The sequence below is a fragment of the Spermophilus citellus genome (genome assembly GCF_964194105.1).
Source record: "Spermophilus citellus genome assembly, chromosome: 17".
Lineage (NCBI taxonomy): Eukaryota > Metazoa > Chordata > Mammalia > Rodentia > Sciuridae > Spermophilus > Spermophilus citellus.
The window spans coordinates 2,328,569-2,875,646 of NC_138199.1; the positions used below are offsets into that span (position 1 = coordinate 2,328,569).

The 547,078-nt window shown below is 50.4% G+C and overlaps 9 protein-coding genes across 18 annotated transcripts; 6 read left to right on the forward strand and 3 right to left on the reverse strand.

Annotated features, from left to right (window-relative positions):
• Positions 1–72,871: 72,871 nt before the first annotated feature.
• Positions 72,872–188,400, forward strand: RAI1 (retinoic acid induced 1). Its single transcript, XM_081270811.1, has 6 exons — positions 72,872–73,253; positions 113,082–113,216; positions 173,573–179,171; positions 182,904–182,997; positions 187,178–187,227; positions 187,743–188,400. Exons 3-6 carry the CDS (start codon positions 173,589–173,591, stop codon positions 187,755–187,757), a joined length of 5,742 nt encoding a protein of 1,913 aa, XP_081126937.1. The 5' UTR covers positions 72,872–73,253; positions 113,082–113,216; positions 173,573–173,588; the 3' UTR covers positions 187,758–188,400.
• Positions 188,401–189,771: 1,371 nt separating this feature from the next.
• On the reverse strand, positions 189,772–211,654 carry SREBF1 (sterol regulatory element binding transcription factor 1). 4 transcript variants are annotated; one of them, XM_081271191.1, is made up of 19 exons: positions 200,710–201,681; positions 197,245–197,676; positions 196,697–196,872; positions 196,475–196,612; positions 196,161–196,382; positions 195,506–195,620; positions 195,026–195,249; positions 194,612–194,813; positions 194,320–194,498; positions 193,843–194,104; positions 193,590–193,756; positions 193,220–193,388; positions 192,647–192,761; positions 192,259–192,368; positions 192,041–192,173; positions 191,688–191,853; positions 191,082–191,282; positions 190,867–190,975; positions 189,772–190,473 (listed from the first exon to the last, which is right to left on the reverse strand). In XM_081271191.1, exons 1-19 carry the CDS (start codon positions 200,726–200,728, stop codon positions 190,244–190,246), a joined length of 3,369 nt encoding a protein of 1,122 aa, XP_081127317.1. In that variant the 5' UTR covers positions 200,729–201,681; the 3' UTR covers positions 189,772–190,243. The 4 variants fall into 4 exon arrangements, with proteins under 4 accessions (XP_081127317.1, XP_081127316.1, XP_081127315.1 ...); XM_081271190.1 differs by lacking the exon at positions 200,710–201,681 and adding an exon at positions 211,395–211,654 and having other exon boundaries at positions 189,773–190,473; positions 195,026–195,246; XM_081271189.1 differs by lacking the exon at positions 200,710–201,681 and adding an exon at positions 211,395–211,654 and having other exon boundaries at positions 189,773–190,473.
• Positions 211,655–218,145: 6,491 nt separating this feature from the next.
• On the reverse strand, positions 218,146–336,823 carry TOM1L2 (target of myb1 like 2 membrane trafficking protein). 5 transcript variants are annotated; one of them, XM_081271199.1, is made up of 17 exons: positions 336,678–336,823; positions 274,238–274,322; positions 266,142–266,220; positions 261,579–261,728; positions 253,663–253,797; positions 251,899–252,057; positions 249,220–249,336; positions 240,079–240,212; positions 237,352–237,400; positions 236,577–236,700; positions 234,967–235,084; positions 234,022–234,097; positions 231,901–231,966; positions 225,272–225,331; positions 222,789–222,825; positions 221,758–221,937; positions 218,146–220,540 (listed from the first exon to the last, which is right to left on the reverse strand). In XM_081271199.1, the coding sequence occupies exons 1-16, from the start codon at positions 336,727–336,729 to the stop codon at positions 221,789–221,791; spliced, it is 1,590 nt and encodes a 529-aa protein (XP_081127325.1). In that variant the 5' UTR covers positions 336,730–336,823; the 3' UTR covers positions 218,146–220,540; positions 221,758–221,788. The 5 variants fall into 5 exon arrangements, with proteins under 5 accessions (XP_081127325.1, XP_081127326.1, XP_081127324.1 ...); XM_081271200.1 differs by having other exon boundaries at positions 218,146–221,937; positions 231,901–231,963; XM_081271198.1 differs by having other exon boundaries at positions 218,146–221,937.
• A 443-nt stretch (positions 336,824–337,266) lies between these two features.
• On the forward strand, positions 337,267–375,906 carry DRC3 (dynein regulatory complex subunit 3). Its single transcript, XM_081271206.1, has 14 exons — positions 337,267–337,387; positions 338,053–338,098; positions 341,607–341,771; positions 345,564–345,680; positions 347,098–347,264; positions 353,257–353,403; positions 355,974–356,093; positions 356,476–356,622; positions 358,730–358,897; positions 365,408–365,539; positions 367,299–367,464; positions 368,808–369,001; positions 375,196–375,327; positions 375,698–375,906. Exons 3-14 carry the CDS (start codon positions 341,612–341,614, stop codon positions 375,809–375,811), a joined length of 1,764 nt encoding a protein of 587 aa, XP_081127332.1. The 5' UTR covers positions 337,267–337,387; positions 338,053–338,098; positions 341,607–341,611; the 3' UTR covers positions 375,812–375,906.
• A 1,579-nt stretch (positions 375,907–377,485) lies between these two features.
• Positions 377,486–393,572, reverse strand: ATPAF2 (ATP synthase mitochondrial F1 complex assembly factor 2). 2 transcript variants are annotated; one of them, XM_081271203.1, is made up of 8 exons: positions 393,278–393,572; positions 386,154–386,198; positions 385,775–385,920; positions 384,234–384,331; positions 382,361–382,441; positions 380,602–380,714; positions 380,063–380,178; positions 377,486–377,889 (listed from the first exon to the last, which is right to left on the reverse strand). In XM_081271203.1, exons 1-8 carry the CDS (start codon positions 393,408–393,410, stop codon positions 377,752–377,754), a joined length of 870 nt encoding a protein of 289 aa, XP_081127329.1. In that variant the 5' UTR covers positions 393,411–393,572; the 3' UTR covers positions 377,486–377,751. The 2 variants fall into 2 exon arrangements, with proteins under 2 accessions (XP_081127329.1, XP_081127330.1); XM_081271204.1 differs by lacking the exons at positions 386,154–386,198; positions 393,278–393,572 and adding an exon at positions 385,274–385,361 and having other exon boundaries at positions 385,775–385,896.
• Positions 393,573–393,980: 408 nt separating this feature from the next.
• On the forward strand, positions 393,981–415,360 carry GID4 (GID complex subunit 4 homolog). Its single transcript, XM_081271205.1, has 6 exons — positions 393,981–394,317; positions 399,947–400,006; positions 403,636–403,743; positions 407,042–407,143; positions 409,005–409,135; positions 412,013–415,360. The coding sequence occupies exons 1-6, from the start codon at positions 394,129–394,131 to the stop codon at positions 412,074–412,076; spliced, it is 654 nt and encodes a 217-aa protein (XP_081127331.1). The 5' UTR covers positions 393,981–394,128; the 3' UTR covers positions 412,077–415,360.
• An 11,222-nt stretch (positions 415,361–426,582) lies between these two features.
• On the forward strand, positions 426,583–444,065 carry DRG2 (developmentally regulated GTP binding protein 2). Of its 2 annotated transcripts, none has more exons than XM_081272834.1 (13): positions 426,583–426,743; positions 430,050–430,210; positions 434,247–434,336; positions 434,985–435,045; positions 435,566–435,656; positions 436,290–436,362; positions 436,485–436,575; positions 437,495–437,592; positions 438,035–438,111; positions 439,407–439,495; positions 440,138–440,196; positions 442,885–442,938; positions 443,282–444,065. In XM_081272834.1, exons 1-13 carry the CDS (start codon positions 426,680–426,682, stop codon positions 443,366–443,368), a joined length of 1,095 nt encoding a protein of 364 aa, XP_081128960.1. In that variant the 5' UTR covers positions 426,583–426,679; the 3' UTR covers positions 443,369–444,065. The 2 variants fall into 2 exon arrangements, with proteins under 2 accessions (XP_081128960.1, XP_081128961.1); XM_081272835.1 differs by having other exon boundaries at positions 442,885–442,922.
• A 6,468-nt stretch (positions 444,066–450,533) lies between these two features.
• On the forward strand, positions 450,534–505,774 carry MYO15A (myosin XVA; the record flags this gene model as incomplete). Its single annotated transcript, XM_081269932.1, has 64 exons — positions 450,534–454,115; positions 456,530–456,612; positions 457,196–457,259; positions 457,959–458,068; positions 458,392–458,466; positions 458,676–458,766; positions 462,573–462,676; positions 462,816–462,879; positions 463,836–463,949; positions 464,571–464,732; positions 466,318–466,431; positions 466,730–466,788; positions 466,876–466,999; positions 467,589–467,684; positions 468,128–468,259; positions 468,781–468,906; positions 469,795–469,872; positions 470,949–471,097; positions 471,193–471,238; positions 471,409–471,533; positions 471,987–472,104; positions 472,401–472,576; positions 473,302–473,386; positions 474,095–474,148; positions 474,249–474,330; positions 474,407–474,537; positions 474,922–475,017; positions 476,559–476,794; positions 477,468–477,649; positions 477,977–478,049; positions 478,238–478,429; positions 478,996–479,156; positions 479,268–479,362; positions 479,899–480,019; positions 480,190–480,251; positions 480,328–480,405; positions 480,585–480,765; positions 480,871–481,003; positions 481,334–481,439; positions 481,603–481,675; positions 483,100–483,221; positions 483,458–483,517; positions 483,939–484,014; positions 484,352–484,467; positions 484,559–484,677; positions 485,391–485,532; positions 486,034–486,145; positions 486,225–486,299; positions 487,052–487,230; positions 487,906–488,021; positions 488,252–488,324; positions 488,599–488,671; positions 488,905–488,978; positions 489,223–489,305; positions 490,626–490,756; positions 492,405–492,499; positions 492,762–492,839; positions 493,427–493,523; positions 495,563–495,723; positions 496,344–496,477; positions 497,762–497,895; positions 498,512–498,645; positions 501,172–501,312; positions 504,958–505,774. The coding sequence occupies 64 exons, from the start codon at positions 450,534–450,536 to the stop codon at positions 505,057–505,059; spliced, it is 10,560 nt and encodes a 3,519-aa protein (XP_081126058.1). The 3' UTR covers positions 505,060–505,774.
• A 4,980-nt stretch (positions 505,775–510,754) lies between these two features.
• ALKBH5 (alkB homolog 5, RNA demethylase) lies at positions 510,755–538,591 on the forward strand. The gene is made up of 4 exons (XM_081270525.1): positions 510,755–512,299; positions 521,029–521,109; positions 533,591–533,746; positions 534,602–538,591. Exons 1-4 carry the CDS (start codon positions 511,530–511,532, stop codon positions 534,777–534,779), a joined length of 1,185 nt encoding a protein of 394 aa, XP_081126651.1. The 5' UTR covers positions 510,755–511,529; the 3' UTR covers positions 534,780–538,591.
• Positions 538,592–547,078: the final 8,487 nt, after the last annotated feature.

The following is a 547,078-nucleotide window of genomic DNA, read 5'->3' on the forward strand; positions in this document are numbered from 1 at the left end:
GGCCGGGCAGAGGCCAGGTTTCTCTTTGGCCATTTTTCTATAACCCAGGTAGCTTTTCTGGGATTTTTTTTTTTTTCCCCAGTTTAGGGCCAGTACCCTTGACCACAGTGAGATGATCTGCTGCTACCAGGGGGGCCAGGCTGAGAAACTGCTGGGAGTGCCTGCACTGGGTTTAAAAGATTTAAATTTTTTTAAAACCCTTTCTTTTGGTGTCCTGCTGACCCGAACCCTTTGGGCACCTTCAACTCGGTTCCTGACCATTCAGACCCCTTGTCATGCGACCGCATCGATGCCCGGATTCTCTGTCACATACTTTACCCCTGACAGACCAACTTTAAGACTGTCTAATCATCCAGGAAAAAAAAAAAGGAGTCCAGATTGTGTTACAGCAAACTGTCTTTCTCTTAGACAGGCTTATCCCGTCATCCCTATGCAGCCAAGACCTTCTGCTAAGGGAAGACCAGTCACATCAATGCAGTGTGGCCCATGTCTTAAAGGGACAGTGACAGACATGGATGGATGGATGAGAGAGGCTCACAAAACCAGGGCTTACAGGTGGGGACATTTAAACAGACCTGCCCGTACAAACTTCTTCCACTTCCTCTACTTCTGACTGACCAACTGCAAGAAACAGACAACCAGAGAGGAGCCCCCAAAACCATGTCCCGCGGATGGGAACCTTTAAATTGCGCAGCCAAGATCTTTCCCAAGAGAGAATCAATGCATGCAGAGCTGGCCATGTATTAAAAGGGGGGCCATGACAGACACAGACAGAAAACCAGAGGGAATTCCCAAGCCCAAGGCCAAACAACCCCATGAGAACCTAGAACAGATGAGAAGGGAGTGGATGTCCCTCGGTTCTCGTTTCCCGCTTAACCATGACTCCCACACCAGTGGCTGCACCGATGTCCCCAGAAAGAGGGACCAAAGGGTGGAACCAAGGGTTTCGGCAGGCACATCCGGGGACTTACCAAATGGCCAAAGTTATTGCGACTTTCCTGAGTTCAGTTTCCCTGGTCTCAAAAGTGGACCACGATGGGGCAACCTGTCCTGTTCAGGGAGAAAAGCCAGGAGTCCCCAAGGCAAAAGGGGTTTCGGCAGCTGCTGAGACTGAAACCACCGTGGTCAGCTTTATGCTTTGAATATAGCCCTAGCTGTTCAGCCACTGCAGTTTATTTTCTCTTTCGGCCCCTCCCTGATCTCTGGGGAATTGGGATCACCTTTCTTCCCTCTCCTAGGCAGAGTTATCTGTCCCTGAGTCCACACCCACCATCGGAATGAAGTAATCCAGACTTTGGGGATGGTACCAGAAGATCTCATCTCAGAAAGGCCTGTCTCCCAAATTAACAAGTGAATTGCAACTCCAACGGAGAACCCACGTGGAATGCAGCCTTTGAGTCACCTCTTGAAAAGCCCCTGGTTCCTGCTGACGGCAGAATCACAGCCTCTGGGACAGGAGGTCTCCTGTATTTCTCCTTTGCTCAAGCAAAGCAATAAACCTTCTTTTTCCTTTTTTTCTCAAAACTCATCCTCATTATTGGATTGGTATCTGGGACAAGGACCAAGCTTTCTCGGGTCCCACCTCAGGTGCCAAATTTGTTGCTGAAAGCTCCGTCCTTGTCCCCCCCCCCCCATGCCGGTCCAACAACATGGACACAGTTTTGAGAAAGAGGAAAGTTTATTGTTTTGCTAGCAAAGGAGACACACAGGGGACTCCTGTCCCAAAGGCTGTGACCCTGTCCATCAGCAGGAACAGGGGGCTTTCACAGAGGTGACTCAAAGGCCACTTCTCTGTTGGAGTTGTGACTCACTTGTGAATTGGGAAGGTAGTCCTATCTGGTACCATCCCCAAAGTCTGGATTACTTCCTTCCTATGGTGGGTATGTGATCAAGGACAGATAAGTGTGCCTAGGATGGGGAAGAAAGGGAATCCTGTTTCCCCTAAGGTTAGGGAGAGGGCGAGATTGGAACCTGGAGAGAGGAAGAGACAGTTTAAAAACAAGTTGCCCTGGCAGAGCAGCAAGGGCTGTATTCAAAGCATAAGTGGGGTGCTTTTCTCTTTATGCTCTGCAGCCCAGCTTACTGTGTGGAGTCTAGTTTAGAATTATTTCCTGAAATTTGACACCAGACACACTGAAGTCAAACTGTGCTGCTGAGAACTTAAGTTCCCATTTCACTGCATAGTCAACAGCATAGAGTATTATCATTCCAAGAACGTTTACATTAACTTAAAGCTGAATACTTAGACATTATTTTATTTGGCTTGTTCCTTTTTTTTTTTTTTTTTTTTTTTGTGCTGGGGAATCGAACCCAGGACCTTGTTCATGCAAGGCAAGCTCTCTGTCCTTGATCACATACCCGAGAAAGCTTGGTCCTTGTCCCAGATACCAATCCAATAATGAGGATGGGTTTTGAGAAAAAGGAAAAAGAAGGTTAATCACCCACTGTAGGACCCCCACACACACCTGGGCTCTAATCCCTGAGCCACCCCCATGTCTGTCCAACCCCATGTTGGACAGACATGGGGGTGGCCTATGGAGAGATGGCCTTTATTTGTCAGCTCCGACAAATAAACTCTTGTGGGTACCTCTGCCTGGTGTCCGTCTTCTTCTCGTTCACTGACATTTACTTTATGTGTTTCTATTTAGTTGTTTTTTTTTAAATGAACTATTTGAGGATAAATTGCAGATTCTTTTTTTTTTAAGAGAGAGAGAGAGAATTATTAATATTTATTTTTTATTTTTCGGTGGACACAACATCTTTGTGTATGGTGCTGAGGATCCAGCCAGGCGAGCCCGCTACCGCTTGAGCCACATCCCCAGCCCAAATTGCAGATTCTTCATCCCCAATTCTCTTCAAAACAAAGACCTTCTTCTGTGGAACCCCAGTACAGAGATCAGTATCAGACAGTTTTTATCAGGGACACAATGGTGTCCTTTTGCAAGCTGACCACATTCACTTTTTTGTCCATGGACCTGATAAGGAGCATTTCTTTTCAGATGCAGACTCCAGTCCAGGATCACCTGCGGCTGGCCTTTCACCTGGATCATCCCTTGGTCTTTCTTTGCCCTCCAGAAAGGGCATGAACCATTTGGGAGAGCACAAGCCAGGTACTTTACAGACTGCCCCTTGAGCGGGTTCCTCATGATCAGCTGCGTGCTCTGTGTTTCTGAACAGGAATGTCACCTAAGCGCTGCTCTGTCCCGGGCACTTGGGAGGTCTTGTCACAGTGAGCGGTGATCCCGGGTAAGCAGCCTCCTCTGCAGAGCCGGGTGGGGTTGGCTATTTACTTTCCTCTGAATGACTACAGCTGTTGTTGTCCTTATTGATTGCTAAGACTCCTGGGTATGCAAAGCCCCTCTCGGCCCCGGAAGGCAGCTTAGACACAGCTGGGTCTCAGGGATCTTGGAGGCTGACAGCAAGGGGAAGCTGTCTTCCCAGCCCCATGCCAGCAAGCCCTGCTGCTTTGTGGACGTGACCTTCTTGATGCTGACATTGAGAGAAGCCATGCATGCCGAGATGGGAGGAGGGGAAAGTGCCTCTGCAGGAGCCAGAGTCCCCCCACATCAACACTCTGAGTTCCTGGAGGCAGCCCAAAGGGGTCCTCTTGCTCCCAGTCATCTTGGCTCCACTCCTCCACCCTGGACGCTGCCTGTTCATCTATAACAGGTGAGAATCTGTCCAAGTGGGGCCACTGGCATCAAGCAGGGCAGTTCTGTGCCCTGTGAGTAGTCTTCTCATGTGCGAGATATTCAGCATCTCAAGCCTCACCCATGAAATACACCCCCCCAGTTGTGAATATCTAGATAAGGGCTGATAATTCGCTCTTCTATACGGAGAACTTCCCATGTGCTATGCACTTGGCATGCATTATCCCATTTACACCTCCCCCCATCCATTGATCCATTTTATAGAACAGAAAAGTGAGGCCCAAAGGGTTAAGCAATAACCACCCTATCTAACCCTGTCCCACCCTGTCTACCTCCATGCACTCATGGAGACAAGGCCACCCATGGATTGGGATCAGGTTTTGGAGTTCAGGCTGAGTGAGGGATTTGGACTCTTGTTCAGCACATGTTCACCCCTCCACCCTCCCCGGTCCACTGTGGGCAGAGTTTAGTGCCCAGTGGATGGGCCCAACTATGTGACTTGCTTTGTCTACTAGAATGAGAACCAACCAGAACATAAACTGAGGGCTTAGATGTGCTGTGCAGCTTGGTGCAGCTTTGGGGCTCCAGTGACCTGTCCTATATCCGGGGTGACCCACAGTCCCTGTAACCTTGGTCCAGAGCTAGCAGGAGACTGACCTAAAGATGAATCGGAACCACCAGCCCAGCCCAGACTGGACTCATCAATCTGCACTCAACCTGCAGACCCATGAGCATAAATGCATGTTGCTGTCAGCCACTGAGCCAGGGACCGTCATTAAGCAGCACTGGGGCGGCAATGGCTGACAGATAAGACGCTCCTGGGTCCTAGGACCAGTGTGACCACTTAGGAGCTGGGAGAGCTGGAGCGAGTTGTTTTGCTTCTGCAGGCTTTTGTTGACCCATCTATATAATGACTCAGTGATAGTCCTGATTTTAGAAGCTTATTGTAGGGGTTGAAGGTAACGATGCCTAGAATAGAAACTATTTGGTAAATGTTGGGTTTTTATTATTACCACTGTAAGGGTCCGGCGAAGCGTCAGAGAAAGAGACCACAGGAGACTAGCTTCATGCAATGGCAAGGGGGATTTATTAGGGACCCGTTCCAGCGCTGGGGCTCTGTGCTCACTCAAGAAGGGAGAGCAGCCCAGAGCCCAGAGCAGAGGTCAAGCAGAGCTTAAGTACACTTTTTGGAGAGGGTGGGGGGCTTTGCATACATCAGAACAAATCATCATGAGGCGCAGGAAAATTGAACAACAACTCTGAGACATGATTAGCACATTCATTGGCGGGAACAGGTGTGTGGGGGGGTGATTGGTCACTCCTAAGCGGGTACACATTCAAACTGATTGGTTGGGGCCCTGTGACAAACTGCACAGGGCCCTAGGCTAAATGGCCAGGAGGGCGTTGTCTTAACTGTCTCAGGAATTTCAGGTTCTGGGTGTAGCAGAGGAACTTAACAATACCTAGTCTTTTACATTTTAATTCAGGCTTTGCAGCTTAGAAACTTTACCCTTTCACCACCACCACCATTATCACTAACTGTGACCCTCAGGATCCAGCAGGAGCCCACACCTCCACTCAGGCATTCAGATAGTCTGAGGTTAATGAATGGGAGCAGGGCTGGGGTGTGGCTCAGCTAGCCCTTGCCTAGCATGCACAAGACCCTGGATTCCATCCCCAGCACGAAAAACAAACCTATGGACCCATGAATTGGAGGAGAGTCAGCCCTTAAGAAGGTGGTTTTGGGCTGGGGATGTGGCTCAAGCGGTAGCGCGCTCGCCTGGCTGGATCCTCAGCACCACATACAAACAAAGATGTTGTGTCTGCCGAGAACTAAGAAAAAATAAATATTAAAATTCTCTCTCTCTCTCTGTCCCCCTCTCTCTCACTCTCTCTAAAAAAAAAAAAAAGAAGGTGGTTTTCAGAGCACCTTCGCCTGACCCCTGGGTTGCTCCCCATCCCCTGACTTACCCTGGCCCAGGCCCAGGCCCCACCCCACTCCCTTAGCAAGCATCTGGAGTGGGCTTGGGGGTACCAGATGGCCAAGGACCTCATGGGGGAGGCCTGGCCAGATCAAAGTGATCCACAGACCACAGGAAATTCATAGCCAGCCCTACCCTCTGGACAGGTTCCACCCTCCCTGGGCCCAGGGTTTTTAACGTGACCAGCATTTCAGCAACAGCGCCCAGTGCCTCCAGTGAGCGTGAGGGTTAGTGTTTGCATCTGTGTTTCCATGTGTGTGTGTTGGTGCGCATTGTGAGTCTTTGTGTGTGTGCATGTGTGTGCGCACACAGTAATGGAGTGTGTGTTTCCATGTTTCTCAGTGTCTATTTCAGTATATGAATCTGTGTGTCTATTTCAGAGTGTATCTCAGGGGGTTGTGTCTGTTTCAGTGTGTGTCAGAGTGTGTGTGCATGTCCACACTTGTCTGTGTGTATGTGAATGGGTGTGGCTGTTCCACTGTGAGGGTGTGTGTGTACCTGGTGTGTGTGAGCCTGTGTATGTCAGTGCCATTGGGGTGTGTATGTGTGTGAGTCATGGGGGGAAGTGTGTCCATGTCTCTGTATATGTCTGTGTGTCTGCAGCAGTGGTCAGACTCAACATTGCTGTCAAGAGATGTCCGGGAGCTGACCCCACAGCAGGTCCCCTGGGGTCAGCCAACCTTCAATTCATCCCAGCTCTGCCACCTACTCACCGATGACCCAGGGCAACTGTCCCCACCCCCCAAGCCCCATTTCCTCATGGGGTTGTTATAAGTATTGAAGACAACCATCCCTGCCTGGTCTAGGTGGGTGGACTCTGCTAACCTGGGGCTAGCTCAGCACTCTCAAAATGAGGAAGGTAGAGGCCACGTGGTGGTCTCATGACAGAGCTTGTGTCTGGTGTTTGTCACAAATGTACCTATTCTTCTCTTGCTGATGACTGTAATTGCAAAGTAGAGCTGGCTTTGACATCTGATGGTAGATGATAGTATGCTACCACCCTTCTGTGGACTTCCCATAAGAACACACTTGAGATCTCACTAAGTTGTCTGTGATGGCCTTGAACTTGTGATTCTCCCGCGTCAGTCTCATGAGTTACCGAAAGTACAGGCAGGTGCCACTGTGCCTCACTTTAACCTATCCCCCATCCTAATCCTGTGCACAATAATCAAGAAACATGATAAAGTGCTGAAAACCAGAATTAGTAGTAAGAACATTTTGCTAAGTTTTTCTACCAAGACCCATGGTAGAAAAACTTAGCAAAATGTTCTTTACTACTAAGCATCATTGGTATCTTCATGGACAGTGTCCCAGATGGCGTAAGAAACCAAGTCCTCCAAAGGATAGACGATATTGAGATTCTTGGGAGAATCAAAGAGAAATGTCATCCTGTGTCTCATTTGCCATTTGAGAAAATGCAATCTGGTGTATTCACTAATATGTTGTTAAAATAATAACAATAAAATGTCTTTTCATTGTTGGAATATGTATTTATTGATTCTGGTTTTGACATTTTTATTCAGAGAAACCTATTTCATCTTAGTGTCCTTTTGAGATATGGAAGTCTACACTTTTTTTTATGTCTAGTATGAGTACTTTTACATCATCAGCCAAACATTTTTATTAATATAAATATGCTATGAGTTTGTCATGTACCAGCTTTTCACATTTCTCTTGGGAATTCTAGAGGTGAGACTGCTAGGTCATGTCCTAACCCTCCTTAGTTAGATGCAGGCTGGTGGTGACTGGCACTGGGCACGTACAGGGTGTCCAGATGCCCGGCAGCCTGTAGGGGGCAGCGCAGGGCCCAGGGCCACAGACTCCTCAGGGCCCTTTTATGTTGAGTTTTGTTCTTTTAATTATTGGACCTAATTTTTAGAGCACTTTTAGATTTGCAATATATATATATATATATATATATATATATATATATATATATATGTGTGTTTTTTTTAGATAGAATTTTTTTAAATATTTATTTATTTATTTATTTTTAGTTTTCAGTGGACACAACATCTTTGTTGGTATGTGGTGCTGAGGATCGAACCCGGGCCACACGCATGCCAGGCGAGCGCGCTACCGCTTGAGCCACCTCCCCAGCCCCTATATATGAGTGTTAAACACAGAGAATACACTACTTAAAAGTGTGCAGGGCTGGGTGTGTCGCTCAGTGATAGGGCACTTGCCTAGCATGTATGGGCCCAGGGGTCCATCCACAGCTCCGTTAAAAAAAAAATTGAGATAAAAGTTACATAACATAAAATTCACCCTTAAATTTAGAATTAGGCATTTTAAAGTGTAAATTCAGTGGTTGCACCATTTTACAAGAATCCCCATGTGAAGGGATTCCAGGAGCCATGCACAAGGCCTGCACCTTCTCCACACCCTCCTCTCCAATATGTGTTATCTTCTTCCCATTTTGATTTTTTTTTTTTTTGCATTGAACCCAGTGCCTCGCTCACACCAAGCAAGAGCTCTACCACTGAGCCACACCCTGAGCCTTTTTTATATATATTTATTTTTAAGTTTTAGGTGGACAAATATCTTTATTTTATATTTATGTAGTGTTGAGAATCGAACCCGGTGCCTCATGCATGCTAGACGAGCACTCTACCCCTGAGCCACAACTCCAGCCCCCCCAGCCCCCCAGCCTTTTTGATTCTAGGCATCCTCTTATATGTGAAGTGGTGCCTCATTATAGTTTCCATTTGCAGTTCTCTGGTGGCTGATGATGTCACTGGATCGTCTTCCTGCGCCGTTGGCCCTCTGTACATCTTTGGAGAAACGTCTTGTCCATTTAAAACCGAGTTATTTGCCTTTTGGTTGCTGGGTTCTAAGGGGAAGGGGAACCACACCTCAGATGTCAGACCTCACACAGCTTCTCAAGGTTGTCTCCTGTGGGGGGGGGGGAATTGGGGCATCTGTGAAGTTGCTTCCAGGCAACCCCAAGGCCTGCCCTTCACCCAGTCAAGGGCTTGGAAAGCATTTTCCTGATGAGAAGCTGCTTTGCCCTGCAAACACAAGGCTGCTGCTGTTGCCCTGCATCTGTGCAGATTTGTGGAAAAAAAAAAAAAAAACAGAACAAAGCCGTTTTTTCTTCCAGCTACTCCCGGCAGGATGCCCTATTTTCCATTTCCTGGTAGATTTCTCCTTCCTTCTCTCGGCTCCATCCACCTGCGAGGTTCCTCCCCAAAGAGGTCTCCCAATACGCCTTTTCCTCCATTCCCTAGTCCCGTGACCCCAAGCCGACTCCCACCTGGGTCCCAGTCACTCAAACCAGACATCAGCAAGGGTACCACTGCCACCCTCTCCTCTCCCTCCTTGCCATGTCTTATTAGCCATCCCATAATGATTCCTCTGAAACAGCTCCCTCACCTTCTCGGCAGCTACCTTTTCTAAGCCATCCTCCAGCCAGCAGCAGGTGAGTCCCCTGCTCTAAACCCTGCAGTAGCTCCCTATATATATTTGGGGGTGGGTGGGTACTGAGGATGCAATTGAGGGATGCTCTACCACTGAACTACATCCCCAGCTCTTTTTAATTTTTTTTTTTTTTATTTCAAGACAGGGTTTCATTAAGTTGCTTAGTTTCTCGCTAAGTTGCCGAGGCTGGCTTTGAGCAGATCCTCCTGCCTCAGAAACTTGAGCAGCTGGTATTACAGGCGTGCGCCACCATGCCCGGCCATAGCTCCCTATGGCTCAGACCCAAATCCAGTCTTTTCAGGACGGCATATGAGAGCCCCTTCCATGAATCCGTTCTTTCATGTTTCGATCCATTTGTTCAGTCTACTTTCTGAGTACCTGCTATCACCAGAGGAGTTCCCAGAGAGGGGGAAGATCTTAACTCAGGACAAATGGGATTTATTTAGGAAAGCAAGGATACATTCAAGGGAGAATGGGGGCTACTCTGACCTTCCAGTTCCTCTTCAAATATTTCTAGAGCTTATCTAGGCCAGGGTATCACCCCATGTAGGCTCTGCTGGCCATCTCCTTACGGAAGGGATGAAGGGGAGGTGACCTTGACAACATACACCCCTTACAGCTACTCTGTGACAAGAGCAGGATCTGCTGGTGGAAAGGGAGTGTCAGCTAGCTACCCCTTGGTCTGGGGACCATAGCTAGAGGCTGGACAGGAGGACTGAAGTCAGGGTGGAGTTGCACAATTTTGTACCAGTTTTTCTAGCCCTTGTGTTTTGAACTTGGTGTTGCTTTTTTTTTTTTTTAACATCTTTGTTGGTATGTGGTGCTGAGGATCGAACCCGGGCCGCACGCATGCCAGGTGAGCGCGCTACCGCTTCAGCCACATCCCCAGCCCTTGGTGTTGCTTTTTTTCAAGTAAGGGTGAGCGCAGAGCACCCAGGAGGAGGGCTGAGGACGTGGCTGGGTTGCTGGGGAGTTCAAGTTTGCCCTTCCAACGTTCATGGGCATTCCCTGCATTCCCACAGTTCCTAGGCCCTCCTCTTTGGGGACTTGGACTTTTTAATTTTGCTTTCTGCGCCTCCAAATTCCTATCTCACCACTATGTGGGAGGGACTAGGTTACCATTGGAACAAAAGACAAGACCTTAAAGACAGAAGCAAGTCCTAACAGCGTGGCCAGCAGTCCAGTCAGGGCCTGTAGGGGGACAATGTGAACAGAGAAGGGACTGAACCCAATTTGAAGGGGACTCAGGGGAAGGCAGCCCTTCAGTAACCACCCCTGCTCCAGTTGAATCCAATTACCTTCCATTCTTATAGGCACCAGGCTGTGTTCTCTCCCCGGGACTCATCCCTGAACACTCCTCCCCACCACCCTGTGACAAATTCCTTGTAGGAACAATGTGTAGAATCATTCCACCTCAACACTTAAACTCAAAGTGGAGTAGCTCACGGCAAGCTATTGCTTTAGGTATAGCCTGAAAACTGCTCCTCTATACATCATGGAGTAACGGAGAGGAAACAGCCTGCTCTCCACATGAAGCTAAGTTGGGAGATGGCCGTACCCTCCCATGCTGCCCTCTGAGGGGCCAAGTGGTTGCCCGCACTATCAAATGTTTGCTCTTCTTCTTGGCCACACAGGAGACTCCATTTCCCAGCATCCCTTGCAGTTAGATGTGGTCATGTGATGAGATCCAGCCAATAGAATGTGAGAAGTGATGAAGTGATGTCACCACTTCTGGCTTGGCCCCAAGACCCTCCAGGGACCACCCTTGCTCTCTCATGCTCTGTCTCCCAGCTGAATGAGAAGATGACCCTGGAGATCAGGAGCAAGCAGAGCCAAGAGGGAAGGAGTCTAGGTCCTTGAATGACTGTGCCAACCAAACCCGTTTCCTCGTTGAACCTGCCCTCCCCCAGTGGCTCTGATGGGAACCACCCATAGGTCTTTATCACATTGGGCCCTGAGGCTTTAGATTTCCTGGTTACAGCAACGATTTTATTTAACAAATTGCTGTCTTGGGTTCGGAGGAACATCAAAGATGAAAACCAAGTTCCCCTTCCGTTTTTCAGAGCTGACTGCACCCTAAGATCCTGGGTTGGTCTGAAGAATTCCACCCCTTCCCCCATTTAAGATCTTTAGTAGTTTTTGCCAACCTCGGCAAGTGGGTTCTCCAGAGGTTTAGCCTGGTATTTAGAAGTTAAGGGATTTTGCCAGGCCCCAAGCAACTTAGATTTGGAAAGTTGGTGGGGGGCAGTATAGCTCAGTGGTAAAACACCCCTGGGTTCAATCCCAGTATAAAAATAAAGCTAAGGGACTTCTGGGGGGGGGGTAGCTCAGTGGTAGAGTGCTAGCTTACCATGCTCAGGGCTCTGGGGTCAATCCCTATCACTGCCCAAAACAAAAAACGTTAAGGGATTTTTTGGGTACTCCACCAAAGCTTTGGCTTTGTAGGCATAAAATGGCTGCCATAGTTCCAGTCATCACACTCGGGTTCAAGGAGAGCCATCCGTGGGCTACGTGTGGACTCACATCAGCATCTCAGCCAGTGAATAAGAAAATCTGGTATCTGGGAACTTCCAGTGGAAATTTCCTCTGGCCAAGACTGCCCAGACACATTCTGAGTCCTATCAGATCTGCCTAGTCCTACACAGCACCGGAGATGGGGTGACCCGCTGTAGCCATACAACCTCTCAGAGATAAGTGTGACCTACAAAGATGCCAACCAACTGCTGACTGTTGCAAGACTTCAGAAAGCAAGACTCCATCCCTGAAACTTTATCCCTGCCTTTGATGGACCCCCTTAAATAAACTACAACTATATATATATTTAGTTGTAGATGGGCACAATATCTTTATTTTTATGTGGTGCTGAGGATCGAACCCAGGGCCTCACACCTGCAAGGCAAGCGCACTACCCCTGAGCCCCAGTCCCCAGGAGCCATTGTTTAATCACTCAGCTCCAGCTCCTGTGTGGGCTAGACCTATCAGGTGCTCTACTTCAAAACTGTCTTTCTGGGCTGGGGATGTGGCTCAAGCGGTAGCGCGCTCGCCTGGCATGCGTGCGGCCCGGGTTCCATCCTCAGCACCACATACCAACAAAGATGTTGTGTCCACCGAGAACTAAAAAAAAAAATAAGTATTAAAAATTCTCTCTCTCTCCTCTCTCTTTAAAAAAAAAAAAAAAAAAAAGGTGGAACCAGGGGCTCAAAGCCAGGTCTCTCCAGCCTTGACACCCATACTCTAAATCTGTCAGGCTGACCCCCAATGGGCACAGGTCACCAGATAATAGGAGAGCAGCGTCCACATGCATACAGTGCAGTGGGTCCCCTAGGAGATCCCAGGCAAAGCCAGCAAAGGGTGGTGAGACACTAATACTTCTTTTTTTTTTAAGTCGTCGATGGACCTTTATTTTATTTATTTTTATGTGGTGCTGAGGATCGAACCCAGTGCCTCACACGTGCGAGGCAAGGGTCCTATCACTGAGCCCCAGCCACATCCCCAGTCCCTAGCACCTCATTTTGCAGCACACACCCCACTGTGTGGCTCTCTAAGCCTGTGTCCTCAGCAAAGCTCTCCAGAGGGCTGTTTTTCAAGGGATCCAGAACATTCTAGAGAAATCTAGAAGGCATGGGAAATAACTTTGGGGGATGAGAGGGGGATGAAGCTCCTGCCATAGGCTCCTATTCTTGTCTGTTCACAGAACTCTGGTCTCACTTTGCTCAGCGACATGCCTGACTAAAAGGAAAGCTCATTTCCCAGGCTCCCTTACAGCCTGGTGGCCAATAGCCAATAACTTGGAGGTCTTCAGTGGGACTAATGAAGACCCTGTTTAAAGAGCCAATTAGAATAGGCTTTCCTCTTCTTACCTACAAAACAGATGTGATGACCGGAGCCTCAGCCATCAACTTGGACCATGAGGTGACTTTAAAAATAAACGGATAAACAGGGGATAGTGGAGCTGACAGTCCAGCCCCGGACCTTCCCTCCAGTCAGAGGCATCTTTTGTGTGCAAATAAGTCCCCAATTTGTTGAAGAAGTCAATCAGAGAGCTCTCTAACCAACTGCCAGTTGCTAACAGGAGTGTCACCTTTGGAATCACCCACCACAGAGTTTAAATCCTTCCTCTACCACCTATGAGCCGTGTCACGGAGCAAGTCTCCTGATCCTGTGAGCCTCACTTTCTTCATTCCAGTGGAGACGGCTCTTCCGTCCTGAGCCCTGGCTGGAGAGTCCCCACCCGTCTCTGGGCCTTACGCCGACTCCTGTCCACTCCCACTGAACCCTCCTCATGCCCATGACCCCTCCAAGCCAGACCCCGACTCAGAGCAAGTAGTGACGCTCTGGGGGACAGGGGATCCCCGAGAAAGAAGATAAGCCCTCAACGTCGAGTTCTGAGCTTTTCCCAGTGACAGTTTAGGCTTTTTACCATTTCTTTCCTGATCGTCCAAATCAATACGTCCACAGTTTCCAAAGATTAATCCACCCTCATTGTAACCTATAAAACTCAGATTCCTTCTGTAGCCGACGGGCCATTTCCATACCCAGAAAATGAGCCCTTCCAGTGCCTGATCGATTGACTCTGCTGCAGAATAAAGGAAAGCTTGCTGATCTGTTGGAGGTCTGCTTCCATCACGGTTATTTATATTTTTTTATTATGGTGCTGAAACCATGTTGGGTATTTCTGCTTACAAATGACATATATGGATATCACAATGGTGGATCTCATTTGGAGCCCAATCCGAATGTGTGTGTGTGTGTGTGTGTGTGTGTGATGCACATGGGATTTGACCCCAGGGATACTTTACCACGGAGCTACATTTCCAGTCCTTTTTATTTTTTTATTTTGAGACAGGATCTTGCTGGCCTCAAATTTGTGATCCTTCTGCCTCAGCCTCCCAAATTTCTGGGATTTCAGTCACGTGACACCAAAACCTACTAGTTTGATGATCTTAAAAAAGTAAATAAAAGAGATTTTTATTTTTTTAACAGCAGTTTTAGGTTCACAGAAAAACTGAGCAGAAGATACAGAGATTTCCTTTCTGACACAAGCACAGCCTCCTTCATTATTCTCAGACCCCACCACAGAGGTTACATTTGTAATAATTAATGAATCTGCATTGAGACATGATTATCACCCAGAATTCTTAGTTGACTTTAGAAACCATCCTTGTTGGTTCACATTCTATGGGTGTGGACCAAATCAGAGTGATTGTATGCACCACGGTAGGTAGTATCATGCAACTTCCCTGCCTTAAAAATCCTTTGTAACTCCCCAACCCTCCCTCCCTCTTCCCGCTCTAACACTGGCAACCACTGGTCCTTTTATGGTCTCTAGAGTTTCATCTTTTCCAGAATGTCACGTAGTGGGAATCATACACTACATAGTCTTTTCAGTTTGGCTTCTTGCACTTAATAATATACATTTAAGTTTTTTCTGAATCTTTTCACAGCTTGACAGCTCACTTCTTTTTAGCAGTGAACATTTTTCCACTGTCTGGATGAACCACAGTTTATCCATCCATTCACCTACTATAGGACACCACGGTTGCTTCCAACTTTCTGGCAATATGTATAAAACTGCTAAAAAAACATCTGTGTGCAGGTTTTTGGGTGGACGTAAGTTTTCGGCTCATTTGGGTAAATACCAAGGGGTAAAATTGCTGGAGCGCATGTTAAGAGTATGTTTAGTTTTATAAGAAACTGCCAAAATGTCTTCTAAAGAGTTTGTGCCATTTTGCATTCTTTTTAAAATAATTTTTTAGTTGTAAATGGACACAGTACTTTAATTTAATTTTTTAATATTTATTTTTTAGGTGTAGATTGGCACAACACAATGCCTTTGTTCTTATGTGGTGCTGAGGATCGAACCCGGGTCCCGCCTGTGCTAGGCAAGCGCTCTACCGCTGAGCCACAATCCCAGCCCCCATTTTGCATTCTGTCTAGCAATGAATGAAAATTCCTTCAAAAGTTCATTATAAGAAGTGTAACTGAGGGGCTGGGGTTGTGGCTCAGTGGTAGAGCACTTGCCTTGCCCATGTGAGGCACTGGGTTCGATCCTCAGCACCACATAAAATAAATGAATAAGTAAAACAAAGGTACTGTGTCCATGTTCAACTAAAAAAAAAATTAAAAAGAAAGAAGTGTAATTGATATGCTAGAAAAAAAATGGAATCACAATAAAAATCACAAAAAGGGACTGTGGCTGTGGCTCAGGGGTAGAGCGCTTGCCTGGCATGTGTGAGGCACTGGGTTCAAACCTCAGCACCACATAAAATATAAATAAATAAAGTTAAAAATAAACAAATAAACAGAAAAAAAAACATATTGATTTTTAAAAATCACAAAAGAAAGCTGGGTGCAGTGGTGCCTGCCTGTAATCCCAGCCGCTCTATCCACAGTATCAAAAGAAAAAGAAAAAAGGGGCTGGGGATGTGGCTCAAGCGATAGCGCGCTCGCCTGCCATGCTTGTGGCCCGGGTTCAATCCTCAGCACCACATACCAACAAAGATGTTGTGTCCGCTGAAAACTAAAAAATAAATATATATATATAAAAGAATCAGAACAACAGATAAAAAGGAATACAAATACGGTAGACAGCAATTCAACTATATCTCTAATCACTTTGAATGTCAATGGTCTAAATGCACCGATTCAAAGACAGTTGTCAGAGTAGATAAAAAACACAAGACCCAGGGCTGGGAGTGCTGGGAGTGCAGTTCAGTGGTAGAGCACTTGCCTTGCACATGGGAGGCCCTGGGTTCTATCTTCAGCACTGAAGAAAAACACTAAAAAGTAAACGGATGCAGGAAAACATCCTAACTCATCCTATGAAATCTTATTACCCTGCCATGGTAACAGTAATCAGAAAAAAGCAAAACTAGCTTTACTCTAATTTAATGCAGAGTAGACCTCAAAGCAAGGAAAATTATCAGGGATCAAGGAGGGCATTACATATTGATGAAGGGATGAGTTCTCCACAATCCTTAATGTGCATATGCGTAACAACAGAGCAAGGAGAAATACATGAATCCATCATTATAGTTGACTCAAGAGCAGCCTCCATCAACCAGATATGATTGACATCGGTAGACCACTTCACCCAATGACAGAAGCATGCAAATTGTTTTCAACCTCACATGAAACATACACCAGGATAGATTACCTTAATCAGGAGCGGTGGCACCCACCTGTAATCCCAGCCACTGAGAAGGCTGAGGCAGGAGCATCATGAGTTCAAAGCCAGCCTCATCAATTTAGCAAGGCTCTAAGCAACTTAGCAAGACCCTCTCTCAAAATAAAATAAATAAATAAATAAATAAAAAGGCCTAAGGATGTGGCTCATTTTTAGAAGATAGAAGAACAGAGAAAACATCCTAATTTATCCTATGAAATCTTATTACCCTATACCAAAACCAGACAAAAGATCTTACAAAGAAAGAAATATGGATTAAAAAAAAATCGAATCCCACTAAAGCCAATCGGTATTCATCCCAGGCCTGTAAGACAGACTTAACAATTCAAGAACTAAATTGATGTGGCCAGATGCAGTGGTGCATGCCTTTAATCCCAGCTACTCAGGAGGCTGAGGCAGGAGGATGGTGAGTTCAAGGCCAACCTGAGCAACTTTAGCAAGACCCTGTCTTAAAATAAAAACAAAAGGGTTGGGGCTACAGCTCAGTGGTAGAGCATTTGCTAGCATGTGTAAGGTGTTGGGTTCAATCCCCAGCAATCAAATCAAATTTATCAATGTGGGCTGGGGATATAGTTCAGTGGTAGAGCACTTGCCTAGCATGTGGTACAAGGTCCTGGGTTTGATCCCCAACATTGGAAAAAAAAAAAAACTTCAAATACTGAAGACTATCCCATCAACAGGCTTCATTCATTCATTCATTGACTCATTCAGAAAATTCGCACGGGGATCTCCTGAGCGCCAGGCACCAAGTCTTCCCTGTCCATCATAGAAGCCAGACCATTAATGAGCCCCAGTGAGCTCTGTGTTCAGACAGGAGACAACCGGGAGTCCACAGAGGACTCCTAACCCAGTCGGGAGTCCTGGAAGGGCATTCCAGGAAGAGGGAACAGCGTGCCCAGAGGCAGAGAGGATGAGGATCCTGGAGTCTTTGGAACCTGAATCCTCACCCACCTGAGGCGAGGCGGATCAGGAGATGGGGCCAGACTCTAAAGGCAGAACTTCCACTTGTTGGTTCTCAGCCAGGGGTGTTCTGCCCCTTGCCGGAGGACATCTGGAGATGGTTCTACGCACGAGTCATGCGGCCTGCTCCTGATGGGTAGAAGCCACAGGACAGGCCCTGGCACAACATAGAATTATCCATCCCACTGTGGAGAGTGCTGAGGTTGCAAAGCCTCGTGTTCAGCTGGGAGAGGTCAAGATCAGCTACGCATTTGAGTCTGGAACAGGAGTCCAGGACAGGGATCCCAGCAAGGGGCCAAGGATGGAGAAGTCAGGGTTGGGGCGGTGGTATGGGGGGTGGGGGAGCAGTGGGGCAGCTTTGTTCTGACCGTGTATGAACAACAGCCCCCAAGATTCAGACAAGAAGGTAATGAATTAGGAAGTCCAGACATTGGAGCTGCAGCTCCCTAGCTGGTGTACAGATTTGTCAGGTGCAGCTCCAGGTGCTTAGAGGCACAGAAATCCCTGCCTTTGTGGGGCTGTCATAGGCTCAAGGGACTAATGGTTAAAATATTGGGGACAGCTGGCCGTGGTGGTGGAGAAGGAGAGGAGGAAGAGGAGGAGGAGGGGGAAGGGGAGGAGGAAGAGGAGGAGGAGGGGGAAGGGGAGGAGAAGGAGGAGGAGGAAGAGGAGGAGGAGGGGGAAGGGGAGGAGAAGGAGAGGAGGAAGAGGAGGAGGAGGGGGAAGGGGAGGAGGAAGAGGAGGAGGAGGGGGAAGGGGAGGAGGAAGAGGAGGAGGAGGGGGAAGGGGAGGAGAAGGAGAGGAGGAAGAGGAGGAGGAGGAGGAAGGGGAGGAGAAGGAGAGGAGGAAGAGGAGGAGGAGGGGGAAGGGGAGGTTGAGAAGGAGGAGGAAGGGGAGGAGAAGGAGGAGGAGGAAGAGGAGGAGGAGAAGAAGGGGGATGAGGAGAAGGAGGAGGAGGAGGAAGGAGAGGAGGAAGAGGAGGAGGAGGAGGAAGGGGAGGAGAAGGAGGAGGAGGAAGAGGAGGAGGAGGGGGAAGGGGAGGAGAAGGAGAGGAGGAAGAGGAGGAGGAGGGGGAAGGAGAGGAGGAAGAGGAGGAGGAGGAGGAAGGGGAGGAGAAGGAGAGGAGGAAGAGGAGGAGGAGGAGGAAGGGGAGGAGAAGGAGGAGGAGGAAGAGGAGGAGGAGAAGAAGGGGGATGAGGAGAAGGAAGGAGGAGGAGGAGGAGGAGGGGGAAGGGGAAGTTGAGAAGGAGGAGGAAGGGGAGGAGGAGGAGGAAGGGAAGGAGAAAGGGGAGGAGGAGGAGGAGGAGGGGGAAGGGGAAGTTGAGAAGGAGGAGGAAGTTGAGAAGGAGGAGGAAGGGGAGGAGGAGGAGGAAGGGAAGGAGAAAGGGGAGGAGGAGGAGGAGGGGGAAGGGGAGGTTGAGAAGAAGGGGGATGAGGAGAAGGAAGGAGGAGGAGGAGGAAGGAGAGGAGGAAGAGGAGGAGGAGGGGGAAGGGGAGGTTGAGAAGGAGGAGGAAGGGGAGGAGAAGGAAGGGGAGGGGGAGGAGGAAGGGAAGGAGGAAGGGGAGGAGGAGGAGGAGAAGGAAGGGGAGGGGGAGGAGGAAGAGAAGCAGGTGGAGGAAGGAGAGGGTGAGGGAGAACAGGCAGGAGAGGGTGAGGCACTAAGAAAAGAAGATCAAGATGGGAGAGGAGGAGCAGAAAGCTGCTGTGTGTGTGTGTGTGTGTGTGTGTGTGTGTGTGTGTGTGTGTGGCGGGGGCGGGCAGCCTGCCCACCTCACCTGTGCCATTTGGTCGGTCCATAAAGCCAGTGTGTGTCCCAGCACTCAGGAGCAGCAGCCGTGACGTGGGCAGAGCCCCGACCCCCACCTGCCTCCTAGATGGAGACAGGTTTTGGCCACCCAGTCACTGGACAAGCAGAATGATTTCAGGCGGGGTCAGTGTGCTGCTGGGCTGGGCTGGTGTGGAGCATGGGCACAGCCCTGCAAAGGAAGAAAAGAGGGAGGGACCCGGGGGCCGGCAAAGGACAGGGGCCATGGGGGGAGACGAGGACACAGCCCTGCAAGGGCTGGTGGTACTGCAGCACCTGGGCCATGCTGGGGGCTTGGGGGCCATCAGTGTGCCCTGATTTAGTTTTGTCTTTACTGTGATAAAATACACAGCCTGTTGTTGTAGCCCTTTAAAAATACACAGTGGAGTGGCATCTGGCACACGCACAATGCTGTGCGAATGTCACCATGATCTAGCTCCAGAACATCTCCACCACCCCACAAAAGACACCCCTGGACTCATCAAGCCGTCACCGCACCTTCCTGTCTTCCTCCTGGCTGGCCACACCAGTGGGCTCTGCGTCGGGTGGACTTGCTCTTCTGCACATTTCTGTATAAACAGAATCGTGCAGTGTGCGGCCTTTCCCATCTGGCTTCTTTTGATTCACTTTCTTAAAGACCTCTGGGGCTGCCCCAGGGAGAAGAGTCCACACCACACTGTGGTGGAGGCATGGAGGCCACAAGGAGGCTGGGTCCACCATCTGATGAGGGATGCTGTCCACCCGGGCTGGTCAGTTTCTCTGCTTGCTGGGATGGACATCAGCAACAAGGTGAGCACACCTGCCCACTCAAAACTTCAGGGGACCCACTCACCTACCTGCTTAATTTCTGGGACTCAGAGCTACCATGCACAGTTGCACAAGTTGGACACTGTACAACCCAAGAGGAGTACATTAACACAGACTTGGACCCAACTGGCACCCTCTCAGAGTTAGGCAGTGTCACCTATGCAGTGGCAGTCGTGGCCAGTGTGGAATTATGTCCCTAAGGAGCCCTCTTGAGAAGAGAACAGAGTGTTGTGAAAAACGTGATGGTTTTCTCAGCCTCCAAAGGTCAAGTGAGCTCTGGCATTTAAACTCAGCTTCCTAGGAAAAAAAGGTTGGAAATGTCAGCTCCGAGGGCCACCAGCTGCCTCACCACACAACAGCCACCTGGGAGCGGTTAGGTTGCCCTATTCTTTGGGGCAGTGGGGGATCCCCCCAGGTCCAAGGCCACCACCTCCCTCTGCTGCTTCCAGGCGTGCACACAGGACCGGCTCTGGCCAGGCAGGCCACCTATCTAGTTGGAATATGGGGCCAGTGGACAGGACCTGGCCGAGGCAGCCTCGTTGGGCTGTGTGAGCCACACACAGCACCCAGGGGGCTGCAGGGGGCACAGCTCCGTCTGGAGCAGCGCCAACACGGCCTGCCCCCCCTCGCCATGCTCTGCAGGTCTCCAGAGCCTGAGGCCTGGGTTCAAGTCTCAGCTGTGCCACTGGCGGGTCACTTCACCTCTCTGAGCCTTGGCTTCCTCCTCTGTCAGGCGGGAACTAGGAGTCTCTCAGGCTGCTGAAAGGGACCAAGCGGGGAGGGAAGGCCCCTGGCCCTATCCCAGAGTTCTGATAGCTCCTGTCTTGATCCCTGTACACACACACCACACAGACACACAACACACACATAACACAATATATACAACACACACAGCACAACACAACACACATACAACACAACATACATACATAACACACAACGAGCACATAACAACACAACACACACAACAACACACATCACACACAACATACACATACAACACACAACACACACAACATACACACAGCACAACACACAACATACACAACACACATGACACACACAACACACAGCACACACAACAACACAACAGAGCACACACAACACACAACATACACAACACACAGTACACAACACACAAACATTACACACACCACACACAACACACACCACACAGAACACATACACAGCATAACATACACTCACCACACACAACACACACAACACATACACAGCATAACACACTCACCACACACAACACACACAGGACAAAACACACAACACACAGCACAACATACAACATACCATACACAACACACACAACAACACACACACCACACACACACACAGGCTCTCTCTCCTAACCAGGTCTTACAGTCCTGGTCTAAACCTCTGTCCCCGGACTTGGGGTCTCCCTGCCCCCCCTCGGCCGTCCTGGGTGCACTGTGTGGTCTAGGGTTGTCACTCAGCTCCGTCCCCGGCCTTTTCTTTCTTTGTGAGTCGGGGTCTCCCCAGGCTGTCCAGGCTGGTCCTGGACTTGGCATCTCAGGCCTCAACCTCCAGGGGCTGATCACAGGTGTGGGCCACCACTCGGGGCTCCCGTTGTCTTTTCCTTTTTAAGAAAAATATCAAAAACGCAAAAAAAAAAAAAAAAGAAAAAAGAAATGGAAAGGGGCTGGGGATGTACTGAGCTGATGGACAGAGTGCTGGCCTACAGTGTGTGAGGCCCGGTCAGTCCCCAGAGGGACCAGAGAGAGAGACACAGACACAGAGAGAGGAGTGCAGGAGAGGGGGGCGGAGGGAAAGAAAAGAAAGGGCAGGGCACTCAACAGCCATATGTCCATCCCCAGAGAAGCCCACCTGGCAGGCAGGCAGGCAGTTGTGACAGGGCCACCCCTCCCCACACCCCTTCCCCGCACTCCACGGGCCACTTGGGGCTCTTTGGGCCCAGGTGAGAGTGGGGGTCGGAGGACTTGGCGTTGCAAGTGGCTGTCAGGAGCACCTCCTGGGGGCCATCACCATGGGTCAGGCAGACAGGCCCTGCGGGTGATCTTGGCTCTCCCGCATTTCCCACCTGGAGAGCTCATCCTGGGAGTGGGTGGAGGCTGCCTCACAGAGGGGGATTGTTGGTCTGATGACCCCTCTGGCTGAGATGTTCACTGAGTCTTTGGACTTCGGGAGGGTCCCTGGAAGGTCCCTGGAGGGTCCCTGACTCTGGACATCAGGGCCTGTGCACCTGTCTGGGCCTTGGTTTCCCCATCTGTTAAACAGGGGACGTTGTTGTCCCAGGTGGCCTCTGCTAAGAGACTCCCTCCCCCAGAGCCACCTTCTGAGACCTTCTTTGCTGATCTGAATTTTGGATGGACCTGGATTGGGCACCAGGGAGCCAAGCTTCCAGAGGCCCGTGGCCAGTACCACCCAGAGGACACAACCATGTTTGAGTTTCTGTTCCCCTTTCTTGGAGGAAGGGAAGGCCGAGAATGTGGGGGGACCACCTAGCACCCACAAAGCTGGAGAAGAGGCAGGGAGACCCCAGCTGCTCTGTCACTCGGAGTTAGCCTGCCTGTTCTGCTAAGCCAGACTCGCGGCTGCGACCCCACACATGCTGCACAGACACTCTATGGGGGAGCTCTGTCCCCAGTCCTGCTTCTTTAAATTGGTGTCCAGAACAGCACAGGGCAGAGCTGAATCTGCAGAATGTGAAAGACAGAGCCTCTGAGGCTGTCCATCAGCTGGGCCTGGCTCCGAGAGCCCTGGACTCGGCCAGGCGTGAGAAATATTGGCTTCTCTCCTAAAGAAATGACCTTATCCCCAAATTCCCCCTACCTGGAGCATACCCGTTTTAAAACTGGGGAGTTTAGGATGGCCTCTATCCAGGTGGAGAATCCAAACCAGAACTTTAAAATGCTGTGTGGCCTCAGACCAACCCCCAGCTGGGCCTCAGCCTCCCCACCCACTGAGCCACTCCCCAAGCCTTCTCTATTCTTTATTTTGAGACAGGGTCTCACTTAAGTTTCTTAGTGCCTCACTAAGTCACTAAGTTGCTAAGGCTGGCCTTGAACCTGCGATCCTCCTGCCTCAGCCTCCTGAGCCACTGGGGTTATAGGTGTGTGCCACCACCCCCAGCAGGAAGGACCCTTCTGATTCCAGACAACCTAGAGTCACTCTCTCACCAGTGGATGCAGCCAATCTCTGACTCAGCTCTGGACTCCTGCTAGAGGCCCCACTGAGGCTCAGGCTACTCCCGGCTACACACACACACACACACACACACACACACACACACACACAATCCTACCAGCTTTCACAATATTTCTCTAAATGCTCATCCTAAACCAGAAAATTTCACGGATGCTTTTGTTCTTCCTTCTTAAGAAAAAAAAAAAATCTAGCCAGGGCACACCTGTAATCCCGCGACTCGGGCGACTAAGGCAGGATAATCACAAACTGGAGGCCAGCCTTAGCAACTTAGAGAGACCCTGTCTCAAAATCTTTTTTTTTAAAGGATTGGGGATGTAGCTCAGCAGTAAAGCACTGAGGTAAAACTGATTAACACTCGGGGTTTAATCTCCAGTACTGCAAAAGAAAAAAAAATAATTGAAAAATAGAAAGACTGATTAACAGGTACAATTCCACCACTCGAAAGTAATAATTGTCCACCTTTTTCAGAGGTGTCCTGTGTATTGAACAGGTAGTTTCACCACTGAATCACATCCCAACTCTTTTCTTTCTTTCTTTCTTTTTTATTTTGAGACAGTCTCGCTAACTTGCTTAGGGCCTCACTAAGTTGTTAGGGCTGGCCTTGAACTTGCAATCCTCCTGCCTCAGCCTCCCGAGTAGCTGGAATTACAGGTGTGTGCCACCACACCCAACTATAACTGTCCCATCTTGTCATATTGCTGCACCTTCTCTCCTTTGCCCGGAGGTAGGCACCCGAGCGGGGTAACAGGGAGGCAAGGCATAAGCATGAGGGAGAATCCTGTGCCCACATTGCCCACTGACAATGGCCGCTGTGCATCCCGTGCTGACGAGTGAATGAGTTCCAGTATTTCCTTATACATCCATCAGTCTGTTTGATCCCTTCTGTAAATTGCTCATTCACGCTTTTTCCCATTTTTCTGTGGGCTGTTCTGAGTTTTTTTGTTTGTTTGTTTTATTGATCTGCAGGAGTTCTTTGTGCTAGATACAAATTCCTGGTTGATTGGTTGGTTTGTGGATTTGTTGGTTTATTGTGAAATTCACATCAAATATTGGCCGTTTATAAGTGTCTGACGCCGTGGCATTTAGTATATTCACGATGTTGTACAACCACCGTCTCCACCTACTTCCAACACACTCCATAGCCAGACAATGCCTTAAGTAATGCCTTCCCTTCCTTCCTCCCTCTCCCCCATCTCCTAGCAACAACAGCCAGATCTCTGTCTCCGTAGATTAGCCTGTTCTAAACATGTCCTATAAGTGGAACCATTCTGTGTGATCTCTTACTTCTGGCTGTTTTTTTAAACTTAGCATCATGTTTCTGAGGTTTATCCATGTTGTACCATGTATCCCTATTTCATTCCTTTATATGGCTGAATAATATTCCATTGGATGCATATACACCAATTTGGGTTTTTTTTTTTTTCCCATTCATTATTCTGTGGATGGACATTTGGGCTTTTTCCATCTTGTGACTATCATCAATAGTGAGGCTAGAAGCATTTGGGTATGAGTATTTGTTTATTCGTTTTCAATTCTTTGGAGCATGTATGTTTTTTGTTTTTTTTTAATGAAATTTCCCAATAATCTTGCCCTAAAGGCAATTATTTATTTATTTATTTATTTAATATTTCTTTTTTAGTTTTCGACAGACACAACATCTTTGTATGTGGTGCTGAGGATCGAACCCGGGCCGCATGCATGCCAGGCGAGCGTGCTACCGCTTGAGCCACATCCCCAGCCCTGGAGCATGTGTGTTAGTCAACATCATTTTACTATCACAAAATACTTGAGAAAAATCAACTTGTAAAGAGAAAAAGTTATTTTGGCTTATACTTTTGGAGGTTCCAGTTTGTGATCCACTGGCTCCATTGTTTTAGGCCTGTGACAAGGCAGCACACCGTGGTGACATGGCATGGTAGAGCAGAACAACTCACTTCATAGCTGGGGAGTAAGAGAAAGAGGAAGGGGTGGAGTCTCAAATCTCACTGGAGGGCAGGCCTCCTATGATCTACCTCTCAAGGGTTCCTCCACCTCCCAATAGCACCACCCTGAGGACCAAGTGAGGCCTGAATTGAGTTATGTATCTTTTCTCTTTATATATTCAGGATCCCAGATACCAGATGTCTGATTTTCAAACATTTTCTTCCCTTCGATGGGCTGATTTGTTGATAGTATCGTATGATACACAAAACTTTTTCATTTTGATGAAATCCAATTTATCTATTTTTTTTCTTTTGTGGCTCAAGTTTTTGGTACCATATCTAAAAATCTATGCCCAAATCCCAGGTCAGGAATACTTGTACCTATGGCTTTTTTTTTTCTGGGTTCTATAATTTTAGCTCTTAAGTTTAGATCTTTGATGCATTTTGAGATAACATTTTTTTATATGATGTGGGTGTGGGTGGGCGTTGATTCTTTTTTTGGGTGTGGGGGAGTTTCTGGGGATTAAATTCAGGGGCACTTGACCACTGAGCCACCTATTCAGCCCTATTTAGAGACAGGGTCTCACTGAGTTGCTTATTAGCACCTCGCTGTTGCTGAGGCTGGCTTTGAACTTTCGATCCTCCAGCCTCAGCCTCCCATGCTGCTGGGATTCAGGCATGCACCACCTCACCTGACTTGGAGGTTGATTCTTTTGCATGTGGAAATCAAGTTGTCCCAACATCATTTAATTGTGGAAGAGACTTTTTTCTTTCTGTCACTGAATAGTCTTGATACCTAAAAAAAAAAAAAAAAAAAAAAAAAAAATCCATGACCCACAGATGCATGGGTTTATTTATGGACCCTGAGTTCTGTTTCACTGCTGAATCTGCCTCCCCACATACCAGTGCCACACTGTTTTGATTTCTATAGCTTTGTAGCAAGTTTTGAAATCAGAAAATGTAAGTCTTCCAATTTGTTCCTTTTCAATGTCATTTTGGCTATTTGGGGTCCACAGCAATTCCATATGATACGGAGGATCCACTTTTTCATTCCCTCCCCCCCCAAAAAAAAAAAGATGGATTTTGTGATTTTGATAGGGTTTACATGAAACCGGTTGATTTCAGATTCCTTTGGGTAGTATTGTCCATTGAGTCGTCTCCTAATCCACGAATGCCAGATGTCTTTCCATTTATTTGTGTCTTCTTTAATTACTTTCAGCAATAGTTTGTCCTTGTTGGTTTTGATTATTGAAAATATTTTCATTGCTTTTGACTCTTTATGCGATACATCATTCAGCATCACGTTACTACCACAAAACACCTGAGGCAATTCGTTTATAAAGAGAAAAGGCTTATTTAGCTCACAGTTTGAGGTTCAAATCCAAGATCAGGCAGCCCAGTGCTTTGGCCTCTGAGGAGGACTGTGGATAACAAGGGCAGGAACCCATGTCAGGGTGAGAGGTCGCGCCATGAGCCAGGAAGTGGGGGCGGGGCGGGGGCAAGTAGGGTCCCACAATCTCCTTCTAAGGTGCACCCCCAGGGACCTCAAGAGCCCCCATTAAGTACCAGCTCTTAAAGATTGTACCACCTCCCAATAGTGCCACCCCAGAGACCAAGCCTTTGATACTGGGGACACTGATCCAAACCACGGCGATGTGGCATCCTCAGTAGGCCCAGATGCTTCCTATCTGTGCAGTGAAATCCAGGGTTCTCTCCCATACATGTGCACCCCGCCCCCCTTGCTTGATATTTGGGGCATTTGACAGTTCCTTTAGTTCACGGGGCACTCCTCTTTCGATTCCTGCAGGGGAGAGAGGTCTGTCCCGTGGAGCAAACTCTGGGCGCCCATTAACGAGCCCTCCTTCCCCTAGGTCTGCGGGCCCCAGCTGGACACCCATCTCTAGGTGAATGGAGTGGGGGGGGGGGGGCTGTGGAGTTCCTGCAGCCCTGAGGACAGATCCCGATGTTCAGTTACAGAAATAAGCCACAGCATGAGGCACAGCCTCACACTGGCTTCAAGCCACAAAGTGTCCTTCTACAAATATAGATGCACAGCTGAGGAGGACCTGATATTGGACCCTTTAAATGGAAGCCTTGGCAGGAGAGGGGACAGGAGTCGGGGTGGGGTGGGGCTGAAAGCACAGGAGGAAAACAGCAAAAATAAAATCAAACGAGAGGCGGCCTCCAACAGACCCTGGATAATCATGTGCCAAGACTGGACGGGCACAGGCAGCCCAGAGATTTCAAAGGGGGAAATCAGATCAGGGATGAGGGGCTCCAGCCAGGACAAGGTCCCCCAAGGTGAGAGGACAGGGCCCTTTGCTGGGAAGTCAGATGAGGCTGTCTCTCCCCTACCTGATTAGTCATGGGGCCTAGGTTCCAAATATCTCTGGATGTCAGACCTCGTTTTCATGCCAAAGAAGGTGCCTCAAACGCTGGCTATTTCCCTGATGTAGAAACAAGCCGGAGAAGGACCCCAGAGGCCCACAGTGCCCCATCCGGTGGGCCTGGAGCCACTCCGCCTGCCCCGGCCTATGATCTTTCCCCTACACGCTGCCCCAGATGCAGGCTCCAGACAGGAAGCCCCTTGGCCAAACCCCAGGATCCCCTCTGGCCACACTGGCCCAATGCCCAGGCTCAGCCCGGCCCCCCAGAAGGGCCCAGTGATGAAAGAGCTGCTCTTTCCCTTCCTTAGCAACCTGCCAGGAGGTGTGGAGTGTTAGCCAGAAGTCCCTGCAGGAGGCACAGCCCCCCCCCGGCCCAGGCACCCGCCTGCACCCACTTCCTGGGTTTGTTGGACATCTGCATGTTCGGCTGCCTCGCTCTCCCACTCCGTGTCCCCGCCATCCTGCCATCTCATCCTCTCTCCCTCTCTCTTGCCCGGTCCTCTCTTCCTTCCACCTCTTGTGCTGCCTGCCACTCACAGACAAGGCGAGCTGCTGTCAAGTCCATCTGGAGAGCAATAAGCCCTTCCATTGTAGGGAGGCAATGTGACAGAAAGGGACCAGGTGGCCGCTGGGAGGCAGGGTGACCAGGAGGCCCACAGGGCAGCTGAGCCCTGCCGAACCAGACCCACTTTGTAAAGAAGCCAGGAAAGAGAAGGCCAGGCAGCGAGGGGGGGTGGTGGTGGCATGGGAGGGGAGGCAGGAACTAAGACCCTGCTGAGGACCAGGGCTAGAGGGGGCTTTCAGGGTGGGACCCCCCCCAAGAAACTGAGATGGTCCACCCCCCCCAAGAAACTGAGATGGTCCACCCCCCCCAAGAAACTGAGATGGTCCACCCCCCCCAAGAAACTGAGATGATCCACCCCATGTCCCCTAGTGCCTACTGCACATTTGGCCATTAAACAAATAGAGGTCCCGCTGTAGGGAAGGGTGGCTGGGAGGGCCGGGGGACCTGGGCCAGGACTGCCAGGGTTAGGTAGGAGTTCAGGGACATCCAGATACAGAGGCAGAGACAAGATGGCGATGAGTCATCCTGTCCCGGTTAACAAAAAAATTCTGTTACCATGACAACTCCGGCCACCACCGAGGACTGAACCCCCATGATAACCCCCTTCACAGTACGGTCGTCTAAAATAACCAGCAGGGGGCAGAGAGGGTGCCTTCTGATTATCATTCTAAAGTAACCAATTGCCACAGTCCAGCTGCAGCAAAATAACCGGGGGGTGACGAGCAACTTGTGTACCTTGATACAGCAGGAGTGGGAGCCGTTTATTGTAGGACAACAGAGGTATTTATACATTCCACACAGCTTATCTAATTAACATAAACTAGATACAGCAGTCAACCAATCAGGAATCTCCACACTTAATGGCTCGCTGGCCTTACTTCGCAAACCACTCCCTCTGGCAAAATGCCAGGCGCCATCCAGACTTGTTTACAGACTCTAACAACCAATGGGGGGAAATCGGACCCTATGCTAATCAGGGGCCCTAAGGTAACCAATGGGGCAATTGGGGCAAGGTCTTCAATCGGGTCCATCTGGGGAAGAGAACGCCTCACAGTCCAGCATAGGAGACAAGAATTTCCGGACATCTGGGCCCTGGGCCTCCCTCCCTTGCCTGGCCCACTCTGCTCTACCTTACGGAGTAAGACTTCCACCGTCACCTTCAGTGAAATCTGTACTCTGCCTATGACTTCTTCATGTCTTTCTCATTCTTTGTTCAGGACACCAAGACCTGGACCCCAAGTGGACACCCCAACTATAACACTAGGGCTCAGCCTGGCCACCAGGGCCTGGTTGCTGGGCCCCATCTCTTCCTGAGTGGTTGTCCAGGGGTCCTGTTAGTTTCATATACAGGATCCTTCACGTCCAGGCCTGGCTCAGTGACCGGACACCCTGAGTCCATGCAAGCAGGAGGATGCAGAGGGGAGACCAACAGTGGCCCAGAAATGCCGCAGTCTGGCTGGGCACAGAATCACGAGCCACTCACAGCTTTGTAGATTCAAACAGCAATTCTTTATTCCCGAACTCACACCGGCCCTCTACAAACACGTGCTGGGGGAATCCACGTTCTCGCCAAATTCCATGTACTCCACCAGGCTCCGAATCCCAAATACTTTCTGAATTCCACGAGAACTCCACGGGAACTCAAGGATCCGGCGTGCCTGAGGCAGCAGGATACGCCCTATTCCCGGCAGGGTACGCCTTAAACCTGGAACCGCCCTAAACCCAAGGACGGGATACTCCCTAAAACCTGATCCGCCCTAAACCCGGATCCGCCCTGGTCGTTGAGCAAGGTTACCTTACTCAAGAAGACATGCAATGTCACAGCGAATGTCCAAGGCAAGTCCATTTCCACGAGTCCTTCCTCTAAGCAACATGGGGTACGCTGGCAAGGAAATTTCTCCATGCGTCATTCCTACTTGGCAATGGCTCTCAGCACAGAGACCTCATGCATTTTTTTTTTTTAAGAGAGAGAGAGAGAATTTTAATATTTATTTTTAGTTCTCGGCGGACACAACATCTTTGTTTGTATGTGGTGCTGAGGATTGAACCCGGGCCGCACGCATGCCAGGCGAGCGCGCTACCGCTTGAGCCACATCCCCAGCCCCCACCTCATGCATTGTTTTACCTGGACCTCAACTCTGTCTACACCACAGGGCTACCTCTGCCCTGGGCACGAGGCACAGTTGCCTGTCACCCCTCCCAACAGCAAGTAGGTGCCCAGGTCCCTGGAAGAAGACAGTCCTTTGTGGCTCCTTATGAGAAATCCTTTATGTGACATGTAAGGACAGGTGCTCCATTTAATCCTCAGACCAGCCCTTTGAGGCTAGGGACCAACATTGTCCCTGTTTCACAGATGAGGAAACTGAGGCTCAGGGTTGAGGGGGCCGGGGCTCATGGTTTGCACAAAGTCACACGGCAGAGCCAGGATATGACCCAGAGCCCCTCAGGGAGGTGTTCCCCACACACTGGGCTCTGAGAAATCTCGTGGTCAGCCTCGGCCCAGCAACCACAGGCTCTCCTACGGGGAGCTAGAACGTTCCAAGTTCCAAAGTTACCAGGAGCCTGGCTAGAAGGGCCACAGGCTTCTCACCTTCTTTGATTTTCCTCCGTCGGGGGCCCTTTGACTCTCTAGACCCTAAAGATGGAGGATTCCAGTCTGGAAATGGGAGACCTGGCCAAAATTCTGGTTCGGCCCCCAACTCATCAACCCAGGCAGGTCCGGGTCCTTTCTGGACTCTATGGGTCATGTTAGGTTGGGCTGTCACTCAACCTAACAATGGGGGTCTGACGGCCCACTTCATCAGCCTGACTGCTCCAAAAAGCAGGTTCTCAGGGCTCACCAGACCTCCTCAGGGTGACTATGCATTTTAACAAGTTTCCCCCCAAAAGATCAATATGTACGTTAAGGTTCCAGAAGCCCTGCTCTGGGATCAACTCCTAGAAGCAGAAAAATCCATCTTCAGCTTCTCTGAATGCAACCAGGTGTTTTTATACCAGAACACCTGAGACTGCAGGGGCAGCGGTTATAAAGAACGGAAATTTATTTCTCTAGTTCTAGAGGCAGGGAAGTCCAAGATCAAGGGGTCGACAGCTTTGGTATCTGGTGAGGGCCTGGTGTCTGCTTCCAAAATGGAATCTGAGCCCTGTGCCCAGGAGGGGAGGAGCATTGTGTCCTCACACGGAGGAAGGACGGAAGAGAGTGACTGTGTTCCCTCCAGAGCAATATTCATTTCTTGGTGACCTAAACTCCTCCCATCAGGCTCCGCCTCCCGAAGCTGTTGCTGTGGGAGTTCAGTGGTAACCTAGGAAGGCGGAAGGAAATGCAAATGTTCAAACCACAGCAGCAGATGCACCACCGGTTTCACTCCCCGGAGCAGAGTTCCTATTGCTCAGCTTCTTAATTTTTTTTCCAATACAGAATATACAAAAAGATCCTGTAGTACCCTTCAAGTAATATTCATTCTCTCTCTCTCTCTCTCTCTCTCTCTCTCTCTCTCTCTTTCTTTCTTGTTAGCTTCTTAATTTTTATCCTCCTCCCAAGGTATGTTATCCATTCAATCATGCTTGATGCTAAGTGCAGGTTTGGAGGGGAGTTCTGGGATTGAACCCAGGAGCACAAACTTAACCACTTGAGTCACATCCCCAGTCCCTTTTAATTTTTTTTATGTTAAGACAGGGCATTGCTGGGACTGAGGCTGTGGCTCAGTGGTAGAGCTCTTGCCTAGCATATGTGAGGCACTGGGTTCGATTCTCAGCACCACGTATAAGTAAATGAATAAAATAAAGGTCTACACATCTAAAAAATATTAAAAAAAAAAAAAAAAAAGACAGGGCATTGCTAAATTGCCAAGGCTGGCCTTGAACTTGCAATCCTCTTGCATCTGCCTCCTGAGTTGCTGGGGTTGCATGTGCCACTGCACTGGCTAAGTAAACATTGTTTCTAATATGTACAAAAAAGAAATTCCAAGCCACACAAATGTCTTTTCTTGCATCACTGAAAATCACAACCCACACATCCCACTTCTCCACGCCTGCTACTGTTTCCTCTCTGGTATAGCTCTGCTGTCATTCCACAGGAGAGCTCTGATGGACAGGTTCCTCCAGGGTGCACAAGGCAGAGTAGGATAGGATGCAGGAGACACTCCAGAAGGGTCTCTTGGGGACTGCCCCTCATAGCTCTGCACCAGGGTGTGGTTGTGGGGTGGCCCAAGACAGCCATTCCCAACCTCGCACCGGCTGAGCCAAGAGGCCGGGCTCTCCCTGCAACAGGCTGACTTAGAGCATCATCTGGGAGCAGGTGGCACAGTGGATCTCGGCGTGCCCTCGGTGGCTGAGGGAGTCCCAGGTGTTGGGGGAGGCTCAGGAAGCTGCTCTTGGCTCTTGGTGCCTGTCAGGAGCCCTCCTGGAAAGAGAGAAGACCAGGCTCAGCCGCTCCCTTGGTGTCTCGCCGAAGTAGCTCAATCCTGACAGCTTAGTCCTGACCTTTGGGGGCTGGGAAGTCACTGTACTCCCCAGCCCTGCACAGAGAGAGCACTTGTCTGGATGTGGCCTCGGAGCCTACATATTCTGGGCACTTTCTGGGAACCCCCAGTCCAAGGACTGTCAGCAAAGTCAGGGGATGGCACTAGCTGTACCTTTAAGTTTGCAGTCCTGACCTGGGAAGAGAATCTAGCAAGTGAGCTCAGGAATACCTGCATCCGAGGACCCTTGAAGGATTAAATAAACAACACAAGCAAGTGTCCAGTGCAGCATGGCACACAGTGGAGTCTCAGGAGCAGACCCTGGGACAAGGACTCCAGGGGACACCCCTGTCCCCAAACACTGGTAAGAAAATGAGGCAGTGAGATTCTGAAGGCCAGGTGCCCTTAGGGACAACTGGAGCTCACGCCCCACAGGGGCCTGGAAGGTCAGTCACCCAAGAAGGACTAGGGGAGCTGTGTTCACTCTCTGCCCCAGGGCATCAGCTGAGGTCAGCTCTAGTAAGGCGTAAACCCCTGGGCACTGGAGCCTGCCCCTCTCCTAGCCTGAGAGAGGCTGCAGAAAAGCAGCCACTGGATCTGAGACCACAGAGCTGCAGTACCTTGATCCTCGTGCTGCAGGCAAACTCTGGACTCAGGCCGAACCCCGGGGGCTATTCCCGACTCTGCTCCTTGATGGCTGGCTTGCTGACTGAGCTTCAGATCCTCTCTCTGTCCGTTACTTCATTTAAAAATGGAGCCTCCTAAAACTATTGGAATATTCGATGAGCAAATTGCACTGCACCTGGAAAGTGCTCAGCAAACGTTAGTGACTGTCCACACACGGTGACTGTGAGGGGTACCCAGAAAACCTTTGTGAGGAGGAGCAGCTGCCGTGGGCAGAGGTTGGCAGCCAGCGTGGAAAACGCAGCCCAGGTGCACATCTGCTGCGTTCTGCACCAGGCTCAGGGGCCATGGGCCAGGAGGCACCTGTCAGAGGCTGGCCTGCACCCAGACCAGTGGGCTGATCATCTCCAGCATGGTCCCACACCTGTCCCCACCGGCTTCCAAGAGAACAGACAGCCTAATGGAGCAACGGGTTCCATGGAGCGTTCTGCCTGGGAATCAGGCTTCCAAATCGCAGAGAGTCCTCCATATCATAGGCTCAGAGTGAAGATGGGCTTCCTTGGGAAGCCAATGAGACCCTGACCTGGAAAGGGGCTGGCACTCAATGACCAGAGCGGGAAGGGGCTTTTCCAGTGTAACACAGCAAGAAAGAGGCAGAGGTAGAGCAAAATCCAGGCCCTGCCGACAGTAAGTCTCTCGTTCATTCTCTTATTTATTTATTTATCAATTTTTCCTGTACTGGGGATTGAACTCAGGGATGTTTTCCCACTGAGCCACATCCCCGGCTCTTTATTTATTAATTTATTTATTTTGAGACATTGTTTCACTAAGTTCCCTAGGGCCTCACTAAATGGCTGAGGCTGGCCTCAAACTTGAGATCCTCCTTTCTCAGCCTCCCAAACTGCTGGGATTACAGGCCTGTGTCACCACATTCAGCATCTCTCATTTGTTCTTGCCCTGGCTGCCTGATGCCTCCCTCATTCACTGGTGACACTAGACTATTATGCTGGAGAGCCCAGCAGCAGTGAAGAGGGCCCGCTGGCGCATATCAGCACCTGTATAGAGCCAGGGCTGAACTGAATCAGAGGCTCAGCTGTAGTCAGAAAAATAACCAGCACCAAGTCCCTGCTGTGCATGCCTTAGGGCTGTTGGGGATGTTAGTCAGCACTATATTGCTAGCCACGACTCACAGGTATGTTCACAGAGATCTGTCAGCAGCCTGTTCTTTGGTTGGTTGAATAATAATCTGTCACCTGCAGGATTACCATGTGTCAGGCTCTGGGCTGGAGCCTGTTGGGCCATCCATCATTCCCCTGCAGGCCTCTGTCTCATTGTCCCTGTACCACCCACCTTGGATGCTCTCTAAAAAATGTACCCCCCCCAATGTTGTCCACATACTGATCCTGGAAATTGAGAAGTTTCCCTTATGTGGCAAAGGGGGAGTGGACTTTGCTGGTGTGATTAAGGATTCTGAGATGCAGAGATGAGCCCAATTTATCACGATGGGCTGCATCTGCAAATCACACCTATCTCTCTAACAGGAAGGCAGAGGATCCAGGTGGTGCACACCTATAATACCAGCTCAGGAGGCTGAGGCAGGAGCAGCACAAATTTGAGGCCAGCCTGGGCAGCTTAGGGAGACCCTGCCTCAAAAATAAAAAGAACTGGGGATGCAGTTTAGTGGTAAAGCACCCTGGGTTCCATCCCCAGTACTGGAGAAAGAAGAGGAGGAGGAGGAGGAGGAGGAGGACAGTGGAGGGAGATGTGACATAGGCACAGAGGAGAAATGAAATGAAGACAGAGCAGAGGGAGATTAAGACGCTGACTTTGAAATCTGGGGTGATGAGCAGAGCCCTGGAAGCCTGTAGCCATCAGGAATGGGAAAGGGCACGGGTCAGGTTCTCCCACAGAACCTCAGGAGGGAGCCCAGCCCTGCAGACACCTTGATTTCTTCCCCGAACCACTGACCCCATTCTTCTGGACTTCAGAACTCTGAGAGGATCCATTTCTGTTGTTTAGGGTCATTTTTTTTTGTTTTGGGGTGCTGGGGATAGAACCCAGTTCTTTGAGCATGTTAGGCAAGAGCTCCACCCCTGAGCTGCACCCCAGTCCCTGTTTGCAGTAATTCATTAGACTAGGAAACAGACACACTCCAACTCCTGTGGTCTATGTCATTCCCAGCTAGAGTATATGCTCTGTGAGGGCAGGATTTTTGGTGTTGCATCACACCTCATACAGAATGCATGCATGAACAAATGAAGGAATGAACAGACCCACTATGTTTCCATTGTTCAAAAATAACCATAACTATTATATAAACATGGCTTAGCTGGGCATGGTGGTGAGTGCCTGTGGTCTTTCTTACCCAGGAGGTTTAGGCAGGAGGATCCCTTGAGCTCAGAAGACCAACAAAGCAAGACCCCATCTCCAAATAAATAAATAAACACATGCAAATCAGTTTGTTCCTTTGGGCTGTGTGTGTGTGTGTGGGGGGGGGTAGCTCAGTGGCAGAGCATTTGTCTAATATGTTCAAGGCCCTGGGTTCCATCCCCAGTGCCACCAAATTAACAAATAAGGAAAAATGGGCTTAGGTATATGCTTAGAAAAAATCCTGAGGGATTCCACACCAAATTCCTAACAGCACTTACCACTGGGGATGTAAGTACAGACAGCTTCATGTTCTCTAATAACACATTCGAGGGATTTAAGAGTCTCGATTGATATTTATTAGCAAACCAAATAAGAAAGCCAAACCACAAAGAGGAAAGGCATATCATTTTTTTACCCCCCCCCCCAAAAAAAATAATTTCCTATGGAGTCAGGGTCAGGAAGAATCTGCTAGAATGAAAGCCATTAGCAGAAAAGAGAAACCCAAGAGTTGCAGAAGGCTCATTGGCCTGAGAGCCACTGCATCCTCCAAAAAGCAATTGAAGACAGCTAAGGGGACTTGAAACGTCCATCCACTGTTAACTCAGACGGGAGAAGGGACCCCAGAGGCTCTCGGGAGCTACTTAGACTCTGAGAGCCTGGCTCCTCCTGAGGCGGTCATATGCCATTAAGGAGCACCGCTGTGTTTTATTGACTACCTGCTCCATGACAAGCACGGTGGACCGCTTTGAATCCTCTTGGCGAAATTTCAACATGGTGCCAGCCTCTGATCTCCAAGGAGGAAACTGAGACTCAGAGAGGTAGCTTGGTCAACAGCACAACCGCAAAGATGGCAGTGGAGACTGATCTGCTCGGATCCTTCTCATGAGGCCACGCGATGCCGGGGCAGCTCTGAGCAGATGCATGGTGGTCTGCAAGGATCTTCCATACACATGGGATGCTTCATCTGGCCACATCTGGGCCCTTAGACCTTGGTACCTCCCTACTTCAAAAATGCTTGAGCTCGATTCTGCCCCAACGCCAGGCAAACAGTGCCACCTGGTGGAAGACAGGGTCGCTACAGGCATCATCATCATCATCATGAGCTGCCGGGAAATGATCCCCAAGGTGCCCATGGGGTTCTAGGCCAAGGGCAGAATTATTTCCTTTGAGTCCATAAGAGGAATAGGAGAGAAGGTCTAATATATTATCACAGATGAAAATCAGAGGACTGGGCTGGGGTTGTGGCTCAGTGGCAGAGCGCTTGCCTAGCGTGTGTGAGGCACTGGGTTCGATCCTTAGCGCTGCATAAAAATAAGCTAATAAAATAAAGGCATTCTGTCCATAAAGGGCAGGGATACCTCTATTTTTCTGTTTCTTCGGCCTGGCAAGCTCTTCCACCTGCCGCGGCTGGAATTTTCTTGTCATTCAGGTTTCAGGTTTCAAATGTCACCTTCTCAGTGCAGCCTTCCCTGACCATCCCGGGGTTAAAGCATTAGCTGGTGGACGCAGGGCAAGCAACCATTCACTTAGAGGGCTCATTCACAACCGACTCCTCAGAGACCTCCTGCTGTCTGAAATCACAGTGTGCATTTACAGTCTGCCCTGCCCCACCTCCCACCTCCCATCCTGACTGAACTCTACACATCAGGGATTTTGTCTGGCTGTGTTGGGTGCTGAGTCCAGAGCCCCTGGCACAGCAGCCAGATGGTCAGTAAACACTGCATTTGCTTGATGGACCTTCATCAAGGCCAGAGTGAGGCAGGGCAGTGTCTCTGCTGGGCTAACCAGCAGCAAACCACAAGACAAGGATCTGAGGATAGCAGATCAACCACTCGTCCTATATAACATGGCAGTTCACGAGATGATAGTGAAGGCTGTGTGAGATGGCACACCCCAGTAATTCCAGCAACTCAGGAGGCTAGGGCAGGAGGATTTCAAGTTTGAGGCCAGCCTGAACAATTTAGTGAGACCCTGTCTCAAGATAAAATGTTTCTAAAAAGGGTTAGGGATATAGCTTAGAGGTAGAGCACTCCTGGTTCAATCTGCAGCACTGCTAATAATAATAGTAATAATAATAATATTAATAAATGCCCTGTTATACTGGGAGAAGCTTTATCACACTAAGAGTTTATCATGTTACCATGACTCATTGATTGATTGATTGATTGGTGTTGGGGATGGAACCCAGGGGCTCAGTTGAGCTGCACCCCCTCACCTAACCATATCTCTTTTTTTTTAAATATTTATTTCTTAGTTCTCGGCGGACACAACATCTTTGTTGGTATGTGGTGCTGAGGATCGAACCCGGGCCGCACGCATGCCAGGCGAGCACGCTACCGCTTGAGCCACATCCCCAGCCCCCCAACCATATCTCTTGCTCACATCAAGAGGCCACATCTTGTGATGGCCCTATACCATCTAGGTGTGTGTGAACACAATGATGTTCACACAATGGTGAAAACCAACTAAGGACACTTTTCTCAGAATGTGTCACTATCGTGGGCTGGGGTTGTGGCTCAGTGGTAGAGCACTTGCCTAGCATGTGTAGGGCCCTGGGTTCCATCCTTAGCACCACATATAAATAAATAAAGGTATTGTGTCCATTTACAACTAAAAAAAAATATTTTTTTAAAAAAAGAATGTGTCACTATCATTAACCCATTAAGTCCCAAGTTTTCGATTCTGTGAATATAGAAATTATTTCAGAGTTACCATAAGTACTATATGTGGGGCTGGGGATGTGTGCTCGCCTGGCATGCGTTCGGCCCGGGTTCGATCCTCAGCACCACATATAAACAAAGATGTTGTGTCTGCCAAAAACTAAAAAAAAAAAAAAAATATTAAAAAAAATTCTCTCTCTCTAAAAAAAAATAAGTACTATATGTGTTCCTCAGTTTAAGTTTCTTTGGTGTTTCACATCCTGGATAATGGGACAAAATGGGTTAAGTGATATGTGACTATAATTTGGGAGGTTTATCTGGTTTGAACTGTGTGTGTCCCCTTTCAAATTCCTATGTTGAAGGGGCTGGGGCTGGGGCTCAGTGGTAGAGCGCTCGCCTAGCATGTGCGCGCCCTGGGTCTGATCCTCAGCACCACATAAAAATAAATAAAGGTATTGTGTCCAACTACAACTAAAAAATAGTTTAAAACAAATTCCTAAGTTGAAGTCCCAGCACCCCGGCCCCCAAGAACTCAGAATATGACCTTATTTGGAGATAGGGTCTCTACAGAGATAATGAGATTAAAATGAGGTTGGTAGTGTGGGTCCTAATCCAATATGGCTGGTGTCCTTGTACAAGGGGAAAATCTGGACCAGATACACCAATAGAGGGAAGACAAGGTGAAGACACACATGGAGAAGGTGGCCACCAACAAGCCAAGAAGAAGCATGGGACAGACCCCTCCTACACAGGCCGAGGAACCAACCCTACTGGCATCTTAACCTCAGACTTCCAGCCACCGTAACTGTGAGACAGTAACTCTCTGTTGTTTAAGTCACCTAGTCTGTAGTGCTTTGTGACAGCAGCCCCTGCAGACTAATATAGGCACCCGAGGCCCCTGCTATAGCCTAGGCTTTGGGTCCCCTTGACAGGTGTAAAGGCCAAGCCCAGTGGTGGGAGTGACTTGTCCATCATCCCCGGGAAGCAGGCCATCATCCCAGGCCTCTAAACTCAAGACTGGGAGGTCAAACCCTCGTCCCAAGTGGCCTGAATGATAGCCCCTAAGAGCAAGGACAGAAGACCCAGTATCACTCTAGTCAGCCTGGGGACAGGAATCCCGAAATGTTCAGGCCATCGGGGGTGAATGGAGATGGGGGCAGGGTAGGAAGGGGGCCTTTGGAACACCCTGGAGCAAGACTAGGTTTCCCAGACAGAGGACCCCACCAATAACAACCCACATGTGTCCAGACATCAAGCCCCAAATGAGTGTCTGACCAGGACAGCAGATGACAGACACAGACAGGTAGAGGTAGAGCACTCCTGAGTTTAACATGGCATTTCATGAGATGACAATGAAGGCTGTATGAGATGGTGCACCCCAGTAATCCCAACAACTCAGGAGGCTAGGGAAGGAGGATTGCAAGTTTGAGGCCAGCCTGAACCATTTACTGAACTCAGTTCTACCAAACTCAAGTTCAGCTTCAGGGGCTGCCTGCCCTCCATGAGCTCAGTGTCCCACGGGTGACAGGTGTGTCTATCTAGACATCAGCAGAGGTTTGAGGCCAACCTGGGAGACTCAGGAGACCCTGTCTCAAAATAAAAAACATTATCCATAACAGCTTCTAGTCCTCCAAACGCCCTTCGGGAGATGAATGATACCCCAAATGTAGTGCATTCATACAATGGAAAATTATTCAGCTATAGAAAGGAATGAGGTCTCATCCAAGCTACCACAACTGGAGCCTTGCAAACATTTTCCTAAGCAAAAGAATGAGGACACGAAAGGCCAATGCATTGCAGGATTCCATTCATATGAAATGTCCAGAAGAGGCAAATCTGAAGAGATGGAAAAAGATCAGCGGTTGCCAGGGGCTGTCTGGAAGGGGAAGGGGAAGGCTCAGGTTTCCTTTTCGGGGTGATGAAAAGGCTCTGGAACTAGACAGCGGTGGATGAGGAACTCTACGACTACCCGAAAAACCACTGACTTGTGCCCTCAAAAATGGCCATGTTGGGTGCATTTGACCTCCTTGGGGAAGGAGAGCAAGCACGAACTGGAAAGGAAAGGGAGGAGGAGAAGACGCAGACGCCTGAAGCTGCAGGACGTCTTCCAGGAATTGCAAACTGTCCAGCGGCGGATGGGTGGCTGAGAGCCAGGAAAAGGATTTAGAATTTAATCTGATGCCAATGGGCAGCGACGGTGGGTCTGAAGCAGGGAAATGGAGTGGCTGGATTTGGAGACTGGGGAAGGTCCAGAGGCTGCCAGGGCGCAGGGGCCGCAGGCTACTGAGGTGCACTAATGAGAGGAGAGGGGCGGTGAGGGGCAGGGCTGGGGGTGGACCCGGCGCGCTAGATGGGCAGAGCCATGGTTGGTGGGCGGGGCCATGGCTGATGGGCGGGGCCATGGTTGATGGGCGGGGCCATTGTTTGATGGGCAGGGCTATGGTTGATGGGCGGGGCCATGGTTGATGGGCGGGGCCCGGCAGGCTGGGGCTGGAGAGGCTGCTGAGGAGAGCAGATGGCAGATGTGGAGGTGGAAGAGAAAGGAGTGAGGCTGCCAGAGGGTTGGGGTTGAGTGACTCAGACCCATAGGCCACTAGGGTGAAGACGGAAACAGGTCCAGAATGTGTTGGGTTAGAGGTGCTCCAGAAATGCCCAGTTAGGGACCACCCTTAGGCACTGGGCACAAGGTTCAGCCTAAGGAGTGGTGACAGGGACCTGGAAGAGCCATTTTAGAAAGCAAAGTCACCAGATGGATGAGAACTCTGGTGACCGAGGCTCTGAAACCCAGGGGGATGGCTTCCAAAGGTGGTTTGTCTCGTGGTCCCTGGAACCATAGGCTTGGGCTCCACTGTGAGCACTGCCACTTACAAACCGTGTGACTTTAGAGGAGCTACATAATGTCTCTGAGCGTCCTTCACTTGTTGGTTAAGTGGAGGTGATCAGGTCCTATCTCATGGAATAGCTGGGGAGAGTCAATGAGTTAATATTTGCGGAGTGCTTAGATGGGTGCCTGGTGATTGCTCAGTAAATGTCAGCTGCTAATGAGTGAGCATGACATTCATTAAGGGACCTTATGCAAAAGTAAGAGCACCAGGCATGATGGTGCACACCTGTAATCCCAGCAACTTGGGAAGCTGAGGCAGGAGAATTGCAAGTTTGAGGCCAGCCTCAGCAACTTAGATCTTGTCAAAAAATAAAAAGGAAAAAGGTTGTAGTTCAGTGGTATAATGTGCCCCTGGATTCAATCTCCAGTACTGTGTGTGTGTGGGGGGAGTAAAAGTCCCAGGACCACCCACCCCTAGAGGTGCTGGTTTTGATAGATTCCGGTGGAGCCTGGGAATCTGTTTTTTCAACGGGCATTCTGCCTGCCTGTCCAGTGTCACGCTGAGGCAGGTGGCCATTGGAACCCACAGCCGTAGTAGAACTGGAGGGGGAGACCAAAGAGACCAGGATTTGCCCAGAGGGACAATCTGAAGATGAGACCCCTAGGACAAGAGGTAGGAGACCAAGAATCAATAAGTGGGATGGCATCAAATTAAGACGCTTCTGTATGGCAAAAGAAAAGCCTTCAGAACAGTAGAGGCCCGGAGAGGTGGTGCACACCTGTAATCCCAGTGGCTCGGGAGGCTGAGGCAGGAGGATTGTGAGTTTAAAACCAGCCTCAGGGGCTGGGGATGTGGCTCAAGCGGTAGTACGCTCGCCTGGCAAGCGTGCAGCCCGGGTTCGATCCTCAGCACCACATACAAAGATGTTGTGTCTGCCAAAAACTAAAAAAAAAAATAAATAAAAAAATAAAAAAAAATTAAAAAATTAAAAAAAAAAAAAACCAGCCTCAGCAAAAGCAAGGAGCTAAGCAACTCAGTGAGACCCTGTCTCTAAATAAAATACAAAATAGGGCTGGGGATGGGGCTCAGTGGTCAAGTGCCCCTGAGTTCAATCCCCAGTAAAAAAAAAACAAACAAACAAACAAAAAAAAAAACCAGAACAGGAGAAAATCTTTGCCACTTACTCTTCATTTTTTTTTTTAATTTTGGTTGTATTTGGACACAATACCTTTATTTATTTATTTTTTATGAGGTGCTGAGGATAGAACTCGGTGCCTTGCCTGCTCTAGGCAAGCACTCTACCACTGAGCCACAACCTCAGCTGTCAGTCTTCTGACAGAGGGTTACTAACCAGATTCATAAAGAACTCTGAAACTTAACCCCAAAACAAAAATTAACAAATTGCCCAACCAATAAATGAACAAAAGAACTAAGCAGACATCTCTCCAAAGAATAAATGCAAATGGCCAAGAAATAGATGAAAAAAATGTTCAGCATCCTTAGCCCAAAGGGAAATGCAGATTAAAAACAACACTCAGATCTCATCTCATCCTGGTTAGAATGGCAAGCATCCATAATAATAATAAATTCTAGTAAGGATGTGGGGGGAAAAGGAACACCTATACATAGTTAGTGGGAATGCAAATTAGGACAACCACTTTGGAAAGTACTATGGAGATTCCTCAGAAAATTTGGAATTCAGCCAGGCGTGGTGGTGGTGCATGCCTGTAATCCCAGGGGCTAGTAGGCTGAAGCAGGAGAATCACAAGTTCAAAGGCACAAAAACAGCCTCAGCAACTTAGCGAGGCCCTAAGCAACTCAGCAAGACCCTGTCTCTAAAAAAAAAAAAGAAAGAAAGAAAAAAGGCTGGGGATGTGGCTCAGTGATTAAGTGACCCTGAGTTCAATCTCCACTACCAAAAAAAAAAAAAAAAAAAAAAAAAATTGGAATTGACCCACCTTATAACCTTATTATTACACTCTTCAGTATTTATCTCAAAGAACTCAGGGCTCAGTGATTAAGTGACCCTGGGTTCAATCCCCAGTAACCCCCCAAAAAAAATTGGAATTGACCCACCTTATAACCCTACTATTCCACTCCTCAGTATTTATCCCATTGAACTCAGGGGCACTCAAGCACTGAGCCACATCCCCAGCCCTATTTTATAGTTTATTTAGGGACAGGATCTCACTGAGTTGTTTAGCATCTCGCTTTTGCTGAGGTTGGGTTTGAACTGGAGATCCTTCTGCCTCAGCCCCCGGAGCTGCTGGGATTACAGGCATGAAATTGTATTCTTTATTGATACCTGAATTCCAATGATTATAGCAGTATAGTACACAGTCACCAAGTTATGGAGCCAGCATATCAACAGATGAATAGATAAACATGATCACACACACACACACACACACACACACACACACACACAAATGAAGTTCTACTCAGCCAAAAAGAAGAATCAAATTTTGTCATTTGCTGGTAAATGGATGGAAATGGAGATTATCATGCAAAGTGAAATAAGCCAAACTCAGAGTCAAGGGCCAAATGTTTCCTCTCACATGTGGAAGCCAGAAAAACAAAGAATAAAAAGGGAATTATGGCTTAGATATGAAGTGCCCCCCCTGAAAGCTCATGTGTGAAAAAATACATGAAAGTTCAGAGGTGAAATGATGGGATTATGAGAGTTGTAACCTGATAGGTGGATCAATCCTCTGATGGGGATTAACTGTGCGGTCACTGAAGGCAGGAAGGGTGTGGCTGCAGGAGGTGGTCACTGGGGGCATGACTTTGGGGTACATATTTTGTCCCTGGTGAGCAGAGCTCTGTCTGCTCCCTTATGGCTGTGTCTTGTCATGCACTTTAGCCACCATGTTCGGCCTCACTTGGGCCCAGAGCAAGGGAGTCTGCCAACCTTGAACTGGACCTCTGAAAAACCTTGACCTCCAAATAAACTCCTCCTCTAATTGTTCTTGTCAGGTCTTTTGGTCACAGTGACAAAAAAAGCTGTGACCTAAACAAAGGGGCTCTCGTGAAACAGTAGAGGAAGGGAATTGGGGGAGGGACGAGGGGGGAGGGAGGAACTGCAGAAGGAGATTGATCACGTTATGCTATGGGCATGTATAAATATATCACAATTAACTCCACTTTTATGTGTGATTATAATGCACCAATTAAAAAGCAATAAATAAGTCAGGGTGGGGACCCATGCCTATGATCCCCACAGCTCAGGAGGCTGAGGCAGGAGGCTCTCAAGTTCAAAGCCAGCCTCAGCAAAAGTGAGGCGCTAAACAACTCAGTGAGACCCTGTCTCTAAATAAAATGCCAAATAGGGCTGGGGATGGGGCTCAGTGGTTGAGCGCCCCTGAGTTCAATCCCTGCTACCCACCCCTTAAGGAAAACCAATAGAATAGAAGGAGATCAGGGGGAGAGAGGAGAGCAAGTGGGAAGTACTGGGGATATGGAGTAAGTTATGATATATTTATGAATATGTCAAAATTAACCCCACTACTACGTACAACTATAAGGTACTAATAAAAGCATTTAAAAAATTCATATGTTGGAGTCCTGACCTTAGAATGTGCTTGGCTTTGGCCTTTAAAGAGGTGATTAAATGAAGTCATGTGAGTTGATCCAATACAACTGGTGCTTTTATAAAAAGAAATGTGGACAGATACGTACAGAGAGAAGACCACCCTATGAAGGTACAAGGAGAAGAAGTCGTTCCACACCTGATCATAGATTTCTTAGCCTCTAGACTCTCTAGACGTGAGGAAATAAATTTGCTCTGTAAGCCACCCCGTCTGTGGGACTTTGTTACAGTGAACCTAGCAGACTGACCCAGGAGCAATGCTCTTAAACATTCTAAACGTCACCAAAAACCTGGGAAAAACCTCTGAGGAGATACAGACCAAAATCAACATAGGAAAAAGCACCTTGGTGAACTTTGAGTATCCTTCCTCCGTAAAATGGAGATACATCTTATAGAATAATTTCAAGTGTCAAATATAATATGTAAAATGCAAAGTTTCTAGTATATAAGAAATACTCACAAATCCCAAAGAACAAAATGAAATATGAAAACTTGGAAGCAACAGGAATCCATAGGAAGAAGAAAACTTCCAAAGTTAACAGCCTCCTTAATATCCTCAGAGTGGGGCTGGGACTGTGGCTCAGCGGTAGAGCGCTCGCCTAGCACCAGTGGGACCCGGGTTCGATTCTCAGCACCACATAAAAATAAAGGCATTGTGTTGTGTCCATCTACACCTAAAAATAAATAAATAAATATATTTAAAAAAAAAGAAATGGCACACTGTGGCCATAAAAATATATATATATATATATATATATATATATATATATATATATATATATATATTCCTCAGAGAGATAAGAGAATAGCAATCATAAAACAAGATCTGAACCCAATAAAAAAGGAATATTCAGAGAACAGAAAAAGAGCCAATAGAGATGATCTATGAGCCTATCTAATTATATTAATATTAAATATTTTGTATATTATTAATTCACACATTCATAATATTTAAATATACATATTAATATATGAATTAATAATATGTAAACTCTATTTTATTTATGAATATATTGAAGATGAATGTTGAAAAAGTTGAAATTGATAGAACTTGTGATATATACAAAAACATTTAAATATGTGTTAGACTAAAACATTAGAGGGAGTTGGGGCTGTGGCTCAGTGGTAGAGTGCTTGCCTAGCATGTGTGAGGTCCTGGGTTCAATCCTTGGCACCACATAAAAAGATAAATAAATAAAATAAAGTTATGTGTCCATCTACAACTAAAAATACATATATTTAAAAGGGCATTATATCTTGTGTATATGTTATCTATATTTACATAAAAATTCAGAAATTTATACCTCAATATATAGAGATTAGAAGATCAAATTGAACAAATCTCTAAAAGCAATAAGACAATAAGATGGAAGATAGAAAAGGTAAGAAAATGTAGCAGATCCATACAGGAGAGCCAATATCTGAGTTATAGGAGTTCCAGACAGTGAGAACATAGAAAATGCAGGGAACGAAGTTATTAATTATAAAATCCAAGAAAACATCCAAGAACTTATTTAAAAGATTATGCAAGGGGCTGGGGATGTGCTCAAGCAGTAGCACACTCGCCTGGCATGTGCGGGGCGCTGGGTTCGATCCTCAGCACCACATAAAAATAAAATAAAGAGGGGCTGGGGATGTGGCTCAAGCGGTAGCGCGCTCGCCTGGCATGCGTGTGGCCTGGGTTCGATCCTCAGCACCACATACAAACAAAGATGTTGTGTCTGCCGAAAATTGAAAAATAAATATTAAAAAATTTTAAAAAATAAAATAAAATAAAATAAAGTAAAGATGTTGTGTCCACCGAAAACAAACAAATAAAAAAAAATTAAAAAATTCTCTCTCTCTCTCTCTTAAAAAAAAAAGATTATGCAAACTGAATGGGCTCACAAAGAACCTCATTATCATGAGGATTAGGGACAAAAAGAAGACCCTCAAGGTCCCAAAGAGAGGGAAAAATGTGAAGAGGCTACCAAGGAGCAGGAATTAGATAAACTGCAGACTTATCACCAGCAACACTGGAAACTAGAAGAGGATGGAACAGAACCCATGAATCAAACTTCCAGCCTTCAATTTTATACCCATATGAACTATAAATCAGTAGGAGAGTGGATTGAAGGCAATTTCAGATCTGAAAAGGCCCAATAAATTTACTTTCCTTGAATCCTTTTTTAGAAAGCTTGGAATATGTCCTATAACAAAATGGGGAAAATAAAACCAATAAAGAGGATCTGGGTACATCAATGTTTATAGCAGCACAACTCACAATAGCTACACTGTGGAACCACCCTAGATACCCTTCAGTGAATGAATAGATTAAAAAAATGTGGCATATATACACAATGGAATATTACTCAGCAATAAAAGAGAATAAAATCATGGCATTTGCAGGTAAATGGATGGAGTTAAAGAAGATAATGCTAAGTGAAGTTAGCCAATTCCCAAAAAAACAAATGCTGAATGTTTTCTCTGATATAAGGAGGCTGATTCATAGTGGGGTAGGGAGGGGGAGCAGGGGAGGAATAGACGAACTCCAGATAGGGCAGAAGGGGTGGGAGGGGAAGGGAGGGGGCAGGGTGTTAGAAATGATGGTGGAATGTGATGGACATTGTTATCCAAAGTGCATGTATGATGATAATGAATTGGTATGAACATGCTATGCATACAACCAGAGATATGAAAAATTGTGCTCTATGTGTGTAATAAGAACATAGGGGGCTGGGGATGTGGCTCAAGCGGTAGCACGCTCACCTGGCATGCGTGCGGCCCGGGTTCAATCCTCAGCACCACATACCAACAAACATGTTGTGTCCGCCGAAAACTAAAAAATAAATATTGAAAATTCTCTCTTTCTCTCTCTCTCTCTCTCCTCTTTCACTCTCTCTCTTAAAAAAAAAAAAGAACATAGGGGCTGAGATTGTAGCTCAGTGGTGGAGTGCTCGTCTAGCAAGGGCGGGACCCAGGTTCCATCCTCAGCACCACATAAAAATAAAGGCATTGTGTTGTGTCCATCTACACCAAATATATATATAATGAAAGACACTCCATATATGAGTATCTTTCATCTGTAAAATAGGATATGTATTATAGAATAATTTTAAGTGTCAAATATAATATGTAAAATGCAAAGTACCTAGTATATAATAAATGCTCACAAATCCTAAAGAACAAAATGAAACATGAAACTTGGAAGAAACAGGAACCCATAGGAAGAAGAAAACTTCCAAAATTAACAACCTTGCCTAGCATGTGTGAGGCCCTGGGTTCAATCCTTGGCACCACAAAAAAAGATAAATAAATAAAATAAAGTTACTGTGTCTATCTATAACTAAAAATACATATATTTTGCTGTCAAATATAAATAAAAAATGAGAGGCTTACCTAGCATGTGCGAGGCACTGGGTTCAATTCTCAGCACCACATATAAATAAATAAATTAAATAAAGGTCCAACAACTATATATATATATATATATATATATATATATATATATATATATATATATAACAAAAACCAATAAGGAAGGAAACACAGAGCTCAGAAAACAGAAAATCCACTTCTAGAGAGAGACTCAGTGCTCCAAAGGTGCTGGTAGAGAGCACCTGGAATGAACTCAGCTAGGCCCTGGGCAGAAAGGACAGGCAGACCAAGGGGAGCATAGCTCAAGTCCCAAGAGATTCGAAGAAGTTGGAATTGATAGCACTATGATATACATGAAAGTAAGTTTAAACGATCTGCAGAAGGCTTGGGTTTGGGTCTGGGATGTGCATATCTCAAACACAACCAATTACAGCTCAAGAGAGAACACAGATATTTTTTAATCATCTTTTTTTTTTAATCACTGTGACCAAAGCACAACAACAATGTAGAGGAGGAAAATTTATTTGGCTCATGGTTTCAGAGGTCTCAGTCCATAGATGGCTGACTCCATAGCTCTGGAGCCAAGAGAGGTGGAGGAAAGCAGTTCACGACATGGGAAGAAGAAGAAGAAGAAGAAGGAGGAGGAGGAGGAGGAGGAGGAGGAGGAGGAGGAGGAGGAGGAGGAGGAGGAAGAAGAAGAAGAAAGAGTGAGAGAGAGAACACTCCATTCACCAGGGAGAAAATATATTCCCCAAAGTCACATTCCCAGTGACCTACCTACTCCAGCCACACCTACCTGCCAACAGCCACCACCCACGTAACCCATATAGTGCATTAATACAATGATTAGGTTAATGCTCTCCCAACCCAATCACTTCACCTCTGAAAATTCTTATGCTGTCTCACACAAGAAGGGGACACCACCTCTCTAAGCCATAACAACAAAGGGGTACAGAAAGGGCTGTTTCACCTCTCTATGTGGCATGGTTCAGTTTTGAGAGTCAGTTCCTTAGGCATCCTAAAATGCACACTGGATATTAGTGGTGCTGGCTCGGGTCATCCGGGACACAGTTGCTGGAATAGATTTAGGACTACAAGAAGTTTACTGGTGAGTCATGCTTTGAAAGATAAAAGGAGAAAAAAGCAGGCTGAGAAGGGATGGTGTCTGTGTTAGTCTGTTTTGTTTTGCTGTAACAAAATACCTGAGGCTGGATAACTTATAAAATAAAGAGAAACGTGCGGTGTACTGTTCTGGAGATTCTAGAGCATGGTGTCAGCATCTGTTTGCCTCTGGCGAGGACCTCATCACAGTGAGGGGCATGTGTGTAGAAGTGGTCAGATGAAGATCACAGATTAAGACAGGAAGCAAGAGACCAGGGAAGAACCAGGTTTGCTTTTTTTCTTTTGGTGGTGGTAATGGTGTCTACCGTGGAGCTAAATCCCAAACTCCAGGTTTGTTCTTTTTATAATGACCCACTCTTACGAGAACTAACCCACTTTTGCAGGACCTGACCCACTCCTGTCAGACAGCAGATAGCACTCATCCATCTGTGTGACCCAGGCTCACCTTCCATTAGGCTCCGTGTCACTTCAACACACAGCCACACTAGAACGAAGCCTCCAGCACATGAACTTCTTGGGAACAAACCACATCCAAACCAGAGCAACATTGGATTATAAAGCCAATTTGAGGAGTCCTGGCCAACCCAGTGGGAACAATAGGGCAGCGACCACACATTTCAGGAATACCACATCCGTCCAACAGCCCCAGAACCTGACCGTGCTGGACACTGTCTGCAGGCTCCCCTGGAAGAGCATGGCCCCAATGCCATCCGGGGTCCCAGAGGTGTCACAGCTGGAAGCAGTCAGCTCAACCACACGCCTAGAGGTGGAACAAGGAGTGCTTGGTTGCAGGGAGCCCAGCCTGTGTGTGACCATGGCTGACATTTTTACTCATGTGGGCCATGACGTCATCCTAACGGAGGGAGAGGACTTGGGAAGGCCTGTGCAATGTGTAGGGCTCTCCTGAGAGCCGCCTCTCTACCTTCTGTGGTAGAAAGTCGGTAATGCTGAAAACGAAAACACCAAGGACCAGCTAGATGAGCTAGTGACAGTCACGTGTCACGGAGCGACAGGGACACACTCGGAGCAGGGCATCGTTAGTCAGGTTCGTTGCTGCAAACGTGCACGCACCTAGATGATACAGCTGGCTACGCACCTAGGCCACGTGGGCTGGCACACGCTCCCAGGTGACAAACCCGTACAGCGTGTTCCTGCACTGAACGCTGTAGGCAATTGAAACACAATGTCAAGCATCGGGTACCTAAATATATCTAAACACAGAAATATCAAGCCATCAGAAGTTTTGAGCTCCATTCCAGTCTTAAGGGACCGGCATCCATCTGTGGTCCCTCACTGGCCAAAACGTCATGGGGCAGCACCTGCCTGTATCCAGAGATGAAGAGATAACACTGTAACCCGCTGAAGAATTCCAACGCGGTTCCCTCTGGGGAGGGAGGTAACTGGAGGAGGGGAAGACAGACTATCTTTTTTTTTCCTAATAAAACTTTAGAACTATTGGACCCCTTAAACTATGGGCATGAATCATTTTTGAATCAAAAATGAAATTAGGGCTGGGGGGCGTGGCTCAGTGGGGTAGCTCTTGCCTAGCACGTGCAAGGTCCTGTGTTCCATCCCCAGCAACACAGGAAAAAAAAAATCAATCGATGAATGAATGAATTTAATTGAAAATAGGACAGGACAATGAGTTTAGTTTGAACCCAGGGGTTCTCTACCACGGAACCACATCTCCAGCCCTTTTTTAAAAATATATATTTTTATCTTGAGACAGGGTCTTGCTAAGTCGGGGAAGATGACCTTGAACTTGGGATCCTTCTGCTTTAGCCTCCCAAGTCTCTGGGATTCCGGATGTGAGCTGTGCCGAGCGCCTACTCACACTTTTAAGCCATAACTTTAGCTGCTGCATGGATTGTGGAGAAAATGAACAGCGGGATATGATAAGTGGTGGCAGCTGGGTGAGGGACAGTGGTGACCGATGGACCTTGAAAAACTATACATGGAGGCCACAAGAGACGTTGTTGAAACACTGCAGCCTCGGGAGCCCTGTGGCCCCAGGCTATGCCCACTCAGGCCCACAGATACTTGGGAATCTGACTCCTCTTGCTTTCTCAGACTTCAACAGTTCCAGATGCAACCACACCTGCGCCCTTCAACCTCAGGCCCAGGTCTGGCAGGGCTGGATAGCCGGGTGTTCCCTTTAACTCGTGTGTCCAAGCCCTGCCTTCCCACCGTGTCTGAAGCCAGCGCCTTGAAAGCCAGAATTCAAGATCTTGAATCTTGAGTCACGATGCAAACTCACAGCAGCCACACACCTCATTCTTCCTGGGCCAGCCCCAGGTTCCTGGGCCCAAGTCCCGGCCTCGTTATTAACAGCCCCCTTTCACTGTAGAAGTGCCTTATTTGGAAGATGCACTATGCCCAGACTTGGCCAACTTCTGGAAGGAGACAGAGAGTCAATATTCCAGGCTCTGGGGGCCTCATGATCTCTGCCCATAACTGCTTGGCCTGTCCTGGTAGCGGGAAGGCAGCCAAAGACAGTACAATCATCCCTCTATGTGGGTATCTGTGGGTCCCCCATCCACAGATTCCATCAAAAGGGGATGAAGAATATATATATATATATATATATATATATATATATATATATATATATATATATATATATTTTTTTTTTAATTCTAGTGATGGACCGGGGTGGTGGCTCAGTGGCAGAGCGCTTGCCTCGCCTGTGTGAGGCACTTGGTTCTATCCTCAGCACCACATTAAAAAAAAATGAACAAAATAAAGTTTAAAAAAAATTATAGTGAGATCCGAGACACAAAACTTGAATTCTCTGCAAAGCAAGTACTACGCTGAATCCCCATGAATAAAGTGGTATGTAGGCGTAATATTAGGTATTAAAAGTAATCTGCAGGGCTGGGGGCGTAGCTCAGGGATAGAGCATTTGCCTAGCATATGTGAGAAACTGAGTTTGATCTCCAGTGCCATAAAAAAAAATCTATAGATGGTTTGAAATATTCAGAAAGATGTGTGTAGGTTACATGCAATTACTACAACATTTATATATAAAATCTGAGTATCCTCAGATTTTAGTATCCCTGGGGGATCCTGGAACTAATCCCCCAGAGATACTATGCATCATCGAATGGGTATGGCCCTGTGCCAATAAAACTTCACCCACAAAAACAGACTGAGTTGGTTGGTGGGCCACACATTGCTGATCCCCTGAATTAAACAGTCAGTAACTTAACCCTCAATTGGGACTAGGGAAGGAAAAGTGATACCCTTATAAGAATTCTCAGGTCTTTTTTTTTTTTTTAATAAAGACTCAAAGTGAGTTCCTTTATTTTTTTTTAATATTTATTTTTCAGTTTTCGGCGGACCCAACAACTTTGTATGTGGTGCTGAGGATCGAACCCGGGCCGCACACATGCCACGTGAGCGTGCTACCGCTTGAGCCACATCCCCAGCCCTGAATTCTCAGGCCTTGAAAGTTAATTCCAGAAGAATTCCTCAGTTTCTCCTAAATCCCACAGGCTATTAGAGTCTCTAACCTGCTGTGTTCCCTGATCGCCCCCCACCCCCAGGAAGGACCCCGGTGGCATGCTGAGACAGGAGGATCACAAGTTCACGGGCAGCCTGGGAAACTTAGCAAGACCCTATCTCAAAATTTAAAGAAATCAAAAGAGCTGGGGATATAGCTCAGGGGTAGAGCATCTCTGGGTTCTATCCCCAATATCACACACACCAAATAAATAAATAGCTCCGTCTGTGATGTTCTGTTACAACCACAAAAAGCAGACTAAATAGTCACACTCCAAGGGGCTGGGTGGACATGAATTTGGGGGATTTCACAATGTCTCTAGGATGGTGCCAAACTCTAGGGCTTAGCTGATCCTCCTGCCCTGGGCTTATGACTAGTTGGGGCTACAGGTGTGTGCCACCTCACCCTGCAATATGTCTCTCTCTATTTTTTTTTTTCTTTTTTGATACTGGGGATTGAATCCAGGTTACTCTACCACTGAGATACATCCTCAGACCTTTTTTTTTTGAGACAGGGTCTCGCTAAATTGCTGAGGCTGGCTTTGAACGTGCAATCCTCCTGCCTCAGACTCCCAAATCCCTGGGATTACAGGTGTATACATCACTGCACCCTACTGTCCCTGTAATGATGACATAAAGTGAATCACACAGTGGGCAGCCTTTGAAACCCAATTTTTTTTTCTCACTCTGCAGTTGAGATTCCCTGGTATCTTGCAAATATCACAGCTAACTCTTTTTTATCGTCAAATAATATTTCTTTGTATGGATGTACCGTATTTCTTGTTCATTTGTCAGTTGATGAACATTTAGGTTGTTTTCTGTGTGGGGCTATTTTAAATGAAACTGCTTTGAGCATAAGTGTGGACATATGTTTTCATTCCTCTTGGGTAAATACCTAGGAGTGGAATGGTGTATATTTAACTGTTAAAAAAAAAAAAAAAAGCACCAGACTGCTCTCCAGAGTGACTGTACCATTTTACATTCTCTCAAGCAATGTCTGAGAGTCCCCATTGTCCTCTGTCTGCACCAGTGCCTGGTATTATCTGCCTGCTTACATTTTAGCCAGCCCCGGGGGGCGGGGGGTGATGTGAAGTGGCAACTCATTGTGATTGTCATCTGCATTTCCCTGAAGATGGGGAACATCGTTTTGTGTACTCCTTGACCACCTGTATCTATCTTCTTGGGAGAAGCAACTGTTCAAATCTTCTGCTCATTTTAGATGAGGTTGTTTGTCTTCTTGTTGTTGAGTGGCAAGAATTCTAGGTTCTCTTTTGCTGAGCAGAGGATTCAGGCTCGATGAACCAATGCAGATTGCTCTGTGCAGAGGGATGCAGCTAAGCCTGCTGCCAACACCTTTGTCACCCCTGCTTCTTGGATTCCCCCAAGCATCTTCCTCACGGGTCCCCAATAATTTTTTTTTTTTTTTTTGGTACCGGGGATTGAACTCAGGGGCACTCCACCACTGAGCCACATCCCCAAACCTATTTTGTATTTTATTTTTAGAGACAGGGTCTCTCTGAGTTGCTTAGCACCTCAATTTTGCTGAGGCTGGCTTTGAACTCGCGATCCTCCAGGGTCCCCAATCTTATACCATCTTTCAAATGTGAAGAGCTGTCCTGGCGTTGGATAGCCTTGACTTCTGCCCAGGACCCTGAAGACGGCTCTGGTATCTCTCCTTCTACCTTCTCTGTCCTGCCACCATGAATGTTCTCACCTTGTGCCGGTCCTCACCCCAAAATCCCCTCTTTCTGGATGTGGCTCCCAGTATGTAGAAAGCTCTCCTGGATCCTTGTTCCCTTCTCCAGTGGACACATCTCATGTGTGGTCTTGCAGCTGCCCATCACTCACCCATCTCCTTGCCAGGTCACCCATGCATCCTATGTCTCAGAGCCTAGCTCAGAGCCCTGGACTCAGTCAATGATACTCAGTGATGATACTCAAGTTTCAACCAGAAACTTGGTTGGGAGGCCCAATTCCATCATCCAGGTGCTGGGGAACCAATGCATGGCTCCCTGCACCTCATCTGTCACCTGTGAGGGCCATGCCCATCACATGCTCCAGCACACAGTCTCTTTGTGGTGCCAGATTCACGAACTTGGCTCACCTCAGGGCCTTTGCACATGCTGTGCTCACTTGTTATGTTCTTCCCACAACTGTCCCTCCTTCCTTCAGGCCTCTGTTCAAGGTTACCTCCCTGACAACCCCTCAGAATTCACCTCATTGCTCTATGCCTTTTTTTCCGCTCACAATGCTAAGGATGGAACCCAGGGCTTTGCACGTGTTAGACAAGCACCCTACCACTGAGCTACCCACCCTGCGCCCTACACTCTGATTTTGTTGTCCTTTCTCATGCATCCATCCACCCAACATCTCTTGGGTTTTATTTACTTACTTACACATTATTTCTCACCAGACCCAGGATCCTCAAGGGAAGGCAACTCTGTTCCCAGCTGCCTCCCCAGAGCCCGAGACATAGTTGGCGCTCCACAAATACGTGTTGAATGAATAACTGCCGGGGAAGGCTAAGGGAAATACCAAGTGTGGTTGTTCCTCACAACCCTCTGTGTTCACAGAGGCACACGGCGGTGCAGAGACCCACCCAGGGCCATATGGTCGGGCAACCCACTCTGCAGCCTGTACCCCTCCCTCGGAGCCCCTCCTGCCCACTCTGCCTGGGATCAGCACCCAGAACCCCACCACACACCTCCACCTCCACCAACACACAGGCCACACCCAACGCCCACATGCACAGAGAGGTGCCCAAGGTAGGCTCAGCCAGCCTTGCACAGACAGGGATTCCGTGCACACACTCAGCACAGAACACACAGCCTGGCACAACTGGAAATTCACATTCACATGCACGTGCACACACACAGAGTCACATGGTCTAGCACACTCAGAATTCCATTCACACCCCATACCCACCCACAGACACTAGGGCCACACACGTACCTCATGCACCAACACCCCCCCCTCCCCACAGTGGCGGGCCTTGGGGACTGATGGGCCCAGGACTCCCATAGGCCTGCGTTGCCATGACAACAGACAGCTCCCGCATCTCCGGCTGTGTTCACAGCCGGCCAGAGGGAGGGTTGGAGCTAGGCTGTGCATCCCAACTGCTGTGCATCCCACTCGGCTGAGCAGTGGCAGCCCCGGGTCTCCGCACAGACCTCCAGTGTCAGCCTCCATGGGCACAGAGTTGGTCCTCTCAGCTGTGTGTGTTGGGTGTCTGTGTCATCTTCCACACAAGGGATGCGGGCCCTGCTTTTGCTCTGTGCCCAGAACCTGTTTTCTGGCTCGATCCTCACGACACCATTGCCAGACAAGTATTGCCCGAGAACCCATTTTACAGATGGGGACACTGAGGCTCAGTGAAGAGAAGCCTCCCCAGTCTTGCTCAGGGTCCCACAGCGAGTTGTCGTTGAGGCTGGAATTTGAACCTGGGTCTGGGTCTGAGTCTGCTGGACCCTGAAGGACTCTTTCCACCACTTTGCCCCACATCTGAGCTGGGAGGGCTCATTCAGGGGCAGCCGAACCTTCCTCTGGTCTCATGGCTGTGCACGCTTCCTTTAAGCAGGAGCAACCAAGGATCGGTTCTTGCACCCCGGCTGGCTTTGCTCTTGTGACACTCCCGTGGTAGTAGTCAGATTCCCATCAGAGTGGCATTCAGATGAAGGCTGTCAGCATTATGGAGAAGGACCATATACCTGGGGGGTGGGGGGGATGGAGCAGATAGCCCTGTACTAGTCTCTGACTTGCAGGTGACATAGATAGATAGATACATAGATAGATAGATAGAGATATAGACAGATATAGATATTGCAGTGGTTCATGCCTGTAATTCCAGCTACTCAGGTTGCTGAGGCAGGAGGATTGTAAGTTCAAAATTAGCCTTAGCAAATAGCTTAACCAAACTCTGTCTGCAAATGAAAATTTTTTAAATATTTATTTCTTGGTGTAGATGAACACAACACAATGCCTTTATTTTTATGTGGTGCTGAGGATCGAACCTGGGTCCTGTCCATGCTAGGCGAGCGCTCTACTGCTGAGCCACAATCCCAGCCCCTGTCTGCAAATGAAATTTTTTTTAAAAATTTTTAAAAATCCTAGTGGCTCGGGAGGCTGAGGCAGGAGGATCACAAGTTCCAAGCCAGCCTCAGAAACTTAATGAAACCCTGTATCTAAATAAAATATTAAAAAGGGCTGGGGATGTGGCTCTTTGGTTCGTGCCCCTGGGTTCAATCCCCAATACCAGGGTAGGGACAGGGGAGGGCTGTATAGAGGTGGGGTCTATGTATAGACAAACATACATGTCTATATATATATGTAAACCAAATTGGAATGTAACTGGCTTCAGCAACAGCTCTCAGATAGTCTCAGGAACTTTGTCTGGGCTTCTCTTTCCTCGAGGTTCTCTTTATTTTTGAATCAGCTCACCCTGGCTCTGGGTACAGCTCCAGGCTTGCATGATTCCAGCATAGCGTCTCCCAAAAGCCCACTTGAAATAATGTCGGGGGTCTCAATCTAAGTGAAACCCCATTTGAAAGTCTGGGAGAAGCTCTCAGGCATCAGCGGCTTATGGAATTCCAACGGCAGAACCTGCAGCTCTCACAACCTCCGTCTCATGAATAGGGTGGCACCCGAGACAGGGTCGAAGGCCCACAGCCCTTTGATGGGCTGAGTTCATGGGCACTTCCCATTCCAGGACAGGACGGTTCCAAAGTCAGTTTTTCCCTAAGGATGCAGAAGTGCATTTGCTTAGCAGACAGCAAGACAGGCGCCCTCCCTCCCAGGCAGCCCCAGGAGCTGCGTGCATGGAGTTTGGACAAGCCAATCTCAGTGTTTGGCCCATTGCATGGCTCATCTGTAAAGTGGGCAGCTTCCCCCATCCCCAAGAGCAGTACTCATGTCAGTGGTAGGAGACTCTCCAGCAGCACAGCCCATAGAACTCTTTATAACGTCCCACACGGTAGCCGCCTGTGGCTCCTGAACTCTAGAAATGTGGCTAGCATCACTCAATTTTTAATTTTTGTTGCACTCTAATTAATTAGACTATAAACAGCCCCACATAGCCCAGGATAACCATAGCGAGTGGCAGAGGTCTAGGATTCTAGATAAGTACTGCATATTAATTTCTGTTTTTGTCTTCCTTTACCAACTCCTGTTTCATACTTTGGTTCCAAGCAAAAAACCCGGCTTCTTGCATTTCCTCTCTAAGGGGATCCTGCTGGTCTCCTCCCCAGGCAGGAAGAGACAATCACCTGTCCTGCTCCATAGCCCTGGCAGAGAGGTAGGAGCTGGGCTCAGAGTTGCTCCAGGACCTTTGCATCACTCTGAGGAGGAAACAGGACTTGAAAATGGCTGAGATCTAATTTCCTACCAGGAAGAATGGGAGCTTGCTTAGAATAGGGTGTAAGTTGATTCAAAGGAAATTAAGAGCCAGTTGTTTCTGACAAACCCAGGTTTTCTGGTAGGTCCATACCGCGTGTGCATGCCCCTGGTTTCCACCTCTGTACCCCATAACCCACGCACACATGCCCAAACCTACCCCCCATACACCATGCCAGTGTGCGTGGACACAGGGGCCACCATGTTCCCTATGGATTCCCTCCTCCTGAGCTCCCAGGTCTAGCAGATTGGACCCGCTGTGTGTCTGAACCCCAAGACCCCCATCATTTCCTTCCCCTCTATTTGTCCTGTCACCCACCATCCCCTGGGTCCCCGATGGCCGCCACCCACCCCATCTACCCACTCCCATCCTAGCTCTGGGAGGGCCCGGGCAGCAGCCAAAAAAATCCTAAAATATAGGTATGTGACCAAGGAAAAACCTAAATAGACGCTTTAGCTTCGCTTGCTTTTAGTTGACTCTAAAATCACTAATTTTGCAGGTCCTGGAGCTGGGCACTACACTATCAGTCCCCCGGTGGCTTTGCTAGAGATCACACGTCTGGCATGTGGGTTATGATGGTAATGGTTGCCTGGGTTACCCTTCGGGGACCTGAAGGTCACTTTTGCTGAAAACGCTGACTCTTCCCTCAGGTCCCAAGACATCCAGGGGTAGCAGGAGTGGGAGGGAGAGCCGTGGCATCTCTGTGTCCGTATTCTGTCTGTCTCCTGTGCTCCCATGTGACCTTTGGGTCAGGTTCTCCTCAGCCATGCATGCAGACATGTTGATCATTCGAGAACCATGATATAGGGCTGACCTGACCTCTGCTGGCCGAGTGTCTCCCTCTCCCCCATTCAAGGCCAAAGACACCTGCCGGCCAGCATGACCAGAAACACCGGGCGTGGAAAAGCTGATCTGCGAGTGGAGCTCCCTCCTCCCTTTCTTTGACCACGGAACAAAGCCTTTCATTCCCCCCAACATTCCACCCTCGACACTGTTTTTTTCCCATGGACTGAGCCTCCAAAGCTGGGTTCGGTAACAGGTGTACCTAGTATAAGTTTCCCGTGGCTGCTGTAACAAATAGGCCCACATCCATTGACTCAAAACAGCAGGAATTTATCCTCCTATGATGCCGGAGACCAGAAGTCCAAGGTCAATATCACCAAGCTGAAATCTAGGCATCAGCAGGGCTGCCCTTGTGCTAGAGGGGATCCATGCTGGGACCCTTCCAGGTTCTTGTGGCTGCCTGGTAGTCCCTGGCTGGGGCCACATCAGTCCAACCTCTGCTTTTGGTGGCCACAGGGTCTCCTCCTTTGTGTCTTTTCTTTTTGGGGTGCTGGGGATGGAATCCAGGAACTCAAGCATGCTCAGTACCTGCTCGACCACTGAACCCCAGCCCCTGGGGTTCTGAAGGTCAGCCCCAGCCCCTTCCTGTCTCTTAGAAGGACACACGATGGTACTTAGGGAGCCTTCAGAGAACCCAGAGCAATCGCCCCATCTAAAGTGAATCCCATCTGCAGAAGCCCTTTTCTGCTGTACAAAGGGACACTAACAGGCTCCAGGATTAGAAGATAAGCCTGTAGATATCTCTGGGTCATTTTTTTCAGTCTACCCCACTGAGCCACTTCGGAGCTGCAGCCCTGGACCTTGTGAGGTCAGCTCTCTGACTGTGACTGACCAGGTGACCCCGTGGGGCAGGTACAGTGACAGGGTCCAGAGACCCCCATCAGCCTGACATCATGGGCCTTGTCAAACTGGGGCTCACGAGCTGATGAGAGCTTCTCTAAGGGGTGGGTCTCTCAGAGGAGCAGACTGGAGACAGGAAACTGGGGAGAATTCTAGAGAGAAGGAAAGAAGGAGCGCAGTACCATGAGCCAGGACTGAGTGGGGTCCCCTCCTTCTACCCCTCCCACTAGACCTTCTAGATGCCTTTCGAAATCAAGGCTCATAGAGGTCAAGGCAAAGTCTTCTGGGCAGCTTGCCTCTGCATGGCCACCCACCACATCACCAGCTTCACAGAGCTAATGCTATCAGCGGCAAGTTACCGAGGGGGACACGTCTGCTCAGAGAGGTGAAGTGACTTACCCAAAGTCACGCAGCAAAATGTGGCAGAAGTGGGATGGATCGCTCTAGCGGACGCAACCAGCGTCCATTCTTGGTGTATTGGTATGTGAGTTGGTCTTAGAGGATGGATAGGAATGGGGGGGGTGTGGAAAAGGAATTAGATCCTGAGAGTTGAATGGGATTCCTTCTGGATTCTGGAAGGAGGTGCCTTGTGGGGGAGGGCTGATTTCTCTCCTTTTTGAGGGGTCCCAGAATAGACTCCACCAACACCCTGAGACGCTTCAGAGCAAAGGCACTCAGTGAGGTTCATGCTTGCACCCCCATGTGCAGGGAGACTCATGCACACCTCAACAAGGAGATGCCACCCGCACCGTCACACACGCACACTGCCAGCTGCTTAGGGTAGAATTCTGGCACGTCGCGGGCTCTGTTCCTTCTCAGCCCACGTCAGGAAGCCCCATCAATTCTACCTTCCAAACATGTTGGGAATTAGAATCTTCTCATACACCCCAGCCACTGAGCATGGAGAGGTCCTTATGATGCCTGGCTGGGCCAGGGCAGCAGCACCGCCACACCCGCCTCCAGGCCCCTGTCCTGGTCCCAGGACTGTTTTCTTTACCAGCCAGTGGGTACCAGGAGAGCTCAAGGGGAGTCCCATTGCACAAGCCTCCTGGCTGCTCCTTGGACACGTCTACCTCAGGGCCTTTGCAATTGCTGTTCCTGCTACCAGGCATGCTCTTCCTCGGCTCTCCACGGGTCCAGCCCTCACCTACCCTCAGGTCTCTGTCCAAAGATCATCTTCCCTCATGGAACTAGCAAGCTGCTTCCTCACTCTCCCGCTGTCTTCTGTCCTCCCTCAAGACATTTGTCATCATCCACAGAGCCACCAGAATGTTGGTTCCATGAGGACACAGAAGCCCATCTGTCTCTGTCACTGTCCCACCCCACCCAGCCCAGTGCCTGATGTCAATCCCTAAGGAGCCCGCGGAGCGGAGGGTGCTCCAAGACACAGTCACACACAAAGAGCCACAGACAGGGATGTGCGGGGCAGTCGGTGGCCCTTGCTGGCCTGGCCACACAGGACTTCGAGGCCCAGGGGGACGTGTGCACAGCCACATTTGCACACACACAAGAGGACCGAAGGTGCCCTTGGCCTGGCCACGTGGGCAGCAGGTGCTTGGGCAGTTGGAATCTATGTCACCTTTGGAAGCTGCAAACGGAGCCCCAGCTGTAGCTGCTGATGCCCCAGATGGACCCAGAGGGTGAATCTCGCCACTTCTCCAGAGATGGGCCAAGTTTATAGCCCAACCTCCACGTGCAGAAAACTGAGAGCATCCACGGCCTCCAAAAGGCCAGCACGGGACACCCGTCCAGCTGGACCCCAGTTCCTCTCTCCCTCCTGTCTCCCCTCCCCTGACCCATCATGACCCGGGGACAACCACCCTATGGAGCAGAAAGGGAGACTGAGGCAGGAGACTGAGCCAGATACCCCGTTAAAGCAGAAGCAGGTGGACGAGGCGCCCTGTCCAGCCCCACCCGGGCTGTGGTCACTTCCAAACAGTCTGACCCAGCCCACGAGGGGGCCTCCGGCTCCCCCAGATCACATGCAATGAGCAGCTGCCACGCACCCCCCCTCCAGCCCGCCCCTCCAGCCGGCTTATCACCGATGACTCTCCCGACAGGGATCGATAGAAAACCTTTTATCTCCTTCCCCGGTGGCAGCTCAGACTCAGGCCTCAGAACAGAGCCGGCTCCTGTTACTATGGTGACCCTCCCAGTCCTCACTGCCTCCCTCCCTCCCTCCCCACCCTCCCCTGCCCCTCCTCCTCCCCGTCCTCCCTCCCTTCCCCACCCTCCTCCTTCTCCCGTCCCCCATTCCCTCCCCTCCTCCTTTCCTCCCTCCCCTCCCCACCCCATACCCCCACCCCTGGCTGCCCCATTCCCCCACCCTCTCTGCACCCCAACTCCACAGCCCACCCATGCTGCCCAGTGGAGGGACATGGTCTGTACACCTACCTGCTGGTGGCTGGTTCTAGACTAAGAGGGAATGGCCAAGGTCCACTCAGACCCCAGCATCTCCCAGTGACCTTGCCAGCCCTCGGCTCCCAGTCACCTGCAGCTCCAGTGCCCAATGCCAGCTTCCTGCCCAGTTGTACCTCAGTGTTCAGGAGTTACTGTGCTATCACAAGACTGCTCCTCCTTAGAGACTGGTGACAGTACCGCCCCTACCTGTCAAGCACAGAGCACAGGCACAGAACTTGGCTTAGGGCCCTTGCTCAAGAAATACCGGTCACTGTTAATAAACCTCAGTCTTGGGGCTGGGGATGTGGCTCAAGGGGTAGCGTGCTCGCCTGGCATGCGTGAGGCTCTGGGCTCAAGCCTCAGCACCCCATAAAAAATAAAGATATTGTGTCCACCTAAAACTAAAAAATAAAATATTTTTTAAAAAGGGAGGATAGGGGCTGGGGATGTGGCTCAAGCGGTAGCGTGCTCGCCTGGCATGCGTGCGGCCCGGGTTCGATCCTCAGCACCACATACCAACAAAGATGTTGTGTCCGCCGAGAACTAAAAAATAAATATTAAAAAAATTCTAAAAAAATAAAAATAAAAAATAAAAAAATAAAAAGGGAGGATAGATCCTTAATTAAAAAAATAATGGGCTGGGGTTGTGGCTCAGTGGTAGAGCTGCTCGTCTAAGCATGCATGAGGCTCTGGGTTCCATCCTCAGCACCATATAGATGTAAAATAAGGATATTGTGTCCCTCTAAAACCTAAGAATAAATATTAAAAAATAAAATAAACCTCACTCTGTGGTTTATTAGGTGTGTATTTATTTGGCTTATTTATTATATTTATAGTGTATTACATTTGTATAGCATATTTGTATTTATATGTTATATTTATAGTATAATAGTATAATAGCATTTATAGTCTATTGTATTTGTTCTATTTATAGAATGGGCATATGAAGGATTGTGGAACCTAAAGATTAAATGAGAAACAGACACAAATAGTTGGACCCATTGCCTGGAACCTTCTAAACACTGTAGTCACAGGAAGGACCATCATCAGGCCCCTGGTGACCCACCAGTCTCCTTTTTTTGCTTTATTCTTTGAGGGAGTGCAGGGGTGCAGAGGGAGAGGGAGGAGCAGGTGACCCACCTACCCTCCATGGCCATGAGCATTGGCCTCCAAGTCCCCTGTCCCCTCCCTCCCTCCACCACCTGCTGTTGGACCTCTGTCCCACAGTACCCTTGCTTTCCCACCAGGGGCTTGGGCTACCCTGTACCTTATGTCTGGGAGGCCCCAAATAAATGTTTCCTCCTCTAAGTTGTTGACGTCACGTATTTTAGTTACAGAAAACAGGGCCCTAAGTGCAATCCTAAGGGTCCTTGTAAGAGGACACACATGTGCGATGGGAATAAAAGAGGTGGCTGGGAAGTGAGTGGGAGGGCTGGAGCCCGGGATTCTCCCCCAGGGCCTCCCGCGACACCAGCACTGCCCATGCTGGACTCGGACCCTGGACCTTCCGAACTCTAAGAGTGAAGGTGTGTTGTTTTCAGCTGCAAAGTCTGGGGTAACTAGAGCCACAGGAAACGTCCATCCTGCCCGGCCTCGGCTCCTGTCAGGAAGATGACACTGATGCAGGACCCCTCCCCCCTCGCTGGGGTCTTAAGAAGCCTTGGTGAGAGCAAAACTCTGCAAAAGTCAGGTGCATAGAGTTGGAGGGGTGGCTCAGCCGTGGGACACTGGCCCAGCCTGTGCAAGGCCCTGGGTTCCATCCGAGCACTGCAAAAAAAGCAAAAACCAACCCTGAACAGAAATAGGTGGAACTCATTAGAAAACTGTTCTGCAAAAATGATTTGCCAAGACATACCAGAGAGTACAAAATGGAAGGCCAGTTGTCAGCCTGTGCACGACCCTGGGTTCAGTATCAGAGAAAAAAGAAAACAAAATTGAAGAAGAAAGAAAAGAAAGAGGATATGAAAGAGGATTCCGTGATCAGACCTGCATCCGCCACCGTCAGCTCAGGAATGAGACCTCTCCTTGCAGCCAAGCTCCTGGCCACAGGCCGTCCCCTGCTGGAGCCTTGCTCCGGGAGCAGGGTCCTAAGGGACACAGAGGTCTTTTCTAAACAGAGGGTGGAATAGCCATGCTTTGGGGCCCTACAGATTTTTGTTGTTGTTTGTTGTTGTTGTTATCACCAGTGTTGAAAATAAAAGTGCTTAGCTACTAATAAAACGTGTATTTTCTTTCCTTCTTTTGTTAACACTAGAAAAGTCTTACAAAAGCAGTCCCCAAACAGCTTTTCTTCTTGCTTCTCTAAAGGCAATTTCACCCCCCCTCCCCTCCCAGAGTCTGGAGGGCCTCTCCCAGCTCCGGGTGCCCAGCCCTGGCACCGACTGGCTCTGCCTGCCCCCACTTATGGGTGGTCACGATGGAGACCAGAGAAGGTGGGTCAAACACTTTCTACATTCCTCGGCATCCAGGAAGTGCTCGATCTTAGCGCTTAGCAGTGGTTGTCATTGTCATCGTTGTCTCAGGGAGTGTCTCAGTGCCTCACACATGCCAGGCAAGTGTGCTACCGCTGAGCCCCAGCCCCAGCCCCCAGCCCATGAGATCTTTTTGATTTTTCCCTTTGGATCCTCCTCCGACCCCTGTTCTACTCCTCCAGATCTGGTCTCCTTGCCTTGGACCTCAAACCCAGCTCCCTCAGCAACTGTTTCCTTCCAGAACATCACTCCTGGATTTGTCCCTCCACCCCATTCCTTGATGCCCCCCCCCCCAATCACGCCTGGTTCACGCACGCCCTTCCTCGCTCCATCCCAGAGCTCTCCTTACGCCTCTTCTTCCACTCCTCTGGGCATCCCCACATGCTGTTCCCTCTGCCCAACGTGCCTTTCCCTCACTATTCAGTCGACCTGCTCCCTCTGCACCCTGGCAGGCTCAGCTCGGGTGGGTTCCTCCTGAATGCCTCCCAGACCTCCTCAGGTGATCAGGTCCGGCTTCCTTGGCCATGCACCCAGAAGCACCTTACATTCATTCCTCAGAAAGTCATTATGCTTCCGGAAGCAAATTTCCTGAGGGCGGGCAGAAGGTTTTGAGCTTCAGGCATAGCTGAATCCAGGTACCCAGAAGGTACCTCTGTGTATCTCTCAACCCTGCTTCACTGTCAGATCCACAGCTGACCATCTTACGAACTCTTGGAGGTTCCAGCAAAGCTCAGTGGTTCAGCAAAACTTCCAAAAGACTTGGGTCATGTTGGCCGTCCCTGAACCAATCACTGTGGCTGAAAAATGGGAGCACTTTGACTGGCCAAACTAGTCATATGTGTGTCCCTGAGGTCCTTCAACCCAGCCTGAACCCCATGGGCTGAAAGTGGGAGAGAAGTGTCCCCACAGGAAAATGGCCGAATTAGGTAGGACAAAGTTAATACAGAGATCCATGGGGAACATTGGCATCAACCGGATGGAATTTTATCTTCCCTAAGGTAATTCCAAATGTTAAGATCTCCTGAAGTGATACAGTTAATCCTGGTCATCGGGGTCCCCATAGCTGGGCATTTGTTATCTGAGACAGAAGCGAACGTGGTTAAAACACTGTTATGGCCACTCCCCAACTTAGTGTGTCCCCCCCCCCCCCTCAGCCATCTCTCCCTGCTCAGCACCAGTATCTCTGCCATCAATTTCCTTTCTGTCAGTCAGCCTTGTTCATGCAAATGACTGACAAAGGAAATCTTCAAGTCTTGCCGAAATTTGCAGGAATCCATGAAGTCTGAGCCTGGCCTAGTGGCACACACCTGGAATCCCATCCAGTGGGGAGGCTGAGGCAGGAAGATCACAAGTTCGAGGCCAGCTTGGTCAACTTAGCAAGACCCTGTCTCAAGATAAAAATTTAAAAAGGGCTGGGGGTATATAGTTCAGTAGTAGAGCACCCTGGGTTCCATCTGCAGTAACTAATACACACACACACACACACACACACACACAGAAAGGACAAAAAAAAAATGATTTGAGTGTCATGGAGCTCGTAGTGGCCCCAAGAACCCAGGAAGATAGGATGAAGCCTTTGGGTTAAGTTAGGACCTGGGGAGGGCTGAGTAAGGATCATTAGGCAATTGTGTGGGGAAAAACAACTTTTGCATTCTAAGTATCAGCCCATGAATCTTAAGAATTAACACACAAGCCTGAATTTAGTTGCTTGAAAGAAAAATTTGTGTATTTCAGAGCTTTCATTTCATTTTTTAAAATATTTTATTTTTTAGTTGTAGATGGACACGATACCTTTATTTTATGTATTTTTATGTGGTGCAGAGGATCAAACCCAGGGTCTCGCACGTGCCAGGCGAGCACTCTACCGCTGAGCTACAACCCCAGCCCCTTTAATTTCATTTTTCAAAAAAATGATTTAACCCCACCCCTATGACTAAGAAACATTGGTTCTCAGGGCAAGGGTACTCATGGTCAGAGCAGTCTTTGATTTTCGCTTCGTTTGTTTGTTTTGAGATGGAGTCTGGCTGTGTTGCTCAGGCTGGCCTCAAACTACTGGGGTTCCAGTGTCCCTCCTGTCTTACTCTCCCGTGTGGCTGGGACTACCAGCCCATGCCACCACACCTGGCTCAAAGTGACCTCTTTCTCCAGAGAGGGTTTGATGTCTGTCTCACTTGCCAGTCTGTGTCATGGGGTCTGTATCACCTTATTGCTAAAGATGGGACCTACAACAGGGTGGCTCAAAAAATGCATGTAAGGCTCTGTGTGTGACTCACTGGTACAGAGTTAGGAAACATTTCCCTCAGAAACTGACTAAGCAGAGTCCGGGTTCATGATTGGGTTCATTCCAAGAACAAACAAATAAATAAATAAACAACAAACAACAAATGAGTGAATGGATGGGTGGGGGTAGGTGGGTGCGTGGGCTTTGGAGGATCCTAGGGCCCCTGGTCAGGGATCCCTTATGGGCATCCCTGGAACTGGACAGAATCCCCAGCTCCCTCTATGTTACTCCAACTCACCTGGAGCAAAGCAGGACTGTCACCTCCTCACCCTCTCCTCTCTGCTAAAGGAAGGTCAGAGGCCTCGTGAGTCTGAGGCCCAAGGGGCTCTTCTTGCTTGGCTCCCTTATCACTGTCCCCACCCCTGAAATGAGCTGCTACAGGGCCCTGAGCAGTCACAGTCCTTGGGAAGAAACAGCTTGGCCTTCATCTGAGAGTGGTAGAGTCCAGTTTGGGGGTGGGGAAGAGCAGTTATGGTTGGTCTTACAGAACTGTTGCAGGGTTCTGTGAAACACACCTGTAATCCCAGGGAATTTGGAAGCTGAGGCAGGAGGATCACAAGTTGGAGGCCAGCTTGTTCGACGACCCTGTCTTCAAAATACAAAAGACAAAGGGTGAGGCGGTAGCTCAGTGGGACAAGTGCAACAGCATTACAGAGATGAAGTGTTTTGAAACCACCCGAGAGTGGGCACTGCTACGCTCCCCAAGTGAGAAACCAGAGGCTCAGGGAGGGGGACGGGAGGGGAGGTGCCCAGGCCATGCTGTGGGCAAGTGGAAGAGCCAGGAAAAGAATTTCCCTCTGGGCTGGGGATGTGGCTCAGGCGGTAGCGTGCTCGCCTGGTATGCGTGCGGCCCGGGTTCGATCCTCAGCACCACATACCAACAAAGATGTTGTGTCCGCCGAGAACTAAGAAATAAATATTAAAAATTCTCTCTCTCTCTCTCTCTCTCTCTCTCTCTCTCTCTCTCTCTCTCTCTCCTCTCTCACTCTCTCTTAAAAAAAAAAAAAAAAAGAATTTCCCTCTGATTTTCATCTCCTCCCTCTGAAACTGCCGAAGCAGAGTCTGGCAGCTTGGCGCACAGAGGCCACCAATTCTGAGAGGGGGTTCTTCCCTGCTCGGAGCCCCTATTTTCTCCTCTGTAAAGTGGAGGCAATAAAACGGAAATACACACAGCCAAATAGATTCTGGCTACATCCTTGTTAGTGGGAGCCCTCCTGTCCATCCCACGTTCTGCCAGGGCTGTCAAGAGCAGCTCAGAGTCTCCATCTGGGAGCTTGTGTCCCAGGGAAAGGGACAGCAGCATAGGTGTAGTAACTTGTCCAAGATCAGGCTGAGAGAATCCCTGTTCCAGGTACAAGTGTGTGATATATATCTTTTTCTTTTTTCCTTTGATGCTGGAGATTGAACTCAAAACCTTGCATATGATAGGCACGTGCTCTATCACTGAGCTAAATACCTAGCCCTTTTTTAAAAAAATTTTGAGCCAGGATCTCCCTAAGTTGTTCAGACTGACCTTGGGGATCCTCCTGCCTCAGTCTCCCCAGTCGTGGGATCAGGCATGTGCACCACTTTGCCAGGCTCCAGTGTGTGATCTTGGGCAAGTTACTACACTTCCCTGCATCTGTGACCTTGTCTGAGCAAGGGGGGCTACTGTAGCAGGAATGTCTGCCTCCTGAGAAAGCCAGCTTGGAGAAGTATTGGCTGCAATATTTGCCCTTTGCATTCTACTGAGCAGTCGGTGATAAATCTAGTCCCTATCTTTAGATAGATCCCCTTCCCTTCCTGCTGGGGGGGGGGGAGTTCAAGGCCACACAGGTGCAAAGCTGGTCTTAGGATCCCTGGGGGAGGTGTCTCAAACTCAAATGCCTTGGGGGAAGGGGGAATCGGCCAGGTGACTTAAATATGGATCTAGAACAATAGGGAGAGGTAGGGTCCCCAAGAATTTAAATTCCTTGAAGGTATGTCAACTCCAGCATTTTTTTGCACTTTTTCTTTTTTTCTAGTACAGGGGCTTGAACTCAGGTGGCAAACCGAGTTTTACCACTGAGCTATATTCCTAGTTCTTTTTCTTTTTTTATTTTGGGACAGGGTCTCAGTACATTTCTTCCACTGGCCTCAAATTGCTGGGATTACAGGCACCCCTCCCACTCCCCCCCACCCACACCTGGCCAAGGTTTTCACTTTTTGTTCTGCTTTCCAATCAAAATAAACCCAGGGGTCTGGGGGTGTCGCTCAGAGGTAGAGAGCTTGGCTAGCCTGCTCTGGAAGCCCTGGGTCCCTGTCCTCAGCACCATAAAACAAAACACAGCCTGGATTCGACCTTGGGACCTCTGCAGGGAAGCTGTCTTTACTGTCTTTATGGTGCACAGTGTGCCCACCCCCACTCGCCCTCCTACCTGCATCCAACTAAGGATGACAAGCAGGTTCTCAGCAGCAGAAGTCTCCTGGGGCCAGCTCTGCTGACAGGGATCCCTGATAAGTTCCTGGTTCTCTTCCAAGAAGCCCGCCCCATCCTCAGCCTGAACATCATTCAGAGCATCATTCAGGTCCACGGCCACCCTGCTCTGCCTACTTTCAGAAGCCCCTCTCCCCACCCCAGCCAAAGCAAGCAGGGGGGAAAGTCATTCTTAAGAGCTCAGCCCCCAGATCACCTCCTCCCCCGAGTGCCTGTGCACTACAGTGCTTTGCCCAGGTAACTTTCACACTGCAAGTCAGAATCGACCTCAGAGTCTGACCTGAGGTGGGAACTCCACAAACATCTGCATGAAATGGGGGGCTTTGGATGAGTCCTTCAGCTCTCTCAGCCTCTTTTTTTGTTTGTTTGTTTTGATATCAGGGATTGAACCCAGGGGTGCTTAACCACTGAGCCACAACCCCAGGCCTTTTTTTTCTTATCTTTTATTTTGAAACAGGATCTCATTAAATTGCTTGGAGCCTTGCTAAATGGCTGAGGCCGGCTTTGAACTTGTGATCCTCCTGTCTCAGCCTCCCGAGTCGCTGGGATTACAGGTGTGTGCCACTGAGCTGGGATTTTTTTTTTTTTTTTTTTTTTTGAGATGAGGGTCTTGCTCTGATCCTACTGCCTCAGTTTCCCAAGTCACCAGGACTATAGGTGTATGCTACCATGCATGCCCAACTTAGGCCTCTATTTTCTTAACTGTGAAATGAGTTGGGAGGAGGGAGGATTCAGCGAATGCATGATGTGATAAGCTCCTAAAGATACCCAGTTCCAGTTACTTGGGAAGCTGAGGCAGGAGGATTGCAAGTTGAGAGCCATCCTCTGAAACTTCCAAAAAAAAAAAATTTTTTTTTTTTTAAGAATGTAGTTCAGGAAGGGCATCATTGGGTTCAATCCCTAATACTAGATCTAAATTAAGTGAAACAAACAAATAAACGAATAATAAAAATCTCAACCGAAGATATCTGGCTCCTAACCCCTGGAAATTGTCAATGTTCTCTTATGTCAAAAAAAATTTTTTAAAAAGTGGGGAAGATGGTTCTTGCAAATATGATTAAATTAAGGGTCTTCTTGAGACGGGTGGATTATGCTGGTTTATCCAGGTGGCCTGGAATATAATCACAAGGGATCTTAAGAAGGGCAAGGAAGGAAGTAGAAGCTGTGACAAAGAACACATTTGTTTTCTTGCCTTTTCTTGCTTCTAGAGGTCACCAAAGGGTCATGAATCAAGAAATACAGGCAGCCTCCAGGAGCAAAGGCAAGCCTTCATTTCTCAGCCACACTGGAGGCTGAGGCAAGGGGATGGAAAGTTCCAGACCAGCCTGGGCCATCTTAGTGAAGGGAAGGAAAAGATTGTCACCATAGCCTCTAGAACAAGCCAGCCCACCCAGCACCCAGACTACGCCCAATGAAGCTAGCTGTGGAATTTGGCCCCCAAAATTGCCAAGAACAGATTTATGATGTTTGACTCCACTAAAGTTGTGATTTGTGCAACATCCCTAGAAAACCTATCTACATAGGAAGCACCTGGTACTCAGTAGGTACTTAAACATGGCAGTTGCTAATAATTGGACCACATACAACCTCCTTTTTTTCATTGGTCTCCATGTCCCTTTCTCCTTTGTGCATGAGATTTTGTCCTTTGGGGACACTCTTCTGAACCCGGCGCTCCCTTCTCTGCCAACCTTGAAGGCTTGGCTCAAATACTACCTCCTCCAAGTCCTTTGTTAACATCTAGGAAAGTGTCCTCAAACAGGGCCTGAGCTATGGCCCTCAAAGAAGCCAAGCAGTGTGTGGCTTTTTATTTTTCTTTGTATCAGGTATGCTCTACCACTGAGCCACATCCTTGCTTTTTTTTTTTTTTTTTTTTAATTTTACCTTGAGACAGGGTCTCACTAAGTCGCCCAGGCTGGCCTGGAACTTTTGATCCCCTTGCCTCAGCCTCCAGTGTTGCGGGGAATACAGGCAAGGCACCACCATGTTGGGCTCTATGATCCTCTTTTTTTTAACTGAGCCCTGAGGAGGGGAGCTAGCATCCTCAATTTCATGCATTTGATGCTGAGAAATGAAAAACATACATGGTAGAGCACTTGCCTAGCATGTGCAAGGCCCTGGATTTGATCTCCAATGAAAGAAAGAAAGAAAGAAAGAAAGAAAGAAAGAAAGAAAGAACGAGAGGGAGAAAGAAAACCTTGTAGTCTCAGGTACTCAGAAGGTGAGGCAGAAGGAGTGCTGGAGCCCAGGAGTTTGAGACCAATCTGGGCAACAATGTGAGTTCCCACTGTTACCCAGCTGGGCACAACACAGCTAGATTTAGAAGCCACATCTGTCTCCCCCAGAATGTGTGCTGAAAACAGCACAATCCACATTGTGATCTCCCTGGGACCTGGGTGGCTGAGCCAGGTGGAGAGCTGTTACTGGGTTCCTATGGCTTGAGAACCTAGACAGGTGACTTCACCCATCCACACCTCCATTTCCTCATTCACAGGATGAGATAACTGAGGTCTGAGACTTGTCCCAGGTCACGGCGCTGGGGGGGGGGGGTCTCTGATGCCTCCACCTCTAGCAAAGGACAAATGGAACAGGTTTTCTCTGGGACCGTTGATCAAGTCTGCCCAAGGAGCTGGGCGTGATGGGAGGCTTTCCTCCTAGGTGGCCGTGGGCTCCACGGAGGTGACATGAATACAAGCACTGGAGCAACAATGGCTCAGGGGATCTATAAGTTAATCGGTTCATTCCTGGACTCATTCAACATTCTTCCGCTTAAAACCTGCCAATGGCTTCTTTCCCACTCGCAACCAATTTCATACCAGGTCCTTTACAGCCCTGCAGGCCCTGGCCCTCCATTAAGGTCTGAATTCCGCTTCTTGTCTCCTACTCACCAAACCTAGTCCTGCCTCAGACCTTCTTGCTGTTCCTTCTGCAAAGAACGCTCTTCCCCAGCCTCTACCCATGGCAGCTGCTTGCTGCTGTTCAGTTCTTCGCTCAGACGGGGCCTTTCCCAGCTAAGTAGTAGCCCTTATCCATCACTTCACCTGCTCATTTTCTTCCTAGCACTTACTGCTCTCTAAAAATTATATTTCTTTCTTTGGTACGGGAATTGAACCCAGGGGCACTTTACCACTGAGATACCTCCCCAGCCGACCTCCCCTTTTGAAATGGCCCCGGCTGGCCTCAAACTTGCTATCCTCCTGCCTCAGCCTCCTGAGTCGCTGGGATTACAGGTAGCGTCACCAACCCGGGTTTAAAATTATCTTCTTTATGTGTCTAAACATTGGTTGCTGCTTGTCTCTCCTCATTGGGATGCCAGCTCCATAGGTAGTAGGAAGCACACTGTTTCTACTGATTCCTCAGTGCCCAGAAGATCCCAGGTGCCCAGCAAATAAAGAAAATTATGTCTGACCTATGGAGTTTTGAGGAATGTTTCTCAACTATAAAGAAATGGTCACAGGTGAGGGTGGGTGGTGGGGTGGCCTGAGAATGGAAGGATGTGAGTCCAAATCCTCGGCTCTACCCTGACCCCTTCCCCGTGGCATCCCCAAGGCCTGATTTCGAGCGTGAGGGTCGTCGGGACCACACTGCAAATCCCCCTCCCCCTAGTCCAGGGGTGGGGTGGCGGGGTGCGGTGGGGCGGTGGGGCGCGCAGTGGGTCACGCGGACCGCCAGGGGGTGCTGTTGGGGCGCACACGACCCACCTGGCGCCCGGGTCCGCGAGCGAGCGCAGCCAGGCCGCCCGGGAACTTTTTTCCTCGCGCTCTCGCTCTCCTGCTCCCCCCGCGCGCCGTCCGCCCGCCCGCCCGCTCGCCCGCCCGCCCGCTCTTCCTGTGCGGAGGGGATCGCATTTCCCCGCGGCACCCGCGGACACCAGGCAGGCCCGGCCGGGTGCGCGGCCAGGGCCCGCTCCCCGCGCCGCCGGCTCCCTGCGCCCCCGGGCGCCGCCCCCGCCCGCGGCTGAGCTCGGAGAGGCGACTTGGAGCGCTAGAGGCGAGCCGAGCAGGCCGCCCTGCCCGCGGCCCGAGAGCCGGCGCGAGGAGGGGGCGCCGCGGCCCACCCTCCGTCCTGCCTGGCCGCGGGCCGGCCGGGCCAACGCGCCCTGACTCCCCCATGGCCACCCGGGTCTCCGGGCCGCGAAGTCGCAGCGCCAGACGCAGGGCCCCGAAGTGAGTGCGGGCGCCGAGGTGAGCAGCTTGCGCCCGGACGCGGGAGGAGGGACGCTGCCCTGGGGCGAGGGCAGCGCGGGGCGTTGGGATTCCCGAGCCGGGTGAGGAGTCTGGGCGGGTTCGGGGACCGATTAAGCGCGCGGGTTGGCGATGCGGGGGTCCGCGGGGTCATTGCTTTGTGTGGCGTGGGGGGGGGTGCGCGAGGTCACCGGATGGCCATCTGGGGAGCTGCAGGGTGGGGGCGCCCTGCGCCGCGGCGCGGGGTCTTCAGAAGGATTTGTGCGGCTGGCTGAGGTCGAGTGGTGGCGAGGGGACGCGGGGAGTGAGGGTCGAATGGGGCCGGGGGCTCGGCGTGCACCCAGGCACCGGGTGTTTGCCCAGCGTGGGGTGGGGATGTGGGGGGCAGTCACACGGCGCCAGGGGCGGAGGGGAGCTTTGTGAGTGCGTCCGGTGGGGGGCGGGGAGCTGACTTGTCGGTGAGTTCCACGCGGGTGGGAGCCAGGGGCTGTGATGGCCGTGCGTGGCGAGATGGGGCGCGCACGGCTGTCCGCGACGTCCCCGCCCCGGCCTGTAAGCAGGCCCCGCGCCTGGGCAGGAAGCGGCCCCCATGACCTGGGGAGCTCGGTCGCGGCCAGGCCTCGAGCTCGGGGCCCCTTCGGGGGTGACGTCACGAGCGGGAGCACCGGACACGCGAGCACAGTGTCCCCTAGACTGCGTCGCGGCGGGTCGGGCCCGCAGCCCCACAGCCCCTTTCCAGTCTGAGCCCCCCGCGCCTTTGGAGTCGGGAGACCGGGGTGGAGGACTTGGGGGGGCAGCTGCGGCCGGGGCGGGCGAGGGGATGGCCGGACGCGGGGGTGACATTTGGAGCTTTGGTCCCACTGGGGCGTGCGAGGACGGGCCGAGGGGAAGCGAAACAGCAGCCGGGCCCGAGGTCGCTGCGGCCCCTGCTTCCTGGGGCGCCCGTTTTCCCAGCCAGCCTTTTCCCTTCTTGGGGCTCAGGGTCCTTCTCGAAAAGACACACCGGGGGCCGGAGTGCGGGCCGGCGAGGTGCCCTCCTTCCGGGAGCCCCGGATTGCCGAGAGGAGCGGTGGGGCTCCGGCTCTGAATGGATAAAACCGAGTGTAACAATGCGCTATTGGGGGCCTGGGGGAGGGGAGGCTGCGCGCCTGAATGGCGGACCCGGGGCCGGCGCTTCCCAGCACGCTGCACTCCCTCCCGCAGCGCCTTCTCGGTGGCTTCAGCGGGCCTCGATGCAAGGACCCACGCGGGACCTGCGCGGTTCCCTCCCACCCAAAGCGCATCTCCCCACCCCCCTTTATTTCTTGTCCAACGCAGTGTTGTATTGAGAATTCAAGGGCATTACATCTGGTTGCAATCCAGTTTCATGCCGATGCCGGGCTGTTAAGTCCTCGCACTGACGTCAGAGCAGGGGAATTACTTCTTTTTATTTCATCTTTTTTTAGTTGTCTGTTGTCCTGGGAGGGGAGGTGGGGGTGGGCTGGGTAGCTCTGATGTAGAGATGCCAGCGCGATGGAAACCCTGGGCTGGGGGTTCTGCTTCTCTTTCTGCCTGCTCCCCCACCCATTCTCCATACAGACCTCGTTTCTGCTCCGGGTAAGGCCCAACCCGGGTGGGGACAGACCCAGTGGAGGCCCCTCCCGACACAAACACAGCTGCGTTTCCATAGGCTTCCCTGGGATGTGGCCCTCAGGATCTGGAGGCTGGAGAGGAAATCTTCTAGTTTCCCACCCCCTCCCCTCTTGACAGCCCAGAGGGTATATGGGGGCCCAGGAACAAGAAGTGGACATGGCCTGTCTAGTCTCTAGGCAGCCTCCATCAGAATCTGGCAAAAGCTCTCAGTCAGAGGCTTGGAGAGGAGGAGGAGTGTATCAGGGTGCTATCCAGGTTCCAGAAGCCAACTGTGGACTGGGCAAAATGTGACCTTCCCCAGCAGCCACACATCCCTCCGGCTTCTGCTGAGAGGGAACTCAGCTGCTCCACGACCATCTTTACTCCCCTCTGACCATGGGCTTTTGCATGCTGGGCACCCTGTCTTCCTCCTTTGTAGATCTTCAAGCCTAGACCAGTGTCTTTAAGATCCTGCCCTGACCTATTGTGTGAAATACATTTGAGGTCGTAGGGCCAGTCACACCCACAGCATATAACGGAAACAAAAGTTTAGTGAATAACCCCTCTGCTATGTGTGCCTGTCTCTGATACCTTCTGCTCTTGTCTTTTGATTAAAAAAAATTACTGGTTGCAGCCCACTAAGTCAGCGATTTCACAATCCACGAATGGGTCATCCATCAGTTAAAAAAAAAAAAAAAAACAGGCCTAGAATGTGGATCTGCCACATATTCATTCAACAAACAGCAATCGAGACCCTAACAATTGTTTTCTCTTTTCCATTGCTCCAATAACATTTTTCACAATAAATCCTTATTGTGAAAAATGCAAATAATCCAGAACTATACAGAGCGAAAGACCCCTTAACACAAGTTATCTCCAGTTAAGAGTTTGAATGTATCCTTCCATACTTTTTGTAACTCGCCTAATGTACTAGTGTTTCCTATGTACAAATATATAGTTTTATTTTTCTCCAAATGAGAACATACCACGAGCTCGTATTCTGCAACTTCCTTTTTCCTTTCTGATTGTCTGGGAGGAGTTGTGGGGTGAGGTGCTTCAGAGTGAAGCTCTGGGTCACCTCCTGGCTCAACCACATACAGAAGTTATTTACTTTCTCTGGGCCTCTGTGTCCCCATCTGTACGGTGGGAAAAAAATCACAGAACTGATCTCACAGGACTAAAGCGAAGACTGAACGGATTAATCTCTAAAGTTTAGACTGAAGCCTCTCCCAATAAATGCTGGTTGCTACTACCTACATTATCATTGTCTTCATTACTGTTCTGTGTCCGTGGTGGCCCAGGTTTGTACCTCTTGCCTTGTACCAGCTGCTTGAGCTGTGGCATGGTTGTCTTTTTGTGGCTCCCCAGGGAGGAGGAGGTGAATGCAAGGGGAAATCAGGTACACAGAGCAGGGTCTCAATGGGACCAGGCACCTGGATGCCAAGCCCCAGCGGATGGAGCAGGGACTCACTGTTTTCGAAGCCCTGTGTTAAATGTCAGGGTTCAGGATGAAACATCCCTGCACCTGCCCCTGAGAAGGTCACAGCCTAGTGGCTGATGATTGAGACCGAGAAAACAGCTGAATCTTTAGCTAGAGTTGAGGGGCTTTGTGCAGGTGGGGTTTCATGGAAGGCAGAGCTATAGTCATGGACCCAGGCATGGAGAGGGAAGAATAGAGGGACATTCCTGGCAGTGGGAACGCACTGAGCATGTCTGGGAAGGCTGGGAGGTCCTACGTGGCCTGTGTGCTGTGGCCAAGAGGGGAGGACTTGGCTCCAAAAGAAGGGCGACTGGAGAGGCTGGCCTGTCGCCAGGGCCTCCTCACTGGCCTCTCTGCCTCCCTCCTGCTCCTTCCCAGGTGCTGTTGGAGTGATCTTTCTGAACCATAGCAGATACTTCCAGGGGCCCCTGCTCCTCTGGAGGGAGGGCTCTGTCCTCATCCCTACCCACCTCCCTTCAAGGGGCAGTCACGTGCAGGCCTGCCTCTGTGCAGAGTGCTGACCCTTCCTTCCACCTGGGATGCCCTCCTCCCTGCCTCCCAAGACCCAAACAGATGTCCTGTTTCCTCCTCCTCTGACCTCCAAGGCGGGATGAGTCATCCCCCTTTGTCTATCCCAGTGGCACAGCGTTTATCACGGAATTATTGGCAAGTCTGTCAGTGTGTCCTCCCCACGAGGCGGGAGCATCTAGGCCTGAGAGCAAGTCTCCTTCCTCCCCGGCCCAGCGCCAAGAGCGAGGCCTAGATACTCAGAAAGGCTTCCTGGCAGAAGGGCCAGGTGAGGCGGAGAGGGTGAGAATCTTCCAGGTGGCCCTTTGATCCTGAGCAGGGGCCTGAAGATCTATGTGAATTCTGTGCTGTCACGCTGTTGAGGGGAGGGGAGGGGTCGGGCCGGGGTGAAGAGAGCTGGGCCAGCTCCCCCCAGGCCGCTCCCCAAGGGGGCTGGGAGAAACTGGCTCATCCTGTTTCTCCGGGGATTGAGGCTGAGCTGTGCCCTGTTCCTGGGGGTCACGGAAGATCCAGGGTTGGAATGTGACACCAGGGGAGGCAGGGCTAGAGGTGCAGGTTGGGGCCTGGCTGGCAAAGGGCAGATTTGGCTCTACTGGTTCGTGAACCCGTTTGAAAAGTGTGTATGTGGTGGTGGTGAGAGAGATGGGTGAGGGAGAGAGACAGGGCAGAAGAGAAAAACCTGGGGGCAGAGAGACAGGAGTGGGGAGAGGAGGGCAGCTGGGTGGTGGGGTTGTGCAAAGAGGAGAGAGAGCTGGAAATGGTGGGGGAGACATCAAAAGAGGGGGAGATGTTCTTGTTGCAGATTAATCTGTCTAAAATCAGGAGATCCAGGCACCATGGTGCACACCTGTAATCCCAGCAACTCTGGAGTCTGAGAGGCAAGTTCAAGGCCAACCTGGGCAAATTTAGCAAGACCCTGTCTCAAAATAAAAAAATAAGAAGTGAGGACTGGGGATGTAGCCCAGTGATAAAGCACCCTTGGATGCAATCAGCTACACACACACACACACACACACACACACAGAAATCCAGGGTGAAAACAGCCAGGTGCACCAGGATTTAGGGTTCAGGTGATACTGGACGTCTTTGTTCACTCATCCGTTTGTTCCTTCAGCAGCCATTCCTGTGCTCACACTGGGCCCATGTCTGGGCAAGCTTGTGGTCCAAACTTTAAGGCCCTCTGTGGCTAAACGCTGGGTGGGCAGCGCACATCCAGCTTCTCTACAGAGTGGTCTGACTTGGAGGTGTGGGTCATCGAGGATGCTGTGGAGAGGCAGGGGAGAGTCCTGTGAGAAGGGAATCGAGGCACTGGGGCCTAGGATGAGGCTGTTGGGACCCATTTGGTCAGGAGCTGTGGGGTGGGCAGTCAGGGCTGGTCAGGGCATCTCTCCACTGTCCTCTATACCCAGGTAGTGTGGGCTGCTCTCAGACTAACACCCAAACACCCACTTCTGGGACGGCCCCGATGGAACAGGGGTAGTAAACATTTGCAGTGCACCTCCAGGCCCCGGCTGGGGGCTCAAGGGAGGATGTGCAGAGGGGATCAGCAGAGGGGTTCCCTTCCTGGAGACTGTGTCCATCTTCAGGGTGGGATAGAGCTGGGATAGGGCAACAAGCCCTAGATTTTGGAATCGGAAATAGTTGGAGTTCCAGCTGCTGCTTTGGACAAGCTAATTTTCCCTCTCTGAACACCAGTCTCCTCTTCTGTCAAAAATGGGAACAGGCATGTTGCAAACATTAAAAGTGGTGATGGTGTTTGGTGTATTTTGTGACTTGGAAAATGAGGAGGCCCTAGAACTGGGGACCAGCAACGAGGCTTTGGGTCAAGCTGGCCTGGGTTCAAATGCCAGTACCACAGGTCTGTGGGGGGCTCCATTTCCCTCCCTTTAAAATGGTCATAATAATAGGCCTCTCCTAGTTGCTGATGCATAGCCCTCAGCTAGGCTGTTATTGTTGGGCTGTTATTTTTATTTTATTTTATTTGCAGTGCTGGGGATGGAACCCAGGGGCCCACGCATGCTAGGCAAGCGCTCCACCACTGAGCTGCAACCCCAGCCCTGAGCTGCTATTTTTATTGCAAAAGAACTTTGCAGGAGGAAGGAATTGCACTGATTATTCTCATCTCTAAATCTTACCTGTGGTAACACTGGCCAGAACGAGGGCTCTGGTGCTTGTTTCCCTGCTAGAGGTAGAGGCCGATGAGCTAAGGAGATCTTTCTGCAGGCGGGGCAGGTGAGAATCATTGGTTTTTCTGGTTAGAGTTTGTCTCCAAAGGGACTTTGTCCGAATGGTAGGAGTGGACCCCAAGAAAACATCGAGCAACTCGGGACTTCAGTGGCAGGGTAGCCACTTATTCATTCTTGATTCATAAATCACATGCTGAGTGTTCAGTGTACACCAGGGTGGGGATTCAGCCAGGGATGATAATGCAGCTCTGACTGGGTGCAGATCCGGTTACTGATTAGCTTGAGCAAGTGAGTTATTTCCTTTACTCAGTTTCCTCATTTATAAAATGAGAGGAAGTGTCCATACCTTCCTGATAGGGATTGTTGGGAGAATTCACAGATCTTAGTTCCTACAGATAAAGCACAACAGTGTCTGGTACCTAGGAAGGGTCAGAACCAGGCTCTGTGGCACGTGTCTGTGGTCCCAGTGACTCTGATGCTGAGGCAGGAGGATGGCAAGTTTGAGGCAGTCCTTGGCAACCTAGTGAGATCCTGTCTCAAAATAAAATAAATAAATAAATAAAAAGGTCTGGGGATGTGGCTCAGTGGTAGAGCACCTCTGGGTTCCATCCCTAGTACCATAAAAAAAAAAAATGGTGCTAGGAATGACTCCTCTTCATTGTTTTATGGCTACTCTGACCTCACAGAGCCGTGCCCCGGGAGGTTGGTTCTGGCCAAGCCTTCCCTGCCAGGGGTGGCACCAGGAGTGTCAGCCCCTCTACAAGATCCGTGCTAAAGCAGCCTGATTCCCAGTTCCTGGACTCCTCGCTCATCCCTCCAGCCTTGGTCAGCCCCTCTGGGGTGACCTGGAGCTCCTGTCCTTTCACCTGGGAAGCCTGATGACTGGGGGGCCATGTGAGACTGCGTGCACCCAGAAAGGTCTAACCCTGCCTGGCAACAGGTGGCTGCAGACTTTAAGGAATTTCAGTATCCAGTGTCTAAGCTGGAAGTATCTTCTGATTGAGACATCCTCAGTTGCCAGAGGACACCAGATGGTCTTTATGTGTCCTTAGGCAGGTCCCTCAAACTCTCTGAGCCCATGTCCTCATTTTTCAAATGATAAAAATGAGTATCTATTACACAGTTTTATTTTTAAGAGGATCAAATGAGATAGGGCCTCTAAAAACACTTAGGCATAGTGCTTACTATGGATACATAGTGGGGTGCTTAATCACTGTCACCTACTAGTAATAATAAGAATTCTCTAAAATGTAAAGGAAAAGCCACCTGAAAGATTTTTTTTTAAAGGAACTTCTTGGAGATGTGAAATTCTGAACCTCCCTCTAGTTCAATAAGACAAAGAATAACTAGAGAGACATGGAGGCCCAGAGAAGCTTTGCAGAGTCACCTGGCAATCCAGGCTTCGGGTAGGGAAGTGGGGAAACTGAACTGACTTTCAGTCTGATGCTCTCTGACACTTGGTTATTCCTTTAGCAAACAGTTATGAGTGATCAGTACCAGTACACAGAAGAGACAGCATGGGCCTATCTTCTGGGAGCTTCTGGTCTAATTGGAAAAGTGAAATTCAGACATGATTCTGATAGGAGTTAAAATGAAAATCACTTGTCCTGATAGACAGGGGCAGAGTCTTGCCTTCACTCATTCCAAGGGGGCACTTTGCTCAGCTGTGGAGCAGTGGTTCTCAATAGGAGGTGAGTTTGTCCCTCAGGGGACATCTGAGCCATGTCTGGAAACATTTTTGGTTGTCTTGACTGGGGAGGTGCTCCTGGCATTTAGTGGGTGATGGAAGCCAGAGATGCTGCTCAACATCCTACAATGCACAGGACAGGCCCTACAGCAAATCATCTGACCCAAGATGTCCATGGAGCAGGGGGTTCAAGAAGCCCTACCTGGGTGGCTGGGTTGTGGCTCAGTGGTAGAGCGCCTGCCTAGCACATGTGAGACCCTGGGTTTGATCCTCAGCATCACATAAAAATAAATAAAATAAAAGGTATTGTGTCCATCTAAAAATAAAAATATGTATTAAAAAAAAAGAATCCCTACCTGGAGAAGCAATAATGGCCAAGCAGACCCTGAGCCCTTTAGAAGTGTCCAGTCTGGTAGGCAATCAGACATTAGAGAAATATTGCATAGTAATCAACAGTTGCATGATTAATTATAATTGTGTTGTGGACTAAGAAGGGAGAGTGCAGGAAGAGGGGTACAGGCCTCAGGGACCCAGGAAGCCACTCCAGAAGTGAGAAGTTAGAGGAGAGAGGAACATTCCCCACCTCTGGTTTGAGAGAACTACAATTCCCAGCATGCTGTGCTCTGGGGGACCAAGCAGAAACCTGGTGGATGGGTAGGAGGACCCTAGGCCTAGTGCTGCTTTGGGCCAGGAACCTGGCTTCTGCCCTTTGATTTGCCTCTCTCTGATAGGTGGGAGAGAAGCGAGAGAGAGAGAGAGAGAGAGAGAGAGAGAGAGAGAGAGAGAGAAGGAAGAACAATATTTTCATTTCAAACACAGGGGTGGGGGAGGTAGGAAGGAATTTGGTTTATGATACCTTTGAGACAAGAACAGAAAATCCCCACCGTGGCCCGAAATAGCACTAAAAACAGAGGTTTTGCCAAATCAGACTTAATTGAGTCACTCTCTCTTCTTGAGTCCAGCAGGATGTGGATGGAGCTGGCTTTGTTCCCTGGGGGTGACACTGTCCCCTGGGGCCCCTGCCCTGGCAAATTTAACTGAAAGGCCTTGGTCTCCCAGGCAGTACAGGAGCCTGGGGAGCTCAGCTTGGCAGCCCACGGCCTCTGCCTCAGCTTTGCAGAGGGGTAGAGACCGTGGCAGGGGGATGTGTGGCAGCAAGGTCAGCTGGTCGCAGCAAAAGTGGGAGAGGCTTGGTTCCTCTAACAAATGAATGGTTGTCTCTTTCAATACCAGAAGACAGCATGGAGAAAAGCCATCATTTATTGAGTGCCTGCTGTGCTGTGCCAGGCATTGGGTGGTCCTCTCGCAACCTTATTAGAGGCTGTATATGGATTATCAAGGAAACTAAAGCTCAGAGAGGTTAAGTGACCCGCCCGAGGTCACATAGCAACCAAGTGAAAAACTAGGATTGGAGATCAAATCTATGGGGCTCCAAAGCTGACTCTGCCTGCTATTCACTCCCTTCCTTATAGTAGTCACTCATCCATTAGGGAGATGATCACTGGCCAAGAAATAGGACTTAGCAGGTGGAAAGTTTTTAAGGCTTGGAGTCAGAAAGCCATAAGCTTGAATTATGACTGGCACTTTTTGTTCCTGTGGCTTTCCCACTTGGAGCCTCCTGTGTGTTTCCTCTTCTCTGGGTACAATCCTGCCTTCATTCAGGAGTGATTGCAAGGGTTAAACTTGGCATGGAAGGGGAAGAGGGAGGCCCCCCAGGAAGTGAGGACCTGCCCTGGGCCACCCAGCCTGGCAGGGTGTAATAAAAGCGCCTGAGTGGAGGGAGTCAGGCCAGATTGCCTATCTCTGTGCTGTATCAGTGTTGGGTTTCTTTATTTGAACGGGGAGAGAGGGCAGCCTCTGCAGGTAGAGAAGGTGGTGTGGAATGTGGGTGTTTATTTTTCTTGGTCTGTGAAAGGCCTGTTTCAGCTCAGCCTGACTATGTATGGCTTTCCAAATTACCCCAGTGGGTTCCCACATCTGCCACACTCTGGATGCAGGGGGATGGATCCAGGTATCTGCCCAGAGTGGCCACAGAGAGCGTACTCACCCTGTGAGGCTCCCAGTGCAGCTTATGAGCCCTCACTCACTGCCCGGGACATCTGGGAGTCCCCCAAAAGGGTGAGGGGTGAATGAGAGCCATGAAACCCATGCATCATTCCTCTGCCTCCTCCAATGAGGCCCTCCTGGTCCCATTCATCTCCTTATCTCCTGGTAGCCTGTGGGTTGCTGGGAAGGCAAGGGCAGTCTTCCTGATTGACAAACAAAACAAGCCTTGCTCACAAAAGGAGAGGGGTGGCTGGCTGGGCCTCTCTGTTCCCCTCCCCCTGCCCCAGGCATCTCTCCTGCTCCACCCAGCTGGCACCCTACATTCTGAGACACAGTGAAGGGGCTCTAGAGCCATTGTTGTTGTTGATCAGGCCACCCAGGCTAGGAGCCCTTTGCACTGGGGAGGTGGATTCCAGGAAAGATGGGGTGGCCATGAGGCAGGGTTTGCTGCAATGGCCGCCCCTCCTTCCCTTCAGCTGGCTGGGAAGGCAGCTTGGAAAGGAAGCCCAGCCGGCAGGTAGTGGAGAAAGACATCAGATCCAGGGGGAGCAGCAGAGAAAGCAAACAAACAGGGCTTTGTGTGGCTGCAGATTGGCGGCTCAGAAGGGAAGCCAGGCCTGTGGTAGGCGGGAGGGGGAGGAGGGGATAGGCCAGGCCATTGCTCTGGGCCTGAGATAGGCGTCTGGACCAGCCCAGGCTGGGCAGGCAGGGAGCAGGGAGTGCCACTATGTGTGGACAGGCGTCTGGAGTCACAGCTTGGCGAGGCCTCAGCTCTGCTACTTCACTCCTGAACAGATCTGGGCTTGTTTGCCCACAGCAGGACTCTGGCAGGCCCAGTCAGTGTCAGCGGCTCCCATCCCAACCTCGCTCCCTGTTGTTGCTGGGAAGACACACGATTAAAAGGGAATCATGGTCTCCCTGCGGGGACTCCAGCCTTGCGGGGTCTCCTGGAAGGGCAGGACTTCAACGCAGAGCTGGGGGCCCTTCGGGGGCTTTGACACGGGAGACAGCCCTGCTGGGGGGAAGCAGGTTCGCTGTGCAATTTCAGATGCGGGGGTTTGTGGGCAGAAGGCGGCCCCCAGCCCTGGGGAACCATGGTGCCACCCCCTCCCAGCAGGCAGAACCCAAAGACGAGGGAGTCAGGGTGTCTTTGAGGGAGGGGTGTCACAGTTTGGGTCCCAGTGAGGGCAGCCCCCAGCGCATCTCGCTGGGCACTGGGCGGGCCCAAGCAGGGGGAAGGCTCCGATAGAAGCTGTCAGGCCAGACACGCAGGCAGCCCCGCGATAGCCGCCGGGGCCATTTCCTCTCCCCGACCTCGAGAGGCGGCGGCGGGAGGGCACACGCCCGAGCTTCCTGTCCGCCCCGCCCGCGACGCCCACCATCTTGATCGCGCCGGGGCCTCCTCGGAGGCGGCGGCGACAGCGGCTTCCGACGAACCCCGGCCGGAGCCGCGAAGCCCGGAGGGGCCCGGGAGCCGCGGGGCTCCGCGGCTGCGCGGGGGGGCGGGGCGGGCGGGCCGCTCGCGTCGCCATGGCAGCGCCGGGCCCGGCATGCTCCGCGGCCCGGGGGTGGGGCTGCCGCGGCCCCGCCCCCTGCCGGAGCCGGGCCTCTTTCCGGGAACGCGGAGCCGTAGGCGGCGGCTCTAGGCCCTGCGCTGAGACGGCGTTTGTGGGGCCGCCTTGTCGGGCATGCGCCTCTCCGGGCCTCCACGCCTCCTCCCGGGGTGTTTGGGGAGGAGAAGCAGGATCATGTGCAGGTTGGCCTCCTCGGAGAGCGGTTTCCGGAGGTCAGGAGACTGGAGAGGAAGAACACCCCACGCCCACCCCCGTGGAAAGTGGGGGCCACGCAGCCTCTCAGCTGCAGGCCCTGGACCTCCAGCTCTGCCTTTCCCCTGGAACCGCCCGCGGGCCATTTAGGGCCCCCTCCCTGCCCTAGGCCCAAAGAGAGGAGGGAACCAGGAGGGCGCACCCCCCCTTGTCCATACTGGACCAGCAACCCCAGCTGGCCTCTGGCCAGCCCAGGAGCACTGGCCTCCCCTACTTGGCAGTTGTCGGGTTGTCTGGCCAGGAGGCACATTCCTACCTTCTGAGCCCGGGCACCCCGCCTACCCTGGGGGCAGCCTCTTCCGGAATTTTGCTGCCAACCCAGCCCTGCCCTCCTGCCAACACTGCCCTCTCCCCCCCCAGGCTTTCTTGGGTCTTGAGTCCCCAACTGCTCACTGCAGGAATGCCTTCCTTCCCCTGGTCTCTGAAGAGGCACCCACTCAGCTGACCTCAGTCCCCTCCTACCTGTTCTGAGCAGGCAGCTAAATTTAATGCCGAACTTTGGGTCTTGGCAGGAAGGCTGTGTGACTTGAGTAGCTGTCCACTTGTGATTTTTCTCTGGCCTCAGGGTAAATGGACCAGGAGGATGAGAGTGGGCTTCAGTTGCCCACTGAAGGGACTTAGACTTGATATCAAAGAGTTCTTTATGATCCTTCCCAATCCTTTTTTTTTTTTTTTAAGAGAGAGTGAGAGAGGAGAGAGAGAGAGAGAATTTTTTTTAATATTTATTTTTCAGTTCTCGGCGGACACAACATCTTTGTTAGTATGTGGTGCTGAGGATGGAACCCCGGTCGCACGAATGCCAGGCAAGCGTGCTACCGCTTGAGCCACATCCCCAGCCCTCCTTCCCAATCTTAAGCATTTTGTTTTTAATGAGTTCATCAGATAATTAATATGTTGATTTTAGAGAAGTACAAAAATAGAACAAGACTGGGGCCTAGGGCCCCCACCTGTAGTCGCAGCTACTTTGGAGGCTGAGGCAGGAGGATGGCTTGAGCCCAGGAGTTCCAGGCCAACTTGAACAACATAGAGAGACTGTGTCTCTTAAAAAAAAAAAATTAAAAACAGCACAAATAAGTAAAAATTCCCTGTAATCCTCCACCGGGTTGTAACCGATGGAGACATATTTTCTGTCTATAATGATAAACAATTTTAATAGGTATAATAAACATAAAATATGGAGTCATGCTATATATTTGGTTTTGTAAGGCACTTGGTGATTTTAATAGCTTTTTTCTCACTATAAAAGGAGGACAGGCTTATTATAGAGCTTTTGGAAAATATGACAAGTTAGAAGGAAAAAATTCACCCATACTCTGTCTCTAAAGGTAACCACAGTTGTCTCCATTGTTTCATGGTTTTTGTTCATTTAAGAATGCTGCTTCTCCTTTGTTTACCAATTTATGGCCTGCTTTTCTCCCTTAATACCATATGACACCCCTTTGTCCTGTCAGTCTATGGGAGACATGAGAGAATTGGAACCATGTTCTTGGGGGAGTTTTAGAAAAGAGATTTCCAGGGGTGATTTGTGGACCGGGTGGTCCCTTTTTGACTTTGTTTATCCTCTCCCTACCCAAAGATACCCCACCCCTAAGGACACCTTCCCCATTGCCACTAACTTCTAATAAGCCTCTTGGGTCAAAGGTCCTGCTTGCTGGGGACCCAGGAGGCCACCTGATTAGCACAGGGACCTGCAAGACTTGTGACCTCTACTGGAGATCTGGGCTCAGGAAAAGGGTTTGAATCTGGCCCAGGAATTTCAGGGAGGTCTCAGACCTTATCCAGGGCCCTCTTTGGCCTAGCCACACTCAGACCCAGAGGCCCCTGGTTGGTCCTGTGACTCACTCTGCTTGGACTTCCTAGGAGTGGGTTTCTGCTGCCTTGGCTCCTCACCCTCTCTGAGGCATGCAGGCCTGGCACCAGGCACAGCCTCCCTCTGCCCAGCTGCCCCCCAGGCCAAGTTACAGGCTGCCCTCATCTCCACCCATCCCTGCTGCTAACCTCCCGCTTCTTCCCCTTTCCCAGACAGTTAAATTCTAACCTACCCAAACCCTATCTGAAATAGGACTTGAAAAATCACAGTTGTTGGAGACGGATTGGCATTTAAAAGGCATCCAAGGCTGGGGGGGGGGGGGGGGAAGGTCGCAGAGACAAGAGAATGCAGGGCCCTGTGTTTTGAGCGGCAGCTGGATTTAGTGGATGGGAAAATCATAGCGTGCCCTATTACCTGGCACAGAAGCATTGGGTATGGCATCAGATGTGCCTTGCTGTGCCGGGTCACCACCTGCCACCACCACTATGTGCTCTCAGAAATGAAAAGGTGAAGGGGACCTGTCAGCCTGCAGCCAACATCCCTGTGGATTATTTTCTCTTAATATTCATTTATCAGATATTTTAAACTTGGTTCACCTTACCTGTCTTTAGGAGGCAGCCAGGTTGGGGTTGAGATTGATACTCTGATTGTGGTTTGTTTATCTGGTCTAGGCACTGCCTGTGTGTGGAATGTAACCAAATGACAAGGTGGGCATGGCTGAGTTGGTGGGCTTTGGGGCCTGTGAGTGTGTGGTGTGTATTTGCCAGCAGGGGGGAAGGTGCATATTCATGGAAAGATTGATGGTGATATATATATTTATTTATTTTTATATGGTTCTGAGGATCGAATCCAGGGCCTCAATGTGCAAGGCAAGCGCTCTACCGCTGAGCTACAACCCCAGCCAGGATGGATGGTTCTTGTATGGTTGATATGTTCACATGTATCTGAGTTTTCCCATGTTGGGTTGTTGCATGTTCTCGTGTGTGTGTGTGTGTGTGTGTGTGTGTGTGTGTGTGTAATATGTAAGTTTGTGTTCATGTGCGTAAGGGGGAGTGCTGTTGGGTGGTTTCTGTGTCTGTGATTGGGACCGGTGTCGAGTTGTGTGTATGTGTGTGTGGTTTGTGTATGTGGCTGAGGATCTGTGTGTGCCCTGTGGCGTGAGGCCCTGTTCCTTTGTGCTCATGGAGGAAGGTGCTATGGGATTTCTCCACCTGCTTTTTGAGTGTTGGGGACTAAACCCAGGGCCTGTGCATGCTAGGCAGGTGCTATCCAAGTACTCTACCCCTGAGCTACACCCCCAGCCCTGCACCTGCTTTTTTTTGTTTGTTTGTTTTTTTCCTAAATCAGTGGCAGGCAGTGGCCACTGACTGAGTTGCTCTTTGAGGACATCTGCTTTCCCACTGCGCCCTGAGCACGACGATGAGTGAGGTGCCTAGCAAATCTTGTCCCTGTGACCCCAGTGTGGCTGAATAACAGGAAGGACTGCTTTGGGGGCTTGAAGGACACTGACAATCCCTGACTTTCCAGGAGGGCTGGGATGCAGAGACCAGAGGGCTCTGGGGTCAAGGTAGCTCAAGCCCACACTTCACAGATGAAGAAATCAAGGTCCAGAGGATTAAAAACTGCTTGTTAGTGGCCAAGCCAGGGCCCTAATGCAGAGCATGGCTCCTACTCCAGGTCCTGTGTTTCCGCTCTGGTAACACAGCAGGTGGATTCCCAAATCCCTTTGGCCTCTGCCACACATGAGCCTCAGGGCAGCTCATAGCCAACTTAGGGCATCAGGACCAGAATGGCCAAAGCACTGAGAAGGCTGGAGTTTGTCAGTGAGTCGAGTCCAAGCAGAACTCAAGAACATCAAGGACAGATGGGAACACCCCCGCTCTAGGACTCCAGTGTCAGTCCTGCACTGGGGCATTGTCTCTGTGTCTCCCCCAAGCCCAGCGCCTGACCCAGAGGAGGCCCAGTGGCCTGGGAAGTGGCAGGCAGCGCTTGAACAGCCCTTTCTCCCTCCCCATCTCTTAACAGCTAATGTGTCTGTCACCACTCCCCTAATGAGGCTGCCCAGGACCCCTGGGACAGATAGTTTTGCCAACCAGCTGGCCCTTAGGGTGGGAAGCTGGGGTAAGCCGTCCCCTGCCTGTATTCTCCAGGCCAGTTCAGCTGTGGAGGCACTGAAGCCCGTGGAGGCCCCTTAGCCAGCTGTGAGAAGGAGAAGGGGGGTGGGGGGGGGGCTCCAGGAGGCAGGAAAGCCCACACCAGACACAGATTTTTCCTTGGCACGGTGACTATAGTAACAGTGCTCCCATCTGGCCCACATCTACCTTCTCAGGCCTACTGTGCGCCAGGCAGTGAACTGCACCATGATCTGGATGGATAAAATCCCTGCCCTTGGGGTGGTGTGGGCACTGGAGGGAAGACATTAATCAAAAGAGTCCAGTTATTCACATCATGCATTTGTGTATGGGAATGCTTATTGATCACAGGCTAAGACAGGACATGAAGGATGCACAGGGAGTCCTGGACCTAGGCCGGAGGCTGATCCAGGTACAGGATAAAAGTTCAACCATCCAGGACTGAGCAGGAGACCTGACTCCTGCTGTGTGGTTCTGGGCAACTGCCCACCTTCTCTGGGCTTTTCAGCTGGAAGGCATTTCCTTCTTGCTCCAACGCTGCCAAGTAGAACCAGGCAGTCTTCCTTTTCCAGGGCTCTTGGCCCTCCCCCACTGGGGCCTTCAAGACGTCTGTCGGCAACAACCTTGACTTTGGAATGCTCCAGGCACTGCCCCGGGGGACGCCCGGAGCCACAGCACAGCTCAGCACTGCTGCCTCAGGCCCCACCTGCCATTTCTTCTTAGCCCTTGTGCTCTCCTGGAGCCACCCCCCTGGGCCGCAGAAAGCCTGGAAGATGAAATCAGAAGACCTGCCCCCCCCCATTGGTGAGAGAGGCATTTATTCATGCATTTGTTCATTCGTTTGCTTAACTGGTGTTTTCTGGACCAACGTGGCAAAAGGGTGGTCCTCCTGCCACTTCCAGCCAAAGGGCTGATTTTGAAGGTCCACCTATTGTTGGAGGGGGGAGCAGATCCATTGATTTGCCGGCAAGTCATCTCAGGCAATTCCCAATATCCAATTTACAATCTGGCTTCTTTTTTTTTTCCAATATTTATTTTTTAGTTGTAGTTGGACACAATGCCTTTTTAAAATTTATTTATTTTTATGTGATGCTGAGGATGGACCCCAGGGCCTCCAACATGCTAGGTGATTGCTTTACTGCTGAGCCACAACCTCAACCCCAGTATGGATTCTTACATCCTGCCTCCGCAGGCCATGATTGGTGGAACTGGCTACTGTCTGCTGGGTAGGAAGCCCAGCCCACCACTTGGCCACAGCTCCCACCTGTCCCTGATACCTCTCTTGGCAGGCCACACGTGGTAGGATGGCTTCCTGGTTCTGAGCCCAGCCTCAAGTTCAAATCCTCACTGGCTTTTCACCAGTCATGAGATCTTAAGTGTTCCTCCCCCAACCTCAGTTTACTTCTCTGTCAGGTGGGATGGAAAGAGTTAAACTACACACCAGCTTCTAGAGTAGTTGGAGGAATAAAGAGAATATGGCTAAGTGCTTTTAGAACTGGCAGAGCTTAAGCTACTACTATTTTCAGTGTTGTGAACCAACTGCAGGCTGGGGGGTGCTGGGTGAGCTGCGGGGCACCTCGGTTTCCAGCTGTTTCTCTGAAAGCGGCCCCTGGCTTCTGGGTTGGGCTTCCTCCCTCACCTGCAGACTCGTGCTCCTGGGACCCGGACAGGGCCGCCCAGGGTCAAGTTCACACTCCCTCCTCTGGTCCCCCAGCCTGGTCTTGGGGACTCCCAACAGAGCGGCAGGTCCCAGACCTGGTTTGGGGTGGCTAAGCGCCGCGGGCCCAGGCTGCCTGCCCCGCAGGTGGGGAGCTGGGCGCCGTCCTCAGCCCTGGGGCTCGCACGCTGCCCCGCGGGGCCCGCCGCCATCAAAGCGGCTTCTGGTTCTTATGCTAATGAGCTGTATTAATGCTTAATGGCCGCGAACGCGCGGGTTTAATTGCACCTGCCCGGGCCGGAGGCGCGGCCGGCCGCGGAAGCAGCTGCGCGCCGGCCCGAGCGGCCTTAATTACCTGGAAAACGACGCCCGCCGGGGAGGGCGCGGCGAGCCGGGCCTCGCAGCCCAGCCCCGCTCATCCCGAGCGCCTGGCGGGGCCGGGGAGGCTGGCGCTGTCGCCGCCCGGCGTCCCACCTCGCCACCGGATCGCGTGGCCACGGCCTCCACCGGCCTCCACCGAACTCCCGACCTCAGCGCTGCCTCCCAGCAGCTGGAGGCAAGAGCTGCCCCCGGGCCTCCTGCCGCTGAGCCATCTTGGGCTTGGCTCCTGGGAACCCGCGACTGCCCTCTGACTCCGTGCCACTCTGACCTGCACACAGTTGTGGTTTGCATACCGTGTGCCTGGAGCCCTTGAGAGCAGTACTGTGACCTTGTAGAGAAGCGATCTCACCCCCCCATCTTTGCGTTACGACCCCCCACGAAGCTGTTCCTGCCCTCTGCAATAAAGGCCCTTCTCCTCCCTCAATCCCCCCAAACAACCCCTGCCCCTCCGACAAGATAAGCCTCTGACCCCTGGGATTGGTCTGGTTCCTTGGGTGGAGACAGAGAGCCTAAGGTGAGGGTTGTCTGAATGCATCCTTCATGTGGACTCTCAGGTCACTGGGGCAGTCTGGTCTGACTGCCCTGTCTCCTCAGTCCCCTGCCTGCTCCCTGTGGGATGGCAATGGGGTTGGGGACTGCAGTACAGTCCTGAGCCCTCTTCCCAGACTGGGGGTCATGGGGCCTGTGGGAGCCCTTGTGATCTAGTGGAGTGCACTTCCCGCCCTGCCCCAAGTGCACCCTGGAGGGACCCTCAGCCCAGGGGTGGGCTGCATCCCATCCTCTCCCTCATTCTCTCCTCTCTCTACAGAGGGAAAGGAAAAGGGAACCAGGAACAGGTGAGCTGCTAATGTGGTTTCTGCAAAGTGTCCCCCTTGTCCTCTCCTCCTCACCCCTCTTTCCCTTGCACCTGGCCCACCCTTTCTGCCCTTCCAGTCCCATCCTTCCTCACCTCCTGATCTCCTCTGTGCCGTCTCAGAGTCAAAACCCTAAAGCACCTTGCAGCACCCATTAGGAGGTCCCTATGGGGCCTAGCCTTCTGTCGGGTGATGCTGGGGGCACAGAGGAGTCACGGTTGGGGTCTGTGCTCCAAGGATCCCAGTCTGGAAGAGGCAACCCTAGAAAGGAACGCATTTGCTCTAATGCACAAATAACCCACTTAGATGAAGCAGAGAACCATGTTTGAGCTCAGACTGGGAAGATCCAGAGAGGCTTCTAAGGTCTACCTGCAAGGAGGGATAAGCGTGGGCGAATCCAAGGAACAGCATTCCAGGTAGGGAAATGGATGCAGCAGAGGCCTGATTGGGGCAAAATACTGGCTGCTTATTGGGATGAGGAGGTAAGGCGCAACCATAGCATGCTTTAGCTCACTTGCAGGAGGCGGGGCATGAGCCTGGAAAGGTACGCAGAGTTTACTCTGCTATCCAGCAGCCTTCAGCAACTGCTGGGCTTTTTTTTTTTTTCCCTCTCTCTTGGTGGTGCTGGGGATTGAACCCAGGGCTTGTGCATGCAAGGCAAGCACTCTACCAACTGAGCTATGTCCCCAGCCCCTTCAGTGGCTCCTTATTACCAAGAAGGCCAAATGCAGGCTCCTCAGATGGCAGTTAAGCTTATGTCACCTACCTCATCTCAGGACATAGCCTCGCCTCCATCTGGCTCCCCACCACTACTCCAGGTCTGGATGCTTATTGTGGACCTACTGTGTGTGTATGTGTGTGGTGGGGAGTGGTGTCCCTATGTGAGCTTCTTGGCAGTGTGCCCTACCAGGTGGATGTCTTATGTCTGGCTGAGGTCCCAACATGCCTGGCCTTGGGAAAGAAGTTGGCTTTGAACCCCCAGCTTTGACCCCCTACCCCCATCCTTGTCCCCAGCTGTCCTTGCGGACAGAATGGAGGTGAATGGGCAGGTTGCCAGGGGCGTCAGGTGGCATCACAGCCGGGCAGACAGTCCGCTGTGATTAATGAGGTGGCGGAAACCTGAAGGAAGGTCTCTTATTGGCACACCTCGAGCCCTGCCCTCCACCCGGGTCCAGGTGACCAACGTGGCTCACAGGAACTGTGCACCTCCTCCTTGCCCGGCTCTGTGTGAAGCTCTTGGTGCCCAGGAGCTTGTCACCACCCATGAGGTAGATCCTGTTAACATGTCCTTCTGCAGTTGGAGACATGAGCCTAGTGGGGGAGAAGCAGTGTGCCCAGAGGCACCCAGCTGGCAGGTGGCAGAGTTGGGCTTCAAACCCGGGCCGTGTGACTTCAAAGCCTGTTTGTAACCGCTGAGCCGTATGGCATCAATAACGGGTAGAAAGCCTCTGCTAGATTGTGGTCTCTCTGGAGGCGTGGCCGTGTCCTTTCAACTTTCATCTCTCATGGTGGTTAAGTACAGAACTTTGCATGTGGTAGGTGCTCAGTAAATGCTTGTGGACTCGATGCCTGGAACAGTAAAGAATACAGAGGACTCAGAGGCGAGTCCTCCCCCACCTCCCACCCCTACCCCCAGGTGGGCAGGGGGATAACGTGGGAACTGAGGAACTGAAGGCTTCCAGGCAGAGATGGGGTGACAGGAGGCTGGGGACAATCCACTTCCTGTCTCAGCCTGCCACATCCACCACAGCTGTCCTTGGAAGGAAGCAGGCCACCGTGACTGTTCACACTTGCTTGGGGACTGGATGCAGGCTTAGCATTTGACTGCGGGATGGGACCTGCTTTCTGATGAAACTCCTAGGTGCATGAGAGGGACCCTATGAGATCACTTTTGTAGTGGTTGGAGCAAGGGGCCCCACTGTAGCTCAGGAAGGGTCATGGTTCTTGGGCTCAGGTAGGGGGACTGTGTAGGCAAACAAATATGATTCTTACTGGATCATACGACTGCAACATTTATTGAGCACATACTATTTGTTGAGCTGAGGACACTAGGTACTTACTGGGTACATCGTTGGTAATCTTTTTATTTATTTCTTCATACTGGCGATAGAACCCAGTAACTCAGTGTACCACTGAGCTTTTCTTTTTTCCTTTTTCTTTTGAGACAAGTTCTCCCTAAATTATTGAGGCTGCCCTCAAAACTTGAGATCCTTCTGTCCCAGCCTCCCGAGTCTCTCGGATTATAGGCATGCACCACCGTGCTGGGCGCGACATTTGTAATCTTGATCAGGTTCCTATTTTCAGATGAGAAAACAGAGGCTCAGAGAGGTCAATGTCACAGAACTGGGTCTGTTTTCAAACTCCACTGACCTCTCTTCTTTGTTCCATGCTACTCTCTGCAGCCCTCCCCTTCCACACACGGCTTCTCAGAGGGCCCCCAAGGCCTTTGTTTTTGGAAATCCTGGGTGTGGATTCTTGGTAGAGACGCTTACCCTATTCCACACTTCTTTCACCTCCCTGGTGGGTCTGTCCCTAGAAGCAATGAGCTACCACCTGCTAACCAGCCAAGTTGCCCAGCTCTTAAGAGCATGATCAGCTCGATAGGCCAGGGCCTGGCACCCTGCCTTGGTGGCCCATTGCAACCTTGCCTTGGCTGCTGCTTGGTAGAGTTGTGAATGCCTGGCCAACCCAACTTCGGAGGGGCTCTGGCTCAGACCAAGGCTTCCCAGGGCACCTACTGTTGTCGGGGCAGTTGGAGACTCGACGGTAGAAAGAGACTGGGGCTGGGATTGTGGCTCAGTGGTGGAGCACTTCCCTAGCAGGTAGCGGGGTGGGGGGCACTGGGTTCCATTCTCAGTGCCACAGATAAATAAGTAAATAAATACATGTCCTTCAACAACTAATAAATATAAAAAAGGAAAGAAAGAGACTTGTGATCTTATCTCCATGACGTGACCTGGGGCCCATCTCTTCTTCCTCTGGGTCTCAGTTTCTCTTTCAACAAAATCTGGAACTGGTCTTATCATTTCCAGGAGTTTTAGCATAGGATACCTGGGAGTGGACCGTGGAGAGTCAGGAGGCTTTGTATGACCTCCTGCGGGGGACACCTGTCTAGCCAGTGCTTGACCATCAGCCAGCTTCTACAGAGGAAGCCAAGGGCTGCCTGGTGCTGGCCATGGGCTGTGTAAGAGTCTGGAATCACACAGACCTCGTTCTGACCTTAACCAGCCTCTCACAAGCTGGGTGACCTTGGTGAATCCGTCCCCGCTGGGTTTCAGCTGTCTCAACTGCAAAATGGGGACATTTCTAGTCTGGCTACAGAATATTGCCCAGAGTTTTTGTTTGTTTGGTATTTGTTTTTCTGATGCTAGGTATTGAACTCAGGGGTAATTTTACACTGAGCTGTCTCCCCAGCCCTGTTTTTTTTTTTTTTTTTTTTTTTAATTTGTTTATGCTAGAGATAGAACCCAGGACCTCACCGGTGCTGGGCAAGTGCTCTACCACTGAGCCGCGTTTACCGTGAATATTAAATGCATCTTCCACTCTAAAATCTTCAGCCCAGCCTCCAAGGCTCAGGAGGTCCCCGATTAACGACCTCCACTCTCATACTGTCTTTGGTGTTATTTGAAGTGTTGGCCCAAGACCTCGGGTCCTCCACCTCCCAAGCCCACGGTGGCATCTTCTGCTTGGATGGGGTCATGAGAATAGTCCTGGCCGAGGCCATCTGGGCAGAAGTAATATGTGATTCTTCTGAGCCAGAGCATCTCATAGGCAGGGTGGGGTTGCCAATGTCTTTTCTTCTACAGCCCAAAATTGGGATAGCAACTGCTCAGCCAGAAGGAGCCTCTTGCTGCCTTGATGTATATGTCGTGTTGTTTTGAGCTCTTGAGATTTGGGGGTCTCGTTACCGTAATGGAGCATAGCCCATCCTGCTTGGTATACCCTCCCATCACTCAAGCCTGTCCCCCACCTGGGGGGGGTCCACATAGAAGACTAGAGAGCCGCAGAGACCTGCCCGAACCCAGGACTTGACTGTAGACTTATTTCTAGAATTGCTCAGCTGATTCACTCATTGATTTACCTGCTCACTAATTTGTCTCTGTCATTATTTCTTTAAAAAAAAAAAAGTCTGTTGAGTCTCTGTTTCATAGGCCCCGAGGGAGGCTCCAGGCCAGCAGGGGAGCTGGAGATCACGCTGCAGAGCAGTAGCACAGCAGCACGTGGCCCAGGGATGGGGCTGCCTCCCTGGGGGACGCCAAGGGTGGAGATCAGACTCTCAGAGTGGGCGGAGGGAAGATGAGGCCTTTGGCTGCCAGGGTCTGTTTAAACAGAGAAAAGGCCCTGAGGTGTCAAGAGGCCCTGGACGGTTGGGTCCAGCCAACAGGGATGGGGCTCAGTAATGGCCAGCCTGGAGGGGAACTTTGGCCTTTGGCCCGTGGGACATGGGGCACCCGTGCTCTGGGTTGAACCACGAGGATGGTGTGTGCGGGCGGGCAGAGTGTGAGACCAGCAGTTGGTGGGAGGAAGACCAGGTAGGAGACGGGGCCAAGGTGGGCGAGGGCTGGCTGGGGGGCCTAGAAGAGAGGGCTCAGGGGAGCAAGGGGCTGGATGGGGTGTTCTGTGCAGTGACGGGGAAGGTTCGAGGGATGAGTGCAGAGTCTGGGTGCCAGGGAGCCAGGAAGATGTCCCGGACTGAACAGTGAAGGACAGTGTGAACCACCACCCTTATCCATAGGCAAGCCATTGACCAGGGGACGGGGCCTAGACTTGGAGGGGGTGGCACACATTTCTTCCTCACAATATGCGGAGCCCTACTGGGAGCCGGGCAGGCTGTGGGTGCCCACGGATAAGCAGACAGTGTTCTCTGGCCTGGTGGAGCTCCTGCCCCTGAGCAGCTGTTGAGCAAGTACATTGCCGAGCCTCTCTCTTGGAGTGGGGCAGAGATTTGCAAGTTTGAGTTTGGGGCATGGGGCGGAAGAGGCCGCACTGAGAAAGCAAAGAAGAACCAACCCTTGGGGCTGGGGATGTGGCTCAAGCGGTAGCGCGCTCGCCTGGCATGCGTGCGGCCCGGGTTCGATCCTCAGCACCACATACCAACAAAGATGTTGTGTCCGCCGAGAACTAAAAAAAATATATATATATATTAAAAATTCTCTCTCACTCTCTCTTTAAAAAAAAAAAAAAAGAACCAACCCTTGAGGCAGTTGAGTGGGCCCCGTGCATGGCTGAAGGGCGGTGCTGGTGGAGGGAACAGCCGTGCAAAGGCTCTGGGGCAGGAATGTGCTTCCCAGGGTTGTCAGAACACCCAGGAGGCCAGTGTGGCTAGAGGGGAAAGATTTTCCAGAAGGTTTTTGTGGTTTTCATTCCCAGTGAGATGGGGCTACTAGAGGCTGAGCGAAGGCCGTCATCTCTGAGCTGATTTAGGAGATCACAGCCCCCCTAGGGATTTGATGTGGCTGGGAGGACAGAAGGCTCCTGGAGTCCTGGGGCAGGCCTACAAATCTGCAGCCACATAGCTGGGCTCCCCTACTGTCCACCTATAAGAAATGAGGGAGTGGGTCCCCCGGGTCTCTCAGGTCCCATCTGCCATCCTCCCTCCCACCACTTCTGCTCTTCTGTGACCCTGCTCTTCTCCCTGTCCTCTTTGGGTCCCTCCAAGTGTATGTGGATCTCAAGATAAAACAGGGGGTGGCTCTTCTGAGAGAGGGCCCTTGATGAGTGCTGGGAAGCCGGTCACTTGGCGCACCCCTGTTTTCTCTGCTGACACTAATGCTGATTGGCGTCCACCCAGTGAACGGGAGCTGGCCTTGGCCATCTCCTGCCCGCCCCTCTGGGCCGCCCTCTCAGGCGAGCCTGGGGGCCCCCTTCTCGAAGCCCGAAAGCTTAGCATCCCAGGCTGGGTCCTGACTCGGAGGGCGAGGGGAGTCCCCCGCTCTCGTACGTCTCCTGGGATTCCCAGACAGCTCCCGTGCTGTGTCTGAGACTTGGGAATTCTCTGTGGCCCTGTCCTTCCGTGCTGGCCACCTCCTGCCCACACTCCCCTGCTCACCGGCCGAGCATCACAGAGCAGTGGCCTGGGAGTCAGGAGAGACCAGGGACCGTCCACCCTTCCTCCCTGCTCAAGTGCTCAAGCTCTCCGGAAACACCCGGCAGGTTCCGACTTTACAACTGCCTGATCGGGCCCCTGCCACCCTCTGATCCCAGCACAAAGGGGACATTGATCTCAGAGTCCTTTGAGGGCCTGCCCTGTCCTCAGGTGCAGGGCGGGTGTGGAGTCCTCGAGAGACGGCAGCCACACACAGGCCAGCTTTCATCTCCCGAGAAATGAGTGGGGGGCGGCCGCCGGGTCTCTCAGGGGCCCCCCACCCCAACCCATTTGAACAGGTGGGAAGACGGATCCAGAGAGTGGAAGGGAAGGAGAGGCATGTCCTCCTGGGACTCCTCCCGAGTCCCTGGCAGCAGCAGGACCCCGATGGAGGGCCTATGTGCTGTGGGTCAGGCTGAGAGCCTCTGAAGATGGGTAGCGTCCATCCCCCTCCCGGGCAGCTGGGGAAGCTCAGGAAGCCCAGGGCCGGTCAGTACCAGAGCAGGTCCTGAGCATGACTGTGCTGTCCACCATCGCAGGGACACTCAGAGCTGGCTCCTCTCATTCTCTCTCTGCTTTCTCACACTCCGAAGTGCCCCACTCCCTTCTTATCACCTGTCTCCAGAGGCCCCTGCTCAGCAGTGCCTGGAAGCTGACCCTCTCCACGCCGGTCCCAGTGGACACAACAGTGGGATGTTTCTGGTCCCACCTTGAGGGACCTACCAAGGACTCCCTCTCTCCCCCCCACCCCAGGTCTCGTTTTTGCACAGCCCCGGGCCTGCCCTCCACACCCCTCCACTCCTAGGCCTCAGGACTGGCTCTGGCCCTAAGCGCCTGCTTCTAGGTCCGTGGAACTGCTGGGCCTTGGGGAAGTGGGGGCCCCCTGCTCAGGTTCCACGAACCCCAACAAAGTCCAAAGTGCCGTGTGTTAGGGCATGTGTCTGGGCCAAGGGCCCGAGCTTGGCTCTGCACCCTGAGGGGGCTCATGGCTAAGTGCTGTGCAGGCCGCTGGGTGCAGCTCCCCGGCTCCTGAACCCGCTTCCCCAGGAGCCAGGAGAGCGCTCGGAAGAGGACGTGGCCAAGCCTGGCTCTTGGGGAGGAGATTCTCCTGCCCACCGCACATGCACGCACACACCACACTGGGTGCCAGCTCACTTGGCAGCAGAGACGGCACCCACACGCTCATTCAGGTCCACGTGGACACGCCCACGCGCCCCTGCCACTTGTGGTCATTTCATGGACACCCACACACCCCTCTCCTACCCTCCCAGATCCTCTCGCACAGGCTCACACACACTTCCCACTGCCCCGGGCCTCACCGCAGGGCTCCAGCGGCAGAGACGCACACGCACACCGGGGAGGCCCCACGGGCAGTTGGGTAGCCCCCCACCCCCTCCTGCCATGAGAGGTGGTGGCAGCAGCCAAGGTGACTCAGGAACCTACTTCTCAGAGAAACAGCTCAGAGAGAGAGAGTCTTCGCCACAGGAAGGAGCATTTTGGGAGGAAGGGCTGGCTCCCACCACCCCCCTCACCCCGTGCTGACACACAGTGTCCCACAGACACACACACACTTCCCGTCCCCCGGATCCGTGATTCAGGCTCCAAGCCACATGACCGGAGCCTCCTGGGGTACCCGTCCCGCTCTCCAGCATGCACGACTGCCCCCCCAACAGGGACACAGCTGTGGCTGAGGGCTGCTGCTGTGAAGAGAGGTCCCTCCCCACCCCTGACCTGGGGTCTACCCAGAGCCCCTCCTCGTCCTCTGGCCCCTGGGCCTGTGAGTCAGAGATGGCCAAAGGTGGCATTTTCATCTGCCACTAGGGAATGGCCGCACAGCAGCCACCGAGACTAGGGCTTCTTGTGGGAGGCTCTGCCGGCTGGCCCCAGCCTGGCGATTGGCACAGGTGACTTGGACATCTGGGCTCCCCATGTCCAGCTGCGTCTCCAGGTGTGCCTACCAAGGTGGGGAGACTGAGGCCAGGGAGGGAGCACTTCAGAAACAGCAGGACGACGCCTCGTCTGCTTCTGAGAGCCTTCTCAGAATCCCGGGCCATCCTGGAGGTGTGGATCTTTCAGGGTGGTTTTCTCCAGAGACCCAGAGAGAGCAAGGGTCTTGCCCGGGGTCACACAGCAAGTCCACAGCATGAGCTGACCTGCCTCATCCTCCAGAGCTCTCCCCGGGAGCCCCATGTGTGCGTGGAAGCGGGGCGCTGGGGGCCGCGGGAGGGAGGGAGGGAGGAAGTCGGGTTGGGTTTGTCTCCCAGCCTCCCCTCCCCCTCCCCTGCTCCTTTCTCTCCCTCGCACGGTTTGTTTGGAGAATGACTCACAGGAATGCAGCAAAATCCTGATGGATGGGAAGGCAGGGCCCGCAGTACCCGGAAAACCTCTCCAGGATGGGGAGGCGGGGCCGGGCGGCGGGGCCTGAGAGGCCGCTGATCAGGGGGGCACTCATAGCGGGTGGGGAGACTGAGGCCCTGGGAGAACGTGGGACGCGACCCAGCGTGGAGCCCTCTGTCCTGGTCCTGAGCGCACACAGGCCCAGCTGCCGTGGCCCGGCTGGACCCGTCTCCCATTGCAAGCCCCCCCCCTCGCCCGCCTGCCACTGGGTTTTACATCTCTTTGACCCTGTGACCCCTGGTGCATGAGAGGTGACTGACAAGGGCATGGGGGTGCCGGCTGTGACCCAGATCAGACCCTCAGCTCCTCCCGCTGCCCCCACAGGGTGCTCCTGGGTGACCATGTGCCTGCAGGCCCACCAGGTGCCAGACTGCACTCTGCCAGGGCCTGGGGGCGGGGAGAGTCCCCCCAGCTCAGGGTCCAGATGGAAGCAGGGCACACCAGGCACAAGTACAATGCCGGGGTCCCTCGAAGGGTCCTCAGGGGAAAGTGGGGCCCCTGGAAGACACAAGATGAAGTGGGCACTTAGGGGTGGAGAGAGCTCGGTGTGCTTAGGAAGGTCCCCGAGTGGAACAGACACGGAGGACCCTCACTGGGGGCTGGGGCCCTTCAGGGCGCTGAGACGGCTCTGGCCTATCAGGCGGCAGCAGTCGGGGAGACCTCAGACACCCCGACTCGGGTGTCTCTCAGGGGACACCAGGCCTTCAACCCCAGGACGGATGATGGGTGGGAGCCCCGGGCCCAGCATCTCAGTGCCTGCTGATGGTGGTGGTCCCGAGGGTGGGTGGCCCCTCGTGACCAGAGCCGGGTTTTCTGGAGCAGCCGGAATTGGGATTTTTTTATGTGACCTCCCCTGATGTAAGGATGCTGGCTCACTTCACGCCGAGGCCCCGGTGTGGTTCAGACACCACATGCCCACCGTCCGTGTGTAACGTCTGCCGTGCGGGGCGCCTGGGTTTTCCGTTTGCTTCTTTACATTCCTGGTTTTATTGGAAACAGCCCAACTAGTCACAGCTGCGACCCCAGGCGAGGTGCTGGGGATCTATCAGCGAACAAGACAACCTGCCACAGAGCTGCCATTTTAGAGGGAGAGAAGGCAGTGAACAAACAGATATATCAGGTAGCGAGTGTTAGGGAGAAAAAGTCAGCCGACCTACCTGCATAGAGAGTGGCTGGGGTGCTGGGCAGATATCTAGGAGAGATGTGGTTCCAGGCAGAAGCAAGGACCAGTGCAAAGGCCCTGGGGTGGGGCTATACTTGGCGTGTTAGAGCAGCGCCCAGGAGAGAGTGGGAGAAGGTGAAGTCATTGAATTTGGACTTGTGTCAGTTGTGAGTTGAGGAAGGTGAGGCAGGGAAACCCTTTATCCCGACCTTCCCAGCCGCTGGCAGTGCCTAGCAGGTAGAGGTCAGATTGCACGGGGGACTGCCACTTGTGGAAGGGAGTTTGGCTTAAAGTCCTCTGGGAGATGAGAGCCATTAAGAGTTCTGGCTAAGGGAGGAACGGGATCTGACTTCCATTTGGCTCTCGTCTGGCTGCTCTCAGGACCAAAGGAGGCAAGAACGGGGACAGGGAGGCCAAGGAGGAGGCCACCAAACTGGTCTGGGCCAGCAACAGTGGGGGCCTCAGCGAGCTGCTGGTGGTCACCTGGAGAGTTGCGGAAACTATTAAAAATCTCTCCACGGTCCGCAAGAGTCCAGCCTATCTATGGTAACGATCTTGGTGGCAATATGGAAAAGGTGACTTTGTCATTCTAGGTGAAAATAGGATTCGAAAATTGCACATTAAAACTACACCGGTGCCAGGTGCAGAAGGGCCTCTGACCCTGTTCACATGAAATGACCAGAACATGCAAATCCTGAAGTCGCTGAGTAGGTGCCAGGGACCCGGAGCACGAAGAAAAAGGTGGCTGCTGATGGGGCGGGGTTTCTCTTAGGGAGGGAGTCAAAAGTTCTAATATCAGATGATGGTATTGGCTGCACGGCTCTGCGGATGTGCCAAGAAACCACGGGATTGTCCGCTTCAGGGGGTGTTTGTTAACGCAGCGCTGGGGACTCATACCTGCTAAACCACTGAGCCCCACCCCCAGCTCTTTTCATTTTTTTTACTTTGAGACCTTGACTTGCTAAGCTGCCCAGGCTGCCCTCAAACTTGTGATTCGCCTGCCTCAGCCTCCCAAGTTCCTGGGATTCCAGGCGTGCACCACCGTGCCCAGCTAAGAGGGATACTTTTATATGATGTGAATCATATCTCAATAAAAATTATTTTGAAGCACATTAGGATTTCTAGCCAAAATTGAGGCACGTACAAAAAGATGGCAAGGAAATACTGAGAGTCTTTCAGGGGAGGATGATTCTGGACTGCCGTCTTCTTTCTATTTTTGTGTCTTTTTACACCTTTCTCAAAACTAAAGGTAGGTGTTTGCCTCAAAACATGAAATTCTTGTGACCTGGGGAGGGGATTTGGCCTCTCTCCCGTCCCCCACTTTTCACGTGGGGATTTGGAGCAGGAGTGCAGTCACCCTGGCCCCCAGCGCTGACCTTCTGGAATTCCATTCCTGCTCACGTGGCCTTGGGTCAAGTCACAGGACCAGCAGTGCTCTCCTGGGCAGCGTCCTGGCCGCCCACCCGCACGGCCCGCCCCCTTCTCCTTGCATGCCTGCAGTCCCAGGCCGCTCACCACCGCCCATCACCACTCACCCCTTCCATTTCTGGGCAGCTCGGCCTGTTAGCAAGCTCTTCCTTATATGGAGGTGAAATCTTGTCTTCCGGTTTTTCTACCCTTCTTCAGCTCCCTCTCTGAACCCCAGTTTCTGGGTCTGCACCTAGGAGCCCCTCACATGGCCTCCGGGAGGTCATGAAGAGATGGGCACATGGTGGTGGTCACTTGGCATGAGGGTCAAAGTGGGGGTGGCCTTCGGCTTGACCCGACAGCAGAAGCGAGTAGGATTTCTCAGTTCCATGTTCAGATCATCACTGTGAAATTGGAAGGTGATCCTTCAACCTCTCCACGGACCAGGAAGAAGTGACAATCATCAGGACGGACGTTTCTCAAGGGCTCACAACATGACAAACCCCACGATGACTTCTGAGTACCTCCTCAACATGAATTAGGCCCTGCTATTCTCCCCCATTTTAAAGGTGGGGAAAACTGGGGTTCCAAAACACGATGTGAAGTATCTGGGCGTGAGTCTCTTGGCACGTGTCTTGGGAGCTGTGTGAGTCAGTTTTTTGTTACTATAATGAAACACTGGGGGCAGACTACTTTATAAAGAGAAGAGGTTTATTTTGGCTCACGGTTCTGGAGGTTCAAGGTTCAAATAACAGGGCATAGGCTCTGGCAGAACCCCTAGGGACCGCATCATATCGTGGTGAGAATATGTATCTGTGTCTCTGTGGTCCCTCTCCGTCACCTCATAAAGCTACAGGGGGGGCTCTACTCCAATGACCTAATCTAGTCACTTCCCCGAGACCCCACCTCTACACGCCATAGTGGGATTAAGTTTCTGCCCTCTTTGTTTTGTTATTGAGGTTCTGGGGTTGGAAGCCAGGGGTGCTATACCACTGAACTACCTCCTCATCCCTTTTCATTTTCTATTTTGAGACAGGGTCTCCCCCAGTGGCCCAGGTTGGCCCTGAACTTGCAATCTTCCTGTCTCAGCCACGGCACCCAGCAATTTCCACCCTCTTAATACTATTAATATAAAGACTCTGGGATTAGATGAGTTCGTGGTTACAGACCATAGCAGGAGCGTTGTGGACTGTCTAAAAAACACTCCACCATCAGCCTGTCCACCTCAGAGGTGGACAGACACAGGAGCAGAAGCGAATACTCGTGGTTGGTTGGGCCTGGCCCTGGGCTCTGTGAGTTCACAGGGTGAAAGAGCCTCAGATCTGCCCTCAGGTGTGCTGGGATGGTAGGATTCTCCAGCTCTTGGCGACGTTGGGGGGCGACAGCCACCTCGCCCTCCACCTTTGGGGCTTCAGTGTGGAAAACTTCTCCATCTCTCTCCTATCACCAGCTGCGAGGAGAGCCCTAGGCCCAAAGCAATATCCCTCTTCTCAGCTCCAGAAACAGGGGCCCAGAGGGGGTGCAGAGGTGCCCAGGTAATAGCCATGATGGGACGGTGCCGGGACTGGCCCAGGGGACAATCAGGAGCCGCACCTTTCCTGTTAGGGGGTAGGGAGGATGGGAGCGGTCACTTTTCCACTCAGGACACTCTCTAGGTATCCAGAGCTGTGCTGGGGATGGAATGCAGGGCCCTTGTGCATGCTGGGCAAGTGCTCTAGCACCAAGCTACACTCCTTAACCCTATCTATCTATCTATCTATTTATTTATCTTTGGTGCTTGAGAGCAAGTCCCAGGCCTCACCCAGGCGAATCAAGGTTCCTTTTCGATCAGCAATTTCTTTTTTTTTTTTTTTTTTTTTTGTAGTGGTGCTGAGGATCGAACCCAGGGCCTCATGCGTGCTAGGCGAGCGCCCTACCACTGAGCCACAGCCCCAGGCCTTCGATCAGCAATTTCTCTCCCATCTTTCCAGAGCCCATCTCTGCAGATTCAGGCTTTGACATTCACAGGGTCCCTAGGCTCACCCTGTCCCCAAAAAGCTGATGGAGCTCTGAGCGCGGCTCCTGCTGGGACGTCCTTGCCTTCCTAACCCCCCCCCCCACCGCCCCGTCCAGAGCTGAGTAGATGAAGCCCTGTCCGAGGCAGGTGGAGGCTCTGAGGGGCTGAGCCGCCCCTGAACATCCAGGTACTCAGGTCCATGTCCTCCGGTTACCTAACTGTTCTGAACACTCCAGGTCAGCCCAGTCTTGTCCCATTTTGCAGATGGCAGACTGAGGCAGGGGCCTGGGTCTCCCTCAGCAAGGAAGGAGCTGAGTAAGTCATTGCCAGAGACTTAAAGGCATGTCATCACACGCCAGGGCGAGAAGGAGCTGTAGCCGCCACTCAGATAAAGCTAGGGGTCCTCACCTGGGGACCAGGAGGACCCCGTGGTCAGCATCCCCTGGGACCCATGGAGAACTTAGAAAGGGGCCAGAGGGTCACTGGAGGAGCGGTTGAGCCATGCAAGATCCCCACAGCCTAAGGACTCCTATTGTTGGGGTCAGGGAACAAAAGATGTGCGAAGGCAGGTGATTGACACCTACGTGTGCATGTGTGTGTGTCTGTGCATGTCCCTAGGTGTGCATGTCACATGTCTCTGTGCGCATCTCTGTGTGTCTGAATGTAGAGTGTGTGTGCCCCCAGGAGGATGCATATTTATACACAGGCTGGCAGCCCCAGTGTGCAGGTGACATGGGCCCCCAGGTCTCGGTAGCCCTCCAGCAGTGAGCACACCCCGCCGCCGGCTCTCTGGTTCTCTCTGAAGCAGTCAGAGGAAGCCGAAGGGGCTCACGGAGGGCTGGGGCTGCCCTCAGGCTCCACAGAGACACAACCAGGACTCAGTCCTGGGTGCTTTCCTGGTCTCCTTTCAGGAGGAGAGGAAGTGGGGGTGTGCCGTCATTTCCATTCTTGGGCACGTGGGGCTGAAGGACTGTCCAGGTGAGGAGGAGCAGGTGTCCTGGGAGCCCTGTCCAGTGGCAGGGGTGGGGCCTTTGCACTTGAGTGCATGTCTGGTTGGGTGGGGGAGTGCGTGTCTGATTTTTTAAAAAAAATATTTATTTTTTAATTATAGTTGGACCCAATACCTTTATTTTATTTATTTATTTTTATGTGGTGCTGAGGATCGAACCCAGGGCCTCGCACATGCTAGGCGAGCGCTCTACCGCTGGGCCACCACCCCAGCCCCGCGTGTCTGATTTTGTGCTTACTATTTATGTGTGTGTGTTGTGCGTGTGTGTATGTGTGAGTGTTGTGCTGTTGTGTGTGTACACTGAGGTCTGAGCCAGGTGTCTTGTACTGGGGTATCTGTGTGTGTGTCTGGCTGCACACCCTGGCCGAGGGGCCACTCTGGCCCCTGGCCAGCTGCCCCCATCTGGTGCTGCTGGACTTCTTCTTTAGGAAAATGTCAGAAGCTGCAGGCTCTGTGGTCACCCCAACCCTGTGGCCTCAGCACCAGGCAGGTGCAGGGTTAATAGTGCGTCGCTGGGGTGGGATGGCGCTGAGCTGGGCCTCTCCTGGCAGTCCCGAAACAGTCCCTGGTGGCCTGCAGATCATCACCACTGTGGGCCTGCACCAGCATCTGTGATCAGGCTGTGGCCGGGTCAGCAGCCAGGTGTCAGTCTGTGACGAGGCACTGTGGCCGGGGGTCAGAAGTCCACATATGGCAGAGAGTAGGGGTCAGCCTGGGGCTGGGACTGGGGTCAGGGATCGGAATGTAGCCACTGCTGCTGTGGCGAAGGGTCAGTCTGTGGCTGGGGTGGGAGTTCAGTCTGTGTTGGCGCCAAGAGTCCTTCAGGCCTCAGCCACCTGGCCCAGGGGTGGATCTGGGCCCTGGGCACCGGGGCAGGGGGCAAAGCAGGCGTGTGGCTTCGCTGTTCTGTGGCTGTGACAGAGACCCCTGGTCAGGCCAGCTGTGCTGTCATCAGAACCAAGGACAAGATGTGCTTGGGACTAGAGAGAATGCAGATCCTGTAAGACTCCTCTCCCTGTGAGACTGAGAGCTGGGCCCACCTCAGTGACTCGGCCACGCCTCTCCCCTCCTCTCCCCACCTCCCTTCTTCATCTGCTCTCAGGCTCTCCTCCTCCCTCCCCACCTCCCATCCATCTGGCCTTCTCTGTCCCCTCACCCCCTGGCCAGTCTCCTGCTATGGCACCGGGACCCTGCCACTTCTAATTCACTCAGACGCTGAGGCTGAGAAGGGGAGGTGAATGCTGTGCCAGGGGAGGACCCCCCAAGACCCCAAGAGGAAGGACTGACCGCCCTGGTCACCCTGGAGAAGGACGCCATAGAGGCTGTGGAGATGAGGCCACAGACCTGCAGGGAGACCCCGTGACCCGTGAGCAGGGTCCCACCCGGGTGGCTGGAGGGGGGGGCCTCGACTCACACTCGGTCCGGCGTGAGCCTAGAGTTTCATGGGCCTCCTCCGATGGCCTCCCACTGGCTCGTAAGGAAGGATGGACGGACAGGTGGCAGAGAAACCGCAGACAGAGGAGATCAAAGACCACTCAGATCAAAGGCAGCAGAAAGAGCACTGGTCCTGGCCCGGCCACCAGCATTGTCGGGTGGACCCCAGTCCGGGGAAGAGATGGAGATGTGCCCCAGCGCGAGAGGTGGACAGCAGGGCGGCCTTTCTACCGTGAACCTACTCCCGGGGCATTCTGGCTTATCCTCCAACCTCTACTGCCAGCCCCTGGGGTTTGGAGAGGAAGGGGGACTCCGGGGGGGGGGGACATGCAGGCTATTTGAAAATGTGCCCAAAACTTAAAGAGAACTTGGATATTTATACTCCTGATGGCTCCCCACCACCGCCCCGCCTTCCACTAGCTGAAATATGAAGTTCTTTGCCTTCAAAGAAAAACATGTTTTCTGGCATCTGCTCGGTTTCACATGGTAGCCCAGCTCCCCGAGGGAGCGTGGGGCGTCAGAGTGTTCTGACGGGGACAGAAAGGCATGGGGCTGTGATTGTCAAATGCGCCCCCCCCCAGCCCCAGTGAAGGCAGTCTCCGGGTGGCCCAAGCAACACCACCTGGCACACAGTGGATACGCCAAAAGGAGAAATTTGCGCAATCGATGATCTTGGTTGGTCTGGGAGACAAAACTGGATCCGTGGGAGAGGGAGGTCTGGCAGCCCCAGCCCAAGTCAATATGCTCATGAAATGGGTGGGCTGAGGTTTGCACGGTAGGAAGGTGACTGGGGAGGGTCACCTGCGGTGTACCCCGTCAGGGCGCGGTTCCCGGTGCATTCTCTAAAAATGGGGCCTCTTGGGCGGTTGAAAGTTAACCGATTAGCATGAAGGCTTTTAAATAATCCCCCCTCCCCCACAGTGAGGGCCACTCACGGCCTCCTGGCTTCTGCTCTGGCTCAAGTGTCCATTCTCTTCATGGAAGCCAGGGGGCGCTATGAGGACCTAAGGGAAATCATGTCCCTTCTCTGCTCAAAACACTACAAAGACCCCACATCTCATGTACTGTAAAAGATTTAGTCTTTATAGTGGTGTACAGGGCCCGATGGGTGTGGTGGCCTTTTGCCCCCTTTCTGTCCCCAGTTTCTTCTGACTCGCCACATTGCTCACTCCAGCTCTGCCTCAGGGCCTTTGCCCATACGGTTGCTTCCACTTACACAGCTCCCTCCTCCCCCAGGTATTTACACTCTTCCTACCTTAATCTTTCAAGTTGGTTGTCAGATATGAGTTCCCTGACTACCCAGTGTCAACATGGCCCTGCCAGGCTCCCAGCCTTCTTCCCTAGCTTTATTTATTTGTTTTTCCACAACATGCCTCACCTACATGTAACATTCTATAGTCACGCACCGCATAATGTTTTAGCCAGTGACGGACCACATATGCCACAGGGGTTCCATAAGATCACATCTCCTAGTGTCATTGGTAGCCGTCTCACTTTGTGTCAGGACACTTAGTGATGTTCACACCGTGACAAAAGAGCCTAAGGATGCTTTGCTAGACTGAACCACAGGACTAGACATCATCTCCTTATCCAGTCTGTTTCTTGTCTGTCCCAAGACTAAAATGGAAGCATTGCCCCCTTCCTTGATCTGAATCCTCAACATAAAAACAGTGCCTAGCATGTAGTAGATGCTCAGTAAATATTTGCCAACCCAATGGATGAATCATTCCGCCACACTCCAAGTGGGTGAGCTTGGGAAAGTCAATCATCTGCACCTGTCTGTCACCCAGTCTCTGAAATGCAGCAGGTGACTGGTGGGGAGGAAGAAGATACATGGAAATTTGAAATTGCCACCCCTATTCAATAAGTTGGTTACAAGCCCAATAAAACCTCCCCCCCCCAAAAAAAAAATGATAAAGGAAAAACCTGGCCCACTTTATGACCCCTCACCCATTCCTCCAGGCCTGTAGACTTGCAGTCTGAGGGTACCAGCCCAGGTCTGATTTTGGATTTGAGTTCGCATCTGGTATGGGATGGAGTCCATAGTCCTCTTCTCCACTCCTTGCCCACCTGGTGACCCCCTGGCTAACCCTGTCCCTGGTGGCCTGTCAGTGAACCTTGTCCTCAGTTTGCATTCCTTCTGGTGCCCCCAGCCTCCCCTACCCTTCCTCTACCCTTCCATATCTCTAACGCACTTTGCATGAAAGCAGCTATTCAGAGCTAAAGGGCAAACAAAAGGGGACCTGCCCAGACCAGGACCCTTCAGAGCGCAGCCCCGCCTCACCAGGAAGTGCAAGGCCTTTTGAGACCTGTGAGCAGCCCCCAAATGCCCCACAGATCTCTCCTGAGCCAAGCAGCAGGGATCCCCTCTCCCCCGGGGCAGGGTCCACATGGTAGAAGTTGGAGTTAGATCCAGGGAGAGCAGAAAACCCACCCGCCTGCCTGCCATGCTGTCTCTCTCCTCTGCTGGTCCTCTCCTCCTTATTGATGTCATTTGTGCTGTGTGCTGGTGCTGCACCGTGACCCTGTGGAATCCCGCTAATAGGGTCTGATAGGACAGGAAGAAGTGTGGGGGCCATGCAGACCTGAGTGTGAATCTTGGTATTGCCACTCTGTCTGTTCATTTAATCAATACATATTGAGCGACCCAGGTGCCATGTTGGGCAGAGGTGACCAAGGCCTCTGTTGAATCGTGCAGTCAGGTGGGATGGGATTGTCTTTACTTGGGTCCTTGGCATGAGCCTGGGTTTCACCTCTCAGGGACGCACCGATCCCAGCTTTTTCGTGCTGTCCTGTGACCCCTCTGCAGTGACACTTATGGAAGGGCCTTGGCCAGGTAGGGGAATCCATCCGTCCACCTTTGACAGCCGTCTGGGATCTGGACTCCTCTGCCACAGGACTACCTTAAGAAGCTCTAGGGAGCAAAAGAGAGACCTGCAGAACAGTTAGATGCAGGGCGCTGCTCTCCTCTGTGACAAGGCACCCCACCACCATTCTATGCCTGTAGACCCCCAGGACATATCCCCAGAATCCATGAAAGGTCCTTGGAGGGACTCAGGTGAGTCATGTGACCTGTCCCAGCTGTGAGGTTCTCCATGTCCCCACTCCAGTTTTCTCTAAGGGGGGGCTGTCAATTTAAAGAGGAGGAGCCCAGTCCCAGTCAGGACCGGGGCTTGCTTCAGCAAGATACAGAAATGGGAACCCGCACCATTCCCACCGTGGAGACACCAAGAAGCAAACAAAAAAATACCCATGAAATAAACACATGAATAGGTAAATTCTGCAGTGCCTTAGAAAGTTGGTCCAGGCAAAGGGGGACCAACATGTGCACAGGTTCTGAGGTGAGAAGGTACCTGTTGAATTCAAGGAATAGCGAGGGGTTCCACAATGAGTGAGGGTGAAAGGGTGGGCCACGAGATCAGGGAGGTCTTGGGGGCCTGATTGGATGGGGGGGGGGTCCCATAAGCTACCAGGAGGACTTTCTCCCTCTGATCCCTCAGACAGGAGGGAGGTAAGTTTGTCCATGCCCTCCAGGACAGACAGCTAATCCAGGATGTGCCAGGGGTTAAGGGGTCCATCTATGACGGGGTTGGTGGTCCCCAGCAGGGGTTTGGGTTTTCTGCCACCAGGCTCAATGGTGCCCACAGTGGGCCTTCTCTTGGCTACCCCAGCAGCTTCAGGATCCAGTCACCCTTGTTCCCAGTCCCAATAATTAAAGGTGGACACTAAGAAGCCCTGTTTTAAAGATGGGGAGTCTTGAGTCCAGAGAGGAGCTGGGGCTGCCCTGGGTCTTGGGGATTCACTTCTGATAGAAAGGCTTGCTCGTTAGGCAGCTGCTTGGGGGGCAGCACTAAGGTCTGGGGAGGGTGTAAGATGCATCATGGCAGTGGTGCCCCACATCTGGCTGCAAGATGCTGATTCCCAGGCAGAGGCTCTGGGCATTCTGAGGACTCTATCTGGGATACAGCCCAGGAATCTGTTCCTGTTTGACAGGTTTCCGAGTAACTTTCAGTTCACTGGGGTTCTGATGATGCCTCTGTGTCATCAGGCCCTTACAGTCCTCAACCGGTGACCTGGAGGCCAGCGGGGACTAAGCCTCAGGCTTCAGGGAGGGCCAGGAGGAAGGTACCCACACCCACCTGGCACACAATTTTGGGTGCAAGCCCTAAGTGTGAAGTGATAGAGGTCCTGGGGTGTGCTCCTCTCCTGCCAAGCAGGAAGAAGTTTAAGTAGGGACCTAAAAGAATGTGACTGCCTGACCAACGGGACAAAGTGGGGGGGGGGAGCCCTGTCAGTGTGATCCTTGCATGGATAATCAGATGGATGGAAAGAAGAGTGGTTGGACGGATGGATGGATGAGTGGCTGGCTGGCTGGCTGGATGAATGAATGAATGGAGGGATGGAGGGATGGATGAATGAATGGTTGTTTGGGCCGTGAGCAGCCTAAAAAGGGGCGGGCTAGAGAAACACTCAATCACAGCCCTGGGGCTAGGTGACCGCCAGCTCGCGCCCAGAATCTGGCTTTCCGCCGCCCGCCCGGGGCGCGTAATTATGTGCCCCTGGGGCGCTGGAGTGACTCCCCATACTCGGGCGAACTGGGGTCGCGCCACTGCCGCCCCACACCACGCTCTGGCCTTTAGCGCTCGGGCAGGCCTCTCCTCGACCGCAGTCCAACCCCAAGGCCCCCAGTCTTCTTTGTCTCGACCTAGTCCTTGGCTCTTTCCCGGTTGCGACCCGCCTCTCTGGGTGGCCTTACTCGTGTGCTTCTGGGCTCTCCGGGAGTCTTCCCTGCTCTTCCCATGGCCGTAGGCGTCTTCCCCAGCCAGGCAGGGGCTCCCAAATCCTGTGCCTCTAGGACCTTGGAACCGGGAAGTGGCAGGATCTCCGCCGAGCTGCGTCTCTGGTGCGGCGAGGGGAGCCGCGGAAAGAAGGCCCCCCCTTTCCCTCCGCCTTCCCCTTCCTCCGTTACTACACGTCGCGCTGCGCCTTGACCCCAACGCTGCTTGTTCGCGCCTTAAGCGGTTCTTCTGCGGCGGTGCGATCCCCGACGCCACGAGGGCTAGCCCCCGCCCTCCAGGCCTCAAACCCGCACAGAGAACACAGCCCCACGGCCGCCGGCGGCTACAGACCATGGCCTCTGGCCAGCCCACAGACCGCACAGGCGCACTGCCCCTCCATGCGCAGCCCACAGCCCCGCACAACCGTCAGCCCACTCGCAAACAAGCCCGCACGGGCACAAGGCTCCCCCGGCCCCACGCAGGCACAATCCCATACACACACGCACAACCCCACACAGGCGCAGTCCCACCCACGCAGCCACACTACCCCCTACAAACAATTGCACACAAACACACCACTCCACGCAGGCACCGCATCACTCAGTCCCGCCGAGACCCAGAAGCACATTCACAAGCTAGTATCCAGCTGCCCCCCCGCCCTCCGCAAGCCCCGTGACATTCACACGCAGGGTAAACCAGAAATCTACAGCCACACTGATCCACACAAGGACCTCAACGCACAACCAAAAGCTTACCCGCGGGCTCCTAAGTCACTGAAAAATATTAAAGCGTTCTGTCCCTCCCCTTCGCTCTTTGACGCGCGCGCGCGCGCGCGCGCACGTGTACACACACACACACACACACACACACACACTCACTCACACCCCCAGTCCCTGAGCGCCTCGGAGCCTCGCAGCCGGTGACCCCGAGCCCCAGCGGTGAGAGCCGCGGGAGCGTCTCCCCGGCGCCCCCTCCTCCGGCTGCCTCTACAAGCTCACCACTCCTCCCCGCCTTCTCGTTCCCCGCCCCTCCCCCTCCCCTCCCCTCCCCCGCGTCTGGGGCGCGGGCTGCGCGCAGCCAAGCCCCCTCGTCGCGCGCCCCTCCCCGCGCGCGCCCCGCGACCGCATCGCGCTCGCCGAGTGGATGCGGCCACGGGGCCGTCTCTAATTACCTCCTGTCCCCCGGCGGCCCGTGAATAATGGCTACTGAGGGCGCTCGCAGGGGCTGCTGAGAAGGAAACGCGGGGCGCGGGAGGCGCGGCGCGCGCGGGAGCGCGAGGGAGAGGAGCGAGCCCCCGGCCGCTGCGAGCGGCGGGCGGAGAGAAAGGAATCGTGCGAGCGCTCACATTTTTTTCCTCCCAAGGATCTCATCTGGCCGCCGCGTTCTGGAAGAGGAGAGGGGGAGAGCGCGCGCGAGAGGAGAACAGAGACGGCGGTGGAAAGGGAGACGGCGAGACGCGCAGCGCCGGCGCCCCGGAGACCCAGGAGGAGCCCGCAGGTATTGTTGGTGGCGGAGCATTGTGTCCTCGGTAGGCCGTTCTGGGCGCGAGGGCTCCCTGAATCCTTGGCCCGCCGCCGTGCTCAGACCTGCCCCGAGTCCTGGGTTGCCGACTAGGGTCGCCACCCGCCGCGGCCACCCTCCCGCCGCGCCGCGATCTTGGCTGGAGTTGCGGATTTGCCTGATTTGGGGTTTTCCACGCTGGTGAAGGGAATCGGTCTCAGGAGAAGGAATTTCTTTTTTTCCTTTAAAAAAAATTTTTTGGCCGCAGTTTGGTTGTGCTGGGGATTCCCCCCTCCCTTTTTCTCCACAATGCATTGGTGAGCGGTCTTGGCGACAGTGGCCCAGGCGGAAGGCTTGGGGCCGAGATGGTGGGGCTGGTGGCCGCGGAATGGGAGGTGAGGAATGCTGGAGAAGGAAGGAGTTCTGTTCAAGTTCGCCATCTGCGCCCCGGAGCTGGTCGAGCCAGGGAGGGCGGTCCGCGCACCCGGTCCTGCTCCGGGCAACCGGTGGGAAACTTCCCGGGAGCGCGGCCTCCCGGGGGACTCGGCGCCCCCGACGTCTCCCGGCGCTACCTCCGGCCGCCGGGGCCCCTCCTTGCCGCCCTCAAGTGTTTAAGGTCGCGCTTTCCCCACCCCCACCTTCCTCCTTCCCCCAGCGGCTTCCGGATCTGGACAGAGCAGCTTCAAACACTTCCCCCGGAGACCCCTCCCCATTGCCCGCACAGAGCTTTCCCGGACCCCCCCTGCCCTGCGTCCCCGTCTCGCGCGCGGCGGAGTGGCCCGGCTGACAATGAAATCTCGCGCCTCTGCCGTGGGGTGGGGAGAGGGGGTCGTGGCTCAGTCCCTCCTGGGGCCGCTGACCCTGGGCCCCGGGCAGGGGGAGGGGGAACACTCTGGGAAGGGTCTTGTTTGGGTTGGAGACGTTGACGTGGGATGGCGCCAGGACTGGGGGCACGCGGGGGAGGCGAGGGGCTGGGGTGAGCTGCCGGGGGTCGTGGATTCTCGACCCGCTAGGGCATGGCGATTGGCAGTGGCCCTGGGGCACGTCGAGGGCCCCCTCTAACCTCAGCCTCCTCCCCTCCTGCACAATGCGGGTTTAGAGAGGTGATCCCGAGGGTGATGTGCTTGTGTGACGAAGTGTTTGTCTCCTGCGATCCACAGCAGACACGGCTGCTCGGATGACCCGGAGATCCGGAGGCCTGTGCCCCTCCCTCGGGGGTGGGCAGATGAAGGGGGAGAGCAGTGGTGGGAACAACTTTTTTTTTTTCCCACTGGGGTCATGGGAAGGGAGGGTTAAGTCAGAGAATTTCTGGGGACCGCAGTCATGAAGGGGGGGCACGGATTTAAGGGGGGGGTCTGCCGGATCAGAGCCTTCTTGGCACTCACATCTCCTAGATCCTTTTGCTTCTTTAGGGGTGAGCGAGTGAGGGAGGTGTAGAGGTGTGGGGTAGCTGGACATGGGTTGGTTTTCCTGAACCCCTGTTCATGAAAATCAACCTTCATTGGATTCCCAGGCAGGCAGCCCAGGGGTACGGGTGACTCCTCCCCTTTCTTTTTTTTGGGGGGGGGACAAATCCTGAGACCTCACGCTCTCAGTCCAGGCTGGTGAGAACAGTTTTCTTCCTACCTAAAAAGAAGATTCCTGGGGGAGTGGGGAGGCATCCTGAAGGGCAGGGGGCTGGACTGTGTTCAGCCTGTTCTCTCCTTCAGTCCAGGAATGGAAAGAGTTAACCCTCCCCCAGAACTCTGTCAGCCCCCCACACAGCAGGGACACATGGTTGGACCCTCTGACATGCTAACAGCGTGACACAGGCTGACAGGAGTGAGCAGATTCCAGACCCTGTACCCCCCTTCACAGCAGCCAAACAGGACCTGGCTGGGTGGTTCCTTGTTGGGGGACTTTGAGGGGAGGCGGAAATCAGAGCTCAGAGAGCCTCTCACAGCCAGGCTGTGGACTTGTGGTCCAGAGGGAAAAGGGGGTCACCAGCCAGGTCCCCTGGGAGCTGAAAGGGTGCCGGGGACTGTGAGGTGGAGGAAGAGAGAAGCCCCGTCAACCTTTTGACTAGGTTCTGAGGGCTTCTGGACCAATGGGTTCCTTTGCTAATATTTGCTCAGCTCCCTACCCCTACCCTCACCACCATCCCAAGGCCTGGCCCTTAAGGGTAACTTTCTGACCCCTTGGTTGGACTGAGACCCTAGCGGTGGAGGGATAGCTGGGGGAGGGTGGCCGGAGGCAGGATTGATAGCTGCCCATTCCTTGGCCCTGGGGCACAAGCCCTTTTAGCCTGGGTTTTTTGATGCCACCTTCTCTTCTCCTGGATGGTAATCTCCATTTCTGTAGGTGAAAGCAGTTCGCTGAGAGCCCCCCAGGGCCATGCACACTGCGGACACTCACAGTGTCCTCTGTTTGGCAGGAGTGAATGGATTGGTACCGAATGAATGAATGGATGAATGAAAAGGGAAAGTTTTCTCAATCGCAGGCATCTAGTCATTGTTTAGAAAAAAGAAGTGTTTTTTGGATTTGTGTGTTTTAAAATGGGGTTCCCAGAGAACCTGAAAAATGGAGAGAAACAAACAAAAAGGGTTATTGACAGCCCTAGCGGGCTCCAGCGACGCTAACGTTTTGATGTGAGTCTTCCCAGGCCAGTTGGACGTGGTGGTTGGTCGGTTTTTTAAAGGCTGTGTCGTCATTCCCTATATTCACATGTATATCCTGCCTTTTTTTTTTTTTTGCTGGTGACAGCACCAGCCTTTTCCTGTTTTGTAACCAACTCTTCATAAACACCACAGCTAATGTCTTCAGGCTTTTCCAGTCGAGTGGATGTACCATAATTTACTTAATATTCCCCTTTTGTTCAACATTCTGGATGCTCCTGACGAATGATGTCGTGGATGTGTTTTGTGAGAGAGCCTTTCCTTATGCTGAAGACGATTTCCTCAAAATGCTGTGCTTCTGGTGCCCACAGCTCTGACGGGCCTGCAGAGCCTGGAAGGAGAGCGCCTCTCTTTTTTTCCCAGGATAACTGGGACACCGTTCTTCCTTCCCCACAATCTAGAAACTTCCACCCGAGCCCAAAAAGGAGCATTGGCGATGAAATCACCTGTCCGACTTCCCTCCTTTGACTGAGGAGGAAACCAGAACTCAGAGAGGGGAAGTGAGTCCCCAAGGTCACACAGCAGTCACTGGGCTGTGCAGCAGTAGCCAAGAACCAGCTACTAATCTGCCTTTTTTTTTTTTTTTTTTTGCCTCTGCAAATGGTCCCTGGTGGTCCTCTAGTCGGACCATGCCCATTTCACAGAGAGGGGAACTGAGACCTCAAGGGAGGAAAAGCACCAGCTGATTCTTAGAGGTACCAAGGCATTCTGTGTCATATGCACTTCTGTGTTCTTAGACCTGGGGCCACCCATGGGCTTCCTGTCTCTTTTCACAGCTCCCTTTGCCATTCCATTTTCCATTTCTCCCCCCACCCTTTCTTAGTGGAGCTGGGGGTCAAGCCTGGTCAGTGTGCATGTTAGGCCAGGGCTCTACCTGACCTCCATCCCCAGCCCTTGCCATCCCCGTTTCCAGAGGGAAGAGCTGAGGACCCAGAGTAGATGCAATGAGAGGGGGTGGGCTGCTGTTTCCAAGGGACCCTGGTGGTGCCTCTTGTGCCTCAGTTTACTTGTTCAGGAGCCAGGGGCAGGTGTTGGCACAGACCCTGTGTGTGTGGTGTGGGGGAGTGGGGAAGGACCCAGAGCATCTTGAACTCTTCTTCAAGCCTGTGATCGGCCCCTGAGGCCCCCTGGGGTAGAAGGAGAGGAGGACTTGGAGAAAGGTAGACAGACAGAGATTCAAATGCTGGAAGGAAGAAAGTGGGGGAAGGAGAAAGCAGGAAAAGAGAAGAGTTATGTCAAAGTAGAGAGAAACATGCCCCCCCCCCCGCTGGGTGACATTACTTCCAGCAGGGGTGGGGGGCGCGTCAGAGCTGGCCGGGACTGGACACTGTGGATTGGGCTCTGCAGCTGTTTGGGAGACAGATGAGCAGCATCTGGGGGTCAGAAGGAACCAGACTTAAGTGGGTGTCATACATAAGACCAGGGGTGGTGGCTTCTCTGTTCTCCGAATCCCCTGTGGGACAGGAGGCAGGGCACTCCAATTCAGGGGCTTAGGGATATTTGTGGGGTGCAAGGGTAATTGTGGCTCTGAGTCCCCATCTGAGGACAGAGTCTTTTTGCTCCTTTCCCTGATGGCTTGCCAACCGTCAAGGTTAGGAGAAACCCTGCTATGAGTGTGTCAGTATTTGGACATTTCTGTGATGTGTCTCTCTGCAAGCAGGTGCTCATGTGTGTGTGTGTGTGTGTGTGTGTGTCTGTGTGTGTGTGTCTGTGTGTCTGTGTCTTGGGGGGATGACTGTGTGTGCATATGTGCGTGTCTTTGTGCTTCTGATTTTTTTTTTTTTTGTATATTTCTTAAGGGGTCTGTCTGTGTCTCCCAGCTCAGGCATGTGCTGTGCATACATGCCTGTGTGTTTGTCTAGGCGAGTCTGTTGTGTTCCCTGTTGTCCTCTGCCTGGGGGTGCATGCACATGTCTGGTGCATCTCTGATCCCACTTGTGCATTTCAGGGGGGTGTGCCCCAAGCTTGTGTGTGTATGTGTGTGTGTGTCTGTGTGAGCACACGCTTCCCTCCTAATGGCCCCACCAGAGATCCAGGCACCAGACTCTTGTGCTCTTCTCAAGGTTGCGGCTGGGTGGCTTAAAGCAGGGGACAGCCTTTGGCTGGGAAGGTTGGGCTGGGGGAGGGAAAAGAAAATCTTAAAAGACCATCTTTCCTGTGGTCTCCAAGGAGATCAGCCTGTGAAATGATCCGCACGTTAATTAAAAACGATTATATCCTGATTGAGCCATTCCTGCTCACATCCCCCAGTCGGGGAGAGAATGAGACTGACACCAGAGGATGCAGGGTGGGCCCGGGCCACCACACGGCACAGCCAGAGTGAGCCCCCAGCTCACAGTGGGGGCAGAGGCTCGGAGGGCACGATGCAACGGGGTGTCCAGGGCCATCTGTCCAAATCAGATTTGAGCTCCTCTTTTGAATTTTCAGGACTCTTCTCCAGGTGGAGTCTGAGGTCTTAGAGCCTGGTGGCAGCCATCTCGGCCACATGGGTCTGCACTTATGTGCCCAGCACTAGGCCTTGTTGTTTGAACCCTTCCTTCCTGTCTGTGTGTGTGTGCGGTTCCAGTGTCCCAGAGAATGGACATGCTTCAGGTCTTGCAGCCAGACTGGACCCAGTTGTCCGACCTTAAGGCCTAGAGCCCATTCTTAGCCCCCAACTGTCCCTAAACTCCTCAGCAAGACTCCTGAAAAGCTGGGGCTCACAAGGCCTTTTCATTTTCCAGGGCCTCTGAGATCGTTCCTTTCTGAGATCTAAGCCACACTGGGCAGCTGCAAATGTCCTTTTTTTTTTTTTTTTTTAATGGGGAGCCGGGTGACTCGTTGGCCTGGAACGGCTCTGGTCTGACTCATGTCATCTTCACCAGCCTCCCTCCCCACACCCCGCCCCCCATATTGGTTGATGATTCTGCAGATCAGCCACAGGTGCCCCTGAGGCCTGCTGGGTACCCTGTACCCACACTCCTGGGCACATATGCCAAGTCCTGTCTGGAAAAAGTCCAGACCTGGTCACACTGTGCCTTGCCACCTTGTCTTAACTCCTCGTCAACCCTATAAGGACAATGGTGGTAGATCCATGGAGTGACAGACACTCAGGTAAATGGGTGAGCTGGCTCTGTGTGCCCAGCCCCTACCCAGAAGCAAGATCTCTGGCTGTCAGCGAGGGCTTTTTCTGCCTCTCTGAACCTCAGCTTGTCTTTTGTGCACTGAGGATCATAACTTTTTGCTGACAGAACTGCCAGAGAGTAAGGAAAATCGAGTCAAGTTGGTTCAAGTGCCCAGAGGGGCTTGCTCGGGCGTCCATTTGCCGCGTTGAGGATATGTGTGTGTGGCTACAGCAAGGGTGTTGAGTTTGCTGGCTTCTGGGGAGAGAGACGTAGCAATCCAGTGCTTTCTAGGAGACGGTCTGGGGTTCTGGTGACTCATCTCACTATGAACCCGTGTGGGGCTAGTATCTTCACCAGACCCACCCAAGGTTATGTCATCCAAGGTAGAGTGTTTGGGGGAAAAGAGGGGATGATCCTGCTGGACTGGGTCCCAGTGAGGTTTCCTGGACCTGGTCCCACATTCTCAGAGGGAGGTTGACCAAGGAGTAGGTTTGAAAGCAGGAAGTAGTGTCATGAGGGGCAGGTAGAAGGGGAAATATCAGTGTCTACCTCTTCTCCGAGGGCAGAACTGGGAGAGAGGGTAGGCAGATTTCTACTCTTGTCACCAAAAGCCCTTTTGCCCTGAAGCCCGCAGAGGCCCAGTCATCCGTTAGGTCCCACCTCTCAGGAGTTTTTTTGTGACCTTGGTATCTGCCGTCCCTCTAACTCTCCCTCACCTGCCTTCCCTGGGGCCTGAAGTGCCTCCATTTGTCACTGCCATGGGTCAGAGCGTTGAAGGCCCTGCTTAAAATGCAAACATGTTACCTTGGAGGAGGGATCACAAAAAGACTCATGTTTGTATAATGCAAGGGCCACCAACCCCCCCCCCCCCATGCTCTGCATAGCCGGGCAGGCGATGCGGATGAGGGCCGGGAGCCTGCTTTGGACCTCCTGGGTCGTGGCAGCAGCTCAGCCAGGGTGACACACTGGAATGCAGCCAGGGTGCCTGTCACTCACTTTTTCAGGAACCAGGTGTCAGATGTTCCCATGACATGTCCTGGTTTCTATATGCTGTCACCTCATTCAGCAACACAGCTACAGGCCACATTGGGACCCCATGCCACCGTTGTGCAGCCTCTGACTTAATTGCTGTTACCCAGGGCTTTCCACCAGAGTCTTGCACTGCAGGTGGGGCAGGGGTGGCAAAGCTCTCTTGCACAGCTTAGGCCTGTGAGGCCCTGGCGGGGCTGGGGGATCAGATGAGGTGCCCTCCCCAGGATCAAGAAGGGGCCAAGGCACAGGGCGAGGCTTTGATGGCCAAAGAGATTTGAGGGACAGAGGTAGAGAGAGACACTTTGCTGATGCTGTCCTGCTGTGGACCTGCTAGCTACAGGGGCCTGATTCTGGGTTGGTTTATATCACAGGGCGTCAGGCCTGAGCGCCGCCCTCACCATGTGTGGCCAGGCCTGAGTCCCCCACCCCCATCCCGGCGTGGCCAGAAGAGGCCATAGGAGATGGTGTCTGGGGAGGCAGGCCCAGAGAGCCACTGAGTGTCAGGTGCAAAGCCAACCAGCCTCATGCACATTCACACCCAGCAGTGAGGATGTGGGGGCAGAGGGGGTTTGGGCCAGGTTGAGGCTGGTCAGCCTGACCCTGCTCCTGACTCAGGGTGGCGGGTGCTGAGCCAGAACTCCTGGGCATCTGTCTGATCCCTGCTTCGCATCACAGGCCGCATTTCATTTCCTCAATCCTTCAGCCCTTACAGATAGCCTCCATGGGTCTAACCAAGAGGCCCTGCCCAGGGAGAGTCCAGCCAGCATCCTGGAGGAAAGGACCTGGGTCCAGCAGTGTTTTGTGCAGGAGGAAGGCTGTCTGCTACTCCCAGCACCCCCGAAGGCCTGGGGCCTGAACAGCATGGAGTGTGTGCTCTGTAAGCAACTCTAGAAGGTTCAGGAGAGCAGGGAGTCTAGAAATGACTCTGGGGGCCTCCATGCCATGAAGGGTCCTCCAGGCAGGGAACGTGGCTATGCCACATGGGACCACTGAAGAGAGGAGCCAGGAGGATGGGAGGGGCCCTGTGTGGGGCTGCATGATCTCAGGCTACCCATACTCTTCTTCAGGCCCCCCCCCCCTGCTTTCCCCCTGAGCACTCTTGAGTCTAACAGGTGGGGTGTGGATGGGACAGGAACTTCCTCCTGGGGGCCCAGGCAGAGGGAGGCAGGGCCTGGTCCTGATTCCCACACCCCCTACCTGAGCCCAGAGCAGCTCAGCCCAGCCCAGCCCTGCAGCACCAGGAGCCCTGGGAGGGATTGTTAAGTCTCGAAGGAGGTGGTGGTGGTCCTCTGGGACTAGTAATTAAAGCCCAGCAGATTGCAATTCCCTAAAAGAAAGCCTGGCATAGAGGGAGGAATAGCACCCAGGGCCGGAGCAGGGGCCCAGGAGAGGCCCAAAGCTTCCTCTGCACGAGGCCTCTGGGGTGCCAAGCCCCGGAACCTTAATTTCCAGTCTTCAAACCCTCCCTGCGCAGAAGGGTACCTGCCACCCCCATTTTTCAGGTGAAGAAACCGATTTTAAGAGGTCAGGAAACTCTTGTTTAAGATCCCATGAGCCAAGAAGCAGTCACCCAGGACCTTGGGCTGAGCTGCTGTACAGTGTGATTGACTTAGGAGAACAGACCCCCCCCCCCGCCCCCGACCATACCTGGAACTCACCTTTGTGAGGCCCTTCCTCCCTCACTGATCCCGCAGATCCCCACCGAGTTCATTCTCAAGCCAGGGACTCCTGCATTCCTCTTGCCCCATACTGGACTCTGTTATCATCCCCAGAGCAGGGCCCAAAGAGGCCCCTGCCGCCCAGTGGCCAGTTTGTCACCTGAGTGTATTTCATGTCCTCCCTGCGGCCCTGACTCAAAGGCCGTTCCCTCCCACACAGGGCCGGCCCCTTCTCTCAGTAGACCACCCGTCTTCCACAGACAGTAATTGAGGCTGAAGAGATGATGTCCCCCGATGGGTGCTGTTTGGCCAGCACAAGTAAAAAGAACATCAAATTTCACATAAAAATCTACTTTTCTGCTTTTCTTTTAAAAACCCAGCAAGTGGGCATTGCCAGTCCACGGGCACCCTAGACCGAGCACAGGGGCTGCCACCTGTGGCAGGGTAGCACCCCGTCCCCAGCTTTGACCTCGGATCTGACCCCACTACTCTAGGTTTCCCTGAACAGCAGGCAGATTACGTTTTTTTGAAGTTGATTAAAAGTCACAGCCGAGGACCTGACTGAAAACCGGGTTTTGAAGGTGTTTTCCGAGAATTCTCCCCTCCCCCCCCCCATAAAAGGAGAGGGTACCCCAGGTGGGGCAAATGACCGGGAGGTGGGAGGGGGGAAAGGGCTCAGAATACTCAGGGACAATACCGTGTTCCCTTTGCCTGTCAAATACTTGGTTGGCAAAGCCTGAATACCAACTCTAAAGGGATTCTGCTTGTTCTAGAACATGATGCATTCATTGCAATCAATCATGTGACCCTCACGGCATCCCTGACAGGGCATCCTGTGGGGGCTTTTGTTCCCATCTGTAGCAAACCAGAAAACTGGAGCTCAGAGAGGTGAAGTGACCGGCGCTGGGTGCCGGTGAGGACAAGACTCTGACAAGGACTCCTGTCCCTCTCTCCCAGGTCCAGCACTCCACCTGAGCTAAGCCCCTGTAGAAATGGGCTCAGAGGTGGTCTTTTTTTTTTTTTTCTTGTGCATTTTTAAGAATGCTCTTTTTAGTTAATATGCGGGAGAGATTTCGGTGTTCTCGTACATAACCTTTTGCTGAAACGAACACGTGCGATAAAAGGGTCCCAGGAGAGCTGGTGTCATTTGGGCTGGGAAGGACAGAGAATACCAATGCAGAAGACTCTCCCAGGAGCCAAGAGACTGGGGGTGCTCAGCCACCGCCACTGCCGGGCCCCAGCTGGCCTCCAGATTGGGCCCCGTGTTCATTCAGATTCAAGTTCAATTCTGGTTTTCTTTATTCTGCTCTCATTTTGGGGTGAGGATCTCAGTTCCAGAGGAGGGAGGTCAGGGGCGAAGAGAAAATGAGCCCTCCTGGACCAAGATGGGTGATGGACCAAGGATGTTTGGAGGACAGATGTCAACGCCCCTTTTCTAGGTCAGAGCTGGCTCCTTGGGGGTGTCCGTCAAAGAGCCCACGCTAAGGGCACATTGAAGGGCAGAGTCGAGTTCTATTCACGTCTGCCCTTGGATCCCAAAGGATCAAAAAAAGGGGGCTTGGGAGGTTCCAGTTAATTGAGGCTGGTTCTAAATTGGGAGTCTTAATAAATGGTAATTATCCTCCTGTGGGAGCAGACCAGAGCTAAGCAATGCCTCTGGGAGTGGAGATCAGGGAGCCAGAGCCCCTTTTCCTCCCACCCACTCACCTAAGGGCTCTGAGAATTTCCCCCTGCCGAGGTGTCAGGGGCTCATTACCTCCCTCCCATGTGTGGTTGTACCCGTGTCGGCTTAACCGCATGTCTGTGTGCGCGTCTGCGTGTGAGCTCCTTGCACATGCATGGGGCGCATCTGAGTGCTTACACATAAGTTTGTGTGCTGGTACGGGCCCGTCCTGCACTCACCTACCTCCTGGTCTCCTCCACCTGCCATGGAGCAAGGAGGAGAGAGTCTCAATCTGAAATTACAACAGGAGAAGGGCTCCATGTGTCTGGAGAGCGGTGCTTGGCTGTGTAAGCAAAGATGTCAGAGCCTGATTCTGGGTCCTGGGTTCCTCAGAACATGTTGAGCACCCCATCTTAGTAGGTATGCAAGCAGATGCCAAATGTGCATCTTCTTCTCTTTTGTAAGTCTTTTCTAACTTCTTGGGCCATGAGTTTCTCCTGTTGGTACCAAAGCTGCCCCATCTTGTCAGCCCAGACTAGCTGGGGAGTGTGACTGACAGAGGGCCTCTGCTCCTTGGTGTCCCCAGAATATGACCCATGAGAGACCTGGGAAATGGGGGGGTGAGGTTGGGTGCAGGTGTGGGAAGTAAGAGAGTGGATTTGTATGTGAATCTGTGTTGTGTGGGCGTGGGGGGGGCGAGGAGACAGGTGTTGGGTACCTGTTTCCATGCTGTCTGTGTTGTGTGTGTGGCTCTGAAAGGTGGGACAGGTATTTCTGTGCCCTGTGTAAGTGTCACCATGAAATAGAACTATGTACACTTGGGCAGGTGCTGGTGTTGATGGGGAGGAGGTTGTGCCAAAATCTTCACCAACTCCATCTTGGTTTATTTCTCCCCCCACCGCAACCCCTCTCACTCATCCTGCCCCCAGGACAGATTCAGAAGGTTCCCAGACACCAGCAGCCCTCCCCATTCATGCTCCCTCGTACCAGAGACATCAGTACCTGCAGCATAGCTCTTGACTTCATCCTTGTTCCTCAGACAAGGACAGACCCAGCAAATGGTCAGGAGGTCCCAAAGGAACAAGGGTGCAGGTCTGGTCACGGCACAGTCTCTCCCGGGAGATCCTGAAGGAAGAGGGTCTCTTGAGTTTCTGCCGCATCTGGGCCAGACAGGGAGACCTTGGCCATGGGCATTTCCCAGCAAGTTGGAATATTTCCAGAAACGGGATGTTTCTAGAAATGAAACAGTAGCACTCTGGAGACATTTCTAGAGATGAGATGGTCAGCATTTCTGGAGGAGGGGCATTCCCAACAATGAAACGGGCATGTTTGAAGATAAAATGAGAATACGTCTAGAGATAAAGAGGATTTTTTTCTTTTTCTTTTTCAAGTAAAGAGGAGGCCTTTCTAGATTCTGAGCATGGCCAGAAATGTAACATTTCTGAGAAGGAAATCTTTCTAGAGATAAACTGTAGTGCCTCCGGAAGTGGAGTGATTTTTGAAGATGATGCTGGAGTATTTCTGGAAATAAAATAGGGCACTTCTGGAGAGGAGGTATTTTTGGAGCTGATATGCAACATCTCTGGAGATTGGATTACGGCATTTCTGGAAGTGGAACACATTCTTGGAGTTAGGATGGAGTCTTTCTGGAGAGTGCCGGCATTTCTGGAGATGGATCACATTCGAAAATAATAGGAGGTGTTTCTGGAGATGGAACCTTCTGGAGTTGAAGGATTTCTTGCTTAGAAGGAAGCATTCTTGGAGAGGAAGTAAGTCATTCTCAGAGAGAAGGGATGTTTTTGGATTGAGAATGGACTTTTCTGGAAATGTGAGGGTTGGCTATTTGAAAGTCTCTTGAGGAGCAGATAGGAGAGGGTCTCATGTGGCCCAAAGAGTCCCCTTCTGTGACTTTTATTTTGCAGGAGATGGCTCTGACCCCATAAGGTAGGCTGCTACCTGGCTCACTCCTGTGAGTGGCAGACAGGCCTTCTGGGGACCTGGCAGAGGTCAGCTGCTGCCGTGATCCTGTCCCCCCAAGCCTATGGAGGGATCCCCAAGCCCCACCGCTCCTTCTCTCAGGGCCCCTACCCCACCCTGCTGGGCCTCCATCCTCATCAGGGACTACAGAATGGTTCGATTTTTATTAAGTTCAGTTTTTTCAGAGCTAGCCGAGGCTCCCTTCCCGGACCCTCTGACCCCCGACATTCCCTAATTTGGAGTAATAACCCCTCAGGCTGAAGGATTGGAGTGAGGGCTAAGGGTGGGACTGACCATGGGCAAAGGTCCACATCCCTGCTTGGACCCAACCTAGCTATGGGGGGTCCAGCCACCTACTCCTGCCATACTGAGGCCTGTCTCCACTTGAGCTACTCAGGAGCCCCAGACTAACTATTTCTCTTTCTTAATTGAAATTTCAACCTCAGTGATCCAGCCTCAGGAACGTGAGGAGGTAGAGACTCTGCGCCTGGTGGGGAATGTCCCCTCCCCTGCTCCCAGAAGGAGGGAGGCAGTGTCTTGGCCACTATTCCCCGGGGGACAGGTGGCTTCCTGTGTCCTAGACATGGGTGATGGGGTACAGTGTCCAGGCCTGTGGCTCAGGGCGATGGGGGCAGGGGACTCTCAGGGGGGCTCAGAAGAGTTGTCCCCCATCCCTGACAGTTTGGAAGGACCTGAGGCAGGTGTGGAAACGGGGGCAGCTGGGGAGTGGGGGGACTGAGCTGGGGTAGCAGGAGGAAGTGGGGACCTGGAGGGTGACTGGCATGGGGTGAGGGGCTATGACTCAGGCAGAGTGTGATGGTGGCTGATGGCTGCAGGCCCAGTTCCTGGTTCAGCGCTGGGTGAGGCGGCTGGCCGGGTGGGCTGGGCCAGGCTGGGGGGGCAGCGGAGGAGCCTGTTTTCCCGGCTGGCTGCGGTTGGGCTGGGCGGAGCATCCGGGCTGGGTGCTGGGTCACCCCCCGCAACACACACACACACACACTCACCACACTGGGTCACCACACACGGACTCTGTCCCTCTCCTGCTCACTCACCACCTGGGTGGTCTCTGCCGCCCCACCCAGCCCTGCCCGGCCTGTCTGCAGGAGAAGGGGGGTGCAGAGGACTCCTGAGGACCAGAGGGGAGCAGGAGAAGCCGTGGACTTAAGGGTGACTCCGAGGTGCCGAGACTGCCAGCCTCGGATCACATTTGTCCAGACACAGACAGACCCAGCCCCGGGCCAGGGAACTCCGTGCTCCAACCTGGGTTCCCAGGGCCTGTGGGAATCCGGAGAAGCTGCTGTGGGCCTCTGGGTCTCAGTCTTCCCCATGTGGGAAATAGGTCTGCTTGGTGGGAATTGTTGGAACCCAACGGAAAAGGGCTCAGCGGTTGTTGTGAACCCACGTGCCCTGGGCAGCCCAGCACCCTGCACACAGGAGGCACTTGGGGAAGGGCAGGAGCGGTCATCAGGGTGGTTTCTGAAATGGCATTTTCCTGGCATCCAGGAAATATCTGTTGACAGGAGCACCCTGCTCAGACTCTGTCTTCCCCCCCGGGGGTGAGGGGGAGGCAGGAAGATTGAGGCAAAGGGAGTAAAAACTGGGAGTGGGGAGAAGCAGGAGGCAGCCACCTCCCCACACACGTGGGCTCTCTCTCGCACGCGCACACACACACACACACACACACACACACATACACACACGTGTGGCCACCGATCCTCTGAATGCTCTCTGAAGGATGCAAGCTCAACAAGGCCCTGTGGCGGCAGCTCGGCGGACTCCTGGCTACACATTCACGGCTTGTGGTGGTTGGGGATGTGTGGCTCTAGTTGCCCTCCAAGTGGGAGTGGGGGGACAGAGGTGGCTGGACAGGACAGGGCACATCAGCCCCCCAGGATTCGGTGCAATTGAAAATGTCCTGTCCTCTTTGCAGTCCACTGGCTTCCCAGCCCCCTGAGTGGGAGGAGGAGGGGACGGAAGGGAGATGTAGGGACAGGTGGGTGATGAGGCAGGGAGTTCTAGGGCCAGGAAGGCCTGCCAGACTGGAGATGCTCTGTTCTGTCCAAGCTCTAGATCCCCCATCCCCACCGCACACCCAACACCTGTCCCTTCCCCTGACCTCTGCCATACCCTGCCTCCACTTTCTTGGGGATTTTGAAACTGTAGGCTTCCCTGCGTAGTGGCCAGGCTGGGGATCTAGATCTGTTGGGGATGACCTGAGGCCGCCTGGGGTGGGTCTCAGGCGCCAGCTCAGCCAGCCAGTCGGCTGCTGGGGCTGACCTTATCACCTTGGGCACAGACAGGGCAGCAGCTGCCTGCCCCCCCCCCCCCACATACACACAGCCACCATCTGAGCTGACATGACTCACCGGTGCAGGCCACTCCCTCTCCCCACTGGGGAGGAGGGTTGGAAGTCTCCAGATGCTGCTGCCTTTGCACTCCCCCCCAGGAGAATCACAGGCCAGACTGAACTCCTGCTGAAGGGGACAACCAGGGACCAGACATCAGCATCCCAGGTGGTGGGGGCTGCTCACCGAAATGGGCCAGTCCCCGTGCCTCAGGTGCTGGGCTTGGTGACCATCGAGAGCCTTGGGAGGCCCTGGGGACCCCCACATTCCAGGGGGGGAGAAGGATCTGTGTGGCATTGTGTTGACCAAAATGCAACCTTTAGGGCTCCTCCCTGCCCCACACTGTTCCCATGATCCAGGTCCCCTTCTAGGAGGACCCCAGCCAGCTAGGGATGGGTTGCCAGTTCTTCCTGTCATCCAAAGTACCCTCTGCGCAGCCACTGGGGTCCTCAGGTCCCAGGTGTACCTCTTTGAAATAACCACCCTGACGCAGCTGGATCCCCACCCCTCCTGTGGCTCCCACTCTGATAGAAATCTGGTTTGTCCCCTCCAAGCCCTGTAGATGACCAGGCGGGTGAAAGAATTGACACTTGCGCCAGAGCTCTCTACAGGTACAGGCCCTTCCCATCTGGTCACCCTGTGTGTGAGGCAGGAAAACTGGGCTGAGAGAGTGGAAGAATCTGCCCCAGGCCACATAGTGGTGGTGGTCCGAGGCCCTGGTTGGGATTTGAACCTGGCCTCAGCACAAAGCCTTGTTGGCCACACCTCCCCAGAACTCAGCTCCAGGATCAGATGCCTAGTGGGACAATGCGATGATTTTTTTTTGTGTGTGTGTGTGTGCGTGTGTGTGTGTTTATCTCTGACCCCCACCCTGTTGCCCACCCGTGTAGCAGCCTCTCCCACCCCCAGATCCTGTCTTGGTTTCCTCCAGAACAAAGCAGCCTCTGCTAGACATGCCAAAGCAGAGCTTTCAATGAGAGCAGGTGAAAGAAACCCAATCTTGCCTTTTGTTACTTTAAGGAGGGAGTGAAGGGAATGGATTTGCCCTTGAACAGGGAAGGGGGAGGCCCGGGGTGGGGGGGTGGGGGGGCACGTGGAGGGAGGACAGGGGCCTGAGGTACCTGAGCTGATACCTGCCTCCCACCCCATCCGAGCATCAGGATAGGGACACCATTTTAGTATGCAGCACAACACATGCACACACACGCACGCACACACACGTTCACATGCATACACCCATATCACCCCCCACCCTCCCAGGTCCCCTTTAAACCACACATGTAGCATCTGACCAGCAGAGGGGGGGGGAGAAAAGAAAAAAGAACGAGAAAAGGAAAGAGGAAAAAAAAGAGATTAGTGGGGAGAAAATCGGATTCTGGAGTTACCTTAGTTACCAGCTCCTAATGACTGGCGGGGCGGGCTCAGCCACCTTCCTGAGCAAGAGGACCCTCCCTCCCAGGCCCCTCCATCACCCCATTAATAAGACGGGGCCCTTGTTCGTGAGTTCTGCAGCAGAAAGGGAAGAATCAAGGACTTTTCAATAAGAGAGAACTCCCTGGGTGGTTTTGAATAGTTGCTTTTTGTGTAAGCGGTGAGGGACACGTCCTCGTCCTCGGCTCTGTGCCCTGGCCGCCTCCCTCCACCGGCTCCGTCTGGAACCGCCTGCTCCCGGGTCTCCACACGGATGAGCTTGTATCTCCGGGAGCTCAGTCTTTTATTGTTCTTGCCCTTCCCCTCCTGACACCCTCAGCTTAGCGGAGGCCACAGGCAGTGTTTGCATCTCCAGCGAAGCCAGAGGATCCCCGAGGTCATTTTAAAAGGGCTTAGAAACCGGGTGCTCTGCGTGAAGGAGACAAAAGCACCGCTCCCACATCCGGGGTGCTGGGCCTGGTGACCAAGGCCAAGCTCATGGCCATTGCTTCAGTGCCAGTGGAAGGGGGGGATGAATGGAGGCGACGCTGGCCCAGGGGAGAGGCAGGTGGAAAATGAGGCAGATGCGTAAATCCGTTTTATCAGACACCGCATATCTTAGGAAAGCACATTTCAGCTCTTTTGGCTGTTGGCAAAGCTGGTCGTACCCTTAAATTTTCTAATAAAAAGGAATTACATTTGCAGCAAAGGCAGTCACCAGCCTCATGTCACTTGTGTCTTGTGCAAACCATAATTCCTGTCTTGGGTGCCTACCAGCTCTGGGGTGGGAAGAAGGTAGGTCCTGTAGCCACAGGTGATCTGTAGGTGGGGAGGCCAAGGGGCAGGGACACCGAGGCATTCAGAAGATACCAGGCAGTGCCATGTGGCTTTGCCCTGCGCTCCTCACTCTGGCCCATCCACCCTCCAGCACAACAGCAAGCCATGCTTCTAGGTGTACCACAGAGACTGGATTCACAGAGCCCTCCCCCCCGCCCAGGCTCACAACAGACACTCAATAAATATTTGTGGAATGAATGAATGGATTCTTATTGCTGAGGCCTGGGGTAGCTGGAAGGTGGCTCAGAGGGTGGGATCTTGGTTGAATGAATAAATGGATGCTCTCCAGACTCTGAAAACACCAATCTGGAAGGACTTACCAACCCCGTGCCCCCCGGGCCCTGGAATTGAATTCACTGGAAACTGCCCCAAATCATATCAGACTCTTTTTATTTTTATTTTTTAAATCATGCATTCTTTGTTTAAAAAAGGAAAGGGAAAACAGAAGCATGTGAGGTCAGAAGTTCATGCAGCTCCACGCCTGAAGTCCCTCCAGAGTCAAGGTTGAGGGCCTGTCTTTTAGATCTGCCTCCAGGTATCAGGAATCCTCTGCATTTCTCACCTGGTTTGGGGTTTGATTCCTTGCGCCTCTTTCACATTGACGACAGTCTCAGTCATTCCCCAGTTGTCTGTGGGAGTGTCCCAGATGTAGCCAGACCTCTGGGAGCTGTAGAGGGGCCCTGCCTTTTTTTTTTTTTTTTTTTTTTTTTTGCTATTACAAATACATTCCAGTTCCCAGTTTTAAACAAAATCATGTAGGCAGATTACTTCAAGTGAGCACTTAAAAAACGTAGCCTTTGTGATTTGAGAGGAATCTACCCACTTCCACGCTCAGGTCCAAGTCCTGAACGTACCTTGTACTCTACAGCATGTCAGGCCCCCAAGGGTACAGGACCACAGTGTTCTGGAAGGGTGAACTGAGATCCAGTATCTAGGAGTCCAACTGTCCCCCTCCCTCCCAGGAGATCACTGTGAGCACACAGGCTCCATCAGAGTGGTTTACGCCACCATAAATGCCAGAGCGTAGAGTGTGGCAGGTCTCACACACAAGTGTTTTCTCTGGGGCTGCCTTTTGACCTCAGTGGGAGGCAGCCCCCCTCCTCCCCCATGCTCCAGGCTTGTCTGGTCTGGTAGGGGAAGCTGCATGCAGAAATGTGTCCCGTACACAGCTCCTTTCTTGGGGCCTGCTGAATCTCAAGTCAGGGCAGGGGGGTGGCCCAGGAATCTGAATCGTAACAAAGCAATCAGGTACCAGCCCAAGTGGGAATCAGCACAGGGCAGAATAGAGCCAGGGACATTTTAGGCTGGGTGAGGCCTGGTCTGCTCTGCAGTCTCCTGGATGGGTGGAGGGACAGTAGACAGGCTCAGGGCAGGGAGAAATGGGGAAGGGGAGACCAACAAGGGTGCTGTCTCCTTGGAGATAACATTCCAGTTTGGATAGCCCCCCCCCCCAACTGTGGCTTCTGCACAGTTCTGGGCATATTGTAAATGCTTAAGAGACTGTATGCAGGCCTGAGGGATGATTAGTGGCATCTGGGGACACTGGGGAAGGCACAGGTTTGGAACACGCTTGACTTTGGGGTTCCTGTGGCATTTCCAAGATCACCCTACTTTGTCTTACATCCAGCATGGTTGGAGAAGATTCGGTGGCCATCAAATAGCATAGGATTCCGGTTTCCCTAGGGTGCCATTGCTGTCCCATCTGCCCTAGGTAGCTCTTGGAGGCTCAGCCTCTATTTGCTGTTCTATAAAGTGGACCCAACCATGGGAGCACCTTCAGGGTGGCTGTGAGAGTTAGCAATCAGAGCAGATATGGCCTTGCTCAGAACTAGTTCCTGGGGGCCGTTTTCAGGGGCAATCTTGGTATGGTTTTCTTTTTTTTTTTTTTTTTAATTTACAAAATAAAAGGTAGTTATATATTAAAAAGGGGAAAAACTATATAGAGAGGACATACATATAAGTCCCTCTCTAGGCTTCCCTGGAGGTCATTTCTTTACTAGAGTTTAAGGTGAGTCTTTGGATTTTTGTGTATATGTATGTACTGGTATTTAAATCTCTATGGAGCACCTACTGTGTGCCGAACCTTGAGAATTTAGAAATGCATTCACCTGAATTCTGCCTGAAAGGGTCGCTTACAGTCCCATTAGGGAGACACCCCCCAACACTGATCAATTACCCTTGGATGGGGAGCCGGCCTGAGGTGGAGGAGGTACACACAAAGGGGCAGAGTAGGCGTAGGGAAGGGACCAGAAATGGCTTTAATGGGCCAATGGGAAGCATCCAGAGGAATGGAAGTGTTTGGGACTCCCCAGGATCAGCCACTGTAGGAAGCCCCCCCCCCTCCACGGGGCGCTGGGTCCAGTTTTGTTCTGCAGGTGGCGGAGCTGGGAAGTGGCTCGTCTCTGCAGCAGGGCGAGCGAGGGCACCTAGGCGGCGTCCCGGGCGGGCGGGAGCTGGCACCGGATCGCGGCCCCGCGACAGAAGACGTGGCCGCAGGAAGGGGGCGGGCTCGGGCCTGGGAGGGGAGCCGCGCTCGGCGGTGATTGGCGCGGGCGGGGGGGGCGGAGCCCGGCGACCCCCGGGGACAGGGACCCGTGCGTCGTGTCGACTTGACCCGGAGAGCCCAGGAGTGACCGACCGACCGCGGGGAGGCGTCACTCAGGACTCGAGACCGCTTCCAGCCGGGGGAGACCCTGCCCTCCGGGGCCGCCACCCACCGTGGCCCCCTCTTAGCAGCACCTGTCAGCCCTAGAGCCACCACGGGCCTTTGTGCAGCAGAGTCCTCCTCCAGGGATGCAGCCATCCCCGCGCCTGGCAGAGCCCCTCGGGGGCGCCACTCTGCCCCCACCCACCACCTCTGGTGTTCAGCTGCTCCCCGGAAAGAAAGACCTTGTCACAAAGGGAGGGAGGGAGGGAGGGAGAAGACGGGCTTCCGCACGCAGCCCATCTGGGAGCCAGCGTTATTCTCCCGATTGAGAAAACATCTGTTCAGTTCTTTTTTAGAGAGGCGGGCAGAGAATCCGAGGCCCCGGTGCTGGGCAGGAGGTGGAGACTGGGTGCTGAGCCCAGAGCCTGTCCCAAAAGGTGGTTAAGACCAGCCACCACTCCTCCGGGTTCCTCCCTAGACTCCTGCTGGGGGCTCCTGCTACCCGCCCCCCCCCCCCACACACACACACTTTAAGATGCCCCTGACTGTCACTGCCTCCCTTCAAGTATGGGGAGGCTCCTAGGGAAAAAGTCATAGCCTGTCCCAAAGTGCTGTGTGTAATTATGGAGGAACCCTTCCCTTATTTCTCTTTCCCTTTCTCAAAAATGTGCACACACTTCAGTCATGTTTTTGAAAGATATGGCTGCCAAACAAACTGCATTTATTACGTAATGATTAATTCATTGCACCCATTTCTTATTAATCAAAGACATCCATAACTGCCTATCTGAGCTTTGGGTTGGGGGTGGAGAGAGAGCCAACAGGGCCTCCAAGCTGACAGCCTTCCAGCCCAGAGTAGGGGCACTGGTGGATTTGTGTCAATGCCACCTCGTTTAGGATAAATGCATAGTACCCCTGAGATTTCTAGAAGAGATGGAGACAGCTCCTGGACCCCCCCCCCCCCACACACACACACATCACTTCCCTAACCCCCCAGGGCTGCCTGGGAAGTTTTATAATCCCTTCCTCTAGCAGCCACTTGGCACTTAGCCTGCTGGCTGACCAGTGACTTCAGAGGTTGAAGGATGTGGAGGGGGCCAGCCGTCCCCACCCATGAGTGGCAGCCTGGGGAGGAGTCTGGGGCCTGAGCCAAGATCAGGACCACCCCGGGCAGAGCTTGAGAGGATAGTTAGCCAGACCATCTTGGCAAGCTGGTCCTCAGCTGGGACAGGGACATTGCAAGATGCTCAACCTCTTGCCTTCAAAGGACAAGGCAGGCTTGTGCTTTTGGCCCTTGGGACAGATGAGAAAGCTGATGCTGGCCTGTGCCATACATTCCTCTTCATTCCCTCATCTAACACTATCCATGTGACCAAGCACCAGCAGAATGTCCCTGCCATCAAAATCTTCATGGGCTTGTGTGGACGGGGGTGGGGGTGGGGCAAATGCCCCAATAAGTCATTGTCGCCCTTTGTCGTGCCATGCTAGCTAGGCTGAGGCACCCATGGGAGGACACTTAGCCCCAAGCAACAGGGCATGGCTGGCTAGGGAAGGCTTCCTGGAGGAGGTGCTACTCCAAGACACTGGGTAGAAATCTTTGGGTGTTTCTTATTTTTTTAATTTCTCGCTGGGGATGGAACCCAGGGCCTCAGGCATGCTAGGCAGGCACTACACCCCCAGTGCAGGCCTGCTTTGTAAATATCTACCCTGTGGACCATGCTCTGCGGGGACTTTTGACATCTATTGTCATGTTTCCTTACACTAAGAACCATGTGAAGGAGGAGGTAGCTTCAGTGCATTACCAGTGAGTTAAGCTAAGGATCTGAGAGGGGAGGTGGCTTGGCCACCTCGGTGATTCAGTCATGATCCAGGTGGTTCTTTAAAGATGATAGAAGATATGTAGGGGGTGAGAGGTGAGGCTGGCAGACCTGGTAGAAGAAGCGGCGATTGCCAAGCATGGCTGCAGGGGGCAGCGGCAGTGTGGCCTATTGCACTGTAGTGAACAGCGGCAGGCAGGCTCGGGTCATGGAGAGCCTAGAATACTGTCTGGGAGCAAGGGAGCCGCTGCAGGTGTGTAAGAAGAGGGAGTGACGTGTTCCTACTGCAGTTCACTGGGGGGAATCCAGCTCCTGGAGGGATACCCCTCTGCCTGCCTGAGCCCTTTTAAGCACCTGGCAACAAGCATACCTCCCATATCGGACACATCTGTCCCTGCTCTGGAGATGGCAGCGAGGCTAGCATCAAGCCTCAGGAAGATGCACAACACATCAGCCCACAGGGGCTTCCTGGACCTCCCCTCCCTCCCTCCCTCCCTGCCAGGGCCTATCTCTACTGTCCCTGTCCAGAAAGAGGCTGAATGGAGGCCAGCATCTGCCCGTCAGCACAGAGTTCCCGCTCTTAGCACCAGCTCGCCCAGGCTGCCTCCAGGGACAGTCCTGCCCGCCTCCCCTGAGAGCCAGTGCTTCCGAGGGCTGCTGCCTAATAGCTCTTCCGGCTGGAGAGGATCCTTGATATTTACCCTGCGTGGCAGCAGCCCTAATAGCAGCAGCTCTCCCTCCCCGCTCCTGCCTCCTGAGCCCTGGAGACAGCCCTGCTCACCTCCAGAGCTGACATCCTCCCTGCAATGCCCAGGCATTGGTCACCACAGGAGTGAGTGAGCATCCATTCAGGAGCACTGTGCTTGCAGCTTGTGGTGTCTTCTCTGAGATCCGGAGATGCCCTGGAAGAGGGTGTTATTGGCATCGTTCCCATTTTAAAGATAAGGTGACTGAGGCCCGGAAAGGGGACAGGATGGATATAGACCACTCTGGCCTCATCTTAACCCCCTTTTGTTCCAGGAAGTGGACGATGTTCCCTCCTACTTTTACATCTGCTGGTCTCTGCCTAGATGTCTCTCTTCCTTTCATTTCTCTCTTGTCCTTAGATCTCTTCTTGGGGGGCCTTTCTGTCCCATGCCCATATTTACTAAGGATGGCCAATGGCCTTTCCCTTTCCTTTTTTTTGGTTATGCTAGGCACTGAACCCAGGGCCTTGCATATGCTAGTCAAGTGCTCTACCACTGAGCTACACACCCCCAGCCTCACCACCACCTTTTATTGCCCCTCTCTGTATCCCTGGCCGCCTTAGAAGGGCATGCAGCTTCTACAAGGCTTCTCCACATACTTGTTGAAGGAATGAATAAAAGAAGGGGTGAGGGAACGTTGGTACTACTGAGGGTAGTGCCTAGCTGCAGTAACAAACAGACCCCGATATTTCTAGATGTTTATTCTTCCCATGTCAGGTTGACAAGTGCTTCTGGTTGGTGGAAAGTTTGTTCCTTGGTCCCTTGTGCAGGGTCCTGCTCCCATTCACATTCTACTGGTCGGAGTTCAGTCATGTGATTATGTCCAACTGCAAAGGAGGTTGGGAAATGTAGTCCAGCCATGCTCTAAGGCGTGGTCTTAATTTCTTTTCTTTTTTTCCTGTTTGGTACTGAGGATTGAATCCAGGGGCACTTTGCCACAGAGTTACAGCCTCAGTCTTTTTTTTATTTTTTATTTTTGAGACAGGGTCTTGCTAAGTTGCCCAAGCAGGCCTTGAACTTATGATCTTCCTGCCTCAGAGTCCTGAGTCACTGAGATCACAGGCATGGGCCACCGTGCCCAGCAACTGTCAATCTTTCTGATCACCAGAGCCAGGTCCTACCGCCATGCCTGTTCTAAGCAGTTTGCTCACAACAGCCCCGCAAGGCACTATTATTAGCCCATGGCCAGTGAGGGACACAGTAGATTCTGGAAATGCAACACTGGTGTCTGGACATGCTTCAACCAAAGGCTGAGACCCTCAGCCCTGACTCTCTGCACAAAACATTATGGTCATTTGAAGAGGCAGGTGAGTGTCCAGAAAAAAATGACCTATATGTGGGCTGAGCTGAAGTCACAGACTTCCTTGGCCCTGGCTCGTATCTGGGTTTTGCTTGCTAGAAGCCGGGGGTAGTAGAGTCCATCTCTCTGAGGGCCTGGCCCAGGGCTCAGCACTCTCCCTCATTTTGGCTGTCCATTTTTGGAGGGCCTCTGTTCTCTTTCCATCCATGACACAGGGAGAAGAAGAGCATGCATATAGAGACAAAAACAGTAGCTGTCAACTGCCAGTTTTGTCTTTCTGGCCCCTAATGATTGACGATTGCTCTCCTGTTGGCCTTTCTGCTACTTAACAGCTGCCCCCTGCAAGAGAGCAGGAACGTTGTGTGTGTTCAGGGCTGTGATAGGGTCAGCATGCCGGGGAGCTCCGGGAGTGGCACCCCCACCCAGCCAGGTAGCTCAGGCTTCCCAGGGAGGCCATATCTGAGTGGCCTTTGCAGGTTCAGATGGGAGTCTGTCAGATCCAGGGTGTGCCTGCCGGAGGGGAGGGCTGTGCTGAGGCTGAGAGCCAGCTTCCCAGCTCTGGTCTCTGCCTCAGCCCCCAGAGACAGGTCATTGCCTTGGCAGGTGACCCAGGTCTGAGGTCCTTCTGACCCATTCAGGATCGGCTCAGCTTACTTGGTTCATCTCAGCTCAAACTGGTAGAGTAGGGAGGAGCCATGGGAAAAAGAGGAGGAAAGAGAAGTTTGGAGAAGTGTCAAATAGGGACTGGAGCTGAGCACCTGCTGGGACAAGCCCCAGAGAGACCCATTTCTTTTTGGCGTGTCACTTCAGACCTCTCTTCCCTTGAGGACCAAGCTCCTCCCACAGATAGCCACATAGCTAATTCTCTGTTCCCAACACCCTGTGCCATTTACTGACTTATATTTTTGCTTATCGTCTGCGCCCTTTCCTCACATATTTCCCCATCTTCCTCCATATAAGCCACAACGAGAGCAGGATTTTTTTTTTTTTTTTGGTCTTATTAAATGACAGAGCTCTAGTCCCTGAACACAGTAGGTGCTCAATTAACGTTAAAGTAATTGAGTGAATTCAGCCCCTGGCAAAGTGTGACCCCATTTCACAGAGGAGGGAGAGGAGGCCGAGGACCTTGCAGCCACGTGGTGGAGTAAGGATAGCCTCGGATCCCCGCCTTCCCCGCGGGTGGGTCCTTGGCTGAGAGCTGGGCGGTGCAAGGGCGCAGGTAGCCATGGTTACAGTGCCCATGACTAATTGTATCTCCTGCCTTTTGTGCTTACCCAGGCTGGGGATGTGGCTCAATGCCCCAACACCCCCAGCCGGGGCCGCCGCTCCTGATTGGTAATCACTCTGCGGAGGGGCGGGGCGAGGTGAGCTGTGGAGTGGGCGTGGTTAACTCATGTGGGCGGGTCACCAGGGTGGGGCTTATCGCCTACTGGTGCGCAGCTGGTGATTAATGAGGGCGTGGCTGGAAAGGGGCGGGGCTTCCAGAACAACCTCCCCAGGAGCCTGATTGCCGCATGCAAATGCTTCTTGATGGTCATCCCCCAACAAAAAGGATGCTTCACTCCCTGGGGATTCCTCTCTTTGTTGTTTCTCTTTTGCCCCTCAGAGTCTGAGCCCCTAGTCTTCATTCTGGCCCTTATTGGTTGGCCCCTGCCAGTCTGTCCCCAGGATCCAGGCTAGCTTCTCCCTCCCCTTCCTACCACAGGGCCTTTGTATGCCCTTCTCTGTTCCTGGACACTTTGGAGGAGGTACCAGGGATTGAACTAGGGGGCACTCGAACACTGAGCCACATCCCCAGCCCTATGTTGTATTTTATTTAGAGGCAGGATCTCACTGAATTGCTCACTTTTGCTGAGGCTGGCTTTGAACTCTCCATCCTCCTGCTTCAGCCTCCCAAGCCGCCAGGATTACAGTCGTGTGCCACTGCGCCTGGCATGTACCTGAACACTTTTTTTAAAAAAAAGTCCTTTTTCCTAAGTCCTCCTCAGGAAGCCCTCCGTGTAGACCACCTACCCTCCTCTCCTTAGCACTTGTCTCTGGTTTATCTGTGTCTTTCTGTGCATCCTCTTCCCCAACCAGACTGAGCATTACCGGGGCACCACCTGTCTGTGGACCTGCACACAGTAGGTGCTTAATTCATATTGTTGAATGCATCCATTCATTCATCTGGCTACCCCACAGCTTCTTTGGTAGACCCCAAGCTGGGCACTGGGACTTGGAAGGAAGGGAGACAGATGTGCTTTCACATCCAGACACAGCCAGGCTTGTCTTCATGGCCGGGGAATGGGCTGAGTGTCTGGCCTGCACCCCAGGCCAGATGAGCCTGGTTTGGTGTGTGTCCTTGGTGAATAGTCCACTGTATTGGCCAGAGGAGGAGCCTAGCGGGCTGGCCCTGCCCCAAGAGGAAGGCATGGTCACAGAAACAGGCTGGAGAGACCTGCAGTGAGGACCATTCAGCACCAGTTGGGGCCAGACCTGAGGTCCGGCGTCTTTATAGAACATCTCTTCTGCCTCGTTCTGGCTGGATGGTGTCGGGGAGGCGAGAGAGCAACCAGGGGAGGAGAGAGAGCACCAGTCAATGCTGGTGGTATGCCCAACGACCCTCCAGGGAACACAAGTCACAAAATGGGTTGTATAGCTACACATGGACACCCCTTTGGGGGTTTTAATGGGCTCTGGGGTATATACACACCCCCAAAAGAACAGTAAAGGTGCAACATACAGTAAAGCTAGTGTATGAATGTAGAGCGAAGCTGGTATATTTAACCAATGAGATTAGAGGTTTGTGATCTTAGCAAGCATTATGAACAACCTTGGAGTGTGTGCTGGGATAGATTCCTGAGCTCAACCATCCCCCAAATAATCAATCTTAAAAGTGAGGCTCACAAATCTGTCTTTTTTCAACCTGCCTGTGTGGCTTTTTTTTAATATTTTTTTTAGTTGTAGATGAACACAATATTTTTATTTATATTTATGTGGTGCTGAGGATGGAACCCAGTGCCTCACACGTGGGAGGCGGGTGCTCTACCAGTGAGCCCCAGCCCTAGCCCCTGTGTGGTTTTGATACTCTTTTTTTTTTCTTTTTGGTACTGGGGATTGGACCCAGGGGTGCTTAACCACTGAGCCACATCTCCAGCCTCTTTTTATAATTTATTAGAGACAGGGTCTTGCTGAGTTGCTGAGGCTGACTTTGAACTCTCGATCCTCCTGCCTCAGCCTCTTGAGTCGCTGGAATTACAGGCGTGGGCCACCACGCCTGGGTTGATACTCTGATTCTTAAGTCTACCATCTGAAGAATGAAATGACAGGTTTTTGTGTCCTTCAGTATGTTCACGCCTTCTCCAGGCTCCAGCAAGTCCCCTCTACTACTCTTCATCCCAGACTCTAGGTCCAAAATCAAGTCCATACTGGAGCAACTGGACACCCTGGAAGTTGGAAAAAGGTCCCAATCCTTTTCAGAAACACGGTGTTTGTGCCCATCCACCTGGATTTTGCTTTTGATCTCAGGAAATTCTCACACCTGGGCTGGGTGGTCCGAAAAGCAGGGCTGACCTATCCATGCTGACCTGAATCTAGGGCTAAAGAGTCTGGCTGTACAGGTTGTACACTGCACAAGTGTTTCCGGCAGAAATCCAGCCACTGACCACGCTATCTGTGCAGCTTGGTACCTGGGGTGTCCTTTTCTGTTTTGTACAAAGGCATCATGTGGCACCTCCCCACCTGCCTCATGACAACTCCGGTTAGTGGCATTGATGATGTTCCAGAAATTATGCGCATGCCACGGCGGAGCTGGCCTTCTGTAAAGTCTGTTATTAAAGCTATAAAGACTGACCTGGCCGCCCTTGCTCACTGATGTTTGGCTGCCAGGGCTCCTGGGCCCAGGACTTTGATGAGATAGTGGTTGGGGGACTGTCCTGAAAGAAAGCTGAGGCTCTGAGCGGGCGAGAGATGTGGAGTGGAGAAGGACCCCCGTCCAGGGAGAGCTGATGGACAGAGGTTTGGGCGTAGGACAAAGAGGAGGCTGAGGAGGCGGAGAGGAAGCAGTCCCCATAACACTCACCTCATGCGGTTGGCCAGTGTCGGCCACCTCCTCTTGGAAGCCTTCCTGAACTTGGGGCTGATTAGAGGTCTTCTGGCCTCATATCCTGGGCCTCCTGTCACAGTGCTGCCACCTCGTTTGGCAAGCCTGTTTGTGCACTGCATCCCAAGAGTCTGGCCGCACCCCAGCCCTGGACTGTGGGTCCTCAGACAGGGTCCAGCACACAGTCAGTGTAGAACACAGCTTGGCTGAATGGACGGTAAGTGGCCAGCCGAGGGGGCTCCAGGCTTCTAATAGCTTTGCTTGGGGTGAGGACAGGGCTGGGGCCGAGAAGAGGGGCTCAGAAGGACTCCAGGAGAGCCTTGGGCACTGGCATCTCGCTGGGGCGAGATGGCATTTCCTGTTTGCCAAGACCACAGCGGCCACCCTCCATGACCTGTCCCAGCTTGGCCTGACTGAAGGGCAGCAGCGCCTGGTGAGAGGCACCGGAGCAGGGCAGGGGTGGCAGAGCTGGACAGAGACCTCCACGCCGAGGTGTCCTTCCACCGGACACCCAGCCCCTCAGGGGAGCTGTGTCCTTCCCACCTGTAGGCTGGACACTGCCTCCTTAGGGACCCCTTGAGCTTTGAGGGCCCTGAAATCACCCAAGACCCCCGTGAGGCCGTTTCTTGGTGACCATCGGTCAGGGTCCCTGAGCCAGAAGAGGGGGAGCCCCCAGCCCCCTCCCTGATCAAGGACGGGGATCGCTGATCAAGGACAGCTTCTCTCCTGGCAGCCAGCACCCCCTCGGGACACACGTGCTGCATGGCCCCCCGCCTTGCATCCTGCAGGGCTGGGTGGCTCTCCTGGTCATCAGTTGAGCAAAAAGTTCTTCACCGCTGACCTGGGACCAGCGCAGCCCTCGATGCACACCCAGTCCTGTCCTGAGTTTCAGGCACTGCAGAGAGCCAAGGGAGCCAGACAGCCTCCCTGGTGGCTTGAGGTCACCTGAAGTCCAGGGTCACTTGGGTCTGTTTGCCCCGGCTCCTCAGGGCCGGAGGTCTGGAGCCTGGAAGTTGGAAACTTACGCACCCCTCACTGGGCCTGGCAGCGGGTGTCCAGGATGCCTGGCCACAGCATGAATGAATGAGTGACCGGTTCATGGGAATCAACGGTGACCTGATCAGGGAGGCGGGAGGGGAGGGGAGGGGAGGGGGCGAGCCGCGACAGCGCCTGTCCCTCTGCCGCCCCCGCTGCCCCACCTCTGCCCTCTTGGGAGGGCCACACTGCGTGCTCGCACAGGCTGGTCCCTTCAGCCTCCACGATGCCTCCTGAGTGTCCTGTGTGCCAGGCTGTCCTGGATGCTCAGGGCATGAGCAAATGGACAAATGTCCTTCCATGTGTGACGCCGATGCTTGCGTGGGAGGTCCCCCACAAAAGCCAACCAAAGGCCAGTACTAAGGTGGGGCGGGGTCTGCGGCGGGGCGGGGTCTATGGTGGGGCGGGGTCTGCGGCGGGGCGGGGTCTATGGTGGGGCGGGGTAGAGTTGGCCCAGCAGGAGGTGTTGTCCCTGTCTTCTGGCCTCTGCAGTGGGGTGAAGGGCTCCCCCTAAGCACGGCACTCTGCTCATAACTTGCCATGAGTAGCAACGTGCCCACAGGCCGTCAGCTCCTGGGTCCCCTTTTTGAAGGTCCACAGGGTGTCCGTCATGGGCTTGCGTGCATGCACCTGGCTGTGCTGAGCACTGGGCGCTGTGTGCACTTCACCTCAGCCCCTCGGGCCAGGCCTGCCACCTCGGATTGGCAGAGGAGCGAAGGGAGGTCCAGGGAGAGGCAAGGGGTCCTCTAGGCTTGGGAGAGGGGGTCAGGAGAGCTCCCAGACTGAGCATAAAGCAAGGGCTCCCCGTTTGTAGGTGTGGAGAATGTGGAGCTGAGGGGGCAAGGCTGGGTGTCGGGGTCCCTGTCCCATGCCTGTTCTCTGGTCCAAAGAGCTCCCAGGGCTGCCGAGGTGGGAAGGGTTTTCTGAGCCTGGTTGGAGGCCAAGGCTCACGTGAGGGGCAGGAGAGCCCCAGGTTGGGGGAGCAGCCCAGACAGAGGCTTGGAGTAGGTCAGAGCGCCAGAGTCAAGAGGGAGGCCCCTTCCTGCAGACCTGCACCACGTGATGAACCTCCAGCAAGGAATCCCCATCCATGCAGGGGTTGGGGACAGGGTGGCCACCCTGGGGCCTGGGCTGCCTGGCCTTCTTGGAGGGGTGGCGGGACCCCAGGCCAACAGTCCTGCCTCCAGCCCATCGTGCCCCCCCCTCCACTCTGCACGGAGGATCCCCATCCCCCTCGCCCCAGCAACAGCCAGCCACTTGCAGCCAAGCAGAAGGGAAGTTGGGGCTTGCTCTCTGCCTCCGTCGTGCCTGTAATCAGCCCCACACAGCCCCCGCCGCAGGCGCCCATCAAGCCGCTTCCGGAGACTACTTGAGATACACCTGCTCCCGCTAAAAGGAGAAGCAGTAATCCATCAAAACAACCCCAGGCGCTGGGGCGGGAGGGGCCGGGACTTGGTTTCCCCTTCCTTGGAGCCAGGGGCTGCACGGGGCATCTGAAGCCTCAGCGGATCCTGGCATCCGGAGCTCCCCCCCTGCAGCCCCGTGGCTGGGCTATGCCAGGCCTTGGTTTCCCCCGTCTGCCCAAGGTGCAGGGGGTGAGCTCCCAGCTCCTGCCTCCAGGCCTCTCTGTCGCCCCCACCCTCATCTCTCCCTTTCCAGAGACATTATAAATCAAACGGCTTAGAACGTAAGGCATCAAAAATTCTGAAACCTTCATCTATTATTAACACTGACAGTAAATTCCCCCTCGGAGCGTTTTACATAGCAACTGTTACCAGGACTTGCTGGGGAAGCTGCCTCTCCAGCCAGCCGCATCCCCGGCAGCTCCGGGCGGGATGGCAGGCCTGACACCAAGCCGTACCCGCCGGGCCACCACCTGGGCACCTGCCAGCCTCTCTCTCTCTACGGGGAAGAACTCCTTAGCAGGGGAGGTGGCTGGCTTCCTATTGCCAAAGGGGTCCCAGTTGCTTTTGCCAAGCCCTGCTGGAGGCTCCTGGCAGACCCCAGCTCCTGGTCAGGGAGGAAGGGTGCTGAAGCCTCCAGGCCGCCGCTCCCCCACGTAGCCACTGTGGGCAGAATGGGGTCCCCCAACCAACGCCGGTAAAACGGAGGACGGGAAAAGGCTTCTTGCACTGTAAAGGGCTGTGCAGATGTTGTTTATGGACTCACCCACCTGTCAGCTAGACGTTCCTGAGTGCCTGTTTGTCTGCAGGCGGGATCTGGGCACCAGGGATTTCAAACAAAGACAAGAGAGAGGCCCAGTCCCTGTTGCGTCCAGTTTGGTAGGAGACAACCCGTAATTGCAGTGAGCCTGACCATCCATGTGGGTGTCGGGAATCTATGAGGAAATAGGGGGCCCCCACCCGCGGGGGGGGGGGTTGATGCTTGGGCAGAGTTTTGAGGGATACATTAGGGGAGTCTGTTCAGGACAAAGGAACTAGCATGTGCAAAGGCCCAGGGGCATGAAGCGGCCCTGGGCTGCTGGTGGGTTGCAGGCTGACCTGTTTGGGAGGCTGGAGGAGGGAACAGAAGTCAGATTGCCTGCTGGACCTTTAACGCCAAGCAAGTGGGGGGCATTATTTGGGGGACCACTAGGGAGTCATGAAAGGTTTTATACTGGAAAGGAACAAAGTCAGGTTTGGGTTTGGAGAGGAGCGTCAGCATGGAGAATACCGGCCTAGGTGCTGTTATTATGCTCTTGCTGTATGCCTAGCCCCACACTGAGCAGATCCTGGGGCTGGCGAGGGTCTGAATGAGGGAGTCCAGGAGTCTTCTCTAAAGCTCCAAAAAGGGATTCAAACCCCTCATGGACTTCTGCCAGCCATGGGGCCTCCGCTGGCCGACCTGTCCCCAGTGACCAAGTCACATGTGTTTACTGCAGACAATCTGGCACAGAAACAGAGGTCTCAAGGGAGCCAGGCCCCCGGGGATCCCGCCCCCCCTGTGCTGGCCAGGTTCGGGGCCCCAGTGCTGCAGAAGCAGGCAGGGGTACGTATTTTTTTAAAGCAGAAGTGACATCATATTCTTTCTCCTATACCCTTTGGTGACCCGCTTTTCTTAATTCACTGGGAAGAGTTCCCACATGCTCACACATTCCGGAGGCCAAGCTGCCCAAAGGGCTCCCAGCTGATCTGGAATGTAGAGGCCTGCTGTGGAGGGCAGATCCGGCACCCAGGGGCAGCCCAGGGCAGCACGGGAGGGAAAGAAGCCAGGGCTTTGTCTCTGAAGGGGAGCGAGAGAGGTTGGTTGAACCCTCGGGGGTGCTTCAAGGGGGAGCTCTCTGCTTATTAAAGGCTCCTGATGGTCAGGGAGGGCTTCCTGGAGGAGGCAGGTGGTGGGATGTTGCATAAGTGAAATAAATTCCTACCTGTTGACTCAGCCACTGGAACCCAGACAGGGTTGAGCACCTGGGTGCGAGGTATCCGAGCTCCACCCCCTCCCCCGCGACACCCAGGTTAGAGGGTACAGTGCTGCCAGGCTCGGGAGAAGGAAAACTAAATGGCCAGCCCCTGTGGCTCTGTCTCATGCTGAGAAAGTCTCCAGGGAGAAGCCCCTGCCTCTTGGCCAAAGGATCTGAGGGTAATGGTGATGTAGCTCTGTGGCACAGCACTCAGCTGGCATGTCCCTGGGTTTGATCCCCAGCAAGGGAAAAATAATTTTTTTTTTGAGGATTGATTTATGGCAGGGAGCATATCAACAACAGGGAGTAGCTGTTGGTGACGGCAGTTGGGGCAGTCAGGAGAGAAGCTCAGCAGGCAGCCCACCCCGCCAGAGATCCCAGGACCTTCTAGAACAGTGTGTGCTGGGCAGTAGACAGTCCTCGCAGTTGAAAGCCCCGGGTTTGCAAGTCAGGCGAGTGGACTTGAGTTCAAGTTCTGGCTCCTCCACTCTCTGGCTGTGTGACCTCCAGCAAATTCCTTGTCCTCTCTGGGCTCCATGTGCTGATCTCCACACCCATGGGTAATGATGATGGCGCGGGGTCAACTTGAAGGTTGAATGAGGTAACCCACGTGTGAATACCTCCACACAGCGCCTGGCACACACTAAGCCAGAAAATGGTGGTTGCTTGTCTTTTTTTTTTTTTTTTTTTCCTGCAGGATGGAACCCAGGGGTATCCCACTCCTGAACTATATCCCCAGCCCTTTATATTTTTATTTTATTTTTTTTAATTTTGTGGGCAGGGTCTTGCTAAGTTGCCCAGCCTACACTCAAATCCAGTCCTCCTACCTCAGCCTCCCGAGTCACCGGGATTATGGAGGTGAGCCCCTGTGCCCGGCCGCTGTGACCTTTTTCCCAGTGCCCAGGGCAGGTGAGGTCACGGGAATGCAGACGGCTCTGGAGTCACCAGGGTCTCAGTGGAAGGGGCAGGGGATGGAGGTGGCGGAAGGAACCCAGGACGGGCGTCTGTTGGAACATCTCAGGGAGCCGGAGAGGAGCTGAGCCCACGCGTGCCAGGCTCCTGCCCAGCGTGTGCCCAGCAGGAAGAGCAGGGCACTGGTGTTGGCTGGGCGTGGGATGTGGGGACTGGGAGGGTGGTTACGAATGCCAGGCCCAGGGGCCAGGGGCATTGTCTCCTGGGTGATGGCCGCCCCAGGGTTAAAGGTGGGTGAGTAAGAGGCCAAGGAGGGGGGCCCGCAGGTGGAAGGGGACGGAAGGACTCCCAGAGCCCAGGGGCCTGCAGGCCTCACCAGGAATTCCTGAGCCTGAACTTGGCCCGCCCCAGCCCCTGTTCCAAGATGGGGTGGTCAGCGTTCACAGGCCCAGTGAACAGGCATGCCTGTTGTTGCCACCAGAGGACGGGGGAAGGGTGGCCCAGACAGAGAAAACGGCATGTGCAAAGGCCCAGGGTATCCGAGGAGCCAGCGTGGCTGGAGTCCACGCAGGAAGGGGTGGGAGATGAAACTGGGGAGGGGTCTCCTTCCCCAAGCACAGCATAGGCTGAGCTAAGGGGTTCACTTGGACCCCAGGGGATGTTTTCTACCCTCCCCCCCCCATAGCAAGGGAGCTGCCAGCATGGCTTTTCCCACGTGACCTGAGCAGGTGGCTTATACCCCCTCTAACTTCCAAGTTCTGTGGCCACACAGGAAGGCGACGCGCTTGCTCAGAGCCCGCCCAGCTGTGACCTTGCTCCCACCCAGTCCTGCTCAGTGGTGGGGACTCGTGGGGAAGGGAACGGAGAACCAAGAGTGCCCAGGACACGAGGCGCTGGGAGGGGGACCTGTGCCAGCTCATCCCTTGACGTGCCACCCACAGGGTTGGCCCAGGACTGGCAGAGGGCTGCGGGAAACCCTTCCGCTCCTGGAGGTCCCCGGGCCAGCGTTTGTAGCTGAGGCTCCAAGGCCAGGGCTGAGCCCCAGAACCCATGGGGAGGCCGCCTTGGGGAAAAAGGACCTTCCCTGGGATCACAACTCACATGATCTAAAACAGATTCCCATGGAGCATCCCAGGTCCTCCCCTTCATCCTCTGAGCCATCAAGACAGGGGGAAGGACGACCCTTAGAAATGCTGGGAGCGAGAGTCGCGGACCATGGTGCACACCTGTCATCCCAGCGACTCAGGAGGCCGAGGCAGGAGAATCACAAATTCAAGCCCAGCCCGGGCGACTTGGCGAGACCTCAGCAATTTAGCAAGACCCTGGTCTCAAATTAAAAAAAAAAAAAAAATGAAAAGGACTGGGGTTGTAGCTCAGTGGTTAGGACATACTGGGCTCCATCCCTGGTACCGAAAACCAAACAAGAAAAAGAGAAGGAACAACAGGTCCAAGTTGGGTTGTGCTGGCCCAGCGTGCTGGCCGTGTGGAGCCCGTGAGATCGGCAGAGTCCCCCCAGGGGCTGCAGAGACTGTTGGGAGGGATCCTTGGGGATAGACCAGGCACCCAGGCCTCCCAGGCTGTGCAAAGCTTTGTGATCAAGGGCAGGAGCTGCCCTGGACGTCACTTCCCAAGGAGCTGGAGGTCAAGAGCCCTGAGCATTTCTTTCTTGCTTGTTCTATGAAATCTAATGATTGACTGCTGCCTGCATGCCCTGCCCTCTAGAAGTCATTGAAAGCAGCAGAAGATTGGACAGGCAGGGGGAAGGGGTCATATGCTGGGTGCAGGTATAGAGGCCCAAGACACTACACACACACACACTCAGGTGCAGCTCAGGAACAGGTATGAGATCTCAGCAAGCCCAGAACATAGAAGCCACCAAACCTACTGCCAGAAGGTGTCTTTTTTTTTTTTTTTTTTTTTTTTTTTTTTTTTTGCAAAGCAAGAGATGTTGTCAGGGACCAGGCACAGAAAAGCCTTAAAGGCCAGTTGTACAAGTCAGGATGGGCTGAGGTGTGCTGCATAACAAATATCCCCCAAACACCAGCACCTTCACTCAGGGTTTATCCCTTACTTATGCTATGTGTCTGTTTTGGGACATGGAAGATTATTCACTGAGGTCATCCAGGATCACAAACATATGGAACAACAGCCATCTGAAGTGCCTGCCTGTCACAAAGAGCAACAGACAGACATACAGGTGTGTAGAACTTCCTCCCTGAAGCAGAACATGTCACCTCCTCGAATTATATCCATCAAAGAGGGCCACCTACATATTCTAGATTCTTTGGGGAGTGAAAACAGGCATGCTGCTATTGGCTAAATAGAAGAGGAAAAACTTGATATTGACCATATGGGCCAAGGGGGTTTTTATACTCTAAGCAAAGCAAGGAGGCTTGGAAGGGATTAGGTAGAGGAGAATTCTGTGTCATTTTTTAGGGGATTGAACCTGGGGCTCGGTGCATGCTAAACTCTACTGCTGAGCTGCAGCCTCTGCCCATTTTGCTTTTTGACTTTTCCTGGTTGCATACAGAGAAGAGCCTGAATCATAAGTGAATGGCCGGGCCTGGGGTTGTGGCTCAGCGGTAGAGCGCTCCCCTCTCACGGGCGGGACCCTGGGTTCGATCCTCAGCACCACATGGAAATAAATGAAATAAAGGTACTGTGTCCCACTACAACTAAAAAATAAATGTATATATTTTTAAAAAGACCTTCTTTAAAACTATATTAAAAGAAAAAAAAAAAAGAGAGAGAAGCCAAAAGAATTGGGTGGCTGCATTGTCCCTTTATAAGTTGATTATATTTCGGATATTTGTTTAGGAACAGAAAGCTAACACAGTTTTTCATATATATGTGTGCTAAACATTCCCCTCCTAGGAAGGGGACACACTGAAGACCCCAGAGTGTGGCTGAACAGATAGAGCCACACACCCTACATTCCCTATATTTTCCTTATACACCCATTACCTACGATATGAGTTGAATTCATAAATTAAGCCCAGGAAGAAATGAGCAATACCTCAGCCTAAAACTGCAACCATGTTGCTCTAATAAAAAAAATCATTTTTAATTCCTGAATTAAATTGACTTCTGGAATCTTCCTTTTGATACTTTTGGGCTGGGGTCAGCCACAGGTAACTAAAATCGTGGGGAGAGGGGAAACCATGGATAAGGGAGAACTTCGCGGCCACCAGGTATGTTTACCCATTCTCCTTCTGAGGGACATTTATTGGGATGGGAGGTTACAGTCTGAGGATCTGATGAATAAACCTGCCACGGAAAGTTCTAGAACACGTTCTCTGGTGCCTGTGTGTGGCGTTCCCATCCGAGGCGTGCTTGGAAATGGATCTTCAACATCCCCAGTGCGGTCTCATCCTCCACAGGACTTGGGGGATCGCCGTGGAGTGTGCAGCCCCAAATGGAAGCATGTAGGCCTTCCTGGGTGACTCATACGGTGACATTCTAGCACATTCTAGCACACAGGCGAGAGTGACTATAAAATGCGAAGGCATACAGTTCGCATCCAAGAGCCTGTGTGAGGAATACCCTCCCGAGTCTGAATCTGGGAAGACGAAAGTCCAGAGGGGGACCTTGGGCCAGGGAGTCTGGTGACCCTGGACTGGGGGCTGGTCCCTGCTGAGCTCCTGGCTGCCAGGCACACAGGACAAAGGGTCTCGGTGCCCTTGGCTGCCAGGGATGGTGAGATTCTCCCTGTCCTACTCTTGGTATTTCTTAAAAGAGGAGCCAACCGAAGGTATATCCCTTTGCCCAAAGTAAGGCCAGGAGAGCAGTGTGAGAACAGGACTGATTGGCAGCCACCTGGAATGAGCCAAAGAGTCCACGGTGGCTGTCAACTTGGGCTTCGTCACTGGAAAGACCTGGCTGCTTCCAAGCCTGGTTTGGAGACAGTCCTGCAGCCTCTGCTCAACCGGACCTTCCACGTGAACTTGACGCTGGGGCCACCAAGCTGCAACTTGCAACTGAGGCCAGATCCGGGGCTTGGCTGAGACCCTCAGGCTCGGCTGGTAGGATGCATGCCACCTCCTGAGCCCTTGAGGAGTGGCTGGGTTCTATCTTAAATGATGGAGGGCTGGTGTTGGGGCTCAGTGGTAAGAGCGCTGGCTTGGCACGCGTCAGGGCCCTGGGTTCTATCCCCAGCACCACAAAAAGAGAAAACAAATAAATTGAGGCCCACTTGTTATTTTGACTGGCCTCCTCCAGCCTTGTGTCTGGGGTGACCCAGGCATGGGTGGTCCCTGAGTAACCCCCACTCCCCCCATTGCTGGAGAACTGGGCCAGGCTCTGACAGGCGGCGTCTGGGGAAGCCCGGGGAGATGCTGGAAGAAATGCATCTTGGTCGCAGACACATGCAGGGCTCTTTATGTAAATGGTTTCAGTGCCTAAGAGGAAGGAGAAAAATGAGGCTTTGATGCGAGCCGCCGCCTCTCAGCCGGGTGTGGTGTCACTCAGACGCGGCGTCCGGGGCCTGCTTCTATTAAGGAGCTGTCAGCTCTTCTCAGGCCAGGGACCCAGGGGGCTCTCTGGGTAGGAGGTGGCTTGGAGCTGTCTGCGGAATGCCAGGCGTCAGCATGGGGGGCAGCTGTGCTGGGGGGACCTCGGCCCAGCCCACCTCCAGAGTGGGCGGAGGGGACTGTTGATGGATCCCCTGGACACCACCGTGCCCTGTGCTGGGCCCAGGGACCAGGAAGTCGGATGAGCCCTTTGGGACTGGGATGCCCCCGGGGGAAGCCCTGTGTGGAGTCCTTCTGCAGGGCCCACACAGTCCAGAGAGCCGACTTCCCCTCAGGGAGGGAACCCCAGGTCCCCCAGGTCCCCCAGGCCCTAAGGAACCTTCTGGATCTGCAAAGAAAAGAAGGGAAGGGAGTCGTGGACCAGGGCAGGCCTCAAGCATGGAGTTCTAGGTCTTGGCGAATGTCTGATCCCCACGTGGTATCTATGGCAACTCTCTATGAACCAGAATTTGTTTTCTACCAACTCCTTGTCCACATTCATTCTAGGAAACTGGGTAGGAGGTGGCTTGGAGCTGCTGACCTTTTTAAAAACCTCACTGGATGGCTGGGGTGGAGGTCAGTGGTAGAGAGCTTGCTCAGCATGTGCTCCACCCAGGGGGTCCAATCCCCAGCACACACCCACCCGGGACACACACACACACCTCACTGCATAAACACAGAGGAAAACATCAAAGAAAATAGAAATTATCTTTAGTCCCTCCGATGAGAAGACAAGACACTGATTTTTTTTAACGTTTCTACCCCGTTTAACAAAATTGTGATTGAGTTGAACGTCTGCTTTTGCATCTGGACTCTTTTTGTTGTTGTTGTTGTTGTTGTTGTTGTTATTGTTATGTATCCGATCGGGAACATTTGCCCAGAAATGGAAAGGCTGCTGGGGGCTGGGATTTGGAGGGCCAGCTGTGCTGTGTGATCTTACAAGGGTCAGTAGCCCTTTCTGAGCCTCAATCTCTGCAAGAGATGGAGGGTGGTTTCTCAGGTTCCCACCAGGGGTCTCACTGTTCCAATCTTTTGCTCTCAGGAAAATCTGTGATTTTTGCAGCAGGGTACACAGGGGACCAACCCTCCCACTGTTGGTGTGGCTCCGTGTGGGTGCTCGGAACATGTTTGGGGTTGGTTGGTTGGTTGTGTCATCCATTGATTTTACGGATGCATTGTGCTTGGCACATAATCGGTGTTCAGCAAAGAGGAACCGTTGTTACTATTGGGATCACTGATACCTGGTATTGTCTATCAGTCGTAGGTATGATGTGAGCATCACCTGTTGAATTTCCTGCAGCTCTCCGCAGAATGTCTAGGACCTGGGGAACATTGCCAGGGACCAGCAGGTGCTCCCATGACCTCCTCTAGCCATGGTGGTCTTTATGGGCTGCAATTGGGGTAGCTGCCCAGGGCCCACATTCAGAGAGACCCTGTGCTTGTTTCAAATGCTACTGTCCCTGCCTTGGGGTTTTTAAGACTTCTTGAGTACAAGAGAAACATTTTGCAATGAAAGTTTGGTTCTGCAAATGATAAAGCTTCCCCACCCCTTTTTTTTACACCCCCAGTACTGAGGATTAAAGCCACGGCATCACACAGGCTAGGCAGGTAGGTCCCCTACCCCGGAGCTAAACCTTCAGGCCTTTTGATTTTTTTTTTAATTTTGAGATACGGTCAAACTGAGGCTGGCCTTCAACTTAGGATCCTCCTGCCTCAGCCTCCCTAGCTGCTGCAGTTACAGGCAGGCACCACGGTTACCGCCTCTCCCTGCTCTTAACGATGGGACTGCTCACCCAGTCCCACAGGACAGCCTGGCCTGGCACACGCAGAGACGCTCCAGGGCTATTTGTGGGGTGCAGGCAGAACTGGGTGAGTCCCTGTTCAGAACAGGGAACTGAAGCAGACAGGGCCCTGCCGGTCCCAGGGTCTGCCAGGCAACGGTGAGACTGTCACGTTCAGGAAGTCCTCCGCTTGGAGTGCCAGCCAGAGTGGGCAGGGCAGAGCGCGCCCCGCTGCGCTGCGGCCAGACACGCTGGAAAGACACAAGACGACTCAGGTGGGAACCGACTGAAGCCGAGCCAGAGAGCTCGGGCCTCCGAGTGCAAGGGAGAGGACATTCCCCCCTGGGGTGGGTGGCCCGAGCCAGCTCTAGAAGCTCCAGTGGGAGGCCTCTCCTCTGCCCTGGGGCTCCGGCGGGCAGGGGAGGCCAGCTTGGACACCCTGCATCCCTCCATGAGCAGGAGACAAGCTAGGACCAGGCCACGGAGTGTCCAGAGGGTCCAGGGGATGGTGCCAAGTTGGGAGACTTGAGGAGCCCGAGTGGCATTCACAGAAGGGGGTGGGACTTAGGCCACATGTGCTGGGCAGGGGCAGGGAGAAGGCAGAGCTACCTCTGCGTGGACCCCCAGGTGAGCCATCAGCAAGGGAGCCAGTCCTCCCGCTCCAAAGGAGAGGGGGATAGATCCAGGCTGGTCTATCAACATTCCATGTCAGCTTTTAGGAGACCAACTCTGGCCACTCTACTCACCCCTGTCCCCAGCCTGTGTCCCCAAGATGATTGCCCCATGTGACCGGTGGGGCAGCCGAGGCTCTGAGAGGCACAGGGGGGGTCCACCTGGCAGGAAACCAGGCTCATCCAGGGGAGGAAGACGAGGGCTCCACGAGACCCGGCTTTCGGAACCCCAAGAGGGATCCGTGCGGATTCAAGGGAAAGGGCAGGATGACCGTGTGCACCTGCTGTTGGGAAGGTGGGTCGGGGGACCCAGGAGAGGCTGGGGAGGCCGGAGATACAGAGGGGGTAGGTCTGGAGCTACAGAGAAGGGTCAAGCAGAGGGGAGAAGGGAGGTCTGGCCCTCTAGGTCACCCAGAAAGGCCACAGGAGGAGACGGAGGAAGACGGGAGGAGGTGTCGGCCAGAGGGCTCTGCTGGTCCCTCCAGGACCCCAGGTGCGCCCTCTCCTGTGGGGACCCGGGGGGACAAGACCTGTGACAGCAGGGAGTTGGCGTCAGGTGGGCCTGGGTACCCACAGGGGCCGTCATGAGCCGAGGTCTCAGGACCAGGTCACGGTCCACCTGCCCGGAGGGGACACGCACTCTCTCCTATAGGGCGGTGGGGCAGCCGGGCCTCAAGGACAAAGGCAGGCGGGGGCAGGGGAAGGAGCCTGTGGCTGGGAGCTTAATGGCCCCGAAAAAAAAACATAAAGCTAGAGAATTATGGGCAGACATAAACAGAGCTGTCAGGCATTAGCTGCAGGCAGACGGCTCAGCCGGGGAAGAGCTGCCGGCGCTGAGCTGGGATCCTTGCGTGTGCATAAAAAAGACAGAAGTTATAAAAGAAGAGAGATTAAGAAAGCTGCTGCCTCCACGCTTGGGCTCCCTGGCCAATTCCTTTCTCACGCCCTGGCTGGCCGAGCCCCGGCGCCCCCCCCCCCCCCACCGGCCACACACTGACCCCGGAGGCCGGGCCTCGAGGCCTGGCTGGGGCAGAGGCCAGGCCCCGCCAGTAGCAAGAGGGGCCGGTGGGGTGGTGGGGGACTGGCAGAGAGGGGTGGGAGGTGAGGCCCGGGGAGGGAGGCGGCGCCAGCCCCGAGGATTCATGGGCGGTCACACACCCTGCCATCTCCATTTCGCAGTGGCCGCTGATGTCATTAGCCAAGCACTAATGGGCTTAAATCTCACCTTAAACCATCCCACTGTCCTCGGCAGATGACAAACAACCCGCGCTCCGCTCCCAGGAGCGGCTGAGCTGCCAGGCAGGCTGGGAGCCCGGGGCCGGCTGCACCTCTCCTGTCCTCCCCCCCCCCCCCACCAAGGAGGCTCCCAAGGACCCTGGGGATCGGGGACACTCAGAGCTTGTGGGGACGTCCTGGGGGGCATCTGGGGCAGCTGTGGAGGGCCTGGATGGTGTGGCATGAGAGTCAGGGTCCCGGGCTCTGGTGCCCCCTAAATCTCCCAGCCTGGCAGCATCAAGGGGACGGCAACAGGGACCCATGGGTCCGAGGAACCACATGCCATGTTCTTACCAACCTCGGGGAGATCGTGTCTTGTCTAGGCTAACAGACACAGTAGCGTCCCTGCAGAGGGCTGGAATTCCACCCACCCACCCACCCATCCATCCATGCATCCACTCAGGGGTTCCACAGACATGTGGCCCACGGCTCCCTGGCTCGTGCACTTTGACCAAAAGCTTGATTCACTGTTCTTTTGAGCCCCATGAGAGACAACGAGCGGGTGACCTCTCATCAGAGTTTGGGAGACAAGATCTCCAAGCACCGAGAGTGACCCAGGAGCCCCAGAGGTTTTTTTTGTGGACCTGGGGCCCATCTGGTGACGAGGGCAGGTGCCTAAAAGCAGGGCATGGGATAAAGACAGAGCGGAGGCCGGGGAAGGAGGAAACTCGGTTGGGCTGCCCCGGGTTTCCCTGAGCATGTTTGTACACGTCCACGGCCACCACCCGCCGCCGCCTTTGTTTCCTCGTGAGGGGCAGGTGCCCAAGGAGCCGGCTGGGGTTGATCTGCCATCAAAGCCAGCCTGTAGGGGGCTGGCACACAGAGCCACCCTTTCCCATGGGAACCTCACTCCCTTCCAAGTCCCCAGTGCCCGCCTTTCATCACCGCCCTGGGAGCGGGTGTTCCCACTGACACCCTGAGAGCCATGCCAAGGAGGTCCCAGCCAGAGGGAGGCCACAGCCGTGCAGCCCTTGGATGTCACATTCTCTGGGTCCCCACCACCCCCGGCAATAGGCTGGAGATGGAGGGGGTGTCCTCTCAGAACCCATGCTGTGTGGCCCCCTTGCCCTCTCTGGGCCTCAGACATGCAACCCGTCTCCTAAGGGTGTTGAACTTGCCGGGCTCCACCCAGACTGCTAAGCTAGACTTGGGTGGGCGTGGCGGTGGATGTGCAGGTGGGTGGATGGATGGGGCGTGGGCTGCGGGGACCCTGGAGGTGCGGAGCCGTGGGGTTCTGGGCCTCAGGCGTTCTCTATGCTCAGTGGGCCTCAGTGCCCCACCTGGACCCTGGTCCTTGAGCTACTGTGGCTGGTGCAGAGGCTCCAGGGGAGCAGGAGTGGAGGCAGAGAGGCCCACCAGGCAGCTGGCCCCGAGTCCCACAGCCCAGGGATGCAGCGAGTTGAGCTCTTTGCACCCAAGATCCGTTCTGAGTAGCAGAGATGGGCCACGTACAAGTCCAAATAAGGCTTCTCACCAGGAAATTCCCTTTGCTGCCCGGGCCGGGGGTGCGGTGTCTGTACCACGGGGACCGGGAGAAGCCACTTCTCCTGAGGGTACAGAGGATGCCCCAGAGAGGGCTTAAAGTCCCCCCCCCCCTGAGCCAGGTGGTACACAGCCAGCCTCAGCAATGGTGAGGTGCTAAGCAACTCAGTGAGACCCTGTCTCTAAATAAAATACAAAATAGGGCCGGGGATGGGGCTCGGGGGTCAAGTGCCCCTGAGGTCAATCCCTGGTACCAAAAAAAAAAAAATCCTACCACCCAAAGAGAGGTGCTTCTGCCCCCAGCTCCTGCCACCGGGGACAGACCCCCACTAGGGCTACACTGGGCCTTTCTCCCATGGCCAAAGCTACTTTTGGAAACTGAATTTGAATCCTGCAAACCCGAGGCCCAAACGGACAGCCACCAATTATAATAATTATATGACGCCTCTCTGTATTTCCCTGACAGGGTGCTTCTGCCACTTAGAAGCTGTGTGATTTTTCGACCAGGATCTTAACTAGTCCCAGTGCCTGTGCGGTTTCGTTTGTCAGGTGGTTTATAATGTACAGACTGCTTCTTAGGGTAGGGCCTAGCACCTGAAGGCCTGGGTGAGAACTGGCTATGAACCCAGTGAGGACAGGGCCTTTCTGTGTCCGTGTTTTCATTGCTTAGCCCTGTCATAGGCTATTTGGTGGGTTAAGGAAACAGAGGCCCAGAGAAGTGGAGTGACTCACCTGAGGTCACACAGCAAGCCAGCATCAGGGCCTTGGGTACTCGATGTTCTTTCCAAAGACTCAGGAGACTCCGCTCTGGAAAAAGCCAGGGCGGAACAGAGAGAGCTTTCTGAATGCTGCTTCCACAGTCCCTGGGGCCGCAGGGGCTTCCAGCCAATCAGCCAAGTCGGTTCCACCCAAAGTGCCAGCCAGGGAACACAGACGGCTGGACCCTGCTCGGGCCATTGCCCGCCAGACCTCCGTGCCAGGACGGTATGTCCGCCCACCCGGCAGTGACCAGCTGCTCCTTGGGCCCCTGGGGCCGGAGCCAGGTTTCTGTCACTTCCAAGGGGCTCCTGCTTTCCTGGCCCCACCTCCACAGCTAGTAAGGACCAAGCAGGGATTTTCCTGACCTTTCCCACATTATTAAAAAAAAAAAAAACTATGTAGCAATATTTACCTTTTTAAAAGGATGGCTAACTCCTTGGCATCACCCACTCTGCCCAAGATCGCTCTAACAACTTTGCATATATTATCTCGGCTCATCCCCACGGCACCTGCCCAAGGTCCCAGGGCTCTGCAGTATGTCCGCGCTGTGTCCAAGTGACAATTTGGACCTGGTTGGGAACCTCCTTGTCTTGGGGCTCACAAAAACCTAGAATGACTTCTGCTTTTACACTCTATAACATGTGTCACTTTGTTCAGATGATGGAAGGAAAGATATTGCTGGTGGAAATAGAGAGGAAGAGCCAGGTGGGTGGTGCACACCTGCAATTCTAGCAACTTGGGAGGCTGAGGCAGGAGGATCACGAGTTGGAGGCCAGCCTCAGCCACTGAGGGAGAACCTGTCTCAAAATAAAAAAAAAATAAAAGGGGTTGGGGATATAGCTCAATGATGGAGTATCTCTGGGCTCAATCTCCAGTACCACCAAAAGGAAAAGAGAGTAAGGTAATATGTAAAACTAAGTTCCTTTGAGTGTTGGCCCCACACCCACCCAGGTTAGTTTCTTGCTGCTGTTCCCTAAGACTGTGCTGTCCTCGTTACAGATTGGGAGGATAATCCTTATGGTGCCCACCGTGGGACACACAGGAGCTGGCTTGTGTTGGCCACTGGGCCTCATCCCATTCTGCTGAGGAGGAGTCCGAGGCTGGCCCACTAGCCTGCCACCAGCCCACAGGGCAACGCAGAGGCTGGACCTGACTGACAGGAGGCTTGCTCTTCAAACTCATGTAGCCCAAAGGGTGAATTTTAATTTTTTTTTTAATACTTGGGATTGAACCCAGTGGTGCTGTACCATTGAGCTACATACCCAATACTTTTAATTCTTTTTTTTGGAGACAGTATCTAAATTGCAGAGACTGACCTCAAACTTGCAATCCTCCTGCCCCAGACTCCCAAGTAGCTGGGATTACAGGTGTGCACCACCAGACCCAGCCAAAGGGTGGATATTTGTTCTTGGATCAGTTTTTAAATCTCTTAGCAGGTATTACACGTTCAGGGTCAAAGGAAATTTAATAACCAAATATATCGTCTTTTTTCTTTTTCTTTTGGTACCGAGGATTGAACCCAGGGGCGCTCAACCACTGGGCCATATCCCCAGCCCTTTGTTGTATTTTATTTAGAGACAGAGTCTCGCTGGGTTGCTAAGGGCCTCGCTAAGTTGCTGAGGCTGGCTTTGAACTTGCAATCCTCCTGCCTCGGCCTCCCAAGTGCTGGGATGATGGGCATGCACCGCAGCTCCTGGTCCACACTGCCTTTTTTTATACACACTGTGCACACTTTTTCTCCCTGGGGTTGGGGATGGAGCAAGGACCTTGAACTTGCTAGGCAAACGCTTCACCACTGAGCTACACCCCAAACCCTTCCTCCCTCTCTTTAAACCCCCCCATATGGAATTTCCCAGATGTATTTCCCCCATCTCCCCCCCAACCCCCAGATGGACATTTAGGGGATCTCCAGTCTCTTGCTGCTGCAGATGACGCTACGGCCATCGGCCTTGTGCGTATTTGGGCCATATTGCCAGAAAACTCTCCAAAGTGGCTAAGTTAACCTCTCCCCTCCTCCACTAGACCAGGGCACCCTTTCCCCATGCCCTCCCCAACTAGGCCAATACAGTGCACTGTGTCTGCACCTGCTGAATGCCAAGGAAACCAAATGGGTCATTTATTTCCCCTTATGACATATCCAAGGGCTAGGCCTCTCTGGGGTGACTCGACCTAGGGGTTGGCCAAACAGGCCAGGTTGCAAAAGAGCCCCAAGTTCAGCTTCCACCTGTGTCAGACTCCAGGAAAATAATGCTACCCAGCTCATTCTCCATGCTGCGGAACCAGCCAAGGATTCTCTTACGGGTTTCCAGAACAAGGCCAGTTCTGGGGTCAGGCCAAGTCAGCTCTGTACAGGGAGAGGCCCTCCCCTCCCTCCGCTGGCTTCTTGCAAGGAAGAGAAGAACACTACAGCTCGACGCTGAGGATGCTCCTCAGCCCAGGAAGGCACCACAGGAGAACTGGCTATCTTTTTTTTTTTTTTTTTTAAAGAGAGAGAGAGAGAGAGAGAGAGAGAGAGAGAATTTTTAATATTTATTTTTTAGTTCTCGGCGGACACAACATCTTTGTTGGTATGTGGTGCTGAGGATGGAACCCGGGCCGCACGCATGCCAGGCGAGCGCGCTACCGCTTGAGCCACATCCCCAGCCCCCCCTTTTTTTTTTTTAGTCTGGGTGAGTCTGTTACCTTCAGGACTCCAGCCAGGGAGATGCTCAGATCTCAGGAAAGGATTCAGGGAAGAGGGGTGCAGAAAACCATCGAGGGCAAAGGGTGGGAGCAGCTTACCCCCAGCTTCCCTCTGTACCAAGGGAATCAGATACCAAGTCTAAGGGCACCCCAGTTTGCCCAGGCCACTGCGGAAACCCAGCTCTGAGACAAAGCCAGGTCCTGAGGTTCCCGAAGACCATCTTCTGACAGAACAGACCCCCATATCCCCTCCACGAGCCCAGCTACCAGGACGCAGCAGAACCCAGGGTCCCCTAGGACTGAGCTCTCACTTTGCCAGGTTCATCTCCCACGTGTCCAGCTGCACGGGCCTGGAACTTGTGAGAACCTCAAGCCCTCCCTCACCATGCCTCAGATGTAGGTTAGTGTCTGAGGGACACAGGGAAGACACCTGTCTACCCTGGGTGGGACAGACCTCCCATCGGGGTCCCAGAATGCCTTGCTAGCTTTGTCTCAGACACAAGCAGCCCTCAAGACAAGAGATAAGACTTGACCCTCACTCCCATGACTGGGTGGCACTGGCCTGTGCTGAGTCTCTACTGGCTGTCAAGCATGGTGTCCCGTTTAGTCTCACGTTACGCCTGCAAGTCTGATGCTCGGAGGACTTTACAACTAAGGAAGCACAGAGCAGTTAAGTCAATTGCCCAAGGTCACCCAGCAGAGAGATGTGCAGGACTAGGATTTGAAGCTAGAGCTGCCCAGCCTCAGGGCCCAGTCAGTGTGGACACGGGGACATGATGACGTCCCTCACCCTCAAAGTTAACCCTCTTTCCCCCACGGTGAGCTCTCAGAATGAGCTGGCCTGGCCCTTGTAAATGAGACCTCCCTCTAGAGCACCCCACTCCCTGGAGAAGAGGCTTGGTATTCTCCATGCTGCGGAACCAGCCAAGGATTCTCCTACGAGTTTCCAGAACAAGGCAGTTCTGGGGGTCAGGCCAAGTCAGCTCTGTACAGCTGGAAGAGGCCCTCCCCCCGCCCCCCACCACCCCAGATGCTGACTGACTGGAAGCCAGAGGGAGGGAGTTCTAGAAGGGTCTGGTGCCGTTGGAGGTAAGGCCAGGGAATGAGGGAATAAGAATAAGAGTAGAAAGTATTGCATTCACCCCGAGAGGGAAATGAGAGCGTGGTTCAGGACAGCCAGACGCCGGATCCGACGGTTACCCTCAGCCTCATTTTTACTCTTAAACACCTCCACGTTTCATGGCTGTTTGGAGACAGGGAAATCAGCCAGGTGTCCACTCAGACAGCAGCTGAAAACCAAAGACAAATATTTTCCGTCCCGAGGAAAGCTTCTCAGGCAGTTAAGTCAATTGCCCAAGGAGCAGTGGCGGCTGGTGGCTCACCGTCCCCAAAAGCTGGGGCTTCTGGGGCACCAGGCTACGTGCCTGGCGAGGGCTGGCCAGGATCCACGGGGTTGGGGTTGGGCGGGGGGAGATTTGGAGCTGCAGCCAAAGCATGCCAGAAATGGGAGATTTCCCTTCCTGGTGATGAGGGCCACCAAGGGGACACTGTGGGGCCCAGCCGTCATCTAAAGATGGAGAACCCTTTAATATAAAAATTGGAGCTATTAGTCTGTTGTTGAGCAGAGAGAAGGATATAACTGCCCAAAGCCACGAGTCCTTAAATGAATTTGTAATTTATTCGTCACATTAGCTGGGCGTGCTTGAAAAGTAGTGGTATGTGGCTCTGTGAGATTTATATTTGGTCCTAGAGATGAATAAATGAGACCCACATGGACTGCAGCCTCGTGTCGAGAAACTGCAGCCCCCCAGAGCCAAAACCCCTCTTGGGAACACCTCCTAGGGAGTTTGGCAAAGTGTGTGTGTGGGGAGGGGGGGGCGTCCATGGTGATTGGTCATGGGACTTCTTTTTCCAATCCCCACTAACACACTAATTCTGCCCTTTTTTTCCTCTCCAGAAAATCAGTTTTCTGAAATTTCCAAAGGTGGAAACATGTCTCGGTCCATAACTTGTGTCCTCAGCATTTATATGCATTGAAGGCCCCCAGGTTAGGTCCCCAGAGGCTGCTCACATCTGTGAGACTAGAGGTGTGACATCACCTCCTTGAAGGGCAGTTTGTGGCCTGGAAGTAAAGTCTCCCAAGGCAACTTGGACATAGGAGGGGCCAGACAGCATCAAGCCTTTGGGCTGCTGTTACACAGCCATGAGGGAAACCAAGAACTTTCCAGATCTCAGGGAGGCCCTGAGCCCAGTGTCTGGCTGACTGGGGTGAGGAGCCCCTTGAGGACCCCCACTCAGCCATTGGAAGACCCTGTCAGTGCTTAGGAGCCCTGTCCCCCTTCTTTCTTCCCTCTGGGACCTGCGTCACTCCACTCAGGCTGGGCCCTTGGAGCTGAAGCCACTAGTCCAAGGGTGTCACCAGGACAGCTGTTGTGTCCTGCATCTGTATTCCACATCTTCCTCACCCCTCCACCCCAGATGCCCCCAGCCCACCACCAGGCTTCTGACCTCTCTGCCTGAGCCCTCCCCTCCTCCCAGAAGCTCCCTTGGGTTGGAGGCCCGCCCCTGCCCAACCCCAAACCCCAGCCCTCCAGGCCCCAGCCCAGCTAAGCCTCAGAGAGAGATCCATCTCAAGTTCCCAAAGAGGCTGTGTTCTTTCCTGCCACTAAGCCAGCAGCTCCTGGCAGCTGGAATGCCCTCCTTTCTTCTCGGCCCACCACTTCCTCCACTTTCCCTCCTCCGCTGCAGCGTGGTTACCCCACCTCCTTCAGGGAGGGAGGAGCTCCCAGGGCCCCAAGCCCGTGGGTCTTCCGGATTGGGCACGCAGCAGTCTGGAAAATGTCAAAAGTGACTGAGGGATCCAGTCAAAGCCCCAGGGGGGTTTCTGGACTCAGCCACTCCTCTGCTGCCCACCTCCTTTGGAGGGAAGGGCTGGGGTTTGGGTGGGTGGCCTTCTGGAGAGCAGGGTAATGGGAGAGGACGTGAACTTCCAGCGGCCTGGTTCCCCCGAGGAAGGGGGTGGGGTCTGAGCTGGGGGCCTAGGGTGCAGGGCCTGCTGGCCAGGGGTGGTGGTGGTGGTGGGGTCTCACGGAGGGCGAGATTGAGCAGAGTGACAGAAGGAAGTAAACTACCTTCGATGAGGCCCTTCTGTGCGCCTCGGCACCTTCCCAGCCCCCTGGCACCTTCCCGACCCCCCCCCCCCCTGGCACGGACATGTCGCCTGGTGGGCTCTGCCTGGAAGTTGTTGGTATGGCAAGCCCGCTGCTGTTTAAATGATGTGTCTGTGTGTGTTTGGAGTGGCTCAGGGAGGGGGGGGTTAGAGATGGGGGGACGGCAGCGCCCCACTTGGCGCCGCCGCTGCCCGAGAGAGTCCGCGCGTTGGGAGCTCCAGCTTCTACAAGACCCCAGAAGGGTGGGCGTTGGGGAGAGAAGGCCGAGAACCGAAGCCCCCCCCCCCCCCCCCCGCGCGCCCCGGGCCGGCCGCCCAGTTAGCGGGAGGGAGAGCAGGAGCCGCCTCTCGCAGCCACTCTGCGCGCAGGGTGGGAGGGAGAGAGGGAGGCGAGGGGACGGGAGCGCCGGGCTCCCCGCCCCCATCCCACCCGGTTCCAATATTTCGCTGAAAGGCACGCGGCTCCTAATCGGTCCTTTCCAGGCTGAGATTTAGCCGCGCGATGCCCGCGCACGGGCGGGGGCCGCGGGCCGGGGGAGGCGCTCAGAGTCCGGAGCCGCCGAGCGAGGTGAGGAGCCCGCGTCCTCGGCTGGTGGAGCGGGCGGGCGGGCGCGCAAACCCGAGAGGCAGATATAGAAAGGGGGGCAGGTTAAAAATAACCCTCTCCGGCTGGGAAGCTCGCGCGCGCTCTCTCGCCTCGTTCGGTGCCAGAGGACTCCAGGGGAGGTGGCGTTGGGGAGGGCAGAGCGGGATTCCCCCTCCTCCGCTGCCGGGCGGGGTGCCCGCCTGCGCGCCGCGGCTGCACGTGTGCGGGGCCGCGCGCCCCGGCCCCCCTCAGCACCCGGCCGGTGGGCGCCCCCTTCCCAGGACCGGGCGCATCTGGCAGCGGCCCCCGCCCGCAGCCTTGCATGGCTGGAGGGAAGCGCTCCATTATTCATTATTTACGAGCGTTAATAGGTTTGAGGCAAGGCGGGTGGGGGCTGGAGGCTAGGCGCAGAGGGGGCCCAGGCATTAGGGGAAGGGATGGGGAGCGAGGGGGAAGGGCAGAGGCGGGGACCGGGCTGCGGTGCCTGTCTGGAGGGAAAGGTCTCCACCTTGGGCCCCCCCCCCCCGGCAGTCGGGGCGCACCTCTCCGCCGGGTGCCGGGTCCAAGCGAGGTGCGGGGATGGAAGCTCGGGCCTTTGATTTTTTGCCCCTCGGCCTCTGTCCTTCGCGTCCTCGCCCTTCCCGAGGCGTGGGGAGGGGGCTGTGGGCTGCACGCCCCGCCCTGCGCGCCCCTCGCCGCCGCCGCCGCGTCCCCGACGCAGCCCCGGCCTCATTTATCATCATCTTTGGTCAAGTGGAGTGTGCAAGGAACAGCTGCTTCACTCGGCTGACTTCCGAGGGAGGCTACAGCGGGAATCAGGGAGATGAATGATGGGGTCTGGGGGGGGCGGTGCACAGCCCCCCGGGGTCTCCGCGCAGGCGGGAGGCAGGCGGCGAGCGTCCGGGGCCTCTTGCACCTCGTGGCGAGTACAGCGCCCCCTTCCTCTCCCGACGTTTCCAGTTACCTTGGATCAGGGACGGGGGGCGCCCCAGGAGGGGACTGGGCGCGTGGTGGTGGTGGGGGGGCGCCCTTCGCTGGCGGAGGACGGGCGGGCGGGCGCGCTGCTGGCGGAGCCCGAGGTCGCCGTGACCTTGCTGGGGTCAGCGGGTTGGGCTGCGGAGGAGGCGGCGCGGTGTCTTTGGTGGCGCTTTCCGGATTGGCGCAGAGGCGGGGGAAACCAGGCGAGGGCGGGCGGGCGGGGGTGTGAGGGTGGTGGTGATGGTGGGGGGGAACACAAATAGAAGGTGAAATTTTACCTGCCCCGGAGGGAGTCCTGCGGATTTTCTCCCGGCAGCGGCAGGCGCTCTGCCTTTGTCTTACACAGCTGAAACATCTGTTGCAGAGGGGCGGTGGGGTTGCAAACGGCCCCCACACACCCCGCGCCGCTCCCAGCCCCCCGCTTGGCCTTAGCAGGCTCCGAATTAACCCTGCCAGCGCTGGGCGCACGCCCCGGCCGCCCCTGCCGCAGTCCGCGTCTCCGGTGGGGTGCTCCTGGACCCCAGTCCGGGAATGGGCCCTATGGTGGTGGTGGTGGTGGTGGTGAGGCGCCCGGTAGCCCTCCCTTTTCCTTGCAAGGGTGTCATGGCATCGATCGAGGGGGCGGTGGAGGAAAGGGTTAATGGCTTAGTCGCAGACCCTAATTGTCAGAGCCGGGCCCCGCTTCGTTTCAATTACCCTAAGTAGAGACTGAATGCGCAATTAACGAAGTCAGCTTGCCAACTGGAAAGCTGTCCCCGCTTTCACATTGAGCAGAATACTCCACCAGCTGACTTGGACTGAGCTATTTCCTCTCTCTCTCTTTTCTCCCTCCGTCTCTCTCTCCCTCTCCCTCTCTCTCTCTCTCTCTCTCTCTCTCTCTCTCTCCCCTTCTCTCCCCCACCCCTTTCCAATCCCCTCCCTCTTTTTTCTCTCTCCTTAATAATAAAATTATACCAAGCAGTTCGCGGTGTGGCAGGCGGCCAGAAAAGCGTTTCTTTAAACGCCGCCGTCTCACAATTAGGCAGCAAGAGGATTTGACACGCCGTGGCGGCCTGACAGGCGGCTTCCTCCCCTGGGGGTTGGGAGGAGGGAGGGGGCACCAATTCCCCGGCTCCCCCAGGTGGAACCGGGGCTGGGAGGGCTGGCACGCTGCTGCTGCTGCTGCTGCTGCGCCTCCCTAGCTGTCAGGATGCTGCAGCGAGGGGGTGTCGGCTGCAGGGAATGGAGGGGTAGTTCCACCCAAGCTGGGGGGAAGACTGCACATTCCCTGACTGCTGTGGGAAACCGGCGGGGAGTTTAGGAGGAAGGCCCTGTTCTCTCTTTTGGGTTTGACTGACAGGCCAGCTACAGAGGAATTCGGCCCTGCTGGGCCTCCTGGACAAGACGCTGACCCTCTCTGGGCATCCATTAATCCCTCTGAAAAAAAAAAACGAGGGGAAGACTTGAAGATGGTGCTCTGCAGAAAGTGGCTTCTTCTGCTCTTCTCTGCTGGTCTTGGTGGCTGAGAGGAATAAGGACCGCAGTGCATCTGAAACAAGCCCGGCACCTCTCTGTGACCTGGGCGACAGGCCAGGGTGCCCCAAAGGCTCACAGGAGAGGGACAGCCAGGGAACTGCGCCCAGGCAGCAGGTGACTGGCTGGGCAGGATTGCCAGGAGTTGGTGCCCTAAAGATAGAGGACAGTGACAAGTGGCCGCAGTAGCAGGACCACCTGAGCTCGGGGGTGGAGGGTAGAGAATTTGGCAGAGGTGGGAGGTAACTGCGGTGACCCACTTGCTCTTTGCCACCTCCCTCTTTTGAGTGGGTAAGTCCTCTGGCCTCTCCACAGTCCCCTGGGTGTCACTCCATCTGGAAGCTGTGGACCATGTGTCCACCTCAGGAGAGCATGGACATGCTGCCTCTTCCTGTGCGTCCTCAGCGCCCAGCTGGGTCCCCGTCCAGACTCCACAAGCCAATGAGTCCAGGGCCGTGGGGGAGAGAAGGCGCCACACTTCCCCTTTCCTTCCTGGCTGGCTGGCTGTTGCATGTGTCCTGGCCTCCAGTCCCCTCATCAGACCTCTCTCTCGACCTCCTCCTGTGGCTGTGGTGAGGTAGCACAGAGGCGGACAGGTCCCTATGCATCCTAACAATATTTGATAGGCAGTAACTCTGGGGACCAGTTTCTGGGCTTAGAACTTAGGACAGAACAGAAAGCCCCTACCCTGATCAGTCGACATTCCAGTGAGGGACGTGCGTGGGAAACAGCTCATTGTAGCATTAATTATGTAATTACCGCTGTGATGAGTGTCACCCAGGAGCTGGGGGGAGGACCCAGGAGAGTGGGGGGCGGGGCCTCGCCCGTGTCTGGTGTAGAATGCTGTAAAGATCATCACCATCTCTGTGGGCCTCAGCACCCCACCTCTGCACCTCCTCTCCAAGGCTGCCCAGCTCTGCCCTCCTCAGGTGCAGGGCACTCGCCTTGCTCCAATCCAGTGCTTAACTGGATCCTCCTGGACCCCCCAGGGCCAGGTGACATTCTGGGTGCAGCGCCTGCTCTCATCCCTTTCCGTTGAGCACCCACTCAGTGCCCACACCCCCAGCGCAACAAGGCCTCTGCCTTCACTAGTGCTCAGGCCTGCAGCCCTCCCTCTGCATTCGACACCTGGGAGCTTGTGACCAGGTACATACAGCCCGCAGCCAAGTTCCCTTGGACTCTGGAGTGTTTAAAAAACAAAAAAAGGCAGGTGTGATGAGCTTGGCACAAACCTGTAATCCCAGCGATGGGGGAGGCTGAGGCAGAAGGATCGCAAGTTCCAGTCTAAACCTGGACAACTTAGGGAGGCCCTGTTTCAAAACGAAAAATAAAAGGGCTAGGGATGTAGGTTTGTGGTAGAGTGTCCCCTGGGCTCAGTCCCCAGTACCACAAAAGAAATATAAATAAGTAAAGTTTTTACATTTTTAAAATGAAAGACATCCCTTTTTTTTTATAAATTCCTGATTTCTGGCTTAAAGGAAAAAAACAGGCCTTCTGGTACCTGGGTTCCATTCCACACAGGAAGCAATCGGCTGGGCTGATGGGGGGCTCCTTCCCCACCACACACACACACACACACACACACACACACACACACCTGATTTGGCACCACGATCTCCAGCTCCCTGTGCCCACATCACTTAGGTGCACCCCCGTCTCCAGAGTTGTTTTATCCCTCCACCCTGTTGCTTGCTCTGGATTTTTTTTACAGGGTTAATGTGACATTTGGAGCATGAATCATTCAATAAATATTGTTCTGGGCATTGGGGATATGACTGAACAAAATAGGTGAAAAATCCAACTTTCCTATTAAACAGGAGAGACCAGTAATAAAGCAAGTTAAAGTTTATTATAAGGAGGTAGTAAATACTTTGGAGAAAAATATGGGGAAGGGGTATCATTTCAAGGAAGGCCACTGGAGACAGTGACAGATGCACAGACTTAGAGCAGGGTTAGGGAGCTGCGTAGTTGTCTGGGAAAGGGATTCCCAGCAGAGAGAATAGCCCGTGCAAAGGCCCTGCGGCCCAGGAAGGGAAAAGGCTTGCCAAAGTCCGAAAAGTCAATCAGCATTCCCAGGAGCCCACTGGCTCGGCTCCTCTGTACTTCCACTCCCCCAGGAAAAGTAAGTCACGGTCGCTCTGGGTACGTGGGCAGGGAGGACAAGCCTGAGGGTGAGTGAGGCGAGGATCTTTGGTCGTTTGCCTCAACCTCAAAGCTGCCAGCTGCACCCCCTTACCTATGGTGTGGCCTCTTGCCAGGGCAGACACTGCCAGGGTTTGGGGTAAAGAGAAGAATGGCACAGACTGGGAGCACCCTCTGGGTCCCCTGAGGCCCACTCTGGGCCTGCTCTTTGATCTTGCTGGTTCTGGGACCCTGGTTATGTTGGTGGCACCAGCCTGGCTGGGGGTGGGAAGGACAGAGGAGTGGGTGGGACATTTGCATCCAAGCAGTTGGCTCCCTCTCCATACTTTTCTTCATTTTGACAGTGAATAAAGTGATCTAAAAAAAAAAATTATTGTCCACAAGAGACTGATAAGTACAGAGCCCAGGATAGGTGAGCGCTCCTCCTGCCAGCCTCTCCCGGGAGGGCCCTTGAGTGCCAGCAGCTGGGGCAGATCCCTTGCTGCTGTCCCTCACCTCCTGGACGGTGGGGGGGGAGGGTGGCCCATGGCCCGGGACTCCCGTCTGTCACTGGCTACAACCTGGGAACAGGCATCATGGCGCACGGGGTGCGGGGTGCAGCTTCAGAAGTCAGGGGCCCTCAGCACTGCACTGGAAGGGGGACTGGCCAGTGGATGAGGGTTAGACTCCTGGTGGACAGCCCAGGCCCATGTCTTGGTAGATCTCAGCCGCTGCTGAGCTGGGTCCTTGGAGGGACAGTGTGGGTGGGCTGTGGAGATGGGGGCAGGGGGCATCCCAGACACCTGGAGAGTTCAGAAGTCTTCCCCTTGGAGAGATTCCTCCAAAGAGTTCTGAGCCCTCCCATTTGCCAGGGGTCCCTCAGCTCAGCTCAGCTCAGGAGCCCAGCTGTCACCGTGAGCTCTGGAGAGGGCTGTCTTCTTCTTGTCCCTGTGTCATTTGCCTCTGGCTGCTCGGGACCCCCAGGCTCTGCAGACAGAGGCACGCTGGGGCCCTGTGGGGTTTCCCAGGAGCCAGGGGACCTTAAATGAAGGAGGGGGTCATGCCCAAGTGTTGCCCACCTGGAGGGGTCATGCTTTAGGGAGGGGGCTGTCTTGTCCTCGGGTGGCTTATGTTCCAGGAGGGTCCCCCTGGCCCACCCGCCCTCACCTGTCCCAGAGGCCTTGGGGCACCCACTGTCTGCTCTTGAGTAAAGCCAGGCCCTTGGGACTCGGCATAGACCCCTTCCCCAGGACAGCAGCCAATCTGGCTCACGTCCACCCGGGTGTCCCGTCTTATATGACTCATCACCCACAACAGATGGGGAGACCCCAGGGGTTCACCCGCCCCACCCCTCCCTGGACACCCCCCAGTCCCTCCCTGGCCTCCTGAAGCCCCAGAGATTCCCCTTTCTCCTTGGGTTCTCAGGCCCTCGAGTGGGTGGGGATTTCAATGTTTTTTTTCCTGCAGCTGCAAGTCAGAAAACCAGGTCATAAAATGACCGTGGGTAAGCTGGGGGGGTGGACCGTGGGTAAGCTGGGGGGGTGGACCGTGGGTAAGCTGGGGGGTGCACTGTGGGTTAGCTGGGGGGGTGCACCGTGGGTAAGCTGGGGGGTGCACCGTGGGTTAGCTGGGGGGTGCACCGTGGGTTAGCTGGGGGGGTGCACCGTGGGTAAGCTGGGGGGTGCACCGTGGGTTAGCTGGGGGGTGCACCGTGGGTTAGCTGGGGGGGTGCACCGTGGGTAAGCTGGGGGGTGCACCGTGGGTTAGCTGGGGGGTGCACCGTGGGTTAGCTGGGGGGGTGCACCGTGGGTAAGCTGGGGGGTGCACCGTGGGTTAGCTGGGGGGGTGCACCGTGGGTTAGCTGGGGGGGTGCACCGTGGATAAGCTGGGGGGTGCACCGTGGGTAAGCTGGGGGGTGCACCGTGGGTTAGCTGGGGGGTGCACCGTGGGTTAGCTGGGGGGGTGCACCGTGGATAAGCTGGGGGGTGCACCGTGGGTAAGCTGGGGGGGTGCACCGTGGGTAAGCTGGGGGGTGGAGCAGAGGGCCTCCTTTCTCTCAGGCAAAACTTCCTTCTGTCCCCTCCTGATCAGGCTCCTCCTATGCCACAGCTGTGCCCATTTCCTGGACAGGGATCCAACCCCGGAGTCTAGAGAGGCTATGGACCCAGTGCCCCCTGAGTTCAGCTGCCCAGAGGACAATGGTTGCCATGGTGCAGCAGGGGGTCAGTGGCCATCACTGCCCATTAGTGGACCTCCCTCTGGCTGCTGGAAGATGAGGGCCAGGTAGGCTGAGATGTGCCCCCCCACACTTCACTCAGCTCCAAAATGGGAATGCTTGGTGTGGGGTCCAGGCGAGGGGCCTGGTCACTACGATGCATCATTGGGGTCAGGTCCTAAGCAGGTCACTTGCCCCTCTGAAGCTCGTGTTTTTCTGTAAAAGAGAGAACAACCAAAGCATGGGGGAGGGTACTTGTGCAGAGGAGTCACTCTGGCAGCTACCAGAGGTCCCCGCTGAGGTCCCAGAGTCTCTGGGGGGAGGGCCATGTCCCTGGCTTCCCCTGCTGCCAGGGCCTTTGAGGAACTGCTGGTCTCACCCTGGGGGAGTCTGAGGTGAGAGTCTCATCCCTCCAGACACTATTTCATGGTGGCCTAGATGGCTTTCTCAAGGGGTGAGATCTGCTGCAGGGCAGGAGGGAAGTCCTGGGACACTGCATTTGAGGGCTGGAGCCCCGGGCGCAGTTCTGGGCTCTGGGGTCTTGTGCTTCCGCCCCATCCAGCCCAGCAGGCCCCGCTTCCGAGGCGGTTGTAAGGATGAGGTGCTCAGGAGTCTCGTGGTGAGAGGTATTCGGGACTTGCTCTCCTCCTGACTTCCAAGCTCAGCAAGACCTGGAGAAGACAGGAATGCTGTGACTGTGCCGTGTCTACCACCAGAGATGTGAAAAGTTGTGCTCTCTGGGGGGGTGTGTGTGTGTGTGAAATACGAACTGTCACGCACTCTGCTGTCCTATGTAACAAATGAGAATAAAAAAAATAAAATTAAAAAATAAAAAAAGAACTGTAGAGAGGTGGCGAAGAGGCTAGTGGGTGAGGGGACCACAGGGCAGGGGTGCTTTGGACCAGGACTTTGTGTGTGTGACCCTTTCTCCCTCCTGCCCAAGCCACGGTCTGTCCCCCTGGTGTCCTTTCCTAGTGCTCTTGAAAAGTAATCATAATCACAATAATTAATAACAACCGAGCCCAAGGCAGGCCCAAGGCAGCTCTTAAAGAGACAGTGCCCCCATTTTCTCCTGACATAGGCCGCCAGGACCTCTCAGGGCTCTGAGAGGCGGTCGGGAGGCCAGGAGGCCTTTGTTCCTGCCTCCCTCCCTCCGATCCCGGGGCTGGAGGGAGGTGTTGGGCGAGCATTTGGGTTGCATCCTCCATCAGGCACTGGGCCTCTCCTATTTTAATTGAACTGTCTCTTCTTAGAGATAGATGTTTCGCCACAATCCAGCTGCTCGGGTGCATTGGGAAACCCGCCTGTAATCCAGCTTGGCTAAATTAAAAGACGCAGCAGCTGGACTGATTAAACAAGGAGGGGTAGCTGTGGACAGAGAAGGTTGGGGAGGGGACACGGCGAATGGCACGTCCCACCCCCCACCCCACCCCCACCCCTTTTTAAATAATGTTTCTGGTAATGCATTTTGGAGAATGTGAAAGGGAGAAAAAAAAATAAAAAATAAAGCCGAAGAAATGTTAATGATATCCACAGGACAACTCAGCAGGAAATGAGAGTGATCTGGGACTAATAAAAGCCGAAATGTAATTTGTGCAGATATACGAGGGAGGTGCAGCCTTCAAATCAGTCCTGGGTTTGTGCATTCTGGGCTCATAAACATGCGCCCGTGGAGGGCAGGGAGCGGCATGCCCTTGGCCTCAGGGCTGGCCTTCCTCAGAAGGGACCCGCAGACAGAGCCTGAGCAGAGCCGGCCACCTGCAGCCCTAGGGCCTGGACAGTGCGGGAAGGTGCCCGCTGACCACCGCCCCCCACCTCCCCTTCCACCCTGGGCAGCTCTGTGGCAGTGTGGCTACGCCCTTCTCTGCAGAGATCCGGGCGGGAGGCACAGGACTGCCCACCTGGCTGGGAGCCACCAAGCCTGAACCAAGAGCCTCCTCGAGCCCCTCTGGGTTGGCACGTCCTAGAGTGTTTTATCCAAGCCGCCTGGGCTGGGCCTGAAGTGGGTCAGCAGGGCGGGCACACAGCTCCTTGCTCCATACCTGTGGTGACTCCAGGGAGCGGGGGAGTAGAGGGCAAGGGGGCTTTGGTGGGGAGGGGCTCTCTTGGGAATGCTGGCCCCCCTGTGTGCAGCTGGGACTGGCCGTCTGACTCTGGCAGGGTAGGACAGATCCTCATGGGTCCCCCAGCATGGCTGGGTCACGCTTGAGTACCGCTAGCCACATAGGAGGTGCTTTGGGCCAAGCTCCTGGGATAGAGGGACCTGAGACTGTGCCAGTGGGCTCCTGGGGGGCGTCTGGCGGCCTTCTCAGCTGGATGGAAGTCCTCCTCTGTCCCCTTTCTTGGGTCAGTCCCCAGATCCCATACAAGAAGGGTTGGGGCTGGACCTCCCTTTTGGAAAATCGCCCCCCCCCGCCCCGCCCCACGCATCTCTCTACCTCTTTCCTCTCACCCTATAGCTCCCCCCTTCTCACATCTGTTTATTCTGTGTCCCTCTTGCCCGGCCACCTCTTTCCTTATTCCTTTCTTTTTTTTTTTTTTTAATATTTTTTAGTTGTCATGGATTTTTTTACTTTAATGTGGTGCTGAGGATGGAACCCAGGGCCACACATGCCAGGCAAACGCTCCACCCCTGAGCCACAACCCCAGCCCTCTGTCCTTATTCCTTTCTGATCCCTCAAAACACTCTGGAATCTTTGGAGCCCAAGGCAGGCCATCCCCTCTTTTTTAGTGTTTAGTGGGAAGGAAAACTGGAAAGTCCCTGTCCCCTTCCTGGGGGCCTGGGCCACACAAGCCAGGCAGAGGCCACTCTGGGCCTGCATCCATCATTGTGCCGGGTAAATCCCAAGCCCTTGGGATCAGGGCCTGTGGCTAGCGTTTCTCCTTTCCATCCGCCCCCCCCCCCCTTTGAGGGCCTTCTGGGGCCACCAGACCTGCCCATCCACTGCGGGGAACCTTTAGCCCTAGACGCCCACGTCTAGCCCATATTGTGAATCCTGCTGCTCTGCCCTCAAAGGTTCTTTGAGGATTATTTTCTAACCCAGGATCCTGCTCTGGGGTAGGTTAGACCCCTGCCTGGGCCCCAGCCCCTAAAATCATAACCAGATGGGCTGCTCCCCCGTGCCACCTGACCTGGGGAGGCCGGGAGGGGGCCCTGCCATTGAAGGACCAGGTCCCATCACCCCTGTGCCAAGGGGCTCAGCTCAGCTTCCCTGTCCCTCATCAGCATGCGCCCCCTTACCCTGGATCACGTAATCTGTTTATGCACCTATAATATCCCAAACAGGAGGCAGGTGCGGCTGTCCTACGTTCCTAGGAGTCAGAGGAGGGGACGTTTTACATCTACAGTGGCTCGGCAGCCCCCCCCCCCCAGTTGACGTCTGCTAGAGGGAACAGACAGATTCCAGATGGCATGATAGGGGAGGTGTGTGTGTGAGTGTGTGTGTGTGTGTGTGTGTGTGTGGCCTTTGGCAAGCGGCCTCTCCCTGGCGGGGTAGGACAGATCCTCATGGGTCCCCAGCATGGCTGGGTCACGCTTGAGTACAGCCACCTAGGGACGAAGATTACAGGATCCAGAGGGCCCCAGGGGACTTGAGGAGCCGGAATTACTCTGCTAAATGATTTTGAGCTGTCTTGGAAGAGCTGGGAGTGGTGGTGGGTGGGGGCCGAGGGGAGGAGCCAGCCCAGAGGAGGGTGGAGTGGCCGCTCTCCTGCGGGGTGACTTGGCTCGGGCAGCCCCCGCTTGCACCTCCCCCGCCCTGCGCCCGTGGTGGCCCTGTGGAAGTGGGGATTATGGAGCGCACCTCCTGGCTGCAGAAGTTGTCAATATGTGCACAGCTGGTGGGGAGACTCCCGGCCAGGCAGGGCTGCAGGGCGAGGGGGGGTGGGGGGAGGTGGCTGAGGGGGACAAGGGACGAGGACGTGGTGGCCCATCTGAATCGCTCTCCCTCTTGCCCCCCACCCCTCCCCTCCCTGTCTCCCTTTTCTCTTCCACAGATCGCCAGCCCGAGTCATGCAGTCTTTTCGAGAAAGGTGTGGTTTCCATGGCAAACAGCAGAGCTACCCACAGACCTCGCAGGAAGCGTCTCGCCTGGAGAATTACAGGCAGCCGAGTCAGGCCGGGCTGAGTTGTGACAGGCAGCGGCTGCTCGCCAAGGACTATTATAACCCGCAGCCTTACCCGGGCTACGAGGGTGGCGCCAGCACCCCCTCCAGCACCGCGGCTGCGGTGGCCGCCGAGAAGTACCACCGAGGTAGCAAGGCCCTGCCCTCCCAGCAGGCGCTGCAGGGGAGGCCGGCTTTCCCCGGCTATGGTGGCCTCCAGGACAGCAACCCCTACCCGGGACGCTACTCTGGGGAGGAGGGCCTGCAGGCCTGGGGGGCCCCCCAGCCGCCACCCCCCCAGCCACAGCCCCTGCCAGGAGGGGTGGGCAAGTACGATGAGAACTTACTCAAAAAGACGGCCGTGCCCCCCGGCAGGCAGTACCCAGAGCAGGGTGCCCAGCTTCCCTTCCGGACTCACTCCCTGCCTGTCCAACAGCCCCCGCCGCCACAGCTGCCCCAGCCCCAGCAGCCCCTGGCGTACCCCAAACTCCAAAGGCAGAAACTGCAGAATGACCTCGCCTCGCCCCTGCCCTTTCCCCAGGGGGGTCACTTCCCCCAGCACTCCCAGTCCTTCCCCACCTCGTCCACCTACTCCTCGTCCGTCCAGGGCAGCGGACAGGGGGCCCACTCCTATAAGAGTTGCACAGCACCGTCTGCCCAGCCCCACGACAGGCCACTGACCGCCAACGCCAGCCTGGCCCCGGGACAGCGGGTCCAGAACCTTCACGCCTACCCGTCGGGCCGCCTCGGCTATGACCAGCCACAGCAGCAAGCGCTTCAGAGCCGGCACCACGCCCAGGAGACCCTCCATTACCAAAACCTCGCCAAATACCAACACTACGGACCGCAAGGCCAGGGCTACTGCCAGCCGGACACGGCTGCCGTCAGGACCCCCGAGCAGTACTACCAGACCTTCAGCCCCAGCTCCAGCCACTCCCCGGCCCGCTCGGTGGGCCGCTCCCCTTCCTACAGCTCCACCCCGTCCCCGCTCATGCCAAACCTAGAGAACTTCCCCTACAACCAGCAACCACTCAGCACCGGGGCCTTCCCCGCGGGCATCACCGACCACAGCCACTTCATGCCCCTGCTCAATCCCTCCCCGACAGACGCCGCCAGCTCCGTGGACACCCAGGCCAGCAACTGCAAGCCCCTGCAGAAGGACAAAATCCCCGAGAACCTGCTGTCAGACCTCAGCCTGCAGAGCCTCACGGCCCTGACCTCCCAGGTGGAGAACATATCCAACACCGTCCAGCAGCTTCTGCTGTCCAAGGCCGCCGTGCCGCAGAAGAAAGGCGTCAAGAACCTGGTGTCCAGGACCCCGGAGCAGCACAAGAGCCAGCACTGCAGCCCCGAGGGCAGCGGCTACTCTGCGGAGCCAGCGGGGACGCCCCTGTCAGAGCCCCTGAGCAGCACACCGCAGTCCACCCACGCCGAGCCACAGGAGACCGACTACCTGAGCGGCTCCGAGGACCCGCTGGAGCGCGGCTTCCTCTACTGCAGCCAGGCCCGCGGCAGCCCCGCAAGGGTGAACAGCAACTCCAAGGCCAAGCCCGAGTCCGTGTCCACCTGTTCTGTGACCTCCCCTGACGACATGTCCACCAAATCTGACGACTCCTTCCAGAGCCTGCATAGCAGTCTGCCGCTGGACAGCTTCTCCAAGTTCGTGGCCGGCGAGCGGGACTGCCCACGGCTGCTGCTCAGTGCCCTGGCTCAGGAGGACCTGGCCTCTGAGATCCTGGGGCTGCAAGAAGCCATCGGTGAGAAAGCCGAGAAGGCCTGGCCGGAGACCCCGGGGCTGGCCAAGGACGCCAGCAAGCCACCCTTCTCTCTGGAGAACCACAGCGCCTGCCTCGACCCTGTGGCCAAGAACGCTTGGCCACGGCCCGGGGAGCCCGAGGCCCTGCCTGATTCCTTGCAGCTGGACAAGAGCAGCAACGCCAAGGACTTCAGCCCGGGGCTGTTTGAAGACCCTTCGGTGGCCTTCGCCGCCCCTGACCCCAAGAAAACCGCCGGTCCCCTCTCCTTTGGCGCCAAACCCACCCTTGGGGCTGCCACGGCCCCGGACCCCACCGCCGCGGCTTTCGACTGCTTCCCGGACACCACGGCCACGCCCAGCTCAGCCGACGGCGCCAACCCCTTTGCCTGGCCAGAGGAGAACCTGGGGGATGCCTGTCCCCGCTGGGGACTGCACCCTGGCGAGCTCACCAAGGGCTTGGAGCAGGGCGGGAAGGCCTCGGACGGCGGTGTGGGCAAAGGGGACGCCCACGAGGCCTCGGCCTGCCTGGGCTTCCAGGAGGAGGGGCCTCCCGGGGAGAAGGCGGCCACGCTGCCCGGGGACTTCAAACAGGAGGAGGCGGGTGGGGTGAAGGAGGAGGCCGGCGGCCTGCTGCAGTGCCCCGACGTGGGCAAGGCCGACCGGTGGCTGGAGGACAGCCGGCACTGCTGCTCGGCCGCCGACTTCGGGGACCTGCCCCTGCTGCCGCCCACCGGCAGGAAGGAGGACCTGGAGGCGGAGGAGTACTCCTCCCTGTGTGAGCTGCTGGGCAGCCCGGAGCAGAGGCCCGGCATGCAGGACCCGCTGTCACCCAAGGCCCCCCTCCTCTGCACCAAGGAGGAGGCGGAGGAGGTGCTGGACTCCAAGGCCGGCTGGGGTTCCCCGTGCCACCTATCCGGGGAGTCTGTCATCCTGCTGGGCCCCACCGTGGGTGCCGAGTCCAAGGTCCAGAGCTGGTTCGAGTCCTCCCTGTCCCACATGAAGCCCGGCGAAGAAGGGCCCGAGGGGGACCGGGCTCCGGTGGATTCCACCACCTCGGACGCCTCCCTGGCCCAGAAGCCCAACAAGCCCGCCGTGCCCGAGGCACCCATCGCTAAGAAAGAGCCTGTGCCACGGGGCAAAAGCCTCCGGAGCCGGCGGGTCCACCGGGGGCTCCCTGAGGCTGAGGACTCCCCGTGCAGAGCACCAGCGTTACCCAAAGACCTCTTGCTCCCCGAGTCCTGCACCGGGCCCCCCCAGGGACAGATGGAAGGGGCCGGGGCCCCAGGCAGGGGGCCCTCCGAAGGGCTCCCCAGAATGTGCACCCGCTCCCTCACAGCCCTGAGTGAGCCCCGCACGCCCGGGCCCCCGGGTCTGACCACCACCCCCGCGCCCCCCGACAAGCTGGGGGGCAAGCAGCGAGCTGCCTTCAAGTCGGGCAAGCGGGTGGGGAAGCCCTCGCCCAAGGCGGCGTCCAGCCCCAGCAATCCGGCCGCCCTGCCCGTGGCCTCGGACAGCAGTCCCATGGGCTCCAAAACCAAGGAGCCAGACTCGCCCGGCCTGCCCGGCAAGGACCAGCGCTCCATGATCCTCCGATCGCGCACCAAACCCCAAGAGGTCTTCCACGCCAAGCGGCGGCGACCCTCAGAGACCCGGCTCCCCAACTGCCGGGCCACCAAGAAGGTCCTTGCCAACAACCACCTGCCTGCCCCATTCAAGGTCGCCGCCGCCGGCGGCAGTCCCCAGAAGGAGGGCAGAGTGAGCCAGCGAGCGCGGGTCCCCAAGCCTGGCACAGGGGGCAAGCTTTCTGACCGGCCCCTCCACACGCTCAAGAGGAAATCGTCCTTCCTGGCGCCTGTCCCCACCAAGAAGAGGAACCTGGTCCTACGCAGCAGCAGCAGCAGCAGCAGCCTCAGTGCCGGCGGAGGGGACGGGAAGGAGGACAGGGCCGAGGGCTCCCCCTCGCTCTTTAAGAGAATGTCTTCTCCCAAGAAGGCCAAGCCCAAGGGCAGCGGGGAGCCCACCACCAAGCCCCCGCCCCCCGAGGCCCCCGAGGCCTGCATGAAGCTCGCCTCGCGGGTGGCTTTCCAGGGGACCGTGAAGACCAAGGTGCTGCCCCCCAGGAAAGGCCGGGGCCTGAAGCTGGAGGCCATTGTGCAGAAGATCACCTCCCCCAGCCTCAAGAAGTTCGCATGCAAAATGCCCGGGGCGCCCCCTGGGACTCCCCTGAGCCCGGCCCTCCCCGAGAAGGACCGTGGGGGGCTCAAGAGCGCTGGGGGCAGCCCGGCCGGGGCAGAAGAAGGTCTGGTCAGCGTGGGCACGGGACAGAAGTTCCCAGGGGCTTCGGGAGGGGAGCCGTTGTGTAGAAATCCGACCAACAGGTCCTTAAAAGGTAAACTCATGAACAGTAAGAAACTGTCTTCCACCGACTGTTTCAAAACGGAGGCCTTCCTGTCCCCGGAGGCCCTGCAGCCTGGGGGGACCACACTGGCACCCAAGAAGAGGAGCCGGAAAGGCAGGGCTGGAGGCCTCGGGCTCTCCAAAGGCCCCCTGGAGAAGCGGCCCTATCTTGGCCAGGCTCTGCTCCTCAATCCCCGAGACAGGGCCAGCAGCACGCAGGCGGGCAGCGAGGACAACTCTGGTGGAGGAGGCAAGAAGCCAAAGACCGAGGAGCTGGGCCTGGCCTCCCAGCCCCCTGAAGGCCGGCCCTGCCAGCCCCAAACAAGGGCGCAGAAGCAGCCGGGCCATGCCAACTACAGCAGCTATTCCAAGCGGAAGCGCCTCACCCGGGGCCGGGCCAAGAACACCAACACTTCACCCTGTAAGGGGCGTGCCAAGCGGAGACGGCAGCAGCAGGTGCTGCCCCTGGATCCCGCCGAGCCTGAAATCCGCCTCAAGTACATTTCCTCTTGCAAGAGGCTGAGGGCCGACAGCAGGACCCCAGCCTTCTCACCCTTCGTGCGGGTGGAGAAGCGAGACGCCTTCACCACGGTATGCACTGTTGTCAACTCCCCCGGGGATGAGCCCCAGCCCCACAGGAAGCCTTCCTCCTCCACCTCCTCCTCTTCATCTTCCTCCTCCTCCTCCTTGGACGTGGCCGGGACCTCCCTGACCACACTCCCGGGGGGCTCCATCCTGCAGCCACGGCCCTCGCTGCCCCTCTCCTCCACAATGCACCTGGGGCCTGTGGTTTCCAAGGCTCTGAGTACCTCTTGCCTTGTCTGCTGCCTCTGCCAAAACCCGGCCAACTTCAAGGACCTCGGGGACCTCTGTGGGCCCTACTACCCCGAACACTGCCTCCCCAAAAAGAAGCCAAAACTCAAGGAGAAGGTGCGGCCGGAAGGCACCTGTGAGGAGGCCTCGCTGCCCCTTGAGAGAACACTCAAAGTCGAGTGCGCAGCCCCTGCTGCCGCCGCCACCACCACCGGGAAGCCCCCCAGGCCTGACGGCCCCGCGGACTCGGCCAAGCAGGGCTCACTGCGCACCAGCGCCCGGGGCCTGTCCCGGCGGCTGCAGAGTTGCTACTGCTGTGATGGTCGAGGGGACGGGGGCGAGGAGGTGGCCACAGCCGACAAGAGCCGCAAGCATGAGTGCAGCAAAGAGGGTCCTGCAGAACCCGGCGGGGACACCCAGGAGCACTGGGTGCACGAGGCCTGCGCCGTGTGGACCGGCGGGGTCTACCTGGTGGCCGGGAAGCTCTTTGGGCTGCAGGAGGCCATGAAGGTGGCCGTGGACATGGTAAGAGGCCAGCCCAGCCAGGGTGGGCAGCTTGGGTTTCGGAAGGACAGGCAGGCAGGCAGCCGCTGGGGAGCCCCCGGTCTCTCTAGGGCTGCCATTTGGGTCCAAAGGCCCACGGCCACAGCACTATCCACAGACCCCGAGACCCCTGGCACAGGGCACACCTGGACGCACTCACCCACTGCCCAGGAAGCCTCCCGCGCAGCCCTACCTGCAGTCTGCCCAGCCAGCACCCCCGCAGTGCACCCTCTCCTCGGGCATCTTCCAGTCCCCACCCTGCTGACCGAGGTGCCCACGAGGGCGGGAGGTCCCAGAATTAAACGCCAGGGTCCCCCCTCCCCCGCTCAAGTCACTCCTCCAGGTCACCTAGCTGGGCTTGCAGGAGGCACTGCCCCCGGGCTCAGCCTGGCACCCCGCACAGGGCTCTTCCCCTCTGGGAGGTGGCCCCGGGGACACCTCGCCCCGCCGAGTGAACAGGGTGGCCTGGGAGCCTCTAACCATCTCCTCACAACACCTCCGCTCCAGGGGACTGTGGTCGCTGACCTCTGTGGAGCTGCCCGCGCTCCCCATGGACGCGACCTCTGCCCCGGGCACCCTCATCCTCGGGGTGGGCGCCCTGTGCCCTCCAGAGGGAGTGGCCGTGGGGTGTTCTGAGTCAACACCTGTCACCACTAGGGTGGCACCCGACCCACCCCGAGGGCTGTGTCTGTCACTGATAGGACGTCCCTACCTTCCAGTACCGCAGGCCACCAGCTGCTGCTCCTCGGCTCCCGTCTGCCAGGGGCACAGGACTCTTTGCAGTGAGTGCCCAGGGGCGTGCTCTCTCGTCCCCCCCCCCCCCCCCCGTGAGGCTGCCTTCCACGGAGACTGGGCCCCTGCCCTCACACACTCGAGGCCCCAGGTTGCCCCGCCAGGCTCCTGGGGAATGACACCCGCAGTGCTCTGCCTTAGGCCCTGGACTGTCCCCGTGGACACCCCCCTCCTAGCCCCACCTCCTCCACACCTGCCATCCTGCTGCAGGTGGTGCCAGAGGCCTGTGAGACATGGGCTTCCCGCATCTGGATGATTTGGTGACCCAGCAGAGCTGACCACCCTGGTGGCCTTCGCCCCGCCCCATCTGTGCTCCCCTGTGACCCTGCCACCTGATTGCTCCCCCCAGCTCTCCCCCGCATTCCCCTACACCCACAGCCGGCTGGAGCGCCGTCTGGCCACACCAGACCCCGGGGGCCACTGCGGATGCTGCTCACACCTGTTTCCCAGGCTCCCGGCTCCCCACGGCCCATGGGGATGATGGCGACCTCTGTGCCCCGATGTCCTGTCCACCCCACTGAGGAAGGCCCGGCCCAGACAGGACGCAGCTGCCCAGGGCCCCCACCTGCACACTCAGGCATGGCCATGGGCCCTGGGTCCTCTCTCTTCCCTTCTCAGTGACATTTTCATCCCTGGCTTCTCTGCAGCCATCTAAAAATAAAGTCATTTCTGACCCATCAATAAAAAACAACAGCCCTGCCCTGGGACGGCCACCCCCCAGCTGACAGCCAGCCTGCCCTGCCAACCACCCCATCCACACTGGAGTGCTCCCGCGCGGCCCCCAGGCCCACGTCCAAGGCCTTTCTGAGGTCCAGGCCTGGGATCTGGTTATCTCTGTGTCCCTGGCTGGCCTGGGTGAGGAGGGGTCCCTGAGAGAGTGGGTGAAGCCCTCGCCTGTCCCAGGCCCTTTCCTTTGGTGCCTTTGGAGTCTCAGCTCACTGACCTGCACACAAAGAAGGTCCCATTGCACTGAGGGGGACACATGTGTCAGACATGGGTCAGGTCCCCCACTGTCACACAGCTGGGCTGGTCTAGTCCACCTACCCCATCCTCATGTGCCCCCAGCCCGTGTTCCCGGGCCAGCCTGGCAGCCACAGCCCTGGAGGCCAGAATGAGAATCACACACACCAGAGGTGTTTGCTGGTCACTCAAGGTGTGTCTCTGCCGCAGGGGTCCCTGGACATGCTGTCCAGACAGCAGAGCCTCAGGGGGCTCATCACAGCCCATGTCCATGCAGCATGGTCCCCAGGCAACTACCCTCCCCAGAAAAATGAGCAGGGTCACCGCCGCCCACTGTTCCTTCCCACCACGTCCCACGGGCATCAAACTGGTCCCGATGCAGATTACAGCTCTGCCCAGGGCCAGTTCCTAACTGCAGGAAGCCATCTGCCCTCGGAGCCCCAGAGTGCTGGACCCCCCTTAGCTGGATTGTGAGGGTCTGCGGTCCCAGAAAACTGCCGAGTCCCTGGCCCACCTGTTACACCTGCCGGTCCGTGGACGCCCCCTGGGCTCCCTGGAGAACAGAGCTGTGGAGCTGCGGGTTGACTCCTCCCCCACCATCATGGACCCCATCCCCTCCCCAGATGAGGCCTGGCCCTGCCATGCCAGGGTAGAGAGGCGGGTCCCAGGGCTGAGCCCACGTTGCCTGGCGGGGCAGGTCCGCTTAGGCCCCAGCAGGTGGCTGGGGTCAGAAGCACCTGAGGCCTCAGCATCCTGGACTTGTTGCTTCTTGTCTAAAGTGGCCGGTCCAATGGCTGCCTCAAGGGTTGCTGGGAACCACAGTGGAGAGAAGCCATCAGCCCGAGGAACCCCACCGTGACCCAGGGGTCACTGAGGATGACAGTCTCCATCTGGCCTGGGGTCCCCACTCTTGCTGGGCCCCAGTTCCACAGGAAGCCATCCCCGATGAGATAGGAAAGAGGCTGGGGGGGGGGTCTCGGGGGTGGTGACTGAGCCTGTGTCCCAACCGGGCTACGGGGCTCAGGGCTCAGTCGGAAGCGTGTGCTGGCAGGCGGGTTACCCGGGGAACCTGGAGAAGCTGGACCGGGCTTCCAGCCAGGCCTGCTGGGAAGCAGGCCGGGCCTCTGGGAGGGGCCCACGGTGCTCTCGGCTTTCTTTCTGCGCCTCAATCCCCCACCCTCCACCCCCGTGGACGGCGATGATGATTCAGGAATGTGGGTGACTTTGGACCCGTCACTTTCCTCCCCAGGCCTCAGGGTTTGGCTTGATTCCTCCGGGGTCTTTCTTGGGGGTTACCATCCTCTCCTGGCCACGGGACAGCTGCACCAAGCAGGGCAACCCCCTAAGCTCAGCAGAAGACACTTCTGAGAACTGTAAGGGACCAGGCGCATGCTGGGTGGCACCAGGCGTACATGAAGTCAGCATCTCAAGGTGGCATGCTGTCTCCAGGTCTGCCACCTCCTCCATCCTAGGGAGGGTGACCCGTCTGGTCCTGCCACTGGTACTCCTGCCGCCACCAGAGTGTGGACAGCCATGCTCATTGCTTTTGCTTTTGCCTGTGCAAGGGACACTTTGGTGTCACCACCTATATAGTTAATAAGCGCCACCCACCTCAAGGGCTGTTAGGAGCCAGCAGCCAAAGACCCACTCTGCCCGGCCTTGCAGGAAGCATTTGGCAAATGCTGGCTGGTGCCCACGGCCATAGTGGTGACTAGTTCACAGGCCTAAGAAAGTCCCCGCCCCCCCGCCCAGCAAGCCAGCCCAGGGGTGCCAGAGAACCAGCCTGTGTGGGCATCTGCACCCCGAACCTGAGCCTCCTCCTTCATGCTGAGGTCCAGGGTGGTTTGGGAGGAAGTGGGTGGGCTGCGTGGGGCCAGCCCCCGGGAGCATGGGACTCACTGCCCCTCTCTCTCTCTCTCTCTCTCTCTCTCTCTCTCTCTCTCTCTCTCTCTCTCTCTCTAGACATGTTCCAGCTGCCAAGAAGCCGGGGCCACCATCGGGTGCTCCTACAAAGGATGTGTCCACTCGTACCATTACCCGTGTGCCAGCGATGCGGGTAAGAGCCAACCGTGGGAACAGGGCCTCCATCCCGGGCTCTTTGCACCCCTTGGGTCCCCTCTTCTCTTGCCCCGGCAATTCTTTACCTTCTCATCCTTCCTAGACAGAGTCCTTCCTAGACCAGGAGACACAGACCACAGCTGGGCAAGGCACTAATGGAGGCCTGCCCGGAGCAACGAGGAAAGACAGGCATGGATTAGAGTCAGGAGGGCTATTTGAGGAGCCGCCGTTGCAAGGGGATGTGGGGATCTCGGAGAGAAAGATGCATTGGGGCTGGGGAAAGATCATCCTGCCACAAGAAAGACGGATGCGCTGAGGACAGGGGGTTCCAACACACTGAGGCCAGGTGACCTTTGGTTGGCCACCGGGAAGCCCCATGGAAGGTGTGAAGAAAACACTGGGGTTTTGAGACAGGCCTAGCCTCCTCTGTGGCCTCTACCCCAATTCCCTACTTTTATCCATTTGTTCCATGGGCATTTATTAAGCACCTACAGTTGCCAGGCGCACAGGAATAGACCAGAGAGACCCGGGAACTCCAGACCTCGTCCACCACATGGGGAAACTGAGGCTCAGGAAGATCCCTTATCTCATCCAAAGAAAGCAGTTGTTCACTGTGTAATGCCCGTCACGGGGACAGCAATATTGTAAGGGTACTTAGGACCAACTTTGGCCTGGATTCAAACTCTGGAGGCATTGATTGGTTTGGTTGGGGGCTTTTGTGTGTTGAGGCTGGCCTGTAGCCCGTGATCCTCCTGCCTCAGCCTCCCAAGTCTCTGGGATTCCAGGTGAGCGCCCCCACACCCAGATGGCATTTCTGAAGGTGTGGCCTTGGGCAGCTCACAGATGTCTCTGCACTCGGTTGCCCCATCTGTAAAAGGAAGATTTTAATAGTCTCTTTGTCCCAGAGCTGTCTGAAGGAGAGTGAAATACCGAACACCGTCCAGGAAATGTGACCTCAGTCCTATGGTGGGCCCGTGACCCCTGTCCCCTCGCTTTGCACCCCTCCCAGCTCCGGCCTGGAAGGGCGAGAAATGACTCTGACCCTGTCTGGATGTGGGCAGGTCCCAGGCACCAGGGGGGCTCATGTCACCCAGAGATCCTCACAGTGCCCCTCCTCCTGACAGCATGCAGAGGTGACCGCAGCCTGTATCCCACCTGCCTGCTGGGTCCCTGACCAGTGTCAGCCCTATAGCCAACCCACCCCAGGGAGCACCCACAGGACTTTGGTGACAGTTTTTCAGCAGGGGGCTGAGTGGCTGGTACCCAGCAGGAGGGGACTTGCTGGAGCTGAGCCACAGGTGGGGACTCTCGGTGGCTCTACCCTCTCCCTGGGAGCCTCCCAGCCACTTAACCAGGCACATGGCCTCGCTCGCTCCCCTAACAGCTCCCCTGAGCCCGGTCCCCCTGCAGTGATCTGTTGAGCACCCTCTGCCCCTCAGGCCCCTGCACCGTCTCCAGATGAGCTGTCTAACTCCTGGTACCACACCATGACACTGTCAAACGCCCCATGTGATGGCCCAGCTTTCCCACTCCACATCCTGTGCTCTTTCTCCTACCCAGAACTGTCCAGCCTCCCCAGGGGGCTCACCTTGAAATAGGACAGAGAGGAGAGCCATAGTTTTTACCAGCAGTTATGGAGAGCAGATGAGGAAGAGAGAGTGGACGTGGGAGAGGCTCTTCCTGTCTGAGCTGGGAGGGAATCCGGGAAGACTTCTAGGAGGAAGTGATATTTGAGCCAGGCCTCAAAACATCAGGAAAGGTGGGCTGTAGCTGGTTAGCCGTAGGACTCCGTATACCAGGCTTTGAGCAAGAGAACATATGTTTCAAAGGAAATCTTAGAAACCCCCAAATGACAGGAATCTCTACAGAGAATGAGACAGGGAAGTGTCTGGGGAAAAAAGGATGATCGGGGCTGGCTGATGAACTACTGCAACAGTCCAAGCAGGAGAGGGTGGCCTGGTACAGTAGAGCTGTCTAGCTCAGAGGCTATGTTGGCACAGAAGCCACAGGACTTGATGGGAGAGATGAGGGAGAGGGAGGTGTCGGCCTGATGTCCAGCTTCCCATGAAGAGGGAGAACCAGTCTGAGCAGGATGAGCATAAGAGAGAGAGAAGGTATTAATTACTGCTACGTAGGTACTCACCCTGGCAAGCTCTGCTGGGGCAGGGTGCTCCAGGGAGGCCCCAGCTGCTGGCCCAGCCCCTTTATGCTCCACATGATGCACGTGGTCTTGTCCTCCAGCACAGCAGGGGCCTGGAAGATTGGAGGTCACACGGCCTCTCCCAGCCTGGGCTCTGGGCTTCAGTGTATTCTGTTGGCCAAAGCAATCTAGGTGCAACCCAGATTCTGAGGGTGGGGACAGGCATGCCACATCTCCATGGCACAGGCTGCAAAGGACCTGGGTACAGAGAGGAGGATCAGGGCCGTGTTGGCAGCCATACAGAGCAGTTCTGCTTTGGACAGGTCACTTTTGAGCTGTCTGTAGACATGCAAAAGGAGCTATCTCAGCTGGGCTCAGGATGGAGACTCCACCGGCAGGTAGGGGACAGTGTGTGGGGAGATGCCACCTATGAAGACCTGGCAGAGGAGGAGGGGACCTCTGGCTCAGCAGCCAGAAAAGGTGTGGGAGGACTGAACTCCAAGAAGCAGGGAGGGCTGTTGGTGGTGACCAGGCAGCAGCAGGTTGAGAAGAGCAATCTACCCCGGGGGGTCAGCAGGGGCTCTCCAGTCAGGCTCTCAGACTGCAGGGTGCTAGCTGCCACCCCACCTTCCTGCCCTGGCCCACTAACCCTGTCCCCTTCCTGTCCTTATTAAGGATCCACTCTCTGGAGACCCTCATTGACTCCAAGAGCAGGCAGAGGCCACTGCACCATGGTGTCCTGTCCAAACCCACCAACTCTCAGTCAGCCCCAGGGCCACCTGGCCTTCCAGATCCAAGACACCAGGCGAGGGACACGATGTCGATACCTGGCCCTTCCCAACCACTCCCCTCCCACACCTGGCATGGGAGATGCTGGGGTTGCTGAGAACCCCGATTTAGAAGTGGCCTCCTACCCTTGGCTTCTGGTGACCGGGCACTTGGCCCACGTGCCCAGAGCTGACCCAGAGGGCTGCCATGTGGTCAGCAGGCGAGCCTGGACTTCTAGCCCACGCTCTATGGAATGTCTCACTTTGTCCCAGAACCAGAAAAGGAAAGTTGCTGAGTCGCCCCAGCTGTGGCTCTAGATCATGGAATCTCACAGGGAGTTCAAAGGTGGGGGGGGGGGGCCCTCGTAGCTTCTGGCAGGGGTTGGTCAGGGAAAGGAAAGGGAGACGCCTTCGAAAGGCCTACAGTTCTGCTTTGGAGCTGCAGATCTGTCCCCTTCCTGCCCTGCCTCCTGGTCCCCACCCTGTGATGATGCCACCCTCCAGTGTGAACTGGAAGATGGTGCTAGGGCAGGGTGACCCTCTGGCCCGTGAGGCTGAGAGAGGAGAGATGAGCTCAGGACTTGGGGGTGATGGGTGGGGGTGCACAGGGAAAAGCCAGGGTGTCCATAGATGGCAGCAGGCAGGGAGCGGAGGACTCGTGGAGATACGGGCACAGTCTGGCAGAGCTGGGCATAAGGACTGGCCAAACTCTGCTGTCCCCTGGCTCATCTGTGGCTGGAGTGTGCACCAGGATCCTATGTGCACCTCTTTCTCATCTTCCCTTGTTCCCACGGGAACAAGCCTCTGCATTTTGAGCACCTACTGTGTGCCGTGTGTGTGTGTGTGTGTGTGTGTGTGTGTGTGTGTGTGTGTGGCGGGGGGGGTATTGATACATGCTCTCTTCACCAATCCCCACCACGGACATACTGTAGGTGACCACCGAAGCCATCAGTGATTGAGTCTTTCCTGGGCTCTTCTAGGGGCTGGGCACACATCTCAGGGGACTGTGGAGGGCAGGCTCTGCTTTAGTCAAGGAGCCAGCCACGCGGAAACAGGATTCGGAGGAAAGAGTTCCAGGTGGAGGAGGTGAGGTGAGGACAAAGAACAAAGCAGGAAGGAGCAGAGCCCCCCCCCCCAGCCTGTTCTGTGGTGGAACTGTGATTATGGAGGATTTAAGCAGGACTTAGGTCACTCTTTGAAAAGAGCTCTTGCAAGCTCAGGCCTGGCAGACCCCACCCTGTCTAACCACCGAAACTTCTCTTTGGTTACAGGTTGTGTATTCATCGAAGAGAACTTTTCTTTGAAATGTCCCAAACATAAGGTAGGTGACCACAAGGAGCCCCCACTCCATCAATGATGGCCTTTACCAGCCCCTGCCCTGACCCGCAGACCCTCAGGAGACCTAGCCCCCACCAAGTCCAGCCAGGACCCAGTTCAGCTTCCCCTGTCGCCAGCGACCCCTGGGAGCCTTGAGGCAGATCTGCATAGGCTACTCCAAAAGCACGCTTTGTCCACCAGGCAGGTCCCCAGGGAGGGGCCCGCCAGGGACATTCCTAGGGGACCTGCCCTAAAGCCCTTTCAAGATAGGGGGCAAAGAGAGGGCCGGTAGGGCCACGGGACTGGACGGAGGGCACTCAGGTGAAGGTGGTCAGACGAAAGGAAAAGCCAGAGGGGGGACTCCCGCTGCCTGGCACCGAAAGAGACCCTAGGGGCGCCCACCCGGCGCGCGGGCGGGGTCCCACGGACAGCGGGGCCTGCGGCTTGGAAGGAATCGGCCCCTTCCTCCTCTCCCCGGCCCACGGTAATGGACGGCGGGCGTCTGCTCTTCTTTTGCAGAGGCTGCCGTTGTAATCCACCGCAACGGCTGGAGAAGCCGCCGGAGCCGCCCGACGCCCGCTTCCGAAGGAGAGAAGCAGCCTGCGCAGCCCTGGGGCCTTGGAGCTGCTCCCAGCGCGCGTCCAGAGCCGATCCTTGATCCGCGTCCCGGATCTTGGATCCGGCCGTCCAGGGCGCCGACGTGAGGCCCCGGGTGGGGAAGAAAACCTGTTCCGGAGCCGCCTGCTCCCGGAACCGGACGGCACAGGGCGGTTTTTTTTTTTTTGCCCACAGCCCTGGGGCCAGGCTTGGAGAGGGAGCCCGCGGAGCGGCCAGACTTCTCGGCCCACCCAGCCTCTGGCGGGGGTGGGAGACGGCTTGGGGCTGGGGACACTTCCCCCTCCCGGAAGTTCCAAGACGACGTGGCACACATTCCTCGTGGGTGCTGCCGTCACCGCAGTCGGTCGGTCGTGGCCTGCAGCTGGGCGCCCTGGGGTCGGGAGAGGAGATCCAGACGACGCTGCAAGGGGCCGAGGGCGGCTCCTAGCTCCATGGACGAGGCAGGGGAAACCGGAGCCTTTCTGGAGGGGGCCCGGCCAGCGGGAGGGGGGGCAAGAGGCTTCGAAACCAACCAGTCGGAATGCGTCCCAGCGCCCCTTCCCACCCACCCTTTGCCAAAGCTTCCCTGCGGTTCCGGCCAAGCCGGGGTAATCGGGGGGCCTATGCTCAGGGGATGTGGGCTCCCTGGGTGTGGGCGGGACTGGGGCATCTTCTGTTCGTCCCCTTTCCAATCCTCCACCCCACCCTTGGAGCCCAGCCTAGGAACGCAGCAAGAAAGGAGATCCGATCCGAGCATGAGCGTACCTCCGGCGGATGCGCGATTGTCCCTGTGCACCACCACCGTCTTCAGGGACCACAGCGCCCACTCAGTACGGGAGCAGGGACAGCGCTAGATTCGTGTACAAAACCTGTGTACCCCTCTATATATATGTTACATAGAATGTATATATGTTGGGAACATGCTCGCTTCTCCTGTGTGTCGCCGTCGTGCGCCCTGCGCCCTGCAGCAGAGCCCCAGCCGGGCCCTTGCCGAGTAGGGGAGTCTACCGCGATGCCCCTTCCCCACGCAGCCACCACCGGCTTGGGCCAGTCCCTGCCAGTCCGTCCGCCTGTCTGTCCGTGTCCTCACCTCAGCTCTGTCCACGCTTCAATAGGCCTGACGCAGCCCCAGCCAGGGGCCGCCCTAGCAACTTCCTGTACATATGACTGTAAAATGGTAAACGTGTGTATTATATCTGGCCTCGTTATATAGTGTATATATATGTATACATATACATATATATAATATATATGAAGACTGTAAATGTTAAGACGACTAGTGTTCTTATTAGTATATTGCTTCACACTGAAGATTGTGTGTATCGAGCTGTTTCTAAAAGATGTTTATTTTCCTTAAGAGTAAAAAAACAGTCATTGCATTCAGAAAAAAAAAAGTCAATAAAGATACAAGATTGTTTTGGAAGTCTGCAGCCCATGGATTCTGACCAGATTCTGCTGGGATTGGGGACCAGACTTTAGGTGGGGGGTGATCAGGGATCCAGCCCATTTCTGGAGAACAGGAGACACCCTCAGATGGTCTCACCTGCCTATGTGACCTCAGATTCTAACTGATACAGGGTTTCTCCGAGGACAGGCAGGAGGAGGTGAGGGAGCTGAGACACTCCAGAAGGCTTGGGCCAGTCCCTGCCAGCTGTAACTTGGGAGGCCCAAGTTACAGCTCCTGTCAAACAGGCCCTGGAGGACACTGTCTTTCCAAGTCACCCCAGACCTAGTTGGGGCCGCGAATTTCAGGGACAACTTGAAACCATCAAGGCCCTAACCGAATACAGAGGAACATTTGGCCCGAGACGAGTGGGATAGGTCAGAAGGGGGTAAATACTGTCCTATGGGGGTGGAGGATGGGAGGCCTTGGCACTGGTGCTGAAGAAAAAGGCCCTAAGGTGTGTGGTCAGCATGTCCAGCACAGATAGTCATCCCCAAAGGAACAAAACCAAGGTTATAAATAACGTCATTTTTTATTCTCTGTACAAAACTTCTCAACCTATGAAAATAAAAGTTTGCAAAAGTAGCACATGAGCCTCCGAGGCAAGGAGGCTGGCCCACGGGGGCCCACCCATCTACACTATGTACAAGTCTCCCCCAGAAGGGAAAGAGGTACCTTGGGGAAGGGCCCCCCTCAGCTCAAAGAAAGGTACCCCCTCCTCCCCCTAGAAAAGCGAGGAAAAAGCCACTAAGGTGCCTGCAGAGCAAGGGCGGTGGGGGGAACACGGCCGATTCGGCTCCTGTAATTCCCCGATCGGCCACCAGAGGTCAGCACCATCCTGACGGCCGCTTGTCAAGTTGAGGAGCGGGCTGGGGTGGTGGGTTGCGCCTCCCGCCTCCCGCCTCCCACCCCTCAGGGACGGAGCAGCCGCGGGTGAGCCGTGGAGACCGGGACACTGAGACTGGACGACGCCGGAGGTCTAGCTGGAGGTAACTGTAGTCCCACCACCCAGGCGCATGAGCATCTGCTGGCAGTCGTGCAGAAGCCGGTGATCGCCCAGCTTCTCAAGCGTGCGAGCCGCCTCGGTCAGCATGCCCACGCGCTGCCCCGGCCCCGACAGGAAGCCGGGCGGCAGGTAGCAGGAGGCCAGTAGCAGAGCTTCTGCGTGCTCCCGCCGCGTGGGCCGCGGCTCCAGCTCCCCCGCCGCGCCTGCGCACACAGGGCTGCATCAGGGGCGGGGCTATCTTACCGTCCCACCCTGTGGACGGGGCGGTCGAGGACCAGCCCCACAAGTCACGCAGGTTCTCCTCTGCCCACCGTCAGAGGCACAGATATGGAGCCCCTGACTACTTTCCCAGTAGAACACAGACTCAAAGTCACAAATGCATTGTATACCGCAAATGGTGTCACCTCCAGTGGATTTCAGTTCCTAGCTCCACATCCCCCCCACACACACACTCTCACGCCCGCCCACATGCAGTCATCCCCAGTATCCGGCACACCCCACCTGAGCCCCTCCCACCTGGGCGAGGAAAGAGGTAGTGGAGAGGGCTGCATGCTCAGCCAGGGCCCCCACATCTCTGTAAGGTCAGCCACCCTCACCTTTGCCACCAGGACCTGCCCGCCTCCTCAGACTGCGGTCCAAGAGTTGGTGTGTCCGGGTAGGGCTGGCCCCTGCCATCAGCCGGGCTGTGGCCTCGTGTAAGAACACCTGGGAGGGGCAGCAGAGTTGAAGTTCGGACGGGTCCCTGCTCTCTCCCTCCTGGCAACTGTTGCTTCAGGTCCTCACTGTGAGGTGGGGGCCCCACAGGACTCACCCTCCTCATGGCAGGACGGAAGCTCTGTGCCAGACACCTCAGGCCGCTCAGGTCCCGTTGGAAGCCACGTAGCTCGAGGGCAGAGGCCTGGGGGCCGCTGCTGGCACCCTGAGCCACCTGTGCTGAAGTTGGGGGCTGCTGCTGCCTCCACAGGCTAGTGCGGACCACGAGGAGCAGGTCACACAGGAGCAGCTGCATGGCCTGGGGGTGGCAGGTAGGGCAGGCAGGGTCATGAGGCCGCTCCAGCTCTGGGAGGGAGGCTGGGGCCAGGGCGCCAGGGGCTGTTCGGCTGCACTGCTGAGGCACTGCACCCGCCACACACGCACAATGCAGCAGCAATGCACACCGGCCGCCCACCTCTCCAGGCCCCCAGGTCACCACCCACCCCAGGAGCAGCCCTCCAGGGAGCCCGGACAGGCTGCCCCACACCCCTCATGGGCATGGGGATTCAGCCCAGACAGGGAGAGTCACTCTTCCCTGGACTTAAACTGTAGCCCAAAGCAAAGTCTCCAAGGCCCCCAATCCTGAGCTCCTTGGGCGAACCCCAAATGACTAGGGAGGAGAAGGCAGTGACCCAGACCAGTAGGCCCCCAGCCTACCCCTCACCTTGTCAATGGAGCTGCCAGTTGGTGTGGTGGCCAGGCTGTCCCTCAGGTACCCGCTGGCTTTCTCACAGATGGCCAGGCTGGCCGGGCCAGACTCTGCCTTTCCACGACCCAACACAGCCCGGGCAGCCTTGAAGGAGTGCAGGGCCGCCTTGGGCAGGGGTTTCCTGTGGTGGCCAGAGCAGAAGAGTGCCAGTCAGCGAATGCCCACCCATCTGCCCTGATTCTGGACTTCGGGGAAAGAAAGCACGGTGACCCTGACCACACAGAGCAAAGGCGGGTGCAAGTACAGTGCTGAGGGGCCGGGAGGGGGGGAGCTGGGGCAGGGCAGGGAGAATCTGGCCGGGCACATACTCGGGCTCCTGCAGGGCACGGGGCAGATGCTCCACCAAGGGGTAGAGCCGCTCAGCTGCCTCCTCATCCCGCCGCAGCCAGTGAATCACCACCGCCGTCAGTGAGCCCCACCACTTGGCCACGGGGTCTGTGCCTGCAGAGGATGGAGGGGTGCCCTGGACCTTCAGCCACAGTGTCTAGGATGAGCAGGAAGCCCGGGGCAGGGGTCTCAGGCTCACCGGTGGTGGCGGCCATGCTAGAGCTGATGGAGAAGCTGCATGCAGGAGCCCCAGCAGCATCAGAACAACTGGTCAGCAGCTGCAGGTATCCAAGGGCATCTGAGAATTCCCTGTGGCAAGAGAGGACTGGCTGTTAGAACAGATGGCAGGGGTCCTGGGAGTCCTGTGGGAGAGCTGGTCCTACATGCCTACCTGGGGACAGCCTGACCCCATGCCTCTGCCAAGGGCCACATTCTGCCTGGCTGGTGGGGAAAACGAGACCAACACAGGCTCGGGGGGCACCCAGCAAGTGGACAACAGTCCCAGCTCTGGTAATCCACACAGATCCCTAGACATGGTCGTTCCCGGACTACATGTTGGTGGTATCTGGAGGCACAGGGACACTTACCTGTCCCCATCAGCTGACCCGGGGCTGGGGTTGGGGCTGGGCTGGGCCACAGAGTTCAGTGCACGCTCCAGGAGATGTTCACGGAACAGCTGTGTCACCTGGGCCAGGGGGTCCACTGTGGGTAAGAGGGGGTGAGTGAGGAGGAGCCCACCCCCCACTTTACATCCTCCAAGGCCTTCTTCCTGAGTGGGCGGGGACCACCCCGTTCCCATTGCAAGTGCCAGCTTTGGCCCTAGGAGCAGCCCTTGCCATAGGCAGGTGGAAAACGGCCCAGCCCCTGCACACTGGCTTCAAAGGTGCCACCCCTTCCCTGTCTCACTTCCTCACTCCACAATGAGGTGGCCCGGGTCGCCTCTCAAATCAACTGTCATCCCTCTGGCCCATATGTTGCTTCTGAAGAGCCTCAACTGGAACAGAGGACCAGCCAGGCCTTGAGTCCCCACAGCCCTGCAGTTACAACCCACATAGGGGGGTAATCTGGGGGGAGGACATCCAGAGATGCAGGGGATAATGAGGGACAGGAATGGGGGACAAGGCACAGGATGAGGGACAGGGGCGGGGGTGAGAGAGCACCTGGGTTCCCGGCCAAGCTGTACAGGCTTTCCTGCGGGGCACTGCGCACGGCCCAGTCCCCATCCACGAAGAAACGGTGGCCCACGGGGTGGCAGAGCCACTGCATGGCAAGAGGCACTGAGCCACTCTGTGCCAGGCAGGCCTGGCGGGCGCTACTCAGGAAGAAGCGCTGTGGGGGAGGGGAGCTGGGCTGTCACACTGGCGCCAGGCAGGGACTCAAACCCAGACCCCTGTTGAGACCCCAGCTGGGCCTAGAGCCCACCTCGTAACCAGCTGCCACCTTCTGTGCAGCCCCATGCCCAGGAACCACGGGAAAGAGCTGCAAAGACAAGCCCCCAGCCCTGTCCCCACCAGCCCACCACCCACTCACTGTCAGAAAGTGCAGGGCCCTTGGCAGACTGGTCTTGACCCTCAGGGCAGCTGCCACATAGATCTCCGCCAGCGTTGCCATGGACACGGCATCCCCCGCACACTCTGCCAGGTTTAGAGCACTCAGTGCCAGGTTGGTGGCAGCCAGGTGCCCACCCGTGTACTTCCCTGGAAAGCAGGTGGGGCATGAGGCCAGGAGGCCACGTGAGGCAGCACGGTGGCGCCCCTCTGCCCAGCTCCACGCCCAGTCATACCCATGGTGTGCAGCTGGTGCAGCTTATGGTAGACGAGGGCCGCATCTCGGGCGCTGGTGCGTGCGTCCGCCCTCAGGGTACAGTCCCTTCTCAGGCCCCCAGCATGGCCGGCCAGCCAGCGGCCCACCCAGAGTCGCTGCAGCAGGTGGCGAATGAGGTTCCAGAGCAGGCTGCAGGCCAGGTCCAGGTGGGAGGTGGGCAGGGGCCTGCCCAGCGCCTGCAAGGCCAGCCACAGCTGCTGAGCAGCCTGGGCGAAGTCCCCCTGGGAACAAGGAATTTCCAGGTGAGAAATGATGTGGCCTCCAAGGGTCTCATTCTGTCTAGGAGTCAGTGATAAGTCTGAGGGAGAGCAAGAGTGAAGAATGGGGCAGATTCATGGTGCACACAGAATGTAGGGAGCCAGGGGCTTGCTCAGCACCTCCTGGCCTGCAGGCCCTGATGCTGCCCTGCCCACTCTCTCCCCGGCTAGTCCCTTACCCGGGCCAGGTCCAGGTCAGCCTGCTTGCGATGTCTCCAGAAGTTCACAGCAGGGGCGGAGTGGGGCCGTGTCACCGGCTCTCCACAGACAAAGAGAAATGCCAAGAAAGCCAGCACCACTAGCCCATTGACCAGCCAGACCACAGGGGGCAGCAGCCACTGGGCCCAGTCAGGGCCATCTGTGGACAGAAGGAAGGGATGGGCTCCCAGGGAATCCAGAGCCCCCAGTCCACAGCCACGAGTCTACAACCCAAAAGTCCCTCCCAAATATCCCCAGGCTGGCCTGTCCTACCTCTGCCCTCGGTGCCCAGCATGCTGCGCCCAGAACTGTGGTGGATACCCACAGGATCCGAGGGGCCAGGAAGCGTCCAGCCACCCAGCAGGGAGGCCAGGGGGTTACAGGACAGACAAAGGAAGACAAGTGTGCACAGGGCCAGGCGGGAGCGGTCCAGCATGCCCAGGCTGTGGGGAGATGACAGCTGTTCTGGCTTCACCTGGAGGTGGAGGGCAGGAGGTGAGGACGCAGCTGGACAGCCCCCGGGGAACACAGGGCTACAGGAGGAGTCGGGGCCCCGCAGGGCTCTGGGCCTGTTTTTCTGTCTATGAACTGGCAGGTCAACTCCTTTAGGGGCCTCTCCCTGATCCAGTCCTAGGACTCAGAAGAGATCCCTGGGAGAGGACAAGGGGCAGTGTTGCAGGACCCAACCTGGCTGTCCTCAAAGACTGGGCTGTCAGGCTCCGAGTCACTGCTGCTGCCACCACTGCCACTGCCCCGGCTGCCAAGGGACAAGGGGCTGCTCTGGGAGGGTGAGCCGGCATCTGAAGGTGGTGGGGTCAGTGTGTCCACCAGCTCAGTCTTCACACCCTCCATGGGCACATCTGTGTTTCCTTTACTGCTGCAAGTGGACACCAGATCCTTTAGTGATTCTGCTGGCCAGAAAGAACAGAGCTGGGGTGAACACCAAATATGTCTCATCAGAACTCAGGGCCCTAGGGTGGGGTAGTGTGGGGTGGGGTGGGGTATGGCCCAGGTTCTAAGGTACGGGGAAGCTGGGACAGGGCTGGTCACTGCACAGCCAGAACTGAAAGTGGGGCCAGGGCTGAGGAGAGGTCCGGCCTACTGGAGGCAGGGCCAGAGCCTGGGCAGGGTATGGTCAGAGGCAGGGGAGGGGAGGCCAGGACTCACTGCTCTTGTGGGCAGCAGTTCGAAGACTTAGGTTCTCCTGCTTGAGTTTCTGGTTGCTGTGTTGTAAGAAGCGGATGTAGTCGATGGCCTTGCGCAAGACAGCAGACTTATTCAGCTTTAGGGGGCAAGAGAGAGAAAACAGTTGGCTAGTCAGGTCTGGCTGCGGGCACCTAGCAAGGGAGCACAAAGTTACTTTGCCACACAGCTGCCTCAGGACCTCTGCACTTATTCCTTCTGCCTAAAATGTTCCTGTGCAAATATTCCCCAATAGTACCTACCTCTACCTCCCAGGCAGAAATAAGGATTAATATCTAAAACACATACCGCAGGTCTTTGCTCATGTATCACCTTACCAAGGTCTTCTCTGATCACCCAATTTAGATTTGCAATTCTTACCATATTCTTCCTGCCCTATTTTCTTTCCTGGCACCATGTGGGGTCCTCGAACACTGACTTACCTATTCTGGTAAATGTCTGTCTCCCTATTAGAATGTCAGTTCCTTTGGGTAGGATTTCTGTCCCTCTTGTTCACTGCTACACAACCAGGCCGAGCATACTCTCCCATGCACTTTATCTCAAAGGCCCTCAGTAAAGTGTAACGAGTAGACAGGGCTCTGGTTGCCCCAGCCTGAACCTCTGCAGGCTCTGCCCGCACCTTTGCCTCGGGGCCCACCACCAGGTCCTTGAGCTCCACTATCTTGTCGTTGATGGAAGAACGGTAGCGCTTCTCGATGGCATTGTGGGCTGTGCGCTTCTCGCCACGGCTCTGGGCTGAGCCCGCAGCCTTGCTGCCGGCTGCCAGCCGGTTGATGGGCAGCTTGTCAGTGTCCACAACCAGCGGGACTGTGGCCAGGATGGTTCCGCCACTCACCAGGGTCTGCAGGGCCAGACACATGTTACCAGGAGGACACGCACGTGCACAGGCTCCCCCCTCCCCCCCGCAGCCTCTGCCCAGTCCAGACTGCCCACCTGCAAGGGCGCTGTCTGTACAGCTGTGCCGGGGGCCAGGGAGCTGATACCCGCAGCCTTCACAGTGGCCCCCATATCAGTCTTCATGGTGGTCAGGAGCAGGGAGTCTGCCTTGATGAAGTGGGGCTGCAGCAGGACCTGGGGTGGCAGAGGCCTGGGCCATAAGCTGTGTGTAGGGGCCGAGGGCCACCACCTTCCCACAGCTTGGCCAGACCCCCTCACCGGGACCTGCTGGATCTGTGAAGTTACAGTGGTCGTTCCAGGGGCCGCTGTGGCTGTCAGCAGCTGCTGGGGGGCCGCACTCTGGACCTGGCTATGCAAGGAGACAGGTGGGACCCCTGGCGGGGAAGCCAGTGGCAGGCCAGGCAGCGGCTGCTGGGTGCTCCCAGGAGGGGTCCCTGCAGAGACAAAGCCTGGGGCTGCGGGCAAAGGCTGCCCTCACCCACTTTCAACCTGCTCTTCAGCTCTGCCATCGTATGGCCCCAAATGAGTCATGGTCCCTATCTGGAATATTCCCATATTTTCTATCGGGACAGGCCCTGCCTAGGATCTGATGCAAATATGCCAGCCAGGCCTCTGGTGGGAGGCGGTACTCCACCCGGCACCCAGGACAGAGAAATGCCGCTAGCAATGGGGCGACCCAGCCCGCACAGTGGACACTCAACTTCTAGAACCTGCAAGTTCCTCCACGAGGACCATGACTGACACTTCTTCCTGCGTTCCTGGCAGCCTTGTCCCCAATGTCCCCTCCCTCCATACACCCCTCTTACCTGCTGAGAAGCTTCCAGGAAGGTTGGAGTAACCCAACACAGGGGCTGAGTTGAACTGTGGGGGGGCTGAGGATGCGAAACTCTGGGGCAGGAGAGTCCCCGACAGAGGTTGTGGGGGAGGGGGCTGCAGGATGGTTAGTGGCACTGGCTCTTCTTTGATACCAGGTCCAGGGGAGAAGGGGGACACAGATGGGTACATGTTCAAGGGGGTGGGTGCAGACTGGGGAGGGGACAAAGGTGGGGATGCTGCCTTAGGGTCCCCCAGGAAGGCTTCCAAAGGGGAGCTCAGTGAGGCAGGAGACGGAGACAAGCTGCCTGGGGAACTGGCACTGGGGCTGGCAGGCTCTGTGTCCCCTGCCCCACCCCCAGCATAGGGTGGATCAAACAGGCCAGGGAAGTCACTGTCTTGGTTGTTGATGAGCTGGAGCATGTCTGGGGAAGAGAGAAGAGCGTATGAGTGGAGACTGGACCTGAGCAGGGCCTGTTTGTCTGCTCCCTGATCACCCACAGCTGTTCGTGTGGGGGTAAATCCACAGCAACAGGAACCACCTACACAAACCAGCACTCTCGGACAAACAGCCATCTCTCAGACACGTGTTCAGCGACATCTGATCCAGCATGTGTGTCCAACAGCCCTAATAACACTGGACAGGGTAGACACCACGAGGCTCCCTACCCTGCCCCACCACTCGTCTGGATTGAGCTGGGGTCAGGTCTGAGATTACGCATTTCAGGGTCTGACCCCCTACCATAGCCCCATGTTTGCCTGATCGTCTGACAACACACTCAGTCCATCGAACACCGTGGGCCCACGCTTGTTCATTCATTCATTCATCCATTCATCATTCATAAGCAGGTACCAAGTGCCTACCCCACGACAGGCACCGTGAACAAGACAAAAATCCCTGCCTAAGCCAAGTGTGGTGGCACATGCCTGTAATCCCAGTTATTTGGGACGCTGAGGCAAGAGGATCCCATGAGCCCAGGAATTTTGATGCCAATCTGGGCAACACAGCCAGACCCCATCTGGGGAAAAAAAAAACTTGCCCAGAACCAAACAACTTTCTGGGGAGCCAGGGATGGCCTGTATTTTAGAGGGGGTCTTGTTTGTGTTATTTGGCTTAGTGCTGGGAACTGAACCCTGGACCTGGCACAGGCTAAGAACTGCTACACCCCCAAGCTCCCATAGGTTGATGTAGACCACGGTAAACTTTCATTCCTATCTCCGTGGAACAGCCACCTCTGAATCCCTACATTCTTGCACATCTACAATGTGGATTTGAAGTGGCACCAAGTGATTGCCTAGCAGGTGACAAGCCTTTCCAGACAGCCTCTCCTGTCCTTCCAGGCAGTCCTCCATTACCACACACTCCAGGACCTAGCTTGGTGAAGAGTCCTAGCAGATCCAGTTCTTGGAAGGTACCTGGCCATAGGACTCAGAGGTAGAAGGCAAGTGGGTACAGGATAGAGAGGGTCTTCATATAGGTGCAGTGGGCCCCATTCCCACCTACTGGCCATTTCTGGACTCTTTCCTCAAAGCTGCCCAGCAGGGTCCTCTAGACACAGAATTTTAGACTATTGAGGGGTAAGTGATGACACCCATCTTCTCAATTTGCAGGGGGAATATATAGGTGCTGAGAAAGGAGCCCCTGAGGAGGTAGCGAGATGGCCTGTGCCCAGACCCAGCTGTGCAGTCATGGCCTACTCCTCCTGGGACAGCCTAGGATCTCCAGAGAGGGCCAACCAAGAGGGCAGACCTCCAAGAGAAGCCCAGGTCAGAGCAGGGTCCTCGCCCATGCTAAGAAGAGTCCAGAAATGGCCAGAAGGGTAGGCCTGAGTCAAGATCCAGGTCCACACTGGGACCACCCACATTGATGGGGCTAAACCGCACTCATAATCCCCCTGACATTCAGCTGCAAGACAGTACTGCATAGAATGTGGTGCTCCCTTCTAAAGATGGAGAAACTGAACAGTAGCGTTACTAGTCTAACAAAACTAAATCCAGACCGACCTGACCCCAAGGCCTCTACCCCTACTCAGAAGTTTAGCCCACCTATCTTGGAAGCAAAAAATGACACCGAGTTCAATAAGGGCCACAAGCATTCCAAGAGCATGCAGGGGATTCAAACCCAGGTTCACAAAATGCCAAACCTCTGCACCTTTCCCTGCTGTACCAAAGAAGGAAGCTGCTATCACTAACCCATTCCTCCGCTGAACAGACAGAGACTTGGGCCTGAGCCAGCTGCTGGCCACATAGCCAACCAGTGTGTCTTTGTGTGTTCTGGGCACAAACCCAGGCCCTGCTGCAGCCAAGTGGCCTTGGGACCCAGGTCTGGCCATTCAGGGCTTTGGTTTCCCCTCTATAAAAGCAAATGCTGTCTGTCCAGACTTCTTCCTCCTCGTACAGACTGGGACATACTCCCTGCCTCAGTCCCAGCCTGGCCAAGGGCCCTCTTCCCGAGCTGGCGACTAGCAGCCTTACTGGCTCAGCCCAGGGCCCTCTAACCCACTCAGGGAGGCCACATACTGGATCAAAGGGTTCTTTGGGATCCATAAGCACAATCCCAGGGTCCTACAGTATTCTCAAGTCCCCCACCCTGAGCTTCATCCCTGCCTATCAGCTCTGCTGACCACCTGCCTACCACTTGGTTAGGGCTTGGGCTACTCCCCTCCTCTCACTGCATCTCAGTTTCCTCATCTGTACAACAGAAAGGATTAAACCCTTTTTGGCAGCACTACCTGAAGCTTTGCTCAGCAGAGTGGAGACAACATTGCCTATCCACAGATGCCAAGGCAAGAACATCACTCCAAGAGGGGACCTGTCTAAGGCCATCAACAGAGAAAGAGGGCATGGCAGACTCAGCTTCCCTGGATCCTCAAAAAGAAACACTTTGTGGGCCCTTCAGATTTATGCAGATCATAAAGTCATACTGTATTTCTCATTGCAGGACTCCCCCTCCTTAGCCCACTTCAGGTGAGACCCTCTTTATAGATGGGGGAAACAGTCTCCCCAAATAGAAATTGACAATGTAGACAGTCCAGGACTCCCACTTTCTACTCCTCACAAGAAGCAGGGCGACCCAACAAGTCTGTACGAGGAGGAAGAAGTCTGGACAGACAGCATTTGCTTTTATAGTGGGACTGCCTGGCAGACAAGACAACTGGCCCAACCCCTGGCCTCTTCCTGACCCTGCCCAGAGAAGGAGATGTGGGGAAAGCCACTTAAACCCCATTAGTGTAACCGTTCTGCTGTTGCGTCTCTGAGCAAACCCACTCCTCGGGCTGCAGAGGGGACTCACGGGGTTGGAGGGTGGTCTACCAACTTCCCCGGGTGAGCCGGGAACTGGTGCGCCCTCTCCCTGAGGAAGGGGCCTCCACGCCCCCTCTGTGAGAACCCGCGACGGTGACGGGCAGCGGAGGCCAGAGGCAATGTGATAAAGGAAACGGAGGTCTTCCAACAAATACCTTCGAATGTGCAATCCATGGCTCCGTAGCGCGCGCCCCCGCCCCCTCGGGGCGTCCAGGCGGTTGGCTCTGACCGCGTCCCCGCGACGACTTCACCTGTCAAGGCTCGGCGGAGTTTTAAAGCCGGCTGAGAGCCTCAGAGAGCCCCGCCCCGACCGGCCCTCAGGCCCCGCCCCTCGGAGAGGCCCCGCCTCCAGCCCCGCCCTCCTCGGGGCCGCGGGCCGGGCATGGGGTGAGCGCGCGCGACCAATCAGCAGCAGTGCCGCCGCCTCACTAGGGCCCCGCCCCACCCCGACGGCGGCTGGGCTCGGGTTTCACCCCTCGGCGCTGAATGGGGCCGGGGTTACTCGCGGGCGTCCGCCTTTAACCCGCTCGGCGCCAGCGTCCGCCGGGGTTACTAGCGGTCATCCCCCTCACCAGCTCCCCGCTCCTCCCATTACCACTTCCGAGAAGTGCCGCGGAGCTGGGGGTCGGGCAAGGGAGGACCCGGCAGGGATGCAACGCCCCGAGCTCTGTGGTTACAAATTGCTAGCTCACCCTGAGCGAGCCTGGACCGCTCAAGCCTCAGTTTACTACCCCGGGAAATGGGACAATCTCCCGGTTTGAAGGGCAAAAGTAAGAGAGAGAATGTGTGGCTCTGAATTAAGGCCAAGGGCTCCCAGATGTTGCCCACAGTGGGTACAGGGACCTCTCCCTTCAGGGGCAGCCCCAGTGTGGGGCTAACCCTCACCTCAAGGAAGGGTCTGACGACCCCAATCCAGAAGATCACCTAGGGAAAACTGCAGCTTAGAATAAGCAAGGGAACCGCCTGCCCCAAATTTGACAATCCAGCGTCTACTGACTCCCAGCTCAGAAGTCCCTCTGCAGTCAGTGATGTCTGCACACCACTTCTGGGTCTCAGATCCCAGTAGTTATCAAAACTGACTGACTCGGGGCTGGGGATGTGGTTCAAGCGGTAGCGCGCTCGCCTGGCATGCGTGCGGCCCGGGTTCGACCCTCAGCACCACATACCAACAAAGATGTTGTGTCCCCCGAGAACTAAAAATAATAAATATTAAAAATTCTCTCTCTCTCTCTCTCTCTCTCTCTTTAAAAAAAAAAAAAAAAACTGACTGACTCACCATCATATAGGCCTAGGAGACCAGGACCCAGTCCCTGAGACCCTTTGTGAGAAAGGCAGTGGTGACAGGCTCTGAGGGTTTGTAGCAGGGTGGTACCTAAGCCTGTCTCCCCTTCTGTCAAAGGTAAAAGTTCAACACCACTCAGACAAATGACCAGAGCTTGGCTAGCAGCCTGACAGCCTCAAATTGCAAGGACAGTCCCCATTCTGCTGCAACGTGGGAGGGCGGAATCCTGGGCAGGTCAGCCCAGTGTCTCAGCAGCTTATGTTGGGGTGCTGGGGTCTCTTGGGGCCCCGATCTCTCTTCAGGAGAAAATGGAAAATGCAGCCATGTTTCTTTCACATACACCTTGCCCCCACCACTTTCCCAGGTTCTTCCTTCATGGCCTCATGGGAGGTTCCAAGGACAACAAAAGTCTTTTCTGGCACCTCTACCTCCCTCTCTGGTCAGCCTGTGGGTGCTCACATGCTCCACTGCCAACCCCCCACCCTCCAACAAAAACAAAGCATTGCTTTTGGAAAAGGCCCTGAGCTCAGGTGAACAAGTCAAGAAAGAGTCCCGGCCCAGCAGGACACAGGGGGCTGGGTTCCAGGCAGGAGTCTCCCAAAAGTGGACTACCCCGACTCTGGTCTCTTCATGACTTTGTTCCCCAGTTTCAAATCCTAGAGTGTGGCAGGACCCGCAGGTAGATGCCCATCTGAAACTCACCCGAGACAGAGGACTAGAGCCACCAGAGAGTCCCGTCCTCTCCATCTTTTTTCTTTCTTATTTCTGCCACCTCCCTGCTCTGTCCCCCCATCCTATCTGGACTGAGGAGGAAGGAGGGAGAGGACAGTTGCTCACTGACCCCCTGAGGCACAGGAATCAGGGAAGGCTCCCAAGAGGAAGAATGCGACCCTGGCACAAAGGGCTGGTCTTCAAGCCGAGGGCACAGCTTCAGCTAAGCTACAGGATCAGGGCACAGAGTCTGGGTTCCCTCAGGCACCTGGTGGCTTGTAAAGGTACAGCCATCCCCTGGAACTTGTGGCCTGGTTAGACCCCACCTCGTTCTTCCCTGGAGCCAGATTTGCTGGCCCATTTCTGCAGATGCTGATGGCCAGAGTTAAGAGTAGGATGGAAACTTGAGAGCCGGTCCCATAGCTTCCCCCTAAAGATGTAGCCAATCCAGGGATCTGGAGCCATATGCCAGGGCCTGCTCTTCCTTCAGCCCCTACTTGCTGTGTGTCCTGAGGCAAGTCACTCCCCTTCTCTGAGTCTCTAGGCCCAGTCTCCACTCTTCAAATCTCCAGGGATGAGGATTCTGGGAAAGCAAAGTGTGCAAAGCACCCACCACCCAATAAGGCCTCAACAGAGGTTTCCTCTGCACCAACTGGAATCTCCAGAACTGGAAAGTCAAGTAGTGTCTGACCCTTGAAATATTCAAGTCTAGGCTCCATAACAATTTTTTTTTTCCCCTGGGGAATTAACAGGGCTAGACTAGGGTGAGGCAAGTGGGGCACCTAGGTGTCCCATTAAAGGGAGTACCTCTTTTGTCTCACCCCAGGTCAGCAGGACAGTTAAGTCCCAGTTCCCTAGGAGTGGGACAGTTAAGTCTCAAAAGGCACACCCATGGTGCCCAAACTGTGGACCATCTGCTGCTGGGGAGCTGAGCTCTGGGCTGCCTGTGGCCACTGAGAAGCACTTTTGGTCTCTATACACTCTCGGAACTGAGGGAAAGGGGGATGGCCCAGTTCTAGGCCTCAGTGGGTCCAGATGCTCTCTGAATCCTCCATCTTCCAGGCTTGTGAAGCCCCTCCCCAAGGCTGAGCCCTCCTTTTCCCCTCCTCCTCTCCTGCCCAGATTCTATCAAGCTCCAACAGGAAGCTGGCTTGTAAAGGTACAGTTCAAAAGATCCAACAGGAAACCTGAACCCCCTCCTGGCTCTACCTCCAAGTTCCCTCTGAAGGCCAAGGAGGAACAGGCTTTAACGCCTCTGGCCTATTCATGCTGTGAATCAATCTATGAACCTGCAGAGAGCCCAGCTCTGACTATCACAGAAGTCTACCATCTGTCCAACCCACACAAGTCCCTGAACCCCAGACATGTAAATGAGGTGGTCAGCCCAGGCCTGCCTGAGTATCTGAGTGGAACCTGAGTGAAACCAGGCCAGAAGGGAGGAAGGACATCCTGGAGAGAAGAAAGAGCACGTGTAAAGGTCCTGAGGTGGGCACGAGCTTGATGGGATGGCTGCAGCGAAGGGAGTGGTGGGCAGGAGAGGCGGCCATGGAGTCGGGATTCCAACCCAGGATTGTCTGGCTCTGTCATCTGGGCCATAGACACTGATTCTCAGAGATTTGCAAATGGTCCCATGCAATGCAGATCAAAGGTTCTGTGAAGGGTAAATGGTGTAAATGGTGTCAGTCCATGGGGCACCACCTTCAGGGGAGGACACAGGGTGGGTGGCTCCCAGGACCCTGGAGCACGCCATCTCTGCCTGGCGATGGAGGCTGCAGGCCTGGGGAGGAAATGGCACTTGCCCATCACTCCAGGGAGCACCAGCTTCGCCTGCCTGAACTGCCCAGAATCCCTGGGCTCCCACCAGCCCCTCCTTGATCCTTCTGATCATTGAGATCAGCAGGTGCTGGCACCCTCTGGCTGGTCATGTATGCAACAGGGGGACAGACTGCCCTTTGTGTGCTCACAGATGCCCGAGGGCACAAGTGTGGCCTGTTCTTCTTGGAATGGGATGAGCCCTGGTGCACCTGGTCACAGGCCCTCTTGATGGATATGGAAACCAAGGCTCAGAGACTCGGTGCCTGGGGTCCCTCTGCTGCCAAGGTGGGATCTGGGACTTCAACCCAGATCTGCTGAGCCCAAGGCCTACTCTGCAGCCCTAGCCTGCCAGGGCCAGGAGTGAACCTCAGCTCCAGCCTGATTCTGTCCCAAGCTGCCTTGTCATTGGTCCCAGCTTGGGAAGTGTGTGCATAGTGCAAGAACCCAGGGGAACAACACAGAGCTCTTTATGGGTCGGCTGGGCACCGCCTCCTCCCTGAGGCCTTCCCAATCACTCTCCACTCCCAGGGCCCAATGTGCCTGCCCCTCCCCCTGCCAAATTCGGAGCCAGGTTTCTGTTGTGTTCCCTCGAGGCAGCAGAGCCAACATTGGAACCAGTTCTGTAACCCCAGCCTTCCCCAGCAGGCCTGAGCACAGTAGGAATACCTGTTGGGTTTGCGTGGTCTGCAGTCGGGCTCCGGCAGAGCCTCGTTCTCCCTGCCTGCTTTCTGAACCCATCTTGTTCCTTAATGCCACTGTACATGTGCCCAGGCGGTCCCCTCTGCCAGGAATGCCCTTCCCATTATTCTCTGACCACCTGGCAAATTCCAATTCCCTCAAAACATACTTGGATGTCACCTCAGAATCTCCCCTCCACTGGACCTGGCCATATTGTCCTGTAAAACAGTTACCCATCCTCTCTCCCCAGGGGCTTGTCCCTGACCTACACCAGTGATCCTTAATATAAGCTGTAATATGATGATTAAGCAAGATGTCACTCAGCACCAGTTCCGACAGTTGGTCTCAATCAAGGGCGGGGTGCAGTACACATTCTTATCATTCCAGAAATTGAAACTCAAGGGACCACCCCACAAACTGTTCCTTATTATTATTCCTAGACTCAATAGCAAGGCTGTGCCTTTCTTATAATGTTTTCTCTCCCTTTTGGGTTGTTTTAAACCTGAAGCAAAGACAGCGTGTGTCATTTTAGAGTCATTTTGCTTTCCAGGAAAGATAAATCCCTTTACAACCATGTCTGCAGTGTCATCTATTTACTTAGCATCACCAGCACTAGGTTTTATTGTTTTTAATGTACTTTTAGGTGCTCTGCTCAGTACCAGAGTGGTGTGACTGAAACCTGAAAGGCACTTCATTTGCATTTCCAAGGCCACCTTAATGTGACTTAACCAGGAAACTAACAACTGTGGTGGGAGATGGAGAAACAACTGCTCCACTTCCCACAACAGGAAGTGAGCTTCCTCAGCCTCCCCAGCTGGCCCTCCAGGGAAGCAATCCAGGGGCTTGGCCCCAACTGGTGGCACATCCCCCCCCACTCCCGGTCAGCTGCCACTGGGCCTGAGTCACACCGGGCTGGCAACTGGAGGGGCTGGGAGTGAATCCCCACCTGCACAGTGCACAGGGACACCATCTCCTTCCACCTTCAATGGATAAGGACAGGGTGCTTGTCCCCCGCTTGGTAGTAGGGGACGCCTAATAGACCTGTCTCATGCAGAGAGCTAGGACCAACCCACGGCCAGTGCTCAGAACTGGAACCATAGCCTGGAACATTCTGGAAACTTCTAGCACAGGCTCCTTGGAGAACTGTTGCTAACATTTGTTGAGCTAAATATATCAAAATCCCCAGTAAGTGTTCTATACGGTGGTAATAACAACAGTAACTGGCACTGTTGAGGGCCTACTATGTGTCACGCCCTACTTATGCTTTTGACCTAAATTAGCACATCTGATCCTCACAAGTCCAGGAAATTTGTTCTAGTACTCTTCCCCTTGAACATAAAGGTCAGAGATAAGAACCTTAGTCAAGGTTCTTGCTCAAGGTCACATAGCAGGATGGACTTGAAGAGCTTTGGGCTCCATCCTGAGCCTGGTAGGAACAACTTGGAGGTGCAAGGTTTGCTGGGAGAAAGCTTGTGGGGGAGGTCAGTTGGGAGGGGAAAATCTAGGGGAAAATCTCCAAGTCACAAAATTTTGGGATTGGAGACAGCACACACACACACCCCCACCCCCCCACCCCCGCCCACTGCTAACAAGCCCTGAACCCAGAGGCTCCACACTTGGAGCCAGCTCTAAGGCTCCCTGCCCTCTTGCCAGGAGCCCCTGACATGTTTTAGAAATCCCCACTACCCCCAACTACCTCTGTGGGATACATCGGATGCAGGGCTCATAGGGTGATAGGACTGACTGTGAAGTCCCTGCCAGTCCCAGGGTCAAAAAGCACATATGGAGGGCATGTGGCTGGCAGCAGACAAGGCCAGAGACACTTCCAACCCAGGCTATACCCGTCAGCAGGCAAAGTCCAAATCCCAGGCCTCTACCTGGCAGCAACCCCTGCTTGGAGCTGACCAGGTCTGACCAGGTCACTCGAGATGTTTGCGTTCCGCTAAGTAACTGTCGGGCAAGAGGTAACTCCCAGTCACCCGGCCACCTGCCTCCTTGGCCCATTCCCAGCACGGTCTTCTGCACTCCCCCAGCCCTGCAGCTGCAGAGGAATTAGGACTGAACTCTCAGGGACTGAGAGACAGCAAACTTGATAGCCACCATTTCCTGTTTTTCAAAGGAGGCCCCTGTGGTTCAGAAAGACAGGATACTTTCCCTAGAGAAAGCAGTTCATGGCCATGTTGGGATTAAAGGTAGATCAGATACCAAGAGGCAGAAACAGGCAAGGGAAGAGAGAGCCCCTCTCAGGCTCTCCTCCTGAGGGCTCTGCACATGGAGGTGAGGGAGAAGGGGTGGGCCTGAGAGGTGGGTTCTGAATGGGTGGGCAAAGTCGGGGAGGCGGGCTTGGCAAATCTTGCACATCTTGAATGCCATGCTGAGACAGCAGAACATTATTGGAGGGGCACTGGGGACATTTATGCCCAAAGCTGGGCAGTAAGCAGCCTAGAGTTGTTTCCTAAGGAGTGCCAGTGCTTGGTGGGACTAGAAAGAAAGTTGAGATACCCTGGGGAGAGGTGTGGGCAGCAGAGGGCCTCCAGTGCGCCCTCTCCACCAGGGTGGGTCTGGATCCAGAAAGCAGTCAAACACAGGCTAGAAACAAGGCTCCCCAGAGGTGGGGTTGGACACAGAGGGAGGGACATCAGGCCAAGGAGAGCTCTGCTCACTTGGGGTGAGGTGGCACTGGGGTGGGGGGGCTGAGATGAGACCCAGGAGGGTCTACCAGGAGGCCACACTTGATCAGAGCTTGGCAGATATCTGGGGTCTGAGGGACAGGGCAGACATGAAGGTATCCAGACAAAGAGAATGAATGAGTCTCACCAAAGACTCTGGGCTGCCCACAGCCCCCAGAATGACTCCTCAGACTCCTCAGCTGGGCCTAGTTCCCCTTCCTGGCCCCCAATCACAATTCTGTCTCCATTCAACTCCTCTGCACTTTTAAACTTGTGCAAGATCTGATAAATTAATCCTCAGCAGGGAGGTGAAGCCTGCCACAGGCTTAATAATAATCCTCAACATGTGTAAGGGCTGCTCTCCTTCCTTCTCTTTCCCCCGCCACCAGGGACCCCAAGCGGGGAGCAAGGAAGGGAGAAGGTGGAGCTCACCTGAGGTCAGAGTGCAGTGGCTGGACTCAGACCCAGAGCACACCATCAGGTGGCAGCCCCAAAATCCACTCACATGACAGAGGGTTTGGCAGAGGCAGGCGGCAGGGCTGGGTGAGGTTCAAGGCCCTCAAGCCAGTTTTCAGTCTTTTGGCTCAAAAGCCACTCCAAGCCCCTCTATGACCCACTCCCAGGACCGCAGAAAAAAATGTAGAGCACATTCCCCAACTGGCCACTCTGTTTTAGGAGCCCAGCAGTTGAAACTCAGGAGCTCTGGAGCCCAGAGCCTGGGGCTGAATCCTGGCTCTGCTGTGCCTGTGTGACTGTGTGACCTTGGGCAAGTTATTTTACCCTCTCTGTTCCTCAAGACATCATCTGGAAGATAAAGATCCTAAGTTTACCCAATTAGGGCTGTTGAGAGGATTCAATGAGATCATCAACACAGAGCCAGGCATATAATAAGTACTCAGTCCATAAGATCCTCCAGCCCAGCCACAAGAGGAAACTTCTAGCACACAAGTCAACACACCCCACTCCCACCCCTCCCTCCACTGCTGGAGGCAGTGGGACTCCTCCTCCTGGGACTCCAAAAGCTCCTCATTCATGCCTCAGGACACCTGGGCTTAACACCCCTCAACCCACCTCTCTCTACACCAGTTCTAAGCCTGGTAGAAGTTTGGAAAGCACCATTCAGGCCTATAACCAGCAGTTCTCCCAGAGTCTCATCCTATCATCCTATGGATCTGGGCAAAGATTGGCCTCAGGGTGCAGCACAGTTTATGGAACAAAACAATCCAGAATCTAGATGTCCATCAACAAGGGATCGTAGATAAATGAGGGAACTTGATTGTTCTCTGGCCATTGATGTGAGCCAAGAGGCTTCCAATCTGCTGTGACCAATGGATTCTATTCTAATTTATTTAAAAAAAATATATATATATATATATATATATATGGGCTGGGGTTGTGGCTCAGTGGTAGAGTGCTCGCCTGGCTTGCATGAGGCACTGAGTTCGATCCTCAGCACCACATAAATGTAAAATAAAGATATTGTGGTCACCTAAAACTTAAAATAAATAAATAAATATTATAGAGAGAGTCATGGTTGTCTGTAGCTGGGGAGAAGAATGAGGGGGAAATACAAACATGCACAACAGATCTTACCTGCATGATGAAAACACTCTACAACTACTGATGGTCATACAACTCAGTAAATTTACTAAAAATCACTTGATGCATCTAAAACGGCACATAAATTATTATTTTTTCTTTGCTTTTTATGATATGTAAATTATACCTCGATAAAGTTTTTAAAAAATGGATGAAGAGTTTGCAGCCATCTTAACACACATACAGGCAGTAAGCTGTTTATCTCTGGGTGGTGGGTTTGGGAGAGATTTTATTTTTGCTCACCTGTGCTTCCAAATTTTTCTACAATGAAAAAACAGAAAATGTGAATGCAAACTGAGAACTCAACTGCTAGAGTGGGAAGACTTGGGCCCCCATCCCATCAAGAGGTGCTCAAGGGCCCTGTTTGTCATCTACAATGGCTGCTCACACCAATGATGTTTCTTTTCCTATTTTTTATTCTTTTTGGTACTGGGGATTGAATACGGGGCGCTTAACTATTGAGCCTGCCCTTTTTTATATTTTATTCAGAGACAGGGTCTCGCTGAGTTCCTCAGAGCCTTGTTACGTTGCTGAAGCTGGTTTTGAACTTGCAATCCTCCTACTTCAGTCAACCATGGCTCTGTCCACGAGTCAGTGGGAAAGGTAGAAGCCTTTGAGACAGACCAGAGGCCTGAACACCCCTCAGCATCAGGTCCCTTGTGAAGGAAGCGTTTGCATCTTCATTTTTCTGGAAGGGGAAACTGAGGCTTAGCGGGTGAGAGGGTTTGTGCAAGATAGCAAAGGAAGTAAGTAGTCTTCAGGCTCAAGTCTGGACCCCAATGCCCACATACTGGTACTCTAGGGCTGTGCCTAATGGGCCCAGAGCTACAGAACTGCTAGCTGAGTCAGTAAGGCAGGATTTGGGGTGGCTTAGTTGGGTTGGTTTTGCCAACCCCAGGGTGGCCACAGTCTCCATGGACAAGTCCATCCAGGTTGTGAGAATTCAGGCAGCTTGTGCTTTTTGTCTCAACTTCCCCGGCAATGAAGTGCCAAGTAGCTGGTGTTTCTAAAACTCCTGCACAGCAACCGTGAAGGATAATCTCCCGGAGGGATTCATTTTTCACCGTCTAGAAAGTGGAAGCCACAGCCTCCTAACTGGCCTGCTGCCACCGTTAGGTATACCCACCAGAGTGGTTTATGCAGTTTAAGAGGCTGGAGTGTGACTCAGTGATAGAGCCCTGGCCTGGCATGGAGGGACAACCTGAGTTCGTTCCAGCACTGAAAAAAATTTAAAAATGGGTGCAAGTGGGCACCACTGCTCTGCTCTGGTCCTCAATGGGCCAGCTCATCCCCTGTAGGCGAGCCCTCCACTAACCCTCAAACTTAGGTCCTTCCCCAGGGCCCTGGCCTTGGCCTTGTCCTGAAAACATTCTTCCCCATTGGTCCCAGGGCTCAAATCAGTCGGAAGAGACCTCTCCAGACCGCTGGACCCAAAGTAGCCACATCCCTGCCCCACCGAAGCGCAACTAAATACCGGTCTGTGGGTTTCCTTGGGAACTCTTGTACTCCCCAATAAGAGGGACAGCCTGGATCTGTGAGCCCTCAGTGCCTAGGCCGGGACGGTATTCTGTAGATGCTCAATAATTTGCACGGAAGCCAATGCGACCCTACACCTGTACCTCAGGGGAGGGGGGGCGGACTAGAGACAGCGCCGTGCGCATGCGCAGGAGCTCCAGGGCCGAGCTGAACTCTCGGCCGGAGGGAATGACCGTGAGTAACCCCAGCTGATGTCACGGCGGGGGCGGAGCTTCGGCGACGCCCGGGTCCCAAGCTCTAGCCTCCGCCGCCGCCGGACTGGGGACGCGGTACAGAGCCCCGAACACCTAGAGACGCACGTGCCCCGACCCGAGTCGCCAAGGGACCCAGCGAGGTGCGGCCCCCGAGGGCCTGCACCCCAACGCGCTGCGCGAGACACCAATGGCGGACGCCGGAAAGGCGGGACCCCAAGGCCCACAGCGCAGCCCAGAGACGTTAGAGAGCCCCGCGTGCACAGCAGCACCGAGCCGCCGCCCGCTCCGCAGCGCCCCGCGAGGGCCGGGGAGACAAGGCCCGAGTACCGCCCGTGCTTCCCCCTGTCCTAACGAACCTTCCATGTCGGTCAGCAGTGTCGTGTCCAGCTCGCATAGCTCGGCCAGAGCCTGCTCCAGAGCCGTCTCGCCGAAAGATGGCTCGTCCATGGCGCAGCTGCCTCCTCCGGGCGGCCCGCCGGGGCCCGCCGCCTCACTTGGCCGGTCCCTGGGAGCGCCGCGCTCTCGGGTCCCGCCCTGTCCTCGGTGGTGGCCCGGAGGCCTTGAAAAGTTCCTCGGAAACTGGGTTCCCCCGGCAGCAGCTCCGCTGGGCGGGCGAGGCTGGGGCGGGGCTAGCGAGAGGCCCCGCCCCTAACAGTAACGGCCTCGCCCCCTGGGGAGAGCAGGGTGAACCCCCCCCTTGCTCCCCGGACTGCCCTATAAAACTGTTCTCAGAGTGCCTCCCAGTCATTCAGTATATCCAGCCTCACGCCCAGCAGCCTTTGGCAGACTTGCCCATTTCCAGAGCAGACCCTAGCCTGGGCCTCAGTTCCTCTAGCACCTAATGAAAGGGCTGAGTGGAAGCCCCAGGACAGGGCCCAGAGGTCTCTGGACTGCGGAGGGCAAGGGAGACCCTACAAACCTCACTTTCTGGATTTGACTCTTGAGAACAAGACAGACTCTAATCTGAGGTACGAGTCATGGCTCTTCCAGACCTGCTTTGTGGCTTCAGGCCAATTACATCACCACTATGTGCCTCTGCTTTCCTCCTAACAGGGATCTCATGATGCCTCTCCATGGGCTGGCTGGGAGGTTAGGGATGATGTGGAGGAGGACACATCCTGTGAGATCAGCATAGGAACCAGAAGACTGGCCTCCAGAGAAAGGGAGTGATCAAAGGGAGAGCCTAGTAGAGGCTAGAATTTCCCACCCTGTCTTCATCTGGTTTCCTACCAGATCCAGCCATGGAGGCAGGAGAGGGAGTTGGGCTTGAGGGCCAGCAGCTTCTGAAGGAAGAAGCCAGTACCCAGATGACCTAGAGAAAGTGACCAGCCCAAGGTCACACAGCTACTTAGGAAGCAGCAAAGTTGGACCCTGCAGGATTGTCTGACTACAAATTTGGTGCATGTTTCTGGGATCTACCACCATGAGGAAGAGATGGACTATGTGTTAGACCTAAGCCCAGTTATCCTGGACCATGACAGGCTGGGCAGGTTCTCCTGGTGAAGGAGAAGGCTGGAAGTGAACCCTGGGCCCTATGACAGGGACTGAGCCAGGCCAGGCAGGAGAGAGGAAGGGGTCCCTAGGAGGTAGACTGAAATAAACCAGAACTGAAATTCAGGTATCTGAAAGAGAGCCTCCAGAGGTTTGCAACCGAGAGGGTAACTTGTTGGGGAATAGTCATGGAGAATAAGGGCTTGGAGCCCCAGGCCTCAATGAGACAGCCATCCTGACTATTGCTGTGCCAACCCCAGATATAGCCTGTCTCGCCAACCCCCTCCGGGAGTAAAATTAGTGCTATACTTTAGAAGGGGGCGGGGTGTGTAGGCCAAGAGTGGCCAGAGAGGCCCAAGTTCCTGGGGCTCAGCTTGGATGCACAATCCTCTTTGTTCCTTTCCTGGAAGTGGCTGCTATGGAAAATTACCCAGAACAGGATGGCCAGGAGCCATGGGGGTCTCCAAACCACATCTACAAGTAGCCCTTCTCAAGATGAGCCTCTGCTAGGGAACACAGTTGGCTCCTCAGTCCACCCTTCCACTCGCCTCTCTCCTTTGGTAACTTCCCACAAATGCAAATGTTCTTCCCAAGAGGTGGGAGTAGCGGGTACTGGGTAAAGTTCAGGACCACCTTATTCACTCAGCTGATCTGGTTTTTCACCTGCTTGCTATATGACCTGGGATCACTTCACTTTCCTGAGTCTTTAGCTTAGATTTGTCACTTTGCCAAAGCAGCTAAGGTTTTGGAGTCATCGATTGCATGACTGCATTGATTGCAACAGATCTGCTTTCAATGTTCTCAATTCACTATTCTTGTAAGGAGTTTAGCACATATGTGAAGAGCACAGCTCAATAAATATGGACTTCAAAATTGCAGGAATTCAAGAGAGGGAAAAAAGTAAGTCAAGGTCAACATAAAACCTGCACCCGACTAGAAAAGCTAGTTGAAACGGAAACTTGGCTGAAGCCCCCTGTAGAGGGTGAGGGAGTCTTTGCCACCAAAACAAATCTTTGCCCCATAGCCTAGGATCACCCAGGCAACCAGCAAGCAACACGAGAGTCAGGCTAGAGGCTCCAGTTCTTCAGGGGAACCTGCTTGTCTGGGTGGTTTCTCCCCAAGGATCCCTAGACTTCTAAATAGGACCCTCAGGCCATTCTTGGCTGGGGAGTTCTGAGCCTTGGCGCTTAGGGCACAAACCTTTCTGTCCTGGTGTACCCAGGAGTGGGCGGGATCTCAGTCTGGTGGACAAGTGATCTCAGTCGGCAGGTTTGGCCACTGTCTATAATCACTGAGCCATTGAGCATACTTACGGTGTGCATATACATTCCTTATATTAACCCGTTCTTTCCTCCCAACAGCCTGAAGAGGATTGTCCCCACCCCATTTTACAGATGAGGTAACTGAGGCACAAGGAATTGAAGCGACTAGCCCAGGGCCTCCCAGCGCTGTTGCCCTGATTTTGCCAGGGCCGGGGATAGTCAGAAAGCCAGGCTTGACGCACACGCGGCCAGGGCAGGTCAGCGGCTGCAGACCAGGGAGTAGGGGCGCGGAGCCAGACGAGCCCCGCCCCCGCGGGCCGCCGCAACCAATGGGGCGCTCGGCCCGGAATGGGGTGACGCGGCGTCAGCGCGTCCTCCCGGGAGCCGGGCCCTGGGTCACATGCGCCGTGCGCGTTGGACCTGGGGGCGGGGAAGGGCCAGCGCTGGCGGGCTGGGCGCTCTCCGCCTGACACCTGGCTGGGACTGAAGCCAGGTGCGCATCTTGGTCAGCGAGCTGACCTGGGACCGCCCCGGTGGCCTTTTGCTATCGGGACTGTGCGGGCGCGCAGGGAGCGTGGGGTTCCTCCTAGGTAACCCAGTCCGATCCCTTGCCTGACCTTGGTTTTATCAACTGAGACCCACTTCGTCCCCGAGGGTCGTACAAACTGGAAGGCAGCTGCTATGGGTTCCCAATCCTTTGGGGCACCTGCCAGGTATTCAGCGTGGGCAGAGCCCATAGGGTCAGTGGTGCGGAGCCATGCCCCAGGTGCCTGCAGCAGGTTCGATTTGGAGGGGCCCGCGCCTTTGAGGGTTTACTAGGCTAGTAAGACTGCTCCTTCAGCCCTTGCCACTCTGCCTGGCCCTATTAATTGACATTGCTGCAGGAGCTGAACTAGGATGTGCCTGGGTTACGTCCCCATCTCTAGGCAATGAGAAGAGAGACCAGAGTTCTCCTCCTTCCATCGCTCCATCTGTATATCATAGAGACAGATGACCATGACATGGATGATTCTGGTCCTAGATGTGGCCTCATTCCAGTTGGCCTCTGCAGTGAGCTGGACAAATGATTTCTAGTCCTCTCAGCCTCCACGGCCACCTTTACCCACGGAGGCTTGGACCGTTGGTGGGCACTTCTAGCCACTTGATAGAGCCACAAAAGAGCTGGTTGAGCCCCAAAGCCTATTGTATAGTGAGGGTGAGGTTCACAGACTGAGAGGATGAGGGATGGGATCCCTATCCCTTGGGGCTACCTGACTGTTTGGGGAAAGGCCAAGTGCATATTGAAGGGGAGTCACAGAATAGTGTGGGTCTAGTTGGTGGCAGGAAGGCACAGGATCTCAGGCATCATCTGACCCCCATCAGCCAAATACAGTCATAAGTGGGTTATGACTTTGAATTGTCAAAAGAAGGAAATTTCACCTCGTAGCTGGATTGCTGCCCTTCTTTCTTTCTTTAGTGGAACTGTGGGTCAACCTTGGACTTGACAGTTAGCTGCCTCATGAGCCAGCTCTTTTCCCATGGTCCCTACCACTTCCTAGTGTCACACCCAGCCCACTTTCTCATTTATAAATGAAAGTAGGCACTGAATTTCTTGCCCACAACCCCATTTTACAGACAGGATAGTGAAGACCAGAGAGGAACAGTGATTTACCCAGCACCCCAGGCAAGCTGCCTTTAGAGTAGCAGCCTTAGAGTGCGGAGGAGATGGCCCCAGACATGGAGTCCACTCCACTTCCAGAAATATCCCAGACTGACTCCCTGGTGCAGAAAGTAGAGGTTTTGCTTCCTGAGATGATGAGGGCATGGCCTCGGAGGCCCTAGACAGGGCTATGTGGGTCACCCAGAAAGCTCCAACAGGGTTCCCTCTGAAATACCTGGATAGACTTTCTGGGTGAGTCACGCCTATCCAACATGTCTGGGTTCTGTCTCCCTTCTAAGGACTTCTTCTTTTCTTGGAGTACTGGAGTGTCCAGAGGCACTCTACCACTGAGCTGCATCCCCAGCCCTTTTTTAGTTTTTGAGACAGGGTCTCGCTAAGTTGCCGAAGCTGGCCTCAAATTTGAGATCCTCCTGCCTTAGCCTCCTGAGTGGCTGGGGATTACAGGCATGTGCCATTCCTTCCAGTCAAAGACTCTTTTCTTGGAAAAGAGGTGAATGGCAACGATTCCCTTCTCAGGTGCTCAGGCAGAGATGAGTGGGCAGATGGCCATGAGCTACTGCAGGATACCAGTGCACCTGCACTGCTCCCTTCCAGATTTCTGGAGAGGGAATCTATAGTTGGAAAGCAGCTCCTGTCCTCTCAGGGCTCCAATGACATGACTGGAAGCAACTGAGGACAGAGGAGGGAGCACTGAGAGATGAGTCCAGAAGTTTGTCTCTGTCCAAGTCTGTGTCCCCAGGAACATCAATCACTCCCACCTCTGGCCCTCTCCATTGACACCACAGTGACCATCTATTGTTCACGCGTACCCAGATTTCATCCTTTTTCTGCTAACAACCTGATTTTCAGGGTCAGTTCTTGGACTTTTATGGGAACTATTGGGAAAGAAGCATCTTCTGCCAGTAGGATGTCCGCCTCGAGCTGCAGGCAGCCTATAGTCAGCCACAGAGAAGAGCCAACCCAGAGAAAGCAGAGCCAAGACACACAGAGAGGCAGATTCCTGATCAAATCCATAAGCACCTGGATTCAGCTATTCCTGAAGCTGATATTCAGTTACTTAAACCAGTAAATTTCTCTTTCTAATTAACCAATTTCTGCCACGACCAAAAAAGATCCCATATTTAATTTCTGAGAAATTTGGCTTGCAAACTCCCTTCATCCTGGACAAAGAATCCCTAATGCTGCTGAACTTTAACATTTCCACACAACCCCCTCCCCCCTTTTTTTGGCATTGAAGATTGAATCCAGGGGTGTTTTACCACTGATCCACATCCTCAGCCCTCTTTCATATTTTATATATAGACAGGGTCTCTATGAGTTGCAAAGTGCCTCGCTAAGGTGCTGAGGGTGGCATTGAACCCGTGATCCTCTTGTCTCAGCCTCCTGAGCCGCGTGTGCCGCTGCCCCTCTTTTTTAGGAATAGCTACTACTGTATTTGGGGAAATGCACTTTAGTGAATGCTCACCAGGGATCATGGAGTCCCTCCCAGGAGGCTGGTCAGCGGAGTCAGTTGCATGAGTGCCCTCCCCTTCTTGCTGTTGGCCTACGGACTGAAGCGGCTCTTTGGCAGCTGAGTGTTCTGGGGCTCAGCTACTCCCAGAGGGCAGAGCCTTACCTCCCTGCAGACCCTGGGAGAGGACTCTAGGGCTTCTGAGCTGCAGATTGTCCTTGATTCTGGGAACCCAGCTCCCCAAGGGCAGGAATGGAGCCACCCTCCTTTTGCCTCCCTCCCCTTCAGCACCAACCTGGCAAAGAACAGGCTATCAGGGACATTGGCTGAAAGCACGAGTTGACCGGGTATCCTGGCAAGTCCAGGGTAGTGTCTCAGATCTGACCTGCTCTCCACAGGCAGGGACACTGCTCAGCCCTCTTTCAGGGCCATGGTGCATGACTGTGGTGATGGCCGTACAACCCTGTGACCTGTGCCCATATCCCAAACTACTCAATTGTACACTTTAAGTGGGTAAATAGTGAGTGATGATTTTTAATTTTAGGTATTTTTTATGGAACTAGGGGTTGAACCCAGGGGTTCTCTACTGCTGAACTACATCCCCCAGCTCTTTTATTTATTTATTTTTATGTTTCAAAAGATGGTCTTGCTCAGTTGCAGAGGCTAGTCTCAAACTTGTGATCCTCCTGCCTCAGCCTCCCAAGTATCTCCCAAGTAAACAGTGCACTTAGCTGGTAATGTCAGTTTTATCTCAATAAAGCTGTTATTAAAAAAAAAAAAAAAAGAGGTGAGGGGAAGAAAGATCTGTCTGCCTTGGAGCAGTGGCTCTTCAATTCAGTGCTGGGCATAGGCTCTGCCAAAGATTCTGATACCTGACCAAAAGTGGAGCCCAGCTGAGGTGGGCTCAGGGTGTGCCTCCAGCCTGCTTGCTCTGGGCAGGGGTGACTGGCCTCCCTGTGCAACTCTGGGACCTGAGGTAAGACACAGGAAGACCTATAGCACCTGGCCCTAGAGTTCTCAGGCAGGCTGTGACGGCCTTGTGGCGGCTACCATCAGTGGCTATCTGTGCTTAGTGCTTAGGGATTTTCGTGGCCCGGCAGCTGGGCAGCAGGGGAGAGGGACAGGGCATTCCTGGCGGCTCCCCCAGCACAGCCCTGAGGCAGCCCCTGATGAAAGGCGAGTGGTCTGACCCGGCAGGCCCCCCAGACAGTCAGAGCAAACGCCACAGAGGCCACCCAGGAACAGTTTGTTCAAGTATTTATTTATTGTGGATCACTTTACATGCAGGAACCCAAACTAGAGAGATGGTATCTGGAGGGAGAGCCAGTGGGGCAGGTGGATGCTCCAGTGTCCCTCTGAGACTTTCGACCACTGACCCGCCCTCCAGAACCAGCTCTGCCCACAGAAACACAGGACAGTGACAAGAACACCAGACTTCTGGAACGAGGGGACAAAGGACTCAACACATTCCTCTTCTGAAACAGTCACAAATTAAGTGCAAACTTCAGGAAATAAAGATCCATCCCCCATTCTCCAGGAGAACCTGGAGATTTGGGACACTGTGACAAAATCAGTCATGATGCAGCGGTTGACAGCTGCTCCGGAGTCTGGTGGCCACAGGGGAGCCTGGCCTGGATCCCCATGGACAGCATGGACAGCAGGGCTGGAGACGGGCCTGGGAAAGGCAGGTACTACAGGGCCCGAGCATCTTTGGGGTTTGAACATTCCTTGGGTGAGGGAGAGTGGCTGTTTCCCTGTGTGGCTGAGCAGGAGGAGGAGCCCAGATGTCTCATCAGCAGGCTGACGACAGACCATGGAGTCTCGTAGGCCCCACCTGGTAGTGCAAGAAGCTAAGAGCAAGCACTTCTCCCTGGGGCTCTTCCCCAGCTGCCAGGGGGTTGACCTGGCTCTTAGGAGGCCCATGGCCCACCCTGAACCATCCAGAACCACCCTGGGCTCCAGTTGGAGGGGTGTTTGCAGTGACAGGAAGGAGGGACAGGAGTGGGGTATGGAGGAAGGCAGGAAGGACAGGAGTACTCCAGCCGGGCCTGCAGAGCCCTGGCCATCACTCTAAGCTGAGAACACTACGGGGTGCCCAATTCTCACCTCCTAAGGGGCTGCAGTAACAGCACAGGCCCCAAGACCACTGGGTGGGAGAGGGGGAAGGACAGTGAGCCAAGGCACGGTCACTCACAGAGGGGCTGACAGACAGACGGGAGGACAGACATAGACAATCATTTTTCCCTCTGGCCTGGGCTGACAACAAGCCCTTTCACTTCTGAAACCCCGTGTCCCACGACTATTGATAAACGAGTTGGTCATTCTCAGTCTGGCCACAGTCCAGCTGCTGTGCAGTAGGCAGGCCAGAGCCTGCCACATGGGGGTCAAACTGCATATAGTGCCATTTACTGTTGTCCGCTGGCCAAAAAGGTAGGCAGGAGGAAACAGTTAGTCTTCACATCTCAGCACACAATGAGCACAAAAAAGGTTAAACACGTCCCCAAGAAAATATTTTGACAAAATAAATATTTTAACCTATAATCAGATATAATTAGTGCTTATGAGGAATCCCAGCAATAATTTAGTGTAATTAAGTACATACTGTATCTGTGATTTCTAACACTTCTGGAGGCTGGTGGCTTGCCAGGGTCCAGCGTTCCCACCAGGGCTCTGCTCCCTGCCCTAAGCAGGTGGCCTCAGGACTGTGCTCCCCAGATAGCAGGGGTAAGTGGGAGCCAGAGGTCTCAGATAACACCCCTTCAAGAGCTGAGCAGTGCGTCCTTCAGGGCACCTGCCTGTACACACTCCCAGGGCAGGCCTCAGGCCTGTGTCCCTTCTGCCTACACGAGGGACAGGCTGCCTCCTGACAGGATGTAGGAGCAGGAGATCTCTGAGTCACCAGCTCCAGGCCACAAAGGCAGGGGACCTTTGTCTGCACGCTAGAGGACTCCTGCTGGCCCACAGGGGTCCTTCACCGGCTGCTGCCACAGGGCTGCCAAACCTCTCCAACCTGTACCAACCAGCTGGAGCTGGATTTGGGGGACAGCTTTGGACATAGGACTTTGCTGGGGACCCCAGGATGGCATTTATCTCAGCCTCACTCACTTCAAAAAGAGTTCCCTCTTTCTCTCTGCACCCTCCTCAAGGCAGGAGGCTGCTGGACCTGGCTGCCATCACCTGTGGCTCCGGCAGGCTGGCCAAGGTGGGCTCTGACCCCCAGACTATTCCAAAGAGCTGAGACCTCTGGGCCACCCCAGTTACCTTCTCTTCAGCTTGACTCAAGCCAGCCTCCTTTTGAAGTTTTATACCTAAGCAGGCCTCAGGAGCTCTGCCCTTGAGAGGTGCTGCGAGGGGCGTGTGCTGACTGATGGCCAGGGAGCAGAGAGTGGAAGAGGGACATGGGCTCCAAGGAGGAGAGGGCTGGGAGCTCTGAGGAGGGGCTTCCTGGGTGTCTCCACAGAACTAGGCTGAGCATGGGGTTCTGGGGTGGGGCTGTTCCTGCTACTACTCAGCAGGGCCCTTACTGCAGACCTGGCCCTAAATGCTTCCCAGAGCCTGGTCACTGTCCCTGTGCAGCTGGCTTCCTTTCCCTGCTGGGGCTGGTGCTCTGGCGGTGACAGGTGCATCCTCTGGGCCATCCTGTCAAATGGGAAGGAAAGGTTGTCAGCAGGACCAGGGCTTGGGTAGCGCTGTGAGTTCATGGCCAAGGGACACGCCAGCAAGGACAGGAGCAGGTGTCACCAGCCCCCATTTTCTCAGCCCCAGGCTGTCAGCTTTCAAGGTCTGTTTGGGAGAGACTGCAAATTAGTGGCCGGGGGGACGTGTGCAGTGGGAGGAAGTCAGCCTGTCAGGACAGCTTGGGGAGGAGGCCAAGGCCCATGCCAGGGACCTTCATGATATTCTGGCCACTGGGTCATGTGGAACCTCCAGGCACTGTCTGCTGATGGCTCTGGAGGTAGGGTGTGGAGGTCACTCAGGCCAGGCCAGAGCCCCAAGCATGGAGTGTAGAAAACCCACGTAACTTCCAAGCAGTCAGAGCAGTGCCTCCTACAAGAGCCTCCTGCACACCCCGGAGCCAAAGTATGTGGGTCTGAGTGTGCAGGATATGCGGAGGGGGGGTCTGGTTTATGGTAATGCTACCTGATCAGCGTGCCACCTGGCCATTGTGTACAGGTTGCATGTTGCCCTCCTGACTTTGAGCCACAGGTCCTTCTGGGGCCAGTTAGAGCCAAGCTCAGCTGCTCAGCCAGCTGGGGCACAAGGCCTGGGCCAGCAGGTGACTGATGGAGAGAGGGTCAAGGGCCTGAAAGCCACATGTGGGTGCCCCATAGACCCGATCTAAAGTGCCAAGGTGCCACAAGGTGACATACAGTCAAAGGACAGAGACTGAGCCTGTAAGTACAACCAACTGAGCCCTGCTCTTCCAGAGGCAGTGCCACAAAGCCCTTTCTGGAAGAGGGGGCAGCATGCCTGAGGGAAGCCACCAGGCCATGCAGAGGCAGGGCACATGTGGCAGGCGGAGGCCTGACCCTCTTCTCCATGGGCAGGTGATGGGGAGACAGTCCATGGGATCTGCTCAGGAACAGTATCATGGGGGCTTCCCCACTGGGGCCAGGCCACTGGCTCTTCCTGGGAGAACACACAGCCAGTCAGGGAAGCCTGGTAGGCGGGGAGCAGGGCCTCACTGCAGCCTCTGTCCCACCACTTGGAGAAAGAGTGGTGAAAGCTGGCCCTGACTAGGGGATGCCTGGGAACAAACAGTGGTGTTTCCATGGAGACACGGGTGTGCAAAGGAGCGGGTCAGGGTCAGGAGGAGTGGCCAGTGCCCAGGGTCCACTGGGGGAGCAAGCAGTAACCTGCCATGGTGGAGGCAAACTGCAGAACAGCTCACAGGGCGAAGAGGGCATCCTCCGACCGCTCTGGCTTCTTTCGGCCAGAAGGGTTTGAGGCTGGGGTGGGGGCCTCCACAGGGGGTGAGGGGAGGTCAGGAACCATCTCAGCAGCTTTGGCTCTTTCTTCCAGGAACTTATCAAATTCTGTAATACAAACCAAGGCAAGGGCCCGGGTTGGTGGAGGGTATAGCCCACCTGTTCCCTGGAGTTCATTCCACTTCTCCCTGTAGGTGTCTCCCCACCTGCACCCCAATGCCTCCCAGCTTCAGCCTGAACGAAACTGTGGGGCCACCAGTTGGGAGGGGAGGGGGGCGGTAGGGGGAGCAGCCAGAGCATGGGTGCTTCTAGGGACCAGCCCCAGGGATCCTCCCCACTCCCTCACCTGTTTCCCCCCTGCCTTCTGAAGACAAGTAGGGGCGGGAAGGGCTACATGCATTGCACTGTGGGGAAAGATGGGGAGAGGGCTCCCTGAAGGCCTGTGAGTTGGAAAACAGCGCATACCCCCTCTAATCCTCACCTCTATTGGCACTGGGGGCAGGGCAGGCAGAGTCAGTGAACTCCTCCTTAGACTCGGCAGAGAACACCTGCCCTACCTCACCAGAAACAGGAAGGGGCTAAAGAGCCACTAGGGAAGGGGGTCACCCAGCACAGAGGGCAGGTCTTCGAGGTGCTCTGCCTGGGCCATCTGACCACAGGAGCAGGGGCAAGAGGGGCATGGACTGGGTTGTGCCCCAGGGGGGTTGTGCCCACTGTTCACCGGCCCTGTGACCTTCTGAAAGTCATGTTCTTCCTGACCTCTGTTTCCCTTAAAGATGGGGAAAATGACACTCTCTGCATCTGCATGAGACTGGACTGGACCAAGCCCCCATGCAGGCAGTGGCTCAGGGCCTGGCACCCACAGGGACTCTGACAACAGAGGCTCATGGTGATTGTGCCAAAGCCTGGGGCAGGAACAACAGAGGGTGGGGGGTTGCAAGGCCACTGGCTGGGCCTACCTTCACTTGTGACTCCCTCTTCCAGGTCATCGCCCTTCTGTGGGAAGAGCAGAGAGAGCAGCATTAGGGCTCGGTGGTCCCCACTTTGACTGCCCAGCCACCTCTGCCCACCTGTAGCCAAACCCAGGAGAATACTGCCCAGGGCAGCCCAAGGGAAACTTTCTGATTTCCCTGTTTCCAGATTTCTATAATAGCAAAATACTGCTCTTTCTGAAGAAGCATTAAAAAAAAAAAAAAAAAAAGCAAAACCAAAAAGCTAAATAAATTGTAGGTTTCAATTTCCCAGAAGGGCCAGAAAGAAAAATCCAAAACTGGTGTGGGGTGGGTCCTGGCCTGGGACAAGAAGGGCAGGCCCCACCCACTGACATCCTTTAGGCTCTGGGGAGAGACAGGGATGGCCACAGGAGACTGAGCAGGAGGTGCACTGGAGTCCCCATATGTGCCCCTCTACACAGGGTACCCGCTGCCAGTGCAGGGGTTCTAGGAAGGCCCTGTCCATACCAACAGCTGGAAGCTGCACAGAGCCTGGATAGCCCCTGGCATGGCACTCAGGAGGTGCTGTGGCCGTGGAGGCTGTCCCCTGTGAAGTGTCCTGAAACCTCCTGGGGGTTGCACAACCCTCTCCCCACGGCCCAGGTCCCATCCCAGCTGCTGGCTCTGAAGGGGCCGTGGAGGCTGTGCACACATGAAAACGGAAGCACATCACACTTGATTGTGTCTGTCGAACACTGCACATGCTAGGGCCTCATCAGAAAGGAGACCAATGAAGAGTGAGAACCCTACCTTGTGTTAGGAGGCCTGGGTCCTTTCCCATTCCTGCCACTGACCTGTTCTGTAGCCTTGCTGGACAGGTCCCTTCTCCTCTCTAGACCTGGGGGTCCCCCTTGTAAGGGCCTTAGCCCTTCCTTCTTTGCTTTTGTGAGGGAAGGTATTTCTTTCCCAGGCATCCCCTTCAGAAAGATGTTGTGGGGCCTCTTCTTCCTCCCCTGGCCCCTGGGTGGCTGCTTCCCTTGGCAGTGTCTTGGAAAGCCTGGCCTCCCAGGGAGGAAGCAGTGAGAACCTCAATCTGAGGCCTGCTGTCCTCCTGTAGGAGGTGGCTGAGTCATCAGCCACAGCCACCAGGCTGACCCTGAGATTAAAGCACCGAAGAGGTTATACTGCTCTGGGGAGAAGATCCCCCAACAAGGAGACAGCCAGGAGGAAGAGATAAGGTCTCCAGGTCTGCCAGAGTCCCGCCAGCCCATGACCCTGGGAAAGGCACTTCCCAGGGCTGCTGAGGACGAAAGAGCTTTGTAGGGAACAAAGGGAGGGATCTGTTACCACTTTCAGATTCACAACAACCTCAGCTTCTCACTCTGTTTCATAGGTTGGAGACAATGGCTTTTGGGGGAGGGGTTCTTGTCTTTTATTTATTTATATATATTTTTAGCTGTAGATGGACACAGTACCTTTATTTTATTTATTTTCATGTGGCGCTGAGGATTGAATCCAATGCCTCACATGTGCTAGGCCAGTGCTCTACCCCTGAGCTACAGCTGCAGCCCAAAGTGGGGGAGGGGTTTTTAAATCCAAAATACTAGAAGATATCCGGAAGGGGGATGATTGTCATTTTAAAACGACCCTATTCATCTGTGTGCATATTTCATAATTTAAGAAAAAAAATAAAAAAGGGCTGGGGATATAGCTCAGTGGGTAGAGTGCTTGCCTTGCATGCCCAAGGCCCTGGGTTCAATCCCCAGCACCACACACACACACACAAACAAAAAAAAAAAAAAGGAAAAAAGAAAAAGGAAAAGAAAAAGAAATGAGGGCTGGGGCATAGCTTAGAGGTACAGTGTATGCTTAGCATGTACAAGGCCACGTATCCCAACCCAACACTGCCAAAATAAAAATAATAATGAAAAATAATAATAAAAAGGAAAATCCCCAAAACAAAACAAAACAAAAAATACTCTCTCAAAACTCCCCTCAGGGCTGGGGTTGGGGTTCAGGAGTGGAGTGCTTGCCTAGCATGCATGAGGCACTGGGTTCAATCCTCAGCACCACATAAAAATATATGAAATAAAGATATTGTGTCCATCTACGACTAAAAAGTGTTAAAAAAAAAAAAAAACTCCCCTCAGCATGCACACACCTTCGAAATTGAAATAAAACTGGGGAGGAGACAGGTGCCTGTCAGGAGCCGGCTGTTCTCATGGGGGGGTAGTGTGCCAGCTGGGAACCTGTCCACACTGCAGGACTGTGCCCTGAGCTGCTACCTGTCATGGTGGCCGCCCAGGCCTGGTGCTGGCTGTAGGCGCCACCCTGGCCTAGATTATGTTGGAGAGTAAGCTAAGCTGAGATGAGTGGGGGCTACAGCACCCCTGTCTACCCTGACCTCCCTCCTCCACCCACCCTGATGGTGGAGCAGCCCCTGAGGCCTGTCCTCAGAAGAGCCTCTGCCTGGCCACACCCCACACACAAAATAAAAAGTCGAGTCTCACCAGGTCCGTCCTGAGCCACACCTCAATGTCGTCCATGACAGAGGGCTGCGCAACGGGGATCTATGGAGGCGGCAAGCAGCGGGGCAGGCAGCCCCACACAGCCAGGCGAGAGAAGACAGAACACCGGAACAAAGTAAATCGTCAAAGCAACCCCAAACAAAACCAAAACATACACGAGGAAAAAAAAAAAAACAACTGGCATGGCACGCACGGGCAGCACAGGGCAGCCACATATGAAATGGCAGGTGAGGAAAGCAATGAGGTGGCAAATGATAAGAAGCAGGGCTGACTGGCAGGGGCCAGCGGCAGGGAAGGTGGCAGTACGCGTTCTTGAAATGGATAACTTTTTGACTACAGGTGTGTGCCCTTCAATCGTAGGGGCTCTTGGACTTGGAATGCAGAGCACCTTGTGATCTCAGGAACGTGCTGGTGCTGCAGGTTGATTCTGAACTAACTGGCCGTGACTGCAGGAGAAATGACTGCTCTCGGTCAAGCCTGATCCAGGGAGTGACTTGAGGAGCCAGGAGTGGGTTCCTGATGCCACAGGGAGGTGTGTGGCGGCCTGACTGGAGCAGGACGCAGGGCAGGGCAGTTCCGTCCCATGAGACACCTGGGGTGCCGTCTATGCCGCCAAATGTGTTGCAGAATGCATCTGGGTGCATTCCTGAGTGGAAAAGGAGAGCTGGGGGGCGTGTGCTCCGTCAGCCTAGATGGTTGACAGAGGTAGGCATGCTTTGCAACCAACGGAAATACAGTCCAAGCCAGAGCTTTGATGACAAAAGGGACCATGGAGCTTTAGTCTTCTTTGTGTCTCTTTATGGGGAAAAGAAATCACATAGCAGCCCTGAACTCAACAGCTTCCTTTAGTCTCATCCTTTCTTCATAACTTTCAATGGCTGTCTGTGCTTCAGTAGTCAATGAAAAGAAGTTTGCTGAGGACTGGGGAGCAGAGCAGCCAGGGTGCCAGGGAGGTGACAGAGCTCCCCCAAAAACCTCACAGGTGCCCGAGCAGTCAGTAGGCCTGGGCCACCCAGGCCAAGAGCACTAAGGGCAGATTCTGAAAAATATGTGTGGCTAAAAATATTAAAGTTGTTGTCAGGTATGATGTGATAAGAAGAAGGTAACCTTTAACCCCTAGGAGCCACATTCATAAACATTGGCTCCCAGCCTAGACAAGTGGGGTGATGACCCTTAATCAGGGTAACCTGCCTCCTTATCTCCCTGGGCCTGGGCAGTACTCTCCAGGGGACTCATTTGCCAGCTCACTCTTTTTAGAAAAAAAACATCAGCACTATGTCTATAGCTGGCTACACCCCAATGTCATGATCCAGAGTTAGAATAAAGTTAAAATAAGCAATAGGAGGGCTGCTTCAGCATTAACCAAGTCTAAAACTAACAGCAAAGGAAAAAAATAAAGAACTTGTGTCACTAGCCCTGATGTGACAATGCCAGTCCCAGAGGCTGACACCTGTTGCCTTTTGGGGAGCTGGGTACATACTGAGCAGGTGTCTGCAATGTCACGGGAGTGCTTCACTCCCTCCCCCAGTGAGCCTGGCTGACCCCTGGCTCCAAGTCATGCTAGGCCCTAAGTTCAACCCAACACGGGGAGCCCCATGAGCATCTTCAGAAAGGCCAGAGCTAACCTCTGACCACAGTAGGGAGTTTCTCTCTATGTTGCCATGTTAGGCCTTAGACTTACTTGTGAACTGAAAAAATTACAGGGCATTCTTACCACCCTGACATGAATCCTAGGGACAGAAAACATGTGATTACTCACTTGGGGTGGGGGCATGAATGCCTAAGATGGGCACCCACCTTCCCCATCAAAGAGCAGCAGGGCCCAGCAGGTGCCACCTGCTATGTGATGCTGGCTGGTAGGCCTTCTGCCTTGACATGTTCCTGGAACAGGAGATGCCAAATTTTCATGATCTGGATGCCTGTAAGTCAGAATACCTGGCTCGGGGAGGACACATGCCATGCCAAGTCCCCAATAAAGTCAGCAGCTTTTCCAAAGAGAAAATCAACCTACAACAGCTACCAGAGCACACACGGGCACTCTAGCCTCAATCCACCTACAAGAAACTGAGACTTCATGGACTGAGCTTTTTTTCATTTCCTTCCTTCTTTGTGCTGAGAATGGAACCCAGGGCCTCATACCTAAAGCTAGGCAAACATTCTACCACTGAACTTTTCAATGTTTTACCAAAGCTTGGAAAAAGCCATTTAGAGTCATGGGCCTAGCTGGGTATAGTGGCACTTGTCTATAATTCCAGCAACTCAGGAGGCTGAGGCAGGAAGATCTCAAGTTTGGGGCCAGCCTGGGCAATTCAGCAAGAACCTGTCTCAAAATAAGAAATAAAAAGGGCTGGGGACATAGTGCAGTGGTAGAGTACCCCTGGGTTCAATTCTTAGCTCTGCAAAAAAAAAATTCATGGGCTTAAAATATTTTCTCTTATAATTTTTTTAAACAATATTTTTTTTAAGAGAGAGTGAGAGAGGAGAGAGAGAGAGAGAGAGAGAGAGAGAATTTTTAATATTTATTTTTTAGTTCTCGGCGGACACAACATCTTTGTTGGTATGTGGTGCTGAGGATCGAACCCGGGCCACACGCATGCCAGGCGAGCGCGCTACCGCTTGAGCCACATCCCCAGCCCTCTTATAATTTTTTTTTGTTGTTGTTATTGTTGTTGCTACTAGTAAAACATAGAGAGCAGAGGGTGTAGCTCAGTGGTACAACACCTGTCTAGCACGCGTGAGGCCCTGGGTTCCATTCCTAGACCAGTAAAAATAAATAAATCCCTTGAGCTTTGGGTCATGTTACAATTTTCTTTGAGGATTAATTTTGAGAGCCAGTACATTCAGAAAATAAATGCTGGCATCTGAGAAATTCCTCATCCCTTAAAAAAACACAATTCCTCACAAGCTGGATCATGGGGATCCTGCTGTTTCCTTTTCTAGATGTGTCTGAGGGAGTCAGATGTGTGTCTATAGAATGGTGGCCTCCAGACCAAATCCTAGGAGCCTGAGCAGGAAAGTACGGGCAGCAGGTAGGGCTGGGCTCCCAGTTGGGCTGCAGACCTTTCTGGTATCTGGTCTTGGGGAGTCTCTTTGGACCTGTTTCTTCAGCCTTTTCTTTTTTTCTTTTTGTACCAGGTATGGAACCAGGGGCACTTAACCACTGAGCCACAACTCTAGCCCTTTTTAGTTTTTGAGACAGGGTCTCCCTAAGCTGCTTAGGGTCTCACTAAGTTGCTGAGGCTGGCCTTGAATTTGCGATCCTCCTACCTCAACCTATAGAGTTGCTGGGATTACATGCATGCGCCACCATACCTGGCTTCTTCTGTCCTAAGAAGACTCAGAAGTTTGGGTGGAGAGGTCAAAGTAAGGGCTTGGGCAAAGCATGGCCTCAGCTGCTTCACCTGAGAAATAGGGTGACTGCCAGGTGGTACTTGGTTTTCAACACTCATGACTCGGGACCTCCTACGTTCCAGATTGATCTTTTATTTTCTAATTCAGACATCCAGGGAGGTTGGAATATCGGGAATGACTGTACAGTGAAAGGCACTGGGCCTCAGAGCATGAAGCACCGAGGGGCCAGGTGTTGTTTATCAATGAGATTACTTAATGTAAGGCAGGGGTTGACTTTGTGTTTGGAAGCAAAACATTAGCTATCTAAACTAAGTAGCTCGAGTACTCCAACAGGGCCAAGGTCCTGTAGGTGCTATCGCCCCCAGACTAAACAGTATACTGTCAAGAAAATATGAACTCCGAGGTTGACAGGGAGAGGAAGCTGCCGTCTTAAGGCTGGTGTGTGTGTGTGTGTGTGGGGGGGGGATATGACGAGAGAAGAAGCACTGCACCAAGTCTTAGGGGATTCTGTGTCTCTGCCCTGTGGCTTCACTCATGTCACCAGGTCCCTGGGAGGCCTCAGCATCCTCATCTGTCAAATTGGGGGCTGGCCCAGGAGGTCCCTAAGAAGACTGTTAGCTCTTAAAAGGCCATGGTTTTAGCATCTTCTTGGTCTGATCCAAGGGGTCTGAAGAAGAGCATGCACTAAACAAGGGAGACAGAGAGGAAGGAAAGACTACACAGAAAAGGAAAAAAAAAAAGAAAAAACCAAAGGAGCTACCCCAGGACATCCTCCCACAGAGACCAAGACCTTTGTTAAGCTAACCCCTGTGAGGACTGGCAGGCTGGGCTGGCAGGGCCAAGGCACTGCTTATGCCAGTCCTGCCAGTCTTCAGAGTCTGAAGAGAAAAGGCATCTGGGGTGCCAGGGCAGGAGATTTGAATCTGAACAGTGGACGGGCTGTCCTGTGTGGGCTGACTCTCATCTGGAGCTGAAGGAAGGGGCAGCCCTTCTTTAGGAGTCAGAGAAGGAGGAGAGGTGTTCCCAACTGCTTAGCTATAGTCAGCACTCTGTAACTTCTGGTGTGCTGTGTCTGGGGGTCTCCCAGGGTTACTGATCATCTGTCCTGAGTGGGAGGGGCCTTTAGGGCTCCAATCCCAAGGTAGGCAACAGCAGTCTCTTTTTAACTAACCTGCTTCTGGACTTGCTCTGACTTATATTTATTCACACCAGGGCATCTTCCTGGCTGCATCCTGCAAATGGGAGACATCCCTAGCTGATCACCAGCCAGGCAAAGCAGAAAGATGCAAGGACCCAGGGGTAGGGGAAAGGGGAGGGAGCCCTGGCTCATGCCAGAGCTCATTTCTTTTCAACTGGCAATGAATCTGGCATGGTTAACTAACTTTTTTGTTGGAAATCCCTACACCTGAAGTCCCAGGAGAAAGAGGCCCTGGTGAGGCTCTCCTTTGTAGCTTCTCATAGTCCCAAGACCACAAAGAGACCTACCCACCCAACTTTCAATGCAATAGGAGCAAGTCTGCAGCTCAGGTGTGCTACTTCCAGAGGAGCTGTGAGACTCTCCCCACAACACTGCAACCAAAAGGAATGGGAGGAATAGTCTGAAAAGCCTCGAGTCAAACTCAATAGTACAAAAAGTTTCCATGTAAAGAATTTGTACTCAGAAGGTTTGGAAAGACTCAGAGTTTCTACACTATGTGGAATAAGGCAAAGCAATTAATATACATTGTTTTAAAGGGAAAAAAATAACTGCAGGCAGGCAGGTAAGACACCACGTTAGCTGTTAGTTGGGTTTGCTTCTGGGAAATCAGAAACTGGAGCTCTATATGGGGACAGGGCAGAGGCAGGTGCCACGGCCAGCTGCCAAGGACATAGTCAGGGTAGTTTGGGAGGGCAGTATCCTTTTTTGCAGGATTAGTAGGCACAAGGGCACATGAGCTTGATCTTCCCAATTTGGACAATGGAATAGATATGGTCTTCTAGGAAGCCTGGGCCCCCATGTGACCCAGGGCTCAGCCTGTCCCTAAAGAAGCAAATGAGGCCAGACCAGCCCATCTCTAGGAATGGCCTTGGAGGTTGACACAGGAATTGCCTACTCACTCAGGGAAGGAGTGGATGGTGGCTGTGCACACATCACAGCCCAGGCTCACACCCATGGCTCTTTGTGGCCTCCTGCTGGCCCAAGTCCATGCTCAGGCAGGTATTCCACACTGCCTGCAATCTGGAACCTGCTGATCCTGTCTGGGCCCCTCCCCTGGTGAAAGGCCAGCCTGTTGCACGGGATGGCCATGCACCTTCCCCACGCCAACCAGCTTTTCTTCTCTACCTTCTCTCCTCTGGCCCCACCACATGGACCCAGAGCTTTGGCCACTATATTGGAAGTGAAATGGTCACACTGAGGCAAGTGGCCTAAAATGAGGTCACCCTCTCTCCATGCACCAGAAAAGCTCTTACTACATGAGACCGGTGTTTATTTATTTTTTAATTTTTTTTTTGTACTGGAGATTGAACGCAGGGGCACTCTACCACTGAGCTTCATTCCCAGCACTTTTCATTTTTTATTTTGAGATGAGCCTCACTAAGATGCTGAGGATGGCCTTGAACTTATTATCCTCCTGCCTCAGCCTCCTGAGTTGCTGAGATTACAGGCATGTGCCACTGTACCCAGCCTAACTGTTTTTATAGTAAGCTCCCCATAACTTTATTTTCTTTTCACTCTGTTCCTACTGGGTGCATTTCTGTGAGAGGTCTCAAGTTCTTTAGGGAAACTTGGAGGACATAAATAACTATATCATACAAGTCCACCAAATCTAGGCCTGCCAGATTTCCAGGCACTAGACTCTAGCAGGGCCTTCTCTGAAAGGCCAGATGCATCAGGTCTGCTCCTTCAGAACCAGCTCCTCCTAAGCAAAGGCCACGGTGACTTGTGCTCATCTTGGAAAAATGAATACTGCCAAGAGCTCCAGAGACAAAGGAAGGAAAAGCCCTCCCCTCACTCCTGCTACTGTCACAGACCCAGAAGGCCCAGGGACATGGGCCTCAGCAGAGAACCAGAGAAGGTACTTCTGGGACTGGAGGTCTGTGGTCTAAGGAGATTAGACAAAGACAGGAGGGGAAATTTGGCACCCCTGTCTGAAGGAGCGAGCATGGCCTTGTCCTGTTGGATCACAAGGGGCCTGCAGGTGGCAAGAGGAAGGCATCGACTGTTACACAGGTAAAGGGCTGGGGTGGACAGCGGACTCGGCTCAGTTGTGGCTCCTCACCATTCCTTGGGTCATGAGCCAGCTGTCTATGGGCTCCAGGTCAGAGTCCCCACCTTTCCCTCTCTGCTGGGCCGAGGACAGAAAAGTCCCAGAAAGAAAAGTCACGGCAAGCCCCATGATAAAGAAGTCAGATAAAGAAGTCACAGTACATATTATGGAAACAGGAAAGTCACTGCTCAGACTTGATTGTCACATAAGGAAATATGACCTGATACCCCCAATCCCCATCTCTGGCATGTCCCTCTTACCTGCCTGGAAGAGAAAAGAAAAGTTTAGTAGCCATGAATCCCAACAGGATTACAAATACTCATGCCAACTACTCCTGGGCACTTGGAAAATCCCTGTGAGCCCTACCGCCTTTTTTAAATGATAAAAACATTTAAAGGGAGACACTGAATGATGGGGTCTTACTTATGGTGGCATGGCTGCACAACATTCTTCCCACCTTCATCGTGTTCTGCATTTCTCCCTTGGCCCAGTTTTTATTTCTAAGGCAGCATGGCCTAGGATGGGACAAGGTAGCCTGCGGTGATGTGTGTACACAGTGCCAACATGTGCTCTGCTGCCCTGTCACTGAGGCTGAGCCTTGCCCCAGTGAGCAGCAAGCATGAAAGGCAGTCTGCCTACCACCACGTGGAAAAGGCATGAGTCATCAAGACCTTTGAAAACAGGGAGTCGGTCCAAGCCCCGCACCCCCAGAGGGTGAAGGGCAAGAGGGTGGGGAGTCGCCCCCATCTTCTGGACTCAGACTCAGGCTCAGGGAACTGCTAAAAGCAGGGGTGTGCAGGACGCTTGCTGGCATGGACTGGGCAGGCCCTGGAACTAGAGCTGAGGAAACAGGCATGGTCAGACAGGGAGGCACCCACACACACACCCAGGAAGGATGACAAAAGGCCTCCAGCCTGGTTCTCTAGTGCCCTGCCTGGATTAGGTTAGGAGGATGTGAGGGGAACTGAGAAAGAACCACCACTACTGCCTGGATTCGGGTATTTTAAGGGTTGGGTGGCTTCTGTGAGAGGGAAGGGTGTTGAGAATCTGAGGCAACCAACTGGCTCTTCTGCGCCCCCTTGTGGCCAGTGCAGAGGGACACATGTCTTCAGATAAAGTTGGCTGGACCAGCTGGGAGGAATCCCTTCCCCTAAGGGACAAATATAGATGCCAGGCGGCTGCCATGCTGCCTGACTGGGCCCATTTGGACAGGGGTTGCAGGAGGCTAAGAACTGGCACTTGAGAAGCAAAGAGCCTTTTGCAAACCTTGCTGTCCAGTGGATGAGTGGGCACTGCCCCCTTTTAGCTCAGTTGGGGACCCTGACAGGAGTTCCAGCTGTTACAGGCAGATGTCCCAAGAGCCCTCCTCCTTCCTCTCCCTGTAAATGGCATGCATTCACACACATTTCTTAGCCAGGCTCAAAAGAGAAAAATCTCTGGAGAAGCATTAGACATAAATCCTTTCCCCTTCAGTAATCTGAAATCTTACAGGGCTCATGCAAATGTCATGCTGCACTTCAAAGTGCCTCCGCTGTCTCTGGCTCTGCTCCTCCCAAACCCAGAGCTTTCCGGGAAACCCTCCCAAACATTCCTGACTCTCCAGTTCTCCATTTAATTCCTGAACCTCAAATGCTTTCCCCAGAGCTAGCACTGCTTGTCTAGGGTAGCTACCAGTGGTCACCAGAGGGGTGGCCTAGATTAGTATTTACCTTCCACGAAAGGGCCGTTATTTTGGCAGCACATCTCCCATCCCAGGAACCATGACACGCAGGGAGAGGCCTGTACTCCAAGCATTTGGGTCACCTCAGTAGGAGGAACGGGCTCTGGAGTCGGACATTCCTAGGATGGGGATGGCTATGTGCAGCCCTCACTCTGGGTGTCCTTTGGCTCATCTCCCACCTCCCTGGGCCTGTTTCCTCTTCAGTATCATGAGTATAATGGGAGTGTCACTTCACAGGGCGAGGAAACACTAATGAGGCACTGCCTGGTGGCACACAGGTTCCTTGGGTCTCTCCCCCAGTGCGTCCCTGCTATTTACACAAGCCAATTTCTGCTGAATTGATCATCCAGCTTTACCAAAATGTCAACTTTCTCTCTAGAAGGCTGGACAGAGAAACAGAGTTGAAGACCTACCACTTCTGAGCTCTGTTTCCGACTGTCTAGTGCAGAAGCGAGTCCTCCGACAGCCTGGGGATCCTCATAGGTGACCCTGGGGATGAAGTAGCACAGGCACAGTGAGTTCCCCCAGGAGTCGTGGGGGCAGGGCGGTGATCTTCAATCACTTTCCATCTCACAGCACCTTCCTCAGGTATGACCCTGGCTTTGGGCAGAGGTTGAGGGTTCATGTCCGACTCCCTGCAGCTGGAGTGAGCAAGCTTGCTCCAGCGTGAGCTCATAAACTCCTCTGGGACCTGGAAGACTGTGCACTTCAACATCCTTCTCCTGAATAACAACACTGGGGCCTCTCTGAAGCTCAGTGGCAGGATGTCAGAGTGCTCTAAAACTCCTCAGGAGGGGCTAGGTAGAGACAAAGCAATATTAGCTCTTATTTTATAAGCAGCAGTCTGCCTTTAAGCTAAAAAGAAGGCTCAAAGCATGTTCCCTGCCTCCTTGAGATGCAGGGGGTTGTCTATTTTGGAACCAACTCCCCCAATTCCATATGGCTCATCTTGCCAGAGCTGCTGTCGGAGAAGCCTCTGCCCTGATGGCTTTTTTTAGGCAGTTAAACCTCCCTGCTAGGAACCGTTTTGGTCCTGGCCTGGCTATCCCCTCCTGTGTCCAGGCTTCTCTTGAGACAGCTGGGGGAGAGGGTGTCTACAAGAAAGAAGAGTCGACTTCTGTGACTGACAGGAGAAATGACACTACAGTCAACCCCAAGGGCCGGAGAGAGTGGGGGGTGCTGGCATTCACCAGTATCTGCGGTGAATGCCAAGTCCCCACGGCCATATTTTAAAGTTCCTGGCAGTCTCGAATCTGGTACACAAAAGGCTTCTTTGTGTTGGCCTGTGATCAGGCCTGGGTCAGCTCCCCCTCACCCCCTAACATCTTTGGAGAGCCACTGGAAGGGGCCCCACGTACGTCTTGCGTTGCTCCGCCAAGGAGTTCCCTCTAGTCTGGGCAAACATGTCAAAGCCGTCACGAGGGTTACACTGCTGGAGTGAACTGAGGGTGCCACTGACGCTCTCTGTCCCCAAGTCTATGACAACAAAACAAACAAGAGGCAGATGAGAACAGCATGTGGACTGTGGACCTGAGGGGGCCTCAAAGCCAGAGGGCCAGGAGAAGGGTTTGTGGGGGATGGGACTGTTCTTAGCACTGCCAGTAAGTCATGTGCAGGAGGATCGAGGGCTGCACTTACACCCAGGCTGCTCAAGGAGGAAGGAGGTGTCATGAACAGCAGGGAGACTGCTGGTGGCGAGACTGAAGTGACCCAGCTAGCGCCCTTCTCAGGGCGCTCCTTATTTATTCAATAGGGATCTGGACTAGTTACTCATTTGGCAGGTACTTCTTAGGTCCCCACAGGTCGAGAGCCAGATCTCAAGGGGACCTAATAGGACCTGACTTGGTCCTGGCCTTGAGAAGCTCAACCAGTAGATGGGAAAGGGACAGAGAGCCCAAGTGCTCGGTTTGAGATAGTGAAAGGCACTCAAAACCAACGTAAGGATGGGTCTTAGAGGATGAGCAGGGCTGCGGTAGGGGAAGAAGGAGGAGAAGGAGGAGAAGGTGAGACTCTGTGAAGTGTCTGCACTCATGGGAAAGAGGGGTAGAGGAGGAGGCTGGGGGACAGGTGAGAGATGGGCAGAACAAGCCTCAAATGCCCAGTAAAGGGTGATTGGGGAAATGATGGACACTTTTTAAGAAGGGAGGCAGCAGAATCCATTTTGAATGTTAGGTATTAAATCTGGTGACTATAGTTGGACAGACTGAAGGCAGAGATACCTGTTACAATAGAGACAGATACAGAAAATATTGGAATGGCTACACATACAGAAATATCGAGACGCTAGACCTGCTGCAAGTGATAGGCCATTAAATAAGTTTAATTCAATTGAAATGAATTGAAGGTAGAGAAATATTCCCCATAAAAGAAAACAGAAAAGCAAGGTAGAAGAATTTTGAGTGTTATGCTTATTAATTATGTCAATATTATAACTTTGTTATAAATTGGTATCATCTAGTATAAACAAAGCATCTAGAGTTATATACACACATTTACTATGGAAAAGAGGGGAGTTTCTAGCAAGTTTTAGAAAACAGAACCCTTTCATCTAATGTATAGCTCAAGGAGAGCAAATGTGGCAGTGCCACCACCACCTCCTACTTCTCAGCCCCCTGCAGACATCGTCAGTCAGTCAGTCAGCCGTCTGTCTCTTAGGCCCTGAAGTGGCTCTAGTATTAAACCTGTGTTCCAAGCCGTCAATGAACTGAAACCAATTTGCCGGCCTTGGCCTAGTTATGCTGAAGCGTAGAAGTTCCTCAACTTTGCTTTCCAACACAGGTTTAAACTTCAAATTTAGGAAAAGAAGTTATAAATTGAAAGGGGTACACTTTGGCTAGGACTCAGAAATACATCTTTCTGGATTCTTCAAAAGGTTCTCTTCTGGCCTTCCAACAAAGAGAAAGACATAGCTTGTAAAGGAGGCCAAATGGCTGTAGGCAGCCTCTTTACACGGCTGTGAAACACTCACCCAAGCCTGCGAGCTGGGAGGAGAGGGAAGATGGGGGTGCCGTGCTCCCCACCACTGGGCTCACCACAGCAGGAGAGCCAGGGCCCAGGTCTATCAAGTTATCTTCAGTTACTTCGTTCAGCACCTGTTGGGACATTGAGGTTGGCGGTGAGGATCCATTCCCTGGGCTGAGCGCCAAGGTAAAAGCCAGGACCTAGCTGGATGCAGTGGTACAGGCCTGTAAACCCAGTGGCACAGGAAGCTGAGGCAGGAGGATCATAAGGTCAAGGCCAGCCTCAGCAACTAAGCAAGGCCCTAAGCAACTGGGTGAGACTGTGTCTCAAAGTAAAAATTAAAAAAAAAAATTAAAACAAAACAAAACACTGGGGATGGAGCTTAGCGGTAAACTGCCCCTGGGCTCAATCCCCAGTACCGGGGGAAGAAAAAAAAAAAAAAACCCAGGACCCATGTTTTTACCACAGGAGGAAGGTGGCTCCCCTCACCCACCTTCAGAATCACAGTGGGCCCAGGCTGTCAGTGAGCCCCACACTGGCCTCCCCTGTTCCCCAACTAGAAGGAGGCAGTACTGAGTCGCAGGATGGTGACTGTCCTGGGAGCTCTGGACGTGGGCTTTCTTGCCACCCTCTCCTCGAGGGTGCCTTCCATCCCTGCTCCATCTGCCATCAAGCAGACATTTTATTCCTAGTTAGAAAACCTAGAAGCCAGGCCCAACTGGGACAGGTCTGTGTGAGGGGGACAGCCTCACGAGTACAGGCACGTCTAAAGGCACACTTACTCCATTGCTGGCATTCTGAACTGATCGGCCCGACCTGTATCGCTGGAACCTAACAAGGAAGGGAAAGGAGAAGTAAGGAAGGAAGGGCCATGTGTGGCCTGCCATGCTCATGGTCCTGTGAAGAGTGCTGGGTACTCAGCAGAGGATGAGGCTCCAGGGAGGGGACCAGCCAGTCCCATTTGGGGACAGCAGAGTAGACTCCACATATACACCTTCCTCTGTGTGGAGCTCCTACCTCCCAGGAGGATGAACCTCTCTGCCTCTCCCACAGGTTCCCTGATTCTGGCCCCTGGGGTCAACCACTTTCCCTAGAGGCATCATGCCGCATGCCCATCTACAGAGCCAGGCCCTAAGTGCAGACCCCTCTCTACTCCTGCTCCTGAGGCTCAGTTACCCTCACCTCCATCTCTGGAGAAGGGAGGTAGTGAGGCATGGGCACAGGGCCATAGCCAAGGCCTGGTGAAAGGGCTTGCCAGAAGCTGTAGGGAGGTTTAGGCCAACCACCCAGAGTGCCAGGAGGGCAGGGTGGGCTGGCCTTTCCAGGGCCAGTCTCTTCTGCACCATCAGCAGATGGCCACAGATGGGGCTTGCCTGTGGGCAACTGCAGAACATTTCCCTTCTGCCACACCCAAGTCATCTTCGTACCAGGTGGGACTGCAAGAGCAGCTGGGATGTGTGTATATGTGTGGGGGGGACAATAGGTCCTGTTCAACACCATATTTAAAAGCTCCTAACACCGTGGGCAAAGAGGTAGCCCAGAGACTTTCTACAGATGGGACTTGAGAAACTGGGATTTAGGGAGCTACACTGCTTCATGTTTGCTGCCAACTTGGTAGGTCAGTACTTGGTGACAAGGAATTCCCAGGAAAATGATCTGGCTGGGCCGTGTGTATCAACTGCAGATTTAAGAAAAAAAAAATTTTTTTTCTAGTAGAGTTCTATAAGGAGAACAGAGATATTAATATATCTGAAACACTCTTAATCATGGGGTATTATCTTTCTCACACTCTCTTCAAGGGACCTACAGTCTAACCATGATGGCATCTCAGGGCCAGTGGCCTGAGGTAGCACCTCCGAGTCCTCTGCAACACTGGGACTGGTGTAGATGACAAGGCCCACACCAGTTCCGGTTATTCTATTCTACCTAGAGTTTAAATGACTCAAACAGGTCAAAACCCAAGCTCAGGTTGTGGCTCAGTGGTAGAGTGCTTGCCTAGCATGTGTGAGGCACTGGGTGTGATCCCTGGCACCACATAAAAATAAATAAAAAGGTATTATGTCCATCTACAACTAAATAAAATAAAATAAAAACCAAAAAAAAAAAAAACCCCGAACAAATTTCTTAAAAAAAAAATCAAGCTCATTTAGCATAGGGAAACTGAGACCATGTGGCAAGACAAGGGGGGTTCAGGGTAAAAGTGAGGGTGCCTTGGATCTGCTCCTATTCTTTGATTGGTAGACAAGGGGGCTGTTGGGTGGCCACACAATCCTACTGCAGAGGAGTCTTCACCTTTTAGATGGGCACAGGAACATCTATCCTTATTGCCACCATCAGAAGTTGAAGAAACCCAAGAATGTGACAACCACCACATCACCCTCTGAGCCCCTAGAGGTAATGCAAATGCAATATTTGTTCCCCTGACCCCAATGGGTACCAGATCCATTTGTCCTCCTGACCAGTCCACATAGTAAGCCATGATCAGCTGGTGGACAGAAGGGCCAGAACAAGTCTCCAGGGAACTCATGCTACTGTCCTGCTTCTTTTATTTATTTATTTATTTATTTAATTTTAAAAATATTTTTTTAGTTTTAGATGGACGTAACTTTAATAATTTATTTATTTTTATGTGGTGCCGGGGATCGAACCCAGTGCCTCACACATGCTAGGCAAGCATTCTACCGCTGAGCCACAACCCCAGCCCTGCTCTGCCTTCTTGAGCCTGATCTTTAATGGGAGAAGGCTGGCCTGACGGAGGTCCTTTCTGGTCCTCCACTGGCTCATTCAGGAGAGCCCAAGGTGCATCCATCATGATGTAGAGATGAGAACTGCACCTCCTACTTGAAACCAGTCCAAATATGTTTTGGACCTTGTCCTGAGGAAGTCTTTGGAAAAGGAAAGGAATTTTCAAGTTTGTTACTTGAAGCCTAAAAGTGATTTGGCTGCAGAAAGAACTGAAAAGAATGCGTGTGTTTTCTTAAGCAGCAGCAGCAGCAGCAGCAGCAATCTGGCACTTAAACCCTGCCTGCTTCTCCGGAACACTCTAGACACCTAGACACGCTGACATTTACAAAAAGAAAGCTCTTTTTCTTTTTACAAGATGGGAAAGAGGAAATCCTTTTTCTTAGCAGAGTTTTTTTTTTCCCCTTTAATCCTTTTCAAACTCAAAGGATCATCAAAGGAGCAGGTGCAGAAACTCCAGGCCCAGACCCCCCAGTCCTGGTCCTCCCTGAGGCAGGTCATGCGGGGAGGCAAGAGCAGCCCGAGGCTTATAAAGGGCACAGTGAATTCTGCACGTCAACTTCCTGCTGCTTGTTCCCAGGAGAACAAGAAGCATTTTTTCTGTCATCCAGGGGAACAAATTAGCATCTCTGATGAGTATTTTCCAACTCTAATCTCTCTGTCTGTGTATGTCTCTCTCCCCTTTGTTTATCAAAGATATCCCTCTGTTATGGCAACAATCTTTTCAAGAGAAAAAAAAAAAACACAAAAAGGACTCTGGCTCCCACCTCTCATAGCGGAGGAAGACATTATTGAGGTCATCATTGACATGCAGCAATTCCTCGGTGACTTCCTCATTGGACACGCGGGAGATGAGCTCCACGATGCGGTGCTGCATGGCCCGGCAGGTCCTGTTCAGCTCCTAGGGAACACAGGCACCTCTGCAGAGCCTGCTGGGAACGCTTTTTGTCACGTTCTATTGCCTTTGAAAAGATTTGTACTGATTCTTAAAAGTCACAGAAGGAGTACATGCTTGTTCATAAAACCAGACGTGTGCAGAATGCAAAGGAAAAAGCTCCCTCCTCATCGTCTGCCCCTCCCACCCCAGGAAATGGGTGCTTTTCCAGTGGATGAACAAGTGTCCACATGTACAGACAGTCGTTGTGTGAATATGAGTACATCATTTTTAAAATATAAAAATGCAATTCTTAGGGACTGAGGTTGTAGCTCAGTGGTACAGTGCTTGCCTAACATGAACAAGGCCCTGGGTTCTATCCCCAGCAATGAAGGAACACACACACACACACACACACACACACACACACACAATCATATGTGCTTGAAAAATGTGATTCTTTGTGGCTTGCTTTTTCCCTTCAACAAAATATTTCAGACCCACTTCCCTCATCATTGGGTACAGAATGACTCAATCCTTTGTGTGTGCACCGTAATGTAGCTTATCATTCTGCCATGTTGGGCATGTGACTTGTGTGTGTTCTCTCTTTGTTTGGCTAACCCAAATAATGTAGCAGTGAATACTTGCACACATACATGTTCACACACTTACTGCACTTCCACAGGCAGAGGTCCTCAGGAGGGGAATTTTTGAATGAAGTAGTACATATGGTCTTTTAGAATACTGACTGGTAATAGTCAGAGGCTCTCCAAAAAAGATGACATCAGTTTATTCATACTACCAGCAATGGCGTAAGTATATTTTATGACCGTATAGGTGCTGTGTGGTGGCACGACTGTCACTGTGTAGAGGTCTTGGAAGCTCCACTAACTCCCATAGGCCAAAGATGATAATCACACACCACCAGTCACCACAGGAGCCTCTCAACCCTTGGAAGCAATGTCCCCTGAGGACAGAGCCTTGTACTTTATGGCCTGGCTTCTGTGAGCCTTCCCTGCCCCAGAACAGCCACCTTACTAACACTCTCATTTAACCTTGCTTGTGGAGCCCCCTCAAATACCTTCCAGGCCCCTGCCCTCTTGTATGCCAGACTGAGGACGCTACAGATGAGACCAGTGCCAAGCCTGTCGGGCTGGCTCCTCAACTTCCCTGACTACATGAGCTGCCTGTGGACAAAGCTCCAAATCCCAACAGGGTGAAGGGAGGGCCTGGATGCCGTCCTCACCTACCTGGACGCTGCAGGCAGCTGATGAGTCAGTGAGTTAAGGAATGAAGTCTCCTGTGGGGAGCCATTCTGACACGTGATTGGGTGACTCCCATTAAGGGCCTGAGGCGCTCTGGCTGTGTCGAAGCTTTCCCGACCCTTTCCTGATGAGAGAGCCCATCCGTGTGGGGGTGTGCGTGACCACTGACCCCGGAGACCCAATCACTGACCCTGACCTTGGAGTGCAGCCCCCCTCAACCTTCATTGGATGGAATTCTCCCCTGAATCTCTTGTTCCCCAAATAAAAGGCTACTTCCAGGCGTGTTCGCTCTCTCTCTCTCCTGCTAGCCCAGAGTAATCCTCGCTGCCCTGCTGGGCGGCTGGAGGCGGGAACCAGGGAGGTGAGCCTTCTCGGACCTAGCAATATAAATAAGGTAACTGGTTTGTGTGTTTTATTTCGATCTCTTCTAACTAACTTTATGCCTAGAACCTCATTAATGAAACCACTGCGCAGGCCGCGTGGTAGAGTTTCCCTTCCTGCAGCTCAGTCTCAGAATTACCTCAGTTTGAAAACATGTCTGGCAGAAGTAACTGATCCATTTGCAGCAGGCAAAAGCAATCTCTGCTTAGCTCCTGCTTTCGTCACACCATCTGGCTGCCTGGGCCAGGGCTCCTTCCTACCAGATCATGACCTTCTTGAGTGGGATGCTGTCATATATTCACCCGTGGATGTCCTTAAGCTGAGCACTGAGTCGCGCACAGTGAAGACGTCCAAGGGGCATCCGCTGGATTGGGTCACTGAGGTGGTCAAATGAGCAAAGTAGGGAATCCCAGGCAGTTCTTCTGCAGGCTCCCCAGGACCTGGCAACACAGCGCCTGCCTCAGGGTTGCCACTGCTGGGTTCTAGTCAGCCTCCCACTCTAGACCAAGACTCCATGTCATTCTTCCTATCTCCCAGGAAGGCAGGCAGGCAGGCAGGCAGGCCGGCCACATCCCCTCAGCCCACACGCAGTCCACATGCAGTCCATGGTATCGGGCAACATTTCTTTCTTTTTTCTTTTTTTTTTTTTTTTTGTTTGTGGTGCTGGGGATTGAATCCAAGGCCTTGTGCGTGTGAGGCAAGCACTCTGCCAACTGAGCTATACCCCCAGCCCTCAGACAGCATTTCTGACTTCACTGCTACAACGCCTACGCTGGGCCTGGCCTTCAGGTAGGAACAGGGGGGACCTTAAGGGGTTGCTTTGTCTTTCTCTCCTTCTGGTGCTCAGTCCCAGGGCTCCTTTCATAAGAATGGGGACAGCTGGGGAACAAGACCTGACCACGTGGATCGACCCAGCATCACCTGAATACAGTCATATTTTTCAAGGCAGAAAGAACCTGGATATGTGTAGCTGGGTGCTCATGAGTTTGGTTTCACATTGATAACAAGCTTCCTTGGAGATTCCTCAACCCTGGATCTGGTCACCTTGCTGAGCCCTGACTCTCTGACCAGGGCAATGTTGCCATTTGTCTTGGTTCTACCCTCAGCCAGAATGGTGCTGTCAGACTCTCTTGGTCACTGGGGAAAGAAAGCCAGTATCTGAATCTTTTCAGATTTTTCTCTAAACAGACTCCCAGTGTTGGCTTTCCCAAGACTCCTGCCTTAGGCAATCATTCCTAGGAGTCTACCAGTGAAGGCAGACCCTACCACGTAAGCTCAGGCCCCTGTCTGGTGCCTGGGTAAAGCAACAAGCCCTGGCTACACTTGGTTGGGGCAGGGGAAGGAAGAAAGCCCGTCACTTGTCACTATAAGGCACAAGACCTACAAGTCAGAGAAGTGTTGGGAAGAACATTATGGGAAATAGCTTTAAGGTTCTCCAGAAGCTTGGGGTATCAGAAACCAGCCCCAACATACCTCTAACCCCTTAGACTTTCCAAGACAGAAGGTGGCCTCAGGCACTCACCATGCAGCTCAGGGGCTGCTGAGAAGTCAGCCTGCTGCTTGTAATATCTCTTACTTTCTTTTCCATCACTTCCACTCATCCTTCAAGACCTTAGGGTGTTTCCCCACCCCAGTATCTCATCATTCAAAACTTCAAACATACAGCAAAGTAAACATACTACCACTCGTAGTCTACCCTCAATGTTTTACAGTGTCACCTGTGCCACGTGTCTCCCATTTATCCATCTCCCTGTCCACTCAGAATTTTCCGGGACCCCCAGCCACTGATTCTCATCATTTTCTCACAGCACTGTAAACACACCTTAACTTCAGCTGCCAAGCCAGACGACATCAGAGCTCTTCTGGGAGAGCCTCCAGCCTCCACGTGATAACCAGCCCTACCACTACCCTGAACTGTGGGAGTCTCGGGACAAGAGCAGGCCTGAGGTGTTCCCCTGGATTCAGAGAGATGCCAAACCAGACTCTTGAGCAAGCTTCAGGGAATGTCTCTAAAATGTGACTACAAACCCTCAAGCACCAAGAGAGCTGAATGAGAGAAGACAAGGGCTCATCTCTCTCTCTCTCTCCCACAGCGTTCCAGCTGGGTACTGAGACCAAGCAGCAGGCAGCAAGTGGCCATGAGTGGATAAGCAATCCACGGCCCTGATGCTCTCCCTGCATAAAATAAGGGGGCTGCATACATGTGTAACAAGGGGGAAGTGCCACAGAATGTCACTGCATTGCCCTAGGGCAGCCAGGGCAACTCTGCTTTTATGTATTTTAAACATTGTCATTCCCTGTAGAATTTTATTTGTGGAGGAAAGGGTTCCATTACTTTCAAATACTGTTTGGAAAGTGCTAGAGGATTACTGAGGCACTAACTTTATGACCTCAGCTTGGAGGAAGAATGAGACCCAAAGGTATAGACTGTAGAGATTTCATGGATGCTAAGTGCCAGAAACATCTACTATAGCCTCACTTTTGCTGCCCTGTCCCCACTACTTCCTGCGGGGTGGCAGCAGAGATGGTCCTCACCCCTCTGGCAGAGCCTCACAGGCTTCCGTCCTAGAGGGGCATCCCAGTGGCTTTTCCCAGCCTTTCACCCAGAGATAGGCCCACAGGGTCTCTAGGGGTCTCTGTACAGAGAAAGTTACCATTCTTGGCTTTAAAGCATTTAAGTTACTGTTTCAGAAAGGAAGAAAAGCTGGGCACCGTGGTGCACAACTGTAATATCAGCTACTAGGGGAAGATGAGGCAGGAGGATGCAAATTCAAGGTTAACCTCGGCAATTTAGCAAGACCCTAATGAAAATAGAAAACAGAAAAAGGTCAGGGGTGTGGGGGTGTAGCTCAGTGGTATAGTGCCCCTGAGTTCATGCCCAGTACTTAAAAAAAGATTTTCTGTCACCACCACACCAGATGGCCACCCACATGGCCTCCCCAGTGTCATCCAAGCCAGCCCTATGGCAGGCTCAGTTTCAGACTTCCCCGTCTCCCTCCACCTCTAAAGCACCAGACAGAGTGACTTCTTCTTGGTCTAAGGTATCCAAGAGCTCATAGCATGCCCAGGACACCCTTTCAACTACACAGGAGCTGGAAAGCTGGACAGGAATCCCCCCAGTGTCACAGATTACAGCTTCAGCTTCCTATTTCTGGTTCTCAACAGAGAGGGAGGACAGCTGGTCACTTAGGCAAAAGTATTCCATCTATCAGAAGACCTTATTAAATATCCTCCCTTTTCTGTTGAATTAATTAATCTCAGGTCTTTTTCTTTTCTTCAAGGGACAGTCTCAGCCCCACCTCACAAAAGTCTTTTAATCTTCCTTGTTGTTTCCTCTGGACCCTCTCCCAGTTCCCAGAAGCATGGAAGAAGATCCTAAAAGCCTGTTCTGTTGCTGCAAGGGCACTGGGAGGGAGAAAAAAGTATGTTAACAAGAAAGGGGAAATAATGAAGCACAACATGTAGAATACACCAGATTTCTCTAGAGAAAATGGTTTTGGCTGTTCTTTGTTGAAATCAGATGCAAGAAGCAAGGAGAGATATACCATCTGCTACTTAAAGGAACAAATTTGGAGACAGCTTCTTTTGTTGTCTGATGAATGGCCATTGAAGAACGTCCATTTTTTTTACACCATTGGATGAATTAAAAGTTATTATTAATTGAAGGCAAAGCTCAAAAGCCTAAATTAAGAGGGAGAGGGCACCAGATGATAGAATCGGATCTTTCGAGATCCCAGGAAGTGGCACTCAGCTCCAGATAAAGGGATGTGCTTTAGCAGGGACAGATGCTGTTTCACATTTTGGGCCTACACTCAAGGGTCCACACACAGGATTAAGAGGATGTGGCTCAACAGCCCCACACGGAGATTGGGAAGGGTTTTATATGATGGAAGTTCTCCTTTTGACAATTTCTGACTTGTGACATTGATGAGTTGCCTGCTCATCTATAAGGTGAGCTATCAAGAGCCACACCTGTTCCTAGCAGAGACTGGGCAGTGGGCAGGGCCCATGGCAATCTTGTAATACTCAAGGATCCACCATGTAGAAAGGAATTCATTTTGTTCTGTTGTCTAGGACAGACCAGGGTCGAAGCCTCAGAAAAACAGATTTGAGCTCGAGAAAGCAGAAGAGCTTTCTAACAATGGTCATAGAAGTGACAACCTGTGGAGGACTTGCCTGAGCCCAGCCCAGTGCCACACACCTGCATGGTAAGTAAATGCAATCACTTCAGGCCACCAAGGGAGAAGCAGATGGAGAGAGGGCTGGTGACTTGCCTGGTATCACTTGGCTCATCAGTGGGAAGATGAGGATGTGCACCCAGTGATCTGTAAACAATGTTCTCTCCACCTTGTGCTATTTCCAAAGTCTAACCAAGACCTCTATCTAAAAATAAAGTGCTTTCAGGGTCTGTGGGAACAGCCTGTAATTAGGGATGTGTGTGTGGGGGGGAAACCCAAACAGCAGGCACTAGGACAAATGCTGGAGAGGAAGCCTGAGCACAAGTGTGGAGTTGGACTAACAGCCCAGAAGGTCTCTCTCAGCTCAAGGAGTAGAGGGGTCAACAACCGGCCTGAAAGGCGTTGTTGTGTTCACTCCAGGCATCCTGCTTCCCTTTTTCTCGGGTTCATGCTAAGCTGACCAAACAGGGGTCCAGAGTGGACTCAGCCTTTCTTTAGATACCAGCCACCTGCCCACGAGTCCTCAGGCAAATTGCTCACCAGCTTCCCTGCTGTTCTTGCTGGGCTGTAGGGGGGTACGCCAGAGAACTGTGCCAGGCACAGGAAAAATCAGGATATAACCTGCCCACAATTACGATTGGCCACACCAGAGCACCCCAGGGCTGACCCTCCCGATGACCTCTCTTCCCATCAATTTACACTTGAATCAGGAGCAGCTTCTGTTGGTGGGGAGATCAGGGCTGGTGACAAATGTGTTTATTTCCATGGCCCTGGCCAGCACTCTGAGCTCTGGCTGCGGCTGCTCTGAGCACTTTGGATGTCCTCCAGCTTGACTGAGGGGTCTGGGACAGATTCTGATCCCAGGGCTTTCCGAGCAGACTGTGGCATTTTCCCATGTGGAAGGCTCACTGTTCCGTGCTGCACCGACCCTTGGGAGCTCCTGCCTGCTGGCTTCTGACAGCCAGGGAAGAAGAGGGAGGATGTCAGGCACGTGGCCACCAGCCAGGAGCACTGAGTATGTTCACACGATCCTGCCCACTCTCACATCTCCCATGCCGAAAGGACAGCCTCCCACAGGCCCCCAGAATTGGCCTTTTTCTGTTTGATTTATACGACAGCAGTGAGGGCTGGGAGGCTCAGAGTTGGAACAAAACAGAGGGAAAGAAAACATCATGGGAAGCAACCTATTTTTGAAAACTGTGAGCTGATGCCAGGAGATTAGGTTCTGTTTGTCTTGGCTGAAGGGCTTGTTTAAAAAACAACAACAACAACAAAAACCACACAGACACACACACACACAGACACACGCACACACACATACAAGCATGCATGCACACACATATACAAGCACGCACGTGCACATGAGTGCACGCACACACACACACACGGAGTATTCCTGCTGTCTGGGTCTGCTCTGGCTGTCTGGAAGCATCTTGGCTTTGTTCAACACACCGCCTGCTGCCAGGAGCTCAGTTCTGTCCAGAGCAAACCCCCCTGTCAGCAGGAATTCCGACGCTGACACAGCACAAAGCTGCCTCAAGAGGCCCTCTTGGTTTCTGAACGGCCCTCAGATTCCTGTGCATCTGGGTAATGCCTGGCAGCTGCCTTCCTGTAGGCTGGGGATGGAGGCCAATGACAATGCATTAAAGGGAGGCAAGTCCCGTGGAGTGTGACACATGGATAGTTGATCCCGCTGAGCCGGACAAGTCAGGTGTCAGGAATAGGTCTGGAAGCTAGGGGCTGCTTGAGCTCCTCACTGGGGCTAGGTCAAGGGTATGCTTCTTAGCTTCAAGAGCGGCTTGGTGTCCAGGTTACATGGAGGAAAGCTGTCCTTCTATTGTGAAGTCTTCCAGAGCAGGGACTATAGCTCCTGCCTGTCTGTGGCCCTGGGGCTGTGCTCTGAGCTGGTCCCAGTGCAGGGCTCCACCTACCCTCACCCTCATAGGAGCTGATGGTCTGGAAATGGGGACTGGGCACTCCAAGAAGTAGCCTGGGACAAGGTTAAGCCACCAGGCATGTGCTGTCCCAAAGGGTAAGGCCACGAGAGTCAAGCTGCCCAGGGAGTCAGTGTGTGCCAATAGCAGGGTGGGAGGTGTGGCACTCAGGAGCCAAGGCTGATGACTGAGTACCAACCAGAAACAGAAGCAGCAGGTGCAGTGAGAGCCACTCACACCAGGTTGCCCAGTCAGGCTGGCTCCTGACCTGTCTACTTCCATGTCTTGCATCCTGCTATAAAGACCTGGCATTTGTAGTTCACAGTCTCCTTTCTCCACCTCTCTAGACGGTCACTGCTCCTGAGGGCAGTGTTGCTGCCACTTTCTACAAATGTCAGAGTCATCTGAGCCTAGTATAGTCACTGGCTTTGGGCCTGGTTGGCCTGGGAAATAGATCCAAAAGGGGCTCCTGCTTCTAGTCCAAAGATGGGACGGCAAGCGAGCTTGCTCAAGGGCCCTTTCCATGTCTGAGGTTCGTAGTGTAGGCTCGGGGTTTGGCTCAGTGGCACAGCACTTTCTTGGCATGCATGAGGCTCTGCATTTGATTCCCCACTATTGGAAAAAATTTTTTTGAAGGGTGATCAGAGTTGGGAGGCCAGGTACAGCAGCTCCTTGGAAACCATGATGTGAGCCTGGGCCTCCTCAGCATCTGGGAAGAGAACAGGAGCTTCAAGTTCACTCCAGTCTCAGGAATTCCTGACTCAGGGTGGGGGTGGGGGAAGGGCCCTACGTGCTGTCATGGCTGAAGGGGCTCCGCTACACAATGTCCGTGATCTGACAGAAGGCAGCAAAGGCACACACAGACTGGGACACATAGCATCATCTCAACTAGATTTAAAATAAACACAGCAAACACCCTGAAAGGAAATACAACAAAAAGTCAACAGTGGTTTTTGTGGATGTGTGGGTTAAAGAAAATTATCTTGTTCTTGACTTTCATTTGATGGACATGTACTCTACAATTGACACTTTCTAATCAGGACAACATATAATTAAGGAAAATAAAAAACAGAGTGGTACTGGTCTCTATCTGTCCCTAGGACAGCATGAGGCTATGAGCCCCCAAGGACTTAATCCTTCCTGACAACAGTGCTACGAAACTGTCCAAACTCATGGTTGTGATGTCCCCAAGAGGGGTCCTGCCACAGTGTGCAGCAGTGGCAGGCTGTGACCCTGTGCTCAGCCCAGCACCTCCACAAGACGGGGTTCTCCTCACCTGCAGCAACTCCAGGTCTGATGAATCTTCCTGCCCAGGGACCATCTCTGTTAACATCTCCGACATGACTTTTGTGTTTCCCCGGACAACGTCCAGCTCACTCCGCAGCCTGGCAATCTGTAGTGTGGCAGGGAGGAAGGCGCCAAGGGGAGGTCAGTGATCTGCACTTGGAAGATCCGAACCAGCCAGCCCCACAGGGTGGGGATGGTCCCATCCACCATGACACCCACGTCATTCTGAGTATATGCTCTAGGATCTGCCTTCTCTTTTCCCTCTGGCTTCCTGGGAGGGGATGGCAGCTTGGCAGCTCAGAAGAACTGAATGCGGGAGCAAGGCTGTCCCAGAGGCCCTGGTCACCAACAGTCAGTCACAGGTGCCTCTCTGCCCATGACACTAACTGAAGAGCAGTGTGCAGTGACAGGCACTGGGGCAGAAAGAACTGAAGAACCAAGCTTGCGGTCTCAGCACTCTCCCCATAGGACCCTGGGTGTGCCCTACTCTGTGGACCTCATGGTTACAGGCTCTGCCCCTTGAGTGTCATCAACTAAAAGCTACGATTCTCTGGGAGGCCTTCCAGTGCTAAGAACACTTTTCTAGTGTGGCAATGATAAGAGGAGGAGCAAGAGAAAAATCACAGGAGGCATTCCCCCACACCCAGCTCCCTACCTGGTAACCTGACCTTGAAAAATCTCCCACCCATTAGCACCCCTAGGCTGAGGCCCCTCACGCTCTCCAGCAGAGACAGAGTAGACCACATAAACCGCCTCTTCTGGGTCTCCAGCCATGAGTTTCTCTAAACCCCTTCGAGGCATCTGTGGAAGCCACAAGGACCTTCCTTGTCCACAGTGAGATATCCTGGAAGAATTTCCTGTCTATTGCTGATGGAAGACCAACACACACTAGACAGAGAACTGTCAGGACAGTGGAAGGAGCTCCGAAAGATTCAGCAAGCTTAGGGCTCTACCACCCAGAGAAGGACCCAACTCTCTGAGTCTAGGGAAAGGCCTAACCCCAGACCTCATGGGTTGCTGTGCTGCCCATCCAGTAAATGGGCACACACATACACTCTCTGCCCCACATGTGGGCTCTACTCCTGTGCTCATCTGCACTGGAACTCTGATCAAGCGACACCTCCTCTCCTCAGTCAGCCCTTTTCTGCTCTCTCTTGCCTGCCCTGAGGTGGAAACGGCCACTCCCAGCCTCCTTCAGCCTCTCCTGGGCAAGTGGGCTCTCTCAGCAGACCCTTAACTTCTCAGGGCTGTGTGGTGGTTGAGTTCTGTACCCTTAGCACAGGGACAAGGACGGAAGACCTCAATCCGTCAGAGAGATGGTCCAAGTCCTGAGAGGCTCTTGTTGCCTGGCTTGCCTGATGGATGGCTTCAATGCCTTGGCCATGAAGAGGTTTCTGGGCAGGGAGGCCCAGGCATGCTACCTGGTGACCACACTGAAGCCTTGGGGTCTCTAGGTCAGGCTGGGCACCAGCCTTCTGCCTTTCTTCCATGCCCCCTGGCGGCAACTGGTGCCATGCACCCGGGCCCTCTCTCTCTCTCCAGACCGTCCTCTTGGCTGTTCTGGCACTGGAAAGCCCGACCCAGTACCTGCTGCACTGAAGGTCAGTGAGCCAAGGGACTCAGAGATTGTCCAACTTCAAACACGTTCTGCCTTCCCTCAAAGCACACAGTGACAGTTCTGCCCTTGGAGGCAGCGCTTAGAGCCAAAGCCTTCTGCCCCAGGGCTTCCATTTTAGGGAAGACCTCATGTGTGTAAAGAGGAGGAGTGGCACTCAGTGACCCAGGCCCACAAGCAGTAAAGCCCCACTGATGTCAACACTGGTGTCACCTACACACAATTCCCTGACTCCCTATTTCAGTGAGGTTTCATAATAACAACATGTCACAATGAGGAAATACGGATTCTGAAGTACAAACATTTGAAATCATTTTTTCAAAGCTTAAGAAATTCTTAAATTTTAACTCATAAATCTTAAATTTTAATGGAAATTCTATAGATTCATCTGAAGACCAGTCTTAACAATGCATCTAAAAATAGTGGTTTGGGGTAAAACTGCATCATCTTATCAGGAAGTAATCCAGGGAATGGGGCAGTGTTTGGGATAAAGCAAACAGAGTGCTTCTGGAGGCCTCCCTGACTTTGGACTCTGCCCCTATCGGCACCTTCCCCTCTGATGGCTGACATTTCCTATGGGACTGACGTAAACCTCTTTGTGTGACAGACAAGTTCATGCACAACTCAACTGCATTCCTCTGCTTTTGGCCTCACTTTATGCAACGATTTCTTCCTCTACCTGGGTCCAACACCCACATCAGCCATTTCCCAATGATTCCCAATCCTTTGTGCTTGCATGCACTGATGCTACTGCCTGAGCAGAGCCTCACCTGACAAAGCCCCATGCCTGTTCCAGGGTCCTCACTGCCTCAGCTCCTGGGCTCTCTTCCAGGGACTGCTCAACCCTGGTACACCAGAGCACTGGGCTCTGCTCCTCACCATGGTGTGACCACACTCTATCATGATTGTCTTCCAGTCATCTCCCCCAGATCTTGGGTCCTTCCATCTTTGTGCCCCACACCCAGGGCACTCCCTGGCCTGGGTGGGCTTCTCAATGCTGGGAAGGTGAAGGAGGGTCATCAGCTTGTTTACGGCCCAGAAGCACACAAGTACCTGTTCTGAATTGGCCGTGATGGGACCAGTCACACTGAGAGCCGGGGCCTGGGGAGCGGAGTAGGAAGCAGGAGGAGGCGAGGAATAGGAGCTGGCATTGGTCCTCTGCTGCGACTGGGACCTGGGCATGGTCGAGGCTGGATCTACTTCTGGGACACTCTGGCATGGCAACAAAAAAGTCCTCCGTTTTGTTGGGCTGCCTGTGTGGCCAGACCCGGCACCTCCCCCAGCCTGGGCTGTGCTTTCTATCAGAGTTCACAGAGCCCACCCAATTTTACCATCTGGGCAGTGAAGCCACCAGTGGCTCCTCCCTCCACACTCCTCACAAGGTCTCCTGTCCTTGTCCCTGGCAGACAACCAGTGTAATTCCAAGAGGCTGTGGAGAATGCTCCATGAGCATTCTGGTCATAGTTCCATTGTTAAGACCACCTTGGGATCCAAGTGGAAGGAGGGCTGTTATTAAGTTTTGCTAATCATGAATCTTTATTTGGAACCATAAGATTACGTTTTGGCCTTTACAAGTAGACTAATATAAATAGCAATTATGCAATTTACCGAATGTTCTTTGTAATTATAGGAACAACACTGTTCTGTGTCATTATTAGAAGAATAAAGCAGGTTATGTTTATTCCACTAAGCATAGTAAGTGGTTTGGAGGGATCATAATGAGAATAATGCCTTGTGCCTTCCCTCAAAGCACGTGGGGATGGACTGTTCTGTCCATGGAGGTAGGGCCTGGGCATCTCAAATAACCTTGTGAACATTAGTGCATATGTTCACAAGAGATACACACATAGCACACTGTCCTCCTTGAAGACATGGGCAGAAGAGAGCCAGCAAGGCCAAATGTGCTATGATTGGTGCTTCTCCAGACCTGGAGCTTTCCAGGCTCTCTCCTTGAGCTAGGAGCTGGTTCCCAGTCAATAACAGGACCAGATTCCTGTGAAACCATGACTGGCATCATGTGTGACTTCTTTCCATGTTTTTGGGGGGCATTACAGTTGTACATCTGCATGCTCTTAATTCTGAAGTGCAGAGCTGCCCCGTCCACTGCTGGCATCTGAGAGTGTCAGTGGGATGCTCAGACACAGACCTTTCTTGGGCTCTGCATCCCACAGCTGCTGGAATTCAAAGATTTCTAGACTGATGCTGAAGGCTCATAGTTCAAAATACATTTGAGATCCATCTAATTGGGCTGGGGGGGTATAGCTCAGTGTAGAGAGTGTGCTTAGCATGCATGACGCCCTGGGTTCAACTGCTAGCACCATATCAAAAAAAAAAAAAAAAAAAAGGAAAATAAAACATTTGATTTACACAGTTGAAAAAAGTAAACACTGCTCTTTGCTGGAGTAAGAGTAAAGTCACCCTGCTGTACCACTCTGAGGTGCTCTGGTCCTGACAGGAAAGAGGACAGATTCCCATAACACCTTCTACAGGCCTTGGCAGAGCAGGTGCTAATGACCCTCACAGGATGGCTCCGCCCAAGCAGCCATTTCCATGAAAACGCCTGAACTGATCCCTCTATTATATTCCTCCACAGTCAGTGTGAAAACCAGGGGGGGACACTGCTGCCACTTAATCACCAGTCAACCAGCTGTCTCACTTCTGCATTCCCCTTGTTATTAAAAAGAAATGCCCTGGAGCTTTAAGAAAGCATGATGACAAGCTGAATAATTCAAAGGCAGTGGCAGAAGGGTGGTGGCAGCGGCTTGGCTCCCCTGTTCTACAGTCCATCTTTCTAGAAAATGCCAGCTGGAAGCTTACCCGCTGGGGTGTATGGATGGGAGACAGCGCATCCAAGTCTGCCATGGGAAATTCGACCCCCTTCCTCTTCAGCTCCTCATAGATGTGCACAACACCGGTGAGGTCAGGACTGCTCCGAAAGGCATCAGCCCACGCCTAGGAGGAGAGAGCACGGCCTGTTAGGAAATGGTTCTTAGCCAGGCCTGTCACAGTGCTGGAAAGTCAGCGCCAGCCCTCTGCAATGCCAAGTGCACTGGCAAAACCTATTCTGCTCCTCTCTTCCTGCAATTGCTGCCACGACAAGGCTGGCGAGAGCCTGGCTTTCAGCAGTGCTACTGGGTGTGCACAAAACCACAAAACTTACTTCAGCATGTATTTCCTTGGAGAGGAGGCAGAGAAATAACACCCATGTACCGTGGTGCATCTTAAAATGCAGGCATTTTCCTAATGGCAAGGAAATCAATTGCTGGGGCTGTTTAGCTAAAGGGAACAGAAGGCTCGCCTTGATGCCTCTGAGTAGAACACCCACCCTCACCAGTGGAAGTGGGAACCGGAGGCAAATTGAGCAGAAAGGAAAGGAGAAATTGATGTGCGATGGGAAATTCAGGCTCAATCTAGGTTTCCTCAATAAATCAGCAACCACTGACACTGAGCTCGCTCACCAAGCCCAGACCTGTTGTTGGCAGGTGAGATGACTCTACCCCAAGGGCGCAAGAGCACATTAGGAGCCGGACTGTGGGCCAATGGCCAAGGTTCACCCCCAGAATCCTGCTCCCAGGCCGTGCTTCTTTCTTGATGTTGCACTCCGATGATCTCAACATACACCTGGCCAAACAGAAAAACCTAATGGAAAGCATGACCACTACACTCCCTTAAATGCAAACACAACAGAGAGGGAAGAGCAGAAATTTAAATTGAGCACCACTTCTGTTGACTTGTAAAACTCTTAATAGTTAAAAATACACATACACACACCCTTGTTCTTTGGAAGTTACAGAATGTATTAAAAAACTGCAATGTAGAGCTGGGGAGACAGCTAAGTGGTAAAGCACTTGCCTAGCATTCATGAGGCCCTGGGTTCAATCCCCATCACCACATAAACAAATAAATAAATAACAACAACAATAGATACACACACACACACATCATTTAAAAAAACCACAAAACTGAAGTATAAGTGTCACCTCTAGTGTGTCCTTTCACTACATATATGAACCCAGAGGGGGCAGTACCTCCTGTGCCCATGCCACTGCTCAGTCTGTCACCATCATGACGTTTAATTGTCTCCCACCTCCACCAATGCATTCCAACCAAACCAGAGGCAGCCACAGAAACTGATTCATATTCTCTCTCTCTCTCTCTCTCTCTCTCTCTCTCTCTCTCTCTCTTTCTCTCTCTCTCTTTTTTTTTTTTTTTTTTTTTGATACCAGGGATTGAACTCAGTGGCACTTGACCACTGAGCCCCATCCCCAGCCCTATTTTGTATTTTATTTAGAGACAGGGTCTCACTAAGTTGCTTAGTGCCTTGCTTTTGTTGAGACTGGCTTTGAACTCTTGATCCTCCTGCCTCAGCCTTCTGAGCTGTGGGGATTCCAGGCATGCGCCACAGCACTCAGCAGAAACTCTCTCTTTAACCAACAGATCCATTCCAAGTTAAAAGGTCAGCTTCCAAAAAGCCTCCTTAATTACCACCAGTGCTTCTCACTTACTATGCACAGCACTGTCAGCCTGGCTTTCCTTGATGCCCTTAATTTGCATACCTGGGGATTTAACGCCACCACAGCATCAGGACAGCCTGTCTGGGCCAACACTTCCTTCTGGATTCTGAAGGGAACTGAAGGTGCCTACAGAAGCTGTCAGGAAGGCCCAGCTGGAAGAGCTACGCTGCCTCCACCTGCCTTACCACAGCCCCAGAGCCCGTCGGTTGCTCCATTGCATCTATCCCACTGAAAACTCAGCTGAGTCCAGAGATGCAGCCTCAAAATGCTCTGGTGTTTTCATTTGGGGTCTAAACTTCAGAGGCTAGGGGCTGGGGTATAGTTCAGTAGTAGAGCACTTGCCTAACACGCACGAGGCCCTGGGTTCCAACTCCAGCACCACACAAGCACAAATAAAATAAAAACAAAACAACAATAAAAAAATATATTCTCAAGAGTCTAAAGAGCATATTCACAGCCCCCTGGGGGAGAATAAGAGGGAAAAATGCTTGGTGGTGCCTTATGGTGCCACCCGAGGCCTATTTCTATAGAGGCACAAACAATTCCAGGGACCCCGTTTATTTCCCTGGCTTCACACCCAAGCTGAATTTGAGATTGCAAGAAGACAGACTAAAGAGCCATGCCATGTTGTTCTTTCTAGCCAACGAACATTTCCCTGGGTGCCCTCTTCCATGGCACTCCTCCCCTACATTCAGTCACCTAGTAGCTGTGCCTGCCACCAGAGGTCTGGAGAGGAAATGCATATCACAGGATGGGTCTGTGGATTCTCCTGCTAGTAGTTCTTCCCTAGGCTCAGGGTAAGAAAACTATCCTCTGAAAATGTGGGATGTAGTCCCATGCCAGCCCAGGACCAGGGGACAGAGATAGTCTGTGTTCTGGAAAAGGAGCCACTGGGCATGCTAGGAGGTGCAGATATACAAGGAAAGAATTTAGAGGCCTTTCAGGTCCCTTCTGTCCTTTCTCAGGCCCACACACTCCTGGCCTCAGTAACCTGGGCTTCTGAGGGGCCCTGCCTTGTCAAGGCAAACTCTTCTCTTTGCCTAGGCAAGCAGAGTTGGCATCTGTTATTTGCAGCCAAGCAATCTTGGCTAATGCGCCCTGTCCCCACCTGCCACAATTCCAACCCCTGTCTGGGACCCCTGTGCAGTCTGGGTGAGATGGCTGCTAACAGAGCATATGTTCCTGACAGCAATCTCCACTGCACAAGATTCTGATGCCAACAGAGGAACACATGGGGGTGGGGAGGACTTTAAAGGAACAGTCATATGAGGAAATCCAGAGATGGGAGAAATCCAGGGATGCTGTGTGTCTCCAACATCTTCTTAGATCATGCCTAAGTAACTGCTCCTGTTGCCCCAGCCAAGTCAGCCACCTCCAGAAGGTGACAGTCTCTTGCCCTTGCACAGAGAAGGCAGCCAGCTGACATTTGTCAGGTTAAACTGAATTCTGTTCTCATAATTACTAAGCATCCTTATTTTCCTACTTCAGAGAACAGAGGAAAGATGGCCACTTAGGCTGTCAACAGACTGAAATGACAGTGCTAATGGGTCCCCACTGGAGGCTGAGCCAGGGGAGAATCCTCCCTGGGGAGGGGGAGCAAATCCTGGGAGGTCTGGTTGGCCCGGAGTCCCAGGAGCAGGGGGTTGGGGAGGGCGAGGGCTGCCTCCCTGATGGCTGCCTTATCCAAAAGCCAAGTGTCATGGCAGCAGCAACATTGGCATCCTCTCAGGGTCCCCTATCACAGGAACTGGCCAGTTAAGAACTGAGTGGCCATCTGACAGGAAGTCACACTCTTTAGATAATTCCCTCTTTTCCTGTAGCCTGTGGCTACAGTGTTGGGAGGCTGAAGGCCCCAGAGGCAGGTCTAGTGAGGGGAATAAAGGGGAGATATGCTCATGTTTTTATTTCCTTCATTTCTCTGGACTGTATGCCAAACTGCAGACACAAACACAACCCCCTCCTATTCACTGCTGTGTCTCTCAGGGTTTTGACAGTCTTCAGGCATCAACTTTCAGACTGACAGACAATTGCTGATTTAAACTATGGGTTCTGAGATAACTGTGGACAAAAGGAGGCTGTCTTCTTCTGCTTATGTCCCCAGCTCAGACTTCCTGATCCCTGTGACAGGGTCCCTAGGGGGCTGCCTGTCCACACAGAATGTGGTCAGAGGCCTTCACTTAAGGGAATCTAGTGGTTGTGTTTTTCACTGGATTCTGAGGCAGCCTCCAGGCCTCTGACACCTTCAAAGAAAACAGCCCCTGCAGCCCCTTCCAGCCCTCCTGCCCCCACTTCCAACACCACCTGGATCCTTCCCACTTTCCTCAGTGGAGAGTATTTTTAGACTCTATTGCTGGGGTGCCGACAGTGGGGTGGCGAGGCACCGCCAGGCTGAGGTTGTTCTACCAGGGTGATTCCATTCCTGTTCCTCAAAACAACAAGGGAAAGCCTGAGGGAGACTGTAGAGGGAGAGCAATATTCTTGTCTTCTCAGTGAATGAGACTTCATGTGAGGAAAGAGAGAAGAACATGAGCAACAAAACCAGCCAAGGAAACCTTAGGGGCGAAGTGAAAGGTGGCAGTGGAGAAGCCTGTAGTATCAAGGAGCACTGGGAGGTTGGAACCAGGGTTTTCTGCTCCCTGTGTCTTTCTCAGTTGGCCTACCAGGGAGACTAGCCCTACCCAGAGGAGCAGACACCGTGTTGGGGTTGGGGGGTGGGGGGTGATCCACCGAGCCCTTGCACCTGAGTCGGGTGCAGAGTCCCACAACCATGCTGCCCATGCATAATTCATGCCCTGGGCTTGGTCTCGGGGAACACAGAAGGCATTCTTCTTCCAGCTTTCTGAGTGTCAGGACCCTCTGGAATACATGGGCCCGCGGGATTGTTTTTCTGGGGGGGTTGGTGACAGGGTGGCTGTGGATGTCTAGAGGGCAGCCTAAAGACACAAGAAACCTTGATGAGGGACAGGTTTGAGTGTAGGGTGGGGTACCAGTAGATTGTCTTCACAGTTGGCCATGGGGGCTGAAGATGGCAAACATACACCACTGGAAGTGCCACTTTTGTCCAAATCTGTGACCAGCACTCAAGGAAGGGAACTGGGGGACAGTGAGCTAGGGACAGGTGACATGACAGGACAAGCTCCATTACCCATTTCCCTCAGGGCACAGAAGACTTTAGAAAAGCCGTTTTAAGTGTTGGGTATGTGGTTCAATGGTAGAGCATCTGCCTAGCATGTGCTAGGCAAAAAAAGTCTGAGTGCCCTAAATTTATTCATTGGTCCACCCTGTTGTTACAGAAGCCACACTGTCCAGTAGCTCTGAGTGCGGCTCTTGTCTGTGTTGGATGACCACAACAAAGGTGCAGGCTCCTGAGGAACATTGCAAAGCCTGGAGTGGAAGATCAACAGTCCCCACCTAAAGGATCTTCATCTCCAGCCCCCTGCCTTTCACAGCTGGGTCAGGGGACTGTATCCAGTGTGTCCAGCCTGAATGGGAGCCAGCAAGGTCCCTTGAGGCCCCATTCTGCTCAGGCCATCATGAGCCAGTGCACACTGCTGCTGCCAGACCAGCAGGGGGAGGCCTGGGGACATGGGTGTGGGCTACTGTGCTGCATGGGCTGACCTCACAGGCCCAGGGCTGAGAACAGGCAGGCAGGAATTTGGCCCCTATTTTTCAGATAAGGAGGCAGATGCCCAGGAAGTTACCATACTTGCCTGAGGTTAGAAGCAGTGCAGGGAAAAACTGGGAAGAGCTGGGACCAGGGCAGGTGATGATTAGACAAGAAAGCTTTATTTCTAGCAGCAGATCATGCCCCTTGATTTGGCTGTGCTTGCTCTAAGGGTAAGCTGTACCCCAGCAGGCCCAGCCAAGCCTCAGGGTGAGCTGTGTCTGCAGCCACTGTAAGCCCTGCATAAGGGGTTCAGACTGAGGTGCTCTGTCTTTAGTAAGAGAAAGCCAGTAATCCTTCTCCCGCCAGCAATCCCTGGGGGCGTACAGAGGAGTGTAGCCCCAGAAGGAGAGGCTGTGGGGGGTGGAGGGGAAAGAGGAAAGGGTAGGGGAAGGGGAAGTGTAACCCTAAGTGTGTGTATGTGTGTGTGAGGTGCCAGAGGCCACCCTAGAGGAAACATAGAAAGGGACTCTTCTGTCATCCCTACTCCCTCCCCACCTCAGAACTTCATTGAAAAAATACTCATTGACCATCCATTCTCCATATTCAACTGCTCTACATTCAACTGAGCCTGACTCTCAAGGAATGGAGTGACACAGACAACAGAAAAACCAGCAAAGTTGCACTTGGAGACCATAAAAGAGGGTGATGTGAGAGGGAAAGAGAATCTGTGTGTGTACTTTCAATCAGGTGGCCAGGAGGCTTCTGTGGTGTTTGAGGGTGAATAGGAACTGACTTCTCCAAGAGCCTGGGCAGGACTTTCCAGGCAGACGCCGCAGCTCCTCAGTTGGCCCCTCTTGATCCTCTCTGTCTCGTGACCAACCACCCTGGAGAGCCCTTGTGCCCATTCCACATGGCTTTGTCTGCTCAGCAACCTGGGTCTGGCTGCCTCCCTCTGCCCTTATGGAAACCCACTCCCCGTCCCCTAGCGTGGTCTCCTGTCTCCTCTTGACACTTGCAGACTGTGTCTGACTTTGTCTGCTGATATGGGTGACTAGCTATGTTAATGTCCTTGTGGAGGAGCTGGGACTGTAGCTCAGTGGCACAGCACTTGCCTAGCATGTGTAAGGCACTAGGCTTGATCCTTAGCACCACATAAAAATAAACAAAGGTATGCTGTTTGTCTATAATTACAAAAAAATGTATTTTTAAAATGTCCTTCTGGATTTTTTTTCTTTTTTTTGTACCAGGGATTGAACCCAGGTACCAAAATCGGTGGCTTAACCACTGAGCCACATTCCTAGCCCTTTTTTTATATTTTATTAGAGATAGGGTCTCGCTGAGTTGCTTAGGGCCTTGCTAAATTTCTGAGGCTGGGTTTGAACTTCCGATCCTCCTGCCTCAGCCTCCTACGTGGTGGGATTATAGGTATGCGCCACCACACCTGGCTTTCCTAGGATTTTTGTGTCCTGTTACCAGGTGCTCTAAAATCAGGTCTGTGCACGGACCAGCTCAGAAACCTTCAATGGCTCCCCACTGCCTACAGGACCAATCCTAAGCCCCTCAGCATTCACAGTCCACAGGTGCTGCATATTTTCTGGCCTCATCTCCTTCCTGCCCTGCCCACCACCAGCCTGGTCCTAGACAGTCTTCATTATACCCTGCTCCCCATGAGATGGTTTTCCCAACATGCCCACAAATTCTTTGACACTATGTCTTCAAGAGGTGGGATTTAATTTCCCACTCTAAAGACTGGAGCTGGTCATTATCTTCTTACGGAATAAGACAGGAGAGATGGTTTGTGACTTCAGAGACTGGATCATTAAGACCTATACTTGGATTTCTGCCAATAGTTAGCAAAAAAACCGAGGCTTCTCGCCAATAGCCATGTGAAGGTAACCTCTTAGAAGTGGAGCCTCCAGCCCAAGTCCGGCCTTCAGATGAATGCATACTCATGAGGCCCCAAGCAGACTCACCCAACAAGCTGATTCAGAGTGCTTAGCCCACAGAAACCATGTTATCATAAACAATCTTTTTTTTTTTGTTTTCAAGCTGCTAGGTTTGGGGATAATTTGTTGCAGAGCCAGTAATAATGAAGACACCCCAAATGAGTCAACTGCTCTCTCTGATGCTTCTAGGCCTCTGCACATGCTGTGATGTCTCTCACACTCTGACCTTTCCACCAAGTTCCTCCTCATTCTTCAGGGTACAACAAAAATGTCATCTCTTCAGTGGAATCCCTTAATACCATGCCCACCACCCCAGAGTTGGCCCTTGCCCTATGACCTCACCAACCCTGCACACAGCTCTAACATGCCCCTTCCCACTCCACATTGTCTCAGAGGACTGTTGAGGCCCCCACACCTGCCTACCTTTGTGGGCAGCATGGGGCCGAGCACCCAGAAGTTTTCTTGAAGCTTCTGTCAACTGGTTAAAGAGCTACTGTTCTGGATTTCATTCCAGTGGGATAAGTATAAATAAAATAAGTATTTCACCATAAATATTTAAGGCCAGAAGCTTCCATTTTTCCCTCTAAATGGTGGGAGAGCACGAGGACTCCGTAGAGGCCCCATCTTACTCTATCCCAACAGACTGGGTGAGGGAAGCCAGCCTACCTGGATCAGAGCAAGCACTTTGTCCTGTACAATGGTGGGAGGGTTATTCTTGGGAGAGATGATTTTGACCAGAACGCTGTCGATGAAGTCTCGGTTGGCCACTAGGATGTGGAAGCGATGGCCACAGTTCTTCACACACGTCTCCAGCACCTGATGGGGGGAGGGAGGCAGGGTCACCACTGTGAGAGCTGGAGAAGACTCCAGGACCTGAGGCGGGCAGCTGGGGTCCCCATCCCCTGTCTTGCTCCTAGATCATCTTTCTGACACGTCTCCTCCAGAGCCAAACCTCCATGCACACACATTCCCACACTCTAATTCAGCTGTCCCTTCGAGGATGACAGCAGCTCCTTGCTGACTGAAGTCTCCTGTCCCTGCACAATAATCAGGCAATTAGTTGGTAATTGAGGCACCGGTTTTGCATGAGAAGGATGCTGGTGTTTTAATGGGATCAAAATGACTGAGCGGTCCCTGAAAATTAGCATTTTAACTCCTCCTCTGGGCCTCTGGGTGTGAGACATTAGCCAGTGAGAGACAGGCTCTGTCACAAGAGGAGGCTGCTGTGACAGCGTAAATTGCCTGGTGAGTTACTGGCCCTTACATGTGAGGAACCAAACATGCTCACACCCCCCACATACCCTGCTTCTGCAAAGTTGGCAATGACAAGGGATCTTCTACCCTGACAAATGGTTTGTGGGCCTCAGCTGCTAGTGGCTTTATGGTACATGTTCAAATCAGATGCTGCCTGCTACTCCTTTGTCCAGATGGGTCTATAGGCCTCAGCTGATCAGAAAGACTGGCACACAGGCTCTGACCAGATGGCCGGTGTGGGCTAGATTCAGTTCTGCCACTATCTCCCTATGCAGCCCAGAACAAGTATCTCAGGGCCTCAGCTTCCTCATCTGTCAAGTGGGGACAATGAGTCCTCCCTTGCAGGATGGTTGGGAAGATTAGAGAGAATATGTGTAAAGTGGTTAGCAGTGTCTCATGTGGGGTTGGGGACCAACAGAGACTACGATTATATATGAGTTACAATTCAGAAGACTGCTTATCCACTTGAATAAAGGAACAGCTTCTTGTTCTTTCATAGGATAAGTAGGAACCTCCTTGGAATTCAGAAGGTCTCACAGGAGGGCCTCTCCATCCTTGAACACAGAACTCTGCCCCTCTCAGCTCTTTGGAAATCAACCCATAGGATTACCTGGTCCGTTCCATGCCACCCTTACCTCTGGTGCCCAGTCAACTGGCTAAGAAATGCCTCCTTGAAAGTACATCATCAGTGACAGGACATTTCTGACTGCCCTGGTTATTCTCATGTGCCCAAACTCATCTGAGGACAGGTTAACTTACACAGCCATTCCAAGGTCTGGTTCCGACTGCTGGACTTTACCTTGACAAACCATGACTGTAGAAGTTCCAGAACTGTGATGTGGACTGAATACTTGCCACATGCCAGGCACTAGGAGGGATCTCTCCATATCACATGTAATTTCATTCCATTCTCACAACTAATTCGTTCTCTTTAAAGTGGACTTTATTACCTCATTTTTGTAAAGTTAAAAGGCTTAGAAAGAAGAAGAGATGGTTCTAGGCCCAATTGTTGGTCAATGTGAGAGGCAACACGGAAACTCAGAACCACTTTCCTAGGAGCTCTGGTCTTCCCACTTCCCCAGGGCACTGAACCACCCCAACTACAAGCCCCCCTTCCAAGGAGCCACATCCAGCTGAGAATCTCTCAGATGACAGGTAATTATACTCCAGATTTCTTCTCCCTTCATTTGTCCCTTGAAATAACCCCATGAGTTGGGTATTTTTCCATTTTAGAGATGAGGAAACTGAGCCTCAGAGTTGTCATGCACCTAGGAGGCCACACTGGGACATTCCACCCCTGGCAGTTCAGCAGCCTGCCAGAAATTTTGCTTCCCCCATTTCTCCTGCAGTGCCCTCGCGCGGCCTGGGGATCTAGCTCCTCTTCCAAGGAGGACACAGGAAGGACACTCTTCTTGCCTTTAGGGAGCATGTCACTCAGTTCTATTGACAGCAGACCTCAAGGTCAATGTGTCCCAGCCTGGCCTTGAGAACACCCCCAGCAGATGAGTATGTGCTGCAGAGCAGCCCAAAGCCTATCAAGCAGGAGACACAGCAGGTCCTCCTGACTTCAGGTCACCTGCCAAAAAGGCCCTGGGAAGATCTGTCCCTCTGGTTTATAAGCCATGAGACACCAGGGGGAATTTTCCAAGGTGCAGCCAAACCCGTGGAGTAAGCCAAAGGGGCCCGACGTGATCGGAAGCAGGCGCTTCCTGTGTATATACAAAGTCCTGAGCAGACAGCCCTTCAGGGTCTCTAGCTCCTATTTTGGGTGAATACTAACAAACTTGGCAGGAACAGACACAAAGGTAGGAAACAAAAACCAAGAGGACAGCCGGCTGTGGTGGTGGACACCCGAGATCCTAGCCATTCGGGAGGCTGAGGCAGAAGGATCACAGGTTTCAGGTCAGTCTCAGTAACTTAGCAAGACCCTTAGCAACTTAGTGAGACCCTGTCTCAAAATAAAAAATAAAAAGGGCTGGGCAGCTCAGTGGTAGAGCCCCCCTGGGTTCCATTCCTAGTACCAAAAATACAAAATATAAGAACGAAAGCAGGAAGACTGAGAACAACTAATGGGGCATGTGGAGTCATCAGAGCAGATGTGAGACCATGCAAAATGTGCCATGTGAGGCCCTGAGTACAGGGACAATGACTCTGCACATTCACAGATCTCCTGAAGACATCAATCAATGAGCAGCAAAACCTAACCATTAGGAAAAGTCAGATGATGTTCAGGCCTGTGAAGAAGTTTCAGATACCAGGGAAATGCCCTGACCTGTCAGAGCTCAGCCCCTGGTGGTGTGGGTTATCAACAACTCATTTGGGGCATCACTCCAGGTTTAGTGAACTAGGTTTAGTGGCTCAAATTCTGAGAAAAATAAAAGCTTTCAACTCTTTGTTTCTCAACTAGCATTTTCTCCTTTACTGTTCACATCCCAATTCCCGGGCAGAGATAACTCTCCTAATAAGTTTTGGGGTCTACTTGGGCAATGAATCCAAATAGTTGCTTTAAAAGGAAACATGTTATGGCTGTTTTGGATAAATAACCCACTATTTCAAACCTACAGAGAAGTCAACATGCTGACCTGTTATAGTTTCTATTCTAAGAACTCACTGTGGCCCAGATTTTTCCACATCTGAAAAACTGTTAGCTTTTAAGACAGAAATAGCAGCTGAAGTCTCCCTTTTAATTCTCTGACATCTTAAGGAGGGCAAAAATCTGGTCCACTCTTCCTGAAAGGAGTCACTTAGTTAACGTTTTCAAGAACCCTTGTAGCTATTTTCAGTTTTTACCCCAAACAAAAGATCATTTTATAATGGCAAACCACAGCTCAATACCTTACTAGCTGTGAAGGCTGGGCCAAACCTCTAGACCTCTCTGAGCCTCAGTCTCCTCATCTGTACGAGGGAGATAATGAAACCCATTTTGGAAACTGCTATAAACATCTGTATCAGTATCTGAAAGTTTAACAGTCTAGGGCAGGTAATGGATAGGTAGAAGTGAACCTTTTTAAAAATTTTTCAATACTAGGGATTGAAACCAGGACCTAGCACATGCTAGGCAAGTACTATATCACTGACATACATCCCAAGCCTTTTAAAAAATTCTTATTGCTATGGTTTAAATGTGAGGTGTCCCCCAAAAGCTCATGTGTGAGACAATGCAAGGAGGTTCAGAGGAGAAATGATTGGGTTGTGAGAATCTTAACCCAATCAGTGAATTAATCCCCTGATAGGGATTAACCAAGTGGTAACTAACATGGTGGGGTGTGGCTGGAGTAGGCAGGCACTGGGGCATAGCTTTGGGGTATATATATTTGTATCTGGCAAGAGGAAAACTCTCTCTCTGCTTCCTGGTCCCCATTGATGTGAGCTGCTTCTCTCTGCCACCCTCTCCCACCATGATGTTCAGCCTCATCTCGAGCCCCGAGGAATGGAACCAGCTTTCTATGGATTAAGACCTCTGACACTGTGAGCCCTCAAATAAACTCTTCCTCCTCTATCATTTGTGCTGGTTGGACCATTTAGTCATAGCAGCGAAAAAGAGGACTAAAACACTTACTTTGAGAACGGTCTCCCTAAGTTGCCCAGTCTGGCCTTGAACTTTCAATCCTATCCTCCTGCTTCAGCTTCCTGAGTAGCTGGACTACAGGAATGCCAGAGCACATGTGAACATTTTATAAAGAGAAAACTGTCTCCTACAGTCTCAGAGCAGGCTGGTGGCAGGAAGGGGACCAACCCCAGCCTCTGGCTTCTCTGCTCTGGACTTTTGTACCTGTCCACGCCTTATCTTCTGATGGTTTACATCTACCAGACGGAAGCTCACTCCCATGTCAGAGTAGGGCAGGAAAAGCCAAGGGTGCTACCGGAAGGCTCTGCTGAACTTCAGTGGCACAGACCCCATGCCTGAGACTGTGCCAAGTGGATAGAGGGAAGGCCCGCCCTGTGGAGCAGACAAGGATAGAGAGCAGCACTCACTGTCAGCGCCAGCATCACTTCCCTGTAGTTCCGGTTCCCACTGAGCCGCTTCTTCAGGGCCCGGATGGCATCCTTTGGCCTGAGAAAAGAACAAGCATAGTAAGATCCTCCCAAGTCCCATTCTGGGGTACTATCCCACAGATTCACTCCCACATGCATCAACTAGCATATATACAAGGTTATTCACCACACCATGTTTGTAAATGTACATGACTGGAAGCAAACCAAATGGCCACCAATAGGAAATGAGTTCAATTACATCATGGCTCATCCACACAATGGAATACTAGGCAGCTGGGAAAAAGAATAAAGAAACTCCTTATACACTATTATGGAACAAACTTGAAGACATGTGCACAGGGGCTGGGCTTGTGGCTCAGAGGTAGAGCGCTCGCCTAGCACATGCGAGGTGCTGGGTTCGATCCTTAGCACCACATAAAAATAGATAAATAAAATAAAAGTATTGTGTCCAACTACATCTAAAAATTTTTTTTTTTAAAAGATGTGCACAAAGTTTTTTGTGGAACAGTACATAAGGTATGATGGTATTTGTTATAAAAGTACAGCAAAGATATATGCAGTACATGTCCAGGTCAAGAAGAGCGTCTCTGCAGGGCACGATAAGAACCTGGTAACAGTGGTTGCCCCCAAGAAGGGGAAATGGGTAGTGGAGGTAGTGGGGGATTTTTCATTGGAGTCACTTTTTGCAGACATTTTCAATTTTGTATCACAAAATACATGTTGTTTCCTCAAAATAGTAACTAACCCACTGGTGGATGGGGGCACTGGAAAGAGTTTTTCCAAACCACAAGAGAGATATGGCTAGATCTTTGCTGAAGCTTCCATTCCTTCTAGCCCCATGATGGAACTCCTTCTGCCACAGAAAACTCAGTGAGGCTCCTCAAAGCCCAAGGGTTTCTGGGATTTCAGGTTATAGAGATGATGTGGATTCCCATGAGGAATTCTACAGAATCATAGGCAGTCCCAGTTTATAAATGGGCCATATTCTTTGTTCCTAAATTGATAGCTTTTTGATTTCTTTCTTAAATTACGGTTATAACTGAGGGTTGGGATCCTGAGGAGTCCTCCAAGCACACAAGGAAAGCTTGGCTCTAACATGTTATTTAACTTATTATTTCTTTCTTTTTCTTCTTTCTTCTTCTTCTTTTCTTTTTTTTTGGTACCAGGGATTGAACTCAGGGGCACTTGACCACTGAGCCACATCCCCAGCCCTATTTTGTATTTTATTTAGAGACAGGGTCTCACTGAGTTGCTTAGCACCTTGCTTTCAGCTCTCCTGCCACAGCCTTCTGAACCGCTGGGTTACAGGCATGCACCACTGCGCCTGGACATTATTTAATTTATTCTAATCCAGGATTCAAGAAAGTTGTGGTTCTAAGAGCTGCCCCAGGCACAGAGCCCCTGCCTCCTGGAGCCCCACCACCCTGTACTCTGGGGAGCCCCACCCAGCTGCAGGGCAGCCCTTTGCTATCACAAGCGGGCTCCTGTCTCCCACTAAAAGATGTGTCACTGTATCTCCCTCTCTCCTAGGATGAGTGTTTGAGAGTCTGGGTCCTCCTACTTCTACAGTTCTAACATATTTGTACTCTATTTACCAAATGGAGATGTCCTTTCAAGTGTGTATAAGGAAGTCAGGGGAGGGGAGGGTGGAAGCTTTGCCAATTGGCCTAATTCACAGGGAAAGACACAGTAAGCAGCAAGGCTTCTGGAAAAAATTTAAATGCCCTGAACCTCCATTTCCCATTCCCAACTTGAAACATAGCCGCCCTATGGGAATTCTTGGCTCCTGAGTCAAAGACCTGATGGGATGGGAATGGGTCCTGGCCAAGTATGTTTGCTGTATGGCTGCAGTTTCCAAACGGGGATGCTGATTTCTGCAAATACGGGACTTGAGCAGTAGTTCTATGCTGTGATGGGCTGAGCTAGTGAAAGTCAGCAGTTATTGGCCAGGTGCACAGACTGATTTCCTCTCTCAAGGGCTCTGCCAATCCATGGTCAACCCAGACCCACAAGACCTGCAGCTGCCATCCCTCTCAGTGCAGTCTCTTTCCTCGCCTCCTGAACTTACATGGAGCAGAAAAAATGGACACAGCTTTCCCTCCAAGGGCAGCAAGCACTTGTGCTGGCAGAACCAGCTCTCAGGCAGTGGGGCAATCAGACAGACAGCAGGCTCCCGGTTAGGTTTAAACTGAAAATTCATCCCCAGGCTGTGGGAAGTGCTGCCTGAGAGTGATTGGGCGAACACAAGAGCAAGTATTTATCTCTGTCCCCAGGGGAGAAGCTTCAGAGAGGAGCATCACAGTCAGTCAGAGGAACTGCAGAGTCTCAAGGAGCTGCTGCAGATTAGACAGCTAGAATCAGAAAACCAGGGCTGGGCTTGTGGCTCAGCGGCAGAGCGCTCGCCTAGCACATGCGAGGCCCTGGGTTCGATCCTCAGCACCACATAAAAATAAATAATGAACAACTAAAAAATAAAATATATATATTAAAAAAAAGAAAGAAAGAAAACCAGAGAAGGCAAGATAAGCTGAGTCAAGGGCCCTGATGGAGCAGGCAGGAGAGATCAGGCAAGTGTAAGAGGCATCAAACCTCAGGAGCACTCACTGGAAAGGCCAGGCCTGTCATGGTAGTCCCCTAGGTCCCCATGATCCCACCTCTGCAGTCCCCTCCCACCCTGGACTCCTGAGAGCCATGCTTTCCAGGCATACAGCAAGCTCATCACTGGTCCCCAGGGCCTGTAGACCATTGGGGCTTCAGTTCCAGACCTGCTCTTCTGAGAAGCCCTGCTCTTCTGAGAAGCATTCTCATTTCCCATTGCCCCTCCTCGATCACCCTGAAAACACACACCCATACACACACACACACGCTCAGCCATGATCTCGCTCTGCTCCTTCTGTGTCCCTCCAGCGTAGAGGCTACAGTGCAGACAAAGACTCAGTGAACTGGGGAAGAGATGGTCATGAAAATGACCCAGGTCAGAAGATCCTTATCAGAGTTGCAGACCAGTATTGCCTGGGGAGCAATTCCCAAATACACATGTGTGTCCTAATTAGGTAGGTCTGGGGCAAAGCCTGCTAAACAGGGTCTCAAACAGTCAGGCACTCAAGGTTAATGAACACTGGATTGTCATACAAGGCCTCAGGCATCAGAGTTCCTCAGGCCAAAGGTGACCTCAGCCCTGGAAATTGAGGAGAGCCCAGGGAGAGGCCGGTGGGGCAGTTCACCAATATGCACCTACCAGGACCTTAAAGGATAAGGAGCAAGTCCATCTACATAGCATGATGCTGTAGTTTGGATCTTGTATGTCCCCCAAGGCCCAATGGTGAAGTCCTGGACCCCAGCTTGTGGTACTATTGGGAGGAGGTGGAACCTTTAGAAGGTAGGGTCTGGTGGGGGGAAGTTAGGCCATGGTCTCCAGTTTAAAAAAAAAATGCTCTGCAAAAAATACAGGAAATTTAGGCAGAGCTTCGGTGACTGGACCCAGGTGAGCCCAGGTTTGCATCCTACAGGTTCCCATCTTACTATGCTGTGAAGCTTCTGGAAAAAGACCAAACCACTGTGGCCTCAGCCTCCTCACCATGAAAACTGGCTGTCCCTATTTTATAGGACTGTTGGGTGCTGCATGAAATGATGCAATCTAGGGCTGGACATGGGGGCTGGCACAGGGCAACTGCTCAGAAAATGGCAGACAGACACAGGCTCAGGCACACATACACTCACACATATACAAAAGAGAAGAGCAGACAGGGTCAGACAGCGAAGCCACGCAGATCATTCCCAAAGACTGGCCAGATAACTCCTACCACAAATGAAAGTGATGATGATGGTTTTGGGCAGTGGAAATCCTTAAAGGATAAGGAGCAAATCCATCTACATAGCATGATGCTGTAGTTTGGATCTTCTATGGCCCCCAAGGCCCATATGGTGAAGTCCTGGACCCCAGCTTGTGGTGCTATTGGGAGGAGGTGGAACCTTTAGAAGGTAGGGTCTGGTGGGAGGAAATTAGGTCATTGGAGGTGCCCTTGAAGTGCATCTTGGGCACTTCCTATCCCTCTTTGCCTCCCAGCCACCATGAAGGGAGCAGCTTCCTCTGCTACATGCATTCTTGCCATATGTACTGCCTCATCACAGGCCCCAAAGCAAAAAGCCAACAAACCATGAACTAAAACCTCTCAAAATTTTAAAACTATAAGCTAAACTAAGGCATTTCTCTTTTTTTAAAAAAAAAGTCAATCATCTTAGGTATTTTGTCACAGTAATGAAAAGCTGACTAACATAGGAATGTGGACATAGTCATGTAGACAGATCTTTCATGTATATTTATTCCTTTAATCCTTATAACAACCCTATAAGATAAGGTACTGTTAGTAACCCCAGCCTATAAACAGCAAGACCAACTGAGACAGGGAAATGTAACGTCTCCCGAGGTCATTCAACAAGTGAACAGTGACCTAGGTTTCCAGTCCAGGCAGATGGCTCCAGGCTTCGCACTGTTAATCCATCCACCACATTATGCTTCCTATGTCTGCTGCACACACTGCTCTGCAGCCTGGGGATTCCACCCCCTGCCCCCACGGCCCACCCCGTCATCCACCTGCCTCTCCTAGAAGGTGCCCTGGTACCCTAGAAGACTCCATTTGGGTGTTACTTCCTCCTCCAAGAAGGCTTTGCTGTTGACAGCCTCCAGGCTGGCTGGTGGCTACTGCATTAGTCCGTCTCCACAGCCATATTGAGCTTCTTTCTCTCTCTCTGCCCTTGTCATGCTGTGTTATGATTATGTTTACATGCCTGCATCCCTCATAAGACTGTGAGCGCCTGAGGGACTTTATTCATTTATTCCCTTACTCAACAAATATTTACTGAGAGCAGATCATGTGATGCTGTTCTTAGGATTAGGGCTAACCTAGTGATAAAAGAGATGGAATTCCTCCTGCCCTTGTGGAGCCTACAGACTAGCAGGGGTTGTGGCACAAGACAGACACTGATCTCACGCTGATGCATAAGTTTAAACTGGGATGAACTTAAGTATAATATCAGGTACTATGGAATCACCTAACAGAGGACTTGTCCAAATTGGAGGGAAGGGGACCAGTGCCAGTGAAGCAAGGTTTGAGCCCAGATCCTGTGAGTGTTGGGCACCATTTAGAGAAAATGGCCAGCTGGGGAAAACAAGGAACAGTAGTCAGAAGCTCTCCAGAGAGGACCAAGAGAGAATGGGTGGGCACATCCCATCAGCCCAACTCGTGGTTTTTTTTTCTCCCACTTGGGAAGGGACTTAAGACAACAATCTCATAATTGAGGTAAGATGAAAAATCCTCTCTCACTCAAACATGCATCAGCAGGAGCCTGGGCCACCAGAGGGAATGGGTATCCGGACTGTCCGTGAGCTTCAGCTTGAGATAGCAAGCACCAGGTCAGCCCCTTTGGAAAGGTTCCTGCTCTGCCTTCAAGCCACAGACTATTTGTGCAATTCACTGAGAAAGGAGAGTTGTGGACATATTTGTATGATGTTCATATTGTGGAGAATTTTAAACTGGGGATAGGAATGCAGAGAATTCAAGGAGCTGAAAGATCAGTGGGGCTGAAGGGCCTGGAGTGGAGCTGCAGAGAGGCGTGGCTGAGGGTTTTCACCCTAAGAGCCTGAGAAGTCCCTGAGACTTGTTGGCAACAGGTGGCTTGCCAAGATCTGAGGCAGGGTCTAGATGGGAGGGAAAAGGGTGAAAGCAGATGCCTGGAAGAACAGAGCAGATGAGAAAAGGACACACCTGACCTGGACCTCCTTTCCAGCCTGATTCCAGATGTTCCCTCTTTGCCCCGTGCATCCAAGACCATAAGTGTATCTTTCAACTCACTGACCCTTTGTATGCCACCCTGAGCTACAGAGCACACTTTTTTCATCCTGTCAATCTTAAGCCCCAGACTAAAGCCTCCAGGACACCTCTGCACCTGCCTCTCTTTCAGAGCCCATGGCATTGGGCACAGGCCTTGGCCACAGTCCCAACAGTGCTCCCAGGTAAGCCCTCGAAGACAGGCTGGCACATCCCCTTTGGCATCTTGGAGTCTAACCCTCCACCTGTAGGGGCTAAACACAGCTGGATATCTGGATAGATGAATAAATAAGTGGCAACTGAAAGGGATGCAAGGAATAAAGGAACCCAGAGTTCCTGCCCCTGCCCTCAAGCTACATAGGTATTTGTGCAATTCACCAGAAAAAGAAGAGCTTGAAAGTCTGAAGGAAGGAAGCCAGGCTGTTTCCAGTGATTATGGTATTAGAGTAAGGGCCAGTGCAGGCCACTGCTCCCAACTCCAGAGTCACCTGTGCAGTCACCCTGTAGCATCTCTCCTGGGAGCTGAGCTGGTAGCAGACCCCTCAAGTCTGTCCCATCTCAGAACGTGGCAGTTCCATCCTGTGCCTCTGCAGGCTCCAACCTTGGGAGTTATTTTTGACTCTTTCTCATATCCCACACCAGCAAATACCATTGGCCCTACCTTCTAAATCTATACAGAATGTAATCATTCCGTACTCTCTCCCCTATCACTTCCCTCCTCAAGCTCACCCACACCAGGATGACTGTAAGAACCTACCTGGTTTGTCTGCTTCTGGCCTTGGCCTGCCTCTAGCCAGGCCATTCTGAACACAGTGGACAGGAAATCAGAACATGCCTCTTCCTGATCAAACATCCCTGTGAGTTCCCTCTCACCAAAAGCTGAAGCAACCTTGGTGCCTACGCAGCCCTGCACTTCTGGATGCCGTCACATCCTTGACATCATCCTGGGCCTTTACTATCGAGCTACTTACTATTCTTCAAACACACCAGATACACTCTGCCTAGGATTTTTGGACTTGCTGTTCCCTCTGCCTGGATAGTTCTTCCTTGGTATAATCCTCACTCCCTCATCTCCTTCAAGACTTTGTTCAAGGTCACCTTCTTGTGAGATTTCCTTGATTACTATTTAAAATTGCTAATTCCCAGCCTTCTCTATTCTTGCTCCCGCCTGTCCCCATCTGTGTTTTAATTATCTTCTTCACAGCCCACCTTCCCACTCTAGACTAGCAGCTCCTCGAGGGCAGGGAAGGAGTTTGACTTGCTTACTGCTATGCTACTTCTACTTAAAACAGGACCTGGCACAAGGCAGTCATGTCACAAATATCTGCTGAATGAAAGCAGGTCCAACCTTCTGAAGTTAAGTAATTGGCCATTTCATATATGGAGGGATAGTAAGTTAACTACCAAGATTCACAGGTTTGCCTGGGTCCCAACTGTTCTTGCACAGTCAGGACCCAGCAGTCAGAAGCCCTCTAGGAAGGGTCAGGAAGCATATGGGCACCCTACTATCGGACCAAATTGTGGGGTTTTTCTGCTGCTTGGGAAGGGACTTAGCCATCTTATAGTGGAGAAGAGCATGGGAAATCCTCAAGAATCACCTGGCAATAGAAGAAGGCATAGTGACTGTAAATAAAGGGCTTATAGTGTGGAACTGGGATAAACACAGAGTAGTTTAGAAGAAGTACAAATAGAGTGGACTTTAAAGTAGAAGGAGATAACACAAGGAACAGTAAGAACAAACAGATCCAGGAGTGCAGGAGCACAAGTGGGGCACGTCATGGGTTAAGTCACCCATGCCAGAAACACTCAGCTGGTCTGTGCATGAGTGCCCCTTGCTCATTCCCTGCCTTGTCTGACCACACTCTGGATTGCCTTCTGTGACTCCTGGGTCTCTTGACCAACAAACCAGGGCAGAGATAGCCCCACATTTGCCAAGAGATTGCAGAGGCTGAGAGGAGGGCAGGAAAGGTAAAGATTTGGTAATAGAGACGAACAGCCGCTAGGGACTGGGTAACCAAGCAGTTTAATTTCCACTTATGATTCAAAGCAGGTGATTACCAGGTTGGGGGAGGAGGGATAGAAACAGATGGAAAAAAAAAAACACAATCAATGGCTTATCAGTGAACAGACTAAAACAAAACTGGAAGTCGAACCCACCATCCTTGAGCCCTGACCAGCTCTGAGTGACCCCAGAGAGTAGAGGGAGGCTTTGGCGGGGGGTGGGGGGCGGTTGGCAGGGACACATACCCTTCTTCCGTCTCATTGATGATGTCACAGATCTCCATGTTCAATGTCCAGTCCTCACTCTGCAGGGAGCCATCAGTTGCCTTTTCTGTGAAATCATAGAGAACACTGTTTTACATTTCTCCTGGAATAAGGAGACCCAGGAAGGAAATGAGAGACGAGACCAGAACCACACATTCTCTGCCCAAGCAGATGGGCTGAGCCGATGGATCCAATCTGAGGGTGCTGCTTTCATGAAAGAACACTCATGATTTAATTTCCACTTATGATTCAAAGCATCATAAGTGAGCCCGGGGGCCAGGGTCATGACAAGGCCCTTCATTCTCTAAATTCCAGACCAGAAAGCTCTAGCCCGAGCCATCACAAATCACCCAACACATGAGCATGTCAAGTATATGCACCCACAGGTTCAGCAGCCAAACCACCTGGGTTTGAATATAGGCCCCATAACTTACTAGTTATGTAACCTTGGGCAAATTACTTAACCTCTACATGCCAAAACTACAGTACCTACTCCCACAGAATTGTTATAAAATTAAATGGGTTAATATATGTGAAATACAACATGACAGTCAGTCAGTCCTCTATAGGTACTTGTTATCACAATGACTAAAGATGAACTGCTGCAGTTAAAAACCACATTTTAGGGGCTAAGGTTGGGGCTCAGTGGTAGAGTACTCGCTTAGCATGTGTGAGGCACTGGGTTCGATCCTCAGCACCATGTAAATGTGAAAATAAAGATATTGAGTCCACCTAAAACTAAAAGATAAAATAAAATAAAACACATTTCAGAAAAGAAGGTGGAAAAAGGGAGCATCATTTGGTAGGCTGCTTATTAGGTTTGTCATCATGGTTTGGATCTTAGATGTCCCCCAAAAGCCCATATGTTAAAAGCGTGGTTGCCAGTCTGTGGTACTACTGGGAGATGGTGGAACCTTTGGAAAGTGAGGCCTAGTGGATGAAAATTGGGTTGCTGGGGGTGTGCCCTTAAGGAGATTCGGGGAACCCAGCCTTTCCTTTCTTTGCTCTACCATGTGATTCTCATCTACACAGTCAACCAACCATGGACTGAAACCTCTGAAACTAGGCGCCAAAGGAAATCTTTCTTCCTTATTAGCTGTTTTTCTCAGGTATTTGTCAAAGTGACAGAAAGCGAACACACACAGTATGTTACATGTTTTATTTCATAAAATGTATATTGTTTTATTTCATCCACAAAACAATCTTCTGACCATTCAATGGAGAAAGGACAATCCTTTCAACAAATGATGCTGAAAAAAATTGGCTCTCCACATACAATAGAATGAGGTTGGACCCTTATCTTATACTTAGCTCCAAATGAATTAAAGATGTAAACATAAGAGTGAAAACTATAAAAGTCATTGTGACATTAGATTTAACAATGATTCAAGGGATATAATGTTAAAGGCAAAAGAAAAAAAAAAGAAAAATTGAACTGCATCAAAATTTAAAACTTCCGCCAGGTGTGATGGTGCACACCCGTAAGCTCAGCTAGTCAGAAGACTGAGATCAGCCTCGGAAACTTAGTAAGATTCTGTCTCAAAATAAAAAATAAAAAGTAACGGGATATAGTTCAGCTTCTCTGGGTTTGATCCCCACAAACCAGCCAATCAACCAATCAACAAAAACTTCTGTGAATTAAAGTACACTATCAACAGAGTAAAAAAGCAACCTATGGAATGGGAGAAAAATCTTTGCAAATTATATATATGATAAAAGGCAAATATTCTGAATATACAAAGCCTACAACTTAAAAACCAAATCCCACCCAATTAAAAAATGGGGGAAAGAGGCCTGGGGTTGTGGCTCAGTGGTAGAGCGCTTGCCTAGCATGTGTGAGGCACTGGGCTTGATTCTCAGCACCACATATTTAAAAAAAAAAAAAAAAAAACAGATAAGTGAAATAAAGTTCCATCAACAACTAAAAAAATTTTTTTTTTAAATAAAATGGGGGAAAGAACCCAAAAGTTGTACGTTATGTATATTTTTCAATTTAAAAAAAAAAGCACCAAAAAAAGAAAGTACATACATAGACATTTCTCCAAAGAAGATATACAAATGGGTCACATATAATTCAAAGATATTGCAACATCACTAAGCATTCAGGAAATGCAAATCAAAATGCAAATCATCTTATACTCATTAAGATGGCTACTATAAAAAAGCAATAAGTGTTGGTGAAGATGTGGAGAAACTGGAACCTCCCTGTACTGTTGACAAGAATGTAAAACAGGGTGGTCACTATGGAAAACAGTATGTGGGGTCCTCGAAACATTAGACACAAACTTACCATAAGATCCATTAGGTCTTTTGAGTATATACTCAAAAGAATGGAAAGCAAGGATACTTCTATACCCATGTTCATAGCAGCGTTATTCATAATGGCCAGAAAGTAGAAACCATCCAGCTGTCCATTCACAGGTAAATGGATTTTAAAAAACATAGTCTATTCATATAATAGACTATTATTCAGCCTTAAAAAAGATAAACTTCTAACACATGCTAAAACATAACTGAGCTGCTGGGCGTGGTATTGTAGGTACCTGTAATCTCAGTGACTTGGGAAGCTGAGGCAGGAGGATCACAAATTCGAGGCTAGCCTGGGCAACTGAGTGAGACCCTCAGCAATTTAGCCATACACCTGGGTTCCATGCCAGCACCAACAGAACAAAACAAGAACTTTGAGGACATTATGCTGAGAGCTGAGTAGAATAAATAAGCCAGCCACAAAAGGCCAAATACTCTCTGATTCCATGCCTGTGCGGTCTCCGGAGTGGTCACAGTCACAGAGACAGAAAACAAATCAGTGCTTGTCAGGGGCTGAGGGAAGGGGAAAGTGGGGAGTCAGTGTTTAAGGGGGACAGTTTCATTTTGGGAAGATGAGAGTATTCTGAAAAATGAATGGTGGTAATGGCCGCACAAGGATATGAATGTACTCAGCACCATAGCGCCGTGCGCTTAAAAATGGTGAAAATGAAAAAGTTGTACGTTATGTATATTTTTCAATTTTAAAAAAATCACCAAAAAAAGAAAGAATATACATAGGCTAACAGACTTTTGGGTTGGAAGAAACAAGGAAGTGGGAATCAGAGAAAATTCAGGCCTGTTGCCTCATCTGACAGGAAACCTAAGACCCAGAGAAGAAATGGGGATCAGCCTAGGAGCTCAGGATCAACCAGAATGAGGGCCCCGCCAGCTGTGAGCTCCATTGGCGTGGGGACTAAGTCGGACTCGCCTCCCTCCTGTGTGCTCCAGTGTCTAGCACTTGGTAACTGCACAATCTGCTGGTGTCCGAGGAAGGACCCCAAGTCAGTGGTTTTCAGCCTGGCTGTACAAGAGACCCGCCCGAAGAGCTTCTGAGACACACATGACCCGGAGGTTTGGATTTAATTGGCATAGGAGGGGGTAGGTATCAGTATTTTTAGAAAGTTTCCTGAGTGATTGTGACATGCTGCCAAGATTAAGGACCACTGTTCCACATCATGCCCTCCCTGTGCTCTCTCCAGCTGGGCAGAGAGAGGCAGAGCCTTGGTAGTTCCCTCTGGGAGAGCACAATCTCTGGCTGGTTCTCACTGGCTTATCTCATCGTCCTGCCTGCTCTGTATCTGTCACAGCACAGCAGGGTGATATTCACTGCCTCAACAGCCCGTTGGTACAGGTACCAGAGCACCCAGAATACCGTGGTTGTCCTGTTATAGCCCCGAGCTGGAATGCCTCATGCCTGCCTGCCTGCCAATCTGCCTCCCCCATCACACTGACCTCTGAAGGCAGAGTCTTATCCATCTCCCTCTCCCCAGTTCCAAGGATGCCAAGTGCTACATTGCAGAGCTTTGTCAATCTCTAGTAAATGGTACTGGGACCATGTGGCTTTACTTTGCCTTAAAGTTATGTAAAGAGCTGCCTTGGAGGAGTCTGCAGGCTAGTTAGATGGCACTCTGGGTACCTTCCACTGGTCCTGTTATCTTCCTCTTAAGATGGGTGAGGGAGGATGGTGACAGCTGTTATAGAAAAGGACATCCTATAAGGCAGGGATGAGAACTTGAAATTCATTCTCTTGTCTCTCCAGAGGAAGGGGAACATCCACAATTAATATTCACAAAGCATATTTGAAATCTGAAGCAAGAGGCAATAATGGATCTGTGTGGAATGTTGGGATTGATTTTTCTTTCCACCTGGTTTGTAGAGGCCAATTTGCCTCACTAGCAGACAGTAATCCAGAAGGCTCATTTCATACTATTGGGCATACTACCCAATGAGCTCCCTACCCACTGAAACCTCTTTTTTTCTTTCTCAACACCTGGCCTGGGGCATCCCTGAATGCCATTCCCTGGTGCTGGCACCTCTGGGCTCCTATCCACAATCAATTGTTAGGGAGGTAGAGGATTTGACTGTCTCCCCCCCCCCCCCCCCCACACACACACACACACACGCGCGCGCGCGCTCACCAAAAGCATGCTGCTAAATGCAAAATGCTAATACCACCCTCTTTTGCCTTCTGGTGCTGGCTGTTTCTGAAGTCACTATATTTAACATCAAAGTGTTAAAAAAAAAAAAAAGCACTAGCCAAGAAACCAAGCCCAGTGGATTGGGAGGCTCCTCCCAGCAGGGATGTCTTAGGAGGGTGCATGGGAGGGGTGGTTGGGCAGGAGCACTATCACTGCTGTCAGGGTCAAGGCTTCAGGGCATCATGGCAGATCCTACACCATGCAGGAGGTGGCTTTTCCTGAACGGAGAAAATGCCATGGCAACAGCAACCAGATAATATGCTACTCTGGCACTGAAGGTTTAATGGAAGCTATATCCGATTGCCCCAGCCCTGACCAGCCCAGTCTTGCATCGCCCCTGGCCATTAGCATTTCACTAGAGAGCTCAGCATTTTGCAACCAGGGTCACTGGTGTCTTAATCTTTCCCCGCCCCACAGAACAGGAGGTAGGAATGGCTTGCCCCATGCTCCCTGGAGTATTGTTTTTGCTGTTTTACTATGCTTTATTTTAGGATTTGACAACATATGTGACAAAAGAAATGAGATTGAACTTTGCTTTCCTCTGGCCTGGGGACCAGACTAAGGAAGGGCGCCCACAATGAGTGGCCTCAGTTCCAGAGGCAATCAGATATAACTTTGTTCCTATTTGCCGGGAATTCTTTTATGAGGAGAAAAATAAGAATTGATTTGAGCTGCTCTGTCAGCCTTACTTCCCTCGTCTGTCTCAGCAGAGCCAGATACCCACGGTTCTGTTTGTATGGCATTTCCAGCAAAGTGAAAAGAAAGAATGTTCTTTTTGGGTTGGTTCCTTATAATCAAAATGAGTATATGTCTTTTAGCTTGAAAAACGCTGAATCCCAGTAATTGAATAGAACGCGCTGACCCTGAGGATAAGTTATCATGCCTTTGAACCCCTTGCTGGTATTATTAGAGGAAGGGAGAGGGTGAATATAAGGTTAATGGATTCTGCTGCTAAACCGAACTTGGAAATGAGGTTTCATTGATTTAATATTTCCTCTATTAAGCCTCCCAAGACTGTGTCCCTTGTGGCCCTACCAAAGAGCAATCTCGGTATGTCATAGCCTGAGTTCTATGAAGGGGATGACGACTAGCACTGGATGGCCCCCTGATGGGCTGGCCTCGCCCCTTGCTGGCTGGGAAGGGTCACAAGGGCATTCCTGCCGCAGAGCCCTGGCTTCAGGATGAGCCTCCTGCTGGGAAGGCTGCTGGGTTGATGGCCAAAGACATGCCCCTATTGTGTGTGACCCCACTAGTGAGTCACTTCCTCTGGGAGGGGACCTAAGCTGGGGGGCTGGAGACAAGGATCACTTCACGCGGAGGAACTCCCACAGCATGGGGGCTCATCCTGCTTCTGCCTGCACTCTGCTAGCCCAGGGGCTGTACTGGGCCCATCCTTTGCTCCCTTAACTTTTTCTTCTCGAGCCCAAAATGACGGGTGCCTCCCACTGTTCTTCCCAGGTGCCTCCCACCACCCCTGCCCTTCCCAGTCTTGCCACTTACCAGCCCAGCTGTCCTCCACTGCATGAGTCTGATTTCCCAGAAAGGCCCAGACCTGCTGCTTTCTGGCCTTGTGAACTGAACTCTTCCTCATACTTGAGATGAGTGGGATGGGGGCAGGGTGTCCCTGGAGCTCATCTGGCTCTTACCCATTGCTGATGCTGAAGTGCCATTTCAGCCCTTCCTCATCTTGTAAACAAGAATCAAAAACTGCCCTATACCTGCCAAACTGGAGCCATCTGAGGACTTTGGCTAAAATTGCTCCCAATCTCAGGAGCCTCACCAGGGCCCTTGCGCAGCCCAACACCAGTATCACATTCATGAGGAGGCAGTCTCACCATTTGTGGGTGGGTTTGCTTTGTCAGGGTGGTCAGAACTGTCTATGGGTGCTGAGTGTGATGAATAAGAAGAGTGAAAAAGATGAGGATGTATCTTTTTTGGTAGAAAAATGAGTGATAATTAAAACAAAGAGGCTTTTTTGCAGACTGAAGGCTGCTGCACACACGTTTGGAGCGATTGCTATATTCTTGGAGTGTGTTGTCACTGCCTGTAAGTACAGCTTTTGTTTGGATATGTGAGTTCTAGTGTGTTATGTAAAAAGCAAGTGTCACTTCTCCACAGCTTCATCCAGTAGAACAAGGACACTTCCAGCTTATACAGAGGTCATTTATTTTAGCATCTGCGTCTCAATGGAAGTGTGAGCTGTATTAAGCTTTTGTTAAAATAGTGGTGATGGGATTCCTCTCATGAATTGAGAGTTAGGATCAGGCAATTTCAGAAATCATCAAAGACATCCACCTCACATCAGGACTTAGGCTTTGCTAGAAGATAGGACAAAATCATGCAAATGCCCAGGCTTTACAAAGAGACAGACCTGAGATCAAATATCGGTACCACAATTCAATTATGTGATCCTGGCCTACCAGATGTGAAGTGGCATCTCACTGTGGTTTAGACTTGCATTTCCCTAATGATTAGTGATGCTGAACATCTTTTCATGTGTTTATAAACCATTCATATATCTCCTTTGGAGAAATATCTACTAAAAGTCCTTCATCTATTTTTAATTTTTAAATTTTTTTTTTCAGTTTGAATCCAGTTGTGCTCTACCACTGAGTTACATCCCCAGCTATCTTTAAATTTTTTTACTATTATTTTTAGTTTTTAGGTGGACACACATCTTTATTTTATTTTTTTTTAAGTGGGTGCTGAGGATTGAACCCAGTGCCTCACGCATGCTAGGCGCGCTATCACTTGAGCCACATCCCCAGCCATCACTTGAGCCACATCCCCAGCCCTTAAATTTTATTTTGAGACAGCACCTCACTAAGTTGCCCAGGCTGGTCTTGAACTTAGGATCCTTCTGCCCCAGTTTCCTGAGAAGCTGGAATTATGGGCATGCTACCATGCTCTAGTCTGTTTTTTAATTGGGTGGTTTTTAAAATTTGCTTATTTTTAATATTGAGTTGTCGTTCTTTATGTATTCTAGATTCTGGTTATTAATCCCTTATCAGATATATGCTTTGCAAATATGTTTTCCCATTCTGTGGGTTATCTTTCTTGATAGTGCCTTTTTTGTTGTTGTTTGGTACCAGGGATTGAATCCAGGGGCACATCCCCAGTCCATTTTTGTATTTTATTTAGATGAAGGGTCTCACTGAGTTGCTTAGCACCTTGCTAAATTGCTGAATCTGTCTTTGAACTCATGATCCTCCTGTTTCAGCCTCCTGAGCTGCTGGGATTACAGGGGTGCGCCACTGCGCCTAGATTGATGTCTTTGATGCACAAAATTTTTAATTTTGATTGTCCTACTTATCTATTTTTCATTCATATATATATGTGTGTATGTACATATATATGTGTGTGTGTGTGTGTATATATATATATGTATACATATAAACATGTGTGCATGTGCATGCACAAAAACACATATATTCTTTTGAGACGGGGTCTTGCCATGTTGCCCAAGACTGGCCCTGTACTCCTAGGCTCAAGCAACTCTCCTGCCTCAGCTTCCCAAGCATCTGGGACTACAGGAACATATCACCATATACAGCTTCTTTTAGCAATATTTTGTGGTTTTTAGTGCATAAACTTTTTGCCACATTGGTTAATTCCTAGGTATTTTAATCTTTTTGGTGCTACTGTAAATGGAATTGTTTTCTTAGTTTTTTTTTTCTTTTTTTTTTTTGCATTGTTCATAGCAGTACAACTGATCTTTGAATGCTGATTTTGTATGTTGCAACATTGCAAAATTTATTTAAGAGCTCTAACAGGGTCTTTTGTATGTGGTATCTTTAGGGTTTTCTATATAGGAAGTCATGTCATCTGTGAACAGAGATATAAATTTTACTTCTTCCTTGCCCATTCTGATGCCTTTATTACTTTTCCTTCCCTAACTGCTCTGGCCAGAATTTTCATTACTTTGTGAACAGAGTGGTAAAAGTGGTCGTTCTCGGGCCTACATAACCCACTCACACACCCCCAGAGCCAACGACACTGAAGGATGACCCATTTCAGTCCTCCTTCCACAGCAAAGGTGGGTGAAAGCAGGAGCCCCAGGAGGATGCTGCAAGCTTGAGGAAGTTGCCTCGTATTTCTCAGGCCTGGGGACCTTCACTTCAGCCTGTCCATCTAATAGCCTCTCTGGAGTGTCCTGGTCTATGCCTTCTGAGATGCCCTTTTTACTGGCTAGGAGCTGTGAATACATTTTCAGTCCCCTACCTGAATTTAAAGCTGCTTGGAGATAGGACATTTTCATGTCCTCAACAGGTCTAACCTTATACTGCCAGGGCCCTTGGGAAGTAAAATGATGACTGTAAGCCTTTCAGAGGTCCCTGGCCAATAGGCCCCATGCAGTTTGGTGCAGGCAAAATGTGCATCTTTGTGTATCTATAGTGGAGGCTATTATGGGAAGGGGTTGTGAACTCGGACTACTGTGAGTCCTAGTTCTGCCAATTACTGTGTGACCTCAGGGTAGTCACCTGACCTCCCCTGGCATTTCCCACATCTGTAATATGCAGTAATAAGAGACTTCTCTCCGGTGGTTATGAGAGAGTAAACACCCAGAAAAACCCAACAGAGCCCCTAACCCAGAGTTCCCTTCTCCACACGCAGTTGGCATGGCTGTTATTTCTGTTATTATTGCTGTTCTTCTAAAAGGGGCTCTCTGCCAGCACCCTGCCCTGGGTATCCAGCCTTGAACATTCCCGTGTCACCACTGCCACCTACAGGTAAGCAGCCATGCACAACTAAGCCCACCAGCTTCAACACCCTTGGAACTCTCCAATATCTCCAGCCTTTAAAATTTCTGGGTTTCTGAGCCAGGAGAGCTCCATGCACAGAAGCCACAAGGGGCTCCCCTTCCCGAAGGAAGCCCCCAAATTTGACTCAGCTCCCAGGTAGGATGAAGAAGCAGTCATGGTACAATTTCAAGAATCTAAATGTTAAAACTCCTAGAGCACTTAAAACTAGCTACTAAAAGAGTCACATTTCCTGGCCCCTGGGAAGTATCATGTGGGGGAGAAGGGAGTACAGTGTGGTTGCTAGGCCCCATGGCAGCCTCTTGGCCTCAAAGCCAATGCTGGATGGTTGATCTCAAGTCTTAAAGGAATTAGTATTCCTTTCACCAAAAACCAGAGAAAAAGAAGGAAGAATGAAAACTACTGCTTATAGGGGCTGGGGTTGTGGCTCAGGGGGAGTGCACTAGCCTAGCATGTGCAAGGCCCTGGGTTCAATTCTCAGCACTGCATAAAAATAAGTAAACAAAATAAAGGTATTGTGTCCAAGTAAAAAATAAATATTTTTTAAAAAAAGAGAAAAAAAAAAAAGAAAACTACTGCTTATTAAACATATAACTTTTGGTCTGGGCCAGTTTTTTTTTTTTTTTTTTTTTGCTTGCTAGGAATGGAATCCAGGGCCTGATGAGAGCTACTGCACCACTGGAAAGTACCCACTGAGCAACACCCCTAGCACTCTGGGCCAGTTCTTTTTATGCATGATTTATTTGACTCTCTCTTCCCCTCTAAGCAAGTTCTCTCTAATAGGTGAAGAAATGAAGCCTAGCAGTGACCAATCCCACAGTGCATAGCCGGCAGGTAGGAGTACTGCCAACCACAGAACTAGGTCTTCCTGGTAGACTGGGTCTTGGATCCCAGCCCATTCCCAAATAGAAGGCAGTGGGGGTGGGGCAAAGAAGATACTGGTCCCTACAGCAGACTGGACCAGCAGCTGTACTGATTTTGAAGGTGAAAGCTAAAGACCAAGGGCTAAGAAGTATAAAAGTATAAGGTATAAAAGAACATGCTGATGAAAGGATCAAGTTAAATTACTTGCTGGATTAACTTTGTTTTGTCTTTGCCTACACCACCACCACTAGGGATTGAACCTAGGGTGCTCAACCACTGAGCTATGCCCCCAGTCCTTTGGATTTGGGGACAGGATCTTGTTAAGTTGGCCTCAAACTTGCGATCTTCCTGCCTTAGTCTCCTGAGCTGCTGGGATTATAGATATGTGCCACCATGCCTGGCATTTCCTTGTTTTTTTACAAATTAATAAACTTTTTATTTTGGAACAATTTGAGATTTACTGAAAAGTCGCAAGACAGTACAGAGAGAGCACCCATACACTTTCTCCCAGTTTTTTTTTTTTCATGTCAGCATCTTACGCAATCACTGTATATCTGTCAAAACCAAAACACAGACACTGATATAGTACTACTAGCTAAACTCCAGATGCCATTCAGATTTCTCCAGTTTTCTCCTAATGTCCTTTTGTGTCAAGGATCTGATCTGAATGCCACAGTGCAGTTGGTTTCCCCCTCTTTTTAATGTCCTGTTTTCTTTAAAGGTTGACAAACCCACAAGCTCACTAACTTACTCTCCTGCCTGAAGATCTCAGTTCTGAAGGCAGCTCTGTGTAAGCCCAGACTCCACACCCAGCCTCATTAGGGCACCACATCCTCCCCCTCCCCAAACAAAGGAGCCCTTCAGGCCAGCTGAACAACAGAGAAAATAGCAGCTTGTTAGCCACACAGGCCTGGGGCTGCTGACCCAAGTTCTTTTTTAACTGGAATTCCCTTAAGGGGAATCCACAGATTTAAAATGCATCTGGGGTGTGTTCTCTAGAAGCAGAGGCGCTGGTTTGATGTATTTCCTTCTTTGTACTTAATGGAATATCTTATGAGTGGAGTAAATGAGTATGAGAGAAGAGCAGGGGAGGAGGCTGGGGAGGGCTGGGATGGAGATGTGCCACCTTGGAGGAGGGGCCCCTGCAGGAGCCGGTCAGGCCAGGAGGAAGGTTGCCTGCGGTTGTCCCAGCCTAGCAGGCTGCTCTCTTATGTCAGGCAGGAGGGCCAGTTGACTGGGAAGATAAAAGGTCCCCTGGGACGTGGTGCTCAGGTTGGAGTTCTTGCTCAAGCAGATCAGATAAGCTTAGGGCCATGGCCACAGATTCCCAGGAACTTCCCTCTGCACACTGCTTTGCTGCGGATTTCTTCTTCCCCAGAGCACTTGTCAGGGGCTGTGGACCTCAGCCACATGTTCCCCAGTAGTCTTCACCTCTCTAGGAAGAGACATGATGTGCCTGAGCATTTCACTGTTCCTGATTGCGGAGACGCCCCTCAGGGACTTCTCTGGGAATACCATTCCTTGGGGAGGGACAATATGCAAAGCCATCTAAAGACTTCCCAGTTTAAGTCAAAAACTTAAACTGAAGGAATGAGATGTAACTCAGTAGAAGAGCACTTGCCTAACATGCCCAAGGTCCTGGGTTCCATCCCCAGCACCACAAAACTAACAAACAAAAACCTTGAACCGAAGAGGCACTGTGCTAGGCTGGGATGGAAACAAGCAAGACGGAGCTGTTGACCACAAGGAGTTCAGATGGCTGCAGACAGACAGCTAGAACCCAGTGGGACCAGGGTTAGCATAGGGGTGTACACAGAAACAAAGACTGGTGGATCAACAGATCATTAATGGTACTGAAGAGGGGAGAAGAGGGGCCTGTGATAGCAAAGGCAAGGGAGAGCAGGGATTTGGAGGAGAGGAGAGCCAACCAGAGTGAGAACAGCCTGCAGGCGCAGGGCTGTGGCAAAGGTGAATGGCGAGAGGTCAGAGGCCAATTCTGGAGAGTCTTTTCATTTTCTGTGTAGAGTCTGGGGCTTTTCAACAAGAGTGTTTGTGACAGATCACTCTGGGAACAGCATGGGGGCTGTATTGGTCCCGCAGAGGCTGCAGGCAGGAAGCAGGCGGCAGGTCATCATAACAGTTCATGAAGAAAGAAGACAGGACAGCACGTTGGTCAAGGGCATAGCTTTGAATCTGATGGACTAGGGGACAGTCCAAGTACTCTATGACTCAAGGCACATTTCTTACACTCTCAAACTTCAGTCTAGTCATCTCTTCGTAAGGCAGGCAGAACAGTCACACCTCCTCACAAGGTGAAGTCAGATTCAAAGAGTTTAGTGATGCAAAACACAAAAAAGAAAATCTGGAACATAGTAGGGGTGCACAAAATGTGAGCCATAGTTCTTTTTTAAAATTTATTTTTGTGGTGCTGGGGACTGAACACAGGGTCTCATACACACTAAGCAAGCACTTTAGCACTGAGCTATACCCCTAGCCCAAAATATTCCATCACATGGATACACAACCCCCTTTTGATTATTACAAATAATGCTGTTACGAATCCTCATGAAAAAAATATTTGTTTCTGTGGCGCTAGGGATGGGATTCAGGGCCTTGTGCATGCTATGTAAGCGCTCCACTGCTGACTTGCACCTCCAGTCCCTATCAACCAACAATTCTTAACATGCATTTTGTGGACTGGACCTCGGGAAAGATGAGATTCAGGTACAGAAATCAAAAGGGGAAGGTAACCATCTCAAGGCTCTCACTGCAGCCTCCAGGTGGAAGAGTCAGGAGGCCATCCTAACTCGCTATTCGGCTGGGAACAGAAAGGACCTTGGCTGACTCTGTTAGCCAGGGACCAGCCAGCCTATGAGGCCAGTCAGGGACTACAAGCATCACCATGAGCAAAACTGAAAAGGAAGGTCTCCTTTCTGCCTCAAAGAGTGATTACAAAATCCCAAGCCAGGAGAAAGACTTCCAAAAGTTCCCCAGGGCTCCTACCTGCTGTGCTCATTAGAGCCAGAGTGCTCTGACTAACTCCTGCAAAGAGCTGCTCTTCAGAACTGGGTACAGAGAAACACTCTCCTTGCCACCATCACAGCATTCGCAGTATTCAAAGACATCTGTGGGCAGCAGTCAAAAGCAACCCATCCGAGCAAGACTCAAATATTAGCTCAAATGGTTTTCATCCAGAGGCCTCGTCTTTGGAAGAACAGCAGCCAATAATCAAAAAACACCCATGTCAAAATGATGAAATTAAACTTTTACACTTAAATTAACATGCATCTTGAAAAGAATACCCACTGCTGGGAAGGTGAAACCAGAACATCACATTTTTGAAGACAGCACACATTTCAGAACTCTCTGGAAAAACAATCTGGGCAGTAGACATCAAGGGACATGCCATAAAGGGTGCTTTTTCTCTTTTGCTTTTTCCTTTTTGCCTTCCCTCTCCCTTTCCTCCCTCCCAACTTCTCTCCCTCCCTTCCTTCTTTCTCCTCTCTCTTTCTCTGTTTTTGAAACAGGGTCTCACTATGTTGCCCAGGTTAGCCTCAAACTCCTGGGCTCAAGACATCCATCTACTTTGGCCTCCAAGGTAGCTGGGACTACAAGTATGTGCTATGACATGTGGCTATTTTTAACTTATATACACAAATTGTACATGCTTATGGGGCCATGAAAGGGGCTCATCCTTTGACCTAGTAATCTCTTTAGGATTCATAGTGGGAAAAAAATATGTAAAAGAAAAAAAGCCAGGCTGGGGCTGGGGCTCCGTGGTAGAGCATCTGCTTGACATGCATGAGGCACTGGGTTCGGTCCTCAGTACCATATAAAAATTAAAAAATAAAGGTATTGTGTCTACCTACAACTAAAAAAAATATACATATTAAAAAAAAGAAAAAAGCCACATACAACTCTGCAATTCCACTCCTACATATACACCAAGAAAAATGAAAACATGTCCACACAAAAATTTACTCACAAATGTTCACAGCAGCCTTAGTCATAATGGCCCCAAAAGTATAAACCCAAATGTCCATCACCTGATGAATGGATAAGCAAAATGTGGTCTATCCATACAATAGAATATTATTCAGCAGTTAAAAAAATTGGAATTCTGACACATGCTATAACATGGCTGAACCTTGAGGACATTCCACTCAGAGCCAGTTGCCTAAGGACAAATACTGTGTGAATTCACTTGTAAGAGATGGCTAGAGAAGTCAAATTCATAGAGCTAGAAAGTAAAATGGTGGTTGCCAGGGACCAGGGGAGAGAACAGAGTTATCGGTTTGGGAAGATGAAGGAGTTCTGGAAGATGGATGGTGGTAATGGCTATACAAAATGTGAACGTCTTCAATGACACAGAATGTTCACTTAAAAATGGTTAAAATGGCCAGGCACAGTGGTGCACTGTCTGTACTACCAGTGATTTGGGAGGCTAAGGCAGGAAGATCCTCAAGTTTAAGGCTAGCCTGGGTAACTAAGACCCTGTCCCAAAGAAAGAAATTTAAAAGGGCTGGGAATGTAGCTCAATGGTAAAACACCCCTGGGCTCAATCCCCTGTAAACCCTCTTCCTCCAAAAGAAGGGCTAAATGCTATTTTTTTTCAGTATCAAGGATTGAACCCAGGACCCTGCATATGATAGGCAAATGCTTACCACTGAGCTACACCCTAGCCCTTTTTACCTTTTGAGACCAGGTCTTGCTAAATTGTGCAGGCTGGCCTCAAACTTGTAATCCTCTTGCCTCAGCCTCCTGAATCATTGGGATTACAGGTGTGTGTCACTACGCCAGCTTAAAATGGTAAATTTTATGATATGTATATCTTTTGTTGTAGAGGGACAGAATATTTTATTTGTGTGTTTGTTTTTATATGGTGCTGCTGAGAATTGAACCCAGTGCTTCACATGTGCTACACAAGTGCCCTGCCACTGAGCTACAATTCCAGCCCACTCTTACTACTATTTTTAAAATGGAAAAAAGGCCATATATTATATGATGACATTTATATGAAATGTTCAGGCAGGTCTACAGAGACAGAAAGTAGATTAGTGATCACCTACGGTTGGGAGTGATGAGAGAAATGTGGAGTGATTACTAGTGGGTATTGAAAATGTTTTAATTGATTGTGGAAATGACTGCACTGTCTGTGAATATACTAAAAACCACTGAATTGTACATTTTAAATGGGTAAACTGTATGGTATGTGAATTACATCTCAATATAAAGCTGTTGAGAAAAGGGAAAAAAGCTGCCAGGAACACATTTAATGTAGTATCATTTAAAAATCTTAAAACCTCTCAAATATGAAATAGAAAAATGATAGTTAAGTGAATTAAGGCACATTGACTAAGTGAATATTATATAGCCATGATGGTAATATTTATGAAAACCAGAAAAAAAATTTGTAGAGGTGTAAAGAACATATGATGCAAAATTATTGGGGGAAAAATAAGATGCAAAATTACTGGGGATGTATTATAGATAATGCCTAGAAGAGAAATGTGAAAAAGTAAAAATAATCAATGTGTTGAAGTATTTAGCTTAGAGACAAATCTTTTAAAATTCTTTTTGCTTTTGTTGTTATGAAAAGAAGGAAAATGAATGTTATACTGCAAAAGACTAAGAAATAAAATGGCAAACTCAGAACCAAAATGAAAAACTAGTAATTTAATTCTTCCACCAAAAATATCGAGGCAGAGGCACAGGCTGGTCTGAACACAAGTAAACCTTTTAATTGAATACAGTGGCTATTTTCTCTAAGGATAAAAGCCTTCCAGGACCAGTATCTCTCAAAAAGCACTTCATCCTGACCAGGCCTCCCTGTTAACTCTCCCTTGTCCCAGAGGGTACCTAGCTAATCGAGAAAGCCAGCACCCAGGGAAATGCACATGCAACATACACATGTGATTTACATTCCAAAGCCAAATACAACAGGGTTCTAAATCATCTGGGAAATTTTTCCTATCCATCAACATTGAAAAATCAGGAATATCAACCCTGAGAACAAACAGGGGCGATTATATTTTAAAAGTATCCATATTTAAATAAGAAGGGATCCAACACAAGCATGTATTCCTATATTCCTATATGATACTCAGAGCTAACAGACTTATCACATGTAGGTTGTGTAACTTATTAATGACAATGTGACTTTAAACAGTAGTTCTAACTGGGTCACCTTGAATAATACAAAACAAAGCTTGCCAAGGGAAACATGCAAATAAGATGATCAAAATCCAGCAGGGAGTAGGCATTTTTCTAGCTTTTTGGAAAAAGAAACATAATATGTACCTAGCTTCTTCAGCACTGAAAAAAAAAAAAATGCTAAGTGGAAAACAGGCAGAAAAAAAAAAAAAAAAAAACATGCCTTCGTAATAGGGTGGAGACCAAAGGGCTGAGCCTCACACTGTTTTCCTGCCCAGAGCACTAAGTTGAGTTGGTACCTGGATAAAGTAGCATGGCCAGGTTTACCATGTAATAAGCAGACACGCAGGCACCACCTGCAGCAGCATCTCTCCCCCAATCCTCTCCACCAGTCTCTAGGCCAGGACCTGTAGGCAGAGCATTCTTAATGAATTCAACCATTTGGCCTTACAAAAGAGGCCACAGAAAACAATGGGCAATCTTCTACATTTAGAGGGATGACTAGCTATTTTATAATATTAAAAATTATGGTGGGCTGGGGTGTAGCTCAGTGGTACAGCACTTACCTAGCATGCATGAGGTCCAGGATTCAATTCCCAGCACCCCTCTCACACACACAAAAGATAACAAGAACTATGGCTAATTTATTTTAGGTGTGATAATAAGCCATTGGTGAATGCTTTTAAGAAGATACTTTATCTTTTAGAAATATACACTCAAGTTTTCATAGGTGAAACAACATGATATTTAGAATTTATTGCAAAGTAATCCAGGATGGGAGAACTGTAGGTTGCCAAAACTGCCATGAACAAAAATTGTCATGATGGGCTGGGGCTGTAGCTCAGTGGCAGAGCAGTTGCCTTGCACATGTGATGCCCTGTGTTCCATCCCCAGAATTGGAAAAAGAAAATGCCACAAATTAATGATTGCTGAAGCCTAATGATAAGTACATAAGGGCTCATTATAATAGTCTTTTTCCTTTTGTATATGTTGGAATTTTCCATAATAAAAAGAAAAAAATCAGCAGGAAAAGGCATAAAACCATTCATAACTTTGACCCTGCCATAGTTCCCTAAGGAAATAAGTAAGGGGAAGAGGGAGAACCGACTGCAAAGATACATAATTGAGAAAAACTCTGCTGTTCCCAACAAATGAGAGGATGGCTAAGCAAGAGGATACATCAATAAGGCAAAAACGCTATGTGGCTTTTAAAAATGATAAATACATCGGCCTAGTCACTAAGTGGAAATCGGTAGAGGAATGCTAAGTGGAAAACAGGCAGCGAAAAATATTATGTGCATACTAATCACCACAAGGTAAAATTGCTCACATAATGGAAAGGGTCAAAAGAGAACAGAGAACTGCATCCTCCCTTTAACACTCAGCCCAGTGGCCTCTTCCCAGGGAGGGCCCTGAACCACCCCCGCGTGCTCATGCACACGCCAGCTGAATTAATTGTGCTCTTCTGGGATCCCACAGCCTTGGTTTTGCTCACACTCTCTTATTGCTTGTGTATCGCTCCTCATGGACCTGCCCTCCCTGATGGACCGTGAATTCTAGTGGCACACAGTAGGTATTCCACAGACTAGGACATAAATAGCTGCTGTGTCTTAAGGTTTTGTTTTGTTTTTCCTTTAGAACTATTCCCGCCCACAGTAACCATTCAGGAAAGGCATTCCTCAGTGATTATCAGAGAACAATGCTTCCATTTCTGATTCACAAAGTGCTGCTGCTACTCCAGGCTTATGAAGCCAGCAAGGCAAAACAAAATCCAGCAGACTTCCTGTCCAGATCCTAGGGGGACTGCTGCGAAAAATCTCATTTTGTTTTGCAAGCTTGTAACAAGACATCGCTATGGCTCCTACTGAGTCTCAAGATACTCCCCAAGTACAGCTGGGAGATGGCTGCCCCTTCCTCTGCCACTTGAAAGGGGCCCACTCCACAGCTGGGGAATGGGAAGGGAAGAGCACACTGGGGACCTGTAGCCACTGGCAGCTCTAGACTTTGAGGGCAAGAACTACCATCTAGTCTTGAGACTGCACTTTAGTTTAAAGGGCTTCTGCAGGGCTGTGGCATAGCCAATTGGCCATGGTCCTCCAGTGCTATATCCCCTTGTTCTTTTTTTTTTTCCTTGCTCCTGGGGATTCTACACAACGCACTCTACCACTGAGCTACATTTCCAGTCCACTTTATTTTTTTATTTTGATTCGGGGTCTCACAAAATTGCTGAGGCTGGCCTCAAACTTGTGATCTTCCTGCCTCAGCCTCCCTAGTAGCTGGGATTACATGCATGCACCACTGTGCTAGACTGTCCCCTGGTGCTTAAGGACCCCCTCTGCCTGTCTCCTCATCCCTTTTGTTTAGAGCTGCTTTGAGCCGCAGGCTTCGGGGTGGGTGGGGGGAGGTCAACATTCAGAATATCAGGAAGAAATCCATAGGTAGCCATTTATCGGAGCAGTAGTTCTTAACTCTTCTTGGATAAAATGTTAAAGGAAGCTTTTGAGAAAGTACACATGCATATGAAATTCTGCATACGCTCCCAACAGGTTCTGCCCCAACCCCTGGTCCCAGTCAGATACTACTGCTGCCCTAGGAGTTTCAGCCTTGACTGTTAATATAAACACTTAAAAGAGCTAAATCCAGCCAGGTGCATGGCTGTAATCCCAGTGACTTGGGAGGCTGAAGCAGGAGGACATACGTTCAAGGTCAGCCTCCACAATTTAAGGAGACTGTCACAAGATAATAAAGAAGGCTGGGGATGTAGCTCAGGGGTGGAGCAGCTGCCTAATATTAGCAAGGGCCTGGGTTTAATCCTTTGAACCACAAACATAACACTGAACACAGCATGCACCAAGTGAGGTACCTGTGGTGCTCCAGGGCAGCTCTCTGGAGAGGACTCTGCTCTGTGTCTTCATGAAGACCACCAGCAGAGAGAGCTGCACAGAGCCCAGGCCTGGGCACACAGGAGGGCAGGAACAACCCTGGATCCCACCCTCCACCCACATCTTCAGACATGACCCTGCCACACCTGAGGTCCTCAAGGCTGCCGACCACAGAAAGACAGCCTCTTCCTGTTAGCTGAGATGTGACACTCTACTCATCATGAGGGTCACTTTACTGAGGGTTTCTTTAAATTCTCCAGAAAGTAGGGTAGGGAGAAGGCAGCACACAAACAAAGGCCAAAAATTTGGTCCAGGTCGTCCTAGGGAAACATCAAATCAGAGACTCTTGACAAAGTGGTAGAAAGGGAGGTCCCAGGCATGTGGGGACATGACTTCCAACTTGGGCAGGGCAAGGAGGACCATATAGAGAGCCCTGTTGCTCCTGCAGAGACACAGCCAGCAGGCCCCTCCGGACATTTATTCCCAGTCTGACTAATCCCATCCCTTGTCCAAGAGCCAAACACCTTTCTCAGTAGCCTCTTGCTCATATATATATATATATATATATATATATATATATATATATATATATATAATGGAAATGTTCTGAAGCAAGCTGTGGTCAAATCATTGTCCTATTCCAGCCCTTTACTGCCTCTCCCTATCATGGGACAAGAAGGATATGTCCTACCTGTTTCCAAAAAGAATTTAAGGTCATTTTTAATAATAATAATTTAGCCTCAAGATAAGTGAAAGACTTTAAGTCACATGGAATAAATAAAATAAATTTTTTACCAAGAACCAGAGAGATAAGACAGTTACTACAACCGGACACTAAATCATGCCTGAGCATCCTGACAGCCTATGCAAAAAGGTAAAGACAATGAGTTCCACAGTTCTTACATTTTTGTTAAAGGTAAAATAAAAAGCACTCCATTAGGAGACAGGAAATTTTCTTCCCTAACAGTGAAATTCCTTATATTAAGGAATAATGAATGAACAGCATAATATATATTGCCTTTAACCACAGTTCCACATAAATACAAAATGTTCTTCCTATGACTTGGCCTTGCAATCACTGCTCTTCACAATCTGTCCCTGTTACTTTGGTAGCCTGATTTTCGTCTTCCCAACCTATCCCATCCCCACAAAGCAGACTTCTTATTCCCAGAACAAACCCTAACCTTCCTCTTACTTTTCTTTACTCACCCTGTCTTTTTTGTTTGTTTGTTTGTTTATTAGAGATTGAACAAGGGGCATTCTACCACGGTGCTACATCTCCAGCTCTTTCTAAATTTTATTTTGAGAAACGTCTTGCTAAGTTGCTGAGATTGGCCTTGAACTTGCAATCCTCCTGCCTCAGCTTCCTGAGTCACTGAGATTACAGGTGTGCACCACTACGCCTCATACCGTATCTATCCTCTTTAAATCTTGCCTCTTCTACAGAAAGTTCCTCAATTCTCCAATGGGCTTCTATGTATAAGCAACCTTGCACAGACAGAGGACAGAATCTTTCAGGAGACAAAAAAAAAAGACACCCTACCCTCCCTCCCTGGAGACTAGTGAGCAGAGGCATTTCCCATGCTGACCTGAGTGCAAATCCGATTCTATTGTGTGACACTGAGCATGTAACTAAATATTTCTGAGCCTCAGTTTCCACAGCTATGGAATAGGAACGATCATATTTACACCTTACAAAGCTTTTACAAGAATTAAATGAATTAAACAAAGGTCTGGATCTGGAGGTATAGCTCAATGGTAGAGCACTTGCCTAGCATGTACAAGGCCCTGGGTTCTATCCCCTGCACAGTAGTAATAATTATAATAATAAAGACTTTGCACAGGCCCTGTCACATAGGAGCCTCAGGAGTGACAACAGCTACCACTGAAGAAGCTTGGGTATGTATCTTCTCTCCTCTACCAGAGAAGGACCCCCTTGAAAGGTAATATAATGAAGAACCTTTTAGGAGCCCTTACATGTAAGGAGACTTCAGTCATGGAGCTTCAGAACTGTCGGAAGACTTATTTGTCAGAGACCCTGGTATGTGGTGGATTCCTGCCAGATCCAGGTCCCAGATGCAAAGTTCCTAACTCTCAGGCCACACACCATCCATATAATGCTGCCAGACCCTAGAAGGTCTCAATACACTGACCTCCTGTTTCAGACAATAAAAGTTCTTCTTCCTCGTCAGGAAATCATTTTTTATCACACAGGTCTCTAAATACCTATGCAAATCACATTATTACGACCTGAGATGGCCACCTTACCCACAGATCCCATTCAAGAGGCACTGGTGTGTACTTAATTGTTATGAATGTGTATTGCTGACCAATACCTTGATGAACTACAGATAAAACCCATCAGCCCTCGATGGCCAATTTGGTATAACATGAACACTTGCAGTTCTAATAACTCACGGGAGACTATTCCAGTACTTACCAGCTATATGTCTTCCACACTCATAAAACAACCATAATTACCTTTCATGGGTGAGATATTCTGGTAATTCTTAAGTGAATCAGCCCTAGAAAAAATCTTTGAAAAAAGCTAACTTCAAATAATTTTTGTTTCAAAAGTAGAACATGAGACCAAGGACTTATGAGTCTTCTTTAACACACATGCCAGAAAGCACATCATTTCATTTCCAGGGGATACATGCAGCAATGCGCTCCCTAGACAGCAGCGTCAAACTCGCAGGTAAACAGTGCCCCTTGTATTGAGGAGGTTCCCTTCAGAAGCAGTGCTACTGCACCATGGGAGAATGCAGGCCTCTCTGGGCCGGGGCAGGGAGTATACTTCAGAGCCCGACAGATTCAGGCACAACTCTCACTTTGGAATATTGGGATAGTGTCTGGAGATGTAGCTCATTGTAGAGCATGTTTCTAACAGGCCAAGGCCCTGGGTTCCATCCTCAGCACTGGGAGGGAAAAGGGTAGGGGGGAGATAAATTGCTTAATTTCTTTGGGCCTCCATGCTCTCACCTATAAAATGGGGAACACACTATTAATGAACATGGAAATGATTCTTCCATTTTATTGTGCATCACAATCATCTGGAGAGTTTGTTAAAAATACAGATACACGCATCCCGTCCCCAAAGATTCTGTTTCAGTGCATCTGATGTGGGGCCCAGAAATCTGTGGGGATTTAAATTATTTTTCATTTTTAATTACACAATATGTAAATACATTTCTCCCTTGTAAAATATTAAAACATTACCTTATCAGTTATGATTGCATTCAGCTGCAAGCAATTAAAAAACTAACAGTTGCTTAAACAGATGGGGGGTTATTTTTCTCATGGAACAAGAAGTCTGAAAGCAGGCAGCACAGAGCCAGAGCAGCCACTTGAGGATTATATGAAGGCCCAGGGTCCTTTTGTTTTCTGAGTCTGCCATCACTGGCCTGCAGCTGCCCTTCCCTTAGCTGCAAGGTGGCCTCTGCTCTACCTGGCAGAGTCTGGAAATCAGCAGTGTGAACATACAAGGCCCTTGGCTGTTTATGAAGGGTGTTCTCTGCAGGAGCTTCTGCCTTCAGCTCATAGGCCAGAGAGACGTCACAAAGCCACCCTCAGTTGCAAGGGAAACTACGTAAGAGAATTTTTTTAGCTGGCACACAGCCACTCCAAACAAAATCAAGATTCTATCAATAAAGAAATAATGAAGAACAACACTGGGTACCTGTTGAGCAGCACCACTAAGGTTACAGATAACTCCCCCATCAATCCTGGCCACAAGGGCATTTTTAATAAGCTCCCCAGTAGATTCTGTTGCCCCCCACCCCCAATAAAGCATCATTCTTAGGACCACTGCCACACTTAGGCAGAGGTTTGGATCTCACCTTAAAATGTTCAACCCAGGGGAGATATAATGGGTGTCTGATGGATATTCATTTTCATCTTCTATCCTTCCCTGACAAATCACCTAGAAAACCTAACCTTGCTTATTTCAGCCACATCTCAAGTCTGGCCCCACAGAGTTTTGCTCAGCAGACAACACTGGGGTGTGGAGAATTATTGGCTTCTTTTAGAAATCAAGCCCATTTTTAAAGGATAATGATCTGCTACCCATGAGAATATTTAAAGAATGTGTGTAAGAAAAAAAAAAAAAAAAGAATGTGCCTTGGGTCCAAAACATGGTTGAAGCATGAGACCATGACGGAGACGGCAGTATCATCCCACAGGGTGACGCAAACTGCCTGGAAAGGCTTTCGCTCCTTGAACACATCTGGCTACTGGGTTAGGGGGAAAAAATCTGAGATTAGGCAAGTGTGCATCACACATGAAGTGAGAACAAAAATAAAGGCACAAAATAGTAGTTGGGTTTTATATTCAAAGTGTATACTAGACCTAGAAAACTAACCCCCCATATGGTAAACATCTTAGAATGATTAAGACTTACACATATATGAACACACACACACACAAATATATACATTTTAAAATACTGGTAATTGAACCCAGGGGCACTTTAACACTGAGCTACATTCCCAATGCGTTTTCAAAAACTGGAGACAGGGTCTTGCTAAACTGTTTAGGCTGGCTTCAAACTCTTGATCATCCTGCCTGAGCCTCCCCAGTCACTGAGATTACAGGCATCTGCTGCCACAGCCACTGCTAGAGATAAGAGGCAGTGATTCCCAAAGTTTTCCATAAAAACATATTTCTTTTCTAGGTAGATTCATAATTTTTTAAAAATTTGCCAACCTACAAAGTCATCAAGAATAACAATAATTTTTGGAAGGCCTTCAGGGGAACAACCCATCTAACTATGCCATAGCTCATGTTATGGATGATCTTTGTGTAAAATTAAGTGGCAAATAAGGAGAACTGCAGCCAAAACAAGGGCATGACCACATATGTAGGGCATCGTGACAAGGCCACCAGCCACAATGGTAGTGTTTTAACAATCTGAAACGATTCTGACTGAACAGGGGAAAACACTCCAGAATGAAACATGGGCTCAAGGTCTCTGTGATTTCCTAATGGAGAAGCTGCAAAGAGAAATGCGGGTTCATTACTCAGCCACCGGGCTGCACTCAGCTACCCTGCACATAGCAATTAGGGTGGAACTCGGGGCGCCATGCACGCTGCATACAAAGCCAGCCACCCTCTGAGAGGAACCCAAATGCACAAGACCCTGCAGCATGGCAAGCAGCCAGCTATTAAGAAAAGTTTTTCCAATCAGAGTGCGGTCTCAGCAAACCCCTGCCTGCAATTTCCTCAGGAAGCTGCTGAGGCTATCAAACAAGCAAACTAATAAATATATTAATAGGCAAGATCTACTAGTTGGATGCTGTTGACTTTAGGGAGGCAGCTGATCCGTGAATCTGGGGAGACAACTCCACACCTAAGGCTCTGTTCTCTGCACATCCTTCCCTCTAGCACATGCTTATCATTTGCAAGCAACTAACAGCCTTGGCTGAGCTTCTTCTAAAACAAAGCTGTCCCCAATCAGTAAGGACTCCGATTTAAATTTACATTTTTCACATTCTGAGCCCCTTCCTCAAAATATGAATGCAGAGCCAGGAAGTGGTATATGCCTGTAATTTCAGTGACTTAGAAGGCTGAGGCAGCAGGATTGAAAGTTCAAAGCCAGCCTCAGCAACTTAGTGAGACTCTCAGCAACCTAGCAAGACCCTATTTCAAAATAAAAAATAAAAATGACTGGGGATATAACAGTGGCAAAGTGTCCCTGGGTTTAATCTCTAGTATCCCAAACAAACAAACAAAAAACTCTGAGTGCAGAAAAGTGCCCTGCTCCATGTCCATTCTTACCAGCCAGTAGAACCCAAGCTCACTGAGCTGTGCTTTCCAAGGCCCCCAGTTAAGGTGTCTGTGGGCTTCCCACAAAGCTGTGCAATGTGTGTGACCACACGGTCTCTTAAGCCTGCGATGATGGTGCCCTAAAGTTCCAAGAGCCCTTAGGTCTTCAGGAGTCAAGCTACAGGTGTTGCAGAAAAGTGTGGCAAATCAACACAAAAATATTCGACCTCTGCAGGAATTAAAAGAAATGAAAATTGAAACAAAATGCACTTTCAATTACAATTAGCAATTTGGAGCACTCATTCACCACTGATGTGGCTTGTCTTATACAACGGTCCTAACTGGTATCCCAAGAGGGAGCTCATCTCCTTCTGCCCTGCCTAACCTATCCCCTACCTCACAGCTGAAGTGACCTTTCTAGAATGCACATCTCATCCTGTCACTGGCCTGCTTAAAGCCCCTCTACGGTTTTCCACTGTGGTTAGGACAAAGTTTGCATTCTGTCCCAGGACTCTCCTGGCCTTGGTCTTGCCTTCCCCCATCGTGGCACACTCTACCCTCCCACTGTCCTCTGGCATGGCCTCCCCAGGTCTGCGCCCTTCATCAGCTCTGGGCATTCGGGCCTTCTGTTCTCCCTGCCTTGGTATCTAGGACAGTCTCTCCCCACCACCCCACCTGCTTCCAGCCTAGTTAACACTTAACACCATTGGAATGTGGCCTAAAAGCCCTTCTAGGAAGCCTTTCCCAACACTGTCCCACAGACTAGTGCCCCTGCCCCAGCCTGGGCCAGATTGGGTTGGGTCCCAATAAAGACTGAGCAAATATAAAGCAGTATATTTTTCTTTTGAAGAACAAGATCTTTAAAAATGAATATACTGCTGGGCATTTGTGGTGCATGCCTATAATCACAGTACTTAGAAGGCTGAGGCAGGAGGGTCCTGAGTGGGAGGCCAGCACCGGCAACCTAGTGAGACCTGTCTCAAGAAACAAAACAGAAATGAAAGTTTCAACAAAAGTGAATAAACCCTTTGACATGGTAATTCCATCTAAGAAAAAGTACTAAAAGTAGGTCTGGGGATGCAGCTCAATGGTAGAATGCTTGCCTCACATGCACAAAGTCTTGGGTTCAATCCCCAGCACCACAAAAATAAAAAAGCAACTTATTATAAGCAAATAATCTAAGGTGTTGATAAAGATTTAAGCCCTGAGATGTCTTGCTGCATTAATTATAACAAGGGAGAAAAAGAGAAGAAACAAACCACATGTCTAATATTAAGGGAATAGTAAGATAAATTATAATATATTCACATGATGAAACATTATGTCATCATTTCAAATGATATTTATAAGCTGTTTAATTTTAAAATGCTCATTACATATTAAGTGAGAAAAACAGGGCACCAAACTATCTACAGCAACATCACTGTCATTATCACTTGGATGTGAGGGGTCCTCAAAAAGCTCATGTATGAGACAATGCAGAAGAAATGCGGGAGTCTTAATCTAACCGGTGAATTGATCCCCTGACAGGGATTAACTGGTAACTGAAGTGGTAGGGTGTGGCTGGAGGAGGTGGGAATTGGGGATGTGGCTTTGCGGGTATGATATTTGTATCTAGCAAGTGAAAACCTCTCTCTCTGCTTCCTGATCATCAATGTGAGTTGTTTCCCTCTGCCATACTCCTCCTCTATGATGTCCTGTCTCACCTCCAGCCTGCTGTCTATGGATTGAGACCTCTGAAACCATGAGCCCTTAAATAACCCTTTCCTCCTCTACAGTTGTTCTGTGGGGTCTTTCAGTCGCAGTGGCAAAAAGAGCTGACTAAAAGAACTGCAAAGAAAAACACATTAATAATACAGAAAGGAAATATATATGCCAAAATGTTTATAGCAGTAACCTTTGGGTAGTAGGATAATGATTGATTTTTCTCTACTTCTCTATATTTCTTTAGGCCTTGATTTTCAGGGGAGAGAAAGGCTTCCTAAGAGCCTAGGTTCAGGGACTGGGTATGGAGCTCAGTGGTAGAGCACTTTCCTGGCACACTCAAGGCCCTGGGTTCCCGTCTCTAGCACTGCAAAAAAAGAACTAAAACAAAACAAAACCCCTTAGTCCAACTCTTCAATGTTTCCTCCTTCCCCTAAGCTGCTTCATACCACAAAGAGAGAGCACTGAACTGATCTCCCACGGTCCTCCACTCAGGTCTCCTGACCCACCGCATATTGTAACAGACGACAGGGGAGCAGAAGGCAGGGCTGACACCGTTGGTCCTGGCAGTCCTCGAGCACAAAGGAGGATGAGGCCAGGCAAATTGTCCCAACTACAGTGGTACACATTCCCAGAGTTATCTGGCTACCCCAAAGCAGGCCACTCAACGTGACCCTGCTCTCCCACCAAGTATCATAAAAGCCTCATGAATCCATTCCCCAGGCTCTATAATAGGCATTCCACTATGATCCCATTTGAGGAACACGAACATTTTCACTTTTATCTTTGGAAGGAGTCAACCGATAAGGAAATGGCAGCCTGTATGTCACCATTCACCCTAATGAATAACCCGCCATGCTCAAAGCCTCACATCTGTTTCCACTGAATTCACATTATGAGATTCTCACAGGTCCGGATGATGAGGGCCAAAGATCTGTAGCAAATAGGGGCTGCTACACTCCAACCAGGGAAGCAAAGATTCTTTCCTGCTTTTCTGTGTCACCAGTGGAGGAGGGCCTCTCCCAGTGATTGAGGACCCTGTGTCACGAGGCTCTACACCACCTGCTGGTATCATGGTCTCCCGGCTCACTAGCAGCTTTTCAAGGCTGACAAACTGCCCAGCATTGACACGCAGCCCACATGCTACAGCCTCTTTTCCTGCAGGCTGCAGGAATGAGAAAGTACAAGGATAAATGGCACTAAATAATGCAGGGTGAACACCACTCACGTGGGAGCATAACAAAGGACATCTGAGAGAGCTGCTCAGTGGAGGGGGCACATGAAAAGGTCAACACCCCACACCAGACTCCAAATCATCGCTCTTAAGCTTAAAAGCAGTTCCCCCATTGGTTTCCTTTACGTTGCACCAGTCCACCTGCATCTGACACTGCTTAGTGGAGAATCACAATCCATTCCTGCCACTCACAGAAAGCTCTCTGCTGACGTCCACACAAAGGCAGTGCCACATGCTTGGCTGGGTTTTGCCACACTGCACAACTGCTCTGGGGGGCTCTCTCCAGGACACTCTGCCACTAAGAGCAGAGACACCTCTCCCATTATCTTTCACACCCAGCATGGAGCCATGGAAAGAGCACCCAAGACTGGCAAGTGGAAGTGAAAAAGAGGCAGATTTCAGATAAAATTGAGAAAGGACTTTCTCTAACTAGAGAAGAAGCCAAAGATGGGATGTGCTGCCTGGGAGGTGAGGAATTTCCTGTCACTGGAAGTATACAAGTCTGGGCTAGTAGCCATCATGAAGGACAGACACACTAGAAGGAATGACCACAGTGCCGGAGATGTTGTCCTTGGCAACCCACAGGGCTCCTTCCACTGATCTCCCATGATCCTCCATTCAGGTCTCCTGACCCACCGCATATTGTAACTGGACTGACAATAACCCTGCCCCTAACTAGGAGGTTCTACACAATAAAATGACTGCCAGGGGAGGTACTGGGGAAAGAAGTGGGGTGGGGATGGGGGTTCTAGAAGAAGCCCATGAGACTCAAGGGAGACATGAGGTTGCAAACTTCTCTAGATTGGACACCATCTAATCTTTACTGATCTCTTAGAATAGCACTTCATTATTTCATTCCTCACCATAAGGCTAAGGTAGAAACTTTATTGCCATTTTTTCTATACTGGGGAGATGAGGCTCAGAGAAGTCACATGAAGTTCAGACTCATGCACACACCTCAAATCAGGAGACCTGAACTAGAATTCAGTCCTGCTGGACTCCTGACCCTAAGGCACTCAGGATAACCCAGAAGTTAAAAGGTATCTACTCAGTAATGGACTGAAAATAAAATTAAGAATGCTTGCTTGCCCAGCATGCCTGAGGCTCTGGGTTCAATCCCCAGCATCATAAAAAATAAACAAACAAAAAGAATGCTGCTATGCAAACAGCCTCTTAAATGATTTGTTTCCAACCAATACTAAAGAATCTTCCATCAGCTAAGCTGGGAATGGAACCACCATTTGACCCAGCTATTCCCCTTCTTGGACTATACCCAAAAGACCTAAAAAAGAGCAGACTACAGGGACACAGCCACATCAATGTTTAAGCAGCACAATTCACAATAGCTAGAATGTGGAACCAACCTAGATGCCCTTCAACAGATGAATGGATTAAAAAATGTGGCATTTATACACAATGGAATATTACTCAGCACTAAAAAATAACAAGATCATGGCATTTGCAGGCAAATGGATGGCATTAGAGCAGATGATGCTAAGTGAAGTTAGCCAATCCCTAAAAAACAAATGCCAAATGTCTTCTCTGATATAAGGGGGGGGTAACTCAAAATGGGATAGGGAGGAAGAGCATGAGAAGAAGACTATCACTAAATAGAGAAGAGAGATGGGAGGGAAAAAGAGGGAGAAGGGGAGTTGCACAGAAGATGGAAGGAGAACCTCATTGTTATACAGAATACATATATGATGTTGTGATGAGAAAAAGAAAAAAAGTGTGTCACATTAGATTGGATAGAGAGAAAGGATGGGAGAGGAGGGGAGGAGAAGGGGGGATAGGAAGAGCAACAGAGTAGACAATATGATTGATGTATGTACATTCCATGTATGTATGTCAAAATACATTCTGCTGTCATGTAAGCCTAAAAATAAAATAAATCATATGGCAAAAAAAAAAAAAAGAATCTTCCATCAGCTGTCTTTGCTTCTGTGCTCAGTCTCCCTCTTCCTCTATGATGTTCTGCCACAACTTGGGCCCCAAAGAATGGAGTCTGCCAGCTATGGACCAAGACCTCTGAAACTATGAGCCCCCAAATAAACTTCTCCTCCTCTTAAAAAAAAAATCTTCCATCTGGACCAACTCTTCCAGGACCTATGAAGTGAGGCCAGTCCTCTGGTTGTAGCTCTCCCTTCCCTAACACTACCTACCTTTTGGTGTTGAGGTGGATGGTGGATAAAAGAGCTCGCAGCTGGCTTTTAGGGATGAAGAGAACTCTCATCTGGCTGGAGGCCTCCTGGATGGCTGTGACCAGCCACTGCCCACAGCCACCTCACTACACTTGTGGCAGATGCTAGTCTAGCATCCAGGCTGCCTGAGGCACCTCAGTGCTCTTCCCATCATGCCATATGCCAAGGGTCCAAATAATTACACTAAAGCTTAACTTCTGAATAGCAGAAAGGGCACTGAACCCAGGGCAGGGCCTCTGAGTCAAAAGGGCAATTACATTCCTCTCCCCGGTGAGAGCCATGTCTCAATGACCAGTCAGATTGTTTATGAGGGGCCAGCTGGGGGATGTAGGTCAGTGGTAGAGCACCTCATTAAAATGCACAAGGTTCTGGGTTCCATCCCTAGAGCCATAAAAAAAAGGAGGGGTGGGTGGGTTAGGGTGGGGGGTGGGGAGACAAGTATTTATTAATTACTACTGATATTTATTGAAGGCTTTTTGTGGTGCCTAACCCTGGGATAGGCATCTTGAGAAACAGGCTCTCAAGGTAACTAAAATCTAAACTGGAAACCATTTTACAATCTCTAAGAAATCACTGGATCCAGGAACTGACCATCAAAGGCTGCTAAAACCTCAAAGAGAAAGATAGCCAGAAATTATGTGTCTCCTGAAAGAGAGAGATGCTGCTTCTAAGGTAATCCATTAAAAAACTGAACCTAAATCTGACTAAACTTTAGATCTAACTCCTTACACACATGTGGAGCACCAAGGGACAAAAAAGAACTCCACTTCAGATGAGATTAACATGTTCATGTCACACACCAAAGGGTGGCTGGCACGTAGAGCAATACTCAGTAAGTGGTAGCTTTACACAACCCCTTTAACAGACCCATTTCACACACGAGGAAAGAGGCTCAAAAAAGTAGGTAACTTGTCCAAAAAGTCACACTGCCAGTAGGAGGCAGAGCTTGGATTTCACGACCAGCAGAAGGGAAGGAAGATTTTGGGGGAAGAAATGAGCTCTGATTCTGAACAAAGAGCAGGAATAAGGTAATAAGGCCAAAGGAATTAAGGAAGAAAAACACTCAAGACACTCAGAAATGCCATTCTCATGAAGTTGGAGGCAAATTCTTCTCCTAATTAAAGACTGGTCTCCACAGCTGTCAATGGAGTGACCTCACTAATTCAAATAAATAGCCACAGGGTTTCAGAGGGAACAGTTTTCACTTTGCTTTCTGTAATAAGGATTCTGGATTACAGCCCAAAGCTTTAGCTATTTAAGTGTGGGGGTCAGTCTCATAAATTGTTTTCTTGGCTGGATCCCAAGAAAGCTTGGGCTGTTATCCGAGCAAGGAGGTGATCAGTTTTGCATTCCTACCGAAAAGGGAGGCTTCTCCATGGAGCTTGTAAATCATACTTGGAAGATCTATATTACTACAATTACCCATATTCTGCTAAAATCTGTTCCAGTGTTTTATTTGGGAAAAGCTACATCATTAAAGATGCTGTCCAGCCAGGGGTGGTGGCACATGCCTGTAATCCCAGTGGCTCAGGAGGTTGAGACAGGTGAATTGTAAGTTCAAAGCCAGATTCAGCAAAAGCGAGGCGCTAAGCGACTCAGTGAGAGCTTATCTCTAAATAAAATACAAAATAGGGCTGGGGATGTGGTTCAGTGGTCGAGTGCCCTTGAGTTCAATCCCCTGTTTCCCCCTCCCTCCCCAAAAAGATGGCTACCCAGGACAGCACCCAGAACATGCCCACATCCATAGAGGGAGCCATTTCTCCAATAAACTAGTACACAAAGGCTGCTCAGGAGTGAAGCCTTTTATGCTTGCTTACTCATTGCCTCTTCTCTGAGCACCTTGGAGATGGCTTCCTGCCCAAGTTCCAACTGTCTATTCTGCCCTTCACACGATAATGAGCACTATGGAAGAGCAAATTCTGGAGGCCTCTATTAAGGTGCAGGAAGAGAGCTGGTCTCAGTCTAAGGATCCCATTCATGTCCTCATTCAGTCCTCAGATAATCATGGACAATTTCCTTACCTGCCTATTTACAAAGTTGGATGACAGTGAACCTACCTCACTGCACCATAAAAATGAAACATACATCAAAGAATCAGGCAAAATGCTTACATGCTGTTATGTTATGCTGGTTTTTAAAAACAGAACTAAATCAAATTTTTCAGAATAGGGATTCCAAATACCTTATATCGAGGGGCAGTTCTCGAGCCCTCCTCTGTGGGTATCCAACTGCACATCCCCAGTGGCAGTGTTGCAAGAGAGCCAGTGCAGCCAGGGAGCTGGTCAGGCCTGAGTTTGATTTCTAGCCCTGCTACATTATCTTCAAATTTTCCTTTCCTAGCAAGTTTATAGTGAAATGGATAAATAAGCACTGCCCCCTCCTTACAATCTTGGCTGAATGAAAAACAAAAATCCACCCATAACATAACGAACCTCATTTTGCCTTAAGAGGTTCAGCCTCTTTTTGTGCTAAAAAATTTAACACAAAAGGGCCAATGTGAACTTTTTTGTATTTGAATTTTCTTCCTCATCCTGTTCTTTGCTTCTTGCCATTTCAGGTGCTGATGAGCAATAACAAGCTCCTAAAATGAGATACAGGAAGAGGGCAGGAAATAGGGATGAAGAAATCCAAGGAAAATCACTCAGCCGAATCATGAGCTTCTAAAACACCAGCTCCCGGCTTAACACAGTGGACAGAGGTAAGAACCGGACGACCCTGGCCCCCGACCTGAGATCAGCATGTTCTTTTTCATGAGGCTGTGTAGCAAGGTTTGATAAATAATCACAGGGATAAAGGTAGGGGCCCTGGGGTCAGTCAGACCTCGGTTCAAACTCCTGGATCTGCAATTTATTAGTCCCAAGACTTCAGGCAAGTTCATTGATCTTGATTTTAAGTCTTAGTCATTTCACATGTACAATGAGGACCATAGCTACATACTTTCAGCATCGCTATGAGAGTCCGAAGTAACACATTTAAAGAATGTCTGTAATATGAGCCACCATGTATGAAGAGTTTATTATGTTTTGATACATACATTCTCCCATTTAAACCTAACATCAATCCTATGAGGAAGCTATTATGTCCCCCAGTTTTAAAGATGAGGTCAGATTAAGGCAGTTTGCCCGAAAAGACACAGTGTTGGCAAGTGTTGGAGCTAAGAATGGGACTTAGGCTCATTTGCTCCAAATATTGGAGGGTTTTTGTTTTTGTTTGGTTTGATTTCCTGCTTTTTGTCAGTGCTGGGGATGGAACCCAAGACTTCGCACATGTTAGGCAAGCACTCTACTACTGAGCAGTACCCTAGTCCTCATGGTTGTGTTTTCTGTGCCATTACAGTATCTGCTCAAGCAGGTAATAACCAAATGGCATTAGAATCAGGTAGAATTCCAGCCAAGACTTCTGGGGTAGGGGCGTCATCATCCTCATTTTACAGGTAAGAACCTGGAGCTCAGGTGAATTAAGACTCCCAAACAAGAAGAGTCCTTATCTTTAGAGAATTTTACTTAAGTATTTATGGGAAAAATTCTATGATATCTGGAATCTGCTTCAAAATGATGCAGGATCAGAGGAAGGACAATCAGAAAAAAGCAAGGTTGGATTAGCTGGATGTTGAGAACTGTTAAAGGTGAATCTTAAGATACATAAAGGTTCATTATCCTGTTCTCCCAGTTGTGTTTATGTTTGCAACTTTTCATAGTAAAAATCATAAAAAAAAACTGAAAAAAATCATCTCATCTCCTAAAGAGTATGTAAGGCAGAGTAGGTCTCAAATGGGATGTTTGTCTCCAAATCCTGAGTTCATTCCAATGCATTGTAATAATCACTCTAAAGTGAACTTCCTTCTTTCCTTCCTTGTTATGAGTCCAAAAAACTGCTACTCTGAGCTGGGGGGTTAGGAAAGCAAGGTGTCTCCACCGAGGGCCAAATGGCAGCAGACCTGCCTGCTGCAAGGGTGCAGGGGAGGGCTGAGTCTCACTGCCTACAGAGTTCAGGAAAGGCCTGAGAAAAGCAGCAGCATTCGAGAGTGGAGAGGATTTGGGGGCTCCAAGGGAGCCCCTAGGAGTAAGAAATCAAGGGCAGTGAGGAGCGATGGGTGCAAATGTACAGGCAGAGAGGCACAAAGGCCATATGTCCTCATGTCTCCCTGGGGGACTGCTGCCACAGCCTCCCATCAGCACCACTCCTCCCCCGCTCTTCTCATAGCCTCTCTTCCACATTGTCCCAGGATGGTCATTCTCAAATAGAAATCTGGGCTGAAGCTGAGGCTCCCCAGTAGAGCACTTGCCTAGCATGCACAAGGCCCCAGGATCAATTCCCAATACCACAGCATTTTTTTAAAGAATCAAACAAATCTGATCACATCTTCTCCCTTTGTATTAATAACCTCCCAAGGCTTCCCACTTAACTTCAAATAAAGCCTACTCCTCTGACTCTCAGGGTGAGTATCTCTAAACAGCCCTCATTTTTAAAAAAAATATTTATTTTTTAGTTGTAGTTGGACACAATTCTTTTATGTATTTATTTATATGTGGTGCTGAGGATCGAACCCAGGGCCTCCCACATGAGCCACAACCCCAGCCCCACAGCCCTCATTTCTGCTCCCAGTGCCTCACTGTTCCCACACATGAACATCCAGGGCCTGAGATGGAGCTGCCTCCCACACACAGGTCCCTTTTCGTTAACATCCTCTCTTCCTAGAATGCCCCTCCCACTCCTGGTAACCTACTGCAGAAGACCAGCTCAGATGTCACTGCCTTTGTGGAGGTGTCCTCGCTCTGCCCAGCTCAGTGCATACTCCTGTTATCCGAGCACCCTCACACTGCACATGTGGGTCTGACTCCTGATGAGAAGGTGGGAGGTAGGGCAGGTAGAGGCAACAGTCAGAGTGACCGATTGCCAGGTGACTATTATCAATATTAGTGACATAAATAATTTGGCCCCTGGGCAGGCAGACAGGAACTGTGCCAGTCATCACAATGCCTGGCACAAAATGACTGCTGGGAGAGGCTGCCCCAGTGAGTGTTCAGGTGAGGCCAGCAGGACACTGAACAGAGGGCTCCTTTCTGACCTTGGCTGAGGCAGCCTTGCTGCGGTGCACTGCACGTGGCTATAAAGCCCACGGCTGAAGTAGGCTAATTTAGTGCGGAAAAACAGTGTCATGGTTTCCTTCACGGGTTCCAGACAAATAGAAAAATGAAATCCACAGTTTGATGCTCCCCTCACCTCTGTGGCTCCAAACCTAAAGAATATTTATGATCCATGGGATCAGAGATTTGGTGTCTTAGAAGCAAAGAAAGGTCACAAGATGAAAGAACACAGACCATCTGCTTTTGGGTGGGGAAAGAGGTTCCTATATTCAGAGTTATTCTCCCCAATGCACCACGCACCTGCTTCTCTTACGAAAATCTCTGTGCCAACACAACGATTTTTATTTAACTTAGAATAAAACCAACATCTCCTACAAGGAAGGGTGAAAAGCTGAACACAAACATGCCAACAAACAGGGAGCTGAGGAAGCCTTCTGGCGGGGAAAACAGGAGGCCCCTGCAAACGCAGTCCACAGCCCTCTCAGGAAAGGGGCACTTGTGCTCTCCATATTAAATTCTTAGCGACAAGGCTTAACGGAGGAGAACAAATGCTCCCAGAGATATTTGCATGATTGCAAAGGAGAAAAACTCGTCGGGGGCTAGTGCTAGAGAAGCGCCCTCCTTCTCGTTTTTCATAGGCCTGCTGCTCCTCCAATTCCCAGCACCGTGCCTCTGACATTCCAGCAGATGCTGCCTGCCACCGCAGCACTAATCCTTCATCCTTAGGGGCCAATGGAAACACAGGATTTCCCATTAATCAGGGCCGCGGACACCGAAATAGCTCATCTGACCTTTGCAAATACCAAAGGGTGGATTGAAAGCAGAAACTGGCAAAAGGTAACACAAAAGTCTTTAGCTTTCCTCTCTGAGATGATTTTATGCAGTCATTAGCCAGGAAACAGAGTGCTGATAGGCCCAACAAGGTTAAAAATTAGGTAGAAACATACAAGTTGGAAGTGAGGTAACCACCAACGTTGCAACACACGCACTCCTTGATGAATTATTTAGCATGCATTAAATATATATATGGCTCAGAAATCTCCTGGCATTGGATTGAAAACAACGTCAAACTGAGAACCAGCATCAAAAGTCGAAATAAACATGGTTTTCAATGCTTGATGTCAGTTGGACTCCATCAAATAACAAAGAGCTAATATTGCCACAGACCACAGATCTGCTATTGACGAGGAGACACACCCTCTTAGGAGATTCATGTTACATAGAATCAAACTCATTATTAAGTCCTTCACATATATACCTATTTTCTATTTATAGCCTGTAAATCTTAGTGAATCACAATATTTTAGGAAAGTGACCCCTAAATAATTCATGGATAGTTTCTTTGTATGGCTATAATTCAGCACCACTTAAAACTACTCTAAGGAATCTTTTAGTTGTGATGTACACAATACTTTTATTTTGTTTATTTATTTTTATGTGGTGCTGAAAATCGAACTCAGTGCTTCATATGTGCTAGGCAAGAGCTCTACCATGGAGTCACAACCCCAGTACCCTTTGTTTTTAAGTGCTGGGGATTGAACCCAGAGCCTCATGCATGCCAGACAAGCACTCTACCAACTGAGCTATACTCCCATGTCTCCTAAGTAATTATGAGTGTAGGACTCCAGGTTTTTTCTATTTTTTAAAAAAGTAATTATAGAAAACTTTAGGAAGAAGCCACTCACATAAATTTGCCCCCATCTAATTCAATTTTTTATCATTGTTTAACTTAGATGTAACTCATACACTATTAAATTCACCCTTAGATGCACAATTCGGGAGATTTTAGTATACCAACAGAGTTGTGCAACCATCACTACTATTTAACTCTAGGATATTTTGTTTTGTTTTTACACTATTGCAGATTGAACCCAGGCCTTCTTGGATACTAGGCAAGTGCTTTACCACTGAGCCTCAACTCCAGCCCTAAACTCCAGAATATTTTCATCATCCCAAAAAGAAACTTTGTACCCATTTGTAATCACTTCCCATTTCCTCCCTCCTCTTGGCCTCCTACAACCCCTAATCTGCTCTCCCTGTATAAAGATCTGCTTATTCTGGACATTTCCTCTAAATGCAGTCATATAATATGTAGCCTTTTGTGTCTAGCCTATTTCACTGAGCATGTTTTCCCTAATTCAACTTTTATCAGCATTTTGTTAAATCTCCTTCCCATGTTGATTCTTATAAATTTAAAATAATCTAGGGACTGGTTATGTAGCTTAGTGGTAAAGTATGTGCTTAGTTGGTGCAAGGCCCTAGGATTGATACCTTGTACACATTAAAACAAAGAAACAAACAACAACAACAAACCCACAACAATAACTTGATCCTTTGCTATTATAAAGTCAAGCCTGGTTTGCTAAAGGATGAGTTACTGACCAGAGGCTGAAGGATACTTATTTTGCTCTACCCTACTGAACTGGGCTAATTTTAATAGAAAGAGTCTGGGGGGTTAGGAAGGTACTTAATTACAATATAGACCTTCAGGACAATCCCATACAAAAAAATACAATTTTCAGCAAGAAACAGAAAAGAACTCAAAAACATAGATTTAAGAATGAAGTAGTACCTACCATCCACTGAGCTCTGTTTTGAAAATGTGATGAGTTAAACTGTGCCCTGCCTCAAATCCATATGTTGAGGCCCTATCCCCTATATCTCATGATAGGACCATATTTGAAGATAGGGTCGTTAGGGGAAGGGTAAGTTTAAAAAGGGCTGGTAGAGCAGGCCCTCATCCAACCTCACATGTAAAAAGGAGTGACCATGTGACAGCAAAAAGGTAGCAAACCAGGGAGAAAAGCCTCAGAAGAAAGCCAACCCTGCCAGGACCTGACCTTGGACTTCCAGCCTCCTGAACTATGAGAAAATAGATTCTGTCGAGCCCCCCAATCTGTGGTATTTTGTATGGCAGCCCCAGGAAACATTTCACGTGGGGCTACTTTTTAAAGTAGGACTTTAAACTCCATTTTACAGATGAGGAAACACAGGCTCAAATAAGTAGTAGAGTGGGGACTCAAAGTTTGTCTGATGTCCATGTTTTTGTTCTGTGCCAGGTACTATGGCACACGCCCGTAATCCTAGCAACCTGGGAGACTGAGGCAGGAGGACCACAAGTTTGAGGTCAGCCTTGGCAACTCGTCTCAAAATAAGATATAAAAAGGGTTGGTGATGTAGCTTGGTTGTGGAGCACCCTTGGGTTCAATCCCCAGTACTGGAAAAAAAAAATAAGAAAGTATTTTGCTTTTTCTAGAAAGTGTAGTATGCTGTAATTTATTTTTCATTATTATAGCACAAGAGGTCATACTATTAAAATAAACAACAAAAATCTTTGTTCTATTTTTAAAAGACCAATATTTTCTTTTCCCAGAATATACCTGGGTATAGTCCAAATTCAAAATTCATTCATTTTAGAAACAAAACTTTTGAGGCAGGAAAAAACATTTCATGAGTAATGTGTTTTATATTCATTATCCAATTTGAGCTTTAAATAATCCTGAGATGTGTATTAGTCATAAATGAGGAAACTCAGGATCAGAGACATCAAATGCCTACATCAGGACACAATATATTTGTCTTTCACTGAGTTCCCCAGTCGAACAGTTCCATTACCAACTGAACTATATTCTATTCATCAACATCTCATGGAGACCTGTGGTGTTGGTACTCCCGAGACCAAGATGAATATGCTTTGATTCCTACCTTGGAGGCAGTGAGGAGGTAAGGCCAGGAATGTGACAACTCTCCAAAGCCCCTGGCCACCCATGGAGAACTTATTTGTGAATCTGAAAACGTGTCCCTTCCTCAGAGTAGAAGCAAATTTCAACCTGAGTCAACCTGAGTAGTCCCTAGCTCTGCCCTCCATCTCTCCCTTCCCAGGAGAGCTGTCCCCTCTGCCACTTGCTCACGTGGGGAGCTTCTGTTCCTCCCCTACTTATTGGGGTGGAAGGGCTGTGGCCCATCAGCAGATAACGTTGATGGGTCAGGGTCGTGATAAGGTTAGCGTCACAAGTGAACCTACTCTCTTGTGATTCTCCTGCCCCAGCGTGGAGCTATATCCCACAGCCACTGCTGCTCTGACACTAGGCAGGCTCCCTTTTCTAATGAGAGTGGCCCTCATTGGGTATCTCAAACAGGCACTAGGATCCAGCTAGAATCACTGTGATTTGATTTTACTGTATTTATTTACTTCAAATTTTATCATTTTAATCTTATTTTGGATTAATGCCAAGTGAAACTGGTTTTCAATTAACTTTTTTTTATATTTTAATATGTATTTTTTAGTTTTCAGCGGACACAACATCTTTGTTGGTATGTGGTGCTGAGGATCGAACCCGGGCCGCACGCATGCCAGGCGAGCGTGCTACCGCTTGAGCCACATCCCCAGCCCCTCAATTAACTTAAGTACCAAAAGTTCTTTACAAGTAATTGTTTCCAAGTTTTAGAAAACAACAGTGAGTCAAATATAAAGGTAATAATCTATAAATGACAGCATAAGAGGCTCATGGATAAAGGCAATCCTAAAGATGGCCCCTAGGATGAATGAAAACTGTGCAATCTGGGAAGTCCTCAGTCAGAGCCTCGGTATTCAGGGAAAGGAAAGAGCAGAAACTATAGCTTTTTCTGGGTGGTAGTAGGCCGAGAGGACCCAGTAGAAAGGATGGCCTATGCCACGGTCACCTCTAGTGGGAGTATCCCTGGAATGGTGTATTAATCCTCTTTCTGTTACTAATAATTGAACTCCACAGTCTGAATGAGTTATAAATAAGTAAGGTTTATCTTGGCTCATAGTCATAGAGATCCAAGGTCAAGATGCCACATACAGTAATGGCTCTTGTGCTCTCAGAGACCACAGTGGTATGTGGTTATCACATGGTAAGAGCCAGGACACAGGGGCTGGGGTTGTGGCTCAGAGGTAGAGTGCTCACCTAGCATGCGCGAGGCCCTGGGTTCAATCCTCAGAATCACATAAAAATAAATAAATTAAATAAAGATACTGTGTCCAACTAAAAAATAAATATTTTTTAAAAAAGAGCCAGGACACATATATGTGTCTTTTCTGGTCTCTCTGCCATTTCTTATAAAGCCACCAGGATTTAATCATGGAGGCTCCCCTTTATCTAATCCTAATCACCTCCCAAAAGTCCCACAGTTGGCATGGAGTAGAAATGGGGTTAAGTCTGGGCTCTGTCATCTACTGCTTGGCATGTGATTCAGCCTCATCCATAAGGTTGAAAAAAATAATAAGCACTCTCTTGGGGTACTATAAGGAAATCACCAGTACCCCTTAAGAGATGGCAGTCCTCTCATCTACCCAGCCCCTTTCTAATTCTCTGGCATGGAACTGAATCTTAGATCCAGACTCTGAGAATGTTCCTCAGATTTTAGAGAAGCTGCACTTTACCCCACTGTTCTGATCCTAATTAAAGGAGATACAAGACAGCAGATCTCGCTCAATCCTAGTGGGTTAGTGACAAAGAGGGGTAACATTTACTTGGGAAGACGCTGGTCGGATTCTTGAGGCTTACATGTAACAGTAAAACACAAGGAACTGGAGTTGGGGCACAAAAGGTGGCTAACCTGGAACAATAGAAAAGTTGGTTTCCTTATAACTGGCAAGCAATAGGGCCAAGAAGAAAGTCAATACACATTTGAGATACATCATCTGAAAATCGAGTGGAGCTGGGCACCATGCCCACCTGTAATCCCAGAGACTCTGGAGGCTGAGGCAGGAGGATCACAAGTTCTAGACCAGCCTGGGCAACTTAGAGAAACCCTCCCTCAAAATAAAAAATAAAAAGGGCTGGGGATGCAGTTCAGTGTGTCAGGGCATCCTTAGGTCTAATCCCTAGTACTCAGAGAGAAAGAAACAAAGAAAAGCAGGAAATTAAGACCATTAAGGTTCTTAGGAAAAAAAGACCTTTCAAGAAAAATAAAGGTCCTGGCTGACCTTTCATGGGCAGGGAGACAAGGCTGCTGGGGGAACCTCAGGTCTCAGCATCAACACCAATGGGCATTTGCCACCTCTGCATTTCCACTAGGATGTGGTGCTCAGGAAAGAAATTAGCCCAAGGCAACAGCTTTAATCCACAGGTCTCATTACAAACCAACAATAAGCAAAGCTCCCCTCCTCAGATGTGTGGGCAGGTAGAAGATACCCAACACTGATGGGGCTCTACTGGGGAAAGGATAATTCAGAACACCTTTTTGGAGAGCAATTTGGCAGTATCTATTAAAATTTCAGATACTCCCATAGTCTGACAGGCATTTTACATCTAGGAATGTAAACCATAGAAACATAAGGATACAAAGATACTTTGCCAAAACACTGTTTATAGGACAAAAAGCCACTGTCCATCCCATTCATATGAAAAATCTTCAGAGAATAAGGATAACACACAAAGTAGCTACAGGGTTGCCTCTGGGGAGTCCAGTGAGGGTGGGGGATTGTGGACTTGCTCTTTGTATAATACTTCTTGTTTTAAGAACAGGAATGGGCCAGGCACAGTGGTAGTGGAGAACGCCTGTAATCCAGCCACTCAGAAGGCAGAGGCAGGAGAATTACAAGTTGGAGGCCAGCCTCAGCAACTTAGGAAGGCCCTGTCTCCAAATAAAAGTAAAAAGCTCTGGGGCTGTAGTTCAGTGGTAGAGCTCCCTGGGTGAATTCCCAATACTAACACACACACACACACACACACACACAGGAAGGAAAGAAAGGAAGGGAGGGAGAGAGAGAGGGAAAAGAAAAGAATAAGGATGAGTCCCTGTGTCAATACCCAATTGTTGAAGGGCAAAAGGACAAACTACTTTGGCACAAAAGGCCAGAGATGCAGCCTCTGGATAGAGGGGTTAGAATGCTGGCCCTGCTGCAGGAGGGTCCCTTAGCCTCAAGACATACTTCTTCCTTGGCCAACCCAACAGGTTTCTGGAAGGCAGACTTCCAACCACTGTAGGTCAAATGGGAGGCTATACCCAACAGGTTAGTCCCTCCCCTAATCAGCCTCCAACTGTCCCTTGGTGGAGCTCTGAGGCGGGGACTATTTTATATCTCCCTAAATCTATCTTTTTGAAACTCAAGATCCCTTGGGGCATTCTCTCACACGAGACACCAGTTTATAAAGATCAATGACAAGCTGAAGAGCATCCCCTCCTTCTTCTCACTCCCTTCTCTGCCCCTGGTCAACTCCTGCTCTTACTTACCCTTCAAAACCAGGTCCAGGCAGCACCTCTCAGGAAACTTCCTTCTATCACCACTAGGCTGGGTGATTAAGTACCTCTCCTCGGAACCTCCTGCAGGGCCCTGTCTCCACTTCTATCCCAGAACTCACTCCAGACATTGAAATGGTGAGTTTCTGAGTGGGTCTCCCTCTAAGCAAACTCCCTGAAGCCGGGTGATTGTGATACACACATGCTTGGCACCAAGCAGGGCAGGCACTCAGGGGGCCTGGGGGGCTTCCCCTCACCCTGCTCCCCATCATAATGTATTCTGCCTGACTGGGTACTGGGGCCGTGAGCTGCCTCATTAAGCAGTATGTCTTTCTGGAGGACTTCTAGTCATTAAGGGCCAAAATAATGCTACCAGCCCATTTGAGGGCTATAACTTCAATGTTTCCTAGCCACAAATGATTCCTACAGTCCCTCTGTTCTGTTATGACCTCTAAACCAATAAAGCTAGGTGACCACCTTCTGTCCCAAGCAATTCTGTACAACAACCATCTAGCAGCATCCAGTAAAGTTGAAATGCTGCAAAACAAAATAGCCTACCCAGAATCCCGACACTCTCCCTTCCCCCAGACACACAGCCTTAACTTAGGTTCTATGTGGGTACTTTATAATACACCCATGAAAGGTAATGCAGCCACCTCTCATATTAATTAGGATGGTTCCTATAAAAAATAGAAAGTAATAAGTGTTGGCAAAGATAGAATCTGGAACTTTTGTGCAATGTTGATGGGAATGTAAAATGGTATGACTGCTACGGAAACCAGTATAACAGTCCCTCCAAAAATTACAAATTGAATTACCATATGATCCAGCAATTCCACTTCTAGTTATATACCCCAAAGAAACAAAAGCAGGGACTCAGACACATGTTTGTACACTTGTGTTCACAGCATTATTATTCAAAATAGCCAAAAATGAAAATGGCCCAAGTGCCCATCAGTGGATGAAAAAATGCAGTATATGCATACAGTGAACTATTACACAGCTTTAAAAAGGAAGGCGATTTGGACTGGGAGTGTAGCTTAGTGGTAGAGCAGACAGCTTGCCCAGCATGCACAATAGCCTGGGTTCTATCCCCAACACCATGGGGTGGGGAGAGGAAGAAGGAGATCTGACACATGCTCCAACATGGCTAAACTTGTGCCAAGTGAAATAAGACAGTGACTAAAAGATAAATATTGTATGTTTCCACTTACATGAGTTATCTAGAGTAGTCAGAGTCATAGAGACAGGAAGCAGAATGGTGGTTCTCTAGGGGTAAGAAGGAATGGAAAATTAAGCATTTAATGGGTACAGAGTTTAGGGGTTTTTAGTTGCAGGTGGACACAATACCTTTTATTTTATTTATTTATATGTGGTGCTGAGGATCAAACCCAGAGCCTCACATGTACTGGGTGAGCGCTCTACCGCTGAGCCACAACCCCAGCCCTGGGTACAGAGTTTTAACTGGGGAAGATGAAAAAGTCCTGGAGATGGATGGTGGTGACAGCTCCCCAAGAGTGAAGACACTTTATGCCACTGAACTGTGTACTTAAAAATGGTTACAATGGTTTTCTTACTGCAGGAGCTGAGCAGAGGAGTGCATCCGGGTCCTAAGATGGCTGACTCCGAGGCCCTTCCTGAACGCAAGCAGCAGAAGCGTCCCCAAGGAAGCGAACAATGTTCACTGAGAAACATCTGGAAGATCTGACCCTCCTTTTCAAAAGGAACCCTTACCCAGACCCCAGCCTGAAGAGAGAAATGGCCTCGAAAATATTCTTAGAGCTAACAGTACTGCAGGTTTGGTTCAAGAATCACAGAGTAAAACTCAAGAGAGAAAAGCGTAATATTCGGCAAAAGCAGGAAACCCCAGCAGCAGTTTGCAGAGCCCGCAGCCAAGGTCAGGCCCTCCTGGAGCAGCCTGGACGTGAACCTCAGAGTCCCAGGCACCCGCCTCACAGCCCTGATCTACCCAAACCCCCAGACTCCCTCCTTCCAGCTCAGCACATGCTCCCATGCTGGGAGCCACAAAATGGCCCATTTTGGCTGCTGCAAGACCCCACCGTGTACTGCCTCCACCCAATTTCAGAACCTCCAGAGTGCTCTCCAAGTTGCACGTCTGCTTATCTCCACTGCTCCTCTGTGCCAAGGAGAGAGTGAAGCTAGACACAAATGCCATGCCCATGTGACAATCTGTGAAGCTCTGTGTACATGGGATCCTGTCCAGCAATGAGGAAGAATGAGGGACACAGCGTAGTGGGTGGGTCTCACACTCTATGTGGAGACTATGGAGCTGAGTGGGACACCAGGAAGGGCAGCAGCTTTTGGCATTCTGAGTATTTGGGGTTTTTTTGTTTTGTTTTGTTTTGTTTTGTTTTACTACTGGGGATTGAACCTGGGGACATTCACCACTGAGCCACATCCCTCCTTTCTTATATTTGTTATTGAAGGACAGGGCCTTGTTGGGTTGCTGAGGCTGACCTTGAACTTGTGATCCTCCTGCCTCAGCCTCCCAAGCTGCTGGGATTACAGGCGTTAACCAATGCTCCTGGCTCAATTTGGGATTTTTAATGGAGCAAGCCCAAGTGAGTTCTAAATCATCATTTTCTGCCAGGTGCGGTGGCAATCACCTGACCCAGCCACCCAGGAGGCTGAGGGAGGAGGATTGTTAAGTTCAAAGCCAGCCTCAGCAATTTAACAAAGTCTTAAGCAAAAAAACTTAGGGAGACCTTGTCTCAAAATAAAAGAGACTAGGGAAGTAATTGCCTCCTTGGTTCAATCTCAATACAAAAAAAAAAAAAAAAAAATTAGACAAATACACACATAAATAAAGTTAATAAAATTTTTAAAAAATGGTTACAATGGTAAATTTTGTTATGTGTATGAATATTTTACCACAATAAAAATAAAAGTCTACAGAGAGCTGTTCTGTACCAGAGTATGAATTAATCAAGAAGCAGCAGTATAATTGCAGCAATCTGCCAGAAAGGGGCTGAGGTCAAGCAGGAATGCCCCAGGAGGACAGAGAACCACAGTACCCCTAAAGAGGAATTCCCCATCTGGAATTTTCCATCTCTTGAGAATGACCTCTAAATGGAGCCTGGCATTCAGGGACCTCACTGAGGGCTGCTCTGTCCCACTTGCAGAGCCTTAAGCATCTCCTGGGCCCCAACCTGGGAGGAAGCCCAGGTCCATGTGCCCAGCAGCTTGCACATGGACAGGGTGTGGCAGCAGTCCACACCAGAACTCGCTGAGCTGTCCAACAACACAGGGAGCCAGGTGAGGCGGGGGAAGCAGGTAAGCCATGATGTGGGCTTTGCTGGGCTTCAGTACTGTTAGTTGTGCTTCTAAGAAAGTCATAAGAGAGGTGAAAACACCAAGCTCATTGTGTGTGTGTGTGTGTGTGTGTGTGTGTGCAAGGCTGCCACTCTGAGCAGGGAACCCAGCGTCTGATATATGTAGAGCACGCACTCTACTCCCGAGCTACACCCAGAACCCTCCAGCTCACTCTTAAGACCACATCCTTACAATTTCCAGGGAGAAAATACAAGAAATGGATTGGGTTTCAAAAACATAAATAGTGTGCTGCAGCCTAAAGCATTACTGATAACATCGTACAGAAGAAGGTCAGCTTACTCCAGGGCACTTCAGTATTTCTGAGGAATGTACATAATTTTTCTCTTTCTCCCACTGGAATGTTCTCCAGGGTAAGTCCCTGTTCCTGCTCTCTGACACATTTTCCATAGAAAAGACATGGAGCCTGGATATCATGCTGGTGTTGGAATAGGCCATCCTCAATCCAATGCCAGAAGCAAAGGTTAATTGGCCACATTATTCTTTTAAAGAAGATAGTGAGAGAACAATCCCTCATGCAAACCCAGTACCTATCTTCACAACCACACCTGCCATACACGGTCCCACTGCTGCCCAATTGACTCCAGCAACATTCCCCACCCACAGCTCCAGCTTTCTCTAGGCCTCCCGCACTCCCACTATTCATCTTTGAATCCAAAACCCCACCTGGCCCTCGACAATGCATTTAAATAAGTAGTTGATTACTAAATACATGTGAAATACATGTGCCACTGTAGTTGAGGGGCTTCCAGGCTCTGTAATAATGGGAGGATCTAAGCAAGGTCCCTAAGGACATATCGATATCAACCATGACCAAGAGAGAAGCAATGCCTTGCAGGGACATGACACACTGTGCACAGGCGAGAGGGAACAGCAATGGCAGAGTGTGTGCAGAGGTCGGCTAAGAGAAGAGACAAGAAGCAGCCCTCAGTGAGGTCCCTGAATGCCAGGCTCCATTTAGAGGTCATTCTCAGGAGATGGGGAATTCCAAGTTTCTGGAAGATTTGTCCAAAGTTGGCCACACTGTGTATAAAAGGAAGGAGGACAGAGGAAGGAGGGCAACTAAGTGGCATGTGCAATGGTCCAGGGATGACCAGGGCTGGACTAAGTTAGAGGAGGTGAAGACTAAGAAGAAGAAACAAATTATATACACATTATGAAAAACAAACATAATCCTAGAACAGCAGATAGGAAAGGCCTAGAGAACCTGCAGGCATAGCTCTATAGCCAGGAAAGGCCTAGAGAACCTGCAGGCACAGAGCAGCTCCGCCACCCATCTGCTCAGCCCCTTCCTGACCTCCTTCCTTTTGCTGTTGCTCACCCTTGGAGCAATCTGTCTTTATGTTCAAGAAGTATTTATGAAATTGAAATGAGTGTATCTCATGGGCACCTTGTCAGAAATGTGCCGTTACAAGTGACATTTTCGGGTGTCAGAGTTAGTCTCTCGTCTGCTGGTGGATCCGATTTGCCCAGCTGACAAGTGAGAAGACTGTGACACTAACAATTATAGAAACAAACTCAACCTAGAATCTGGAAATCAAGCTGTTCTTTCCATCTCTTCCACAATGTGGTGGCCCACTGGCAGAGGGCCCTCACTTCTCAGCCATAACAGTTCAGGGAGACCTGCAACACCCCAGATTACATGACCTTTTGAGGTAGCAGGTGGCAAAAACATACAGGTATATGATCTCTCAGGATTAGAGGAGGGAAACAGAAAAACCCTTCAAAGTATCACTGGGATTCAACACAAAACAACTTGTACTGACTGAATAAGTCCACTTAACTGCTTCTAAAGCAGGCAAAACTAACCTAGAGTGACAGAGGCAAGACCAGGGGTTGTCTCTGCAGGTGTACTGGAGGTGGGGGACTGACTAGAGGAAAGATGAGTTTCTCACAGGGAGGGGCATGAGAGAACTTTCCTGGGTGGTCTGTAACTTGATGGGGTATGGTTTATTAACATGTATGCACTGTCAAAACTACAACAATTGAGATTTCTGCATTCCATTTCACTATAAATAAACTGTACCTCAATGAAAAACATTAAAAGGCAAATATATATATAGTATATATTAGACATAAAACCTAATACAAACACATGTGTATATGTGTGTCTATGTATATGGATTCTATAATCTCCTATGGAGGTCTAAAGGTTTTAAGCTAAACTGAAAGCCACTCTGGTTTGCACCTTAAGCTTTAGGCCTGGAAATAAGCTTGGCGAACCTGTTATTCAAATGAGTAAACAGGTAGGACATGACCTACCCAAAGTCACACAGCAAATCAGCAACATTCCTATCTCAGACTTCTCAAGTCCTAACCTGGGATTCTCCTGGGTCTGTGTTCTGCACCAGTGCCACAAACAGCAGATAAAACAGAAGATTAAAGGCGATTTTATAAATCAAATTCATTTAAACCATCAAACTTGGAGCTAAAGAGTCTACCTCCCCACCAAGCAATGTCTAAATCAAGAGATTAACTTTCAAATAACATGATAGTATTTACCTTCACAAGACAGACTCAACACTGTCTCTTTATTAAATGGCAGACTTACTGCTGCCTGGTTTAGCCTCTTGGTCCATCTAAAATGTTCAATGACTGACAAGAAGCCGTGAGCTAAGTAGAGAGACATGTAGGCATCATAAAACTGAGTCACTGTGGGACCTTGGCAAGTCTCCTACTGTGGTAGAAGAAATATATATTTGGCTTTTGTCCCTGGTTCCTGGTATAAAGCTCCTAATAACCTTGGAATCTGCAGAGTGATGAGTGCCAGTTATTTATTTACTTATTTTTGCAGTACCGGAGATTAAACCCAGAGGTGCTCTACCACTGAACTAAATAAACCCTTAGACCTTCCTTCCTTCCTTCCTTTATTTATTTATTTATTTATTGGTACTAGAGTTAGAACCCAAGGCCCCATGCAAGCACTCTACCACTTAACTAAACCCCCAGAACTAAACCCCCAAAACTTTATTTTTTGAGACAAAAGTTTCCTAGGCTGACCTTGAACTTGCTACCCCTCTGCTTTGGCCTCCTGCGCCACCAGGAGCCTGGGCAAGAGTGTCTTTTGTATTCTAATGAGATGACTTGGAGGCCAGGGCCTAGATAGCTTCAGGATGGGAGCTGGTTGCCAGAAAGGGGAGGCAGCTTTAGAGGGTTAGAACTTTACCCACACACACTCCTCCCCACACACCTCCAGAGGGAAGAGGGGCTGAGGCTGAATCACTCATCAGTGGCCAATGATTTACTCAACCAGGCCCATACCATGAAACCACCATAAAACCCCTGGACAATGGGGTTCTGAGAGCTTCCAGGTTGATGGCACATGGAGATACTGGGAGAGCTGGGGTGTGGATGCTCCATGCTTTTTTTTCCTACGTATTGCTTCCAGTTGACTATTCCTGAGTCGTCTCCTTTGTAATGCCAATGTAAATGCTGTCCTGAGTTTTGTGTCATTGTAATATATTATCAAACATGAGAAAGGTGGCATGGGAACCCCTAACCTACTGCCAGTCCCTCAGAAATACAGGTGGTAACCAAGAACCTTCAATGGGTGTCTGAAGTGGAGCAATCTTGCTCGTGTGAGCACTTATAGGGTCTGCAGGGACTCCTGGTAATTAGTGCTAGAAAGGAATGGAATTGCAGGATCCCCAGCAGACAGCAGGGGAAAAAAAACCTATAAATTGTGTTGTGAAGATAAAAACAGCATAGGCCTTACCCTCTCTGAGCCTGTAAAAATGAGAGGGTTGGACTGAAGGCAGCTAAGGCCCTCCCGTCTGTGATTCACCAGCTTGCTGGCTTAAGAACTTCTACAGGTAACATGAGAGTCTCACTCTCTGGAAGCCACTAGCAAATTCAGCTTTCAAACCCAAAGAAGCATCATTTCTCAGGCCTCATTTCCTATTTTGACTAATGACATGCCAGAACTGTGTGATTTCTCCTTTGAGAAGCAGAAAAAAAAAAAAAAAAACTCAATAGTGTCGCCCTGTCCTTGTCCCCAGCTCTCAAAGACTTACAGCCCAATTCTCTGAGATGAAACAGTCTCTCTCCATTACACTCAGTTTTAAACCAAAAACCAAAACAGGATTTTTGACGTGCCTCCCAGACTACAAGTCTTGTGCTTCGTTAATGATTAAAACAGCAGCTGGTAATGTCTTAAAAGCAAGTTGGTCAGTTAGACAATTTAGCATCTGTTTAAATTCCCTTTCTTCCTCCATCCTACACTGTAGTTCTCAAATAAATCCAAAAAGAAAAGAAAATACACAAACCTTCCCTTACTAAGAGCCTCAATGAAATTGTTAGAAGTACTTCCTTTGACAAAATTCTCAGAAAAACTTGCTGGGATGAAGAGAACACTTGTACTCTGAATTCTGAGACCGGATGGATTATTATAATATTAAGGCAGATCTGAATTCAAGACAACTATTACCAGATTTTCAGCCATTCAGTTCATTCAGGCATCCATTCACTGAGATAACTACTGAGTCCACAGACACAAGTTCAAGTCCCAGCTCTGCTACTTACTACCACATACCTTGAAGAAAGAACATCACTTCTAAGTCTCAGTTCTCTAGACAATAAAATATGGATGGTGCCAAGCATGGCGGCATGTGCCTAGAGTCCCAGCTGCTCAGGAGACTGAGGTTGGAGGACTGCCAGAGGTCAGAGGCCACCCTAGGTAACACAGAAAGACCCTGTCTCTAAAAAATTAATAATAATAATAAAAGAATGATAGTACTTACCTGACAGGGCTTTTGTGGGAATTAAAGAAGATGATGTATGCAATGTACTTAACTCAGTATCTGATAAGGGTCATGCTGACTAGTACCAAGAATATTAACATTTTTATCTTTAAGGAATTATGTTAGATACTACTGAAAAATTAGGACAGGACACCAAAGGCACAGGAAACAAAAGAAACAGTAGAGATACTGGCACACCTGTAATCCCAGTGGCTCAGGAGGCTGAGATAGTAGGATCATGAGTTTAAAGCCAGCTTCAGCAATTTAGCAAGACCCTCAGCAACTCAGTGAGACCCTGTCTCTAAATAAAATACAAAAAAAAAGGGCTAGGGATGTGGCTCAGTGGTTGAGTGCCCCTGGGTTTAATCCCTATACCAAAAACAAAATAAAAACAAACAAACAAAAGTAAGAAAGAAACATTAGAGAAAGTGGACTTAAAATGAAAAACTTCTGTGTAGCAAAGGACACTTTACATAATAAAAACACAACCCACAGAATGGGAGAAAATCACTGCCAATCACATAGTTGATAAGAGATTAATATCCAGAATATATAAAGAATTCATAAAACTAAACAGTAACAAAATCAACAAGCTAATAAAAAACTGAGAAAAGGACATAAACAGATATTTCTCCAAAGAAGCATACAAATGGCCAAAAAGCACATGAAAAGATGCTTTACATCGCTAATTATTAGGGAAACGCAAATCAAAACCATAACTCCATTCCCAGTAGGATGGCTATTATAAATTAAAAAGAAAACAGGAAATAGTAAGTGTTGGTAAGAATGTACACAAATGGGCTGGGGATGTGGCTCAAGCAGTAGCGTGCTCGCCTGGCATGCGTGCGGCCCAGGTTCGATCCTCAGCACCACGTACAAACAAAGATGTTGTGTCCGCCGAAAACTTAAAAAAAAAAAAAAAAGAATGTAGACAAATGGAAATGTTGTACACTGCTGTTAAGAGGGCAAAATGGTGCAGCAGTTATGAACAACAGTATGGAGGTCCATCAAAATATTAAAAATAGAGGGGCTGGGGTTGTAGCTCAGTGGTAGAGCACTTGCCTAGCACGCGTCAGACACTGGGTTTGCTCCTCAGCATTGCATTAAAATAAACAAATAAAATAAAGGTGTTGCGTCCATCAAAACTAGAAATATTTTTTTAAAAATAACTAAAAATAGAATCACCAGGCCAGGTGCAGTGGTGCATACCTATAATCCCGGTGGCTTGGCAGGCTGAGGCAGGAGGATCATGAGTACAAAGCCAGCCTCAACAAAAACGAGGCATTAAGCAACTCAGTGAGACCCTGTCTCTAAATAAAATACAAAATAGAGCTGGGGATGTGGTTCAGTGGTTGAGTGCCCCTGAGTTCAATCCCCTGTTACCCCCACCCCCCAAAAAATAGAATTGCCAGCCGGGTGTGGTGGCACATGCCTGTAATCCTAGCAACTTGGGAGGCTGAGGCAGGAGGATAGCAAGCTCAGTCTGGACAACTTTGTAAGACCCTGTCTCAAAATAAAAATTAAAAAGGGCTGAGAGTGTAGTGTAATGGTAAAATGCCCCTGGGTTAAATCCCCAATAACATCAGTAAAAAGGAAAAATAGAATTGCCATATAATCCAGCAACTCCACTTCTAGATACATATCCAAAAGAATGGAAAACAGGGACACAGACATTTATATATCCACATTCATAGCAGCATTATTAATAGCCAAAAAGTAGAAGCAACCCAAATGTCCATCTGTGGATGGATAAATAAGCAAAATGTGATACACACACACACACACATACAACATACACACACACACACACACAATGGAATATTATATGGCCTTAAAAATAAAGGGAATGTGGGGGCTGGAGTGTAGCTCTATGGTAGAGTATATGCTCAGCAATACCCCAAAAAAAGAAATTTTGGACATGCTCCAACACGGATGAACCTTCAAGACATTATGCCAAGTGAAATATGTCAGGAACAAAAGGACAAGTACTCCTTGAGTATATGTGCATTAGGCTCCTAGAGTAGTCAAAGTCATGGTGACAGAAAGTAGAATGGTGGCTGCCAGGGGCTGTGGGGAGGAAGGAATGAGGGGATGTTATTTTAGTTTTGCAAAATGAAAAGAGCTCTACAGACTTATGGTGGCAATGGTGGATGTATTCAATGCTACTGAACTACACTTCACAATGGGAAATCTTATTATGTATATTTTAACCATAATTTTTAAAAGAGAGAACAGAAGCAGGTACCCTGATGGAACATCAAATGATGCATGGGAAGAACTAACTGTACCATAATACATTCCATTTTACATTCTCATTTGATCCTCTTTTTTATTTTTAATATTATTACTTTTTTGTATTTAGGGATTGAACCCAGGGGCATTTTACCACTGAGCTGAATCCCCAGTCCTTTTTATTTTTTTGTTTTGAGACAGGGTTTTGCTAAGTTGCTGAGGATCTTACTAAAGATGTCGGGGCTGGCCTCATACTTGCAATCCCCCTGTCTCAGCCTCCTGAGTTGCTGGTAGCCACCATCAGTGTTTACAGATTAGGAAACTGAGGATTAGAATAGATACTGGACTCACACAAAGGCAGTCACAAAGAGAAGCAAAAATAGGGCCTACACACCAGAAATGGTGGCACATACTTGTAATTCCAGCTACTCAAGAGGCAAAGGCAGAAGGATAGCCAAGTTCTAGGACAACTTGGAAAATACAGCAAGACCCTGTCTCAAAATTAAAAAATAAAAATGGCTGAGGATGTAGCTCAGTGGTAGAGCACTTGCCTAGAATTCTCAAGGCCCTGGGTTCAATTCTCAGCACTGGGAAAAAAAAAAAAAAAGATGGGATCAACTCCAATTCAAAATAAAAAATGCTAAATGCTCGAAGAGAACAAAGAGGAACAAATGAGATCCCACATTACTCTAGAATTCATGAAGAGTGCTGTCTTTATGGAATTCCCATTTGGAACCAGTTAAGGCCCTTCTTGTCCAAATGTTAATAGACTATGCTTGCTATCCAAAAGGCAGTATCAACAAAAGCACTGGAGCTAGATTCCCTGATGTAGAAGATGGCTGAGCCAACACAGGCACCAGAACCTTTGACAAGCAACCCCTTAAGTCTCCATTTCTCATCTATAAAATGGAGATAATGGGGCTGGGGTTGTAGTTCAGCAGTAGAGCGCTTGCCTAGTACATGCAAGGCGCTAGGTTTGATCCTCAGCACCACATAAAAATAAATAAATAAAATAAAGGTATAAATAAATAAAAAATAAAATGGAGATAATGGGGCTAGGGTTGTAGTTCAGCAGTAGAATACTTGACTAGCACATGTGAGGTGCTGGGTTTGACCCTGAGCACCACATTAAAATAAATAAATAAGGGCTGCGTTTGTGGCTCAGTGGTAGAGCGCTCACCTAGCATGCTCAAGGGCCTGGGTTCAATCCTCAACACCACATAAAAATAAATAAATAAACAAAATAAAGGTATTGTGTCTAACCAAAAATAAATATTAAAATAAATAAATAAAATAAAGGTATAAAAAATAAAATGGAGATAATATCACTGACTTACCAATGTTTCATAGAACTACTATTTAAATAAGGTAGTGTGTGTACAGCACTCAGCAAGGTGCCTAGCACAGGACTAAGAATTTTGAAGATGCTAACCAAGAAGATGACAGGAAAAAACCTATGGTATGGATGACTGTGCAGAGTATATTCCACCACTTTATGTGAAGGTCAAAAGAACCAGAAAGTATACATCTTGACCTTGAGGAGCAAGGAACTTTATACACATTATCTCATTTAATCTTCACAAAAACCTAGGGGTGAAAAATAGTGATATATATATATATATATATATATATATAGAGAGAGAGAGAGAGAGAGAGACACACACACACACACACACACACACACACACACACACACACATGCACACACAAGGAAAGAGCCAAATAAATGATCTGGATAAAAAACATTGGGGGTCCAGAGAATAGAGTTATGCCCATAAACAGGGTGATCTAGGAAGGCTTCCAAGATGAAGGGGTAAGGGCTGATGGACAGCAAGCTTGATGATAAGATGAAGAAAATCAAAGAGAATCTTCTAGGTCAGGGGTTTGGAAAGGAACACTAAAATGGGTAGCAAGTCAGAGACTGGTTTTTATAAGGCCTCTTTTCCAACCACGAGATAGGTCAGTTTCCCCAAATGAATGTTATTTATATATTTTTAGACTACTAGGTTAGTCAAAAAATTCTGGGAGTTTTGTCTGTTAGCAAGAACAATATTCCTTACTTGAAGCTCCCCTGGGCACTATATTTATACCTCCTTCCTCCTCACCTAATATCTCAAGTCAGTAATAAGTAAATAAATATAACACAGAGATTATACAGAAATATGCTGAGTAGTTGTACAATGTTACATCTCTAAGGCATGAGAAAAGGGAGAATGGAATACATAAGTATTCCATTACCTAAAATAAGAAAAATCTCAATGAATTTTTGAGAAAACACACACTGGAGATTTTCTATATTTTTCCTATTTTCTATGTGATTATACATTGATTTTTCAAAAGCACAATTACATGAGAATTTTAAATATCCCAACTAGCACTCCCCCTATGCAACGGCACCCGTTCAGAAAAAGCTGCAAGTCTCAGCTCCTATTCTTTTACATGTTAAACAGAGCAGGACAAGAAGCAGGCTGACCCTTACCATGTGACTTTCCACGTCTGGTGTCTTATAACCTACCCAGGCAATGAAGGACAAATGCTCTCAAACCTAACTTCCTCCCAGTACTCCACTGACTGCACCTTACTGTCTCTGCTGTGAGCTCATAAGCAGCGTCTGTACCCTAACTTTGGAGGAAATAGCATTGCCCACTGCTGACCCCCTGGGAAGATAACCCCCTTTCCCATTCTGCACAGTCAGGGGCTTTGACAGTAAGAGAGAAGAGAGATCTTTCAGTGACTGTCACGGGGAAATCTCCCTGCCCTATGATGGTATCCATGCCACTCCCCTCCCTAGAAATCTTGCAGAGCTCCCCAGTACCACCAAGGGAAGAGTCCAGACTAGTTGGCCAACACGTGAAGGAAGCAGATCTCCACAATCAGGCTTTATCCTACCTGTCTGGGATCACCTCCCACTACTCCCTTTTGCAAGGCAAACAGAGCAAATCCCATCACCTCAGCTACCCAGCCAACATCCAGCATTTGCCCAAGTTGTTGTCTCTGCCAAGAAGGCCCTCCAAGCCTCCTTTGCTATTTCTTCATGGACCATATCTTGTCTGATAATCAAAGCTCTGGTCAGCAAGCTCCCCACCTGCAGAGACTTCTGAGTTCCCCATTTCCCTCCTACGGTGTTCTCCTCTCCTCTCTCCTGCTAAGGGCATAACATAGAATCAGACTCTGAAGCCAGTGTGCTGAGTTCAAACTAAGTAGGTTACATACCTTCTCATGGCCTGAAGGCCATCATCTGCAAAATGGAGATGATAACAATGCCTCCTTACTCACATCATTGTTGTGAGGATTAAATGACTGCAAGATGCGTAAAATGACCACTTCAGTCTGTGGCACACGGTAATCTAATACTGAACTTTAAAAAGTTGGGAGGCTGGAGGTGTACATCAGTGGTAGAGCACATGCACAAGGCCCTGGGTTCCATTCCCAGCACCGCCAAAAACAACAACAACAACAAAAAATTCTCTAGCTACTATTATTATAGGGAGGCTCCCCCTCCCTTTCTCTATTCCCTTACTACATAAATCTGATCAATCTTACCCAATCACTTTCTATGTTATATGATTTAGAACCTGTCTTAGGTCTCTTATTAGACAGAACATCCTGGTAAATGCTTAGCTTGGCAAATGTAGATAGTAGGACCACTGAATGAATGAATGAATCCTAAATAATCTTACTTATAGACTATCCAGAATAAAAATATAATGCTTGAGCTGAGGATGTGGCTCAAGGGATAGTGCGCTCACCTGGCATGGGCAGGGCGCTGGGTTCGATCCTCAGCACCACATAAAAATAAAATAAAGATGTTATGTCCACCAAAAACTAAAAAAAATATTTAAAAAATTCTCTCTCTCTCTCTCTCTCTCTCTCTCTCTCTTAAAAAAATGTAATGCTTGAAGAAAGATAAAGAAGAGATAAAAGAACAGAACTATTAATCTATACCAATGGTCCTCAAAGTGGACCGCAACATTAACATCAATGGAAAACTGGTTCGAAACATGCAATATTGGGCTGAGGGGTTAGTTCAGCTAGTAGAGCACTTGTCCTGGGTTCCATCCCAGCACCATAACAGAAAAAAAAAAAAGAAAGAAATGTGGCTCACTAGGCCCCACCCCAGACTTACTTAATCTGAAATTCTGAGTGTGAGGCCCAGTATTTCATTTTAACAAGACTTCCAAGTGATTCTGATGACCCTGAATCTCCAGATCTGAGTCAAAGCAGCGACGCACAGCAGTGCGGAATGAGCACTGCATCAGGAGTGAATTCCAATCTGAACTCTGCCATTGACCTTAGACTTAGCTAAGCTAAGTCTCTTAGCCTTAAGTGATAAAAGGACCATAACCCTCAAAAAATTAAATGTTGTGAGGATTAAATGAGATTGCACATGTAGAGTTTGTAGACAGTAGCTGGTTAATAACTGTAAGTTCCTCCCAGTTCTCTTCCCCTATATCTCACAAGCTTATGAAGGGTAAATAAAATGACTGAAGCCAAAGGGCTTTCCAAGTTGCCAACTGCCATAGCAATTTGTGGAATGACAAGGTATTCTTTATATAAACAGCCAATCTAGAGTTTAACACCCAGCATTCTCAGAGTATTATGAAGTAGTTTATGTCTAACACCATTCAATCTCCAAATACAAACTTTGCAACAGATTATCTGCTTCTTAAATGTTGATAAAGCAGAACTAAGAAGAGAAATGACCCATATCCCCTAATATTAACTAAATACTCACTGAATTCTGAATCCAAATGAATCTCATTTTTTTCTCTTAGAAAAGGAATATCTGAAAATTTTTTCCCAGTCATCACAAGGAAAGCAGCAGACCTCTGTGCAGTACCCTGGACCTAACTTGGGGAACTCCTGATCTGTGATGTGGTGGTGGAAGGTTGAGATTAGACAGTAACATTTTGAAACTTGTTCGGGAAGTACAAAATCAAGAAATAAAAGTAAGTACTTTGTTTGTCGGTTTGTTTTTGTAGTGCTGGAGATTGAACCCAGGGGCTCATGCATATCAGGCAAGAGCTTACTGATGAGCTATATCCCCAGTCCTCTTTTTAAAACTTCTATTTTGATACAGAATCTTGCTAAGTTACCCAGAGTGGCCTAAAAATTGTGATCCTCCTGTCTCAGCATTCTGAGTAGCTAGGATTACAGCATGCACCACCATACCTGGCTTAAGTAATTTCTTTTCTTCCACACTTCTTAGCCTTTAACACCATTGCATTCTTGTTCATTCATATATTCTCTCTCTCTCTCTCTCTCTCTGAACCATGAATTCTACTCATGAATCACCTTCCAGAACAAATTCCAGGATGGATGCAAGAAATACACACATGCCTAGTAAGCATGAGGCACTGGGTTTGATACCCAGCATTGGGAAAAAAAGAAGAAGAAAAATAAATACACAAATAACTATGTCAGACTGTGGTCTAGGTGGCTAGCTTCAGATGTGCAGGCTATGTATTTGACTTTACAGCACCAAGTTAGAAGCCCCATGTGAAGCTCAGGCATGAGACAGTCATAATCACTTCACCAACTACTCTGCCCCAGGACCCTTCAATGGTCACGGTACTTTTTCTATTCAAGGTTCCCAAGGAGCTGCTTTTTAACATTTGCATCCCCAGCGTCTAGCACAGGCCTTGGCACCCAACAAGTACTCATGAATACCCTACTGAACTATATAGAAGAATTATTTAGGTACAAATCTGAGGCAGCTCATGAGAAGTATTATTTTATGTGTGGAGAAAACAAGGTCCACATAGTCAAAATTGCAGCAAGTGAAAGAATGTCATCTTTATGTGGCCCATCCAAAGCAGAGCTTCATCCTGTCACTCAAACCCTACTTGCCAATATTACCAACAGCCACCTCTGGTCCACTCAGACTGGTGATCCTAGATGTGTCCCTACTTTCCCTTTCTTTCTCATCCTATTTAACTGCCCCCAGGCCCAGGGGATTCTCTTCTCAGCCTTCAAAGTTCTTGCCTATACTTCACAAACAGCCCCCAAAGGAACCAATCCCTGTCACTCCAGTCTCATATGAATTCCACTTTTTTTCTTTTCAGTACTGGAGATTGAACACAAGGACCCTCTACCGCTGAGCTACATCTCCAGTCCTATTTTTACTTTTTATTTTGAGACAGATCTCTTCAAGTTGCCTTGGCTGGCCTCAAACTTGTAATCCTCCTACTTCAGCCTCCCAAGTAGCTGGGGTTACAGGCATGCACCACCATGCCCAGCTCTCATCTGAATTCTTCTGAACTCCTACAGCACTTATAATCTGTACTATGTCATCATTCCATGCGTCTGTTTTCTTGTCTGAAACTGTAAATCCCTTGATAACAGGACCATGTATGACATCCCAGCTCTTTTACTAGCTGAGCAGTCATTTCACCTCTCAGAGCCTCAGTTTCCTCAACTCTAAAGTAGGAAAGACGATAAAACTTATCCATATAATATCTGAAAGGAGCAAATGATGGCTGCAGAATTGCTTTGTGCAAGCTATAGCTACAATTATTTTTCTCATTGGCTTTGTTGTTATTTTATTTCTATATTCCTTTCCCTCCTACCCATTTCCTGGCACACACTTTTTAAAAAATACTAACAACACTAAATGTCAAGAAAATAATTTTTACACTTAGTCACAACAGTACAGAACATACATCAGAACTTCACTCTGTGGGCTAATAATTTATTGGAATCGAACTGAAATGACTGAGACCTTGCCTACTGGCTACCTGACAACAGTAAATTTTCATCATCTTCATGGTCAAATGTCTTATAAACAATGGTGAACACTGGAAGGGTATTTTTCTTCACACATCACCAATGGGCCAGTTGTATCACATACCCTCTCCTGGAAAAAAATTCAGTCCTGACTCATTCTATTGTTAACAGAGAAAACTTTGATTTAGTGAGCATTTATTATGTTCCAGATACAATGCTAAAGTTTTCTAGACATCATCTCGTTCAAATTGTACTATTCTGGAGGAAGTGCTAGGGATTGAGATTGACGAAATTATATTGTTATATTATTGTATGTATGTATGAATACATAACAACAGATTCCATCATTATGTATAACTATAATGAACCAATAAAAATGTGGAAAAAAATAAAAAATTTTAAAAATTTTAAAAATAAATTACCTCTTCCCTGCTCCCCCCCCCAGCAGATAGACAAACTAAGACTCAGCAGGGTTACACAATTTCTGGGGTCACACAGCTGAGAAAAGCCAAAATTTAACTCAGATCTTCCTCATGGAAGTATCATGCTCTTTTCACTCACTACATATCCCTATATCTTCTATACTTGTATTTTTTTAATATTTATTTTTTAGTTATAGTTTGACACAATACCTTTATTTTATTTATTTATTTTTATGTGGTGCTGACGATTGAACCCAGGGCCTCGCATGTGCTAGGCAAGCGCTCTACCACTGAGCCACAACCCCAGCCCCTTTATACTTATATTTCAAAATCCTCTTTGGGATAGGGTATAACTCAGTAACAGAGTACTTGCTTAGCATGCTGAAGATCCCAGATTCAGTCTCCAGCATCACAAAAAGTTTTAATTAAAAGTCCCTTTTAGGGCTGGGGATGTGGCTCAAGCGGTAGCGCGCTCGCCTGGCATGCGGGCGGCCCGGGTTTGATCCTCGGCACCACATACAAACAAAGATGTTGTGTCGGCCCGAAAACTAAAAGAATAAATAAATATTAAAAAAAAATAAAAAAATAAAAGTCCCTTTTAATTTCTTCCTCTCATCTACATGCTACTTTTCATAACCACCTTGGCATTTTAAAGATGTAGAACTTCCTCTTATAAGAGAGAAGAAAAGAAAAAAAAATTCCCCCAAGTTTACTGGTTCCCTCCATAACTAGCTAGAATTCAACACCTAACTGAGAAATGAGTCTTGAGAATATGGATGCAGTGAAAGAACACCTGAGGAAAGTAGGAAAGTAAAAGAGGAAGAAGAAAGGAGTGAAAATCCAGAGAGACATTCAAGTGGGCAGCTGGGACAAAGTGTTGGAATTGTGGGAAATAGCTCTTTCAAGGCCCAGTGTCCGCAATTCTTCATAAAAGATACTTTATCAGAAAGGAAAGAAAAGCTCCTAAATGCCAAATAGCTAACAGAAGAGGCCTCACTAACTTTACTGGTCCTAGTAAAGGCTAGAAAATAAGCTGGAAATTCATAAAGCAGGAAATAAACAAATCACTACTGCCTAAACCAGTCGGGCTCATACGGACACCAAAGGTCCCTGTTCATAAAAGATGTTTTACCAGTCCTTCAACCAACTGGGTGGAACCTAATTTTAAAAGAAACTAATCAGCATTCTTCACTGATCACTTGGCATAATCTCCTGCCTTGAGTGAAAAGGCACAAGTTGTTTTTAATTTTATTTATTATTATTACTCTTATTTTTGCCATGCTGGGAATGGAACTGAGGGCTAAGCACACATTCTACTGCTGAAGGACATCCCCAGGAAGGAAGCTGCTTTTGTTTTTTGTAAGAAAATCCCATAGTGTGGCCACTTTAGGGTTCCTTCACCTACTTTATGCTTTCTCCATCCGGGATGTACTCTGGTACCCTTGACTGGGTCCCCAAAGCCCCCTTATAGGATTGACAGATACTGTAGAGTAGTATCACTCTCTTGTATAGTGACAACAAAAGGTTCCACTTGGGAAAATTTAATATAGCAAGGGAAACAACAGTCAATGTGCAGAGATGACTACAAGAAATATCAAAACTTTGAAATCCGAAGGGCCCTACCACATCTCACCTCCAAATACTTCACCTGACAGGGGAACTTCAAACCACAAAGGGCACAGGGTCATAGGAAAAATCACTGGCAATGCCACTAGTTGAGTGTCGGTTTCCTGATTCCCAATGGAGTGCTCTTATCATTAAACAACACAGCCTCTCTTCTTTCCTGGGAGGCACCATGCCACCCCCCTTAAAAGATAATCATCCTCCAAGAACCCCTCCCCCAACCAGTTCTTCCTACATCCTAATAGAGTTGCAGCTCCAATTAGTAAGTCTCAGAGCAGGGGACAATTTCTGGGAGGGTGCACAGTCTGAGTCCGCAGGTATCAAAGAGAAGGGAGACATATGGAAAGAGGAGGTCTGGGAGAACCAGGCGGTGCGGGCGGGCGGGCGGGGGACAGCAAGATGCTGGGCTTGATAAGGGTGCGGGCAGTGGCATCTCCCAATAGGTGAGAGGTAAACAGACCAGCAGTTGGTACCACCTCAGGAAAGAAAGAAGGACTAGGCTCTGATGGTAGGGAGGCAGGGAGAGTCTCTGGGTCCAAGTTGGGCCTCTGGGGCCTCCTGGAAGGTGGCCCGGTGAAGTGGCACCAGTGCCAGGTGGAGGCCCCACGAGAAGGACGGACACTTGCTCTACCCATGAGGTGACACCGGCGCCCAGATGAGACCCAGCCCACTGGCAAGGTGGCACTGGCGCCAGACAGAAGCTGGACGACAAGGACGGACGGCCCACTCGTGAGGTGGCACCAGCGCTAGGCACAGGACCGACAACAGGGATGCCGGGTCCACCCGTGAGGTGACACCGGTTCCTGGAAGAGATCCAACCCGCACGTGAGGAAGCATCGCCACCCCGCAGAGATTCAACCACAGGGATGCTCGGTCCACCTGTGAGGTGCCACAGGAGCCGGCAGAGGCCCGCGGTCCAGCCCGGTCAGTCGCCCACCCGAGCCGTCCGCCGCAAGCGCAGCCTTACCGAGACATTGCCCCACAGGGGTGCTGAACGGGTTCCCCAGGAGGAACTCCATCTTGGGCCGACAACACGGCAGCTGACGCCCTGTTTGCCGCCGCGGTCTCGGCTGTCCCCAGCAGCGCTCCCAACCTGACTGACACTTGCCCCCGCCCCACCCTCCAGAACGCCGAGCGCCGGGCCTTTAGCCCCGCCCTCCTATCGCGTCTCTATTGGACAACGCCTCCACAGTCTTCCCTCCGATTGGCCTTTACACCACCCTCAACGAAGTCCCGCCCACCAAACGGAGTCTGATTGGGTCGAGGACCAAGCTAGGTCATTGGAGTCCCCGTCAGGCGTAGCGGCACCTCCCCTGGCCCGCCTCCGAAACAGGGGCTGTATTTTTTGATTCATCTGTATATTGGTCAATCTAGGGAAATCCTACTGTTATTGGACAAAATATGAGTCAGTCACTCAAAACAGACGTGGGGAAGAGGTGGACCTAGGGAGTTGCCCGCCCACAGTAGTGCTGATTGGAGAAACATTTGTTTTCTCTACGGCTGGTTGGTGTTTGGAGTATTTCCCACCCAGACACGTGATCACGTGACCCGTCAACTTTCACCCAGGATGTCTACCTCCTGCTTCCTCTTAGCAACCGAGTGGCGGCGCTTGTTTCCCCAGCAACCGAGAGACGCCTCTGCTGCAGGGAACTAGCCCGATAGCTGGTGCTTGAGAAGGTGAGACCCGGGAATTGAGGCTCCATGAGGACTCTCAGGGGCGAGAGCGGCCGACTGTGACCCCTCTCTCTGAGGATTCCGGCTTGGCCCTTTTCATTTGTAAAATAGGAACACATGTTCTCTACCAGACAGCTAATATACTTTAATCGTGGACTTTTCAGGTCTTCAGAGGAGAAATTGCTAAGGGAGTGCTTCTTCAAGGAGTAAGAGTCAGAAGGGATTTTAAGGGATTCCATCCCCAGCCTCCTGCCCAATCTGTTTCATTAGAACCCAGATTAACTGTTTCACCCTGATCCACTGATAACTTCTTCCAGAATTTAGCTATCGGATCCTACCTCATAAATCTCATTAAGTTAGTTTATTTGGTGCAGTATAAAGTGCTTGGACTGGGAATATGGATACTCAAATTCTGTGTCTGTCAGTAATTTGTTGTATGAGTTTGGACAAGTTCCTCCCACTCTCAGGGCTTCAGATTCCCTATCTGGGAAATAAGAGCACTATAGGACTCCCTTCTTTAATAACTTCTGGAACTGACATGTAATTAAATAATTTGTGTGCACAGAATGCACATTAAGTACTCAGTAGGAGGTTGGTTTTCTTATTAATTCATGGCAAATAAGGTCTCTACTCCTCAGATTTAATTCATCCAGTTTACTGTTTCCCAGGAAAATCCGGATCCGTTTCTCTGTGAGGAAATCACTTCATTGACAAGTTTGTAAAAACTGCTGCATCCCCACCTGCTACCTGTTTGGTCACCAACAACACTGTCATTAGGTAATTCAACAGGGACCCAGTTTGGTGGTAAATTACTGATAAAATCCCTATAGGGGAAGGCTGTTTGGGCTTTGTCTCTGACCCAGAGCAGTTAGGAGAAACACAGTGAATTGTGGCAATAATAATCCCTAGTAAACTGGGTACAGTGGAGCCATGATTAGGAAAATAGGTTCTGCCATATTCTAGGTGTATAAACTTTGGCATACTAATTGGCATTTCTAACTAGCTTCTGTTTTTCTTTTTCCCTGTTCTTTTCTTTCTTTGTGTTTCTAGGGAAGTACTAGGGATTGACCCAGGGATGCTCTACCACTGAACTACATTTTTAGCACTTTTTATTTTAAGACAGTTTCTCACTAAGTTCCCCAGACCGGCCTTAAACTTGTGATCCTCCTGCCTCAGCCTCCTGAGTTGTTGAGATTATAGGCATTCATCACTACACCCAGCTTAACTAGCTTGTTTTCTTTTCTGGAAACTGGGGATTATCAATCCTACATATAAATTAACTAGAAATGTCTCAAATCCACATTTTAGTGCTATCCCTGGTCATCTCTGACCTCACTCCTTTTGCAATTCTCAGTACTGCCGCTAGGGATGAACTCCTTAAAATTAAAATCTGATTATGTCACTGCCCTTATTAAGCCCTATGAGCTTTCTCAGGGCCTTAGGATAATAATACAACTCCTACAGGACTCTCCAAGCTTGTATCATATCAGACAAACTGGAGCATGCCTGTTCTCTCCCATCTCAGGGCCCTCCCCATGCAGTTCCCCCTCCCTTCTTTCCTATGGGTCCTTCAGATCTCAGCCCTTTCTTGGTTAGGCCAGGTTTCCCTTAATGTATGCTTTTGTAGTTCTCTACACCTACAAACTTTTCATGATTTATAACTAAATATTTGTATGATTACTTGTTTCATGTCTAAAACAGCAGTAAGATGATCTGTTATTCATGGCAGGTAGTAGTTATTCAGTAGACATGGGTGGACTAAACACATAGTCTTACAAAAACATAGGAGAGAGGAATTATCCACCTTTGACAGAATTGGAAAGCAAAGATTTCTGCCAGTAAAATGAGTTGCCAAAGGAGACACAGTCAGAATCCAAATCCTGCCCTTGGTGTTCTAGTTAGTTTAATCCCTCATTGCATAGCAGTTTCTGGGCTTGATTGAAAGCAAGCTTGATTTGTCTCAGGAACCAACTCTTGATGAAGTAAGAGGGATGAGAAGTCAAAGAGGTTTTTTTGTTTATTTGTTTGTTTATGTTTTTAGTTGTAGATGGACACAATACCTTTATTTTATTTATTTATTTTTATGTGGTGCTAAGGATCAGACCCAGTGCCTCACATGTGCTAGGCAAGCGCTCTACCACTGAGCTACAACCCCAGCCTGAGAAGTCACAAAGTTTTGACATCAGAATCATGGTTTATTTCCTGAAGTAAAGCATCCGTTTAAAAAAAAAAAAAGCCTAAAATACTTTGCAAGTAACATTTACAAACACAGTACATTTAAATTTCCCGAAATAAAATTGTTAGCAAGTTATTTGAAAACCATTTCAGAAGAGTGGAAAGCTAGAAAGGGAGAGAGGAGAGACAAGGGCTAGAAACATCGCTGGGGGTTGAATCATTCACCCTGAGGAGGTAGAACCAGTGTGGAGAGAGTTAGAGTAAAAGCCAATGTGTTGATGGTTGGAAGGTCAGATGGAGAAGACACCAGAGTGTGGGTGGGGGCTATAGAGTCTGTGTCTCCCCCACCTCCACCACCCCCAACCCCCAGGGAAGAAGAAAAGGCTGTGCGGGAGTTGAAGGCATTAGGATATTTGACCAGGGACATTACAGGAGTGGAGGATACTCCACTTACCCAAGCTGCATCCAAGTAGCTGGTAGGGGAAGAAAGAGGGAAGGGAGACTTTGCAGGCAACGTCTAAGGCCAGGTGGCAGATTTGTCCAACTAATCAGGGTTTGTGATGGACATCATCAGCCTAATATCAGGAGCAGAGCAGAGGGGCTGCCTAGCATCAGGGTGGGAGAGCAGGAGTTTCAGGGATACCTTGGACGTTGGGGGGGGTACATGGGCACAGGTAGAAGGTAAGACCACCAGGGAGGTGTGAAGCAGGTTGGAGCAGAGAGGAGGAGAGAACTGGACCTCCAGAGGGCTCAGAGGCAGAATCTCAGTAGACTAAAAGAGGGCATAGCTTCCTGCAGGACCCTGTCCTACTAGTGGATCTCACCAAGAGGCTGGTAATGATGATAATGAGGTCAGGGCACCCCAGATTCCCAGGACTATAGCTCTGTCCAGCCAGGAATAGCAATCCAGGTCAGCTTTATAATGTAACTAACCAAATCCTTGGATCCCCCACCTCTGCCTGCAGTGTCTCATAGAAACCCTTGGACCATTAGCAACAGAAAACTACCAGAGGGCTGGGATTGGGGCTCAGTGGTAGAGCGCTTGCCTAGCATGTGTAAGGCACTGGGTTCAATTCTCAGCACCGCATATAAACAAATGAATAAAATAAAGGTCCATCAACAACTAAATGTGTGTGTGTGTGTGTGTGTGTGTGTGTAAAATTTTTTAAAAAGAAACCTACCAGAGTTGGCTTAAGTTAAAGAGGATTTAATGCAGGAAATCAGGAAATGCTCACAGAAAAGGACACAGAAACTTGCATGGGGTTGAGACTTAGGGACATTAGGGACTGAAAAGCTAGCAAGAAGAAGGCAGACTCCATCTGTCCTTTGTCTGTTCGTGTGGATTATGCAATTTCCCATCTCTGCTTCTCTCTGTACATCCACCACATCCCTGCTTACTCTCTTGACTTAACCATGTGTCCGACCAGCCCATGGCTCCCTCGTTCCTCCCTAATCAAGCAGCCAGATCCAATAAGCACTTCCAACCTGAGGGAGTTGCCCGCTTCTCAGGGGGAAAGCGCCCACTTCTCAGGGGAAAAGCATGACTGGCCAGCTTGGGTCAGCACCTCCCTTGGCGGACAGTTTGTAGGGGCTGGGATGAGTTCCTCAGAGGAGGGGCATTGCAGGCTGGCTCACCTGGCTGGAGCTGCCAAGGGAGCATAGTCAGTGGTTTGTACTAAGAGACTTGAATGAGGATGGGAACAGAAAGTCAGAGGCCTGATATGGGGCTATGGCCTTGAGGGAAGCTGAGAACCACAGACTGAGGAGACCAGTGTAAACATCAGTCCAGGTAAGGCCCCAGCTGTGGTTGTGGGGTCAAGAAATGAATCCTGCAGAAGGGCTCAGATGGCTGCTGGGAAACCCTGGAGTGACCTTCCTGCAAATGTGTTATCTCTGAGGTACAAGCAAGCTGAGGGATGTGACTGGCAGCCCTCAAAGTATCCATGGCTTCCCTGATGGCCTTTGACCCCTAAAGAGGAGACCTCAGCCAGATTCTGTCGTCAAACAAGTAAAAGGCAGTCTGTGAAAGAGAAATGTGGTGTTTTAGGAAAGATGAACCGGATGTACGACTCGATGGAGCCGAGAGTGATAGATGACGGCATGCTCAAGGTGGCTGTGGGGGAGCAGGGTCCACGGGAGGAAGCTGGGCAGCTGGCCAAGCAGGAGGGCATCCTCTTCAAAGATGTTACGTCCCTGCAGCTGGACTTTCAAAGTACGTATCCTGGGTGCCTAGGGTTGATACAGGGTGGGTTGGGGGCACCCAAGTGGCCTTCTCTGCCCTACCTTAAAGCCCCAGAATTCCACGTAGAGTCCATGATCCAAAGACCCATATTAAGCCGGGCCACAGTGGTGCATGCCTGTAATCCCAGTGGCTGGGGAGGCTGAGGCAGGAGGATCACTACTTCAAAGCCAGCCTCAGTAACTTAGCAAGGCACTAAGCAACTCAGTGAGACCCTCTCTTTAAATAAAATACAAAAAAGGGCAGGGGATATGGCTCAGTGGATATGTGCTCCTGAGTTCAATCCCCCGTACAAAAAAAAAAAAAAAAAGACCCATACCAGCATTAAGGCTCATTGAATTCCAAGGCATGTGAGCAGCATAGGTCTATTTATTTATTTGCAGTATCAGGGATTAAACCTATGGCCTCAAGCATGCTAGGCAAGTGGGCTACCATTGAACTATACCCGCTGCATGGACATTACAATTTTTTTTTTGCAGTGCTGGGGATATAACCCATGACCTCAAGCATGCTAGGCAAGCAGTCTACAATTAAGCTACACCCCCATCCCAGCATGGACATATTTAAAGTTTCATACCAAGTGTTATCATCATTTGAGCATCCATGACACCCCTGATTCTGAATAAAAACAGAAAAAAAAAGATAAAATTGTCCCATTCCAAATCAAAGCAAACCCCAAAGACCACGCTGTTTCTGTCAAACAACTCTGCACTGGTGTCCTCAGAGTAGGGGCTCCCTGGCAGGCAGAACTTAGGAGGTTCCATATAGCCAGGAGCTAGAGTGGGAATCATGGGGAGGAGGAGGAGCCAGCATTAGGTTAACCAGAGAGGGACTGGAAACAGGAGGGACATAGGCCTGGAAGCAGAGAGACATTTCAGTAGTGACAGGATATTCCAGGGAGAAGATACGGCTGGTGAACAGACAAAGCCTCACTGCCTCAGAGACCTCATCTGTGAAATGGGGTGCCTGTCCTCCCTCTCCCAAGTGCTGGCTGGGAACAAGTGAGGCAAGACATGCATACTGCCCAGACTATGCTGGAAGGCCAGCAAGTCATGTCCCAGGAAGCCGTGGCCCAGGGAGTCAGCATAGAGGAGATGCAAGAGGAAGGGGAGAGGTGGGCCAGGATCCCGAGACCCCTGTGTTTTGTGCAGGTGAGACCACAGTGGAATGACCTTGCAGGATTCACGTTCTTTCTCTGCCATGGTGCTGGCCAGACAACCAGTCAACAAGAAGTTATTGAGACATTGCCTCAGCAGGGCCCTGCGCCAAACCCTGGGGACACAGCAGTGGGCAAGACAGGTCCTGCCAGGGCTAGGTTCACAAATCCCACAGGCCTCCCAGGGTGTGACCTCCAGGGATGACTCCCCAGAGCTGGGAAGGCCGTGAACTGTAGCCCCTCAGCTCTGAGAGGAGGAAAAGATGTAGAAGGGCTGCGGCAGGATTAGGCCTTAGCACCTGACTGCCTTGCTTTTGCTTCCTGCTTCCCCATCTAAGTTTCATTCAGCCGATATTGAGCAAGTGCCTGTTATGTCCCAGGTACTGTTCTAGGCACCAGGTTTCAGCTGGGAGCCCAAAGGACAAAGAGCCTTATCTTTATGGAGTTGACATTCAAGTGGGGGAAACAAATAAGTATAACAAGGAAAATATATGTTAAAGGCAATGTGTGCTATGGTAAAAAAGAAACAGGATGGGGTGCAGTACTTTCTGGGTGATCAAAGGCCTTGCCAAGGTGACAGTTGAGCCCAGACTTGAAGGAGGTGAGGGAGATCCACTAGCAAAAGTGTGTGAGGCAGGGGGAACAGCCAGAGCAAGCCTGAGCAGGCCTGCTAAGGAAACCCTGTGGAGACAGGTCAGAGAGGTCTGGGGGCAGCTCGAGTTGGCCTTGGGGCCAGTGGAAAGTATTTCGCTTTTACAGTGAGAGAGGTGGGAGGGTCCCTGGGAGAGTCCCGATCTGAAGCAGGACAGGATGGTACTTGTGTTCTCACAGGACAGAACAGGACCTGGCTGGCTGCAGGGCCAAAAGCAGGAATCTAGTGAGATGGCCACTGCTGTGGCCCAGGGAATGATGATGACGGATCCGCTGTCTGTGTTAAAGATTAAACTGGCTTCGGCGGCAACCCCAGCATGACAGTAACTCACTTGGAGCCAACTGCCGAACACAGCCTGGTTCACTGTGTTGTTTTGGCTTTTCCACATGAACTACCGATACCCAGGCAAATGTCTGCAGAGGTGCTTGTGGCAGGGCACCCAGATGTGCAGGAGCCACCCGGAAGAAGTGGCTGTGCAGGAAACCACCATGGCCAAGGGCAAAATGGGGGTGGGCAGCTGTGAGTCCAAAATCAGGGCTAGAGCAAGTGCCTGGAAAATCCTGACTGAGGATGGGAAGCAGCTGGGAGCCTGGAGCAGAACTGGGTCCCACCCGGAAGTACAGGTGGGGATGGAGATTGATAGCAATCAGGGAAATCTGGCCCCAAACAGGCAGCTGAAGGACAGGTTCCAGTGTTGTCCAGCCCTGGGACCCACAGGAGGGGCTGAAGGGAGCAGTGCAGCTCCAGGGGACAGGTGGGCCCTCGCAGCTCTGAGTCAGAGGGTCCTGGCCACCCCTCCAAGACCTGGCACCAGTAGGCCCTGCCTCTATGAACAGATATTGAAACTGCCACCCAAATGTGCGATTATTGGTATTTTTTAATTATATAATTTTTATTTTTTGTGATACTGAGGAGTGAACCCAGGGCCTCTACTATTCTGGGCATTCCCAGAATGTATTATTCCCAGCCCTGTTAGAGTATCCCTAGATACTTAAAAAAAATACCCTTATGTCTACATTATTTTACTTCTTTAAATGAGCATATTGTAATCTTATAATTGGAAAGCACTGCAAAAGCAAATATAGAAAAAAGGGATGTATAAACAGAGTTATATGTAGCTTCTGGGGAAAGCAGGAGGAGAACAAGATTAGTCTCTAGAATTTCACATATAGAATATCAACTTGTTTATATGTATATGCTTCTCAGACCTCTTCTGGTTGTCAGGGACAGAAACCAAACTCTGGCTGACACAGCAAAAGGAATAAGTGGGCTGCGGAGCTGGGGTGGGTGGTCTTCAGGGACTGTGGGGTCCCAGCACTTCTGTAATACTGGGGTATGCCTCTGTTTTAGGGGGACAATTGGGGGTTCTCCTCTATTTTTCTGCTTCTTGCGTGCCCATGAGCATTTCTCTGGTGTGTCTTGGGAGACAGATTCTAGGAAAATTGAAGGGCAAAGGGCATAGACATTAAATATTTCGGTATTTGTAGCCAAATGACCCCCCAAAAGTCAGAAATGATTGATTAATCTTCCCACCAATAGAGATTAATCCTCCCACCAATAGAGCCATGCTTTGATTCTATTGGTCACACTGTGGAAAGCCCACTTGTGCTCCTGATTTGGCCTGAGTTCCAAGGTGGACCAGCCTCCTGGGGGAGCCCCCACCCTGACCCAGAGGCAGTGTGAGAGAATCTCCTGCGCTGGACAGGTCCAACTGACCCCTGCTTAGCCCCATCCCCAATGGACCTATTAGGTCCTCCTGTGACCCTGAGTGACAGTCCTGTGCCTCACCAACACTAAGCACTACTAAGCACTGACAGGGAGACAGTAGTCCTTGATGCTCAGCCCACACCTTCAGGATACCTGCAGACTCCAGAGTAGAGCAAGGGATTTGTCTCAGTCCCCCAGTGTGCTGGCACCAAACCCTAACCCGAGGCTGCACCGTCCTCCACCATTTCAGACATCCTCCGCATCGACAATCTCTGGCAGTTTGAAAACTTAAGAAAGCTGCAACTGGACAACAACATCATCGAGAGGATTGAGGGCCTGGAGAATCTCGTACACCTGGTCTGGCTGGGTAAGGCCCTTGCCCGGGTGTGTCTACCCTGGTTAGACAAAGGTGACACCTTGCCAAGGTTATCACCTCCTCAGGAGACAATCAGGGTGACACTCAGCTGCTGACCTTTCATCAGCTTAGGCACAGCAGAAAGCAGCTATTTTTTAAAAGCCTGGGGCTTATGCTGAGCAAAGTATGGAAAAGGTGTGCTTGGCCACATCAGGACAGAACGTTCTGCACCCACCTGCCTAACCTTAGTCTGGGTGGAGCACAGAGGACAGCTGTGGACTCCCACTTAATCTAAATACAGGTGGGCAGATAACTTGCCTAGAGGGGCCAAATGACCAAGTGATAGTGGCAGAAGTGGGCATGCACTGAGTTCTTAACTGCGTGCTCAGTGTGGGCTTGTGCGTTTTCCCTAAGGCCTTTCACTCCACATGGTGTTCCCATCACAGAGATGAGCAAACCGAGGTCACAGTGAACAAGTGGGGACATCAGGCTCCCAGCCCAGTTCTGTCTGATCCTAGAGCTCTGGCCCTCACTGCCAAGGCCACAGGGGGTTTTGATGAACTGTGTTCAACTGCTGGCTTCTTAGGAGCCCCCTTATGTCTGGTATGATACTCAACCACAATCCTAGGAGATGAGTGTCTATTATAATCTTCAGAAGAGGAGCCAAGGCTCAGGAGGTCAAGGCACTTGCCCAGAGCTATACAACCAAGAAGTGGAAGAGCAGGGACTTGCCCACTACTATCTGGCCCCTAAATCCACATTCCTTCCTCCTGTTGGGCTGCTTCCCAGTAACAAGGACAACCTGGGGCATCAGGGCATCTCTCAATTCATAAACTACTCTCAGCTCTATGTGTGCTGACCATTGGAGCTACAGCAATTCCACAAGAATTACGCTGCCATTTCACAGATGCAGCCAATGAAGCTCAGAAAGGCTGGTTTGATTGAGTCATGCTGCAGGCAACGGAAGCAGATCACAACCAGGTCTTCTGACTCTCAGGTCTAGGTCTCTTGGCCTAGAAATCCCAAGCTGCCTTTCAGGCCTGCTGTCAGAGGATGGACACTTGGTAAACAGGTCAACACTAAGCAGACAGTAGGTAGACTTGCTAAAATGCCGACGGGTGTCAGGGAAGGGCCACCCACGACTGTGCACCCGTGACCCCAAGGTATCCTTCTTTAGACCTGATAATTATCAGAGTTCATCCCAGGACTATGTCAGAGCAGATATGTATCCCTGAGAGGACAATCAGCAGAACTGGGGAGGGTGGTAAACACATGCAGCTGCAGGGAAGAATCCATACCAGGCTTCTAGAACCATATGATGGTAGACGGTGAGTCAGTTCCTGGCACTCAGTAGCCCCTGTGGTTTTATCTGAGGACAGTTCCTCCCTAGCTCAGGCAACACACCCTCAGAATCCTCTTCCCTTCCCAGATCTGTCCTTCAACAACATCGAGGCCATTGAGGGGCTGGACACACTGGTGAATCTAGAGGACCTAAGCTTGTTCAACAACCGGATCTCCAAGATTGACTCCCTGGATGCTCTGGTCAAGCTGCAGGTGCTGTCTCTGGGCAACAACCAAATTGGCAACATGATGAACGTGAGTGGCCAGAAATAGGGACTCATGCTCACTTGCACCTGCAGGACTCAGGCTGGGAATGGTCGGGGGAGTACAGGCTGAGTGTTCCAGATTTCTCCCTTTGCCTGGAAAGACCAGACATCCAGGTTATTCCACAAGGGATGCCATAATGTTTAAATATCACATTTAACCCAACAAAACGCATCTCTGGGTACTAGTTTGTAATCTCTGCTTCAGTGAAGTCACTTTCTGAGTCTTATATTACCTTAAACATTTGCCAAGCACCTACTCGATATGGGCCAACTGTCCTATGCTCAGTGGGTACCAAGATGTACAAGATGTGGTCCCTTCAGGACAACTAGCCCACATACCCACATAATTAAGACATAGGTGATAAGAAGCTAGGAGCAATAAAACAAGACCTCTGGGAAGTGGGAGGATAAGCTACAGTGCCAAAAATGTGCCTGTGTAACCCTGGACATTGGTCATCTGCCCTGAGTATACCCCACAATGGGTTTACAGCAGTGGGCTGGGGATGAGACCCTAGCAGTAGCCACAAAGGTCCTATGTCAGAGGTGACCAGTAGTGACCTTACAAGACAGTCCCTGATCTGCTTCTCCAGCCTGGCCACCAAACCTGGCAGCTGTCCAGAATCCTTCCAAGTCTTCTTTTTCTCCTTAAGTCAGTCTGATGGCCTGGGTTCACATCTCAGCTGCACACTTGGGTGGCTTAGATGCATGGCCTGGGGTAGGTCAAGTGCCGAAGTTGTTACCCATATTTAAGTGCATTCATCAAGACCAAATCCAGGAGGTGATGTAGTCTTGGCAGTTCCTAGTGCATGCTAGACAGGAAGATCTAAACCCAGTGAGGCACAAGCTTTCCATGCCTGTTTCCTTGCCTGTCAAGAGGAGAATGATCATAGCCCACCTGCCCAGGCTCTCATGAGAATCAAATAAGAATAAACATGAAGCACTTGGCTCAGGTTTAGGCTAGAGCAGGTTTTTAATGAATGGACTGTCATGGCTGACATCCTTCCTGGGAAAGCATCAAGGGATGAGAGGTAACTGGATGCAGATTCACTGAAAGAGAATATGAGAATTTTCCATCCAGCAAAGGGAAGAGCATCTCAGAAGAAGGGGATAGCATGAGCAAATGCCTGGAGGTGCGTCAGGAAAGCCTGCCTGCCTGCAGGGTGCACAGGAAAGGCTACCTGCCTGAGGATCCCAGGGTCCCTAGAAGTCAAGGTTGTGTGCAGGTGGGGGCTGAGCCTGGGAGCTGGGGCCTCACTGCAGACAGGAATATCAAGATAAGCATCGGGAGCGGTGCAGGGCTTTTTACTGTGGTATGTTCAGATCAGGTCTACGTTTGGGAAGGGAACCTGCCATCTTGAAGTGGACTTGAAGGAGATCATGTGAATGGGTTAGTGCAAGATGGTGCCACCAGAAAGCACATTTGGCCTGCAGGTAACAAAGGTTTGTCTCAGACAGGCTAGAAATGGAACCAAGGCAGAGATTCAGGTACAGATTGTTTGTGAAGTGACTTGGGGATCTAGAGTGAATGAGGTGACTGTAGGAAGCTGGAGTGAATGTGGGGTGTCGCTGAGGTTGCTGCAGCAGGTGATGGGGGTTCAATTCTGCTGGGTCTTAGAAAGAGCCAGAGTGCTTCCCAGAAGTGAGCACCTAAGAGCTGAAGCCTTAGGCACTGATCTGCAGTCCACCCCTCAACAGTGAGGATTGCCCCAGGGATTAGCTTCCTCCCTGTCTGGCTCCTGAGCTGGCTTGTGACTTCAGAGACCTCTCTGACTCAGAAAGCAAATGATGAGATGGGTGCTGTCAACAAGAGTGTCACAGCTGCAGCCGAAGTCATAGGTCAGCCATCACAAACAAGGGCATTTGGTGACATGATCATTTGCACTGCAAAGCGGGGAGTTTGTCAACGGGGTTTCAAGGATGTAGGTTCCTTCTACCTCTGGGCTCTGCTGTCCTCAGCGTCTCCCCAAGGCTGCCTCTCATTGCTGCAGTCAAGGTCATAGGCTTCCTTGTTTAGCCAGAGAGCTTGAGAAATCTCAAGCTGGTGTCCTTTCAGTCTAATTGGGACATCTTAGGCCCTACACCTATCCTCACACCAGTATCACAGCTGGGGCATGGCCAGATTGGGTGACCAAGGTGAATGGCCTGAGATGGATGTTTAAGTCTGCCCAGCAAAGCAGACCCTAGAGGTGGTACAGTCTCCAAAGTTTGCTCCGCACACCACACAGGAGGATCTAAATCCAACCAGTGCCCTTCTCAAGGTTTGGGTCCTGACTATCCAGCCTGCCCTCTGCTCTGTAAGTGCAGGAAACCCAAATGCTGGCCAATGGGATGGCAGGGTGAGGCATGGAGGGTGCAGGTTAATAGAGCTGGGACTGAGAGTTAGTCTGTGTTCAAATCTCAGTGCTGCCAATCCCCTGTGTGAAGATGGAATCAATTAGAGAGTATTATATGCAGGATCTGGCACATAGTAAGTATAGAAAATGATCATTATTCAGGAATTTTCAGGTTGCTGATTAACCCCCCAAACAGCCCCAGGCCTTCCCCCCACCCACATGCTTGGGATCAAACCCAAAGATTCACACAGGCTGTGCAAGTGCTGTACTGCTGGTTTGCATCCCCTGCCCCAAACCCTGCTGCTTGAAACTCTGAGCATTTAGCAGCTGTTTCTATCTTGGTATGTCCTACAGCCCAGGGCTCCGTATGAATGAATCCCTTCCAACTCTTGGACATTGTAGACTTACGATGTCTACTTTAGTCAGCTTTTTTTTGCTGCTATGACCAAAAAGACCTGACAAGAACAATTTTAGGGAGGAAAAGTTTATTTGGGATTCATGGTTTCAGAGGTCCCAACCACAAATGGCCAGCTCCATTCCTTAGGGTGGGAAGTGAAACAGAACTTCACCACCCAAGTGTGTAGCAGAGGGAAACAGCTGGGAACAGGGAAGCTCTGCTCAACAAAGACAAAATATATACCCTAAGGCAAGCCCCCAGGGACCCACCTCTTATACCCACACCCTGCCTGCCTACAGTTACCAGCCAGTTAATCCCTATCGGTGCACTAACACACTGATTGGGTTAAGACTCTCATAACCTAATCATGTCACCTCTAAGCTTTCTTGCATTGTCTCACATATGAGCTTTTTGGGGATACTTCACATAACAGAGCCTGAGACCCTGTCCCTCCAAAGAACCAGGCACACTGTTAAAGGGTGCAGAGGGAATGGAGGTGGACAGGTCCCAGCCCTTCTGTGGATGTGTTACTCCCTTCCTTGACCAGGGTATTTTATCCTGCCCCAGCAGGCCCTGGTCAGGAAGAAATCCCATCACCCTCTCCCAGTGGGTGCCAGGTACTAGATCCCTTTTTGATATTCAAGAGGCAGGTATAGCTGGTCCCCAGAGAGAAAAAGGGAAACAGAAGGTCCATGGGGAGGAGCTGCCAGGGCCTGCTGAGGTATCTAGACCAGAAGTTCCTAAGGCCTGGCTGCATCCTGGGTCCTTAGGGACCCTGGATCCTCTTTACCTAATAAGGTGTTTTTGACTTGATCCAGAAAGTCCTGACTGACACTCTCAGGTATTATTAGCTTCTAACCCTGAGCATCTTTCTCTTTAGCCCTTATCTGTTCTATCTGCTCTTTTGTCATTTATTTGTTTACTTGGCTTATTTTTAGTACCTGCTTATTGCATTAAAAACACAGGCATTTAAGCAGAACTCGGGGAAGAGCCTCTCACTCCTGGCTTTGGTCCTTGCTTCTCCTTCTGGGGCCACACCTACTTCTAAATTGCACCAGTCTCTCCAGGCATCTTGTGTTGAAGCGTTGTGCATGATTGTCATGTCCGTCCAATTGCCCTTCACATACCTGGCTTCAATTGGCCCCTCTTCTCCTGAGTCATCATTTCCCTCTCTCTGCAGTATCATTACATTGCTCAGACATGATGTGATGTATTTTTCCAGTCCCCTAAATGTGAATGTTAAGGTTGTTTTCAACCTGGTGCCAATACATGTGTACTGTGCTGGAAGCCCTTAGGTAGGGAATGTCCTTGAGCAGAGTTGCTTTATATCTGGATCAGTTCATCTGTAAGATAAACTCCTAGAGGGGAATTTCTGGGTCAGAGGGACCATGCATTTTAAATTTGGATGAATCTTTGCCAAATTGCCCTCTATAGAAGTGGAATCATTTACAGACCCACTAGCAATGACGGTGTGACCTGTTCCCTCTCACCACCTACAACACATTTTCTTATCACACTTTTCTCTTTGCTAATCTAAAACATGAACAATGGAATCTCATTTGGGAGATCTCTTAAAAATTAAACCAGAGCCAGGACCAAGTGTGCACACCCATAATCCTAGCTATTCAGGAAGCGGAGGTGGGAGGATTCCAAGTTCGAGGCCAGTCTGGGCAGCTTAGTGAGACCCTGTCTCAGCATGAAATATAAAGGGGGCTGGAGATGCAGCTCAGTGGTAGAGCACTTGCCTACCACGTGCAAGGCCCTGGGTTCCATCCCTAGTACTGAAAAACAAACAAAAAACATTAAATCAGATCCTATCTTCCCATATACGCATTTAAAACATCAATGACTTCATCATCCTCAACAAAATCTCATTGCTCACAACCTGTCGTCTTACATGAACCAGGCTCTGATCTTATTGCCAATCTTATCTCACATCTTTTCCTCTAGCCCCTTCCCAACATTCTGCAGCCACCCTGGCCTCTGCTTAGTTCCTGGTACGTGCCAAGTTCTCTGCTGCCTCAGGTCCTTTGCTTATACTGTTTTAGCTTCTGGGAAGGTGCTTCCCTTGGTCTCAGCTTAAATGTCATCTCTCCGGAGAGACCTCTGAGCCCCTTGACTGAAAAAGGCCTCTCACTGTTATTTTCTCTCATTGTGCCATCTTTACAGTCCTTATAGCATTTGCCCCACACCTTAATGATTGTATTTTTAAAAAAATATTCTCACCCACACATAAATTGTACTTGCTCTTGGGGCCAAGGACCCATGGGCCTTATTCCTGTTCTGCATGGCTACTATGGTACCTGCCAGAGGCTTGCTAAGTGCTTCATCTTGTTTGTTAAATAAAAGAACAAATAAATGACTGAAAGAAATTCGTTCAGAGAAACACAGTTGACTGCTTTCTTTTCTATGTTTTGCATAGCACAGCATCTAGATGTTCAGATGATGCTATCACATAAAGTATCATCTGACTTTTCCCCCATTTTACTCAAACTAGGGTATAGGAAATGGAGATGTTCCACTCATTGTTTGTTATCCAGTGCTTGTGAGGCTAACCATTACATTTAATTTAACAGATTTGGACCTTTCACAAGACTTAGCAGTCAAAAAAGGCACTCACTATTCTGAATGACCACTAATAGTATTAACTATAACTGCCTCTTTTTATTTGGGGGGGGGGGAGTACCAGGGATTCAACCCAGGGATTCAACCCAGGGATGCTTAACCACTGAGCCACGTCTCCAGCCCTTTTTAAAAAAATATTTTATTTCGAGACAGGGTCTCGCTAAATTGCTGAGGCTGGCTTTGAACTTGCAATCTTCCTGCCTCAGCCTCCCAAGCTGATAGGATTACAGGCATGCCCACCACACCCAACTATAACTGCCCTTTGTTGAGTAGGTGTCAGGCACTCTTAAGAATGCTTTTCACAGCTTATTTTGTTTGTTCTTTACAAGACCTATAACATATAATATCTTTATGTCCATTTTTGTAGATGAGGAAATTGAGGCTCACAGGTGTTAGGTACCTTAGTTCTAAGTCCCAGAGCTAGGATTGGAGCTCCAATTGACTGATACTTTGGAAAGCCTCACCGAAGGTTTAAACCAGAAGCCCCAGCCCCTCCTTGCCTGTCCATGCAGAGAGGTGCTATGCCAGGCGGCACACCCTAAAAGAGTACCAAGGAGAGATGCTACCAGATAACGCTTTCAGCTCTCTGGCAGCTCAAAGGGGGATGGGTGTCTTTTTTTCCCCAGCTCATTTACCTGCGGAAGTTCAAGTGCCTGCGGACACTCAACCTGTCTGGGAACCCTATTGCCGAGGCAGAGGATTACAAAATGTTCATCTATGCCTACCTTCCTGATCTTGTGTACCTGGACTTCCGGCGCATTGATGACCACGCGGCAAGTCTCTCCCTTTCTGTCTCCCAGCTCTGTGAGACAAGTCTTCAGGAGCCCAAGTTTCACAGGGCAGTGAAGGGTGTCTTCCCCTGTCCACACCTAGGAAGAGAAGAGGCAGTCCCCTCTTGCTAAGCCTCCTTACCTATCTCTATCAGAGCAATCCAGCAACACACTCCTGGGTGCTGTTTCCCTAGTGTCCTGGCAACTGGGCCTTCTCCATACATTGCACTAAGGCCACCTGACAGCCCTTGTCTGTTTTTCAGGGGAGGGTTAGCAATTTTATATATATATATATATATATATATATATATATATATATATATATATATATTTGGGGGGTACCAGGGAGTGAACTCGGGGCACTCAACCACTGAGCCACATCCCCAGTCCTATTTTTTTATATTTATTTTTTAGCTGTAGTTGGACATAATATTTTTATGCTATTTATTTATTTTTATGTGGTGCCAAGGATCGAACCCAGGGCCTCGCACGTGCTAGGCAAGTGATCTACCCCTGAGCCACAACCCCAGCTCCCAGTCCTATTTTTTTTAATTTATTTTTTAGTTGTAGTTGGACACAATACCTTTATTTCACTTATTTATTTTTTTTTTTATGTGGTGCTGAGGATTGGACCCAGGATCTTGCACATGCGAGGCAAGCACTCTACCGCTGAGCCATATCCCCAGCCCTATTTTTTATTTTATTTAGAGACAAGGTCTCACTGAGTTGCTTAGCGCCTCACCATTGCTGAGGCTGGCTTTGAACTCAACATCCTCCTGTCTCAGCCTCCAGAGCTGCTGGAATTCAGGCGTGTATCACCATGCCTGACTTGGCGATTACATCTGCCAGGGTCGCCTCAGGTCTGTGTGGACTCCCAGAGCAGTGCTAATCGCCGACTGTCATCCAACCTTTGCATGCCAAGCACTTGGCATTTTTTCTTGTTGTTTTCATAAAAACTGTGAGGGGGGCCTGCTCCCCAGCTTCCATCAGCTGCTGACACACACGTGAGGTGACCTGCCTGGGGTCTCATGGCCAGCAGTGGTAAAGCTGGGAGTTGGCCCCAGGTGTTGGCCCGAAGTCCCTATGCTGGACTAGCCCTACCAGGGAGGATCTCTCCCCTGTCCACTACAGCCCCTATCCACCCCACTGCCATGAGTGGGTCTCCTTTCACTCTGTGAAGTGTGGTCTGTTTACGGGTATTTTGTTGGGTGGCAGAACCAGGAAGTCCCTCCATGCTGGATGCCTGGGAGATCTAAGATTGTTGATCTGCCTGCTCCTTCTCACCAAAAGCTGATGTTTTTTTCTAGAAGAAAGGAACCTGTGTTTGGGGATACTGAGGTGATTCTGGGGACGCCCAGAAAAGGCCATCCAAAGCAGGGAGGAGGGCTGGCCCCTTCTCAACCCTGACCCTCTGCAATCTGGTCATTGGGCAAAGTCCAGTCCCCAGGGGATAAGCTATCTTCTAAGAGCAATGTTCTCCACTTACCAGAACTTTCTTTGGATGCTCACAGAAATGACATGGGATCAGAGAGCTGTCCCTCCACAGACCACGGGTTAGCTCGCTCTCCTTTGTGAGTGTGTGAATGTGTGTGTGTGTGTGTGTGTGTGTGTGTGTGTGTGTTTTACTGGGCATGGAACAGTTAGGCGAGCACTCTTATCACTGTGATATGTAGCCAACCAATGGGCTTGTTTTCTTTTGTCCTATAACAGTATAAGATTTAGGATTTTGAATTCTAAGACTCTTTAAGTCTTATTTTTCTCATGTAGACAATAATTTGAAATGCAGCTTGGAATAGGCCCAAGTCCCACTTGGGTATGTTTTGCCTATTATAAAAACACAGGACAGGAGCTGGACTGGGGCTCAACAGTAACACACTTGCCTGGCACATATGAGGCACTGAGTTTGATTCTTAGCACCGCATAAAAATAAATAAAAATAAAGGTCTATCAACAACTAAAAAAATATTTAAACAAACAAACAAATACAGGACAGGCTAGCCCTTTCAGGTCAAAGATCCTTCCCAGGTATCTTCTCCTGAGTCATCAGAAATTCCCTGCTTGTCCCCATTGCACCTTGAACAAACCAAGGCTCCTTCCACAGTTCAGAGACCTGTCTAGAACCATCCAGATAAATAGTAAGCAAAAGGTCATGAAAGCAGAATTCCACAAACCAGGGGCATCTGAATCTCCTGTTCATGATTCTGTCAGATCTGGGCCAGCTACAGCCCACCCCAAGCTCTAGACTCTTGGCATTGTAGGACTCGGCAGGAGGACAGCCTCTGGTGCTCTCTGGTGCATACCAGGAGCAGTTCAGGCTGACAAGGGATGAGCACATGGCCCTTAGAGTGCCTCCCAGCTCTGTGAATTCCCAGTTCCCTGGTTCCCCTTAGACTCAGGATATCTGGAAAGGGTCATAAGGAAATGACAAATCATTCTCATCCACAAGACCTCAAAGCTTTCCCACCTTCATGAAAGCAACCCACCCGCGGGATCCCATGCTTGGGAGGCCTCAGAGGATGGCAGAGGTCATGAAAGTCTTCTGGTAACAATGCTATTTCTCATGCCCTGATCAGAAAAAGATGGCGGAGATGAAGCACCAGTACAGCATTGATGAGATGAAGCACCGGGAAAACCAGATGCAGATCAAGCAGGAGGAAGAGCAGGCCCGGCGGATGAAGCTGGAGGAACACAAGGTACCACTGGAGAGGGCAGCTCAACCTTGGCCTAGCTCAGAGATGCCTTGAAAGCCCACCACTCACACTGAACCAAGATCCCCAGGGATCCCCAGCTTTGAACTCGAAATCATGTGAATCATGCTTCATCTACAGGACCTGATGTCCCCTCTGCAACTTGGTCTGCCCACCCCCGGGTGTATCCTCTGCTTCTCCACATGGTCCTTCCCCCGGCCTTCTGAGGAGGAAGATGCAGCCCAAGGGCAGCATCCCTACCTCCGTGATGTGTCTGCCAGTCCCAGTGCCTAGCATAGGCCCCTACCCAGGGGGCCCTTGCTGTGCCTTTGAGAGGAGCCGGGGGACCTCACTCTGGGTTACCACGCCCAGGTGTTTCTGCCCACAGATGGCATTCATTGAGCACCTGGATGACTCCTACCTCTTCGACAGCATGTACGCAGAGGATGTGGAGGGCAACAAGCTGTCCTACCTGCCTGGTGTGGGAGATCTCCTAGCGGCATATCCTTCCCAGTTCCCAGCTGCTTCCTCTGATGTGAGCCCAGTCCATATGCCACCAGCCTGGTTGGGGCAAGTATCTTCTATTTGGGGCCTCAGTTTCCCTATAAGACCTTGAGAGGTAAAATTGCCCCTTAACACAGTGTACTGATGGGGCCAAGTCAGCTGAGCTGCATGAGGGAGATGCAGCCTGGTTGTCCTACTGTGCATCTGGACCTGGTATTTTAAATGTCTTCATGCATTCCACTACATGGCTGCCATTGTTAACCCCATTTTACAGTCAAGGAAGCTACACTTGGAGAGGGAAGTGGCTTGTCCAAGGTCACTCCATTAGAAGCCATGACTTGAACTGTTGTCTGTGGGGCCTGAGAACCTGCATTCTTCCCCCAGTCAACTGGAGACCAGAGGGTGTGGTCAGTACATGACCATGATGATCAAATCACAGGCTTATTCCCTAAATTGAGGGACTTAGGGTAGACTTGAAGCATTCTTAGATCTGACAGGCATTGAGATGAAAAGTCCCAGATAGGTCTATGGAGCCATCATCACCCATATGAACATCCGGGAAAATACAGAGATGAATCTCCAATAAAATTACAGTTATTCGGGGGCTGGGAATGTGGCTCAAGCGGTAGCGCGCTCGCCTGGCATGCGTGCGGCCCGGGTTCGATCCTCAGTACCACATACAGACAAAGATGTTGTGTCTGCCGAAAACTAAAAAATAAATAAATAAATATTCTCTCTCTCTCTCTCTCTCTCTCTCTCTCTCTCTCTCTCTCTCTCTCTCTCTCTCTCCTCTTTAAAAAAAGGTACAGTTATTTGGGAATAACAGTTTACAAACTGTAGTTTGGAACATATGCAGACCAGCGTGGTCAGGGGTATATCTGGAGAACAGAGGAAAGGCTAAAATTTTACTGGAAAAGAGAAAAGTTATTAAGTTGTGAACATTCATTGGTGCCAGCAGTTACTGGCTAAAATCTGTCTGAAAGTCATAGCAATCTGTTTTGCTGGATTGTTTTTTTTTTTTTTTTTTTTTGTACTGTGAATTGACCCAGGGGAACTTAGCCACCGAGTCACACTTGTGCCCTTTTTAAATTTTTTAGTTTTATTTTGAGACATGGTCTTGTCTAGCTGAGTTGCCAAGGGCTTTGCTAAGTTGCTGAGGCTGGACTCAAACTTGCAATCCTCCTTCCTCAGCCTCCCCAGTTGCTGGGATTACAAGCAAGGGCCACTGTGCCTGGAAGACAGCTGTTCTTGTTAAATGACTAGATATCCTTTTGCAGTGAACTTGTCCTTGTGATAGTTCCTGTTTCAAGGGAAATTGTGCACGAGAGCCCTCCCTTTGTGGTTTGGCCAGGGTTTGACACATGTGGCTCTATTTTGAATCTTGACAATTTTCATATTGGATATAAATTCATTCAAATCCAGACATTCTGAAAAGAACGACGTGGGTCAGGGAAGAGCTAGACAGAGGGGGTCCCTGCTACCCCTTCCCCACTCCACCCCAGGTGACCTGGGTTTACCTCTTGGTTGTAGCTCTGTGTGGTTATGTGACTGGGCAAATATCTCCCCAAACATCAGTTTCCATCCCCACAGGATCACCCAAGGTCCTGTGGGGTTCAACTGCCTGACCTCAAGGATTCCTCCCAAGGACTCCATGTGGAGGTCCTATTGGGCTCTTAGCTGTAGATGAGGACTGTGAGACAGAGAAGGGTGAAGTGTGGTCCTGAACCTGGATGGGCTGCTTTGACCACATGATCCTCCCTCGGGAGCACTTAGGTCCTCACCAAAAGTGCTCTTCTGGATAACACACCAGAAACAAAGGCACACACTGCCTATTTCCCAGTTAGGGCTGGCCCCACCTGGCCCCCAGGAATCTCTTCTGGGACCTTTTAGCTCCATTGCTGAATTCCTCCAGTTGACAGTAAAGATGCCCCATCTACCATCTTATGCTCCAGACCTCCAATCCTGGCTCCCTGGGCGCTCATTTTCTTCATCTGTCAAAGGGGTCACATGCAGCCTTGGGTTTGAGTCCTGAGCACCGTGTTCAGAGCAGTCTGTGCTCTGTGCTGAGAGGGGCCAACCTTTGTCATGCCTGCTCCCAAGACTGTCTCGAGCTTCCTTAACAGCCACTCACATTTAAGGACAAATTTGTCATCATCTGCGTGAACATTTTTGAGTATGGCCTGAAACAGCAGGAGAAGCGGAAAATAGAGCTGGACACCTTCAATGAGTGCATCCAGGAGGCCATCCAACAAAACCAGGAGGAGGGCAGACTCAAGATTGCCAAGTTCGAGGAGAAGCACTTCATGGTAGGTCCTCCCCGACCCCCTGCTCTGAGTGCCTCAAGCCCCTCCTGCTGTAGACAGTCTGCAACTCCTGTGCCCTCTGACAGCCCCTAAGGTCATGTTCACTCTTACATGTGCTGGGGATTATACTGCAGCTAAGTGGCAGAGTCAAGGTCCAGCCTCACCCCCTTACCACCAGCCTTAGCTCCCTGCTGCTTGACAACAGAGCAGTAGGTCATCCCCACTCCCACCATCTCATCATTAGTTTTATAATGATTATTTGTAGCACTACTATGATGACTATGACAGTCTTCCTAGTCTTTGTGTCATTCATTCATCTCGCAGAACTGTGCTAAGCCCCACCTGTGCCTGGTCCTGTGATGCTCAGCCATGATGTACGTGGTTCCTGCCCTTGGTGAGCTGTTACCTGCTAATATGTGCAGATTAGGGCCCAGGCCCTCTCCCCTGGGTGAACCAAGTGGTCAGTGTTCTTCCAGAGGGCAGGCAGGGAGCCTTGGGGATTCCCTGGATGCCCCTTAACTCAGGCTGAAGAACCTAGGGAAGGCTGGGGTTTAATGGGACAAAGAAAGAGTTGACCAGGCATGATAGAGAAAAATTGTCCCACCCAGAGGAACAGCAAAGAAGCAGCCCTGGTGTTCAGGACCTTGCCCAAGCAGAGCCAAGCAGAGACCATGATTTGTACTTGATGGCAATCGATTTTTCAAATTTTTGTTATTGTCATTATTTGAGATGGTGTGTTGCTGTGCTGCCCTTGAACACCTGGGATCAAACCATCCTTTTCCTGCCTCTTGAGCAGCTGGAACTACAAGCACACCGAGTGCCCAGCACAGACAGCATCATTTTTAAAAAAAATATTTATTTTTTAGTTGTAGTTGGACATAATACCTTTATTTATTTATTTTTATGTGGTGCTGAGGATCAAACCCAGGGCCTTGCACATGCAAGGCGAGCACTGTACTGCTGAGCCACAACCCCAGCCCCAGACAGCATCATTTTTAAAGATAGTATTGTTAACTTGTTCTAAGTCACAGATCTCCATGAGACTCTAAGGAATGCTATGGACCTCTCTCCTCAAAACACTGCAGGTTTACCTATAACTTCAGAGGCTTCAAGAAGCCCATAAAGTCACTCCTGGCTGAGAACTAAGTTTAAAGTAGAACAAAGTCCCCCAATAATGCCAGTTCAGATACAATGGAGGTGGCAACCGACTCCCATATGCTTCCCAACCCTCGGACACCCCAAACCCCTTCTTACCTCATAAGCCTCTCATATGGGGCCTCGTGTTCTGAGTGAATTCTTAAGACCCTCCTTTTTATGTTCTAAGGAGGGGTGTCACTGCATTCAACCAGAAATTCAAAACTGCCAGCAGGGGGACACATTTGGCTCACATATGTATTTTATTTGGCCTGAAAAGGTTGCAAACCATTTCAAGCATCCTGACATTGGAAATGTGAAGACTTGCCAGGAAAATCATAGCTGCCAGCTTCTTTGGAGGAAGTTACCATCAGGGTTGTCCTCTTTGGACTGGCCAGGTCATGCTTCAAGTCCCCCAGTCATTCAGCCGCTTCTGACATTTCTCTCTTTCTTTCTCTCCCTCCCTCCCTCCTCCCTCCCTCCTTCCTTCTCTCCTCCCTCCCTCCTCCCTCCCTCCTTCCTTCTCTCCTCCCTCCCTCCTCCCTCCCTCCTTCCTTCTCTCCTCCCTCCCTCCTCCCTCTCTACCTTCTCCTTCTTTCCCTCCTCCCTCCCTCCCTCCCTCCTCCCTCTCTACCTTCTCCTTCCTTCCCTCCTCCCTCCCTTCCTCCCTCCCTCCTCCCTCCCTCCTCCCTCTCTACCTTCTCCTTCCTTCCCTCCTCCCTCCCTCTCTCCTCCCTCCCTCCTCCTTCTCTACCTTCTCCTTCCTTCCCTCCTCCCTCCCTCCTTCCTCCCTCCCTCCTCACTCTCTACCTTCTCCCTCCCTACCTCCTTCCTCCCTCCCTCTCTACCTCCTCCCTCCCTCCCTCCTCCCTCCCTCCCGTGATACTGGGAATTGAACCCAGGGGCACTCTACCACTGAGCTATAATCCCAGACCTTGAATTTATCATCCTCCTGCCTCAGCCTCATCCTCCAGAGTGGTTGATATTATAGGTGTATACCACTAACATTTCCTACCTGGTCCCTATAGCCACTGGGTTTGGGACATCAACTAGTAGCTCTTCCTAAAACCAGGGGTCCCTGACCCTCTCAACAATTATTCTCTTTGGAGAAGCAAGACATGGGCCCAGCTGAGCCTGACTCAGAATATGCCCCTCACTGTCTGGCTCCTCAAAGGCCAACTAAGCTGAAAAAAAAAAAATATATATATATATATATATATATAATTTATGTATATAATTTTTTTAAAAAATGTAGTTGGATTACAATGCCTTTATTTTCTTTCTTTCTTTCTTTCTTTCTTTCTTTATTTATTTATTTATATGTGGTGCTGAGAATCAAATCCAGGGCCTCACACGTGCTAGGCGAGCATTCTACCGCTGAGCCACAACCCTAGCCCCCTGAGTGCTCTTCTTAGAGTCAAGAGCAGTGATTCTCATCCAGTCTGCACATCAGAGCTCATAGGGCCTGGAAACAAGCTGATAACTGGGCCCAGGTGCACCCAGTTAGGTATTTGACCCAGCACTGGGCTTTTCCAGAACTCCCCACATGCTTCCAATGCTCAACCCAAATTGAGGTCACTGACTTGGAAGTTCCCAAGATCCCATGGTCCCTGAGGGCCTTAGCTCCCCCTCCCCTCATAGGTCCCCACCTATAGCTTTGTCCTGCTCTTCTCCAGCTTCCTCATCATACATAGCACCCAGCAGAATACATCTTGAGGTCACAGTGCAATCAGTTAAGGCTTGGGGCTCATATAGACCCCTCACTGGTGACCCAGAGAAATATCATTGACCAGCTACTAGCATACATATTTTAATTGTTAAATGGAGATAATCCCTCACAGAAATGTAGGGGGGGCTGGGCAAAAGGTGCACACCAATAATTCCAGCTACTCAGGAGGCTGAGGCAGGAGGATTATAAGTTTATGGCCAGCCTCAGCAATTTAGCAAGACCCTGTCTCAAAATTTAAAATATATAAAAGGGCTGGGGATTTAGATCAGTTTTAGAGCACTCCCTAGTTTCAATCTCCAGTACCATGAATAAAATAGAATAAAATAACAAGAACTGCAATGAGAATCCATCACAACAGAAGGAAAGCCCTTGTGTAAGCAAAGTCAGCATGAAATAATGACCAGGCAGGTCTTTGTGTCATCAGATTCACTTTTGAAAAGATGATACGTGCACATGGCAGAGAATGGAAACTATCTACCAGAGGATCCAGTGTGTGTGTGTGTCTGTGTGTGTGTGTGTGTGTGTGTGTGTGTGTGTGGTGTGACATGAAAACATAGCATGCACTGTTCTGCACTTTGCTAGACTATCTATCCATTTTGGAGAGCCTACTAGGACTGAATAATTTGCCTCATTTTCTAATTGGGTATAAGATATCTGAACGCCTAAATGAGCTGGAATTCGCCAGCTTGATAATTGATAATGGACAATTAAGTTTTCCCCAACATTTTGCTCTTTGAAACAGTGTTGCTATGAATAAATTGGTGCAAATCTGACCTTTAGAATGAAATCCTAAAAATGCAACTATGCATTGGGTCTTTTAGTGGTTTCTGCCCAAATGCACCACAGAGCCTGTTCCTTGCAAGGCTGACAACCAATACCACAAGCTTTGTCAACCTGATGCACCCTGCTTGTTTCTCTTAAGTGGGAATGAGCAGCACCTACTGAGCTGTACCCTGGCCCATGAATTTTTTTTTAATGTAGTAGAATTTATCAATCTTTTTTCAGGTTGTACCTGGAGAGAACTTCTCCACTCTGAGATTTTCTTTTTTTTTTTAAGAGAGAATTTTTGATATTTATTTTTATTTTTTGGCAGACACAACATCTTTGTTTGTATGTGGTGCTGAGGATTGAACTCGGGCCGCACACATGCCAGGCGAGTGCGCTACCTCTTGGGCCACATCCCCAGCCCTGAGATTTTCTTTATTAAAAATCGCCCATGTTTTCTTCTAGTGCTTTTATAGTTTTACTTTTCACATTTCCATCTTCACTCCATTGGGAATTTGTCTTAATGCAAATGAGGCAGGGATGGAGCCTGGCTTTTCTCCAGATGGGGAGCCATCATCAGTGTCCTGCATCCCACTGAACCATACCCTTTTACCCCATTTACTTCATCCTTCTTCATGACTAATACCAAGTATTGACAAAAACAAGCTGACATTGTTCGTGTTCCCAGGCCCTTTGGTGGTGCGCAGCTGGTGTTCAGGGGCTGCTCTCCAGCTCCTAAGCACAGTCTCATTCCAAATGGTTCAGCAGTTTACCACTGGCTTCCATTTGCTCCCTGGGATTCTATGTGGGTCCCACTGATTCCCTCCAAGACTGGAACTGTCTTTCTGCTCTGGTTTGAATGTAGTCGGTGCTGCAGTTCATATTGAAGCATGGTGTTGGGAGGTGGTGTCTTTAAAAACTGATTAGTTCAACAGGAGAGAGTAATGCTTTTCTCACTCACATGGGATGGAGTAGGTACCTTGAGAGGCAGGTCATTATAAAGCAAGCTCTGCTTCCCAGCTCACTCTCTTGCACCTGCTTTTCCTTGTGACCTCTTCTGCACTTTTGTCACTTGCCAGTCTTGCATGCATCCGTGCTGCGTAATGCCGTCCACCTGGTTGTGGTGCAGCCCAAAGGCCTCATGAGAGGTCGAACAGATAGGGTCACCCAATCTTGCACTTTCAGCCTCTAAAACTGTGAACTAAAAGACATTTTTTTTTTTTTTGGCAATGTTGGGACTTAACCCAGGGCTTCATGCATGTGAGGCAAGCACTCACCACTGAGCTAATTCCCAACCCTAAACCTCTTTTCTTTATACCTTATCCAGCATCAGGTATTTTGCTACAGATGCACAAAATGGACTAAGACACTTTTTTCCCAGGGTCTTTCTTAACTCTCATCTATTATTGTCATTTTATCAGAGCCTCTGTAAATCAAACCCCCACTTGTTTTCAGGTGCCTCATGTATAAAGCCTCTGTTTCCAGGGACTTTGTGAAGTTCAGATTCTTCTCTCCACTAACAGTGAGGAAACTAAAGCTTAGAGAACAAAAGTAGCTCTCTCTTGCTAATAAGTGATCCAGGACTCAAATTCAGGCTCACCTGACCCTAAAGGGCAGGTACAATTTCACACTTAGCCTGTTAGTGTCTTCAACTAGAACCAAGAATGAAATTGACATACAACAGATTAAGGAGGAAAACCATACTTTTTTTTCAGTGCTGGAACCCAGAATCTTATGCATGCTAGGCAAATGGTCTACTCCTGAGCTAAACTCTCAGCCTACAAATTTTATTCAGTCATTTTTCACCTGTACATGGGAGCACTCCAAGAAAAGCTCCAAAGCAGCATTTAGGGCTGAAAGCTTAATACATAGTCACATATCACTTAATAGTGGGGTCCATTCTGAGAAAGGTGTCATTTGGTGATTTCGTTATTATGAAATTAAGACTGCTGTGACGTCACTGGGTGATAGGAATTTTTCAGCTCCCTCATAATCTATGGGACCACTGTCACATATGTGACACATCATTGACCAAAACGTCATTATATGGCATATGACTATACTAAATGGGACAAAAAATAGTAAATTGTGAAAATATGACAAAATTGGGCTGGGGATATAGCTCAGTTGGTAGAGTGCTTGCCTTGCATGCGCAAGGCCCTGAGTTCGATCCCCAGTACCCCCCCCCCACCAAAAAATGTGTGTGTGTGTGTGTGTGTGTGTGTGTGTGTGTGTATATATATATATATATATATATACACAAGATAAAAGGGTTAGGCTGGGGCAGTTAATGGTAAAAGGGTTAGGCTGGGGCAGTTAATGGTAGAGAAGCAACTAGGCAGACAAGGGATAGTTTAACAAGGTTCAATGGCATGGATTTCCCTTGGCCTTTACTCCCCATCTCTAGTGATAAGAATGTCTTCCCTTCTTCTGGTACAGGAAGGGCACCGTTCTCATGGGATTTTCATCTCCTGCTTTTAGGGAAGAAGGGTCAACATTGCCTTCTTGCATCTACTATTTTTCAAGCACCTACCCCCAATACTGGGTTGGATCCAGGATTCAGTGGTGCTCTACTACTGATTTATATACCCCGGCCCTTTTTAAATTTTTTACTTTGGGACAGGATCTCACTCAGTTGCCCAGGCTGGCCTTGAACTTGCAATTTTCCTGCCTCAGACTTCCAAGTAGCTGGGATCATAGATGTGTGCCACCAGGCCAGGTTTCTAAAGCACCTTTCACTCAAAATAATATGCTAACATCACAAGCTCCCAGAACTGGCAAATGACAGAAGTGAGACTTGAACTTTAGGCAAAACCAAATTGCCACTTGCCATTAACTAATTATGCTTAACTGTTGATTCCTAAAGCACAGGCTTTTGTTTCCAGAATTTAAATAGCATCCGAGAAGAATCTGATCTGCTCAACATTGAGAAGAAGATAATGGAGTGCAGTGAGGATATCACTGAGCTATTCAACGTGCTCATGACACTGGAGATGCAGCTGGTAGAGCAGCTGGAGGTGAGGTTGGGCCTGGGTGCAGATGCAAGAAACTGGTGGCCCAGCTGAGAAACCGCTCCATGAGCTACAGCCTCCATGCGTGTTGGAAAGGTCCAGTGTGATCTAGAGTGTCACACTGAAGCCTTCTTGCTCATCATTCCTGTGTTCCCCCTGGCCTCCCCACCCCCTCACCAGGGATGGAACCCAGGGCCTCATGCAAGCATTTTGCTACTGAGTCGCACCCCCAGCCCCAGATTTTATACATTTTTAATAATTTAGATGGGAAGTGGCTCTTGTGGAGAATGAGAGGTGAGCTCATTCCTCTGGAATGTTCCTCTCCTTCTGAAAGAGCCCAGAGCCTCAGCAGAGAGAGGTTTTTTTTTTATTAGACCCAAAAGCAGTCCCAGGGCTTGCAAGACAAAGTAAACCCCCACTCAGGGACCAAACAAAGGCGCCTCCGCATCGCAGCCTGTGGTTGCTGTCTCCCTGGCGATGCGAGGAGCCTGCAACTCAGCAGCAAGATGTGGAAATGAAAAGCGCTGCTGTCTAAAATTCATTAGCAGCCAGGGTGACTTGTGTGTTCGCTGGCAGCAGAGGCCGGGAGTCGGAAGTGGTGTGATGAATTGAACCTCATCTGATGCTGCCGTGGCTGGGCCAAGAGATAGCGCCTAATCAATTCCTCACACGTCAAGTGACACCTCAGACATGAGATAGATTTCGCCATCACATCCCGCAGCAGCCACTCGCTCCCCGCTGGGAAATGCTCAAGCACTGCAGAAGGAACACGCAGCGCCAGGGGAGGGCCCGCCAGCAGCCCACGACCTTTTCAAGCAGGGAGATCGCTTTTCAACATCCAAACGTTTCCCAGAACCGTGCACTGTCCTACATGTATTACCAGTGACCAAAAGGCGGGGAGGACAGTCATGCTTTTCAATGACCCTATTTTTATTCACCACAGCAGCCCTCACACACACATTTGGAAAATGTCTCATTTGCTGGGCCTGCAGGCAGTCCTTGGCTTCCTGTAGATACCCTGTACCCTTAGCCTACCTTGCAGCCCTCGGAGTGTGGCAGATCAGGGCAGGGGGCTCCCAGAGCAACAGGCCTCACAATTGCATCTTCCATTGTTCCCTTCATAACTCTAACTTCCATTTAGGCCACAGGTGCTTTGCTAAGTACCAGGAAATAGCAACTAACAGTAACAACTAACACTCCCTGAGGGTCTTCTCTCTGTCAGGCACCTTGCAAAGTATTTTGTGCAAAGCAGCTCATTTAACCCCACCCCAATTCCAGGAGACAGGCACCAGCCAGGAAACCCATTTCCCAAATGGGGAAGGAGAGGCCCAGGAGGTTAAGTGACTTTCCCAGAGTAACACACAGGGGTGGGGCTGGGATGCTGATACAGGCAGGCTGACTCTTTATAGCTCCCTCACTATTTCTTTGGAAGTTGATAGATGACATTGAGAAACCCTAAATAAGGGTATTAGTCTGTGGAGATAGTGGGGGTAAGAGGAAAAAGACCAGGACAGGCGTTTCTGGCAGAGGGACCAACAGACAAAGCCCAAGAGAGCATTTAACCTTTAAGGTGGGGAGTTTGTTGATAGTGGAGAGTAACAAAGCTCTGGAGAGAGGAAAGGTCATTTCTCAACCATCTTCCCAGGGAGGTCAAGGTGGATGGTGTCCACCCCTAAAGATATGTGATTAAAGGAAGCACCTGCTAGGCACCACCTTTTGCTCATGCAAAGTATCTAAATGTACAAGTTAACTTTATCCTTTCTAGGAGACCATAAACATGTTTGAAAGGAACATCATTGACTTGGTGGGACTCTTTATCGAAAATGTCCAAGGCTTATATCCTTTTTGTGATGACACCTCCACAGGAAGGTACTACATAGTTCTGGCTTCTTGGGGAGATAGGGAAAAGGAGTCTGCAGTTCTAACAAAAGGTAAGGAAGGGTAAGCCTTCTTCAGAATCTTAAGCAAGATGCAAATAAGTGGGTTTCTCTTCCAGATGGCCATCTGCAGAGTCACCACTTCCCCCTGTGCCCTAAACAGGTTGGCAGAGGTAGTAAGAAGTTAGCACTCCACATCATATTTCACTTTTTACTGGAAATACCTATTTGCCATTTGATTTGGAGAAAGATCTACACCTCCACCAAGAGGATATTTAAATTCACTATAGGATTCTATTTCATGGGGATCTCCACCTTTGAAATTAGAGGAATGTAAAACATTCAGTTTTCCACCAACAAAAAAGCTTCAAAGGATGAAGGCTTAGAACCACATAAAATGTTCAAAAGAATGTTCTTTAGGGTCCAAGGTGGTTTCCCAACCTTTAGGACAACAGTAGTCTTGTTAGAGTGACATTCAGATGCCCAGAGTGACTGCTGTGCAATAGAGTCCTTGCCTGTTTTTTCTCAAGGTGGGTGATGTTCACGGGAAGATGACACCCCAAAAATCACCACCTGCTCCTGTGTTGCAGCCTAACACACTCTGGGGCTTAAGTAGCATCTACATTGAAGACACAAGTTACTTACAATGTGTTCCTCAGGTTGAATGTTAGGGTCAGAAATTGACATATGGAACATGTCAACCCTTCAGCCACCTGAACTCAGGGCCCTGTTACACTGGGGGGGGGGGGTGGCAAACTGTATGCAAGCCCTGGTTCTGTCCTATTGGGGCTCAGATCCTGCAAATGGACAGACGTTATGGAGGTAACAAGTGGTACCCAATGCACAACTTGGAGGCCAAGTGCTTCCATGAGAGAGGGTCCACGCAGTAAGAGCCTCTAAGTAGCCAAAGGGACCGGGAGAAAGGGTGGGGGAGAGTATACAGACAGAGAAGGCAGCATGCACAAAGGTCCTGAGGGTGGGCCAGAGGAACTTGGTTCTTCAGGCCATGTCAGAGAACTGGAAGTTCCCAGGCACTTTAAGCAGGGGACAGATGGGTCCTGGCTACCCTTGTCCTTAAGCTCACTCTGGCTGCTATGAGAAGAAGGGGCAAGAATGAGAGATTAGCTAGGAGTGGCAGTGCATGCCTGTAATCCCAGTGGCTCAGGAGGCTGAGGATGTTCAGGGGTTAAACACTCCTAGGTTCAATCCCTGGTGCAAAAAAAAAAAAAAAAAGGAAAAGAAAAAAAAGAGTGGGGGAATTGGGGAGTGGCCTGGGGTTTGGTACGTGTGGGTGACATCTGTGAAGATGATAATGCTTCCTGACATCTCAAGAGTTTGCCTTGAGCCTTAAAGTCTGCTCTCCTCTAGTTGAGATGAGATGGACTTTTGCTTGACAGAAGTTCAGCCACAGGTCAGGAAAGTGCCCGTCCTGCCCCAAACCTGGCTTTGCTTAACTCACGGTTGCACTATGGCTCAGTGCCGGGACCTTGAAAATCACCACCATGAGAAACTCCTGGAAATCGCCATCAACACCCTGGAGAAAGCTGCTAAGGGTGAGATAGACGACGACCTCCCTGAGGATGTGCGCGCGGTGAGCACGGAGGGCGGGGTGGGCGCGGTGGGCGGGGCGGGGCGCTCTGGGCGGGGCGGGGCGCTCTGGGCGGGGCTGGGCATGGAGGGCGGGGGTGAGCGCGGTGGGCGGGGCAGAGCGCTCTGGGCGGGGCTGAGAGCAGTGGGCGTGGAAACCAGACAGCCTTCCAACTCCACCTAGTGGCTCGCTTAAACTCGACAACCTCCTGGAGCCTCAGTTTCTCTATCTATAAAGGGAGGCAATAATCCGCTTTGCAGGGTTGTTGGTGGATGAATAGGTTTACCAGATAAAGCACTCGGTAGGGCCCATTAAAGAGGAGTTCCTGATGATTAGGTGGTTTCAACTTTCCAACAGTTTGGTTTCTGAAAGTTCAATTCTGTAGGGGCTTCTGGCGCTTTCTCAGAGAGGCAGTTACAAACAGAATTTAAGAACTGAGATTTCCAGCTGAAAGTATCTGTTTATGAAAACTACTGGGATGTGGGAATCACCCCCCAAAGGGTGATGCAGGCCCAGTTCCCACCAGCATGTCCACCATGGGTGGACCACAGGGAAGCCGGGTGGATAGGGCCCCGATCCAGACACTTTCTTATCAAGGGCTTGTTTTTTCTCCTGCCTGTTCATTCCACTGCCATTCCCTTGTTTTCTTTTCATCACCATGTTACCATAAGCCAAACCACTGCTATCCGTCACCTGGCCCACTAGCCTCCTTGCTTGGCTTGCTTGTTTCCTCTGTGTGTGTGTGTGTGTGCCTGCGTGCACACACCAGGGCCTTGTGCACGCTGGGCAAGCCCTCCACAGTTGATCTATACTGCCAGCACTTTTTCCTTTTTTTTTTTTTTTTTTTTTTTTAAGAGAGAGTGAGAGAGGAGAGAGAGAGAGAGAGAGAATTTTTAATATTTATTTTTTAGTTCTCAGCGGACACAACATCTTTGTTGGTATGTGGTGCTGAGGATCGAACCCGGGCCGCACGCATGCCAGGCGAGCGCGCTACTGCTTGAGCCACATCCCCAGCCCCACTTTTTCCTTTTTTTTTTTTTTAAAAAAATTGAGGCTGCGCCTCCCTAAGGCTGGCCTCAGCCTCCCAAGTGGCTAGGATTATCCCCCAGCACCACTGCTCTTTTATGGGCTGCTCTCCATACACAAAGGGAGCCTTTGAAAATCTAAACCACATCATTTTGCTCTTTTGCACAAGCCTTCTCCCCCATGGCTCCCCATAACTCTTAGGATTAGTTCTTCCCCATAGTCACTCATGCCTCAGGACTAGACCTGCCTACTTCAGCAGCATCCCCCACACCACCTGAAACTCCTAATGCTCAGCGCCCCAGCCTCTGAGCTGTTCCCCAGTCTCCCGGGCTTGCTCCTTTCAGATGGTACTCCATCTGGCAGATGTGTTCTTTCCTTAGGTCTCCATGTACCTGGCCAGTCCTTGTTATTCAGATCTCAGCTCAAATGTCAGCTCCTTTGAGAGGCCTTCCCTTATCACCTTCTTAAGAACCTGTTGTCTATCAGGCACCCCATTGTCTTATCAGGGCAGAGACTTATCACTGTTCCAAACTCTCTGGTTTGTGTTGATTTTCTTATGTGACTATTCACATATATATAAGCTCCTGGGAGTGGGGACAGGGATGGCCTTTTCACCACCATGTGCATTCCAGTGCCAGCAACAGTGTAAACTGACTAGTGTAGATACCAGGAGTTGCCTGTGGGATGAATGGGTGAAAGCCTGTGTTCACCCAGCCTCTGCTCCATCAGGTGCTGGGTGACGACTGGCAGTCATGACATCCACAGCCTCTGTTCCGGGGCCAAAACAAACACCTACCACAGCAGGACCACTTGACAACAGCCTTTCCTCTCTATGCCACTAATGTGGCTAATTGTGGACCAGTCACAGAAAAGTGCCATCTTCCCCCAGCCAGAAAGTAGTCTCCCCTGAGGGAGCCCATCCTCAAACACCCCAGACAGATCCTCATGGGATTGGTGGCGTCCCAGTCTCAGGTCTGGGATACTCAGTGGATATAGGACTGCAGTGTGCTCACTCCCCCGTGTCCGGGACACATGGTGAAAGACGGACCCTGGAGGTCAATAGCAGAGAAGCAGGCAGTGGGCCTCCCTCTGAGAATCCCTGGGCACCAACTGCTCTTTTAATCTCATTACCATGGTAAAATAGATACCATTATGGTTCTCTTTTACAGATGAGGAAACTGGGGTCTGAGATTGTGGCTCACAGTAGAGTGTTCACCTAGCATGCGCGAGGCCTGGGGTTCGATCCTCAGCACCACATAAAAAAAATTAAAATAGGGCTGGGGATATGGCTCAAGCGGTAACACACTCGCCTGGCATGCTGGGGGCGCTGGGTTCGATCCTCAGCACCACATAAAAAATAAATAAAGATATATGTCCACCTATAAGTAAAAAATAAATATATAAAAAAAGATGAGGAAACTGAGGCTCAGAAATTAAAGCAAACTGTCCAAGCAGTAGAACTATGATATTAAACTCAGGCAGTTTGACTCAAAGTCTTTGACAAAATATCTACTGAGCCTGAGGGAAGTGTTCAAAGGAAGGAATAGGGTCTTGGGTAAACAAATCTGACTGCTGTTACTTGATGATCATGATAAAGTCACACGGATAGAGTTATCTCTAAAACTCTTCTCATTCTGTTTGGTGATTATTATCAGCTCCAGCCATACTTGGGCCCCATCATGTCACACGTCTGTATGTTCAAGTCCTTTCCAGCTTGGACAGGAAAAGCAGAACATAAATGCTGAGAGAGCCCAGGACTGGCAGTAAGCGATGGCCTCAGAGTGAAGGGTGGAAGAATGTTAGATGCACTACCTGGCGGGACAAGTGCTCAGACCGTGGCCGTGGGGAGAACTTTCAAGTCCCCAGCATCTGCTGTAGGGACAGTGGGCCTGCCCCAGGCCTGCAGTCTGTAGATAGGGTGGCTGTGATGTGATTCCAGCCAAGGGCTGCTCCTTGTCTGTGTCACCAGTATGACAGGATGATCTGATCCCACACAGCTGGGCAGCAAATCCTTAAGCTATCAGCACCACAGTGATCCTGGGGAGGGGCACCACCTGTGCCTTTTTTTAAAGTCCTCTTCAAGAAATCACTTCGAGGGGCTGGGGTTGTGGCTCAGCAGTAGGACGCTTGCCTAGTACGTGCGAGGACCTGGGTTTGGTCCTCAGCACCACATAAAAATAAATAAAAATAAAGGTGTTTAAAAAAAAAGAAATCACTTTGAAAGAAATGTGTCTTTATAGCTGCTGGGGCCACCTCTGTGAAGTCCAGCAAGGTACACAGAATGGTGGGGGGGGGGGCAGCTCAGAGAGCTGTTGTTCCTCATGGGGTTTGCACAGCCCCTGCCTCTACTCCTGCAGAAACTGGAGGGGAATACAGAATATTCTTTTCTCTCTCTCTCTCCTCCCTCCCTCCCTCCCTCCCTTCCTTCCTTCCTGGCACTCAACCACTGAGCCACATCCCCAGCCTTTTTTTTTTTTTCAATTTTTTTGTAGTTGTAGATGGACAGTATGCCTTTTTATTTATTTTTATGTGGTCCTGAGGCTTGAACCCATGTGCTAGGTAAGTGCTCTATCACTGAGCTATAGCCCCAGCCCCTCCCCAACCCTTTTTTATATTTTATTTTAAGACAGAGTCTCACTGAGTTGCTTAGGGACTCCCTAAGTTGCTGAGGCTGGCTCTGAACTTGCGATCCTCCTGTCTCAGCTTCCCAAACCACTGGGATTACAGGTGTGCACCACCACACCCAATGGAATATAGAAGATTCTGTCCATAAGAATTATTTCAAGAGAGAAAACTGAAATGACCACCACCCTAGATCACCCCAAATCCAGAAAGAACTTGCCATTTGAATTTCTACAGAATCTCCCAGCTAAGCATGTTGGTACATATCTATAGCTTCAACTGCTTGGGAGGACAAAGCAGAAGAATTGCTTGAGCCCAGGAGTTTGAAGTCAGCCTTGGCAACATAGACCCCTTCTCAAGAACAAAAACAAAAAGAAAAAGCCATAAGAATTCCTTTAAACCAGATTCTTTCTGTTTGCATTTTGCAAATGGCACACCAGTTTTTGATCACCAATTCTAACTCATGTATCTAAGCAGACTTCAGTTTCTCTTGCTTCTCAGAGCCTCCAAAGCCATTTTCTATATGTTCAAACTCAGGAGGATTATTCTCCTGTGTGGCTGAAGAAAATAGCTACAATTCAGACTGGGGATGTAGCTCAGTGGTAGAGCACTTGCCTAGCACATGTGAGGCCCTGGGTTCAATCCTTAGCACCAAAAAAAAAAAAAAAAAGAGAGAGAGAGAGAGAGAACCATTATAACTCACCTTTATTTTTTTGTTGTTGTTATAGACACGATATTTTTATTTTGTTTATTTATTTTTATGTGATGCTGAGGATCTAACCCAGTGCCTCACATGTGCAAGGCAAGCACTCCACCACTGAGCTACAACTCCAGCCCGACTACAACTCACTTTTTAGAATGTTAGAATGAGAAAATTTTAATGAGGAGTTGATATGGCTATTGCTATTTCTAAAATACCTGGCCTCTAACTCTTGAGCACACTGATGGAGGCTCATTGTAGGCAAGTTTTACACATCTCTGAGCCCTTCCCAGAGTCTGGCCTGGGACCTTGTACAAACAGGGTAAGAACTTAATAACCGCTAGTCATTTCTCTCATGGGACTATGCCAACTGGTCCCACAGTCACCCCTTTCCCCACATTAGCTAACCTGGCTTTTCCCACATGGGATTCTGTAGAAAACTTGCATCCCATAGACATTATTCTGAAATGGGATTGGTGGTCAAATAAATAGGAAAACCAAGAAAAACAAAGTTAAAATGGTTTATTTTCTGCAGGCCTTTGCAGAGCCTTCAGGGTACTTTGTCTCCTGTAAAATTTTCATTTGGGGCCTAGAGGTATTGGCTTTCTCATTTGTGTTTGACCAAAAAATACCTGCAAAGAGCAGAAATATTAATAGCTCAAGATTGCACAGAACAGTCAGACGTGACGGCACATGCCAGTGGCCCGGGAGGCTGAGGCAGGAGAATCATAAATTCAAAGTCAGCTTTAGCAACTTAGTGAGACCCTGTCTCAAAATTTTAAAAAAAGGGGTGGTGGTGGGGGCTCTAAATATGGCTCAGTGGTTAATTGGTGCTGGGTTCAATCCCTGGTACAAAAAAAATAAAAATAAAAATTCCACAGAACATAGTTTGGAGACCATTATGTTAAATGCTACTATGGTGGTGTTGGTGGTGGTGGGAGGAAACAAAAAACCCAGTACAGGTTGAGCATCCCTGATTCAAAAATCCAGAATGGGTTTTGAAGCATTTCGGATTTCAGATTTTCCAAGTGGGAATCTCAAAATTCTATGCAAATATTCCCCAAATCTCCATAACTACAGAATGTAAAACATTTCAGACAAGAGATACTCTGCCTGTATGCATTCCATCTGAAGCCCTCCCTAAAACAAAAATTGAGGTCCTTTGCTATTCTTGGCATCACAAAGTACCTCTGATTCAAAATGGAAATAGCTGCTTACTAAGTGCTTCAGCAACCTTCTCCCTGCTCTGCGCTCCATTTTCAACCACTCCAGGCACAGACAGCTACAGTTGTCAACACCGAAGACCAGCCAGGCCTTCTAGAGGATGGTTGGTTGTAACAACTTTTTACAAGGCAGTGAACAAGGTCAGGAACAAGAGAAGGCAGAAGGAGACTCCAAATGGCGTCCAAGATTTGCTTTTATTGACGCAAGAGGCAGTGAAATGACAAATATGGGGTGAACTCCCCAGGTTTGCAGGGCTTGCTGTCCTTGGAGCAGCCTCAGGATCTCTGGCCAGCCTCATACTTCCCAGGGGTTTGGGGCAAGTCAGACTTGAAAACCCCTGAGAGAGATGCTTTGTGAGAACAGATGTCCTGAGTGGGGTTGCCCTGGGCAGCCATCTGCCTTCTCCCTGGAGAAAACATGCTCCCAGTGAGGATTGCAGATCAGGGAAGTGGCTGCCACCTGAAATGAGCAGGCACAAAGCACACGGATACAAAGGTAAGGTTCTCCACCAGGTGCGGCCTGCACAGCCAGGAGACTCCCAGGGGTCCCTTTTCTATTCAGCCCCCTCATTTTGTATTTAGGACATAATGACATGCAGTTTCATTTGGGCCTTCTCACTCACCAGCTTTTTATCGACAAAGACACGGTTGTTAATGCTGTTGGGGCATCGCATGACATCCACCTCCTGAAGATTGACAATCGAGAAGATGAGCTGGTGACCAGGGTCAACTCTTGGTGTACACACTTAGTTGACAAAGTGAGTAAATGCCAACCCATCCTAGCAAGCAGGGCCAACTTTTCTAGCTACCAGCCAGAAAGAATGGGGATCTTACTGTTTTCTATGAGGAACAAAATGGACAAAGAAATAGTTAAGGATTATAGATTTCCACAGTGAAAAGTTAGGGTTGCTCAGTCAGAGACTTTCAAACCCACGTGCTTCATCATTTCTCTAACTCCTACATGGAATATAGAGAGATCAGCTGAACACAAGGAGGCTCTGAAGTAAATGAGGCATGGAAACTATGGAGATTTCAAAGAACAATTTTCCTTTCCCTCAAACTCGCTTCAGTAAAAGATATTAACCAATTATCTGATTGAAGGCCCTGGGCTTTGGTTTCTATCCCCAGATTCACAAGGATGAGATCATGAGGAACCGCAGGCGAGTGAAAGAAATCAATCAATACATTGACCACATGCAGAACGAGCTGGACAACCTGGAATGCGTCGATATCGTAGATTAGATGCCAGGGTCCTCTTCAAAACACGCGACAGCCCTACCTGAGGAGCGGGCTGAATTCACCAACCGTCTGGGGAGAGTTACTGGGAATTCCTAACCCAAGTCTCTTCTTGACACTATTCCTCCCCCACCCGTGGAAAAAGTTCCAAATACAGAGAAAAATAAAGGATTTATGTCACCTTTCTCCTATTCTTAAAGAGAGAGAGAGAGAGAGAGAGAGAGAGAGAGAGAAAGAGAGAGAGAGAGAATATCCACATCTATATATGAACAAGAAAAAAGATGGGGAGGAATAGCAGTCCCTGGCCAGTCTGTAAGAGTGGGTCCCAAGATGGCCAGTGGTTAGCTGGAGGTATGCTTGTGACAGAATAGCAGATGTCTGCTGAGTGCTGTTCCCTTATTGGTACCCAGAACAGGCTGCAGATGTGCACATAGCCCTCCCCTCTTTGGGTGCTGAGGACCAGGGAAGCAAGGGAGGCCAAGGCTCCCACCACAATGCTGGGGGCTGGGCCAGCCCTCCAAGGCAAAGGACACGGCTCCCTATGGCTCAGTGCTTGGCTATAGGGACCCAATGATCCTTCAGGAGTTAAGGGTGCAGGCTGGCCATCCTAGCCCTATGATGTCACCTTTGCTGCCTGACCTTCATCTGTGACAGTACCTCCTTGGAGTATCGTTGAGGGGTTCAGAGTGTATGTGTGTGAAATAGAGAGGCATGAGCATGGGGTCAATGCCCTGTGACCAGGGGTAATGACATTTTATTATATAAACATGTGAAGACATGGAGCTCAGAGTCTGCTGTGAGGCCCACACTCTCCCTACTGCTCTTCCACTGAACATGGTACCAGGAAATGGCACCTGCTACCACTCCATGGCCTGCTAGGACCATGGAAGTGGCTGTGTTGGGGGACACTCAGGACTACCATGTGGAAGATGAGCAGAAATGTGCATAGTCAGCTCTCTGTCACTATAACAAATAGCTGAGATAAACAATTTATAAACAGGAAAGGTTTATTTTGGCTCACAGTTTCAGAGGGTCCAGTCCATGGTTGGTTGGCCTTATTGATTTGGAGCCTGTGGTGAGGCAGGACATCGCGGCAGGAGTGCAAGGTAGAACAAAACTGTTCACTTCTGGCCAGAAAGCAAGAGAGGAAGAGGAAGGGGCTGGAGTCCCACACCCCTCTCAAGGGCACATCCACGATGACCTAAACACCTCTCTCTAGTCCCCATCTCTTAAGGTTCCACCTCCCAACAGTGCCACTCTGGGGAACAAGTCTGGAATGCACGGGCCTTTGGGGGACATTCTAGAGCCAGACTAAAAGCAGTGCACATCAGGTGGCCTTGCCAGAACCATCCGACTTTTAACCCAGAAACCACATACTTTCTATTTTCAAGAGTAAATCTTTTTTTTTCCCTCTAGAACAGTAGGAAAAAAAATGGAAACAACCAGTTTAGACCAAGAAGAACTCACTTTCAAAAGACTGTTTGATGAAAATGAGGGGGAAAAAAGCCTTTAAGCTGAGGACTGAAGATACAAATAGAGTTGTCTGTTGATGACATGATTGTTTCCCCAGCATGAGGCTCCTGACCATGGGCAGCAGATATTAAAATGTGCCATGGAAGATAAGCTGTTCAACCTTGGTGACAAAACAAGAATGGAGAAATGTAGAGACGCAGATGAAAATGGGTGAAGAAATTTTTAATAAAATCAGGATCAAGAGAAAGTCATTTGTACAATTCATCCCCCTCACTCACGGCTGGCCAGGTCAGGGGCCCCCAGGTTGTAATCAGGCTGACTTTCAGACAATCACTGTGTGTCTCGGGGGACATCTCAGGGTGATGCTGAGCAAGGTTAAGCCCCAAAGGTGAGGGGAGCCCTGCAGGTGTGGTCCAAGATGTCCCAGGCTGGGGAAATGTGAACACGGCAGGCTCCCTCCAGTAGTCCAGGCCTCACTCCTGCAGGAGCTTGTGCTTGACCGTGGAGCTCTCAGAGCAGAGGTGGATGAAGAGGGTGCCAGCAGCAGTACGGGCCCTCAGTTCCTGCAGCTCGTAATCATGGGCCCACTCAATGTTGCCCCATTTCTGGATCTGAGAGGAGGACAAGACAAGCGCTGGGTAAATGGCTAGACCTGTAGCCTGCTGACCTGAGCCACATTTCAATCCCATCTCTGGGCTGAAGGCAGCAGGCTCTGATCTTACCAAAACAAGTGGATGCATGGAGTAACACCCGGTAAGCCAGGTGTGGTGGTGCACACCTGTATCCCAACTACTCTGGAGGCTTAGGCAGGAAGATCACAAGATCAAGGCTATTGTGGGCGACTTAGAGTGAGACTCTACTGCAAAATAAAATGAATAAAGGGGTGGGGAGATAGCTCAGTGGCAGAGTGCTCCTCAGTTTAGTCCCCAGTACGGAGAAAAAAGAACACCCAGGTGGCCAGGGCAGGCCCTGTTCTCTCTGGGGTGTGGGTGGTCTGGGAGTAGTATATCCAGTCCTAGGGCCAGTGGCTAAACCAGACCACACAGGTCCCGCAGAGGCAGCCTGACCTGTGTGCTATCCCTTATCCCACACTTCCTACCAGGAGGTTTATGTGAGGTGGCCTGCCAACTGTCATCCTGCAACCCCCCTACTTCTTTGGTCTGGGATGCTGGAGATTAAACCCAGGCCCAAGGCCTCATGCATGCTAGGCAAGCACTCAAACTGTCATCTCCTATGAGCTGTGTTGCCATGCAGGGCTGCAAGTATCCTCTCCATGTGGGTGGCATAAATAAATCAAGCAAGGCCACATGAGGCCTCAGTTCTGACTCCTGGGGAGTTACTATACCGCAGAGGTCTCTGCTCTGTACATGTTCTCCAGGACTCTGAAAAGAGGGAGGAAACTCTGGGCACACTGGGGCTGTCCAGACATCAATGTGACTCCAATCTGAGCCTGCTGGCTCCTTCCCGGCAGAATCTGCCACTCAACGCAAGCTATCTGCATTTCTGGCTATCCAATTGCAATTTACACAATTATAATATAGTAGCTGAAGGGGATTTTTACCTTCAATTTATACCATCAAATCCATAATCCTAGTTATGCAGGATTGCAAAATTCAGGACGATAGGCTGGCATGGGTCCCATGGTCAAACGCAGAGCCCAGACAGGAACCCAGGTTTTTGGCTCCCCAGCAACCCCACAACCCTTACAGGTCACCCCTTTCCCATGAAATTGGTTCTGACAGCTAGAGAATGGGTAGGCTTTTCTGCTAAACAGAAATGGCTTTGTCTCTGGCATTTATCCGAGCAGAAGACTAAACATTCCAAAAAAGGTTTTTATCACACACTAGGAACCAACTCATAATAGCAATTAACCTGAGGTTTGAGGAATAACATCATCAGGAACAAAACGACTACAAGGACCACATAATTTTCAGTTAAAAAATGCATACAACAGTACAGCAAAACCTTAATTCTGAGCCCATTAAATGAAAACTTGTGTACAAACAGTGGCTACCCCCCCATGCTCCTTTGTTGGTCAGATGAAATGTCAAGGTGTAATTGCTTCACTGACTTAGAGCACAAGCAGGTCCTCAGTCACTTCCACAGGGCCTGCTCTGCAGGGCATATGAGGCCTATGAACTCTCAGGCAGAGAGTGAGAGCTGAGGCCTTGGTCCTACAGTCACTCAGTCCTGGGTTCAAATCCCAACTAGAACATTTGCCAGAGGTATGACCTAGTGCCTCAGTTTCCCCATATGTAGAATGAGAAAAGCACAGCCAAGCACAGCCTTCGCCTAATCAGACTAATGAGAAGGGGATGTGAGGGGAATGCTGAGCATTTTTCACATTTTTTCCTTGTGGTGCAGGAGATGGAACCCAGGGCCTTGAGCATGGTAAGCAAGTGCCCTACCACTGAGCCATAAACCAGCCCCAATAATACTTTTATTGGTCCTTAGTTTTGATTTCTGTATGTACATAAAAATAATAAAGCCCAGGTTTACATAAAAATATTTCAGATGCCTGTAATGCCAGCTACTCAGGAGGATGAGGCAAGAGGATTGCAGTTTAAGGCCAGTCTGGGAAACTTAGCGAGACCTTATCTCAAAAAAAAAAAAAAAAAAAGAAGAGGAAGAAGCAAGTTGGGAATGTAGCTCAGTAAGAAAGCACCCGTGGATTCAATCCCCTCTACTATAGAAAAAAAAAATTCAGATAGGTTGGCCACACCCCACATAGGTTGGTGTGTAATAGGAAGGGGTGAGATGGGGACCCAAGATGTGGCACCTCACCTGGTATTCCTCCTCTAGGCGTGACAGCAGCACAGCCTGCTCCACAGTCAGGTGTAGGTCAATCAGACCCAAGGTCAGCACCATGGACTTGAGTTGGGCCACTACAAACTCAATCCCTGCAGGGACACAAACCACATCAGGATACAAAACAGGGCAGTTGCTATAGCCTAATTCCTCGTGAGTCCCTGCACCTCTTATAAGAACAGGAGTAAACGGGGCAAAGGTGCCAGGAGTGGGAGATGGACCCAGGGCCCACCTGGGGTTTAGCCCATTCTTCTGGCCTTCCTCGAGGTGACCCACCTCTGCTCGTCCCTGGGTGAGAACATGACCTGATCCTTGCTAGTCAGTATATTCCCCCAAACTCCTACCCAATGACTTGTTTCACAGATGGTCGGGCCAAGGAGATGAGAACTTGAGGCTTCTGTTGGAAAATAGAAACCCTACTTTCTGCTGGAAGGGTGTGAGCCTGGAGCTGAGCTAACAGGGTGGCATCCCTTGTATCACACCTGCCCTCAGGCCCATGGAACCTCAGTGCATACCTTGTAAGGCCCACATGCTGTAAGATGCCAGGTGGCTGGTGAGCACCTCCCGAGTCTGTGCAGGGATGCTAGGTCCCATTATGCTGGTGGAGGAGCCAATCTTCACACCGTATCTGAAAGGAAAAGGCTGCAACATGTCCCTGGCATGCTGTGTCCCAAAAGCAGCCCAGTTTTTCACTGGAAGCAAACTACTGAGTATGTATATACCCCTTCAGGGCATGTGGTCAAGGGGCTAGTCTTAAGGACTCTGGAAGCAACTTCCCCTATGTGGCCTCCTGGCCTAATTTTCTAACCCTCAAAAGCAAAGAAAAGAAAGCAAGAAACTACCCTAAATGAAGGTGCATTGCTGATTCCTGTGAACAGGAGCTCAGTTAGGTGCAGGGGCCTGATACACTAACTCAATTGCCTGGAATCTTCATCAAATGTGTAGGTAACCTGTTCTTTAAATCTTTAAAAAAAAACTTTTGCACATTTGAGGCCATAAAAGATTTCTTTTAAATAGCATTTTCCTTAAAATAATGTTTGTATATGTCCTGTATCACTCAATTATTTTTTCCATTTATTAAGACTCTACAGTATTCAAGGCTTTGGTTTTCATCTGTGATTTCGGAGTCATGAACTGACTTCAAGAGAAGAGGCATGTTCAGGAATAATCAACAACAGGCTGGGCTGTGGTTCAATAGTAGAGGCAGCACCTAGCATGCATGAGGCTCTGGGGTCCAGCAAACAAACAAACACACACACACACACACACACACACACACACACACACACACACCATAAATATATAGAACATAGGCACCTCAATTAGTGTTATTCTAAAATGGCACTGTATTGTCACATTTCTTTTAACATAACTGCTACATTTTATCTGCTCCTATAGAATTCCAGTTCTGCCTTTCCCTTTAAAACCTATTGTGAGCACACAGGAAACATGTAGCAGATGAATGTGACAGACTGGTGGAAAGGGACAGACTGCCAAACCTCATCAAAAAAATACAAGATACTATGGATAAGGCCGTGCCATGGACACCAGCCCTTCCACATTTCTCTTGAAATGAAATGGAATTTATTTTGCCACCACATCAATATCTATTCAATTTTGCACTCAAAAGAGTCTTCCTGTCAAGGAAAAATATTGGGTATCATCAATTCCAAATCCATAGGATGTTACCTATAATTTTGTAGAAAACTACCCTGATTTTTCTCCATGTGTATACATAATCTTACAAACAAACTGTTTAGTATAGTATATATACATAAATGTATAGTAATTGCATTTACTGTGTGCCCTGCAGGATGCTAAGCACTACCTTTATCACTGACTCTTCCCGACACCTTGAGGTAGGAAAGATTGGCCCCATTTACAAACAAGGAAATTGAAGATCAGAGAGATCAACTCACTAGTCCAAAGTCAAATGGCTAACAGTGGCAGAGCTGGGATTCAAACCAACACTGCTGGTCTGACATGTGGAGGAAGGGGGCCTAGGGTCTCCGGTACCTCCTAAGGACCCAGAGTTGCCCCTATGAGATACAATATGTTCTGTAATAGGTGCTCAGTGCATGGTGACTGACATGAATTTGAGGAACATATTTTTCCAAGGGGACCCTATCCCCAGACATCTAATGGGAGCTGACTTCTAAGGCACTCTGAACTCAGAAAGCTGGCTAGCTAAGGGCACTGGGTACATGTGACACCTGCCAGCATGCTGCCCAAACCAGGTCCACTCAATGTTCTCTGTGGGGCTGTGCATCTTACCTTTTCTCGGCCCATTCTATGATTGGATCCCACTCATTCTTTTGAAGTTCCACTAATGTCTCTGGCTCTTCCACTCTGTAGCTAATTCATTGTAAAAAATCACTTAATAAAAAAGTACAATTCCGACATTCAGTGATAGAACAGGAAGAACACAGGGCAACAGCAAAACCATTTGCACCACCAATCCAGTGCCCCAAGTCTTGTCCCCTAAAGCCATGGTTCTCCATGTGTGGCCCTAGGGCCAGCAGCATCGGCCTTCCCTGGATACTTGTAAGCAAAGCACATTCTCAGGCCACTTCCCATATCTACTAAAATCAGACCTTTGGGGTGGGGCCCAACATTTTAAAAAACCTTCTAGGGCATCCTAATTTAAGTTTGAGTTTGTGAACCACCGTCCTAGATAATCCCCAATATTTTGACAGGTCCAAGTTTGCAGTACCACATTAGTGTTAATGGAAAACAGATGCAACCTAATAATTGCAACCTGGGATCCAGAGCCACTGGATATGAACACTATGCCAGCAACTCAATAATAGCATCCCTGCCTTCCCGCTTCCAAGACACCGTGCTCTTGGCCACAGGACCACAGGAGCCCACCCACCTCTTGGCATGGGGGCTTGACCAGAGAAAACCAACCTAGAAGCCAGGCTGTGCCACTTGTTTAAACCAAGAGATGCAGAGATGAGTCAGTTGAGGGGAGCTGAGCAGCAAAGCCTCATGGGACAGGAACCCCAGGGGGCACTATGGAAAGTCACATTCTCATGTAAGCAGAGGGAAGCAAAGAGGTCATGAGTGTGTGGAGGAGCTGGGCTGCTTGCTAGGAGGTGCAGATGAGTGGAGGGACTTTCCTGCCTCTACCCAACCCACAACCAGCAGGGAGGAGATGGTAGGAGCTCTGGCTTCTAGGATCCTCAAGCTGTTTCCCTGGTGGTTTGATATTCCTTCATTTCTGTCAGGACTCCTGTACAGTTTTCAAGAACATCCCTTTTTGGGAGGACTGAAGATTACATCCCTAGCACCCCACACAAACTTTTTTTTTGGTACTGCAGAGTGAATCCAGAGGCACTGACCACTGAGCCACATCCCCAGCCCTTTTTGTGTTTTATTTAGAGACAAGGTCTCATGAGTTACTTAGGGCCTCACTAAGTTGCTGACGCTGGCTTTAAACTTGTAATTCTCCTGCCTCAGCCTCTCAAGCCTCTAGGATTACAGGCATGCACCACCATGCCAGCCATATCTATCCCTTTTTATTTTTAATTTTGAGACAGGGTCTTGCTAAGTTGCTGAGGCTGGCCTCAAATTAAGTGATCCGCCTGCCTCAGCCTCCCAAGTCATTGGGATTACAGGTGTGTGCCACCACACCTGGCAAGAAATGCTTTTTTTCCCTGAGCTAAGTTGAATGTGTTCTGCTTCCTGCACAATTAGCCAAATATCACTGGCCAATTAGTCAAAGAACATAGACACTAATGGAGAATTGAGAGCTAGAGGAGTTTAGATCCCGACTATCACCATGTGTAATGGTAGGGAAGCCAACCCAAGAATGTGCTAGTGGGCACAAGTCAGGGTCAGAGACCCTGGTGGGGGCTGGCAAGCAAGCTATGGTGCTGGAACCTATAAGAGTTACATGCACCTCCTCCCTGCCGACCCCAACCCAAGGAACACTCCATGTTCTAGTAGCCTGAGAAGTCTTCCTCCTAAGGATCTTCAGAGCAGCTGGGGGCCAGTCAAATAAGCTGGAACAGGAACCTGTCCACCTTGTGAGGATACAGGAAAGGGCCTGCCTCTTCTACCAAGAACTCTCTGGGCAAATGAGTCAAAATAGCCCAGGGGACTTGCATGGCCCAAGGGGACTGCTCATCTAAATGTCAATTACCAGAGGGTGTCAGTGTCCAGAAACTTCACAGCTGCCTGGATCAGCTGATCCTTGTTGCGTTGGGTTGGGTTGTCCAAGGATGTGTTGCACAATGTGGTCTGAATCAAAAGCAGAAAGTGCCCCATCACCACCTGCCAGTCCCAGACAAAAGCTCTGCTCTCCTGAGGACACTCCATCTGATGCAGCAGAGTGAGAACCAAAGTGTTCTCAACCCCAAGTGTTTTCAGAGGACTGGCAGCAGCATATTCACAGAGAGCATCCAAGAGCCAGGACCCATGCTTAAAGCTATGTGTGTGCTCAAAGGGACTCATGGGACTCTCATAGCCCTGGATTAGGGAATGTCTCCAAGGTCTCCTGCTCTTTATTGCCAGGCTCTGCTATGTTTAACTTAATCCTCACAACAACAATTTGGAGCAGGTACTATTATACCCAGTTTAAAGATGTGAAAACTGAGGCAAAGAGAGGTGAAATACATCCTCAGATACAAAATAAATAAGACATGTAAGCAATCAGGAAACTCAAAGCCTTTACCAGATGGCTCCCATAACACCTTAGAAAGAAAAAAAAATTATCCAAACGGGGATCAAGATTATTATGCCAGGTTTGCCTTACCAACAATAGGTTTCTTAAGTTACTCAAACTATTTGTTTGTAGCCCTAACACCCTCATTTCATCAGACAGCCAGAGAGCAGGTGCTAACTCAGAGGGCTGTGATGTTGCGGGGAAGCCCCCTGGGTTTGTATGTCAAGCAAACAATGACCACGATGAGAACAACTAACTCATATTGACTGAGTGCCTGCCCTACTTCAGGGACCATGCTAAGTGTTTTCTATGTGTTATCTCATCACAATCCAGCCCACAACTCTGGGGTGGGTTCTTTTATCACTCATCTTTTACAGATGGGGGACATGGTGCCCAAGGTCACAATGTGGGGGCTACAGAGGCTGAACCTAATGAGTCTGGCAGACCCTGTTCCCTCCTCTGCCACCCTTGTGCCTCAGTGAGCCATCTCTACACAGAGTCTTCCTCGTCTTACCTACCTGCCTTGGTGGTTCCTGCACCCAACCAATATTTTTTGGTACCATCTAAACTTCCTGTTGGAGCTCGTGAATAAAAGAGACATGGCCCCTGCAGACGTGCAGCAGAAGAGAGAGACAATAAACATGCAAACATAAAGCAGATCATTACACACTAAATGCTGATGAAACAAATGGCCAGCTGCTATAATAAATGGCCAGCTGCTATAATCAAAAATAAGAGAGCTGGACAGTCAGCAAAGGTGACATCTGTCCTGAACAGAGGAGGAACAGGCCACCTAGCATGGTGTTCCAAGCAGAGGGAACCGCAGTTGCCCAGGCCAGATAGAGAAAGAGGTTGGCCTATTCAATGACTGAGAGAAGGTGACTGTGGCTGCAGCCCAGGCCCACAGAGGCCTATCCCCAGGGACATGTCACAATTTGAAAAGGGGTCTAAATTTTGCCAGGTAGTCTGGAAGCCCCTCATAGGTGTCAGGGTGTAAGCTGGTGCTGTGAACTTGTTACCAGGTGCATGGTGTAGAACTTGATGGTATCCTGCTGGGAGTCCCATTCGGTGGCCACTGCGATAGCCAAGGCCTCATTGGGGACCGTAAAGAGCTTGGCTTGGGGAGTTTTCAGCTTCCTGTGGTCCAGATTTATCTCAAAGCCACCTTGAAAGATCAAATAAAACACTCTCAGGGATTGTGAAGTGGAATCGGGTGACCATTCCTATATTTAGCCACTTGAATTGATGCAGACAAAGACAACTCTGAGTCCCTTACAGAAACGTATCTGACAAAAGTGCGAAGGATAATCTCGCCACTGAACCAGCTGGAGATGAAAAATGTTTCCAACCATTCACAAAAAAAAAAAAAAGGAGGCCGTCAAAATTTTAGATACTCACCTTCACCCTGTGTGATGCTGACATTCTGATAAAACCTCTTCCTTTCTGTAAGAAAGATTTTTTAGAAAGGCATTTAAAATAACGTCAAGTGGGCTCACAGGGCTACAAGACCAGCTTGCACCATTACTGTTAATGCTGATTGATTGCCTTGATTTTCATATCACCATTCATGGTCTGTCCTACTCTGCAGTGTAATCAACGACTTCTGATTAAAGCTGGGGGGAGGGAAGCATCTGCTCTCTAGAGATGAGGAAGGAATGGGACATGCTGGTCATGCCTCTGCCAGTTTCCCAGCCCAAGGGCAAGTCTGATCAGGGGCTTCTTGGAGCTGCAGACTGTGTGACCTGACAGATTTCCAACACCTTCTGCTTTAATAACAAGTATGCTCACCACCACCTTCCACCCTTCTGGGACCAGAATAACACAACCAAATCTAAAGTTGGTGTCTAAAGCCAGAGTCTTTCAGACAAGGCTCTGATGTCTGTAAGAAGGAATAACTGAGAAGCCAGAGTGTGTGCACATGTGCGTGTGTGTGGTACACAGGCAGAAAGTAAAGCTCCCAGTAGCATTTCTCATCTTCCCTCTCCAATTAATTAACCTAATTAACCAGCTTGCTTGTGTATTCAACAGGAACTTTAAACATTTCCTTCAAGAATGGGGAAAGTCTGTGTTCTATGTTTTCTTTATGAAAATTCTGAAAAACCTGGTATGTATGCATACTAGGGGGAAAGGGTAATGGAGAGAGGGCGTGTAGTTTTACTCCAAACATATTATTTTTAGGTTTTCCACATCATATTGGTTATTTGCTTACATCTCATTTGTCATTGTTAATCCTTAAATATGGAAAAACCAAAACTGCATTTCCACTGTGACTTACTAGTAAACTTAAGGCCCAAAGTTTTTCCCACAAAACTATGCCCACTATGTGTCAGGTGCTATTCTAGGCACTCGGGATACAATAATGACTAACAGATAAAAATCTTTGTCTTTTTTTTTTTTTTAAGTTGATCAGATCTGGCTGCCCAGGTGATCTGGCACAATTTACCACTCTCATCTGAAATCATAACACTGATTCTATCACACATTTGACACCAAAATAGGATTCTACCACCGAAGAGTTTTTTAGTTTTCCTATTTTATCTGGTGTCTGGTCTTATTCAAATTGCAGGTTAGACAATGGGTCTGAGGCCTCCTTTCCTGTCTTTGGTCTGTAAAAAGGTATCTAGGCTATGTCCCTTGTGTTTTCTGATGCCCTGGCTGGGCAGTACTCTGACTCAACACTGGGAAGGATTTTTCCTAAGTAAGCAGGAAGTGCCAGCTGACAGTGCCACATGCCAGTGAGCACACGGACACACTGCCCAGTGCAGGCCTGGGAAATGGGCCTGAGACTGGCACTAGAGGAGTAAACTGGGGCAGAAGTTGACTGAACAGGGCTGAACCTCCAAAAACTGCTAGGGCATCTGAGTTTCACATAAGAGAATTTTTTTTATTTAAAAAAATATCTATTTTTTAATTGTAGTGTTGGACACAATACCTTTATTTATTTATTTTTATGTGGTGCTTAAGATCAAACCCAGGGCCTCGCATGTGCTAGATGAGCGCTCTACCACTGAGCCACAATCCCAGCCTGAGAGAAGTTTTTTTTTTTTTTTTTTTTTTTTTTAATTCTGTTCTGCTGTCCAGCTTTGCTGTATCTGAATAAGAAAAAACTGGAAGGGGGTAGGATGAATAGAAGGGCAGGGAAGGAAAGACCAAAATTGCTCAACATGGGAGAAAACCACACAGTAAAGAGATGGAAGAAGGGCAAAAGGAGCCCAAAGGCTCCTAGTCCTCAGATTTGAAGACAGGCACATGTGTGGTCATGTTTCAGATGGGGTTCTTCTGAAAAAAGAACTGTCATTCAGAGAGGCACACTCCAGTCTTGAAGTATACTTCAGTGAGTACTGATCACAGTCCAGGATAGGAGACAGTCCTGGGGATGGGATGTGCCCTTGAGGCTCTTACTGTCTAGTGGAGACACTAAACCAGGCACAATGATGAGAGCACATGGGATGACAGACATACAGACTGAGGAAGGTTGATCTTATCCTGGGCTGCAGGAAGATCTCCAAGCAGTCAGATTTCATCTGTGACTCAAAGAAGAAGCAGGAGTTACCAAAGCTCATTGACTGATTTGTTTGGGGAGGACGTGGGTGGAAACAGTTTCCAAAAATTGAAATAACTTGCATGAAGGTGCAGACCTTCAGGATAGCACAGAGGTTTGGAGAACTAAAAAGATGATCAGAAGAAGACTGGACCTGTCCAGCAGAGAATGGTTAGAAATGTCCAGAGAGGGTGGTGGAGGCCAGACTTGTAGAGACAGGGGGACTTGTAAGTCACAGTAAGGAGAACAAAGACAGCCAAGTAAGGAGTTCATACAGGCAAAGATGAATGGAATCTGGACAATTCATCTGGTGGGATTCATGAGACCCAACAACGTCAAAAAGATGGAGACTCTTTACCTAGGCTCTCAAAGGCCATGGGTCACATAAGACAAGCTGGGAGCCTAGGAAGCTTCCAAATGCCATTGAATACATGATTAGCCGCCATCAACAGGAATGCTACCTTTAAAGACAAAAGAAACAGCAAAGCTTTGTAGGATCCTACAGAATCAGGATATACATTGAGTATGAAAGGTCCCTTTACAGACATCTGTGGCAAAAACATACACAGTGCTTTTTCAGAGACAGCTTTGTGCACTATGTAGATGCATTATTTCACATACCAATTTCTTATTGGTATGTGAAACAACGCTAAATTTAAAAAGATGGCCACAAGAAAATAGGTTAGTTAAGCAGAGAATAACTGTTAAAACTGCCCCTATGAAGAGGGATGAATGGGAGATTAATGTTCTTTTGGGTTCCTCTTTCCTGTGAAGTTGCTGCAACCCATAGAGAGACAAGCAGTCTTCTGTGTCACTTCCCCACACAATCCTCTTATCTTAGTCTTTGTGGACCAGTGAGTGATCTTTCTGTGAGTCACAATTTCCAGGATGGCCTTTTCTTCAGAAATATTCAAAGCCTCAGGAACTACAATTCCCACAATGCCCCAAGAAGAGGAAGTGCTGGTCTCAGACTGTGGCAACATCTTTTCTCTTTTAAAACAGTGCCATCTGGTGGGCCTTAAGCCTCAAAGCTGAAATTTTAAATCTAGACATCCCTCCATCTGTAACCCTGGGACAGTTCCAACCAGCTGTTTTCAGGTATCAAAATTCTTCTGTTAAAATATATAAAGAGGGCTGGGGATGTGGCTCAAGTGGTAGCGCGCTCGCCTGGCATGCGTGCGGCCCGGGTTCGATCCTCAGCACCACATACCAACAAAGATGTTGTGTCCGCCGAGAACTAAAAAATAAATATTAAAAATTCTCTCTCTCTCTCTCCTCTCACTCTATCTTTAAAAAAAAGAAGGTAAGAGAATGACTCGCATAAAGATATAAAAATAAAAACACATTAATGAATTTATAAAATATATATATATATATATATATATATATATATAAAGAAACCCTTCAACACAATAACAAAAATATAAAAAAAACCCAATTAAAAATGGCCAAAGGATTTGAATGTATATTTCTTCAAAGAAAATACACAAATGGACAAGTACATGAAAAAATGCTTGATCTCATTAGTCATCAGGGAAATACATATCACAACCACTTCACACTTTTAAGATGGCTATAATCAAAAAGATATGAATAACAAGCATTGTCAAGGATGTAGAGAAGCTGGAACCCTACTATTGGAGATGTAAAATGGTGCAGCCACTTTAGAAAACAGTCTAGCAGGTCCTTAAAAAGTTAAAAGGTTACCATTTTTACCTCGTAATATATTTTAGGTATATACCTATGAGAAATAAAAACTCACACAAAATATTTACACAAATGTTTACAGCAGCATTATCCATAACAAATAAAGGACAGAAATAACCTATATGTCAATAAATGGATGAATGGATGAAAATGTGTTATACCTGTACAACAGAATGTTATTTGTCAATAAAAAAGAATGGAATACTAATATGTGATATGACACAGATAAGCCTTTTTTTAAAGCATGCTAAGTGAAAAAAAGCCAGTTAAAAAAGACTACATTCTATTTTTATGAAATGTCCAAAACAGGGAGATCTATAAAGGAGGGAACTAAAACAGTGGTTGCCCAGGACTAGGGGAATGAAAGGAGTAAAGGCAGATTTCTTTTGGATGTGATAAAAATGTTCTAAAATTGTGGTAATGGTTGACGCTCCATGAATACACTAAAAACCACTGAATTTATACTAAATGATTGTACTATATGGTGAATGAATTATCTCCATATAGCTGTTAAAATATTCTTCTGACCAAATGTATAAAAGTACCATTTTCCAAATTGCTCTCAATACAGTAGAGGTTGTCAAACTTTTTCTGCAAAGAGCCAGACAATATTCTAGGCTGTGCAGACCATACAATCTCTATTGCAATTTAGCTCTGCCACAATAATGAAAGCTGCCATAAACAAGATGTGAAGGAAACAATGTGGCTGTATTCCAGTAAAACTTTATTTACAAAAAAAGTGGCAGCCTGGACCTTTGACCTAGAATACAAATCTCCCTTAATCCACATCACCACCCTATGCAAAAGACAGGGCAGGAATGCCTAAGAAGTGGTAGAGACTCAGAGGCTGTCTTGTCCAATGATAAATAACTTATAAATGGTAGAGGCAAGACTTCCAGCCTTGACATCACTGGGTGTTTGCATGAGCTAGATATGCTGCTTCTCCAGAATATCTCTCCCTCCAGATAGTCACCAGACCTCTGCAAACTGGTACAGATCTGATGGGCCACGAGAGCCTCACAGAGGTCTCCTCCTCCAAGGCCTCAGTGACCCTTGTCTAAACCATCCCTCTTTTTTTAATTTTTATTTTTAGTTGTAGATGGACACAATATCTTTATTTATTTATTTTTAGAGAGAGTGAGAGAGGAGAGAGAGAGAGAGAGAGAGAGAGAGAGAGAGAGAGAGAGAATTTCTAATATTTATTTTTTAGTTCTCGGCGGACACAACATCTTTGTTGGTATGTGGTGCTGAGGATCGAACCCGGGCCACACGCATGCCAGGCGAGCGCGCTACCGCTTGAGCCACATCTCCAGCCCTCTTTATTTATTTTTATGTGGTGCTAAGGATCGAACCCAGTGCCCCACACATGCGAGGCAGGCACTTTACCACTGACCTACAACGCCATTCCTAAACCCTTTCTCTCTTTTTGATGACTTTCAATGGTACAAACATTTCTAAGGTGCCACATTCAAACACTGTGCAAACTTCAGTTTTCATCAGAAAGGACCCACTTGGGTTTAACCTTCCACCAATCCAAAGACACGCAAAAATCTCACAACTGGTAAAGCCTTTGCAGAGCATGAGGCCTGGTTTATGTAACCCTCTCCCTGGGCCTCATGCATATATTCCTATTTTCTTTCACATTGACAACCTACCATGTATCACTTCCAAGATCCTAGACTATAAACTAGGAAGCTTCCAGTACAAAAGAAAAGAAGATGGTAGATCAAGTGCTATCATACTAGAAAATAAGCATCCACTCACCTAAATTAACTCTTTGCTTTTGCCAACTTGGTTTACATCTGACTGTATTCTTTGTAGGTATGTTGTGCCTCCCTGGGATGCCCTTCCTTTTTCCTTTCCTTTTGTTTTTTGTTTGTTTGTTTGTTTTGACATTCACTAAGTTGGTTGTGTTGGCTGGCCTTGAACTCCTGGACTCAAGTGATCTTCCTACCTCAGCCTTTGAAGTAGTTGGGACTAAAGATGCATGCCGCCACACCCTTCTTCCTCTTTTCTAGCTGTGCTTTGCCCACTTCCAGGTCCTTCACTTAAGGATAGATGAAACCTCAGCTTCCTGCTACATCCAAACTCCTTCCCCATTTGTATGAAGTTATGGAACTAACAGACAGAAGGATCCTCACAGGCCACTACAGCTTCAACTCACTGAAAAAAAGGAGGAAGTAGTTACATGCCCAAGATCACAGTACTTCATAAGTTAAACCAGCACCAGACCCCCAATTTGTATTCCTGTCACAATGCCAAACTGCCTGTGAAGTTCTGAATTTCCTAAAGCAGGTAATGTTAGGGCAAGGTCTCATAACAACCTGCTGTCACTCTGGATATGCTATAGACACCCAACACTCTTCCTCCTTCTCATCACTGAACTGTTACTCATAGAGCAATGCCCAGCTTAAATGCCCTTTCACCCCAGGCCCTTTCTAGACTCTGAACATCCCCAAGACAGGAAGAGGTTGTTCTTTGTGTTCTCACAGCTTCTTTGTACTTCCCTTATCAAGTATATTACAAGTCATTGGGTAGTCAGGATAATGTAGCCTTCTGCATTTGCCAGTGAACATCATTCAGGTAGATATCACATCTGTCTTGAAGATCATTGTGCCTCCTGCCCCCAACACAGAAAAACTAATCAAATGGAAGGAGAGTATTACTATTTTTCATTCACTAAAATCAGTCACTCCCTTTCTTACCCTCAAGTCTCTCTCCAGTGGCAATGAAAGAGCCACTACTTTCTTCTAGGCCTTATCACAGTCACAGGTGGACAAAGGAGGATGGTGTCAACTCCCACTTAAGAGGCTCCAAAGAAAGCAGGGGTTGTGGCAGGGCACTAGTATAGAGGACCTGGAAACTGCAGAGAAAAGTGCATTGGATGGGGTCCATCTGCGCTAGGGACACAAAGTACAGGCCAGCCTTTGCCCTACACAAAATTCAGAGTCTGCTCCGTGACCTTGGGAGTTCTGACCCAGAGACCAAATTTCCCGAGGGAAAACAAGAAAGACACTTACTTCCCTCATTAAAGAGAGGAAAGCCATAAGCTCCCAGAAAAGCCGCACAGGCCAAGTGTCAATCGCTACCTCTGCCCCGACTGCGCTGCAAATCTTCGGGCCGTCTCCTTTCCCATCTACAACAGGATTAGATTAGCCTGAATGACCTCGTGGGCCTAAGCCCTGCCTCAGTCACCCCACACTGCCCGGCCGAAGACCTCAGCCCAGTGTAGCCCGGCTGGGCCACTGGCCAAAAGGTAACGTCCTGGCCTCACCTGTCGGGGGAGCGTAGGTCCGGACCGGGGGCTGGGGACTTGGCCCCGGACTCGCTGAGATGATAGGGTCACTCGGGGGCCGGTTCAGGAGGTAGTGCCCACGGCCTCGCAGCCGAAGGCAACTCCTCCACATCGCGCACGGACCTGGGAGGACACGTGCAGCGAAACCAGAAAACAGGAAACAGCGAAAGAATCCCTAAGCCGCAAGCCGCTGGGGCTGTACGGAAACCTTTCACCACGTTCCCAGAGCCCTCAGCCTCCCCTGGACGCCGCCATCTTCCATATGACACCTAAGGCGCGCCGTCGCGGCCGCGCGCCCCCGGCGCACACCCCCAGTCAATCAGCATCACAAACGCACCTCGCCCCGCCCCCTTCGCGCGCGCCTCGGGAAGAAGACTACAAGTCCCAGAAGGTAGCTCGCGCACCTCGCCACGTGTTTTCTCCGCCCGCCAATGGGCGGAAGCGCCGCGTGAGCCTGCTCCCGCCCCCTCGGCGCTCTCGAGCCAATCGGAAGGGGTAGTGTGTGTGTGTGTGTGTGTGTGTGTGTGTGTGTGTGTGTGTGCGTGTGTGTGTGTGCGTGTGTGTGTGTGTGTGTGTGTGTGTGTGTGTGAGGGAAAGTGGGAAGGGGGACCCAGCTCAGGACAGGGAGGCCCTGCTCGCAGGTCCCGGGGTCCGGGTGCCGGCCCGAGAGCTTGGTCCGCAGGCAGCGGGCGGGTGGTGCCCCCTCCTGCCCCCACCCCGCGCGTGCGCGCCCCAGCCCCTCCCTCCCCGCCACCCTCCTCAGCTCCCGCGCGGCGGCGGCGGCGGTTCCTCTCCCCCTCCCCCCAGCCCTGGCTCCGGGGGACCCCGCGATGCCGGTCCGCACCGAGTGTCCCCCGCCGGCCGGTGCCTCGGCCGCCTCCGCGGCCTCGCTCATCCCGCCGCCGCCCATCAACACCCAGCAGCCCGGCGTGGCCACCAGCTTGCTCTACAGCGGCTCCAAGTTCCGCGGCCACCAGAAGAGCAAGGGGAACTCGTACGACGTAGAGGTGGTGCTGCAGGTGAGCGCCGGGCCGGGCCGGCCGGGGCCCGAGGGCCTCCTCGCGGCGCTCACGGGCCGTGCCCGCCCTCGGCTCCTCGAGCCCGCAGCCGCGGACCAGGCCCTCACCGCCGGGGCCTCCTGCACCCGGCGCCTTCCACCCGGGACCTGCTCCGCCGGTGTCTCACACACTCTGAGCCCCAGACCTGAGCTGCCCCTCGGACCCAGAGCCTGTGGTGACCGGCTCCTGGCAGACCCTGAACACTGTCCAGACTTGAATCCCGGGGATCCGGAAGCCCTGCCTTGTCTGGCCGTCTTCTGGCCTGGGTCCTTCTCCCCAGACCTGTCGCCCCACACCAGTCCCTCTCAGACCCTGAAGAACTCTCCATTGGTTTCCCCAGACTTGGGGCCCAGGCCAGATTCTGACAGACCTGAGACACGATCCCCTATTCTCAGACCCTGGGACCTCCCCGCTCTGGTGGTTTCCTCTGTAGGAGAGGTTGATCAGCCTCCTGAGACTGGGGGAGCATCCTCCCTCCTTTGGCTGAGAGCCCCGAATCCACACTGATCCTTCCCTCGTCCCTGTCTCCAAATAAACCAAGTACTCACACCCTGGGTGCCAGAGTGGAGCTCTTCACCAGTCTGTTAGGATCTTACCCCGTGGGGTCCCTGATACCACCTCCTACTTCAGTTTCTTAATGGTCCAGGCACCCAGCTGCCCTCTTCCCCCAGGCTTCTCATAACTTCCTACCCAGTTCTGTGGCCACTTCCCATCAGCTCCAAGTCTTCACTGGCCTCTACCCAGACTTTGATCTAGCTCATTACTTGGTCCAAGGGACCTTCTTTCAAAGTGTTCTTAACTTTATCTACATAGGCATAGGGCTTCCTCCGAGTCTCTGATACCAGTATACTGGGAAATCTAACTCACCCAGTTTTTATTTTGTGTCCACTCACCTCCCCCTGTTTGACCTGGATTTCTGAGTACCTGCTGCCAGTCCCAGATCAGCTTTGGAATTACAGCTTCACCTGCCCAGGGCCTTTCCTATGCCTTACCTCTCTCACCCAGATGTTGGCACACTTGACAGTTTTTCCTAGCCAAAGGAGCTTGGTGGTGGTAGATACTCCCTTTTATCTCCCTTCCCCACAAACTATTCTTCCTCAGTTTTTACTCCTGCCTACTTGAGGACCCACTTTCCCCCTTCCTTTACCCATTCCTTCTGATACCAAAAGCCCCTCCAAACACCTGTCCTTTGAAAACCCTCTCAGAAGCTTAAAGGCCCTATATGCTGCCTCACTGCCCTCCTTTGTGAGGGTGGACAGTATCTGTTCCTCATGCTCACTCTTTGCCCTCTTAGTCTCTCTTCTGAACAAGTAGACTTTCTACTCAAAAGACAGTAAGGGTGCCTCTTCTTTCTGCTAACTGTAGAGCATTCCTCAGTTCCTTTTTTTCTTACTGCTTTGTGAGAGTAAATAGTTTTCCTTCTGGCTTTGGCTGAGAAAGCTGCATCCTCATGTTAATTGTGTCTTTGATCTGTAAATTTATAAGTTCTATCATGAGCTGTGATATTTATTGTAATTAAAAAGCTACTGTAGCTGAGATATTTTAGTCCCATAACTCTATGCCTAATGTGATTCATTTTTTTTTTTTTTGCTTAAAATGTGAGACTTTATGAAGGTCAGACTGTTTTTGTTTTTTCCTGATGTTGTTTGTTTTGTTTTAAATTCAGCTAATCATAAAATTCTGGAAGTAAGAATACTGTCATGTTTGGACAGTCCCAAGTTTGTGCCCATTCGATGTTTTCCAGTGTGATAAGTCTACTGATAGAGTAGCTAGGTGTCTAAAGGAGTCTGCTTTGGTTACTTCAGTGACTATTCCTTTCTGTGATTATTTGTGTTATTTCTGAACTCTCATCAGGTGCCAGTCTCCTTGTAAACCAATAAAAGCCGTGATTGAGTGATTGACTGATGGTCTTCCAGCCATCTGACTGATGGCTGGAAGACACTTAAGTAGGATGTCTGATGGTGGGGGCAGTGGCCATGCCAAGGAATGCCACCCTACATCTGGATTGGTGAGCTGCTTATTCACATCATTGCGACTTGTTAGTGGCATGAGAATTGCCCCACCATCTGGTTTTTCAGCCAGGACAAGTTTCTTAGACTTAGCCTTCTCAGAATATTTCTCCTGTCTTTCATAAGCCTCTTTCTTTTTCTTTTCAAGCACCTTTATTGACATATAAAATTCACATACTATATAATTCACCTATTAAAGTATACACTTCAGTAATTTTTAATATATTCAGAGTTGTGCAGCCATCACCACTACCAAATTTTAGAACATTTTTATCATCCCCCAAAGAAACCTTCATACCTTTCGCTGTCATACCCCATTCCAATCCTAGGCAACTGCTAACTTTTTTAAAATATATTTGCCTGTTCTGGCTATTTCATATAACTAGAAACAATATTTATCCTCTTGTGACTGGCTTATTTAACTTTGCATGATATTTTCAAGATTCATGAAATTCATCCATATTTTAGGATGTATCAACATTTCATTCCTTTTTATTGTTCCAGTGTTGATTGTATGGATATAACAACCTTTTGTTTATCCATTGATAGACATTGATGTACATCAACATTTGGGTTGTTTATACTTTTTTGGCTATAACAAATAATGCTGCTATGAACATCTGTGTACAAATTTGTTCATTTATGGTTGTTTTTGAGATGGGGTTTCACTGTATTGCCCAGGTTGACTTTGAACTCGTGGACTCAAGTGATCCTCTTGCCTCAGCCACCTGAGAGCTAGAATGTAGACTTAGCACTGTGCTCAGCTCATGTACAGATTTTTATGGCTGTAGGTCTGGTGGGTACAGACCTAAGAGTGAAACTGCTGGGTCATATGGTAACTCTATATGTAACATTTTCATGAACTACCAGTCATTTCTAAAGTGGCTGTCATTTTACATTTCCACCAGTGACATATGAGGATTCTAAATTTGCACATCCTCTCCAACACTTGCTATTGTTCATCTTTTTGACTGTCATCATCCTGATGAGTGTGAAATATAGCTCAGTGTGGTCTGTGTTTGAATTTCTCTGGTGGCTGGTGGTGATGAGTATCTTTTGTGTGCTTTTTGGAGCATTTTCTATTGGGATATTCCAATATAGTGTTCCTCAAACCTTTATGGGGTTCTGACTGGATCTTTTTTCCCCCTTACTGTGACTACTTTTTCCCTCTCCTACCATTCTAGAAGCCACCAGTAGAGTGAAGCCTGGGTCCCTTTAAAAGGAATATTAAAAAGAGCAGCTGTTGGACACAGCTGTGCTGTGAGACTTCCTTGCTGAACATTTGCCTTGTTATCTTTCTCATTGAGATTCTGCCCCCTCATTTGGTGAAAACTGTATGTGTTGTGGGGTAATTTGAGTTCACCAACCATCATCAAGATCAATTTGGGCAGAATAGGAGAGACACATGGTTGAACGGAGGCCAAACAGAAATTCTGATTCTTGAGCATGTGATAATCCATGCAAATACGAGCCAATTTACAGTTCAATTTTTAATCTTATTAGCAAGTATCCCTGCCACCTGATACCCTTTCCAGCAGCTGTGAAACCCCAAACTATACTGAATTCAATGAGAATTGCATACATGAAATTTAAGGCCTCAGGTTAGAACTTTTAATAAAAGTTCTTTGCTGAACCATATTAGTGTGAATCAGCTGTTTTCCGTAATGTCCAATGCCAAGGTCAGCAGATGAGGACACATAAAATGCTTTGGCAGTTTTCACATGGAATACCTTTGTCACCAGCACCAAACTGTGAAGGCACTTTAGCTTTATTGAAGCTCAATTGCTTCGGTGCTGACATCATCTGGCTGACCAAGTTCATTACAGTTTTTAAGGACTGCCTTAGTATTTCATTTATGGTGTAATCGACACAAATCTGATAAATGCCACAAAACTTTGCAAGTTTCTTGAAATGAGACTTAATTTAAAATGAAAGTCTTATTGTGCTACAGGTACCACTAAACCTTGTTTTGCTTTGATTCAAAGGTTATTAGGCAGAGTTCCAGAGTTCGTGACAATTGGATTCATTTTAAGTCACAAACTCACACTCTGCCTGTTCAGGGTGAGTCTGTATAGATTTGGATAAATGTACTAGTCAGTATGCTTTCAGCCATGAATAACCATATTTTGCATTTCAAAATAGTTTACAGAACAAGTGAACCTATTATCTCACATTGTAAGGCATTTGGAGGCGACATGGTCCCAGGATAGTTAATTAAGGGACCAAAATTCTTCCATCTTACTGGGCTGTCATCCCTAGCATTGTGTGGCCTGTTTCTCCTCCTGATCTCTTCTTAATGGCTATTTTAAGATTGGACTCTGCATACAGATACTACTACCACCAGGGGAATGAAAAAGGCCATTTCTTCCTCATGTGCTTCTTGGAAAGCTAGTGCTCTTTTGTGGGTGCACCCAGGAGATTTTTCACACACATCTGATTGGCCACAACTGGGTCACTCACCCCTAAACCAATGACTTGTAAGGAGAATGGGGGCTTGTGCTTATCTTAGATCCATCAGGGTTGACCAGATCTTTTTTTTTTTTTTTTTGCGGGGGTAGGGTATGGAGGATTGACCTCAGGGGCACTCGACCACTGAGCCACATCCCTGGTCTTATTTTTTGTATTTTATTTAGAGACAGGGTCTCACTAAGTTTTTTTAGCACCTCACTTTATGCTGAGGCTGACTTTGATCCTCCTGTCTCAGCCTCCTAAACTGCTGGGATTACAGGTGGTGCACTACTGCACCCGGCAGTTGACCAGGTCTTTCAGTATAGGGTAGCTGCCAGAACAAAATCTAAACCCTGCCTGCATGAAAAAAGAGGAAATTGGTTGTAGGCACTTGTCAGAGTCTCAGCAACCAATAAGTGGTGGCTACTAAACCTCAAAATTTACTATGTCTGTTATTCCTATTTATTTTCGGCTCATGACTCTTCTCATTAAAAAACTCAAGCATCTGTATGTGAATAGACAGGGCAGACATTTACAATATAATCGGAATTTTGATTGGTATTTTGCTTCATAACTAAAATTATACCATGTAAGTCTTCATAAGGTTCTGTTCCTGAATATTATTCTCATTTCATAAAGAAATAGTGTAGCATGGTACTTTGGATAAATACCAGGGCAGGAGTATATTTTTTAGTCTAGTGATTGAGTAGCAAGGAAATAAAGGGAAGCTAGTTAGACATTAGAAAGTCAGACCCAGGTTTAGGGATGATACCCATGTGTACAGGTAAATAGACCTGGTGCTTAATAACGCACAATGTAGATGAACTTGTGTTGGAGACTGAAGAAAATGAGATTTGAGAAGTGGGCTCACTGTTCCCAAAAGGAACTTCAGTCCCAAGATTCCATCTTAAGGAAGTTGAGAGGGCCCCGAGATCAGTTTGCATTGTCAGAACAGGCACATGTATAGTGGTGCAGTCCCAAAGGCTGGTAGAACCTTTGGCTACACTGTCCTTGCACTGACCATCAGGTCTACCTGCTCTAGCCTAGCCTCACAGGGTTTCCAGAGTACTCCCCCAGCATGTCCAAGGTGTATTCATTTGTGTGTAATGGTCTGTGTGTCCTTTTCTTTTCAGCACGTGGACACAGGGAACTCTTATCTTTGTGGATACCTGAAGATTAAAGGCCTTACTGAGGTAAGCACTTGCTCACTTGAGCTAGAACTGGGAAGTGGGTGGCACACTCAGCAGTCCCGCAGGGTTGAGGGCAGGCAATCCCAACTCCATTTCTAAGCATTGTTATCCTATAGGGAACATACAGTGCAGTTCTGATGTGTCCTGCAGAGAAGTACACACATCCACAAATGTTTCCCCCTTTGGTGGTAAGGATAGAAACTAGGACCTGAGGTATGCTAAGCACACATGCTCTACCATAGTTCTGCCCCCTCATAAATCATTTAAAGAAAAATTTGTAAATATGTCACAGTGTGATCAAAACTATTCATTTTGTTATATTTTTAAGTAAAAATGTGTGTATATATATGTGTGTGTTTAAGTATATACATACACATAAATATATACATGGTGAGAATATAGGTACTATAAGTACCATAAGTTTAGTAGTCTCTGAGATAAGCATCAATCATTCAAGAACTGAGCTTCATTGAAACATTGAAAAGTGGCTGTCCCATCTTCAACCTGATAGGTAAAAGTAGAGTGTTTTCCTTCCTTAGATCTTAAGTTTTCAAACTTCAGAATTCCTGGTATTTAGAAGGTAAGAAAGAGCATCCCTTCTTTTCCATTAGTGGGTAAACAGGAAGAGGAAGGAAGGACTGACTGGCCACTGAGCTCTGCTGTGAGTGCCTGGATGTGACCTTTCTGCAATGTCCTGTGGCCTGTTATCACTTCTTATAGTTTTGATGACCCAGCAGTATTGGGCTGTGTCCCTTACTCCCTCAATTTCAGTTTCCTCATTTGAAAAGTAAGGATCAAAAATCTGCTCTGCGTTTTTAGTGAACTTTCTAACAGGAGGAAGCCATGTTAGAGTAAGTGGCAGGCAAGAATATAATATGAATAGAGGATGAGTCCCTCTGGTTCTCCTGCTTTACTTTGCTTTTCTTTCTTTCTTTTTTTCTTTCTTTTTTTTTTTTTTTTTTGGCCATGCACTACCACTGAGCTATACCCCCAACCTCTACCTACTCTTCTATATTAGGAGATGAATTGAGGATTTCCTGTGAAATTTGTTGTTTTGACAAAAGGTATCATCAATCAAGTAGGGGTAGAAAGTGACAGTAAAGGATTTTAGCCTAAAACAGAAAATGCTCAATTTGTAAGGCAGTAGGTATGTTTGTTGGTGGAGCACAGAATATAAATATTTAACTTCATAAAGAATCCAGCAAAATGTGTAGCACATTGGAATGTTAACTCCAAAGCCAGTCATTTGGGTCATAGGAAGCTGCACAGAAATGATAAGTAACATTAGAAATCTAGACACAGTAGACAGAAATGCTAACGACTGTGATCTCTCCATTGGAAGCAAGTTGCCTGAGTAAGGGACTTACTGAGGGAAACCCCGTGAGTCAGGAACAGCAGTGCTTCTTTAGGAGCAGGGACTAGCATGGCCCTTCACTGGGGCAGCCAGCCCACTGGGAACTCTAGGCTCTTTTCCCCCCATACTTTTGTGGGATTCGTTGTTACATATTCATACATGCACACAATTTAACAGTATTTTTCCCCAGTATCTCCTCTTTCCCTCTCTTCCTTCCTCCCCCTGGTAACCTTAGGCTCTTAATAGAACTGTAGGGACTCATTCCTTTTGGCAAAACTGCTCTTCAGATAGAATGACCTCTGAAGGTCACAAGTCTACCCCTACCAAGGTCAAGCGATGAACCTATGCTTCCAGTTAAAGAAAGGTCCATCTTTTTCCTAGGGTTTGCAAGTCCTGCTCAGGCCTCAGATGCTTACAATTATTATTATTATTATTTTTTTTTGTACTGAGAATTGAACCCAGAGTTGCTCTATCACTGAGCATGTGCCCCAGCCCCTTTATATTGTTTATTTTGAGACAGAGTCTCACTAATTTGCTGAGTGTGTTCTTGAACTGCCATCCTCCTGTCTCAGCCTCCTAAATCACTGGCATTATGAATGTTTACTACTGTACCTGGTAGAATTTTGGGGGGTGGGGAGATTTTTCCCCCCACATTTTTTATATTGGTGCATTATAATTGTACATAATCAGAATTATTTTTAAAAATAACTTTACTAGTAGCTTTATTGAGCTATAGTTCACATACCATATAATTCACCCACTTAAATTAGAATTCTAGATTTCTAATGTTATTTATCATTTCTGTGCAGCTTCCTATGACCCAAATGACTGGCTTTGGAGTTAACATTCCAATGTGCTATACATTTTGCTGGATTCCTTATGAAGTTAAATTTTTACGTTCTGTGCTCCACTAACAAACATACAATTCATTGACTTGGTATATTCATAGAGTTGTACAGCTACTTGATAACTTGTAAAAATTACATATCTGATGTATGGTTGCTGTAGATTATTAGTAAAATGCAGAAAACTGTAATTAATACGAATGAATTTTATACCTATATTTTTTATTTGTTTTATCATTTATAATTGTTAGAATATCAGATTTGTCCTTTATTTGAGTTAGACCATGTAAATGGTATGGGTCTTAGTCTTAATAGTCACGATGTGCAATATTAAAAATTAAATTGAAGATAATGTGCCTCACATTTACAAAAGCACAGCTTTATGGTTTATTCGTGTGCCTTTTAAAATGAAATCCCAGTATCATAAAGAATGTGTGTTAAATAACATCATGCATGCCTGAGCCAGCCACCATTATACCTTTCCCAGGAGCCCAGCAACTGGCAGGGTCCATGGTTGGCCCTTTTACTAACTCCTTAGATGAGTTTGGAAGCTTCAGTCGAGGTTATGCTCGACTTTTTGGAAGCAGAGAGATGGATCACACACTAACCAAACTCACAAGACACTGATGTACAAACAAAAGTGCCCATTTACTCTTGGAATGAGGTGCTTGCCTATTCTAGAAGTTCTCATTGACATACTGGCCAAATGAATGTTAATCTCTCAAAAGACAAGACTGCAGGAAAGCCAATGCACACATGATCTGACAGTTTTGGGTGAGCCTGGAATCAGTGAGAGCTGTTGGTTGATGACTTCCATGACTGAAACCCATTGCCTGCATGGGGGTAGGGGCTGTTGCTGCTTACCTGTCTCCCTCTTTGATTTTTTTTCCCCTAATATTCTTCCTGCTGGCATGTGTTTTTCTTTGCCTCTGTAAATTACTCCCCATTAGGCTACATAGTCAAATGCTTGAGTTTCCTGTGCTGATCCTGAGAAATACTCAATCTTTTTTTTGTAGCTTCTGTACATATTGAATCTCATTCACTAAGCATTTATTTAATTTACCACAGTTTGGGGGTACCTTGTAGTTACGCTGACACACTGCCTAAAGTATTTTAATATTCTGTCAGTGCAGAATCATTCCTTAGGAAAATTAGTGGTTTAAATCATAAATCATGTTTTTTTTTCCTTTTTTAGTGCTGGAAATGGAACACAGGCCCTCATGCATACAAAGAAAGCACTATAGTACCCCTACCTCTAATCTATAGTGCACACACACAAAAAGGTTAAAATGCTCATTTAGGGTCTGAGGATGTAGGTCATTGGGTAGAGCAACTGCTTCAGTGTGCTAGGCCCTGGATTCAATCCTCAGCACAAAAATATTTTTTAAAATAAAATCACAATATCTTATTTTGATATTTTCCTTTTGCCATAGGAGTATCCAACACTTACGACCTTCTTTGAAGGAGAAATAATCAGTAAAAAGCATCCTTTCTTAACTCGAAAGTGGGACGCCGATGAAGACGTTGATCGGAAACACTGGGTAAGTAGGACTCTGCTCTCAGCAGTCCAGAGACTGCTGGAGAGCTGAGGGACTCTAGGAGCCAGAGACCTTGTCCCTTACCAAGAGGCGTTTGGGGCTTTGCAGCCAGAGGGTAACTGATTCCCACACACAAACTCCAGTTGTTTCATCTTCCTTTTTCTTCCCCCCCCCCCTTTTTTTTAATGGTGGCGATGCTGGGGATTGAACCCGGGGCCTTGTGCATGCTAGGCAAGTACTTTACCACTGAGCTATCTCCCCAGCCCTCCATCTTCCTTCTGAAAAGTTTAGCTACTGACCAAACTCCTCTTAAATAGCACACAGCTAATGATGGCAACCCCTGAGTTCCATATACAGCTGTGGATAGCTGTCAGAATCTCAGCAGTATCCCTGTTCTTTACTACCTGTGTCCATCCTCTAATTACCTCTGCTTGGGACACCCCTGTGAAACAGACAGCAGTCCTCTCTGATATTGTGGTTGACCTGAGATAAAAATACCAGTGATGGAAATTTAGTGGGAACTTAACCTTGTATTGTTTTGTTCTGTATTTGCAGTACTAGGGATTTAATTCAGGGGCCTTTTACCATTGAGCTACATCTCCAGCCGTTTTTTTTTTTTTTTTTTTTTTATCTTGAAACAGGGTCTGGCTAAGTTGCTAAGGCTGGCCTCAAACTTGAAATCCTCCTGCCTCAGCCTCTTGAGTTGCTGAGATTACATACAGGTGTGTGCCATGGCACCCAGCTAGAACATTGTTTATTTTCATCCTGTCAGGACAGATACAGAGCAAGCTTAACCTAAGGATCAGCCAGACACCATGGAAAAATCCAGGCTCCCCACTTTTTATCTGCCGAACATACCATGTTCTTATTCCCCAAGAGTGAACACTTAAAAACAACATAGGGCTACTGTCCTGGCATCTTTTCTCTGGTTGTCAAGTCTTGTGTGTTCAGAAACTGTTTCTCAACCTATCATTGAAGACTTTGGCTTAGTTGACATGGTGATGATACATTTTTGTTTAATATGGAGAAAGTCCAATGTTCTTATCCATTGTAAACCCACCAGAGATGACTGGGTCAGTAAAGAAGATTCTAGAACTCACTCCTCCTGCTGCCACACAACCCCAGCAACTAAACTCTCCCTGATTCTGGGACCACAGCCTATGGCAAGGACTGCTGCAGACTCTTGTCTGTGTCAGCCTCACTGTGCATCACCACTTTGCTTATTGATGCTTTTCAAAATTTTGGGTTTCAGTTCAATTTAACTTTAAACTTGAGCCTTTTAAAACATTTTTCTGAAAATTATATGTTTTGAGTACAGCAAGTGAACACCAAAAGCTAGATAGTCACTTATGTGTTTTTAAAATATGAAGAGAAGAACAAGATTCAGGTATCCAAAAGGTTGGGGGAGCCCAAGTAGTGTGTGATGGTGTCTCTCAGAGTTGGTAGGCTCCTGAACCCACCCTTGCCCAGGGCTGGGCTTGTCTTACTTGGCTTACCACCTCACCAGGTGGCTCCTTCTTCACCTGGAAAACCCCAGTGTACGAAGTTTATCCTTGTAATAAACCATACACTCTCTCTCTCATGCAACTGTGTTTGCTATTTCAAATTGGTCCTGCAAAAAGCATAGTCTTTGAGGCCGGTGACGGTTCAGTCCTCAGCACAAATCAAATACCTGGAAGCATCTGTTAGTTGCCCCATTAACTTCCAGTAGAACATTGGACTAGACTTTGCTAGACTGGATTGAAATATTCAGGGTGAGAGAGAAACGAAGAAGGCCACGGGTCACCCCGGCCTGAGGATGGAACCCAGAACTTCATACACAAGAGGCAAGTGCTGTACCACTGAGCTACATCCCCAGCATCAATGTGATGTTTTGATTCATGTACGCATTAGGTAATGATTAACTCAGGATAATTAGCATAGCCCTCACCTTGAACTTTTATCACTGTTTTTTTAATTTAAGGTGTTTTTAAAAAACAAAATTAATACATATTTATTTAAGACAAAAAACTACAGGGAAAAAATTGTGTATAATGACAATACCTAAAGCTAAAACAGCTGTTAGTCTCTTCCTGAATCTCTTTTGGGTATATACAGTTAGTCTCTCTATATGTGGGTTCTGAATTCATGGATTTAGCCAACTACAGATAGATTTGGGGAAAAAATTACATCTGTATTAAATACGTGCAGACTTTTTTTCTGGTTGTTAATAATGACCTAGTTAATACAGTAAAACAACTATTTGTATAGCATTATATTAGGTATTAGAAGTAACTTGGCTGGCGCATACCTATTATCCCAGTGACTTGAGAGGCTAAGGCAGAAAGATCACAGTTTGATCAGCCTTGGCAACCTAGTGAGATCCTGCCCCCCGCCCCCCCCCCAAAAAAAAAAAGGACTGGGGATGTATCTCTGATAAAGCTTCCCGGAATTCAATCCCCAGTACCAAAAAAAAAAAAAAAGGTAATCCAAAGATGACTTAAAATATATGGGAGTATATGTGCAAGTTGGTATGTAAATGCTATCCCATTTTAAATAAGGGACTTGAGCATCCACAAATTTTGATATCTGCAGAGGGTCCTGGAACCCATACTCTGCAGATACCAAGGGATGACTATACCTTCTTTTGTCTTTTAAAAAATGGCATCATAAGATTCAGTTTTGTAACCTATTTTTAGTCTGTTTTTTCTTGGGGGCTGGTAGGAGAAAGGGTCTCACTATGTTGCCTAGGCTGGCCTCAAACTCCTGGGTTCAAGTAATACTCTTGCTTCAACCTCCTGAGTAGCTAAGACTAAAGACATATGACTCCTCACGTAGCTGTACGGTCTCCTTTTAAAATTTAGCCACATTATATCTGTTTGCAATTTCTACCTAAATTGCTGTCCCAAACTCCTATATTATGTCAATGGACCAATTTTACTATATCCTCTCTCCTTTGTGGCTATGCTGTCTAGTGATTCTGCATAGTTCGTTTTGCTCCTGTGGATTTACTTTCAGAGATCTTCTCATTAGTTACTCGTAGCTTTCCTGTGTTTGTGATAGGGTGTTCTAATAGGCCCTTGAAGTTGCAGTCATTTCCCATCCTTCAGCCATTTCCTCAGACTATGTTAACTGGGCAGGTGTAGTTCAGCTGTGCCTTAGCTGGAGACCTGGTGTCTGCCTCTAGTTCAGGTCTCTGTTCACTGAGGATGAACACAGGCTCCTTCTCTACTACCTGGAATTAGTTGTCCTTCAAGCCATTAGTTCTGATACCAGCCCCTCCCTCTGTTGATCAATATTGTACTCTGTTTTTTGCTTTCAGGGCAAGTTTCTGGCTTTTTATCAGTATGCAAAATCATTTAATTCAGATGACTTTGACTATGAGGAACTGAAGAATGGGGATTATGTCTTCATGAGGTGGAAGGTAAGGTCCTATCCAGGCCTCTTCCAAAACTTCCATGTGTGCTCCACATACCTCTCTACAGAAGGCAGGCCTCCCAGTCAGGGGCCTCTGTGCCCTGTGCTTGTAACAGTGTCTTCATGGCAGGGTCTTTATACACTTGTAAAAAGCAGCCACAATTCCAGAGCACACACTGCTGAGGCCCCAGCTGGCTTTTCCGGTCACACTGACAGCAAGTGGGCTGTGCCCAGGTGGGTACCCTCTGACACTGTTGTTTGCATCTTCTTCCTTTCCCTTCTCTCACCCAGGAATCCCTTTGAACTTCCAGGTTGAATCATCCAAGTGTTGTGTGGGTTCAGGGCAACTTTCTTTGAACTTAGTCATCCATTGCACCCTGTTCTACCACAGGCTTAAATGCCATCAGAGTGACTGGTCTCCTTACCATATCCCTTCCCCAGGGCCCTCTGCTTCCTGCAGCTCAGGAAATGAGGGACCAAGAATGGAATGTAGATTTCCCCCTCACCGCCCTGGTTGATTCAATGGTTTGTCCCTTGCCCGAGGAGTCCTTTTGCTCCCTGCTCTGATAGCAATATAGGTATAGACACAAGATGGCAAAATACTGAAGTAGATCTGTTAATTTACTTTGGGGACATGCACCACTCTCATCCCCTAGTGCCTTATTGTAGGAAGAAAGCTATTTTAACATGAAATCTTGTTGACTTTCCTAAAGACAAAGCATCTAGAATAGTGGTTCCCCATTTTTATTTTGTGAAGTCAATCGTTTGCGGGATGGGGATCATGACTCCTTTACCAGATAGGTACAAGGTTTGGTGAACAAATGCTGAGCCCTACCCTCCCAGCTTGCCATCTAACAGGAGCATGCCAACTAAACCTTTAAAAGAAGCATCTTTTGTCCTAATTTGAAATCTTAAAAAAAAATTGGCAGGGCTAGGGATCAAACTCAGGGTCTTGTGCATAATAGGCAAGTGGTCTGCTACTGAGCTACATCTCCATCCCTAAATTATGTTTCAAAAGTATAACTTCAGAGGTTGAATAAGAGTGTCTTTAAATTTGGGGTTGGGGGCGGATTTGGGAGCATAGCTTAGTGGTAGAATTTGCCTAGCATGTACAAGATCCTGGGTTCCATCCCAGCACCACCAAAAAAAAAAAAAAATTTGAAAGCAATGGAGTTGTCTTCGAAAAATTTCTCAGGGTGACTCACAAGTGAGCCTTTGGTTGATATCCTGAGGCCCTGGGGCTTCTGACCTAGGCTTTCCAGGAGAATAATAGCAAGGGCATGGCCTTTCAACTCTTGGTGCCAATACAGTGGCAAACTTGCCTCTCTTCGTCATGCACCTGGTCAAGATCAGTGCTGTTCTGGTTGTTTGGATGAGGTGTAGAGTTTGGAGATGTCACAGGGTCTCCTGGCAATCAATCCACTCCCAGAACTATCACAGACCAGAAGTGACTCACTATTCTAAAGCTGATCGAGAGCCCAGTTACAGTTCATGGGAACTGGAGCAGAAACATACTCCTTCCAGGTCATTTCTGTCTGTGTTCTCTGAAATATAGTTGAGCAGGTGACTGTCATTGATTTATCTATTAGGTGCTTGGGGCTGTGGTACTTTCTTTGAGTCACTAATCCTGGTGAGCTCAAGACAGTTTGCCATGGAAGTACATAAAATGCTCCAGCTGCATGTGGGCACTATCCAGAAGTCAAGCTGAGACCCAAAGGCTTGCTGTCACCCAACAAGTCTGGCTCAAAATATAAAGGTCATACTTTTTTCTCACATGGTCCTTAGAACCCCTTGATGCTTAACAGGGCGGCGTCAGGGGTGGTCTGAGAACACTGTCTGTTACTGACGGATCCCTCATCTGTGTGCAGGAGCAGTTCCTGGTCCCAGACCACACCATCAAAGACATCAGTGGTGCTTCCTTTGCCGGCTTCTATTACATCTGCTTTCAGAAGTCAGCAGCCTCCATAGAGGGTTACTACTACCATCGGAGTTCAGAATGGTAAGGCCCCCAGTGGCCGGGGGCCATGGCAGATGCTGCCTGCCCGCCCTGGCTCTCCCCTGGCTCATCGCACCCAAAAGGAAATCTCTCACCCTGCCTCTGTATGGATTTCATGCTCTATTTGGGTGCTGAGGCCCTATTTAATTGACTTCAGTTGCTCAGAATAGGGCCTTATTCCCAACCACAGAGCAGACTAAATGAAATAAGACTGAAATATTATATGAAAAAGTTCATTTCTAAAATGCCTTCCTTTTTTTTTTTTTTTGGCATTGCTGGGATTGGAACCCAGTGCCTCATGCATACTAGGCAAGCACTCTACTTTTGAGCTATACTTCCTAAATACTTTTAATACTTTAATTTTGGCAATGTTCATCTCATCTTTCTGACTTTACATTTATTCCTCCCAAATTTAATCAGTAACTAAAATGTAAGTTACTCCTTTGTGAGTTTTTGGCAGCCAGTATTCATCCTACATGCACTAGAGACCATGTGACTTGACAGTCCTGCTCTGTGTTCCTCCAAGGTGAAGCCAGAAGAGCACCTCAGTTGCTTGCTTTCGCTACCTTTTGGGGGACCCTCCTGCCTCTTTGCTGCTTCTTTAAGTACCTTGCTATACCTGGCTGGTGAGCCCTGTCATGAAACACCTGATTTCCTCTCAGAGGGTGGAAGCACTTTATTTTCTTTGAAATGTTTCATTCTTTGGTAACTCGGGAGTGACCCTAGGCTGGACAGACTGAAATTCTTAGTACAGTGGCCAATCTTGTAGTCATGATCATTGGGTTTTTAGTAATCATTGCTTTTTAAAATCAGATTGATTGATTGATTGATTGATTGATTTTTAGTTGTTGATAGAGCTTTATTTTATTTCTGTGAGGTGCTGAGAATCAAACCCAGTGAGTGCTTCACACAAGTCAGACAAGTGTGCTACCGCTGAGCCCCAGCCCCTGCCCAGTAATTATTGTTTTCATATGAGTTTATAAAACTTTTCATAATCCTTTTTATTAAATAACAGCTTTATTAAGATTATTTGCATTTCATACAATTCACTCTTTAAAGTATACAAGTCAGTGATTTTGGAATACTAACAGTTGTGCAACCATTAACTTTAGAATACATTCATTCTAGTGGGGCACAGTGGCACATGCCTGTAATCCCAGCAGCTTGGGAGGCAGAGTTTACCACTTGGGAGGAGGATCACAAGTTCAAAGCCAGCCTTAGCAACTCAATGAGACCTTATCTCAAAAAGGGCTGGGAATGTGGTTTAGTGGTTAAGCACTCTAGTTTCAATCCCCAGTACTAGGGGGATAAGGGGGACATCCAATGTCCTTCCTTCCTTCTGGGGATTAAACCCAAGGTCTTGCATGTGCTAGGCAAGTGCTCTGCCATTGACCCTTATGTTCACCCACCCAGCCTAGAACATTTTCATCACCATAAGGGGAAACCCCATCCCCCTTAGCCATCACCCCCACTCTTTTTCCCCTCCCAGCTTTAGTCAACCACTAATCTTTCTCTGGGTATAGATTTGCCTGTTCTGGATATTTTGTATAAATGGAGTCCCACAACATGTAGTCTTTTGTTTGGTCTCTGGCATTTTTTGCTAAGAATAATGTTTTAAGGGTTCACACATATTGTAACATGTATCAGAACTTCATTAAATGATTACCAAATAATTTCCCATTGCATGAACATACAACATTCTATTTATCCACTCCTCAGTTAATGGACACTTGGGTCATAGCCATCTTTTGGCTATTCTGAATAATGCTGCTATAGGAGTATGAGTGTACAAGTTTTTTTGGTTCCTGCTTTCAGTTCCTTTGATTATATACCTAGCAGTGAAATTGCTGGGTCATACAGTAGTTCTATATTTAACTTTCTGAGGAGCCGCCAAACTTTTCCACAAGCAATGCATGAGGGTTTTGGTTTCTTCACACCCTCCCTAATACTTGTTATCATGTCTTTATAATTATAGCTATCCAAGAAGCCGTGAAGCAGTATCTCATTGTAGTTTTGATTTGCATATTCCTGATGGCTAATGCATATTATTATTATTATTTTTTTTTTTGGCAGTGCTAGAGATCAAACCCAGGGCCTTATACATACTAGGCAAAAGCTCTTTTATTATTATTATTTCATTTTTTTAATTGGGGTTTTGTTGTTGTTGTTGTTGTTTGTTTGTTTGTTTTAGGGCTTATGGTACTGGGTATTGAAACCAGAACAGTTTACCACTGAGCTATTGCTAGCCATTTTATTTTATTTTATTTTATTTTATTTGGGGGGGGGGGTACCAGGGAATGAACTCAGGGGCACTTAAACCACATCCCCAGCCCTATTTTGTATTTTATTTAGAGACAGGATCTCACTGAATTTCTTAGCGCCTCACCATTGCTGAGGCTGGCTTTGAACTCTCAATCCTCCTGCCTCAGTCTCCCGAGCCACTGGGATTACAGGCATGCTGCACCACACCAGTTTTAGGGTGCTTTTTTTAATAAGACATGCTACAGTTGCTTCATAATTAGAGCAGAATGTCTAAAATCTGTTCACCTTACACATAGTTCAGGAGAATTAATACATACACCCACAGAGATCAAATAGGTTCAGCTTGTGAACTGTAAATGAATTAGCAAAGCCAGATGTTGTAGTACCCATCTGTAGTACCACTACTTGAGAGGCTAAGGCAGGAAGATCACTTGAGCCTAGGAGTTCAAGGCCAGGCAAGACAACACAGCAAGAGCCCATCTCAAAACAAAACAAAATGAATTGGCTTTTTAGGCAGAATTTGATTTGTCAGGAACTCTGGTTTAGGGGTTTTCTAATATCCTTTGCTCAGTGGGCATGAAGTAACTACTTCTCATCCTGTCTCTTTCTCTGTTACAGGTATCAGTCCCTCAATCTGACCCATGTCCCTGAACACAGCGCGCCCATCTATGAATTCCGGTGACAGCGGTTCAGAGCGGCAACCAAATAAAACTGAACTTGGCAACAAAGAGCTTTGCCAAGAAAATTGTGTACCTGCCAGAACCAGGAGAGGTGTGTTCCTGTTTCTTCACAAGCAGACTTGCATCAGAAAGCATGAATGTTAACTCACAGAATCCAAGGAGCGGGGCTGACCGGCGGGGCAGGTGGAGGAAGCCACCTCCCTTCCTCCTCCCTCTCTGTGGCAATTTGGTCGTCATCTGTCTCTAAGCTACCTTAAACGCACTTTTCCTTCCTGCACAGCTAATTTCTACATCACTGAAATGCCCATCCCTTCCTCGGCCCTTGCCTCCAGCCGAGTAGAAGGTCAGCTCCCGGGTCACCCTCAGCCTTGGTGCTCAGTAGTCCCCGCCCAGGCCCCTGTCCCTCCCCCAGTTGCTTGTCGGGTAGCCCAAGGAAAGGCAGAGCCCCAGCGCACTTCTGTGCCCCCAGAGCTCTGTACAAGGAGTTGGCCAGCTGTGGCAGCATTTGCTGCCAATGAAATGAGACCTCATCAGTCTTTGGTCCCAGTGCTTCGTGGGGTCAACGGGCATTCCTGAGCCCTGTACTGTTAACAATGCAAAGCTAGTGCGTGGCTGTCAGGTTCACCTGGGCCTGCTGTGGGGATCACTAAATTTAAGGCTTCCAGATCCCTGGCAGGAACAGATCCCAAACCTGCTTACTCAGTACGTTTGCTCCAAACTTTTGAACTTGAGGGCAATACTAAACTTAAAAATAAGAGTTTTTTTATTACAAAATTATTTTTATGGTCCCTTTAATGAGGACCCAATGGCAAATGCACAATTATTCAGAATTACATTTTATCGTTTTCACATTGAAAACAGCAAATGTTGACTTAGTAATTTTTATATCTATATCTATATGTATATGTATATTTAATCAACCAGCAGTTTTGAAACGAGTCATCCTGGTACAAAAGTTTTGCAGTATCGCATAAATTATAGTGCTAAACCCAAGAGCTGTTTTGGGGCCAGTTTAGCCTTTGTACCTCCTCCTTTTGCTACTCAAAACAACAGTGCTTCGTGTTGACCTTTCCACGAGGCCAAAGGGGTCTTCGTTCTCCAGAAACAGTGACTGAAATGGTGGGATGAGGGAGGGGTGGGAAACATGAACATACTCAAATAACTCGAGGCTCATGTGCCAAAGTGTGTGTGTGTGTGTGCGCGTGCGCGCGCGTGTGTGTATGTATGTGTGTGTGTTTCGTTTGTTTTGTCTTGTTTTAATTTTTCTAAATGTTTAAGAAGCTTAGTGTGTTGGCATCAATTGTAGCCCACAAACATGGGCAGGGCTTTGAGGAATTGGCATTTTTCTGGTGATTTATAAGACTTAGTCTGAACACAAGAGGAAAAGCTTTAAAAACAAGATAGCATTGGAGCTGAGGATGTGGCTCAATGGTAGAGCACTTGCCTAGCATGTGCGAGGCCCTGGGTTCCATCCCCAGTACCCCAAGGAAGAAAAAAAGCATTGTAACCCACAGGAGCAGAGCAACCTACAGGTTGCATGTCCATAGGCAGCATAAAAGAACGCACAAAGCCCTTCAGTAAGATGAGTGGTAGGGAACGTTTTTTATTCTTAAGAAGTGACTTTCCTTTTAATGACTTATGTACTGTATGTTACTGAGACTGAATGTTAGGGGAAGCCTTAAAGGAGCAGATTTTGGGAAAGTAGCCAGTGGGCACTTGTGACATGTAAATTTGTAGTCCTAAGACCATTCAATAAGATCAGGACCTGGCAATCCTAAAAAGTTACTCTGGTAACTTTGATGGAAAAATCATTCACATCTATTTCCAGAAATGAGTCCAAAATATTTTTGGACCTTAAAACTCAAGCTAGGTGCAGTGGTGTGCACCTGTAGTCCCAGCTGCTCGGGAGGCTGAGTTAGGAAGATCACTTGAGCCCAGGAGTTTGAGACCAGCCTGGGCAACATAGTGAGACCCCATCTCAAAAAAATAAAAAAAAAAAAACCTACCAAGACTGGCTCTGGTCACACTTGTGAAATGCTCACTGTCATTTCAGTTAAGCTGAGGGACATCACAGAGTAAAGGAGGACAAGGGGCTGCACTGGCTTTCCTCATGTGACACACCATTCCTCTTTGCCTCAGCCCTCCTCTCCCAGCATCCTCGAGGGATACAGACCCCACTCAACCTGGTTGGAGGGGGTCATCCCCAGAGCTGGGGCTTTTGTATGTGGCTCATTTACAGGAACTGCTGGTGTCCTTTTGTAGACCAGTCAGGCCAGGTTCTGTCGTAGGGATTCTTCTCTTTTTTTTTTTTTTCTTAGCTAGGTAATGAAGAACTCCAGTTGTACTGGGGGAAATAAAGATGTGATACCTTTACCAGACTCTTCAGGCATGTCTTTAAGGAAGATTTGTCCACTCAAAGTCTGCCCACGGATCACAGGGACAGGACTAAGCATTTTTCCACCTCCTCTTAGTAACTCCCAAATGTTCCACATCAACTCCTTTCTCTCTGTCCTTGAAGGACCTGTGGGGAATCATCTCCACCTGTAGTTATTCTTTCCTCAACCTTCTCAGTGGTTTACATGCCTCTGATACTATGTGCAATATTTTTGGTTGACACTTGCAATCCATCATTAAAAGATTAGTGCAGATTTCCTACCAAGGTCTTCCCCTACCCCAAATGAGCCTGCCATGAGGTGGGGTCCTAGGGATTTGGCCGTTCTTACCCCACTGCTCAGAAAGCTTCTACTCTGCCGTCCCCAGCCTCAGCCCTGTTATGTCCTGACTTACCCTTCCACCCACCCATCCTTCCAAGGTTGATAGAGTGTTTCAGCTGCAGTCCAAAAGCAACTAGACAATGCCTAATGTTAAGTAGAAAGTCAATCTGTGTGCTGGTTCTGTTGGCAATGTTGAAATCATAAACTCCAGGGGAGCAAAGGGGTTTTTCAATGTCTTTTGCTTTCAGAAACAGGGAATTTATATTCTAAGGCCTTGAATTGATTTTTTTCCTCATAAAATAGTCTGATAAGCTAATTTTTAAAAAGAAATGCCATTAAGTATGTTGCATTGTGGTTTAAAATTACTAACGAGTTCTGAGAAAGAAAAATATTTGATTTTGGATCTTAAATGTTTTTAAAAATTAGATTTGAATGGGCGCAAAGTATGAATATTTTGTTTCTTTATGGAGGACATGTGGAAAGGGTTTAAGGGTTTGGGATGGGAGAAGTATTTTGCAGAGCTATCAATGTCCAAATAATTTTTAAAAAATAATAAAGGTATTTAAGCAGTGTGTGTGTCGTATTTTCTAAATCAAGAGAGTCCCATTAGCAGAAGCCACTCCTTTTCTGGCCCTTTGGCTGCAGAGCTCTCCAGGGCTGGCCAGAGACCTGTGTAGCCAGGAAAGGGCTGAGGCCCTTTCAGGGGAACTATTACAGTGGTCTGATTGCGCCTGCCTTCCATTCTGGAAGTTTTCAGCCAGCCACTGCACACTTCTATTAGAACTCCATTTTGTTAATTCTATATTTTTTTCAGAAGCTTTTTTTTTTTTTTTTTGCACACACAGGATTTATACTTTTAACAGAGAAAGTCAGTCACAATGGCTTACTCCTGGCGCCTGAGGGCAGGAGGATCACAAGTTTGAGGTCAGCCTGGGCAATTTAGTGAGACCCTGTCACTAAAAGTGGGGGAGCGCAGTGCTGGGGATATACAACTCACTGGTAGACATCCTGGGTTCAATCAGAAAAATGAAAATATGCAGATGGGCTGTCCATTCTCTGCTTTGCAGTCTGGTGTTGCAACAGGTGATCCAGTTGCCAGGGTCCATAGGCCATTCTTTCTACTGTGACCATGGTCCTCTGAGGGAATGCTAGAACTCCAAATCATAGGTACTTAAATTCCTAAAAGGCATGGTATGGTGGCACATGCCTGTAATCACAGTGGCTCGGAGGCTGAGGCAGGAGGATATCACAAGTTCAAAGCCAGCCTCAGCAACTTAGCAAGGCCTTAAGCAACTTAGCAAGACCATCTAAAAATATCAATTTGAAAGGGCTGGGGATGTGGCTCAGTGGTTAATTATCCCCAGATTCAATCCCCAGTACCAAAACAAAAAACAAACAAAAAAAAAACCCATGCATGGCTGTGTCCTGAAGCCAGATGGCACCAAGCTCTGGCCCTTGATTGTGCTGCATCCTGGTCCTTAACTCAGCAGTCACATTGATATCACCTCCCTAGGCATTGCCAAGAAACACAACTGGAAACGTTTTTAAGAAATATTTCAAGTGTTGAAGAGGTTTAAATTTTAAGCAAGTTGAAATGATAAGGGAATTTTCATCAATGACTGAGCAAAGTTCACTTGTGTGTGTAAAGTTTTTTTTTCTCCCATAAAATCGGATTTTAAAAAAGGAACAGACTCAACACAGTACTGAACTCATGATTTAAGACACCAGATTTTGTTGAGTAGAAAAGACATGGGCAGCCTGAGTTCTCCCCATCCACCTGTAGGACTAATGTGCCCCCATATGCATCAGCTAGTATCTCTGAGCTCAACTTCTCTCCTGTGGAAGGTACAATTGTAAAAATGCAACACACATGGACTTGGGTTGTGGCTCAGCGGTAGAGCACTTGCCTAGCACATGTGAGGCCCTGGATTTGATCCTCAGCACCACATAAAAATAAACATAAGGGTATTATGTTCAACTACAGCTAAAAAATTTTGTGAAAAATGCAACACATGAACTGGGGTTGTGGCTTAGCGGTAGAGCACTCACCTAGCACATGTGAGGCCCTGGGTTCTATTCTCAGCACCACATAAAAATAAATAAAGTTATTGACAACTACAACTAAAAAATATTTTTTAAAAATGAAACACATATAAAATGTTCTTAATAACAAAAAGCCAGGTGTGGTGGTGTGTGCCTGTAGTCCCAGATACTTGGGAGACTGATGCAGGAGGATTGACCAGCCTGGGTAACACAGCAAGACCCAATCCTCCCCAAAACAAGAAAATAGTTGGGCACGGTGACACACCTTTAATACCAGCAACTCAGGAGGCTGAATCAGGAGGATCTCAAGTTCAAGACCATCATGGGTAACTTAAAGAGACCCTATCTCAAAATAAATAAGGACTGGGGATGTAGTTCAGTGGTAATGTGCCCCTGGGTTTGATCCCCAGTACAGCCACTCCCCCAAAAAGAATGCTACAAAATATTTACTAAGGCTTGATACAATGCACTGTGCTAGATAGACATTAGGAATTAGAACAGTTATTAAAATCCTCTTTGGTATATGAAAATTTTTTTTCTTGTTTTTGGAAATGGAGCCTCCCTATGTTGCTGAGGCTGACCTCAAACTCCTGGACTCAAGCAATCCTCCTAATTATTCCAATCAGCTGGGACTACAGGGCCCAGCCACACACCCAGCTAAGACTCTCAATTCTTTTAATGCCCAATTTGTGAGAGTGTGTGTGTGTGTGTGTGTGTGTGTGTGTATGTGTGTGTGTGTGTGTGTGTGTGTATACACTAGGAATTGAACCCAGGGTGGGGAGTTTACCTCTGAGTTACACCTCCCCCCAGCCCTTTAACTTGCAATTCCCCTGCCTAAGGCTTACAAGTAGCTGGGATGGCAAGTATGTGCCACTGTACCCAGCTTAATGCCCAATTTTTAACCTTTACTTTGGTTTCAGACCATTCATAGGAACATTAGAAACAATAGAAAATGTGTAGATTTTGTTAAGTGGGAACCAATTGAAAGACAGGACAAAAGGAAAGTTATAAACATGAGTGCTGTCTCTGCTGACCTGAACTGCACCTGAGAAGAAAAGCATTGAAATTGTTCAGTAATAACATAAGGCAGCTGGCTTTGATTTAAAAAAAAAAAAAGTGCCTGAAAATTGGATTGCTGTTGAGCAGATTTTTCCTTCTAAAACATCTCCAGTTTGAAGCTTCCTATTTGTACATAACAGGAAAAAACACGTAAGGCTTTTTATTGTAGAGAAGCATATGCTGAAATTGAGTCTATTTTTGCCATTTTTCCCCTTCTGATTTCTCAGAGAGCTTCATTTTTCAATGCACAATTTCCCAACAGCCCCTACATCTCCATACCTTCTCTAGCTGGCGTGACTTGGAGCAATGGTACTCAAATGTAGCTGCACCTGTCATCTTGGAGTTGACTTAAACTTTTCATGTCAAGGCACAGCACAGTAGCACCCGTCTATAATTCCAGTGACTAGGGAGGCTGAGATGGGCGGATCACAAGTTCAAGGCCAGCCTCAGCAATTTAGACTCAATCTCAAAAAATAAAAAGGGCTGGGGATATATGTAGCTCAGTGGGTGCCCCTGGGTTTAATCCCCAGCAGGCATGTACACACAGGTGTGCACACACAAATGGCTTCTATTCTTGTGGATCAGATACAGAATGATAGACCTAGTAAAGAAGTTACATTCCATTAGATGTCATGTTAAATGATAAGAATTATTGGAAAGCAGAAGGCAAGCAAGGCAAAGAGGATTCAGAGTGCCAGCCTGGGGAAGGGTAAGAGCTGCACCTTTTAAAAAGGTGGTCAGGCTGTGTACCTCATTGAGCAGGTGATGTTAAGCAGAGGCCTGGAGACAAGGGAGTAAACTAAGAATATGTGCAGGGACAAGCATTTCAGGCAGAGGGAACAGCTAGGTAGAGGTCCTGACAGGAGTGAGCCAATTGTATTAGAGGAACAGTGGGGAAGTAAGTAGTAGGAGGTGAGGTCAGAAGTGACAGCAGTATGAGATGTGCATTTTGGAACAAGAGAGTCAGATCCCACAGGACCCTGTTGATTGTTGCACTGATGTGGACTCACTGGCTTTTACCCAGAGAGAGATGAGAGCCCATCGGAGGATTCGAGCAGAAAAGCATCGAGACTTGATTTAGGTTAAAGGATCCTGCAGACTGCTGGTAGCAGATAGATTATAAGGAGGCCAGAAGACAAGTAGGGAGACCCCTGTGAAGGATGCTGCAGAGCCCAGGGGGAGGGCATGGGTGACAATAGCAGAGTCGAGCAGAAACATGCACAAATCTGTGTGTATGTTTTTTTATTATTTTAATAAATTTTTAGTCATAGATAGACATAGTACCTTTTTTTATTATTATTTTTATGTGGTGCTAAGGATAGATCTCAGAACCTCTCACGTGCTAGGCAAGCACTCTACCACTGAGCCACAACCCCAGCTCCCCCACCCCCACCCATGTGTGTTTTGAAGATAGAGCCAAAAGGATTTGGCAACCAACTAGGTATGCAGTATAGTGGCACAAGAGCAGTCAAGGGTCTGAGTTTTGTTTTTTCTCCAAATACTGGGAATTGAACCCTGGGGCACTTACCTACTGAGTTACATCCCCAACCCTTTTAATTTTTTTTTTTTTTAAATTGCCTAGCTAAATTGCCTAGGCTGGCCTTGAACTAACAATCCTCCTGCCTCGGCCTCCCAAGTAGCTAGGATTACAAACATGAGCCACTGTTCCTGGAAAGTCCAAGGTTTGGGGCCTGGAGACTGGAAGGAAGGGAGTTGCTATTGTTGTTAGTTAACACTGTGTTCGCTTGTGGAGGTGACTGAGCTACAATATGGACAGGCCAATGACCAGAGAGAGTCTAATCATTTAACCGAACAGTTACATACACCTACTTCTAAGGAGGTCAATCCTTGACTCTCAATGGCTTGACCTAACCAAAACTGATTTCTCATTCACATCAAGTCCATTTGGCACAAGGTGGCACAGAGCTCTGTTCCATCAGACTGGCAGCAACTTGGTGGACACAGCTCTACCATCTTTAACTTTCTATGATTGCCTTGAGCATGTGCAGGATCAAGCATGCTAGCTCCTGCAGGCTAGTCTGGAAGAGGTGACATTGCTACTGGCCATTTGTACTGTCATACCCAACTGTTAAAGCTCTGGGAAATCAGACCTCGCTGGGTGTCCCGAAGGAAAGGAAAACAGATTTGATGAACAGCAGGACAGTCTCTGAGGTGCAAAGGTCGTGGCTAGAACAGAAGAAAACAACAGTCCTGCTATGAATGCTAGGATGTGTGAAGCTGAGACCAACGTGCACCGAACTTCCAAGGGGTGGCAGATGTAGGCACTCAGGAGAAATTCACCAGGAATGTATGGACCAGAGATAAAAGGAATCTGGCTGGGCGCAGTGGCACATGTCTGTGATCCCAGCGACTTGGGAGGCTGAGGCAGGAGGATCACAAGCTCAAGGCTAGCTCTGGCAACTTAGTGAGACCCTTTATTGAAATAAAAAAATAAAAAGGGCTAGGGATGTAGCTCATGGGTAAAAATGCTTCTGTGTTCAATCCCTAGTACCAAAAAAAAAAAAAGAAAAAAGAAATCTGGGATCTGTCAGTACCTAGGGGGTACTGACAGAAGAAGTATGAGATCACTGAGGGTTGAGTGTTATTACAAGGGGGACAGGAATCTAACCCTAGGGTTCTCCCAACATTAAAAGCTCATGTAAGGGGCTGGGGTTGTGGCTCAGTGGTAGAGCGCTTGCCTAGCATGTGTGAGGCACTGGGTTCAATCCTCAGCACCACATGTAAACAAATAAATAAATAAAGGTCCATCAATAACTAATAAAACATTTTAAAAATTAACAGGCAAAAGCTCATGGACAAGAGAAGTCTGCAGATAAGACACAAGGCACAGTCAATGAGGTGAGGGGCCAGCCAGCACCCTGTAAGCTACATAAGGCACGACTTACAGAACAAAGAGGGGTCATATATGTCAATTGATGTTTATCTTCATGGTGTGAAGAGTTTTTTTAAATTATTTTTTTTTGATTTTTTAAATTTTGAGACAGGATCTTGCTAAGTTGCTTAGGGCCTAAGTTGCTGAGGCTGGCCTCAAACTTGAGGTCCTCCTGCCTCAGCCTTCCTCGTTGCTGGGATTATAGGCATGAGCCACCACACCTGGCTGAAGGTCATTTCTGACCTTTTGATAAGAGAAATTTCCATGGGACAGTAGGAGCAAAATGTAAGGGGTATATTTAGGAGCGACAACAAGCAAGAAAGGAGGGAAAGCAGAAACCATGAAGATAGGCAACTTGCAGAGTTTGGATGCATAAGGAGAGCAAATAAGTGGAGAAGAGCTGTCAGGGATATTGGTCTAGAAGTGGGTTATTGCATTCTGGTTTTTTTTGCTCTTTTTTTTTTTTTTCATCAGAGATTGAACCCAGGGGCGTTTAACCACTGAGCCATGTCTCCCAGCCCTTTTAAAAATTTTATTTAGGGGCTGGGGTTGTGGCTCAGCAGTAGAAGGCTCACCTAGCACATGCGAGGCCCTGGGTTCGATCCTCAGCACCACATAAAAATAAAATATTGTGTCCAACTACAACTAAAAAATAAATACTCTTAAAAAATAAAATAAAAATTTTATTTAGAGACAGTGTCTCTCTGAGTTGTATAGGGCCTTGCTAAATTGCTGAGGCTGGCTTTGAACTTGTAGTCCTCCTGCCTCAGAGATTACAGGCATGTGTCACCACGGTTGGCTAGGTTGCTAGGGTTTTTTGTTTTTTTTTCATTTTTTTTAAGTTAGGGCAGTTGTTTTCTGCAAATGATATGAAATGAGGCTTTTTCAAAATAATTCATTTCTAGTTGTAGTTGGACACAATATTTTTATTTTACTTATTTATTTTTATGTGGTGCTGAGGATCGAACCCAGGGCCTCACACACGCTAGGCGAGCACTCTACCGCTGAGCCACAACCCAGCCCTGTAATGAGGCTTTTTATTGTGGTAAAATATACAAGATACAAAATAGATTAACCATTTTTAAGTCTATATAGTGCAGTGGCATTAAGTACATTCACAATGCTATTACCATCACTACCATATAGTTCCAGAACTTTTTCATCACCCCAAATAGAAGTTCTGTGCTTATAATACATGTCCATTTCTGTTTCCCCTAGTCCCAAACATATGAATGAATGAATTTTCCAGAAATGGAATCACAGTATTTGTCTTTTTGTAAATGGCTTATTTATTTCACTTAGCATAATGTCTTCAAGGTTAATCTGTTTTGTAGCAAGAGTCAGAATTTCTTTCCATTTTAATGCTAATATTTCATTGTATGTATATGCCACATTTTGTTTATCCATTCATCCATCAATAGACACTTGTGGGGGCTGGGGATATAGTTCAGTCCATTGAGTGCTTGCCTTGCATGCACAAGGCCCTGGGTTTAATCCCCAGTACCACACACACACACACACACACACACACACAAATAGACATTTGTGTTGCTTCTGCCTTTTGGCTATTGTGAATAATGCTATTATAAACCTGGGAATATAAATCTCTTTTCAAGGTCCTGTTTTCAAGCTTTTTGGGTATATGTCCAGAAGTGGAATTCCTGGATCATAGGGTAATTCTATAGCTGTTTTTTGTTTGTTTGTTTTTGTTTGTTTTTTAGGAACTACCATAGAAGAATTCCACAGCAATTATACCATTTTATACTCCCAACAATCATGCACAAGGATTCCAACTTCTCTACATCCTCACCAGCATTTGTTGTTTTCTATTTTGTTTTGCTTTTTATAATAACCACTCCAATAACCACCCATCTCAGTGAGGTGAAGTGCTAGCTAATTATAGCACAGATTTGCATTTCTCTAGTGATAAGTGGTGTTGGAAATATTTTCTTGTACTTATTGGCCATTTATATTTCTCCTTTGGAACAATATCTATTTAAATCCTTTGCCCAGTTTTTGTTTTATTTTCTGTTTTCTACGTGTATGTGTAGGTGGAAATGGTTTTTTAGCAGTTAGTTTGGCAGTAGTGGGGATTGAACTTGGTGGTGCTTTACCACTGAGCTATACATCTCCAGTCCTTTTAAAAATTTTTAGACAGGGTCTCACTAAGTTGCTGAGGCTGCCTTGGAACTTGTGATCTTCCTGCCTCAAGACTCCAAAGCTGCTGCAATTACAGGCATGTACCACTGCACCTGGCTTAGGCTTAGCTAATGGGGGTAGTTTTGTTGTTGAGTTGTAGGTCTCCTTTACATATTCTGGATATTGATCCTTTATCAGATATATAATTTGCAAATATTTTCTCCCACTCTGTAGGGTGCATTTTCATTTTGTTGGTAGTGTCCTTTTTTTTTTTTTTTTTTTTTTTTTGGTACTGGGGATTAAACCCGGGGTGCTCAACCACTGAGCCACATCCCTAGCCCTTTTTTATATTTTATTGAGAAACAGGGTCTTGATGAGCTGCTTAGGGCTTCGCTAAATTGCTGAGGCTGACTTTAAACTTGTGATTCTACTGTCTCAGCTTCCTGAGCTGCTGGGATTATAGGCGTGCACCACCATGCTCAGTGACAGAGTCTTTTAATGCACAAAACAAATGTTTAATAGCCCACTAGCAGCTTCTACAGACATGTCTAAATTTAATCTCAAGGACAATTCCTTGGGCAGCGCAAAGAGCAAGATTCACAGCTGGCTTCCCAGGTTAGGGTTTTAGAAAACCCCAACCTTCCTGGAAAGGCTGGTTGCCTAGAGAAGGCTTATATACGGTATTCTCCCCAGGGCCTTTGAGGTAGTCCCAACTCCCAGGCTATCAGTGGAAGCCTTCATGGATTGTCATTGAAGAAGACAGAGCAGAAAGATGCTGGGATCTTAAAAGGTGAGTAATTTTCCAAAGCTCTTCCATTTTCCCAACTGTAAACTGGAAGTGGGTCTCTGTGGGCTCGAGGTTGGTGATAAAGGAGGCCTTAGGAGCCACATCACAAAGAAGTTGGAGGCACAGAGGACTTGGAGACCCAACCCTGGGCCCAGGCTCCTCAGGCCTCGACATTTACATGGACCTTCCCAGTTCCTTACATGCTCTCACCTCTGTCATGTCTTGAAACCGTGAAAAAAAAATCATATGTATATATTCTGCCTATGGTATACCATGTAACCTGGTGCAGTGGGGATGTTACTGGACTTGAAATTGATAGCTTTGGGTATAAAACTCAGTCCTGCCATTCAACAACTTGAGCACCAGGCTAGGAACTTTCGCATGGCTCACAACCTCAACTTGTAAAATGCAAACTGAATGGCAAGCTCAAGGCTCCCTAAAGTCCCTCCTTAGTCCAAAACCTGGCACACAGCAGGTGCTCAATAAATATGGGCTGACTCTAAGGAGGTATCTGAGTCCCACAGAGGAGAACTGACTTCCACTGGCTCTGGCATTCAAGGAGAACTTATCAGCAAGCAAATTTTACACCAAGTGCTCTACAGTCATTATCTTATTTCATTTTTGTTATATAGAAATAGTTTTTGAGGGCTGGGGATGTGGCTCAAGCGGTAGCGCGCTCGCCTGACATGCGTGCGGCCAGGGTTCGATCCTCAGACCACATACCAACAAAGATGTTGTGTCCGCCGAGAACTAAAAAAATAAATATTAAAAATTCTCTCTCTCTCTCTCTCTCTCTCTCTCTCTCTCTCTCTCTCTCCTCTTTCACTCTCTCTTTAAAAAAAAAAAAAGAAATAGTTTTTGAGAGGTTAAGAAATTTAATCTAGCTCACATATGTGAGATTTGAACACACAGATGATTTCCAAAGGCCTGATGCCCCTCCAACTTTTTATTAAAAACCTACAGAGGGTAGGCATGGTGGCACACACCTGAATTCCCAGCAGCTCCAGAGGATTGCAAACTTGAGGCTGGACTCAGCAACTTAGCAAGACCCTGTCTCAAAATAAAAAAAAAAGGGGGGGGGGACTAGGGATGTGGCTCAAGCGGTAGCGCGCTCGCCTGGCGTGCGTGTGGCCCGGGTTCGATCCTCAGCACCACATACAAACAAAGATGTTGTGTCCGCCGAAAACTAAAAAATAAATATTAAAAAAATTCTCTCTCTCAATAAATAAATAAATAAATAAATAATAAAAAGGGATGGAGATGGGGCTGGGGTTGTGGCTCAGTGGGTATAGCACTTGCCTCACAGGTGTGAGGCACCAGGTTCTATTCTCAGCAAGGCATATAAATAAATGAATAAAAAGACCATCAACAACTGAAGAAGGCGGGAGAGCTGGAGATGTTGTTGGGAGGTAGAGTGCCCATGAATTCAATCTCCAGTAACACACACACAAAGTTGAAAGCATAATTCAATAAATACCCATATACCCTTCTTCCAGGTTCAACAATTCACATATTGCCACATTTACATTAGCATGCTTTCTCTAAGCATATACATATCTTGAACTATATGTTCAAGGTGTGATAACTTTTCACCCATTATGTACTAAACTGCCCCTCCATACGTTGAAACCTTGACTACTCCACAGAATCCTATTGGAGAAGGGGCCCAGTGGGGGAGCACAATGACTTAAAGGAATTCATGATGGGATTAGTGCAATGATAAGAAAAGATACCACTATTGAGCTTGCACTAAGAGCACGCACCAAGGAAAAGGCCATGTGAGGATGAAACAAGAAAGTAGCTCACACACCCACCTCACCCACATCCAGGGAAAACCAGGAAGAGAGCCTTTACCAGGACCAGTGCACCCTGATCTTGAACTTCCAGTATCCAGAACTGCGAGAAAATGAATTTCTGTTGTTTAAGCCACCACATCCATGGTATTCCACCACAGCCAGAGCAGACTAATACAACCTCTAAATACTGCCCTACATCTGCTAAGAATAGAGACATAATCACACCCCCCAAAAAGCAGCATATTCAACATCCAACACATATTTAAAATTTCCCAAAATTGTCTTCAGAATTCTTTCATATCTGCTTTATTTTATTTTTTTTAAACCAGGATCCAGTCAAGGGTCAAGGTCTTCATATTGTATCTAGAACAACCCCCCCACCCTACTTTCTCCCTCTCCCCCAGTCACCCACAATCTGAAGGGACCTGAAGAGCCCAGGCCACTTGCTTTATAAAATGTCTCATTTTTTACACATGTTTGGTGTTTCCTCATGTTGCAGCTCAGGTACAGTTTTTTTTTGTTGTTGTTGTTGTTGTTTGTTTGTTTGCTAAGAATTCCATGTAGGAGGTGCTCCATACTGCGTCCCAGCAGGAGAGTGCTAGGTTGGAGAACCTGGTTAATTTAAGGTGGTAAACGCGATCCGCTAGGAACCTCTTTACAAAATGAGGCGAGCCATCAACGTTCTCAGCTCCGCCCCTTCCCTTTAAAACACTGTCAAAACCAGCTGCGACGAGCTGGGGACATAGCTCAGTTGGTAGAGTGCTTGCCTTGCATGCACAAGGCCCTGGGTTCAATCCCCAGCCCCACCAAAAAACACCCCAAAACAAGCAAGCCCAAAAACCAGCTGCCACCCACAGTAAGAGATCTGGGACCACCGGAAGTTCTCTCTCTCTTCCCATTCCTGCCGGTCTTTGCCCCGCCCCCTCTTTGTCCCGCCCCCGGCTAGCTTTGTCCCGGCCCATCCTAGCTGTCTGGTGGCCGGGCCCTCTAAGCGGGCGGAACGGAAAGTATACTCCACTCCACATCGCCTGCCCGGGCTCTTAATCCTGGAGCACAAGGCGCCCAGGAGGACCCTGTTCGCAGTAGGCTTCCGGGCGCACGCTGTCGCCGCGCTCACACCGGAATTCCCGGTGCTGCGGCTGTCGGCGTCCGTGCGCACATCTCTGCTGCAACCATGGGGATCTTGGAGAAGATCTCGGAGATCGAGAAAGAAATTGCTCGGACGCAGAAGAACAAGGGTGAGGGTCGGCCCGGAGTGGCCTTCCTTTTTGCCTAACTCAGTTTTTCTGTCTGTAAAATGGGGGAGGCCTCAGAGAAGTACTGCGGCCGCCCAGCGCGCCCGAGGCAGGGCCATGTGGGATCGTGGTCCCAGTGCTCCTGACTAGAGAGTCCCCCAATAGATCTGATCAGTGCTAGACCAGGTGGCCGAGTGGAGAACTCCCTGGAGAGTTCGTAGTCTCCCCTCTTGTGCTGGGAAGTGCAAGGGAAGACCTCTCCCAAGAGCAGCCTCACCCTGCAGCCCTGAGCCAGTGAGGTGTTGCAGGTAGTCAGGACTTGGAATCTGGAAGACCTGGGTTTGAACCCCAGTTCCACCGCCTACTAGCTCTGACACCCTGGAAAGTCATTTCCAAGTCATACCTTGGAACTTCAAGGTCCCCATTTACAAATGGTGATAGTAATAACCCCCTGCTCCATCTCAGCTCCCAGATTAAGTTAAATTGGATAACATTTACAAAGTACTGAGCACAAGGTGAGCACTCAATGTTTAAAATAAATTTCCAACATAGATACCACATGAGGAAGCAAGAAATCTGCAAGAAATCTGGAGATTGTATAGGAGAGGGGAGGGGAGAAGAACGTGACACTGGCCGCAAGTGAGACTTTGCAGGTGAGGGGACACTGCTGAGGCAAAGGGATAGGAATTGAGGAGTGCATGGTGGGACAGCAAGAACAGTCTAGATAAGGAGGATACTGGAGATGCAATTCCCTGGGCCAGTGCTGTGAGGTTCAGGTTTGCAGGAGCAGGAGGCAAGAAACCCAAGTCTCATTGACTGCCCTCCCTTGGCTCCATTTAGTCTGAAGTCTGAAGAGTTGTGGGGCTTCTATGATTCATTCATTCTGTAAATTGTTTCCTGAGCCTTTAAAATGATGAACACACCAGGCACATCTCTGCCCTCACAGATCTGTCCCTTCTGTCAACAGCCTGTAAACTAGGAATCAAATAAACAAGATAATTTTAGTCACAGTAAATATGAAGACTAACCAGGGTAATATAGTGGAATGGTGAGGGTATGGTGGGGACTGGGGATTGGGCCTGTTTAGGTGGAATGATAGAGAAGACCACAATGAAGTGGGTATTTGAGCTGAGGCCCCAAAGAAAAGAAGGAACCAGCCATGCAGGATCTGGAGGAAGACTGTTCATGATAAAAGGAACAACTAGTTCAGAGTCCCTAAGGCAGGAATGAACTTGTTATGTTCAAAACTCAAAAGGTCTGAGACTGGAGTACCGTGATGGGAAAGGAGGCATCCAATGATTTAGGGCTTCATGGGTCATGGAAAAGACTGTGGGTAATGAGAGGTGGCAGAGGATGTTAAGCAGGGGAAAGCTAGTTTGATTTCTGTTTTAAAAGTTCCCTCTGGTTGCTGTGTGGAGTATCACCCTGTAAGGCCTGAAGAAAGTATCAGGAAGGCCTAGGGGAGGCTAGAGATGCTGCTGCTCTGGCCGTGGTAGACAGGGATATGCAAAGGTGACTGAGACCTACTCCTTCTCTTTAGAGGTGCTGGGAATTTTATGATTTAGGATGACAGGAAGGACTATACGAACCTGACTGTTGCTAAATCCATATCTTAACCCTTTCATACTGCCATCAGTTCACTCATTCATTTGCTAAACTCTGCCTGAGTTCCAGGCTGAGGAAGCTTGGGGTGAAACTACCACAGTTCTGGCCATATCAGTCAGGGAAGTAAGAAATGAGATAGTTTCAATTAGTCTAAGAGCAGTAAAGACAATAAAGAGGGTCATGAGGCCAAGACAAGCCTGGGGAGGGGTGGGGTTTACTGTGGATAATGATTAATTTTTATTGAGTACTCACTATGTGCTAAGTGGTGTTCTAGTGCTTTCTCTAAGCCTTACAGAAATCCAGCATGGTTGTTATTGCTAACATCCTTGTTTTTGCAGGTTAAAAGACTGATGTACAAGAAGATTAAGTAACTTTTCCCAAGTAAAACATCCAGTAATAGCTGGGTGGAATTGTGAAGCACAGGCTCTCAACCACCATTTGACATTACCCACTGAGGCCAGGCAGGAGAGCGCCCTTTGAGTTGCTCCTGGAATGGTAAAAAGGAGCCAGCTCTGGGAAGATCTGGTTGAAGTACAGGGAACAATGCATTCAGAGGTCATGCAGCAGGAATGAGGTCAGCTTGTTCAGAAAAGATAGTTGGAGAAGGAGCCAGGAGCTGGGTCATGTGGGGTCCTGGTTCTCAGTCTCAACAAGAGTTCCCTCTATTAGATTTTTTGACATGTGAAATAAAGTTCCCCATTAATAATATAAGTTATATACCCACAAAATTTGAAAAAAAAATCAATATAATTTCCTAATAGTAATATAAAGAGGAGAAAAAAGGAAAATAATTTATGATGAAAATAAGTGTTATTTCGCCATATGAATGCTGGAGTGCTGCTAAGGTACCAGGAAGTTATGATGAAATAACTGAAGCACACACACCTCTGGGTAGAATCACCAGGGATGTGGCACCCACAGTGCAGACCATCGCGGGTGGATTGTCCCACAAGAGGTGTTGCCATGATAGCATGACATCCCAGAATAGTAAATTTCCAAATAAAGTGTGATTGCCAGGTATGGGGATACATGCCTGTAATCCCAGCGACTCAGGAGACTGAGGCAGGGGGATTGCAAGTGTGAAGCAAGCCTCAGCAATTTGGTGAGGCCCTAAGCAACTTAGTGAGACCCTGTCTCAAAATAAAAAATAAAAAAGGGCTGGGGATATGGCTCAGAGGTTAAGCACCCTGGGTTCAATGCCCGGTGTCAAAACAAGAACAAAAATAAAGCACGATGCAGCCTTCCCTTACTGTGCACAACAGTTAAATTTCTGAGAATTCCAATATATATTAACACTGCCAAAGAAAAATGTCCTGTTTTTATGTGGCAGCAGAGTTAGGTTCTAGGCCCTGGGGATCCTAACCCAGGTTTCCCTTTGTGGATGTCTTAGGGATATGACAAGTCGATCAGAGTGAACAGAAAATATCTCTAGGATTTCCAGGATGCTCCCCAGGGAGCAGTACTGTCTCCATTGAGAACCACTGACATGGGGGGTGGACTCAACAAGAAGACTAGATCTTATTCTAAATGAGGTGAGAAGCCAAGAGATATTTTAAACAGAGAGGTGGCTTTTTCTTTCCTGATTTCCTTAGTGGTGATTGTTGTCTGGTTCTGACATTCCCTGGCCATGTGTGGGGCTGCAGTTGACCTGTCAGGTTTGGAGATTCTGAATACTTACCTTCTATCTTGCTTTGCCTCTTTTAGCCACCGAGTATCACCTGGGCCTGCTGAAAGCAAAACTTGCCAAGTATCGAGCCCAGCTCTTGGAACCATCCAAATCAGCCTCAACCAAAGGAGAAGGCTTCGATGTCATGAAGTCAGGTGATGCCCGAGTGGCACTGATTGGATTTCCCTCTGTGGGTAAGGTCAGTGATGGTCAGTGTGGGCCTTGGGGAGTGTATTAGTCAGCTTTTTTCTTTGTGACAAAATACCTGAGAAAAACTATTTATAAGGAAAGATTTTTGGCTCCTGATTTCAGAGGTTTCAGTCTATGATCACCTGACTCCATTGCTTTTAGGGCTGGGGTGAGGCAAAAACATTATAGTAGAAAGGCATGGTAGGGAAAAGCTGTTTGCTTCCTGGCAATTGGGAAGCAGAGAAAACGAGCAGAGAGGGCTGAGGACCAGATATAGTCCCCCAGGGACACAGTACCCAAGGACCCATTCTCCAACTAGGTCCCACCTCTGCAGTTTCCCAGTAGGCCATTCAGCTGTGAATCCCTCAATGGATTAATCCAGTGATGAGTTCAGAGCCCTGTGGGATCCAGTTGCTTCCCAAAAGCCCCACCTCTGATCATTACTGCAGTGGGAACCAAACTTTCAATATAGAAGCCATTGAGGGATGTTCCAGATCTAAACCATAATAGGGAAGTAGGCAAGAGACCATCTTCAAAGAGATGACCATTTAAGTCTCCCCATCACTGCCTCTCCGGGTTAAGCCCCTGGGCCAGAGAAGACCCTACCTCCCGCTGCACTCGTCCCTCTCCTTAGCAGTCTTTGGTCTCCCCCCCTTATCCATCAGTGCAGGTGTTTATTGAGTGTGTACCTTATGCTGGCACTGTGCCAGGTCCTGGAGACAGGTCAGGGAACAAGCGAATTCTGTCCCTGCCCACACAGAAAGAACTCCCTCCTCCCAGAGGATGGGACGAAAGCAAATACAGATTGGGTGTACCAAGTGGTGACCTGCAGTGGGCAGCAAAGTCCTGAGTTATGTCAGGGTGTGGGAAGACTTCTCTGATGAGTGGCTATCTGAACAGAGGCCTGAAGGAAGTGAGAGAGCTTGGAGAGCCCTGGGTGAGAACCTTCCAGGCAGAGGGAGGAGAGCAAATTTGTTTGGTATGCTGGGATGAGAGGGTGGCTGAGTTTGAATGATCATCAGGGAGAGCAGAGGAGATTAATCAGAGAGAATGGGGGCTTTGGAACTGTCAGAAGGATTTTGGCTTAGAGAGAAGAGTGATGTTGGTATCACTGCAGAGTTTTCTAAGAAAGGTTTCTTCTGAAAAGCTGCTCAGTTTAGTGGTAAAATCCATATTGTTTTACATTGTATGTGGAGGGTAAGGTAAGTGTCATTTCATGGTTTCAAGCAGAAAAGAAACATGATCCAAGAAGTTTTTTAAAACTTCTTACTTTAGAATAGTCTTGAATTTACAGAAAAAATGGCAAAGACAATTCAGGGAGTTCCCGTTGTACTCCACACCCAGTTTCCCTAACATCTTGCACAAGGATTGCACACTTGTCATGACTCATAAAGCATTGTCTGCGTGTTCATTTTCAATTCAGGTCCTTATTCAGATTTTCTTACTTACCTTTCCCTACTGTGTGGATCCCACATCACTTTTTTTTTTTTTTTTTTTTTTTATGATAGTGGAGATTGAACCTAGGGGTGCTTAACCACTGAGCTACATTCCCCACCCCTTTTTAAAATATTTTATTTAGAGGCAAGGTCTTGCTAAGTTGCTGAGGCTGGTTTTGAACTTGCAGTCCTCCTGTCTCAGACTTCTGAGCCTCTGGGATTATAGGCATGTGCTACCACACCTAGCCCCAAATAATATTTAACTGTCATGTCTCCCTAGACTCTTCTAGGCAGTTTCTTAGATTTATTTGACTTGATGACCTTGACCTTTGCAAAAAGTTGGGGTTTGTTGGGTGTTTTTCTTGTGCCTTTATTTGGGGTTCTGGTGTAGGGAGGAAGCCCACAGAGGTTAAGTGCTGTTTTCCTTCACGTTGTGTAAAGGGTTCATGCTGTCAACATGACTGACCAGTGTTGATGTTGACTTTGACCACCTGGCCCAGATGGTGTGTTCAGATTTCTGCACTGCAGAATCACTCTGTTTCCTTCCTCTTCAAGTACAGTAACACTTAAATGGGCAGGACTTCACCTTCTGGAGGGGGAAGAGTTACATAAATTTTTGGAATTGTTGTGTATAGGAGATTTCTCTCTTTTCTCCTGTTTGTTATTTCTTAAATTTGTTTTGCTGCTGGGGATGGAACCTGGAGCCTGACACATGCTAAGCAGGTGCTCTACCACTGAGCTCCACCCTCAGAGCCCCATTTATTGATTTTAGCACCTTTTTTATTGGTGTATTATGATTATACATAATAGTGAGGTTCATTATGGCATATTTGTATATGCATATAACATAATTTCATCAGTTTCATTCTCTAGACATTTGTTTTACTCAATCTTGATATCCACATGGGCTTGTATTTACTTCTATGCTGTCTAATACTTCCCTTACTGTTTTGTTGTTCAGATTGTTCTAGCTTTGGAGCTATTTCACTTGGCTTTTGTGTGTGTGTGTGTGTGTGTGTGTGTTACTGGAGATGGAGCCCCAAGCCATGCACATGCCATACAAGCACTCTACCACTGAGCCTGCCTTCATGGTTGTTTTTTTAAATTTTTTTCCTCTTCATGTGGTGCTGAGGATTGAACCCAGTGCCTCACCCACACTAGACAAGTGCTCTTCCACTGAGCTACAGCCCAGCCCCAGGAGCCTGGCTTTTGGACATATTCCTGTCATTGTGTTTCCCAGCACTTCCTCACTAACACCTCAGAATGCTCAAGGCTCACCTTACATATTCTCTGTCCTACTATAGGATCTGCTAATTCTCCACAGAGCCCTGGTTCCTTTTATTGGAGAATGGTGTATTAAAAACCAGATTCAGCGCACTGGCTTAACTTTTTATTTATTTTATTTTTTGGGGATTGAACCCAGAGGTTCTTTACCACTAAGCAACATCCCCAGGGGCTCGCTAAATTGCTTAGGACCTTACTCAGTTGCTGAAACTAGCCTCGAATTTGCAGTTCTCCTGCCTTGGCCTCCCAAGTAGCTGGGATTACACGTGCCACCACACCTGGCTACTGACAAACTTTTTTTTTTTTTAAATAACTTTATTTTATTTATTTATTGTTTTTATGTGATGCTGAGCATCGAACCCAGGGCCTTGCATGTGCGAGGCAAGTGCTCTACTGCTGAGCCACAATCCCAGCCCCCTGACTAACTTTTTAACAGAATCATTGGCTGCTGTACAGATGATAGACAAGGGCAGGTAAAGAAAGGGTAGACACAAGGCCGGTAGGATGCTGCTCGAATGCAAGCCACATGAGCAATGATCAGGGCTTGTATCAGGTGCCAGCGCGACTCCTGAGTCAGTTCACTGTAAACAGTATGTGGAGCTCCTTCCTCTGGGCCAGGGATGGGAGGTGGGCCGCAGCAGCCATTTCTTGAATGCTTATTGCATGTGGGGCGGTATACCGGCTGGACAGTGTTTTGTTACATTGGTTTTCTTGCCTGTGTAATTGGTATGTGCATCAGACAGAGAGAGAAATTGGTAAAAACCTCTGTAGTTTCTGAGGGCTGTATGGGATCTGGGCCCTATGGCAGATTCCACCTGCACTATTAGAAACATGGACTCTCCCATCATGGGAGGGCCCAGGCTTCTTACCACAAAGGTCAGACAGGATTATACACTATCCCAAAGGTTGCCTCCAGTAGCATTGCTCAGTGTCTTGGCAGTGATCGCTCCCAGGACCATTATATCTTTCATATGTAGGACTGTTCACAGCCTTCCTGGGGCAAGAGCAAACTCTGGATCCTGGATTCACAAGTGCTATGGGGCCAGGAAGGCTTCCTGACGCATGTGGGGGACCCTTTAGAAATCAGGTACCCACCTTTACCTCAGACCTGAGGCCAAGGAACACAGGCCTAATCCATCATTGCAGGGCCAGAGGAGAGTCTCTCCGCTGAGCAGTTATTCTTGAAACACCTACCCAAACCTATAGCCAGGGGCGAGGAAGGCTCTTCCTGCTGCCCACACCCACCCAGCAAGCCTCTCTCCCAGGGGACTCTCCTAGGAGACAGGAACAGGACTTCTCAGTGCATTGATCTTCTTTTTCTCCTAGTCCACCTTCCTGAGTCTGATGACTTCCACGGCCAGTGAAGCTGCGTCCTACGAGTTCACCACTCTGACGTGTATCCCTGGGGTCATTGAGGTAAGTGGGGTGTGCCGGGCCCCGGGAGGGGAAAGAATGTGTTTGTTTGCGCTTTTGCAGATACTTTTCATGTGTGTATAAATAAGAGGTTGGCGTTCCTGCATGGGGGCAGGCTCAGAGCTGAACTGCTTTGCCCTGAAGTAGTGGTACTTCAGGGGACCCCAGAGATGCCCAGCTGGGCCTGGAACCCTGACTCATTCTGTGAGGCCGGCCAGCATATGGCAGCACTGCCTGGTTCCCTTTAGTGCTCTGCTCCCCATACTGCCTCAGTTCTGGTCATTAACTGCTGGTTGGCTCCATCCGTCTGTCTCTTGTAAAGCTTCAGAGCCTTGTGGGGTGCTTGCCTTGGCAACAAGTGCTTTGACCTTGAGTCTCCAAGGTGAAGGAGTCTCTTTGTGAAGGGTTGTTGTCATTAGCTGTGAGTTTTATGGAACTATATCTCAAGAGCCCTCCCAGGCAGTTCTTAATCTCCTAGGCTCTGGTCTGTACCAAGCTGAGGTGAAAATGAGGTTCACAGGTGGCCACAGTTGGCCTCTGTGTTTCCCATAAGCCCTGAGGTATAGAGCTGTCATAGGTGTCTCAGGGTCAAGCAGGCCCTTTGCATCAGTCAGCCAACCTTACCTTACATTGTTCTCTTCTGCTCTCTAGTACAAAGGTGCCAACATCCAGCTCCTGGACCTTCCTGGAATCATTGAAGGCGCAGCACAAGGTGTGAGGAGGGACAGGTGGGTGGGAGGGAGGCAGTGGAGCTCTGACACTGATTGTTGGAATCTGGCGGACTGTCATGGAGATCACCCTGGATCTCTGGTTATATTATTCGTTTTCTAGAAAGGACAGGCTCAGGTTCAAATACTGTTGCATACTATCTCTGTGATCTCAGGCAAAGTGATTGCCTCTATAAAATGAGCAGGCATTCACAGCATAGTTCTAAGGATTAAGTGAAGAAATGTTCACGAAGCTTCTAGCCTGGGCTTGCTACAAGGTAGGGGTGGGGAAAACAGGTCCATCATTATCCTGCCACTCCACTAAGGTGGTGACTTTAAAACAAGTCTCCATGAGTAAAACAGCTTATGGACTGAAGAACAACACCAGGAAAATCAAAGTGGCATGTGGCAAAGACCATGGTGGCTCTGTAAGGACAGGAGCTTGTGATGTGATGGGCTGGGTGGAGGTCCTACGTATGTGACTACACTTGCCAGTGGGTAACCACCTCCTTTCCACCCATCCAGGGAAAGGTCGTGGCCGTCAAGTGATCGCTGTGGCGCGTACGGCTGATGTTGTCATCATGATGCTGGATGCTACCAAGGGAGAGGTGCAGAGGTCTGCGCGGTGGGGCAGGGGGGCAGGCTTACTTGTCTAGGGAGGGTCCCCTGCGTTCCTGGGCTCACGGTGGGTGCTCTGTGGGTCCCTGGCTCTCATATGGGAGTACTAGTGACTTCATCTGTAACCCAGCAGCACCCAGCCTGGGATGTGCTGTCCTCCGAGCTGTGTCTAGATGGCACAGGGGCATCTTGGGGCTGGGAAATAAGGAGCATGGCCTGGCTCTGGCTTCTTTCCACAGTGGTCTAGGTGCCCTGGTCACTGACCAGAATCTGCCACAAGTCCAACCCAAGCAGCAGAAGTGTTGACCCTCCCCACAGCCTCTTGTCCAAGGGCACACTGGCCTACGTCTGCCGCAGCAGACCCATGGGGGTCCTAAGGGCCAAAGCAGCACCTCCCTTGGTTACTTCCCAGGGGGTCATGCTGCTTGCCCGTGCATAGTGACTGTACCCTGAGCCAGCCTCCCCTCTGACCATGGCAGAAGGGTTTCACTGCAGCTTTGGGGCATTGTATTGCTGGGGTCAAGGAGGGAGCTGGTTTCCATGTGGGTCCAAGGGGCTTCCTGGCTAATGTGCAGGCTGCAGAGCCTGCTCGTCGGCAGCCAGTGAGGGGCTCATGAAGCGCTCTATCTAGGGGTCTGCTGGAGAAGGAGCTGGAGTCAGTGGGCATCCGCCTCAACAAGCACAAGCCCAACATCTACTTCAAGGTAGGCTTCTTTGTGACCAGGGCAGTGACAGCTCTGGACTGCCAGAACCTTGGTGGAGGCCAAGAGATCATTGCTATTACCTCTTCATCAGCAGCTCTCCGTGTTCCTCTCTCCTGCTCCAGCCCAAGAAAGGTGGTGGCATCTCCTTCAACTCAACAGTCACGTTGACTCAGTGTTCAGAGAAGCTTGTGCAGCTCATTCTGCACGAGTACAGTATCCTTCCCAAAGAGCAATTGGGGCATCCTAGACAGAAGGCCACCTGGGATAGCAGATCACCATTAACAACTCCTGAGCCATCTGAGCAGCCTCTGGAAAAGCTCCCCCCAGGCTACATGAGCCTGCCAGGGCTTCCCCAGCACCAAAGAAAGGCTTCCTGGCTCCTCATTGAGTTCTAGACACCCCGGTGGCCAGTGACATCTGGGAGAAAGATGAGATGTCATGGGACATCTGGGGGTTCCTGGCCTGGAGAAGCCTCAGGAAGGATCAGAGGCTATGTGCATTCCTGTTATCAGAAGCCTTGAGGACAAGTCAGGGCTTCAGGGGCAGTGTTGAGCTCAGCGGAGGGAGAACCCGTAGTGTCAGATGTGATGACCAAGAGAGTTGTGAGCCCCTGGTCACCAAAGATGTGCAAGTAGGGGCAGAAAACCCCCCAGAGGGAAAGTGCACGTGCAACAGACTGCGTCAGCCCAGCTTTCACACGATGCTCCTGCAAGGAAACCTAGAGTTCCATGGGGACCCTAGAAGTACACTTCCCCGCTTCTTGACCACAAAGATTTAAATGGCTTATTGATTGAAATTTTTGCATATTGTGGTTTGGGGTGAAAAATGAGAGGGCTCCTCAAGCTTTAAAATTTTTTAGAGGGCTGGCGTTGTGGCTCAGTGGTAGAGCACTTTCCCAGCATGTGTGAGGCACTGGGTTCGATTCTCAGCACCGCATATAAATAAATAAATAAAGATCTATGAACACCTAAAAAATATTTTAAAAAATAAAATCTGTAGAACCTGCAAGCAGATCGTGGCCAAGGCCCCTTCCAGCCAGCATGTTTTTTGCTTAGCTCTTTGGACACCTTTGGAGCTCTTGGGACATGAGGGGCTGTTGGTGTACAAATTGCCCTTAATCTGAGTCCCTCAGAGATCTTCAATGCAGAGGTGCTTTTCCGAGAAGATTGCTCCCCAGATGAGTTCATCGATGTGATCATGGGCAACCGGGTGTACATGCCCTGCCTGTATGTAAGTGGTACCACTGCTCAGGGGTGCTCATGTGGGTGGAGTGCCCTGGCCCCGGGCCATGTGGCCTTTCCCTTGGTGGCCTTTCTTGAGCTCCTATGACCTAGATGCCTGGCCACCATTGCTCTTGCCCTGGGCAGGCTCCTCGAGAGTTGCAGAGGGCTGGGGCTGTGCGTATTCCTCCCCTGCCCTCTGCCTCAATTGCTGCTTCATTCTTATAGACATGGAGAACTTGAAACCAGGGCTGTAGCCCAGCCATTCCTTTTTTGGGGGGAGACTAGCCACTCCTAAGCCCCTGTACCCTTACCCATCCTTGAGGCAGCAGTGGGAGAGGGGGCGCTCAGGTGAGCGAGGATGAACCTGCAGGCAGGTAGATGTGAGATCCTTTCCTGCCCTGCTCTACTCCTTTCTTCCCCACTACCCATCTCTACCTTTTCAATCTCAGGTGTATAACAAAATTGACCAGATCTCCATGGAAGAAGTGGACCGTCTGGCTCGGAAACCCAACAGTGTAGTCATCAGGTAAGGTGCTGACCTCCTGACACTTTGCTGTCTTTGCTCTGTGTTCCCGTCCCAACTGACAGGCCTGGAGGAAAAGTCAGGCACCTCTGGCTTCATGTGACCTCATGAAGTCCAGCCTCTCCTCCCAGAGGAGAGCTCTCTGTTCATGCGGCCCAGGAAACAATGCAAGTGCCTCAACTGCCACTGGTTGTTCTTGGTAACTGGGGGGCTCTGGGTGAGCAAGGATTTCAGCATTGAGGTTGAATGGCTAAGGGGCTTCTTAGCCTACTAATGAGCCAGTGTCCCCCAGAGCCCTGGTACAACCTCCTCTCCTGTGTTCTGGAAGTCATGGCTTCTATCTGACCACAGCTCAAGGGGAAAAGGGAACTAAGCTCTCAGGTGGGCAAGGTCCATCCCTGGCCACCTGCTTCCCGCCCTTCTCTACAGGATGGGTCCCAGGGTGCTCCCCAAACTGGCTGCACTGTGCTAACAGCTTTTTACTCCCCAGCGCTGCCTTGCAGGGTTCCTCTTTGGGATGGATTAAGTACTTGACTTTGCTTTTTTCTGGCTCAGACCTGTCGATCTGCAACTTCACAGTGAAGCCCAGCACCTGGGAGCAAGATGCTTAGGGACCAAGTCGGGGTGGCTGCTGCAAATGATGGATGAGGACCATTTCCTGGGACATTTCAGCCCCTGCAAAGAGCAATGTCCCATCCATAAGGCGATCTCAGCTCCTCTCCCCCCTCTTACTATATCCCAGGTCCCTCAGGCCACGGAAGGACATGCTTATCCTCAGGGCATGAAAGTACATGCTTGTCCTCAAGGCACAAGAACAGGGCACACCTTTACCTGCTCATGCTCACAACAGTTCTCCAGAGGTTAGGATGCATTTGAGGTCACTCAGTCAAGTCAGGGTTCCCCACAGGTCTAGCGGCTTTCAGCCCCTGTGGGCTGCTCTGGTCCTTGGCAGCCACTTTTTCTTCTCAGGGTGATGTGAACTCTGCGTTCTCAGTCTCTGCCCATCATCCCATCTCAACCCAGTTCCAGTTAGTCTCTCACAACAGGCCTGAGACAGGCACAGAGGCTGTGGGCTCTTCGTAGAGCGTAGCCATACTGGCCTTAAGGGAGACACTGAACTCTGAGCATGATTGTCATTGGTAGCCAGGAGTGCATCAGGGTGACAGGCTAGTTTCCTCATGGGAGCTTGTAGGGCCATACTGGCCTTGGTGCCTGGCCAGCAGAGGTCATTCTCTCCAGTGAGAAGCCTCTGAGTTCCCTAGGCTGCTACCTGACTAGACCATTTCCTTTCCCTGTAGCTGTGGCATGAAACTGAACCTGGACTACCTGCTGGAGATGCTTTGGGAGTACTTGGCCCTGACCTGCATCTATACCAAGAAGAGAGGGCGTGAGTCTGGTGGGACTCAGCTTAAGAAATGACTGAGCCTCACCCTTCCCACAGGGCTGCTACCCTGCACATGGTACCCAGAGATCCCAGTGCCAGCCCTGGCCCAGATTGTCTCTCAGAGCAGGCCACTGCTCTCCATCCCAGCTGGTGGAGGCCTCTGTGTGAGCCTGTGTGGCAGAGAAAGCTGAGTGCTGGGGCTTCTAGTAGAGCCTGCCCTAGAGTCCCCACTGACCACAGCAGTCCCTGCCCTCCTGACCTCCCTCTGCAGTGGCTTTGGTTGTCTTCCTTGTGTCACATTGACAGGCCTGTGTCTGGGCATTTTTCCACCCTGACCTTGTTGATGAAGGGAGAGCCACAGCTTCCCTGCCTAGGCTCCAACAGCCACTCACTTCCTGTCCATTCAGTCCAGATGCTCCAAGTGGCTCATCTTCATAAGTGCCATCATGGCTGATGGGGTGGCAGACACATGAATCCTGGACTTTTGATTTTCTGTCATGGTCAGAGTTGTAGAAGATAGCACAAGAGTCTATCCTGAGAGTGTACTGGCTATCAGGGGCAAGGTTAGGTAAGGCCTGGGAACCAGAGGGCCTCCGTAGCATGGGCCATGACTGGTTGATATTCTCCCCCCATCTCCCCCTGCAGAGAGGCCAGACTTCACAGATGCCATCATTCTTCGGAAAGGAGCCTCTGTGGAGCATGTGGTGAGTTGAAATCTCCTTAAACAAGGGTGGTAGCTCTGTGGGCCCTAGAGTTCCATTCTGCCTGGGGTGCTTGCCTCTCCTGCTCTTGGATGCGAAGGCAGGGTCTGGAGTTAGACAGGCCAGAGTTGAGTCCATGCTACCCCTCCCCACCTGCATGTCGGGAGCTCTGCCTTTCTATATGGTGGGATGATGCTGTTGGCCTCCCGAGCAGTTAGGAGGGTCACAGCAAATGGGGACAAATGTGTAAGGCTCTCAGAATTCCACCTGGCACAGGGTAGATGGCAGTGAGCGGTGGTGCTGTCTCCCTACTTCTGGTGCTTCAATCTCCTTGGGGCCATGGCTGTTGTCCATTCTGGTGTTCAGTCCAAGATAGCTACTGCCCCTGGTATTCCTAGATTGTTAAAAGGTTTCTCTAGTGCGGCTGGAGCTGTGAGTCTGGGAGAGGTCCTCTTACCTGGTGGCAGACTGGCCATTTAGTCCTAAGCCTGGCCTGCCCTATCCGACTCCTCGGCCTGGGTGGCTTTGACTGCTTCCTTCTTTCAGCATGTGTTTACTGAGCATCAAAACTGAACACAGTAGCCCAGTCTTGCCAAAACAAGGGTCTTTGGGACCAGTAGGTGGTAAGCACCCGGTCCTAGAACTAAGCCATTGTGCTTATGGGTAGTGGAGGTGGCACCTGCTCCGTACAGAGGTCAGGAAGGCATTTTGCCCTGTAGAGCAAGCCAGACCTCACAGTGAAGACGGGGGTGGGTGTAGAGGAGGCACCCCAGGCAGGGAGCTGTGGACTCAGGAAACATGAGAGTGCTTCTGCCTGTTGATAACACTGTTGCCTGAATGTGATCCTGTAGGAGCCCACCCAGAGCTGGGACAATGCTTCAGCGCACATGACCATCTTCCTGGGTTTTGGTTTTCTTGGTTTTTTTTTTTTTTTTCTTTTGCCCATTTCTTCTCTGGATCGTATTATGGAGGCAGGGGACCCTTTGAGACCCAGTTGTCCCTGTATTAGAAAGACAGTGGTGGGTGGTCCTGCAGTCTGGTCTCCTGCATCTGTGAATTTAGCCCAAGGTCTCCGGGTGCTGGCCTCCAGGTGATGAGACAAGTGGGGTCAGGTAAAAATCACATCTTCCTCAGGGCCTGGTTGTGAGGGTCAGGAGGCCAAGCAGGAACCATGGAGACTAAGAGTACCCACAAAAGGAGCTCCATGGTGGAGGCTCCGTCCCACAGGCATGTTCCTGAACCTCTAGCTGCTGTGTCCCCTGTCAGAAGCCCAGCAGGCTGTAGCAAATAGATGCTGGCCCTTTCTGGATTCTTCTTGCATTGCGGGGGAGTTTTCCCTACCTCATCAGGCCCAGCTGATTGCAAGAGAGGATGTGGGCTTTAGCCATACCTGGGAGGAAGAATGGGACACCAGGAAGAGGAGGGTGTGCCAGGCAACAGTAAAAGCAGGTACAGAGGCCCCAGAGCAGGAGCAGAATCCGAGAGCAGGGGCCAAGGTAGCAGACAACAGACCCAGGAGTGAGAACAAGTCAGCAGGCTGGGGATGGGCTTTGGGGGCCTTCCCTTCACTGGCCACCTCCATTTTAGCTCATGCTCCCCACAGGTGACACCTGTCCCAGTTGTCACAGAATATAAGTAAATCTCTTGCCCTGCCCTGGCCTCTGCTTATTGCTGACCACAGTTAGACCTATGATCTTGCCCCAGCTCCTGCCTCATTTTTCTCATCCAGGGATTACAGACCCACAGAGCCCTTGTAATCTACCTGGCCTGGACCCCTGTTGGTGAATTAATCCACTGATTAATAATCTGATCCACTCTCCTAATTTTTTCACCTCTGAAAATTCCTACCTTGTCTTGCACATGAGTTTTTGGGGAGAACCTTATATTTGAAGCATTAACACTTGGTCACCAGAATCAGCTAGCTTCCTGTATAAGCTCAGGAAATGTTAATGCAGGCCTGGGCCTGTAAAACTTGTAGGCACTTGGGAGGAGAAGCAATGTTGCAGTCTGTTCCCTGCCACCACCACTGTGCTGCCAACACAATGGCACCTGGTGGTCCACATTCTGGGGCAGTTGCTGGCTGCCCCTCCAAGGTCTCTTTCCAACTTCCTCGTTGCTAGGATTTCTGTGACCTTCATCTGTACCCAGAGTGTTGAGGATGTAGGCTGCGGTGGGGGATAGGGGAGCAGGGATGTGATGTGTGGGGTAGGCTGCAGGCCACAGCTAGGGCCAGCAAATGTAAGAGACAGTGACCAAGCAGTTGTGGTTCCAACTGAGGCTGATGTCCTGAAAAGCCACCTTGGCTCATTCTGAAGTAGCATCTGTCAGATTGTATTCAGGAGGGGCTGCAAAACTCAGAAGCCTTCCTGCCAAACACTGCAGCTCTTGGGCAGATCCAGGAGTGGGAATGTCAGATCCACTTGCAGCCATGACTAGGAAGCCATGTGACATCCCTTGACTCAAGGTCTCAGTTGCTGGAGCACCTGCTGTGAGAAAAGCTGCTGCCCAGCATATGCCCAGGACTGTAGGTAGACGGCTGAGTTCAGGTGGCCCCTTCGGTAGCACAATGACCTCAAGCCAGGGGTGGAGGGATGGCTGAGGCCTACCTCCCAGGGGTTGTGCCTAATCCTCTGGAAGCAACAAAAACGTTGAGTGCAGGAACTCACCTCTCTGATTCTCTCCTGTCTCTAGTGCCACCGCATCCACCGGTCGCTCGCCAGCCAGTTCAAGTACGCCCTGGTGTGGGTGAGTCCAGGCGGAGGCGGGTGGGGATTTAGGTCCAGTGTTGCCCCTGGGTTAGGCTCAGAGCAGGATGTTTGCCCTCCTCCACACAGCATCCCCATCCTTTCATGTGGGGGCTGCTATGACTCTTCTGCTTTGCGGAGTGTGTAGACCCACCCAGCTTAGACATGGGCCATCCCCACCTCTGAGATGCCAGGAGAGTCAGACCACTGGGACATTCTTGCTCTGGGCATGTGGGGCTGCTGATGCCAAGGCCCCCACTTCACTCTGGCATTCATTCCCAGTACAACTCCAGCCTTGGCCAATCTAGAGGCTGACATGGCCCCTCTACCCCATCCCTACCCAGGGCACCAGCACCAAGTATAGCCCACAGCGAGTGGGCCTCACCCACACCATGGAACACGAGGATGTCATCCAGATTGTGAAGAAGTAGCAGCGCCCGCCAGCCTCGTCGCCTGGGAAGGTGTCCCCCCTAGGACACACACAAGCCCAAACAGGAAAAACACAAATACATATGCCCCAGGAAAGGGTTCCCTCGAATCTCTGCTGTTTCCAGAAGCTTCTTCAGTAGACAGATGATGAAGAATGTTGGGACAGAGGGGTGAGGTTGAGGGACTTGGGCTTTGTTGGGGACATTTCCCATGAGCCTGATCCCCCTGGTGGGTTTCCATGTTGGGAACTCGTAGCCTATATCCCTACCCCTGATCCCTGTTGGGCACTGAGGGAGCAAGTTACCTACTTACTCCCCAACCAGGGCCTAAAACTGGTGGCAGGCTCCATGCTGGTTGGGGAGTTGGGTCCCTAGGCTGTAGCTACTGTCAGGGTACCTTGTTCCCTCAGCTCCTGCCAGCTTCTCTGGTACTCCAGGAAAGGGCTTTCCTAGGACAAAAGCCCCATAAGTACCCCCCACATGGGGCTATCCCCCCCACATGGGGCTGTCCCATGGTGGAAACCAGATCACAACCTGAGTGGTCCTAAAGTGCCTCCCTTCCCAGGGCAGCCCCTGCCCAGCACAAACCCCAGGACCCTGCCCTGCACACCTGGGACTGATGAGTTTGGACTCTTTGTTTTCTCTCTAAGCCCCTTGCTTTCCTTTCTAAAATAAAGGAATAAAAGTTATTTCTGTTCAGACTAAAGGAAACTTTATAAACTTATTGGACTCTGTTGCCAGGTTGGGCAGGGGGCTAGGGGGCAGCGATGAACCTGGCAATCAGAGTGGGTATAGCCTGGGCCCTGTGGGAGCAGGCCCAAGCCTGTGGTGATGACAGTGGATCTTCCCAGGCCCAGGAGGATCAACCTAGGGCTACAGAGCCCAACATGGCCCCTCTGAAGGCCAGGCCCAGCTGCCAGGGTCAGTTTCATCCCCAGGAGGCTCTTTTAGATATTCTGGGGGTAGCAGGAAGGCCCCTTCAGTAGTACAAGGTGGTTAGCTGGTTGCTTTCCTATGACCTCAAGCCGGGGATGGAGGGTGGCTGAGGCCTCCACCTCCCGGGGGTTGTGCCTGTCCTTGTGGAAGAAACAAAAACACTGAGTGCAGGGCGGCAGGGAGGGCTTCCCCGGGGAGGTGTGCCTTTTACAAGCTGACAGTCCTGTCCTGCTAGGAGAGGGGTAGAGAGTTCCTCCAGAGCATCAAGCAGGCTGGAGTGTGGAGGGAGCCACTGCCCAGCTCTCCTGGCTGTTCCCAGCTCTCCTGTCAGGTGCTTGCTCCTTTCCGGAGACAAAACAGGAATAATAGACATCATTAAATATACATGGGGCCCCAGGCGGCTGGCGGGGTGGGCTGGGCCTCCCCTCTCACAACAGAGAGCTGCTCAGATGGGTCTGCCGTGCTCTTGGGGCCAGACACAAGACCCCCATTAGGCGGCATGCAGGCGGGGAGCAGGCCACGGGACCCAGGTAAGGGGATCCTGCCCCTAGGTCCTTGAAGTCTGCCACTGACCCTCGGGTCACAGGGGAGATTTGGGAAGGGGGCAGCCTCAGAATTGGGCCTTGGACCTAACTCCCTGTCTTCCTCTATAAGATCAATGCCCTCACAGACCCCCTTCATAATGGTAGAAAGCCAAGACGGGTAAATGCTTGGCTTACCTCAGCCCCTTTCCCCATGGTCTGGTCATAAGGACCCAAGGGAGGGATTCTGCCTGGGTGACAGTCATTCCTAGTCCTTGCCCTATGGGTGGGTCCTCTGAAATCAGGGAGAGGTTGAGAAGGCCCTGAGCTCACAGGGTGTCCATCCCAGTCCAGGCCTTGGATGGATACAGGCCCATTTTGTCCCCCAAGCTGTCTGGGAGAGGGTGGGAGATGTAGTCAGAGGCTTGGGGTCCTCAGACAGTTGGTTCCTCCTGGTGGCCAGGCTGTTTCCTGGGCTTTCCCTGTGGATCAGTGCAGTCTCATGTTTTGTGTCCTGGGCCTTCTGATCTATGATCAACATGATTGTACTATCTAAGCCTGAGTTTGAGATAGGGATGCTGTGCATGATGGCCAGGTTAGTGTGACTCAGCAGCTCACAATGCCCTTAGGTCTGTGGAAGCCCCCTATAGGGGAGCCCCCCAAGGTCCCCAACCCATGCTACCAGGATGAGCTCAAGGGTTGAGCCCTGTTCCTATCAGTTTCCCTATTCTCCTCACTTAACCTCCCCTTGCAAACTCAGGAGAAGACCTCATTCAGGTCTGTACTCAGACTGCAGGGCTACCCTCTGCCTCAGGTGGCATCCTGACCTGGCTGTAGCATTCAAAGTGCAAAAGAGCCAAGGGAGCAAATGTCCCTCTGTCTGTCCAACGTCTGTGTGTTCATTCATTCTCCATGGCCCTTCCTCCCCAACTTAGATTCCACAATTTCTCATTTCAGAACCCTCCTTTGGCAAGGAACCCCGAACTTCTCTGTCCTGCTCAAGAACTGGGCACCTGGGCACCCCCTCCCAGCCCCCCAGGTGCCAACTGCCCAGACACTGCACAGTAGCTCCTCCAAACCCCTCTGTTCCCACTCCTCCACTCGCTGTGGAGTCCTAGCTAGAAAACTCCTGCCTTCCCTGAAACACCCCGTGCTCATCTGTACCCCCTTCTCCCGCCATGAAGGAGGAGGCTGCCTCCCTGGGATCTCGCGCTCCATGGAGGGTGCATTCTCCTTCTCCCTCACCCTCAAGTCTCTCTGTATCATGTCTCTCACTATCTTTTTGTCCCTCTCCCTCTCACCTTCTGTCCACTTGATTTGCCAGCTTATCTGTCCAGGTCAGGGCTTCTATGAGAGAAAACCCCAGGCCAGATGGTTTTAACAACAGAAAGTCATTTCTCACAGTTCTGAGGCTAGATGGCTCAGGTAAGGCGCGGACAGGGCAGGTGTCTCCTGAGGCCAAGTCACCTTGGCTTCCAGTGGCTCCTTATCACTGCATCCTGAGGAGGGTTCTTAGGGGGCTTCCCCACCCTAAGGGCACCAGGAGCTGCTGAGTCATACCTGAGGACCTCCCACCAGAGCCCCAGGTGTCTTCCCACTACGCCTCTCTGTTGTAGTTTAGCTTCCCCAGGCTAACCCCAGTGCCAATCTCTTCACCTCACCCCTGGGCACACTCTAACATACCACCCAAATGGCTCCTGATGCCAGGCATTGCCGAGCAGACACCATTTTTAATCCATCTCTTCTTACCCTCAGCAGGCACAACCCAGCTGACTGTGGTCTCTTCCCTGCCTCCTCGTTCCCCTCACCCAGGGTCCTCTCCTCACTCTGTCCCTCTCCTTGGCAGCCCTCATCCCAGCCTGCACCTCACCTAATCTGCTGAATGTCTGTCCCTGCAAGTTCCAGGCCTGAGAACAAACCATCTCCTGACTCACTCCTGCATGGTGCTGCCCTTGCTCCGAACCGCTGCCTCCCAGAGCAGACTTGTGCTTCCACATAGTCGTCCCCTCTGCCTCAGAGAACAGTTCTGCCCAAGTCAACCCCAATCCTGTCTGGCTGTACCCTTACCCCAACCCCTCCAGGCCAACCTGTTTTACCAGGTCCCAAATGTGTCTGCTATATTTTGTCACTTCTGTGTCCCAGCCAAGCCAATGGTCCCACGCCTTGCCTGCACAGTGCATCCCCTCCCAACCTTCCCACAGAGACCCTAGAACATTTTTCAAGACCATTTGATGAGAAGCAAAGGGAAGTCCCAGTTGCCAACTGTGTGGCCTCAGGCAACTTGCTAAACCTCTCTCTGCCTGCTTTCTCAACTATAAAATGAGAAGAATCATTCCCACCTCAGGAATTTGTAATGAGTGCTGGGTGGGCTGTGTGTGGCCTGCACTTCTGAACCCAGGCCCCGCAGGCAGCAACACGGACCCAATAGCTTCCTCTCTGTGGCTCTCTCAGCTGAGTCTCTAACATCTCTCATATCAAGCCCTTCATTGATAAAATAGGAAGAATTCCATTCTCACATATGTGAGAATCTAGTGAGATATTTCAGGAAAGCCTTCAGCACTGAACCTGACACAAAGCAAACACTTTAGTAGTGTTTGTTATTTATTTTTTTTATTACTTCCAAAATGCAAATACTGCCATGGCTTCCCACTACTTCAGAGATTAGGGAGCAAAGTCCTGCCCCAGCCTCCACAGCCTCATAGGGCCAGCCCCTGCCTGCCATCCTGACTACATTCTTCATCTGCTCTTGGGGGAGAGGGGCTCAGAGACATGGCCTAGGCAACCTTCACTGGCATATCAGAGACAGCACTGGTTGTCTTTGCACCTGTAGGAGACCAGCTGTGTCTCAGGCTTGTCCAGTGGCTCAGTAAGGGTCCTCTGCCTCCAGAACTCCCGGCTGGAGTAGGCTCTGGAGTCAGCCCTGCCAAGCCCCTGCCTGCAGCCAGCACCCAGAGATTCTCCCCTCCTATGTGAGGGCCCAAGTACTAAGAGCTCAGCAGGCAGATGGGCCCAGCCAGGAGAGCGGCTCTGGATCCTTCAAGTCTGGGATCCCCCTCCCTAGTCACATGGCCTTGAACAAATCACTCACTTTACCTCTGGGTTTCCTAATCTTTTTTCTTCTTTTTTTTTTTATCCTTTCTTTTTTATTTTATCTTATTGGTATCAGGGATTGAACCTAGGGGTGCTTAACTATCAAGCCACATCCCCAGCCCTTTTTATTTATTTATTTTGTCTATGGCCTCCATAAGTTGCTGAGGCTGGCTTTGAACTTATGATCCTTCTGCCTTAGCCTCCCAAATCACTGGGATTATAGGCCTGCACCACCATGCCAGGCTTGAGTTTCCTCATCTTGACAATAGAGATGATGATAGTTTCTGCCTCAAGGCCTGTTCAGTGAGTCCCATGAGATCACTGTGCTAATATACCTGGCCAGGGCTTTAGGGACAGGAGGGTGGGGGTGGGGAGCAAGGGGGCGTTGGGGGGTGTCATATCCAGGCTCAGAAAAACCAACTTCTCTGTCCTTGTTCTCCTTCAAGTGAGCAGTGACCACAGCCCAGAGAGCGGTGGGAAAGCAAGCAGCATGGAAGGAGGTGACAGAGAATGGCTGTCCCTCTATCCCCTCAAAATCCATACTGCAGAAAGCTGACTCCCTGCGTGCCCTTGCCCAGGAAGCTGCTCAGTCACTCCAGTTTCCATCCACTGTCCTGTCCCCTCTGGATGGTTACCTGAAGCAGGAGCCACCAGCCTCTGGCACCACCTCTCTCAATGGCTGGTACCCTAATGGGCTCTTGAGAGTCTCAGGGAAGAGCAGCAGGAACCAGAGGAGGAAGGTGAAGAGACAGTGAGCAGAGGAGGAGAGGCAGACAAGGAGAGAGGAAGGTCTCCCTGCTCCTTGCCTGCATCCAGGAAGACCTCTTGTCAACCCTGAAGTCACAGTTGAGCAGGCTGCGGCTCTGAAGCCACTCCCTGGAGGCATGAAGGTGACAAGGGGCAGAACGAGGGCCACGACCTCACTGCTTAACTGTCTCCCATGCTGCCTTTTAAGCAACCAAAGCATTAGCATTGGGGCCTAACAGCTAAAACCAAGTTCAGTAAATAGGCAGTCTGGAATTGACTAAAGTCTGTCATCAGCCATTCTGGATCCTGGATGTCCCGATCCGTGGGCAGAAGGAGGAGTGGAAGGAGGAAGAGAGATGAGGAGCAGGAGGAAGAGAAGATGAGAATCAGGAGGAAGAGGTACCAGGGATTGAATCCACTGGCATTTAACCACTTAACCACATCCCCAGTCCTTTTTTTTTTTTTTTTTTCCTATTTTGAGACAGATCTTGCTAAGTTGTTTAGGGTCTCCATAAGTTGCTGAGGCTGGCTTTGAATTTGTGATCCTCCTGCCTCAAGCCCCTGAGTGGGTGGGATTACAGGCATGCACCACCATGCCCAGTTGAGAAGTAACAGTTCTAAGGCTTTGGACTCCAGAACTGCTATCCACAACATCCCAAGTTCTTTCCCATCTCCTTCTTCTAACAATCCACAATTCCTACCTCCCTTTTTGGTGCCAGGATTGGAGTCCAGAGCCTTGCACATGCTAAACATGGGTTTTACTACTGAGCCACACCCCTGCCCAGCTTCTGCCCCTTTTAGGGCAAATTTTCAAAATCAAGTCTAACTGGTCACCACCCAAGATGGTTGGCATATGGCCTTGGGTCAGATGTCTAAACTGTCAGAGAGGGCAGGGGTCCCATGACTACAGCTACTCAGCTAGGGAAGGAACAGAGAAGAATGGATAGAACTAGTTAGGGACATCAGCAAGGAGCCACCACAAAGCCCCTTTCACCTCTTGAGCTACTGAGCAGTTCCACTGAATCTTGCTTCTTCCCAACACATCATTCACAGTCTACAGATGAGGAAACCGTGGCCCAAAGAGGGCAAAGGGCTCTCCTTAGGTCACACAGCTCATCAGTGACAGGGCTGGGAAACAGGCCTAGCTCATCTTCTATTTCTACTCCTCTGCCCCACTCCCTTCTCCATGGACTGTTGAGACACTCCACCTTTCCCTGCTCTGTGAGGCAGCAGCCCAGCTCTCCCCAATGCATTATTCAACTGCTGAGAACCAGCTAGCTCTCATTACGTTGATCGCTGCCCTGGGGCAGCTGCCTTGCCCACTCCTTTCTTGCGTAACACCTGAAAGATCCAAGGTTCCCTTCCAGGTGGCTTGGTGGGCTTTGACCACCCCCATCATGGGCTAAGGAGATCTGGTTTCACTCTGGCTCAATGCAGGTGGGCTGGGTGGTCTAGGGCAGGTGGCATCCTTTCTTAGGCAAGCACTCTGCTTTGGGGGTTTAGTCAGCTGAGGCACAGGGAGGCCTGACCTGGGTCAGCACGGTTGTTGCCATGGCAATTCCAAAGCCAGGATGACCCCCCTCCCCCCCAGCACAGGCCTCCCCAGGTTTCCCCTGTCCAGTAAACTACACCCACGCACTTTCCACTGCGGCTGGAGGGTGAAACCCAAGGCGTCTCTAGAGGAGATGAATTATGGATCCACCCTCCCCGAATGCTGGCCCATCCCTCCCCAAACCATCCTCCAGTCCCGGCTGCCCAGAGACGGAGGAGGCCGGGTGTCCAGCTGCCAGCAGGAAACCTAGCAGATCCTTGTGTCTCCAAACCCCTGAACCTGTGATACTCAGCCCCAGGCGTGGTAGGAGCAGGAAGCGACCATGGCAAAGGAGGAAGATGAGGAGAAGAAAGCCAAGAAAGGAAAGAAGGGCAAGAAGGCCCCGGAGCCGGAGAAGCCCAAACGGAGCCTTAAGGGGACCTCCCGTCTGTTCATGGGCTTCCGAGATCGAACGCCCAAGGTCTCCAAGAAGGGCCAGTTCCGGAGCGCATCAGCTTTCTTCTGGGGCCTCCACACTGGCCCCCAGAAGACCAAACGCAAGAAGAAGGCCCGCACGGTGCTCAAGTCCACGTCCAAGCTCATGACGCAGATGCGCATGGGCAAAAAGAAGCGGGCGATGAAGGGGAAGAAGCCCTCTTTCATGGTGATCCGCTTCCCCGGACGTCGTGGGTACGGTCGTCTCCGGCCCCGGGCCCGGTCACTCAGCAAGGCATCCACGGCCATCAACTGGCTCACCAAGAAGTTCCTCCTCAAGAAGGCTGAGGAGTCGGGCAGTGAGCAAGCCACGCTGGACGCCTGGCTGCAGCGCTCGGGCTCCCGCGTGGGCTCCCGCAAGCTGCCCTTCCCGTCGGGCGCGGAGATCCTGCGGCCCGGGGGCCGGCTCCGCAGGTTCCCGCGCAGCCACAGCATCTACTCATCTGGGGAGCCCGTGGGCTTCCTGCCCTTCGAGGACGAGGCTCCATTCCGGGGCTCGGGCTCCCGCAAGTCGCTGTACGGGCTCGAGGGCTTCCAGGACCTGGGCGAGTATTATGACTACCACCGCGAGGGCGACGACTACTATGACCAGCAATCGCTGTACCACTATGAGGAACAGGAGCCCTACCTGGCCGGCTACAGGCCCTACAGCCCAACCTGGCAGCCCTATGGCGACCACTTCTACGGGTACCCGCCTGAGGACCCCTATGACTACTACCACCCTGACTACTATGGTGGCTCCTTCTACCCAGGGTACGGCTATGGCTATGACGACTATGAACCCCCCTACGCACCCCCATCTGGGTATTCATCTCCTTATAGCTACCATGATGGGTTTGAGGGTGAGGCCTACCCATATAGCCACTACCTAGATCCCTATGCACCTTATGACCTGCCATACCCACCCTCTGACCTTCCATACGACACCCCATATCCCGCACCCTACTTTGATCCGTATGGGGTCCCCTACACCGTCCCCTATGCTGAAGACATCTATGGAGGTGGAGATGAGGCCATCTATGCCCCCGAAGTGCCCTATCTTTATCCAGAAGAGCCGTCCTTTGCCTACCCCTGGGTACCGCCACCTATACTGTCACCCCATAATCCATATGCCCACCCCATGGATGACATCGTGGAGCTGGAGGAGCCAGAGGAAGCAGGCGGGGAGCGGCAGAGCACCTCCTTCCGCCTGCCCAGTGCAGCCTTCTTTGAGCAGCAAGGAATGGACAAGCCGGCCAGGTCCAAGCTGTCCCTCATCCGCAAGTTCCGCCTCTTCCCACGGCCGCAGGTGAAGCTGTTTGGAAAGGAGAAGCTGGAGGTGCCCCTGCCCCCATCCCTGGACATTCCACTGGGGGATGCAGATGAAGAGGAGGAGGAGGAAGAGATGCCCCCAGTGCCCACGGTGCCCTATGCCCACCCTTACTGGGGCTTCCTTACACCTCGCCAGCGCAACCTCCAACGGGCCCTGTCGGCCTTTGGTGCCCACCGCGGCCTGAGCTTCAGCCCTGATTTGGGTCGCCCGCCACCCCGCCCCGCCACCTCACTGGCACATTTTCTCAAAAAGACGCTGTCAGAGAAGAAGCCCATTCCGCGGTTCAGGGGTAGCCAGAAGGCACGAGGGGCCAGCCCTGCAGTCCGGGAGGCGGCCTACAAACGCTTCGGCTACAAGCTGGCTGGCATGGACCCTGACCGGCCCAACACGCCCATCGTGCTGAGGAGGACCCAGCCACGGGCCCAAAACAACAACAATTCCCACCGCCCACCCTCGCCGGCACCCACGCCCCGGATACTTTCCCACTGGAGCAAGCTCGTCTCCCCTCCAGCTTCCCGGAGGCCCCCCAACCCTGGCCCACCGCCTGCCCCACCCTTCTCCCCAACACTCTCAGGCCTGCCCCGGCCAGCCTCCCCTTATGGCTCCCTCCGGCGACACCCACCACCCTGGGCCGCCCCAGCTCACGTGCCCCTAGCACCCCAGGCAAACTGGTGGGCCTTTGTGGAGCCCCCTCCTGTAAGCCCAGAGGTGCCCCCTGACCTGCTAGCCTTCCCTGTGCCCCAACCCTCATTCAGGGGTTCCCGCCACAGAGGGTCAGCCTTTGGCTTTCCTGGGGCCTCCCCAGTGGCACCGAGAAGGCGGGCCTGGAGTCCCCTGCCCTCACCTCAGCCCTCCCTGAGGAACCTGCCAGGTCCGGGCTACCGCTCACCCTTGGGGCCCTTGTCCCCTCAGCTGTCTCTCCGTAGGGGCCCCTTCCAGCCGCCCTTCCCACCTCCACCTCACCGGCCTGGATCTCTGCGGGAGCCCCCAAAGCCACGACAACGACCAGCCTCCGGGCGCCTGGGCCCACCGCATTCACCAGTGCTGGGTTCACCCCGACTACCCCCACTGCCCCCTCTGCTGGGCCATGGCCCCCGGCACCGGTCCCTCAACCTGCCTTCACGCCTCCCTCACACATGGCGGCGCCTCAGCGAGCCGCCCACCCGGGCTGTAAAGCCACAGGTGCACCGGCCGTTCCACATGCCACCAAGGGCCAGGTCTTGGAGAGCTGCTGCAGGGTCCCAGGAGCACCAGGAGAGTCAGCATGAACCTGAGGACTCGGAGACACCCTGGATAGTGCCCCCGCTGGACCCCAGCTGGGACATAGATGTGCCTCCCACCCAGCGCCCACCGTCGCCCTGGCCAAGAAGTGTGGGCAGCCTTCGCGGCTTTTCCAGGCCACCTCCTGGGCCTGAAAATCCCTTCCTGCAGCATGTGGGCCTGGTATCATCCACTGCTGCCCAGCCTGAGGGCCCAGCCTCTAACGCAACCAGCATCTTCCTGGGCAGACACCATGACCCAGGACCTGGACAGCTCACCAAATCCGCTGGCCCTTGCCCCGAGAATCCTGAAGAAGCGGCCACCCCAGGAGAACCCCAGCCATCAGCAGAGTCCAAGACCCTAACCCTAACATCTCCAAAGGATGCCCCCGCAGAGCACAAGGCATTACGGCTCAGCCTCTCATATCCACTGGCTATGTGTGACCAGACAAGGGCTACAGAGCCACTATGGCACCGCTCGAGGACACTGCCCAGACCCCTGGCTCCCTTGGCCCCCACTGGGGCCCCAGGACCCCTGCCCAAGGAGGGTGAGCGACCCCAGCCTCCATCTGGGCGTTTTGCCGTGGTTTTACCTCAGGTGCGGAAACTGAGCTCCTTCCAGCAAGGTAGGCCTGCTGCCCTGCAGCCACCTCAACAACTGGCCCAGGACCCCCAGCATGGCCCAGAGCTCCAAGCCTGTGGTCTGCGCTGGTCCCGCCTCTGGCTGCCAGCAGATGCCCGCCGGCCCTGGCCACGAGTACAGGCCCAACCCCAGTCCCACCGCCTGGGCCTTGGAGCTGCTTGCCTGTCTCTCAGGGGCCCCTGGAAAGAAAATGGCCCTCAAAACTGTCAGAACAAGGTATGGAGTAAAGCCAAAGGGAGGACATGGTAGTTCTGGCCTGGGAAGTGGGACAGGAAGTGACCTAGGGAGGCAGCCAGAGTCCAGTGCGACCATGGCAAGCTGCTGCCTGCTTGAGCCTCTTGGTCTCTCCATCTGCCAGATGGGGAGAGGAGCCTGGGCCTCCCAGAGCCTCTGCAGAGTGAAACAAGGGGAGGCCCAGCACAGGCACGCACAGCGTAGAGATGCAGGACACTGTTCCTCGGTGGCTTTTGGGACGGGAGCTTTTCTGTCAATTTCTGCCTGAGACCTGGGTGTCCCTGTCTTGGCTCAATGTGAATGGCACACCTGGCTCCCCGCCATTCCTCAGAGGTTTGGGCCAAACTGGGTGCAAAACTTCAGGACCCTGTTCCACCCCCATGGCCATGCACATGTCTTCCCACCTCCCACTGACCCTCCTGTCCCCCAGATTGGAGTCATCTTTCTCCTTGGGGCTCCTGTTGTCCTTTGATGGTCCCCTGGGCTGCAGGATTCTGGACTAAGAGAAGGTGGGGACTCAGGACACAAACTTCTAGCCTTCTTATTATAGAGGCCACATGGTGGATAGGGAGATGAGCCAGGAGACTGTCTGGGCCTGGGGTGGGGGTGCCAAGCAGGCAGCCTCTCTGAAGAGTACCCGGCCTGAGTTTGGCTACCACACTCATGGCAGAACACGAGCCCGAAGCTGGGTGGCCCTCAGGGGGGCGGGTGGTCACTGGAGCCTCCCCCGGGACAGGATAGGCGGGGCAAGCAGGGACAGCAGGTGCTTCTCGGCCTCTGCAGACGGTGCCTAGTGGAGCGGGCAGCCAGCTGGGTCAGGCAATGGCAACGGGGGCAGCCTGGCTGCTGGGGGGGCCCTGGCCCCGGCGACGGGTTCCCCGTACCGTGTGGGCTGCAGCGTTGCGGGAGCGAGGCACAGGGCGCCTGGGGGTGAGGGGCAAGGATGCCTGGGCCCTCCTCACCCTGGAATACGTGAGTGACTGAATTATTCAGGGTCTGTGACTGCTGGCGAGCACATGGGCAGATGGGTGGGCTGGAGGCCAGGGCTGAAAGGGTGATACTGTGCCCTACTTAGCAGCCCAGCAGTGGTCACGCAGCACACAGAGCCCGTCCCGGTGTCCTCTTTCCTCACCTGCCCAGGGACGGGTACAACTGGGATCAGAAAGGCAGAGTATGCGCACATGTTCACTCGCAGTTCTGCAGAGCCTTGTGGTCCTGTGACATGTGTGGGCATCTGTGCAGCCAATGGAGGAAAGCAAGTGTATGCGGAGGTCTGAGCAGATGTGGTATCCATGGGGGCTGGGTTATTTGCTTACTCTTGGCATGTGTGCACCTACACATAAACAGAGATCCTGCAGCCCAAATGTGGTACTGGGACTTTCATTCTCAAGACCCCAAGGTTGGTGGGAGGCTGGCTGGGTGGCAGGAGGATCGAGAGTTCAGAGCCAGACTTAGCAACTCAGCAAGGCCCTAAGCAACTCGGTGAGATATTGGGATGTGGCTCAGTGGTTAAGTGCCCCTGGGTTCGATCCCCAGTGCCAAAAATAAAAAATAAAAACAAAACAAAACAACAAAAAAAAAACCCCCAAAACCCAAGGTTGGGGGGCTGGGGCTGGGGCTTAGTGGTAGCGCCCTTGCCTGGCATGTGTGAGGCATTGGGTTCGATTCTCAGCACCGCATAGAAATAAATAAAATAAAAGCCCATCAACAACTAAAAAAAAAAAATTTAATAAAAAAAAAATAAAAGAACCAAGGTTGGGAACTGTCCCAGTGATCCACCTACATGTTCATGACAAGTGGATGTTGAGAACCGGTCCCTACGTGTGTGGTGGGTGCCCCCAGCTGAACTCCTCCGCATCCTATAAGACCACAGGTGCTCATGGGAGCCATGACAGATGCAAAGACCACTGTGTTTGAATTACACAGGATGGGTGCCGGGGTATGATCCTGACACAGTCCCCATCTTGGCTGTCCCAGAGGCTCCCTGCCTCAGGAGACTGCATCAGGATACAAGACCATGATGTTGTCACACAAGTCAACACACAGGGTCTTCCAGCAAGAAGGGTGCTGGCACCAAGAGGGCTGAGTTTGGGAGGGGAATAGGAGAGTGTGGGTGTGTTTGTGTGCGTGGACATGTATGTGCTCACTCCGTGGGGCAGGACACTTGGAGCTCACAGGAGCACTAGCGGGAGGAACACCAAGGTCAAGCACATATCCCTGTGTTGCACACAGGTTCCCTGAGCCACTGCATTTGATGGCAAGGAGTCTTCAGGAGCCCCTGGGCTGGCCCTGAGATTCCCTCTCTGACAGTGCAAGCAGGTGCAAGGTCTGTCCAAGCCAGGGCACCTACGGGACGCCCTATAACCTGCCGACCCCATCCCCTCTCTTTCTCACAGATGCACTCCATCCGAAACCTGCCTTCCGTGCGGTCCAATGAGCAGCGCAGGGAGGACGGAGTGGAGGACATGACCCAGCTAGAGTGAGTGGGCAGGGCCGGTTAGGGGTCACTGTGGGGTTCCCATACTCCCAGCCAGAGTGCCTGATATCTCTCTCCCAGAACATTTTCAGAGCCTCTGTTTCCCCATCCTCAATGAAGAGTCCATAAAGGCCAATGGGTGTACTGACTTCGGAGCTCTGTGAAGTCTGACAGGCCTCAGTTCAAATCCCAGCCCCATCACTTACCAGCTGGGGGCGGCCCTTGGGCAAGTCACTCAGTCTCTCATCCACAGGAGCAGGGTGGGATGGCAGTCGTGAGAGCGGTGGTGTGTTGGGGGTGCCTGATGCATGGATTAAATCATAATGTTATTATTTAATCACAGGAATTCAGTCCTCCTGGCTGCTGCCTTAGAGTGTCTCCCAAACCCCCGAGATGCAGACGATTAGCAATACCCATTGAATTGAGGCACAGCAAAGTGAAGTGACTTTCCCCGGGTCTCAAAGCTGGTTAATGTCAGAGACAGGGCTTGAACTCAGGCCTGCCTGACCAGGACTGAGTGGGGAGGAGGCCCTTGCCAGTTCGGGTCCCAGGAACGCTGACAGCTTTCCTCCATGTCTCCTTCTAGAGACCTCCAGGAAACCAGGGTGCTGTCCAATCTCAAGACCAGATTTGAACGGAACCTCATCTACGTAAGTCCTGGGGCTGGGGCTGCCCCAGGTCCCCAGTTGGGAAGGCAGATGCCTTCTGGGGACCAGGTGGGAAGGACGGGTGTCTCCTGTCGGACTTGTGACCTCTGGTTTCAGCTCTGGGGTTCCAGAGAATGCTAGAAGCTGGAATTCTAAAATCGAAAGTCCTAACATGGTATTAAAAGAGTGAACCCTGGGAGCAGAGGCCTGGAGACAGGGAATCCAGAAACTGGTGACCCCTACCCCAATGGATCCAGGGGCCCGATGGATCAAGCCTCCAAAGTTCTAGAATCTCTAAACCTGGATTCCAGAGGTTGACCAGAGAACTGAAACCACAGGGCAGAAAAGCAGGGACACCCAGAGGGCTCTGGCCACCTCAGATCCTTCCCCATTCTTCAGCATGAAGCAGAACCTCCTGAATCCTGGCGGGACCATGAAGTGGGCGGTGGTCAACACGGCCACCCTAGTGGGATGGTGGCTGCAGGGCTTGGCTCGCTCCATGCTCCTCAGCCTAAGCCTGTGTGGTGTGCTTGAGCTTCCAGTATTAAAACAGACCATTAGAGGGTTCTAGATGGCAATACTAAAGCCAGGCAACCAGACATCTGCTCAACTGGAAAGGGGTCCCAGGCTCCCAGAGTGGGGGAGGGACGGCCATAGAGGGCCACCAGGAGCCATGGTACTGAGGCCAACATCTGTCAGCAGACATACATCGGCAGCATCCTGGTTTCAGTGAACCCATACCGAATGTTCGGGATCTACGGTCCAGACCAGGTGCAGCAGTACCACGGGCGGGCCCTGGGAGAGAATCCTCCGTGAGTGTCTGCAGGAACCGGGGGAGAGGGTCTGTTCTGGGGTTGCAAGTCACTGGTCTCCCCTCAGCCCTGGGTGGTGGCTCACAGGATTGGACAGGCCACCTGCTCAGCTCACAGTCTCTCCCCAGGCCTGGCCACGGTCCTCTCTGGAAGCCACTGAGGCTCAGGATGGGGGTGGGTGCATTTCCCCCAGTGGGTGAAGGATGGACAGAATTGACGGCTTGCCTGGACAGAGATGCCCCCACACACCCAACCCCTGGGAAATTTGGAAATGTGGGAGGCATGGGCTGGCCTCAGGGACACCTAGTGGCCTGTCTCCCCAGACACCTCTTTGCGATTGCAAATCTCGCCTTCGCCAAAATGCTTGATGCCAAACAGAACCAGTGCATAATCATCAGGTGAGCTGGGCTGTAATCACACAGGGGACCGATGGGGGGGACTCCAAGCAACAGGTCTGCATCCAGCCCAACCTGCTGTAGGACCTGGGAAGATCAGTAGGCCCCTCTGAGCTGGCTTCTGTCCATATCCCCTTCTTCACGGTGGGATGGGGAAGGACCCAGAGGAGGCAGCAAACTATTGCAATTGCTCCGCTCCTTTGCCCGGTCAGTGGAGAGAGCGGCTCTGGCAAAACGGAGGCGACCAAGCTGATTCTGCGCTACCTGGCCGCCATGAACCAGAAACGGGATGTCATGCAGCAGGTGAGTCTGTCTGTCCATCGCTTGGTGGTCTGTCTTCCTGGCTGAGAACTCCTTGCTGAGCATGCTCCCCAAGAGGCAAGGCTCCTCACCCTACTTGGGCCATGGGGAGGCTGAGTTCCAGAGGCATTGGGGCCATTTCTAGGGCTGCTCTTCAGGGTAGGCCCTGGGAAGGTAAAGTTCCCTCCCACACCACATTTCTGTGTTTCCATGGCAACTGGAGGTTGGGGCAGCCTGGGTCAGAGTAGATGCTGCACGGTGGCCTGGCCTCACCTTCCTGTGAGGTTCCATGGCCACCATTTTCTCCCATCCAGAGGCTGTTCAGACCCCAATGGTGAAGAACAGGACTGGTTCAAGTGTAGGGATGGGCATGGGGTCAGGGAGGCAGGAGATACCAGGGAGTAGGTGTCAGACTCTGGGCATGGGCCTGTGTCATGTTAGAGTCTTTTTTTAATATTTATTTTTTAGTTTTAGGTGGACACAATATTTTTATTTTACATTTATGTGGTGCTGAGGATCGAACCCAGGGCCTCATGCATGCTAGGCGAGCGTGCTACCACTGAGCCAAAACTCCAGCCCCATGTTAAGAATCTTACTTACCAGGAAAATGCTGTTCTCTGAACCTGAGAATCTAAGAAGCTCATCCATTCCCTCCATAAAGGTTTATAGAGGATCTACTGTGTGCTAGGTGCTGGGAAGGAGGCAGAAGCAACTCAGACAAATGTTCACATGCTCATGTGAATTTCATTCTAGTAGAGGGAAAGAAAAAATAGAACATATATATATATACATATATGTATGTATATATGTAAATTATGTACATGTGTAAAGGCAGCGTGTTGGGGAGAAAAACGGTAAGGAAGAAGGGTGAGGAGTGCTAGGGGTTGTCATTGTGAGCATGGTGGTCACAGAGTAGCCCTGAACGTGTCTGGGGGAAGAGTGAAGAGGTTACAGGAGGCGCATGTACAAGGGCCCAGAGGTCCGTGCTCAAGGGACAGCAAATCACCAGCTTAGAGTACAGGTGAGGGAGGAAAGGGGCTTGAGCCCAGCAGGTGACAATGGGGTGGTGTGGGAGGCTGGGTCCAGGTGCAGGTAAAAGGACCTGAGAGAGGGAGATAGTGTGAGAGTGGCCCCAGGTGTCTGGCCTGGACCCAGGCAGCACCAAGTCTGCACTGGAGCAGGTTTGCCAAGAACAAGTGCTCACTGGGGCATCCTCACAGAGATGGTGGGAATTTGGGGCTCAGGAGAAGATGTCTAGCCCAGCAGCTCAGACTCCAGCACCATAGTCTCTCAGACTTCCCCTGACTCTGGAGCCCATCCAGGTTTGCAGGTGACCACAGTGTCCCAGCCCATGGCAGCATGATCTCAGCAGGGTGATCTTGGGGCAGCGATTTGGAGCTCCTCAGTCCTCAGTGGGGAGGAAGTGGGTTGACCCAGACTGTGCAGTCCAGCCTGGCTCAACCCACTCAGATGCGTGCCTTGGCCTCCCACCTGGCCTGGGCCTCCTGGCGGACAATCAGATCATCTCTTTGTTTCAGGCAGGGTTTTCAAAGCCTCTTTGGGTCAGACTTCTAGGAGAGCAGGCTAGGTGGGCCATGCACCGTGCCAGGTGTGTGATCATGCCACAGTCTCTCGCAGCCCTGGGAAATAGGTACAACTGTGTCCATTTGAACAAGAGAAAACGGAGGCCTGGGAGGGGAATGGACTTACCAGTGTCCCAAAGTAAGGTGATAGAGGAGCTGGGATTTGCAGTCCTTGGCAGAGAGCTACAGGGAAGATAAATGGGGGGATGGGACCTGACTGGGTCTGGGAGTTTCTATGCTGGGCACCCACAACATGCCTGCCCGCTGTGTGACTACAGGGCTCATTTCCCAGCCGTGGCTCTGCCCTGCTCACGTCACCCAGATCTAGGTCAGTTTTATGCATGGCTATATTCTGAGTCTTAAGCAATGTCCTTATTTTGGCTCCACCCCAAATTATGATGGGCATCATCCCCAATCTCTCTCCCATTGGTCAGCAAGAGGATGCCATAATACCACATTCACACCTCCAAAGATTTCAGAAGTCTCAGGGTTCCTTCTCATTGGAACGGTTTTGGTCATGTGTCCTCACTAGACCCAATCATGTAGCCTGGGCAGTGCTATGCCCAGATCGGCCAGGGTTTGGACCACACAGTCTTCAAACCTCCAATATTCACTCCCTCTAGCTGAGCCCGCTCCCTAGGCTGGGCTGGGCACACAGAGAATTGGAGAATCTTCTGATATTTCCAAGGGATTCCTAGACTTAGAGATAATGTAACGCAATGCTCAGCTGGACTTTGACTCACTGACCCTCTCTGGAACTCAGTCTGCTCTTCCATACAACGGGCACAGCAGGTCCTGGAGTAAACAGCACAGGGGATCTGGCAAACCCCCACCACCAAGACAGCAGGTGTTATTTTCTGTGGTGACTCAGCTTTCTCTGCTTCTTCTCTAAGAATTCCTCCTGAGGAGCCAAAGAAAATGCCATATAAATGCCCTGAATATGGGCTTGTCATAGTGCTGTTGGGGATGCCACTCTCAGAGACTCTGGAGTTCCTGGACACATCACATAATACTCAGTTCCCTAATCTGCAAAACAGCAGTGACATTAGTACCAACTTTTTTTTTCCGGGGGAGAGAAGGGAGGCCGGTACCCGTGATTGAACTCAGGGGTGCTTAACCACTGAGCAACATCCCCAGCCCTTTATATTTTTTTCTCTTGAGATAGGATCTTGTGTCTCACTAAGTTGCTTGGGGCCTCCCTAAGTTGCTGAGGCTGTCTTTGAACTCGTGATCCTCCTGCCTCAGCCTCCAGAGCTGCTGGGGTTATAGGCACGAGCCACCACCTCCAGCTCAGCAGATTTTTTTGAAGTCCCAGTGTCTGCATAGGATATGCATCAGTCTTACGCAAATACTGGGACTCCTGAGCTGGGATATAGCTCAATGGTAGAGTGCTTGCCTTGCATGCATAAGGCCCTGGGTTCAATCCCCAGCACCACCAAGAAAAATAAACAAACAGACACAGGGACTCAAGTGCACAAATAAGCCAGGTGAGGTGGTGCATGCCTGTAATCCCAGCAGCTCGGGAGGCTGAGGCTGGAGGATCACAAGTTTAAAGCCAGCCTCAGCAACAGCGAGGCATTAAGCAACTCAGTGAGACCCTGTCTCTAAATAGAATACAAAAAAAGGGCTGGGGATGTGGCTCAGTGGTTGAATATCCCTGAATTCAACCCCTGTACCCCTCCCCCTGCAAAAAAAAAAAGTGCACAAGTAGATTCTTGTCTGGAGATAGATGATACCCAGGAAAACAGGCAATGACAAGAGGGCTGGGGGCATAGGTGGCCAGTTCTGTTAGTGACCAGCATCTGTTTTTGTCCCTTGTTCCCTCCGTCACCGGCACTCCTGAAGATCAAGGTACTTGGAGTGTGTGTGTGTGTGTGTGTGTGTGTGTGTGTGTGTACGCTCCTGCATGCACAGTAGGCAGAACGGGCAGGAAGGAGCATTCAAAGGCCTATCCTGAGCTGGGCTGGGGGACTGGTCAGGGGCTGCAGTGCGAGGGTCCTGGGAACAGGAGGAGGGTGGCCCAGGGCTTGCCTGTGGGAGTCGACTGCGTGGAGCCGGTGGCACTGGGGACACCCTGGGATCCTGTAAGAACTCCACCTCTGGTCGCCCCTTACAGAGCAGGGTGCCTGGGGAGGTCTGTGCCTGGTTGTCCCCAGTCATGCCCCTCACCCAGACCCCCAAGACAGTGGCCCACCCACTGCTCCCACCTCTTCTCCCTGGGCTCAGATCCTGGAGGCAACGCCCCTCCTGGAGTCCTTCGGCAATGCCAAAACCGTCAGGAATGATAACTCGAGCCGCTTCGGGAAGTTCGTGGAGATCTTTCTAGAAGGGTGAGTGGGACCATTGTGGGGCTACTGAAGGCCTGGCAATACCCTTCGTGTCCCACACCAGCCCCCCCCCCACATACCCACCACTGTTCCCCTCCCTCCTTGCTCCTGCCCTGGGGGCTGATGGTGCTCCCCACCCCAGGGGCGTGATCTCTGGTGCCATAACCTCTCAGTACCTGCTCGAGAAATCCAGGATTGTGTTTCAGGTGAGCCAGCCCTTCCCACACCTGTGGGTCCTCGGATGTGCTGAGTAGATACGGGGTTAATGAACACAAATGGCATATGGGTTGTACAGGTGTACTGTGAGACAGTGACCTTTTCACCTTCGTGACCGGGGCCCTCTATTCGTGGGCTCCGCACTGCCCCAGAGCACAAAGCATACTCTTGCCTCAGGGCCTTTGCACCTACTGTTTCCCTCCCAGGAGTTCCCATTCCCAAGATGTTCTGCTAGGCCAAACCCCTCACCAACTCCAAGTCTTCCTCCAGTTTTCCCTTCTCAGTGAAGTTACCCATTTAAAACCACAGCCCTGGGCTGGAGGGGTAGAGAGCTTGCCTAGCATTCATGGGGACCTGGCCCCACCTCCAGTACTGCAAAAATAAAAAGGAATAGAACTTCACTCTCTCTCCACCTCATCAAAACTCTCGCTCCTTGTAATGCTTTATTTCTCTCCATAGTGCTTTTCACCAAATGACACATTTTATATTTTAACCAGTGATTTCCTGCGTGTCTCTCTTCCCCGCTAGCAGCTGGGCTCCGTGAGGTCAGGGGATTCTGTTGCTTTGTTCTCCGATGTGTGCCAAGGGCCTAGTACAGGGCCTGGGTCACAGGAAGCGCCCAGCCAGATTGGCAGAGTGGACCATCAGAATGCACCACGACTGCACGTCTGGGTTCTAAACACACGTGCAGGCACAGGTGGCCAGCGCACACAGGGAAGATGGGCTGTCTTTTTATTTCTCCCAACAAAAGAAAATCCCATAACCACTCATACCAAGGCTTCCCCGCGTCTACCCCCCACCCCCAGCTGGTGCCAGAGGTGCCCCACCCAGGACCTTGTGTGTGTGTGTGTGTGTGTGTGTTAGTGGGCATGCCTGGGCCTGTCTGTGTGGGGGTCACCGAAATGGCAGACTCCCTCCTCTGCATCCATTCGCCCACACTCTGCAGGCCAAAAATGAGAGGAATTACCACATTTTCTATGAGCTGCTGGCTGGACTGCCTGCCCAGCTGCGGCAGGCCTTCAGCCTACAGGAGGCGGAGACCTACTACTACCTGAACCAGGTGAGCACCAGCAGGCTCCCCGGAGCCCCCAGGCCTGATCCTCCCACCCCATCACTCCAGGCTGGGCCAATGTGTCCTAATGGCCGGCGAAAGTCATGGGGGTTTAGGAAGCACGGGTTTGGATTCAAGGAGGACGGGAATCTTCAGGGCCAAAGCAGGGGAAGAGAAAACCTACCTTCCTCTTTATTTCTCTGGAGCCTAGAACAACTAACCAGCCTGGGGCTACTACATGGCCCTCTCTGTGCCGCAGTTTCCTCACCTGGGACATGGGGACAGCATCATGTCACAGCGTGGGAACAGAGTGAGATTTTAGATACAGAAATTCAGGCATGTCCCGAATTTAGCATTGGCCTGTGGCCCATGCTCCATAGACATGGGCCACTAAGTTTTAATTGTCATTATCAGTGTCTGCAGCAAAGGTGAACAGGAGACCAATCCTCACTATGCACCACACTTAAAATCTCCACCCTGAGCCCTCTCAGAGCTTCCTGGACTTTGAGAGTAGAATGACCGCTTGGGGGACCAGCTCAGGCGACACTTCCCTTCAGGGCAGGGTGGGGACTTTGAGGGCTCCCCGTGCCCACCCAGGGTCCCTGACCTCCAGCCTGTGCCCTGGCCCAGGGCGGGAACTGTGAGATCACCGGCAAGAGTGATGCAGATGACTTCCGCCGGCTCCTCGCTGCCATGGAGGTGTTGGGCTTCAGCGGTGAAGACCAGGACAGTATCTTCCGCATCCTGGCCTCCATCCTGCACCTGGGCAACGTCTACTTTGAGAAGTATGAGGTAAGGGGACATCATGGCTATCTACTCAGAGACTTGAGAGCTTCTATATTTCCCTTCCAGGTTATACTGTATACATTTTTGTGTTCTTTTTTTTAAAATTCTTTTTATTCTCTGCTTTGGGGTTGTTCTTTTTTTATTTTTATTGATCTATAAGGGCTTTTTACATATGTTAAGGAAGTCAGTCCTTTGTTTCTGTTATGAATTACAAATAGATTTTCCAGTTTCAATTCGTATTTATTTTTATTTTGTTCACAAGTGTTTGAGTATTTTCGTGTTGTTTTCTATGTCTTGTAGAACATTTTTTTTTTGTTTTGCAGGAATCTGCAAACCAAATTATTTTTTTAATATTTATTTTTTAGTTATAGAAGGACACAATATCTTTATTTTATTTTTATGTTGTGCTGAGGATCGAACCCAGTGCCTCATGCATACAAGGCAAGCGCTCAACCACTAAGCCATAATCCCAGCCCCCCAATTATTTTAAAAATATTTTAGGCAGTTCATCTATGAATTTTTTTCTTGCATAAATGTTGGATTTTTATTATTTTAAAAGAAACCTTTTTAAAATTATAACAACCTTCTCCCATAATTTTTTTTTCGATGCCAGGGATTGAGAACTCATGAGTGTTTTATTACCACTGAGCTACATTCCCAGCCCCTTTTATTTTTTATTTTGAGAAAAGGCCTTTCTAAGTTACTTAGGGTAAGTTGCTGAGGTTGGTCTCGAACTTGTGATCCTCCTTCCTCAGCCTCCCACCACCACACCCATCTCCCATAATTTTTTAAAAGAACTTTCATGGTTTCATGGATTTTTGAATTTTTTTAAAAAAATTAGATATTTGATTCAAAAATTTATCCTACTAAGGTTTGAGGTAGGAATCCAATTAACTTGTCTTCCAGATAATTACTCAATTATCCCCTCATTTGAAAAATAGATATTTATCATATCCTGAATTACCATGCACACTGATATCTAATCCCAGACTTTCTAATGGACTTCATTAATCTATTTATGCACCATTTGCCTATGACCACGCTCAGTGTTTTTCCCCTGTGGTGCTGGGGACGAACCCAGCATGCTAGGCGAGTGCTCTGCTACATCCCTAGCCTGACTCACTGTTTTAATTACTGCAACTATAATGTCTTCACTATATTGTATAGCCTCTTTTGCTCTTTCCTTTTTTCAGAATCTTCCTGGCAATTCTAGCTTGTTTCCATTTTTTTGTTTTGTTTGTTTGCAGTACTAGGGATTGAAACTGGGGGTGTGCTACGTTCAAACTAAGCCCACAGTCCTTTTTAGTTTTTTATTATTTTTAATCTTTTATTTATGTATTTGGTACCAGGGACTGAAACCAGGGGCACTTTACCACTGAGTCACATTTTTATTTTGAGACAGGGCCTTGAGAAATTGCTGAGGGTCTTGCTGAGTTGCTGAGGCCGGCTTTGAACTTGTGATCCTCCTGCCTCAGCCTCCCAAGTCACTGGGATGTAGGCCCACCCTCACGCCTGCAGTTTCTGTCTTTCATATAAATGTTAAACTCGGTTTGTCTAGTCCACAACATGCTGCCGTTGGTGTTTTGCCTAGACGGATGCACAGGAGGTGGCCTCAGTGGTAAGCGCCCGGGAGATCCAGGCCGTGGCTGAGCTGCTGCAGATCTCCCCAGAGGGCCTACAGAAGGCCATCACCTTCAAAGTGACCGTGAGTCTGTAGGCACTGGAGACTCTAACAAAGCCTCCCCCCAGTGCCTGTCTCCCCCATTACAACAACAGCCTCCCCCCCAGTGCCTGTCTCCCTTACTAGAACAGCAGCCTCCCTCACCCCAGCATTGCCAGGCAGAGGGAGCGGGCACCCTGCCCTCTGGTCAGCTTCATGCCTGAGGCCAATCTCACCATCTCTCTAGCCTCCCTTCCCCAGCCCTTTAATCCCTGGTGGGAGCAGGGGCTTCCTGGAGGTGGTGACCAGCCTACTGTCACTCAAAGGTCCTGTCCCTCCCCAGGAGACAATGCGAGAGAAGATCTTCACACCTCTGACTGTAGAGAGCGCCGTGGATGCCAGGTGAGGCCGCGTCCCTCCCTGCCTGGGCCCGGAGACCCCCAACACCCCGTCCCTCTGCCCACCAACCCAGTGCCTCCTCTGCCCCAGGGACGCCATTGCCAAGGTTTTGTATGCTCTGCTGTTTGGTTGGCTCATCGCCAGGGTCAATGCGCTGGTGTCCCCGCAGCAGGACACCCTTTCCATCGCCATCCTGGATATCTATGGCTTCGAGGTAGGATGGTGTGAATGGGTGAGGAGCAGGGGACACAGGCAAGGCCTCATCTCCTTCAGGCATCCCTGGTTGGTCCCCTGAACACAGAGGCCCCTGCCTACCGGGCTGGACAGGGACCCCAGAAAGGCCCAGACCAGAGCTTTGCCCTGGGGAAGCTTCCCAGTGGTGCTCCGTGGGGGACAGACTTTGACAGGCCCATGTGATCAGAGCCATAAGGTACCAGGCACTTCACTCATTCACTTCACCATTACAGTACCCCTGTGAGGCAGGTATTCCCCATTTTACAGACGGGGAAACTGAGGCATGAGGTGAATGCTCCAAGTCACACAACTAGAAAGTGGCAGCACCACCATACAAACCCAGGCAGAAGGCTCTGTGGCCGGAGCTTTAGCCTCTACCTAGGCTGAAGGACCTATAGCTCCAGGCACTATCCCGAGGGTGGCGGAGCCAGGCGGGGTTCTGAGCAGTGAGCTTTTTGAAGTTTCAGCCATGACAGGCCGGGAGAACCCTGGGCCTGGGCTGTGGAGGTGGGGATGGCTGGGTTGCTGGCCAAGGAGGGGCCAACCCAGCCTCCCCATTTCCCCGACAGGACCTGAGTTTCAACAGCTTTGAGCAACTGTGTATTAATTATGCTAACGAGAACCTTCAGTACCTCTTCAACAAGATCGTCTTTCAGGAAGAGCAGGTGGGTGTGGGGTGGGGTGCATCAACTCTCCTGTTTCCTTCCATCCTCTCTGGCCAATGGGCCTCCTTGGAGACTGGTTCTTTTTCTTGAAGGGCAATTCCACGGTTGTCAGGATTCAGTGGAGGGAAAGGCCTTCTAAGCTGGGATCAGCACACGGGAAGACCTGTGTGCTGGAGGGGAAAGTGCTGGGGTGCTAAGCGCAGAGAGGAGTCCTCTTGGCAGAGGGGCTTCCTATCCCCTGCTGGGCTGTTCCAAGCAAAGGGAACAGCAGGGCCCTGAGATGCTTCATGTTGCACTATTAGGGGGTGAGCTCCCTGTTCCAGGAGGTATGCAAGCAGAAGTGTCCCAGCCATCCTCCTTCAGACAAATGTAGCCCAGAGAGTAGAGTGAGTGTGCCCTGGGAAGGGCTAGGGGGTTGAGCCTCTATCGTCTGCTGCCCTCAGGAGGAATACATCCGTGAGCAGATCGACTGGCGGGAGATCACCTTTGCTGACAATCAGCCCTGCATCAACCTCATCTCGCTGAAGCCCTATGGCATCTTACGCATCCTCGATGACCAGTGCTGCTTTCCCCAGGTGACCACGGGTGTTGTGTGAGCCTAGCCAGGGCACTGAGATCTCTGAGTCCCACATCCTCATCCTACCCTGAGTCTTTCATTGCTCTCTGCTCTGACCAGGGGTGGGAGTGGAGCATCAGGACACCCAACCTACCATTCACAACCTGGGGTGATTTAGGATGGAGGGGGGATGTGAGTGTCCAGAGGAGGGGGCTGCATCAGCCTGGGAAGTCCCAGAGGGCTTCCTGGAGGAGCTAACCTTGGAGTTGAGCCTCAGATCCTGATTGTGCAGGCAGAGTGCACAGGCAACGGGGCTGGGAGAGAGGCAAGCTGGGAATTGATTCAGCCACACCTATCTGCAGGGGTCCACTTAGGCCCCCAGTATCTGGCTGATGCACTGTCCCCACCCCCAGAGCCCCAGGCAGCCATGAAAAGTTGTGAGTTGTTCCCTGCAGTGCCCTTTGGGGAGCAGTCAGGGCTGGAGAATTTGCCAACAGGGTCCCAGGACCTCTGCCCACCCACTATCCCACCTGTCACCAGGCCACAGACCACACATTTCTGCAGAAGTGCCACTACCATCACGGCGCCAACCCACTCTATTCTAAACCCAAGATGCCGCTGCCTGAGTTCACCATCAAGCACTATGCCGGCAAGGTCACCTACCAGGTAGGACCTGTGACAGCCAGCATGGTACCGTGGCTGCCCTACGTGTTAGACACAGGAGCACAATGTGGGACCAGCCACACTCCCCTGGTTCTAGTCCTGGTCCTTCAGCTCCCCAGATGTGTGACCTTGGGCAAATTGCTTACCCCTTTTAAGCCTTAGTTTCCTCATCTGGAAATGGGATCACAGCGCCCATGTCCAGATGAGGATGTGAGAAACCTAGAGTGGGATATGGTAAAGAATAGCTATTATTAGCTGGGCACAGTGACACCGTGCCTGCCATCTCAGGGACTGGGGAGGCTGAGGCAGAAGGCTTGCAAGTTCAAGGCCAGCCTCGGCAACTTAGAGAAACCCTATTTCCAAAAAAAAAAAAAAAAATTTAAAAAGGACTGGGAATATACCTCAGTGGTAAAATGCCCCTGGATTTTACCCAATAAATAATAACTATCAGTAGTGATTTCACTGTAGTCACCTTCCTATTTTCTGTGACACGCTGGCCAAGAGGTGTCACAGGCTAGGTTTGCAACCCTCTGTCTTCGTCTTATTTTCCTCATCTGTAGAATGGGCATTGAGAGCGGGGTGAACCGCAGACTGGTGGTGTGCAAAGCCAGGCCTACTCTCTCCTCCCGGAGGAGTGAGGCGAGTGGTGGGGGCTGGATGGGAGGGAAGCCCTAGTAGAGGGAAAGAGCCAATCCCTCCTAGGGTGGACAGGAAGACAGAGGCCCGGGAGGGCAAGGCCACGGCCATCCAGGGGATGTGAACCAGCCCAGAGGAAGGAACCGAGGAGGAGGCGTGGGAAAATAAGCCTCTGAATGCCTGCTGGGTGGGCTATCCCTCTACTTTGCCCCGGGTTGGTTTGGCCCCTGCTGCCCTCCTGACTCCCTCTTTTAGGTGCACAAGTTCCTGGACAAGAATCATGACCAGGTGCGCCAGGACGTGCTGGACCTCTTTGTACGGAGCCGCACGCGGGTGAGCAACCCTAGCCTCCAGCCTGGCCGCTGCCCTTGTCCCGCCCCTAGCACGGCCCCGCCCACAAGACAGCCCCGCCCACAAGACAGCCCCGCCCACAAGACAGCCCCGTCCACAAAGCCAGCTCCGCCCACAGCCAGCCCCGCCCACAAGACAGCCCCGTCCACAAAGCCAGCTCCGCCCACAGCCAGCCCCGCCCACCTGGCCCTGGGCCTGGCTGCCGGATCCCAGCCCTAACCCCACCTGGACCTTGCCCTGTATTTTCCACCACACTGGCCCCGCCTCCTGAATGGTCCCCTGACCCCTGGCTCTGCTTTTTGCCCCGCCTACCCTGTCCGCCAGCCCCGCCCCAATCCTTCACTTTTCCCCTCCCCCTTTCCCTCCTCCTCCCCCTCTCCCTCCGAAATTTCTTATTTACTTGTGGTGCTGAGACTCGAATGCAGGACCTCACACATGCTAGGCATGCGCTCTTCTGCTGAGCTACAATCCTAACCCCACGTGCCTATTCTTGCCTGCACCAGATAGTTCCCTGGGCCCCAGACCCATAAGGCCCTGTCAGAGCCTGGTGGCTCCATTTGGGTTCCTTGAAGGCTTAGAGAAGTCCCCAGCCCCAGCCCCACTATGACCCCGTGACAGAGTACAGGCCTGACCCCATCACCTCTCCTGTGGCCCTCCACTTCCTTCTCTGTCAGATTGGTACCTTCTTCTTTAGTTCTGGGTTCGGCCCCTATTGAACACCAGCCAGAGTTCATGATCATGCATGCCACAGGTGGGGGCCAAGCACACAGTCCAGGACTCTGTGTTCCCCAGAATGAAAGGGGAAAGGCCAGCCTGATTATGGGAGGGGTCCCCAAGAAACTGATGAAGGTCCTGTTTTGAGTTTGTAAGCCAGGATGGTGGAGAGGGTAGGAGTCTACTTGTTTTCTGGATTCCTTCAGATTGGGGAATTAACTTTTTTCCCCCCTTTTTCTTCATTTCTCTCTTTGGCCCCTACCTCTCTGTGTCTATTTTCCCTGCCTGTCACCTTGTCTTTCAATGCCTTGACCCCTGCCTTGACTGGCCACCCCCCAATCCAGGTGGTAGCACACCTCTTCTCCAGCCACGCCCCTCAGGCTGCCCCTCAACGCCTGGGCAAGAGCAGCTCTGTCACCCGACTCTACAAGGCGCACACTGTGGCTGCCAAGTTCCAGCAGTCGCTCTTGGATCTGGTGGAAAAGATGGAGAGGTGGGTAAGGACAGGTGGGCAGAGGACCCAGCCTCACCTGTAACCCACCCCATGACCCTCAGTGATTGAGCACCTTCCTTCTGGCTTCTGTCCAGGTGCAACCCCTTGTTCGTGCGTTGCCTGAAGCCCAACCACAAGAAGGTAAGTGAGCACTGAGCCCCCGGGAGAACCAAATCTTCCTACCTGTGCTAGAGGACCCTGAGCAAATGGCTTGGCCTCTTCCACTACCTGCTCAGTCTACCTGATCAGTTCATCATGGATAGTGCCTTTGCACACGAGTGAGCAGAGTCTCTCTCTGGGCATCTCTACAGGAACCAGGTCTCTTTGAGCCAGACGTGGTAATGGCGCAGTTACGTTATTCAGGGGTCCTGGAGACTGTACGGATCCGCAAAGAAGGCTTCCCTGTGCGGCTTCCCTTCCAGATGTTCATTGACAGGTACCTCCATCAGGATAGTTCCTAAGCTCCACAGACCCTTACCCAAACCCCTGTGGCCCTGGAATCACACCTGACTTTGACATTCACAATCGCTCACGTTGTACACTACACAAGAGTTTTGCTAGCTGTTATATGGTAAATGTATTTTTAGTTTCGCCTTTTTTCACAGTTGTCTCTGTGTTGATCCCACAGAGGTGTGATTTTAAGTTATTTTGACAAGCTTCCAGCAGATGGCAGTAGAACGTCTTGTTCTACTGAGATTCTCTATCCCGATTTTCTGATACCTAGAAGTAGCCTTGAGGCCACAGTACCACTCGCCGCTGATCAGATGACCAGAGTAGAGCTACCGCTGGGACTGGGGCCTCCTGGACTCAGGGGTTGAGGGTGGTTAAACCTGGGTCAATCAGGCACCTGGGGTAGGTCTCAACTTCAGTCTGAGTGTGGGCCTTGCAGATACCGCTGCTTGGTGGCCCTCAAGCCCGACCTGCCAGCTAACGGGGACATGTGCGTGTCAGTGCTAAGCCGTCTGTGCACAGTCATGCCCAACATGTATCGCGTCGGGGTCAGCAAGGTGAGTCCTGCCCACGCTCAGCCCTTAGTGACCTCAAGTTTCATGTCCAAGCTAAAGAGTCCTGTCCCAGAGGCAGTCCAGATGGGCTGGACGCACAGAATGCTGGTCCCGCTGCCGGACCTGTCTGTGCTCGGGCAGTTCTTGCTGCCTGATGATATACCACTGATCTCTCTTTCACCTCCCTGAACTTGGCCCTGCTCCTGGCGTCTGCCCTGTCCCTCTGTCTCCTTGGACTTGCAGGGTGGGGTGGGGTTCCGGCCTCCTGGCTCTCACCTTCCTCTGTGTCTTCTCCTCAGCTGTTCCTTAAGGAGCATCTGCACCAGCTGCTGGAGAGCATGCGGGAGCACGTTCTGCACCTGGCGGCCCTCACGCTGCAGCGCTGCTTCCGGGGCCTCCTTGTCCAGAGGCGTTTCCGCTCCTTGCGCCGTAAGATCATCCTCCTGCAAAGCCGGGCACGAGGCTACCTTGCCAGGTGTGTCCCCGGGGAGGGAGGACTGCCTGCAGGACTGTACTCAGGGCTGGGAGAGGCTGTGCCTGAACCCAGGTAGTAGTAAGCTGTGGAGTTGTGCAAGCCAGGCCTCCGCAGGAAGGATGATCAGAGTCTCTGTGTCCCTGTGTGGGGAGACCCTTCCCACCCGTGCCCAGGCCCTCTTGATTGGCAAGTGGGAGAATCCATCCAGTAGAAAGGGGCTCCACCCTGCATCTCAGGGACCCTGGGACTATAACATAATGAGAAGGTTAAATCCAGGCCCTGCTGCTTAATTTGCTGTGGGATAGACGTGGTGGCCCCTACCCGTAATCCCAGCGATTTGGAAGGCTGAGGCTGCAGGATCATAAGTTTGAAGCCAGCCTAGGCAATTTAGTGAAACCCTATCTCAAGTTGCTGGGATTACAGGTGTGTGCCACCACACTGGGTACGTGAAACCCTATCTCAAAAGAAGAAATAAAAATGGACAGAGATGTAGTTTAGTGGTAAAGTGCCCCGGGGTTCAATCCCAAGTACAAAAAAAAAAAAAACAACTTATTTTTTTTCCTGTGTGACCTTGGTTAAATCACTGCCCCTGTCTGAGCTCCAGTTTCCCTTTGTGCCAAAGGGCCTCAAAGTGTAATGGAGGCACTGTCCGCTAGGCAAGTCTGATAGGGGCATTTCTACTTCTTGGTCACCCTGTCACCCCAATCCATGACCCTCTCTGCCAGGCAGCGCTATCAGCAGATGAGGAGGAGTCTGATGAAGTTCCGGTCCTTGGTTCACGCCTACATGAACCGCCGCCGCTACCTCAAGGTACAGGTGCCAGCCCTCTCTGGGGTCAGAGAATAGGAGACCGTTAGCCTCAGTCTTGGGCTCAAATCCCTGCTCTGCCGCTCCTGAGCTGTGTGACCTCAGCCCCTCTGCAGCCTCAATTTCCCATCTACCTCTTGGGGTTGTGCAAAAGTTTAAATGAGATATTGTATGTGAAGGATTTGGCCTGGTGCTGGGTTCACAATGGGGTCTTCAAATAATGGATCGCGGTTAGAATTTGGTGACCTGAACATCCCCGAATACGGTCTGGCTCTTAAACTTTGATTCTAGTCTCGGTTCATTGTCATATAAACCAACTGGAAAGATCAATGTCATTCATTCTCGAAGCATGGGAAAACCGCGTGGCCTTTACTGAAGGTCTTGTGGCTCAGCAGAGGACAGATGCCACTGCACACTGCTTGGCCACTTTGTAGAAATCCTCCTTCACGGGTCTCCCCAAAGGTTTTCTCCCCTTGCCCTTCGCTGTTGACGGTCTCTGGCTGTCCTCCTGTCCCCTCCGTTTCTCTGGCCACACTGTCTTCTCTTGGCCCTCTGTGAAAGGGGAGCAGTAGCCTTCAATTATGGGAAGCTGCCCCCTGCTTCTCAGGCCAGCCGCTGCCTTGTGCGTGCTGGCCTGACCTGGCCCGGGCCTTGGGGCCCACCGTCGCCTCTGCCTGCCGTTCCCTGCCTTGACCATCTGCTGTCCTGCAGCTGAGGGCAGAGCGGAGGCGCCGGGTGGAGAAGGCACGGCTGCGGGAGCAGGAGGTGGGTGTGGGGTCTGGGTGGCCGCAGGGGCCAGGGAGGGAGGCTGGCAGGCGGGGGTGTGGCAGGCGATGCCCTCACCACTTGCTGTCTGTCCCTCTAGGAGCTGAGCAAGCGGGAGGTGGTGGCTGTGGGGCACCTGGAGGTGCCAGCAGAGCTGGCTGGGCTCATGCAAGCTGTGGCAGGTGTGTCTGCACTGGGCAGGGGGCAGAAGGTATGGGGACCAGGGAACAGCCATTTCACGCTCTCTACTTTCCATAGGCCTCAGGCTGGCCAGAGTGCCCTGTGTGGCCCCTGTGAGGACTCCCCGGCTCCAGGCCGAGCCCCGAGTCAAATTGCCCCTGGATATCAACAATTACCCCATGGCCAAGTTTGTCCGGTGCCACTTCAAGGTAAGGGCTGGCATAGGTCAAGTGGACACTGACCAATCAGATCTGACATGGTCCTCACCCTGGGACAGGCTGGGATAGTGAGGGTCCTCTGGAGCTCAAGGCAGAGATATTGACCAACCAGTCTTGGAATATTCTAGAAACTGGGTAACTACTGCATATCAGTGCTACTCTAAGTTCCTGGAAAGGAACCAGATAAGACCTCATCCAGCTCACCAAGAGCCACCGTCGGCACCCTGACAGCTCCCCATTTCCCCAGCCGGATGTTGGAGACAGGTGCCCTGCCTCAGGGGCTCCTGGGCCCCCACCTGGCATGGGGGCAGTGGGTCCAGCTGTGCCTGTCAGTCCCAGCTCTGCCTCCTCTTGTTCCTGCCCCATGCCCCCCAGGAACCTGCCTTTGGGATGCTGACAGTACCCTTGAGGATGCCTCTCACGCAGCTGCCAGCCGAGCACCACGCAGAAGCCGTGAGCATCTTCAAGCTGGTATGGGGCCTGCCCCAGCCCACCTTCAAATTCATAGCCCTGAGAAGCTGAGGCAGGAAAATTGCAAGTTCAAGGTCAGCCTTGGCAACTTAGTGAGACTGTCTCAAAATTAAAAAGGGCATGGCGGGATATAGAGTGCTCCTGGGTTCAGTCCCCAATACCACCACCACAAAAAAAAAAAAGTCATAGCCTCTGACTGCTGGTGCTGTCCCTCTGGGCCCTCCACAAGCCTGCCTCATGAGCCTCTTCCTTGGACTTCTATGTCAGTGGACACTATATCTGGCCTCCTTTCAGGTGGCCCTTCTTTCCCAGTCACCTTCCTGGCAGAAAGGCTGCCTTAGACTGGGGCCTCCCAGGGTTACCAAGGATTCCTCTCCTCAAGGGTTTCCTAGTCTGAATGGGGAGGCAGATCCTGAGCCTTGCCAGTGACCAACAGCAGGAATAGAGGAATGCAGGGCTCTAATTTAGCCCCAGGCAAGGTCAGAGAAGGCCTCCTGCAGGAGAGGGCATTGGAGCTGGAGGGGAGTTTGCAGGGAGAGTGCAACAGGCACAAAGAGAGGAGGAAATTAGTGTGCTCAGGACAGAGAGTTAAGAGGGTGAGGGGGGGGGTGTTTCCTGAGGACCTGATGGCTGAGCCCAGAGCTTGCATTTCATCCCAAGGACCACAGGAGTCCAGGAAGATGCTCCCTGGGAGTGATGTGGTCAATCTGAGTGGTAGAAAGAATCTAATATGGTCAGATCCAAGTATTACACAGAACCCTTTGAGGCTGGGGCGGTGGCACATGCCACCTGTAATCCCAGAGGCTCTGGAGGCTGAGGCAGGAGGATTGCAAGTTCAAAGCCAGCCTCAGCAACTTAGCGAGGCCCTCACCAACTCAGTGAGACCCTGTCTCTAAATAAAATATTTAAAAAGGTTAGGGATGTGGCCCAGTGGTTAAGTGCCCCTGGGTTTAACCCCCACCCACATCAATCAATCAATAAATAAATCGATGAATGAATTAATTAAAATTAAAAAAAATAAAGAGCCCTTTGAGGCCTAGCAGGAGGTATGGAGCCAGCCGGAAGCCAGGAGAACAGGTGGGTTACTGGGGCTGTGTGGGGCGCCTAGAAGGTTCCTGAGCAGAATAGGAAGTCAATATGTATTTTGGATCTTTTTTTTTTTTTGTACTGGGGATTAAACCCAGAGGCACTTAACCTCCGAGTCACATCCCCAGCCCTTTTTATATTTTATGTAGACAGGGTCTCACTGAGTTGTATAGGGCCTCGCTAAATTGCTGAAGCTGGCATTGAATTCGAGATCCTCCTGCCTCAGCCTCCTGAGCCACTGGCATTATAGGCCGGCCCGGGTGTGCTTTGAATCTTAACCTTTCCCGTAGTTGGGGTGAACTGCCCTGTCATTCTGCACAGAATATGGCAGTTACGTTGTACTATGAAATTACTTTCCTATGGACAGAGGACCCAAGGGAGAGGTGTATGTGGAGGGGTGGGGGTGCGGCAGGAATAACCTTCTGAGAGGCCCAGGAGAGTCTTTCTGTGGCCAGATCCTGCGTTTCATGGGCGACCCCCACCTGCACGGTGCCCAGGAGGACGTCCTGGGGAACTACATCGTTCAGAAGGGGCTGACGATACCTGAGCTACGGGATGAGATCCTGGCCCAGCTGGCCAATCAGGTGTGGCACAATCACAATGCCCACAATGCTGAGCGGGGTTGGCTGCTCCTGGCTGCCTGTCTCAGTGGCTTCGCACCTTCCTCACGCCTCGACAAGTTCCTCCTCAAGTGAGTGGGACCCAGAGGGGCCAGGGTGGATGGGACTGTGGTAAAGGGCAGACCAGGAGCAGCATCTTTGTGCGGGGAGGCACGGGCACTGATGTGGTCCAGTCTCCACTGGGCTGGGCTCAGTCTCCACTGGGCCCAGTGCAAGAGGAAGGACAGATTTCACTGCAGAGGGTAAGAGTCAGGTCAGACTGGAGAAGGGACTTCCAGGACCCAGAAGTCGGCAAGACCAGGGCATGGCGAATTTGGAAAAGAGCATGGACCTCTCGGGTCATGGGGAAGAATGGGGGTGCTTTAGAAGCATGAAAAGTAGACTTGAGAGGCCTGAGTACAAATCCCAGCTCAGTCATGGGTGAGCTTCGTGACCTAGGCCGAGTTATTTAACCTCTCTGGGCCTCCATTGCCTCACCTGTTAAAGAGGGATAACAGTAGTGCATACTTCATAGGCTGTGGTGAGGATGAAGTTCTTAGAACAGAGACAGGCAGGTGGTGAGTGCTGTGTGGACGCCACCATGACAACGGTTCTGGGTGTTGTCATGCTGGGTGCAAAGCATGATTTGCAAGAGAAGGGACTAGGGCAGACCTTGAACTATAACCTAGGACCCTTTCAACCTCACCTTAGGGCTCTGGGCCAGCCTGGACCTCCCTTAGGCTCTGACTCCCTCCCACCCATCAGGTTTGTGTCTGATTATGGGCAGAATGGCTTCCAGGCAGTGTGTCAGCACCGTCTCATGCAGGCCATGGGCCGGGCCCAACAGCAGGGCTCAGGGGCGGCCCGCACCTTCCCACCGACCCAGCTTGAGTGGATCACCACCCATGAGAAGGCCAACATGGCACTGGATGTGAGCTGCTTCAATGGTAAGCTGCCTTGTCCCTACCCCTCATCCTGCCCGCCCTCGGTCCCTCATGGAGGGGCAGCTGGAGTCCGCTGGACTCCGTATATTCTGGGGTCCACAGTTGTCCTGAGAGGCTCTGGAGCTAGGAAGGAGCCTGCTCAGAGATACCTCTGCAGGAAAGATATACGGGGTACGGGGACTGAACCCGCATGGGCAGGGAGGGAGAGCCCGGATACAGGGACTCAGGGAAAGAGTTGGGAGGCCTGGAAGGAGAAGGCAAAGCAGGGCAGCCCTGCGAGATTTAATTGCAGATGTCCCAGGCTGAGTCCAGTGCTTGCTACCACTCCAGGTGACCAGTTCTCCTGTCCAGTGCATTCCTGGAGTACTGGGGAAGAGGTGGCAGGAGACATTCTTAGGCACAGGTAGGATCCTGGAATACCCCACCCAGCACATCTCTGTGTACCTGGGAAGAAGGGAGGGAGGGAGGGATAAGAGGCCAGGTCCCCCAGGGTCCTAAGGGTCACCATGGTCGTGCTTGGGGTTTGACTCATACCCAAGGGTCTCCCCTAGGTAGGTGCCCTGTTTCCATCTCTCTACATGCTGTCACCAGGGGTCTGGCTGAAGGCTGGAGAGGATGGACAGTGGCCATGAAGAATGGTGTGCAGTGGGCAGAGCTGGCTGGCCATGACTACGTGCTGGACCTAGTGTCAGACCTGGAGCTGCTCAGGGACTTCCCTCGGCAGAAGTCCTACTTCATCGTGGGCACGGAAGGGCCCATGGCTGGCAGGGGATGCCTGAGAATGTGGGTAGCTACGTGGGCCACCTTCACACAGATGGCCTCTCCTGGGTAGCAGGTTCTGCTTGCCTGACTCTTGGGAGAGACTGAGTTTAGAGGGGTTTGTGGTTGTTTGTATTTGATTTTGAGATGAGTCTCTTTGTGTTCTCCTCCCTGGCTGGGCTCAAGTGATCCTCCTGCCTCAGCCTCTGAGTAACTGGGACTATGGGTGCATGCCGCAGTGCCCAGTGGTGTTCTCTTTCTCTGTGTCTGTCTGTCTGTCTCTCTTTCTCTTTTCTGTCAGTGCCAGGGATGGAACCCAGGGCCTTGCACATTCTAGGCAAACACTACCACTGAGCTGCATCCCCAGCCGTTGTTATTTTTATTTCCCGATGGTCTCACTGAGTCGCCCAAGCTGCTCTCGAACTTGTGATTCTCTTGCCTCAGCCTCTTGAGTCACTGGGTTTACCTGGCTGCTGTCCTGCTTTTTAAATGAAGAAAGTCACCCCATTCTGGGGACAGAAAATGTCGGGGGGCTTCTGGCAGGGCTGTGGTTCTCTTAGCTGCTCTGTGTTCCTCCCCCCCCTCAACAGGGTTTTTGGGAATAGCTGGGACTCAGATGAGGATACACCCCCCAGGCCTCAGCCTCAGCATCCCATGCCTGAAGTACCTGACTCTGATGGGTACAGCAGCCACAATGAGGATGGTACAAGTGGGGAAACTGAGGCCCAGAGAGAGACAGCCACCCACCAAGGTCAATCAGCAATGGCCACCATCACTGGTGGGGAGGGAACCCAGGAGGCCGTGGGGAGGTGGAGTCCAACAGGAAGAATGAACTTGCCCTTTTTGTATCCCCCCCCCCCAGACTCGGACAGCCTTGGAGAGCCCGCTGTGCCCCATAAGGGGCTTGACTGCTACCTGGACAGCCTCTTCAACCCCGTGCTGTCCTACGGGGATGCGGTAGGGACAGGGGGAGCATTTGCAGATAGACAGCAGGCTCAGTGTGTACCCCTGAGTCACGTCTGTGCCCAGAATGACACGGGAGCTTCTCACAGCCAGGGTCACCGCGTGCTGTGTCCTCTCTGGGTCTGTGTTGGCCATGGGAGGAAAATATGAGGGTGTCCTCACAGCTGGAGATGCCACCACCTCCGGTGGAAGCCGGCTCCCGGTGGGAGTGAATGACCTTGATCCCTGAGTCCCCCGGGTCCCCTCACCCTGGGGACTTCCGGAGCACCACAGCAGTCCCTGGATGATATGAGCCCTGAGCAGGGCCTAGCTCCTCTTCTAGCCTCAGTTTACTCCTCCATCAGAGGAGAGAAGGTGGTGGGGAGGACGGGTTGGGGACTGCACTGGCAGAGACCCAGGAGTCATGCAGACACTTGGCCAGTGGGAGGTCCCCCTGGGGGGGAGGAAATGACTGGTGTCAGGTGCCTGTTACCATGGAGCCTCAGGAGTACAGCACCCAGGCAGTCACTCGAGCCACCCGCTGTCCCCAGGACCTGGAGAAGCCAACAGCCATTGCTTACCGCATGAAAGGGGGAGGCCAGCCTGGCGGAGGCAGCAGTAGTGGTCCTGAAGACACCCTCAGGAGACCCCCAGAGCCAAAGCCAAAGCCAAGTCAGTGCCTCCCACTAGGGTGGTTCCAGGGTGGGGCAGGGCTGGGGCTACTCACAGACCTACAAGCACCTTTATGTGCTAGGCAGCCACAGGTGGGAGTGGGAGGGCAGGGTGCATTGCCCATGTCCTCCATGTCTCCCCGTGCCCCCTCTCGGCTCCTCCAGTACCAGGCCTGGATGCCTCCACACTGGCTCTGCAGCAGGCCTTCATCCACAAGCAGGCCGTGTTGCTGGTGAGTGAGGGACAGACTTCCCGGGGAGGGTGGCAGACTATGGACCTGCCTAGTCACCACCACGGCTCTTCCCCAGGCCCGGGAGATGACCCTGCCGGCCATGGCACTCCAGCAGCAGCCTCTTAGTCCTGCTCTGAGACCCTTACCCCCAGAGGTGAGCCTGGCCCATGCAGGGTAAGGGGGCTGCTTAGAGTCACCAGCTGGAAAGAGGAGTGCTGTGCTGCTCCAAGACATCATTATACTTCTCTGAGCCCAGAAGCCCCACAGCCCATGTGGGGCAGAGACAGGGTCCCTGAGAGCGGTCTGGTCCATCTCATGCCCTGTTCTCTGCAGAAACCCTTAGCACCAGAGGCACAGCCGAAGTCCGTGGGCACTGGTCCCCCTGCCAAACCTGTGCTCCTGCGTTCCACTCCAAAGTCCGCAGCCCCAGCCCCTTCAGCCAAGGTCCCGAGGCCCCCCACCAAGCCCGTGGCTGTACCCATTCTAGCTCAGGGCCTGGCTTCTCCACAAATCCGTGAGTGTCCACCTCAGTTTGGGGGCCTTTCCGGGAAAGGGGTGGGATTATGACTCTGTCTGCTGTAGGCTCATCCTCTCCCCCACCCGCCCCCTCAATCCACAGCCTCACCCTCCCAGGACTTGGTCCGTTACTCCACGCTCAACTCGGAGCACTTCCCGCAGCCCACACAGCAGATCAGAAGCGTCATCAGGCAGTGCCAGCAGCCGCCCCGAGGAGGCCGTCCCGAGGCCCTAAGGTCAGTGCTGCCCTCAAACCCAGGGTACCTGGTCACTCACTGTGCCTGAATGTCTACCCTCCCGTGCACCTGCCTGTGGCCTCCACAGTGCCCGCCCCCCCAGCTCCCTCCACGGAGGAAGGGTCCAGATGAGCCCCCGGGGCCAAGGGAAGCCCAGACTGCTGTTCTCAGCGGGGTTATGCGACCTCAAGCCAGTCTCTGATCCTCTCTGGGTTGTTATTCATAATTATGAGGTTGGTGGAGGAGGAAGTCCCCTCCACCAAATTGAAAAAATGTGGTGAGGAGAGGGGAGATTCAATGTCCACCCCTGCTTGGTTCGTCTCTTCCTAGCAGGAAGGATGGAAGGGTGTTTGTGAAGCGGCCAGATCCCCATGAGGAGGCCCTGATGCTCCTGAAGGGCCAGATGACTCACCTAGGGACAGCACCTGGCACCCAGGTGAGAGGCAGGGTGGGGGGCTGCGCTCAGCAGGGAGAGAGACAAAGAGGAGCCTCCAGAGGAACTTCAGAAACCAGCTACTCCTACAAGCCATGGCCCTGCCTCTACCCACTCCATGGGGCTTGCTGGTTGCCCCCTGAGCACTCTCTTTGGGGTCGAACAGGTGTCCAGAGAGACAGTGGCCCTAGTGAAGCCAGTGACCAGTGCACCAAGGCCATCCATGGTGCCCACTTCAGGTGAGAGGGACAGGATGGAGGGAGGGGCAAACAGGCGGGGTGTCCAAGTGTGTGAGTGGTTCTGTGAGCATAGGTGAGTCTCTGTATGTTGGTGGCATGTGTGTCTGTGTCCCTGAGCGTTGTATGTGTTAGCATTTATTTTTTTTTATTGTTTGTTCACAACATTACAAAGCTCTTGACATGTCATATTTCATACATTAGATTGAAGTGGGTTATGAACTCCCAATTTTACCCCAAATGCAGATTGCAGAATCACGTCGGTTACACATCCACAATTTTACATAATGCCCTATTAGTAATTGTTGTATTCTGCTATCTTTCCTATCCCCTACTATCCCCCCTCTGTGTTAGCATTTAAATCACCCTAACTTTAGGTCAGGCCCATCTTGGTCTCATTTAATCCTACTAAAACCCGTCAAGGCAGTACCATTTGTTCCTACATGGTACAGATGGGGAAATGAAGGCAAAAAGAATTTCAATTGTTTGCCAAGGTCACACAGTTCAAAAAAGTGTCAGAACAGGGCTATCAATGCAGGCCTCCTACCACCACAACCGGGAACCCTGATCTTTACTAGCCCCGTCTCATAGCAGCCACAGTGACCTGAAAAATCTACAAATCAACTCACATTGTGTCCCTGACTTTAAGAAACCGCTCCAGTGGGTTTCAGGATGTGTCTCAGTGTTAGAGCACTTGCCCGGCATGCACAGGAGTGGGTTCAATCCCTAGTACTGCAACACAAAGCAAAAAAAAAAAAAAAAAAAAAAAAACCACAAACAAAGACTTCCAAATGGATCCTGCAATGAACTCCAAACTCTTCACTGTGCTCTTTGAGGTCCTCCTGAATGATCTATCTACCCACCTTGGTAGCCTCATCTCCTCCCACGGGAGCCTTGTACATTCTGTTCCTGAAAACACCAAGCCCCCTCCTACCTCAGGCCCTTTACACTTCCTCTTCCCTCTGCCCAGAATGCTCTTCTCTGCAATCTTTGCATGTCTGGCCCCCTCTTGTCATTCAGGTCTCAGCTCAAACGTCCTCAGAGAGGACCTGGACTGAAAGATCCTCAAAATTCAGCTCCCCAGACTTTCCTAAATCACTCTGCTCCTCTTCTACCCCAGCTCCTAGCAGTAAGAGCTTTGTTCTTTCTGTTCCACCCAAACTTGCCCTGAGACTGAAGTCAAGGGCAGTTGCCTGTCTGTCTTGTTCACTAGGGCAGCCAAGGCCGTCCACTGCAGGCTGCTGGATGCTCTCTTTATCTGTGGAATAAAAGGCTGGGTTGTAAAGTGTGCCCATGTGAGCAGGTGTGCCTACTGAATCTGTCCTGGCCCCTTTCTTGGCATGAGGTTGCCACCATGTCCCCTACTCCACCCTGACTCTCCCACTTGGTCCTGAGAGGTGTCTCCTCTGCTCCCCTGCACTCTCCAGTGCAGCCTTCGAGATCCCTGGAGCCCCCCGAGGAACCTGTGCAAACGCGGCTGCATTGCCTAATCAACCCCAATTTCTACGGCTACCAGGATGCCCCCTGGCGGATCTTCCTGCGCAAAGAGGTATCTGGCCAGGCTCTGGAGACCTGAGCCAGGGAAAGGGCTGAATGGGAGAGTGGAGGGAGTTGGGGAGTTGGCCCAGGAGAACCTGATGGGCAGAGTTGAAGCTAGGGGGTAGAGTTAGAACCAGGGGTGAGGCTGGAGGAGAGTCCGGCTGTGGCTAGGGTTGGGGGGGGGAGCGCGTGCAAAGCAAGGAAGGGAACAGTCTGTGGTTACCCACTGAAGCCCTTCCCCCACAGGTGTTTTACCCCAAGGACAGCTACAACCATCCTGTGCAGCTAGACCTCCTGTTCCGCCAGGTGATGTCCCTCTTCCCTTCTGTCCCAGTATACTCAGCAGGGTAATGGGCCCATAGACTAGCAGCCTGCACTCTGGGATTTGGGGTCCTGGAGGTTGGGAAACTGTTCTACACAATCTCCCACTCCCATGGATAAGGTCAGTGTGTCTAAGGCAGGAAGGACTCAGAGGTCAAATCCAAGTCATCCCCCCGCCACACACAAGATAGATAAGGAAACTGAAGCCTAGGAAGACCCCCCCCCCATAGATGGCAAAGTTGAGGAGAGAGGGTCCCTGAAAGTGAGCTCTGATTTATGAAGACCATCCAGCTTACCAATGACCCCACGACTACAAATTGGGACTTCTCCATTCCCCTGCACCTAGAACAGAACAGCCGGCTGGGGAAGTCCCTGGTATCACCTGAATCATGGCTTCTTCCCATAGATCCTACATGACACGTTCTCTGAGGCCTGCCTGCGCATCACTGAGGACGAGCGGCTCAGAATGAAGGCCCTGTTTGGTATTGCAGGGGGAGGGGGGAAATTGTTGATGGGCCGCCAGCCAGAGCCACTGGCCAGCCCTTTCCCAGAGGGAGGCCAAGGCTAACAAGCCCAGCTCCAATTTGCCTCCAGACACGCCCCTCCTTGCTCTGCTGTGGCCTCTTACATGGCCAGGCTGCAAGTTCAGGGTTGGCAATATCCGACACATTGTGTCCATCTCTGGATTTCAGTTTCTCATTCTCCATACTGGCCAGTTATCTTCTTGCCAGATGTCGGTCTTCCTTCCTGATCTCCCAGATGTGGGCTGGCAAGGGAAGGGTGAAAAGGGGGGTCCTGATTAGATTTGGCCTCCTTTAGCCCAGAACCAGCTGGACACACAGCGGCCTCTGGTAACGGAAAGTGTGAAGCGGGCGGTGATCAGCACTGCCCGAGACAGCTGGGAGGTCTACTTCTCCCGTCTCTTCCCCGCCACGGTGCGAACCCCTGTCTGCCCGCTCCCTACCTGCCCAGAGCATTCAGGACAGAGGGTAAAAGACCCTCACATGCCCCTCATCCTTAATCCAGGGCAGTGTGGGCACTGGTGTGCAGATCCTAGCGGTGTCCCACACAGGCATCAAACTCCTGCGGATGGTCAAGGGCAGCCGGGAGGCCAGTGGGCAGCTGCAGGTCCTACATACATACAGGTGACTGACAGGCAGGTGTGGGGCCAGTCTCCGGACTAGCATCTTCTGCTTTCTAAGTACCTATGATGTGCCAGGCTCTGTACCATGCCCATATAAGAGATGGGGAAACTGAGTCTTGGAGATAGAAGTTACCTGCCTTAGTTCAGGTGGGCAGGAAATGGTTGAGCTAGGAGCCCATTTCTCTCTTCTGCCTCTGGGGCTACACAGCAGCCTGGCCTCCACTCCAAGGCTCCCTGTAGTGGGGCAAATGGTGCTGTAAGCCACCAAGTCTTGAGGCAGCTGAAAAGAGAAATGGTACTCCAGCCCTGAGACCTACCTGAGGTCTTTCTTCCCTGTCTCACTTATCCCTTTCAACATGAGATCAGGAAAGAGTCTTGATCACTGGTTGGGTAATAGCTCCCTGCTTTGAAGGATGGGAAGAATTTGGTCGGTGCATGAAAAAAAGATGAGTGTGTTCAAAATCTGGGAGGTTGGACTGAGGGACCAAGGGAGGGTGCCAGAGCATTGGTTCAGAGGGTAGTAGGAGATGAGCAGAATCTACTGTTGGGAGTCAGAGGCAGGAGGCAAGAAGTCCCTTGGGTCCCAGGAGGCTAGTGTCAGGTAAGGCTACAGGAATGTGATGGGGCGACAGAAACAGAAGGACTATAAGGGTCTGGGGAGAGCATCCTTGTGGCCTTGGGATCCTGCCCTCATGCTACCTTCCCACCCTCCAGCTTTGCAGATATCCTCTTTGTGACCATGCCGTCCCAGAACATGCTGGAGTTCAACCTGGCTAGTGAGAAGGTCATCCTCTTTTCAGCCCGAGCTCACCAGGTCAAGACCATGGTGGATGACTTCATTCTGGAGTTGAAGAAGGTCAGGACCGGGGCTGGGGTTGTGGCTCAGTGGTAGAGCACTTGCCTAGCACATGCGAGGCCCTGGGTTTGATCCTCAGCACCACATAAAAATAAATAAAGGCATTTTGTCCTACTACAACTAAAAAAAAAAAAAATTAAAAAAATAAAAGAAGGTCAGGATCCTTCCACAGATACCACTCAGTGCTGAGGGCCCAAGAACAAGGCTGTCCCCCACATCCGGCCCCTGCCTGTCTCCCCACCTGTGACCGGGCAGCCCCTAGGCCCAGCACCTGCTGGGGAAGGCTTCGATGCCCAGCTCTGGTGAGGGATTGAGTGGGCTGGTGATAAGTGTTCATCAGACTCAGGCAAGGCTCTTCCTTTCATTCACCTGGCATGACCTTTCCCCCTTCTCACCTAGAGAAGGCTCCCTTCCCTGATGTGCTGGGGAGATAGGAACCCTTAGGCCTCTCAGAGGAGGGCGGGGGACTGTAGCCCCTTACCCTGCCCCTGGCCACCCCAGGACTCTGACTATGTTGTTGCTGTGAGGAACTTCCTGCCTGAGGATCCAGCACTGCTGGCCTTTCACAAGGGTGACATTATCCACCTGCAGCCCCTGGAGCCACCTAGAACAGGTCAGTGTCATGGGGGTGGGGTAAGTGAAAGGGAAGGCTGGGCCTCCCTGGTGGGTGCTGACACAACCCTGGCCCACAGGCTATAGCGCTGGCTGTGTGGTGCGCAAGAAGGTAGTATACCTGGAGGAGCTGCGGCATAGAGGTCCTGACTTTGGTGGGTACCCCAAAATGTGGAAACTCTAAAGAGGGCTCATGCTAGCTCCATACATTCACAATACAGGTGTACTGTGAGGGTTTCTTTTCTCCTTCTCTCTTTCTTTTATTAGTACTGGGGATTGAACCCCGGGGTGCTCTAACACTGAGCTATGTCCCCCAGCCCTTTTTATTTTTTATGTTGAGACAGGGTCTCACTAAGTTGCTGAGGCTGGCCTTGAACTTGTAATCCTTCTGCCTCAGCCTCCTGAGTCACTGGGATGACCAGAGAACACCCCCACACCCAGCTGGATGAGGGTTTATTGGTGCCCCCAAGCCGTCTGGCCTGGCAGTGTCTTCAAAGGTCTCTGCCATGGCCTGGCAGGACCTGCTGGCAGCCATATAGCCCAGCCCTCTGCCTAAATAGATGGCCACGGGGTTTGTAGCCAGACTCTTTGTGTCTTCACATGCCGTGCCCTGTGATTCCACAATCTTTTGCTGCACCTCTCACAGCAGCCCAGTGGCCCTAAGGGAATCCCTTCCTGTTTGCTCCCATGTAAAATGGGGGTGTGGCTCAGTGGTAGAGCACTTGCCTAACTTGTCCTGGGTTCCATCCCCAGGACCACAAAAACAAAAGAAAAAACCGGGATGGCTTGGCCTCTCCCACAGAGCTCTAGAGAGGGGTCAAGGAAGTACCCAAATATTCCTAAAGGGGCTCCTTCATCCCAAGACAAGATCTTCCAGTTTGGCTCTGACCCTTTCCATGACCCCTAGGCTGGCGGTTTGGGACGATCCACGGGCGCGTGGGTCGCTTCCCTTCGGAGCTGGTGCAGCCCGCCGCAGCCCCAGATTTCCTGCAGCTACCAGCAGAGCCTGGCAGGAGCCGGGCTGCCGCGGTGGCCGCAGCTGTCGCCTCTACAGCTGCAGCTCAGGAGGTGGGCCGCAGGAGAGAGGTAAGCCCGGCGGGGGCAGAGACAGCCGGGGCCAGGGTGAGTCAGACTGCAGCCCGTGGTGCACGCTAGCAAGGTTAGCTAGGGGCGTGGTCAGTCCCTTGAGGCGTGGCCAGCCCTCGAGCAGGGCGAGCGAGATCTGTGACCCATGGGTGAGCCAGGAATATGACCAGAGATGGTTGGAATTGTGACCAAATGGAGTAGGGAAGGGTGGGGGTCAGTTGAATGCGACCTGAGCCAAAAGTCGGGGACCAGCCCAGGGCTGGCCGATAGGTAAAGTCAACCTGGGGTGGGGTGGGGCCAGGCGAGTGGGACGGGGTCTAGCTACCGAATGGAATTAGGGAGAGTCAGGTCAAACTTAGGAGTGAGGGGCAGGATCAGCCAACGCTATGCAAGAACTAGCCTAGTTCGTGGGGGCGTGGCCTCGTGGGCCGAAGGCGGGGTCAGCCCGGCAGGAGGTGGGTGTGGCAAACTGGAGAGAAGTCCACTGGGTTCAGGTGGGTTCAGATGCTTGGGCAGAGGAGGCCGTCTGGGTGGTGGGTTCTATCATCCAGGCGTTGCCTTGAATGGGCTGTGACAGGAGGACAAGTCGGGAGTGGCTGGACAGGCCTTGCTAGCTCTAGCTTACTCCCTCCCCCTCCCCTCCCCTCCTCTTTCTTTCTCTCCCCTCTCTTAAAGGGTCCCTCAGTCAGGGCCCTCTCTGCTGACGGTGGAGAAGACACCCTGGCGCTCCCACCATATACAATGCTCGAATTTGCCCAGAAGTATTTCCGAGACCCTCGGAGGCAGCCTCAGTGAGTGGTGGCCTCACCCCTATTCCTTACACAAAGGAGGGCTTCTTGCAGCGGATGTTGGCTGTCAGCCTGGGAGGCAGCTCCCCTTCTGGTTGACAGGCTGCCCTCAAGGTTTGAGGCCCACCTTATGTCTCAGCCTCTGGATCAAGAACATTCCTAAGTGGGAAAAGGATGTAGCCAAAGACTGAGAGGCAGAGCTGGTCAGCAGCAGTGCCCACCTCCTGTTACAGGGATGGCCTCAGGCTGAAATCCAAGGAGGGCCGGGAGTCCAGAACCTTGGAGGACATGCTCTGCTTCACCAAGGTGTCCAGTTTCTCCATCTGTAAAATGGTGGTGTGAGGGGGGCCCCTCCCCATCCCCAGGACAAAAAGATTGTCCAGAGTAAGACCCTACAGCTCTAAAAACCTCCAGGACCCCAGCCCCCCTGAGGCAGCATCCGCCCCCAGTGTCAGGCCTGGCTCCCCTTTTGTAATGTCGGCCCTCCACATTGTCATCGTATGATCTGGAAGTATAATATGGTCCTCTTCTGTTCTGACATATCCCTTCATGGTGACCTGGTCCTTCCCTCCCCTCACAGACCCCGCTCCAGGAATCCCTTATTGAACTCAGTGACACCAGCCTCAACAAGATGGCCACCGACATGTTCCTAGGTGTGGGGGTGGGACGGCAGCCACCACTTGGTGGGAGGTAGCACTGTGTGATTCCTGCCTGTCCCAACTCTTCTCCCCACCCCCAACTCAGACATGGGACACTTTGAAGAAAATGGAAGCCCCCAGAGGTCTGTGGACACAGTCACCCAGGGAGGGACTCAATTCTTAAGGCCCCCTGGGGATGGGCAGCTGGGGATCTTGCTGGGCCTGAGCAGGGTAGGTCTTCCCCACAGCTGTGATGAGGTTCATGGGGGATGCCCCACTGAAGGGCCAGAATGAACTGGACATGCTCTGCACCCTCCTGAAGGTCAGTACAGACAACTCTGCCCCATGCTCCCTTTCTGCTCTGTGACACAGTTTCCCTATCTATCACCCTGAGTTGGAGGACATTGGATTGGGAAGCTTCTCCCTTAGCCCAAAGCCGAATGCAACCTGCATGTGGGGAGGGAGTTGGGGAAAGGGACACCAGAACTCCTTCCAAGTGCCCACCCTATTCTTCTGTGCTTGGTATATAGTATCTTTGACCTGTGACCTAGTTTGCTCTCTTTCAGCTTTGTGAAGACCATGAGGTCATGCGGGATGAGTGTTACTGCCAAATTGTGAAGCAGATCACAGATAACACCAGCTCTAAGCAGTGAGTCACTTGAGCCTGTACCCCCTGATCCCCACACTGTGTCCCTGTTCCTGGATGTACCAGCTCAGCTTCCTGCCTCCCTGGGCCTACCCCCCCTACCCCCCCCCCCCCCCCCCCCGATTCTCTTCCCTCACCTTCTTCCTCACTCATGTTGTTTTGGGGATTGCTTTATCTGGGATTTCCTGTTTCTGCTCAGTTTTCTCATCTGTAATGTACAAATCCAGAGACCCAACTAAAATTGGTTCAATCAAAAGAGGGAACTTACTGGTTAAGACAGCTGAAAAGTCAGTGAGTATATGGCTTCAGGAATCATCCAGGTGTTGTTAGAAAGAAGGCTTTCTGCATCTCCCGGCACTGCCTTCCCATGTCATTTCCAAGCAGCCTCTCAGATCAACAACATAGTAGCTCTAGGGAAACGTTTCTCCAGCTCGGCAATCCCAAGGAAAGCAAGAGTAACTTAATATTTGTTGCAAAAATTCCCCAACACAGATTTATTGGCCCAGGTACATCACAATCTCATCCCTCATCCAGGGTGCTGATTACCTATGCCTGGGTCCCATGCCTGTCCCAAAACCAATCACCAAAACCAGAGGGAGACTGAACTCTCATTGGCTGGTCCTGGATCAAATGCCCATCCTAAGCTAAGCACGGTGTCAAGGGTGGGAGGCTGCAGTGCTCTCTAACTGCCCGACCTGACTCTCAAGCCCATCTCCAAAACTCAGGTATCTAGAGAGGAGTGGGTGGTTTCCCAAAGGAAGCCCAAGTGCTGTCCCCAGGCATCAGAGATCTCCACAATTGAGACCACCACACCAGGACAGGATGAAATGTCTACATTTCACTCCATGCAGGGACAGTGCACATTAGGTGCACAGTATATGTGCTGCGCTTATGACCCTTGGACACACCTGCCTGTCCCTAGGCCTTACCTACTGTGAACCCTGCTGGGGTTCTCTTATGACCCTTGGACTCACCTGCCTGTCCCTAGGCCTTACCTACTGTGAACCCTGCTGGGGTTCTGCACAGCCCCAGTAGGTTCCCTGTGCCCAGAATCCTCCCCAGACATCCCCTACCAGGAGAAGCCATCCCGGACCCTTATCCCCTTCCTCTCCTACTCCCACCTTGACTTCCCAGAAAGAATATACTTTCTGCACAGCTTTGGGGGCCCCTCTGCCCTGCTCTCATTGAGCAGGAGGGTACGTATCCTCAGAGTATGAATCTTTCCTGAGATCTGGAAGTCTTTGGCTCCATCCAGGAGACCCCTGGCACACACATTCCTACAGTGGCCACCTGTGATGCGGCCCCACATGTGTGTCCTTGCAGGGACAGCTGCCAGCGAGGCTGGAGGCTGCTCTACATCGTGGCTGCCTACCACAGCTGCTCGGATGTCCTCTACCCACACCTCCATCACTTCCTCCAACACGTGAGCAGGACCCCAGGCCTGCCTTTCCAGGGTAAGGAGCCAGTGCATGGGGGACCCAGGGTTGCACCTCTCACATGGGGGACAGGGCAGGCAGCCTGTGGGAGGGGAAACCTAGAGGACCTGACCCTGTTTTGCATGTACCCAGGAAATGTTAACTAATGTTAATTTACTCCCCCAAACATTTCGAGAGGTCCCAAAATTGGCCCCGTGAGTCATATGACCTCAGGATGAGAATGTCAGGGAAAGTTTCTGGGAGGTATTACCCTGGGAAATGAGCAGGTGGAAGGAATTTTCTGGTGGACTGAGTAGCAGGAGCAAAAATGGGAATGGGTGGCACATGGGAGATGGAGAGGAGGAGGCAGGCAAGAAGCCAGAATACTCAGGTAAGGCCCTGCTTTTCCAGCTGCTGGGCCCAAAGTTGGTGGCGAGGTCTTGGCCTTAGCCCCTTGCAGTAAGAAGTAGCCTCCTCCTCACTGTGCTTCTATAGCAACCTCAGGGGCCCTAAGAAAGAGGCAGCCATGCTGGAGACAGGGCTCCTCACCCTCTCTGCCTCTGAAGCTTTCTGTTTGCTTCAATTAACAAATATTCCCTGACCCAGAGATAAATAGACCTAGCTTCCCAGGGAAGGGCTCCCAAATAGGAGAAGACAGCAGAATGTCCTAGAACTCTTGACGCCCTCCTGAGGGCAAGGTGAGGACATTGCTTGACCTAAAGACATGGAGCAATGATGCTGGGGTCTTCTGCTCTGGGATGCCCGGATGAGACAGCACGATTGGCATGGGGGTTCCTGCTGGCAGGATCAGAGCACCACTGTTTCCTGGCCACAGAGCCTATTAGGGGGTGAGCTCCCCAGGAAACAACTCAAGGTCACAGCTGTTTCTAGACTCATAGATAGTTAAGGGCAAGGCAGAAGGCCTTGGGCTGTGAGTTCGAATACAGTTCCTAACCTCTAGCTCTTGAACAAGGGCAAGTCACTGTTCCTTGCTGGGCTCAGTTTTCTCAGCTCTCAAATGGAGGTATAAATGCCTGCCACACAGATTGTGGAAAGAACACAGTGGGTCCAGCCTAGTGGCACACACCTGTAATCCCAGGAACTCTGGAAACTGAGATGGGAGGGTCACAAGTTTGAGGCCAGCCAGGACAACTTAACAAGACCCTGTCTCAAAAAAAAAAAAAAAAAAAAAGGGGGCTGGGGATGTAGCTCAAGTGGTAGCGGGCTCGCCTGGCATGCGTGCTGCCCGGGTTCGATCCTCAGCACCACATACAAACAAAGATGTTGTGTCCGCCGAGAACTAAAAAATAAATATTAAAAAAAAAATTCTCCCTCCCTCTCTCTCTCTCTCTCTCTCTCTCTCTCTCCCCATTCTCTCTTTAAAAAAAAAAAAAGCATTGAGGATATAGCTCTGTGGTAGTATGCTCTTGGGTTCAACCGCCAGTACATAAAAAATAAAATAAAATAAAATACAGCCAGTTCAGGGCTGGAGTTGTAGCTCAGTGGTAGAGTGCTTGTCTAGCAGGCATGAAGCACTGGGTTCGATCCTCAGCACCACCTAAAAATACAATAAAGATATTGTGTCCACCTAAAAAAAAATAAAAAATAAATAAATAAAAATAATAAAATAAAATACAGCCAGTTCTACTGTTGACCTTGGGCAAACCCTGTCTCCCTGCCTCTGCAGGGATTGCCAAAGCCTGTGAGCAGAATTTGAAGAAAACCTTGCGTTTTGGGGGCCGTCTGGAGCTCCCCAGCAGCATGGAGCTTCGGGCCATGTTGGTGAGCCTGGGGCAGGGGCCGAGGATGGGGGAGGCAGTCATGATGAATAGGAGACAGGAACCCGGCTCAGAGTCTCTTCTGTTGGGTGCTAATGCGCCAGGGTGTACAGATGGGCCCTGTTAAGTCCAGGTGCATAAGGCTTCCTATACATTCATGCCTCAGACCTCCTGGCCTGGGGATTCCCGTGGCAGGGAACAAGCACTATCCCAGATCCCAGGGCCTAGCCTCTTATCCTTCTCTTGCTTACCACCCCCACCACCAGGCAGGCCGCAGTTCCAAGAGACAGCTCTTCCTTCTTCCCGGAGGGCTTGAACGGCATCTCAAAATCAAAACGTGCACTGTAAGTGAGGGATTGTCTCTGGTAAACACGTGCTAGAAGGTCAGGGTGTGTGGACGTGTGTGTGGAGTGAGCCCCCAAGGGTACTGAGTCCCTCACAGGTCCAGACTTTTTTCTTGTCATTATTCCCTAGACAATATGACAACTATTTTATATGCATTTGCATCTTTGGGGGTATTATAAGTAATCTAGAATTGATTTAAAATATACAAGAGGATATGAATAGGGTGGATGCAAATACCGTGCCCTTTTATAGAAGAAACTTGAGCATCCTTGGATTGTAGTATCTGTTGGGGTCCTGGAGCCCATTCCCTATGGACATTAAATGATGACTGTATTTGTCAGAACAAACTGAGCTTCCAGCTCAGGGTCATACTGTAAATAAGGGACAAAGGCAAAAATTGAACCTAAGTCTCAGACTCCCTGAGTTCACTCCCTGCATGATGATGTTCCTCAGAGACCTCAAAGGATCCTGCATCTCTGTGCAGAGAGACTAAGGAAATCTGCTCAGCTTCTGGGGCCTGGGTGGAGCTGGGAGGACAGAGGTCAGGCCCAGATAGCACAGTCTCAGTGTTCCTGCCCTGCCCCAGGTGGCCCTGGACGTGGTGGAGGAGATCTGTTCTGAGATGGCCCTGACACGCCCGGAAGCCTTCAATGAGTATGTGATCTTTGTTGTCACCAATCGAGGTGAGTGGCCAAGAGAACTGAGCATGCTGGACTCTTTCCCATTGCTAGGCCTTTACCCACGTGGGACCTTCCACCCAGCCTTGAAAGCCCAGGGTCTGGGGCCACTTTCTCCCCTAAGTTTGGAAGGACCTGTGTGTGTTCTGAACACTCCCAGCCCTTCATCTGTCCCACTGTGCTTTGTTTTGCCTAAGTTTGTCTCCTCCTGCTATAAGACTGGGGGTTCATGGAGTGCAGGGACCTCTCTTGAGTCTTCTCATTGCCCCTTGGGACCTAATAGCTGGGTGCCGGGGAGCATGAAGATCCAACCCTCAGGGAGCTTTTATTCTGGGAAGGAGCCTAAAGGTGCAAGAATTTATTCTTGCTTCTTGCAATAGGAGGCTCCTCCCAGGCTCTAGGACCCTTAGGGGACTTTCATGCAACCCCAAACCCCTTCCATGTGCTGCATGCTTGGTCCTGAACCATGTTCCCTACCCCTGCCTGTAGGAGGAGGGGATGGCAGATACTATGTCCCATGCACAATTCAAAGCATTTAAGGCCAAAAAATCCTTTTCTTTTTTTTTTTTTTTTATTTTTTCAGTACTAGGGATAAAACCCAGGGCCTAGTGCATGCTAGACAAGCTCTCTACCAGTAAGACATACCCCAAACCTCCTAATGCTATAAACTCCTCTCCCCCCACCCCACCAAATTCTAGAGATTGAATCAGGGCACCCTACCACTGAGCAATATGCCATCCCTTTTTATTTTTTATTTTGAGAATGTCTTGCTAAGTTGCCCAGGCTGACCTCAAACTCATGATCCTCCTGCTTCAGCCTCCTGAGTAGTTAGAATTACAGGCATGCTCCCCAGCACGCAGCTATAAATTCTTTTAATCCCCCCACCAACAAGCCATTTGCAAAGGGGGAAATGAGGCTGAGGGAGGCTGTATTAGTTTCCTGTGACTGTTGTAACAAGTGAGCAAAACTCAGTGGCTCACAGCAACACAGATTTGTTATCTTTCGGTTCTGAAAAGTCCTGAATCGAGAGTGCAGTCAGGGCTGTGTTCCTTCTGGAAACTCTAGGGGACCATTCATTTTCTTGTATTTTCCAGCTTCTAGAGGAAACCACATTCCTTAACTCATGGCCCCTTCTTCTAACTCCAAAGCCAACAGTGTAGAGTCTTTACATTGTTCTCTGTCTTGGCCACCAACCTCTGATTCTATCCTCACATCTCCTTCTATGACTCTGACCCTCCTCTAGGAAGGACCTTGTGCTTACATTGGACACAGCCAGATAATCCCCCCCTTCTTGAGACCCTTAAACTTAATCATGTCTGCAAAGTCCCTTTTGCCATGAAGATGTCATATTCAAAGTTCTAGGGATTAGGATGTGGACATTTTTGGAGGGACCATTATCAGCCAATCATAGAAGTTGAGTGACTTATCCAAGGTCACACAGTGGGGATTTGAACCCAGTCAGTTTGACCTGAGGATTCTGGACTCTTATCAGTCAGACCTCTCATCTTTGGTAAAATAAATGTCCATTCAGGGGAGAAAAACTCACATCTCTTTTCCAGGCTTAGATTCCAGGCCTTCCCATCTCCCACTTAAACCACAAGGGTCTTTCCTGAGGACGGTCTTCAGAAAGATACCCACCGGTGTTCATGGGCTGAGTCCTGTTGTGCATGTCCTTGTCCCCAATCTCCTCTGGAAAGTGCCTGGGATTTCTTTAAGCATAACCCAGCGTGTTTTCCCAGACCCAGGCAGGCCACTCTCTAAGGTGATCTTCAGGCCCTTTCCCTGGGAGAAATGGAATATAATTTTTACCTTCGAATTGGAGTTATTCCCCTCTTTGGTCATCAGTGTTTCGGTGAAACACAGGGCACCCTATTGTATAAATATACTCCCCTTTAATGAAGAAAGTGTGTCCCAGCGAGGGGAGGTGGCTTAACGGAGGGGACATCTCACCTGAATGATAGGTTGGAGTCTGTGCCCTTGCTCCATACAGTTACACACGTGTACAAGTGTGCCCCCACCCAGCCCTGCCTCCCTGCTCTCTTCAGGCCAGCATGTGTGCCCTCTCAGCCGCCGTGCCTATATCCTGGATGTGGCCTCGGAGATGGAACAGGTAGATGGCGGCTACATGCTCTGGTTCCGGCGTGTGCTCTGGGATCAGCCACTCAAGTTTGAGAATGAGCTGTATGTGACCATGCACTACAACCAGGTCAGCACACATGGGCCCCCTCTGTGGCTCTGGGACCTCGTGGGCTTCAGAGAGTCTGTGACTCTCTGAACAGCCTGTTTTTGCAGAACTGGTGCCAATGCTAATACAATTCCGTGTACAAAATACAAACACTTAGCGTATGTGGCCACATGGTATCGCTGTTGAAGCCCTGCCCTGCACAGTCTGGTACTCAAGCTTCCTTCCCATCTTGAGTAGTGGAATGGAAATAGGATCTCTGATGCAGATCCTCAAGTCCCACCCCAGATCTATCTGACTAGAATCTCAGGGGTTCAGCCCTGCCTTGTGTTTTTGCAAGCCTCTCAGAGACTCTGGAGCATGCTCAGTTTTGAGAAGCATGGATCTGATGGACATGTGTGTGCATCACATTGTGGATACTCCACCTTTACTAGCCCACACTCTTCTTACCTCACTGTGGGGACTCCCTCATAAGCTCCAAGGACACCATTCTCAGAGCTCCCCATCAAATGCCTCTGTCATCATTCACCAAAAACCAGTGGTGGATAAGGCTGGAATGATAACTGCCTGTCTCCAGACTCCCTGTAGGTGAACACCTGGGTGTGCACCTGCCTGGCAGCCCCTCATGCATCTGCTCCCCACAGGTCTTGCCTGACTACGTGAAGGGCCTCTTCAGCAGTGTGCCAGCCAGCTGGCCCAGTGAGCAACAGCTGCAGCAGGTGTCCAAACTAGCTTCATTGCAACACCGTGCCAAGGACCACTTCTACCTGCCCAGTGTGTAAGCACCTGCCTGTCTATCAGTCAGAGCAGACAGGCACCCTGGCACCCTCAGGGCACCCCACCTTCCTCAGAGTTGCCCATCTCGGGCCCCCAGGATCCTCTCTTGTACAGTAAGGCTGTCTGAGAAGGGGCTATCCTGGCCCTGGGGCCAAAGTTCTCTGGCTCACCATAGATGCTGGAACAGCTGACATTAATAACTCAGAGCCAATTTAGTGATAAAAAATATTCTCTGCATATGTATTGTCTTAGCTTCTTTTCCAACTATTCTTTCCTTTTTCTTTTCTTTTTTTCTTTTTTTTTTTGCGGGGGATTGAACCCAGGGGTATTCTACCACTGAGCTACATTACTAGCCCTTTTTATATTGAGAGTCTGAGGATCTCGCTAAGTCACCAAGGTTGGCGTCAAACTTGTGATCCTCCTGCCTTAGTCTCCTGAGTTGCTGTGATCACAGATGAGAAAGCTGAGGCCTGGGGAGATTATGTGGCTTACTGAGGTTTAGCCAGCTAGTAGGTGAAGGAACCAGGAATGGTTAAATCTGGGGATGCTAGGTCCAGATGCGAGGTTCTTACCGCAGCGGTGCAAAGAAGGCCAGATGTTACCAAAGAGTGGGAGTTCCCAGGGGTGGGAGCTCCCAAGGAGAGAGGACTCTCCTGACTTTCTCCCAATCTTGCCCTGTCTGCAGCCCAGGGCAGCTGGGATGGACTGGGAATGATGTTGATATTTTCACATGTGCCAAGAGGCAAAGAGCCTGCCTTGAGGGAACCATCATGTGACACAGAGGACTGAAGAAAGAAGTAGGGTAGACAGGCCCTGTAGTCCTTGGAGGCTCAGCCTAGAGGCCCAGCATTTCTCTGCTTCTTGCTCTGACTAACCCCTTGGTGGTAGCTTTGCCCTCTCTTATGTCTCCCCAAACCTCTCCGGCTTGGGCTCCTCTTTGGGGACGGGAGCTACAAAGGATGAACCTGCTGTGGGTTCAAGTCTCCCCACCACACATACTAGTTCACAGTTGCTGTGTGGCCTTGGACTGCTCTGTGGACTTCTAAGAGCCTCAGTTTCCTCTTCTGCAAGCAGGGATCTTGGTGGTACCAGCCCTGGCGGGGCCACCCACCTGCCATGTACCAAGGCACTACGGGAGTCCTTGCACTCCTATCTTCCCCTTCTACTCTCTCCAGCGTTTAGTCTCCCAGGGACACATAACACTCATGTCCGCTTTGTATTGTACCTGCTGCGTGGTGGGGATTAAGTGGCAGGTGCTCAGGGCTGCTGTCCCCTCCACACGCAGGCGGGAGGTCCAGGAGTACATCCCGGCTCAGCTCTACCATACCACTGCCGGCTCAGCGTGGCTCAACCTGGTCAGCCAGCACCGGCCACAGACACAGGCACTCAGCCCCCACCAGGCCCGCGCCCAGTTCTTGGGTAAGAGCTGGGGATGCAGAACTGGGGGGTATTGTCATGAGGGGCTTTACTAAGGGGGGATTCAGGAGGAGGGGGAGACATAGTTTTTCCTTTTGCACAAAGGCTTTTCAGTGGCAGGTGAGCTACCTACCTATTGGGAGAGGAGACTTTTTTTTTTTTTTTTGAACTGGTGATCCTCCTGCCTCAGCCTCCCAAGCAGTTGGGAGAGACTATTTTTTTTCCCTTTGGTACTAGGGATTGAACCCAGGGTTACTGAACCACAATCTCTAGCCCTTTTTATTTTTTATTTTGAGACAGGGTCTCATTTGCTAAGTTGGTGAGGCTGGCCTCAAAGTTGTAATCCTCATGCTTCGGCCTCCCAAGTTGCTGGGATTACAGGCATGTGCCACCACGCCTGGCAAAAGGAGACTTTTTTTTTCTCAAAGACATCATTGGGGTGGGACTGTGGGTGGGCAAACTGAGAGTGGGAAGTGAGGAAGAAGGGATAGAGGAAGAGGCCAGAGAGGTGACAGAAGGAAGTAAGGATGTTCTTCAGGACAGCCATGCAGTTCAGGGGCAGGGCTGTCATGGATGGGCCCGGCCTAACATGGTAACACCCGCTGTCCCCCCACTGCAGGCCTGCTCAGTGCCTTTCCTATGTTTGGCTCCTCCTTCTTCTTCATCCAGAGCTGCAGCAACGTTTCCGTGCCAGCCCCCTGCATCCTTGCCGTCAACCATAATGGTCTGAACTTCCTCAGCATCGAGACCCATGTAAGTGGCCTCTGCCTGGCTCTGCCCATCTTCTCCCATCCCCTCTGCCCTCGGGTCCCCCACCCACCCTGGGAGCCAAGATTGCCAGCTGCGGGAGCCCAGCTCCACCACTTGCCGTCTGCATAACCTCCAGCCATCCTCTCCTCCCCTCAGAGCCCTGCTTCCCATCTGGAAAATGGGAGTAATGGCAGAACCCACTCCAGAGAGTGGAGGTGAAGGGGGGTGAGGTGACACACACTCTAAGGCTTGCTCAGGCTGCCTTAACAACACACCACAGGCTGAGGGGGTCGCTCTGCCATGTGCAGAGGCTGAAAGTCTAAGATCAAGGTGTCTGCCAGTCTGGTCTCTTCCTTGTCCTGCAGATGGCTGTGTATCCACATGGCCTTTCCTCGGTGTGTGCACATCCCCAGTGTCTCTGTATCTAGAGTTTCTCTCTTCCCACTTTTTTTTAACACTTTACTACTGAGTAATCCTTTCTGTTTTGTTTTGAGACCAGGTCTCACTAAATTGTGAAGGCAGGCCTTGAACTTGTGATCCTTCTGCCTCAGCCTCCAGAGAACTGGGATCAGATTTATTCTTTTGTGGTTATTTTGTGGTGCTAGGGATCAGACCCAGGGCCTTGTGCAAACTTGCTCTACCACTGAGCCACATCCCCAGCCCTCAGATTTCCTCTTCTTATAAGGAGACCATTCATGATGTTGCACGCCTGTAATCCAAGTGGCTCAGGAGGCTGAGGCAGGAGGATCATGAGTTCAAAGCCAGCCTCAGCAATGATGAGGTGCTAAGCAATTCAGTGAGACCCTGTCTTTAAGTAAAATACAAACTATGGCTGGGGACGTGGCTCGGTGGTTGAGTGCCCCTGAGTTCATCTCCTATGGCTGGGGACGTGGCTCGGTGGTTGAGTGCCCCTGAGTTCATCTCCTGGTACCAAAAAAAAAAAAAAAAAAGAAAAAGAAAAAAAACAATAATGGATTGGGACTCACCCTAATAGCCTTATTTTAACTTTCTCACCTCTGGTTAGTCAGTTTTTCATTGCTGTAACAAAATACCTGGAAAAAAAACAACTTAAAAAAAGAAATATTTATTTTGGCTTATAGTTTCAGAGTTCTCAGTCCATGGTCAGTTGGCTCCATTACTTTGGTCCTGATGAGGAGGACATCATAATGGAAGAGCATGGCAGAGGAAAGTGTGGCAGTCAGGAAGCAGAATGAGAGCAAGGACTGGGGATAAGATGTAGTCCCCAAGGCCACGTCCTTAGGGATCCATTCCTTTCCACGCATGCCCACCTCCTGCAGTTTCCACCACCTCCTGGTAGTCCATTCAGCTGTCAATGGATTAATCTGCTGATGAGGTCAGAGCCTTCTTGATCCAATTTACCAAAAGCGCCACCTTTGATCTTTGCTGCATTGGGAACCAAACCTTTGATATAAGAGCCTTTGGGGGACATTCCAGATCCAACCATAACAACAACTTCATTTTTTTTTTTTTGGCAGTACTGGGGATGGGATTCAAGGTTTTGCACATCCTAGGCAAACACTCTGCCACTGAAGTACCTCCCCAGACCCTTAATCACCATTTAAAAGTCTCTGTCCCTAAATAGAGTCACATTCAAGGTATTTGGGCTTCACTGGGTATTTGCAGAGGTCACAGTGCAGCCCATCACAAATAGACCCTGAGAGCCCCTTTCTTAGGCTCGCTCCTAGAAATAGAGTGTGAGATGAGGATTCCAAGGCAGGTGGCTTATTTGGAGGAGATTCTAGGAACACTGGAGGGTGGGATTAGGGCAGGGAAGGGGTGGAGACAATAAAGGCCCTGTTGGGCTGGGGATGTGGCTCAAGCGGTAGCGCGCTCGCCTGGCATGCGTGCGGCCCGGGTTCGAATCCTCAGCACCACATACCAACAAAGATGTTGTGTCCGCTGAGAACTAAAAAATAAACATTAAAAAAAAAATTCTCTCTCATAGCGCAGGGTAGGCAGAAATTGTTCAAAAAAAAAAAAATAAAAAAAAAATAAAGGCCCTGTTACCACACGAATTGCCAATGTGGGTAACTGGAGGGTAACTGGAAGTTGGTCCAGCTGGGGGGAGCCCTTGTTACTTACCACTCCCTGTCAATCATTAGTCCAGGGCTTCCTCCTGCTGCATTAAGTCTCCATCACTGTACCTTTCCCTGAATTTTGTTCCCTTTGTTTCTTGGGCCGGAAATCAAGCCCCAGACAAAAGGATACAGATGTTCATGAAAGCAGCTTTGACGTGAAGGTCAGGGCACCAACAGCATCCACGACATCCCATATCCCCAGCATTTTTTGAACAGTGCCAGCAGATGCATCTTTTGCTAATTTATTGATTTAGTTTCACAGGTGAGGAAACCAAGGTCCAGAGAAGAATGGTGATGTGCTTGAGGTTGCACAGGAAATCACTAGGGATCCAACACTTGGACGGGGGCCTCCTGTGTTCCACTGATCTGGTTTGCAGGGGAGGTGATAACAGTGATTGAAACTGTTCCTATCTTCCTCCTGCACTCCCAGGAGCTGATTGTGAAATTCCCCCTGAAGGAGATCCAGTCTACACGGACCCAGCGGCCCACAGCCAACTCCAGCTACCCCTATGTGGAGATTGTGTTGGGGGATGTGGCGGCCCAGCGTACCATGCAGCTGCAGCTGGAGCAGGTGGGTCCAGCCCCCACTGGCCAGGCTCTGTCACACAGGCTCTCACTCTTGTGTTCCACTCACCAGGTTCTTCTCTCCAGGACAGGTTAGGTCCTGGCCGTGGCCAAGGTAGCATCCAGCCCAGCTCAGGGAACAGAACTGCAGGTCATTTTGGTGGTCTTCCAGGGAAGCAGCTCAGTAGTGGGATCATGGAATAGGACTCAGGCTTCTGCAGAAAGGTGAAGAGTTTGGTGGGGCACTGGGGAGATAGATCCAGGGAAAGGGACTTCTTGGAGTTCTTCAAATACTAAGCAAAAAATTAGGGTCTTGTTTCTGAGGGTACGAGGGAGCCATAGGAGTTTGGTGAATGGTCAGGGTCATGGGAGGTTTGAGGAAGCTGACCCAGGCTGAGGCATGGAGGCTGAATCATGGGACCCAGGATGGTGGTTGGAGAAAGGGGGCTCCCCTGTGATAGGGAAACGGAGGCCTGTCTGCCCTGGGCCTTCTCAACTGTGGCTGCTTCTTAAAAAGGCATGGGTGACTTCTAGGCTCCTGTCCAAGTTGCACAGCCCTCAGGGCAGGACCAGAGTTTCCACTCTACCAGAGAGACAGGATGGAGGCTCAGAGAAGGGGCAGAGCTGGAGATGGGGCCCACACGTCTGCTGTGTCAGGCCTGCCACATCCCCCGTGGAGATCCTGGTCCAACGTCAACCTCTACGACAGGCCTATCTTGAAGGGGCTGATTTCCCAGGAACGAGAGAGGGGCTTCCACTGCACCAGCCCTGCCTCTGAGGAACAGGACCAGAACAAAACCCCCTTGGAGATCTGTGACTCAGGACTAGGCTCCCTGTCCCCCTCCCATGCTCTATCTGCTCCCAGGGTCACTCTGAGCCTCCCTCTGACAGCCTTGGCCTCTGGGCCTGCATTGCTTCCCAGAACCTGCCCTCTCAGCTGTTGTGTCCTTCTGTCTCCTCGTTCCTGCCCCAGCACCTTTTCTTTGGCTCCTTTTCTACCATCTCCTCCCCAGACCACCTGTATATGTTGCCTTCCCACTCTCTGCCCCAGGCCCTTTGCACTCACTGTTCCCTCTACCAAGAATGCTATTCCCTTATTTGTCCTAGGGCTCCTTCCTTCCCTTTGCTCAGGTTTCAGCACAAAGAGCCCCTCTTCTTAGAAGACTTCCCTGACCCTCTGTGATGAATTACCACCTCTACTTCATTGACCCTCATGATGGCTTACAGATCAGTTAGGTATTTGTTTACTTATTGTCTGTCTTGCTCTCCAAGATACAAGCTCTAGGGGGACAGAGCTATGGCCGTCTCCTTCACACTGTGTCCACAGCACAGTGTCTAACATATAGTAGATGCTCAAAGCATGTTTGCTGGCTGGCTGGCTGGCTGGCTGAAGACCTTTTTGGCTTCTCCATTTCCTTGTAGCCCTCCCTGCAAGGAAGCTGCTACCTCTGCCTCCCTCCTGTACATGTGGGGGGTTCATTCATTCATTCATTCAACACATAATCATTGAGCATCTCTGTATAGCAGTTTCTGTATGAGCCCTGAGAATACTGATGTGACTGAGACCCCTGTAGTAGCCCTCACAGACCCTGGAGTCTCAGATTGAAGGAATTTCTCCGGAGGTCATAAGCAGTACTAGGAGCATGTGCAGGGGACCCAAACTACACAGGAGGTAAAGGCTCCAAGGAGTAGGTGATTTCTGAGTGCAGCCAACAGACCTGGTCCCCATCCCACCTACCTCTGACAAGCAGCATGAGGGCATCTCAAGACAGTCCTGTTTATCTTTAAACCCCAGTTTCCATACCTGTCCAGCTGGGCTACAGTTCCAGCAAAGCCTACAACACAGCAGCATGTGGGCAGGCAAAAGACTGACCACAGGGGAGGACTCCCATCTTGCACACACTCATTTCATTAGCTGGGGTGGCCTCCAGGATGGGGTGATCACAGATAGCCTTGGCAGAGAGCACTTCAGGGTGACTTTGGGCCTCTTACCATCCAAGTTTAAATCTTATCACATACCAACTATGAAGTCTGGGAATGAGCAATTCCACAGCTTTAGGCCTGCACTTGAACAAATGGCCCTGAGCATCTCAGCGAGACCCTGTTTCTAAATAAAATGTTTAAAAGGCCTGGGGATGTGACTCAGTGGTTAAGCACCCCTGAGTTCAATCCCCAGTAACCAAAAAACAAAACAAACAAACAAAAAAAAAAACACAAAGAAATAAATAAAAAGGGGGGTTGGGCATGTAGCTCTGTGGTAAAGTGTCCCTGGGTTTAATTCTAAATACTACCCCTTAGGGACACTGCAGGAGCCAGTATGGTGGCAAGCTCCTGTAATCCCAGAAATTCAGGGGGCTAAGGCAGGAAGGTTGCAAGGTTGAGGCAAGCCTCCGCAACTTAGCAAGATCCTGTCTCAAAATAAGAAATAGAAAGGGCTGGGGATATAGCTCCGTTGTAGAGTGCTTGCCTGTCTAGGATGCAGGAGACCCTGTAATGCAAAAAAAAAAAAAAAAAAAAAAAGCAAGGGAGGTGGGTACTTCAGGGATTAAATAGAAAGCTCTCTAGACAAGGCCTGGCACAGTCTACACTTGTAAGTGCTGCTATTATTTCATCACTCTCAGCTCCCATCACTCTAGGATCCCAGGGCAGGGTGGGGTGGGCTTTCATGTTGGCTTTGGTCTGTGCACCTCACTCCCACGTCAATTTTCCACAATTCCCTCGTGCCCTCTCCTGCCCTGCTCCACTTGGGAGACCTGAGTCTAGGTCACCGTTTGTTCTAGGCTGGGGTGCCAGGGGTAACCATGGCAACCCATCATTAGAAACTGTTCCCATTTATTGACCAGAAGGGTGTGGTACTAGGAATGGAACCTGAGATCTGGTACATGCTAGGCAAGCGCTGTAACACTGAGCTACCCCTCAGCCCCTTGGACCAATATTTTTTTAAATGTAAAGGATTTATGTGAAATCAAATTTCATTGATTTGATTCCCTAACCACTGCTTGTGAGGAAGGCCCTGGTATATGAGACCTTCACCAGATGTGGTGGTGCACGTCTGTAATCCCAACAACACAGGAGGCTAAGGCAGGAGGATCGAAAATTCAAAGACAGCCTCAGCAACTTAGCGCGGCCCTGAGCATCTCAGCAAGACCCTGTCTCTAAGTAAAATATTAAAAAGGGCTGGGGATGTGGCTCGGTGGTTAAGTGCCCCTGGATTCAATCCCCAGTAACCAAAAAAAAAAAAAAAAAAAGAAAGAAAGAAAAAAGAAAAGAAATAGAAAGGGGTTTGGGGATGTAACTCAGTGGTAAAGTCCCCCTGAGTTTAATTCTAAGTACTGCCCCCAAAAAAGAACAGAGACCTTATTACAGGTGAGGCTCTGAGAGGCTCAGAGAGGTGAAGCAAGCATCCCTGGTCATGCAGATCACACACAGCAGCATCACCAGACGTATCTTTTCCCCTACTTGCTCGTCTTTTATAACCCACAGCCCTTCACTCCATCTTCCAGCCACTTCCCAGCACCCGGGGAGGTGGGGATGAGGGTCCCTATTGCAGATGGTGGTCTCCACCTCTTTCCAAACCACATCTGTTATGCATGTCCCACACCAAGCTGGGAAAGGGTTAGTGGACGCAGGACTCTCGCTGTGTCCCCTGCAGGGTCTGGAGCTGTGTCGAGTGGTAGCCGTGCACGTGGAGAACCTGCTCAGTGCCCGAGAGAAGCGACTCACGCTGCCCCCCAGTGAAATCACCCTGCTCTAACTCGGCCCCCAGCTCTCCAGCTGCCTTCCATCAGAAGACTTGCCATGTGGCCTCAGAGGAGCCACTGGACCTCTCTGGACCTCTCTGGACCAGTGATCTCCCCAGAACCTTGGGGGGGGGAGATCAAGGGAGACAGGAGGAGCGACTTAAGTCCCCAAGAACCCATGAAGACTGATCCAGAGTTGGGACAGAAGTACAGCATGCAGACTTGGATCAGCTAGCAGGAGGAACTTTCGAAGGCTGGCCGCAGTGAAGTAGAAGGCAAAACCATGCAGCCTCCTGCCATGTGCCTGCTGCAGATCCTGCTCCTGGTTCCCACCTATGGCAAGGAAGTCCCTCTCCAGTGGCCTAGATGTGGTTGCCTTTGGTTGGATATTTGAATCTGTTCCAGCTCTACATCCCAGCCCTCTACACGTCCTCCTCAGATGCCCCCACCTTGCACTGCCTCAGCCTGGATTTGTGACCTTGGTCGTTTCTGTGCAAATAAAAGGCGTGCCTGGTAGCTGTTTCCTCCACAGAGTTGCTAAGGAATTAGAAAACAAGCTTGAGGGAGGAGGCTAGAGTTGAAAGCATAGCTTTGCCTCTGGCTTACATGCCTGTGAGCAGCATTTCTAGCAGAGATATCTGCACTTATCTCTCTTCACAGACCCTATCTCCCCATTCTGCACCTCTTGGGTAGCCCCAAGCCTAGGACCCTGTCACTAGACGAGCCACACAAGGTTCCCACAAGTGATGTAGTGGAGAGGGAGAATTTGGAAAAGCACTTTCCAGGGAATGATGTGTTAGGGTTGGGTTTTGACAGAAGAGTAGGAGTTTGTTAAGAAGAGGTGCTGGGCGTGGTGGCACATGCCTGCAATCCCAGCAGGTAGGGAGACTGAGGCAGGAGGATCAAGAGTTCAAAATCAGTCTCAGCAAGTTCCTAAGTAACTTAGTGAGAACCTGTCTCCAAATAAGATATAAAAAAAAAAGGGCTGGGGATGTTGCTCAGTGGTTAAGCACCCCTGGGTTCAATCCCCAGTACCAAAAAAAAAAAAAAAAAAAAAAAAATAACTGGAAGGAAGAGGGACAAATATTCCAAACAGAGAAAACTGTATTTGTTCCCTGCTGTATCCATCCCCTGGAACCTATAATACAGAATAGGCACTTAAAACTTACTTGTAGCTGGATGGCGGTACATGCCTATAGTCCTAGCTGCCCAGAAGGCTGAGGCAGGAGGATCACTTGAGCTATGAGTTACCTCTGGCTTATTGCCTTTGGGCGGCACTTCTAGTAGAGATATCTGCTCTTACCACACCCCTGAAAAAAATGAATGAATGTGGACAGAAAGTACTGGTGCTTTGGGAACCTCAGAAACGGGAGAAGTAGGCTCGGGAATGGGAGGAGGACAGTTAGGTAGGGACAGAGTTCTAGGAGTCATGGATGGCATCAGAGAAAGGATAAATCTGCTCATTCAGCCATTCACTAATTATTAAGTACCTACGGTGTACCAGGCATATGCCAGGCATTAGAAATGTCTCCTAGTAAAAATAACTACAGTCGGGACAAGACCTATGAGTAGGTGCTAGCCAGGTAATGAGGGAAGGGACTGGCTCATGTAGGGGCACTATGATGGACATTATTAGTGCCAAACCCTGAGACTGAAGAAGCTGGCCGGGTAGATTGGGTACAGTCTTTCAGGCTGTATTATGAATTTAGGACTTCATCCCAAGACCCATGAGGAGCCCTGGAAGGTTTTCCAGTGGAGAATGGGGTGCCCAGATGGTATTTTGAAAAAGATTTTCCAGCCAGGTGTGGTGGTGCCCACATGTAATTCTGACTCTGGAGGTTCAGGAAGGAGGATTGCAAATTCGAGATCAGCCTGGGCAACTTAGTGAGATCCCATCTCAAATTTTAAAAATAAGGACTGGGAGTGTAGCTCTGTGGTGGGACACCCCAGGATTCAATTTCCAGTAAAGTAAAAGTAAAAGTAAAAAAAATAAAAGTTCTAGGCAGGGAATGACTGGAGGAGGCAGGGAGACCAGAGAAGGAGGCTGCTACAGGTGCAAGGGAGTCTGGGAAGCTCTGTGGCATGGATCCTGGTGGAGGTGGCAGGGGTGGGAAGAAGGTGATAACTTGGGAGCAACAGAGGAGGTCCAGCTGGCAGGGCTGAGGGACCAATTGGACCATCTCAGCATGCAGAGGATCAGACAATAGCCCTTGACACAGATGCCCAGGACTGTTCCACTTTGCACCACTGCCTGGGGTTGGTGCTCCACGGGCAGCAGATGCTGAGATGAAGGAAACAGGGAAGAAGCCAGAAAATACGCTATTAATCAAGTTAACCCCTGTTGCAGGGCTTAGGCCTTCAAATGGTTTACCTGGTTGTCCTCTGGGTTTTGTGCTCAGCCCTGGGGTTTGCTCAGTATGGTGACCCCACAACAGAACGTACTGGGATCCAGTGTGAAGCAGCCCCAAGACTTCCCCTCTGCTCCCCCATTTCTCAAAATGTTGTAGGATCACTAATAACTTTTGCCCTCAAACCTTTCTCCAGTCAAGCTAAAATATGAGGCTCTGGGAGGAACGAAGTGGCAAAAAACAAAAACAGAAGCAAACTTTTATGTTTATGAACATAAGTGGGCCACTGTGCGACAGAGGCTACTCAGAAGTAGGAGAGTGGAAACTGAGAGGAAATCCTCCTGGCTAAACTCTGGTCAGAGTATACCTTTTTGTTTTGCTAATCTGAGGATTGGAGCTCTCCCACTGAGCTGCATCCCCAGCCCTTTTTATTTTTTTGAGCTAAGTTGCTAAGTCCAGACTTTAATTTTGTGAGCTAAATAAATGATTGAGGTGCAAATTTGGGGGTGTTTGCTACATAGCACTGGATAATTAGACTCAGGGTTTTGGATTTTAGGACCCTGTGCATTGAGGCACAAGCTCCATGTGGTAATAGCTGTTCTACTGAATCTGTGGTGGCGTCAGCAAAGTCGAGCCCTCCCACAAGGTCACAATCCCCATAAGGCAGCGTACCAGAAGAACCCTGGGTGATAGGAGAGTCAAACCCCACGTGCGCCCATCCATTGGGTTCACTATCTGGGCCAAGACACACAGAGATAGGAATTCCAGATTGATGTGAGGAAATCCACAGCACAGGAGACCAGAACCCAGGATTCCTGGCCCAAGACTCTGCTTTCTTCTTTATAAACTGTAAGTGCCAGCAAATGGCTTGAGGGTAAGTACTTCCTAAGTAGTCATTATTTTTTGGTACTGGATTGAACCCAGGGGACTCAACCACTGAGCCCTTTCTTATATTTTGAGACAGGGTTTCACCGAGTTGCTGAGGCTAGCTTTGAACTCAATGATCCTCCTGCCTCAGCCTGCTGAGCCGCTGGAATTACAGGCATGTGCCATCATGCCCAGCTCTAAGTGGTCATTATTATGCCCAGAACAGGATGCAAAGGGATGTCTGGAGTGGACATAGTTTCCTTTCCTTTTTTTTTTTTAATTATTCATGTAAAGTTTATTTTCCTAAGTCTTCCTATGTCCTTGTAAGCAAGCTTTTCTCATGAATATCCCATGATAGTAGCAAATTCAGCTCTGCAGTTCTGCAACTGCCCCTCTAGGGGTGGACATAGTAAAAACTTAATAAAAGTAGCTTTTAAAACTATGTGCCAGGTCCTGTATGTATGCTATCATATTTCACCCTGAAAATACTCCAGTGTGACAGATATCATCATTACCACTGATGTACATGAGGAAACTCATGCCGAGGGGTGAAAGGTCACAAAGCCAGTATGTGGCTCAGGGAAGGTTCAAACCCAAGCCATCCTAGCTCCAGAATCCATGCTGTTCCTGACACAGGCTCAGAGAAGGGAGGGGCCTGGCTCAAGAGCACAGTGAAAAAAAAAAAAAAAAAAAAAAACAAATGGCAACTTTGGATGCAACTTCTGGGATGGGAGGAAATGTCTCAATCTAGAGAAGAGGCCATTCTCATTTGGTAGGGCTGGGATCCCTGAGGGAAATCTCTAGGAAGGCTTTCTGGGAATGGCTGGTGGTAAGCTCCCCATCAAGCAGGTGTGAAAGGCAGTTTAGAAATTCAAGGGCAGTGGGCTTCTGAAGGACCTCAACCCTCCCAGCCCAACTGCCCATCATGTAGGTGAGGGCTTTGCCCAGGTGTTCACATCGAATGGTTCAGGCAGGAGGGGGTCCTGAGTCCAGGCCACCTGGCCTTGCCCTTGGCCACTTTCTCAAGACCTACAGCTGTCTTCCTACCAACACCATCACTACCTGCACCCACTAGGCTGCACCAAAACAGGCAGGAGCCAGATTTACCCTAGGATTCCTGTCTGCCCCATTTCCCCTTTTTTTTCTTTAATATTTATTTATTTTAGTTTTGGTGGACACAATACTTGTATTTTTTTTTAATGTGGTGAAGATCGAACCCAGTGCCTCACTCGTGCTAGCACTTGAGTCCCAGCCCCACCCACCCACCCCCATTTCCCCTTTCACCTGGGCTGCTGCTGCTACTTGGAAGGGAGGGTGGCTAGGGTCCCAGCTTCCCCTTCTACAGGCCCTGCTGGCCTGGCCTGACCTTGCCAAGTAACTACACAAGCATCCCCATTTTCCAACAAGGCTGATGGGTCCCTCAGTTTATAGATGGGAAAACTTTTGAGGCCTTGCCTCAAAATCAGCAATTCCCCTCTGCTTCTTGGATTCATTACGTGGATTCATTTCACCCTCGCGAGGTAAGTACCAACACTACCTTCATTTTGCAGACCAGAATCAGAGAAGGCTGGTAGACAGAGGTGAATCGAGTTTCCCTTAATCAAAACGAAGGACAGGGGTGGAGGGAACTGACATTCCAGGTGGCCTAAACAGACTGGGCAAAGGCCAGGAGGAGGGACGGGGTTATGTTTGTAGACCTGGCCGGGAAAGGGCAGGGCTGTGGCCCAGTGTGTGGAAAGAGGGCAGCGGAGACCAGGCCGGAAGCGCCAAGCAAAGAGGCTGAATGAACCTTATCCTGGGGAGCCACAGCAGGTTTTCGAGCAGAATTCCCTATTTGTTGGAGCCGCCCAGCCCATCATCGCAGGGCCACGCCTTCGCCTGGACAGACCGTGCCCTCGGCTTCCAAACTTTCGAATTGTGTCTAGTAAACGTCCACAGTTCAGCCTCAGTTCGCCTACTGGTCCACTTAGATGTTTCCCCCCCTCAGCGGAAGAGGGTTTCCTCTCCCCCCTACCCCCCCCTCGCATCGCCAGTGCCAAAGAGGAGCGACGCCACCCGGGCGCGTCCCCGCCGCGCACGCACTCGCCACCACCGGGACGTGACTCGGGGAACGTCCACTCCGGGCAGCAGGCGGCCGCGGTGGGGGAGGTGCCCTCGACAATGCGCGTCTAGCTTCTACGGCCGTGGCCATCTGGGTTCAGAGCTGGAGCCCAAGGTTCTCGGTCCTGCAGTTTGGGAAGCGGCCGTCTGTTTCAGAAGTTCCTTAGGGGTCCTGAGAGCTTTGCTGCGGTGAGGTCTCCATTCAGGCACTTATTTAGCCATCCATTCGCCCCTTTAGGGGTCCTCGCCGCCCTCCTCGCAGCTAATTAAGAGATGGACGCAGTAGCCAAGGAGACTCCCTGATTGACAGGCATGATTACCAACCGACTAGTGAAAACTCCAGTCTGGGCCCGCCCGGCGCGTGGCCGGCGGCCCAATTAAAAAAGTGGAAGCGCCAAAGGGGGCGGTAACGGGGCGGTGTAGGTTGTGGCGGTTCTCCGGTGATTGCGCGCTGGGGATTGAGGCCTTTACGGACATTCGGACAATGCCATGACGCGGCATAGCAAGAGTGTTGACAGCGTGAGCGCACCCCGGCTGAGGGAGCCCGTGGGTCTGGGAGGCGGCGCGGCGTGGAAGAAGGTCGCTGTTTGAGAGTGCTCTCTCGAAGCCCTTCAGAGAGTGGGGGAGGGGCGGCGGACGACGAGCGGCCCCGGTGTGCGCTTGCGCCAGCACCTCCGCCGACCGGGCCCGCACGCACGCGCATGCCCCTAGCGCGAGGAGCCGCGGTGGCCGGCAATACTGCGCGTGCGCGCCGAGAAGCCCGCTAAGGAGCGGCGCTTGCGGACGTCGGGCGGGCGGCCCGTGACGTCGTGAGGAGAGCTTTAAAGTGCGGGCCGGGCCGGGCGTCTGAGGGTCTGGCTGGGAGTCGGGCCGAGCCTACGCGGCAGCCCTCCACGGCATGAGGCGCTTCTGGCGCCCCTGCCCCCCGGGACGTGGAGGAGGTGGAGGAGGAGGAAGCCCCGTTGTCGCCACCGCTGCATGACCTGCCGCTACTGAGTTCCGACCCCGCTCCTGGCCCCTAGACGCCCCCCGCTGGGTCCTGAGGCAACGCATGGGGGTCCGGCACTGAGGACCCTGTTCCTTCCGGGGGCACCGGGGCGCGTCCCCCAAGAGCCATGCCTGGCCGCCCCGCCCGCCCCGGAGGACCCTAGAGTAGCGTCGCGGGGGCCATGGCGGCCGCCAGCGGCTACACAGACCTGCGTGAGAAGCTCAAGTCCATGACGTCCCGGGACAACTATAAGGCGGGCAGTCGGGAAGCCGCGGCCGCAGCCGCCGCCGCTGTAGCCGCCGCGGCCGCCGCCGCCGCCGCCGCAGAGCCTTACCCAATGTCCGGGACCAAGCGCAAATATCAAGAGGATTCTGACCCGGAGCGCAGCGACTACGAGGAGCAGCAGCTGCAGAAGGAGGAGGAGGCGCGCAAGGTGAAGAGCGGCATCCGCCAGATGCGCCTTTTCAGCCAGGATGAGTGCGCCAAGATTGAGGCCCGCATCGATGAGGTGGTGTCCCGCGCCGAGAAGGGCCTGTACAACGAGCACACGGTGGACCGGGCCCCGCTGCGCAACAAGTACTTCTTCGGCGAGGGATACACGTACGGCGCCCAGCTGCAGAAGCGTGGGCCCGGTCAGGAGCGCCTCTATCCGCCGGGCGACGTGGACGAGATCCCCGAGTGGGTGCACCAGCTGGTGATACAGAAGCTGGTGGAGCACCGCGTCATCCCCGAGGGCTTCGTCAACAGCGCCGTCATCAACGACTACCAGCCCGGCGGCTGTATCGTGTCTCACGTGGACCCTATCCACATCTTTGAGCGCCCCATCGTATCCGTGTCCTTCTTTAGCGACTCCGCGCTGTGCTTCGGTTGCAAGTTCCAGTTCAAGCCTATCCGGGTGTCAGAACCTGTGCTTTCCCTGCCAGTGCGCAGGGGGAGCGTGACTGTGCTCAGGTAACCCACCTGGGAGGAGGGGGCGGCCTTGCACCCGCTGCCTTAACTACCCACCCGGGTTCAGAAAGCAGCGGCCAATAGGAGCCCGTCCTTTAAACGGTTCTCACCCATCCTTCATTTTGTAGGTTGTAGGGAGTAGGGGAAGGGGTTTGTGTAGGGCTCAAGAACCAATGTCGAATTCTGCACCTGTAGCTAGCTTTCACGTGACCACGGGCTTAACTGAGAATTAGTCCAGAATGTCTTTCCAGAAGGCTAAGATATTAGGACTCTGTTTTCCTTATGAGATTTTAAGCATACCTCCATTTCCAAAGCAGTGTTTAAAAAAAAAAAAAAGTTGAACTTACTATCGAAGTCATTCCTGCTCTGTTGTTCTTGGTTTTCTTAAAGGAAAAAAAAATTAGTGGATTCCTTAACAGAAAAATACAGGCAGAGGGCCCCTGAGAGTATTTAATTGACAGTTTCTCCATTCCCTAGAGGGGGAATAACTTCCCTGGAGTCGAATAATTCAGTGATTGGGCCAGAAATAAAATACACCACACTCAATTCTTTCCTCTTAGTTATGGATAAGCCCATTGGTCCTTTGTTAAGAACGTGCTGCCAGTTACTGGGACCTTATAAAGTACACCTGGGCTCTTGACCAGGTATTTGGCCTTATAGTTTGTGAGCAGTAGATTTCACAAACTGAAAATTGACTTGGTTTCCTGGCCCCAGGGAAAATTGTCTACCAGAACACTTTTATTGTCTATGTGAAGTGAAAAGCTACCTCCTTCCAATCCTGGAAAAGGTAAATCTAGTAATGTACTTCAGTAATCTTCAAAAACCTCTTAGGAGTTCTAGTGTATAGCTTGACTGCCACCAGGTACAGGATCAGGACAAACTAGGATTTTGTTGTGAGCAGCTTAACCTTTGAAGTGCAGTTGACGCCATAGGCCACAGTTATGGGGAGAAGCAGGGTCCCAGGAGCCCTCTTAATATCAAAAGAGCAGGTCATCTGTCATTTCAGTTGAACAGCTGAGCCTCCTTTGATTATTGAGGATGGCAGCAGAGTCTTGAGATGCCCAGCACCTCCTGATGGGAAAATCTGGGAAGGCATTGGTAACATAAACAGTACTTTGGATCCTAGAGAACCACTTAGCTGTCAGATGTTTCCTTGTCTTTTGGACTTCTGAGCATCTCAGGTCTGGGTGGTGTTTCCAGATGGATGCCTTTTAAGATGGGATTTCCAGGGTTAGGTCCTCCCTGGGGGCTTGTTATAGAAGGCAGGTTGGGCCTCTGATTTCTGGGAAGAGTTCTCAGTGCTAAAAGAGCTCATACAAAGACTACTTGGTCTCTTAATGAGATATTAATTTTCTACATAGTCATAGACCATTAGGGTTGTTTTCAGGAGGCCCATCAGTAATTGACTGCTTAATGAGGAGATCCAAGGCATTTTGTGACTTTGAGATACTTAACCCCCAAACAAATGCACACTCCTGGATTGAGGAGTAGAAATTTTAGGGTTTTTTCTTTTTTTTTTTGAAGTTTTAAATTCTTAATATGCAGGTCTGTTAGTGATCCGAAACCAGATTGCATCATCAGGAAAATTCCATCTTTTCTTTAGTAAAGTTTTAAAGCTTTTCCAGTCTCTTCCAACCCTTCCTGGATTCAGACTTAGCTGTAGAGTTAGTGTGGGAGGGCCAGCCACGTCCTGAAAAGTACCGCCCCAGGCTTTGAATCCAACTCTCCTTATTTGCTTTGGGATCTTGTGGGCGGGCTCAGACCTGGCTTTCTTATCCACAAAGTTGGGATGATGCCAACTTCTGAAGCCTTTTAGAATTAAATGTGATGATTTGGTGTTAAGTACAGATTTTGGCACAGTTTGGACACTTGAATGGATGCTTACTTTCATATACAACAATTTAATGAGCCTTCTGCTTTTTTGGTGAGGAAGGGGCTAGGGATTTGGTGGATCCTGAAACATGTCTCATAACTTTCATGTAGTTCAAACTCAGTGAACACCTCAGACTAGGTGATAGTCACAGCCCAGGCAGGTAATTGCAGGAGTGTGCCTAAGGGTCATCTTATTATAAGCTCCATAGTGTTGGGAGTTTTGGGGGGGAAGTAAGCTGCAACTTGGAAGTTTTTGAGACTCATGAAGTTTTGGGACTACAAATTAGCCACGCAAAACAGGATTGGGGAAGCATACAACAGCAGAAGGTTTGGCAGCAGTAGCAGGGTGTGACCATAGGTAAGGGGAGGGGTAGGTGCTGCTGTGAGGCAGATGTAATTCATTAGAGACTGGTAGCTGATGCCTTGGTGAAGCTCAGCCTCTTGGTGAACCTCTTAACAGTGCTACTGTTGCTATTCAGGGCTTGTTAATTCTTTATTTTTGGTAGTGGCCCTGGGGATTGAATTCAGGGGTGCTCTACATCCCCCAGGACCCTCATCTGCCCCCCTTTTTTTCCTGAGACAAGATATCACATACTTGCCCAGTCTTGTCTCCAGCAAGAGATCCTCCTACCTCAGCCTCCTCAGTTCCTGGGATTATAGGCAAGCACCACTATGCCCAGCTTTGCTGATTCGTTGTTGTGAGGGCTGGCAACGTATTGTAGAAATTATACAGTGTACCTGGCCTCCCTGTGCTAGATGCCAGTAGCACTTTATATATACGTATGTGCGTGCGTGTGTGTGTGTGTGTGTGTGTGTGTGTGTGTGTGTATGTATATATAAATATATTAAGTATTTATGTGGTGCTGAGGATCGAACCTGGTGCCTCACATGTGCGAGGCAAGTGCTGTACTGCTGAGCTATAACTCCAGCCCCGCCAGAGCACTTTTTGACTACCAAAAATGTCTTCAGATATCACCAAATTCCCTGAGGGTGAGAGTTGGGGAGTAGACTCATCTCCAGTTGAAAGCCACTACCCTAAAATTTTGGATGCTTCCACTAATTTAAATCATCTACCACCGACTCATTTAAAACTCAGCTTACTTGGTGTGCAGATGGATGAACACCTGCCTGTTTATAGTGCCCTCATCAAATCTTGCATGTAAGCTAGTAAGAGAGGTGGTGCTTTCTCTCACTTCCTGGTAGGAGTCTCAATCCAGGCAGTGATATGCAGTAAAGCTGCAGATCAGAAGGAAGGTTCTGACAAAACAGGTGTTCTGCATATGCAGAGGGATTGAAGCATTTGTCACCTGAGACTTTGGTTGTCATTTGCAATGGTGTTTGTAATTGTCCAAGACAACGTGGCAGGAATGAAGTTTTTGTATTTAATAGTGTTCAAAGTGGATGTTGGTGTGGCAAACATTGACTCAGCAGTGTTTAAACCTGGGCACTTAAAGGAAGACCTCAGACCCTTCTTGGAAATGTTTTATTATACTCCTTTCTAAACCCAACTGGTCGTTGTTTTTTTTTGTTTTGTTTTTGTGTCCTCCTTGGAGGGGTCTGGGTGGCCATCCTTTTTATTCTCTTATCTAAATAAATAACTCATCCTGTATTCTGTTGCCTATTCCTATAAGGTGAATGGGGAAGATTAAAACAGGTCCAATTGGATTAATTAGAATAATAACCTCAAGACTAATTGCTTACATGCTTCTACCTTTATTCACAGCAGCATGATCTATGTGTGGTGGCTTCATGCCCAGAGACCCAGGCTGTGGCCACGGGTCTGGAAATGACTTGTTTTGCTCAGCCAGGGGTGGACTGTTGAGCTCAGCCTTTGCCTCCTGTACTTAACAGTTGGTATTGGGTAGAGTGAGCACCCCTGTCCATTTTGGGCTAAGAGCTAATCTTGTTCTGCTGGTTGAAAGCAAAATTTAGCTTTCTGGCTTAAAATAGTTGGGAAAGTAGGGCAGATAGGTCCTGGGCCACATCTCATGTGGAATCTTCTGTTGCCATGGGAGTGGGAGAAACGGCAAGATGAGGTCAGGGCTGTATGTTCTCAAGATGGACTCCTGGCCATTGAGATTGGCTATTCTTGCAGCTGCTGGACCTGATGAGAAGGCAGGGAGTATTGGTATGTATGGTGACTTACACATATCATCCCAGGCTGAGATAGGCAATTGCAATTGCAGTTTTGAGGCCAGCCTGGGCAATGTTGTGAAACCTGTCTCCAAAAAAAAAAAAAAAAAGGTCTGGGGATGCATTTCAGTGGTAGATCTCTTGCCTAGCATGTGCAACACCCTGAGTCCCATCCCCAGTTGTGTATACACACATATACACACACACAGGCAGAGGGCAGCAAAGGAGAGGAAGCTAATGTTGAAGCCTAGACCAAGCAGAGAATAAATAGGCCATAAAAATTTTTAGGGCTGGGAAAAAAAATTTGTTTAGGGCTGCCTGGCAATTTTGGACTGGCACTTGGCATATAGCCTTTACTGAGATACTGTGCTGGCTCTCTGGGGGGCACGGGCTTATCTTTGCAGACTTTTCCAGGGCATGTGTCCTTTGGTGATGCCAGCAAGGACCCCAGGACAGACTAGACTTTGTTAGTAGGAAACACAGATGGGCCTTTTTCTTTCTATGCTTGCTACCTAAACTCTCCCCCCACCACCACCCCAAACAGAAACAAAAGCAAAAAATTTTTTGGCAAACTTGGTGGCAATTCCAAAACTATCACTTTAGCTGTTTGACTTCGGGTAAATGACTTAACCTTTGTGAGCCTCAGTTTTCTTTTGCAAAGTGGAGCCAGTGATGCCAGAGTCACCAAAGAAGATTGACTTTTCTGTCCCCACTGCTGATTACTTGAAGTTTAACTAAAGGTGTCTCAGGAGATGAGCTGCCTTCTGTGTTCAGATCCTATCAAATTGGGAAACAGCAGGTTGACCTTTTTCCCTCTGGATTCAAAAAGTCCCCAGACTTATCTGAAAGTTAAGCCATGTGTCTTCCTGGACACTCAGATCTGGTAAATAACTTGAGTCTGAGCTCACAGTTCTGCTTCTGTGCCCAGGTTTCCTACCTGCTCTCCTCCAGAAACCTAAGCTTCTCAGTCTTGTGAGCCTATCAGTGATGGGGCTGTCTAAGATAGGTAGCCCCAGCCAGAGGGAGGCTGTCTCTAGACTCTGTCATCTTGGCCAGTCCCTCCATCTCTAATCTGTTCTGGTGTAGGCTGAGAGGGCATGGAGTAGACAGGGTATGGTGGGCATCTTGGAAATGTGCCTTAACAACTTGATCTCCAGAGCTGTCGCCAGAGGTCTGCATAGTTATAGATTTTTAGATTCCTCATTCTTGCATCTCATCTCTATTTTACAGATATAGGAACTGAGACTCCAAAAGTGGTAGGAAAAGTTTGGCTTAGTATGCATTTCATTTTTGGTCCATTGTGTACAGAGTTGAATAAGGCCTTAGAAGGCTCTGTCTTGTAGGGAAGACACAATCTCCATAGGCCAAATGTAGTAAAAAGTCCTAGGAGGGTGTGGTTGAGGTTTTGGGAGTAACCTTGCTTGCGGGAGCTCAGGGAAAGCTTCCCAGAGAAGGTAGATGTGTCACCTTCCTTACGAATCACTCTAAGGTCTAGTAGGTGACAGAGATAGATCCTGTTACCCTTTTGTGTTTTGGATACTAAGGATTGAATCAAGGGGTGCTTTACATTGAGCTATATCCACAGCTTTTTTTTTTTTTTTTTAAGTTTTGCTGAAGGTCTCACGGAGTTGCAGAGGATGACCTTGAACTTGGATCCTCTTGCCTCTGTCAAATTGCTGGGGGTGTATGGGGGTGTGCCACCACACCTAGCTAGGCCTTATTACTCTTGATACTTCTTGCATACTAATTGCTGCTGGGGTTGGGGCCCAGTTAGGGGAGGGAGTAAGCAAGCTGGACTGCACAAAGTATTTCCTCCTTTCATTTCCCTGTGAAAACAAAGGAGCAGGAGGCACTGGAACTTTTCTTCATGCCAAGGTTAGGGCTGGATCCATGGCATATTAAGTTTCAAGCTGGCAGACTGGGACTTTCAAACATTTTCTCTTGTAGCGAGTAGGTTCCTAGCAGTAAATTATACTCTTGTGGTCTCTGCTGGGCACTTGCTGCTGAAGTTTGGCCAGGAGAGCTTCTTTTGGTCAGAACTTTGAGTTTCCACTTGAGCCCAATACTTTGAAGAATGGTCAGTGGACTGTCAACAGCTGCCAGGAAGTTCTAGAAGACCAGTGCTAATGAGCCCTCCAGGTGGGGTCCATGCCAAGGGGACCTGTATCAGCACATTAGTTCTGAGGCCTGGGCTCAGGGCAAGAGCCTGGCATAGCTTATTGTTTGTTCTAGAGGTCTTTAGAGGATGGGCCTGGAAGCATGGAGGCAATCAAGCTTTGACAAACATCTGGATTTGCTCCAGAATTACATTAAGAGTAGTGGTTCCTTGTTAAGAGATTAGAAGCTAGAGCCCTAGGTCATGTCTGTAGTCCAAGTCAAACAGATTAATAGAACTTGTTAACAGCAGGGAACATTGCTTGTAGCTAGCACTGCAGATTTAAGCCTTAGAAATGTACCTATGGACTCCTGAGAAGTGCTATGTGTAGATTATATGGAACTATCTTACAACCCAGATCTCACCACTGTGAGTGATAAAAATGTGGGATAAGACCTTTAACTTCTATCCCTGGAATAGGGCCTAGGAGGTCTCTCCCTATAGAGAGATCCCTGCAAGGTGATCCCAGCTCATATCTTCTTGGCAGATGCTGACCCCAAGGCTCTGCTCCCCCCCCTCCCAGGACCCTTGGGCAATGATTAGCAAATGGTAAGGCCCTAGGAACTTAATTCTCAAAACCCTGAATGTGTGGCCTCTCACCACCCCCTCCCAGAGGTATCAGCCTAGATACCTAGAACCTAGAACCCTGTGCTTCTGCCTGGAAGGGAAAAGGTAAGGGCTGCTTCTTAAAATTTTTTAGTCTTACCAGGTGGTAGTACATGCTAGTAATCCCAGCTACTCATTTGAGGCCAGCTTAGGCAATTTAGTTAGACTCCCATTTCAAAATATATAAAATGTAGCTCAGTGGTAAAATGCCTCTGGGTTCAATCCCCAGTGCTGAAAGTAAGTACAATTTTGTAGTTTTTTGTAATGACAATGAATTCCTAAGTTATAAAGCTTAACAATGAATGCCCAAGAACCTACTGTTCTCCTTACTACAGATTAAGAAACTGAGATTTAGATTCAGTATGTAACTTAACTAAGTCAAGTAGGTAGTAGATGACAAAGTTCTGATTTGAACCCATGTCCCTTCAACTCCCTAACACCTTTGGGGGATTCCACAATTTTGGATATGGCACTTCTTAACAGTGGGCTGACATATTAATAGTTATTGAGAAAGGGTTCTTTGATCAGTGCTCTAGTTAAAGTCTGCAGGTTCTTTTTCAGAAGTAACTCAGAATTATCCCTTTAACATACTAACGTTTTTTGAAAATAATATTTTCTAGTGACTGTGGTTCTAGCATGCGTGAGGCACTGGGTTCAATCCTCAGCATCACATTTTTTAAAAAAATGAAGGTATAAAAAAAAACATTTAAAAAATTTTTTTCCAAGTGAATTTTCTTCTGCCACCAGCACTGTCTCAAATCAGATGTACAGATAAGAGGTATACTTTGTAGGGGGCAGAGCCTGAATCAACCTGACTTTATTTTTACTGATTCTTGCATCCAATTCTTATCCATAGTTGGGCCAGCCTGGTCACTTCAAGGAATCCTTCCCAAGCCTATGACATTTCTGACAGTTAAACTTGTGTCTGTATTGCTGCCCTTGAGAAGGAGGTGATCAACCCTGAGGAAGGTTTGTGGTCCAGGGCAGCCTGAAATTCCCTGAGCAGGTGGGGAAGCTGAGACTGCAAAACTTCCCACCAGGCCTGTGGTTGGGCAAGTGTTTGTCTAGGTAGATCTGCCACAGCTCATTGGAAGACTTGGGTTTGGGATGTCTCTTGGCTGTTATGCTCCCAGTGAGAGCATATGAGGGGCTTAGGAATTGGAGTTGCTAGAATTTCAGAGGGGAAAAAATGCTAACTGAAAAGAAGACAGTCATCTACCCACATTCATTGGTCTGTAAGCAGTTTTAAAAATCTTATAACTTGTTGAAAATAAATAGAAATTTGAGTGTGATGGAAATTCTTAAAATATCCCAAACACAGCTGTCTTCAAAATTGTGGATCCCCCCAAAGGAGGCTTTTGAAAGTTTTTTTTCCAAGTAGACAAATTCTCTTTTGGAATGTGGCAGTCCTAGTTCTCCCTGGTGACTCAGTGTGTCAGCAGCTACGTTGGCTTCCTTCATTGTGCTGTGGGGTGAGGGAAAGGGAGGAAGAATAAGGAGGGGATAGCTCTTTGTGTCCTCATCGAGGTCTTCCCTGAGTCACTCCAGTTCTTCAGAGCCTCTAAAGGTGCATTCTCTTGAAGGTTCTTTACTTATTTTAGTTTTGCAGAGCTGGGAATGAAACCAGGACTTCATACATGGCCAAGCAAACATTCTACCTCTGAGCTACATCTCCAGCCTTAAGGGCTCTTAAAAAAAAAAAAAAGCTCCTGGCCTAGGGGGAGAGAGTCCTGCCTGGCCTCTCTTAAGAGGCCAATGGGTGTCCTTTGCCTCAAGTCAGGTTTTTCCTTGAGTAATTTTTCAGCAAAAGCTTCCTGGAATGTGGTATTTCCCTTCCACATATGTAGATCCTTGAACCTTGCAAATAACAAGCAGGGGGCAGCCTTAATACATGAGCTGTATTCTGGTCTCCCAGGTGTTTTGGTTTTCCACTCTTCATGGTACCTTATACTATGTTTCTTTCCAGTGGATATGCTGCTGACGAAATCACTCACTGCATAAGGCCTCAGGACATCAAGGAGCGCCGAGCGGTCATCATCCTCAGGAAGTAAGTACCCTATGTTTGGTGTCTTCTGCGCCACCTGTAGACCTGTCTGGAGATGTAGGTCTGGATTTCCTGAGAAATCCTTACACCAGTGGCATGGGAACAGAGAAATCTGGGAGGGCAGAAAGCTGTTATGATCTCTTACTTTTTGTTTGCATTCTGTGAGGATAAAGCTGTTTTGCTTTTTCATCAGACTTTGGACTTTAGGACTGAACAAAAATCACATGCTGCCCAGTATTTATGGGCACAATCTTGAGACAAGATTTGGGGAACACTTTTCCCCATCCCACCCCACTCCCAACCTCCTCCTCTCACCTCTTTGGTTCTGATTTGTCACATGTGTGCTCTGTGATTATTTTTAGGACTGTACTTTAGAAGCCTGCTTAAAAAAAATGTCTGGGTTTTCACTCTGGGAGGAGCAGGGAGTAAGGAGACAGTGTAAGGTTCGAATGCAGTATTCAGCTGGCTCATAGCTGTAGCTGTCTCCACTCTGTTAAGAGGATTCAGGGATGGATGTACTGATTAAAGTCAGTATGGGGCTGATGATGTGGCTCAAGCGGTAGCGCGCTCACCTGGCATGCGTGTGGCCCGGGTTCGATCCTCAGCACCACACACAAACAAAGTTGTTGTGTCCACCGAAAACTAAAAAATAAATATTAAAAATCTCTAAATAAATAAATAAAGTCAGTAAACCTGGCCTCTCCAGGGTTTTTTTGGTTGTTGTCATTTTCCATACTGGGTAATGAACCCAGGGGCACTTGACCACTGAGCTATGTTCCCCAGCCCTTTTTTTATTTTTAGGCAGAATCTTCCTAAGTTCTGAGGGTCTCTCTCACTAAGCTGTTGAGGATGGCATCAAACTTGAGATCCTCCTGCCTTAGCCTCCCTACCGAGTGTAATTACAGGTGTGCACCACCAAGTCTGGCTATAGCTTTTTTTTTTGGTCCTTGTGGTGAGCAGACAGATTTGTCAGCAGCCACAGCCACACAAACATTGGATCAGAGAAAGACAAGCCTTCTTTTGAATGGAGTTCCAGAGAGGATCAGGGATTGCCCAGACTCCCATAAAAGTCGGTGAGCAGAGCAAGACCACTATGTAGACTTGGGTTTGTTCAGGAGATGGAAAGCCTGCCAACTTTTTTCTTCAAAATTTAAATAAACTTTATTTTTTTAGAACAGTTTTAGATTTATAGAAAATTGTGGTTGTACACAGTTTTTTAGTACCCTGTATTTCATTTCTTCTATTTTTTTTAATATTTATTTTTCAGTTTTAGGTGGACACAACATCTTTATTTTATTTTTATGTGGTGCTGAGGATCGAACCCAGCGCCCCGCGCATGCCAGGCGAGCACGCTACTGCTTGAGCCACATCCCCAGCCCCCATTTCTTCTATTTTTAAAAAATATTTTTGTTTTGGTGCTGGGGACTTAGCTCAGTTGGTAGAGTGCTTGCCTTACATGCACAAGGCCCTGGGGTTCAATCCCCAGCACCACCAAAAATGTGTGTGTGTGTATTTGTTTTAGTTGGACACAATACCTTTATTTTATGTGGTGCTGAGGATTGAACCTAGTGCCTCAGATATGCTAGGCAAGCGCCTGAGCCACAAACCAAGCTCCTTAGTACATTTGTTTGGTACGTTTGTTATTATCAAGAAACCATTAGTGGTTAGGATGTAGCTTAGTAGTAGATCGTTTGCTTAAGCTTGTGCAAGGGCCTGGATTCTCTCATCAGCACCATGAAAAAGAAAATAAACAAGTGACTTTTCTTTTTTTTTTCCCCCTATTTTTTTTCTCCCTGTTCTAAGATATTTTCCACATTTATCATATCACCTTAAGCTCTTCTTGGTTGTGATCTTTTCTCAGACTTGTCTTATTCTTTTTTTGGTACTGGGTATTGAGCCCAGAGGCACTCTACCACTCAACTGCATCTCCAGCCCTTTTTATTTTTTATTTAGGGTCTCACCAAGTTGCTGAGGCTGGCCTCGAACTTGGAATCCTCAGCTTCCCTAGTAGCTGGGATTATAGGCTTGTGCCATTGTGTCTGATTTTTTTTTTTTTTTTTTTTTTTTTTTTTGGAGGATGGTGGGGTACTGGGGACCGAACTCGGGGGCACTCGGCCACATTCCCAGCCCTATTTTGTATTTTATTTAGAGACAGGGTCTCACTGAGTTTTTTAGTGCCTTGCCATTGCTGAGGCTGGCTTTGAACTCATGATTCCCCTAGTCTCAGCCTTCCAAGCCACTGGGATTACAGGCATGCACCATCGCGCCCGGCCTGATTTAGGCCTTATTTTTAATGACATTGATTGATTAAACCAAAACATTTTATAGAATATCCCTCAATTGGTATTTGTCCTCCCCGCACACACACACATTTTTAAGGTTGGTCTAGGGTTATGTTTTCTGGGAGGAAGACCACAGAAATAAAGTGCTAGTTTTACCATATGCTAAGGGTATATTCTGTTAAAATAATTTGGCACTGCTGATCTTGAACATCTAGTCATCTGCAATGTTTGTCAGTTTTTCTTTTTTTTTTTTTTTTTGAGAATTTTAATATTTATTTTTTAGTTTTCGGCAGACACAACATCTTTGTTTGTATGTGGTGCTAAGAATCAAACCTGGGCTGCACGCAGGCGAGTGCGCTACCGCTTGAGCCACATCCCCAGCCCTCAGTTTTTCAACTATAAAAATTACTGCTTCTCCTCCGTCCATATACAGTCTACATGAAGTAGTGAGGCCAGGCACTGTGATGTGCACAAGTATTCCAGCCCAGGAGGACCCATCACTTGAATTAAGGAATTCAAGGCCAACCTGGGCAACATAGCTAGATTGATCTCTTAAAAACAAGATGCTGGGTGTGATGGTGCATACGTATAATCATAGCAGCTTGGGAGACTGAAAAAGGAGGATCTCAAGTTTGAGGCCAGCCTTAGCTATTTAGCAAGGTTCTAAGCAACTTCGTGAGACCCTTTCTCAAAAAGGGCTGGGGATGTAGCTTGGTGATAAAGTGCCCCTGGGTTCAGTTCCCAGTACCAACAAACAAAAGGGCTAAAGGTGTGGCTCAGTGGTAGAACACTTGCCTAGCATGTACTAGACTGTGGGTTCATTCTCAGAACCAAAAAACAAAACAAAAATCCCAAAGGTGAAGATTTAGCCTTACCTTCTTGAGGCAGGAGAGAAGTAGCCACATGAGTTATTTGTATTTCTTCTGCATAGGAGATCTGACTATATTCCAACACCCCCCACACACACACTTTTTTTTTTTAAATCCATTTGTTTACATCAGCATAGAGTCGGGGTATTTATGTTCAATTATTCCAGCTTTGGCTGCTGGAAACTGTTGGTTTGTCTTACTAAGCCCAGGGGTGCTACATCTAGGGTCTCCCTAAGTTGCTGAGGCAGATTTAAGCTTGTGCTCAGCTCTAAATTGCTGGGCTTATAAGAGTTTGCCATCTTTTTCTAAGTTGTAGAGGGACACAACACCTTTGTTTTTATTTTTAAATGGTGTTGAGGATCGAATCCAGTGCCTCACATGTGCTAGGCAAATGTTCTACCACTAAGCCATGACCCTAGCCCAAGAGTTTGCCATCTTTTTAACTTCAGTCAATAACTTTGGTATTCTGTCTTTTGGTTGCAGAACTCCAGAATAAGGTGATAAAGGAGTCATCAGCATGGCTCTGTCACTTTGTCAAGCTGAAACTTTGACTTCTGTATTATTGTCAGTAGTGTGGATATGACCCAGACCTAGGTGGGATAGTTCTGTGGTATAGGCAGAGCACCAGGCACATTTGGAAACTTCAAACACTTGGGTTGACTTGGTGGTTGGCAACCTCTCTTCTCTAGCTTAAGAATAATCCCAAAATTGATCAGAGGGGTTTTTTTTTAAATTATTTATTTATTTATTTATTTATTTAGAATTTTAATATTTATTTATTTAGTTAGTTAGTTTTTGGCAGACACAACATCTTTATTGTATGTGGTGCTGAGGATCGAACCCAGGCCGCACGCATGCCAGGCGAGCATGCTACCACTTGAGCCACATCCCCAGCCCCTAATATCTTTATTTTGTTTATTTTTATGTGGTGCTGAGGATTGAATCCAGTACCTCACATGTGTGAGGCAAGCACTCTGTTACTGAGCCACAACCACAGCCCAAATAAAGTGTTTTTTAAATTACCTTTCTATTTTGTTTTCCTGTGGTTCCCAGCACAAACCAAAATCCAGAACCAAACCAGAATCCAGAGAGCACCTTCTTTTCAGCTTCTCTGTCATTCTCGGGCTTTACCTGCAGCAGGGATGCGTGGCCTGCCTAGGTCATGAACCTGGAAGGGAACTCCTGGGGTTATGTAGAATCAGAGCAGTAACTCCCAGGTGTTCCCTCCCAACCTCTCATAATAGCTTTTCCTGGGATTTTTTTTTTTTTTTTTTTCTTGCTGAGTTGCTTAGGGCCTTGCTAAGTTGCTGAGGCTGTCTTTGAACTTGCAATCCTCCTGCCTCAGCCTCCCGAGTTGCTGGGATTACAGGCGTGTATCATCGCACCTGACTCCTGGGTAAATCTTTGGAGCATCTTGTCAGTCTTCCAGATACTTCCTTCTTCTTGAATGGTGGTTTCCATATCTGGCTGGCTAGGACAGCTGAGTCAAATGCTTCTCAGCATAGCTAAGGGTCTACACTATTAAATCAGCTCCCCTGGAAACTCTTTGCCAGCTGGGCAAAGTGGTCTGACATTAGGAATGGCTATTGTGAGTGACTGAGGTTCTTTGACCTTTTGACTTGAGTAGGCCAAAGAGCTATCCAGGGACTGGGCTTTGGTGAGAAGAGGGTGGAGACAAGTGGGAGGATATCCCCAGCTTTCCAGGCAGTTGAGCTGTGGAAATGCCCAACTATAAAGAACCAACCAAGAGGCCTAAGGAGAGGTACAGGTGTCTCTGTTGCTTGTAGAATAAAATCCAAGCATGTAGCCTAGTTTCTGGGGATTGATACTTGCAACTCCCAGGACAGTCCATAGACTTGTTCCTGGGTTCTGTGGCATTGTGGCTTCTGTTGGCAGTGCCTTCTGATCTAATATATTCATCTTCTGATCCATACCCACCTCCCCAAATGACCAACATGGAGACAATGAAAGTTGATTAACCTAACCATCCTTCAAGGGTCAGTTGTTGACGTGCAGGAAGCATCATACATACAACTGTAGCCCTCTCAGCATAAACTGTTTAGACTGTCAGCTCATACATTTGGCATGGTGAATTTCCAAATTCATTTTCTGTGGGAGCAGGGAGATCCCTGTTTATCTGGTTCCTAGCATGTGGCCCAGCCCAGAGGAGGAATCCTTCAGTATGAGAAGAATGATTCAAGTGGAGAGAAGCAGCTCCACAGAGTAGCTGCAGGGGCTTGTCTTGGAAAAGGACAGCTGTGACAAGTTGAAAAGGAGAATATTTTCACTTGGGCATCCAGGCACTGCCCAGAAATCATCACAAGGTAGTCTGGAGGTACCTGGCTGATTTGACATCTTCTGGGGAGGTCATGTTCCTGTGGCTAGAGTGTGCATTGAGCCTGGCTTCTGATAGGCAGAGAGTGGAGAGCCAGTCCTGCCTTCTCCTAAGTTCAGGTAAAAATTGCACAGGTTGTGATGGGCATATAGCTCTGTAGAGTGGTAGAGTGCATGCTTAGCATGTGCGAGGCCCTGGGTTCCATCACCTGCAGCTCTGTCCCCCATGGCCTCCCTGCCCCTGCAAAAAATAAAGACTGCTGAGGGAGGGTCTGGGGACCCTGACATCAGCTCAGGTCATAGCTGGCAAGGTCTTTCTAAGGGCCTCATAGAAGGAGTCATATGGGTGGCTACTGAGTGCTTTCTGGTTAAATAAAGTGTTGTTCCTTTGACATGTATGGTGCTGGGTCATCTCCCTGGGAGGCTGAAAGTGACCTTTTGAGAGCTGCTCCAGGAGTGACATCTGTAGCCTGCCGTTTAGTGTTATGATGTTTCCCATTCAGTAAATCGCTGAGTTGAGATCTGTAACCTGGATCTTCTGGTGGTAGGTCTTGTATTCCCTTGGTGTTTTGCACATTGGAGCATCACAGGTCCTGCCCTTCTTTCCCAGTGTCTCATCAAAGTAGATGCTTTGAATTTAATAAACTGGAGCTCAAATGTTGAAGCATTTTCTTGCCTCTTCTCAGTGAATAGCTGACTGAGAGTGTTTTAGGTATCTGGGGGAATCTACAGAGAGTAGGGTGAGGTAGCAACTACAGGCTGTTCAGCTCCTTGAGGTCTTTAGTATCTGTCAACATCCCTGAATGTTCCCGTCTCCCAGTTCACCTAGGACAAGCTGCCTAACATGCATCTTTCCTTGGTGTAATCATTGGTACCATCAATAGATAAACTGGACCTGGCCTTTTTGTTACTGTGGTTAAAGTTTTAAAGCATGGGCTAGATGGCCAAGAGGCTTATCAACTTCTGGGGCGAAGCAGTTTGGGGGGGACCAGAGGGTGTCCCAATGTTTCCATGATTTCCTGGCATGACTTGGGTGTTCCTCCTGGAGGATTTTGCTAGCTGCCAAGATCCATACATTAATCCTGAGAGTAAGAGGTGTGAACTGTATTTAGAAAGGGATCAGACAGGAAATGAGCTCCTTGAAATGATCTTTGAACAGGGATTTTGGACTTGGAAATATCAGGTATCTATTGTACACAAGTTGCCTGAATTAGGTACCACAGGAAACTTTATTGCTTCCTTGGAAACTTAATGTGCTCTTGGTTGTTCTTATGTTTACATTGCTATTATAACACAAAACAGAGGGCTGGGGATGTGGCTCAAGCGGTAGCGCCTGGCGTGCGTGCGGCCCGGGTTCGATCCTCACATACCAACAAAGATGTTGTGTCCGCCGAGAACTAGAAAATAAATGTTGGAAAATTCTCTCTCTCTCTCCCCTCTCACTCTCTCTTTAGAAAAAAAAAAAAAAACACACAAAACAGAGCACTGGAACCCACCATAAACAAAATGGGCAAAAAGTTACAGCACATCAGTCAAGGGAGGGTCAGGGCAGGCTTGGTAAGATCTGTCTCCTAAGCTAGAAACTTCTGGCTAGGCAGAAACAAGCTCAGAGGCTAGAAGGCAGGGAAGTCAGGAATAAAGGGGAGTAATTCAGATGCAGGAGTGAATATGGAAGGTTTTTGATCACTGTCTGATTCTCAGGAGATGACTTGTGGGCTCTCAGGATCTTCTATGTGATCTTTAGGAGGCCCCAACACTATGTTGCATTTGCCTATAATAAAGGACTAGGGGTACAGGTCTGTGTTAAGAGTGCCCCTGGGTTCTGTTCCCGGTACTGGAAAAAAAAAAAAAAAAAAAGATTTTAAAACTGTTGGGAATGAAGGTTAGAGGTAGAATATTCTTGGGTTTGGTTTCCAGTGCCACAAAAATAAAAACAAAAAACTTTGTTTTTACAAGGTTGGCACTTTCCCATTAACCAAGTAAAGTGGCTCAAGACAGTGTAAATAGTTTTCTTCTTTGCTTTTGGTCAAATAGGACTCAGCTCAGAGTGATCTGAAGCTGGAAAAAGCAGCTTCAGATCACTAGTGCTAGGAGTATGATTAGTGTGGGCTTTTATCTTTTGTCTTGGGGAGAAGGCAGACATTGAACTGCTCACCAGAGACTAGTCAAGGCCTTCCAGAGGAGCATACCTTTAGGTGGTTGAAGGGCCAAGAACAGGTGTTCAAGGGCAAAGGTAGTTCAGTCAGAAAAGATATTCTTTGAACAGGAGATGTGGCTCAGTGGTAGAGCACTTGCCTAGCATGCATGAGGTTGGGGGTTCCAACCCCACCAGGAAAAAAAAAAACAACAGAGTTGCTTCTCAAAGACTTGTAGTCCAGTAACTCTGAGACACTCCATTACTCTGGAGCAGAGTGGTGGTTGGGGTGGAGGCCTTCATACGATGTAAGAAAAGACTGCATGCACGTAGAGAAATATGAAGGGCACTGGGAGGCCATTAAAGCACATGAGCTTCATTCATTCATATGTGATAGACTATAGGAGGCTGAACTCAATGGCTTATTTGACCACTGGAGCCAAAGAATTCAAGGGGTCAGGAGAAGACACCCCAACATAACCAAAGCAGAGCAGCCAGAATGTGAGGCTGGGGTGTGGGTGAGCAGAGAGTGGGTATGGAGGGTGTACTCTAAGCTCGTCCCTCAGCAGAATGTGGAGGAGTGGCCAGCTATTGGTTTCCCTGAACCTGGCTAGGTCTGAGGCATTTTACCCACAGAGACCCCTGCCACCTTCAGGGAATGATATTGCTCCTCTCCATGACTCTTATATTCTGTGGCAAAGTTTAGCTCATTTGTTTCCTGGTCCAGTGTGTATCCAGATATATATACCTTGCCCATTTGGCATCCTGCCCATGTCTGTAACAACAGGGGAATATAGAGGCAGACCATCAGAGAGGTGATGAGCTTAGACGCCTGGCTTAGCTACTTTCTCTCCAGATGTGTTCTTACCTAAGCCCTATGTTCTCAGTGCTAAATTTACAAATGCTAGATGGACTTCTACCTCCTTCCCCACTAAACCTCCCTTCTGATCATGACGGTAAGGCATGAGAAAGGATGTGCTGAGTGAAGGTATATAGTTTGAGCAGAGGCACATGGAGTGGAGGGAACCCAGAGATATGGAGTTGAGTGGCACCGGTGGAAAAAGCAGACTTGGTTTCTGGACTCCTGGGGTCTTGGAGGAAAACAGATACCTTTTATTTTTATTTTTTAATTTTATTTTAGAGAGAGAGAGAGAATTTTTAATATTTATTTTTTAGTTCTCGGCGGACACAACATCTTTGTTGGTATGTGGTGCTGAGGATCGAACCCGGGCCGCACGCATGCCAGGCGAGCGCGCTACCGCTTGAGCCACATCCCCAGCCCTGAAAACAGATACCTTACCAGACTTGAGTTGGGGGGATTTCTAGGTACCTTTGATGCTGGTCCTATTGTGTGGCTGGCACCCATGGAGCCCTCCTGGCTTCTGGGGTCTTGAGGGGGGTGTGGTATGCTATTGTGATAACCAGACTGAATGATTTGGAGAGTCTCCTGTTGCAGGCCTTTATATAGGAGATGTTTACTGTGAGCCCTGGACCATATGTTTGGAGTCCCCTTTTTAGGTGATAACCCTTCATATGTTTTTAGGCTCTTCTGACCATAGCAAACCACTGCATATATCAGTAGTGCTCTATGGAGAGAGCACAACTGATAAATGGGTAGTAATCAGAAGCAGGATCTTGGAGGGAAGTTAGTAGAAAATGGGTGGGGACTACTGCAGGAGACATGAAGGTGCTGGACTTTGTGGGATTCTGATGCTTAAAGGTGCTTGAACTTGGTCCTATGTAGGGGTCAGGTTTCTAAACAGACCTTTTGCACTTCCTCGTCTCATTGGAAAGCCAGGTTTCCTAGTAAAAGTAGAGCCAGAAGTTGGGAAAAATAGTCATTATTGAGCCATGGAGCCACCCTTCCACCAGGGTCATTATGGTCTGGGTGCATGATGATACCCATCTCCCAGAAATGATGGCACTGCCCCCACACGGCTCTGCTGCAGTAGAAGAGCCCACCTGTGCTTTGGGGTTATTGTGAGGTAGTAGCTATGTGACTTAGGACAGTGACCTGCTCTGATTTAGCATTGTTTCTCACTCCCAGTAGCTTCTATGGGGGTTTACATGAGTGCTAAAGGAAGAGGGGAGCACCTGGGACAGAATTTATCTTCCCCTCAGCTCACATGCTGATGCACTCTTGATGCTGCAGTGATCCCTTTGGATGTAGTGGTCAGCAAGCTGATCCTCACCTCACATACCTGGATCAGATCTGTAAAGCAGGTCTTTATTCCTATTGCCACCTATTGAGGAGGTCAAGTCCAGACTTTATACTAAAACTTATTGCTCAAAATTTGCAGTACCTTGTGATTCCAAATTTCATGGCGCTCTGTTAAATCCCAAGGGACTTGTCTGCTTCAAAGGAGTTGGTTGCCTTTTATGAGGGGCATGTTCTGAAGTTAAGCTGCTTCAAACTTTTTATAATGGGCTCGGGATCTAGCTCTGGTCTGGTTTCTTACAGCTTGATGGCATTGCATAAGTGGGGGAAGGACAGGAGCTTCTGCAGCCGTTAGGAGATATCTTATAACATTCCTAGTATATGTGCCAGAGCCCTTTGGGTCTCAGCTCAACTATCCCTACAGTGAAGTGAATATAGAAGGCTGGGTTTCTGCTGGGTATGGTGGCGCTTGCTTATAATCCCAGCAGCTGGGGAGGCGGAGATAGGAGGAGCGGGAGTTCAAAGCCAGCCTCAGTAACTGTGAGGCATTAGGTAATTCAGACCCTGTCTCTAAATAAAATACAAAATAGGGCTGGGGATGTGGATCAGTAGCCGAGTGCCTCTGGGTTCAATCCCTGGTATCCAAAAAAAAAAAAAAAAAAGAAGGATGGGTTTCTGGTAAGGTTGACTCTGATTATCCCTTCTTTGGAGCTGCCTCATAATGGCAGTAAGGCTGTCCCATTGTGGGGAATTGGGGGACAATGTATTCTCCTCTCTTAGGCAGCCAGGAAAGCAAAGGGAGTAGCTGGTGCTCCTGGTTTCTCTGTCCAGACTCTTACCTTTCTCCCCAGCCTCTCTAGCAGTCCTAGACCCATGGGAAGAGTTCATCACCCTCACCTTGCCTGCCCAGACAAGCTTCCCCAAGAAGGAAGTTCAGGAGGCCTGGGGCTCATGCCAGGCCTCAGTTTGTGGCAGGATACTTCACAGAAGATCCTGGGTCAAGCTGAGCACAGGCTCTCATCTTGGTGGCGGCTCTTGCCATACACACTCCCCTGAGGAAGTAACTTCAGACTGCTCCAGAGTGTTGTGGGGGCTTTGGGAACTACCTGGGGCCTTCTCACCCTGAACACAGGCTCCTTATCACTTGTATGGTCAGAGGAGGCACTTTCTTCTAAGGCTATAGATTCTTGGAGCCCTCCAACGCAAATTTTGTAGCTCGTGTCACATCTGATCTCTACAGTCTGGACCGCTCAGCTTAGGGGTATGGGGTCTGCAAGGGCCTTGGGGCTCAGGTGATTCTACCACTGCTCCCCAAAGAACCTAGCCTTGAAGGAAGCCAGGCTACTTGTCTAATTCCTAGGCCCTCAGAACTGAACAGAGACTTAAAGGCAGTCCTGTTTCTCCTTCCTGTGCTCAGGTGGAGAAACTAAAGCTCAAAGGATAACAACTAACCTGAACTCTGAGGGGGCAGTACCAGAAAGGGGTCTTCTTTTTTCTTGGACTAGGTCCTGGTTCCCTGAGCCTGGAGCCTCCCAGAGTGGAGGCTAAGACTGGTATGCCAGCCATTGAGCTGGACCCCTCTGTCCTTTCATTCTGTGAAGTGAAAGCCAAGGACAAAGGTAGCTGCCCTGCCTGCCTTTCTACCTGCCCATCAGTTTGGGCCTGAGAGCATCAGAATGTTGGTTCCCAGCTGGGAGGTAGGAGCCACCTCTGTCAAACTCAGGAGAGTGATCCCTTCCCAGGTTCAGAATGGCTCCTGTTAGGCTTAAGTCTCACCTCGGCTACCTGGGGCCCCTTTTCTACCCCTTGTTCCAGTCTGCTTAACTTTCCAGCCTTCTCTGTACTGCATAAGAAGCCTTGGGGCTTCTTGGAGGTTTCCTAGGCCAGCTTCCTCCTGGTCTGGCTTTATAAAAGGACTTAGATCACTGCCCTGAGCATATCTCTGCCCAGCTCTTCCATGCCTACTCTTTTTCATCTGTACTTGCATATTTTGCCTTTACTAGGTAGTATGTTCCTTGAGACTTACACTCAGTGCTGGTTGGGAACATTGCCTTCTGTTTTCTATTTGGTTAGCATCCTGGGATGAGCAGAAGCTGCCAGGTGGCTGTGGTAGCACTAAAACCAAACTCATGATCATAAAGTGTGCCTGGGCTCCCCCTCACCTTAGCTTTGCCACTCAGCCTGTGTCCCTGTCGCTACAGTGAGAAAGTTAAGTCTGGTTCCATTTCCCTCCAGCCCCTCCACAGGCCTGGAGCAGGGATCCTTTCTGTAGTAGTATTTCAGGCAGGGATGAAGGCACCTGTTGGAGTGTGTGGTGCCCACCAGTGGACCTCAGTCTTTTAGCAGGTAGAATGGATGCATCTTGAACACTTTTGGGTCCAAATGGAGGGAGGTAGAGTTGCTTTGTGCGGTTGAGAAAGAGCTCTAGGGTTTAACCTCTGGGACAACAGTTCCCTGTCATTGGAAGTCTCCAAACAGGAGTGTTCCCATTCTTTTCTCCTAGGCCTGAGCTTGAGGTTGGTCAGTTAGAGGTCAGCTACACCAGTCCTTAGTTGGACCATGAAGATACTAAATCACAGAGCAGAGACTGCTGGCTTATAGACAGGCCTAGCTGGTCTCCACTTGGCCTGGCAAGAGAAAGAACTGGACTGATTAGGCATGTGCCCTCATCAGAGACCCAGTCGTGACATGTGTGTTTCCTTTGCAGGACGAGATTAGATGCACCCCGATTGGAAACAAAGTCCCTGAGCAGCTCTGCATTACCACCCAGCTATGCTTCAGATCGCCTTTCAGGAAACAACAGGGACCCCCCTCTGAAACCCAAGCGGTCTCATCGCAAGGCAGACCCTGACGCTGCCCACAGGTACTCAGCCTAGGATCCTCAACAAAGGCCAGTAAAGCAACCCCATGAACTAGCTCTAGACTATGATGGTGGAGAAGCCTAGGGTGGGTAGGCTGGTTAGGAGCCTGAGATTGCCTGACCTTTCAGAGCCATATGTCTGGTTTCTCTGGGAGAGTAGCATGGGTAGTATTTCTGCCTAACTCCTGGCCAGCTGCCTATACCCTCAGAGGGAAGGGATTGGGCAGAGACTCTGACAAATGCAAGTATGTTATATTCTTCCCATGACCTCATTGTTCAGTCCCACCTGGAAACACACCCTTGTGGGTTTATATTTAGGTGTTAGCAGGGAATTTTGGCATGTAGAAGTGAACCAAGGATCTATTTGAGAAGAATTAGGGTTTCTGATGGGATACTGTTTAAGATAAGACCAGAATGGGGGAGCTATGTAGGAAGGGCATTCTAGGCAAGAACAACCGTGTGGGCTAATGCTGTGAGGCAGAAAAGATCTTGGTGGGTTAAGGAACTAGTGAACAGAGAAGGTGGTGTTGTGTTGTAGGGACAGGCAGCAGGAAGAGTTGGGAAGTACAGTGGACAGCAGGACCATACAGGCTCCAGAGACCAGGGTAGGGAAGGCTTCCTCCTGCCCAGCAGATCCCATAGGGTGACTGGGAGATAGCCCAAAGATGAAGTGTGACCACTGACACTTAATGACCAGGAACCACCAGTGCCAGTGATTCTGCCAGAAATACCCTTCACTGAGAACCACTGAATTGGAGGTCTCTAACCTAAGGACAGAGAACCAGGCACAGAGGTGATGAGGCCAGACCCCCGTCCTGCTAGCCTCTCAGATAATAGTCCTCCCTCTTTTCTTTGCAGGCCGCGGATCCTGGAGATGGACAAGGAAGAGAACCGGCGCTCAGTGCTGATGCCCACCCACCGGCGGAGGGGCAGCTTCAGCTCTGAGAACTACTGGCGCAAGTCCTATGAGTCCTCAGAGGACTGCTCAGAGGCGACAGGCAGCCCTGCCCGAAAGGTGAAGATGCGGAGGCACTGAGGCCTGTCCACCGTCCTCCTGGGAACTCTGGCTGATCCTCATGTAGCTGCCCCTCCGTTTGTTTTGAGGGTTTCATTTTTTGTTTTTGATCTTATATATATATATATTTTTCCCTTGGTTTGTTGCTCGTTAAGGCTGAAAAACAGAATTGGCCAAGACTTGGGTTTTCATGTTCTTGGCTTTCCTCCTGGATGAAAAGGTTGTTGGTGTCTGTAGGGGACAGAGACTCACGCTGGAGTAGCCAGTAGAAGTGTGTGTGGGGGGGCAGTTATCTTCAAGTGGGGCTGAGTTAGGCTGGGTTTATTTAAAAGCAACAAAATGTTATGGTTAAGAAGTTCTCATTTTTGCTTTAAATATAAATCTTTGCAGTGCTCTGAACAAAGTTCAGTCTCTTGCCCACCCTTTTCCTCCACTGATGTCCACACTTGGTTGAGGTCTCTTAGAGCCTTGCCAGCTCTTGGAGGGGGGGGGGGGGCTGCTGCTCCACCCCTCACTTGCTGTCCAGGCTCTGGAAGCTCTTGTAAACACCCTTTCTTCCTCCCTCAGCAGAGTGGTTCAGGTTGGCTGGGGGCGGAGCCCAAACATTGCCAGCCCCTGTCACCCTAAGGCTATTGCCGAGCCCTTCAGGTTTCCTCCACACTTTTCTCAGAGGTTAGTACAGTGGTCCTGAGGTCTCTTGCCAAGAGTATGCCTGCCTCTTTGTTGGGTTGCTCCTTTCAAGCATTTGCGTGGGATTATATGGAAAGTTAGACTTGCCATGTTGGGTCAGTTTTAGGAATTGTTTCTAGCTAGAGGGACTGGTGTCCTTCCAAGTCTAGCATTTGGGGTATGGGAAATCATTGTGGTGTGTGGTAGGGTTTTTGTTTTCTTTTTTGAGTTTTTATTTTTCCTTTGGTCTCTTGGCTTTCCTTTCTCCTCCATTGGCCACCCTGGGCCTCCTCTCCATATCATCCCTCTAGGAAGGTGCCCACTCCCTCTATTCACCTACAGTGTGCATCCAAGGCCAGAGCTCAGGCCTGCAGACTGGGTTGGTGCCTTCTCTGCTTCAGGGGCATGGGAGCTGGGGAAGGGGCTTCTTTAAAAAAAAAAAAAAAAAAAAAAAAAAAAAAAAAAAAAACCAATAATAATAAAAGGAAGAAAAAAAAGTGAAGTCTTTGGCGCTTTCTACCCACTCAGATTCTGGAAGGCTACAAGGTTTTGCTGATCTAAATTCATTAGGAATGTCTTCTTGCCAGCCAGGCCAGGACCTGGGCCTGCCAAAAGCAGAGGCCCTCTCGGCAACTGGGCCACCACAACTCCAGGGGTCTTTATGTATAGAGGTCCAGGCCTGGGGCCTCAGAAATGTGGGCAGCCACCATCAAGAAGCCCCTCTCAGGGGCCAGAACTCCTTTGCCAGCGTGGATTCCTCAAGTCAGGACTGCGTAACTAAAGCAGTTGCAGTTTTGCTTTTTTTTACAGCTTTTTTTCCCAAAAAAATGATTTGTAGTTGTGTGTGCAGCACTTTGCCCTGATATGTGTGCTCTACAATAAAAACCAAATCTAATATATTTTGAAACAATTGTCTGATGCTGTCGTAAGAGAAAGCTTGCCTTTGGTGCCTCCTTAATCCCTTTATCATCTTAACTTTAAACAGAGGTTGGGGAAGTGGAGCTCATGGCCCCTCAGAGCCCCAGAGGAGACAGCCATGTTGACACCAGGCCTCCTGAAGGCTGTAGGTGGCCTTGTCCTCTGCCTATTCCAAGGAGGATGGCCTTCACAACTATGGGGTGTAGGTATGCAGGGGCCGAACCTTCTCGCTGCATGTGGTAGTGGAAAGACTACATGCCAGTGAGGGGGAAACGGCCTGAACCAAGGCAGGGAGAAGCTGGCTTTTGTAGAGGATATGAAAGTGGTCTTGCTCAGTAAAGACCGAGTTCCCACTACACCAGACAAGTCCTCACTAGAACCCCAACAGTGAGCAAAACTCTCCTGGTCTCTGCTTTCAGTTGCTCTCAGAGTGTGGGAGTACATAGGATACAGGCATGAAGGAGGTATTTTTTTGGTGGGGTAAGGCTGGGCCCAGAGGCTTTAGTCCATCTGAATCCCTGACCTAACTCCCAGGGCCTGGCCAAGAGCTTCAGTCTGGAGTCTATATCACACTGTTCAGCGCTCAGAGCCAGTCTGCTTGGCCAAATTCCTGCTGTGGGAACCTGGACAAGCCACTTAACTGCCCATTTAGAAGAGAGTCTATAGACAGTGCAAGTGGCTGGCCAGGGTTTGGTCTGAAAATTGGGACCAGGGCCTCTGTGTGGTCTTGGCCAGATGGACCTGCAGGGGCAGCACTGAGCTGGACACAGGATCCTGGGTGCCCTGGAGAGGATATATGGGAACCCAGAGAGAAGTGACCTACCAGCCATCCAGACTGCATGTGGCAAGAGTGGTTTTTCCCTACCCATGCCTAAGCCCCTAAAAGGGGATGGGGCCCTCAGTCAGAGGTTTCCCCACCCCTAGGAAAAGAAGCCCTTCCTCCTGTAAGACTGAGGAACATAAGGGGTTCTGACCACCAGAGTTCCTACTGCTTCTCTGGCTTTAGTCACTACCTACATGGTAGCCCTGTGGGCTCCATCTGTGAGGTGATTGTCCTGAGCAGTTACCCTGAGCCCAACAGCTGACCCTGAATCCAGTTCTCTCCACCTCCTGGGGCACCAGGCAAGGTGCTTAGCCTCCCTCAGTCCCCACCCCCAGCCTGGTCTCACATAATTTTTCCAACAGCAGGGACATCAGTCCTGTCCACGTAGGACCCATCCCATTCCTCTAACCCTTTTGTGAGGAGAGGGAAACAGATTCAAGGCCATCAAGGACTGACCCAAGGTCATGTTATGCAGAAATATTGACTCAACTGTGCTGAGCACAGTGTTGGACATATGACAGACCTGGGACATAATGTCACATACATATGTAAGGGTATCATAAACAGAAGTGTAGCACATAAATTGTAAATACATAGTATTTTGTTGTAAATTCCATATAGCCAGTTGTTTCACAAAAGTTTTTAGGCTCTTTTGCTGAATTCTGGTGTTAATCATCTGCCTATGCTTATAATTCAACCACAATATGAGGAAGATGCAGCTTATCTGCTTGTGTTTGTTTTTTTATGGCTGCCAAAACTATCACAAATTTGGTGGCTTACAAGAACGAATTTATTCTCACTTTTTGGAGGTCAGAAATCCAGAATCACTTGTCCTTGAGCCCTGTCCACACCTTGACTTAAGAGGCTCTAGTGGGAAACCTGTCCCTTAAACTGCTGGTGGTTGTAAGCATTCCTTCACTTGTAGTTGCAACTTGTTGCTCTGCCTCTCTGGTCACATGGCATCTACTGTGTGCCACATCTCTCTGCCCCTTTTACTAGGGATGTTTTTGATTGGATAGAAGGATACCAAAATAATCTTTTAAATCACATCCTCAAAGACTTTCTTTTTATGGTGTTGGGGATGGAATCCAGGTTCTTGTGCACAAAAGTGTTCTATACTGAGCTATACTGAATTCTATACCCGCAGCCCCTCACCCTTTCTTTTTCTTTTTGGTGGCACTGGGTATTGAACCCCGAACCCTTTTGGTTTTGTTTTTTTAGACGGGGTCTCCCTAAGTTGCTGAGGCTGGCCTCAAACTTGGGATTCTCCTGTCTCAGCCTCCCCACTCACCCTTTTTCTTCATGAGGTAACATTTACAGGTTCCAGGGATGATAACCTGATAGCTTTGGTGGTCACTGTGCTTACCACATTGCTCTTTTCCTCATGAATTGATTATCATAAAAGCTGATATATGACCTACTAGTTCCTCAAGAAATTATGCTAGTTGGATTGAAATCTCAATCTCAGCACTACTTTTAAATTTAATCTAAATCATTAATATTTTTTCCATGGCTTTCTCAAAACTAGATTTGTGCTGTCCAATATGGTAGCCACTGGACTCTTATCAAGCACTTGAAATGTGGCTCGTTTGAATTGAGATGTGCTTTAAGTGTAAAATAAACACCAGAATTTGAAGTTAGGATGAAAAACAATGTAAAATATATCACTGATAACTTTATATTGGTTACATGTTGAAATGATACTATTTTGAACATACTGGGTTAAATAAAATATACTATTTAAATTAATTTCACCTGTTTTTGTTTCTGTTTTGATTTTTTTTTTCTTTTTCTTTTTTTGGTGGTGCTGCAAATGGAGCCTAGGGCCTCATGGGCCTCATGCGTGCATGCACTCTACCACTGAGCTACATACACCACCAACCCCTGGAATTTTACATTATATGTGGCTTGCATTATAATTCTATTGGATGGCACTGGTCTAGAAAATCAACAATGAATCAAACCTAATTTGTGGTGTTTTCGTTTCCATGGTGTAAATATCCTCATTTTGGCTGGTTTCAACATAAGGTTCCTGAACACAGAATTGTGAAGAGCTGTGCAGTAGCACACTGTTACATATCGTTTGTAGCACACAGACCAAATGGATATAAGTAAAAAGCATAGACATTTTTCTTTCTTTTGTTTTGGTACTGGGGATTGAACCCAAGAGTATGTAACTACTGAGCTACACCCTCAGTCCCTTTTTATTATTTATTTATTTTAAAAAATTTTGTTTTAGTTGTAATTGGACACAATACCTTTATTTTATTTATTTATTTTTATGTGGTGCTGAGGACTAAACCCAGTGCTGCGCACGTGCTAGGCAAGGGCTCTAACGCTAAGCCACAACCCAGCCCTTTATTTTTTATTTTGAGACAGGGTCTCACTAAAGGTGCTGAGGCTGGCCTCAAACTTGCAGTCCTCCTGCCTCAACTTCCCAAGAAACTGGGATTATAGGTGTGCACCACCATGCCTGGCAGCATAGGTATTATTATGGCAGCTTATTGCAAATAAAAAAAACCCAAAACACTAAAGAAGTAGAATTGGGTGGAGTGGCACAACCTATAATCAACTTGAAAGGCTAAGGCAGAAGAATCACAACTTGGAGTCCATCCTGGGCAGCTTAGTGAGACCCTAATTCAAAGTTAAAAATAAAGGACTGGGCAGGGCATGATGGCACGCATTTGTAATCTCAGCAGTTTCAGAGGCTGAGGCAGGAGGATCTTGAGTTCAAGGCCAGCCTCAGCAACTTAGCAAGGCCCTAAGCAACTCAGTGAGACCCTCTCTACATAAAATATAAAAAAGGGGCTGGGGATGTGGCTCAGTGTTTAGGTGCCCCTGGGTTCAATCCCTGGTACCTAAATAAATAAATTAATAGCTGGGATGTAGCTCAGTGGTAAAGTGCTGCTGGGTTCAATTACCAGAACTGCAAAAATTAAAAAGCTGATAGAGTTGGACATAGTGGCACATACCTATAATCCCAGTGACTCTTGGACCAGAAGAACTGCAAGTTCAAGGCCAGTCTGAGCAATTTAGCAAGACCCTGTCTCAAATTTACCAAAAAAAAAAAAAAAAAAAAAAAAAGGACCAGGCATATAGCTCCTTGGGTTCTCTCCCCATTATTAAAAATAAGTATATAAATAAATAAGACTTAGGGCTAGTGGGGGTGGGTGGGTAGTCAGTGGGAGCGTGCTTTCCAGGTGTGCATGAGGCCCTTGGTTCAATCCCAAGCACTGCAAAAAATAATAAATACAGCATAGATAATAGTAAATATAAAATAAGTAGGAAATTTTTGGTTTTAAATATTAGTTCTGTAAGTTTTTCTTTTATTTTACAGAACTAAGGATTGACCTGGGGGTATTCTACTATGAGCCTTTAAATTTTCATTCTGAGATTGCCTCAAACTTGTGAGGCAAACTTGCCTCAGCCTTTTGAGAAGCTGGGATTATAGGCCTATGCCACTATATCTGGCTCCTTAATTTTTTAAATAATTTCAATTTTATATCATCTAACTTTTCCCTCCCTGCTCCTGCAGTGCTGAGGATTGAAGGTGGAGCCTGGCACATGCCCAGCAATCTCACTGATGCTGAGCTATGTTCCCAGCCCCTAGTTTTCAATAATGACCATTTAACAGCTGACTCACACATTTTTTTTTTAAAATTGGGGATTGAACCCAGGGTTGCTGTACCACTGAACCACATTATTGTGAGATTGAGCTTGTTGAGTTGCCCAGGATGGCTTCAAACTTGGGATCTTCCTGCCTCGGGCTCCCAAATAGTTGGGATTATAGGTGTGTGCCATAGCACCTGGCTCAACAAAAATTTGCCAATTGAGTCTTGCAAGTAGCGCCAGCATACCACTGGGCTTCTGAACAGAGAAGGGATGATACGCAGACTTAGGATCCCTCAGGCTGCTGTGTTGAGGACAGTCAAAATCAATACAAAAGCCACTGCGTTGGTGAGGGACTAAGGTGTGGAATATGGGAGTTGGGTCCTCAGGTCTGTGTGGTGGAGGTGTGTTGAAGCCTTTGGACTATGTCAAAGTTGGGGTTCCCCCTGCTAGGTATCAGGTGCTCATTGCTGCAGTTCCCCTTGTGTCCACAGCGTGGCAGCAAAGCCTGAGTCATGGGGCCTCACTGTGAAGGCCAAGGGATGACTATCTTTTGGTCTAGATGGGGAACCTAGGTCCCCCGAACCTGCTACACGTTATCCAGAGGCAAGAACTCAGGTTCCCTGCTGCTTCTGCCCTGCTCATCCAGGGTCCTCGGGCCAGGTGTGAGGGGCCACTGAAACCTGAGGGGCAAGCAGAGGCCCAAACATCAGGTAACCCCGAGACCAGAGGGCAGAGTGTGGGCAGCAGAGCTCCCAGCCTGGATCTCACACATCTCTCTTGGCCCCAGCTCCTTGGGGAACCATTATGCACCTTTCACATGCCAGTCAGTGGCCTCTGCCTCAGGAAGCTCTGCTGGAAGCTACCTTTGCTGGCCCTCCTCACAGATATTCCTGGGCTTCCCCAGACCACTGGCTTCCTTCAACAGCGAGAGGCCACTGTGTGGTCACAATGTTTCCATGTCAGGCTGGGAGACTGGGACCTCACTTCCACCCTTTCCCTTTCCTCACTGTGCATGAGGCCCTTTTACTTATTGTCTCATTGAATTCTTACCACAACCTCTACGACCTCACTTAGGACCAATCAAATTCGGAGTCTACTAGCTGTGTGACTCAGGCAAATGACTTAACCTTCAGTTTCTTCCTGAATAAAATGGGGACAGGACTGAAGAAACGACGACAGTGTCTGGCACGGACCAAGTATTTAGGGTTAATAAATGGTAGCAATCAATATTATCCCCCATTTTTCAGATGAGAAAACTGAGGCCCAGAAAAGTGAAGTGGCAGAGGGAGACAACATTAGAACTTGGGGCCACAGTTGGTTGAAGTGGAGCACACCTGTAACCCCAGCTATTTGAGAGGCTGTGGCAGGAGAACGGCAAGTTCAAGGCCCTCCCAGACAACTTAGTAAAACCCTGTTTCAAAATAAAAATTTTATTATTTTTTTTTAATATTTATTTTTTTAGTTTTAGGTGGTCACAATATCTTTATTTTATTTTTATGCGGTTCTGAGGATCGAATCCAGTACCTTACGCATGCTAGGCGAGTGCTCTACCACTTAAGCCACATCCCCAGTCCCTCAAAATAAAAATTTTAAATAAACAGGGCTATGGATGTGGTTCAGAGCCATGTCCTAACATGCAGGAAGCCCTAGGTTACATCCCCAGTACAAAAAAGGAAAAAAAAAAAAGAGGAGGGTCACAGAAAGGGAAAAAACAGAGCCTTCCTTCCTTCCAATAGGCCTGTGGCCAAGCCCCTGGAGCTTCTGAGGCAGGTGTCCCCAAGTCCCCAAAGCTTGTAGCCCAGGATTCCGGCTCATGGCCAGTGTCAGGTCACCAGCCCCACCTGAGGAGAAGGGGCTTTGTAGCCCTGTGTTGTCTATCTTCGACTTTGGTCAGGACCCATCCCAGAGCCTGTTTCAGATTGGGGCTGCCTCCATACCCCACCTACCATCTGCTCTTTCTCTCACTGGGGTACAGAACACTGTTCACCCTCTGGATTGAGAAATACTAGAATCTACTGCTCCCTCTCATCTGGGCCTGAGGCCAGCTTCCTTCTGCATACCCCACAAAACAAGCTACTCACTCCTGCCCCTGGCTTGGGCTGGCCAGCCAGCCGGTCAGCCCTTTGACTCCCCTTCTCTCTCATCTCTCTCCTGCCTCTTCAGGCCCTGCCCCACTCTCTAGCCTGAGACTCCACTCCAGGAATCCTTGGGCCTACAGTCCCCCACCCCCCACCCCCAGCCACCAGGAAGAAGCTGTGTGTGTGGTTTGGGCGGCTCTGCAGGGTCACTGGCCTGGGCTGGGATCTGAGCCAGCTCCTGAAAGGCAGGCCTGCCTCCTCCAGCCAGAGAAGTCTTCCACTCCCTCCCAGCCCCAGCTCTGCTGCCGCTTGGGATTCCCCCACTTGACACTCCCTGGAATCACCCCTTCTCTTCCCCTTTCCTCTGCAGGGAAGTAACCAAATGACCTTAGTCCAAACCACTTTTCTACCCTCAGCTTCCAACTGCTGTCTATAAAGTGAGGTTGTCCTTGTACCTACAAGGATTGAAGGGGATGAGGCACACAGCATTTTCTGGGGCCCCTGTCTCTGAGGACACACTCAGTGCATGCCTGGGTCACAGACACCCCTAGATATCTACCTGCCCACCCACATCCTATCAACCACCACTTCCCATGGATTTGATTCCTAAACTGTGATTGTTGTTTGTGTATTACTGTGTGTGTGTGTGTGTGTGTGTTTGTGTGTGTGCTGCTGGAATGGAACCATCACACATGCCAGGCACATGCTCCACCATTGAGCTACAACTCCAGCCTGTTCTGCATTTTGTAGTGATGTATCTCAAATATACCGAAAAAGACTTAAAATAAGAGAGAAGTTCACGGTAACGTGTTGTCATATTTGCTTCAGGTTATTTTGTTTTTGAGTGGTCTCACCAGGTTGTCCTGGAACTCTTGGGCTCAAGTAATCCTCCTGTCTCCGCCTCTTGAGCAGCTGGGACAAAAGCACATGCCACAGCATCTATTTCAGATCTTTTTTTTTTTTTTTGAACCCAGGGGTGCTCAGTGGTATGATCTACATACACATCCAGCCCTTTTTCATTTACTTTTTCTGTTTTTTGGGATTCCAGATACTTTGGAGGCGAAGGCAGGAGGATCGCAAGTTTAACGGCAGCATCAGCAATTATGAAGACCCTGTCTCAAAATAAAAATAAAAAGGGCTGGGGGGCTGGGGCTGTCGTTCAGTGGTAGGGCACTTGCCTGGCACACATCAGTACCACATAAAAATAAATAAATAACACATAAAGGTATTGTCTCCATCTACAACTAAAAAAAAAGGCGGCGGGGTGGGGGATGGGCTGGAGATGCAGCTCAGGTGTAAAGTGCTCCTAAATGTAATCCCCCCCCCACAAAACCAAAACAAAACCCCACCCACACCTCAGTGTTTAAGGGCTTGCCTAGCATGCACAGGAGGGCCCCGGGTATGATCCCAGCACTGTCAAACCCAACCAAACCCAACCCAATCTTCAGGGAGCTCATTCTCAGGCAAGGGGAGACAAACACACAAAGACTCCAAATAGATGGTGAGTGGGAAGCCAGCAGGGGAGGGCCTTAGGAGTGGGGCTGCTATTGCTTTCTTTTTTTTTTGGTTGTAGTATTGGGGTATTGGGATTGAACCCAGAGGCGCTTTACCGCTAAGCCCTGTTTTCCCTTTTTATTTATTTATTTTTTGGTGTGCTTATCACTGAACTACATTCCTAGCCCTGTTTTTTTTTTTTAATATATTTTTTTTAGTTGCAGATGGACACAATATCTTTATTTTTATTTATTTCTTTTTATGTGGTGCTGAGGCTCGAACCCAGGGTCTCGTGCATGCAAGGCAAGCACTCTACCACTGAGCTACAACCCCAGCCCCCTAGCCCTGTTTTTACATTTATTATTTATTTGTTTGTTTTCCAGTACTGGGATTGAACCCAGGGGTGCTCAGTGGTATGATCTACATACACATCCAGCCCTTTTTCATTTACTTATTTATTTTGTTTTGTTTCTGTGGTGCTGGGGACTGAAACCAGTACCTTGTGCATGCTAGGCAAGTGCGCTACCACTTGAGCCACATCTCCAGCCCCTTCTTCCCCTTATTTTTTAAGACAGGGTCTCACTAACTTACTGAGGCTGGCCTCAAACTTTCGATACTCTGGCCTCATATCCTCCTAAGTTGCAGAGATTACAAGTGCATGCCTGGCTCAATATTTTTGAGATGGTAATCTCATTTTGTTGCCCAGGCTGGCCTTTAATTCCTGAACTTCAGGGATCCTCCCGACGTAGTCTTCCAAGTAAATGGGACTACAAGTGCATGCTCCTGGGCCTGGCTAAATCTTCCTTTTTAAATCAAGGATAGAGCAGAGAGGTGTCATTTATCAAAACCAAGAAGGTTTTGAGGAGTTTGGTTAAGTGGAGGCCTGGGAATAGAATGTTCAAGGCCAATGCAAAGATCCTGAGGTAAGAGTCCACGAGGTATGTTTAAGAAGGGGTGAAGTCATCTAACCCTGGATTGAGAGTTCTAAAACCAGCTGGCTCACAAGGTACAGACCTTGGCTGGGTCTATGTTCACATCTTGTTTTCGATTACTTCATTTAGTCCTTACTACATTTTATAGATGAGAAAAATGAGGCTCAGAGTGGATTAGTGGCTCAGCTAAAGTTACCCAGCTTATAAGATGTCTTGGGAATTGAAATCAGACCTAGGTCCCATCTCAGAGCTGGGCTGGAGACCTGGACATGGGAGGGTGGTCACCCTCCTCAGGAAATGCAGAGAAGGCTGTAGCCCCTTGCCTGGCTGAAGAAGCTGGAGCAGGGATCAACTGTCCCTTCCCATGGATCTGGGCACCCTCCTACCTCCTGTATTCCCAAGAGAGGCATGGAAGCACCTTAGATGGAGGAGGACCCTGTATTCAGGTACTTGCCTGGGCTTCCCTGAGTAAGGAGCTGACTTGTCCTAGATACCTGTCCCTATCCCCTTAGGCTTCTGTAGTAATGGGCCTGGGCTCTCCTGGGTGAGGGTACAGATATTCATGCCCCAGCCTTTTCCTGCCCTATGCCATCCCTGAGCCCTGCCCAGCTGTATGGGCAGGCTGGGCCACCTATCTAGCTCAATTTACCCGTTTTTATCTCAGTATACCTACTTAACTCCTTGCCCCTTAACATGATCAGATTGGGGCCAAGTTCGCTTCAGAGTTACCTAGAAAAGGGATCAGTTTAAAAATCCAGATTCTAAGGCTCCACTCCACTGGTATTCACATTTGGGGGACCTAGAATCTGCACTGTTGACAAGAAGGGGGATTCGTCCCCCACTCCCCAGTTTTGGGGATTGAACCTGGGGGTGTTCTACCACTGAGCTACATTCCCAGCCCTTTTAATTTTGAGGCAGAGTCTCACTAAGTTGCTCAGGCTGTCCTCATGATCCTCCAGCCTCTGCCTCCTGAGTTGCTGGGATTACAGGTTATATACCACCATATCTAGCCCAAGTTCCACTTCAAAATGGAGCCAAAGGAAGGGTCAGGACTTGCCTAGAGTTAAAAAAAGGGGATCAGGGCTGGGGATGTGGCTCAAGCGGTAGTGCGCTCGCCTGGTATGCATGCAGCCCGGGTTCGATCCTCAGCACCACATACAAACAAAGATGTTGTGTCCACCGAAAACTAAAGAATAAATATTAAAATTCTCTCTCTCTCTCTCTCTCTCTCTCTCTCTCTCTCTCTTTAAAAAAAAAGGGGGAGGGATCAAACAATTAACAGTAACCATGATAACAGTTAACACATACATGGCTCCTCCTATTTGCCTCGCATGTTCTAAGGATTTGACAAGTATTAATTCATTTAATCTTTACAACAACACCTCGAGGTAAATACTAGGATTAGCAGCATTTTGGGGGAAACTGAGGCAAAAAGTGCCTAACTGTAACCTGCTCCAGATGGCATATCTTCTAGATGATGGTGATGATATGAATTAACTTTGTAACACTCGTAAGAATGAGTGTTTTAAAGGCTGGTGTCACTTGTGTTTGTGCCAGGGGAGCCTTTTGCATTGGGTCCTGAAGGATGAATACGAGTTCCTCAGAGGCTGAGGAAGGAATTCCAGACACACCATACAGCCAAGGCAAAAGCATGGTGGTGTGAGGTGCTCTGGTACACTGGGGAGGCCCAGTAGCAGGGCAGGGGCCAGAACCCAGGCTTCTGAGTTGGGCAAGGCGTGGTGGGCATTGGCCAGAAGCAGTCTGATTTTCTTCAATCCAGTCAGCTCTGTCCAC

What these genes read in the sequence shown, in the direction of transcription:
- RAI1 (XM_081270811.1), top strand. Translation starts at nt 173,589, where the DNA reads ATGCAGTCTTTTCGAGAAAGGTGTGGTTTCCATGGCAAACAGCAGAGC. An exon ending in TGAAGGTGGCCGTGGACATG is followed by an intron (nt 179,172 to 182,903) that starts GTAAGAGGCCAG and finishes CTCTCTCTCTAG; the next exon opens with ACATGTTCCAGCTGCCAAGA. An exon ending in CCCGTGTGCCAGCGATGCGG is followed by an intron (nt 182,998 to 187,177) that starts GTAAGAGCCAAC and finishes CTTTGGTTACAG; the next exon opens with GTTGTGTATTCATCGAAGAG.
- SREBF1 (XM_081271189.1), bottom strand. Translation starts at nt 211,485, where the DNA reads ATGGACGAGCCATCTTTCGGCGAGACGGCTCTGGAGCAGGCTCTGGCC. An exon ending in GGGCCCTGCACTTTCTGACA is followed by an intron (nt 193,389 to 193,589) that starts GTGAGTGGGTGG and finishes CCTCCCCCACAG; the next exon opens with CGCTTCTTCCTGAGTAGCGC. An exon ending in TCCGTCCTGCCATGAGGAGG is followed by an intron (nt 190,976 to 191,081) that starts GTGAGTCCTGTG and finishes TGCCCCTCCCAG; the next exon opens with GTGTTCTTACACGAGGCCAC.
- TOM1L2 (XM_081271199.1), bottom strand. Translation starts at nt 336,729, where the DNA reads ATGGAGTTCCTCCTGGGGAACCCGTTCAGCACCCCTGTGGGGCAATGT. An exon ending in TCACGGCCAATTCAGAACAG is followed by an intron (nt 249,337 to 251,898) that starts GTACTTGTGTGC and finishes GCCACACTACAG; the next exon opens with ATTGCCAGGCTGCGGAGTGA. An exon ending in GGCTCATGACCCAAGGAATG is followed by an intron (nt 225,332 to 231,900) that starts GTGAGGAGCCAC and finishes CCGCCTCCATAG; the next exon opens with ATCCCCGTTGCGCAGCCCTC.
- DRC3 (XM_081271206.1), top strand. Translation starts at nt 341,612, where the DNA reads ATGAACCGGATGTACGACTCGATGGAGCCGAGAGTGATAGATGACGGC. An exon ending in TCCCAGCTGCTTCCTCTGAT is followed by an intron (nt 356,623 to 358,729) that starts GTGAGCCCAGTC and finishes CTCACATTTAAG; the next exon opens with GACAAATTTGTCATCATCTG. An exon ending in GTCTGCAGTTCTAACAAAAG is followed by an intron (nt 367,465 to 368,807) that starts GTAAGGAAGGGT and finishes TTTGCTTGACAG; the next exon opens with AAGTTCAGCCACAGGTCAGG.
- ATPAF2 (XM_081271203.1), bottom strand. Translation starts at nt 393,410, where the DNA reads ATGTGGAGGAGTTGCCTTCGGCTGCGAGGCCGTGGGCACTACCTCCTG. An exon ending in CAGCATCACACAGGGTGAAG is followed by an intron (nt 385,921 to 386,153) that starts GTGAGTATCTAA and finishes TGATCTTTCAAG; the next exon opens with GTGGCTTTGAGATAAATCTG. An exon ending in GCCTAGAGGAGGAATACCAG is followed by an intron (nt 377,890 to 380,062) that starts GTGAGGTGCCAC and finishes TCCTCCTCTCAG; the next exon opens with ATCCAGAAATGGGGCAACAT.
- GID4 (XM_081271205.1), top strand. Translation starts at nt 394,129, where the DNA reads ATGCCGGTCCGCACCGAGTGTCCCCCGCCGGCCGGTGCCTCGGCCGCC. An exon ending in ACGTAGAGGTGGTGCTGCAG is followed by an intron (nt 394,318 to 399,946) that starts GTGAGCGCCGGG and finishes TTTTCTTTTCAG; the next exon opens with CACGTGGACACAGGGAACTC. An exon ending in ATGTCTTCATGAGGTGGAAG is followed by an intron (nt 407,144 to 409,004) that starts GTAAGGTCCTAT and finishes ATCTGTGTGCAG; the next exon opens with GAGCAGTTCCTGGTCCCAGA.
- DRG2 (XM_081272834.1), top strand. Translation starts at nt 426,680, where the DNA reads ATGGGGATCTTGGAGAAGATCTCGGAGATCGAGAAAGAAATTGCTCGG. An exon ending in TGTACATGCCCTGCCTGTAT is followed by an intron (nt 437,593 to 438,034) that starts GTAAGTGGTACC and finishes TTTCAATCTCAG; the next exon opens with GTGTATAACAAAATTGACCA. An exon ending in CTATACCAAGAAGAGAGGGC is followed by an intron (nt 439,496 to 440,137) that starts GTGAGTCTGGTG and finishes CTCCCCCTGCAG; the next exon opens with AGAGGCCAGACTTCACAGAT.
- ALKBH5 (XM_081270525.1), top strand. Translation starts at nt 511,530, where the DNA reads ATGGCGGCCGCCAGCGGCTACACAGACCTGCGTGAGAAGCTCAAGTCC. An exon ending in GGGAGCGTGACTGTGCTCAG is followed by an intron (nt 512,300 to 521,028) that starts GTAACCCACCTG and finishes GTTTCTTTCCAG; the next exon opens with TGGATATGCTGCTGACGAAA. An exon ending in GACCCTGACGCTGCCCACAG is followed by an intron (nt 533,747 to 534,601) that starts GTACTCAGCCTA and finishes TTTTCTTTGCAG; the next exon opens with GCCGCGGATCCTGGAGATGG.